Consider the following 434,376-nt stretch of genomic DNA (forward strand, 5'->3'; position numbering starts at 1 on the left):
CATGCACTGCTAGTTTGCCAGCAAGTCCCAAAAGTGTCATATTTGTAATTAAGTAATAAAAGGCCTTGGCCTAACTCATCTGTTGTATTCAGTGGAATGGCCTAGAGATAAATTTGGCTCCTTATGTAGTCTAGGAAATCTTATCACCCAGAGGTTGGATTGGTGAATATTCAGATCTCCTGAACTTTGATGTAATCTCTTTTTGTTTAAAAGAGACAGCTTCCATTTTATTATGATTGTGCTTTCACTAGCAGTACAAAGTTTGTATTAATGTGCAGCATGGGGAAATCCTATCCCTGCTGCCTGGAGGTTAACATCTGATCTGCAGCACTGTGTGAATGTGTGCAAACATCTCTGAGTACAGCCTTGCAGACTTACAAAGCTGCTCTATATTCTGCACAGGAGGTTCCTGTAGCTTTAGAAGAATGACTTCTGACAGCTCTGGGAGCTGCAAGCCCTCCTGGCTTTGTGGGCTTGAAGTATATAAGAATTAATCCACTTTGAAATACTTGCTCAAGGAGGAGCTAAGTTCTTTCTTGGTAGGAGGAACACAAGTTGGGGAAAGTTAGTTGTTTTGCAAAATCTTTAAGTTCCAGAAAAAATAAAATGAAGGCACCTAGTTGAGTTCCAAAGAAGGGGTGCTGTACTCTGAGAAGATTTCCAGGTATTTTGAAGAAAAAATTATGTAGAACTTTTGCTTCAAATTGGCTAAATTAAAAGCCCTTTTTGACTGGTGGGTAATTTGCTTTTGGAACAATGCAAATGCAAAATTCCAGCCTGACTCAAGAGAAAAATCAGGAGTCTCTGCTCATAGTTGTAATCTATCACCCTACTGTCACAGGATAGCTGGTCCCTGTAAGCAGAGCAGCACCAGTGCCCTTGTATCAGAGCAGGTGGGCCCAGTTAAGCCAATTAAAGGAGGCAGGGTTACACTTGGGGCTGTAATAGCCTGTCAGAGGAACAATGACTGGGACTGGCTGTACCTAGCACCACAGGAGAGTGGAGTTAACTCCTGTGGTGGAGCTATGGAGTTGGCTGAATGAGGACTGGCTGAGCAGGGAAGCTGCAGGAAGTAGAATTACCAGAGATTTCTGGGAGGAGAGGTTGGATAAAGGTGAGCAGAAGGACTGTTTTCTGTTTGTTAGGCTTATTGTCCAAACATAAGCCAGTCTAAAGGAGAGGGGGTCTGAGGGTGTGTGTTTGGTAATCTGGGGAGAAGCCCTGCTGTGCTTTGCTTACAAACTGACTTGGGTAGGGACTGCTCAATTAATGCCAAGTTAATGGCTTAATTCCCTGTTCTGGGGTTAAGAACTGCAGTAAAATACCAAATGACAGGTAAAATGGCTCCTGAGCTCAATCCTGTTGCCATGTAATCTCAGGCAGCTACACCTCTACCCCGATATAACGTGACCCAGTATAACACGAATTCGGATATAACACAGTAAAGCAGCGCTCGGGGGCTGCGCACTCCGGCGGGACAAAGCAAGTTGGATGTAACTTTCACAGTAAGATTTTTTTGGCTCCCAAGGACAGTGTTATATCGGGGTAGAGGTGTATGTTAATTGCAATAGGTGACAGTGAAAGGTTTGCAATTCCTTAGGAAACTGTTAAGGAAATGTAATACTGAGAAGAGAGAGCTGTTGATTCCGAAAGACAGGCAATTGGCCAGGTTTTTATAAGCAGGGTAGAAAACTACCTAACCTACAACTTCAGCTTCAGACACTATGGTTTCTGGGCCATGGTTGGGTTAAATAGCCTCCTGGATTTTTTTATTTTTCTTTTTTTTTTCATAAAGACAACTAAAATTGCCTTGACTTTATTCCAGTTAAATATTTTAGTTCACCTTACAACAGGTGAAGGCCAGGGTTTTAGAGAGCATTTAAGGAAGAAGGAGCTTTTTAAAAAAAATGAATAGGAATGCTCAGCCATTCCTGTCTGCCAAATAAACACTTGCAAATCTTCCCTGTGTTTTAGTCATTGTCCAAAAGATGGTAACTTTTGTAGCTGCAGAACTACAATCAGCCCTTAACTTTTAAGCAAAACTTCCCTTGACTTCAACAGGAATTGAGTGCATGTAACCAAGGCTATTATGGGGCTCCCAGTCCTCAGTCAGAGAATGTATCTGTTTACATAGTTTGCCTAGGCAGAGGCTTCTTAGGCAGCTCACACTTACAGTATCTTCAAATTTTGTTCTGCTCTATGACAAGAATATGCTTCCTTGAGGGGGAAGAAAAATGCTTGGTACCCACTGGCATTTAATCTTTGTCACAGCTTGTTGACTGACTTGAGTTCCGAAATAGTGATTGGACAGTGAGGCTCCTGAGATGATCATTTACAATATCTAGCATCCTGAGACTGGCATGCTGGTCCTTCCATAACTGCTGACATGGGATTGGCTAAAGAAATCCCATCCACCCTCTCCTCCTTTTCATTCCCTAAATGTTTCGAGGGATGGGTTGTCAGTGCAAATATAGTTCGGGAGGAAAAATAAAAATGGTTATAAATTGCTTGAAGCTAGATTCCATTTTCTAATACATTATCCTAAAGGATACCTGACCTGATCCAGATCCATGCTGAAGCCTACCAAGACTCATATTCATACCTAGTTCTTGTCAGGAGTCCTCTGGAACAAAACTAGTTTGTTGTGTTTTTGAACATTTTTTTTTTTTTTTTTAAGACTATTAGGGTTGGAAGGGACCTCAGGAGGTCATCTAGTCCAACCCCCTGCTCCAAGCAGGACCAATCCCCAGATTTTTACCCCAGTTCCCTTAATGGCCCTCTCAGGGATTGAACTCACAACCCTGGGTTTAGTAGGCCAATGCTCAAACCCCTGAGCTATCCCTCCCCCCATAATTAATCTATAATTAGAAGAAATTGTTTTGGAGTGGAGAGGGAGGGGAAAAATACCTCTTAAAATATATTTAAAAATTCCAGCAGAAGCTGCAAAGCTGTGCTCTGGTCACTAAAAATTCCCATGCCTGGAGGGTGGACACTATCACATGACATACCTGTTCTTTATGCAGTCCCTGTGTGTCTCAACTGAACAGAAAGCTACTATGGTAAGCTTGATGAAAATGTACAGGACAAATGTCAAATTGAGCAGCATGATTTTGGATTGAAAATAGAGGGGGTACTCTGACAGGGCAAAGCTGATGGAAGCCTGATGTTATTTCACTTTCAAATCTATTGAGCGAAGATAACCTCCTGAAGACACAATTCCGATTGCAGTAGCAGTCCCCATATGAGCTTTGCTCATAATAGAATGAGGATTTTTTTAATACCAAGAATTGGTAAGAGAACTTCTGTTTATAGCATAGATTAAATAACAACATAAACCCATTTCTGATTTTTAAGTATGTGAAATGGTTCTCCTGGCAAGAAGTAGGATTGTAGAAGAGATTAAGAACAAATGGTACTAAGTAAACTTTGAATGCTCTCTGGAACTAATGCACAGAAGACGATTTTTCACTCTTTTCACAGTGGAGCTAGTTAAATCATTTTCATCTAAACATTTTGTGTATATTTGTTTGGTCAACATTTAAGCCAAACTCTTTTTTGCACTGTGTGGAATAAAAAGAAAAGTCAAAACTTCACAAGTTGTTGTAAAACAACTGTCATTCTCCAGCCAGCTCCACTGTTTAGCATAGGGCTCTGCAAAGCTTCTGTGATGGTGAAGGCAGCACTCTCCCTTTATGTGCCCATTTTCAGGCACTTGAAACTTGCTGGGGGGGGAAATGCTGGGGGATATAATGGTTTCCCCTTGTTCTTGGCCCAAAGGGTATTTTTTGTTTTGTGAAGCACTGGGGCAGCTGTTGAGGTTTTCAGAGTATTTGTGCAGGTGATTAAGTCTGATTTTTTTTTTCCCCTTGGATAACTCATCTGGATTAATTTTAAAACTTTAGTCTCCCACTGGATTAAGTCGTCCCTTCAGACAAGTGCCACTGAAGTGTTTGAAGTGATTTAGATCAGAAATTAAGTTGTTTAAAAATCATAGCATATTTGCAGTCTGGTCCCAGCTCTCCCTGCAACCACAGCACAAATGGACTTAATGCAGAGGTCTCCCCGTGACCAGAGTGCCAGCTGAGACACTTGGATTGCTGCTGCAGCCCATGGACTGAAATAGCCTCTATGATATAGACCCCTCCAGCCCAGTGTGGCAGAGTTAGCTAGTGCAGCTGCATAATTGAGGATCCACTGATTATGGCCCTGGCCTCTCTTTAAAACATCCTTTTGATGCTACCACTGATGTATGCAACAGGTCTGTGGTGGGAGAGGGGAGAGATTCTCATCCTGGGCCATCTGAGCCCAGTCCCCTTGCATAGTGGATGGCTGAGCTTTGCTGCTTTTGGAGTCCTGCATGTCTCTGAGCACCTGTGATTTTTCTGCCAAATATGTTGAATGTAGCAGTGCTGCATTCCAACTCTGTGCGTGTCTAATACACACTGAAATAAACAAGTGCTTTTAGTGCTGTGATTAGGTCTCGTTACATAGACACAAAGACATGTAATTAGCACATCCAATACCGCATGGCATTTATTTCCATAAAAAATATAGTGCAGTAAGCTGCAGCTATCCTGTGCATGTACCTGGAGCGCCACCCATCTGAAAGGCACAATCAGACGAACACTTGAGATTTGTGTTCTTTAAACCTACCTGATACTAATGTTGGATCCTGTGTTGGATTTTCTATTGTTTTTGTTAAATCCTCAGTCTCAAGCTGGTTTTTGTTGTAAAGTGTGGTTTATCTGCTGAAGCTGAAACAAGGTGTAAATTATCTTCCCAGGCACCTGGAGGCAGAAGCAATGTCACTGCCTGCCCTGAGTAGCTTTAAATTCTGATTGGTGCTGAGTAGGGAGTGGGCTGTGGGAGGCTACTGAGAGGATGAGCCGAATCAGTGCATTCGCCAGCTGCCATGTCCCCACACACCTTGCCCAGCCTTGTCCGTTATTGGGACTGTGCTGGGCCTCCTCTTTTGCTATGTGGTTAAAACTGCTCTCTGCTACTGTAGTGTCCACTGTGCAGAGGACTTTCCACTGTCAGGGCCCTGCAGCAAGGTCAATGTCGATGCCGCTGGAAGCTAGTGTGCCTCCTGGCCTGAATTTAGCCTACTTTTTCCTAGGATTTCCAGGGCTGGAGAGTTACTAATATTTAATCTCATTTGAAGTATTGCCAGATTGTTTGTTTGTTTGAAATAGGATAAGCTAAAACTCCGGAAAGGCGACTTATTCTCAAAATGAAAGCCATGCTTTCATCCACCTTAGGAGTGAGTATAGATTTCTTACTTTACTCTCAAACAACCTGGATCCAAGTTTCTTTAGGAAAAGGGCACCTGCTCTGAACATGAGCATTTTTGCTGAAAGATGCACTATTAAAATTTTTGTCTATTCAGGCTGCTTTGGAAGCTGCCAAGATCAGTGGTTGATCTAATCAAATATAGTGTCCTATCCCTTACTACGGCCAGTGTCTGATAGTGATCATACATCTACTTTTGACATACTAAATTCTTGAGAAAAGGTCTTTCTAACTTCACTCTGCCATACTGGAATTTGCTCTGAAGCATAAGAAATAAAAAGCCGTTGCATGTTAATGTAGTAAATGTAATTGCACCTCCTAAGCATTTGCTGCTAAGATATTGCTTCAATACCTTGCAATAGGGAGTTCCACAGGGTGTCTGCTGCCCAGAAAGATATTTCCTTTTATCAGCTTGATCTTTATTGCCTTCCTGGTCATTTCACCTTTGCACTATAGGAAGTGATAAATTGAACTACGATTAACCTCTTTTATACCATTCAGAATGCTGTATTCCTCTTCCTCTTCTCTTTCCAAATTATTAAGAAACATTCGGAGATTAAAAGCACTAAGATTAAATAGTCCCACTCCTATTAATTCCCCCTCTATCTAGACTCCTGCAGCAGGGACTAATTTTTGTGTTCTCTTCAGGATGTTTTCTGGTTTTGGTAGTTTTTAAGCTGATGACCAATCCTGAGCCCCTGAATGCTACAGTATAGCTTTTAAAGAGCTGCCTTCTTTTCCAGTTGTCTACACTGAATTTCAACTGTCATGTTGCCCGATTACTAGAGCTGGTGAAAATTTTTTGAATGTTTCTATTTGATGGGAAAAAGGGGGGGGGGTGATTTTACATAGCTTGACAATTGGTCACATTTTGAGTTGAAATTTTTCAACAGACTTGTTTAATGACAATTATTCCCATTTTTTAAACCGCTCTACCACTTACTCAGTTTCATTAGGTTCTTTTGGGGTTGCTCACAATCCTGTCTAATTTTCATGCTTCCCAATCCTGAAAGAGACCTGTAGGTCCCATGAGATAGGAAGCAATATTCTTCTTCAGAGTGTAAGGGGAGCTCTGGCCATAGGTCAGGATTTGTCACTGGTGACCACCACCTCTCTCATGGTTACATTTAGTATGATAACACATTAACATTGTGCATTTCCCACCATGATTCTGGCAGGTATTCTAGCAGATGCAGTGTCACAGCAGAAATGAGTATTATTTCAGCCTCTTTTTGACTTATGTCTCTGGAGATCCCAGTGATGGTTCTTGTAAGTACCCACCCATACACTAATATATATATTTACAAAAAGCAACAACAATTTATCGTAATGTCCTTCAATCTGCCTCCAGAAGGGAGCATCACCATTTTGGTCTCTTAGTGAGAAAGGCATTATTCTTCCAGAGATTAGTAGGTTCTCTTCAACAGCAAGAATAATCATGGGACTCCATATAAGGTTGGGTTGCCAAGGTTTCAATCTTGGGCTCAGGTGATTTAGCCAAAGAATTTAGAAACAAGTAGATCCTACCTTGCTTACCAATTCATTGAGGTTGCTGAACTGGAAAAGGTTGGAGTTCAGGGCTATCTTTTGGAAAGTGCTCAAGCTAAGCTCTCTGAGACTGAGGCTAACAAGCTTTAGTAACAGGTCTGCTAAGGTAATTCAAGTAATCAGAGCTGGAAAGGCCTGGTTTTCTTTCCCCCCACCCTCAGTCTCAGATGATTGTGTAGTTTAGAACAATGCTTATATTCCTAACTTGTTCTCACGTTGGGATGACAACTACTGTTTTTAGTATCAGAGGAGTAGCCCTGTTAGTTTGTTTCTACAAAAACAAGGAGGAGTCAGTGGCATCTTAAAGACTAACATTTATTTGGGCATAAGCATTTGTGAGTAAGAAGTCCATGAAAGCTTATGTCCAAATAATTCTGTTAGTCTTTAAGGTGCCACAGGACTCCTCGTTTTGGTAACTACTGTTTAGTGCAGTGCTTTCACCAGACGGAGGGCTGTGTCTTATGATGGATATCTTATCTACTTGTAACAGTAGGGAAGTCCCTCAGCTGCAAAGTGAAGGGGAGCATCAACAGGCATATAGAAAGAACAGGAGTACTTGTGGCACCTTAGAGACTAACAAATTTATTTCAGCATGAGTTTTCGTGAGCTACAGCTCACTTCTTCAGATCTGAAATAAATTTGTTAGTCTCTAAAGTGCCACAAGTACTCTTGTTCTTTTTGCGGATACAGACTAACATGGCTGCTACTCTGAAACAGGCATACAGGATGCCAAGTTCATTTAGTGGACATGACTCAATTTTGAACCATTTGAAAACCACAAACTATCAGTCATTTCAAGTCTAGGGTCAGATGACTCTGCCCTCTGTACCTAATAATTATTTCACCTGTCCTAGGGAAAAGAGCATGATCTAAGCCAGTACATAAGAATGGCCATACTGGGTCAGATCGATAGTCCGTTTGGCCAGTATCCTGTCTTCCGACAGTGGTCAATGCCAGAAGCTTCACAGGGAATGAACAGAACAGGGCAATCATCCATCCCGTTACCCAGTCCTAGCATTTCACAGTCAGAGGCCTGGGAACACGGGACAGCATTCCTGATCATCTTGGCTAAGAGTTGCTTGTTGATGGCTCTATCCTCCCTGAACTTACCTAATTCTTTTTTAATCCAGTTATAGTTTTGGCTTTTCCAGCATCCCCTGCCAATGAGTTCTGCAGATTGACTGCATTGTGTGAAGTAGCTCTTGTTTATTTTAAACCTGCTGCATATTAATTTCATTGGGTGATCCCTGGTTCTTTTGTTATGTGAAGGAGTAAATAACATTTCCTTCCTTATTCACTTTCTATAAAATCATGAATGGTGTGGAGATCTCTATCATATCCCCCTTTGGTTGTCTCTTTTCCAAGCTGAACAGTTCCAGTCTTTTTAACCACTCCTCATATGGAAGCTGTTCCATACCATTAATCATGTCTGTTGCCCTTCTCTGTACATTTTCCAATTCTAATGTATCTTTTTTGAGATGGGGTGACCAGAATTGCACACAGTATTGAAGGTGTGGGCAGACCATGGATTTATATAGTGGCACTATGATATTTTCTGTCTCTTTCCTAACGGTTCCTAACAGTGTTAGCTTTTTCGATTGTTGCTGCACATTGAGTGGATGTTTTCAGAAAACTATCCATGATGACGCTAAGATCTTTCTTTAGTAACAGCTAATTTAGGAGGCATCATTTTGTATGTATAGTTGAGACTGTTTTCCAGGGTGCCTTACTTTGCATTTATCAACTTTGAAGTTCATCTGCCATTTTGTTGCCCAGTCACCCAGTTTTGTGAGATCCCTTTAACTCTTTGCAGTCAGCTTTGGACTTAACTGTCTTGAGTAATTTTGTATCATCTGCAAACTTTGTAACCTTTTTCCAAGTAATTTATGAATATGTTGAACAGCACAGACCCCTGGAGGACTCCACTATTTACCTCTCCATTCTGAAAAATAACCATTTATTTCTACCCTTTGTTTCCTGTCTTTTAACCAGTTATTGATTCATAAGAGGACTTTCTCTCTTATCCCATCACGGCTTACATTGCTTAAGAGTCTTTAGTGAGGGACCATGTCAAAGGCTTTCTGAAAGGTCAATTATACTGTTAGCTGCTGGATCAGCCAGGTCCACATGTTTGTGAACCCCCTCAAAGAATTCTAAAGATGGGCGAGGCATGATTTTCTTTTACAAAAGCAGTGTTGTCTTCCCCAACAAATCGTGTTTTTTCTAGATGTCTGATCTTTGTTTTTGACTATAGTTTCAACCAATTTGCCTGGTACTGACATTAGGCTTTCTGGCCTGTAATTGCCAGGATTGCCTCGGGGGTCTTTTTTAAAAATTGGCATCATATTAGCTATCCTTCTGTCATCTGGTACAGAATCTGATTTAAGTGATTGATAGGTAACATACCTCAGTTCTGAAATTTTCATGAGTTCTTTCAGAACTCTTGGGTGAATACCATCTGGTCCTGGTGACTTATTACAGTTTATCAATTTGTTTCAAACCTTCTGACACCTCTATCTGGATCAGTTTCTCAGATTTTTCACCTAAAAAGAATGGCTCAGGTGTGTGAATCTATCTCACATCCTCTGCAGTGAACACCAGTGCAAAGAATTAATTTAGCTTTCCCACTGTGTCCTCCTCTTCCTTGAGTGCTCCTTTAGCATGTTGATCATCCAGTGGCCCTATTATATCAATATCCTCATTTAATACCAGGCACCCATGTTCACTTATCTTAGTATTTAGATTTGTAGCATTTGTATACTTGCACTTATGAAATGTCACTTTACTTGTCTGCCTTCATGTGATGTAACTGAGTAGGATTCTTTTTAATTTGACTGTTTCTCTTAGGTTCCTACTTTATCAGCTTCTGTTCTCTCCTCTTTATTAGGATCCCCATTAATAGATCCTCTCTTGCACCAGTCAGCTTTTCTTCAGCCCTTAGTTTAAAAACTCCTCTACAATCTTTTTAATTTTACATGCTAGCAATCTGATTCCATTTTTGTTTAGGTGGAATCCAACCTTCTGTAAAAGCTCCTCCTTTCCCAAATGGTTCCTCAGTTCCTACTAAACCTAAATCCCTCCTCCAAATGCTATAGTTTCATTCATGCAGTAAGGCCCTGCAGTTCTGCCTGTGTAACTGGGCCTGCACATGGAACTGGATGCATTTCAAAGAATGCTACCATGGAGGTCCTAGACTTTAATCTCTTATCTGGCAGCCTGAATTTGGCCTCCAGGACATTTCTTCTCCTGCCTTTCCCTAGGTCATTGCACCATGAACACTGGCTCCTCCCCACCACTGCACATAAATCTGCCTAGGTGTCTCAAGAGGTCTGCCACCTTTGCACATGGCAGGCAATTCACCATGCAGTTCTCCAGGATATCATAAACTCAGCTATCTATATTTCTAATGATTGAATCCTACATTGCTATTACTGGTCTTTTCCTATAACCAGGATTCCCTTCCCTGGAGAGGTATCCTCAGTATGAAAGGATACCTTGCCTGATATCAGGAAGGAGGGTCTTAACTATGGGATCATTTCTCTCCTCTTGAGACTTTCATCCTCCTCAACAGCACTGAGGCTGTCAGATGGGGAGTGGGATTGTTCTACTATATTCCAGAAAGTCTCATCTGTGTGTCTTTGTCTCTCTTAGCTCCTCCAGTTCAGCCACTCTAGTCTCAAAAGCCTGTACTCAATCTGTGAGGGCTATGAGCACCTGATAGGCCACTTGTCTACAAGGCAGTTAATCAGACATGCTGCATTCAGTGCAATAAACTGGTAGCCTCTATTCTACTGCTAGACTTCTGCCTGCATTCTTTTTTCTCCTGCAGATATTTCTGGGGGTGGGTGGGAAGAGGCTAAGTTTAGATAATGGTAGGGAATACGCTCTGGGCTACTACCTTATATAGTCAGAAGGAGTACATTTCAAGAGCAATGGAGACATACAGCCCTTCCCTTACATGCATGGTGGATAAGTAGGACTTCTTCCAGCATGAGTGGGATTGGCCGTGGGCCACAGTGTGGTCCTCAGGCTCACAGCACTTAAGAGCTGCTTCTGCCATGGCTGTAAAAAGAGAGGAAATAATGGAAATAGGACCTAGACCTCAGAGTAGAACAGAGACTTTTTTTCCTGGAAGCACTGACCTAGCATTTCTAGTTTCAGCTGGAAGTTAGAAAGCCTATTTTTGTCACTTGCTAAACAAATGGGCCTAAGTTTAGGGAGCAGAGACAAGCTGAGAGTTCCCTTCCCCTCTAAGATGGGTCTGGTGCAGCACTAGGGGAACACTATTCTAAGCAGATAGGTGTGGAGTTGTGCATAGCATCATTCCACTACATAGAAGCTATCTCGCAGAGTGGAGAACCTCTGAGAAATAAATGTGCTTAATGGAGGAGGCAGGCACTCTCCTTGATGTTCAATTAGAGCCTTTTTTATACAGAGTTAAGAGGGCACAGAATTCATAAATGTTTTTAAAAGCACTGTCCATACTCTCACAGGAAGTATGAAGGAGTGATGTTGCTCTTGATAGACAAAAGGCTTTATTGAAGCAGACATGCTAATCAGCATCTTGGATCAAGAATGGAGAGGCAGTGTTGTCTCTACACAAACAGCAAAGTATCTTTCTCCCTGCCACAACAAGGGAGGGGACAGAGTGGAGTAACTGATAGAGGAAAAATAATTTAAAAGCAGATTGGTGATACTACTGGCAAATCCTTGAGAGAAAAGCACCTATGATAATATGCAGAGCCTTTGTGTAGGTAGTCCTACTTTGAAAAGTTGGGATGACATGGTCTCTGAAAGTAGGGTAGCAAAGGCGGTTCGGCACCTTAAAGCTGACCTGGGCTAAATCCTCCAGGGATTAATCAGAAATACTTAAGGTGACATTTGCGGGGAAAACAAGAGCTTAAGAGATTGTTTTTCTTGTGACACAAGCTGGCTGATTGATTTATTTATTTAAAAAGGGTGGGATAGGGCAGGCAGTAGGGGATAGGCCAAGTTAGGTGCACATCACTACAAAAGCTCTTTTATTGCCTCACATGAGCTTGGCACAAATGGAACGTGTTTCTCTTTGCTTTTTCTAGTTGCTATAGGTGATAAAATTGCCAAGCATGAGGTGAGATTTTTGTAAGTAATTTCATCTACTCTATTAGTCATTTTTTCATCTTGTAGATTATAATAGGCTTTAACATTCTTCAGAAGTCTTGGTGCTAATCCTGGAAACCTCTACCCAAAACACTAAATAAGGACTCACTTCTATATGCTTTGCACATATTAAGTAACCGTGTTTTAATACCATATACTTCTATGTATGGGCTGTGGCAACAAAGACACCAGCACCTGGCTTTTACAGTATGATGGGGATAGCAATCTTCTAGGACTGGAGTTGGGTACCTCTTGGTTCTTTGTCTTGGGAGGAACAGGAAAGAATGTTACACTGATTTATTTGAATGTAATGAAGTGGTTCCTAATGATTTTGTACATCGGAGTGAAGAGCTTCATACTAAAGAAGGATGAGAGATGAGGGGGCTGGGCTGGTGATAAAAGCTTGTGTAACCTTTATTTATAAAGAAATCTCACCTTTTAATGAACTCTTTAAACAAAGACGTAGTACTAAATATGTATTCTACAAAGTCAGGTTCAGTGACCAAATAAAGTTTAATACAGACTTATGATTTTATTCGTATACATAACCTACTACCCTAGTCTTATTTATTTATTAAAAAAGAGCAAGTAAAAAAACAGGATGAAGGTTTACTTTGAACAGATGCATGCACTTCCGTGGGCAGTTCTAATATCCTAATATTAACAAACCTTCAGAGATTAACTACCTAATGAAAGTTAGCCAGCGCAATACAGGAAGTTCTGAGTGAGAAATGGAACTTGTGTTTATCCCTCAGAAACAGTTACATACTGTTAGTTGAAAAATTCAATAGCATTACAGCTAATATACATCTAGGTTAGTGTTTCAGCAAAACATGTTTCTTGCTAAGTCAGGGCAGCTGTATTAAATATTAAACAAATTCAATAATGTGCTTGTAGTTATATATAAGAGAGTGACATTGCAAGACTTAATTTTCCAGTGATTTTATACATTTTCAAAATCCACAGTTTATTCCACATATTTCTCCTCACGTTATCAGTTAGACTGACGCATGCTAATACTCTGAAAACTTACATAAGTCATTCCCAAATCCACTACTATAACCCATTTTGAAATTTTAGGCAGGTATGCGGGTTGCAGCTTCCTCCTCTGCATCAGCTCTGTTTGCATTAATTTCTGCTAGTGTTCGACCAAAACGTGTCCATTCATCATTGCGGGGAACAGCAATTTGCTATAGAGAAATAGAATATTATTTACACCCATTGATAAGTACACAGAGAATGTAATTTAGCTCAGTTTTAAACACCTTGTCTAAACACCACATTTATGAATTATGTTGATAAAACAGCTTATCTTATTCAAAAAGTTTTCAAATAGTCTGACCAGCAAATACAGCTGGTATGCATTGCACAACAAATGGTGGAAACTAGGGCTATGTCTACACTACACAGATTTTAGCAGCATGGCTGTGTTGCTGCAGCTGTGCCGCTAAAAGTCGCACAGGGTACTTGCTGTTTGTCAGCAGGAGACAGCTCTCCTGCCAACAACCCCTCCCCCCCGCAGCGGAGAGGGGAGGAGTTTTTTTTTTTTAAACACCCCTAAATGACAAAAGATTTTTCAACGAAGTGCCAGTGTATACAAAGCCTGAATAAATTCAGTGCTCGATAAGGGTGCTGTCAGACCTCTAGCACTGAAGTCCTGTGTTTAAGCACAAAACAAATAGGGCAATGGTAGTGATAAGCTTGGCCCATGTACCTCAGTCTGGAGAGACCACCTCCACAGGTGAGAGAGCAGTTCTCTATCCTTGAAGTATATATACACCAATGGTAATTGTTTGAGAGAGATTGACACCTGCCCACTAGGAATTGAAATGAGACTACTTCTCACTTTACAGTTCAAATGGCCACTGGATGGTACATTTTTGTTCACAACCAACCTGGCATGCATGCAAAGTAGTGATAGAGCTGGTGAAATCTTGTCCACACCCACTACTAATCTCCTCTTCCTGCAGTTTCTACTGCAGTATAAATTACATAGAACTTGTAAAATTGTCAGTATCAAGCTGTTGAAATAGGGATCTAAATTTACTTTTAGTTGCACAATTACAGCAAAATGTCAAACTTTCTTTAAAATGCTAAAGTATTGTATGAAGTTGAACTGAGACTGAAACATTTAAAAACTATTATTAATCCTGAAAGCAAGAGAGGACTAGAACCCTTATCTTGAATTACCATTTATTCCTGGCAAAAATGTTTTGAAGGAAAGTTGAGAGTCAAAAAGGTAAGTGACAGAGTAAATTCAGAAAGGTGCTTTAAATCCATGTAACACAAAATAGCAAACACAAAAGTTACCTACCTCTCCCACGTCATATATAACTATTTGTCCTTCTGAATCACCTACAGCAATCTCTCGCCCAGAATGTGTCCATCTCACACGATTAAGAGCAGGATTACCCTCCACAGTAATGCTTGCAGTTGGCACCTGTATCCATTTAAAACACAGTTAAAAAACTAGCAGCATTTCTATAGATGTAATTATTCTCTCTGCCCATGCCCCTCCGTTATTTAAAAAAAAAATCATAAAGAAGTGTATTCTAGCCAACTGTTCCCCCTAGGGAGAAAGGAGATTTTAAAAGGTGAAACTAATCTTCAGCACTGATCTGACAAGTATTTTCCCCAATCATTCAGTACATTGGGAAGCGGAATTGGGAGAGATGGGAGTTTACAAATCTTACCCCAATTACTTTTCCTCTACTCCTCTTTCCTCCCAAAAGAAACCTCAGTTCTTAAAATAAACCCTGAGTTTGTAGCATTCATGAGAGAGCCTATTTTAAGCAGTCATTTAAAGAAAAAATTGCTTCATAATATTAATACAAACAGTTCCTATATCACTAGGAACATCTCGGGTGTAAATATACTATATGCTACAGGACAATGGGTATGGAGTCGAAATTTACAAAAAAAATCCTAGAACAATTCCCCCCCACCTCCCAAATTCGTCTCAAAACATAACACAGCAAACAGATATATATTTAGCGGCAATCAATTTCATTGCTACTTGGAAGACCTGCATTTAGGAATGACCTTAATAGCCTCCGCTAGTACAGTGAGGTTCAGGTGTGTTTTGAGGTACAAAGCCCTTTGGTATTAAAGGCTCAATGTAAATGTAATATAAGCAAGTATACTTGGGCTTTGGGATAGGTACTGACTACAATCCTTTACAGAACCTCACTGTTTGCAAAGCTGTGCTGTTAATAAGGAAGTGTTATTTACTCTTAAACACAACAACTAGAGGTCACCAAATGAAATTAATAGGCAGCAGGTTTAAAACAAACAGAAGTATTTCTTCACACAACAATCAACCTGTGGAACTCTCAGCCATTGATGGACCTATCCTCCATGAATTTATCTAGTTCTTTTTTTAACCTTGTTATGGTCTTGTCCTCCACAACATCCTCTGGCAATTAGCTAGGATAGGCTACCTTCTGGTTGCCAGGAGCTGGGAATGGACAACAGAATGGATCATGATTACCTGTTCGGTTCATTCCCTCTGAAGCACCTGGCATTGACCATTGGTCCGACCTAGTACGGCCGTTCTTATGTCTGAAAATAAGTGTCTCATCCTATCAGGTGTTTAATGATTGTGGTATAATTTTCTAGTGTGGAAAAAACAAACACAACCAGCCAAATTTGAATTTGAGCCAATGAATCTACTATGGCAACTAACACCGTAATAGTGATCTTATGTGACTCATTCATAGTATGAGGGTGTTTAGCCCTTGTATGCTGTAGCCACTAAAAGGTATCTGGATCATGTACTTGGGCAAGTCCAAGGAAAAAGCCACACAAGTATAATATGTTATATAGATAGGAATTTTGTATTGCTTTTATACTGGGAGGACAACATTTTAGTTACCATCGTCAGGCACTAAAAACAAGGTAATTTGAATTATTCCCCTCTAATCACACATCTACTGCCCAATGCCAGTACAGCAGCAGAAATACATAGCACAACCATGATAAAGCATTTCTGGCCATACACATTTTTGAAGCCTAAGATTTTTAGTTCTTGTCAGATCTGAAGTTACTGTGCCTCACCTCAGTATCGTTGTTGAGATTCCACAGATCAAGCCTACCCATTCCATCCACACAAGCAAACAGCGCAGGGTGAGTGGGAGACCACATCACATCATAAACATAGTCTGAGTTGTCTTCAAATGAGTAGAGAGGCTTGTTGTTCTAAAACAAAGCACCATATAGTACTTTACACCACACAATCTTTACATTTGGGATTCTGAAAGCAAAATCTTTTTCCAATGAAGGAGAAATAGAGTTTTTGTACAGTTCATATTGCAGCAATTGTAAAATTAAGTAGCGATCTGTGCTTAAAGAATTCCTTCAATTGTTTCTTACACAGAAAGAGGCCAAAAAAATAACCGCAGGATGGGGGATGGGGGGAAACCCCAACGCCCTCGTTTGGATGAATTATATATCACATTTACTGCCTGATATTATAACATAGCTTCAAGAGGAGGCTGGTATAACAACCTATATATGAGTGAATTCTGCTATAGTCTCCTGAGCTGACCGGATGGCCTAGGGGGCAGGCTTGTGCACCATTATGGGAGAGACCCTGGTGTGACTTTAACCCTAGCCCAGCTTCGTGCTCCCTGGGACAGCAATGCTGCAGAGGCAGCTTGCTAAGAAAAGCAATGGAAAGAACATTAGTCATGGCTCATGACTGCAACTCGGTTCAGGCTCATTAGAAACAGTGTTGATTGGTTTTGATGGGAGCCCTCCTAATTCACTATAAGACTGTGGTAATGCCTTGTGTGCTGTAGTGAGGCAGTGAGGACCTGAAATGGACCTGAATTACCATAATTATAATATACTTAATACATCATATACCTGAATTACAAGATAACTGACTTCAATCATTGCATTGGTCTTCCCAACCCAGTTACAAAAGTTGAAAGGATAAGCAAAATGGACCAGAAATAGACAAATTTGGCCACATTTACATACTCGTTACATTTAGGTGATAACAAGTTACAGTAATCTTGGTGATGCTACTTGCAGGTTATTAAAAGAGAATTAAGCCACATAAATTAACTCATCTGATATTACCCTTCACCCAGTCGCCTTAATAAGCTTCCCTAAACCCTTTGACAACACCACTTTGGTTAACTAAAGCTTACATTATAGCACCACCTTGTGTCAAAGTCTAAACTGTTAGACACCTCTGTTTTAGATACCTTAGTTGTCCAAAGCTTTACTGTCCAGTCAAATGATGAGGTGACAAAAAGATGAGAGAAGTCTACAGGTCCAACTGCTGCATGGCAATGGATACCTGTGATTGGTCCTTGGTGTCCTTCAAACATCTCACTGATTCCCGCTTTGCTGTTTTAAAATACATTATGTAGGTTAATTTCCTCTGAAACTATTTCACACAGAGGCAATAAGGAATACATGTTTTAAATAAACTGGGAGTGGGTTTCAATGGAATCCAAATAGATATGGCCTGCAGAGGGGAAAGTGAAATGTGGGTTTGAATATGATTCTGTGTATTAGCCTCTTTTTTTCCAAACCCCTATTCTATTATATGTAAGTGCAGACATAATACCACAGACAAACAGTAACATGTGGCAAGGCTATCCCATCCAGATTTGACTAGGTACCTCTTCAAGCAACAGCTAAATATTTGGATCAAGTAACAAAATTCAGTCCTCAAATATGGATACGAATCTCCCATTGCCTTAAACAGGAGTTACACGTAAGTAGCTGAGGCAAAGTTTAGTCCTAGCGACAATACATCTCCAATAATCTGATAAAGTGGAGATGAGGGGAAAAAGGATGTTACAAACAAAAGATACAATTTTGGCTACTTTTAAACCTAAGAGCTATGCCGTCAGAGTGATGTGTATTTGAAATGAAAACTAGACACCTCAATTTTATTTAAGAAAGCAATTGATAAGATACAGCCAGTCCATTTCAAAACGGATTGAACAGCAGGAGAAATGCTAGCCAATTTAAGATTTGTGCGTGATTTTACTGTACAATTATCGTAGAACTGAAAGTTTGGGATGTTCTGCTACAATTCAAATGAACAGAACCGAAGTCTACCAGTTCACCTTCCTTTTCATAATTAAAAGTATTCCTAGCCAAAGTAAAGATCCACCAGTAGCAATGGTGGATCCTTTCCTTGACCTTTAAAAGTCTGATCTAATATTTCATATTTTTAAGATATTACCTTTTTATATAAGCACAAAGCTCTGCTACGAACATTAAGATTAAGATAGAAAATTTTTGTTGTGCAAAGTGAAAAATCCTGATAAGCATTGCTATTTTAAACAAAAAAAATAATTTGAGTGTCTATTCACCTGCCATGGCGGCATGCTGTGTACACAGAGCCTTCCTCACTTCCAACAACGAAGTTATTGACATCTCCAACAGGAAAGGACATGCAAGTGACAGCTACAGCCTTGGACTGCTTATGAATCAACTCCATACTATCCTGTAGAAAAAAGTAGCAGGAACTTCTTTTTCAAACTTGCCATCTTAACTTTTACCAGAAATTGTGTAGGTTTTCTAGTACTAGTTAGTTCACAAGCTATTTTTATTCCAAACCTTTTCTACATTTGGAAGATCTGTCTCTTATTCACGAATCCAAACTTTAGCATCAGTACTGAAGATTCCAAAAATTATTATGACACTTGATTTACTACAGTAAAAAAGGAATTTATCTTACAGAATTACTATACAACTACTTAAGCATTTTGACAATATGCAGACATTCCCAGCTTAACACTACTTTACAAAGTCTTATGAAATACTTAAGGCAAACAGGTGAAATTAATATTAGAATGCTAAGTATTTAGTAAGATACAGACTACCTGAGCTCAAAAGAGAGTAAGTATTAAGTAATAGCCTCATCTATAGCTCTCTTACATTCTTTTCCAAAGTTTACCCTACCTGCGGTTGGGAAAGCATGTCCAGACTCCATGAGCATATCTTTCCATCAGTTGAGATGCTAATCAAATTATGAGCATTTTGGGTCCCAACCACATTTACACAGTACACAGGGTGCTGAAGAGACATTACAAAATCCTTTTCAGAAACAATTTCCATAGTAACAAACTCAATGACACTCACTTAACACAAGAGTGAAATACAAATTTTAATATTTCATAAAGCAATTCAAGTTGACTAAATACTATTTGAAATATATGAAAACCCATTTAGCCTTTTAGCACCTAACACATGGTGTTGAGATAGGCTCCTATAAAACGGACAGCTCTACGACAAAGACAATTTTTCAGTGCTACTATTGGTAAAGCAGACCTAAGTATTAAAACATCATTACTGTTCATCCAGGGGAAACCCTCTCCCACCCCAAGGGGTTAATGGCTCAATAGTGAGTAGTTCTCATTTCACCCCCTACCGTGTGAGCAGCAGCTGAAAGTGGAGTTCTCTGCACTGGGGTTCTTTTATTGCTGCGATTATCCCATAGCACAATTTGGCCTGAGTATGTGCCACCAACTACCAGATTTGGATGAAATTTTGCAAATGTAGCTGACATCACTGCTGACTGCAAAGGAGACACACATACATATACAAAGGGAAGAGTTTTATGTTTAAGACTAAAATCAAGAATTTAAGGATAGAAAATCTGACCTATTACTGGTAGCAAGCTGATTCCTCAGTTATATTTGATATTGCTTTTACTATCTTCTGCTCCTTTGTCCGAACACACGAAGGTTCACAACTACATGAGTTGAATGGTTACTTAAAAACCTTGACATTCTTCTGGTCTCAACTCTTACTAATGACAATTAAAAATCCCACTCTTTCCATATGCATACATTTGATTTGTATCTTTCCTAGAAGTTAGTAGTAACAGAAATAGAATCCAGCAATAAGACACATTCTGTGGTCATTTTTCAAGGAGAGTGGAAAACTGTTTTGTCACTATAGTATCAAATCATAATATAATTACCTTTGCAATCTATGCCTTGACAGTAATCTGTAATCAGATTACAAACTAGATTTAATTCAACTAAGTGATTTTTCAGAATGATGACATTTTGAAAATAAATGGTTATTGCAGGTTTGGTCAAACAGAACAGGTTTGCACATTTTTACCTTTCAGTAATCCATTTTAAAACCTGCATCTGTTTTCTGCTTGAAGCATGTGTTTTTACTTATCTATTTTTTTCCCCAATTCCTCAGGCTATGTACATTTTATTCAGCGGGCTACAGTCTAGTTGTACATTCTGCATCATAGTTCCTGAAAACCTCCTCGGACTTAAGGCATAATGTCAGTTTTTCTTTTAATAAATTAGATTAAGAAACAGAGATTTTCAGACATGTTAAAATATTCTGAATGTCAGAAATTTTGCAACAGAGGAATCTTTTCAAACTGATGATGTCTTCAGCCATCAACATCTGTTTGCAAATACATGTGGTTAAAGTACATGCCAACCCAATGAAATCATTATGTTGACAAGTATAAATAAGGCACTTGTCCAAATTAATCAACATAAAATCTTGAGCCTGGTGAGACAGGAACTCACATCATACCTGGCAGTGAAAGACATACTCTGGGGTAGTTTTCTTGTATTTCATATTCCATACAAGAGCCACACCATCAGGCTCATGAGGGGCATCTTCATTGTTGTTGTAGGAGGCTACAAGCAATTCTGGATACTAGTGGGGAAAAAATGTTCAAAATAAACAACTGCCTTATGGTCCAGTCAGTCCTAGAATCGTGATTTACAGTGGCAAAATTAAATGTAACCCATGGATAAGTCAGCCCCATAAACAGAAAATATTAGATTAACTAATTACCCTAGTAAGTATAATTACAAAGTTTACTCAAAAATAGAGTTAAAATACAAGATAATATTGTGTTCAGTATTTATGTATTATAATTAAAACATTTAGGTAAGGCTAGTTTCCTGGAGCTAATGCTACACCTTTATGCCTTGGGCATTTTCTGTTCTATTTATAGATTGCATTTGAAAGAACATTGTTAACTTCTGTTACCTCTTTCAAAATATATAAACACAATCACATTCAATTACAGTATGTAAACAGCAGAATGTGTCAGAGCTTTTCTGAGGACTATATATAAAGTACTGTGCATGTACGGTTCAAATAAAGTTGAGTGCACAAAACTTGAAGTATCTGCAATGGTGACTCAAAGAAAATGTTGTTTTTACCTGAGATGACCAGTCCAAACAACTAACAACACGATGCTTTGACCAGCGTTCATCAAAAAACTGTCTGTTTAAGGACAGTTTAGCGCCTGCTTGAATCTCTCTGTAAAGCGAGACAAATAGAGGGTACTAATCTAAGATCACGTTTTCAGTTACAAATATAGTAAACACAGTAAAGCACCCAATACTTCCACATTACCCTTCTTTGTCTTCCAAATCTCTTCCACTGTAGTCAAAGAAAATGTTAATCTGCTCAGAAAGAGCTCTTTCCACGATCCTTGTAGAATGGTCAAAGAAACTTAAAAACTCTTCAGAGTGCAAAATTTGCTGTTTTTCCTCTTCTGTAAGCTCATGAGGGGCAGCTGGGGGAAGGGTGAAAAAAAGGTTGGATTTTCCTAAAGTTCATTCTTATCTGTCAAAACATTTATGAAGAAAAACCAAATACTTTTCAAATTAATTTTTTTTATATCCATATATTTTAATTTTTACATAGGATTTTAAGTTATTTATATTTTTGTTTACAGAAAGCTGCTAAAAAGTGAAAAAATGTCACTTCAATTAAAAAAAAACTATTACATTAAAATTACTAAACATCCTTTTATTTACAATGCCTAATACTGTGTCCTAAAGTGAGTTGTACCTTCCTCCTCTTCATCATTTTTCAATGTTTTTTCTTCTTCGGGTTCAACTGATGGCTTTGGTACCACCACATCATCATCATCTTCATCATCTGAAAAGATATGATGCAGCAAAATAGTTAATAACAGTCCTAGACAAGCACAGTAAAGTTCCATCCAGTTTCAAACAATACAAAAGTAAATACATTTGTGCATATGGAATAATTTTACATAAATTGATTTTCTAAAACTTAATCCTTAAAAAGGATAACATTTGGTTAAAGTGAGGGAATATTAATGAGAATATTATCTACACCGCTATTTAGCATACAACAGTCATACCAAATTGCGTAGCTGTGTAAACTGAAACAGAATACATAAGCAATTGTAGAGAATTCACAGTGGAAATCTCTAAATTTACAAGCATTTATCATTCCAGACAGAATATGGAAGTACCACATAGTTTTATATAACATGCTGACACATTAATGCTGCAGAATAAAGAAAATAAAATGTCTAAAATAGCCTACAGAGCTGCTGCTTCCTTGTGATCTGAAACCATCAATGTCTAATGGGTCTTCGTATGGCATAAAGATGACTTACATTAGCTTTCAGGTTGCTATTCTGAGAGGCAAATTCTGCTAAAGATAATAGCTGAGAGATTACATTTTCTTTTCTGTCATTCTAAATGCAAGTCTCATTATCTGTATCATGTTTGGCAATGAGAATTTTAAAGCAAAATGTGTTTTCCCTAATTGCAATGAACAACATAAAATGTTAATGTTCTGGAATACTGACAAGGTTTACAGCACTTTTTACATTACTACGTTTTATCCTTTGAATACTGGAAACCAGAAAATAACTTTAATTTACTTAGCGTTGTGGAATACGCTTTTCCTGTCTTTTCTTCCTCTCCTTTCTAAGGTAAGTTTCTGAAAAGACTATTTTTATTGGTTAAACAGCTATGTCATCTGTCTGTAAGGGAATGGCAGCAGGAGTCTACAGCATGCTTCATCACAAGTAACAAGACAGTATTCAACAGGGCCTCTTCTTGTTTGTCACAGACATTTCTCTGACCCATGTTCAAAGTTCTCTAACAAAAAACACACATGCACCCACACACAAAAGAGTGGTCAAGGGATGGGAACCAGCTGCCAAGCCATGGTCCCAGCAGCCAGGCCAGCTGACTAGATAGCAACAACCAGATGGTACTGCTGGGATTGTGTCTCTCTGCTATGAGGTGGCAATGGGATGGCACAACATTTTTCTGCCTCACTGCTTCCAATCATGTCTTTCCCCAATGGCAAGCCTGTGCAATTACCAGCACTCCAGGAGGTCCACAGACAAGCCTTTACCCTCTAAACAAAATACAGCTTGTAGGCCATACCAGCTGCCAAATCACACACATAGTGATAGGTTTAGAGAGGTCTGAATATCTTTCTAACTCCATAGTACAGGCAATAAAAATATAACTGTACCTGCAGAAAAGAAAGCTTTAAGTGACACTGTATAATGCTCACAATAATACAAACTCCAACTTAATCAAAATGATAATGACGTATGCCAATCGTACATTACTTGAAATTGAGCGATTTTTACGTTCTGACAAGTTTACAGAACTAGGATAAATGGCATGAATGATTTCAATATATGCTCATACTTTTGAACCAAATGGTGAAGGTTAAAATCTTTCCTTTCAAGGGCCTCAATCAGCCACAAAGGAAAACAGTAATCACTGTCTTTTCAGCCAGCCCAACCGCATTTGTCAGCCCTTTCTCTGTCAATGCAGCCAGAGCAATCAACCTGCCAAACATTCAGAATGGAAAAACAATCTGAAAATACAGGGTATAATGCACCTGCCAGTGAAAATGGCCATTTCAAGAAAAGCTAGTGATCTCAGTGACCCTGCTGAGGAGGCGGTGGTGCAAAGGGGAAAGAACACGTAAAAGAATTCTTAGTGATCTCCACTCTCCTGCACACTGACACTTCCTTACAAAGCATGCCAATTACAGCTTTTGTGCTACTTAAAAAAAATGAAAGCTTTTTTGGGCAAAATAATCACATGGAGAAACAGAAAGACACTGCTCCTTTTTAGATGGATTCGCATGTACAACTGACTATTAATCTGAAAACTGTATAACTTGTAGCAGATCCTAAACTGTACTGTTCAAACCAAACTGAAATTCTAACGTCCACTCACTGTGGGTCTGAACATTGATAAATTTATATTTACTAGATATGATTGATTAGCAAATTGCAAGACAATTGATGTACAATGAAAATTTAATTATGTACAAAAATATTTGTTTCCCTAAGCAATCTTGCTGCAGTTAACAAAATACCCTAAATTTAGAGACCTGGATCCTGGTCGCTCTGGACAGCTACTCTAGCTTTAAATGTAATGAATTAGAAAATGCATCACAACTTTGCTGCATCACACTGATTTTAAGTACCATTTTCAATGACAGGAGTCAAATTCCTAACAAATGCAGATGGTCAGCTATTTAGTGCTAAGTGACCTCATAATCTACATATTTTACAGAAAAGATCTTGTAGCAGATTGCTCCTCTCTTTTAATGTTTCAACATAGATGGTGTATATTATACAGAGATCCAAATTCCTTCATATTACTCTTAGTATATGTTGTCAGCTTATGAGTTATTGCTGCAGCTGAGTGCCAGACATAGTAGAGCAGGAATCATTTCAATACTTTAAGGTATCAGGGCTGTTGATGACTCAATCCTATTTTTAGGTTTACATATGTACAAACATCCCCTGGTTCATAAGCCTTGTAGCCTTAATTCTATTGCGGTTATTTTACATTAAGCAACACTATTATCCATTTATTTTTATATATTTATATAAATGGATTAGTAAAGAATCTTTGAGTGTTCTATCAATTTGCAAGAAACAAAAGAATGGTCCCTTCCAGAGAAACTTACAATCTAAAGACACAACCAGAATCCACTGGAGAACAGGAAGGATCAGAGTTAAGTTTTTAAAATTTCTTTCCTCTCCTCTTCTCCCCTCCCTTCCCCCCAATCACCTCCTCTTACTTTAACAATAATGGTCCAAGTGTTAAGTGTTTGCAAGAGTTGTGATACAATATGATGAATAGCAACACACAGTAAAAAGTATTAAAAGTTCTAATGTTGAAAAACAGTTTACCATTTCTAATGCATTAAGTACTCATTTAAAATCTAAATGCATCACACCACCACACAAATCTATGATCTTAGCCTGAACTTTTGCAGAGGTGACCTTCTCTACTTCAGTCTCCCCTCTGTTCATTACTGACTACTTTATCCCCACATTCTACAGGCTATTACCCTCTGATCCCACAGAGGGTTACTAAAAGAAACTACACCATCTGCTCAAAAAGCTTCCTGAAAAAGCACAGGAACGATCTGTACAGACACACCCCTAGAACTCCAACCAGGGGTATTCTATCTGCTACCCAAGATCCATAAACGTGGAAATCCTGGACACTCCATTATCTCAGGCATTGACACCCTCACAGCAGGATTGTCCGGCTATGTAGACTCTCTCCTCAGGCCCTATGCTACCAGCACTCTCAGCTATCTACGAGACACCACTGACTTCCTGAGGAAACTACAGTTCTTTGGTGATCTTCCAGAAAACACCATCCTGGCCACTATGGATGTAGAAGCCCTCTATACCAACATTCCACACAAAGATGGACTACAAGCCATCAGGAACAGTATCCCCAATAATGTCACAGCAAACCTGGTGGCTGAACTTTGTGACTTTGTCCTCACCCACAACTATTTCACATTTGGGGACAATATATACCTTCCAGTCAGTAGCACTACCATGGATACCTGCATGACCCCACAGTATGCCAACATTTTTATGGCTGACTTAGAACTATGCTTCCTCAGCTCTCATCCCCTAATGCCCCTACTCTACTTGTGCTACATTGATGACATCTTCATCATCTGGACCCATGGAAAAGAAACCCTTGAGGAATTCCAACATGATTTCAACAATTTCCATCCCACCATCAACCTCAGCCTGGACCAGTCCACACAAGAGAGATCCACTTTCTGGACAATACAGTGCTAATAAGTGATGGTCACATAAATACCACCCTATACCAGAAACCTACTGACCGCTATACATGCCGCCAGCTTTCATCCAGACCACATCACACGATCCACTGTCTACAGCCAAGCTGTAAGATATAACTGCATTTGCCCCAATCCCTCAGACAGAGATAAACACCTACATGATCTCTTATCAAGCATTTTTACAACTACAATACCCACCTGCTGAAGGGAAGAAACAGATAGACACAGCCAGAAGAATACCCAGAAATCACCTACTCCAGGACATGCTCAACAAAGAAAGTAACAGAACGCCACTAGCCGTCACTTTCAGCCCCCAACTAAAACCTCTCCAGCGCATCATCAAGGATCTTCAACCTATCCTGAAGGATGATCCCTCACTCTCACAGATCTTGGGAGACAGGCCAGCCCTTGCTTACAGACAGCCCCCCAATCTGAAGCAAATACTCACCAGCAACCACACACCACACAACAAAAACCCTAATCCAGGAACCTATCCTTGCAACAAAGCCCGTTGCCAACTCTGTCCACGTATCTATTCAAGCGACACCATCATAGGACCTAATCACATCAGCCACCCCATCAGAGGCTCGTTCACCTGCACATCTACCAATGTGATATATGCCATGTGCCAGCAATGTACAATGGCCAAACCAGACAGTCTCTACACAAAAGAATAAATGGACACGAATCAGACCTCAAGAATTATACCATTCAAAAACAGTTGAACACTTCAACTTCCCCGGTCATTCAATTACAAACCTAAAAGTCGTAATTCTTCAAAAAAAAAAAGTTCAGAAACAGACTCCGATGAGAAACTGCAGAACTGGAATTAATTTGCAAACTGGACACCATTAAATTAGGCTTGAATAAAGACTGGGAGTGGATGGGTCATTATACAAAGTAAAATGTATTTCCCCAAGCTAATTTTTCCCCTACTTTCAAAGTAGTTAGTTATATGTTATATATTAGTCTATATTAGCAAAAATAATGAGGAGTACTTGTGGCACCTTAGAGATGTTACTTTTTGTTCTTTTTCCCCTACTGTTACTCACACCTTCTTGTCAACTGTTTGTTTGAAATGGGCCATCCTGATTATCACTACACAAAAATTTTCCTGCTGATAATAGCCCACCTTAATTGATTAGTCTCGTTAGCGTTGATATGGCAACACCCATTTTTTCATGTTCTCTGTATATTATATCTATCTTTCTACTGTATTTTCCACTGCATGCATCCGCTGAAGTGGGTTTAGCCCAAGAAAGATTATGCCCAAATAAATTTTAGTCTCTAACGCCTGGTCTACCCTACGGGGTTATGTCAAATTTAGCCACGCTAGGTCAATTAAAAAATGAATGCGTCCACACGACCAACCCCGTTCCGCCGACCTAAAGGCTCTTAAAATCAACTTCTGTACTCCTCTCCGGCGAGGGGAGTAGCACCCAAATTGACGGTATTGGCCTCCAGAAGCTATCCCAGAGTCCTCCATTGTGACCGTGCTGGACAGCGCTTTGAATTCCGATGCAGTAGCCAGGTACACAGGAAAAGCTCTGGGAACTTTTGAATTTCATTTCCTGTTTGGTCAGCATGGCAAACTTGTCAGCACAGGTAACATGCAGTCTCCCCAGAATCGTAGAGTGTAGAATGTTTCTACGCTCCCCCATCATCTCTGTCCCTGAGGTTATCGCAGATTAGAAGGCAAAAAAAAAACGCATTTGTGATGACAGGTTTTCCTGAGCTCATGCAGTCCTCCCACATTGATAGGGCGCAGCTTAAATGCATGGAGGCATTCAGTGGCAGAGGGCAGGAAAGAATTAAGTGAGCGCGAAGAGCAGAGGCAGGACGTGCTGCTGAGGCTAATGGGGGAACAAATGGACATGATGAAGCGTCTGTTGGGGGAGCAAATGGACATGATGATGAAGCATCTGTTGGAGCTGCAGGAAAGTCAACAAGAGCACAGACCCCCGCTGCATCCACTGTATAACCGCCTCATCCCCATATTCCATAGCCTCCTCACCCAGATGCCCAAGAACATGGGGGAGACGCAGGTTCTGGGCACCCAGCCACTCCACTGAAAAGCATGGCCAAAGCAACAGAAGGCTGCCATTCAAACAATTAGATTTTTAGTGTGGCTACAATAACCAACGTGGCCTTGTCCTTCCCTCCTCCCTCGCCCCACCTGGGCTACCTTGTCCATTATCTCTTTTTTTTTAAATAAAGAATGAATGGTTTCAAAATAATAGTTACTTTATTTCGAAGAGGGGAGGGTGGTTGGCTTACTAGGAATTCAAATCAACAAAGGGGGTGGCTTTGCATCAAGGAGAAGCCCATACAATGGTCACACTGAAGCCTGGCCAGTCATGAAACTGGTTTTCAAAGCCTCTCTGATGCACAGCACGCCTTGCTGTGCTCTTCTAATCGCCCTGGTGTCTGGTGCACAACGATTGTCTGCTGTTGCTTTCACGGAGGGAGAGGCGACTGACGAAATATACCCCAAGCCACCTGTGACACTATATTTTGTCCTATCAGACATTGGGAGCTTAACCCAGAATTCCAATGGGCGGCAGAGACTCCGGGAACTCTGAGATAGCTACCCACAGTGCACCATTCCGTAAGTCGATGCTAGGCATAGTAATGAGGATGCACTCTGCCGACTTAATGCGCTTAGTGTGGACATATGCAATTGACTGTAAAATTGATTTCTAAAAATCGACTTCTATAAAAATCAACCTAATTTCGTAGTGTAGCCACACCCTAAGGTGCCACAAATACTCCTCATTCTTTATACCACTTAAGTTAGCAATACATCTGATACAATTTCTAGTTTTTTAAAAAAAATGCTAACCTTTTTTTCCCCAATAAGATGAAGATAAAGCAGATAAAACTTTAAAAACTGCACAGGAGCATGAAGACTGGAAATGGGACTGTATGTCACATCAATTTACTGATGAATATTCATTACAATATTCTAAGTGGTTAACTCCATGTTTTTTTCCTGACAGGGGATCTAACGTTATAAACTAAGCAGTAAAGAATGCATATAAGTAGCAGTTACTTTTAAAGTGACAAATCTCTAGTCGATGAATGCTAAAACCAGATTTAATGAACCACTGAATTTTTACTTTGAGTTAACATCAAAATTGTGATGTATTTTGGTGAGATGGAAAGAAAAGCATTGCTGTAAATTAGTCTGCACCTAGAAATAATACTATAGAGTGAAGTTCCAGTTGTCTGAGTAATCTGTTGCTGCAGAGTAGGTTAATCAAAGTTAAATCATCTGTGAAATGGGTGGCTTTTGTTAAGGTGAAGTTGTCTTCCTATTAAGTTTTCCATCTGTATTTCACTGTATATTTACACCATGTACTGGGAAATACAGGCATATATAAAACTGAACTATTTCTTAAAGAGTACTGTTGGAATATATAAATACTGGGAGTGTTATCTGTACTGCTGTAGCACTCAGAGGCCTTACATGCTGAATTGTTAAATATACACCTCTACCCTGATATAACGTGACCAGATATAACACAAATTTGGGTATAACGCGGTAAAGCAGTGCTAGTGGGCGGCGCACTGCTCGCTCCGGTGGATCAAAGCAAGTTCGATATAATGCAGTTTCATCTATAACGCGGTAAGATTTTTTGGCTCCTGAGGACAGCGTTATATCGAGGTAGAGGTGTAGTTAAAACCTGAGTTAAAATAATCAGTCTTAACGAAATAATATTTTCATCATACAAAGTTTTTATGCACTTTTTAAAAACCAGTAATAAATTACAAATCCTCAGTGTGTAGCTAATGCAGCAATATTGTCTTTAGTTAACTGAAATTAGATATGAGTTGCACAAATGCATTTTACTGTACAGAGACTGCAAATACAGTAGTCCTATAATCTACAAGAGTAAGGAATACAATAATTGTAAATTAAGAAGTTCTCAATTTTTAAGTATATTACACATCAAAAGTGTCCCATCTGTGCAATAAGGTACTGAAAGAAGCCAAGTCCATCTGGTTCTGAGGAAGTACATTACTAAATAGTGTCCCAAGCAGAAACTGAGTGTAATTCTATGCTATTTTTCACCTTTATACAGATCTTCTGTTGATTTTCATGTTTACAATACATACATGTTCACATATGCCTCTCCTTTTAAGTCTCTCCCCAGACTCCTGTATATTATACTTATTAGTACCACTGAAGATGACAGCTTCAGTCTTTCATGCAATATTCTATTCTGCTGCTTATCAGCAACTCACTCAAGGAAGTCACTCTGAATTCCCTAACAACAAACACGAACTGCTAAACTTTCAGGGAGTGTGTCAGCCTGGACACTTCCCCCATTTACTTCCGAATGTAGGGTGAGTTTTTACTTTATGTTAACATCAAACTTGTGATGTATTTTGGAGAGATGAAATGAAAGGCAGTGCTATAAGTTAGCCTATCCCTAGAAATAAATACTAGAATGTGAAGTTCCAGTTGTCTGAGTAATCTGAAAGACGTTATAAAAGATTTGGTTATAGAGAAAAAAAACTGTCATCTGACTTTTCTTACTAGACATCCTACGTTCAATTCTCTGCTGTACCAGAGTACAGTTGGCACAAACAGCTAAGGGGAGGCAAACATGGTTCTTTGCCATCTTTCTGTCTCCCCAAATCATGGGCCTGTCCAGAGGTTGAACTGGCACAACAACTAAGCCCAGTCTAAAGACTGAACTAACTTTCTCTGCTCCTACTAACAGCCCCTGCACTGGTTAAGGTCACCTGAGAAAACTGCTCCAGATATATACCCTCTGACGAGAGCGAGGAAAGCCAGAATGGGCTGGCTACATCAACTGTAGGTTAGCCAAGGATTCCCTCACAGCCAGGGCCGGTGCAACCATTTAGGCGGACTAGGCGGTTGCCTAGGGCGCCGAGATTTGGGGGCGCCAACAAGCGCCCCAAAATTTTTTTTTAAATGGTTGAGCAGCCGCTGCTGCTGGGACAGAGAGGGAGTCTGAGCTGCCGCCGGCAGCCCAGGGCTTCCTCTGGGTCAGGGCGCCGCCGCGGCAGCCGGCAGCCCAGGGCTTCCTCTGGGTCAGGGCGCCGCCGCGGCAGCCGGCAGCCCAGGGCTTCCTCTGGGTCAGGGCGCCGCCGCGGCAGCCGGCAGCCCAGGGCTTCCTCTGGGTCAGGGCGCCGCCGCGGCAGCCGGCAGCCCAGGGCTTCCTCTGGGTCAGGGCGCCGCCGCGGCAGCCGGCAGCCCAGGGCTTCCTCTGGGTCAGTGCAACAGCAGGGCCACCCAGAGAGGGGGGCAAGAGGGGCAATTTGCCCCAGGCCCCGCAGGGGCCCCCACGAGAGTTTTTCGAGGCCCCTGGAGCGGGGTCCTTCACTCGCTCCGGGAGCCCCGGAAAACTCTCGCGGGGCCCGGGCCCCTGGAGCTTCTTCTGCTCCCGGTCCTCGCTGGTGGGGGGTCCTTCCGCTCCGGGCGGAAGGACCCCCCGCCGGTGAATTACCGCCAAAGCGGGACCCGCTGCCGACATGCAGCCCGGTCTTCGGCGGTAATTCGGCGGCGGGGGGCCCTTCTGCTCTGGGACCAGTCGCCGAAGTGCTCCGGAGACCTGCGGCGGGGGCCCTCCGCCACAGAATTACCGCTGAAGACCCGGCTGCACTTCGGCAGCTGGTCCCGCTTCGGTGGCAATTCGGCGGTGGAGGGGCCCCGCGGCGGGTCTCCAGGGCACTTTGGCGACTGGTCCCAGAGCGGAAGGGCCTCCCGCCGCCGAAGACCCCAAGACCCCGGAATCCTCTGGGCTCCCCTGGCGCGCCGCTGGCAACCCAGGGAGGTCCCTTGGGTCAGCATGCCGCTGCGGGCAGCCACCAGCCCAGGGGTTCCACTGCGCAGTCCTGCTTGGAGAGGATGCGGAGCAGAGGTGAGCTGGGGTGGGGAGGTACCGCAGGGCTCCTCAGGTCAGGGGGTGGGGAGCTGCCACGGGGGTGGGCGGCACACTTCAGGGCCGGGGGGGACGACAGGGAGCTGCTGCAGGGCTGGGGGGGCACAAGGTGGAAGTTTCACCTAGGGAGCGAAGCTTCCTTGCACCGGCCCTGCTCACAGCAGGGGAATCCTCAGCTGCTCCTTTCAGCTTTACAGTCAGGCCTGCGCGTTTCAACCGAATTTATCAGCATTAAACCAATTTAACCCTGCACCCGTCCACACAACGAGGCCCTTTATATCGATATAAAGGGCTCTTTAAACCGGTTTCTGTACTCATCCCCGACAAGAGGAGTAGCGCTGAAATCGGTATTGCCATGTCAGATTAGGGTTAGTGTGGCCGCAAATCGACGGTATTGGCCTCTGGGTGGTATCCCACAGTGCACCACTGTGACCGCTCTGGAAAGCAATCTGAACTCGGATGCACTGGCCAGGTAGACAGGAAAAGCCCCAAGAACTTTTGAGTTTCATTTCCTGTTTGCCGAGTGTGGAGCTCTGAACAGCACAAGTGGCAATGCAGTCCCAAATCCAAAAACAGCTCCAGCATGGACCGTACGGGAGATACTGGATCTGATCGCTGTATGGGGAGACAAATCTGTTCTATCAGAGCTCCGTTACAGAAGACGAAATGCCAAAGCATTTGAAAAAAATCTCCAGGCTATGATACAGAGTCCACAGCACAGTGCTGTGTGACAAGCGTAACGGAAAGCCAAAGAATCAAATGGATGTCATGGAGGGAGGGAGGGGGTACCGAGGACTGCAGCTATCCCACAGTCCCCGCAGTCTCCGAAAAGCATTTGCATTCCTGGCTGAGCTCCCAGTGCCTGTAGGGTCAAACACATTGTCCGAGGTGGTTCAGGGTATATCTCGTCAATTTATCCCCCCCTCTCCCCCCGTGAAAGAAAAGGGAAAAAAAATTGTTTCTTGACTTTTTTCAATGTCACCGTATATCTGCTGCATACTGCTGGTGGACGCGGTGCTGCGGCACTGAACAGCAGCATCCTCTCCCCTCCCTTCCCCGGTGGCAGATGGTACAATGCAGAAGGACTGGTAGCTGTCCTTATCATCCCGTGAGTGCTCCTGGCTGGCCTCAGGTGAGGTCAGCCGAGGGCACCTGGGTAAAAATAGGAATGACTCCCGGTCATTCCCAGCAGATGGTACAGAATGGCTGGTAACCGTCTTCACAGCCCCTCCCTTTCATGTCTAAAGAAAAGATTCTGTACTGCCTGGAGTATCATAGCAGCTGAAGGCTGCCTCCCCCTCATTTTATCTCACTAAAAAGTCAGTGTTTCTTATTCCTGCATTCTCTATTACTTCATCACACAAGTGGGAGGACACTGCAACGGTAGCCTAAGAGGGTTGGGGGAGGAGGGAAGCAATGGGTGGGGTTGTTGCAGGGGCGCCCCCTAGAATGGCATGCAGCTCATCATTCCTGTGGGATCTGACACGAAGCAGCTGTGCTCTCTGGTACACTAGTTCTCTAGTACACTTGCCTCATATTCTAGGCAGAATTGACTCTATTTTTAGATACAACATAAAGGAGGGAATGACCCGGAGAGTCATTCTCATTTTTGTCTTTGCGCCCCCGGCCAAACTCAGCGAAGGCCAGCCAGGAGCACCCATGACAGCAGCAGACGGTACAGAATGACTGATAACCGTCATCTCATCGCCAATTTACAATGGCATGGCAGACGGTACAGAACAACTGATAACCGTCTCTGCTATCTTGCAAAGGCAAATGAATGCTGCTGTGTAGCACTTCAGTACCGCCTCTGTCAGCAGCATCCAGTACACATACGGTGACAGTGACAAAAGGCAAAACGGGCTCCATGGTTGCCATGCTATGGCGTCTGCCAGGGCAATCCAGGGAAAAAGGGCGCGAAATTATTGTCTGCCATTGCTTTCAAGGAGGAAGGAATGAGTGACAACGTTTACCCAGAATCACCTGCAACACTGTTTTTGCACCATCATGCATTGGGATCTCAACCCAGAATTCCAATGGGTGGGGGAGACTGTGGGAACTATGAGATAACTATGAGATAGCTACCCACAGTGCAATGCTCCAGAAAATCGACACTAGCCTCGGTACATGGATGCACACCGCCGAATTAATGTGCTTAGTGTGGCCGCGTGCACTTGACTTTATACAATCTGTTTTGCAAAACCAGTTTAAGTAAAATCGGAATAATCCTGTAGTGTAGACATACCCTCACTTAGTACTGCTCTGGTACAGCACAGTATAGTAGAACCTCAGAGTTACAAACAACTTGAGAATGGAGGTTGTTCATAACTCTGAACAAAACGTTATGGTTGTTCTCTCAAAAGTTTACAACTGAACATTGACTTAATACAGCTTTGAAACTTTACTATGCGAAGAAAAATGCTGCTTTTAACTATCTTAATTTAAATGAAACGAGCACTGAAACAGTTTCCTTACCTTGTCAAATTTTTTTTTAAACTTCCCCATTTATTTATTTTTTTAATAATTTACGTTTAACACAGTTCTGAACTGCATTTGCCTCTGCTGCTGACTGTTCCAAATGAGGTCTGTCGTTGACCGGTTAGTTCACTACCCTGAGGTTCTACTGTATCTAGTTTAAAGAATTTGTTTCATGCCAGTTACGTAGGATCTAGGCATGTATATATACACACAAAATTTAAATGTTTAACAATAAATGAGCCACATCCCATCTTTCGTCTAACAAAATCAGTGTTTCTCAAATCCTGGTCCATAAGTGCTTCCATGACAAAGGTGCAACGTGGCATTTAAAACAAGAGATAGTCCTACTATCCCAGAAAGCTTCCATTACTAATGAGCCAGTCTTTAAGCAGAATTCCCTTGGATGTCTATTCCTGTTTGGATTACACATCTATCATAGCAAGTCTTTGTCAGGTGTCCCTAGTATTAAAATTATTTTATGATCAAATTTGCTGACACCATAAAAACTGATGGGTAGCAAATCACAAGAGGACACCCCTAAACTGTAAAGTGACCCAGACAGATTAGAATTTAGATCAGTGTAGTGAAAATTATGGGCAACAGGAAAAGATTCCGTACAAATAAATGAATGAATGAATTCATTCATTCAACACTCTACATTGTGGAAAGGTAACAAAAACAAAATAAAGAAAGAATGTTACCAAGACAACATACTTGCTGCATTGGAACAAGTTTATTTTCATCTCATCTCTTTTATGTTGTTTTAATACTACTTTAGGTAATCAATCATCATAGCTACTGCATAGGTGTGGGATTAGCACTGGGAGGAAAGGCAGTCCATAAGAGAAGATCTGTCTGAAGAAATAGTCCACAAATATGAAAAAATGGTGAATTTCTGCAATAATAGTCTAATGTGCTTTTTTATTTCTTTTTAAAAATGGTTTTTAAACAGATTTATCTTGACCTACATTATAAAGCTGGATTTTTGACCAGCACAGGAAGACCATTCTGGCACCAAGGACCCAGACTGAGCAAATTCAAGAGCATTAAGGCCCTCTATTGAGAATGTCTGGCTGCCTATCCCCAATGGTAATCTATTATTTGTATTACCATAGCACCAAGGACACCTACCAGGGATCAGGACCCTGCTGTGTTAGGTGCTATGTTCACTTTCATCTGTAACCATGGATATCTGCTTTTTGCTCACTTCTTCTAGACTATACTCTTTACACAGAGACTAGGAGTACTTTGTGGACACATGAAACCTTCAAATGGTATGTGCAACCTGAAGTAAGTTTTAGTAAACTTCCTTTAGAAGTCTGTTTTGTACTCTGGAATTCTGCTTATGTTCCAGCATTTATTGAGTTTACTTCATTCTAGGATCAAGACTTAAGAAAAGAAGGTACTCTGCTGTATTGCTGGGAGCATTATGAAAATCTGTGGCAAACCATTCATTAATGAATCTCTTAAAAGACTATTCATTTCATCCTAGTCACAAAATTGAGAAAACACATGCTGAGAGGTATGCTTATAATATCCTATAGTATTAGATGAAAAGCAAGAGAGAAACATTTTCAATCTCTCCAAGGCACTGAGTTTCTCATAACTATTTTAAGGAACTCAGAGGTCATAATACATCTATACAACAATAGCTGAACAATTTTCATGCCTCCCATTGCCTGCAGCTACAACGCATCTGGCTTGGATGTGGTCACATTTCATAAACATAGGCCTGGTATAACAGAAGTGGGATAGATAAGGCCAGCTAGTGCTTGGAGGGAAGACTTTCAAGCAAAATAGAGCACAGTAAAAAGTCATGATTCAGTATGTGGAATTTTTGCATCTGAACTAGTACCTGACCAAGTGTGGGGGCATGACATAAGGAAGCACTGTAATGACTTGCAGATGAGATGTAAAAATCAAGATCCTCATTTAGCCCCAGTATCTTCAACAAATTCTAGTTGGGTAGTTATTATTCTACCTACCTAAATCCTCCTATAGGATAGGGTGTTCTTAATTTCCTGTCTTAATTTCCATACTGGGCAGTGTTCAGAGAAGTGCTGCCTTTTCAACCCACTTCAGTGAGGGATAAATGATCTGTACAATTTCAAGTTTGATGTTCAAATGAAAGACACTATAACTATTATTTAAACTCAGGTCAACCATTTTATCAACTGTCATACCCCACCAGGATGCTTAAAGAGGAGAAAATACGCTTCAGCCATTCTGAAAGGACCTGAGATTATAAATCATCCACAGAAAAGATATGTGACTTCAAATTATGTGAATGTAGCGAGGCGGTGTGGTTCCTCACTGCCCTGTAGAGGGACAGGCCCCTCCGGACTCCAAAGGGGTTTTCTGTATACAGTACATTGTGTTATTCTATGTAATATCAAGTTATCCTAAGGTAAACAGAATGAGCTTTAAGTATACTTCTTACAGTCTTGCTACTTAGTTTATACAATATGAACTAGAAATTCCATAACTAAATAATGCCGAGAGATTAAATGGAATAATTGAAAAGATATACATGAACTAAAGGCACTCCATTCTCACCAAATTCACACAAATCGTGAGTACATATTTGGTTGTATCCTCTTAGATATTTTAGAGTTTTTTCTATGACTATAGCATCCCACATTTCAAGACTCCCATTTTCTGTGGTAGTTTCGCTTTCTGACTGTTGTATTATTTGTAGTCCCCATATTAAAGAGGTGGGAGCACAATTCCCAGTTATTTATTAAAGATGTATTTGGAAAGAAGTCGTATGAAAAAGACTTTCAGGCTTCAAAGCAAATTCGTCAGTCCCATTTCTTAATTCAAGTGTCAAGTCATTTTTGAGACATGCACATACACAATACCAGTTGTACAATACAATTAAAGCAGTAGTTCTCAAGCGAACAGGAAGCAAGGAACTTTTAAGTTTGCTTGCACCCACCCACCCCAGCTTATCCAAGGGAGGGTTCTGGTAATCACCAGTGGAAGACAGACAGTTCATAGTCTCTTTCCTGAACAAAAACTCTAACTACAGCATATCTGTCGAGAGTAAAACTAACAAGGGTCATGCAATCCCAGGCAATTTCACTCACAGCAGGCATTGTAAGTAAAGCACTTCAGCGCACAACCCATGTGCTAACTCTCCACCTTCCAGTGAGAATCTGAAAAAGGGAAGAAAATGAAAGGGAATGGGGAAAAAAGAGGCAAAGCGAAAGAGAAGACTAACACTGAAGGAAGAAAGAGGGAAGACAATGAGAACTTTGGTATCTCACCTGCTTTTTGAAATAGCTAAATGGGTAATTGCAGTTTACAGGTAAGATTGCCTTGAGAGATTAAAAGTAACGTGGGGCAATTTTTTCCCCTGGAACTATGGTCTACTCCCTGGGACTGTGTTCCATGAGCCAGAAGCTATCTGGAAATAATGAGACAAGATGGGTGAAGTAGTATCTTGCACTGGCCCAACTTCTATTGGAGAGAGAGAGAGATGAGCTTTCAAGCTTACACAGATCTGAGGAAGTTCATTTCTCTCTCCAACAGAGGTTGAGCCAATGCAAGATGTTACCTTGCCCACCTTGTGTCTCTAATGTCCTAGGACCAACACAGCTACAACACTGCATATCACAGTAGAAATAATGGAACAGCAAAGAACCTCACATTTAATATTTCCAGTCTTTCCATTAGGAAATGCTGTTTTCCAATAGTATGGACTTTCCCAAAGTTGCATGGAAGGGAGCCTGATGTAGAAGATGTCAACATAGAAGTTATTTCTGTCACCAAAAACACATTTAAATGAATATTGTCAATTTAAATACACTTTTGTCCAATATTTTTACCTACTGCTGTTATATATAACAAAATTAGTATCACTGAAAGGTTACAGAAAAAAAAAGCTATTTTCTATTTGTTTACTTTGCATACAGTCAGGTTTCACAGTTTGTGTGGCTCTCATAGCAAGAGGGAAGAGAAAAACATTTGTAACAATTGGAAAGGAGTGACTCTAAAACCACCAAAACATGCAGAGGAATTAAGAGGCAGTTGTAGTACTTGAAACTATTTTAAATTCACTACATTTTAAGATAGCATTCTCCTTTAAAATGTTTTAAGTTTAATCTTTAAAAAACCTGAACTGCCTTTTTCTAGACTATATTAGAAGGTTGGTAGACATAACCAGTTGTATTTTCAATGTATGTTCCATCACACTGTCTCATTCAGTGGTCTAGATATGCAAAGGGATGAAGGAGCAGTATTGCATAGTATTCCACAGGGAGCTTCCTAGGCAAAGGAGTGGTTATTTTCAGGAGAGTCAGTGAGGGTACAGAATTTGAGAGTTAAGTCACCTTTAACCCTCAAAAAATACATTACAGGACTTAAGCTGGATTTTCAGGTTTAACTCTGAGTTTAATGTATCCTGTTCCCCTTTTATCATTTAAGTTACCAGATTTAACTCTCCCCCACCTCCAAATTTCTAAAAATAAAATTGTATACAAATCACTCTGAAATATTAAAATTTGTTTGAGCACAGATAAACAGAAAATCATGAATTCTAATCCAAGCTCCATGGTTTTGGAGGCAAGAGAGAATAGAGTAAGTTACTTAACCATGCATCTGACGAAGTGGGTATTCACCCACGAAAGCTCATGCTCCAATACTTCTGTTAGTCTATAAGGTGCCACAGGACTCTGTTGCTTTTTACTTACCCTCTGACTCAGTTCCCCCATCTATAAAATAGGAATATCTACTTACTAATCAAACATCTGATGAGGATTATTAGTCAAATACTTGGATGAAGAACTGAATCCAAGGGCTAAATTTTATCTGTTCATTAATTTGCCCTCAGCCTATGCAAGATTTGCAGCAACAACATGCTAAAGAGAACAAAGAGTCTTGTGGCACCTTATAGACTAACAGACGTTTCGGAGCATGAGCTTTCGTGGGCGAAAACCCACTGCATCTGACGAACTGGGTATTCACCCACGAAAGCTCATGCTCCGAAACGTCTGTTAGTCTATAAGGTGCCACAAGACTCTTTGCTGCTTTTACAGATCCAGACTAACACAGCTACCCCTCTGATACATGCTAAAGAGAGACGCAGTCAACCCTTAGCAGACGTAGTTTTAGTGCTCTCCTACGTACAATTTCTGCAACAAACTCCTGGTTTTTTTTTTTTCAGATAAGAAGATTCTTTAAGGAAAAGATGTTCTATCACTGAAAAATTCTGAGATGCCACCCAGGTATGATCACACCAAAACAGTGAATTACATGATGCTAGGAGAGGAGAGTTTGAAACACTGACAGCGGACACCATGCCCAACACAATACATGTAGAATGTGAATGCACAGCTATATGGTTCTTGCTACTGCAAGCTCTCGGAGGCAGAATTGAGAAGATCTCATAAATAAAGAACAGTTGAAGTGGAAATCAGCATTTTCATGAACTGGTGAGTTTCTGAAGAACAATGATTCCTTTGATATCTACTGATGTACCTTTGCACGGGTGCTTGACAAACAAGCATTTAGCTTCCATTTTTGCCAGTACTCCAAGCCACCATGTATAGATGGAAAAGAAAACTACAGAAAAGCCTTTGAACTGGTAAGTATTTTAAAAAACCCTCATCTATGAAGGGGTAGAAAGCTTGTTCACAAGAGAATTGTTTTGCCTATGATCTGTAGGCAATATACTGGATATTCAATAAACATGTTTCATTGAAATATTAGTATATATTCCAGTTTGCCAGGTAAATAAAATAAATACTAGGTCTATATATATTTTTGTGAGGAAATAAACTATTTAAATATAGAAAAAAAATCCTCTTCTATTCAAGTTCATCAAGTAATAAAGTTTAGGAACCTGCCCAGTTAGGTGTTTGGAAAGCATATTGGATTCCCTTACATGATACAAATAGGGGGGGAAGAAAGAAAAGCTCTTTTTCAACAGAGAGATAGTACTGTGATGTGCTTTTTCCTCATTTCTCTTCTATATAGGTTTGCTTCTAATATAAATGGCTTCAACATAAACCACTGTCAATGTTTAACAAGTGATAGTGTATTGATGCAAGCTAGAGTCCTATACATTCTGCTTCAAACCTTTTCAGACAATATGCTTGTGATTCTTAAATGAAAAGATTTAAGAATTAAATCCTGTAAAATATAAATTTAACAGAATAAATGAACACATTGACCATAGCTTTTATCTATATTTCCTTGAGAAGATGCCAGAAAATTAAACACTAAACAAGAAAGCTAGGAAGTATAAAACTGAAGTTGAAATTCTAGACCCTCAATTTATGTTCTCATAGTAAACTTGCTCATCAGAGATCAGCCAGGCAGTCAAAATGAACAATTCCATGTTTTTCTGATGTGGACTAGGCAAAGACCAAATATTGTCATTTGTGATCTAATTCCCAGGTCTCTAAAGGTTAACAGCAAGTGAATTAAACCCACTCAATCTTCTTTAAAAAACAAAACAAAAAACTTTCCTGCAAAGACAGCGAGTTACAACTGAAGCTTTAACTTAGAAACTTCCAACCGTTTTCAGTTTGTACCATAAGCTAAGACTCAAATGTGATTAGCATATGCAACTCCTATTCTCAATGGAAATCTGATCAATGACTGAGGGCAGTCTGTGTCCCTACACATAAAAATCAATTTATAAAAAAGTCTTTGAGAGTGGCATTTTTTCAATCAAATGCTAACAATGGCAGCAAGCCACAAATGGCTTAAAAACACATAAGCCTTCAAATAAACTGATTTTGTTACCTTAATGTGCATGGAACACATTCTACATTGCTTAAACAGCAGTAAATCTACAAATAAATGTTGTAAGTCTTCTAGAAAACTGTACATTTGGGAGAGGAAAATACAAGTGCTTAATAGGTTTCCTTTAATTAATTACAAGATGCAAAATGACATTCTTTAAAAAGACGTATATGGACTTAACAGACATTACCAGTCATCGCACAGATCAATTTACACTTAGCCATGTCCAGCTCTGAAAGACTAGTTATTTTGTAAAATATAAAACATCAAGAAGAAATGACTGATCTCCATCTGTCCTAGAATAGTCTTGATACATTTTAATAACCAGAAAAAATACATGCAATAGTAGTATAAGTTAACATTCACCTTCCTTTGGTTGAGTCATAACTGGTGTTTGAGTCTCCTTTGTGTATGTAACAATTTCTCGAGGAGGAAAGTCAACTTGTGTAATTTTAGCCATTCCAAGTTTAACAGGCCCACGTCTAAATTAAAACAAAGACATTAGAACGACTGATATTTTTAATACAATCATGACTAAGTTATAAAGAGTTTCAGACTGCCTGCAGTGATATGCAAGGCATCATCTCACACCACACCTCTAAAAATCAAGTTTAAATCCAAAGGATGCTATCATCTGAAAAATGCTATGTATGTTAATAATATGCTAGCTTTATTTTTTAAAAAGTGGCTGGCTTATACACACAGACTAGAAGAAAAAAAGGCAAAGACATCTGGATTTCTTGACTTTACACAAACTGTTTTTCAAGGCTTCCTAAATCTTAATGTATGACAAGGCTCTTTTTCACTGGCTAAAGGGTCTGTTTTACAAACCTAACTCATGTGAGCACTACCATTCTTTTCCTTGTTCACATGAAAGATATTTGCAGGACCAGAGTTCCATGATTGCATAGCTTGCAAAATTGTTTAATTATTCAGCAATTAATGACTGTTTCCTGGTATCATTTAAGTATGCTGCCTATTTCCTTAGCTTTCCCAAACCTATTATTTATGACTTAGAACTGTAAGTCTGTTCCGAAACAGTAGTATAATATCCCTGAACAGAATACTAAAGAACTTAAAGATAAAGATTTAACAAGAAAAATTGAGAACAAGATCTTATTTAAATACTGACATGGAGAAAATGGGTCTAACCGCAACACACTCTCACTCACTGTGTGTGTGTGTGGTGCATGTGTGTGCGTGCGTGCGTGGTGCGTGTGTGTGTGGTGCAAATTAGACCCATCTCAGGAGACTTTATTTAAAACTCCCATTAACTTCAATATATATATTCATCACTATTCCAATAATCCAGCAATAAAAAGCAGTATGTGAAAATTAATCTTTCCATCTTCTCCCACACTTAAAATATCCATTACATAATAAATAGGCTCAAGGAAAAATTCTAACATTCTTTTTAATTTTTGGAGGGCAAATACAATTCTATAACATGATGTGGGGCTTAATGAAAAAGCTTATAAGTTATAATAGACTTCATGATACATTAGCCACAAAACGAGTTCCCATCTTTTCTTATATATTAGGCACATTTTGTATATATTTAAATGTGTAGTTATTTTATCTCAATAGAATGACATTTTATAGTTTGTCTTTCCAAGATGTAGATAAAAAATGTTTAAAAAGAGTGAAACATATTGCTGGGAAAATGATAAACTTGCAATCACAGTAAGACTGAAGTTGCCTACTATTAACCAGTTGCACTAAACCCAGGGACAGCATGAACTTTGATTTCTTTCAGAACTTGTGTTCCCTTAATAGTAATTTAAAATTCATTTTTAAAAAAAGCTCATATTGGATATTATATAAAATTGTATATTTACAAATACACAGAAGAGGGAATATAAAATCTATGAAATACCCAAGATCGGAATCAGAGTGGAGCTGAAGAACTGATGGATCAGTATCCCAATGCAGCGTCCTGATACCGTAGGTTGAATAACCATGCAGCATTAGCAAAAGAGGCCAGAGATTAGTGAAGCAAATACACACTATGAATGTTAAAGCTATTGTAAGTTTACAGTTTTTTCATTGTTTAAAAGAAAAAAAATATAATGTCAGTTAGTGGAAATTCAGTGAACATTCAATGCTACAATACATGCAATAACTATAAAACAGTTAAACAGAAATATACAATTCAAAGCAATTAGAGACATTCAATTATTTCAGATAAGGGAAAATTAAAGCATTGCAGAATAACTGACAAATGTAGTCTATATGAAAGCCAAATGACTAAAAATCCATTTGAAACAGCTTAGGAAGTTTTTAGCTTTAAAGTGAAGTTTAAAGTTTTACTAATTTGGTTATGTCATATGAAGTCAGGTTTGTTAATGTACTGAAATCCTGCCCAAAGCATTAAATATGTGCAGGAAATTGTCATATTGGTAAAGGAAATGAGTCGACACAAACTTTTTGGTAGAGAAGCAAAATGCATTTCCACTGGGATATAGAACTGCTAGTGTTTCCAAGATGTGACATTGCTGTAATTATGGGTTAAGCACTGCCTTGGGCTTACAAATGTCATCCGATTTAAAGCCAATTTAAGTTATTCAGTATCCTAGAAAACAGTAGGCTTTATATTAAAACGTTTCAAAATAGTGAGTTTTCAGCACAGCATAAAAGAATAAGAAGTGGAATGGATCTGTTACATGTCACTTATATAAAATAGGACCTTTGTTATATTTTAGTCTTGCCTGGACCAGGGAGGGAAATCTACTTCATCTGGTGTTGGTGTCTACTTCTAACTCTACCAGGGCACAAAGCAGCAATTTCAAACAAACATACGTGAAATATTAGCAGCAGAATATCTGCTTTTAGTAAGCTTGCATATGCTACCATACTTTGTAGAGAATATTATTATTTTGTAACAGAAGCTGAAAAATAAAGAACATGTAGTATGTTTGTATGCCAGATCAATAAAAGTTTTTCCCGTATGATTATTTTAGGAAGACTGAAGTTATTTTTCAGTGTAACTGGAGAGTTCCTAGAAAGATGTAAAGTTGTTCCCAATAGTTTAACACAGAGTGGTGAAAATATTAAATTAAATTTTCAGTATCTTTAATTACGTACTAGGTAGTTCTAGTAGCAAGTTTTGGTTTAAAAGGCATCAACTTTCATTAATGGTTTAATTAGAAATGCAAAGCTTTGGTTCTACTGTCTGAAAGTAGGGACACAATAGTTTTCCAAGTCATTTGAAAATTGTCTATGTATTACTTACAAATGGGAGATATTGTCTGTGTGTCCAAAATAAATTGTTTTGAGTGTACTGTTAAGTTTTTTCTTAGTAACTTTCTCCTTCCCTCTCCTACATAAAACATGCCATCAGAGTTTTGCAAAGATGTATTGATTGCTGAAGCAAATTAATATGTTCAAACTCTTTCACTCTTTTCAACTCTAAAGTTGTCTTCAGAAAACTGAATCATATTGCTTTGGTATAAAACCTAGCTTCTTAGAGGCTGCTCATTCATTCAAACTCACTCCCTGATACACTTTACAGTTTTTTCACTGGTGTAAGGAATATTATGTCCTTTAAGATTTCTCATTTGTAATTTCTCAATCCCTACAATTTTTGTTGGATGATTATGATGATGATTATTTTTTAACCAGAGATGCTCTTCTGAAATGAAGACAGCATTCTGAGATTGGAGTTCAGCCCTTTATTTGGGGTGACTGTGACATCATATACTCAAGTATGTAACATGTCTTAAAGTATGAAGTATCCATCTGCTTTAATGGTTAAACTTTAGTCAGTTGCCTAATACTTCATAAATATTAACTGAAGCCTCACAAGATCCTTCTGGCATACGTGTACATTATTAATATATACCTCAATATACTCTAACATTCTCCATCAGAATAGTAAGTGATATTGGGTTTCAATATGTGATATTTCAACTGTTCTCTACAGCCCTGAATTTTTATTCTGAATGTTCCTGAGAAACATAGGGAGTGGGAAAGAGAGGCAGAAGAGCTGCAATAAACACAGCAACTTGAGGATGAGAAGAAGCAGATATGAAAAATGGTTTACCGATGAAAAGGACAGGAGAAGCAGTCAGGTAAACTGATAGCAGCAGTGGACGTAGGGCCTGAACAGTGGTTTACTGCTTATCAGGTAGTTAAGAACTGCAGCTGTGTGCCAGCTAACATAAGGGAGAGGTAAAATGCAGAGGAGATGCTAAGCTAACCAGGAAGACAATCTTTGTAAACAGAGTTGCTGCATGAGAGGCGTACTGTAATCATGTGATCTCAAAGCTGTTCAACATGCAACTGAAGGGGAATATTGGGATTAAAGGGTTAAAAACATGGAAGGGGGAAAAAAAAAAAGCATCAGTTTTACATTTTCGGATCAGTATCAAACTTTTAGAACTAGATTCCAAATGCTGATGTGTACTGATATGGGCACGTTGATGGGGCTCTGAAATTGGTTAACTCCTTAGAACTGTTTCTAGCAGCAATCATACTAAACTATTCCTGCAGACTGATTTTCCAAATTCAAGATTTTTTTGAATACCAGTGTCTCTCACCAAGAGTCCATATGTACAAATATACTATACATAGATGCAGACATTTTAGTACTTTAAAATTATCTTTAAGATTGTCTGGTGGTTGGATCTCCTGACTCCCAATGTAATGCTCTAAATTCTAGTCTTTTTCTACCACTGACTCACTATTTGATCTTCAGCAAATCAGTTTGTTTACCAGCGCCTCAGTTCCCTCATTTGCAAGATGGGAAAACTGCTGTACTGTACTTCCAAACCCCAAAAATTGCTGTTAATCCTAATGTGTAAGGCACATTGAGATAAATGGATGAAATTATGGAAATGCAAGGTATTATTTTCTCTCAACAGTTTAAGGACCTGTGCCTACTCTACATTTATTTGACATGCATTTATGTAACTGTATGTGCAGAATACACAATGGTGAGGACAATAATATTTTCATTAGCTGGAGATGAATTCACCATAAAATGTACATGTGAAATGTGTGTCATGTCAAACATGTTTCATACACACTTCACCATTGAATATTACACATGAATGGAATTTAATCTTCAAATATTTTAGATTAAAATAATGTTAGCAGAGAATAACCCTCCCACCCAATGGATTATGATAGAAATGGTTCACAGATCTCATGTCACATGTGAACTGTACTACTTAAAATAGAGCAATATTACTGGATATTTTATTACATCAGAAGTGGGCTTGATCCACACAGATTGAATGAAATATTAACACAAAGTTGCATTCAAGAGGTATAGTGTCTACGAGCAGTCAGGAAAGCAATGTGTCTCCATGTTAGTGACGTGTTGCATTCTCCTGTTTTTGCTTATTGCTCACTTTTAAGCAACCACCTACACTTTGTTAATGCCACTAACTGGTTATGAAAATAATCACGTTTTTTACAGTTAGGATGGTGGGAATAGCAACATTTAAACAATACATAAATGGGGTGCAAGCACTCATTCTTGAAAGCCTACGGTACGCCAAAAATGAGAATGACTTAGCCACAAGACAAATATGTGGAGAAGACATGAATATGTGCGCCCTAAAAAATATTATAGCAAACAACTTAAATCTTATTTAAACTTCTTCCAAAAGAAGCAATACTCATGTGCAAGCAGACAAAGAAATCTAGAGGATAACCGTTTTAACAAGTTATTCCATAATATAAACATAGTGATAAGTTAAACATATTTGATAGTGGCATACCACCTTAATCTCTATGACAATTAATAGATTTTTTTGAGCAAATTATTATGAGAATTTACCTACTATCTGAAGAGAGTGCACATGATATGGCAGTGAAAAGACTCCTTTGATATAACATCCTCTTTCTTCCCACCCACTTTAAACTATGGGTCCATTAGAAACAAACATATCTGATTCTCCTTGAAGTTAAAAAGGAATTCAAAGTTTCATTTTACATGCAGCTTCAGTATTTAAATAAAATACGTTCAAAAGAGAATTATCCAAATCAGAGGATAAAATGGTTTTACATAATCATTAGAGTAGAAAACATTAATTGCTTTAGAACAAGAGATGTTATGTGGTTTAATCTTAAAATGACTTAGACATATAAAATTTGACTTGGACATTTACAAATTTTAAGTTATCAACACTAACACTATTATTTTAAAGCACTTCTCAACCTACAAACATTTCTAACAACATTTTAAGAAAGTTACCATACCTAGATCCAACGGCACCATCACCAGAATCTTGGCTTCCAGCCTCACTTGGAGTACTCACAGATTTGGAAGACGGAGACGTAGGAGGAGGGACTAAATAGTGAAACAGACAGGTATCCGCTGTTACTACTCGTAGAGGTTGCACAGCTTAGGATGTTTCCAAATTAATTTAACATGAAGTATTTAAAAAAAAAAAAAAAGATGGCAAACAAAAAATACGTGGATGAAAATGAACAGTAGAAAGAGAGGGGAAAAGACAATGTTAACATTTCATGCTGGAGACTCATGCAACTCTTTGGCATTTAATGTAGCGGGGATTTATGTCTCTCTCTCTCATATATATATATATATATATATATATATATATATATATATATATATATATATATATATATATATATATATATATATATATATAAATAAAAGACACACCCAGGAGAAAATGACTGGTAAATCTTTTTCAAAAATATCTCAATTTCTACAAAATGCTGCCACTAACTTTCAAAGGAGACAATTATCCTTACAATTTGTCGTTTCCAAATAAAGTTCAAAACATTTGTTAGTATAGCATTAAGAACTGTTTTCATGGATTAAACAGACCATAAAAATGCATTATTTAAATTCTGCTAAATTTGCCTTCACTTCAGTTACAACTGCAACAGTTTATTTTACCATACAGCAAGCTTTAACCTGTACTGTTGTTTTATCAGATAATAGTAATTAACACTTCTTTTAAACACAAGAATAGCTGCTATCCTGGAGCTGTTTTTTAATTAAATATAATAATGTTATATTTAAAATATTTATCTCCTTTAAAAGTTTTAAGCGTTTTGGGTGAAGATTGCAAACAAAATTTAAAAAGCAACATGCTTTTGGGAACTGTTGAGTGACATCATGCAATTTAAATACCATGCAAAACTGTGTTTTGCCTACTCTAGAAATTATGATTTGTAAGAAAGGTCTAACCCAGCTTTATACCTATTTCCACAGCCTAATAATGCTTCAAGGTTCTTTGCACGTTCTATTTTTCAGTAATGCACACAGACACCCAAAGCTGTGGTTCTCCCCTAAACTCGGAGTTAAAGAAAAAAAACCCCAAAAAACCAACCAACAAAAAACAACCCTCCCCCCTTCCTTTCCTCCTGAAACAGGGAAAAATTACAGGTAGAGTTGGTAGCTAGCTCTTTTTACAGGTATACTTTTACTAGGTAGTCACTGCCATCTGCTGGATAATTTATAGAATGACTGCTGACAACCCTCTATTCCAGCTAGTACTGCATGATTTTATCACTAACTTGTTCAATTAAAAAAGGCAATTAACATAAAAAACAGACAAGCATGAATGAAAATTGTTCTGCTTTTACTAAATTATACAGTTAAGACCTGAAAACAGAGCTAAGGGATCACAATGCTCAGACTGTGTTAAATACACGGCTGTGATAAATGTGTCACGGACCATGAAATCAATTCTCCTCTGTGAAATCTAGCTATTGGAGGGGAGTAAAAGAGGGGCAGGGCTGAGGGTGCCCCACCCAAGGGCTCCTATCATGCACCACCGGTGGTGCCAGTTGCTAGTCCTGACAGGACTGGGGAGGGATGGTACTTCTTCTTCCCCTGCACAGCTGCTCTTGCGAGAGGGGGAAGATCAGATGGTAGCCCAGCTGAAGCGCAGAAGCAACAGTAGTAATCCTGTGACCACTTTGCAACCCCCCACGACCCTTTTTGAGTCAGGACCCCTACAACACCATGAAATTACTGGTCTAAAAACATCTGAAACCATGAAATTGACTAATTTTAAATTCCGAGGATTTTGAAATTGACCAAAATGGACCATGAATTCAATAGGGGCCATAATAATATGCAATCCAGTGACTGATACTTCATATCTATTAGTTAGAGCTCAAACACTGAACTGTGACATACTTATGTATACTGCAACTTAAAATTGTGTATATTTATGCTCCAGAGCAGAGCAGCTCTTCCCCACACTCCCTCCAAAAAAATCCAAAGGAAGAAAAGATGAGAACAAATGACTGACTTTCCAGGATTTCTTTTTCATATATCACGAAAGAATCAGATACAAAAAAGGTAAGAGTAGCAATAACAAAACAAAACAAAAAAACCCACACATAATATGACTGTTACTGAACAGGGGGCTGTAAATGGGGGAATCTGAGAGGGAGATGCCCTGCTGAAGGAGTGAACACTAATTCTTGGGGTGAGTGAGTTTTTGTTTCTGTTTCATTTTTCTTTTGGCTTGCTTAAAGTTTACAGCATGATCTGTGTGGGATTGTGTGGGAGTGGGGGCCAGAGGCCAGCTAACTGAGTGTGCGCTAGCAAGGCTCTAGCCTCCTGTCCCTTGATCCTGAATCATTCTTGATCACCCTTCCCCTGTGCATTAACGAGGGGGCATGGTTCAAAAAGGTCACATTGCCAATGCCAACACTGCTCCTGGGTCCAGACAGAGAACCCAATCACAGATTACTCTACACAGGTCTTGGTGTGGATTTGCAGAGACTGTGACCTGTAGTCTACATCGCAGAAAGCCAGGCTAGGAAGATCATCCAGTGTGAGAGTTTCCTACTGGTAGAATCCCTCAGGAAGCAGGTGGGAGAACTACAGGAGGAGGTGGCTAGGTTGCAAGTGACTGAAAATATACACATGGAGACCTCCAAGACTGAGGAAGCAATCCATCTGGAGCGGCCTGCAGTGGCACCATGGTAGCCCAGGGGAGGAGGAAACTGGATGCTGGCTACTTCTGCTCCCAACCCACCCTCCATAGAGATCAAAACCAAACAAAAAACCAAACAAAACCAAACCAAAACCAAAACAAAAACAAAACCTAGTTCTCTACCCTGGCAATGAGGGATGAGGAATTTCCACCAAAGACAGAGGAGGAAACGCCACATATCCCCAAGGCTGGAAGGAATGTGGCTAACAGTCCTCAGAGAAAACCACCTGGTGGTGAGATATAACCCTGAGCAGATCAGACATGACTACAGGCCTCTGGAAGTGAGGGTGAGGGAGCTGGGGGCACAGGTGGCGGTGTCATCAATCCTTCTCGTCAAGGGTAGGGACCCAAGCAGAGAGAGAGACAGACAGACACACACATATCCTGGGATGAATGCAGAGCTGTTCGGTCACAGTTGCCAGGAGCACTTTGGACTTCCCTGACCATAGGATGCTGTTCCAAGAAGGACTGCTGAGCAGAAAGATGGTCCTCCTATCAAGAAAGGGAAAGAGTATCTTTGGATATAGACTGGCTAACCTACTGAGGAGTGCTTTAAACTACGTTCAAAGGGAGCAGGAAACAAAAATCCACAGTAAGTCCAAAACATGGAGACCTAGATGAAGGGTCGGAATCTGGAGGGCACATAGGAAATCATAGCAGGGATGCAGGAGACGAGGAAATATAGAAGGGAAAATCTAATCAACATCTTAGATATCTGTACATTAATGGAAGTAGTATGGGGAATAAACTAGAAATACTATTGAATAACCACAATTACAACATACTATGTATCACAGAGACTTAGTGGGATACTTCATGTGACTGGAATATCGATATAAAAGGGTACATCTTGTTCAGGAAGCACAGGCAGGGAAACAGAGAGAAGGGGTTGCTTTGTACATGAAAGATGTATACACTTGCATTGAGATTGAGATAGAAGTGGGAGGCAGACCTGTTGAAAGTCTCTGAATAAAAATAAAAGGGGTAAAAAACAAGGATGATGTTATAGTACAAGTCCACTATAGACCACGTAACCAGGAAGAAGAGTTGGATGAGGCTTTTTTAAACTAACAAAATCATCCAAAGTACAGGACTTGATGGTGACATGGATCTTCAACCACCTAGACATCTGTTGGGAAAATAACACAGCAGGGCACAGATTATCTGACAAGTTCTTGGAATGCAATGGAGACAACTTTTTATTACAGAACATGGTCAAAGTGACTACAAGGAAGAAGCTATTTGAGATTTAATTCTGACAAACATGAAGGAGAATTTGAAGATGGAAGGCGGCTTGAGTGAACGTGATCATGAAATGATACAATTCATGATTCTAAGGAACAGTAAGAGAGAATATAGCAGGATAAAGATAATGGACCTGAATAAACTCAGAACAGGTAGGGAAGATCCTATGGAAAGCAAGTTTAAGGGAAAAAAGTTGAGGAAAGTTGGAAGATTTTTAAAAAAAAAGATATTGTTAAGGACACAAGAGCAAGCTATCTCAATGTGTAGGAAAGACAAGAAGTATGGTAAGAGAACATCCTGGCTTAATCAGGAGACCTTCAATTACCTGAAATTCAAAGAGAGTCACAAAGTGGAAACTGGGTCAAATTACAAAAGGATGAAAGTAAGAAAACAAACACATATGTAGGGACAAAATCAGAAAGGCCAAAGCCAAAAATGAGGTTAGACTCAAAGGGTAATAGGAAAACATTTTACAAATACATTAGAAGAGGAAGACCAAAGACAGAATAGGCCCATTACTCAATAGAGGGAAAGTAACAGAAAACGTAGCAATGGATGAAGCATTAAATGCCTTTTTTTATTTCAGTTTTTCACCAAAAAAGCTAACATTGGGAACATAAGTGTAAATGAGCTAGGATCTGTGGAGGATGGGAGAGATCTCAGAGGACTGGAAAAAGGCAAATATAGTAACTATTTATAAAAAGGGGAAAAAAAGACCACCTAGAGAATTCTAGACCAGTTAGCTTTACTTTGGTACCTGTAAAGTTAATGGAGCAAATGATCAAACAGTCTGTAAGCATTTAGAAAAAAATCTGATAACTAACAGTCAACATGGATTTATCAAGAACAAATCATGTCAAATCAACCCAATATCCTTCTTTGACATAAGTCTTGTGGATATAGAATGGAAGCAGTAGATGTGATATATCTCAACTTTACTTAAGTTTTTGGTACTGTCTTGCATGATGTTTTCATAAGCAAAATAAGGAAATATAGCCTAGATGAACCTGATATAAGGTGAGTGCACAACTGTTTGGAAAATGATAGAGTAGTTATCAATGGTTTAATCAAGCCAGAAGAACGCAGAAAGGGGGTTCCTTAGGGATCTGTCCTGGAAGCAGTTCTGTTCAGTATCTTCATAAATTATTTGGATAATGGAAGAGTACAATTATAAAGTTTACAGATGCTACTAAGCTGGGAGGAGTTGCAAGTGGTTTGAAGGACAGGATTAGAATTCAAAATGATCTTGACAAACTGGAGAAATGGTATGAAACAAATAGGATGAAATTCAGTAAGGACAAATGCAAAGTACAACATGTAAGAAGTAATTTTTCAAACAACTCCACAAATACAAAATGGGAAACGACTGCCTAGGAAGGAGTATTGCAGAAAAGGATGGAGGGGGGTGAGTTATAGTGGATCACAAGTTAAATGAGAGTCAACAATGCAAGATCGTTGCAAAAAAAGTTAACATAATTCTGGAATGTATTAGGACGAGTGCTGCAGGCATGACATGACAAGTAATTCTTCCATTCTACTCAGCACTGATAAGGCCTCAGCTGGAGTACCCTGTCCAGATCAGGCTACCACACTTCAAGAAAGATGTGAACAAATTGGAGAAAATCCAAAGGAGAGCAACAAAGATGATTAAAGGTCTAGAAAACGTGAGCCAGGTGGAAAGATTGCAAAAAACTGGGTTTGTTTAGTGGGAGAAGAGAAGATGAGAGAGGGCATGATAACAGTCCTCAAGTATGTAAAAGTTTGTTACAAATAGAGTGATAAACGGTTCTTCTCATCCATGGAGGACAGGACAAGTAGTAATTGGGCTTAAACCACAGCAAGGGATATTTAGGTTAGATGTTAGGAAAAACTTCCTAAGAGTAAGGGTAGTTAAGCACTATAACAAATTATCTAAGGAAGTTGTGGAATCTCCATCACTGGAGACTTTTAAGAACAGGTCAGACAAACACCTGTCTGGGATGACCTAGATAATATTTACGATAATAATCCTCTCAGTGCAGGGAGTCTGGACTAGATGATCTATTGAGGTCCCTTCCAGTCCCACGTTTCTGTGATTCTATGATCACTGCCATGAAAGTAATTAACCAATGAAAACAATCATTTGAAGACTCCCTGATTTTTTACACCAAATTCTGCCCCAATTTACATTGAAACTACATGGAGTGAGAGTCAGACAGATTTTGACCCTCTAACATACACTAAAGTTAGAATGCTTTTTTTTTTTTTTAAAAGCAATCTCTTGTTCAACAGAAGACCACACACGTATTTAATCAAAGTTCTATCTTTATTAAATCCTATTTGCACCAGAATTATTATTTTTTAAAACAGAGACAGCACTATATAGGTGGAAAGGAAAGACTAGTGTCAGCCTGAGTACCCACTCTGTGCCTCCCAGTTTATTTACATTTGTATGAAGTTTCCATTTTTTTAAAAAACTGCTATGTACAGCATAGCTGAGTGATTTTACTTTAGTACAACATGTATATGCTAAAGAAACAGATTCTCATCACCAAAGTAAATGGCAGATCTAATCCAGTGTTTTGGAAAATAATTCTTATTTCTGATGTTCTGCCTAGTAAAAAAACAAACAAACAAACAAACCTAAATTTGCTCCTCCCACAAAATGCTTTTCTTGAAGAGGAAATTACATTTAGAGCTCTCCAATAGACCTCTGGTAAAAGCAGATCTAAAATAATGTAATATGAGTAGAAGGCAGACTAAAATTAGGCAAAATGTAAAAGGAATTGACAAGAACTAGTCCTTTTATATGGATTTATCAAAAGGCAACTTATAATAGTCTATCATTTAGCATATATATCTAGCAAACAGATTTTCAGATAATACCATGATTTACCAGATCTCCTTCTACACTACTTTATTCATAATCAATACTACAAATATTAACATGCAGTGAAGAAGTTTGAGGTCTACTGTTACTAGACTAAAACTTGCACACTCTTCCTAGTTGTTAAGTGGGCTAATGGGAAGTGCAGATCAGACAACTGTTGAGAAAAAAATTTGTGCACAGAATCCTTATTATTTCTAAAGCACTCAAGTTTAGCCTGCAATACCCCTTGTGGAGCATGTCATTTCCAAGAAGGAAGTCGCCCCCTTGGTGGGGACAATGTCTATTTAATGCAAATGTAATTATCTTATGAGACACTCCAAATAAGTTTTAATGATTTCTTGAAGCAGTTTTGTGTTTCACTAAGTAGGTATTATTGTTAGATGTTCAGAGAGGGGTGTGTGTGTGTGTGTGTGCACGCGCGCTCTAGGTCTACACAGACAGCCGGCACATCAAACCTTGAGCGAACCAATGACCACAAGATCCGTTAAGGTACAAAGACACCAGGCCAGGTTTATTGTCGACAAAGCACCAGTAATAGAACGAGGATACTAAGACATGTATGCCTGTGACAATGGACGCAGCTCTGTGAATGGCAGAACTTTCCATTCCCGCCTCGGCTGGACCAAGACACTCTCCTCCTCTTTATACCCTGATACAAACAAATTATGTACTGTCCCCATGAGATAAATAGTTACTGCCCCAATGTGGCTAGTTATCACCCATCTCCTTGTGCATGTTGATTCGATTTAAACATCTCTATCACTCTGTTATCCTGACCTTGTCTTTTAGGAGGGGTCAGCATGTTCCTGTTAACCTTGGAAAATATTTTTGTACCATCCTTGATATCAGGATGTTTTGGTACCACTCTTCTGAAATGTGTTTTCTAAGAAGTGCTAGGCACAGAGTACTTATGCAATGTGTGTTTTTCCAATATCAGCCCTGTTCTTGCCAGATTCTGTGAACCTGACGTTTGCTCACAGCCTAACTTTTGCTAACTTTGCTTTATATTAGCAAAGCTCTACTCAGGCCTCATATCAGACCTCTAACACAAGGGCTTATATCTCAGGCTCTCTTCCTACTACAAGTATGTCTTCTTACATCAGGGATATGGTGGTATTTAAGAAAACCTGGATCAGAGGATGAGTTCTTAAAAGTGGAATCCCATATTATCATTAAGGCAATATGTGATATAGGAAAACAACCTTATTGGAAGTCCACAGAAAGGAAAAACTATCAATAAGTGTTTACTTCATACATTTTTCCAATACAACTCTTTCCTTTGAAGAAACTTAATGAAACCTGAGTTAGAGCTTGATCAAAGCTACTACTTGAAGTTAAATATAGCCACTGAAAGGGAGCATTCTCCACTGTCACATGCAAGCAAGGTCCAGGCTTTGGACATATGGTTCCCTGCCTGAAGAGTACCAATTTTGTTAGGGCATGGAATTTCAGACAATTTTCCATGAACAGTTACACATTATAAACCCACAGATTTGTTTTATAGAGATGTACCAGTTCATGGCTTTCAGACTTTTACAGACAGCTAGTAAGCATGTGCTTGTGGACTTCTGAAAGAGTCTTCCATATTAGTTCAGCAAAACTATCAAGCCTTTATTTCTCCTATATGGAAATGTTCAAAATTTTAGTCTACCAAAAATACCCGGAGAGGAATGGATCGTTTGTAACATATTTTACTGCTAAAGATGCCAAAACTCTGAATGGCAGACATAGGCACACTCAAACATCAGTGGAGTACAATTGCCAGAGTAATGATTTAAGAGAGAGGATTCTACCCTCACAAGCCATTGTAGATCATTGCTGAAACTTATGGAATAAGAATGTTTTTAATGGCATCCCCATGGTCGCTTTCAAAATACATAGGGATAGTTTCAAGACCAGATGCAACAGGTAGTCAGAAGGATCTTATCCATAATGGAAAAGCAACTACCACACTGCTTCTTACTTGCAAGACAAGATTCAGAGTGCTAGCCCAAATCAAAAGGATAACTTGAAATCCTGGGTGGTCAAAAACTAGTGATGATAGAAGTATCTGAGATTCAGGATGGAGTTTAAAAATACTTCTCCAGTCTGATCTTTTTTTTCAGAAAGAAAGACTGACTAAGGAAAGCCAAAGTCTGAGCAATCAGACATACCTGATATACAAACCTATCCAAGAATGGGGTAGGATCTGAGGCTAAAACGGGGAAAGAATAAATTAAGAACAAGTATATTTTCCTAGACAGTTAACACTTACATTTGACCTTGCTGTTACCCCCATTATTGGAAGTGAAAGCACCTTTAGGCCTGAGAGAAGACTGTTGTGGATTTTAACACACTGTTCTGATAACATTTAACAACATAAGCAGAACTGTGTACGTGTAAGAAATTGCAGACTAATCATGTTTAGTGTTACATATGTGTAAGAAATTGCAGCGTAATCAAGATAAAATAACTAAAGTTAGAAAAGACCGGTCTGATTTAACACTAAACTTGTACGGACAGGGAAGAGAGTTAACATGGAAATGAGAGACTAGTACATATGTATAAGAAAATAGAATCAAAAGTTATAAATAAGTTTGTGACAAAGGGAGGCTGCTGTATTGTTCGGTCCTGGAAGAGACTGATGAGATCGTCCTGATGAACTTCCCACTTGTAACTGATCACTACTCTGTTTTTCCTTAATAAATATTTGTTAGACCCATCTGCTGATTAAGTGAACCTCAATCCAACACCCATAAGATTGTGTTGGTGGAAGGGGGAAGTTAAGTAGTAGAAACAGAACAAATGCACAAACTGATGCATTACTGATAATGTATAGTAATTAAGGTCAGTGATTACGGAGAAGTGCACAATTTCTAGCTAAAACCCTGCCTGATGACAGAGGACAAAATACCAATGTGCTGTTCAGGGAAAATAGGAGGAAAACAAAAAAGTATGTTATTTAATGCAGACCAAAACAGATTCCCAGTCATTTACTTTTGTTTATGCTCTGAAGGAAACTTACTTTCAACATATTCCTCAATTTTATTTAATATGTGCCAAAGATACTTTAAATTCAGATCCTAGTTCTCAGAGATGGTCTTAAATATTGAGCAGATTAGCAGAGTTAAACGTTTTACTAGCAATATTTTGTAAAAGAAGAGAGATCGAGCATTTAATTGTGTGCACTGAGGCACATCATTTAGGATTGACACTTATGACAAATGGCACGATTTGTTCACCAAAGACAAGAGACACAAACAGTCTAGAACTACTGAGTCAGTCATTTAATTTTCATGCTTCTAATACAAATGCTATATTCTTAATGTAGGATATGAGAGATGAAACATTTAACTGGTATTATTCTTACCTATAGGAGAATCTGGTGTTAATCCCATGCTTTGAAGCAATGCTTCAGCTTCTCTTCTTTTCTTTTCAAGGTCAGACTCTTCTTGTACAGGAAGAGCTTCCTTCTTCTGATCAGTCTAAAAAAATTTTGGGAATAGACAACCTTTATGAAACAATATATAGTTGGTGTAAAACATTTTGTGGTTTCATATGTGAGAAAACATTTAGTTATTTTTCAGTATTCATTTTTCTGTGCTTAGCAAATAAATATCATGAGTAGAGCTTGGAAAAATCTGATCTAGCAATCCTCAAGCTCCTTTTTGCAGGGAAAGTCAAAGAGCTCTTTCTATGTTCCTTAACGAGATAATGTCTGGAAAACCTCTAGAATGGCAGTAACTTTTATAAAGAAAAATACAGACGTTTGGAGCATGAGCTTTCGTGGGAGAATACTCACTTCGTCGGATGCTCATGCTCCAAAACGTCTGTTCGGTATAAGGTGCCAAAGGACTCTTTGCTGCTTTTACAGATCTAGACTAACACGGCTACCCCTCTGATAACTTGAAGAAATATGATTCAAATTCAAGTTGCTCATACCACACAATAAATTTATCTCAATCATTGGCACTCTGTCACTATCATTCTTTTTTGTAAAGATGAACTGGTCATCCAACAGGAATCTTTTGAATAGGTGGAAAAACCTAGATAAGTCAATTTTCTCACTATGTAATGGTTAAAGATAAATGCCTATTCCTCTCTTGGATACATGTAATATTTTCAAATCGTTGTATGATTTCTCCTAAATCAAGGAGTTCCCAATTATAACAAGCCAAAATATTATCAACACATGATTCCTGGAAAGTGCAAATTAGCAATACACTTTTCTGTGATCACTGGGACATGGATTATATTGCGAGATATTTCTCTGTCTTTTCTTTACATATGAATCATGCTTCTGGCGTGTTCAGTAATGTGCTGTTTTAAGATTCTTAACAGCCCATAACTTAAGTGCAGAAAAGACATGAACACAGGCCCCAGTTCAGCAAAGCATTTAAACATATGCTTAATCAAAGTACATACTTAAGTGCTTTGTTGAATGTGTGCCAATGTGCAGAAGTTTGCAGCAGAAGGCTCTAGAGTATAACTGCCAACTGTGCACTTAAGCAATTTCTTGGCTATCTTCTAACATGCAAAGTAGGTGGATATGACCTGATTATTGTTTTGACTTGAAAATGCAGGTTGAAGATTAGAGTTGGCTAATGGCATAATATTCTACTAGGCCACTGACAGCACTGATAGTCATTACTGAGGGACATGTTGAGAACTACATTTAAGAAAGTACTTTTAAAAAAAAAAAACTTCACAGTTTATGCAGTTTGTTTACTTTCTACAAGGAGATCTCACTAATCACTTCAAATTTCTGTTTCTCATGCACTAGTATAATGCTATTATGTTTGGATTTCTAACAACGCACAGGGAAGAAAAACACTCTCATCGAAATATTTCTATTCAAAACTGGTGTTAGTCCCCCTTAAAAACAAAACTGCACATTTAAGTTTTAGTCCTACCCTACTTGACAGCATACCTCTAAGTAACATGAAGCAAACTGATAAATTACTAAGTGCAAGACAAGTTACAGGACATAAGCAAATATTTTATAATTTTCTTGTTGATAACATTTAGGGTCTTACTTCCTTTTTCTTTCTTTCTTCCTCCTTTCTTTTCTTCTCCTCTCTGATTTGCGCCAAGCGTTGCTTTTTGCGCTCTAACTCTGCCTTCAATTCACTTTTGTCAGACATGGCTGGAATCCTGATCAACATGAAGTGATTATTAAACAAGTCATATAATACAGACAGTGAAGTATTTTTAACAGAGTGGATTTCCATGATTTTTCAAAAAATTAGTCAGTTTGATAAAATATACTTATCTGGCCTACAAAATACAAAGCTGTGAAACAAAGCCTTAAGGAGCCACCTAAACATTTATTATATCATATCCAGATCTCTCCCACTCACCATATCCTGCTGGCTACCAAAGGTTAGAGCCTCTAATCCTACAATGCGTCAACTAAACTCAGGATCCCGGCATAGGACAGTAGGAAGGAGAATATCAACAAAAACGGAACTGCTTTTGTATTTTAGTTCATTTTAAATGTTGCAGTTTAACAGTGTATTCTGCAGTATGTAGCTGTATTAAATCTATATTCTGAATCTGCAGTATGTAGCTGTATTAAATCTATATTCTGAATCATAGCAGGAATGCCAACTTTATTATGAATTAAAAAGCAAGGTAAGTATAATTTATTAGAGAACACAATTTGAACTACATAAAATGTAGATTACTCAAGGTTTTTCTTTTTTTTTTTTTGTCTAGTGTTTACTGTCACGGATTCCAGTGTATTTTTCAAAAGAAAGATACAGACACAGGTGGATTCAGAAATGCATGGTCAATTATATGTTCTACTGGGCAGACAGCAAGATTTCCCAAATTAAACAGGTTGGTAGAAGTGGAGAGTTCATTCTCATTAAACAAAGATACCAAAAAATTATAATACCGATCAGAAGAGTTGTATGCATATGGGGTGGAAGAATAAGAGATCAAATTTGCTGATGCAACATAAATCCAAAGTTCTACAGTGAACAAGAGGAGCTGTGAATGCCCTTAAACCCCGATCCTGCTAACAGTGATGCACGTGCTTAACTTTAAGCCCAAGTAATGGAACTATTCAAGTGCGTGAAGTTATGCACTTGTGCACGTTTGCACAAGCAGTGCTTTCCAAAGATGAGGAAGCTAAAAGCCCTAAACAATTAATTGATAGCTGTTTCTTTTTTCACATACATGCATATGTGCATGAGAAAAGAAACATACCAGAAATTTCATTTATTTTGTCCAAATATAAATGTTGATGTTTATATATTTTAAACATAAAATTGTCAATAGATTTGTTTTTAAGATCACCAAAACAACTTCAGAGATAAATACTATCACTCCATATTTTTGTTTAGTTTTTAAATAAAGGAAATGGAAGTTTAATACTAAATTTACAAAGCACAAATTATATAACATGTGGTGGCTCCAATACAGAAAGCCAGCTTCACAGCACTGCTACAACTGGAAAAAGATGAAAAACTGATCTGATTAGGTGCGTCTTCCTGACCCGGTACGTTATCATCAGCTGCAAACAGCCTCAGAGTAAACCAGAGACGCCTGAAAGGAGCTGTGACAGCGGGGATAAGCGAACAACGGATGAGGGAGAGCTCGAGGGGATACTCGGACACGGTGGCTGTGTTGTTGCTGCTGCACAGAGTCGTGGTGTCACCCAAAGGTGACTGCATCGGTGCACCCCGGAGCCCTTAGGGCTGGACGGAGACGCCACCGGGATGCCTGGGCTCGCTCATTACAGCAACCGGGGGCGGGGTGCTTCAGCCCAGGGTCCCTTCCCCACAACACAAGGCAACCGAGGGACCTGGCATCTCCGCCTGAGCCGGGGCTTTCTCTCCCCACCACCCCAGTGCCCGGGCCCATCGCCTTCAACTGCCCAGAGTATGGGGCCGCCCCGCCCCTCACAGTCCCACGGAGGAACCTGCTCCCCCTCTCCCCACTGCCGGCGGTGCCGGGTGTGGGGGTAGCTTCTCCTCCCCTGGGCGGCACTGGGTGTGGGGGCAAGGGGCCCCCGACCCCTCTCTGCCGCTGGCGCAGGCTAGGGGCGCGGTGGTGGGCAGTGGCTGGTTCCGAGGCTACGGGGCGCTCCTCTCCCTCAGGACGCGTCGGGGACGGCGCTAACCTGACAGCGCGGCCTCTCTCCGCTTAGACTGCCGCTCGGAGACTCCGCGCCCAGCTCCGCTTTCGCCTCTTCACAAAGGCGGTGGCAACGTCGGGAGAGCCGGGAACCTACAGCAAGTGCGGAAGGACAAACCAGCTTCTCCCGACGAAACGCGCACGCGCTGCAAACCCTACGGCGCTCGCGGAGGGACACATTCACTTTTCGGCACAGAACACAAATACAATGGAAGTGTTGGCAAAATGCTGCCGACACCGCCCAGGAGGGCTCACCTCCAGCACCCGAAATGAGGGGCCTGAGAGCGGCACCTAAATGGCATAAAATAAACCCAATATTGCTCCAATAGCGTCACGTACGGAATTATGGCCGACGAGACCACAATTACCAACATGCACTGCGGCCACCTTGGGCTAACTCTTCCCAGCAGGTAACGCGGCGAGGCCGCAGCCCCAGGAATGGAGCAATGCATTCTGGGAGCTATCGGTTCGCCTCGAGCATTGCATGCTGGAAAGTGTAGTTTTAATAGGACATATTTGCATACTGAGAACGTACGTAGTCAGAGACCGCAGTGTAGGAATTGGGCGGTGGGAGAGGGCACTGTGCTGCCCTGGTCACTCACGCAGAAGGTTCCCAACGTGTGTTGACTGCTGATCCCCACCTAAACAGGTGTGAGGACATGGCACTGCTGGTCCCCAAGAGCTCCCAGCCTTATCACATTCATGCTGAGATGAGATAGGGACGGAGAGGCATTTCCCACCTTGTTCTGGCTAGGGACACAAGCAGGGACATCGCCTGCATAACCCTCCACTTCCTCACTTGCTTCTCCCTCCACTTACTAACTAGGCAGCTCCAGGCCCCAGCACGTCTAGCACGTGCGTGGGGCGGCAAGCCACGGGCGGTGCTTTGCCGGTTGCCGCAAGGGCGGCAGGCAGGCTGCCTTCAGCGGCTTGCCTGCGGAGGGTCCGCTGGTCTGCGGTCCGCCAAAGGCGTGGGACCAGCGGACCCTCCGCAGGCAAGCCGCCGAAGTCAGCCTGTCTGCCGTGTTTGTGGCGGCAAAATGCCTAGAGCCAGGGCCGGCGCTACCATTTAAGCGACCTAGGCAATGGCCTAGGGCGCCAGAATTTTGGGGGGGTGCAATTTGGCCGGGGGGTGAGCACGCGGGTCCGGTGGACCTACCACAGTCATGCCGGCGGACGGTCCGCTGCTGGAAAGGCTCCGGTGGAGCTGCCGCAGTCATTTCGGCGGACAGTGGGCTGGTCTCAAGGCTCCAGCGGACCTACCGCAGTCATGCCTGCGGCAGGTCCACCGGAGCCTTTCCAGCAGCGGACCGTCTGCCGGCATGACTGCAGTAGGTCCACTGGGCCGCGGCGGGCGGCGAAATGGCCGTCCTCCTAGGGCTTCAGAAACCCTGGCGCCGCTCCTGCCTAGAGCTGCCACTGCTTACTAACATGTCTACTAGTGAGGGGACAGTAATGGCCCTGGGTTCATAAAGAAGCGATTTTAACAAGGCTATTAGGAATTTCACTGTTTTGTGAGGGGTGATACCAAAGCCCCTTAAGTGCAAGTGCCAGGCCAGTATTCAAGCTTCACACAAAGTAACCACTTTGGCATGAGGGCCAAGCTGGGACACAAACAAGCTGTCTCAGTGCAAGTACCAAGCTGGGTGAAGATACACAGGACACTCCCATGTGAGCAGCAAGCTGTGGTGAAGTTCTACACAAGTCACTTCAATGTGAGTATCAAGCTGGGTGAAGTTACAAACTAGCTGGTTCTGCTAGATTCTGCAAGAGGATAAAAATGAAATTAGATACAAATTACTTCCGTATAAGTGCCAACTAGGGATGAAGTTGTGCACTAAAAACCTGCTTTAACATGAGTGCTAAACTAGAAGTGAAATTACACACAAATAAACCAATATGAGTGTCAAACTGGGTGAGATGAGATTACATGCATCCAAGTCACTTTGATGCAGGTGTTAAGCTAGAGGTGATGTTGTACACAAGCTGTTTCAGTGTGAGGGCTGGGCTGGGGTGAAGTTACACACAAACAATCAGCTTTGATTCAGACTCCAAGCTAATGCTGAAGTTACACATAAAGAAATCCCAGTTTAATAATACAGTTAATAGGTTAGTAAGGTTAAGACAAATATTCCAAAAGATAGCGGGTTGCCACTTGTCCACTGGGCAAACCCTCATGAAGATTTGCCTTTTTTCCTGCTGGTTAAGCCAAAGCCATAGGCAAACCTTGCCGCTCTCAGTACAGGGCTTGATCCTTCAAAATGCTGATCCCTGTGATTCCGAGTTAGCAAATCACTTATGCACACACTTTAAGCATTTTATTAATGTGGACTACTCAGCACATGCTTAAGTGCTTTGCTAGATCAGGACCAGAGTGCACAGCATCTTGTAAAACTGAATCTGTAGAACAGTGATACTCAGACTGAGGTTTGCAAGCCACAAGTGGCTCTGTGTCTCTCCTTTGCAGGATATGATATGAAAACACTCTGTGATTTAATTATTAACCAATCTAAGTTATTAACCAGTCAGGATGGTTGTACTGTGTTATTAGCCAATTGCAGTTGATAAAATAATAATATTTGGTCAGTCATTTTGTTGTGAGAAATAAATATATATGCATACACACAGAAAATATTTCCCCTGTCATACTGTTTAAATATGAATACATAGTACTATAGTATATGAAACAATGAATTCACACTACTGTGGTTCTTTTGGGTAATGTTGATCCCCTGTGGTCAGTATCACTGTAGTAGAGCAAAGACCTGCATTAGTTAGCTCAAGAGTCGGGGTCCAGATCCTCAGGTGATGTAAATTGGCATAGCTCTTTAGATGACAATGGGGTTGTGCTAATTTTCATCTGCTGAGGAAATACTCCAGTGTTTCCAGGTTGGCTTGCTTTTGTTCTCAGAATATGTAGTCTCAAGCCTGCATTCATGACACTTCAGGCTGTGATTTTGTTATAAACCAGCGGTCCCCAAGCAGTGGGGTGTGACCCTCCTTGGGGGTGGAGGAACATTTGGGGGGCACGGGGGCCCAGGTCAGCCCCCACATGGAGTGGAGGGAGTGCCATCCAGCCCCAGCTATGGGAGTGCCACTCTGCCCCCAGCTATGGCCCCAGCTCCCAATCCTGTGCCCAGCCCCTGACCATGGCCTAGCCGGGGCCCTGGCCCGGGCTCCAGCTGCTGCCCGAGCTTTGGCCCCCTTACCCTGTCCATGCCCCCCTGCCCCCACGAACCATGGCCCCAGCCCCAGCTTTGGGGAGCCATGGATGGGGTAAGGGGGGATGCAGCCTTGAAAAGTTTGGGGATCACTGTGATAAACTAAACATGTTAGTACATGACTGATATGTCTCCAAGGAAAACTCAGGTTGCTGCAAGAAGCAGTGCTGATTATTCAATAGCTTGTCTGTTCTGTGAGTCAGTACTGAACAATTGACCTAGAGTATGTTTAGGGAGAATTAGAAAAGGTGTCTTGTGTCCTGGCTGCTACTAATCATTAAAGAGGTATTATCATGGTATTAGAGTAAAGATGATATCATTCAAGGGAGGATAGAAATGCTTCTCGATGGAACTGGCAGAGGAGATTTCATGATGTGCGAGAAAAGGGACTGCACCTGCCTTTCAGTGATGAGAATACGAAGGCGACAATAATGAACTTCCACAAACATCTGTCTGTGTTTGAATTTCATTGCTAAGGGCAATATCTCTTCTGAAAATTGTGTGTGCCTGAAAACAGGAATGTACTAGATTTTAATTTTATTTCTTTAATGTTATATATTTTGATATTTTCTGCTCTTTTTATTTTGATATTAGTTAAGTCATTTTAAAATGCTTTTTAAGATTTTGAAATATTTGCAAATTTCTTTCAAAAGACAGGTTACAGGAATCAAATAATATTTCATATATAAGATTCTATGCAGAGAAAAACATATTAATTCTTAACAATGAGAGTCCAAAGAAGAGATTGTCATATAGACAGATTAAAAAAATCATGATGAATTTGGCTCATTGATTTTTATTAATTAATCCTTGAATTCTTTAACACTGGATCATATTTCTTAGTATAGAGGATAGTTATTGTACTTAATGAAGCCCAGTTTTTTAAATTAGTTTTACATTTAAAATAGTATGTATAATATTTAATATTTATTAGCATTAGAATCCCTATCTTTCTTCTTTCCCCACAACCACTTCTGCTGATTAGTTTTAAAATAATTTTATTTGGGGCAAATTGGCAATGGTGTACAAACATCTACAGAATGTTAATTCAGATACAGTGCAGGTCCAGCACCGGCATAAATCCATCATTTTCCTTACTTCATCCCAGTATTCTCAAAGTAAAGCTGCTTAACAGGGCATCTGAGAATTCCTTTTGAATAGGGCAAATGCTGGCTGACATGGAGCCAGCGTAGCTATCTCTAAGCTTCCCCTGTTGTTGTAGCATCTTGTACTACAGGGATTCCCAGCTGTGTAATAGCCTCTGTCTCCAAGCCTGTGTAAATTAGATTGAAGCTGCTCTAATTTATGGTGGGAATACAGTTGGCCCTGTCTACTCCTGGGACTGGGGAAATGTAAAGGTGCCTTTTAGCTTCCTTTGTCCAACCCACACCTCATCTCCTATGCCTAGCACAGCTGGGCCAGACCTGGGGATCTGGGCTGATGACTCTACAGCTGTATGGGAATATTCCGTATCTATAGTCACCTTGCAGGAATTTTTTTAGTCAAGCTTTTATTGTATTTTCAGGAATAATAAATCCTGTCGTCTCTTTTCTTTGAGTCATTGTAAACCTGGTTCAGATTTTGCTAATTAAAATGAGCATTTTATTTGTCTCGTTCTCCTCGCATTTCAGGAAAACTCCTCAAATGCAGGTTGGGAACTCTATGAAGTTCATGAACTGACAGGCAAGTCTTTTCTCATAATGTGATAGTATTACTTTTCTGTTATCTTTATTATTGTTCTAGCCTGTTTTTTCCCTTTGGAAGAATTCCTACACTATTAACACAGGTTTTTTCCACTGTTATTTCCCCTGCTTGATCCACATATTTTTCTCTTAGTGTCAAAATAAGGTGATGGTGAATTATGAGTCCCCTGAGAGATTAGTACACTTTTGCAGTCTGATAACCTTCGGCACAAAACACATATACTGGTGAATGGGCCAGCACTTAAGAGTGATTCACCACTGAGCATTATAGAAAATAGATATACCAGTTAAAAAATTCAAGGTAGTTTCTTTTCCTCCGTGCGGTCTATGTACTATACTCTCATTTGTTCCTATTATGTGGTTAAGAAGAGGGGAGATAATGAAGGTTTCTTAAAGGTCCCTATAATGCACACAAACCTGTGCTGGTTATAATAGTTTAAAAAGATAGAATCAAAACACAGCCAAAAGATCAGCACACAAAGAACCATTTTCAGATATACTACAGGCTGTGATATAGTCTGCTCTAAATTTGTGAATCTAACTCCCATTAACCCTTACAGGGATTATGTGCAGGAGCAGCACCAGGGTTTTTGGCACTCTAGGCGGGGGTCCTTCTGCATTCCTGGCAATTCTGCCGCAGGGGGGGTCCTTCCGCGCTCCCGGTCTTCGGGGCACTTCGGCGGTGGGTCCCAGAGTGAGTGAAGGACCCGCTGCAGAATTGCAGCCGCCGTCCCAGAGCGCGGAAGGACCCCCCCGCCGCCGAATTGCCACCCTCCCAAATCCTGGTGCCCTAGGCGACCGCCTAGGTCGCCTAAATGGAAGCGCCAGCCCTGATTATGTGTATGCACCAAGGGGAGAGTATGCCTGAATGTTTGTTAGAAGATGCTATAGGAATTCTTTATAAATTTATTATATACATTTTGTTAATGAAAATAATTAATAGGGTAAGTCTGGAGAGATGAAGCATCTCATTTTTCAGTCATGTATTTTTTTTTACATTTTTTTTAAGTTGTAGGATAAAATATGCTCTCTGCTGAGATTTTGTGAAGATTAATAATTGTTCAGTCCTTTGCAATTATAATTTCTTAGCATTATTAGCAGTATTATTTCCCATAATGTAGCAATTTCCAGTTACTAATATGCAAAATGTTTTATGACTTCAGAAAAAAACAAAGATTACATAAAAGAAAATAATCTTAAAGCTACAAACCAGGGAACTATATATAGGTTTCTAATCCTAGGTAGATTTAAAGTCTTTCTAGATATAGAAAAAGTTCAGTATGCTGATGACAAGTAATAAACATGACAGAGCAATAAAATATAAGGATATAATAATTATTATTATTTGCATTTATACATTGCCTTTCATCTGAGAATCTCAGAATCATAGAAGTGCAGGGCTGGAGGCACCTTGAGCAGTTATTGAGTCCAGTCCCCTGTGCTAAGACAGGACTGAGTAAACCTAGGCCATCACTGACAGGTGTTTGTTCAACCTGTTCATAAAAAACTCTAATGATGGGGATCCCACTACCTTCCTTGGAAGCATATTCCAGAGTTTAACAAACCTTATAGTTAGAAAGTGTTTCCTAATATCTAACCTAAATCTCCCTTGCTGTAAATTAAGCTCTTGTCTTACCTTCAGTGGACATGGAGGACAATTGGTCACAGTCCTCTTTATAACAGCTGTTAATGTATTTGAAGACTGTTACCAAGTTCCCTGTCAGTTCTCTTTTCTCAAAACATGCCCAGGTTTTTTAACCTTTCCCCATGGGTCAGTTTTTCTAAACCTTTTATCCTTTTTGTTGTTCTCCTCTGGAATCACTCCAGTTTGTCCAAGTCTTTCCTAAAGTCGTGCCCAGAATTAGACGTGGTACTCCAGCTGAGGCCTCACCAGTGCCAAGTAGAGTGGGACAGTTACCCCCTGTGTCTTTTAAAAAAATTAATGTTAATGCAACTCAGAATAATATTACCCCTTTTCGCAACTGCAACACATTGTTGACTTGAATTCAATTTGTGACCCACTATAATCCCCAGATCCTTTTCACCAGTACTACCATCTAGCCAGTTATTCCCCATCTTGTGGATTTGGTTTTTGACTTCCTAAGTGAAGTACTTCACACTTATCTTTATTGAATTCATCTTTTTGAATTCAGACCAATTCTCCAATTTGTCAAGGTTGTGTTGAATTCTAATCCTGTCCTCCAAAGTACTTACAACCCCTCCCAGTTTGGCAGCATCTGCAGATTTTATAAACATAATCTCCAATCTATTATTCAAGTCATTTATGAAAATATCAACTAGAACTGGAGCTAACAGTGTAAATGAAAATATGATCTGGCCCTTTATTGAGGATTCAGTAAGAGCCTTGCCAACGTGATGGACAAAGTCCTGAAATATGATGTGCAGTTAAACTACAGAGAAAATGTGTAAACAACAATATTGCATTAGATCATACATTTTTCTTCCTTGCCTTAAAACTGAAACAAATCTCTCAGTTAAAATAAGTAGCAAGGCTATAAGTAGTCAAAAAATGCAGTTCTGCCATTGTCAGAAGAACCTGCACTCCTGGCTCTTTCCTACAGACGATAGGGTGACCAGACAGCAAATGTGAAGAATCAGGACAGGGTATGGGGGGTAATAGGAGCCTGTATAAGAAAAAGACCCAAAAATCAAGACTGTTCCTATAAAATTGGGACATCTGGTCACCCTAACAGAAGGTCTGTCCAGAGTGGGAAGACAGAAGTAAAAGCTGGCTATTTACTGCAACAAAACAGGCCCTGAAGCTCACAGGAACGGGTCCAAAAGTGGGTGGAGATAGCTGCACAGGGCAGAGACATGACATCAGGGAGATGCACTAATTCACAGCATCTCCCAGGCAACCTCTGCTGTCAGAGTTCTTACGGCCCCTTAGCCAGAACTTCAGACTGCCCTTTTCTGGTTGAATGGTTGTGTGAGAATGGTATCAATATGGTGAATTCCTCAACAGCGCTGTTGGCACAGTTGCCTCCATGGGTACGAAGAGGGATGTAATCAAGCTCTTTATCTTTTTGGGATGTATAATGCACAGTCATGGCCAGCTTTAGGTCAGTTTGCCCGATTCCCCGGAATTGGACCCTGCACCAGCACCTTTTTAATTTTTACTCACCTGGCGGCACTCCGAATCTTCAGCGGCATTTTGGTGGTGGGTCCTTGAGTGCCGCCGAAGACCTGGAGCGAGTTAAGGACTCACTGCCGAAATGCCGCTGAAGACCTGGAGCGCCACCAGGTGAGTACAAATCAGGCCCCGCACTTGCTAAAGCCAGCCCTGCACACAGTTATAGAGGCCATTCATTAACTCAACTCATTGTGCAAAAATTGGGGTGACTGTCAATGAAGGATGTTGTAAGTGAACCATATTTTGATTTTTTTCTGAATCAGCTTTTTTTGGTAGCATTTCTCCTAATTTGACGTCAACCTTTAAAAGTTAATTGTAAAACCAATATGTCTTCATAGGATTTAGCCCTTTATCTGGAAATATTTTCTTAACTTCTTATAATATAAAGGGAAGAATAATACATGTTATAGACAGGAAATATGTATTTGAACAGGTAGTCAATCTCCCTTCTAGTCACTGCTGGTGCTAGCCCATGTGGGCCCTAAGCAGCAATAATTTTGCCCACCCCAACACATATTAATAATTACTTTGGGGCCCCCATGAGCTGCTCGGGGCCCTAAGCAATTGTTTAATCTGCTTGTGCCTAGCACTGGCTCTGCTATTTGTGCAGAAAAGTTGTTCGCTCTAGTTTTAGAAGTCCTGAACTATCACCACTTCCCCTGCGAGACTTTACACAGACTATGTCTGTGAACCACTCTGAATTACTCTATCTAATCAAATCTGTTTGATAAATGTTTTGGTATATCTTTTCTCATAAAGTACTCTGGTCTTTAAAAGTGGTTTGGTTTAGGAATAAAATTATTTTAGAGCAAAAGTCTCACATTTTTATGCCCCAACAATCTGGTTTGAGTCATAGAGTGTTTCATTTTATATTCTTGATTGTTTTAGAGGACCTATATTGGGATGCAAAAAAGCAATAAATAAAATATTAAAAAATTTAAAAAGGCCTTCTTTTATGCTTCTAATACAATGGAATACATGCTTAAATTGTGTGGAATTAAATGAGTTTATATCCATCCTTTAACATGGAATTTTAAGACTCAAGAAAATCATAAGACAATGAAAAGCACACATCACATAATGTTAGAAATTTAAACAAATGCTGCTTTTAGTTTTTAAAAAGCTGAGGGAAGTGTGCCATTTCCTGCAAGGAAGGTGTACTTTGCTGCTATGTATGTGTAGAAGTTGATACTCTACTGCTGGCAAATTTTTATCCAATAAATGCTTTTAACCATAAGGGTAATCGCCACAGGTCTCAGTGATTCTTAGTGTTCAATTTCCTGTGGAGTCAAATCTGTCCTTTCTGTCAGTCATAAGTTATGTCAGTTATAAGATGTGAAGCCTATTTGTCTTATGGAATCGCAGTTTGTGTTTGTGTTTTGTTGTTTGAGTTATTACTGGAGAAGAAGTACTAGTATAAAAAAGAATGTTAAAGAAATGCCATCAAAGATGTTCCTTTCTCATAGGGGACTGCCCACTAGCCTGTGGCTAGAGAGGAATGTACTATTACTTCAACATGTATGACGTAGTACATCTAGATTTAGCATAACAGATCATGTTAATCTGAAGGGATTGATGGTGATAGTGGACCTAAATCTCATTCTTGAAACTACAAAGCTAAAATTATACACACATAAAAATACTTCTATCAGGTAGTGGCCTGAATCTCATTCTTAAAACTACAACTTAAACATTTACACCCACTTCAAGGTCCCTTTACTCTACTGGAGAGATGTAGAGCAGTTGTAATGTAAATGAGAATCAGGCCTACTGTTTGCCACTAGTACCTGGACCCACAAGAGGGCTCTTCAAGGCTGAAAAGAGGTGGAGCATTGCTGCAGAGGTGGCTGAGCCCATTTCTACATTGAATGGTGGAGATCTGCACCATCTTTCATGTGTGAATCTGGGAGAGTACAATGTGGAGCAGTATTTTGAGGTTATGTTTTGTGATTCACATTAGCACAGAAAGAAAAAGAGAGAAGAAATCATAAAGGAATTACTCTGGTGTTTAAGGAGACTTCAGCATAGCTCATTATTAAATTATCTGTCCAGGGTATGAATCATTCCCAGAAAGTAAAGAATTTAGGATGCTTTGAGTTTTAGTGCAACCATCTGAATTGAGAATTTGACTATTTTCCCATTGCAGTCATATCACTTCTCAGTTTTCTCAGAAGAGAATGCTATCATTAGAGATGGACAAACTTAATAAACCTTGCTTTATTGAGCTATCACATAAAATCCCTACAATTAGCAAAATCAGAGTCCTGTTGAACAGCCCAGTGTTACTACCACTCAACTTGAATATGTACACTGATGCTAAGTATCAGAATACTGATGGATTGCTATGTAGGTCTTTAAGGAGAGCCCCCATAATAGTAGCCTGAGTACAAGGCTTTGGTTGCAAATTTATTTTGCCCATGGAAAACAAAGCACCAAATTCTGTCCTGGCATAAATGGAGTCAAATCCTGATGGCATCAGTGAAAATTACGCCTGCTCACACCTAGGTTGAATTTGCCTCAAGGTTTGAGAAAATGGAAGAAGTGCAAACAAATTCACCTCTCCCCTGATATAACACTGTCCTCGGGAGACAAAAAAATCTTACTGCGTTATATTGAACTTGCTTTGATCTGCCAGAGTGCGCAGCCCCCCGCCCCCGAGCACTGCTTTATTGTGTTATATCTGAATTCGTGTTATATCGGGTCACATTATATTGGGGTAGAGGTGTATTCTAAGTTGATCGGAAATGAAATACATTTGTTCTGTGATGATATACCTGACCTGTAATGATATGGTTCACCTTTCGTCCAAATAAACTGTTTTTCAGTAAATTATGGTAAAGTAGAGGTTAAAAGTGGCCTAAGTATAGGTGAAGAGCTGCCCTACATCCATTATGTTGTTTATATTGCTCTTTTCATTTCAGGGACGTCATCTGTTTAACCTTTAGTGTTTTTAATTGTATGTTTTATGAGTGCATTTGCAGAAAGGAGTAGGTGGTCTTTATACATTATTTTATTCACGATGAAGACTACATGTTTTAGGGCAGGGGGAGGCAACCTATGGCACGGGTGCTGAAGGCGGCACATGAGCTGATTTTCAGTGGCACTCACACTGCCTGGGTCCTGGCCACGGGTCCAGTGGGCTCTACATTTTAATTTAATTTTAAATGAAGCTTCTTAAACATTCTGAAACCTTATTTACTTTACATACAACAATAGTTTAGTTATATATTATAAACTTATAGAAAAAGACCTTCTAAAAATGTTAAAATGTATTATTGGCACGCAAAACCTTCAATTAAAGTGCATAAATGAAGACTCGGCACACCATTGCTGAAAGGTTGCTGATCCCTGTTTTAGGTATCTCTACACTACCAGCTTTACTGGGCACAGCTATGATGCTGCAGCTACACTTGCTACAGCAATGAAAGGGGCTTTTCCACCACAGTGGTAAATCTATCCCTCCAAGAGGTGGTAGCTGAGCCTGAGTCGATGGAAGAATTCTTCCGTTTAACTAGTAGTGTCTACTCCAGGGCTTATAAGGGCATTGCATCTTAACTGTGCCTCTCACACTCCCGAGCAATGTAGCTAGGTCATCCTAAGTTTAGCTATAGACTAGGCTTTAGTGAACTTTCAGCACAGCTTTTGTCCTTTGGGTGTAATCTAAGCATACAGCATGATAAAAATTGATAGGTTTCACATAACAGACATTATTTATACATTTTTTTAAGTATTTTTCATTGTGTTTTTGAGTGACTGGTGTAGTTAAGGAGCCCTCTTCTGGTAAAAAACAAATTAACAGTTGTCACTGTTTCAATTGTGTGAAATCTAACAAGTATGGGTGAGCGTTGTTTGAGTTTTAGCTTCTCGGCTCCTTGGAGCTAAGATCAAGTGTAGTATCTGGGACAACAGATATTAATGGATGAGGAAAATCCATGAATTCCAAGGAAGCAGAATTTCTTTAAAACATTCCCTAGAATCAAACAGTTTTTTTTTAAACGCTTGCTTGCCTATCTGTAGGGGTTTGTGTGAATTTTTAGTATGTAGAACCCATGTAGAGCAGAGGCCATGGATATTAAATCAAAACTGTTATAACCATGTAGTCAGAAGCTGAGAGAATTTTTCTTTTTGTTAGCTCTGCATGTTGGTATTAGCAAAATCTAGCACAGAGTCTGAGATGTATATGTAGGATCAAAATCTAGCTAAAGCTGTGGGTTTTTTAGGCTACTGAGGTGTGCAATATTTAAATGCCTCTCCCCTCTAGTTTTAGGAGAAATTTTCCTCCATTTCCCCTCCAAATGAAACAATTGCATACTGTAGTTGTTCTTCACCCTAATGATGAGCAAAGAATCACCACATATGTAAATCTACAGTCCATAGTTACAAGGGCAGATTTTGGTCAATTATTGTGATATATTTGTAATCATTAATGTTTTTAAAATCCAAGGTAAAAGTGTAACAAAAATGGAGTTATACAATTCAGTAATTATTATTATTATATTCTGTTCTTTGGAAAATTGAATGTTTTTTAGAACTCACTTTCATGGGAAGGAAATCAGTCTTGTGGTTAGTACACAGAACAGAAAATCAGAAGAACTGGATTATTTCCCCATATCTAGCACATATATCCTGTTTCCTTTTTGGGGGCAAGTGAGTTAGGACCCAATCCTCCTCACATTGATGTCAAAGGGAGTTTCTGTGGGAGCAGAATCAGGGTTCTTATTCTCTCTAGGTCTCAGTTTTCCTTAAAATGAGGATGATAATACTATTTTACAAGTGAGGCTAAATTCATTAATATAGTATAAGAGCTTTTCTTAACAGAGAAATCAGTAAATTAATCATACTTTATATTTACATAACTTTCTGTTCAAGGATCCCAGCCCACAGCGTTTTTAGTAAACTAATGGAGTAAGCTTTAAACACCCCTGAGAGGTAAATATGACAAGTATTAGCCCCAGTATTATAGATAGGACAGCTTAGGCACAGAGGTCTTAGACAATTTGACCAAGGTCAAAGAGCCACTCAAGAGATAGAGCCAAAAGTAGAATCCAAGACTCAGGTTCCATGGTCTAACCACAAGACCACATAATCTCTCATAATTAAAAATAATACTTAGAAGTAAACCTTTTAAATGACTTAAATTTGTCATGTCTTCTATGGCTAAAAGATTACCTCTTTCAAGATGGAAATGTTCAGTGGACCTTTAGTTTAAACTCATAAAATCTGCTAAAGCAAATTTCATACATTTCCATTAAGAAGGCAAATTACTTCTCTTAGGAAAGGATCAAATGCATCAGATAGAGTGGGTATGCTATGTTAATGATAGGAGGTGGGGCAGTGAGGGTAGAAGAATTGATGGAACACTTACAGTTCAAGGAATTCAGTGCTTTTCATTTATGCTAGAAAAAATGTAAATGATGTCACCTTCTCCTCCTGGTGCAAAGTTATCAGGCAGACATCACTAAATGCATCATATATCTGACATTAAAATGACTAGAAGGTTATTTCCTTCTATTTCTTTCCTCTTGGAAATCCTTCAAGATTTTATTGTAGATAAAAAAAAACACACAAAAAAAACCAAACCCTGCACAATGCTTCAGGAATCAAAGCTTTAGCTAGAGTCTTACTACTGGATTATTGCCATTCTATCTCAATGCTGATTGAAATCCAGGATATTTGTATCAAAGCCATAATGAGATACTGGCAAATATCTTTCTGCCCCACTGGAAATGAATTCTTTCTGTTGAACATTTTGTCTTGGTGAATTTCATCTGCAACAGGAATAGGCATTTTGCATTTGAATCAAGTAGGTTACTGCTTTGGATTAGATGATGTGGTATATACTCTACTCACCTTTAGATTAAATCGATCCTTTACAGTGTTGAGTATAACACAGTGAATTTTTGGAAGAAATTATCTTATTGTTTCATCGAAATGAATTTCGAGTAATAGTGCTTGTCATAAACAGATAGTCAAGGGTTAATAGAACAGAAGTACTTCATGTCTCTTTTGCCTGTAAAGGGTTAAGTTCAGTGAGCCTGGCTGTCACCTGACCAGAGGACAATCAGGAGACAGGATACTTTCAAATTTTGAGGGAGGGAAGTTTTTGTGTGTGCTGTTAGTGTTTTGGTTGTTGTTCTCTCTGGGTTCTGAGAGTGACCAGAGATGCAACCAGTTTTCTCTCCAATCTCCCTGATACAGGTTCTTATAGATTCACAATAGTGAGTACTAGGTGATAAGGTGAGTTAGGCTTATGTTTGTTTTCTTTATTTGCAAATGTGTATTTGGCTGGGAGGAGTTCAAATTTGTATTTTGCTGAAAGGATTTTAATTTGTATTTGTATACTTAGGCTGGGAGGGTATTCCCGGTGTCTATAGCTGAAAGACCCTGTAACATATTCCATTTTAAATTTCAAAGATAATTTTTACTGTTTTTTCTTTCTTTAATAAAAAGCTTTTCTTGTTTAAGAACCTGATTTTTTTTTTATTCTGGTGAGACCGCAGGGGACTGGGTCTGGATCCACCAGGGAATTGGTGGGGAGAAAGGAGGGAAGCGGGAGAGAAAGGTTAATTTCTCTCTGTGTTAGGGTTACTTTCTCTCTTAGGGAGAGTCTGGGAGTGGGAGAGAGAAGGAGGGGGGAAGGTAAATTTTCCTCTCTGTTTTAAGATTCAAGGAGTTTGAATCACAGTGATCTTCCAGGGTAACCCAGGGAGGGGAAGCCTGGGAGAGGCAACGGTGGGGGAAAGGTTTTACTTTCCTTGTGGTAAGATCGAGAGGGTCTGGGTCTTGGGGTTCCCTGGGCAAGGTCTTGGGGGGACCAGAGTGTACCAGGCACTGGAATTCCTTGTTGGTGGCAGCGCTACAGGTTCTAAGCTGGTAATTGAGCTTAGAGGAATTCATGCTGGTACCCCATCTTTTGGACGCTAAGGTTCAGAGTGGGGAATTATACCATGACAGTGTTACTACCCCTATTTGAATTGTGCATATAACTATAAAATGACTGTCAGTTTCAGTGCAAATATTCCCTCTATAATTAATTACTCCTTGATATTAGTACATTTTAAATACTCAATTGACTTCTTTAATAGAAAAAATATAATCAGATACTTTCCATATAATTGTATAGTTGATAAAATTTTCCTCAGTTCTGCACCAGTAAAGGTATGGTCCAATAAATAATAATTCAGAATATTGAACCATTTAAAAACTGTGTGTAGAATTCATGCACAGCATCCTGATCACCTTACTCTCAGAAATAGTCTCATTGACTTAAATAAGAGAAGCACCATGTAAGCCCACAATATAGAATGTTACCCCTTGTGATCTGAGTCGCTAGGCAAAAATGTGGGGCCTAGTAGGTTATTCCACTTGAGAGGAGAAATTGGTGACAGTTGGGTGTTTTGTTTATTTACAAAGAATATATAAAGTCTGTGTCTCTGAAAGCAGAAGGAATCAAATAACATGAAACAGCTTTTATTGCTTGTAGCACCAGGAACACTTTTCAGCCTGACCCTGACCCAAAAACCTCTCACAGGTTTCTTCCCGGTCAGCCACTGTGCTTGCAGCAGCTCCTTCAGGTGCACGCATGCCTTCTCTCTCTCTTTCACTCTTGGCCTTTCCTTGTTTTTTTTGTCTGTTCAGCCTTCACACATACATACCCCACGTCACATGCCCTTCCTGCAACCCAAAGCAAAACTCAGGAAAAGCTCCTTTTATCTTAGGTGAGTTCATGTACTCCTTTTGGCTACTATGGCTAGGGTTAGTCCTTTGCAATTTCTCAAGCAGAGGACACTGCCAGGGGGAGAGGTAGGGAGGGTTGGAGGGGGAGTGTACAGTTGGAGGGTGCTGGAGGGTGGGGTGTGTGTGTACTGGGAGGAAGTATGTGAGGTGCTTGAAGAGGTATGGGGGGGCTGGAGGGGGTACCTGTGGCCTCACACTTGAGGTTGAGGGGTCAGTGTTGTGCTCTCTGTTATGATAGCACAGGCTGGCAAAGGCCCAGGATGCAGCACCAGCCTGTCAGAGCCTCCCTGCGGGCCTCTCCCCCTCCCAAGGGTGGGGAGCTTAGGCCTGGCACTGGCCTTGGCCCTGTCATGTCTCCCAGTTCTGTCACCCCTCCTGGCTGGGCTCTGAGGCCCCATGGTGGCAGGCAGACCAGCCAAGAGGCTCTTGGCAGTTTTGCTTACCTGGTGGGCTGGGCCAGGGCGGGTGGGATCCAGCAGCTGCCGATGCAGTGGAAGGCCAGTCGGTGTATGGAGATGGAGCTGCAATGTCTGCTCCACCAGGAAAAATCCTGGACATTTCTTCTGATTTCAAAAATCTGCTCAGACGGAGATCGGCAGATCAAAAAGGAGGTCATGTCTGGGAAAACCTGGAGTATGGTAACTCTACATTTGGCTTACGCTTACAGTTATGTTAATTGAAGGGTGAGTTTACACCAATCAATCTCAATGGGATTTTAACTCAATCCATAAAAAGATTACACCCAGCTCATAACACTAAAATGCATCAACAAACTGTAAAATTGCCAGTAAACTTACTATAAGATAAATTCTACTGAATATATGTATATATAAAATCAACATTTTTCCTCTTTTGTTAAGATATGAAAATATGCGTTTAGCATTTTGGCTTCACAAAAAAAGATGTGTAGATTTTTGGTATAAATGCGAAGTGGTTGTGCATGTAGTCTGGGATTTTCAAAGAGGCCTAAGGCAGTTATGTGCCCAACTCCCCTTGAACTCAGTGGGATTTGGGTGTCTAACTCCCTTGGATTACTTTGATAAATATCAATGACGACATATGTGATTATCATTATTTTTGTGTACACATATTCTGTTCAATAACTCTCCTTTTGAAGTCAGTAGTTTTCCTCCCAAAATAGGCAAATCAGAGCAGGATTGGGTGCATTAATCACATTATTTTCAATTTTAATATATGGAATAGTAATCTTACAAATGCATTTGGTAATTTAGGGTCTAGTTTTGCTCACTCTGATATTATTAGCGTAACTGCCATTGTCTTCAATAGGAACAGGATCAAGCTAATAAAGGGGATATTAAGAAGGGAACAAATAGCAGTTAGGGGCCTAGATTTGATCCTGATTCATTGAAATCAATGGGAGTTTCACCATTAATTTAAATGAAAACAGGATCAAGCCCCTAACACCCATTGAAAGTCAATGGGAATTGTGTGCCTCACTATCATTTGTGCATTTGAAAATCTCCTACTAAATAAATATAGGGAAATTATTTTATTTATATTGGAGCTTATTTTATTAAAATAAATGCTAACAAATTCATGTAGAATATAGATTTCTTGTTATAGCAAAATAATGCCACATCTAGCATTGGAAAATCATTTTCTTTTGTTTGTTGAAACATCTCTGACCTTATGGAATTTTAATGTGATCTTTTTCCATTTGAATTGTTTCTGTACTATAAGGCACAGTGCTAGTGCTAGAAGGCTGAGAGATGTGAAAGTACTATGTTATGAATGTGGCTGCATTGGACTGAAATACATTTTAAAATAGATATTTCTCATAGGTGCTGTAGTGATTGAAAATTCTGGTGTAATGTCTGTTAAGAAAATGTTGGTACTGCTTTAAATTAGAGTTCCTTAATCCACACTGAATTTAGATTTGCTTGAAATTTGTCAGCATAATAATCAGGGATACTAAAAATATAATTTTGAATGGAAAGTAAACAACACTCATAGTAAAAGTTGGATGGAATTGTGAAGTTTGATCTGGATAGTCATTTTGAGTACCCCACCACCCAAAATTAAAGTACATAGTGGACCAGATCTTCAGCTGTGGCTGCGGAGTATATAGTCAGGTTAGGATGTGGGATGATGGAAGGGTGGCATAAAGCTCACTTTTGTGCTTCTCAAATCCTGGACTAACTCTATGCCAGTCCAGCCTTGGGCCCCATGGGGCCAAAATAGTATCTTGGGTCATCAGGGTACAGAAATACTTCCTTTGCTCCAGTGACACCTCAAGCACTGAGAGCAGGGAGTGAGTGGCCTAGTCTTCAGGGCTAGATTCTGCTGGCACACCTGAGAATCTAGATAATTAATTGCATTATTTGCTGAATATTATATCACATTGGCCATATGACCATTGTGACATACCACTGTACAATCTGGACGAATGAGCTGCTGTGTCACCCTTGCCCTGCAACCTTGGCTGCCTTATAATGTCTTGCTGAAGTAACTCCCACCTGGGCCACTCACAAATAGCCTTCCAGCATGCATGTCTGTGTGTAACTGGAGCCTGCTAGCCATACTTGGGTTATACTCCGGCTCTCACCAGTCTTGGTTATACTGAGCTGATGGTGTCAAATTTGCAAATGAACTGAAGCTCAGCAGTTACTCTCTGAAGTCTGGTCCTGAAGTTTTTTTGTTGTAGCATGGCTACCTTAAAAACTGCTATTATTGGCCAGGGAGATTGAAGTGTTCTCTTATAGGAATGGCAATATACAAAAACTGCTGACCTTCAGTTCATTTGCAAATTTGACACCATCAACTCAGGATTAAACAAAGACAGTGAATGGCTAGCCAACTACAAAAGCAGTTTCTCCTCCCTTGGTGTTCACACCTCAACTGCTAGAAGAGGGCCTCATCCTCCCTGATTGAACTAACCTCATTATCTCCAGACTGATTCTGGCCTGCATATTTATACCTGCTTCTGGAAATTTCCATTACATGCGTCTGACAAAGTGGGTATTCACCCACGAAAGCTCATGCTTCAATATGTCTGTTAGTGTATAAGGTGCCACAGGACTCTTCGTTGCTTTTTACAGATCCAGGCTAACATGGCTACCCCCTTGATATTTGCAAGTAACTGTACTGAATTTGTGACTAATTGTGTGAGTGATGACTTAGAGAATTTTGATTATAATGTAATAAAGGGATTAATAGCAACAGCTACTGTAGCCATATCTAGAATATTGAAGTCTCCCAAAACTAAAATCTCACTTCCATGGTAGAATAAGTGCAAAATGTCAGTTAAAGAAAGGAACAAAACACAAAAATGCAAAAATACAATGAATACTGAGGATCTAATGAAGTATAAAAGAACTAAGGCAATAGCAAAAGAATTATTTAAAAAGTCAAAGAAAGAAAGTTGGAGGAGGTACTGTGGGTGAATAAATAAAGATATCAAGAAATATGCAGGCAAATTAGAAGAATGAATGGAATGCAGCCACATCCCAGGTCTTATTGGTACTGACAACATAGTTAGAAGCTCTGATAATGAGAGAGCAGAAATGTTAGCAGAAACTTTCTGGGGGTGAGTAGCGATGAAAATCAAAGAGAAGTTTTCCATCAGATTAAAAGACAATATTGAAGAGAGTCATGATCTATTATGTAGTTGGCGTAAACATGAAGATACTATAGCGTATGAATGGCTTTGTATGCAGGAACTTGAGAAAGCTATTGATAGCAGCAAGAATACATTCCCAGTTAAAAACAATGTATGTAACGTAATGTTTAAATATCTCTGAGAGAGCAGTTTGAGGGTTCTCCTGGAATTATGTAACACTATGGGGGAAAAGGAGTAATACCAGTAAGGTAGAAACATTCAGTAATTCCAGTATGAAAACCAAGCAAACTATCCACCTGTATACCAATTGCCTGTATACCAATTGCACTTACGTCCTGTCTGGGTAAAATTATGGAAAGAATGGTGAATGAAAAATTGGTTGTCTGTTTGGAAAACAGTAACATTATAGATAAAGTAGTAGTAGAGTAGTTTTTGGAGAATAAGATGCAACAATCACATTGTTAAATTAGAAACTGAAATATAAATAATATACCAATATTCCAATAGGTATAGTTCCTTAAGTTTAACAAACAAACAAACCCAAAAAACAAAACCCAGGATTCAAGCTGAGGTGTAAGTCTCTAGTTTGAGTAGAGGTGAGCCAAGGAAGCTGTGGTTTTGGATCATGAATTTTGAGATTCATGTTCAAGGGCAAATCAGGGTTATTTGACAATACCAAAATCTTGCAAACTGTTCTTGCAAGATTTCAGCCCTAAATGGCATTCCTATCTTGAGCACTGGAAGTCTTTCAAGATAACTGCTCTAGTGAGATTTCTGCCAGCTTGGACTGAAAATCTCCTGACAATGGCTGCTTTTGCAGAACTTTGGCTGCATCTGAACTGAAGCTGAGAAATAAACTCCTTCCAAAACAATACAGTTGGATTCATATCTGGGAATTAACATCTAGTCTCCTGAACTCTGACATTTGAAGGGGGCTAGCTCTGATATTCCAATTTTTTTGGGCCAGTTCCGTGCTTAAGCAAGTTATATTGATGAAGTGCTAACATGGATTTGAAATGATCACTTGAAGTTGTTTTGTAATTTCTATGCTAAACATTTTAGCATGGAAATTTAACTACACATCATGTTGTACTGTTGTCAGTGAAACAGTCATTCTTTTGTGATAACTTCCAAAAAAAATACCTTAGCAATCAAAATGCTGGAAGTAGTTACACAGCCAATTATTAGACCTCTGCTTTGTATGTATGAATATTAATTATTGCCGTAAAAATGAATGAGTAATCACATGAGATTCAGAATCAGGAAGTCAACTTCAAGACTATTTCTCTAAAAGTGACACTGATTTTGGGTCCCTCAGTTTTTGGGTGACCATCATGAGATATTTTGGTTTTGATTTTCAGATATAATGACCACATTGACTTAACATGTAGTTGTGGGCGCTCAACACTTCTGAAAATCAAACTCAGCATGTCTCAGATTATGCAATTAAAAACTTAAACACCCAGAATCACCAGCCACTTTGAAAATTGTCATTCAAGGGCAATACTTCAATTGATTTCATTGGCCGTTTAAATTAGGTAAGGACTACAGGATCAGGTTTTCTAACCCTCTGGAACCCACAGGACCTACTTTTAATTATCTGAAACAGCAATTAATTTTGTTTGTACAGGGATGTGTAGGAAAATAATATATCTATCTTTGTTTTGCCTAATTATACCAAGTATGTAAAAACAGTAGAATGTAACTTGATTCACAGTATAAACAGTGTCAGCTGTGACCGTCTTTTGTAAATGGTATTGGATTTTTTTTACTTTGTATTAGGAGTTTCTCCTGCAAGATGGTTGCATATGGCAGACTTGGTCATAACATATCATATGTATCATAATAGCAGAAAAGCAATAATATAGTTTTATATATTGTGGGCACAGTGCTGCAGTTCCTTCTTAGGCAAAATGCCCACACACAAAGTAAGTTTTTATCTAACTCACTCTTTCCTAGTCTTGTCATTGTTTAGGCTAGAAAAGTGAACTAGTTTAACTAAATTGGTTTGAAAGTGGTTTAGTTGAGCTGGTGCAGACACTATGGATTCACTTCAGCTGATTTAATGAGACAAGATGGGTGAGGTAATACCTTTTGTTGGACCAACTGAACTTAAGTCAGTGAATTACTTTTGTGTGTGGACAAGACTATGTGGAGCAGGGGGGACTCCAGTTCCCAGCACACCAAGCTCTGGCAGGCTGCCTTCCGCGGCTTGCCTGCAGATGGTCTGCTGGTCCTGTTGCTTCGGTGGACCTCCCGCAGGTGTGCCTGTGGAGGGTCCGCTGGTCCCGCGGCTTCTGTGGGAGGTCCACCGAAGCCTCGGGACCAGCGGACTCTCCACAGGCAGCCTGCCTGCCGTGCTTGGGGCGGCAAAATCCCTAGAGCCACCCCTGATGTGGAGCATCTAGAGGAACCAGACCCTTTTGTGGACAATCCATTTGAAGCAGAAGCACAGAATTATGCAAAAGAGTTCAGAAAAGACAAGAATAAGTGCTTTTGGCAACCTTTACTGAAAAATACTGCCATAAAACTTGTAACAGGAGCTAAGAAATGTAAATATAAATTCAAGAGGAGGAAAACTAATTAGCTAAGCCTTTTGGAATCAAATCTTATGTGATTTGAATATATATCAAGAGAAGAAACTGCTTGTTTAGACTACATGTATTTCCAGTGAAATGGTCAAGAGTCACAGCACATCATTTCCAGTGCTTTCAGACCCAATGAAACATACATAGGGGTTTTCATGTTATTTTTGTTTTCTATAGCAAATGATTGGATGTGGGTAACATAATAGATGTTGAGTAATGATGTGTGAATGAGAGATCATCTCAGCAGAGATACAATAGACGTAGGACCGGCGCTAGAGTTTTTCGTGCCCTAGGCACGCGGCCATTTCGCCGCCCCGGGCGCCGCTCCGGTGGAGCTGCCGCAGCCATTTCTGTGGAGTGTCCGGAGCCGCGGACCAACGGACCCTCCGCAGGCACGACTGCGGCAGGTCCACAGGAGCCGCCTGCTGCCCCCCCTGGCAAAATGCCACCCCCCGAAAATCCTGGCACCATAGGCAATTGCCTAGTTCGCCTCAATAGAAGCGTTGGCCCTGAGTAAACCCCCGTTTATCTAATCTAATTGGGACTGGGGCCAGATCACTGAACCAAAAATTTGGATAAACCAGAAAATGAGAGAGTGCGAGGCTGCAGCACCATCTAGTGGTCACAGGAGAGATCGCCTGCTTCTGGGCCTGTGAGCCCTGGTGTTTGATTAATGTGGAGAGCCCGATAAATGGGATTCTACGGTATTTGTATTTCGGCCTGGGGAATCACATGCAGACATTTTTACTTTCATTGTAGTTACTTATGGAGCAATCCTGGAAGCCCTCTAGGCATAAAACTTCCATTCAACTCAATAGCGATTCCAAACATAGGGGCCTAATCCAATGTCAACTGAAGTCAGGGCACATAACAGCCTTTTCATCAGGCACTGCTATCTTCCTCACAGCTTTCCAGAAGCACATTCCATTGAGATTCTGCAGTTTCTCAGGCTAAGGTTAAATCTCTCCTTCCACGTGTACAAGCGTCCAGTGTAAGGCTTCGTAAGCCAAGAAAGCAGAAAGTAAGTTGCATCTCCCAGAATGAATGGAAGAGTCGTAATTCCATGAATGTCCACCGTGTTCTGAGGAGCAAAAGTTCCCTTGCTCACTCCAGCAAACAGGCATGATTCTCTAGCCATAGTTGCATCATGGACCTTTCCAGACCATAGCATATTACTACTGATTAGTCTTCCACAGTGATCAAGCATGCCTGCAGCTCTATGGAGAAATACCCCTTCCTTTTGATAAAGTCTCTGTGGCCTGGTTTGGGGGCACAGAATAGGTGCATATGTCCCATCAATAGTTCTTATTGGGTTTGGGAACCCCAGGTCATCAATAACCTCCTGTGCATTGCCAAGCTTTATGAAATGGCACAGTAGCACCCTCCTCATAGCATTGCAGATGTCCTGACAACAGCCCTGACAGTTGCTCTGCCAACACCAAACTGGTTAATTACTGACCAATAACAATCAGACATGGTGAACTTCCAGATGGTGATGGCAACATGTTTCTTTACACAGAAGGGTACTCTCATGTTAGTCTTCTGCTGTTGCAGATCTGGGATGAGCTCTGCATAGATTTTTAGGAAAGTTGCTTTTATCATCCTGAAGTTCTGCCATCACTGCTGGCCATCTCTGGTCTGCATCATTACCCTCTCCCATCAGTAACTGCTAGTTGGCCGAGCACAGAAGCAGCACTCAAGTGGGTACAGATGCTCCTGGTACATACTCTGTGACTCCTCAGTTTTATCCTCCTCCTTCTCCTCACCCTGTAGCCATATTGCCACAACATCATCATCCCTATGAAACCACAGAGCCAAACCCATTGCCTACATGACTTAAAATTCACATGCATCATCCTCTTCATATGAATGATTACTATGATCGCAGTCCTCAGCTCTGGGTCCTCCATGCTGTCTGATACCAGCTGGAAAATGGGACCAGCAAAATGAACAAATGGCAGGAGACTGTTAGTTTGATGCCAAGCCTTAGTATTCCTGGAGTTTACAGCATGCATCATATGTATCATGTGAAAAACGTAGAACAGAGAGCAGAGTAATGGAACAGTGCACTGTTCGATATCTGCCCAGAATGAAGAGCAGTAAATTTAATCTAAGGCAGAACTGTGTGGAGACTATGATTAACAATGAAAGTACACTGTAATAAGTGCTGTGGATGCACTTCTGTTCACTACAGTTAAATCACTCAATTTTAAAGCAAACAATTTACGTCACTGTAATATCCCCATGTAGACATGGCTTAACTTTATATTGTTATTTCTTCTGTCTTGGCTTATAGATTAAGTTACAGCAAACTAATACCACTTTATTCCTGAGTGCGAGCATGCTCACATGGGTTTAACCCACTGTTATTTATGTGCATTGACTTTACCCTGTTAGTTGATTTCCCTTAAGTTTCCGGAGTGTCCGCATGTAAACATGCCCTCAAAACCAAACCAACTAAGAGCATGTTAGCTGGATTCTATTCCTTCTTGCATAGCAACAGAAATTTTTACTGACTTCCAATTACAATTGGTTCTACCTGTGCAAACTTATTGATGGCAGTGTATTTATAAGAAGAGTCACTGATGGCTGACTTGAAGACATAGGGTTGCACAGGTGTCAATGATGGCCTAATTAATCCTGCCAACCTTTATTACAGGTATTAATGTATGAGAATGAAAGAACGTAATTTGACTTTGAGTTTGCAGGGCTGGCAGTCAGAATTTTTTTTTACTTGTACAACGAGTACATTGGATACATACGTTTTTGAGACAGAAAATAAATATGGAACCCCACACTGCCATTTTGTAGAGCCAGAACAAAATTGCACTTCAGTGTTTTTTTGTTTTGTTTTGTTTTTAAAAAGCCTTTATTGATTAGAACAGATACTGAAATCCAGATCCTATTATCTGTCTTATAAGTTTTGACACTGAACCTGAAAGTCCACAGGCAAAAAAAAAAAATTTAAAAAAATTACTCTGATGCCTGTTTCACAGTGACCTTAATATTTGTCCCCTTTCTTTGTGATACTACAAGAGAGAAAATAAATCTGTTCAGTCTTGTTCTCCTTAATTTTATGATAACTAGCACTTAATTATAGGTATAAAAATGTGATGTCTGTAGTGATTATAATTAATAGGGACAATGCATCATAAGAACATAAGAACGGCCGTACTGGGTCAGACCAAAGGTCCGTCTGGCCCAGTATCTGTCTACCTACAGTGGCCAATGCCAGGTGCCCCAGAGGAAGTGAACCTAACACGCAATGATCAAGTGATCCCTCAAGTGATCTCTCTCCTGCCATCCATCTCCATCCTCTGACGAACAGAGGCTAGGGACACCATTCTTTACTCATCGTGGCTAATAGCCATTTATGGACATAACCACCATGAATTTATCCAGTTCTCTTTTAAACACTGTTGTAGTCCTAGCCTTCACAACCTCCTCAGGTAAGGAGTTCCACAAGTTGACTGTGTGCTGCATGAAGAACTTCCTTTTATTTGTTTTAAATCTGCTGCCTATTAATTTCATTTGGTAACCCCTAGTTCTTGTATTATGGGAATAAGTAAATAACTTTTCCTTGTCCACTTTCTCCACATCACTCATGATTGTATATACCTCTATCATATTCCCCTTTAGTCTCCTCTTTTCCAGGCTGAAGAGTCCTAGCCTCTTTAATCTTTCCTCATATGGGACCCTCTCCAAACCCCTAATCATTTTAGTTGCCCTTTTCTGAACCTTTTCTAGTGCTAGAATATCTTTTTTGAGGTGAGGAGACCACATCTGTACACAGTATTTGAAATGTGGGCGTACCATGGATTTATATAAGGGCAATAATATATTCTCAGTCTTATTCCCTATCCCCTTTTTAATGATTCCTAACATCTTGTTTGCTTTTTTGACCGCCTCTGCACACTGCGTGGACATCTTCAGAGAACTATCCACGATGACTCCAAGATCTTTTTCCTGACTCGTTGTAGCTAAATTAGCCCCCATCATATTGTATGTAGAGTTGGGGTTATTTTTTCCAATGTGCATTACTTTACATTTATCCACATTAAATTTCATTTGCCATTTTCTTGCCCAATCACTTAGTTTTGTGAGATCTTTTTGAAGTTCTTCACAACCTGCTTTGGTCTTAACTATCTTGAGTAGTTTAGTATCATCTGCAAACTTTGCCACCTCACTGTAACTTGCGTGGGTAAAGTTCAAGGGTCAAATTCCTCCACTGCTTGCACCTAAAATTCCCATTGATGTCAGTAGGAGCTCTGGATGTGAAGGATTTGATTGGATTGCGTGCCTGGGCAATACTGGCCACATTTTGGGTGAAAGGAGAGAACATGAACTGGGCAGAGAATTGCTGTTGAATGACACAAGAGGTGTTGCTAGACCCGTTGCCATGGACAATATGTACTGATTAATGGAGTACTGAACACAGTTCCTCCTTCCATGTGTTTCATTTATTTGGGAATGTTAAGAGGCTAATAGCCAAAATCCTGGCTCCATTGTAGTTGGTGGCAAAATACCCATCGACTTCAGTGGAGAAAGGTTTTTATAATGTGTATATCACTCAGTAGTCCAGGGCCGTATGTTCTAGAAATACATCTGTATGGGATGACATTTCTGGACAATTTATATAATAGCTATCAAGCAGTTGGATCCTATAATAGAAATAAAGCTTCTCTGCTTCCTTCTAGGAAGAAAGTAGAACACTTTAAATATCAAAGGAGGGTTATTAGGTAGGCATTGTTACAATTGCTTATGTAATTGGAGGTGCTATTTGAAACACCCAATTTCATATTTAATAGATTAAGAAAAGATGTTATAACACATCCAGCTAAGATAAAAGGATCTTAAGTGTGTCCACCAATTTTGCACTCTCAACAAGCGATAGGCATAAATGCTAACATTTCAGTATCTTAGATTGTAGACTCTTTGGGGCAGTGACTGTATTTTTATTGTATGTGTATATAGTGCTTAGCACATTAGGGTCCAAGTCCCATGATCTCTAGATGCTACTAGAATAGAACTACTTAATGATATTATCTGACTGCCTGATTTCTGAGTACACTTCTGTTGCTATCCATCTAGATACTAGCATTTGCACCTGCATTTATATGAGTTCACAGAATCAGAAGCTGTTTTTCAAAAGCAGCCTGTAAAGTGTGTTACCTTCCTTTTCCAAAATAGCTAGCAGCAGCTACAGCTGAGAGCACAAACAGTCCTCTGACCACTCCCCAAATACAGATCTGTGGTTGAAGGAAATCTTACAGTTTTGGTTAGGCCTTACAAGAACAGGATTCTTTTTACTTGTTTTGTATTATTATTATTTTTGTTTGGGCAGGGGAGAATCTTTTGTTCTAAAAGATGTCTGAACTTTGCCCATATGGGCGTAGTCCCATTCTTTACTTGGTGCTGCTCTGATGGGCCTTTTATAGGCATAAAAAATTAAAATTCTGTAAGGTAGAGATCTAAAATTATTTTTTAATTATGTCTGTTTAAATATTACTATGCTTAGGCAGTAATCAAGTTAGCATTGCAAAATATTAATACAGCAAGAGAATAAAAGCTAAGTGAAAGCATTTATTACTTTTCAAATGTTTATACCCTTAAAAGAGGAAGAAAATGTGGAAAAATTCTTCTTGTGTCTAATGACTTTGCAGGCTCCAAAGTACACAAGGGAGCTGAATCCATTCCAGAGAAAAACCTCAGGAATGCAAACATTTCACTAAATACAAAACAGTCCTGTTTTGACTTTGAAAAATTGTGTTATTGCAACATCCCTAAATTACCAAAAAGCTGGAAGTCTTCTACGTCCAAAAGTTGTGATGTGGGCCAATGGAAATATTTTACTTAACGTGTAGAGAAAAGCTAGTTATACTGTTTCAGCAAAGCCTAAGAGCATAATGTGATGTGTAAGCGGAAAAAAGAGCGACACATTAAATTCTGTCCTCAGTTATACCAGTGTAAGTCTAGAGTAACTCTCTTGATTTCAGGCTCAGAATTTGACCCTTCATATTTTTATATTACATAATTAGAAAAGCTTTAAGTACAGAAGTATCCAAAAAGAAATAGCTATATTGAACTCCAAAGTGAAAGATTAATTTCAGAGTGTATTAGGCCAAGTTTGTACTGACTTATAGCCATGCAAGTAGTTTCTAGGTACCAGTGTCCTGCTAAATAGCAGGTTTATCAGTTCTCAGTAGTTGTTGGGTGAGTGTCATGCTTTTAAGGTATGTTCAGGTCACTGAACATCTGTTGTTCTGTTTCTGTCTTTTTTCTTTGGTTGAGCATGTTGCCACTCAGTATCCTGCTAGAGAGCTTTGTAGGTTGAGTTTCTGTGAAATGGTATTAGCTAAAGACTCTTTATCTCATCATGACCATCATCATGGCAAAATCCTGAAGGGATGTAACCTTCTTGAAGATTGAGTGCTACCCAGATCAGTCTCTAGTTAGGTCCTTAAGACGATCTGCCTGGATATCCAGTCAGTGTCCATCATAGAATCATAGAAGATTAGGGTTGGAAGAGGCCTCAGGAGGTCATCTAGTCCAATCCCCTGCTCAGAGCAGGACCAACACCAACTAAATCATCCCATCATCATGGGTGATCTTATCCTGCTACCAAAGCTTTTGACACCCATATAATTACCAACCATATAGCAGCATTTTTTGGTCTTCCATTCTAATATGTCAGTATCAAGAAAACTGCCAAAACCTCAGCAGTGCTGATGGTGATGGTTTGTAGGTTCGGCTGTGGATATTATTACTGATCTTGTCCTGCTACTTATAAGGAGCAGCTGATGAAAGTGTTGAGACTTGAGAATGTCAATCTGGTGGTCTTCAGTCTTTCTCAGCCTCCATGTTTCACAATAGAGTTGATGTAACTGTGGTTCTTTTCATCTACAGCTTCACAGTAAGCTTGATGTCCAACATATCCACAGAGACTGCTAGAGGCCCCGGAATATGGCAGTGGCTTCTGCTATACAAGCATCCATATCTTTAGACATCCTCCAGCACTTGTCTGTAACACTTCCCAAGCATAAGATGGGTGCATAATTAGTTGGAAGAGAGTAGTTATCAATGGTTAGCTGTCAGACTCTAAGGAAGTATCTAGTGGGGTCCTACTGTGGTATGCCCTGGGTCTAGTACTATTCAGTATTTTCATTAATTATTTGGATAATGGAGTGGAGAGTATGCTTATAAAATTTGCTGATGGCACCAAGCTGGGAGATGTAAGCACTTTAGAGGACAAGATTAGAATTCAAACCAACCTTGAAAAATTAGAAAATTGGTCTGAAATCAAGACAATGATATTCAATAAAGATAAGTGCAAAGTACTTCACTGAAGAAGGAAAAATCAATTGCACAACTATAGAACGGGGAATAACTGTTTAGGTGGTAGTACTACTGAAAAATTTCTGGGAGTTATGGATCACAAATTGAATATGAGTCAATGATCTGATGCAGTTGTGTGTGTCATATGTAAGAATTTGGAGGTAATTTTCCCGCCCTATTTGGCACAGGTGAGGTCTTAGCTAGAATGTTATATCCATTTCTGGCCACCGATGTGCCCAGAACGATGGACAAATTGGAGAGGAGAGCAACAAAAATGAGAAAAAGTTTCAGAAACCTAACCTATGAGTAAAGGTTAAAAAAAAAGCTGAGAATGTTTAGTCTTGAGAAAAGAAGACTGGGGGGGAACTTGATAACAGTCTTCAAATATGTTAATGGCTGTTACAAAGATGATTGTGATCACTTGTTCACCATGTTCCATAAAAGTAGGACAAGAAGTAATGGGCTTCATTTGCAGCAAGGGAGATTTAGGTTAGGTATTAGGAAAAACTTTCCAACTATAAACGGCTAAATTCAATGCCTTGCATGGTGACATGTTTCAGAATGATAGCTGTGTTAGTCTGTATTGGCTGTAACACGGCTACCTTTCTAACTATAAAGACAGTTTAAATACTGGAATAACCTACCAAAGGATGTTGTGGAATACCCATTGTCTAAACTGTTCTTAGAAATCTCCAACAAACACCCACCCACCAGGGATGGCCTAGGTTTACTTGTTCTTGCTTCAGCACAGGAGGTTGGACCTGATGGCCTCTTGAAGCCCTACATCAGGACCAGCTCTAGGCACCAGCAAACCAAGTACATGCTTGAGGTGGCACAATTCCAGGGGCAGCAGACCGGCAATTTTTTTTTTTTTGCTTGGGGAGACAAACCTAGAGCTGGCCCTGCCCTACATTTCTAAGATTCTATTTGACAGTTGACACCTGCTTGATATCCTGTCCAGACAGGTTAATGCTGTGCTGGTTCTAATGTAAAACTGGAGGCTGCTTGATGGTAATGGCTAGGGACAGTTTATCTGCTTTCATTTAAACGTTGGTTGAAAAAGTTTTCTAATGCTTGCCTAATAGCAGTGCACAGGGGGAGTGTCTGCCATTCTTCCCTGTATGCTGCCTTTACTATCCTGAACCAAAGCTAGCCTACTGCTGCCCAGTTTATTGTGGGGTTATTAAATTATTGGGGTATTCCAAAATGATACTTATCCCAGAGAACAACAGTCACTGCAGACGTGGCCTGTGCAGTCACCTTTCACCACTTCATTGTCCAGAAGCTATCTACCTGAACAAGTAGTGCAGCACACTACAGAGAGTGCAATTGCAAGTCATTTTCATAGCAAAGCTTTTCAGCCAGAACCCATTGAAATGCCCCAGTGTTCAGATGACTGGTCCTTTGAGGATATCTGTATCTTTGCCTTTAAACTGAGGAACATATCAACGCTTTGCTGACAACTACCAAAACAACACCAACATGTATTAATGTCTGACTTAGCAGCTGTTTGCACACTGTTGCAAGGGGGGAAGGATGTGAAACATGCAAAAAAACAAACAAACAAACAAACAAACAAACAAAACAACCCAGGGTCACAATAGCATGTCTGCATTGCCTGTTACTATGTATCCGTTCTACCAGGACATGGACAGAATCATCAGTAAAGAGCCAGACATCCAACCTGGCAGTAGATAATGCCAGAGCTCACAGGAGAGCCTTGTCTGGGTGAAGAAGAGAGCTAGAAGGAGGAAGATGAGAATAAGAGAGATCCTACCAGCCAGGAACTGTTTGCCGAGATGGCAACAGAAGCCCCAGAAGATGATCCGACTTTGCCAGAAGACGACCATACTCAGCAGTTAAACAATCAATGTATATAGCACCAACTGATTTATTGAATGTAGACAAGAGCTACAGGGTTGGTGAGCTGGAAGACAAGGCTCAGAAGGGAGGAAGGAGGCAGCATGTACCATAATGGACTCAGATTTGCCTTACACTTCTCTCACCAACACCATGGCTGAAACAACATGCTATCATGCCATAGAGGGTACCCTAGCAGTATATATCAGTTTATATTTGTTGTCAGGTTGCTAGCTACAGGCAGTTCATTTTGCAAATGGAGTCTGACAGGGAATTGCACAGCTGGATTAATGGGGTGGCAGACACACCCACACCCACAGTTATATATGTCAACTATTCCCTTTTCACTTGGACTGTGCGTGCTTTTTTTTTTTTTAAACAGCGCTGGTGTTTGTTTCGCTGGCCAAAATGCTGGATAGATCTGTTTGTGTGTGTGTTCTAATGTGTCTCATCATTATATGTTGCTGTGTGGGGTGGAGGTAGGAAGCTGATGACTTAATGCTGTCTCTTTTCTTCGTGACATAGCTGCTCTGATCCATTACATAGTGGATCTAAAAACTGACTGAGAGGGAGAAGGGAAGAGCTGTCAGCAACTGGCCTCCTGCCTCTCTGCAGGTATCCTGGTGTTGCAGTCATGTGTATGTATGATAGTGACACAAGGAGGAAGTGGAAGAAATAGAGTGCCCATCTACCCCTGAAAAGCAAAAGCAGCACTGTCCCTGTTACAAAAATCAGTTTTGTGCCAGTTTTTGTAAATGTGTAACGGCTACAAAAAGGAGCCATTAGTCAGATGAGACAGAGAAATTATTGACCCTAACTGAGTCAATTGATCATGTGGTATCAGGTGAGTTCTGTAGTGCAGGAGAGAGAAGCTGGCACCTTTTTTCCCCCCTCACCCTTCCAGGCACACCTTTTTGAGGCCCCTCAGCTCTTTGTAATCTATTTACATTACAGAGATGATTAAAAGGGAACTTAATCGTGGTCTGTAAGTACCTACATGGGGAGAAGAACCGATAGAAGAGATCCAGTGGCTGCAAGCTGAAGCTGGACAAATTCAGAATAGAAATAAAGTAAAATTTGACAGCAAGGGTACTTGACCGTAGTAAGCATGTAGGTAGGAATATTATACTTTGAGTTTTAAAATCAAGAATGGTGTCTTTCTAAAATATACACTGTAGCTCCAACAGAAGTTATGGGCTTGATGCAGGAATTACTAGGTGAAATTCTATGTTCTGTATTATGCGGGATCAGACTAGTGGTCATAATGGTCTTTTCCAGCCTTAAAATCTGTGAACATCTCCTCCCAAAACAAGTGTCCTGGTTTTTCCACTTTGGAAGTCTTAGCACTCCACAGGGAAGGAGGAGGAGGAAAGAGATGTGAGGATTGCCCATTTTCCCCCAGGCTCTGATCCCCCATCTCATGATGTCATGAAGGGAAGAGGGAAGACAGGACAAAGGGAAAGTGAGAAATAAAGGAGAGTTTGAGAGAGAGGGGAGAAGCCCCAAGTATTCCCAGTTCCAAAAGGGAGAATTCCCAAACTCCCACTCTGAGAAAACAAGAGGTACCTTCTAAAGATACTACTGTAGGGAACAAGCCTGCCCCAAGTGTCTAAACAAGCTGGTAGATGTCATTAGGCTTCCCCTAAATAGAAAACCATAGGCATAAGCGAGTCTGTTAGGGGAGGGAGGATTATCAAGTCTTGTGAGAAGGGGCCTCCATGTGGTCAGATAAGCATACAAACACTAGCTTAAGGCTCCCCACTAGTTTTTTCCTGACTGTTCTCCTACTCTAATAACCACTTATTTCCAGGTCTGCTCTCCCTAAATAAAGTCTCTCTTCTGACTCAGTGCAGGCTAGCCTTCTCACTACTAGCAGGCCTGGTTCTTAGTCACATATTCTCCTGCCATGTGACCTTGTGCTCATTGCCTCCAAGCTCGGGAGATGGTCTAAACCTGTCACAGAAAATGTTGAGTTCCAGCCCCCTTAAAGGGTAGCTCACCCTGTGACAGATCCTAACGGCATATCACAAAAAATAAACATACAGCAGGACAGATGGACGTTTTATATATGATTTTAATTTTAAAAAATGTGTTTCTTATTAAAGATATCATGTGCAATCCATCAGATATGGAAAATAAATCACAGAAGAACAAGGAATAAAACAGTACAATATGTAAGAATTTAGATGACACCACAAACCAATGCAGCTCTTGTAGATTTACCATAATGTTGTTGATATATGTATATAAATAGCTCACTTATACTTGTATCAGATTCTCTCTTTCCATACTTAAGAATGTTAGAAAACTACCTAAAACTGAATTACTAGAAAAATTGTGTGAAGTTATAATACTGTCTTAAAGAACAGGGCTTTTGATTATCTGGTTTAATCTATTGAATTTTGGATTCAAAATATTTTTCTGGCTATAGATTCCATCTTGGTGTATAAGATATAGAATATGTACCTCAAACCTCATGCTAACAATTTTTAATCATTTAGATCAGTAATTTGAGGTCGAACCCATTTTGATTGACTATATAACCTATATGCAAAATACAGTGAAAGAGACTTCAATTTGTTCCCTTTACAGATTTGTTGCTTTGAAATAGAAGGATGGCAAGTTTTCTGAACCATTAACTGTTATTCTTTCATAGAATCATAGAACTGGAAGGGAGCTCGAGAGGTCATCTAGTCCAGTCATCTGCACTGGTGGCAGAACTAATTATCTAGACCATTCCTGACAGATGTTTGTCTAAACTGCTCTTAAAAATCTCCAATGATGGAAATTCCACAACCTCCCTAGTCAATTTATTCCAGTGCTTAACTACCCTGACAGGAAGTTTTTTTTCTAATGTCCAACCTAAACCTCCCTTGCTGCAATTTAAGCCCATTGCTTCTTGTCTTATCCTCAGAGGTTCAGAGAAACAATTTTTCTTCCTCCTCCTTGTAACAACCTTTTACATACTTTAAAACTGTTATCATGTCCCCTCTGTCTTCTCTTTTCCAGACAAAATAACCCCATATTTTTTCAATCTTCCCTCATAGCTCATGTTTTCTAGACCTTTAATCATTTTTGTTGCTGCTCTTCTCTGGACTCTCTCTAATTTGTCCACATCCTTCCTGAAATGTGGCACCCAGAACTGGACACAATATTCCAATTGAGGCCTAACAGAGCAAAGTAGAGCAGAAGAATTACTTTGCATGTCTTGCTGACAACACTCCTGCTAATACATCCCAGAATGATATTCACTTTTTTTGCAACAGCATTATACTGTTGACTCATATTTAGTTTGTGGTCCACTATTACCCCCAGATCCCTTTCCGCAGTACTCCTTCCTAGGCAGTCATTTCCCATTTTGTATGTGTGCAACTGATTGTTCCTTCCTAAGTGGAGTACTTTGCATTTGTCCTTATTGATTTTCTTTCTATTTACCTCAGACCATTTCTCCAGTTTGTCTAGATCATTTTGAATTTTAATCCTATCCTCCAGAGCACTTGCAACCCTCCCAGCTTGGTATCATCCGCAAACTTTATAAGTGTACCCTGTATGCCATTATCTAAATAATTGATGAAGATATTGAAGAGAACTGGACCCAGAACTGATCCCTGAGGGACCCCACTTGTTATGCCCTTCCAGAATGACTGTGAACCACTGATAACTACTCTCTGGGATTGGTTTTCCAACCGTTTTGCACCCGCCTTATAGTAGCTCCATCTAGATCACATTTCCCTAGTTTATTTATCAGAAGATCTTGTGGGACAGTATCAAAAGCTTTACTAAAATCAAGATATACCATGTCTACCACTTCCCCCCCCATCCACAAGGCTCTTACCCTGTCAAAGAAAGCTATCAGGTTGGTTTGACACGATTTGTTTTTGACAAATCCATGCTGTTACTTATCACCTGATTACCTTCTAGATGTTTGCAAATTGATTGCTTAATTATTTGCTCCATTATCTTTCCGGGTACAGAATTTAAGCTGACTGATCTGATCTGTAATTCTCTGCATTGTCCTTATTTCCCTTTGTATAGATGGGCACTATATTTGCCCTTTTCCAGTCTTCTGGAATCTCTCCCGTCTTCCATGACTTCTCAAAGATAATCGTTAATGGTTCAGATATCTCCTCAGTCAGCTCCTTGAGTATTTTAGGATGCATTTCATCAGGCCCTGGTGACTTGAAGCCATCTAATTTGTCCAAGTAATTTTTAACTTGTTCTTTCCCTATTTTAGCCTCTTCTGATCCTACCTCATTTTCACTGTCATTCACTACGTCCAATCACCACCAACCTTCTTGGTGAAAACCGAAACAAAGAAGTCATTAAGCACCTCTGCCATTTCCACATTTTCTGTTGTTATTTCCTCCCCTGCCCCTATTGAGTAACAGGCTTACCCTGTCCTTTATCTTCATCTTGCTTCTAGTGTATTTTAGAATGTTTTCTTGTTACCCTTTGAATGCACGTTACCTTTGGTTTTTTTTAAATCACTACAATATTTGAAAGTTTTTAGTGACTAGAAATCTTAGGAGAAAAGTGGAACACTTTGAGAGGATATTTTTGGGGTGTTCCCCCCCCCCCCCCCCGCATGGCTGCCTGTTGCTTTCATGTGAAAGATTCCTGTTGATTTGACTTTTCATTCTTCTGTGTGATGGATGCCAAGATTTACATGATTGCTGTGGGAGGCAACTGGATTTAGTAGGAGGATGAATAAGTGCTTTCCCCCTAGGGAGAGACAAAAAGGAAATGAGAGAGCGAGGCACATAGGCAATATTATCTGGAGCTATATTTCTGTTCAATTATTTTATTCAGCCTCTATTTTGGATTCTGCTGCAACTAATAAAAGTCAGGACAGCTGCTGGCCTGGAACCAAGGTCTGAGATTAGCAAAGAAACTGTGTATTTTAGCATAACTCCATCTGTACCAGTTGCCAGTCCATAATAGAAGTGACATAGTGTTTTTATTTAAAGCCAACCATGTTGCATTGTGTAATGTATGTATAAATAAGAGAGACTGCCGTTAGAATTTGCCAGATGGAGCTTTCGCTTGCATGCAGGGTTCTTCATCGAAAAGAAAAGAGTCATTGTAGAACTGTACATCATTACAGTCATTTTAGCAATTTGTTGTTGTGCATATGGTCTTTTTTTGTGTTTTTTAGATTTTTGGATTACAGGCTCTGAATGATAAAATAGAGGAAAAAACATTTTTGCTTATAATGCAGACCTGTGTGATGTTTAATCATCTACAGTTAGCCTTCAGGCTATTGTTTGTGGCTTACCTTACAGTACCTATGGAAAATATAAAGAATATTGAGATGCGGAAATATGTTTATGGTGCAGTGTTCCTCAGTGAGAGGATCTTCTTGGGTGAGTTGAGGCTACACACTGAGGAAAACAGATGGAGTGGGGAGTTTGAACTATGTGTGAATTTAGCATTGAGGGGGCAGGGCGCCCAGGGGGGGCAAGTGGGGCGGGACCCCCTGCCGAAGTGCAGCCAGGTCTTCGGCGGTAATTCGGCGGCGGGGGGCCCCCACCGCGGGTCTTTGGGGCACTTCGGTGGTGGGTCCTGGAGCGGAAGGACCCCCTGCTGCCAAATTACCACCGAAGTGGGGCCCCCCACCGCCGAAGATCCCAGGCCCCCTGAGTCCTCTGGGTGGCCCTGTGAGGGGGGGAGTTGGCTTCTAAATGTAAATAGATGATTAAAGTAAATAATTAGAGGTTTTTCCCTAAGTGATTAAATAGAGCACATAAAAACTTTACTCTAACTATACTCAGAGTTTAAACCTAGTCTCAGTAAGGCAGTAGAACACCTATTGCACACTGACCAGGGTGGGCCAGTTTACACTCAAAGTTTAAGACCAGAAGAGTCTTAAACTAATCATCTACTATGACTTCCTGTATATCACAAGCAAACAACCAGAATTAAAGTATTACAGCTACAGTTGCCAACTTTCATGTGGTAAATAAGCACCTCGACTTTCACAATAAGCCAAAAATCACTCTAATCCCATTTCAAAACAAGGTCAAAACAAGCCAATCCCTAAGAACCCCAACAGTCTATGTGACTAGATCCCCATGGCATGCAGTCTGGGACTGTGGTGGGCCCGCTGTGCACCCGACTCTCTTCCCTCTTTGCCCCTGCTTGCGCCCCTTGCCCCTCTTGCCCCTGCTTGCCAGTAGCCGATCAAAAAAAAGAAGCAACAAGCTACAAGCCAAAAACTAGCCAACCAGCAACTCACAAGCCAATTAAGCCAAAAACAAGCCCAATTTTTTTTGCGGGTTTGGCACGTTTGATTACAGCCCTCAGGAGATGAAACTATTATGAGCCAAAGGCAGAGAACGGGAAGAACTGAGGTGCACCTATGCCCAAGGCACCTGCAATAGGAGGGAATTGATTTAGTGAGATTTACCTAGATGATTCTAGCAAGTGACCCACCCTCAGTGTTGCAGAATAAGGGAGGAAGAAGAGAAAAAAGAAAAACAAAAACCCAATATCCGGGCCAATCTGACCTGGGTGTAAATTCCTTGCCAGTCTCGAATATTGCAGTCAGTTACATCCTTGAGCACATGAGCAACACCTATCAATCAGCCAAGCACCTGAGAGAGAATTCTCAGTGCCACCTCAGTGCATCACCTCACTCCGTCCAGTGTCATCTCCAGCCATGGCCATCTCTGATGCTTCAAAGAAAGGAGGAACCTTCCCCCTCCGCCCCCGCACCAATAAAATCAGCCCCAAAAACAGAGTACATCAAGGGGGAACAAATTTCTGTCCTTACCCTTACAGATGACTGGCTGCATATGACTATTTGTTTTTTTTTATGCCCAAGTGGTGTATGTACGTGTCTGATGCAAACAGCTCATGGCAAAAGGCTAACAGCAGAGTGCCTCAAGGCTCTTTATTAGTTCTGGTGTTGCACAATATATGTATTAATTATCTGGAAATTGAGATAAAGCAATGAAATAACAGAATTTGAAGGTGACACAAAGTTAATTAGTTAGTCGGGACCAGAGAGGAGTGTGATAAAGTTCAGAGGAACATAATCAACTTAGCTGAATGGGCAACACAAGGCAGATTAAGTTCAATGTTGATAAATGCAAAGTAATGTACATTGGGGGGAAAGATTTGAACTACAGGTGTGCTCACTTACCTACAGGGTTGTAAAGTAACTGTATCAATACAGGAAAGGGATTGGGCATTACTGCAAACAGCTCAGTTTAGATCTCTGCTCAGTGTGTGTAGCTGCAGTCTGATGCAGTACCACAATTTCTATGTCCTGTGTTCCTTTTTGGGGTTTGGAACCTGAGCAAGGATTAGAAACTCTCAGAGGTTAAAACAGAGGAGATCACAGGGCTCTGTGGGGGTTAGGGAGGACTCCTGATGTGGGTGGTGGGGAGAACTGAATTCTTCTGTCAGTTACACACTTGCAACCTCACTGAGAGGCAAATTCTGCCTCACATTTTGCAGAAATAGAAGACACTGTCTGCAGTGAAACTGGAGTGGTTCCATTACATAGGGTAGAGGACTCTCTGTAAGGGCTCCCTCTTTGCTATGCAGTGGGACTTGGGGTAGGGATATGATCAGTGAATTTGCCATTATGTGCAACCACCAGCTGTACTCTCAATACCGAGGGGTAACAGCCACAGAGACTAGAGCAGCTGAGGGTATCGCTGAGTACTACATCAGTTGATGTCATTGCGGTGACCACTGCAGCGAGTTTTGTGGGGACCCTCCAACCTCAACCACAGAATACATAGACTGTACATTGAGGGACAGGACTTGGTTTTGACAGGATATTGGTAGGCTTTACAAAGGGAGTACTACCACATTGCTAGCTGCTGTACAGATTAGATATGAAGAAAAACAGATCAGAGATGTGGTTGAATTGCAAATACCAAAAGTGATATCTTACGTTTTACATTTTTACTCGACTTAGTTTTCATTAAACACACTTGCCATTGTTTTAAAACTATATTGAAAGATGTCAATTAAAAATACACTTTAAAAAAGTTTATTTTTTGAAATTTAGTGTTTTTCTTAAAAACTTAGGAAAAAAAATTGACAGAAGTGTGATTATGGATAGAGAAACCTTTATTTCTGCATGACTTAGATATTAAGTCTGGACAGATTAACTCAGTTCATGAGGGAACAATTTAACCAGACATTATTGTAATTATATATTTTACTGCCCATTGGGAATCCTACATTTGGGAGATAATAAGTTTTAAGTCCTGTCAACACTAGGAAATTGATCTGTTCCACCAAGTCTCAATAACTGTGTCTACTTTGAACTTTTTGTTAAAATCTCTTCCGCCGGCACTAGCACCAGTGCAGTTCCACCAGTAACAGCAATCAATGGTGGGAGCACTAGTGTAAACTGATGATCCAGCATTTTTAAATACAGTGTTGCCTCGGTCTGCTCAGAACCAGTAGCCAGTCAATGCTGCCATCTGTGGAGCTGCTTGTGAACTAGTGCAACAGTGGAAAATTTTAACAAAAAGATCAGTGTTAAAGCTGAGCATACCTGATACTCCAGGGCTGTATCTACACTTGATTTCTCCCACCATTATGTTATTGCCAGTTGAGATTCAGCAGTCACAGCATTAGTGGGAGAGCTAGTATATACTGGGGTCAGGTGTCCACTTTGTCATCTGGACCTGCTCTAAACAGGTGCAAAACAATAAATGTTCTGTCTATGTGAGTGCTTCCAATTTTGCTATCACCAGTGGATCTGTATTAGTTGTGATATAATGGTGGGAGATTAAAAAAGTCCTTCCAGTTTAGATACGGCCTTAGAGAACCAAGTATACCCAGTTTCAACACCCAGGACAAAGAGCTGCATCTATACCACCTTCAGGGTGATTTCTTGTGGTTAGAACTATTGTAAGTAAGTAAACCAATTTATTCATGTCTGAATATCAGTGACATCGTAGCAGAATTTTTGGAAGCCTTTGTGATCCATCGCTAACTTCAAGCACATAGCAGCTGACCTTCCACATAATATCTATCTGTTTCCTCATTGGTTGTCGCATGCTTAAGGAACTGCATGGGAAAAAGAACAAACATGCTTGTTGCAAATGAGCAATGAAGGGTGGCATCACTGGTGGAGCAGAAGTGGAAGTCAACATCTTGATAGTGTCTAAGAGATGATAGGGAGGTGGTAGACCATGAAGGGCCTTAAAAGTCAAGGTGAGTAGTTTGTGTTTGCGGCATTGTAGGATGGCAGCCAGTGGAGAAATATAAACAGGGATGACGTGGAAAAAGCAACAAGCCAGGAACATTTTCTTTGCAGCAGTATTTTGAATGGGTATATGAGGGACAACACTGCATTTCTGAAGACCTGTGAGGAAGGGATTGCATTAGTTGAGATGTGATAATGATGGCATGGATAATATATTTAGTTGTCTGGATGTTAGGGAAAGGCTGGATCTGAGGCCTGGTCTACGCTACATGGCTAGGTCGACACAAGGCAGCTTACCTTGCTGTGTATGTATCTTCATGTAAATTTGGATCCTACCGATGTAAGTGCCCCACTATGCCGCCTTAATAACATCATCTCCCCAAGTGGTGTAGAGTCAGGGTTGACACAGTGGCAGTGAAGACACTACGTAACTTACATTGACAGTTACTGGCTTCCAGGGGCTGCCCCACAATGACTCATGCTGACCGCTCTGGTCACTGTTGTAAACTCTTTTGGAGTTAGGTAGACAGGAAACCACCCTCTCCCATTTTAAAGCCCCATGCATTTTTTAAATTCTTTTTTCTGGTTGCTCAGCTTGGCAAGCACACCCAGCAGCTCTCCATTGTTGAGTGTAACTGCCCAGCTGACCATGCCAGCTACACAGTGCAGACATGCTCGTAGCCTGGATTACACAGGAGGTGATGGATCTACTAGGTCTGTGGGGAGAAGACGCTGTGAAGGCACAGATCCGATTCAGCTATAGAAATATGGATATCTATGATCAGATTGCTAGGGGGATACAAGAGAAGGGCTACAACAGGGACCAGCAGCAGTGTCACATGAAAGCCAAGGACCTGTGGCAGGCATACCAGAATGCCGAAGAGACCAACAGTTGATCTGGTGGAGAGCTGCAGAGCGGCCACTTTTACAAAGAGCTGCAAGCCATCCTCGGTAGGATCATCCCACCCCCCAAGAGTACCATTGATTAGGGTGACCAGATGTCCCCTTTTTAAAGGGACAGTCCCGTTTTTGGGGACTTTTTCTTATATAGGCTATTACCCCTCACCCCCTGTCCTGTTTTTTCACAGTTGCTGTCTGGTCACCCTACCGTTGATATTTCTGAGGAGCCTGAGTCACAGGCCCCTGCTATGAACAGCGAGGAGAAGGAAGAGTATGAGGCACAGGTGACCAGGGGATCCAGCTCTGCAGTGAGCCAGGACGTGTTTGACTCCACTGTAATCAGCCAATCCTGACAGTCGAGCATGAGAGATATTATGCAGGAAGAAGCAGTGAGATTTAGACGTGGCCTGGATGTGAGGAACTAAAGAAAGGGCTGAATCGAAGATAACACTCTACATAAGAGAGTGTGTATTAATGGTCTGTGTGAATTGAGTGTTAAAATTGGTTTCAAAATTGCTTATGTAAACTTCGCTAGTGATTTCCATGCTCTTTGGTGTTCGTGGACTTTTTGCAGATATGCTTAATGGTATGTTACCTTTTGAATTGCATTTAGCAGCCTTAACAAAGATGAAGTGACATTATTGTTGTTATTTAATATAACTTATGGTTTTCTTCAACTCCCATAGAGGTCAGGGACAAAACTGCCTTTGAATTCAATGGGAGCTAGACATGTCCCTTGAGGCTCACCTCTAATTGCTGACCATGTGAGTACCACTGTAGATAAGGGTTGCAGGTCCTAGTACTTATATTGTATAAACTCTTTGGCACAAAGTCATTGTCTTTTTATATTATCTGCAAAGAGAGACACACGTGGTGTTATTAAAGCAGGAATCATTTGTGCAATTTTACTTGTTTGTAAATGTGCTACATCAAGTTAGTGGCTATCATCCAATTTATTTGAATAAAAATATTGTGTCAATAAATGGTCCCTAACATTTGAAGTTTCATAATAGTAAGCACTAAACAAGGCAATACCTGCAAAAACTTGTGCATATGTTTACATTTACATACGTGAGTAGTTTCATCAACTGAGGAACTACCCACAAAAGTATAATAACTGTAAAACCATCACTGAAGCCAGATCTTACTATTATTAACTTCAGTAGTACTACTCATTTTCATTAAGTTAAGCCTCTGTGTAAGTCGTTGCAGTATCACGGCTTAATATTGTACTTTAAAATAACAGTGAACCATAAAAGCCAGGAAGTTCTTAGATAAGGGTGAAATATATCATAGATACTCCCAGGCTAACTAGATTTTTTTTAAGTGTGTCCTCTTGTGATTTGTTGCTGGAAGCAGTGAACAAAAATATTTTAGTCTTAAAAGCTCCTCTCCAGTATAACTTGTACTGCCTCAAAATTTCAGTATGTTACATCTGTAGCCATTGAATATTACAAAAAGGGCAAATCCTGACTTACCTGTGAATTTTCATTTAGGGTTCTCCATGTCAGACAGCCTCATAGTGTGGCATTCCCTGTCTTCATGGCAACTGAAGACAGACCAAATCTGTGCTCTCACACTGCCTTTAGGACTACCATTCAGAAAGAACTCTCCAGAAGCTAAAAAATATTAGTTTTATAAAAGTGCTATTCAACTCAAACCATTTGCAGCAGAGCTGGGATTTCCTGTAGGAACACTCTCTTCCCTTTTCAAACTACTTAACAAGTGAGCAATAATCAGATAAAACTCTGGATATAATGCAGTCTTCTGAGGGAGAGTCATACTGTCTGACATGGAGGGTCTGAAAAAGGAAAAATTCTGACTTGTGAATTTTCATTCTCAGTTCCCTCCATGTAAGACAATCTTCATGATGGAACATAGAAACAGTATGTTATCCCTAGGGCGAGAGAACTGAAAAGGAACTTGTGGATTACTGGGGTCTCTTGTTCTGTAACACCCTTCAACCAAATGCCATATCAGCAGGAGTGAGGATGTCCATGCTAAAGTATCTGAGAAAGGGTGTGTATGGAATACATGGTAGGCAGAAGTGTCCCTAGCCATTTTGCTAGCCAGGACAGAAAATGTTTTCAGTGCCCACACCCCATGAGTAGCCAAGCAGTCCCTCTGCTGGCCCACTCCTAGACCCAGCCCTGACTATAGGAGCTGTGCAGACCACCTCAGAAGGTGAGAGATCACACCACTCACAAAATTGCTGCTCTTTTCACTGATACAGAGTAATGAGGGATTTGTACCTAAGGCTTTGACTCCCTCTGCTATATTCACCGGTATGCTCTGTCCACATCTAGCTTCTGCATTTCCACAATCTTAGGATATTTGGATTCAGTCACTAGGGCAACAGTACCACTGCTACCATAGGAGGAAGATCATGGAGACTTTGGGGATGGAGGCCTGATTAGTTCACAGAACTACTGTGTTTGAAATTTTCCTGCTTGCTCTGCAAACTGTGAGAATAAGGGCCCCATGCCTATAGGAGAGGGAGGGTATCTTTGGAGGGAAAAAACCTTCCTCGTTTCCATTATTCTCACTGGCACATAGGGTGACCAGACAGCAAGTGTGAAAAATCAGGACAAGAGGTGGAGGTTAATAGGAGCCTATATAAGAAAAAGACCCACAGATCAGGACTGTCCCTATAAAATTGGGCCATCTGGTCACCCTACTGGCACATGGACAAGGTCCACACTGAGGCAGTTGAGCATGTGAATGAGGTCCATGTTAAGACAGTTTAGCAGGCTACAGGGAAAACTGGCTCCCTGCCAGGGTGTGGGAAAATCGATACTGAGACAGGTGAGCAGGGTGCATGGAAATGCTAAATGAAAGGTCATAACTCTCTCTGGAGGAATTTCTGCAGAGGAAACTCTTTTCTGCTATGCATCTCCCAGGCAGGAAGATACCAAAAGATATTTTTTCACACCAATCTACAGGATAATTTTGTTCTACTTTGTAAGTTTGTCTGACAGTAGTTTCGTATTATTCATGTACATGTGATTATGGGATAAAAATTTGTTAAAAGCACTTACATGACTTATGAGCCTAATTCCCATACACTTTCAGTGAGATTAAGGCTCTTAAGTATTTACGCAACTTTACAAAATGGAATTTAGGCAGGTTGTAAAAGATTACCCATAGTCATTTGTCCTAAAATCTCTCAGTAAAACTGCAAATAGACTTCTTTAGTTTAGGCCAAACTGAACAGGGTATCTTGTGGCCATTATTCTTGGGGTCAAGGTAACTCTGCCTAAATGCCAGGTGAGAAGGTGGCAGTGCTACAGAACAGCTGGCAAAGATCATTATGAGGGGGGTAATAGTCTTATAGAATATAACAGCTTTATGGCCATATTCTTTTCTCCAGTATGTCTGTACAACTTCCACTGAAATCATTAGTTGGAGAATATGCAAAATTTCTCCCTTATTATACCATGATTATCTTTTAATGTTGTACCATGTATAATATTCAGCATGAAACTTACAGAGAATATTTACATCTTCAGTTACTGAATTTTTTTTGCACTCTTCACTGTAACAATATATTTTATACACTGTAATTAAAACCCAAATTTGAATTCGTACCAAATTCAAACGCTTGAGATTTAGTATGAGAATATACCTCTACACTAGTAGTATTGTAGTAGTAGTAGTATTGCAAGCTTCAAAAATAGTTTTTATTGACATACAAAAAAGAGTAAGGAAATATACATTGTGATAAAACAGTTTTCTTTTCCTCTACAAATAAGCACTGCAAATGATAAAACATTCCGTTGCTTCAGTTCCTAATAAATAGGCTGAAATAGAGTAAAGAAATCTTATGAAATAGAAAATATTTTGGTAATATTCTTTTACCATCTCACTAAAATCCCAGGTTATAATTTTCATGTACATTGTTAATCCTTATTTACAATATCATATGCAATCGTCTTCATTATCTTTGGCAGAGAAATTTACATGTAATTATTGTACATTCAGCTATTTGGTTTTATTCAACTCCATTTTAGCTTAAAAATCATTACCACCACTTTAAATATTCAAAATAGAATTTATTTTTAAATCTAATTTTCAATAATGTGTGCTGTCTATTGCTGGTTCACTCAGGAGAGTGAATTTAGTTCTCAGTTCCCCTTTTGTTCAGTTGCATTCATGAGGAACAAAATGTTGTCATGTCTCAATGCCCAGTACTGCAGAAAAGTATTTAAATACATTAAAAGTTACCTTGTTTTCATTAAATTTAAAAGAAAATACTTGTTTATTTTAGGTTCTGTAGCCTTCCCTGCTCCCTATTTATATATATTTTTACACAAATCCAAAGTTGGCATCGAAGCTCTGTGACAGTCTCCCTTTAAAAGCCTAATAGTTTAGAGGGACATTTTCAAACGCAGTTAGGCATCCAGGTGAAAGTTAGTGGGAGCTGTGGTCTTAACTCCCATTTGTGCCTTTGAAAATGACCCTCGGCTTCCATATTGCTTCAAGACTTGAACTTGTTTTTGCACATCACATTTTACTAGAGGTAAGACAAGTTACGTATTTACAACATTTCAAACAGAGCAAGAATATGTGCAGTTTATTTATCTGATGTACAATTTAACATGTCTGTGATGCATATTTCTTGACAAACTGCTCTGAGAAATACCCTATTATATCCTAGGATGAGAGGTAAGTAACCTCCTCCACATACAATGTAATAATTTAAATTAGGATGTGAGAGTTCCACTGCCTTTTAGGAATTAATTAATTTAAACGGTGAATATTTTTTTCTTCAGTCCTTAAAGCAGCTTTATTTTAAAGATATTTTTCCAGGAAGGAACTAAAAGAAGCTTTTTTGAATTGGGATAGAAATGTTATTTTATTATCAGTTTAGAATGAGAGATTGTGTAATGTATTTCATAGGAAGGGGAAAAAGTGATACTACTCTTTTAAACAGTATAATTACAACTAATTTCAAGTTAATCTTAGGGTACATCTATACGGCGGAATTATTCCGATTTTACATAAACCGGTTTTGTAAAACAGATTGTATAAAGTCGAGTGCACGTGGCCACACTAAGCACATTAATTCGGCGGTGTGCGTCCATGTACCGAGGCTAGCGTCGATTTCCTGAGTGTTGCACTGTGGGTAGCTATTCCATAGCTATCCCATAGTTCCCACAGTCTCCCCCGCCCATTGGAATGCTGAGTTGAGATCACAGTGCCTGATGGGGCAAAAAACATTGCCACTGGTGCTTCTGGGTACAACCTCACTCCTCCTTCCATGAAAGCAGCAGCAGCCAACCGTTTTGCACCTTTTTTCGTGGGTGAACTGTGCAGATGCCATTCCATGGCAAGCATGGACCCTGCTGAGCTCAAGACAGCAATCATGGACGTTTTAAACATCTCGCGCATTCTCGTGCAGTCAATGCTGAACCGGGACCTGCAAAGCCAGGTGAGGAGGCGGCGGCTACAGCAGAGCGGCGACAAGAGTGATGAGGACATGGACACAGAATTCTCTCAAACTGCGGACCCCTGCGCTTTGGAGATCCTGCTGGTAATGGGGCAGGTTCTAATAATTGAATGCCGATTTTGGGCCCGGGAAACAAGCATAGACTGGTGGGACCGCACAGTGTTGCAGCTGTGGGACGATTCCCAGTGGCTGCGAAACTTTCACATACGTAAGGGCACTTTAATGGAATTTTGTGACTTGCTTTCCCCTGCCCTGAAGCGCCAGAATACCAAGATGAGAGCAGCTCTCACAGTTGGGAAGCGAGTGGCAATAGCCCTCTGGAAGTTTGCAACGCCAGACAGCTACCGGTTAGTTGGGAATCAATTTGGAGTGGGCAAATCTGTGGAGGCTGCTGTGATGCAAGTAGCCAAAGCAATCACTAAGCTGCTGCTATGAAAGATTGTGACTCTGGGAAATGTGCAGGTCATAGTGGATGGCTTTGCTGCAATGGGATTCCCTAACTGTGGTAGGGCAATAGATGGAACCCATATCCCAATCTTGGCACCAGAGTACCAGAGCACCCACTACATAAACCGCAAGGGGTACTTTTCCATGGTGCTGCAAGCACTGCTGGATCACAAGGGACGTTTCACTAACATCCACGTGGGATGGCCGGGAACGGTTCATGACGCTCACGTCTTCAGGAACACTATTCTGTTTAAATGGCTGCAGCAAGGGAATTACTTCCCAGACCAGAAAATAACAGTTGAGGATGTTAAAATGCCTGTAGTTATCCTGGGGGACCCAGACTACCCCTTGATGCCATGGCTCATGAAGCCATATACAGGCAGCCTGGACAGTAGTCAGACGCTGTTGAACTACAGGCTGAGCAAGTGCAGAATGGTGATAGAATATGCCTTTGGCCATTTAAAGGCACACTGGCGCACATTACTGACTCGCTCAGACCTCAGCCAAACCAATGTCCCCATTGTTATTGCTGTTTGCTGTGTGCTCCACAATCTCTGTGAGAGTGAGGGGGAGACCTTTATGATGGAGTGGGAGGCTGAGGCAAATCACCTGGCTGCTGATTACGCATAGCCAGACACCAGGGCGATTAGAAGAGCACACCAGGAAGCGGTGCGCATTAGAGAAGCTTTGAAAACCAGTTTCATCACTGGCCAGGATACAGTGTGATTGTTGTGTTTGTTTCTCCTTGATGAACCCCTCACCTCCCTTGATTGACTCATTCCCTGTAAGCCACCCACCCACCGCCCCTTCGATCACAGCTTGCTTTCTAAGGAAATAAAGTCACTCTCGTTTAAAAATCATGTATTCTTTATTAATTCATTATAAAAAGAGGGATGGTAAGGTAACCCCGATGGGGTTTGGGAGGAGAATAGTAGGGAAGGAAAAGGCCACTAAAAAAATTTCATCATAATGAGAGCCTTTTGGTTGGGCTGTCCACTGGGGTGGAGTGGGCGGGTGCACAGAGCCTGCCCCCACGAGTTCTTACTTGTCTGGCGGGTGAGGAGGCTAAGGAACATGGTGAGGGGGGACGTGGTTATACAGGGGCTGCAGCGGCACTCTGTGATCCTGCTGCCATTCCGAAGCTCCATCATATGCCAGAGCATGTCAGTTTGATTACGCAGCAGCCCCAGAGTTGCATCCCACCACCACTGATCTTCCTGCCACCACCTCTCATCTCGAGCATCTCTCCTGTCCTCACGTTCGTCCCTCCTGTCCTCACGTTGGTCCTTCCTGTCCTCACAGTCACTGGCATCTTTCCTGTACTTTGCTACCATGTCCTTCCACTCATTCAGATGAGCTCTTTCATTGCGGGTCACTTCCATGATTTGCGAAAACATTTCTTCTCGCGTCTTTTTTTCCCGCCGCCTTATCTGAGATAGCCTTCAAGATGAAGTAGGGAGGCTTGAAAAATTTGCAGCTGCATGACGGAGGGAAAAAAGGGAGAGAAGTATTTAAAAAGATACATTCTAGAGAACAACGGTCATACTCTTTCATGGTGAACAACACTATTCACCTTACATAGCACATGTGTTTTCACTACAAGTCGCATTTTGCATCTTAATATTGAGTGCCTGCGGCTTTGGTGTTACAGATCACAGACACAGGTCCAGGCAGCAGAATTCGGCTTGCATGCTGTCATAAACAGATAGCTAAGGGTTAATGTCTCTTTCACCTGAAGCACCTGACCAGAGGACCAATCAGGAAACCGGATTTTTTCAACTTTGGGTGGAGGGAGTTGGTGTCTGAGTCTTTGTTTTCTGCCTGCCTGCTTTCTCTGAGCTTTGGAGAAGTAGTTCTACTTTCTAGTCTTCTGTTTCTAAGTGTAAGGACAAAGAGATCAGATAGTAAGTTCTATGGTTTCTTTTCTTTGGTATTTGCGTGAATATAAGTGCTGGAGTGCTTTGATTTGTATTCTTTTTGAATAAGGCTGTTTATTCAATATTCTTTTAAGCAATCGACCCTGTATTGTATCATTTAATACAGAGAGAACATTTATTTGTATTTTTCTTTCTTTTTATATAAAGCTTTCTTTTAAGACCTGTTGAAGTTTTTCTTTACTTCAGGGAAATTGAGTCTGTACTCACCAGGGAATTGGTGGGAGGAAGAAATCAAGGGGAGATTTGTGTGTTGGATCGCTAGCCTGATTTTGCATTCCCTCTGGGGGAATAGGAAAGTACTTTTTGTTTTCAGGATTGGGAACAGAGAGGGGGAGTCTCTCTGTGTAGTTTCACAGAGCTTGTGTCTGTGTATCTCTCCAGGAGCACCTGGAGGGGGGAAGGGAAAAAGGATTATTTCCCTTTGTTGTGAGACTCAAGGGATTTGGGTCTTGGGGTCCCCAGGGAAGGTTTTTCAGGGGGACCAGAGTGCCCCAAAACACTCTAATTTTTTGGGTGGTGGCAGCAGGTACCAGGTCCAAGCTGGTAACTAAGCTTGGAGGTTTTCATGCTAACCCCCATATTTTGGACGCTAAGGTCCAAATCTGGGACTAAGGTTATTACACATGCGGCCACGGTAAGCCATTGTCTTTTGTCTTCTGCAGCCTTCATCTATCCAGCACCCTCCTTTCCCAAAATAGCAAGCAAAGCCCATTGAGCGCTGTTGCTTTCCTGTTAACGTGCAGCAGCAGAAACCACCCCGTGGCTGATATCATGGAAGATCACTGCTAAACATCCCCTTTTGCCCCCCCCAACCACGTGGCTGGTAGCAGGTCCCTGCTAGCCAAATGTGGAAAAGCTCAGCGCCAATCGCCCCCCTCCCCCTTTCCCCCACTTGGCTACCTGCAGGGAAGGATTTCTTTTAAGCCACAGGCAAACAGCTCAGTAGGAATGGCCATCTCTGTCCCCTTACTTAAATTCCTGAATTTCAACCAGGTTACCATGAATGATATCACTCTCCTGAGGATAACACAGCAAGATAAAGAATGGATGTTGCTTGAATGCCAGCAATCACCGGGACCATATGCAGCTAGGCTTTGTCATGCAATGATACCAGATTATTTGCTACATGCATGATGTGGTCAAGTGTCCTACCATGGAGGATGGAATAAAGCAGAGCTGCCCAGAAACCTTCTGCAAAGGCTTTTGGAGTACCTCCAGGAGAGCTTCATGGAGATGTCCCTGGAGGATTTCCGCTCCATCCCCAGACATGTTAACAGACTTTTCCAGTTACTGTACTGGCCGCGAATGCATCCCAAGTCCTCAGGGCAAATTAATCATTAAAAAACGCTTGCTTTTAGACCATGTCTTATATTTACAAGGTACACTCACCAGAGGTCTGTTCCATGGCTTCATTGTCTGGGATAGTTGCTTGGGAGCGCTGGGAGGGTAATTCCGTCAGGGTGAGAAAAAGCTCCTGGCTGTTGGGGAGAACGGAGTGCTGTGTGCTTTCTACAAGCTCGTCCTCATCTTCCCCGTCCACAGAATCCTCAGCCATGGCTGTGATTACCACCCCTACCTTGGAATCCACGGACAGGGGTGAGGTAGTGGTGGCGGACCCCCCTAGAATTGCATGCAGCTCAGCATAGAAGTGGCATGTTTTCGGCGCTGCCCAGGAATTTCCGTTTGCTTCTTTGGTTTTCTGATAGGCTTGTCTGAGCTCCTTAACTTTCACGTGGCACTGTACTGAGTCCCTGGTGTGGCCTCTCTGCATCATGGCCTTGGAAATTTTTTCAAATGTTTTTTCATTTCGTCTTTTGGAATGGAGTTCTGTTAGCACGGAATCCTCTCCCCATACAGCGATCAGATCCAGTCCATGCTAGAGCTCTTTTTCGATTCTCAGGAGACTGCATTGTTACCTGATGAGCTCTGCGTGGTCACCTGTGCTGATGATCTCTCCACGCTGGGCGAACAGGAAATGAAATTCAAATGTTCGCGGGGCTTTTCCTGTCTACCTGGCCAGTGCATCCGACTCCAGATTGCTGTACAGAGCGGTCAAAATGGTGCACTGTGGGATAGCTCCCGGAGGCCAATACCATCGAATTGCGGCCACACTAACCCTAATCCGACATGGCAATACCGATTTGCATGCTACTCCCCTCGTTGGGGAGGAGTAAAGAAATTGGTTTAAAGAGCCCTTTATATCCATATAAAGGGCTTCGTTGTGTGGACGGGTGCAGGGTTCAAATCGGTTTAATGCTGCTAAATTCGGTTTAAACGTGTAGTATAGACCAGGCCTTAGATAGTAAAGGTAGCAAATAGAAAATAAAAGGCATAGTGACTAGTATAACAAGTTATGCTGTTCACAGAATGCAGATGTAGGGGACCCCAGAAGACATTATTACGGTTTAGCTAGGGCCTGCGCTTTCTCAAGGAGAGGTTATTAGCGGACAGAAGTTGCCAGCAGCTGCTTCTTCTAACTGGTTAGAACTGCCCTGTGTGGGAAGCCCCGGTGTTTTGGGGAACTGCAGAAAGTCCCTGGCCCGAGGCCAGGGGAGGCGGCCATTGCTGTTGGAAAGTCCCCCATTGCATATGTAGAGGCTGCTTTGCATGCTATTAGCATGATGCTATAATTGCTATGGGCTGGAGCTTGCGCGTTGGACTTTGCACCTGACCAAGCTATTCGGACGTTGGACTCCCCAAGTCAGTGGCAGCAACGCGTGGAGTCCCCGTTGCGGGTGTGTCACTTAACTTTCATTAAAGCCAATTAATTCACCTGTGTGTGTGGGCCTCGTCCTTGCAGAGCATCCAGGCACGCAACAGCAGAACTTTTCACCTATAAGTTTCTGGTTCCACCATAGCCCAAGTTAAAAGTGATTAAATAGTTACTGTACTATGTCCCATATGAAATTAGTCTATTCCAGGCCAATTCCTGGACAGGTGTCCATATTGCTAATAAATGTGGGTGTTTTGTGTGCAGTCTCAACAGCGCATGAAGGATTACATGGATATTAAAAATGTATTACATATCTCCACAGATGGTTGAGACACAATAGTTGGCAAGTTTGTAGACATTTAAAACTACTGCTTCCTGGGCTGTACCTGTTCTATAGATAAACAGAGGAATCCAGCCTCCAGAGTTGTTAAGATGGCACCTTTCATAAGCACTAAAGCATTTTTGTTGTTTTGTTTTTGTTAAGGGCCTTATTCAGGTATCAGGTGCTCACTAAGTCAACCTTTCAAAACACCGTAGATTTTTCCTGTGGTTTTTTCATAATCTGATCAAACACGGTGCAATTTATCACATTGTATAAATTACGGCGACCCTTCCTTTCTAATGCGTAGCTTGTATAGCCATACTAGGATGCAGTAACTTCAAGGACATATAAATTGGTCACAGTGAACTTTAACAAGCGCTCTAAATTTCCTCACTTTTCCTCTCATCTTAACAAACATTACCATGAATGCAGAGTGCCTTCTTGATTTTAGACTCAGACTACAGAGGGATTCTTAGTGAATCCAGATTGTCTTGGGAAATATAGACACACCTAGGGTACACTTTAAAAAGACGGAAGCAACAGTCCTCTCTTTTACAAAGAGTGGTACTGGAGGTCTGATCAGGCAATGGGAAGAAAGTATTTTCCATTCTCATATCTCAATTCTACATTAAAATGTGTAGAAGTTTTTGATCTCCTAAAGACACATGTTTTCTAAGAGGAAACGGCAGATGTCAATAATATGGGGTGTTTTTTTTAAACAATGTGTGTAGAAATCTTTTTCTAAGCAATTAAGATCAAGCACACAGCTCTGTCAGACATATATGTAAGTTATACAGAAACCTAGGATATAATCTTGTTTACCAAAACAGAACTGTAGAGAAATTTTCCTAAGAATTAATATACTAGCTTTTCTTGTATTGTACTCAAATGATTCAATGTTATTACAAACCCAAGCTTGTGACCCAAGGTGCTTTATTATCTCAAAGGAGCCCTAAAATAACAATAAGTAATCAAAACTATGTACATCAATACATCACTTTGAGCTAGAAAGATTAAAATATTTGTGGGATCCTAATGTGTTTAAATATATGTGAGAAGCTGATATATAAATCAAAATGAAAATAGTCTTCAGAAGGAATGGAAAGTGGTATAGTGCCCAAAGCTCTAGTCCAGAGCTCTTTGCAACATGAATAGTGGTAAACATGAAATAGTTACGCCACTTGTCAAAATGATTTTAGGTCTAGACACTGGTATTACAAAAGTAAATTTGGCAACCCTTACAAGCAGATTGCAAGAGAAAGGCTAATCACTTTGGACACTTGAAATCACATAAAGCCATCCACTATAATTATTTTTCTATTAGAGTAGTTTTCCATTCTTCTAGAATTATGTAAGTAAGTAAAAGCAATGTCTATTTATTATATCTGAGAGAGATTTTTAGATAAAAGTAATGCATTAATACTGATTTGTCAAAGGAAGCTATAGAAGTGCAAAGCACTTTTACAAATGTTAAATTAATTGCCTAAGTTAAGCATTACGTAAATCTTCAATTTACAAATGAAGAAAGTAAGACAGAGGTTATAAGATTGGAGTGAGCCAGTGGCAGAGGTGGGAACAGAATCCATGTGTATGTCTACACTGTAATTAAAAACCTGCCGCTAGCCCATGCCAGCTGTCTACACCGCAGTTAAACAGCCCCTTACCCCAAGCCCCATAAGCCCAAATCAGCTGGCACAGACTAACCACTGGTTTCTAATTGAAGTGTAGACATAGACCATATGTCCTGACTTCTACTTGTGCCTAAACCATTAGACACTGCTTTCCTCATCTTACTGTTCCAGATTAAAATGGAGAAATAAAAGGCTTCAAAATATTAGCTTGTAAGATACAACCATAAAGAACAATACTGTACTGGTTCCAGAGGCCAAGGGAAAGGATTTGATGACCCAATACATAGTTTTTGTAATTGTGTTAATAAAGTGAATGTAAAAGCTGCATATATTTCAAGATAGGTCAAATGCTGCTGTTAGATGTTTACTTGTAGCTTACATGGATTTCAGTAGCAATCACATGTATATAAGGGTGAATGCTGGCTATAAATCTATACATGTCCTAGAGCTGGTTTAAAACCTATTCAAGATGTTGATGAACTCTTATTAAAAAAAATGGAAAAAGCTGGTCAAAAACATGACATTTTAGTGAAAATTTCAACAAAAATTCTGTTTAATTTCTTTCCTAATTAAACCGTTTTGGCCAAAAATTTTGAATAGTGTGATTCTGAAAATTCCGGAGTGACCTCAGTTCTCATGGACTTCAGTGGGAATTGAGAATGCTCATAAGCTTGAGAACCAGGCCCTTACAAAAGTGGAACTATATTATAAAACAGCATAGGCGTGTGCTAATGGATAAATTCTGCACTCTGCTGTGCATATACAACTCTCCTTCATGCCCATTCACAGCATAACTCAGGGTAGCATTTTGTCCCAGTCATAACAACTTGCTAAAGAAACTAGTGAACTGCATAGAAACAACCAATACATTAAGACGTGATGTAGAAATTATTTTCCCATTAGATGCTTTTTAAAACTCTGTCCTTATTCCAGACATACTACCTTTTTTTTAAAAGGCACAAATCTCAACATGTTTTTTCATCCCAGTCCTCAATTCTTTTAAACAGAGGTACGATAAGGACTGTCATGACAAATATGGATCTTAGTGAATTTTAAAGACCTTTTCAGCTCATACTAGTTGTGCAGAAAAACTGAACTGCATTAAGCAAGCCTGATAGAAATTCCCTGTTTACATACCAAATGTAATCAATAGCTGGAAAGGAATAGCATTTTTTTATAATGTAATACTGCATCAATTTTGTGTACTCCCTTTACATGGTAGACCGTTGCCCTACCTCATCAAGTTTGAGGTTTCGTTTTCTGGCTGCTGCTTCACTATTGAACTCCACATCAGATTTATCTGTATTGCTGCAATCTGTCATAGTGGATTCCTCTTCTGTACCTTCAGGTGTCCCTCCATTTGGTTGCTGAATTTTAGAATTCTGTTCTGGTGGGCGTTTCCAGTGGGGTCTTGTTGCCATCCACAAAACAAGAGCCCCAAAGATAACAATCAAAAGACCAAGAGTGTTGACAAAAATCGCCTCTGGTGGAAATGTGCTATATGCAGGTGCAGGAGGTTTCCTTTGAGGGAAAAAATAAATAGAACTGTTTTAAGGACAATCATCTTAAAGTTGCCTAAAAAAAAGACTACTATTCATGTTGTTAAAAATAAACAATGGATCAATACTAGAATACATTGTTGATAGTTTTCAATGGTTGAATTTAATGAGCAAACAAGTGGAAGAGTGAAATTATGAAATATAGTACTTACAGAGAAAAAATAAGTTTCTCTGTGAATCCCATGAGAGCTGTTGCAATCACTGTTGCAAAGATGAGGAGGCCAGAATAAATATGTATTGGCATGAGAGATGCTCGAAGAGAAACTGGAGCGAAGGGCAGCAGAAAGACAGCAAAACCTAAGACAAGCTAAACACAGAATACAGATTCAGCATTAAAACCGTGAAAGAAATCTGTACTTTTAAATAAAAATTGAAACCATGATAAAAGGTTCATTTTTAAAGTGTCTAAGGTCTGAACCTAATTGGACTAGGAATATATTTTTAAGTATGTTGCCCTATAGAAGTGTTTCCCAAACTTGGGATGTGACTGGTACAGGGAAAGCCCCTGGCGGGCCGGGCCGGTTTGTTTACCTGCCGTGTCCACAGGTCTGGCCGATCACGGCTCCCGGTGGCCGCGGTTCGCTACTCCAGGCCAATAGGAGCTGCTGGAAGCAGTGTGGACCAGGGGACCAACTAGTCTGACCTGTATAGGACAGGCCATAGAATTTCACCTGGATACCCCTGTATTGAGCCAAGTAATTTAAGTCTGACTAAAGTGTATCTTCCAGAAAGGTATCAAGTCTTGATTTGAAGACATCAAGAGATGGCAAATCCACCATTTCACTCTGTAGTTTGTTCCAGTGGTTAATCCCACTCACTGTTGAAAACGTGCATCTTATTTCTAATTTAACTTTGTCCTGCTTTATCTACCAGCCGTTGGCTCTTGTTGTGCCTTTCTCTGCTAGCCCTGGTCTACACTGTGGGGGTGGGAATTGATCTAAGTTACGCAACTTCAGCTATGTGAATAATGTAGCTGAAGTCGACATACTTAGATCTACTTACTGCGATGAGTTGACTGCTCCCGCTCCCCTGTTGACTCTGCCTGCGCCTCTCACGTCAGTAGAGTACAGGAGTCGACGGGAGAGCGCTCTGGGGTCGATTTATTGCATCTAGACTAGACGCGATAAATCAACCTCTGCTGGATTGATCGCTGCCCACCGATCCGGCGGGTAGTATAGACATACCTCTACATCAGTGGTTCCCAAAATTGTTCTGCCGCTTGTGCAGGGAAAGCCTCTGGCCGGCCGGGCCAGTTTGTTTACCTGCCACATCTGCAGGTTCGGCCAATTGTGGCTCCCAGTGGCTGTGGTTTGCTGCTTCAGGCCAATGGGAGCTGCTGGAAGCGGCGGCCAGCATTAGGAGGTCATGTTGAGTTACTTATCCTTTAAGATCCCTAAGTCCTTTCCTTTTCAGAGTCCTTGTTTTCCAGGATAGTGCCCCCATTCTATAGGGATGGCCTGCATTCTTTTCTGTTCCTAGATAGATTACCTTTTACTTCACTGTATTCAAATACATTTTGTCCAAATAGGGCAGGTTAGAGTACCATATCCATAGGAACAGGGTATCTTCTAGCTACAGTATTGTATATGAGCATAGCCTCAGGAATTCTACTGAAATATAATTATTCAGACTATTAATTTGTAAAAACTTATTTTATCACATTAAACCTTTTTTCTTTAGGCACTACTGCTTCACTAGAGAAATGTCGAACGGTGGGAATGGTGGAATGTCTATTAATGAGAGTATTACTTTTTATATTTCAATAGGCCCCTGTAGGGAGCCCAGGGTGGCTTCCCTCTGAACCTAAGGGTAAAGAGCCACTCTCTCAGCCTGAGGGGGCGGGGCCAAACCAAGCTTATTCCACCCCCTGGAAGGGGAGGAATGGAACAGAAAGTACAAAGGGTGGGGCCCTTAGCCCAGTCAGGGCAGCACCAGGGAAGGAAGCAGTTGCGGATCGCTGGCTGCTCCCTTCAGGCCCTGGACCAGGAGAAACCTGACCTGGAGAAGGACAGGGGCTACCAGGGCTGCCCACCACTGAGTACCCGGACGAAATGGAGGAGCCAGAGGTGGAGCTGGAGCTGCCCCCCGCCAAGAACCTGAAGGAGCCTGAGGCGGAGGGGGAGCTGGAGTTGCCAGCAGCGGAATACCCGGATGAGCTGGAAAGGCTGGAGGGACTCGCTCAAGGGACTGGGTAGGAAGAAGCCCAGGGACAGAACTGCACAGTGCGGTGAGTCTATTTGGTCAGTGTGTTGCGGAGGGACCCTGCTGACCCGGTGGCGGGACCCTCACCCTGCCATTGTCAGGGCCCTGGGCTGGAATGCAGTGGACTTGGGTGGGCCTGCGTTCCCCTTCCCTGGCCTACCTGCCTCGGGTAGCAAAATCCCGATAGCGCTATAGATTCTTGCCGGTGCTCCCTTGCCTGAGGGGCACGCTATAGAGTCTTGCTGGCGTCCCTCATCTGCTAATTCCGTAGTGACAGATGGCCTGACGCAGGCTGGCCAGTGGGACAGTAGCTACCCACCACCCCCTAGCAGCTCGGTGGGCCAACCGACGCAGGACACAGCCCCTCATAAGCCAGTTGCTCCTTTAGTCAGGAATAGACAGTATGCTGAACAGGAATGCAAAATGCTCCCCCTTTGTAGTATCAGAACACACTGACTCCACGGAATTCCCTGCTCTTGCCAGCCTGGGGAGTGAGGGACAAAGCTCAGGAGTGGGTATTTTCTGTGTTTCCTCTTGACCACTAGGTAACCAAGGCCTCTTTTTATTGTACGGGCTTCAGCTCAAAATGCAGAATCACTAAACTGAACGTAAAGAAAATGACACATATTAAACTTGTAGGGTACGTCTACACAACAAGCAAGGGATGTGATTCCCAGGTCGTGTACACATACTCGTGCTAGCTCTTATCTGAGCTAATACACTAAAAATAGTAGTGCTGCCATGATAGCACAGGCTAGCTTCCCTGAGCACAAACCCACCTGAATCCTTTGAGTACATACTCAGGACGACTAGTCCGCGCCACTTCCACCGTTGCCCATGCTATTGTGGTGATACTACTATTTTTACATCAAAGTAAGATGAACAAGTTACAGGATCCTTAATATTTTTTAATTGTTTGTGTGTTTTATTTGCACATTTGCAAAATTCAGTAAATCAAAATAGGTCTCCCAGTAGTTAATGTAAATTAGTGAGGCTCTACTGTACTTTAATTAATTATAGAACACATTCTTCCATTTTATATCTTATTTATAAATACAGTCGTTAAATTCTGACCTGCAGAGTATAAAATATAACAGCAGTCAGTCCAATCCAGCTGTGCAGACTGTACATGTTGGGAATGTTCTTGACATTGTGGAAATCAAAAACAGCTACCAGAGAAACAATTGCAAGAATCATTGCTATGGTATTTAACCCAGCATGGATGAATTTAATCAGGAGTTTGCTGCATTTCCAGGTCCAGGGCAATCTGTACACAATAATGGCTGAGGAGGGAATAAAAGAAAGATTTAATAGTAAATCTCTTTTCTATAAAGATTTTGATAATCATGCATAATTCAAATCATTCAAATGTAAACTACAGAACAGGAAAAACTTTAGAGGAGTCAGATTTTTTCCCTCCCACTTCATAGTGTTCATTAGTTCCCAACATACAAAGTATGTTCAGGCCAAAGTATAACCTCTAGGGAGAAACTTTCTTATAACTTTTTCGTAGAAGTTTTGCCAAGCAGGTTAAAAACTAACAGCAAACAAGTGTTAGGCCCTACTCCTGAAGCCTGATCTGTATGGGATCCTATGGGGCACATTGGTCCTCTTTTGCTGATAAAATTGCAGGACTGGGGCCTAATTCATTTATTCATGGGATCATATACTGGAAAAATTTATTTAGATGCCTTTACTCACTTTAAATAGTGCCTTACTCCACAAGTAGCTCCGTTGCCCCAATGAGACTATGTATAGAGTAAGATGCTACTCAGTGAGAGTTAGGGAATCAAAATCTGGCCCTTAAAACCTGAGGGGTTCAGCAAAACTTAATCTTGTATCAATATAGTTTTTAGTATATGCATATTGCAAAAGAATGCTAGCAAATTGTACATTTTATCTAAGTCTGAAAGCATTGCTCTCCTATCAGGTACTGATTTTTTAGTTACCACACGCCCCTTCCTGAGAAAATTTGTGGAATGAATCGCTGTGCAATTGTTATTACTAATTCAGAATTCACAAGTCATGTACACAAGTCATTTCTTTTTTGGCACTGACCCCTTTTACACAGCTGTTGGTCCTTAAACTATATTATTTACAGAAAGGAGAGGCTGTAATCTGACTCTGGAATGCAGATGAAATAGCATTATCTTAACTGCTCACCAATAAGAAAAAGCCAGATTATAAGCACGGGTCCCTCCCTTCCAAGGAAATATCAATGAAGGGAAGAAACGCAATTGAATGAAGAGAGGCAGAAATTTATCACTTTAATGTAAAAAATCCAAAAATCATTTAATGGTTGGAGGGGACAATCCCTTCACAATTAACAAAGCAACAGTTTCTTAACAATGAGCTAACTGATATAATCCTAAATTAATTTTTCTGGCTGCAGCCTGGCATTCAGATGTGTTAGGCTCAAGCTAAGAATATGGAGTTAGCTATGCTGAAAACAAAAGAATGAGAATATTCCTAGCTATATGAAATGTTCCCATTCTGAGGGAGCATGAATGCATTATTATGTACACCACAGGGAGTGGGGGTGAGTATATTTCTTTACTTTTCCCCAGTAATATAAGGATAAAATCACTACTTAGCAAAAGAAACAGCACTCATGCTTTCAGTTCACTACTGCGCTATATCTTAGCATTATTAATGAAATTATATATGATAGGAATCCTGAAAGGAAATATGTATTGTGTGTGTTTGGATGAATAATAATGAATGGCAAATTGCTTTTAAGCATTTGGATTTTTATTTGGGTACAATGCATGCCAGAAATGACAGAATTTCACTACAGAATTCACAAAGAGAACTGTTCACAAATGGAATGGCCTTGAATATGACCAGGTCTCAGATCAATGTAAATTTCTACATCCTATGGGAAACATAACAGGAATGAAAAAATCCTGTTAATATAACTGTGCATATAGCATTTAGATATTTTATGGGGTTTTGTGCAAGAATGTGATACAAGTAAAGCATACAATATTCAAACTCAAAAAAGATTGCAGCCTCATTTTAAAGACAGCATGGCAGGAGTCAAACCACATGACATAGCAAAGATTGCTACAGTTCAGCATGTCAGTCTCATGATTACTGTCTAACAAGAAGGAAAATGCCTTGCCTTGTCCTATTATGAATGAAGCTAAGTAGCATAATTGTAAACAACTTCTTGAAGATTTTCATGCAATTATTCCCAAAGTTTTCTGAAAATAATGTGGGCATAATTTTGCCCTCTGATACACAAATGCAACTTCTATTATTAATGGGTATCTGAGGGCAGAATGTGGTCCTTTATATTTTACAAACTAACAAATAATATTTAAAACATTGAGAAATATAGATTTCCCATTACATTTGAAAATTTTTTATCTCAAATTAAAAATGACTTAGAGTTACGAAGTCTTAAGCCAGTTCCAGAATATTATTCCTTAACTCTGAAGAGTTATTGGCTAATTTAAGGTTAGCTGGATTTTATTTAGGATAGGTGACTATTAGAGGTGTTACCTATCAACACAATATTTATTCACACACTCAGAGGACAGGAGCTTTGAGGCGTCCCCGTGCACTAAATGATAAACAGCCTAAAGAGTTTACATTTCTTATGATCTTTAACTCGCATGTGGAACTGAAGGAATAATTGATTTTTTTGGCTTGGGAGACAAACCAGAAAAAAAATTGGTTAGTTTCAAACCAAAATGAATTAATTTTTGGTTTCTTGACAAAATGAAAACTCAAACCAAAACCAAAAAAAATTGTTTCAGATACAAAACACCCAAAACAATGAAAAAAAAATCAAAACAAAACAACTTTGTTGGGGGAGGGGAGACTTCATTTAGTTTTTGGGGTGTTTTTCGATCCACAATGGTTTTATTGTTTGGTTCCTGATGTTTTTCACTTTTTAACCCCAATAACTATAATTACATTTTGAAATGAAAAGTCCAAACATTTTATTTCAAAATGATGAAAACCAACTGTTTGACTTTTTTCAGAAAAAAATCCATTTTATATTGGCTGAAACTAGTCACCAAATTTTACCTGAATTCACAAATAGTTTTAGTGCCCTGAAAAATGCATTTTTGGGTGATATTTTCTATTCTGTTAACTGGAACTAGGCGATCATAGGTCGTAACTTAAAGCGTGTAGCTTCTCTCTGGCAGCAACAGTGGGTGTAGGTTGGCATAAAAACATAAGAACGGCCGTACCGGGTCAGACCAAAGATCCATCTAGCCCAGTATCTGTCTACTGACAGTGGCCAATGCCAGGTGCCCCAGAGGAAGTGAACCTAACACGCAATGATCAAGTGATCTCTCTCCTGCCATCCATCTCGATCCTCTGACAAACAAAGGCTAGGGACACCATACCCATCCTGGCTAATAGCCATTTATGGACATAACCACCATGAATTTATCCAGTTCTCTTTTAAACACTGTTATAGTCCTAGCCTTCACAACCTCCTCAGGTAAGGAGTTCCACAAGTTGACTGTGCGCTGCGTGAAGAAGAACTTCCTTTTATTTGTTTTAAACCTGCTGCCTATTAATTTCATTTGGTGACCCCTAGTTCTTGTATTATGGGAATAAGTAAATAACTTTTCCTTATCCACTTTCTCAACATCACTCATGACTTTATATACCTCTATCATATCCCCCCTTAATCTCCTCTTTTCCAAGCTGAAGAGTCCTAACGTCTTTAATCTTTCCTCATATGGGACCCTCTCCAAACCCCTAATCATTTTAGTTGCCCTTTTCTGAACCTTTTCTAGTGCTAGAATATCTTTTTTGAGGTGAGGAGACCACACAGTATTCGAGATGTGGGCGTACCATGGATTTATATAAGGGCAATAATATATTCTCAGTCTTATTCTCTATCCCCTTTTTAATGATTCCTAACATCCTGTTTGCTTTTTTGACCACCTCTGCACACTGCGTGGACATCTTCAGAGAACTGTCCACGATGACTTCAAGATCTTTTTCCTGACTTGTTGTAGCTAAATTAGCCCCCATCATATTGTGTGTAGAGTTGGGATTATTTTTTCCAATGTGCATTACTTTACATTTATCCACATTAAATTTCATTTGCCATTTTCTTGCCCAATCACTTAGTTTTGTGAGATCTTTTTGAAGTTCTTCACAGTCTGCTTTGGTCTGAACTATCTTGAGCAGTTTAGTATCATCTGCAAACTTTGCCACCTCACTCTTTACCCCTTTCTCCAGATCATTTATGAATAAATTGAATAGGAGTGATCCTAGGACTGACCCTTGGGGAACACCACTAATTACCCCTCTCCATTCTGAGAATTTACTATTAATTCCTACCCTTTGTTCCCTGTCTTTTAACCAGTTCTCAGTCCATGAAAGGATCTTCCCTTTTATCCTATGACAGCTTAATTTACGTAAGAGCCTTTGGTGAGGGACCTTGTCAAAGGCTTTCTGGAAATCTAAGTATACTACGTCCACCTGATCCCCCTTGTCCACATGTTTGTTGACCCCTTCAAAGAACTCTAATAGATTAGTAAGACATGATTTCCCTTTACAGAAACCATGTTGACTATTGCTCAACAGTTTATGTTTTTCTATGTGTCTGACAATTTTATTCTTAACTATTGTTGCAACTAATTTGCCCGGTACTGACGACGATGACCCAGGTGTTTCAAGGGAAGCAAGGAGTATGTGGCAGCAGGTATTGCTCTGGCCTCAAGAGACATTACTTTCTTTCCACATAGTCTTAAATTTTATAGGGTAGATTTCCCTTTATTCTGTATCAAAGACCACCTTCGTAACTTCAGGACCAATTAAGTGTATCCAGGTATTCTGGATAAAGTAACTGTAATTCTTGTGGGCAGTTTTTAAGCCATACTTCATCATATGGAAAATCCTATCTGAATGTTCCTGGCTGTACAAGATCAAATTGGTGCAACCTCTTCTTTTAGTTCTAGCATGAGGTACACACTCAGCAAGAATTATCTCTTGATAAAAATAACTAATAGCTTTATCAACAATCCTATATCCATCACATTCCCTCATTTTCAGCCCCTCTTAAAATATTTTGGAATGTACCTCAGTTCCTCAATTCTCTGTTGGTAAATTAGTTCATAACTTTCCTACTAAATGCTAACCTAAGCATAAGATGCTTTTTCAATTAATAAAAATAATTTCATTTACCATTAAACTTTTAAAGTTTATAGAGGCCCAACTTAAGATAGGACTTGTAATATGTCACAGAGCTGACACTCTAAATAAACTGAGAAGATTTATTCCATCGTCCCCATTGATGAACACTGGCTTGCATACCTTTCTACATCTTCCTGAGATTCCTTCATAAATAAGAAAGTTACATTTAAAATTGTTTAGAAACTTGGTTGGCACAAATAGATTGAGGAAGATGTAATGCATTTTCTATCATCTTTTTATGAAACTTTCAGAATTGAATTATAAGGGCAAAAATTCCACTGGGTTTTGGATAAATTGTGGGAATGGATATTTATGTGTCCAAGAACTTAGCAACTATTCAGACATGCTAAAGTTCCTTGGTCACCCATTTTGGCATCATCCTAATTTACCGTAGTATTTCTTCTTGTAAAGGCAACTTCAGGAAAAAGTTTGGGTTCCACAATAGTTGTTTATTTGTCTCTCTTCGTGGGAGTGCAATAGGAGTTCAGACCATGTTTGAGGCCCAGTTGTTATGGCTTCCATAACTGTAATTGAACTTGAATTATTTGCTTCTATTATCCATTTTACAGTAACAAATGGGAATTTTGCAGGTGCAACACAGATGTATTCAAAGTTTTGTGAAACTAAGGAATTCCAGTGAAAATGTTGCCCTTAAAACTCAGATGATTAAGGGCTCACCATCCTTTCCACTTCCATGAGTGGAGGAACCTAAATTATTTCCTGTTTATGTTCATATACTGGCACCATGCCCATCACTGTGATAAGTAGGGGGCAGTTCAAGGTGGACATAAAAAAATACCACTTTGAGGCATTCTCCAATCCTGCACAATCCTCCATCAAAAAGATACTGAAACAGTGACAAGTATTTCTAAAAACTGCTATGAAATTACTTTATTCATTAAGAAAATTAATATTTAATTTAGCTACATTAAATATGCATGCTGATTTCTGAAACTGCCCATCTTTGTACACGTTGTTATGTCAAAACTCATCTTGGTGGTAGAGCTGGTGTCGTGCAATAAATATTTTTTACCTCTGTGTAGGGGCCCATGCACCTTTTTCTTTCACCAGCTCATTTACTATGTCTGTTCTCCATTTATGCTTATTCTTTTGTCGCTTACAAACAACAGCAAAACAACCAGCTTTCTCCCTTTTTCCCCCGCACTGAATTTACCTTTTCTCAGTCATTTTACAAGTCTACTTCTCAACCACTGTCCATGCTTCTTTTTCATACCTCAGACTTCTGCTTTTCCAGAACTTTCCACCCCCTCTGCTTCCTTCCATCCCACCCTTAAATAACCACATGTGCTCATTTTATTCTCAGTTTGTGATGATCTGGTTATCCATTCATATCCCACAGTTAAGTTTAATTTGAGATTCCATTCTAATACAATATTAATTACTTTGAAATTTTACCTCTTTTCACAGTATGTGAACAAAAGGGTGCCCTATTTTAAGGCCTGATCCAATTCCAAATCCCTTTGAAGTCAATGGCAGTCTTTCAATTGACTTCAGTGAATTTCAGATCAGGTCCATAATCTTGTTGTTTATGTTCTTAATCTTGTATTAATCCCAACTTCTTGCATAAACTTCTTTTCATTTTCCACATTTGCTTTTCCTGTTATTTGACAATATTAACTGTACTCAGAGTTTAATATTACAGATAATTCTTTTTACCAATGACTTCTTTTTACATTTATTTCTTTTGAGCTGTGATGACCTTTTATTTACTTTTTTAAAAAATCCCCTGTGCAAATATTGCTTTAAACAAAACCTTTGATCACAGCAGAAGGGCATACCAAATCTCAGGGTGGTGGGGAAAAGGTCTATAGAGAGAAACTTGTCTACTTTCTGCAAAAATAAATTCCCCTGCTTGTAAATAAAAATTGTTAGTTTGATGCAGACTGATTAAGGGCCTAGTAACAGAGTCCTTGGTGGTTCCTCCTTCAGGGGATGAGAGTCTAGCACCCTGTCATAGGTCTGATCCATCTTCTACTGAAGTCAATATGAGTTTTACCATTAGAAGTGTAATCAGATCCTAAAACTGCACTTCACGTGATCTACTGAACCTATTAGAAATGAACAAAAAAGAAATAGTTTTACTTTAAGCTACCAAACTGGGACTATTTCCCCACTGAAGGAATGAGTTTTGGATTTTATTTTTAAAATTACAACTCCCTGTCCCAACCAAAACTTAAAGGCCACGCCCACCCTTATGTTTTGATTTTAAATCTGAGGCTCTGTCTACATTGAAAAGTTACATCAGCATATCTGCGTTGGTCAGGGCTAATAACCCCCACTGCAGAGTGCTTCCATCAATGTAGATAAACTGGTTTGGGTAGGTGATATTGACACTCTGAAAGAAAAACATCTTCCATCTGCATAGGTTGTGTCTACACTAGGGGGCATACCTGACATAGATACCCCCTAGTGTAGATGCAGCCTGACTTTACTGCTGCAGGAATGTGCTTGCAGCAATTTCCTATGAAATATCGAGATGTTTTGGACTAGTGAGCTTACTGGATGAATCTGGAGCATCATTCAGCAGTGAACCAAACAAAAATTTTGGTATTTAAAGTGGTCAAAAATCACCTTCTAAATTAACCACTACTGCAAAAAGTGAAGAAAAAAACCCAAACCCTGAATTACATTTATATTGATTTTTCTTCAAAACAAAAGGACTAGAAATGATTCCCTGCCCTCCCCCCAAAAATTTTAAAAGCTGAACAAAAAGAAAAAAGTGGTAAAATAATCTGGTATTTTACTTTTTTTTTTTCCTGCACTGCACCTGGACACTGTTAATGTAGGACTTGATTCTGCTCCTATTGAAGCCAACAAGAATTATGCCAGATTGCAGTAGGAGCAGATTATTGGAACCTTTTTATTATTCTTCTGTGTCTATTTCCTCTATCATTCTATCCCTTTTATTTCCACTCAACACTTAACATTTTCTGATACAGTCTAATGCCTTTATTTTTGCACTTTTTAGTCTCAATTTGGACCAAATCATAGACATAATAGAGTAATGTCACTGTTATTCCACTCATCCAGAGCTTTCCTACCATTTTCTCTATTGTTTAAAGCCTAATAAAAGAATCGAAAGTTTTCCTCTTCTCCCCCTTATTACATAAAGATACAATTGTGCACCATATTCTGTCTTCATTCGGTGTTTCTGGGGAGCTAGCAAACATTCGAAGTAATAAAATTTAAGTCACAGTCCAAAATGGAAAGTAACTATTAGCCCATTTTGAACAACCTCTGCATTTAGAACAAAAAGATGCCAGGGACTAATTTCGGTGCAGTTGTTTAACAGGAAGCGCATGAAAGTCAGTGAAAGTTTGAAGACTACGCAACCAAAAACAGAGTTATTGAAAATAGCTCCCTCCCCGCCCTGGTCATTTCACAATAGTTACGTTGCCGCGTTAAAATTAAAACAAGAAGTGGAAGCGTGATGGGGCGATTTACACTAAAGCCAGGCTGACTGATTACTTTCTAAACGGCGTTTAGGATGCTGCCGTTTGCTCTGGCTAAGGCAGACCTTCCCTAGCATGGTTTCAGTGGTGCAGAACCTCCCTTCTCTTTTCTGATTTGCCTGTGCAGGGGCTGCAGAGACCCAAACACAGCATGAGGAAGAGGCGCAGATAACGCGTCAGCCCTGACATTTCGTTCCACCACTTGCATAAATGCTGCACTCTGCCTGCCTGCTGCGGACACACCGCAGCGTTACTCGCGGCGCAAACAAATGCCAGGCCAGGGTAAATAAGCGGCCCCAGAGCAAAACACACCCAGCAGCTCCAGCGAATGACGAAAGCCCCGTTGTCCCTTCTCCTGGCGGGGGAGGGGGCTGGGCGCTCACTCGAGAGAGCGAGACTCTAGCTGGATACTGTCAACAATAACAACGTCAACACGAGTCTATTCGCTGGCTTGTCCCAGCAGGTCCGTACAGTCCCACCAGCCCCATGCTCCGCTCCGCTCCGCTCCCCACAGCCCCAGGCACTCCCTGTCCCTCCTCCCAGCCCCCTGCGCTTCCTCGCCCGGGCCCCCCGGCGCTCCCCGCTGGGCAGGCGCCCCTCACGCACCGATCCCCTGGATGAAGATGAAGCCGGTGATGATGAGGACCGGGTGCCAGTTGAACTCCGCCGAGCCCCCGTCCCAGCTGAGCCCCTCCCGGTAATGAAAGACCCAGACGAGGGCGAAGAGCACGGAGAGGAAGCCGAGCAGCAGCGCCGAGACCAGCAGCACGAGGAAGAGCCCGTAGCCCTCCATGTCCCGAGTCCCGCACGCACTCCGCAGCCAGAGGGGCAGGCGCTGGCGCTAAACCCCTTCCGCTGGGCAGCGCAGCCGGGCCGGAGCGCCAGGGGGAGAGGAAGTGGGACGGGGGCAGAGAGAGGCACACCCCGCTTCCCTCCCCCGCTGGATGTGTGGCTCTCAGCAGTTCAGCAAGCCATGAGCGTGGCAAGGCAAACACAGCTCGTCCAAGACGGACTCCTCTGGTGACTGACGGGCTGAGTTACCGTTTGCCCCACCTAGGGGTTTAGCATTGTGTTTGGGGAATGGGTTATTATCCCTCTTTCCTTTGGGTCCCTTTCTGGGCTGGTAGGGTGCCACCACTGGCTCTCTCCTTCCCCCAGCTTTTCTGCCTCTCTTTTTGATGAAAAGTCTCATGTTTAAGATTTTGAGGAATCATTTTTCTCTCAATCCCTCACATTTTGAATATTGGCGAACAAAATGTTTTTCTGTCTTAATCTCTCCTTTTTCAGATAGATTGCACTGTACTCCTCTGGATTTTGGTGCTTTCTCTCTCCCTGTTTCCACTTCTGATTCATAGCCCCTGATTTTATATTTGGTACGAATCAGCCTTAGTTTTATACCGTTCGCTGTAGTGAGGTAGTCTGCTGAAGTGGCAAAAGCATATACTGAGGCAGACTACAAGGATTCAGAGACAGACTACAAAGACAAACGTAGGCAGCCGAAATCACAAAATAGATTCAGAACACTACAGAGAAAAACGGACAGACATATACAAAGACACAGTAGAGAAATATACTTGGAGACAGAGATTTAGAGTATGTCTACACTGCACTCTAAACCAGGGTCTATGGGACCCTTGCTTGTGTACTTGATGTTTCCAAGCCCAGTTGCTGGACCGGGGTCTCACGGCTGTGCTAATGTGTCACTACTGCACTATGCAGACCTTCTGACTTGGGTCTGTGGCTCGACCTGCCTCCACACTGCAAAATGACTGGGTCTCTGACTCACCCTCCTAGCAGGATCCTAGGACCTGGATCCTCAGTGCCTGCTGATCTGAGTGAGACTGGTTTGTGTGTGGATGGAAGGGGGGCTTGGGCTCAAACCTGAGTCAGAGCCCAGGCTTAGTGTGCAGTATAGACATACTTAAGGATATGCCTACAACACTGCAATCACGGGGTGTGAGTGCTGCGTGTGTAGACATACTCAAGCTAGCTTTAATTTGTCTAGTTTGGGTACCGGTATCAATTAAGCTGTGGCAGCACAGGTTTCAGTGTGGCCTAGCTGCCCAAATAATTACTAAGCATTCCAGGCAGGGTTGTACAGTCACCTCTGAAGCTGCTGCAGTTTCATTGCTATCAATATCTGAGCTAGCTAGATTAAAGCAGCCAGAATATGCGCCAACTGGGGGTGGGTGCAGGAGAGCTAGGGAAATAAGGGATGCCTTGTGTTCAGGCCTCCTGGACTTGGAAGGACACATGGAGGAAAGGGGAAATGATTGAGTCTGACCAGATTATTACAACTGTGTAATTGAAGCTTGATAGGGAATATCTGCTTAATTTTCATGTAGGGTGTTGTTAATGACCTCGCCTGTCCAATGAACATTACTGCTACTGTATTGTAAAGGAATGTCCCTTTCCTTGGGCATGATCCTTTCTTCTCCACCTAGCCCCTACCCTGCCAGAAGTGCCCCTAGAGACTGGCAGGGGGTGAGTCTTTACTGCTTTCCAAAATAGGAGACCCTTATGTCACTGAGTAATTGGTGTGGTGGTGATACCTAGATAAAGCTATGTGGGGGGGGGTAAGTACCCCTCTTTAACAGATCAGATAAAACAAGAGATTGAACAAATCAATAATTTATTTCACATTTGTGCTGATGCTTTTAATGTTTTACAGTCTAACAGTGGATACAAAGGATATACTTCCTTACATACTCTGGCTGAAACCCCACCCTGAGAACATGGGCTGCAGATCATGGTATATAGGAGGAGTGGCTGAAGGATGAGGATGCATCTCTTCCAGGGCAGGTGTCAGCCCATGTTGCTCTGGGTCCTGTTAACTATAATGGCCAGCAACCGCTTGAACATGGCCACCTGCTGCTGGCTCTCCTCATGCTGCCATGCATGGTTATACTCATGCATGGCCAGGCTGTGTGCAATGTAGCTGGCCATCATGTGCTTCTTCTGCTCCAACATCTCAGTAGCAGCGTGTGATCGCTTAGCCTGCTCCAGTAGCTCCAGCCAGAGGTCCAAGATGGCTTTTTTAGTTACTATGAGCAGGACTTGAAAACTCCACTTACTCATTCACTGGCAGTCAGCAGGCAGTTCTCCTGTTTTAAGTGCCATTAATTTCTGAAAAAATCTAAGCTTTAATTTAAAACAAAAACTTAAACTTCTAGCTTCTGGGGCTGTGAAAATACCCTTCCAAACATGAACAGAATGTAAATCTATATAAAGTTATCCTCCTAATTCTGCAGTCTTCTTCTCTGTTTCTGTGTCTCCTCGCTTTCCCGAGCTGCGTCAAATGAAAACTGACCAGTGCCTTTCCAGTTTTTATTGGGTGTACTATGGAAACAGTGAGTATGACAAGAATTAAATCATTTTTATTCTATTGGTGCTGCTTGGGAAAGCTCTGAGCAACAGGAGTGGTATGCACTAGAGCTTTTCATTACAGAGGAGGATTCAGAAATGAGGGGAGGGGTAGAGCATCAGAGAAGCATCAAGGAAACCCTCGGATGGGACACAATGTTCTTTCTTCCTTCCAGATATCAGAGGGGGCCTGAAACAATAGTTTTGAGGTATGAATTGCCCCATCATTTCAGTGGATGCTAACTCAGATGACAATGATACTTTAAATGCCAGTGTTAATTATTTCACTGCTTAAAGCATATAGAAAAGGATGAAGATCTACACAACCTGTGCTCATTTTTGTGCCACCAGTGGGTGCACTTGGGAGATATGTTCACTTACTTTTTTTCCCCAGTGGAGAAAGAGACAGGCCCAAAAGCCCAGTGGGATATGTGAGTCCTACTAAAGGGAGGCCAAACCTGAAGGCCCCAGTGGAGCTTATGGATGTGAGATATTTTCTTGGAGGAAATTAAAGTTGCCACTTAACAGTAGCAACTATATGCCACTTAAATAATACTATTACAAAGTTGAGAAATAATATTTTGTTTAAATTATAAATAATGAAATAACATCTATTCAAACATTTCTTACCATCCAATATTAAATATACATCATTCTTTGAATAAACATTTAAGAAAATATTTTAAATTACAATTTAATTTTATTGAAATTCTAAAATATGGGTAGGCCTTTGACAACATATGGTAGGGTTGAAGGAGGATGCAATTTTATTTTTCTGAAGGAGCACTAAACTTTCAAAAGTTTGAGGAACAGTTGTAATTAAAGTGAGCAATGCTGTGGTAAGGTTTAGTGTGGCATAAGGTTTTTATTAGCATATGTTTGGGATGAATTTACTCATGAATAAACTTGCACGAATTGCACATGATCATAAATTCTTGCTCATTGGAGATGCAGGTCATCCCAAATTTATGCCTATAATTTTTTTACACAGTATATATTCTACACTGTATAATCAGGAGACACACATGCAAAAGAAAATTAATTCACTTAAGTGCCTAGCACAGTGTGCCTGTGAGGAGAGCTTTTAGGTGCTATGGCAACACAAAGAATTATAATACAGTAATATTATGTATTGCAAACCCCAATCCATAATAAAATCATAAGTCAGACCTCCCTCAAAAATCATGAGTGGCTTAAAATCATGAGATTTAAAAAAAAAATAATGTTGGGGTCATGAAAACAAATAAGTCACATTTTCAAGCTCTTTGTGCAACCCATCTGTAATTAGTATTTTGAGGGGGATCTCTGGTAAAGAGTTATTTTCCCAAAGTATTGTTTTTACAGTATATTTATTTCTGACATTTTCGGATGTCTGATGAAATTTTAAATTGTTGTAAAAATGTTACATAGCTTATAGTGCTTGTTAGTTTCAAATAGTGAAACGCAAATGAACCAGTGTGAAAAATGATTAAATAGGCAGCAAACAATAACATACAACTACTCTGGGCCAGATTCTGCTCAATGAGTCCAATCCTGCAAAGTGCTGAATGCCCTCAGTTCGCATTGATTTAAGCGAGAATTGACATCTTGCCCTCAAGAAGCCCCTAAACATTCACCTTCAGGTCTGCCAAATGTCTCTCTTCTCTGAGATACTCACAGACAGGCGCATTCCCGCGGGCCAAGCAGTATGTCCCGCACAGCTGAGCTGCAGGAATCCCCTGCGATTCAGGTCACGCCCACCAGAGGGCGCCGTGGTATCTGCTGGATCTGTGCGAGGCAACAAGCCGGAGTAGCAGGCAAGTGGCGCCAGCTGCAGCTGCTGTGAAGGCAGCAGGGGAAGTTAGGGGAGGCGAGGAGCCAGTACGGGGCCTGTGTTCCCCACAGGTGTCACAAGCCCAGCTTCTCCAGTAATCCAACAACCCGTATAACACAGCTACTGCCCAGTTTTTCCAAGGACTCCCCCAGCCAGCTCCACACACCCCACCTGTGCCCAGCCTCCTGCCACTCAGCATCTCCCTATCTTTCCCTGTAGCTACTCCCCAGTCACCCCCTCCTCCACCCAGACACCTCCACAACCTCAGCTGCCTTTAGCCACTGCCCACCCAGCTTTCCTGCAGCCCTAGCTACTTGACAGCCGGCATGCAGCACCCGCCTGCTCCCCACACACACCTCAGCATCCATCCACCTGCCAGCCACTCATGCCAAGGTGTGTGCAGTTCCATATTCGACCCCTTTCCATTGCCTAGGGCAGGGCATATTGACATTCAGCTGAAGTTTATGGTCCTATATACATTTATCCTGCACAAAAGTTGGCAGCTATGCAGTTTTCCCTGCCTCCCCAGTCCCCAAGTCTCCCACTCCACTCAGCAGCCAACTCTACCCCCAGGCACCCTCCACCACCCATCTCATGTACCCTAACACTCCAGACACTTTCCAGCCCCCACCTATTCAAACCATAGCAGATGAGTTTAGTGCAGCTCCTTGCCTGACCTCCACCATTGCCTGGAGCAAGGTTTGTTGACTGACTATAAGCTGAAGTTTATTTGCAGACATGCAAATTAGACAAAAAAAATTGCATACATTTCACACGTGGAGCTGCACAAAGCTTGGCAACTATGTGGTTCTGAGTAGGGATTAAGGTATGTGTATGTGCATGTGAACACACAGTGGAGGTAGGTAGACAGGCCGGTAGCTGGAGTTCTGTTACCTCTACTGACTGCCTCTGGTTTTAGCCACTTCCCATCTGTCCCCTCCACCCTGTTCCTGATGAGGATGAGAGGCAGCCCACACTGAGGACTGCCTGGTGAGCCTGCAATCAGACAGATGAAGAGAAAAGGTAAGTTGGGGGACCGATGATGAGCAATATTTTTCTCAAGAGAAAACTCCACAAGTAAGCCAGGGGCCTGGGACTGGTGGAAGGATAATTCTGGTGAATTGTAGGGTCCTCCTACCAGTTGCTTTTTTCATCTCTCCTTAATAAAAAGAAAATGGCCTAAAATTCACCAGAGTATGCACAGGATCCCCAGTTGATTTGGTACACTCAGCCTATGAGGTGAGTTGTTGCTGACAAACATTTTCACATGTTGGTAACTATGATGTCTACGCAAAAGCTGTACCAAGAAAGAAGCTCAGTTCTTTTGACTGTTTCACTACTCCCATTTGTTGTGCTGGAAGAATGTATAATGGTTGGAGGTTTTGGACGGAGGGAGGAGTTGCAGCCAAGTGCTTGTTTCCTTATTGTGCAATGCAAGAAATGTTCCAAAAGATTGCTTCTGTTTAAATAATGCGTATCAAAAGGTTGGTAGCCATATTCTGGTGGGCCCTCCTGATAGCTACATGGGACATTACTTTGTGACAAAATAGAAATATTTGCTAAAATCATGATTGGGTGTATGCTAAAACCAGGAGCTGGGGAGTTTCAAGTGGCCATGTCTGGATGAATTTGAAGTTGAAATATAATTACAAAAGTTTCCCTTTTTAAATACCTGCACATCTGCATAAGTAAATATTAAGGCATAATTCTTTATAAGACTATCTTTTAAAAGTATTTGGAATACAAATTAATGTGGATAAGAGACAATTTCAAAGCCTTAGTGTTGACTTCCTTGTGCTAGATTTAGGCTACTAAGTCACTTAGATGCTTTTGAAAATTGTTCCCCAGGACTCTTTTGGCATACTTTCTTCAACCACTGCAGATAATAGCAACATGCAAACTGTAGAGAAAAAAGGATATGGCTTGTTGTACCAAAGACAGTGACACAGTTTGCATGTAAAAAGAGGTCCATGGAATTTAGGATGATATATGGTGATTTTCTCAAAAGGAAAACAAGTACATAGATTTGATAATAAGATAGTTAATATATTGAATCAAAAATGTAATTTCTCAGGGTCTCTTAATTTAATGGATATAGGAAAAAAAGGATTCAGCATATGCAGGAAAGGTAACTGAAGATATTGCAGTCATGAATATGGCATTATTTTGTTTGTAATGGGAGTGTATTACAGATCAATTAAAGTCACATAAGCAGCATTTTACTTATGAGCAGGAAGAGGGATCAAGGAGAATGGGGATCAATAAAGAAAGAGGCTGTTAATAGAAAGGACAAAGAGCAAGAATGGACTAACAAAATGCTATACAATATTTGTGATTCATAGCACTGCAAGGTTGAGAGGCATGGGGTGAGTGAGTAATACGCTGTGAGTTTTTTTTCTTGTGATATATGTTTTAATGATCTTGAGTATTATATTAAAGTTGACTTTAAAAACAAATGTAATTGAATGTAGAACTTGTGGAAAGTCACATATTGATCCATATAGCACAAAGAGTTGGCAGTGCAGACATCTCTGTCAATGTGACTGCGCATCAATCCTTGTTCTAATTCTTGAAGGTCTGAATTTTATTTGAAAATCTCATAGAATGATAGAAGTAAGGGCCTGGTCCTGTGAGATGCTGAACACCCACAGCTCACGCTGAAATCAGTAGGAATTAAGGATGCTTAGCATTTCACTCTTTGTAAGTCCAGGCAAATCTTGTTGTTGGGCTAAACCCACAGCTTTCCAGATCTTAAACCATTGAACTGCTGCCTGGAAAGAAAATGCAGATTTTAGTTTCAAATGAGCAACCCTGAAAAAATAATAAAATATTCCGCTTTATTTCAAATGCATTGGAAAGCTACACGCAATTTTCAGAGGTATTTCCTTCCTTCTTCCTTGTGCCAGTGCCATGCTTTCATGTTGAAAGAGACAATTATGCTGAGTTGAGCATGTGGATATCAAAAAAAAATTTTCTTGCAATTGGAACCATATGGAAATCCGCGGAATTTTTCCACTTTACTAATATTTCTTACTGTTTAGCATATTGAATAATTCAGTTAATATAAGTGATTTCCAAGTATCTATTTTACACTGGTTATAACAGAGAAAGGTAACTGCTCCACAGTCACATGCTGGTATATAGTTATCAAGCTCCTGGTCCACAGGCCAGATGTGGCCTGATTTTATATATCTATTCAGACTTCACTTTAGTTTGAGATTGCACAGCAGTTTGGCCTCACCAACAGCAGCAACCAAAGAAGTGCTTTAGTGCTTTTTATATTGAGTCTGCTGGAAATCAAAATAGACTAGGACTGAATGCAGGCCAAAACTGGCCTCGATGACAGTGGCACAATACATGTCACCTTTTTCTGGTGGCTGTATATTGTGTTTCAGAATCTAACCTGAAATGAATTGGGGCTGTCCATACACAGGACTTTACCCGTTTACATTTGATTCACATATAAGGTTATTTTTGCAGCCAATAAAGGCTATTTTTTTAATCTTTAAAATGAAAGTTTGTTTGGATTTAACTGGGATTCTGCACAGGTACAGAAGCCCATACAATCAGATTCCATTGGTGGATTGGGGATTATAAATATTTCAAGTCTCTAATCCTCCAGTGTATCTCACCCAGACTGCAGCTAGGATTGTAGGTTACCAGTTATGGGATTGGTCACCTTAACCAGTTGTGTTGTAAATTACACAGTTGGTCTGTGAAAATAGCATGTTTTCTTCTATCACAACTGTACTTTTATGTCCACACCCACCTCTCCACCTCTTTTTAGCAGTTAATGCTAGGACTTTCTGGGCATCTCTTTCATAATGCCCTATCAGCTGCTGTCAGTACCATGGCCTATGTGTAATTCAGCAACACTCCTTCTTTCTACCTAAGATTATACAATTTCTTACATAAAGTCCATAATCTTCTTCCAAGGCAGTCACAGTTGCCACTTGGTATCAGAGACCTTTTTGTCACTGCTGATAGTTGCATCTTCCAACTTCTGAATTTTGACGCATGACATACTGGAGGAAGAGCAGAGCAGAAATGGTAACAATATCCAGAGCATTCTGAGGTGGTACCTGAAAAGAATACCAGGGGATATGTACAGATTTGGGTTCACCTACATGCTGAACTGAATTGCGAGGAGCGCAGACTCTGAGCCAGATCAGGCTCTATCCACTGGTGGGAAAATGTTATGACTCCTAGACTGACAGTGACTAGCTGAGACAGCTGTGGTTGAGATTCCTTACAAAGGCTTAGCTTACACCATAAAACAACACATTTGACAGCTGTTGTCCCTGGTGACGAGAGGTGTCATAGGCATCTGGGAACTAGCCCTCAACACATACTAATGCTCCTTGGCATGTAGAAGATCACATTGGACTACAGGAGTGGAGTGCAATGAAGTAGATGCTGTAGACTTGTGTGATCAAGGTTACGAGTGATCCTGAAATAATGGATGGTTTTGAACAATGCTGAAGCTTCTCAAACTGTACTGGAATCATTCAGGGAACTCATTTTCCAATTCTTTGTTACCCTAATCAGATTCCGAATTCTACAACTGAGTCTTACTTCTCATTGATCAGGCAGGCTGTGGTTGACTACAGATGGTATTTCATGGATGCAAACACAAGATGGCTTGGCAAGGTTCATGGTGCTAGAATATTATATTGAATCATTCAAGCTTGTACAGGAAGGGATATGCAAGAATACCTTTTCATTACACACCAGAGATACCAGTGCTGCTGCTGTGTCAGCTGTGATTTAACAAGGACCTTGCACTCCCTTTGTTACTCTGAGGAAAATTATGAGGATATTAACAACTGGTAATTTGACTACTGCCTCTGTCATGTCAAATTGGTGGTCCAGTGTGCTTTTGGGATACTGAAGGGGCAGCAGAAATGCCTATTGAAGCAAAATGATAAAGACCCAAAGTACATCACTGCAACCATGGCTACTTTCTGTGTATATCCCTAACGTGTGACTAGGAGACAGCATTACATGAACACACAGGGGTATTGTAGCCTGACATTGCCCATTTTCTCAGGCCACATGTGAGCTGGGAGCTTCATGACTACTACTGCTAGTTATGTGGTGCAGGTGAACATAAAGGCTGCTCAGTGCCGGTCTTTTGCTAAGCTGAACACTGAGAGAGGGGGAGAGGAAGAGAAGAGTACTCTCCATGTCTGTGTGCTTCTGTCATATACTCTGAACGAGTCTGCCTGGTTTTAGTCTGATTTGATATCATTCTACCATTGTATGTATTAAAGTGAAGTTATATGAAAGCAAATTTTATGACAGAACATGTTTTAATAAAACAGTACTGGATGAATGTGATATTCTAGGGTGCAATCCATACCAGTGGGGGGTTTTCGCTACTTGCCCTGTAACCTGAGTGCCTTAAAATACTTTGCTGTTGTAGTTCCCTCGTCTGGATGCTCCCAACCAGCGTATAAGTATGCAGTGAGTGTCTGTGTCTTATGCAGCTCTCACTCAATATTTGTTTGTCCCTTTAAAGATACAACACCCAGCAGCTTGCCACATTAACTGTCACTTCAAATCATACACAGAACTGGGTTGGTTTATTAAAACAAGTTTATTAACAAAAAAAGATTTTAAGTGAGCTCAAATATAAAGGATAGAGTTGGAAATGGATACAAGGAAATAAAAGCGAAAAACATTTTTTAGAGACTGACTTAACAAAACTACAGTCTTGGTTCAAGGGAAGAGTCTCATCTTTCTACCTTCCAGCAAGATGGCTGACTAACCCCTCTGGTCAGTATCTCCTACAAAGTCCTAAGTGCTCAGTTCCTTTGTCATCTTAGATGAAATAAAACTTGGAGTTCTTTGTCCCTTTCCTGTATAGTCCAGTGAACCTTTGAAATAGATTCTTCTGAAGATTACCGCCCCGCCCCAACGTAAAGTTCATTCAAGGTGTCAAGAAGGTGACATAGAGTCTGCTGGTGAAAGTACCTTGCTGGTTTCTTACCCACCCACTGGTGTTTGCTAAATTGCAAATTGATGTTTCCTGCAGCCTTCACCCTTGCTGTCTTGATGGTCCTGTTTTATCATCTATGTAAATTGCAGGCCAATATTCTCTTAATGTACTTTGGAAATATCTTCAAGGTGGCAAAACCACCTTACTTTGTCTGTTGGCAGACAGACTTTAATAACATAACTTGCAATATGTTTGAAATTTTGAATTTGTCCTCTGTACACCACACAATAATATTAATGATCAGTATGTTATTAGCGCTCTATTTATATCGTATATGCCACCTTTTACTTACAAGTTATCACATCTGTGAATTGGGGTGCCTTCAACTGATCAGGGCAGCTGAAACTAACTACTAGATACCAGTGATCCCCTTGCCTTTTGGAATTCAGATACTGTTAGATCACAAGAACATTTTTGGAACTATAAATTGATCTAAACTGATAAATAGAAGTGCAAATGTTCTGCTTACTTGTTGTTAATGGACAATAGTTCCTGTCTCTGTACACACAGTCTTTGGAAAGTGTCACAAACCCATGCAAACATCAACAGATTTTCAGATCAACAGCTGACTCCATTGTATAATGTATAAATAGGCTAATGAAGACTTTACAATTGGAAATAGAAATTTTTCATTCAGAGAAGTGCTTTGACCACATGTAATGATCATAAAACACCAGTTTGGAAAACAAAAAGTGAAAAAAAGTGTCAAGAAAAGGTTGAGTGGGTTTTTTTTAGATAACAAAGATTTGCCATAAGATTGCCAGGGAGACAGATTCAGTATCAGTTCTGCCCAGTTGGAACTTCTGAGGAAGTTCCTGTGCGTGTCTGCCTTTATTGCTTCCTGCCAAAGCTAGTTGTTCAGGGTGGCATGGGGCCTCTGTGTCACAGAAGAGTAATGCAATATGTAGTGTGCCCTTCTGATGATCAAACAGTCTATTGTTAATCAACTCTAAAACCAGTAAGGGGAAAGAGACTTACATTTGGGGTTTTTTAAACCCTCTTTGTGTAACTCTTAACTGCCCTGGCAGAGATGTAAGTTTTTTGGGTACTTGGAGATTGGTCTACTGCCTACGAAATATCTTTTTAGTTTTTCTTTTCTTCAGTCCATGTGACATTTTTCCAGGTCTCACTAATGACTCTTACTTATTACTTCCCACTGGCTTCCATTAAGATAATTTAGCATCTGGCAGGATTGCTATGTCTATATTGATACCGCTACTATTTCAGAATAGAGCCCAGTTATTATTGATTAAAATTCTATTCTATGTAGGTTCCTATACTGCATTCATCACTGTATTATCTTAGCACCTTCAAGTAGTGCATTAAATGATGTAATAAACATCTGTCACATGCGGTTCATCCTCTTATTCTCTCCTCAGGACAGAATTGTGTGTGTGGTGTAGTGTTTTTGTTTGGTAGATTTTGTTTAAAATATCTACAAGATGCTGTGTGTTTATATAAGAGAAGACAAGTTGAAACATGCCTTGCACATGGAGTGAAAGGTGGTGAGGTTTATGGTGGTCCTTACTTCCTGTGGGAATTCGTTCCACAGCACGGGACCAGACCTTGAGGAAAGCCCTGTCTCCTGCAGGGGAGCTTTGCCCTTGTGTTTGGCGGTTCCACTGTGCCTGAGTAGTGGATTTGTCAACCACAGCCCTCTTCCTGGATCTGTAGGCGGTCTCAACTACTTTCACATTCAAAAGACCCTGAACTACTTCTACATGTAACATAAGCACTGTCTTTCTGGACCTGTTTTATATTGGATAATAAAATACAAAATATCCACCAAAACAGCCTAGGTACTGCAAGATGCAGTTGTATTCTGAATGTTTAAATATTTGTTGGGTTCAGGATCATATTGTTTAAATCTTCTATTTTAATATACACCATTAATGTCCCTAAGAAATAACTCTTTAAAATTGAATTAAAAAAGTGACAAAAGGATTCCAATATTAGATAGTATCAATACAAGTATGTTTTGCCAGTGGTAGCAGGGGCCCTGGAACTGTCAACCACATTATTCTATATATAATTTTATTCTAAAAAACTTTAATATAGACTAATTAAAAGAAAGTTACAGTATAAGATCCAAGCATAAGTAAAAGAGAATATGGAACAGTATGGATGTGAGTAAGTCCAAGGCCTTGTGCCTGATATCTAGTATTTCAATCAAACTGGTTGGTGGACAAGGGCAACAAATCTGATCATTATTTGTGTTACAATATCATAATCAGTAGCAAAAGTAAAAGGTAAATAAATGAAGTTAAATTGTGGTCTATGAAAATACATACAACTATCTTTATATGCAAAAGAGAAATTAAAAAACCCTGACAGTAATACTAATACTTAAGCTCAAAATATACACTCTAACACACAGTGGTTGAAATATAATATTTGACTAGTCCAAAGAGACAGAATCCATGGATATTGTGTAGAGTGATGTCTATGCAGAAGTCTTTCTCTCTCAAAAACATTCAAAAATTCTCTCCCCTTTTTTACAAAAAACTCTCTCCACTTTTTCAAGGCTTGAATGTTCATCTTCCTCTGCACTATCACAGACCATTTGGTAAAGATAACAGATGAAGATCCTGTTAGGCTTTTGTTCTATATGTAACACAATGTCTCTGTCAAAGTAAACTTCGTGATTGTAAGTCTGCAATGAGAAAATAATTTTGAATGACAGCTTCATTTTCCAGAGGCTGGTGTAAGTACCATGTAAATATAACTTCCCTAGAACTGATTAAAAAATTACAGCAGAAAACTGTTCATTTTCCTAGTACACATGACAACAAGCATATATGGATAATTGGTCTTTCAGATAAAGCAAGGGCAGTGTTTAGAAACCATGGTCCAGAATTTCAAAAGTATTTAGGAACCTTATTCCCATTAAAATCAATGGGAATTAAGTGTCTAAATACATAAATTCCCATAGAGTTAGGCCCATACTTAATTTTGTGCACATGAGAAGTTCCAATGCCATCAGTCGGACTGTTCAAAGGTTGTAAAGTTAAGCACTCACATAAGTGTTTGCGGGATCAAGGCTTAGGTTGATTAAGCATTTTATAATTGTCAAAAGATACATTTTTCTGTGCAATTGGTACACACTGAGAGAAATCCTGAATTAAGATTATGGAGATTTTCAGATAAATGAACTACTGTATCACAGAATACTTGGAAAATCAACTGAGTAATTTCTGCAACAGATACTGTACATGGGAATTGCCAGTGGGATCTGTATTATATATCTGACTCGAAAAATTGAACAAAACAGTTACTTGGACGCAAAGCGGTGTGTTAAGTGGATACAGGGGAATGTTACTGTAAACTGAATTCAGTGGATTATACTCACCACATCCCAAGATTCCACTAATGGAATACTCTTAAGTAGAATCCCATGTTCATTACAGTGCAGGTCAAGGTGAGCTTTCCCATCAGCTCCTATCTGAGTAACTGCCACAACGGATAACAAATCCAGCTCATCTTCATAGTCCACAATTTTGAAAGTCTTATGAAAAAACAAAATCTCAAGTTGACCAGTTAATAAATAGACTTTTACAGTTATTTTTAAAAGAACTTTACATATTTTTTTGGGAAGGGGAAAGGAAAGAAATGGAAAGCGTCCCGGTTCACAGATCTGCCATCATTCATCAGGAAAATCTTTGCCATCCAGATAGTAAGCTATAGGCATCTTTTCAACCACAGACTATTCAGTGCATTTCAGCAGAGCCCCCATATAAGAGGAAGAAGAGAAAATAGGGTCCTGTGTGTGAGTATAAGGGTTTCACACACACCACATAGGAAATGTAAGACAGAATATTGTAAACAACAAGAGGGAGAGGAAGAAAGGCACCACTTCAGTGCCATTTGCTTATACACATTAGCAGCAATATGATTTAAACCTGTTGTCAACATCTAGGCTGTGAGATTTGAGAAATGTACTAGGGTAATACATCTCTACCCCGATATAATGCAACCCGATATAACATGAATTCGTCTATAATGCGGTAAAGCAGAGCTCCGGGGGGTGGGGCCGCGCACTCTGGCAGATCAAAGCAAATTCGATATAACATGGTTTTACCTATAATGCGGTAAGATTTTTTTGGCTCCCGAGGACAGTGTTATATCGGGGTAGAGGTATATGTCACAAAAACTCCTGCAGCCTCTCTTTAAAGTTACATACCTCTACATATATACAGTCAGCAGCTCCAGTTTAGGATGGGGGAAAGGCTGTTTTGGAAAAGCTATTATCAACACATGTAAGTAAGCACGGTCTACACCGCCATTTTTAGAGCGCTAGCACAAGTCTGTGGACCAGGCTGGGAGGCTCACTTCCGGATGCACCGGAGACATACCCTAAATGACTTTTTTGCTCTTCTCCTGTCTAAATCCAAGGAAATATATTTCCTACATAGTTCAGAGCGTAAAGCTCAATAGCAGGAACAAAATCTTTGGAGTTCTGACTACTGAAGTGTCTTCATGGAATTTTTATTCTGTTGATTATAAATGAATGTAAATTAACTCCAAGCTTTAAGGGCTATGTAAAAACTTACCCTGTTTTCACTGAGCTGGTATCCATTCCCATGGAAACAAGAGTGGAAATGGTTGTCAGAAGCTGAGGAATTAGAATTCTCATTTCAGTGTGAATTTCAGCTGAGTCCTAGCTGAGAGCTAAAATATGTTTTTCAAACACTGTGTGAAGACCTCAGCAATGTAGTGTTTTTAATTTGAAAATATTCCATTAAAAAAAAAAAACTTAAATAATTTCCCTGCAATTTACCAAGATGGCTGACTAACCCCTCTAGTTAGGATCCATTGGCATCAAAATTTGAGGCAGGCTAACCTGACCAAAGAGTGGCGAACTGTGCAGTTACATGGGTATCCAAACACTCAGAACTTTCATTGGCCAATTAGATGCTTCAGACCTCTTTTCATAACAGTGTAGCCTAAACTATCCAAACGTTATTTATCTGACAACCCATGTTCTAATTAAGGGCATATCAGGGTCCTGTCTTTAGGTGTGGATATAACAGTCCTATTTCAGAAAGGTGCTGTTCAGATAACTGGAGAAAGTCTTCTGGCTCATTCCTTAGTTACCTTTGTGGGGTTGGGAAGAGAAGACTAGGGAGAAGAGAGGTTTAGCTGAAGCACTTTAGCTAGAATGATCTAGCAAAAAGTTTTACATTGAATCCTGGGGGATTCAACCACCAGTCTCTCACTCTCTCACACCCTGTTCTGCTCCCCTCCCCCCCTTTTCGATGTCTGCATTACTTAGGAGTGGCAACGCCACAGCAGGCTTGACACATTCTTCATAGTCTTCAAGACTATAATGTATTTATATCCAGGGTAAAATAAAGTGAATATAAGCTAACAAAATGAAAAAGAAGGCTACTTGAAGATTTTCGCCCCTTTTTCTGTACTTCAAGACTATGAGCAGGGGCAAGCTCCAGCCTCGTGAACTAGTAATTCCCATACTTGTTTCTTGTCCAAGTTGAAACAAAATGCAAAGATTGAATGAATGAATGAAATAAAGAAGAAATAAAACTGGGAAGAGATCAGCAAGCAGGAAGGATACATCATAATTAATCTGAGGATCTGAATCAGACCTGCTCAGTAGTGTTCTCGCATGTTTAAGTACTGGAATAAATTGCCTAGCAAGGTTGTAGAATCTCCATCATTGGAGATTTTTAATAGCAGGTTAGACAAACACCAGTCAGGGATGGTCTAGATCATACTTAGTTCTGTCATGAGTGCAGAGGACTGGACTGGATGACCTTTTGAGGTCCCTTCCAGTCCTATGATTTTATATAGCCACATTGTAGCTTAAACCCGAATAGTGATGTCACAGGAGTTCCCACCATCACCCACTTTTTTCTAAACTGTTCAGTTATATTGAAAACAAGGAAAAATTTCATGAGTGACTAGTGACAGAGTATTTTTGTTCACAGTCAATAATGTATGTGTGTGTGCTCAGTTCTGTTCATAGCAGAGGAACAGATGGTCCCTGGGTTGAGTTTACCTGCTACAGCGGAGTGGAGAGAAAATGTAGTTCAGACACCACAGACCAGATTCTGGGAATTGGACGATCCAGTCTCAACACAAAAATATCATTTAAAATTTTGTTTCTTTGTATTTACTACTGAAAAGTTTGTCAGTAGAAATGTTTTAAGGAGAGATCTGAATGGAGAGAATGGTTGTAGTTTCTCACATTAAGGGTTTGGTCTCATACCACTTTGCCATTGATTTCAATGGGACTAGGCTCAGTCCTTAAATGAGGAAGACTCTTTCAGGCACCAGTAGCAACAAAGAAGAAGAAAGAGATAAAGATGGGAGAAGAAAGCAAAGGGAGGGGAATGAAGGCAGCAGAAGGAGAGCAATAAAGAATGAATGTAGTACTTAATGTGGCTAAAAGTTCTTGATGGCTCAACTCCTTGGCCAGTCTTTTGGTCCTTTTTAGCTCACTGTATCACAATTACCTCTTGTTCTGGGTCATCATCCAGCAAGTTAAAACGCTTTTTCACTACTCGGCCAGAAGCAGTTACAGTTACTGAGTTGTTCACCTTAGACACAGAATTTAAAAAAAAGAAAAAGAGAGAGGGTGTAAGTTTGTGTGGCGGGTAATAATATAGGATGTGTATACTTTTTTTAAGCAGTACATTCATTTTATTTGAAATTTGGTAAAGCTTTTAAAAAGACTAAAAGGCAACACTATCTTTAGTTAAACAGAAAGTATAGACAGTCTGTACAGGAGCAAATAAATCATTTTACTAAGCATCATTCATTGTTTTAGCTGAGATGTTTTACAGCCCTCCTAAAAATCTGATTTCCTGTCTGAGCTGAGAGGACACTGAAGACTCCATAAGAACCCTTGTGTCCTTTTGCCAAACTTTCCTCAAAGCTTGTCCCAATACTGTGCTATGCCCAGGCTGGCTGCCACCATCTATTCCAGGGTTGGACTTTAATATGCTCTATGTGGTTATTATTATTTGTAGTACTAGAGCATCTAGAAGCCCTAGTCATGGCTACATGCTGTACAAATGCAAAAAGATGATCCCTACCCCATGTGGTTGGTGAAGCATTTTAGGACTGTTTGAGGTTAAAACTATATAACAGGGGTCAGCAACCTTTCAGAAGTGATGTGCCGAGTCTTCATTTATACACTCTAATTTAAGGTTTTGTGTGCTGGTAATACATTTTAATGTTTTTAGAAGGTCTCTTTCTACAAGTCTATAAAATATAACTAAACTATTGTTGTATGTAAAGTAAATAAGGTTTTTAAAATTTTTAAGAAGCTTCATTTAAAATTCAGTTAAAATGCAGAGCCACGGACAGGTGGCCAGGACCCGGGCAGTGTGAGTGTCACGGAAAATCATGCCATAGGTTGCCTACCCCTGCTATATAAAGATATAATATAATACAAGGTAGAAAAGACAGCACTAAACCGCTTTTCCTCCTTTAAAACTATTTCGTTCCCCACTTCCTGCAGAGGAAACAGGAACATTTTTCATATCTTTAAAGATTTCCCCCGCTATCCTGTTCTTCCTCTATTTTATCCCTTGATATGCCAGTGAACCTAATTTCACTGTAGAAATTCTAGCACATAGATTGTGTAATGTTGTTGATTCAATTATTTTTGTTGATTGGAGTATTTTTCAGTGAGAGGTAATTACAGTTTCTACAGAAAAATTAGGTTAGTTAGAAATATCGAAGTCAAGCCAGCAATTTAGGTTCCAATCCTGCACCTGGCTCTGCACAACCACTTTGAAATCAACAGGGTTGTGCCTATTTGGCCTACATCAATAATCTAATATTTAGGAAATTATGGTACAAATAATCAGGCAGCAATCCATTTTATAAGGATCTCTTAAATGGAAGACCCTTAATTTAGCAAATAGGTACACTGGTGAGTAAAAGAAGACTGCCAATAAAAAAAATCAAGGGATGCAGCACCATGTTCTGGGTGTTCCTTAGCTTCTGATTGACAGAAGCTGGGACTAGATGACATGGATCACTTGATAATTGTCTGTTTTGTTCATTTCCTCTGAAGTATCTGGCACTGGCTGCTGTCGGAAGACAGGATACTGGGCTAGATGGACAATTGGTCTGACCCAGTATGGCTGTTCTTGTGTTCTTATTAAACCACCATCTTCACCATATTATTTCTACTTTCTCAAAGTGATTTACGAACATTAATGAATATATCCTTGCAACACTCCTGTGAAGTGGGTGCTATTATCCCCATTGCATAGTTGAGAAAATGGGAGCATAGAAGCATTAAGAGCCTGATCCTGAATGTGATGAGTGTCCTCAATTCCCAATGGACATGAATAGGATTTGAGAATCCTCAGCACCTGTCAGAATTGGGCCCTTCATGTCTTGGCTAAGGAAGGTCACAAGAGAAGGTTGTGGCAGAATTTGAATGCACATCTCTTGACTCCTATTCCCAAACCAAGATCATCCTCCCTAAAAAATATCCTAGGAAAAGAAAAGGAGTGTCGTGCACTTGGGACTACCCCTGCCCCATCTGATTTAATGGGAGTTTTACTATTGACATTATGTAGTTTTTTAAATACACATTTTTATTTATGAGGGAACTTCAAAAGCAGTGTCACTGACTGCAAGGGGCTCAGCATTCATAAACTATGAAAAACCCTACAAGTCTCTGCTGAAGCAAACTGCAGTTCTAAGCTGCAGCAGTGTCATCAAAGGGTTTTCACTAACAGTAACCAGAGACAGGTTTGGACTTTTTAGCATTCCCATTTGTTTTTTGTGGTTTGCTGTCACAAATGTTTATTTCGCCAGGCTTGATATTTTTCAGCCATTTGAACTTCATCGCTATCAAATTTGCATATAATTATGACTTAAGTCAGTGACACCTCCTTGCCAAAGAAAACCATCTCTCTGTATGCTGCTTAAGGTTTACACCCAAGGCAACTATTTGCACTGTTCACCACAATAGATGCCAAGAACCTAAAAAGTGATAAAAGGTTTCACTGAAATACCCTGAAAATGTAATTGTCTTTGAAATTCCTCTCACACACAGGCCTGATGCAAAGACTGTTGAAGTCAAAGTGTCTTTAAATAGGCTTTGGATCAGGCCCACACAATACACGGATATACATATGCATATAAAACACCTACGTATGCTATATAATCATGCAAAAGTAAAATGTATTGTTTGTATTAAGAATTTCCTACTATAGCCTCACATTGTTCTGCCTGTTGGCCACAATCACAAAATCTTCTGCAATTTCTTGTTGGTATTTATTATTTTCAATTTCCTTCAGCTTCAGTATTCTTAAAAAAAAGAAGATATAAAATGAGTCTTGTTAAAATCTAACATGCTGTGATTTCTAAAATCAGATGTACTAAAATAGCACAGATAAGTTACATTCATAACTTCTTTCAAATATATTACAGGGTAAATATATACCACATTTGAAAGATATTACTGTAACACATTTATCTGTGCTATTTTATTACATCTGATTAGCACATCAGTTCTAGAATATACAATATGTTTCCTTATTAAATTCTACCGTTGCTCACATCCACTATGTGGAAGTCTGCAGATGTTTCTTCTAGAATTCCTGATGCTGGTTCATTTACAAATCCTCTGGATGCTATAGGCTGGTGGTAACTCTTTGGTCTAGTACTTCTCAGCTTAAGTTGGAGTCATGTAGGGGAGGACTGGTCAGAATTATGTCACTAAACTTTAACATTCCATAATGCATACTACTGAGACCACTCAATATGCAAGTTTTCCTTTGAGAGAACCTCAGGAATAGCTATGGGACCGAGCTGCACAATTGAAATTTGGATCTGACTTCTTCCAAAGTTCAGAAGAGGGCTTGGATATGGGCTTTTAGTTTGGGTACATTGCTAGTTATCAGTGTTTTACACTTCTTCCTACATGTTTACAAAGCTGTTGAACCAGCTCAGGATCCACTGATGGAAGCAACATATGATAACTAAGACTGTAATTCTTTGGGGGTGGAATATGTGTGTATTCTTTGCCTAGTACAATGATCTTCTAATAGGGCTTCTAGGCACTACCACAAAACAAATAGTGGCCACTCTGTAATAGAAAATAAGCCATACTAGCCTTTAGGGAACAGTAATTCTCTATAGAAATATGCCCAATTTTATTAATAAAATGATTTTTTTTTATTTGATAAAATGAGCCACAGTAACATAACATTAAAGGAAAAGGGGACAATACAGAAGTAGAATTTAGTCTCTATCCTTACAGGATATAATAGAGTGAAATCTGCCTTTATTGTTTAGATATTTCCTGAACTAGGCTTCAAAACTACAGCCTTGACTATACTTTCCCTCTGACAAAATTTAGTTCTGATCCTGTTTTCAAAATATTTTTAAAGTTAAAATCTAGATCAGTGTAAATAAAGATGTCTTCTGTGATATGAACAACTGTATATTTGTGGGAGGTGACCAAAACATTTTGTTCTTCAGTGCATGTATCTAACTTTTAAAATACATTCAAGCAACAGAAATTAAACTCTCATAAGTATATTTGCATTAATAATTTTAAGTTTGAAAATTTATTCCTTTGAGGGGAGGGAGAAAGCTCTGATACATCATTTTATAGAGAGCTGAGATTTTAAACTCTAAAAAGTAAAGAAATGATCAACTAAAGTTTCAGAACCAGCACTTAAGCAGTCTCCTTAAAATATATTTTCTATTTGGGGGAAATAGGGTGTAACAGGGTAGCTGGCCCTTTAAGTGAAAATGGGCTCAGCTCTCCCGTTCCGCTCCAGGTGGGTTAATTAACAGGGTGGGGCACTGCTTGGGGAACTCTAAGAGGCCTGGTGAGATCCATTGGGTTGTTGGGAAAAGACTCGGAGATGAGAATTGCCAGAGAGAAGGTGGTTTCTTGGAGGGAGCAACAAGAATGGTTTGCTGGCCAATGTCCCCAAGCTGGGCAGGAGAGAGCTGAAAACAGGAGGAACAGCAGAAGAAAGTGCCTGCTGCCTCTGAGCCAGAGAGATGAAGCCAAAAGCCAGAGAGGGTTGCAGAAAGAGGAGCAGCAGAGAGACTTACCTGCTGATGTCTCTTTGCCAGAGAGCTGGGTCCCAGAGGAACCAGTGGAGAGACTGTGAGAATTCCCCCTAGGAAGAGTGGGTTGTGCCCCAGAAGAAAGTGCTGGGGTGGAGGGTTAGAGGAGGACTCCAAGAGTCCACATCTGGTAAAAGAAACCAGGATGGTAAGAATGAAGCCCAGGCTCAAAGATTACTTGCACAGGGTTGATGTGGACTATGCTGTGGGACATTTGGTTTGGGACTTTTGCACTGTGTTTTGGCTGATAAACTGTAGGAGGACTAGAGAAAAAGCTCATGTGGACCTACTGGGAACTCAAGAGAGAAGCTGAGGCAAGGGAACACTGGCAGGGCTGCCTCAAGGAAGGCCACTTGTTTACAGTACGTTCAGTTTAATGACCACAATTTTCATTGTTAAAAGAATGACATTTTTCTGTCCTCTTTCCCGTCCACCCTATCCCAAATCCTTTCTCTTGCAGTCTGGACTTGGGCCTCAGATCTTTTAGCTGAACAGAATGAGGGTCTGTATCAGACTGTCAGTAGAACATGGTAGGAGTATCAGAAAGCAATTGCATGCTCACCATGGTGGGGGAACAGTCTGGGACTATTTGGGCTAGGAAGTAAGTTATCATGGGCTTGTCACTGCAGGAGTATTTGAATGCGTGCTCAGAAGATGAGACATTCAAATCAAATTGTGCATATTCTAGAGCTGACATCCCAGAGTGTACAAAATTTAAAACTGATGGGTCAGGAAGGAGAAGTAATGTGACTGGGAGATAAGCTGGGCTCATTTGTAGATCATCTTAAAAGTAGTTGGGGGGGTAACATTTGGTGCAGTTCCACTCTTTTTTCAGATGGCATTGGAAGAGCAAATCTGGCCTGATTCCTTACTTGGCTCCCTCAGGTGTTAATTTTCTGCTTACACGTAAAGTGCCCTTTCAGTGCAAAGCCAAAAAACTTGCAATCTTTGGAATGAAATTCCCATAAATGAACTTTGGGGTGAGGTACAGAGTGGAAATCAATGAGAAGCAATGGCAAGCAAAGACTGCAGGACAGTAGAGAAAGGTCAATGGTCTGAATGATAAAGTCAGATTTGTTTTATTTTAAGAGGTTAAATCTGCTAGTAGGAAATAGAAAATGCACAGCATTAGTTGATCAAAGCTTATGCACCCAAAAAGTGATTTAGGTCTCAAAGGTTTATGCTTAAGGCATGTGAATGAACTTGTGATAGTGGAAGCTGGAATTCTTAAAAAGCATCTGGATTTTTACATAGATTAGCAAAATACAAATTTAAAGAAAAGTTTTCCTATGTAAACAAAATCACAGCTATTTTTACTATTATTTCAGAGCTATTTTCATACACAAGAATTACAGCTTATTCTCTCTAAAGAGCACTATTAAGTATAACTGTGGGCCCACTCTTTGTATAGGAGCCTTTCCCAGCATGCTCCTTTTCTGGCAGATGGCCTTTTAATAGTGCTCTAGACTCAACCTGGTGTCTGAAAATTAAACCCTGGTCTTTCTGGCTTCGTGTAATCATCGCTAGTAGTAGTGTCTTCCAAAAGAATGTTGCGTTCTGGAGGATATGTGAGGCAGAACATAATCCAGTTTATTTTTCCTAATTGCACTGCCTCTCTTGCTTACAGTACCAAAAACATGTTAAGAAAACAAGCACACATATTTAAGATGGAGTCATTTTTATAGTTACAATTGGGATCTTAACACCCTAAGGCTGCAAGAGTTATATTCTCATCCCTGTTAATCAAGCCAATGGTATTCTATGGTCTATTATCATAAATTTGCACAGGTAACATTTTGTGTTATATATAAATGCACTCTCTCATGGAAGAGTAAGCTGGGTTCTTCCTACCTCATGTATCACGAAGGATCCAGTTTGCCCTTCCGTAACTGTATATAATGTTAATTATTTAATGTGCCATTTTATTTGGAGGTCAGAAGAAAAGAGAATTTGTAAAAAAACGCATGATATCATTTTTACAGATGTGCTTTTCTGACTCTACACACATTAACAATGGCATTGCTCCTGGAACCCCATAATTACCCTGTCTAACTCTTAGCCATCTCCTAAAATCAGGATGAGAATTAGATGTTACCCAGTAGCCTCTTTAATGAAAACAACAAGCTCTGAAAAAAAATTATTGCTCATACTTTATCAAATTTGGTCCCACGTGGATTATTCTGCCTGAAGTATCTGGATGGAAATATATCCAGTCAGGTTCTAATGAACAGCACTTCATATCCTGTATTCCATTTTTTGCCTGAAGGTGGAAGAGAAGGTTTAGAATGATTATATTTAGATGAGATTAAACTGGAAAAGCTCAGCTCCAACCCATCTACATCTGGGCGTTTTCAGTACTAGGTATAACCATATAGACACTACAAAAAGTTGAAGCAGCAGTGGAGCTGAATCCGTAAGGGGAATAACAAACCCTATGGAACACCACGACTTAAAGAAATTCCATCACACTGGGTTGTAACATTGTTTAGTATCCAATGAACAAGGCCTTTAACATGATTAGACCTGTTCCTACTTCTCCTGAAACTACACATTGAAAATTAAAGACCTAACCTGCAAACATTTCAGCAATTCAAAACAAAGTAACCTTTGACTTGGGACGAGACCTATGAAAAGCTTTTATACTAGCACTGAGTTTTAAAATAAACTCAAAACCTGGGCAGGTATGTGGAAAAGCTTACTGAGGTCTGTGAACTTGGGACGGTTTATGATTTCAGCCTCAAACTAGGCAAAATTCAGGCATTTTGGCAGAGTTTTGTTTTGACTTAATTTTGAACAAACTTTTGTGAGTGTGAACTCACACAAAATAAAGCCAGGGGCAAGAGGTTTGCCTGAGATCTGCGAAGCAAAAGCACCACATTTTGTACAGCTGTACTTCACCATGAGGCTGAAGACCTGTATATTCTGATGTTAAAAGAGACAGGAAGGAAGGGACGTTGGTCTCAACAGACTAAGAGATGGGGACATACATAGACGATAAACTTCCCAGTTGAAGAATCCTGAGCTGATATGTTTTTAGTCTGAACAAGGGAGCCAAAATAAAGTCTGAAAAAGTGACCTCAAGCAAATGACAAAATGGTGGATAATACAACTTTTTTAAAAAGGACACAATTATAAACACAGTGTTCAAAAACATTTTGAAAGAGAAACCACAAAAGGAAGATACTCCTGGGAGGAATTCTGTGCACAATATTTTAAAATTCTGCAAAATTGTGTATATTTTATTTGTCAAAATTATACAATATACTCAGTTTCAATTATTTTGGTAATTTATTTCAAAATACCCGTCAGCAAGTATGTCTGTAACAATACAGACAACAAAAAAGATTCAGAAAATGTTTTTTGACAAATAGATTCCTTAGTAGGCATATTCATGCAGAACTCCGAGTAATAATTTATTTAAACTACAATATAGAACTGTATTTCTCACTCCTCCCTCAGAAGCAGTGCAACAATTTGGGAGAGTCAGGGGTAACAGAGGAGCTGAGGGAGAGGGAAGTAATTGCTGGGAAGAAGTCTGGATGTGAACTTAGAAGGATGTTGGGTGTGAGTGGGAGAAGTACAGAACAGGTTTTCTGGGGGGTCGGGGAGGGACTGTTAGGGAGCCTTCCTCTTGCAGACCCTGGCTGACCCCTAGCCTCTCCCATTCAGTCAGGCACATCTGCCCATCTGCATGTGTCCCTGCACCCCCACTCAGCCAGCTCCCAATCCCCCATCCCTATGTCGCCCTGCACCCCTCTCCCATCTGGCCCTGCACCCCCCCCCTCAGACAGCCCCCTCACCCTCATCCCTATGTGGCCCTGCACCTCCTCTCTGTTCCCATGTGTCCCTGCACTCCCATTCAGCCATCTCCCTACCCTGTCCCCATGTGTCCCTGAACCCCCACTCCCATCCAGCCTCTGCACCATTAGCCCTTATGAACCCTAGTCTGTGATCCCCTTTCCCAGCAGCCTCATGTGCCCAATGCTGACCATCCCCTAGCCTCCTGACCTGGCCCCAGGGGCAGGGCACTGTGAGGAAAGTAGCCTCTTCTCTTCCCTACCCGCAGCTAGGGCTGGTCTGGGAGCTCTGCTCTGCTCTGGCACCACAGCAGCCCCTGGTGGGTGATAGGCATAATTGCAGCAACTTTCCAACAGAATGTATTTTTTGCAGGAGAAAAAAAATTCTGTTTGGCACATAAATTCTGTATGTGCACAGTGGCGCAGAATTCACCCAGGAGTAAAAGGATCAATTGCCAAATAATAAAGCAGCTTATTTGTAAAATGGCTGTAGACAGTGGGAAACGGCACCACGCAGGGTATAGGTACAAGACTCAGCTCAACCCATCACTGTTGAGTTGGGAACACAGAGGAGGTAATGCTGTGGGTGCAGGGGAAGGTAGGAAGCACCAGAAGCAACACTGGTGGGAAGAAAATATTTCCATTGCTTTGTGTTGATTCTTCTGGCAATTTCAGAAGCAGCATTGCTGGGCTATAGATGCAGCCCATTAAGTATGGCACTCCCTGGCCAAGGGGGCAATCAGCACATTAAGAGGGCACTGTAGGAGAGAATGGGAAAATCTTTATTGCTCCAAGTGTTACTCAGATGATAGGGTGAGTGAGGCTGCTATGTGAATATATTACCAAAGCATTGTCTTTCAGAGCACAAATATGGAAGACTCCTTTATGCTTTCTCTTGTTAGGTGTGATGATGTAATGCCAAGGGTATCCTCCAATTTGAAATGAGTTCTCCAGGGAAGACACTTCAAATAGCAAAGGTGGGGTATCTGTAACATTGTGTAATGTTAAGATCATTATTAACATCCTCATAATTCCATTGGTCTGTAGAATTCTAATTAAATTATTCATTCTTAAAAACATCTAAAAACTCATTACAGTGTTTAATGTCATTGTGCACATAGAAATACAGTACAGATGGGCAACTTAACTTCTACCTAGCGAACTGGCATTACGTGCAAGAAAGTGTCTGAACTTGAATATTTCCCCCACTCATCTCTCTTAAAAAAACAATGGAGGAATCACAATCAGTGTAATCTGCAGCTGAGTTTATAAATTATACAAATAGAAAATTTTAGGACTCAGTGCAGTAAATGGCAAAAGGAATCTAGTTTTCCCTTCCGCTCAGGTGGAGCAAGTTACATTCAGCATTAATAAGCTACTCATATAAATCCTCCGTGCAACAATGGGAGAAGGTATTTACATAGCAACTTTAATCTAAATGGATACCAGAAAACTTTACAAACCTTTACTAACAAGTATCCTACAAATAATTTCTACAGCCACTAACATGGACCCAACTTTTGGGCTGAAAAACAGCCCTGTTTAACAGAATATTGCAATACTACAAGACAATGTGACAGAAAGTGAAGACTGTTTGAAATTAAAAGGGGAATTGAAATAGGTGGAATGTAATTACCCGAGCTGGAGTTTGGCCAGAGCAACAATAATAATAATAATAAATAATAATAATAAGGCCCACATCTCTGCTTTTGTAAAATATACTGTGGTACGTTTAATGACAAGAACTGATTATGACTTCAGTTTGATGTCTCTTTTGAAAGACTGAATTTACAGCCGTACAGTGCCCTCCTGTGCTGTGCAGAGGCATTGGTTATGTGCTGCTTTAGCGAAACAAAATGCCACCAACTGAATCAGCCACAGTACTTCTTGCAGCACCTTGAGTTTTCCCTAGATGTCTCAGCCAAATTCTGACCTGGTTTTATGCTGCTTAATTTGTGAGACTGAACAAAATTACAGCTTGAAGTAGTCTGACTGCATCCAATACCTGAATTTACATTTAGCTAGTGCTCCCCCCTTCCCCCCAACGCATCTCAAGATCCCAAAGTGCTCAGCCAGCTATTCTGAGAGGAGTTGCTTTATCTATCATGGGAATGAAACCACATCTGACTTGGAAAGTGGCAGCTGTTTAGCTGCAGCCAGTAGGTTAGGACAGGAAGTGAAGACGACTGCCTCTGATCTAACATTTAGTAAAAAGGGAGATTCTAAGCAAGATTTAATAACATAGGATTAATAATAAATGATGTCTCTGGGGGGAAAAGTGCAATATGTGGTAGATCAGAAGTACTGGAAGAGGGTTGATAGCAAATAGAATTGGTTAAAAAATTAGAGGAAAACCTCATGAAACCTCATTCCCTGACAAGCTCATCATTTTCTTTATAAAAACATTTACTACTAAGAATCCTGAAAAAGTTCAGGGAGATTGACTAAATTACTAACTCTGAGCCCATTTTATGCCACAACAGCCTTAAAAAATATAGACCTCACAAGTCTCTCTCTCTTTACGCTTATGTTGTCTTTTGCTAACAATTTTAAAGATCAGACCCCAAAACCACAGCAATTGCTATCACTATCTCCCACCTCTCCTTTCTTTATTATGTGTTGCTTGCTCCCATTACCCAGCAGTCCACTGTTTATTAGAATACTGTCATTGTTCTTAAAAGCTCCTCCTAGAAATGTCAATTTTCAATCATTATTTGAGCCTCTTTAGTTCATTTCCACAAAATACTCCAGTATCATCTAAATGCAAAGCCTGATTTGCTCCTGGTAGTACTAGTATATTTGTTCTAAATTTGGAAAAACAATGAGCAAGATATTTTCCTCTCCATTTTTATGAAACTGTTAACTTCTCTCATAACAAATGTTGGGGGTGTGTGTGTGTGTGTGTGTGTGTGTGTGTGTGTGTGTGTGTGTGTGTGTGTGTGTGTGTGTGTGTGTGTGTGTGTGTGTGTGTGTGTGTGTGTGTGTTAAACGGGAGATAGTAGATTTATGATGGTTTGAAGGCGTTTTTTGCTTCTTTCAAATTTGGCCAGGGTCAGTAGTACATGAAAATCATTACCAGCCAACAGCTGTTTGGTGACCTATGTGCACTAACTTATTGATCTCTGTACAGTTCCTCTTGGATAGGTGTCCACATCACCTATGTTGTTGTCAGTCTTGGCAGAGAGGCCAAGAACTGAATACAAATGGAGACTGCTCTACCCTGTCAGCTGTAGAGGTGGTTTCTCCAGGTCAGGGTTACCCTTGCAGAGCAATGCTGGGAAACGTATGTTGCTTCTTCCCAGGATGTATTTTTTCTGTGGAAAAATTCAAGATTTCAAGTCCCCACAGCTTTCAAGCCTTCCACATAGCATCTCAAACAGTTAAGTTTCAACAAGCACAAGTTTAGACTCTGCAGTCTTCAAAAAGATCAGCTGCTTCTTCATGGAAGCACTAAATGTCACTGCACAGGCTAAATCAGCCATCTCACTCATAAAAGAAAACAACTCAAAAAACACAGGAATGTAACTATCTCCAAACAGCAGCTATAGTCAATGTTCATCAGAAGCTGAAAATGTCCTAACCACAAACTGTTCTTGAATAAAGTTCAAGATCAAAAAGGTTTCTTTTGCTTTTACTCTGTCTTTAAAACTCATGATCCAAAACTCTAACGATCCACAAACCTTGGAAATGTATCTAATATAAGCTGCCTTTCAAAACTCACACAGGTGTATTCTCAACAGGGCATCCAACACTAAATCATGGTTTAGTATACTACGTCAGAGAGGAACTGAAGAGAGATTTCCTAAACTCCCTCTCCTTTGCAGAACTTGATCCAATTTGGATCATCGTACAGTCTCATTTCTTGTTTTCATAAGATGTTACAAAATTAAAGCTTTAGATTATTATCTAGCTCTATACTATATCTTTGTGAATTACTTGCATTAGGCTGAAGTATCTGGCTTGTTTTGTCTGCTATTACTATGTGAAATTCTTCAATAAAAATTAATGTAAATATAAAATGCACTTTTTATATGGAATCATGTTCCAATATTTGTTAAAATATTGACTACAAAAGGCACATGATTTTATTTTATTTTTTTTAAAGGGAGCCTAAAACTGGTATTCTAAGTGCATATTTGACAGCAGTGGGAGCTGGCAACAGCTTAGCACTTTTGTGCCCAAATATTAATGTAGGAGGCTCCTACTTTTGCAAGGGCAGGGAGGAAAAAGTCTAGATTTTCTTTAATTAGAGAAAAACAATTAATGTGCTGAGATGAGGAAGTCCTGGACTTGGGACCCACCTTATGATTCTGATCTCTGATGCACTGGTATAAAGATGCCTTTTGTATCTGAGAACTTTACACACAAAAAGTAATAGTACAGAATGCCATATCTGTAAGCTGGACATAAGAGTTGTTTTCTAAAATAGGTTAGTTTTTCACTAAGAATTAAGCTCAGTGTGTCTGACACAGTATGGACAGCTAGAATGGTCAAACTGCAATTTGGATAAATTACATTCTGTCCCCTTGAGTTCTCCCCGCAGTTTAGATTACATACAGTAATCTGTTTCTCACTTCCTATGTTATACCACTGTTAGAGTCCTACCAAATTCATGCCATGAAAAACGCGTCATGGACAGTGAAATCTGGTCTCCGCCTGTGAAATCTGGTCTTTTGTGTGCTTTTACCCTATATTACACAGATTTTACGAGGGAGACCAGCATAAGGTTATTTTAGGGGGATTGCAGTATTGCCACCCTTATTTCTACGCTGCCTTCAGATCTGGACGGCTGGACAGTGCAGCTGTTGACCGGGTGCCCAGCTTTGAAGGCAGTGCCCTGCCAGCAGCAGTGCAGAAATAAGGGGGGCAATACCGTACCATGCCATTTTTACTTCCGCGCTGCTGCTGGCGGTGGCTCTGCCTTCAGAGCTGGGATCCCGGCCAGCAGCCACTGCTCTCTAGCTGTCCAGCTCTGAAGGCAGTGCTGTTCCCAGCAGCAGTGCAGAAGTAAGGGTAACAGAATTGCAATCCCCCCTACAATAACCTTGCAACCCCCCCGACAACTCCTTTTTGGGTCAAGACCCGTACATTTACAACACCGTGAAATTTCAGATTTAAATAGCTCAAATCATGAAATTATTTAAAAAATCCTATGACTGTGAAATTGACCAAAATGGACCATGAATTTGGTAGGGCCCTAACTATTGTGTAGCATTTCTGTGTGCAATTTAACAGCTATCACGTTCCACCTCAGAAGTGGCTGTATTACACTGGTAGGTGAAGGGATTCCTGTTTATGCACAGTTTTTAGTTTCTGAAGCGGTTTTGTTCCTGTTCTAACTTTCTGTAGAAGTCCTATTTAGTAAATTCTTGGATTTGGAAGTAAAACAGAAAACATTCTGAATTATAACATGAATACCCAATTAAAAGTAGAGGTACACAACAACACAACATGACACAGCAGTTTTAAATATTCTTGCTAACACTGAAAGATCAACAGATAAAACATAACAGCCATCAGTATCAATTATGAAAAGATAAAATACCTGTTATTTTAATGTTACAAGGAAGTCCAAATGGATACTTTCCTACAATTCCAACTTTACCATTCCAGTTGCATTTGCATCCCAAATCAAATTTCTGCTCTGTGAACTAAGATCATACAAAACAAATTGGTTTTAGTGATGTACACGTTTGCTGTTCAATTTTACTGCATTACTCAAATGGTTCATTTAAACCTAAAATCTTGTTTTCTAAGTACTAGTAGATTTTTTTTGGCTAAAGGAATTTAAATTATTATGCCTAGACTCTCTCTGATTCCATTTCATATCAAAGAGTCTTCCTTGCCCATTGGTTTCCAACCTCAATACTTCTTCCTGTTACGACAGACATGACATGTAGCAGGCTGTAGATACTTGTTTTGGTAAGCTGTCTCTATGGGGAGTCTGAGTGAGATCTCTATTTATGTACCCACCCTACGTACGTTTTAAAATTTGAGAATAATGCTATTGGAATTGTTTGGTAAGGTAGTCTGCCCATTCATACCTTAGACTGTAATTTTCTTAGAGCATGGATTCTAACCTTTGTTTGGTGCATTTCTCCTATAGTAAAGTGTCATATTCATATACAGTGCTAATTTAATAATAATCAGTTTCCTCAAAGTATAGTAGGTTGTGTGTCAAATTCCATACTCCATTACCTGCTCAGAGATAGACTGGAAGCTGTAGAGCCTGACCAGACCCACGCTAGACATCACAATCAGCATTCCATGAGAAAAAGCAACATCTGTTACATTGTTCCCAAATATCTGGCTCAAGGAAAAGAAAATATTCCATCAGGAAAGAGATCATTAAAAAGAAAATGTAAAACACTAAGGCTGCTTGACATAGAAATTGATTCGCTTTGTTTTACAGTTTCATTTCCTGCTACGCTCTTCTCCAAAATTGCTGACAGATGTTTTATTTTAGATGGTTTTGCAAATCAGCTATTCTTTTGTACTTCAGTAATAATACTTTGCACTTCTGTACCCTCTGAAGTCAGAGAATCTTTACCGACATTCATTCTCAACATGCGTCTAAAACAGGTAACTTGTTACCCTGTTTTTTACAAATTCACACAGTGATGAAGTTGGTTAAGAGCACATGATAAATCAGTAGCAGAGCTGGAAATACAATCTTTTAATCCTGATTCCTGGTTTGCTGCTATAACTGGAGGCAAGTGTTCATTCTGCTCAGGAATCCAAGACACACATAGCTGAAAAGTTAATTATGTTACTAATGCATCACTCAGGATGCAATATTGGAGGTTTAAGCTCTGAACCTGAACCCATGTTAGATAGGTCTGTGGAGAGGTGCTTATGATCTTAATGATACTGCAGCATTCATTTTGTCCAGAGTGCCTCATGCATTTCCACGAAGGAAAACAACAAAAAATGCAAACAAACTTTTGCTGGATGTAAACAGATGAACTTTATTCCTAATATTTAATGGGCCAAACAGGCGCTTCCAAGCTCAATTTCTTCCTACATTTATAAAGCATTTATGAAGAGTAAAGTTTTCACTCTGCTAATCAGATATATTTTATGGAAATGTGGTTAAAATGGGGGAGAGGAAAAGCCAAAAACAAGCATCAAATCAGATGTTCTTTGACCCATATGTAGGACAAAAAACCCAAACCATTTGGATCCACAGCACATCTCAGGAACCACATCCCAAATACATGCTATCAGATTCTGGCTGTCTTAGAAATACATGTATTGCCTGCTTCACAGGCCAGAAGGGGCCAAATCAGTGGGGATTAGATCTGAATCTACATGCCCTGTTTAATGCTCTCTCCACAGAACTAGTCACTATTTGTACAGCTGGTTGGAAAATTTCTAATGAAATGTTTTTTCACTGAAATTTGCCAATTTGTCAAAATCAAAATGTTCCGCAGAGACAGCTTGATTTCTGTGAAGTTCTGACAGAACTTAGACAGGATTCTGATGAAATCCTGCCTGGTTTCCTGCCAGCTTGCTTGTGCGCATGCTGGGGAGCCGAAGCTTCCAAGTCCTTGGCAGCTCACATTCCCAGGGCTTCCAGGATCTGTGGCTCCGGGGCAGCCTGCCAGGCAGACTGCTCCAGAACAAGGGTTCATTCCCTTTCACAGAGAATTTCAGCATTTTTGCTTCTCAATCTGAATTGGAACAAAACCAAAATGTCAAAATCCTCCACAAAACAGAATTACCTTTCTCTGCCCAGCTCTAATTATTTGTATTTCTGTAGGGCCTAAGAACTCCAGTCAAGAATTGGGGTCTTGCTGCGCTAAGCTTGGGCAGATGAGTAACAAAAAAGAAAACCTCTGCGGCTCAGAGCTACATCAACAGTACATGTTGGAATAAGGCCATCTCTGTCCTCCACACTGGCCAGTCTGCTAGTGGAGAAAAAAGGGGCATGAAGACTGGCACTAGGGCCTGTTGGGAGAGCAGCAATCAGAACAGCAGAAAAAAGGTCATGTTTTGCCGAGCTTAGGAGGGCTTGCTCTGATTCCAAGCCCTCTGCCTCAGAGGTCTCAGCTCCTTTCAGCACCAACTAGATGGCTGAGATGGGGAAAGGATACTCATCTGCACCAATGGATCAGCACTTCACCAGTTTCTGATGCACCTCTTCCTCAATATAACGCTGTCCTTGGGAGCCAAAAAATCTTACCACGTTATAGATGAAACCGCGTTAAATCGAATTTGCTTTGATCCACCGGAGCACTGCTTTACTGTGCTATATCCAAATCCGTGTTATATCGGGTCACGTTATATCGAGGTAGAGGTGTACTAACTTGTCAGGTGGCATTAACCCTTGATTCTACACCCAGTGCAATCAATGGCAAAACTCCCACTGATTTCAGTGGTGCAGAATTGGGCCCTTAGGCAGGGTCTGCCAGTGGTTCCTTTATCAGTGTTTTTGGCATATATATTTAATCTCAAATTTGACCCTCACAGTTGAAATCTCTTCATTACATTCCCTACACAGGTTTGTTTTCAATTATATCAAATTCTGTGCTTTGTGGTAAACTTTAAATAAAAACATACCAGCATATAAGATGTTAGATTTCTAGTTTGTGGCAGATATTAATTTACATAGGCTCTTGAGTAATTTATGTTTTGCTATAAAATAACCCCACTTATGATTTTCATAGATTCTAGGACTGAAAGGGACCTCGAGAGGTCATAGAGTCCAGTAACCTGCCCTCATGGCAGGACCAAATACTGTCTAGACCATCCCTGATAGACATTTATCTAACCTACTATTAAATATTTACACATACAGTAAATAATTATTTGTAAATTAAATAATTTAAATAAAATAAATATTGTGTAAATTAAATAATTTACACACAGTGCATTCAGTGAGATTAACTGTGTTGCCTTTTTTTTTTTTTGCCCACTTGTTCACCACCCAATTTGTAAACTTTATTTTGCAACTCAAACTATTTATGGACAGAGGGGCTTATTGATAGCAAAATTTCACTGCTGCTTTTCTCATCAATAGCCTCCTCATGCACATGCTATTACAGACAAGTTTCAGATAGGACATATTTCTTCTTGACTGGCACAAGACGACTCACATTTTTATTATTTTTCTAATATCTTTCCAGATTAATATAAACACAAGTTAAAAATCACTCACTATATGTAGTATTTACAGATTACACCCCTAATGGTGGACGGGGATATTCTCACAGCTAGCTTCCTTAAAAACTCCAATTCCCAACTCCCTTCTTCCTTACAGGGTATGGCTACATTTGGAATTTCAAAGCGCTGCCGCGGCAGTGCTGCAGGAGTGCTGCCGCGGCAGCGCTTTGAAGTGTGAGTGTAGTCAGAGCGGCAGCGCTGGGAGAGAGCTCTCCCAGCGCTGCATGTAAACCACATCCCTTACGGGTGTAGCATGCAGCGCTGGGAGCCGCGCTCCCAGTGCTGCTGCCCTGATTACACTGACGCTTTACAGCGCTGTATCTTGCAGTGCTCAGGGGGGTGTTTTTTCACACCCCAGTTGCAGCGCTGTAAAGTGTGAGTGTAGCCAAGCCCTAAGAAGGAATTTGTTTCAAACAACCTTTCCTAGCGCCTACAGAACAGATCTGGTGCACTTGGTATTTTCCCTGCTGGTCACTTGTGTGAAGAATCACTCTGTGGTTGTTTCTGTCCAAGAAAGTGGGATATTGTTACATTCACCAGGGAAATAAGCCACTACATTATACAAATTAGTCCTGCATTATTGGGACGTTCAATGAGGCAACACAATGCTTTTTAAATTACTACACCTTGAAGCATAGTTAATATAGAAAGTAACTCACTTTTTTGTTTATCTCCAGCATTCCAATAAATTTCAGAGGTAGAACTCTGAATACAGCAAGAAAGAATAGCACAGACTGCTGGATGCCTGCCTGGGGAAGAACAGTAACACTGACCTTAGTTATTGTATTTCAGGCAATATTACATGCTTGGACATGAAGCTAACTGTGACGAACTGGGAATGTTCTTAATGTTTTCTCTGAATACTGTGTTGGTGCTTCAGTGTCCCCATGGCAGTTCTTAAGTATCTGGCAGAGCAAGGGCTGGTGCACCTAAATGCCTGACACTCTGTCTCCTAGCAACTGATGGCCTGGGCCCCTCCCCTGCAAAGGTGCCAGCTGAAGGTGTTGGAGACAAAGAGATCAGGTGACCTCCTGGCCAGGGAAAGGAGCTGAGCAGAGAGGAGGGGCTGGAAGGAGTTGTTAGGCTGGAGCTGGCTGAGGGCAGAAGTGGGGGTCTGGATCACTGCCCCCAGAATGGACCCAGCCGAGGGGTCCGGTTCGCTGTATCTACAAGCTCTGTTTTAGACCCTGTTCCTGTCATCGAATAAACCTCTGTTTTACTGGCTGGCTGAGAGTCACGTCTGACTGCAAAGTGGGGGTGCAAGACCCTGTGGCTTCCCCAGGACCCCGCTGGGGCAGGCTCGCTGTGGGAAGCGCACAGAGGGGCAGAGGATGCTGAATGCTCCAAGGAGAGACCCAGGAGGTGAAGATGTGTGAGCTTCTTGCCCTGAACAAGTCTGCTCCAAGGGAGAGGAGGCTCCCCAAAGTCCTGACTGGCTTGGTGGGGAACAGTTCCAGAGCATCGCCCAGGGACTCCGTGACACTAACAGTATGAAACCATGATCAATATTGTTCAGAACTTTACAACATCCTGTGAATTAGGGGAGGATTATCACCTTTTTTTCACAAGGGGAGACTGAGGCTCAGAGAACTTGTAGTCATACCCAAAGCCATATGAGGAAGCGTTCTGTCCTCTAATCACAAAGCCAGTCATGTTTTCTCTTCTAGTAACATAAAAGAAGAGTGTTAACATACCTGCATTAGGTAATGCCACAGGGTCAGCTCACCAAGAGTTCTCTCTCAACCTCTGGACTTATCCTGTAAATATTTGGCTATATATACCTCACCTCACAGAATGCTTGAGTAAACCTACCTGCTGTGCTGTTGCTGTAAATTTATGCTGAGCTGACTTGACAACCATAATCTCCTGAGGAGTGTCCCAACTCAGATACCTATTGGTGATAAAAATGCATTTTTAAATGTAGTCGTTTTTTTAGACTTTCTTAAGGCAAATGCACCATTTCACACTGACAGCTTTTTGCAATACAGGTTATAACACAAGTCAGATCATGTGGATGCTGGAGCAGGTCCCAGTATCTGGCCAAGCTCTGCTTGTTAAACCATCTGGGGTAAAGAGTGTTTGGGCACCTGGAGTAGCACAACAGTGATGGAGTTGGGGGCCAAGATCTGGTTCACTTTATTGAGACAATGAGACAAGCACTATTGCAAGCTCTTAATATATTAAGACCGGCTAATGCACTTTTTCCCTTTCCCTTCATAAACCAGTTTTCTGATTCTGCAATATAAAAAGGGTCATTTCCTCTGGGAATTAAAAGAAAAACTTGCAGTTCTCCAGTAGCAGTAATTGCCCTCCTCTTAAATGGAAAAATGGATATTTTATGCAAAAGAACATTCATAAGTTAGAATTGTCTATTTCTGAATTGATAATATTTTCCTTGTTTTATGAAGTTTGCTTTTCACATCTTAAAAGGTACATTCTGGCATGCTGTTGTTGCAATATTAAAAGTTGTAAAATTGGCAGAGAAAAGCCCATGTTAGCCTGATTTTGTGGTTTTCTTGCTTTTCCAGATGAGTTAACTGGAAATGTCGGTGTAAACTCAAGTCCCTAACATTTACAGTGCTGAAGTTTAAAACTTTTCTAAAAGAAAATTCGGTGTGGTAACTGTGCTCACAAAAGATGCCAGACTGAGAGCCTTGAAGTCATCCATAGAGTAGGTACAGCATGGGACCAGCACTGCAGGCTGCCATTGACTGCATCAACAACATGCCTTCATTCTGATCTGGAGGATAGTTAACCTCCATGCTATTCAACCACTTGCACCTCCACAGAGTCTGAAAGAAAAGTGTTATTTGCTGATGAGTTTTGGGCTTCATCCTTTTCCTGCTGTGAATCTGAGAGAAATTTCATCCAGAAAAATGTATTTTCCAGACCTCTGGCTAAACAATATAGGTTCTGCCCCTCCAAAGTAACAGTGTTAAACAAAGCTTTGTGAATGCATAGGAACAAAATAGCTTTAATATATTACAAATTAAGTGATTTTCTCCTCTAGTACTGCTATAATCCTAAATAATTAAACCATTACTTGTAGAAAGCCCAGCCAATAATTAATACCTGAATTTACAGTAGGGTGGAAGGTATATTTTTTCCAGTATTTCTCCAGTATTAGCAGAGAGACGAAGGAGCCAGTTATGAGCAGTCAAAACTGCCAGAGAAGATTTACAGTCTGGTGGACTAGGAAGCGTTTCCTCCTATATAAAAAGAAGTTATCAGTAAAAAGTTTGAATGTGAACATGAGGAAAGCCATACTGCCTACTTCCTATAGTTTTTAAAGCAAACTATCTGGCCTAGATGGAGATTAGGGGGCAGATTATTGAACACCATCCTCCCTTTTCACATTCACAGTATGCAGGTACAAATAACTGTGGGCACAATTGTTTGTAGGTGTAATTGATATCGCTTAGGCTGAATCTACATGGAGAAATTGACAGGCAAAGTTATTGTGGAATAAGCTATACCAGAATAGCTTCCTATATGGACTCACTTTTTTGGGTACATCCACACTACCCGCCGGATTGGCGCGTAGCGATAGATCTATCGGGGATCGATTTATCGTGTCTCGTCTAGACGCGGTAAATCTGGAATAGAGCATCCACACAAGGAATTATTCTGATATAATTTATTTATTCTGTAATATCTAATTATTCCAGACAGCTATACTGGTCAATCTCCCCCCCAACAAGGCTGTAGAAGTCTAACTGCTTGATATTAAGCAGTTGAATGTCATGCCAATTGTGCTTACAAAACTGCAGGTTCAAAAAAGATGTACATAGAGGCCAAACACAAAATCAGTGCCTTAGTGATGGATGGCGTTTACGAACCCAGATTAAAACACAGATACAATTAAAATGTCCTGCAATAAAAATGAAACATACAAACACAAGACTGCAACAGTTTTAAAGTTGGTAGTAGGACTTCTGAGAGCCACAAGGGGAACGGTGGATGCATAGTTTTATAACTACCTTTTGCCACCTCTAAAATCCATAACCAGCAGCAACTGATTCGCTTTCCCACCGCCACGCCCCATCTAATATTCATCAGATATTCTATAACTCTTTTAATTTAATAGCATTACAGATGTTGTTCCATCTCCAGACTTTCTACAAAATCCTAAAAAGCAGAAGGTGTCAGACAGCCCTTTTGCAGCAAGATGGCCGACGAGGGAGAGGCTGCTCCTCTGAGACTATATGAAATTATGGACTAGCTAAAACAAATCTCAAGTGATCTATCTTGAGAAAAATATCTGAAGATTTAACTGAAATCAAAACTATTACAAATTGACTTGATGTGTACTAATAAGACTCAGCATCAAAACTAGAGAAAGCTGAAAACAGAATCTCCTCACTAGAAGACACAGTGAGTACTATGAATATAACCTCAGAGCAACAGAAAAGGACCGCTAAAACACTGCAGGAGAAGGTTAATGATCTCGAGGGAAGATCAAGGAGAAAAATATCTGAGAATTGTGGGTCTCCAAGAGGAGTTGGAAAAAGGGAAGCTTGTGGAATTTTTATCTACCATGTTGCCAGTTCTTTTTGTCTCTCCCCCACCAATCAAAGTTAAATATTGAGATATTCCATTGCTCATTTGTGCAAAAATCCATTCCAGATGCAAAGCACCAGGCTTAACTAAGATTTTTAAAATACAGTTTTAAGGAACTCATTCTTAAAAAAGAACTTAAAAACCTAACATGGAAGGGACATAGGCTGATGACTACACAAGGATGTGGTGAAGAGAGCTAAATTTAACAGATCAAGAGCTGTAGCCAAAGGATTGGGTTTGGACTACTTCATTTTCTTCCCTTCTACTTTCGAAGTTAAAAGGGATGGCAAGATGGTTTTATGATAGAAGAAGAAGTTGAAAGGTGTCTGATCTCACTACAGAGAAAAAAAGAAAAAAGGAGGAAAAAAAAAACCCTGTAAAAGATACAGATGGGATGCATTAAAACAACTTTACCAGATAAGTCACTGCAGTGGTGGAATTTAGTTCTCAGTCTAACAGAACAATTGTAAAGGACAAATCCACCATTTTGTCCCCTTGCTTTTCATTTCTTTGAACTTCCATGGTTCATCAGCAGAGGGGGCTGGCTGGGAAGAAGAATCTCATCTCTGATTTGAATTTTGAGCCTCCATCCAAACTCAAGAAGCCACTATGTGCTCCACCTAATGCTGTAAGCAGCTTGGAGGGTTACAATATGGACATACTTGCTTTGCCTGCATCCACCCTTGCCCATGCCCCTCATTAATCCAGTGTACCAGGAGCATATTCACATTCAAGACCCTCACTCCAACCAAACTGCTTAACTGGACCTGTGGACTCCTTACACCCATGGATCGGTAAGGTGCCACAGAGAAGTGTGGTTTTGTTTTTGATCTGAGGCACTCTTGCCCCTGATATCTTTTCCAACCCTTTCTCACCTTTTTTTATTTTTAAAATGTTCCTCTCCTTTCCCCTTCCTCGATAATTTTGTTTCATACCCATCTAATTTCCTAGATTTTGGGTTTATAGTAAATTTGGAAATATTCAATCCATTTGCCCTAAATGTACACTTATAAGAGATATCAGATCTAAATAGTGTAATGAAGATTTCAGTTGAACGATGAACTGCTTCAATTCCCCAACTGTAAAGAAATCTGATCTCCTAAATCCTATCCAAGAATAATTATTATTGCTGTTTATGATTCACCAAATTACTGAGAGTGTGTTATTATGACACTGTTGTATGCAGTGTAGTTGTAGCCGTCTGTTTTTTTTCAGTAATATTCAAGTTTTTTCTTTAGTTTTTATTTTTGTTAGAGTTGAAATAAATGTTATGCTGATTTACACGGGTGACTATGGAGTTTACACTATAATCCAGCGTGGACAAGGCTCCAATGGCAAAGTTTAGGAAAAAGAGTTCTGCTAATCAGTCCTTATCTGCAAATGATCCAGTTATGTTGGAATAAGATTGTTTAAACAATTTGTATAACTTTTTCTTATATATCTACTATAGACTTGTTCTTAAGTTGAGACAGTAGTCTTCTTCACACTTTTTTTGTTGTTGGGAATAGTGCAGAAACCATGCCCTCTCCTGATATGAGACTATTTCTCCTTTATCAAATTAAAAGGACTCCAGCTATGCCCCAGTTGGGTGTTTTGAGTTGTGGGGGGAAGGAGTGATGAGGCCACTCTTCATATGCCCAGGATGGTGAGGAGGAATCCAGATATGCAGCTCAAGCAATGAGAAGTATTCAGCCACCTGATAAAGAGATATTTGACTTAAACACGCCTTATGGCTAATATTTTAAACTATGTTTCCTGGAACATCAGAAGAGTCAATCATCTTATAAAAAGAAAAATTATTGTCACTCATCTTAGAACACTGAAAGCAGATATCTTCCTACAAGAAACCCACGTAATGACTTGGAGGCAGAGACATTTAGGATAGGTGGAGGGGTGCTTAACAAGTTCTCCTCTGCAGCCAAACATGTAGCAATATTGTTTCATAAAAGACTCACTTTACAAATTCTAGATGTAAATGAAGATCAGGAAGGTACTTTTTATTGGTGAAGGCTATGACCTCTGATCCTATATACACCCACTGATGTGGACCCAATAAACTATAACAGGGTACAAAAAAGAACTAGATAAATTCATGGAGTATAGGTCCATCAATGTCTATTAGCCAGGATGGGCAAGAATGGTGTCCCTAGCCTGTTTGCCAGAAGCTGGGAATGGGTGATGGGATGGATCACTTGATGATTACCTGTTCTGTTCATTCCCCCTGAGGCACCTGGCATTGGCCACTGTTGGAAGACAGGATACTGGGCTAGATGGACCTTTGCTCTAAACCAGCATGACCATTCTCATGTTCTTATGTTCTTAATAAAGATGCTCCACTTTTTAAAAACACTTGCCCCCCCAAATTAATATGCCATTAGAATCAACCATCGTAACAGGAGATCTTAATGAAGTATTGGACCCTTTTTTAGACAAATCAGGCCAGCCCCAATATACACAATCACAAACTAGAAATATTATAAAAGATTATAAGGAAGAATTGGGGTTAAAAGATGTATGGTGGTTGCGAAACCCTTGGATGAAGGATTTTACTTTTTTTTTCCTCCTCGCAGTCCACATATTCACAAATAGATTTCTTCCTGATTTCTATGAATCTGGTAGACTCTGTGCTCAATAATGAAATCAAGTCTATTATGATCACTCATCATGCACCAGGATGCTACCCCTCCCAAGACAAATTGGACTTGTAAAGAAAGATACTGAACTCCGCTCTTGAGAAAGATAAACATTTTCAGAACTATGTCACAGAAGAAATTCAGTTTTTTTCCTAAACAAATGACCCACCAGAGATATCCCAATCCACCCTATGTGATACACTAAAAGTTTTTATTAGGGGCAGGATTATTTCCTATTCAGCAGATACGCAGATGGCTAGCCAGGCTCAGGTCCTAGAATTAACCAAACAACTTAACGCTATGGACATAAAATGTGCAAACTAGTCCTACCAAGAAAACCTTAAAAAATTAATCAATCTTTGGTAAAAAGTAAATAGACTGACTTCAGCACAAGCCCCCAATTTTCTCTTTTTAGACTCACACAAGAGATACTGGGAGTCAGGGGTAAGAGTAGGGAAAATTCTCACATATAGATTAAAAGTAAGCAGTCAAAGGTCCCAAATACTATTACTCAAATCATAATAAGGGCAGGTTATTATTAATCAAAAAGAGATCAATGATCAATTTTTGAAATTCTACCAGGCTCTTTACAATAATGATTCACCACTTGACCCAGAAGAAAAGACGGTTACTCACCTTTGTAACTGTTGTTCTTTGAGATGTGTTGCTCACATCCATTCCAGTTAGGTGTGCGCGCCGTGCGTGCACGTTCGTCGGAAACTTTTTACCCTAGCAACTCCAGTGGGCCGGCAGGTCGCCCCCTAGAGTGGCGCCGCCCATGGCAGCCGATATATACCCCTGCCGGCCCACCCGCTCCTCAGTTCCTTCTTGCCGGCTACTCCGACAGTGGGGAAGGAGGGCGGGTGTGGAATGGATGTGAGCAACACATCTCGAAGAACAACAGTTACAAAGGTGAGTAACCGTCTTTTCTTCTTCGAGTGATTGCTCACATCCATTCCAGTTAGGTGAATCCCAAGCCATACCTAGGCGGTGGGGTCGGAGTGAGAAGTCGCGGCATGGAGCACTGCAGATCCGAAGGCCGCGTCCTCTCTTGACTGCTGGACCAGGGCGTAGTGGGAAGCAAAGGTGTGGACCGATGACCAGGTCGCTGCCCGACAGATTTCCTGGATGGGCACACGGGCGAGGAAAGCCAGCGACGACGCCTGCGCCCTGGTAGAATGCGCAGTCACACGGCCCGTAGGAACGTGGGCCAGCTCATAGCAGGTCCTGATACAGGATGTTACCCATGAGGATAACCTCTGCGAGGAAATGGGAAGCCCCTTCATGCGGTCCGCTACTGCCACGAAAAGCTGGGCGGATTTGCGGAACAATTTGGTCCTCTCCACATAGAACGCGAGAGCCCTACGGACATCAAGCGAGTGGAGTTGTTGCTCCCTGCCTGAAAAATGAGGTTTCGGGAAAAAAGCCGGGAGGAATATCTCTTGGTTGACGTGGAAGGCTGAGACCACCTTGGGGAGAAAGGCAGGGTGTGGCCTCAGCTGCACCTTATCTTTGTGGAAGACTGTATACGGGGGGTCTACCGTGAGAGCCCGGAGTTCCGACACCCGTCTAGCTGAGGTAATAGCTACTAGAAAGGCAGTCTTCCAAGAAAGATAGAGTAGGGAGCAAGTAGCTAACGGCTCGAAGGGGGGCCCCATGAGCCGAGACAACACCAGGTTAAGATCCCAGGTCGGGGCAGGGAGTCGGACGTTAGGGTATAGACGTTCCAGCCCCTTCAGGAATCTAGTCACCGTCGGGTGAGAGAAAACGGAGCGGCCATCCTCACCCGGGTGAAAGGTGGAGATAGCCGCCAGGTGGACCCGCAGGGACGATATCGCCAGGCCCTGTTGTTTGAGGGACCAAATATAGTCCAAAATATTGGCCACCGAAGCTTCCATCGGGAGGAGACCTTTCTCCACGCACCAACAGGAGAAACGCTTCCACTTGGCTGAGTATGTCGCTCTAGTGGAAGGCTTCCTGCTGCCCAAGAGTACCTCACGTACCGGGGTGGAGCAGCGCAACTCAGAACTGGTCAGCCATGCAGGAGCCACGCTGCTAGGTGCAGCGACTGGAGGTCCGGGTGACAGAGAGTTCCGTGTTCCTGGGTGATCAGGTCCGGGTGAAGGGGCAGGGGAACTGGGTCGGCTATGGCCAGGTCCAGCAACATGGGGTACCAATGCTGTCTGGGCCACGCCGGGGCTACCATGATCACGCAGGCCCTGTCCCTGTGCACCTTCAGAAGGACCCTGTGGACCAGCGGGAACGGGGGGAACGCGTAGTACAAGTGGGTCGTCCACGGAATAAGGAAGGCGTCCGCTATAGACCCGGGTTCCCGGCCCTGAAAGGAGCAGAACGCCTGGCACTTCCTGTTCCCTCCGGACGCGAAGAGGTCCACACGGGGACAACCCCACCTCTGGAAGATCGAGAGGGCGACGTCCGGGCGAAGGGACCACTCGTGTGAGAGGAAGGATCTGCTCAGGCGGTCCGCCAGCATGTTCTGTACTCCGGGGAGGAAGGAAGCCGTAAGGTGAATGGAGTGGGCTATACAAAAGTCCCAGAGTCGCATCGCCTCGTGACATAGGGGAGAGGATCTGGTGCCGCCCTGCTTGTTGATATAGTACATGGTCGTCGTGTTGTCGGTAAATACCGCGACACAACGACCCTGAAGCTGGTGACAGAACGTTTGACAAGCAAGGCGGACCGCTCTCAACTCCCGCATGTTGATGTGCAGCTTCACCTCCTGTGGGGACCACAGGCCCTGCGTTCTCAGGGTTCCCAGGTGGGCCCCCCAGCCGAGATCTGAGGCATCCGTCGTTAGGGACACCGAGGGCTGGGGCGGGTGGAATGGGAGCCCCGCACACACTACGGACTGGTCTAGCCACCAGCTGAGAGAATCCAACACCCCCTGGGGGATTGTGATCAGCATGTCTAGTGGTTGCCTTGCCGGCCGGTAATGTGCAATGAACCACGACTGGAGGGGCCTCATGCGGAGCCGAGCGTATCCGGTCACAAATGTGCATGCTGCCATATGGCCTAACAGGGTTAGACATGTCCGTATTGATGTCAAGGGGGCTGCCCGCAAGCGCTGAACGATCGCCGACAACGCCTGGAACCTTGGCAACGGCAGAAGGGCCCTGGCCACGGTGGAGTCCAGGACGGCCCCAATGAACTCCACTCTCTGCGAGGGGAGCAGGGTGGACTTGTCCACGTTGATCATGAGGCCCAAGGTAGCAAACAGGCCGGTGATCCTGCGGACGTGGCTGCAAACCTGTAGCTCCGACGTGCCCCGAATTAGCCAATCGTCTAGGTAAGGGAACACGTGGATATGACTGCGCCGAAGATGTGCCACAACGACGGCCATGCATTTTGTGAATACCCTCGGGGCCGCAGAAAGGCCAAATGGGAGGACTGTAAATTGGTAGTGAAGGCGACCCACCACGAATCGAAGGAATCGTCTGTGGTGTGGCCATATGGCAATATGAAAATAAGCGTCCTGCATGTCGAGGGCGGCATACCAGTTTCCCGGATCCAGGGATGGAATAATGGTCCCCAGGGATACCATGCGGAACTTCAACTTCGCTAGGTACTTGTTGAGCTCTCGCAGGTCGAGGATAGGCCTGAGGCCTCCCTTGGCCTTGGGGATCAGAAAGTAGCGGGAATAAAACCCCTTGCCTTTCTCGTTTTCCGGAACCGCCTCTATAGCTCCTTTGTCGAGGAGCATCTGTACCTCCTGCCGAAGGAATTGCTCGTGAGAGGGGTCCCTGAAGAGGGACGAGGAAGGGGGGGCGGGAGGGAGGAAATGATACAAACTGCAGGCGGTATCCCGTCTGCACCGTGCGTAAGACCCAGCGATCGGATGTTATTTGGGTCCACGCCTGAAGGAAAAACGAAAGGCGGTTGGAAAACGGGGGGGAAGGATCCGTGGGGGAAACTGGTACTGCGCCCTCGGGTGCACCTTCAAAACGAAGGTTTGGGCCCAGGCGGGGACTTGGAGGAGCTTTGATTCTGCCCCCCTTGGTTCCCCGACTGTCTGCGCCTTCCATTCCTGCCGCGGCGCCTATTAAGGTCCTGCCGCTGGCGGAACTGGGGGTATGGCCGACGCTGCTGCTGTTGTTGCGGCTGGAAGGGTCTGCGCTGCGTCCCAGGTGTGTGCATCCCAAGGGAGCGCATAATGACCCGATTGTCCTTAAGACTTTTCAGTCTGTAGTCTGTCTTTTCTGAGAACAGGCCCTGGCCTTCGAACGGGAGGTCCTGGATGGTGTATTGGAGCTCCGGTGGAAGGCCAGAAACCTGAAGCCAGGAGATGCGGCGCATCGTTACCCCCGAGGCGAGGGTACGGGCAGCCGAGTCTGCAGCGTCCAGAGAGGCCTGCAACGAGGTTCATGCAACCTTCTTGCCCTCGTCAAGAATCGCCGCGAATTCCTGACGAGCCTCTTGTGGCAGCAGCTCTTTAAACTTGTCCGCTGCCACCCATGAGTTAAAAGCGTAGCGGCTAAGAAGGGCTTGCTGATTGGAGACCCTGAGCTGAAGGGCCCCAGCCGAATAGACCTTGCGGCCGAGGAGGTCCATACGCCTGGCCTCCTTGGATTTGGGGGCTGGGGCTTCCTGTCCGTGACGCTCCCTCTCGTTCACCGACTGCACCACCAGGGAACATGGTGTCGGGTGAATGTGGAGGTACTCATAGCCCTTGGAGGGGGCCATGTACTTCCTTTCGATGCCCCTCGCCGTAGGGGGGATGGAGGCCGGTGATTGCCAGATTGTATTGGTGTTGGCCTGGATCGTCCTAATGAAGGGAAGGGCGACCCTGGTGGGAGCATCGGAGGAGAGGATGCTGACGACGGGGTCCTTGATCTCAGAGACCTCCTCGGCTTGCAGGCTCAGATTCTGTGCTACGCGCCTGAGGAGGTCCTGATGTGCCCTGAGATCTAGCGGAGGAGGGCTATTGGAGGAAGTGCCAGCCACCGCTTCGTCAGGAGAGGAGGATGAGGAGACCCCTGGCAAGAAAGTGTCCAGCGGGGGGTCCGCCTCAGCCCTCGCCTCTGGCTCAGGAGGAAGACCAGGGTCTTGCTGCTTCGATCCTTTCTCCCCATCCGGGGAGGGAGGTGGGTGGGACAACGACGCCTCCGGCACCCTGTGCTCTGCCGTTGCAGGCCTAGGAGGAAGCTGTTGGGGGCCCTGGGCTTGATGGTACGCCCAGGGTGTCCAGAACCCCCACTGCTGCGGACCCTGGTCCTGTTGCGGAGGGTCCTGGAAGAGAGCCGCTTGTCTGTCGGTGCCCAGCGCATATACGCTGTCCGCCTGTGATGACACCGACGGCTGTCTAGAAGGCCATGGTGGGGCCGACCGCGGCTGGTAAGAGTCTCCGCGGTCCGGCACCGAAGATGTCCTCGGTGCCGGGGACCGGTACCGGGAGTCATACCGGCGCCGGGATCGGGACCGGGTTCTGTCTTGGTGCCGGGATCTGGACCGGTACCGGCCGCTGCTTCGGTGCCGGGATCGGGACCTGCCACCGACGCGGTGCCGGGAGGTCGACCGGGACCGGGACCTGCCACCAGCTCGGTGCCGGGAGGTCGACCGGTGCGCTGAACGACTGCGAGACTGGCTCCTAGAGTCCCGGTGTCGGTATCGGCGGCTGGAACCAGACCGTGACCGTCTGGAGGCCAATCGGTGCCGCGAGTACGACCGGTACCGCCGAGGGGAGCGGTGCCGGGACTGCGAGCGGCGTCGGGATCTCGAGCGACCGTGGCGTCGGGATCTCAATCGCGAGCGTGAGTCCTGAGACGGCGCCGTCATCATGGGTTTGCCCCTGGACGCTACCCGCACCGGAGGTACCAGGGGTGGCGGCTGAGTTGACTCAGTCAGGGCAATGAGGTCCCGTGCCGAAGCGAAGGTCTCTGGAGTGGAAAGGACCAATAGCTCAACCCCAGATCTTATGGGGGAGCTCAGCGGGACCGGACTCGACGGACCCACCGGGCCCGGAGTCGACGGTGCCGGTAGCGCCGCAGCAGATGTCGGTGCCGGGCGCTCCACTCGAGTCTGCCTGGCTGGAGTTGCAGACTTCGATGGTCTTGTTTCTGCACCCAGTGCCGGGGAGTCTTTCCGGTGCCGGTGCGATCCGGTGCCGGTGTAGAGATCACGGTCTGCGAAGCTGCTGGGTCAAGTGCCGCTTCTATTAGGAGAGTCCTAAGTCTCTGGTCTCTCTCCTTCTTTGTTCTGGGCTTAAAAGCCTTGCAAATGCGGCACTTGTCCGACCTGTGCGATTCCCCCAGGCACTTTAGACATGCGTCGTGAGGGTCGCTGGTCGGCATAGGCTTCTTACAGGCCGCACATTGCTTAAAGCCCGGCGAACCAAGCATGAGCTCGGTGCCGGGTGCCGGGAAGGGCTACGGCCCAAACCGGCTAACAACTATGTACAATATTATTTACACTATAAACTAAATAACTAACTATACTTAACCACTAACAACGGTAGTAACAACGGTAGTAACAAGGAGAGCTAGGGACGTGGAGGACAGCAATGCCGCGCTCCACAGTTCCAACGACCGACACGGCGGTAAGAAGGAACTGAGGAGCGGGTGGGCCGGCAGGGGTATATATCGGCTGCCATGGCGGCGCCACTCTAGGGGGCGACCTGCCGGCCCACTGGAGTTGCTAGGGTAAAAAGTTTCCGGCGAACGTGCACGCGCGGCGCGCACACCTAACTGGAATGGATGTGAGCAATCACTCGAAGAAGAACTAAATAATTTTATTAAAGCTCTTAACTGCCCACAATCTCATAAGAACAGCAGACCAGGCTGGCCTTTCCCTTGCAATTAGAGAAATTAATCAAGGCCATGGAGGAAATTAATCTGGCCAAGACCCCTGCCCTTGATGGCCTACCGATAGAATTCTATCAAAGTTTCAAGAACATTCTGGCCCCTAAGCTGTTATACTTTTCTAAGATGCCTTAAAGAAAGGTATGCTACCTCCTACTATGAGAGGAGCTCTAATTACTGTATTACTTAAATCAGCTAAGGATGCTCAAAACTGTAACAGCTATAGATCCATCTCATTAATCAATACAGATGTAAAAATACTTTCACAAATATTGGCTAAGAGACTGGAAAAAGTAATGAATTAAATGGTTAACCCTGAACAGGTGAAATTTATTTTAAAAAGGCATAGTTCACACTCTAGAAATTCCCATGGAATTGTTTCACTCAGTGCAGAGGAAGCCTTTGACAGAGTGAACTGGCAATATCTGTTTGTGACCCTGGATAAATTTGGCTTGGGAAAGTCCTTCATTTCATGGATAAAGCTGTTAGGATCCAAGAATTGGGATTGGAATATAACAAATACACCTCTACGTCGATATAATGCTGTCCTTGGGAGGCAAAGAATCTTACCGCGTTATAGGTGAAACCGCGTTATATCAAACTTGCTTTGATCCATCGGAGTGCACAGTTCCACCCTCTCTCCCCCGCACTGCTTTACCACATTATATCCGAATTCGTGTTATATCAGGGTAGAGGTGTAGCACAATATCTCCCTGCCCCTTTGACCTGTTTCAGGGAGCAAGACAGGAATGCCTTCTCTTTCTCCCCTCCTATTCAATCTAGCATTAGAACACTTGCAGTAGAAATTAGGGAACATCAAAATATTCAATGGATCAAATCAGAGACTTAGGAGACAACAAATCAGAGATTCAGGAGACAAATTTTTCTGTATGCAGATGACATCCTCCTATATATTAAAAATCCAAATCAATCTATTCTAAACAGTCTACAAACTACAGATAACTGGTAAATTCTCTGGCTACAAGATAAATTTGAAACAATAAAGATCTTATTGGATTTAGATGGAAGTGGCTCTACCTGTATAGGAATATTTAGATGGCAAAAGACAAATCTCAGATATTTTGGCATGTTCTTCCTTAAGGAAATTAAAAGCACAGTTAAGGTTACCCTCACCCCATTAATCATGCAGTTAGCCAACTATTTATATAGATGGCAGGCATTATCTCTCTCCCTTTGGGAAAAAATAAACAATCAAAATGAATGCCATTCTGAGGATGCTTTTTACTCTGAATTCCTTTCCTACCCATATTTCTCCTTTTTATTTTACCAAAATTGACAACATGTTCCCGTCTGTTTTGTAGGGTGCTGGTAACAAACCCAGAATCTCCTTACAAAGATTACAGTTCCCTCTCAAAACAGGTTTTAGATGTCCCGACCATCAAGCAATAATCCTTAGCCACCAGCACAGTGGTTCATTCCCTTGTGCTTTAGAAACTCAGATTAGTTCCAGCTGGAAGCAGAACTGTTTGCTCCTTTATCCCTTTCCAGTGCACTGCACTTGGATTACTACTGATTCCCTAAAGAACAACTACCAGCTATTGTCGCAGACAGAAATATTTGGCAAACTATGTCTACTAAATTTAAAAATCACCCTCTTCTACATACCAAAGACTCTTTATATGGGGTAACTTGAAACTCTGTATAGCAGACAACCCCATCACTTGGCAAGATTTAATTAGGAAAGGAATTCTGACCATCATTCAGTTGACTGAAAATGATACCTTCCTCCCTTTTATAATATTCAAAGAAGGTTCAATCTATAGCAGGGGTAGGCAACCTATGGAACGTGTGCCAAAGTGGCACATGAACTGATATTCAGTGGCACTCACACTGCTTGGGTCCTGGCCACCAGTCCGGGGGGCTTTGCATTTTAATTTAATTTTAAATGAAGGTTCTTTGACATTTTAAAGACCTTATTTACTCTACATACAACAATAGTTTAGTTATATATTATAGACTTATAGAAAGAGACCTTCTAAAAACATTAAAATGTATTACTGGCACGCAAAACCTTAAATTAGAGTGAATAAATGAAGACTCGGCACATCACTTCTGAAAGGTTGGTGACCTCTGATCTATAGACTAAGAAGGAGTGGAAATACGTCCAACTTAAACATGCCATCTCCCATCTGTTGGGCCCCAATGCCTACGCTACCCTGACCTACCTGAACTGCATTCATTTCTCAGATATTACCAGATTGCCAAGACCTACAGCAACTCTATATGCACATTTGGCCAGCAAATCTGAATTAAACATGGATTCCCTAAAAAAGAAACAGAAGGAGAAACTAGGCCAGGGCTCGGCAACATATGGCACAAAGACGGCACAGGAGCTGATTTTTAATGGCACGCTGCGGCATGCTGGGGTCCCAGCCTGCTGCCAAATCCTGCCTGGCAGCGGGCTGGGTGGGGCCAGTGGCCGGGACCCCAGCAGGCAGCAGCATGCCATTAAAAATCCTGCCAAGCCCAGCCTGCTCTTCTCCACCCCCGCCCACCACTCTGTCTTGCAGGGGCAGGGGGCAGAAATTTGGTCCTGCCGGCTGCTGCTGCTGCAGGGCAGCCTCCACCGGCAACCAAGCTCCCTCCTTCCTGCCTCTTCCCCCAGCGTACTGGGTTCCTGCCCTTTCTCCTCTCCCTCCCTGCGGCTGAACAGTTGATGGCCCTGGAGAGGGAGGGGGAGAAGCAGAGCCCGAACTGCAGCCACAGCCTGCTCGCTGCTCTGGAGAAGAGGCAGGGACGGGGCCTTGGGGAAGGAGGGTGGAATTAGGGCATATCCCCTTAAGCCCCCTGCCGTGAGCTGCTCAGGGCAGGGGGCTGGGAGCATCCCCACGACTCCAGCCTACATCCCCAGTCCCCTGCCTTGACTCCTGAACACGCCCCCACACCTCTGCCCTGAGCGCTGCACGCCCCTCTGACACTACGGAGTTATCCAATTGTTTTTGCATGACTCCATGGGATTTAAACTGCATTTCTCTGTCTTGGCCTGATCCTGCAAGATGCTGACTATCCTCAACTCCTGTGGGAGTTAAAGACACTCAGCTCCTTACAGGAGGCAGAAATCTAGGAGCAGGACGGTGGAGAAATGTGGCACTATAAAGTCACACGGATATTATTGTACCATAGGCAGTAACATAACTAAAAAAAACTATAAAAGTGTTGTAGTTTGCATTCATTAATGCACATTTTAAAATAGTTACTAATTTTTCTCAAAAATTACCAGACTATTTCCCAGTAGAATTTGCCATGTGCAAAATGTCATATTTTAGAGTTCCCCTATTTGAGTTAGCCAGACGCAAATAAATCTTAATATGAGAAAACCACTCAATCTTTCCCTAAAAGTCACCTTTGGTCTGAGAGAAAGTATGACAATTTCAGTCAAAAAATCAAGTTTAGAGAAAGCTGTGCGCAAATGAAAATAGTGAGTTAAGATGCCAGTAGAGTTATGACCAGCTGTAGTCAATAAGGATATGTGTACATGGCAAGCAGAAACCCATGGCAGCAAGTCTCAGAGCCCCTGTCTACAGACTTGTGCTATGCCACTAAAAATAGTGTGTAGATGTTTGGCTCGGACTGAAGCTCAGGTTCTGCAAACTTTAAATGAACCCTGTATTTTCATGGAATTTTTTCAAAGATGATTACTTAACTCAGAGAAGAGAGCGTTCTCTAGCGTCTAAGACCATTTCAATGCAAAAATTCTCACTTACCTACTGTGTGAAGATCATCATTCCTGACAAGCAATGTGATAGTTGTTAACAAGAATGTTGTTACAAACAGTGCAACTGACCCATTAAATAACTGCTCCAAGCAAAGAAAAGCATAATATATTAATGTATACTGCTTTGAAGTTATTTAGGTTAACTGAGAATGTTAGAGAAGAGCAGGTTGATAATATGGTCTCTGAATACTTGGCTTCTTCCACGAAGTAACAGCAAAACTCCCTCCAACTTCAATGGGAGTCATATGCAGCCATCTGAAGACATAAACTGACCATACTTTGCAATAAACATCATTCCCATTTTTTGAAATGCTTGGTTTCAATTTTGTCTACATTATCAGTGAATTGTTCTTCTACAGCTAAAACAGTTGCTATATTTTGTTCTCAAAATTCCTTCAGTAAAAAGTAACCTTACCAATGGGCATTCCAATAATAATGCATCCTCAATTTTTTCTGATTTAGAACATGCTGGCAGTTGATAAAGTATTCTTGGCTCTCGTGCAATGCTGAGAAAAAAAGATTATAAATGATCAGTCTACTTTATAAACTACCTCTGTCAATAGGTCAGTTTATGCACTATTATAAACATTACCTCCTCCTCATGAAGTCAGCATTCTGAACTTCCCAGCATGCCAGGCTATTCTTATTTTGGTAACTGTCTCTCTGTGCTACTTTCAGAATTTGGGTAACCCCACCCCCCACTATAAGATGCCATTAAAAAGATCACTTTTCGTCTAGGTAAACATTTTAGACAAGAGATGTACCAATAATGTTCTTATTTTAGTAACATACTTAAAAAAAGAACTAAACAGAATATATGAAAATTAACTCAGGAGCAGACCACCATCAAAAACCTCACCACCTGCAGCTCCAAGTGCATGACATACTGCTTCCACCTTGCTTTCTCTAATGCAAAATCATAGCAGCGCACTCGCACTCACACTCACTCACTCTAAAACGCTACCAAAACAAAATACTTCACAGCATGAACAATTCTCCCCCTGGAGAGAGGAGGAGAAAAAGAATGAAGCACAAATGACAGATATTACTCACCTTGCTGATGGCACTACTAGAAGGTGCTCAGATTCTAGAGTCATGAGAATGATATAAGAACCTATATAGATTAGAACTTGAGGTGGGGGGAACTATCAGTTTGTAACAAGTTATTGTGCCAAATTCTTCTGAGTTACACCTGTTTAAATCTAGAGTAACTTCATTGACTTGCACTGTGTAGCTGACAGCAGAATTTGACCCATTAAGTAACATCAGGAGGAATCTCTTCCACTGTATCAGAGTGTTGTGCCTTTCATGGCATGGGTGCCAGAAGCTGAGAATTCTTGTATGGTTTAAGAATTTAGCAACACGTTTCCTGACATGAACTCTGTCTCTAGTTCTGTCTTCTTCTTTTGGACTTATTAAATGACATCATTCACAAGGCATTTTACCTGCTGGATATCACAGGCTAAAATGGGACCTGATCCTACAAGGTGATAAGTATCTTCAGCTCCCATTAAAGTGCATCTGACACCTAAATATCTTGTGACACTGGTTACAACAGTGCCTGTTCTCACTTTCAGGTGACATTGTAAACAAGAAGTGGACAGCATTATGTCCTGCAAATGTAACCAACCTTGTCTGTCTGAGTGATTGGCTGAAGTGGACTTGTAGGCTCTAATGTCAATTTTTATTTTTGAATGCAGTTATTTTTCTGTACATAATTCAACATTTGTAAGTTCAACTTTCATGATAAAGAGACTGCACTACAGTACTTATTAGGTGAATTGAAAATACTATTTCTTTTGTTTTTTACAGCGAAAATATTTGTAATAAAAATAAATATAAAGTGAGCACTGTACGCTTTCTATTCTGTGTTGTAATTGAAATCAATATATTTGAAAATGTAGAAAACATACAAAAATATTTAAATGGTGTTCTATTATTGTTTAATGGTACAATTACTCATGCGATTAATCACAATTAATTTTTTTAGTTGCATTACAGCCCTAATCTTAAACATGTGTGGTATTCTTGGGTAACACCAACCAACCAGATAGAATTTACATTAGAGCCAGATCAGCTATGTGTTGATGACCTGGTCATAGAGGAAACCCATTCCACCTAGATAGCTCTTCCTGTGGATGCCTCAGCACGAATATAGGCAATGGCTACCCCTGTGAATCATCAAGCCATGTAAGGACATGTGATATGCTTACGTGATCTTGAACTCCACCTTGGGCCAGTAACTTTCCACAAACTGGGCTGTGAGCTTTGTTTTGAGACAGTAAATTTCCAGACCCATGGCACAGAATACAAAAGCTCCTGAAATATCTCCACTTTGCCTCTTTCCTGCCCTGATTCACCTGAGAGACTTTACAAGATAGCAGTTTAATCCATTGCTATAAACCTGATATAAGAACTTTGCAATTATTTGATCTATTAACCATTGAGGAGAGGGATGGCTCAGTGGTTTGCACATTGGCCTGCTAAACCTAGGGTTGTGAGCTCAATCCTTGAGGGCACCATTTAGGGATGTGGGGCAAAAATATGGCTGGGGATTGATCCTGCTTTGAGCAGGGAGTTGGACTAAATGACCTGAGGTCGCTTCCAACCCTGATATTCTAGGAACAACTCTTTTATTTTTTTTATTATTAAACTTTTAGTTTATAGTTACTAAAGGATTGGCATCAGCATGATTATTGGGTAAGATCTCAGTTATACAATGATCTGCCTATGTGCCTGATCTCTTGGGGGTAAAAGAACCCTATGTTTGATTAAATTGTTTTTTAGTAACCACTCATCACAGAGTCCAGTGTCTGCATGATGAGACAAGGGCTGTAATGCCTAAAGAGACTGCACCTTTGACTTCTTGTTAATCAATGTGCTGAGACAGAAGTTTACTTTTGTTACTGGCTTGGTATAATCTAATGATAGAATAACCACCAATTTAGGGTGAGAATGCCCTATTTCCCAGCAGTTTGCCCTGAATTTGGCATCCTCCGCTGTGACCCACTGAGGCCAGGTGACAACTACAAGAAATAAAACTAGCGTTCAGTCTGTTTAATTTGAATTCTGTGCGGTGCTGAACATCTTAAACTCCCATTAAAGTCCAGTGATAGTTGAACATAAGCAGCACCTCACAGGATCAGGCCTTACCTTGCCAAAAGCAATGCAATACAGCTATTGTCTAACACTTAAAGATACTAAAATAAGGGTCCAATCCTGCGAACAATTAGGCATAGGCGTATCTGCGCTTATACAAGTAATCCCATTCAACTCAGTGGGACTACTCGTGGGAGTTTCTAAGATCAGAGCCTGAGTATTAAAATGAAAAATAATGGCAATTTTTGGCAATCAAATAATTACCTGCTCACACAGCAGCGGTAATTGTCAAAATAAATTCTTCCACGTTCATAAGCAATAGGAGATGTGGAATGAGTTGTCCAAACATTCTTGAATTTAGTACTTTCCTGAAATAGACAACGAGTGGAAGAAGGCTTTTATGACAAGCTGTGGTTCTGGAAAATATTTCACCTGCCGCTACCGCTTAATAACTTATGTTAGTTTAACATAGTCTGTGGAACACATAAAAGACTTTTAAAATAAATAAATAACTCTCCTGGAGTTATCTAGCCATTTTAAATTTTTCTTTCCTTCTTTCTATGATTGTACACTGGATGCTTCCAGTTGTGAATACAGTAGGCACTGAAATAAGGCAAGCAGGGCTTTGACTCAAAAGTATTTGAAAAGTAAATCTAGAAAAGCTGGAGTGGGGTATGCGCTGGAGGAAAATGTAATAAAACTTATGAATGGCCTTTATAAGAAAACTAGGGACAAAAAAATGAAAAGAGAAGCTTTACCAATTCATGGGCACCATGGAAAATAAATGTTTATCATTAACCGACACAGGTTAAAAATAAAATTGGTAATAAAATTTGTATGCAACCTTTTCAACTTAAGAATGATAGGCTCTGATATTGCAAATATGCACAAGTACCCATATATATGTTAGTAGTCCTGTTGAATTCATGGAGTTTTGGGATCCAGCCTATTCTTGGTGTTTGGAGGAAGACACGGGAGGGAGTTTACGTGCTTGTATAATGAATGCAAGATGTTAATGAGTTCACTTGAATTACTCACATGCATAAAGTTACTCATGTGCATTAAAGATATCAGGATATGGGATTGTAAATAATTGTATCTGTATTAATTAAAGCCCCAATCCTTTATGAGATGCATGTAGGTGGGCTATAGTCAGACAAAGCCCCATTAGCTTCAATGGGGCCCTATGTGAGTGCAGGGATCCCCCTTCACATATCTGATTGCATGAATGGGGCCTAATACCTTAGATTGTTAAAACCAAAGTAATTTTTAAATACTAATTTAATTGTCCCTATGTGTGCTATTTTTACATTTCTCTCAGCTTGGGCAATAACAAAATTTAAATCAGTTTCACTCTGGTTTATAATCATCTGCAATTTCAGTTTCCCAGTGCTGCAATGTTTGGTTTCCACTTCAGAGGCATGTTTATTTGTTTACAGAAAACTATTGATTTTTTTAATTGTGGAAACAATTCTGTTGCACTTAAGCCAGATCTACACTACTAATTTACACTGGTATAACTCATTCAGAGGTATGAAAAATTCCTGAGTTATAGCAACTTAACTGCCTGTGTAGACAGCACTATGTTGATGGGAGTGCTTCTCCTGCCGACATAGCTATCATCTCTTGCGGAGGTGGATTAACTATACCGATGGGAGAAGCTCTCCTATTGGTGTAGTGGAATCTTCACTAAAGTGCTAGTTACTCCTGGGGGAATTCTGTGCACATGCAGAATTCATGTCCCTCTGCAGGGAAATACTCTGCCAGAAGCTTTGCAGTTCTGCCTTTTGCCCACCAGGGGCCACTGTGCACCAGAACTGTCAGCAGCTGGCTGTTCCTCACCGTGCTCTGCCTGCGCAGCCCCATTAAGTTATGGGATTTGGGGGGTTAACAGACCAGGGCTGCCCGGGGGGGGGTAAGAAGGGCAATTTGCTCCCAGGCTCTGCAAGGGCCCCGAGTTTTTCAAGAGCCACGGAGCGGGGTCCTTCACTTGCTCTGGGGGCCCCAGAAAACTCTCGTGGGGCCCAGGCCCCCAGAGCTTCTTCCGCTCCAGGTCGTCAGCAATTCGGCGGCGGGGGGTCATTCTGCTCCGGGACCCGCCGCCGAAGTGCCCCCAAGACCTGTGGCAGGGGGTCCTTCCGGCACTTCAGCAGCGGGTTCCAGGGCGGGTCTTCAGCGGCAATTCGGCAGCGGGGGGCAGCCCTGTAACAGACTGATGTTCAGAAGGGCTAACGGGGCGACAGCACCGAGCAGGGCCTGAATGGGAGGGCAGAAGCACTCTAAAAGTGTGTGTGGAGGGCCACAGGCGCCCAAACTGTGCCCCCCGCAAGCCCACACTGCCCCTTCTTCCTGAGTCCCACCCTCATGCTGCCCCCTTTCCCAAGACCCTGCCCTTGTACAGCCTCTTCCCCCAAGACCCTGCCACCTGCTTGCTCCTCTCCTCCCTGTCACTTGCCCTTATGGTTGGTAAAAAGTGGAAGGGGAAGGGCAAGCATGGCCCTGCATGTTCCAGCATCCCTGCTGCAGGGCCACATGGGGATGGGGGCTAGGGGGCTGCAGGGCAACATGAGGGAGAGGGGGTAGGGGCTGTAGGGACACATGGGGTCAGCCAGGGGCTGCATGGGGGAGGCTTCCTTACTCCATGACAAAAAACCCTGTTCCATACTTCTCCCACTCACACCCAACAACCCTTCAGGTTCTCTCCCAGGCTCCTTCCCTCTCCCTCAGCACCTCCATTACCCCTGCCCACCCCAAGCCTTTGCACGGCTTCTAAGGGGTGGAGGAAATATAGATCTGTATTGTAGTTTAAATAAATTACTCAAAATTGTGTATTAATATGCCCAGTGAGGAATCTATTTGTCAAAAAAAATTCCTGATTTTTTTTTTGTATTGTTACAGACATACTTGCTGACAGGTATTTTGAAATAAATTACCAAAATAATTGAAACTGGTGTGAATATATAGTGTTATTTTGAGAAATTTGGCACAGATTTCCCCCAGGGGTCTATAGCGGGGCAGCCTGCACCACTGCACATGTAGACAAACCCTTAGAGTTTTGAGGTCAAATTTAAAGTTGATGATGTCCCTTACACTGTTAGCATAATTTTAATATTAAGTATTATATAACTGTGTACAACAATAGTCCCCAGGATTAAAAAATCTGAGTGAAAGAGTTTAAAAAGAGAGTCACACAGTAATACTGTTATAAAGTAAAAGTTTGATTTATAAATGGTAATGCCATTTTTTCCACCATACAATATTCTTCATTTTTGAATGAGAAAGATGCTGCATCTTTTCCAGATTTTTTCAGAGGTAAGTTTAATAGTATTGCTAACTCTCTCATCCTTAATCAAGAACTCACGCTGTTCACTCTCTCCCAAACTTCTCCCGTTCAGTTTGGTCTAGAGGTTACCCAAATTCCTGCACTAGACTGGAGTTCACAACATCTGGAATGAAGAAATCAGGTTCCAAACAAGGACTGAGTCACTGCTGGAAAATGTTAGAAGCGGTTACCTGACACACTAGCTTTCTTAGGATTCCCATGTTTTTTCTGTGGGCGACACCTGCATCTTTTGTATAAAATCCGTGAGATCTCCTGGTTAGAAGGCGGCAGACATTGTGAATTTTAAAAGCATTGGAGGAGAGTCTCGCGGCTGAGGAGGAGGAAGAAGCGGCTGAATCTGGGGACATTTTTATTTCTTGGGAAAAGCTCGAATTCCTTCTAATTCCTGGCTCCGGCAGCAAGCGCGGGGCTGTTCAATACAAGGAGACAACAATGCATGTGCCTGATCATCTGTCAAGGCAACAAGTATTATGGACCCCCCCCCCCCGGCTGATGCTTCCTTCTCCCTCCCCCAAATCCTGGAGCCCTCCGCGGGCACAGGGCACAACAAGCGGGAAAGAGCTGCCTGCACAGCCCTCGCTACACTCCAGCCTGGATGCAGACAGGGAAACCCCTGCCCTGCCTGCCCGCCTCCCCGGGCCCCAGGCGCGGGCCCGTCCCACCGCGGTCCGAGAGAGGCTCCGTGAGCCCCACTGCTCTCCCTGTTGGCAGCGGCAGCTCACCCGGCCGCTGCTATGTGTGTGTATCAATCTGTTCGCGGCAGGCCCGTGGGCTGAGAGCAGCGCCTGGAGCCTGGCCGGGCTCTGCGGAACACACCACCAGCCATTGGCGGGGGGAGGAGAGTGACACAACTTCCAGCGGCCATTACTTACTGCCCCCGTCAGTCCCCAGCGTGTCTGTGCTGCCACGAGCAGCACCGGCCAGGCCAGGCCTCTGCCCGGCCCCGCCCGCTCCCTTCTCCCACCACTCGGCGCCCGGGAGGGTAGTTTTCAGACGCTTCCCAATGACGCGCCAAAACTACAATTCCCCGAATCCATTGCGCTGCCCTCTCCGTGCGCCTCCTCCCGCGTGTGGCGCCTGCCGGCCTGTCCTTCCGGGTTCCTGTTCCCAGCCGCATGGAGAGTGTTACGGCAGCAGCCGGGCTGGGGCGCTGAGCAGAGCTCCCGCAGGTCCTCTTAAGTGCCAGATGGGACGGGGTTGTCACCCAATCCTGGGGGCTAGACGTTGCTATGTGTAGAAAGGTTGCGGGGCTCCTGAGTGGGAAATAACTGATGTTGTGAACTCTATGCAGTGTGCTACTGTCCTTACTTGTTAAACAGTCCCTTTAGCTATACACAGGCAGTCCTGGGGGGGAAATTAGTAAAAAGGCCCTGCGATTATTTTAAAGGATTTTCTCTATAAACTAGAAGAACAGTTTGAAGGTACGTTTGAGGTTTTTTAAATTAAAATGTTATTGGCACTTTTCAGTAAATCAGCCACAGTAAGCACAAGCAAAATGCCTTAATTTATAAAGATCATGAAAATATACAGTGCTGGTGTAAATAAGAATAACTTAAGTACACACATATAGTCCCTGATGGTGGAAAGATTTACGCACATGTTTAACTTTATAGGAGAGTAATCTCGGTGAAATCAGTGATATTACTTGTGTGCACAAAAGTTAAGCATATAGGTAAATCTTTGCAAGATGAGGGCCTTAATAGTTTATTATAATGCTTTCTTTGCTTTCTTATAATGAGGTTCCATATGTCTGGCAAAACACAACATAACTAGTACACATATGTTGTCAAATTTAAAAAAAAAAACCTAAGCAAAGGCATTTTATCATGCATTTATTGAAAAAAAAAAGGCATTTATTTATGATTAGGAAAGACAAGATAATTGAAGTGAGAATTTCTTTCCAATTTTTTTTTCCCTCATTGAAAATAAAATACCTTTAAACTGAGCAGGGGAAAAGAAGAAAAGTCTAATTATGCTCTGCATTGTTACTTTTCAATAATATTCAACAATATTAGCAGGGCAATTATACTGTGCAACTCACTGAAACTGTAATTGCTATTCTGTGCAGTCATGCTCTTCAGTGAGATACCAGTGATGATACTGGTCATTAGTTTTTTAAATATAAATTGGGGGTTGTGAAAGTTGCTGGACAGAAAACTATGGAGACTGAATTCTTTTTTGTATAACTGATACAGAAGGTTAGAAGGGTAATTTGAATCTTCATGGAGACTTGGTTTGTTGGTGATTTGTCTGATATAGACACATGGATATGGAACTAATGGAGTTCACAAACTCATTGTATTTGTACCATTGAACAGCTATCACCAGGTAATGAATTCTGGTCACTACTGAACTGGGCTGGATTTGTATTGACTCAGTTCCCAATCCTGGAAATACTTAGTGATGACATACGTGAAGTTTGCAGGATAAGTGGCTTAGAAATGTAAAGCACTTCATCTCGGTAGTAGTTCCCTGAGATGTACAGCATGTTTGGACCCATGGTAATCATCCTCTTGCCTGAAGAGGTCTGCAGATCAGGAGTGAGGCACACTGGTGGGCTTGTATGGAAGCTTGTGCTACCACTGTCTGTGAGGCTAAATAGTGGACTTCAGTCTTTAGGGATGTCAAATACACTGGGACTTTAAACAAGTATTATATTATCTTAAAAATGTAAAAATATTTTGAGAGCCAAGGGAAGATGGATTTGCTGCCACACATGTCTATGGGGCAGTCTCCTTCAGGCCAAGCCCTAGCAATGTCTGTGAACGAATGAATGAATGAGTGAAGAAACTCAAGTGGTAGTGCAGAGAGTGTACTTGCAACAAACAGGGGAGAGAGAAACTATTCATGTTGTGCAGGCTAGTGAGAGGAAAGTATGTTTCAGGTGCAAACCTGAGGGATTAATGCTCATAACACTGAGGCTATGTCTACACTACAGATAATACAATGGCACAGCTATTGCGCTGCAGGTGTGCCACCGTAGCATCTGTGGTATAGACACTTGCCACAGTGATGAAAGGGTTTTTTCCATCGCTGTAGTTAATCCAGCCCTCTGAGAGGTGGTAGCTAGGTTGACATAAATCTTCTATTGACCTACAAGTGTCTACACTGGGCATTAAGATGCTTTAACTATAAATTTTTCACACCTCTGAGTGCCATAGATAAGTTGACCTAAGTTTTAGATGTAATAAGTTTTAAGCCTGACTGTCCTTAGCTGGTGCTATAAAAAGAGATGTATCCCTAAACCATGAAATTCTGACTACTAAGAAAAATGCAAGCTTAATTACTCATTGTAATGAAGAGAACTAAATGCATGATCTCTGTGGTAGTTGCAGTTGCTAAAACTAAGGTGAGAGGTTCCTGATGTTTTTTTCCATGAGTGGTGCTCAGCTCTGGAACTCATACCTGGTCTGGCAGGTCTAGGGTTTGTTGGCCTTCAGGGTATGCTGTGCATGGACAAAGCCCATGTAGACTCTCAGGGCTCTCTTGGAGATGTGGGTGGATGGATTTGTAGAGGCCAACAGTGGAGTTCTTAAGTATAAATTGTAGGTAATTTGTGATTTTCATGGTTGTGATGAATTAATCTGTTAAGCTTTGTTAAAGTTTTAGGTATAGTACAAAAGTTTATTTTGTGTTAAGGCTATTTGTCTTTTTTAGTTGTATGCTTGTTTAGCTTCCTATAGATGCTTAGAACATGCATAGACATTTTTAACAAATCAAAATAAATACATAAAGTGGTCCTATAATAATAAATATAAAGGATATTTAAAAGAAATAGCTGAAGAGAATATGTCATGTGAAAGGGATGCTTTTAAGTAGTTTTGCTCACAACTGTAAATTTTGACTGCTTTAGTTAATTTGAAAAAAAAAATCGATATTTTAAAAGCAGTAAGAGAAAAGCACAATTTCCCTTCCTCTCCCTCCATGGGTTAGCTAATGTGTCCTAGCCTGTGCATTTAGTTAGGACACCTGCATGTTTAGAACCTTTGCCGGACAAACTATTCCTTTCATAATGCCTGTTTTATAAAACAAAGTAACTTTTAAACAACTAAAACATTTAATCCAGATATTTAATCATATTTTGTTAAATCAAAGTCTAAGAGCATTTAAGTTATAAGTCAAGAGCTGGACTCCTAGTTAAAATTAGCATAATTCTAGTTTAACGTATTGACCAGTTTTGTGACTGTGTAGTTTTTGGCTTTCTAGTAATTTAAGTGAACATTGTGAAGAGTTCAAATCTTTATTTGCAAAACAGAAATATTCTAAACAGATTCTGTCACTTTAAAAGTCCTCACATTAGGTTTTACTATTGTTATAGCTTGGATGAAGTATTTAATTTCTTAATACTCATTTACTCAAGATCTATCACCAATTTAAGGTCACTGTTCATGCATAACATTAACTTTGCTTTGTTTTGCTGTTGCAGCACCAGCAAGCAGGGGATACACAAATTATTTAGCAAACCCTGTGCCCAGCCAGAGCTATGATGTTCATTGATGGCTTTCTCTTTCCATGCTGATGAGGACAAAGAAGTCAGTGAGTCAGATGCCTGATAGACTCAGCCTTATAAGTAACAAAAAGGGAAGTGAGTTGTCACATGTAAAAAGGGAAAAACTATGTCTACACACCATTTTGGAGCAAGCCTCTCAGACCAAAATGACAGACTCGGGGTAGTGGGGCTTGTGTTAGTGCTCTAAAAATAGCTGAAGTTGTGACTCAGGCTAGAGATCAGGCTCTGAAGCCCCAGCTCTAGCTCCGGTTGCCACTGCAAACCTTTGTTTCTACAGCTATTTTTAGAGTCATAAATGGAGGACTAATGCAAGCCCCACTAGCTGGAGTTTCTCTACCCAGGCTGGGAGGCGTGCTCCAAAATGCTGTGTAGGCATACCCTAATAGGGAAAGAAGTGGGATGGATACTTTTCAACCTTTTGGAGGGCAGTATATATGTGTGTCTAAATCCTAGATGCTGCAAACACTTACCACTTGGACTACTCGTATGTAGAGTTAAGTCTTTGCAGGATCTGGACCTAAACATTAAAAAAATATATATGTGAGCCGATCCCTTTAAATTAGCAAGCATTAGTAACAAAGAACTCTGAAGTGAGGGTCACCAATATCTCCCTCATGTCCATTATTTAAAATCTCTACATCACAGTAAATTACAGGCACCAGTTTTGCTGTGTGTGTGCTTTTCAGTGCACATTAAGTGTAAAAATCTTCAATTGGCGTGATTAACACAAACACTATTACATATAGAACTTGCTGAAGAATGGAATTTCCATCCTGCAAGACATTCTGAAATTTTGAAATATGGTTTTTCATCTGAAATCTCAATGAAAAGTTGAAATCTCTGAACTTTTCGTAATAGAAAATATTCCAAGATATTTCATTTTGATATGGTCAAGAATGTTTTGTTTTGATTTTATTGTTTTGACTTTTATAATTATAAACAAAATATAATATAAAAGTAGAAACAATTAAGTTACAACAAAATATTTGAACCTTATCAAAATTAACCATTTGACCTTATTGTAAGTAAATGTTTTGATAATTTCCCACAAAATTTTCAAGAAAATCAGTACAGTCCTACAAAACATTTTGGTTTAATCAAATCAGCATTTCTCATTGGATACTATTCCATTGGAGAATTCCTGACCAGCTCTAATTACAAGTAAAAAGATAAAATAGGGGCACAGATTGTTTTGGATGGAATGAGTCCAGGAAGCCTTTTATCTAGTCTGTCCTTCCTTTTGGTTGGCAACCATATCCAGCAATTTCCCTTGCATAATTCATTTTCAAAGCTGCTGCTTTTAGTTGTTTCTCTCTCACTGCATTTGTATTAGTTAAAGATTCTCTAAATAAACGATATCTTTATGTCTAAGATACTTACTCCTTCCTTACCTGTCAGTTCATTCATGTCTTTGTTCTTGCATTTGACATTAGCTCAACTTGACTTGCATTTACATTTTTCTTTGAACTGTAATGTTAATATGTTTTTATAAACACACACAGTAGGTTCCCTCAGTGCTACAAAGGATAATTTGGAGCTGTTCTCTTAAAAAAAAAAATTCAGCACACCATTCACACTCCAATTCATATACATTATTAAGTAAAATAGATCTCCCTTTTGGTGGAGGTATGATTATTATTTCTTAGCAAACGAATATTGATAACTTATTGTTTTTCCCTATAGCTTTGCACTTCATCACAGACTTGAGTTATCTAGCAGAATACTTTTAACAGGAGTCTCCAGAGGGAGAACAGTGACTGAGGAACAAATCTCCAAAATGCCAAAAGAGGATAAAATTAAAACAAAAAGAACAAACAAAAACAAAACACCCTCCAAATTCAGTATGGCTGTTTCATAATCTTAAACATTTTTAATTCACCACTCCTTCCACATTAGTGTGTGCTGGGTGTTGTCTTGGTTTTTCAGGAGCCAACAGTAGCTGCAGAATTTTTACCCCAAGAATGTATTCCTTATAGTTCAGTTGATGGCTTTAGCAAATCTGTTTCCAGAAAGGCTGTTTTATGAGACTTATTTCCTTCCTACAGCGCTTTGTTAGGGAGATATGGTCAGGAGAATATAAGCTCTCTTCCCCATTGTACAAAACATTTCCTCTTTCCCTAGCTACTCCCCAGTTCTACTCTGAGAGGTGATTGTAAAAATGGTGCCACCTTAAACTCAACTGATCTGCTCCTTGTGTGTATTCAGTAATATTTGCTGACCTTAGTGGCAAAAGTAACTTATTACTTCAGTTAGTTGTATTGACCCTGCAGTGCTGAGAAAGAGACTTGGATTCTATTCCTTCTTATATATAAAGAAAATTGTTGAGTAAGTTTTCTCATAATTAAATCTGTGCAAACCTTTGGAAGGCAGTGGGGTTTTACAGGAGTCACTGTGGGCCTGAGTTGACCTGCATCACTGCCTGTGATGGTGTATGAGAAGGAAAGTACTACATTTGAAGCTCTGATTCCAGGTTGTTCACGGGATTGGCAGCTAGAAAAATATCATTTTACTTACAAATTGAGCACATCATCATACCCTTGAGAGAGAATGAAGATGAAACTCCACACTGCCATATTTAGAGTGACTTTTCAGAGTAGAATCACAGAGTAGAATTAGTCTGTCCTTTTCAGTTTGTCTGACGGTACTACAATAATGGTGCCTGATGAGTAATTTTTTAAAAGCACTTAATATGTATCAGATCTTTTACCTCATTGTACACTTGTGACATAACTTTCCCCTTGAAGCCTATTGAGTCTACTCCCTTCTCACCTTTAAGGATTCCTGGAACTCATCTGTTTTCTCTTGTGTGGTATTCCAGCATTTCCATTTTTCTCTCCCAAATTCCTGTACTTTAATATACCAGCTGCAAAGCCCTTGCTTTCCTTCCAAATAATCTGTTTTATTTTTGAGCTTCTGTATGTAATTTTCTTCAGTTTCCCAGCTTTCTAACCCATCAATTTCTGTGAATTCTTTTGCAGATTTATTTTCACAAGAGGTTAATGACTTTGTCATATTGTCCCTGTTATGGCAAAGAAGACCCAGAGAGGCTGTAATATCAGTCTCCTCAAACTGCTCAAGGCAAGATTAATATATATTTTTGCTGCAATGCCTGAGCTATGGAGACGGACTGGTTTTAAAAAGTCCATTTTGTCTATTTTTGTTGGTTTGGTTTAGGCTATTCTCGGGTTAGGTCTGGACCTTAGAAACATCAGTGTTCAAATGTTAGGTAATTTGTCTATCACCAACTCAGGGTATTCTGTTCTGCAAGGTATTTTCCAGGACTGATTCTTCTATCTTATGTCCGCTGGCATCTCTGTCTTATCTTTTCTAGATGTTTTGCATAGCTAAGGTCTTTTAAGCCTCAGTAGCATTTTGATAATAAAATACAGTAGTACAGTACCTGCTTCACAGGAGAGTTGTGAATGTTTGTACAACTAAGTTTGTAAGTGCCGAGTAATAATATGAAGTTCAACTTTTTCAGCGTATCTTATTTCATAAGAAGGTAAACAGAGTAACCCAAATTATTACAAGTATAACCCCACTAGTCCCCTTATAAATATAACTGTGACAACAACACCAGGCCCAATGATTGCAGATATAATGAATCAGTAGCTTTGTAGTCCAGAGAGCTACCAAACAACTAATTGTTTTTGCCATAGTTTATTGGAAACAAATTTTCAGGTAGAAGAATCCTTTGCTTGATTTTTATCTGACCCCTGTTTCAGAGCTGATACTCCTCTGGGTTTTATTCCTCCATGATTAGGTTTACAGTATGGCCTGGTGTTGATTTCTTGTTCCAGTCAGAAGAAAACTTGACTCTTTGCTATTTAAAAAGCAGGATGAAAACAGCTCTTCCCTTCCCCATCCTGTCTGTTTTACAAATCTCAAGTTCCAGCAGGGTGGAGAGCACTATTGGGAAGCTCAAATGCCAACTTCAGTTTAAAAAAATAATACTTTCCAGTCCAACTGGCAGTTTACACATAACAGCTTCTCTGCGTGTGCGCCGTGAGAAAGCTGCACTGAGTGTGTAGCTTTTTTTTCTTTTCTTTTTAAGTGTCCTCCATTAGCTCAGCTGAGGCAGAGAGGCAGAGTCTGTGGTTGTCGAGATGATCATTAGAAATAGAACATCTCACCACTAACCTCTAAAAGCTTAAACACATCACTCCACAGGAAGGACAACTTCCACTCCTTTTCTAGTGTGTTATTCCTCTAGTGTTCCTCCTGGATAAATGGTTCTGCTTACAGTGGTTGGTAATTTTTTATGTAAATCCCGTGAGTGGTAATTTCTGAGAAGTTGAGGGGTTTTCAAATGGAGGCCAGATTATTATTGCAATAATAATTAAGTGTATAGTCATTTTGCTTATTCCTGGCTATGCCTCTATACCAAATAACCAACACTTTCAAACAACATTCCCTGGTGTCAACTCCACAGTGTGCAGCTATCTGGCAGAGAAGTGGTTACCTCTTTCAATAGATCATTAAAAAAATCAGATAAAGAAGCAATTAAGCGATGAGGCACTTCTGAAAATGGGATTTAGGATCCTAAGTCACTTAGGTGCTTTTTGAAATGTTACGCTTAGTAGCCACACTGGCCATTAATCACATGATCAGTAATTCCGTCAGCTCATCAGTGCTAAGCTTGGTTCCAGGGCTTTCCTCTGCATTCTTATCACTTCCAGCTCCCATATTTCACTTGCCTTTCCTCTATATCCTTGCAATGTTTTGAATATTGCAGGTTTCAACAATTAGTCAGCTACAAATTCTCATACAAAGGTCAAATTCTCATACAAATCCCAATGTTCCACCTGTTACTCATGCCAAATCATTTTAGCCACCTGTCTATGTATCCCATCTGTGCGTCTTTTCATGTTCTTAATAAGATAGAGAGCCAACCAAAATCATGCCTAATGTCTGAATCATTTTTATTTTATGTTGAACATCAATTTTATAGCAAAGGATATTTAGAGCATGAATTCAGGCCTTGGCAGGTAAATGAATGAAGGAGGAGCTGATTTTGAAACAGTATATAATGTAATAACATAATGTGCCTCTAAGCATCTGTATAATCTGTTAATGATTTGAGATCACAATTTGATTTAGGGGGGTTGGTTTGTTGTTTTTTGTATCTTTTAAAATAGTATTAATTTGATGTAATATAAATCCTACATTATGGAGCAGTGGGTATGTTAATTTTTAATACTAGCAACTGTACAGAAGCATTTCTAATAACTTTGTGTGTGCAGTCTGTATGCATGCTGTTGCAGAGCTGTACTGTAGCTTTAGCTGATCGATAAGATGTGAATCTGTTGTTTTATTGTAAATAAAATAAATTAGCTAAAGCCCTGATCCTGCAGATTTATGTTCATACTTAACTTTATGCACGAGTAATCCCAGTGAAGGGAATATTACAATTTGCATGCATAAGTCTTTGCAGAATCAGAGCCTAAATGATTTTACTGTGGTGATTTTATTGTAAATTGGAATTATCATTTTAGATACCCAAATATCTTGCCAAGAGACATGGTGAATTGATCAAAATTAGAAATGGTTTTGATTGAAAAAATAGTTTTGTTATATGATTAAGTGCAACATCTTCACCATCAGAGAGAGAGCCGTGTTAGTCTGGATCTGTAAAAAGAGATACAGAGTCCTGTGGCACCTTATAGACTAACAGAAGTATTGGAGCATATGCTTTCATGGGTGAATACCCGCTTTGTCAGACACATGTGAAATCACGTGTTGCAATAAGGGGGCACCTGTGTACTGGCAAACAAACTATTACATAGCAGGTACAGCAGCCCTAATGTACCAGTTGTTGTTACATTTGACACTGGAAATCTAGAAATATGTTTTTAAGCCTTCAGACAAATACAAGGAAGTGTTAATCTTCTCTCTCTCTTAAAGGCTTAAAATTAATAAACAATAGCATTTCTAAAGTATTAATAATTCAGAAGCGCATCTTAACTGAGGAATTGTTCACGTTATTTAACTGATTCCTTTACAAAGATTTAGATCATACATCTAGTGAATCTTTTTTGTTCACAATGCAAGACTTGTGGTCAATCATATAGTGCATTACTGTTTTTTTCCTTAAGATAAAATCTTAATTTTTTAGCCAGTTTGCAGAATAATGTTTGCATTTAAATAGAACCTGCTTCTTTGTAACTACATTTTGTGTTCTCAATGCTATATGCATTAGATTCATATGCATGTTTTATGCAGAGAGAGCACTCTGAAAATAATGACTTAGTAGCATTTTTTTTGTAACATGCAGAGCACTTGAAGGAGGAAAGAACAAAGGCACATCAGGGTAAAAGTAGGAGGAGGAGCATTTCATTTTTACTTCTCTACTAAAAACAAGAGCTTGCATCAACAGGGACATGGGGGGGCGCGGAAGCCTCAACCAGATAGAATGCTGGTACTAACTACAGCATACTTCTCATCTTTGCTCATTAGACTTGTTTGAACAAATTCAGAGTTAACATTTTTGAGTAACTATAATGTAAAAAATACAGAGGTGCCAGGTTAGAATTACATGTTTAACAGAAAAATCTCAAACACTTTATAATTCACATGGATGTAGAATTAACATCTGAAAACATTCATTTCAGATGAGGCACTGAATACAAATTACTACAATACGCAGTAGAAATTTTTTGAAAGGTGTCGTGCATACTGTATATAATGCATTTCTGAATCTTTCACTTTCTATTTTAAAGAGTGAAACTACAGTAACAGCTTTAGAATGAAATCCTTTGAAGACCATAACCTAGTGAGTGGGGTGAAAAATGTCAAGCAGAATACCAGTATGTTTCCACTAGAACAAATGGTTTGCTTTCTGATCGCTTCTTGATTATTTTTTTTAAAGGGACAGTGTCAAGGTAAAAACAGACTAATCCAAAAATAATTTCCTTACCTTGATTACTAATAACATTTTACATTTTTCAAATGGAAAACCAAAACACATCAATGCATTGATTCACCATTGTGTGTGTGGCTTTTTGTCACCGCCTAATAGGACTTTGAAAGTAGATTGGCAAGTTTTACTTTCTGCTTTCTATATAGCAGTAGCGTATTTTGGGTTATTTGGGTTTCCAGCACTCTTGGAAGATGTTAACATTTTAAAAAAGCATTTTATTTGATTAAAAAAAAACAACCTCCATCAGTAAAGCCCATATTGCAACTTGACTACTTGACCAAGGTCTCTTCTAAGTGACATATATGATTAAGTTCTAGCAAAGCTATAATTTCAATGGATTGTGTTTTTACAGATCTCTGATCAAAATGAATGTCATTAAAAGGCTTTCTGCTTCATATGTGAGGAAAAGCAAGATGCAGCAGAGGTGCCAAAGTAACAGACGACCAATTGCTCCACTTGGGTCACGGATTTTAACTGATCCTACTAAAGTTTTTGAACATAACATGTGGTGAGTTGCCTCTTCAAACTTGATGTTTGATACTGATTCATAACACTTCTTTGAGCTGTGTTGCAATATCCATTCCCCAGGAGTTGTGTGTGTACCTTGTGCACAATTGACAGAGAGGTACTGTAAACTGGTACCGTCACAGGTACCTGTTATGGTGGTCATGGCATTACCCCTCTATTGCCACTCACCACTGCATGCTGGTATAAGAGGGCAGAGCTGCCCTTGACTTCTCCCTCCCCCCCTTCCTTCTTACTGCCTGTGATGGTTGTTAGAGCGATTCCAGACTTGTGACAAGTGCTTCCCTCACACCTTTGTTAGTTGTAGTTGTAGAAGTTACTTAGTTGTAGCTAGATTTTAGGGCTAGGTTTTCATTTTAGGTCTTTTTTGACTCTCTTTATCTTGCATTACCAGGATCTTTAGTAGGATTAGTACTGGAACAATGTCTCACCCGCTGGGGTTTAAGTCCCGCTGGGCTTTCACTAAACCTATGCGAGTCAGTAACCCTCCCCTGGCCTGCTTCAAGTGTTTGAGGGAATCCCACATTAGTTACAAATGTCACACTTGTAAAGGATTGAAGTCCTGCTCGCAGAAAGACAGAGTGGCGAGGCTTGAGTGCTTACTTATGGAGGCAGTGTTTTGCCCTCCTTCGGTGTCATTACATGGGGAACGCAGCCCAGGTACATCAGCTTCAGTGTGGAGTGCCCCAGTGGAGATATCTGTAGCTTCTGCACCCCGTTTGCTGATACTGAAGAAAAGACTTAGGCCTTCCTCAAGTTTCGTACCTCGATCGAGTGTGTTGGTAGTTCAGCCAAGGAAAGGCAGTGACTCTGCGTAACATTGAAGGAAGAAGCTCACTTTGAATCTCTTATCACCTGGAAACAGGAGACTGCCACCTCCAAAACATGTGCCAGGTCTATCAAGGCTGTACCTGGAAAATTCCTTGCAGAGTTCTTTGCAGAGTGCCGCTCCCAGCCACCTTAGAGGCATACGCAGCCGCAGGGGACCTGCTTAGCATCTCAGTACCTGTATTGCCTGCAGTTCATGAAGTTTTTATAGCTGGTACTGATGCTGCAGCTCCTGCCTCACTGCGTCAAGAGCCTGCGGTACCGTTACCTCCCAAGCTTCTGCAAATGCCAGTGCAGTTGAGAGGCAAGCTTCTAATGATATCCCTAGTAATGCCATTCCTGGGCTCAGGCTATCTCTCTCCCATCCCAGCTGGTTCTGCCCCTCCATTGTCAGAGGTTTCGGACTCTCAGAGGTGAGGTTATCTCTATCCTGTCAAGAATGGGGACCATAGGTCATGCAGTAACCTGAGAACTGACCTTCTAAGGGACAACGGTCTGGACAAGGATGGGTCCCAGGCCCATACTGCTCGCCATTTTGGACACTGTGGGGTGTCCCCCCTCTGGCTAGGACCTCCCCTCAACCATCTCATTCACTATTTTCAAGAACTTTCTGGAGGCATTGGCACCAAATTCTCCAGTTCCTGGCACTGAGGTCAGTACTGACCAGCCAGAAGTCACTCAGGCGAGACATAGACCAGCCACCACCTTAAAAGCCTCTTCCTCATCGCCAGATGAGGCTATCGAGCTGCCAGGTGATTCACCACCACCAGAGGACTGCAGAGCTCATCAAGATCTTTCAAATAGAGTGGCCTCTGTGCTTGATAGCTCATGTATATCTTAGTTATGCCATATTCATATCATAACCACATTTCTGTGAAGAATAGGGGGTGTAACATCGCATCCCTTTTGTTCCCCTCGTTACCAATTCTCACTTTAGTCACAAACGCATCATCCCTGCATTGGAGAGCTCATATGGAGTCGCTGCAGACCCCGGGTCTCTGGTTGTCTTACGTTCTAACGACTCATACATGTCAGGGAGTTAAGAGTAGTCCCTCTAGCCTCCTTGGCCTTCCTCCTCAACGTTATAGGGAAGAATTTATTAATTCTAACAGAAAATTCTGCAGCTGTGTTTTGCATAAACAGGCAGGGAGGGGCACGATCAACCCAACTGTGCCAAGAGACGATTTGCCTCTGGGACTTTTGCATAAACAACTCAATTCATCTCAGAGCTGCTTATCTTTCAGGGAAACAGAACACATTAACGCATCAGCTGGGCAAGTCCTTTTCCAACCACCACAACTAGCTGTTGTGCCCAGACATGGCCAAATCCATCTTCCAGCTCTGGGGAACTCCCTAAGTAGACTTGTTTGCAACAAAAACCAACAGAAAATGCCATCAGCTTTGTGCCCTGGGAAGTCTCAGCCCAGGCTCACTGACAGATGCTTTTCTTCTATCCTGGAAGAATTCCTTCCTGTATGCCTTCCCTCCAATTCCTTTGACTTTGAATAAGAACCTGGGTAGCAAATAAGATCATGCATGTCTCTTCCTTATAGCACTAGCATGGCCTCATCAGTACTGGTTTTCAACCCTACTAGCCAGGTCAGTCGAGCCTCCGCTGTCTCTCCTGTTGGATCCAGACATCATTTCCCAGGACCACAGTCACCTTCTCTGTCCTAGCTTCTGAGACTTTCGTCTGATAGCATGGGTACTTCGTGGTTAACGCCATTTGAGAGATCCTGCTCAAAGAATATTGAGAAAGTGTTTTGGAATAGCAGAAATCCCTCAGCTCAGAGCACTTACCTGGCTAAGTGGAAGCATTTCTGTGTTTTGATCCCATCAGAAAACCACATCTCGAAGGTGGGCTCCCCTGAGCCTCATGCTGGACTGTATTCTGTATCTAAAACAGAGTTTGGCTATTAGCCTACCAGAGGCAGTCTTATAGTGCCATTTTGGCCTTCCATGTCTCGGTGGATAGTAGATCCCTTTTCTCCAAACCATCATCAACAGACTCCTAAAGGGTTTGGTTAGATCGTACCCACGCATGCAACATCCCATCCCCCCTTGGGATCTGAACTTGGTCCTAGCAAAATTGATGGGCCCAACCGTTGAACCCTTTGCAGCCTGCTCTCCTCTGCACTTGTTTATGAAGGTAGCATTTCTAGTGGCCATTATATTGGCCAGAAAAGAGGAAGAGTTGAAAGCCTTAGTACAGGCTCTCCTTACATAGTTTTCCATAGGGATAAGATTTAGCTTCTCCCTCACCCAAAATTTCTCACTTAGGTAACTCTAATTGTCATGTTAACCAGGCAGTCTATTTACAGACTTTCTTTCTGAAACATCGCGCTCCTAGAGATTCAGAGAGGCTGCATTTGCTGGGTGTGAGAAGGGCTCTAGCTTTCTATCTGGAGCATACTAAGACCTTTAATCCTCAGTTGGTCATTGCAGTTGTAGACAGAGCTAAGGGCATCCTTGGTCTCTTTGTGCATTTGTTTATGCTACCAATTGGCTAATATAACACCACCAGCTAGGGTATTGACACATTCTGCTAGAGTGCAGGCAACTTGTGCATCTTTCTTGGCACAAGTACCTGTCATAGTCATTTGTGAAGTGGCAGCTTGATTATCGGTCCACACTTCTGTATTATGCCATTTCCTGTCATTCCAGGGACAATGCCAGATGGGTTTTGTCTTAAAGTCACAGGTCAGGTAGACTTGGAGGCCACCTCTACGTTTGTCTGCTTGTGAATCACTTACAGTGGCATGGACATGTGCAAATACTCAAAGAAAAAACGGTTACTTACTTTTCTGTAATGATATTCTTAAGGATGAGTTGCACGTGTCTATGTCACGACCCACCCACTCTCCTTTCTCTTGGAGTCTATCCAGTACAAAGGAACTAAGGGGCCCTGGGAATGTCTCTGCCCTCTTATATTAGCATTCAGTGGTGTGTGGCAACAGAGAGTGCATGGACCACCCTGATGGGTAGTGATGAGGAAAAAATTCTCCAACAACTGCATGAGGTGCTCACTCACCTACAATGAAATGGACACGTGCAACTCATCTTGAAGAATAAGAGTTACAGAAAGGTACGTAACCATTTTTTCTGGGATGGGTGCTGGTGTGTGTGAAGGGATAACGGTTATAGAATAGAGGCCAGGAACAAGCAAACTTGAAATTTGGTATAATTTAATCTTCATGTGGATGTTGAAGTGCTCTGTGTCTATTAGGCTACTAAAGAGTAGTCATGGGGTGAGATATTGTCATGGATCAAAAACTGGCCTGGTGACAGAAAGCAAAGAGTAAGGTTAAATGCCCAATTTTCATCATGGCAAAAGGTTATCAGAGAGGTGCCTCTAGGTTCCATGTTAGGTTCCGCATTGTTTAATTTATGTATTAATGATCTGGAAATTGGGTGAGTAATGAGGTGGCAACATTTGCAGTTGACATAAAGTTATTTAGGTAGTCAGGACCAGAGAGTACTGTGAGGAACTGCATCTAACTTGTTTAGGGCTCTCTGAATAGATGACAGTGGCCAATGAAATTCACTGTCAATTTAATGCAAAGTATCTCTATGAAGAGAGATTGAAGAGGTTGGTGTTTTTTACCTTAAGACACAGATAAATAAGAAGTGATATCGTAAAAGTATATAAAATAATGACTGATCTAGAGAAGGGAGATCTGGACCTTTTACTCCCCCATTACATAACACAAGAACATGGGGACATTCACTGAAATAAAAAGGGTGGAAATTGTTGGAAAAACTATGTGTAAGTAAACTGGAAATTAGTGTGTCAGGAAGTTGTTGAGCTTTAATAAGAAACAAAAACAGATTGGACAGGGAACATGGATGGGGTATTACACCTCATGCTTTAGAATTTAAGCCAGTCTCTTAAGTATTAGGGTAGGTCTACACATCCCTCAGAAGTGAGCCTCCCAGACCAGGTCTACAGACTGGGGTTAGTGGGGCTCCTACTTGCACTCTGAAAATAGCTGTGTAGACATGCTTTGGAGTTGCAGCTTGGGCTTGAGATGGCTGTCTGAAGCCCAGTCCCCTTCCTAAGCCTCAGAGCCTGAGCTCCAGCCCGAGCTGCAACTTCAGACTGCTATTTTTAGAGTGCTGCATGAGCCTCACAAGCCAAATCTGTCAGACCAGGCTTGGAGGCGTGCTTCCACGGGCTGTGTAGGCATTGTCTTAGAGTTCAGGATGAGATCTAATGTGGACAGATTGTCCTGCCTCTACCTACTGCAGGGTTCTCACACCTTCCTCTGAATCACCTGATACCAGCCACTGTCACAAACAGGATACTGTGTGGATGGAACTCAGGTCTGATCCACCATGATAATTCCCATGGTCCTGAATAAGGTTTGCAAGTTACTGGATCTTTTAATAGTCCCTTTTTTATTTGTCCATCAGGTAGGTATGATCAAAATCTTTTCAAACCATCTTTTAGTAGAATTTTGACAATAAAAAAGCAGATGAAATAGATCAACAACATAAAAGAGAGCAGGGTCACACTGTTGTAACTCAGGATAGAAATATCACCACAATCATGATTCTGTAATGTAGAGGGAAAGGTTTCAACTGGGCCTTTCTTTGTATATTACTATCTTGAGCATTTTTCAAGCCTATAACTGTTGCAGTGGATGGGGGCAAATGTTTTAAAGCAAGACTGAGAGAGCTAAACACAAAAAGGGCCAGTCCAAGCTTTGTTTTTAGTTACATGCATATTCATAAGAGAGCTGTGCAACTTCTTCCCAGATGTTTACTAAGAAGCTCATTAAATAATGTGCTGGTTTGCAGAATTTTCTCTCTCCTGGTTAATGTGGTGGTGATGTACTATTAATTATGTAGTACTATTATTTAATAGGTAACCCTGATTTCCAGTTAAACACATGTAGGATTTATTGGCAGTGCTGGCAGATATTTATGTGGGGCTTTGCTTAAAGTGGTCCTGTATTGCCTTCTATATATTGGCATATTTCTCTAGATACTTGTTGCATGATCTCTCATTATTTAAAGAGGTGACTAATTATGCAAAACAATGCAGAAAACGTCTGCTTCCATTTATAACCTCCTGTTCAAGCCAGTAATCTTCTGGGTTTTCATGTGTGGAGACGTGGAGGCAGTGTTTTTCCCCATTAATTGGAAAGTTAGTAGAAAGTGGGTAATAAACTGAAGTTAGAATTGCCTGAACTTACATCAGACTTTCTCAAGTGAATACTATCCTGGAGGAGCTGAGATGGAGAGCTCTTAGCGTCCCTTTAGAGAGCACTATTGAAAGAAGTGTTTAAAGTATTTATGTAAGCTTTATCATAGTTCTAGTTGGCCTGTATGAAAGAACAAGCAGTCTCCTTTAAAACATCCAAGCTCTAGTCTGCTACTGTGTGTGAGACATGTCGCCCATCTTATACAGACTTTTAGGGAAAAGCCAAGAGTCTTTCATTCAGCTTAATGAAAATATAATTGGAGCAAAAGCAACAAGCCATTAATTAAGAATGAAAACTTCAGGCCACCATGATACCTGAAGCACATTAGCATAGCATGAGACACATCCCTGTGTAACTGATTTCCCATGGGATAGGCAGAGAATGCTGTTTTTTATGTTAACTATTAGAGAACGAACAAAGTTCCCTGGTTGTCAAGACTTTCTCATCTTTTAAGAGCCACCAGAGTTCTGGAGGTTCCTTTCCCATCTGTGATACACGTCTGACTGGCTGGCTTTCTTCAGGACTCCAGATCTGATTTTTCAGTTATTACTTATATCATGTGCATCTCTTATCTTCCTCTGCATCTTGTGAACAGCAGACTGGGCAAACCTAGGTGAATTAAATTTCTTTAAAAAAACCAACAACCTCAAAACACAGAACGAGATGCCCGTGTATGGTTGCGAATTGAGCAGCCAGTTGCATGTTTGAGCACTGATTTCAGTTAATGTCAGCAGAGGGATTCTTGTCTTCCATTTTATTAGGGGACTGCAAACATTATTAGTTGCTTGTAAGACAAAGTTTCTATTTACACTTAATACTACATTTTGTTCTCAGTTACATATGTATAACTCCCGCTGCAGTCACTATAAGTTACACCCATGTCACTGAGAGCAGAATTTAGTCCTTAGTGCATTGGCAATATCTGGCTTTATGAGAGCATGGGAGAATTACCTCAGAACAGTAAAATTGTACTGATGTTCCAGGATATCACCTAGTCCATTGTTCTGATATTTGCTTTTCCTGTCCTCCATAGTTCACACTGTTGCCACAGAGTAAGGGTCACACTCTGTATCTTTACCTACCATCAGTCCTAAATCTCAGTGTCAAAACTGTGGCATAAGGACATCACATTTTGCAAATGGGTCTGGAACATGCTCTATTACATCATTGACTCTAAGAGAAACACAGCAAAATCAGACATGGGTGGGATTTTCCTTGCTTTGCCCATGACAAATATTTGTTAAAGCAAGCATGCAGCTGAGAGAGAGAAAAAAATGTATAACTGTTAATGACAGCTGGCTTGTCCACATCTTAGCCTCTGATCATCTTTGTGTGGAGACTTCCCTATGTAATGCTGCCTGCATATGTCTGTTTGCCATATCTCATGTGAACATGCTGTTTAACTATCAGAAGGCTTTTTATATTTTTTAGTTTCTATGTTTCACATTCAGTAACTTGCCTGATATATTCCTTTCCCGCTGCTCCTCATTTCAGCTCACATGTCCCCTTCTTCATAACGTAGGAATTTTCTTTTCTATTGTGAAAAACACATCTGAAACTGCTGATTTCTGGAATAACTTACCTGGGGGGAGGCTTGAATGATACTTGGCCTTGTTTGAAAATAAATGTAGCCTGGTTAGTAATGTGCTCAAAGATCATGTACAGTGCATTTTAAAGCAGAAGAACTTGGCCCTGTTCAAGTTTAATGTGCAAGCTAAAATAAAATTAACCTTTTATTGCTAGTGTGTACAGTAACTCCTCACTTAACGTTGTCCGGCCACGTTGTTTCATTGTTACGTTGCTGATCTGTTAGGGAACAAGCTCATTTCAAGTTGTGCAACGCTCCGCTCCGGTATAAGTCGTTTGGCAGCTGCCTGCTTTGTCCACTGCTTGCAGGATTCTCTGGAAGAGCAGCCCCTCCTTGTGTGGATTAGAACTAGGGGGGTCCAGCAGCCCCGCCCCCATCATCTTCCCTGAATTCCCTGCAAGGTATGTGGTTTAGCAGCTGCCCAGCAACAATTCAGGTGGCCCTCCCCCTTCCCCCCACTGCCATGCTGCTCCTGACCAGCCCTCTGCCTTGGAGCTGCTCCCCGGAGCTTCTTGCTTGCTGGGGAATGGGGGGAGAGGGATGCTGATATCAGGATGTCCCCCTGCTCCATACTCCCTCTCCACAAAGCAGAAGAGGGGGACGGGGCTCAGGAACAGAACGGAGGGAGCTTGCTGGAAGCTGTTGCTTCCTGTCTGAACTGGCTGATCTGCTTGAAAGGGCAACATCCTTTAAGTGGAGTCAGCGTACTTAAAGGGGCGGCAGTGCACATTTCTCTCTCTCTCTCTCTCTCTCTCTCTCTCTCTCTCTCTCTCTCTCTCTCTCTCATGCATGCATCCCTCAGCACTTTGGAAAGTCAGCACCTATGCAGCTGTGCATGTGCATGTGCTATCAGGAGGAGGGAGTGGTGCACTGCAGCTGGGTAGCCTGGGCTCATCATCATGTTCAGTTTTTTTCAGGGAAGTGTTTGCAGCTTCTGCCATTCGTCTGTTGTGTTCCCTCCCTCTGCCTCAGTCCATGCTGCCTTGTAGAGTGTGAGGCTACATTAACAACAGTGTATTAACCCTTGAGGGCTCAGCCTAGTGCTAGTTGATCATTTAGCAGCAAAGCATTTCCTGGGAAATATTCCACCCTCTTACTCCACCAGCTTCACAATCATTCATTGCTGTGTACAATATTAAACTGTTTGTTTAAAATTGTTTAAAACTTTTACTGTGGATTCGCTTAATATAGTTTTGCATAAAGTTGCATTTTTCAGGAACATAACTACAACGTTAAGTGAGGACTTACTGTATTTGAGATGATTATTTATATTGTGGCAGTACCCAAAATGTACTGGGAGCTTTCCAAACAGAGAGGAAGCTGAAGGTTTTCCCCCCTTAAGCTTACAGTTTGAAAACAGTCTTAGAAAGGAGTTAAAGAAAACAAGTTAGATCCCAATCCCGCTTATGTCAAAGTAAATGGGAGTTTAGCAGGTCCTTAGGGCCTGATCTGAGAGCTACATTAGAGTGAATAGGAATTGCTGGAGTTCAGCACTTGTCAGGATCAGGTCCTTATTTTATTCCATTTAAGGTATGACATGAATCTGTTAAATGATCAGGGTGAACCATTTTACACAAGCATAATAACGCGTTCTGGAACCGCAAAGTATTGCAGCATAGCTCGCCTGTTTTCAGAAACTGATTGCTCTTCCTTCTTCCATATAGGCTGTAAGAATTTCTGGATAGAAGTGTGTTCCCTGTCTCAGCAGCGGCTAGTTTCCTACCTAGATGACCTTTGGTCCTCCATATGATAAACATTAGTAACAAGTGGATTCTTTGGATCAGAATCTGCGCTAATAGGTCTGCCTAGACTCAGTCAAGTATGCATCTAATATGACATTCGAAATAAACAGAATTAACTTGCAAGGTGCATGTTAAACCCAGGAATGAAAACAAAATGCTGATTATTTTGCCTCATTTGCAGTTCGAAGTCTGTGTTTAATCATTCTGCTGGTTGAGATTTATGTCACTAGTGATTCATCGTTATCTGTAACACACACAAGCTTAGATTTTTTTTTTTTTTAACGCCTACAAACTCCCAGGTTTGAACCTGCATCATTCCTGGGAATCTGCTCACATTGCAAAAAATCAAAGTGTGTTTTGGAGACATAGGCATAGTGCGATGGTAGGGCATTGGCTCCAGTATTCATTAACTCTAGTCTGGTTGACATTTGCAAGTTATTAATTGGCCAGGAGATCTGAATCTTTATTCCTGTCTGGTTATTCATGCTTGGCTATTAGTTGCTTTATAGCACCATCCTTTTGGATGCTGTATCTATGTTTTTGTAATCCATAAATACACACGGAAATTGTAAACGTCTTTCACAAGCCCAGTGAATATATTCCCATATTAAATTGTTGTTTCTAAAAAGTACAGTTCTGAAGGACTTCAGCTCACCAGGATACAAAACTGTAGGACTATAAACTGAGGGAGGAAAAGTTAAGGTGACATATCGTTTTTGTTGGAATGTAATATACAATATATCGCTCCAACATAATGAATCATCTTTATACAAGAACGAGACAACATAGATACATGCAAGCTAGCAAGAGTGCCTTTTTTTAAATTACAAAAATATAAAGAAAGCAGCACTACAATTTCTACCATTGCCAATGTGAGAATAAATCATCGAGCAAAGGGATAGCTATAGAAAGTCTCACAGAGAGAGCAACAAAAAAACAACATGCTACATAGTCAATCAAATAATCAGCTAGTAGGGTGTACAGTTAGGAGAGGATATTATATTAGCTGTCAGCACAGAGGCTGCTGGAACACAGAACAAAGCAAAAGAACTAAACATAAGAACTGTAGGAGCTCCAGATTGCATCAGGACCAGCTGGAAGAATTATCTTGCACCAGAATGTATTTATATGACACTGGAACATATAATGTAGTTAATTTGCGAACAGTCCCCCGAAAAGGCTATGGCAAAATCATATTAAAAACATGTTCTGCAACTGTCTTTTTGCAGGGACTACATGCAATGGTCACAAGAGGAAGAAGAAAGAGCTAGAGAAAAAGCAACAGAGAACTCTCTTGTGCGGGTTCAACCAGAAGATCAAGGTAATGAGCCCATAATTCCTAAGTATCAGAGGGTAGCCATGTTAGTCTGGATCTGTAAAAGAAGCAAAGAGTCTTGTGGCACCTTATAGACTAACAGACGTTTTGGAGCATGAGCTTTCGTGGGTGAATCCCCACTTCGTCGGATGCATGTGACAAAGTGAGTATTCACCCACGAAAGCTCATGCTCCAAAACGTCTGTTAGTCTATAAGGTGCCACAAGACTCTTCGCTGCTTTTACATAATTCCTAAGAAGTTGTAATGCTCCAAGAATGCTTTTTTTTAATTAATATTTTTTCCTTAATTAAATCCACTTTTTGCTCATTTATCTTTCTTATTAACCACTACAAACTTGTCCAAAAGCATTCACTTTTACCTAGCTATTCAATTATCCTTTTAAAGTATTTCCCCTTTCTCCAGGGCAATAGGTCTCAGCCTAATATGATGAAATCTGCAAATTGCGATTTTCAGAGTTGTGAATCCTGACATTTACAATGCTTCAAATTAAAGCCCCCATTGTTGCTTATGCTGTCACCATAGGGAAAGGGAGTGAATTTGCAATCATTGGGCATGATGAAATCTAAAGTTCTCATGTAAAATTTTCACATTTGCTTTTTAATTTGGTTGCAGATCAGCTTAGTGGGCTAGTGGATGTGCATAGTGCTATCTCTCAGGAGATCTGAGATGGATTTCTGGTCCCAACTTTATGCCCTAGGCAGCTTGAGCTAGAAATGGGTTAGAGACATTGTGCTGGGCAGAGGTGTTTTCTCATATCATTCAGAGGTGACTCCTGTGAACTAAGCGGTTTCCTTGGCTGGCTATGTATTCCCTCTTTCAGAAGGATGGTGAATTAGGGGAGTAAAGGACTTAAAATTTTCAGGGCTTTGCCCTGTCTGTAGGGAAGAGTGTGACACATACACGCTGGTGGCATCATCAAAGTGGAATTTCTACTCACAGTTGGATCTCACTGAATTCATATTCCGAATGATTCTGTTACCCATAATTGAAAACCAGCACTCCTCTGCACACATGCACATACCGCAGAGTTTCTGAACCTTTGGCATGCAGGAGGAGAGTAAGGCAGATTACACTGCATATTTTGATGAAAAAAATCAGCAATATAGTGAAATGGATAGTGTTGATTGGGGCAATTAGAGGGAGGTCTCCATGTACAAGAAATCCAGACTCCTGAGTTTGTTCTGTTAGGTTTTTGTACATTCCCAGAACTAGGGCATTAAATCTATTGCTGCATTAATCTTGGAGGCCAATAATCTTTCTATTATTAGAAGGATATTCAGAAAACAGTTATTTTTGTGTGCATTAAGGTAACAATGGGGTTTGCAGGTCTTGAACTTCGTCAAACTAGACCGTGTCATTATACTTGCAGTGTAAAACAGCTTTGCACCGTTACTGAGCAGGACTGGGTCTTGCTCTTTAATAAAGAATTATGCAGATCTCTACTACACAGTATTCTGTCACCCCATTGGCACATCTGACTATGTCTCCTTCATCCCTTTTAATACCTTGTGATTGAAGCTTTTTTTCTGACACTTATTTCTTTGTCGCATAATACCTTGAGAATAGGGCATGCTTTCCCATCATGGTTAATGAGAGTGATTCTCTGCACACCAGACTGAAAAAAGTCTCTATTCTAGGGCCTTACTGTCATCCTGCTCTTTTACATTATCTTCATTCTCTCATTCTTTATCTAAATCCACAAAAATAATGTTTATCTTTTAAACTTCACATTTAATATTTTCATCTATTTATTGAAAACCGTTGAAAATGAGCCCCTGGTTGAAAACTTAACTGTGTACACATGTGGTTGATGTGACATTCTTACTCATCATCTAAAGTCAATTATAATTTAGTTTGCACTTGCTAGAAATAAAATGAGCATGCATTTGCTTATTGCCAAGAAATGTAAGAATCCAAGGACATTTTCTATGAATGTCGCTCTGTTTAAAACTTGAATTAGACAAGCATTGACAGTAATATTTTACCCAAAACTCCAGCTTGGTTCTGCAAGTGGCATCACATTTTGGCCTATTTATACAGTATTAACAATGAACTAGACTGAAGGTAATGAACAGGTATTTTGGTGCCTTGGACACTGCAGTAAGGAAAAAAAAGTTTCCCACAATACTGTAATATCACTAAAATAAAATAGCTGTGACAAGCCTCAGTACAACCAGGAAATGCAAAACTGAATGGACTGATGATACCACTTTGGAGTATTTGGTTTGCTTATTAGCATGTTCAGCTTCTTCTCAGGAAGGGCTACAGGCTGTGGCAGAGCAACTGCACAAAAGAGTCCATTAAAAAATGAGGCAAAGTAACCAATTTCTGCAGGATCCTAGTTTCAGAAGCTCAGTGCACCATTGAGCTGTGTGCCTTGCCAGGTTTTGGAAAGTGCTACAATTGGGCAGCTTAATAAAATAAACAGAAGCCAATAAAAACCATGACCCAAGAGCTAGGCTGACTGACATTTCTGACTTATGAAATTTTGAGAGATTAAGAAAGGAAAGTTAATAATTTAGGTGCATTGGAAACTGCATTACCTATCTCTGTGCCTGAACCACAAAGAGAGAGAGTCGCGCAGGAGCATTGTAGGCAGAATTTGATGAGTAATACATTCTTTTCCGATCAATTTATAAAGAAATTGTTAAATGAGTTAATTTAATAATGATGGGTTCTGTCATATTGATAAGAAAACTAATTGGCAATAACACAATGCAGTGAAGGATGGATGTTTAAAAAAAATAAATACATAAAAGACTGCCCAACAAACTAGTGTTACTACTGAACCTGACTTTTAAAGGCTTTAATTTTAAGCATTGTGCTCCTGTATTAAACAAGCTATCAAATCTAGAAATCTTACAGGGAAGTTAAATGCAAGGTTTTTTAATTGTGTTTTGATCAGACATTTAGGAAAAATTGTGAATCTAACAAAGAGATGAAAGTAATTTAAGACTCTTTTCAGAAGGAGGCTTGGTTTTGCATTTTTATCACCAAGTATCTATACAAGTGTGACATAGACTTTTGAAATCCAGTATGTATTACCTCAATTAACTCTGTACTTGCAGTGTAAAACAACTTTGCACCGTTACTGAGCAGGACTGGGTCTTGCTCTTTAATAAAGAATTATGCAGATCTCTACTACACAGTATTCTGTCACCCCATTGGCACGTCTGACTATGTCTCCTAATCCACACATCTCTAATGGCTGTTCTCAGCTTTATTTAACTTTGAAAAATTGGAGTGATTGTAGGCAATTTTGTTTTAAGATACAAAGGAAAATGACAGGAGGAAATGTGGTATAGAACTAGTGACCTTGTATGTATATATTGTATGGAATAGTTGTTAAATCACTAGATTTTAAATAAATTGACTGAGAAATCAGATTTCTTGAACACAAAGGGCCAGTTTTTAGCAGATCTCTTTAAAGGGTTTGCAGAGTAAGCAAACATTCCTGTTGCTCCTGCTCGTGTTATAATTTTCTATAGCACATCAGTAGTATGGTTAAAAGAGTATGGGCTGTTATTGGCCACATGCAATAATACCCGTCAGTGAATAATGGCTCTGAAGGAGTGGATTTCTAATAGCATATATTTAAAGAGAGAATTGCAGTTAGCAAAGCATTTGCAGTTGTTCATATAAATTCGTAAGTCATGACCGAGTATTAATTTCAAAGAGCAGAGAAAGCTTAACTAAAGTGATGCATTGCTTTTGTTAGGCCTGAATAAAGATATAGCAGACAAAACCAGGTATGCCAACCTGACCAAAGTCAGGCTAACAGAGGTTTGTGGGTAATCCCTGAGTGGAAAACACTGAGAAGCAGCAGCATGTCTCACAAGCGCTGGGAAAAAGTGAGATAAGAGAGAAGCTGCATTCCTGGCATAGTACCAGATGTGCTGTGTTCGGGCAGCTCCTTCGAAGAACTGATAAGAGTCCTAGTTTCCCAGCCTCCTTGTTTTCGCTCCCTGGTTTTGTTCTTTGTTTGTTTTGAACTCCCCTACATTTCTAACTTTAGGCATGCATGTATACTAAAGGTGTCTAGTTTCTAGTTGTTAGAAGAAGGGGGTGGGTTGCTCCAGTGAATAATTTATGACGCGACGGAACTGTCTATATAGGCTTATACTAAGATGTAAAGAGCAGGCTGGTTCTCTCTGGAGACGAGCTGCTCTCTATTGATGCGTGCACTTGTCAATAAAGAGCTTTTGATCGGACCTTGCTGGTGTTGCCTGTCTCTCTCGCGGTCAGACAACGAACTTTGCCGTCTGGGGTAGAGTCCCTGACATCTTTGGCGACTCCGCCGGGACCCGTCTGACTCTCCGGCGGGGGATCGGACCCTGAGGCAACGCAGCGCGCATCCTCCAGTTTAGAGGAGCCTTGCCTGGTGATCTGATCTCTGCGTTGGCGATAAGGCGTGTTCTGTGAACCAGCTGAAACTCGTAGAAATCCAGCAACGTCCACCTACCCGTTGAGTAGGGTCCAGGTTGTCGGGGTTAGAGTCCCTGACTACTTAGGTCTGGGTTAGAGTCCCAGTCCAGGTCTGGGTTAGAGTCCCAGTCCAGGTTTGCGCAGGATCCAAGTTGTCTGGGTTTGAGTCCCAGTCCAGGTATTCAAGTCCCTGGAGAGGTAAGTGAGAGCTCGACGTGGGGAGGTGGGGGTTAGAGTCCCTTTACCTCGACGCAGGGAAGAGGGGTTAGAGTCCCTTCATTAAAATGGGACAAGTTGGCAATAAGTGCCCGGGGGACGCCCCGTTGTCTCTGATACTTAGAGATTGGAAAGAGATTTCTGAGACAGCTGGTCTAGTTAAATTTAAGATGAGAAATCTGTGTTGGATCCAATGGCCATCATTTACCTTTCATTTGTCCCTGACTAGAGACTGGCCGGAGGGTGAAACCTTTTCCACAGATAGGATGAACTCCTTAAGGGATGTTTTGGTTGATCTTAGGCCGGAACAAATGGATTACTTGTTTGTATGGTATAATTATAAACCCATGGAGGGATGGGTAGCTTTTGAAGCTGTTTGTATGGAGAGCTCTTGTAAAAAAATCACCCACCATATGCACCAGAGCCGCACCGGGAGGAGGACAATTTTGTTCCTGTTCTTCCCCGTCTGGTGGAGTGCAAGGATTCAAAAGCAGGTTAGGGACAGTTCAGGGACAGAGGAGAATCAAGGGGGAGCTCAGAGTGATGTTCCCTCATCTTCAGAGGAATCAGGCAGCCTCACCCCCTTTGTGCAGCCTCCAGCCAGCCTTTTGCAAACTTGGTCAGGGACTGCTTTTCAAACACCCCCAATATTACAGCAGCCCTTGTCCTTGCCCTTGTGGACCCCCACTAGGTTACTTAACTCCATGAGGGAGAATGTTTCTGAGACACCTCTGATATTACAATCCTCATTGAGAATTTATCTGGTTCTACTGGTTGCTGGGGAACATGAGATGGTTTTACCCATACCCTGTTTGCAACTTCAAATTTGTTTAACTGGCAGTGCACTATGCCTCACTTATGAGACAATCCTGAGGCAGTGGAAAGAATGTTCTGCACAATCTTTTTCACTCATGTGCCCACTTGGGCAAATGTAAATCAGTTATTAGATACTCTCATGACAGAAGATGAAAGACAAAAAGTAAAAGAAAAATCTGCAGCTCATTTGAATGCACCTTGGCTAATTACTGACCCTAACTGGAATCCCAATAATCCAGCTCAAAAGACAAAGTTGGATGGATTTTTAAAAGCTGTTTTGAATGGTATTAGAGATGCAGGGGAGGCTACTCCAAATTGGAGCAAGGTGACTGCTTGTGTTCAGCATCCAGATAAGCACCTCTCTGACTTTTGTGCTCGACTGATTTGTGAAGTTAAAAAGCATGGGAATTTAAATCCTGAAACTGATCATGGAAAGGAGATGGTTAAAATGGTTTTCATGTCACAATGTGCAAAGGATATTGCAAAGAGATTTAGAGAGCATCCAGATGGTACGCAAGGGAAAAGTTTGTCTAAAGTAGTTAGCATTGCTACTAGAATGTTTAATGGGAAAGAGAAAAAGAAAGAAAAAGACATAAGGAACGGGTTAATTTAAAAATCATCTTGGCCTCGGGATGGAAGGAGGGGGTTGCTCTGCGTTCAGGGTCAGGAATCGGCGTGGACTGTGCTTGGTGCAGGGAGGGGCTGCTTTCAGCCCCAGCTGGCTGTGAAGGAAAAAATATAGACAGAGGCGAAGCAAAGGAAATACAAGTTACAGAACTGAAATTACATTTGCAAAGCTTAACTGTCCAGTAAGATCCAACAGAGTGCCTTTGTGACCCTGGAGTCGGTGTGGCTTGGTGACACCAAAGAAGCCACAGGCAGCCGACCTGGACTGGAACCTCTGAAAGAGACGCCGCAGGAGATTCCAGGGTGTAAAAGAACAGCCCTCCCAAGAGCAGAAGCATGTTGGAAATTCTGGACAAGCTGTATACAGGATAATCTCCCTTCCACCTCTCCCCCTCCTCTGAACATTATACACAGAAGTGGCCAATCTGGACGTACGTGTGTAAGTATGAAAGGAGCTTCGGGCTTGGGGCATTAATATTTTCCTGAATGATGTGAGAGCGTTCCCAACACTCTCCGTTGTTGTTTTATTATTTTATAAATGAAGCTTTAAAATTCAGTTATATGGTGTGTTTTCTTTATCTTCCCCCAACGATCCTGTAGTGTCAGCCTGATCATCTGACATGAGGGATAGATTGGTAACAGAAATTTGTCACAGTTTGGTGAGCAATTAAGAAGGGGGGAGCCCTGCAGAATTTACACCATCTATTTGTTTTACCCTTGTTATTTTGTGTTTGCTTTGCTTGGTACTGTTGGTGTTATACGCTGAGAACTGCATGAGTAAAAGTAAGTCCAAATAGGATAAGGAAACTCTATTTGGTTCTGGTTCTGTTCTATTTAACCAGTTACTGTTGTTGTTTTTTTTTCTCTGTTCATTTGGGTGTTAGGAGTGTGGGCGGAACTGAACCTCTCGTTCGTAATTCCTCGGAGTGGAAGCCATGTGTGCGAGAGAGTTCTGAGGTGGAATTAAGATCCTTCTGTCCCGTCTCCTGTAGCAGTCAGTGTATAGAAGTAGGAAAGTCTGGCTTAAATTGTAATTCCCTCTGTGCTCTGTGTAATTCTCTTTTCTGTTTAAGTGTCAAACAGATGAATGAGTCTCTGGGTAAACCCTCTAAGAATAGTCCTTCAAATTATATGTTAAGTAAATGGCCTTTGCCCAATGGGCCATGTGTCTTCATCCAGGTGGCAAGCCTCATGAAGGAGGACTCGGGTAGTCTTGTAAGTAAGAATGTCTAAGGCAAGAGACCAGGAGGGGTGGGGGCTAGTTGAGAAGCCCACCCTCCTAGCTAAACTGGTAGTGGAACAAGTTGGTGCCTATGGAAGGGACGGTTCAGTGAGAAAAGCAGGATCGGGCCCAGGTGGGCAGGCAACAGACAGAGAGATTGGAAAACAGGTTGGAAAACTTTAAGGGTGTAGTGGAAGGAAGGAGTAAGTAAGTGTAAGCATGGGGATTTCAAATACCCAGGACTTACTTGGAATGGTGATTTGAGTTGATAAAAGTGGCTGTTGGGAGACAAGCAAGTGATTTAAGGGAAAGTGAGAAGTTAACTCTGTAGTTGCTGGAGGAAACAGCAGTTGAACTTTGTAAAAATGCTAAAGAGGAAAGTTCTTGGTGTCTTTGAAATGTTTGTAAATAAATTGAGGCAAAGAAATTGTTAATTGCAATCATTTAGAATTTAGTTAAATTAGCTGAAGAATGTATATAGTGCTATGTAATTGAAATTTTATTAGGCTGTAAGGGCACTATAAGTAGTGATGTTTTCTTTCAGTGTTTGAAAGCAAGAGTTAAAAGTAAAAAGCAAGCCAGAAAGCATCTGTATTCATGCAAATTATCTAACTGATAAGGTAGGAGCCACTGAAACCTGGGCTGCCTATGAAACACATAAAATATGGGATAATTCCTCTGTTTTTCCTGAAATCAACAAGGGTATTTGTCTATTTTAAGCAATGATTGTCTGCCCAGAAGGGGTAGACCTCTGTTTTTTTTTGTCTTTCAGATAATCAGAGAAAACTGATGCCAGCTAAACAGCATTCAACGTACCATGCATTTACTGGCACAATAGAAATTATGTTTTGTGTTCTATGTTCTGTCTTGTGGTGTTAGTCTTGTGGCCGGAATTTTTGTGTTTAATATTTTTATAAAATAATCTAGTTTAAAATCAAACAAAAAGGTTAAATTAAAATGCAGATACTTGTTTTGTTCAACTTGGAATACAAAGTGTTTAGATAACTCAGGAGAATGTGATATACTAAAGTCTAATGCATTTCCTTAAGTAAGGAAAAGAAACTTTATTGGTCAAATTGTTAATTGCAAAAATTGTTGTTAAAATTTGCATACCAACAGTCTTTGAAAGCAAAGACATGAAAAGTTAACCCACTCCCCATATTGTACATGGGATCTTTCTGGCTACCTCAGATTTCTAGCCAGAGGGCTGGGGATGGTGGAAGGCTATTGGACTAGAGGTTGTATTGAGTGAACTCCTCAAAGTGGGTGTGCTTGTCCTGGCTTGTTGCTCGAAAGCTCTGTAATAAGGTTATTTTAGTAAAAGGTTATGTGTGGCATATATTGAATAATAAGACTAATGTACTGTATAATGACAATGTGTAGGTGTTCATTGTTGGGAAAAAGGTGTATAAGTAAAAAGTGAAAGTTTCCTTTGCAGGTTAAAAGAAGCCAAGAAGGAAAGAAGGACAAAGAACAGAATGAATTAACTGAAAAAAATAAAATAAAATAAAATAAAATAGCAAGCTCAGGCTATAGATAAGACACTGACTCCATTCAAGGACACTGCTCACAGTTAAGACTTGGTTAACAACCAGGAAAAGGAGAGCTTGAATTTGCCCATGCAGCTATGAGATCTGAAAAACACTGCCAGGCACTAATGAAATGTGTTAAGTTTCTTTTCTCACAGGTAAGGAATCGCTACCCAAAGACCCTAGCAGCCCTGCCACTCCTTACAACCAGGAGACGGGATTGATGTAAAGGTCCACCAACGAAAGACTGCCTTGGCTCCATGCTGGAAAGGCTCTTAAGTCCTGATGACTACCAACACCGCTGTGAAGTGCCAAAGACTGACTGCTTGGACCCAAGATTCTCAGTGCAAAAAGACCCCTCCACATTGGGAGAATTCTCCTACTGATGATTAGCCTATTTCACCTTCTAGCTCCACTGTGCCTTCTGGACAGCAGGGAAAAAGTACAAGGTGAAGTGCTAGCAACCTCTCCCTTATCCACTGACAGATCTACTGTGCCTTTGAATTTTTCTAGAAAAAGCAAAACCATTACAGGGTGATGTGCTAGTAACCTCTCCCCTATATGATGCTGCACCAAGACTGTTTTGGGAAAGAAGAAGGAACACTCACTCCACTGAAATTGCTAAAGTCCAGGAATTCCTGACTAGAAAGGGCATTAAGAACTGACCCCGGTGAAGAAACAAAGAATTGTACACTGGCAGAAAAAATTTGTGGGACCCATGCTTGGGAATGTGGTATTGATTGGATTTTGGGGTTTATTCTACAGGCTGTGCCCTGTGTTCTGGATAAATTCTTCAGCATGTATTGCTCTCTCTAATTGGATTTTAAATAACAAGTACCCGAAGAGTTTGTTCTGCCACTGGAAATTTTACCTGTATTGAAACCATTCCAGTGACTAATAATGTAACCCCCTCCTATGCTATTAATGTCAATGCCTTTTAAAAGTACCTGAAAATAGTTAAATAACAAATGTAATATAGTACTACACCAAGGAAAGATGGTATTAAATATCACTGAGGCTGGGAAGGCATTGCAGTGGGATCTAGTATGTTTGGAGATTCAGAATTTCCTGAATGACCAGCTGATGGCCATTTGGAGTGATCTTGAGTACCAGACTTGGCCCACTGCCCTTACAGACACATCAGGAGTACCATCTGATCTGTGGTCATGGAGATATACTAAAGACTTTCTGGGTGGAAGTGTAAACATTTACAGTGCTCCTTCCAAGCATTTGGACCGGGGGGTGTGGGCTTCCACATACCGAATCCTGACGGGTCCATGGGGAGGATGCACATGGGACTGGATTATTCACCGAAACATCTGGGAAATTAGACCACTTGGTATACCTAACTGATTTATAGTCAGTGCCCCAATCCCTTAGTTGTCAGACAAACAGGATTCCACTCTTTTGTCCGTGCACTCATTCCTGGATTGTGGGTGGCTAAGCTCAAGAGAACAGTTGTAAATATTTCCGCAGAGCTTGAAAAAAAACAGCTAATGCATTAATAGACGCTTTCCAAAAGTTGCAACGAAAGACTGATGAAGTAGCAGAAGTAACTTTGCAAAATAGACGTGTGCTAAATGCCATGAATGCTGAATTAGGGAGGGGCTTGTTATCGCATTGGGGAAAAATGTTGCTTTGCTGTTAATCACTCTGGCTTAATTGACAAAGATTTACAAGCTATTAAGAATGTTGCTGTTGTTTTCCATGCTATATCTCTTGATCACACTTTAAGTTTTAAGGACCTCCACTCAGACCTTGGGTCATGGTTTACTAGCCTCCCCCGTACAATTGTTAAATGGATATGTGTCCCAAGAGTCCCATTATGGTCCTCTAGGGACAAAGGGGGGATTGTTAGGCCTGAATAAAGATATAGCAGACAAAACCAGGTATGCCAACCTGACCAAAGTCAGGCTAACAGAGGTTTGTGAGTAATCCCTGAGTGGAAAACACTGAGAAGCAGCAGCATGTCTCACAAGCGCTGGGAAAAAGTGAGATAAGAGAGAAGCTGCATTCCTGGCATAGTACCAGATGTGCTGTGTTCGGGCAGCTCCTTCGAAGAACTGATAAGAGTCCTAGTTTCCCAGCCTCCTTGTTTTCGCTCCCTGGTTTTGTTCTTTGTTTGTTTTGAACTCCCCTACATTTCTAACTTTAGGCATGCATGTATACTAAAGGTGTCTAGTTTCTAGTTGTTAGAAGAAGGGGGTGGGTTGCTCCAGTGAATAATTTATGACGCGACGGAACTGTCTATATAGGCTTATACTAAGATGTAAAGAGCAGGCTGGTTCTCTCTGGAGACGAGCTGCTCTCTATTGATGCGTGCACTTGTCAATAAAGAGCTTTTGATCGGACCTTGCTGGTGTTGCCTGTCTCTCTCGCGGTCAGACAACGAACTTTGCCGTCTGGGGTAGAGTCCCTGACACTTTTATAATTTGGCTTATGGCTTCATTATTTCCTGAACAATTTACAGGTGTGTGTGCTTGTATGTGTGTATAGGTATACGGGAGCTGTTACAGTAGATGAAAGCAGGTTTGCAAATTTGTGTATTACAAATCAGTAGTATTTAGATTCTTTTATAATATTGCTTATGGATTTTTGGATGGGGCAATGTTAGAGCCATGGGATCAAATTTTGTGCAGTTGCATCAGCTTACACTAGGGATGTTTATTTTTGGCCTCCTAACTAATATTTTATCCTAATGTTCTAATATTTACTTGGTAATTTTGCATGCAATAACTTTGTCTGTAATATAGCTGTGCACATGGATTTTGCAAACCCATTTCTAGGGGCTCATATATCTTTCCCTATAGTTAGTTAATATCAATTAAATATCTCTCTTATTTATAAAAATGGAAGTATTAAGAGTTGGTTTATATGAAATAAAACTTGGGTAAGCAGGTTATTGTGCATTTTGGTGACATTCTCCTTGTGCATGACTGAACAAAAATAAAATGAAAGATGCAGAAAGTCTGTTCTTACACTCTTTATGCAGGTAAAATCCTTTTTAACTCCAATAGTAGTTTTCCTTGTACACAAGTGAAAGGACTGGGCCATAATACTTTATATGTGATTTAAACCACACCGTGTGGAGACCATCAAATTTCTTAACCTTTATCTCTACTATTATCTAGTTTCATTTTTAAATTTCATATTGTTTTATTATGACAATTATGTGCCCTTTTTTTTTTTTTTTTTTTCTTTTTTTTTTGTTCCAGACAAATATGAAAGAGAAGCTAGTAAATACTGGAATGAATTTTACAAGACTTATAAGAATAACTTTTTCAAGGATCGTAATTGGCTATTTCTGGAGTTTCCAGAAATTCTTCCAAAAGGAAGGAAAGATCAGATGAATAAAGAGGAAAAATCTTCTTATCCTGTAAAACTGAATGCTACAAACAGTTGCACAAATGTGGGCTTTCCTGGAATGTTTGAAGAAGGCAAAGATTATTGCCAGAACAATTTGATGGATGACTTAACTTCTGTGCAAGGACACTCATACAACAAAAACCAAGCAGAACCTGTTACTGAGAACAAACATGTTAAGAACTGTGAACAAGAAACTGTGAAGCAAGAATCCTTCCCTGGCAGTAGTGCTACTTACAGAATACTAGAGGTATTTTACTGCAGACATTCAACACATAATTTACAACTCCAAATGATGGCTTCAAATATAATGGTTGCTTAATATTTATCAAGGTAACAACTATTCAGAGTTCACAACACTACTTTTGCCTTGTGCCTGAAATTTTCAGAGAGACCTAAGAAAATTTAGATGCCCAGTTCCCATTGAAAGTCATTGGGATTTATCCTTCTAATTCCCTTAGGCCTATCTGAAAATCCCTGTTTAAAATATTTTGTTCTGTCTAAACCAATGCTGTGTGACAAAATAGCAAAATTGTACAAGAAAAGTACAATTTCCTGTGCAGTTGCCCTTGAGAGAAGAATCTTTTCTGGGCATGGGAGAGAATGTAGGGCCTGATCCTGGTCCATAAGTATAGCGGAAGAGTCAGTGCTTCTGAGAGTTACGGTGTAAGGAGCAGCAAAGCCATTTACCTCTTTTTTACTTCTTTAACCACTGTAATTGTTTCCGTTAATTTGGGATACAGGCTTTATTTGATGGTTTAGTTAAATTTTTGTTTCTGCTTTAATTCCAGGTTGGTTGTGGTGCTGGAAATAGTGCTTTTCCTATTTTGAAAGTTATATGGTAAGCAATGTCAGTCCCCCCAAATACAAGCCCAGCATAAATGAAAAAAAAAGTTTTAAGCTAGTCTTATGCTATGAGAAATGCTGGATTGACAGTGCTAGATGCCAGAGTCTTCTGGTTACCCACAGAACAGGGACAATGTGGCAGTAGCCATGCAAGTTGTTCCCCATGATGCTGAGCGAGTTATTTGGCTTTGATTTAGAAGGGGAAACATTGGGTGTTGAGGTGGTAGGTCAGTCTTCAGGCTCATTCATGACAACTACTAACAAAAGTGTCTGTCGCTTGTGTTAGTTTGGGTATTTACACCAGTCCAGTGGCACTGGACTGAGACCATCAACACTTGTCATACAGGTTTCAGAGTAGCAGCCGTGTTAGTCTGTATCCGCAAAAAGAACAGGAGTACTTGTGGCACCTTAGAGACTAACAAATTTATTTCAGCATGAGCTTTTGTGAGCTACAGCTCACTTCTTCAGATGCACAGAATGGAACACACAGACAGGAGATATTTATACATACAGAGAACATGAAAAGATGGAAGTATGCATACCAACAGGAAGAGTCTAATCAATTTGAGATGAGTTATCGTCAGCAGGGGAAAAAAAACTTTTGAAGTGATAATTAAGATGACCCATAGAAGGTGTGAGGGGAACTTAACATAGGGAAATAGATTCAATTAGTGTAATGACCCAGCCATTCCCAGTCTCTGTAAAGGCCTGAGTTAATTGTGTCTAATTTGCATATTAATTTGAGTTCAGCACTGAACAGCCATCAGATAGCATCAACTTCTGGTTCCAAATTCAGAGGTGACAGAAATGATGGTGTATATTACCACATTGGCAAGAAGTTGTGAGTGTTATCTTTGACCCCTTTTGTCACTTCTGAATTTGGTCCATATTCTCGATTAAAGCAGCTCAAGTTTTAGTGACACAGAGATCCAAAGTTCCATGTTGCATTACGTAATCCCTTGAACCCTCCATCCCATCCACATAGCTTTTGTCTTCAGAAGGAAGTGTTGTGAGAGAATGTTCTCCTTTCTGTGCATGTTATTAGCTTTCACTGGAAACGATGTCCACACATCAGGGGAAGAGACAGACTCTTTTCTGCTCTCATCTTTGAAACTTGTGTGCAACACACTAATTGTTGTTCTGCAGCCCAATGCTAATAAATTACACTTTTGTAGTGACTTCAGTCCACTTCACAGACATTTGTTAGCCACAGCATTCCTGCGGTATAAGCACTATTGTGTCCATTTCACAGATGAGGAAATTCAGATACAGAGAGATTCAGGGCAGCTGGGAGCATGCTTCCTAGCCCAAGGAGACATACACACACACTAGCTCTGCTCTAGATAGCATGGTAAAAATAGCAGTGTGGCTATGGTGGGACAGGTAGTGGCTTAGGCTAGCTTCCCGAATACAAACCGGCAGACCCCTGGGAACATACCAGGATAGCCCGAGCTGTCACCATACTGCTTGTGGCTTGAGCAGAGCTGATGTGTGTCTGTCTGCCCGTCCACATTGGGAAGCACCTTCCCAGCTGCTATGTAGACACACCCAAGTGATGTGCCAAAGTCACACAGGAAGTGTGTTGCAGTTAGCAAAAGAATCCAGTCTCCAAACTACCAGACCTTAACCCCAAAACAATTCTTCTGCCCTGAACGTCAGATTATATTGTGAAAGGAGAAACCTGTATTATCAATGAAAACAACAGAAAGTGGTGTTTTGTGGGAGAAAAGACATTATTAGGTACGTATATGGGGAAAAACTCAAACTGGTGTGCATTATACAGGAAGCATAATTTGTACTGCAAAACTTCCTTTAATTAAGAGTCTTCCTATTAATCAGTATTTTACTCAGTGATCTCAATTGGTATGCAAATCCTGCATGTGACCAGATAGGTGCGTTAACTACATAGTATTTAGCATTTAAAACACAGAGGTGTAACTAAAGTCTGAATGCAGTTAAGAATATGCATTGATTTCATATTTGAATTGATGGAAACATCTCTTATCTGCTGGAAGGCACATCTTGTATCCAAGTACAATTCACACTATATTTGGCAATGTAAAATTGCCTTTTGTTTGCACAAAAGAATAGTAATACAATGTAGATTCACACTGTGCTTGAAAGAAAACCTTCCCCTTTCTGTGGAATATTTTTTTTTTTTTTATGATCCAAAATTAAAAATAAAAAGGGATGGTGCTTGACACAGTTAGTGCTTAGAGTTGCCAGGCATCCGGTTTTTGACCAGAACGCCTGGTCGAAAACGGACCCTGGTGGCTCCGGTCAGCACCACTGACCGGGCCGTTAAAAGCCCAGGCAGTGGTGCAGTGGGGCTAAGGCAGTCTCCCTGCCTGCCCAGGCTCTGCATAGCTCCCAGAAGTGTCTGGCCTTTCCCTCCGGCCCTTAGATGCAGAGGCAATCAAAGAAGCTCCGCTTACTGCCCCTGCCCCCAGCACTGGCTCCTCAGCACCCATTGGCCGCAGTTCACGGCCAGTGGGAGCTGCGGTGGCAGTGCCTGTGGGTAGTGCACACCGTGCAGAGCTACCTGGCCATGCCTCAGACTAGGGTCCAGACATGCTGGCCATGAAATAACTGTCCAGACCAGAACTATCCCTGTTGTTTAACAGAGGCTTTTCGTGCAGTTCACTTCCCACTTTATGAGAAGAGAACAGCTGTTTATACACCTTGGTGAGTCAATTGGATAAGTAGGACTAGGTCAGTCAAAACCCCTGCTGCTTACCCTCAATCATGCTAGGGGTTTCAGGTTCCACAAGATCTCACATCCAGTCTGGGACCTGTAATTCCACTGGTTGCCTGAATACAGCTCTTAAGCATTCACAGGGCCTATGAGGGTTTTGCTCAGTAGTGAGATCAAGATCGGCTGTTCTTGGTCCAAGAGGGTTCTCCTGCTCAGCCCCCTTAGAGATATGGTCTGCTGAGCTGGGTATACAGCAGAATCTGCTGGGCACAGGGACACATTTTCTCTTTGGTGAGACTTCCTTTAAAAATCTCCAGCACTTTAGGAGAAATGGTTTTTCTGAGGGCTAATCCTGTTCCTTAATTAGTGGGTCTGCTGCTTGACTTGCCCTCATTTACACTGATTGTTCAAGAGTTGAAAAAATTCCTGCCCTGGGTTCTTGACATCTGATGTTTTGATGTGCGGAAAATTTGCAACTGGCTTTGCAGTGAATGTGAGGGGAAGGGAAGCTAGCACTACAGGAAACCGACATGTATTTTGATGAAAAAAGGCCCAGGTTAATGGAAGGAAACAATCAAAACCACATAATCTGATCACAGCCAGCACAAATGACACCTGGGAACCCAAACGACTTCAGAGCAGTTAATAACTGTTAAATAATTTCCTCCGTTGAAGCTGAAATAAATATGTTTCATGTTGCTAATTAAATTACATGCATAGACCAGTGCCAGAAAATCTCTGAGTGGAGTTGCAGAAACCCACAAAATGATTGCAGAGTGAAAGTGTGACCCATTATTGCATATTGATGCAATGCAGCCCCTGGGTATCATCACAAGTATTTGATGGCTGTGACTCCGTCCAGTCGTCTTCCTTCTCTTGCTTTCCACTTACACTTTCTTCCTAGCTTGGTGTTTGCCTTCCCAATTCCCACCCCACGAACTGTTGGCAGATATTCCTACAGCTCTGACCTGTTTGCTTTGTGCTGGACAATATAAAGCATGTTGCTGAGACCAGTGAAAGGGATTTTGATCAAACCTATGGAGCACCCCAAAGAGCTGCATGTGGTTAGTACAATAGAATTTCTTTAATTGATGTTTGTTTTTTGTTCATAGCAATACCCCTGGAGCCTTTCTGTACTGCTGTGATTTTGCATCGGGAGCAGTGGAGCTAGTAAAGGTATTTCAAGTGTTCACTTTAGAAAGTGTGATGTACCCCATGAGCCTGTCATTCAGAAAGCTGGAAGGAGGCCATTCTTGTGAAAGGGAGCACAATGGTTTTGACAACTTTAAACTGGAGTTTTTAATACTCCAAAGCACAAAGTCCTTCTCTGCAGAGAGAGAAGTGAATGCCGCCAGTGGGCCTGTCTCGTCCTGAGCAAGATCCCAGAACAGAATCAGCTTTATGAGAAATATTTTACAAAACTGAATAATTGAAAAAACATTTCTTGAGTCATGGTAAATTGACTAACTACTACTATTCTCTCTATGTTTCTCTTAAACTTAATCATTACAGTCACACTTGTCCTACAATTCAGCCTGGTGTTCTGCCTTTGTTCATGATGTGTGTGATGATTCCTTACCCTACCCTTTTCCAGATGAGATCCAGGATGTCATTCTGCTTGTCTTTGTGCTCTCTGCCATTCATCCTGACAGGTAAATGAAGACTAAAGGGCAAAGCAAATGTGTTTAAAGCTCTTTTATCACTAGTGGTTTTCAAGAATATCAAAGTGAGATGATGAATCTTGAATTTATTATTTAGTAAGCTACATTATATATAATGCAGGACATTTTAAATGCCACATTCGCCTTTTCGGAATCTAAGAGAGAAGCTGGTCAAACTACTTCATTAGTGAGCCTCCTGTCACCATCAGAATGAAATGAACTTCTTCTTGAAAGACATATACCTATTAAAAGTGACAGTGCTTCAAGCAAGTCATAAATTCAGAAACAGGCTACTAGTCTCCCAGAGGGAAATTATTCTTGGTGATCAAAAACAAATATCCGTGATTTAGCATCTTACAACATGTTGATAAAGATCCAGGCTGCAATTCATTAGTTGCACACAACTGCATACATATTGGCCTCTTATGAAGAAGATCACTTAAGAGGACCTGGCTTGTTCGGATTAGGCAAATTAATCTAATTTGCACTATATTGGGTTGGGAGCTATTAGCTTTATTACTGAAGCAACTCTCAATATCTGAAGAACCAGCTAACACTGACAAATTTTGAAAGAATATTCTTTCTCATGGGGAAAAATACGAAAGGGTATATATTATTCACACTTACTATTGAACTGCTCCTTTAACCAGACTGTACAAAAGGAAATGCATATTGCACATGTAATGGTAAATGTGTTGTTTTAAGAACTGCATTAAATATGGCCATCCATGCTCAGCAGACATTAGAACAGTACTCACCTGAGTCAGTTTTACATTTGAGGACTGTTTTCTTGCCTGAATGGCTGAGTTATTAATCATTAGCTTTTGCAGAAAGACGATCTTTCCCAGAAAGCATATCTCTCCTTCCTGTTTGTGCAAAGATGAGCATGTGAGTCATGTGCAGAAGAGTGTTTTGCTAAGCCTGGGTGCAGATTCCAAACACAATTCAGACAGTAGATTGAAATTTGTGTAAGTGCAGCAATGCAGTGGGCAGGAAACCAGGCAAAATCTATTTTATCACACCTTTTGTCCACAGGAGAAATGATAAAATGCTCACAGACAAAATTTCTGAGAGTGTTTTTCCCAGTGACCGTTAAGAATACAATTCCCCTCCCCCACCACCAAGATTAGCCAAATGAATGCTGATGTGGGCATTTATATGTATAAATGCATATAGATTTCTGTGTGTAGATTCCTATGCAGTGTAATCCAGTCTCCAAAAGTTTAAGTACTCAAATATACTTTCTTCATTACAATACCCCTAGACATAAAGTGGTTGCATAAAAAAATTGTAATCTAGACCCTTGTTGATTTTTATAACAATTGTCTAACAGCTTGAAATATAAGAAATGACAAGGAAAACCAAGAGATTGATAATACAGAGCCTTAAATAAATAACACTTGGGTGCCTGGGAAATGTAAGGTTCTGGGATTATACATTCTCATTCAGCACCTTTGTTGTTAACCATTGTGTTCTCGTTTTGACAGTTGCTGTTCTTTTACTTTATAAAGCAACACTCTTCTTTTTGGCTAGCAGCCCCCCTTTTGAAATTACATTGTTCTCAAAAACAAGATAATTGGGAAGCCATTAACCTTCCTCTATGCCATGTGGTATTCATACTGTGCCAAATTTTCAAAGGGTTCATGCTTCATGTGTGTGTAGAATTTGTCAGTATCCCCATCTGAGTGCACAGAACACACATTTTCACGTGCGGCATTTCTAATTCTGTGCCCGCCTGTTTGCTCTGAGAACTCTTGTGTGTGTTTGTACATGCAGCTACCCCTTTTATGCTTGGGCAAAAACATGCAAATTTTGTGTATGAACAAAACAGAGGCCCTTTAAATGTTTGTCTTCCTCTATTTCTGAATTTAAGCACAGGATTTCCTTTAAAAGTGCATGTTTTCCTTTTTGAATGGTTTCTCTTAGCACATAATTCTCCTTTTCTGCTTAGTTAAGGCCTGATCCTGCACCTTCAAAGTCAATGGGAGCAAAACTGGGCTTCTGCTCTCTTGCTAGATTGTGCTTCTAGCGATAGCCTTAAGCATGAGCCAGTGTGTGAGCTGGGGGAGGAGCCCAGGAGACACTGTACCTCAGAGACATCTCTTGGAAGTGCAGTGCCTGTGTGCTCATATCTTGTATTAAAGGAGGATGTATCTCACAACAGCTCTTTTCAGGGTGCAGCATACTCGCTCCTCCCCCACTTAGCACCCAGCCAGGTCAAGGTAAACTGGCCAAAGAAATGGGAAATAGAACAAAGAGCCTTTTCATGAGCGTGACATTTACTCCTACGGTGAATGCAAATGGTTCGGTGATCTTAGGTAAGGGTAGATTAGTGCTAGAAAAGGCCCAGATTCACCAAAATTTCAGGGCTTTAGAGGATGCTAGACTTTTCTTGTCTCTGCTTCCTGCCAGTATCTTCAGACAAGTTTCTCCTGCCAAATTCCCCTCTATTGACAGATATCAAACTCTTCCTTTTATTCCACTAGGATAGAGACTCGTAGTCCACTGTTGTGTGTATGGTATAAATACATAGATAGATAGCTGGATTAGAGAGAGAGCTTCTTGTCTGCCTCCTGCTCCAGAGTCTTTTGGCAGGAAGATCAAAGAGACAGCCCGATCCACCCTATCCTGGCAGGTAGCCCAATCCATCCTACCTTGGTAGCTGGCTGTTCATTCAGCTTTATGCCACACAACTGCCTGCTGCTTTACTTGTAACTCACTGAAGATCCAGGCTTCCTTTGATCTTGAGGGATTGGATCTCAAGAATCTTACTTTAATCCATTCTGATATTTTGCTAAAGAGGAGGAAAGGACTCTCTCCCACCATTTTATATTATTCAGTAAAAGTTTCTTTTGCATTTTTGTGCCTTTGCATCTTTGTAAAAAAAAAATTGTTCTTCCTACTGAAGCTGTTTGTTAGTGTCTGACATTTTTACGTGATTGAAGACAGTCCCTTCTCACTGAGCCTTCAAAAACAACATGTTGAACCCAGTGGCAAGAGAAAAGCTACGTTTGGAGTTACACCAGTGTCACATTTTATTTTCTAAGGATGCAAGGAGTTGTAAGTAGACTGGCCAAATTATTGAAACCTGGAGGGATGTTGTTATTTCGAGACTACGGAAGATACGATACATCTCAGCTTCGTTTTAAAAAAGGTATTTCCTAAGAGATGTTTTAGTATTTATTTTTCACTTTGCATATCTGTTAAAGGGATAGCACAGTCATTCTATTCACAATTTTTATCTTTTAGGCCGCTGTTTGTCAGAGAATTTTTATGTACGAGGAGACGGTACCAGAGTTTATTTCTTTACAGAAGGTAAAACAAATTTCAGTTTTATAGAAAAGTTCTGAGTGTCTCTTTAGATGACATGGGGTACAAAGCCACTTAAAAAGCTATGTAAGTAATTTTTATACCCCTTTAACTCTCCATTTTTCAAAAACATTAAGGTCATTTTTGTGAAAGATTTTTTTCTTTTCCAGCATCAGACTTTGATTCCCTTCCTCAGCTGTGTCATTGAAGCTTAAGTTATCATACTTCAACTATTTTAATTTAACAGTCGTTTGAGTGCCTCTTTTTACCCTTGATAAATAAGTTTCCTCTGCACTAGCATCATTGCTTTATTTCTGTCGCGATATCAGATTATATAGAGGATTATACAGGAGCACACAATTGTTTTTATGGTACTAGTAAAAAGTATATAGTCCATTTTTTCCATTTTCTTCTTTTTAAATTCGTAGGACTGGGTTCATCAATTTTAGCAAGAAGTAGGTCTATACTGGGAGGAGTTTCCTACTGGAGATTAGCAGTTTTAATTAATTAGGTACCTTTATGATGATTCTTGGGGTATCCAGGACTATGAGTCACCTCGTTACCTACCTGCCTCCAGTGAGAAGGAGAACTGCTTGTGCTTAACTCTCAGTTCCCTGACACCTCCAGTCTGTTAACCACCCAAACAATCTCCTCCGGGCTTTGCCATCCCTTACTTTGCTTTGCAGGTTAACCATAGGTGCACACGAGTCCTTGATCCCCTTTGAAGCATTCCCCTGTAGTGTTCAACGCCTTATCCACTGAACACCCATAGTAACACCAGGCCTGCCATCCCCAAGGAACAGTGTGCACACCAGCTTGAATGATTCAACTCAGGATCATCTCCTTGTACAATACCACAGCACTGAGATTTATTTATTGTGAAAACAATAATAAGTTTTTTATCAGCAATCGAGATTTAAGAGGTAGTGAGTAAGTATAATGGAAACAGATGGGTTATATAAAACAAAATCATAATACAATCCACAGAGACTAAATTTAATCTCAAATCTAAATAAGTTTGTCTCATCCAGATGTCCTTTGCAGTGCTTCAACCAAGCCTGGTTGTGATCCATTTTCATGAATGCAATAGCACTGCTCGATGACTTCCTAGGTGTAGGATAAAGGGTGTCTTCCTTGTCTTCTTTTTATATTCCCTAAAGTTCATTGCTCGTACCTCCCGGAGTCCAGCCAATCCCCACCGTAGGTTATTCTCAGGTGCACTGTCTTCCTGCTGATTTCATATCTCCCCTCTGACTTTGTAAATGACTTCCCTTTGTGTTAACTTATTGTGCTTAATTTGCACGCAAACCAACAGAGACAGATAAATAAACATCCTTGCTCTGACAGAAACCTATTTGTCAGTCTGCCTTAATACAGATTTGAGGAATATATTTTAGTATGCATACAAAACTCCTTACATAGTATTTGTACAGATCTTACACAACAATATTAATGACCAGCGTAACCCTGGCTTTGATTTAAGACCTCACAAGATATTCTTTGGTGAACGAGAATGTACATACCATAATCAGGATATTCCTGTAACTCCCTTGCCAGTTAGCACTGAGGGGTTTATGGGTCACAACCTTCGACCTACTTTTGATAGCATCCGCAATTTTACACAGGATTTAGCTCTGACTTGCATGATGTTAGCCCTCAATTAACAAGGGCATGAGATCCAAAGTCAGATCTCTTAAAGAAATACCATTAAGCAGCTAAACGGTGGTTCTTAGGAGCTGATTGTGTTCCCATGACCCATACATAGAGCAGTCTCAGTTTGTGGGTCTTCCCCCTCCCACGGGTCTGGGGACATTCAAGTTTTACTGGAATTTTACTACATTTGGAATTTTACTCTGAAGAGTCTCACCTCTAATGCTTTCTTAAAGATCCTTCCTACTGTGAAAGAAATATCTTTTATACTTGAAGTAAACATGCTGGGCCAAATAATGGACTGGAGAGCATGTGCTGGTGCTTTACTTCTGGCAGATCCTGACCGTCTCTGGCAGGTATCTCTGGCTTGAGTAGAATCACCCATGGCTCTGTGAATGACTGTTGGCCTCTTAGGGCTGTTAGCAGTGAACAAAACCTGGCACAGCAGCCAAGGATTTGGCGAACACAAAGGGGAGTTTTATGTGCCTATACCTCCCTGGCCTGCACTGTGTGCAGTACAGCTGGAGCCAAGGGTCTGGCCTGACATCTTTGTAATAAGAGTGGGGAAGTGAGTAGGAGGGATTCAGATATTAACTATGGGGGTGGGGGAACCCTAACATGCCATGGGATCTCTTGATTCTTAGCAGAAAATGGGGAGTGCCTACTGTGGTAAATTCTGGCTCCATTTATACAGCTTAAGAAATCTGGTTGCTATGGTGAATTTGTGTTGTTAAAAACTGCTGGGTCATGAGTGCCTATATTATGTGGATCCACCATTGCTGACAGGTCCTGTAGCAAGTACACACATGAGAGTAACACCGGGGAATATTTAATGTTAATGATGGCACTTTGACTACACAGAGGCTATTCTAAAAAGCAGCTGCATCCTGAGAAAACTGGTTTTAGCTTCACCTCTTGGAGGTAGGAGCAGTAAAAAGTTACATAAAGGACAGAACAAAAGAAGTGGGAGGGGCGGGGGATTTAAATAGCAAGCCACACAGGAACAGAGAGGTCTAGATAGTAAAAGAAAGCATGAGATAGGAGGGAGCAAAGTCATCCAGCATGTAGCAGCCTCATAGGGGCAGTGGAGCTCTGCCCACTTATCTGAGCCCAGATGGCCCCAAGGACTCTGGACAACCCAAGGGACTCTAACCCAGGGGTCCTCAAACTGAGGGTCGAGACCCCTCAGGGGATTGCGAGGTTATTACATGTGGGGTCACGAGCTGTCAGCCTCCACTCCAAACCCTGCTTTGCCTCCAGTATTTATAATGGTATTCAATATATAAAAACGTTTTTTTAATTTATAAGGGAGAGTCATATTCAGAGGCTTGCTGCGTGAAAGGGGTCATCAGTACAAAACTTTGAGAACCACTGCTCTAACCCCAGCGCAAAGAATGCCCTGTAGTGGGAAGGAAATTGCGGCAGGGTTTATGGTGTTCTTTGTTTTGTATGAGCTGTACTCTCTTGGTTTCTATGTGATTAAGTATAAAAGAGTATTAATGTGTTAGACTTTGTGCAAAGTGTGTGTTTGTGTTAACTGCTTCACAACTGCTGTATGCCCTTGAGGGAGTTAAACTTTAATCAGAAGCTTCAGACCTTTAAGGTGGAGTTTACAGGATTGGGTGCTAGGCAGCAGGTCTGTGCTCTGAGGCTTCATCTACACTACACAGCACTGCCTGTGGCATGTAGGAACTTGCCTCAGCAAAAAGCAAGCTGCGTCCACACTGCAGTGTGTAGCTTCAAGTCTCAATGAAAGGCTGTGGCAGAGAGAAGGCAGCAGGAAAACTCCTTGCTGTCAGAGCCCTTCACTGCAGCAAGGAAAGGCTCTGGCAGGAGGGAGGCAGTGGGAAACGGTTCTGTCAGAGCTTTTCCTCCCTTCTGAAGTCTTTCTCTACTGTGGGGAAAGCTCCAGCAGCAGGGAACTGGCAAAGCCTTTCCTTGCTGCTGGAGCCTTTCATGGCAGTGGGGCCTTTCGCCGCTGCCTCCCCCCTGCCAGGACCTTTCCTCGCCTCATGGAAGAGACTCTGGCAGAAGGCAAAGATTCCAGCAGCGGGGAGCTGGTGGAGCCTTTCCCCTGCCTCTTTCCCCTGCTAGAGTCTTTCTCCACTGATGGAGTCTCTTCCTGCAGAGTGGAAAGGCGCCAACAGTGGGACATCACATGGCTCAAAATGGCAGTGTAGCTGGAGAGGCAGGGCTTGGGTGAGTAGAGAGCATACATACCCACACCTTCAGGAGTGTCTTTTCTCTACTTGCCTGTACTGGGCCTCACTGGCTACGCTGCTGTTGTTACTTGTGCTGAGGGGACTATGCAAGTATGTATGATGAAAGGGGTGTGCAGTGTAGACACACCCAGAGAGCCTGCCTTGGGGCAGTGGCTGGACTCCATTCAGGCTCCCTGGGCTTAAAACATTCTGGGATCATGGACACAAAGGCTTACATTCCCTACCCAGCAGTCCAGGCGGTGACTGAAAGGGTTGCCCAGACAGATTAGTAGCACCTGCTTATCAATAGAAGACATCACTTAGCTGAGGTTGTGCAGTGATAGAGAATGACATTGGCATTAGCAGTTGGGACTCACCACAGAAGATGTTAAAGGTAGTTTTATAGAGTAGTTTTTATACTCTAATGTGGAAACCAAGGGGTACATCTACACTGCAATAAAACCTGCAGCACGGCTGTGGCTGGCCCTTTATCTGACTCAGGCTTGAGGGGATTGTCAGAGCCCACGCTCCAACCTGAGCCCAAATGTCTACAGTGCAATTTTTAACCCTGCTACCCAAGGTCCTGAGCCCTAGTTAATTGACCCAGGCTCTGAGACTTGGTGCTGCAAGTTTTTTGTTGCAGTGCAGACATATCCAGAATGATCAAAATGTTGTATATTTGCCTTCCTCAAATCCAGTGTAACTTGGAACCCTGAAAAAAGGTTGTTATATACTATGAGCAATGTGTTCTGGACCCCAGGTGTGAGATTTTATACTGTATTACAACTCAATGATGCCACAAAGATTCTCTTTTACAGAAGGATTTCTCATGGACTGTTCTAGCTCTGGGTTATCAGATTACAAAGCAGAGCTGATTCCAGCTCTGAAGAACTACAGTATATGTGTTAAATTGGTAAATTTCTTTAACTGGCTGTATCAGTTTGGTTTTTTTTAATTATAGTAATTCTACTTCTCATTTGGGGAACAGATGAGGTCCACAACATGTTTACCCTGGCTGGGTTAGTTGAAGTGCAGAATCTAGTTGATCGACGATTACAAGTCAACAGAAAGAAAAAAGTGAAAATGCAGCGAGTTTGGATACAAGGCAAGTTCCAAAAACCATTCCAGTCACCTCAGAATAGCCGCCAATAGGCACCCTCATAGCTTAATATATAGTATTCCCCAGAGACCAAAACAAGTGAGTGCATATGTATTTCCTGTGGATCCTATGTTAACTGCTGAAAAGGCAGAAAAAATGTTGAACTGAAAGCATTTTCTTTAAAAAGTGTACTTTTTTGTTAAGAAGTGCTGTGGAAAAATGTCTCTTGTCTCTGCTTGTGTACATAATAAAATGGCCGTGCACTAACCTATTCATATCTCAATGACCTCTTATTATTTGGTTTGAATAGTTGAACAATAATATTAAAATATAACAAGTCAACTTGCTGCTGCAATTCTCATAATTTGTGAAGAGAATTTTAGACTGAAATGGAATTGTCTTGCATGGTTTAAGCACAGGAATGCCGGTTCTCATAGTTCAAGCTGCTCCTACCCTCTCTCCTCATATGGTCCCAGAGCCTGGGCCCCAACCCAAGCTCAGACCCAAACATCTAAACTGCAATTTTATAGTCTAGCAGCCCAAGCCCCAGGAGCCCAATTCAGCTGACTTGGACCAATCGCAAGTGTTTTATTGCCGTGTAGACATACTTTGAGAAATCCCCTACACCAGGGGCTCTCAACCTTTCCAGACTACTGAACCCCTTTCAGGAGTCTCATTTGTCTTGCGTACCCTAATGGTTAACCTCACTTAAAAACTGCCTGCTTACAAAATCAGACATAAAAATACAAAAGTGTGACAGTACAGTATTACTGAAAAATTGCTTACGTTCTCATTTTTACCATATAATTATAAATCAATTGAAATACATATATTGTACTTACGTCAGTGTATAGTATATAAAGCAGTATAAACAAGACAGAATATGAAATTTTAGTTTGTACTGACTTTACTTTTATGTAAAAAGGATTGTATTTAATTAGATTAGGGAACTTAAGCCTTTCCCAATGGCTAAGTAGCAGTCTGGGATATAGGGTGTATTGAGAAGACTGGGATGAGGTAGCGGAAAGAGGCAGAAGTTGAGGCAGTCATGTTTGTTTGGGACTGTGATTGGCAGAAACACCTAACACTGGGAAGCAGAGGGCTAATTAGAACCTTTGGACCCAATTGGCCTTGCCCCGCTGTACCTGCAGGAGATGTCAGGCCTGGAGGAGGGGAGTTAAAAGGAGGAAACGTTATGCCGATTCAAGGCTGACCAGGAAGGAGATCAGAACTCGGCTTCTCATGCTGTGAGAGAAGCCTGGTTGCAGACAGAAACTGAGGATGAGGTAACCTCGCCTCGTCTCCTGGCGGAAGGGATGACCAGACACTGAGAGACTGGTTGAAATCCTGATTGAAGACAAGCACTTCAGGTTCATCATACCATGGTTTTGAGGAATTTTTTTTCTGATTTCTTATGAACCATAATACCCTGGAAGAGGTAGGACTGAAGTGTGACTTGGCTAGAGGGCTAAAGCACTGCTACGTTGGACCTTGCAAGAGACAGCAAACCTATCAGCAGAGACACCTGGCTGTATGAGTCATGCCCTGACAGGCCACAAAGAGTTGTTGCAGAGATAAATCCAGGGATTCCAGGGGCGGTAGACAGAGCATAGGGATTTATGCTTAAGAAATAGGCAAGTGTCCTGTTAACTCAATAGGGTGAGTCCTGTTAACTCAATAATAACTGTCCTGTGTTAACGGTCCTTGGCTTTTGGCCTCAGAGTTATTGTTCTATAAGGACATGATCTGTCAGGTTCATTTAGCTCATGATACAATGATAAACAGGGAGCATTCTCAGGTTAATCTAAATAGTGTGCACGCATTGAAGAATTAATGTCAGCAATATATTCTAGGCTAGTAGCTGAAAGCCCATGCTGTCATGCAGGCGTAATTTGTAAAGTCATGTGGAAAATGACTGAGAACTTAAAAATTGGACGGTAACAGACCACGAATCTTAGTGCTGTTTGAACCTGGTGATATACTAAACAAAAATGGCTCTCAGCCATGCCTGTAGTTGTTTCCATCTCTTCACACTGACTCCACAGACATTCTAGGCATGAGAGTGATGTATGGCGTGGTTATGTGGGTGGCTATGGTGATTTGAGTGTGGGTTGTATTGGCTGGGTGAGTTGCGTTGACTTGTAAGGGTAGTAGAAGAGGAGGGATTGTTCTACAACGAAGGACTAGTTGTATTTGGAGTTATTGTGTGTGCTGGCTGTGTTGATTTGTGTGGTTGTGTTGATTTGTGTCGGGGAGCATTGTGCTGGGAGATTGGTGTTAATTTATGTAGGTGATGAATAGGTGTATGCTTCAGTGAAGGGCAATGTCTGTTTGGGGTTCTTATGTATGCTGGTTGTGAGTGGTTGTGTTGATTTGTGTTGATTTTTGCAGGTGGCAGTTGGGCACACAGGTGTGGTATTTGAGCCAAGAAATCCACCATCTGTGTGGTCTCCCTCCCAACCAGTTAAGTTTGATGCATGCAAATTAGCTGTAGAGTAAGAATGGTGACTGGTTGAATTACCTCTGATATCACACTGGTTTAGGATTCTTGGCATGGTATAGACACATGCCTTAGTATGGATGTGCAGGTGTAATTTTTAAATCAGGATGGCTGTGTTCTTAAAAACTGGATGGTAACAGACCACATAACCCAGTGATGATTCAACCTGCTGATATTCTGACCAAAAAGAGCTTGTAGCTGCCTCCATTGCATCACAGTACTCAGCATCCATTTTAGGCTTCAGAATGACATTCCTGGAATCTTTTTAGATAGATAACTGTAGACCATCAGTGCCAAATCAGTTTATTTTACCAGTTCACAGACATACTACATCTGATAAATATCATCTCTCTCCTTAATCAGAAGTATTGGTTTAAAGAGAACCTTATTAAAAGATGAAGTAAGTATTAGCAGAAGCACCCTTTGTTTGAAAGGGTAGTGGTGGTTGTATCAAAATATTACACAACTACCACATTGCACCCTATAGGCGGTTAAGTCTCAGTGAAGGGTAAAGTATTTGGGGCCAGACATTACGGGCTTTACATATGCACACTTCCCATCTAGCTTTTAGCTTTCTTTTTTTTGTTTGAGTCTGGCCTAACTAAGCCATTGTATTTTTATTTATATTTATTTATGCAAGCAACAGCCACCTGGTTTGCTGGTAGCACGCAGCTGATTTCTGGATACTGAAAAATAAAGCAAGATAAAATTTATAGAAAAGGTACTGGGAGTACTGTGACCACACTTTAAGAAAGATGTGGGCAAATTGGAGAAACTCCAGAGAAGAACAACAAAAATAAGATGTTGTAAAAACATAATTTATGAGGGAGGGTTGAGGAATTTGCATATTTAGTCTAGAGAAGAGAAGGCTAAGGAGGAGTTATGATAACAAATGTGTAAAGGACTGTTATAAAGAGGATGGTGACCAATTATTCTCCTTGTCCACCAAAGGTAGGACAGGAAGTAATTAGTTTAGTTTGCAGCAAGTGAGATATAGGTTAGATAGTAGGAAAGCATTTCTAACTATAAGGATAGTTAAGCATTGGAACAGGCAATTTGAAGGGGCTATGGAATCCCTGTCCTTGGAAGCTTTTAAGAACAGGTTAGACACATGCCTGCCAGGGATGGTCTAGGTGTACTTAATCCTGCCTCAGTGCAGGGTGATGGACTACATGAGCCTCTTGAAGTCCTTTCCAGCCCTATATTTCTATGATTCCTTCCATTATGGTAGATGTGAAATGTCCCTAATTTGTCAAAATATTTTTGTTACACTTTTAATGTATTCTGTACAGGTAAGTTATTTTAAATATGTGGCAAAGGTCTGAGCTTCCCCCTCCTCTCAGAGCATATAGCATGGTAGAAGGTAGGAAATAATGCACATTGCATTTTAATGTCTTCCATTCTTCAGTGCCAAAACTGAAGTCTTCGTAGCTTTTTAATCTACCGTGATCATTTTAGACCAATAGCATTTTAAATCGCAGGAGTTTTAGATGGAAAAAACCTTACTAGATCATCCCAACCATTTTCCTTCCCATTCAGCTAAAATGTGCTTTTGTTAAATTTCTAGACCCTTATTAGGCCCTAGGGTAAATTACAAAAACATAAGTCCTTGTTTTCTACATTTCACACAGAAGAATTTTATGGACCTGATCCTGTATTCCTGATAAACATGTAGCTCCTGTGGAAGTCAGTGGGAGTTTTGTGTGCACAATGCTTGCAGTGTTAGGCACTAAATCATTTATCCACCATTCAGACTTAGCCACATGTAGGGTGAAATATTGTAGCTCTGTAACTGCAGAGATATGCTACACCACTGTTTAGGACAAGAAGTGAAGAATATCACTTTTATTATGAACTATAATGGGGATTTTCAGGAGACAGAATGTAATTACCCCCAATTGAAATTTAACCAGGACACAGGGAGAGTTAGCATCCCTACCACTGCAAAAAGTGTTGAGCTCTTTCCTGACCACAGCTGATTAGCACCTCAGGATACCTGATAACTAAGACAAATTAGTTAAAAAATGCAACAAATCAACACAATGTAATATTGGCATTATTCATCTAACTGTATAATATGTTATTTTGGCTGGACAAGTTTATTCATCTGATTCGTGGAGGGATGAGCAGTCTACTATATTAGTATATGATATTTATTGGTTTTTAAAAAAATATTAATGTAATTTTCAATTGTTGCAAGGGCCTTCAGAGCATGGGAAAGTGCCTTTTGGTTGAACGATTAACAGGGAAATAAACAAAATTTTATTATAAATCTAAATTTTAAAGATTAGGTAACGTACTTTAAAACAATGGTTTTCCACTTTAAAGGATGACTGATCATGTGCTCTACATTTAAACTATAAACAGTGATTTAGTATCTAATTCTTATGTGTTCATCTTGCAAACCCAGCAAGACTGTCATGGTGACAAAACACTGTGTCCGGTTTCAGAGATTTTCCAGCTTGCCTCCCTCTGATATTTTGGGTTCAGTCTGGTAAAGACAGATACTCAACGGACTCCTTGTAAGTGTTCCATTAACATCCTTGAACGAGAGATGGATTGACTCTGCATCACACATCCTGCTAAAGTAATGTCAGTTTACTAGACTGTAGTGCAGAAAAGTCTTTTCCATATGTCTTCAGACGAATCCAGCTCTAATGTAATCCTTACCAATATATCATATTAATTCAGAAGATGTCATCAACTCCAAAATATCTACTATTTATAAGTCAACAAATTATATCTTTGATGTATTGACACATTTTATTTAGTTTCAAAACAAGAAATATTAAACTCTTTTATTGATGGCTTTTAAAATACAGAATAACACCAAAAAGCTTAAACATACATTCAGGTCATAATCAACAGGATCATAAGTCACAGAAAGATAGAATAATAACTGTAACGTATATAATATATTTAAAGCTCCTTAGGTGGTAACCTGAAAATCACACAAGAAAGGAATGTCAAAAACAAGCAGTCCTCCATTTATGTAGGTGGAGGGGAGCATATTGCAGCCAAAATTGCTTATTCCTTCTGGTCTGAATCAGAAACAGCTCAGAAATAGCTGAAGGATGCAAATTAGAAAAACCCATTGTGTGACCTATTATCACAATAGCGTAATATAAACAACAGTTAAGTCAGTATAATAGATGCATCCAGGATATCATGTCATTATTCACAGAAGAGAGATGGGTTTTTGAGCCCTCACCCAGTGTCTTAGAATCCAGACACGAAACAATATGATCTGCACTGTAGAGAGATGCAAATAAGATCCACACAGCACACACACATTTCATGTGGTCTGAAAAAGAAAAAAGACCCTGAGAGGCAGGTGTTGCTTTTCAAAGCCAGACCATGAGATACGACCATTTGAACTAGTATTTAAAGCAATAGACACAAATCCTTCCAGTCTTAGTCACTTAACATTCAGCGACACAGAGCAAGAAGCAGGTGAATGAATAAGCAATAGTGATATTTTAAAAGGGTTTTGAACACATGTAACTTTAAATGCCATCCAGCCATTGGAGTCCCCAAGGTCTCTTCTTTCTCCCTTTTGATTTTTGTCTGACCGGTAAGTATGGTGCAATCTTAGCATCATAGTTTTTCTGTCAGATATTAACTACAAAACTAAGGAAAATGATTGTCTTCCAAAATGGCAAAATCACTATTCATCTGCTTGGCGGGAGAGGTGAAGTTTTGAAGTGTAAGAATCTTTATGACTTTTGGACAGTGTTAAGGACCAGCTTATTTTTAAGAAAATCAGATAAGCCTCACAGATCAAAAGCAGTAAGTGATCCCATGTTAGGTCCTGATCCTGCATACCTTGTACATTCAAAGCTCCCACTGATGTCAGATGTTATGTTCTAAAGTAAAGCAGCTATTTGTTTTTCATTCAAGTCAGCGATATCTAATATAAGGCATAAGTCAGACCTGTAACTAAACTGCACTATAAATCAAGTCAGAGATTAAAGCTTCACTGTGTTCCTCCAGTCCCTAAATTTGGTTATGGGTTTTAGGCTATTGTACAATCTACATACTTCAGGAAAGAGTAAACATAAATACACATCTGCTAATACATTATATTAACTTTCTACACTATGTTGCTAGTTCCATAGGTGCCAACTTCCCCTCTGTCAGGTGAGTGCTCGACACCCCCCCACTGAGCCCTGCCTCCACCCCTTCCATGAGACCATGCCTCTTCCCACCCCTTCCCTGCCCCCATTCCAATTCCTTCTCCAACCCCTCGGCCCTGCCTCCTCCCCTGAGCGCACCACATTCCCGCTCCTTCCCCATCTCCCAGAGTGTGCTAATGCTGCCAAACAGTTGTTTGGCGGCAGCTTGGCAGGAAATGCTGGGAGGTAGATTGGAGGAGCGGGGATGTGGCATGCTCAAGGGAGGAGGAGGGGGTGGGGTGGGGGGTAAGGGGAGCTTGGCTACTGGTGGGTGTAGAGCACCCACTAATTTTTCCCCATGGGTGCTCCAGCCCCGGAGCATCCATGAAGTCAGTGCCTGTGGTTGGTTCTGTGCATGGCTGAAACAAAAAGCATTTTCGTTGTGGAAGTTCCTAAGTGATGATGGTGATGATCATTGTTAAACTCCAGGAGATGTTACAGTCGTCTGTATGTGGGTAACATGGATTTTCCATAGGCTTAGACTAACAAAAACCCATTTACTCTGACTTAGAATGATATGCCGATAATGGATATAGGATCTGTGTGTGTATGTCTATATGTTTCTAGTTTTAACAAGTACATGGTACCAGATGAAACAAAAACTCCTTTTAAGAATGATTGACCGGTTGAATTCTCTTAAGGCCTGGAACAATAACGGCTTCACTTATTGGCTGTTTCCTCTCCATGCATTGCAGTTAGAGTGCTGAATGGTGGCCATTTCAGAAGCCATAGGATAGGCTAGTAAGTTATAGGACTGTGGTTACTCCAGTGGAAAAACAAATGATCAGAGTAGTCTGAAATGTTAGAAAAATTGATAAGGGGAAGAATGAAAGAAGTAGGGCTGTTAATTAATTCCAGTTAACTCACACAGTTAACTAAAAAAAATTATTTGCAATTAATTGCACTTATAACAGTAGAATACTAATTGAAATTTATTAAATATTTTTGAATGTTTTTCTACATTTTCAATATTGATTTTAAGTACAGCACAGAATACAAAGTGCACAGTGCTCACTTTATATTATTTTTATTACAAATACTTGCACTGTAAAAATGATAAACAAAAGAAAATGTTTTTAATTCATCTCAGACAAGTACTGAAGTGCAATCTCTTTATCATGAAAGTTTAACTTACAAATGCAGATTTTTTTGATTACCTAACTGCACTCAAAAACAAAACAGTGTAGGCTCTAAAGTTTTACAAGTCCACTCAGTCCTACTTCTTATTCTGCCAATCGCTAAGACAAACAAGTTTGTTTACATTGACGGGAGATACTGCTGCCTGCTTCTTATTTACAATGTCACCTGAAAGTGAGAACAGGCATTTGCATGGCACTTCTGTAGCCGGCATTGCAAGATATTTACATGCCAGATATGCTAAACATTCCCTTAATGCTTCGGCCACCATTGCAGAGGACATGCTTCTATGCTGAGTATGCTCATTTAAAAAAAAGTCAATTAAATTTGTGATTGTACTCCTTGGGGGGAGAATTAGATGTCTTCTGCTTTGTTTCACCCACATTCTGCTTATATTTCATGTTATAGCAGTGTCGGATGATGACCCAGCACATGTTCATTTTAAGTTCATTTTAACTTTCACAACAGATTTGACAAAATGCAAAGAATGTACTGATGTGAGATTTCTAAAAATAGCTACAGTGCTCAACCCAAGGTTTAAGAATCTAAAGTGCTGTCCAAAATCTGAGAGGGATGAGGTATGGAGCATGCTTATAGACATCTTAAAAGAGCAGCACTGATGCGGAAACTACAGAACCCAAACCACCAAAAAAGAAAATTAACCTTCTCCTGGTGGCATCTGACTCAGATGATGAAAACGAAAGCATCAGTCTGCACTGCTTTGCATCGTTATCAACCAGAAACCATCATCAGCGTGGAAGCGTGTCTTCTGGAATGGTGATTGAAGCATCAAGGAACATAAGAATCTTTAGCTCATCTGGCATGTAAATATCTTGCAACGCCAGCTACAACAGTGCCATGCGAACGCCTGTTCTCACTTTCACTTTTGCTTTCATTGTACCCAAGAAGCAGGCAGCATTATCTCCTGCAAATTGTAACCAACTTGTTTGTCTGAGTGATTGGGTGACCAAGAAGTAGGACTGAGTGGACTTGTAAAACTTCAGAGCCTACATTTTTATTTTTGAATGCAGGTTTTTTTGTACGTAATTCTACGTTTGTAAGTTCAACTTTCATGATAAAGAGATTGCACTACAGTACTTGTATGAAAAATATTGAAAATTGAAATAGTTTTTTACAGTGCAAATATTTGTAATTAAAAATAAAGTGAGCATTGTACACTTGGTGTTCTGTGTTGTAATTGAAATAAATATATTTGAAAATGTAGTAAGCATCCAAAAATATTTAAAATAAATGGTATTTTATTGTTTATCAGCACAATTAATCACTTGACAGCCCAAGGAAGAAGGCAGATGTTCTGTCCAGATACAAACTGGAAACTCTTGAACCTGTATAACACTCTGTGTCTTGGTTTATGAATTTAACTTTTTTAAAGTAGTAATCAAGGATGTAGTCTCAAAGTATTTGCAAATGCTCTAGTGCTGGTATGGAGAACAGATGCCACCAGTATTGCCAAAGGGGGGGCAGGGGTGTCCAATGTACAGGGGCGGCTCCAGGCCCCAGCACGCCAAGTGCGTGCTTGGGGCGGCAAGCCGTGGGGGGCGCTCTGCCGGTTGCCGCGAGTGGGCAGGCATGCTGCCTTCTGCTGGTCCCTCGGCTTTGGCGGACCTCCCGCAGGCACGCCGCCAAAGGCAACCTGCCTGCCGTGCTTGGGGTGGCAAAATGCCTAGAGCCTCCCCAGCCAATGTAGTGGTTGCAACAGGAGGCAGAAAGAAACCATGGAGAGAATTATAGGGGAAAGTGCAACCAACCCTAAGAATGGTTTATAATTAATTTACAGGGAGAAGGAAAATTTGGGTGTAATGTACAGAATGTTCCTACTATAGAAAAAGGATGCTAATTGGAACAATAGTATTGATCACTTGAGATCTGAGCTCGTTCTTTCATAAGGTACATGCCTATTGTCCTTTTTTAATAGGCAAAAGCCTTTGGGTTTCAGCACGTTTTTGGTCCTTGACCTCATAAAGTTGCCAATGGGAACAGATAAGGGGTTTTGTTGGAAGATAAAGCAGTTTTGCCGAAGCAAAAACATTGTAGTAAAAATACCAAATGTGTTGTGTTCACAAACAGGCTGGAATCAGGCTTTGGTTTTTCACTTGGTTTTGTCAGTGGGATGTACTTTTCGCCCAGCTTCCACATACACCACATGGAAAGGAGGGGGGAAAGGATCTAAACACTCAATATCACTCAGGACTAACACCATCAACGTTACCGAGAAAACAAGTACAAAAGGCAGGTAAAGGTAGAGAAAATAACCAACATCTTCTAATAATTAACTTTAATTCTTAAGTGCCCTGTTTCTTAAAAGATGTAGCTAAAATATCAGTTCCACTGAACAGCAGCAACATGCCTCTTTTATAAAAACAAAGCCCACCTCATCTCAGGAGGGCAAACAAAACCCATCATGCCCAGTGAGGTGACAGGGAGTCCAATAACACGAGGAAACCATTTCCTACTGTGTGTGAAAACTGTCCTGTGAAAAAAGTAGTATGTGAGCGTGTAATTTAAGAGTGTACCATAATGCATAGGCACAAGGGAGCCAAATTAAGGTTGTGTGGACAACCCTAATCCTACCATTTCCTAACTTTTGAGTGCTTGACTCTATAACCTTAATAATTTTTTAACATAGGTTTTTTGTACTTACGTGGGGGAGCGGGGGAAGAGAGAATGAATTTTAATACTAACTAAAGCAGAGAGCTATTTAAAACTAATAAATTTTCACCCACCTCCAAAGCATATTCCCCCTTGGGCACTACTATTTTTTGACTTTTATGATGAAATATTATATGCCTTGCCTTTAGTCCATATGTATCACAACATATTTTAATATATGGAATATTTTATTTGTTGTATTTTATATGTGCCATATTATGTGATCTTAAAACTGCAGGAAGATTTATGATGTACCTGCTTATTCTTTTTCTTTCGGAAAAAAATGTTTTTCCATTTTTCAAGTAGAACTGTAAAGTTGCAGTAGCTAAAATCCTAACCTCTTGTGACACTAATGCAAAAAAAACCCAGAAGTCTATACACACTGATTATGTTTATTGAATTAAGGCAGAACAACTAAATTTATTCCATGTGTTCTATTTAAATCAATGCTGTATGTCCAGATTAGCACCTTGAAGTTCCTCCCAGACCTGGCTTCAGTTAAATGTGTATCTGTTCCACAGAACTTCAGTGAATATATATAAACTAAAGAAATTGTTTAAAAAGAAATCACAGCTGGACAGTCCTTGAGCCTTATGTGGGATTCTAACACAGTTCTCTTTGGCAGGAACATATCTTCAACCTTCTTATTTTTAGAAAACAACAGCCAACCCAAACAGAAACATTGTTAATGAGAGACACATCCGAAGGGCCTTACTTCTCAAGATCCCTCAGGAGTGTTAAATCTAATGCCTGTGTAACAAAGCCTTGCATCCTTCACATCATTTAGCTCACTGTGAGCCAAAGGCATCCCTGATGCAACACCATTGAAAAGATGGGGGGAGCAGTGAAGTGGCAAAATTTGCAGATTATGCACAATTATGTAGGTTAGCGATGTCTGTGAGGGATTGAGAAAGAGATATAAAAGCTAGGTGAAATGGGCAGTTCAGGGGTAAATGAAATTCACTGTTGAAAAATGTAAGATAACGAATATTGCAAAGAAATAATCTGAGCTATTCATACACATTGCTGTATTCTAAATTAACCATAACCACACAGGGAAAAGACCTGGATATTTTTATGCATGGCTCAGTGAAATCCACTGCTCAGTGTGTATTGGCAGTTATAAAAGCAAACAAAATGTTAAGATGTATAAAGAATGGGATAAAAATAGTACTGAAAATATTGTGATGCCATAACGTAAATTCAGTGTATGGCTCATTTGGAATACTGTGTTCTGTTCAGGTCTCTCGATCTCAAAAAAGATATAGCAGTAATAGATGGTGAAAGTTATTAGAGGCATGAAAAGATATTATATGACGACAGAGCGAAAAGATTAGAACTTTTTAATTTAGAAAGGAGATGAATAAGCAGGAACACAATAGAGGTGTGTAAAGTTTTGCTTAATATAGAGAAGGCCATTTGGGTGTTTCTAGTTACTTTTTCATATAATACAGGAACAAGGGGTTATTCAATCAAATTGAAAGGCAACAAATATAAACTAATAAAAGGATTTTTTTTTAAGTAGTACACAATTAACCTGAGAAACTCACTGTCACAAGATATCATTGGGGCTAGGACCTTAGATGGATTTCAAAAATGAAGACTCTACAGGTACGTGGAGAATGGAAAAATTAGAATTTACATTATTTAGGCTAAAAATAATTAGGGACATAAACCCTCATTCTTTAGCGCATAAACCAATCACTAAATGTTGGGTTTAGGAAGAAACTTCTCCTATGGTCAGAATTATTCCATCATTTTCTAATACTGGATAAGATTTCTTGCACTTTTCTCTGAAGTATCTAGTATCAGCCAGCGTTGGAGCTGGGATATACCATTGGCCTGATGCTGTAGGGTAATTCTTACGCAAATGTAATTGAATCAAGGTAGAGGGGAAAGCACCATTTAAAAAAATGGAAGTGAATTCATCTATATTCCAACAGGTAGTCTATATAGGACAGAGGTGGGCAAACTACGGCCCATGGGCCACATCCGGCCCGCGGGACCCTCCTGCCCAGCCCCCAAGCTCCTGGCCCCTCCCCTGCTGTTCCTCCTCCCCCGCAGCCTCAGCTCACTGTGCCGCCGGCGCAATGCTCTGGGCGCCAGGGCTCTGAGCTCTGGGGCAGCACAGCTGCAGAGCCCGGCCTGACTCTGTGCTGTGTGGTGGCAGTGGCGGTGTAGCCTGGCTCCAGCGCTGCCAGCCACTGGGTGCTCCAGGCAGTGCGGTAAGGGGGCAGGGAATGGGGGTGTTGGATAGAGGGCAGGGGAGTTTGGGGTGGTGGTCAGAGGGCGGGGGTGTGGATAGGGGTTGGGGTGGTCAGTTGGGGAACGGGGTTGAATGGGGTCAGGGGTCCTGGGGGAGCAGTCAGGAAGGAGGGGGGGTTGGATGGGGTGGTGGGGGACAGTCAGGGGAAGGGGTTCTGGGAACAGTCAGGGGACAGGGAGAAGGGGTGGTTGGATGGGGCAGGGGTCCTGGGGGGGCCGTCACGAATGAGAGGAGGGGTTGGATGGGACAGCGAGAGTCCAGGGGTGGTCAGGGGACAGGGAGTGGGAGGGAGTATGTGGATGGGGCAGAGGTCCCAGGAGGCCGTCAGGGAACGGGGTGGTTGGATGGAGCAGGAGTCCGGGGGGGGGCAGAAAGGAGGTGGGGACCAGGCCACAACCCCCTCCCCTAACTGGCCCTCCATACAATTTATGAAACCTGATGTGGCCCTCAGGCCAAAAAGTTTGCCTGCTCCTGATATAGCAGCTAGTAGTCTGTGTAAGTTGACAAATTCAGTACAATGCAGAAAAGAGGTACATAACGGTCGGCTTCATTCTCGTATGACTTCACAGTGTCACCATAAATAGATATTTAGACAACTCCAAAGTGAAGGGAATAAAAAGGAAAGTTGATTTGATAAATGTATGTGAAATTGATTAATTATGCCTAGTTGAAGCTGGCTGTGTTGGATGATTCTGATGTGCAGGCAAACATTCATTTTCTTTTTCTCTACTGTCAGACTTTCTCTGGTTTCTGTTTCCTTCCAAACAGCATGTGCTGTTTAAATAGGTGAGCTGCATCTTTGGACTCTTGAGTGCTGTTTCGTTGTGTGAAATCTAGCAAATGTACTTTGGTTCCTGGTCACATGCTCAGGTTTAACTGATCATCATAGAAACTAGAAGGGACCTTGAGAGGTCATCTGCAGTGCCCTGCACTCCTGGTAAGGACTGAGTATTTTCTAGACCATCCTGACAGGTGCTTGGATATTTTTTGAGAGCAGATCAGACAGCCTCTCTTTGCAATTTATTCCAGGGCTTAACCACCCTGACAGGAAGTTTCTCCTAATGTCCAACCTAAACCGCCCTTGCTGTAATTTAAGTCCATTGTTTCTTGTCTTATCATAGGAGGTTAAGTAGAACATTTTTTCCTCTCCTCCTTGTGACAAACTTTTATGTACTTGAAAACTGCTATTATGTCCCCTCTCAGTCTTCTCTTCTCCAGACTAAACAACCCCAATTTTTTCAATCTTCTCTCATAGGTCACGTTTTCTAGACCTTTAATCATTTTTGTTGCTCTTCTCTGGACTTTCTCCAATTTGTCCACTTCTTTCCTGAAATGCGGAGCCCAGAACTGGACACAATACTCCAGTTGAGGCCTAATCAGCATGGAGTAGAGCAGAAGAATTACTTCTTGTGTCCTGGTTGCAGCATTCCTGCTAATACATCCCAGAATGATGTCTACTTTTTTTACAACAGTGATGTACCGTTCACTCATATTTAATTTGTGATGCCCTATGACCCTCCCACCAGATCCTTTTCTGCAGTATTCCTCCTTTGGCAGTCATTTCCCATTTTGTATGTATGCAGCTGATTATTCCTTCCTAAGTGGAGTACTTTGCATTTGTCCTAGTTGAATTTCATCCTATTTACTTCTGACCATTTCTCCAGTTTGTCCAGATGATTTTGAATTTTAATCCTATTCTCCAAAGCACTTGCTACCCTCCCAGTTTGGTGTTCTCTGCAAACTTTATAAGTGTACTCTTCATGCCTTTAACTAAATCTTTGATGAAGATAGTGAATAGAACTGATCCCTGCAGGATCCAACTCGATATGCCCTTCCAGCTTGACTGTGAACCACTGATAACTACTCTCTGGGAATGATTTTGCAACCACTTATGCACCCACCTTATAGTAACTCCATCTAGGTTATATTTCCCTAGTTTGTTTATGAGAAAGTCATGTGAGACAGTGTCAAGATATGCCACATCTACAGCTTCCCCACTTTCCACAAGGTTTGTTACCCTGTCAAAGAGAGCTATTAGGTTGGTTTGACGTTTGTTTTTGACAAATCCATGCTGACTGTTACTTATCACTTTATTATCATCTAGGTATTTCAAATTGATTGCTTAATTATTTGCTCCATTATCTTTCCCAGTACTGGAGTTAAGCTGAATGGTCTGTAAATTCCCTGGGCAGTCCTTATTTCCCTTTTTATAGATGTGCACTATATTTGCCCTTTTTCAGGCCTCTGGAATTTCTCCCGTCTTCCATGACTTTTTGAAGATAATCGCTAATGGCTCAGGTATCTCCTCAGTCAGCTCCTTGAGTATTCTACGATGTATTTTGGAGACTTGAAGATATCTAACTTGTCTAAGTAATTTTTAACTTGTTCTTTCCCTGTTCTAGCCTCTGATCCTACCTCGTTGGCATTCACTGTGTTAAATGGCCAGTCGCTACGAACTTTTTAATGAAAACCAAAACAAAAAAATAATTGAGGACTTTTGCCATTTCCACATTTTCTGTTATTGTTCGCCCCCCCCTCCCCGAGTAACAGGCCTACCCTGTCCTTGGTCTTTCTCTTGTTTCTAATGTAGTTGTAGTATGTTTTTTGTTACCCTTTATGTCTCTAGCTAGTTTAGTCTTGTTTTGTGCCTTTGCCTTTCTAATTTTGTTATTTGTTATTTGTGTTGTTAGTTTATTTTCATCCTTCATAATTTGACCTAGTTTCCACTTTTTGTAGGACTCTATTTTTCAGTTTCAGATTATTGAAGATTTTCTGGTTAAGCCAGGGTGGTCTCTTGGCATGTTTCCTATCTTTCCTATGGAGTGAGATAGTTTGCTCTTGTGCCCTTAATAATGTTTCTTTGGAAAAACACCAACTCTCTTGAATTGTTTTTCCCCTTAGACTTGCTTCCCATGGGATCTTACCTACCAACTTCCTGAGTTTGCTAAAATCTGCATTCTTGAAATGCATTATCTTTATTTATCGTATGTGGGGTTGGGTAGCAATTTTCCCTCCGGTCAAATTGGCAGTGACCTTAGGGTGGTTTTTGCTGCCTTCTGCAGCATGAGTCCAAGTCACTTGCCAGGATTATCTGGGTGTATATCACTTAATAATTTCCATGCCATTGCATGATTCTTGGGCACCAGTGTGGCTCAGACCCTCCTGTTCTCTGCCAGTGGCACATAATAGTCTAGTCTTCTGTGGGCTGTAATACTTGGGTCTAATTTCAGTTGGGTTTAGTGTGTGGGTCCTGGGGGGCGTTGGTGGCCTGTGATATACATGAGGTCAAACAAGATATAGTGGTCCCTTCTGGCCTTAAACTCTATGATGCTCATCTGAACCCATCATTCCACTAGTCTTATTTTTGGTCTTTAGCTCTTCACATGGAAAAGTTTTTAGGATGTTAATGTCTCTGTTTGCTTTACTGTCTGCCATATTGAGCATAATATTTAGAAGTCATTCTGGAGAATCAGCGAATTCCATTTCCTCTTATATTCATTGTGCTTGACACAAATAAGAAAGTAATGTGGGAGGGAAGATGGAAAGAAAGTGCTAGGTATTCCCAAAAGGAAGGATCACCCTTATCCTGGCACTTGATTGACAGGTTATTTTTATTCTAAACTAGAGGCGAGCCAGTTCTCTTAAAATTGAGTCTGGTTTTCGACTCCTACCTTCGCAAATTTTGGAGGTGTTTGGATTCTGGTTCATCCTATTATAGAGAAAAGGCCTAATTGCAAAAATCTGATCTGTGTTTGGGTCCAGATTTCAAAGCGCCCTGGGTTTGACAGAATCCAGAATTGGGGTTCTGGACAGGGCCTAATTGTTTGACCTTCAGATATTTATTCATAGATTCTAGGACTGGAATGGACCTCGAGAGGTCATCGAGTCCAGTCTCCTGCCCCCATGGCAGGACCAAATACTATCTAGACCATCCCTGATAGACATTTATCTGAGGGTATGTCTACACTACAGGATTATTCTGATTTTACATAAACTGGTTTTGTAAAACAGATTGTATAAAGTCGAGTGCGTGTGGCCACACTAAGCACATTAATTCGGTGATGTGCGTCCATGTACCAAGGCTATTGTCAATTTCTGGAGCGTTGCACTGTGGGTAGCTATCCCGTAGCTATCCCATAGTTCCCGCAGTCTCCCCCGCCCATTGGAATTCTGGGTTGAGATCCCAGTGCATGGTGGTGCAAAAACAGTGTTGCGGGTGATTCTGGGTAAATGTCATCACTCAATCCTTCCTCCATGAAAGCAACGGCAGACAATCATTTCGCACCCCTTTTCCCCTGGATTGCCCTGGCGAACGCCGTAGCATGGCAACCGTGGAGCCTGTTTTGCCTTTTGTCACTGTCATCGTATGTGTACTGGATGCTGCTGACAGAGGCGGTACTGCAGTTCTACACAACAGCATTCATTTGCCTTTGCAAGGTAGCAGAGATGGTTACCATCCCTATTGCACCGTCTGCCATTGTAAATTGGCGATGAGATGATGGTCATCAGTCATTTTGCACCGTTTGCAATTGGAAATTGGCGATGATGGTTATCAATAATTTTGTACCGTTTGCAATTGGAAATTAGCAATGACGGTTATCAATCATTTTGTACCATCTCCTGCCATCATGGGTGCTCCTGGCTGGCCTCACTGAGGTCGGCCAGGGGCACATGGACAAAAATGGGGATGACTTCCCGGGTCATTCCCTTCTGTATGTTCTGTCTAAAAATAGAGTCAGTCCTGCCTAGAATATGGGGCAAGCCTACTGGAGAGCCAGAGAGCACAGCCACTCCAGGTCAGAGCCCCAGCGATCCCGCAGAAATGATGAGCTGCATGCCATTCTAGAGGGTGTCCCTGCAACAACCCCACCCGTTGCTTCCCTCCTCCTCCAACCCTCCTGGGCTACAGTTGCAATGTCCCCCCATTTGTGTGATGAAGTAATAAAGAATGCAGAAATAAGAAACACTGACTTTTTAGCGAGATAAAATGAGGGAGAGGCAGCCTCCCGCTGCTATGATAGTCCAGGCAGGACATTAAAGGGTGTGAGGGAGAGGAACGCAGCCTTCCACTGCTATGATAGTCCAGGGAGTACAGAATCTTTTCCTTAGACACAAAAGGGGGCGGGGGAGCTGATGGAGCTCAGACTCCAGCTGCTATGATGAGGATGGTTACCATGCATTTTGTACCTCTGTCAGGAATGACAGGGTGTCATTCCCATTTTTACCCAGGCGCCCTCAGCCAACCTCACCAAGGCCAGCCAGGAGCACTCACGGGATGATGACGGTTTTCCACCATTTTGTATCGTCTGCCATCAGGAAAGAAAGGGGAGGGGATGCTGCTGTTCAGCGCCGCAGCACCGCGTCTACCAGCAGCATGTAGTAGACATATGGTGACATTGAAAAATGGCAAGAAACAATTTTTTTCCCTTTTCTTTCATAGGGGAGAGGAAGGGTAAATTGACGACATATACCCTGAACCACCCGGACAATGTTTTTGACCCTACAGGCATTGGGAGCTCAGCCAAGAATGCAAATGCTTTTCGGAGACTGCGGGGACTGTGGGATAGCTGGAGTCCTCAGTCCCCCCTCCCTCCTTCCATGAGCGTCCATTTGATTCTTTGGCTTTCCATTACGCTTGTCACGCAGCATTGTGCTGAGTCCCTGCTGTGGCCTCTGTCTATCATAGCCTGGAGATTTTTTCAAATGCTTTGTCATTTCGTCTTCTGTAATGGAGCTCTGATAGAACAGATTTGTGTCCTCATACAGCGATCAGATCCAGTATCTCCTGTACAGTCCATGCTGGAGCTCTTTTTGGATTTGGGACTGCATGGCCATCCATGCTGATCAGAGCTCCGCGCTGGGCAAACAGGAAATGAAATTCAAAAGTTCGCGGGGCTTTTCCTGTCTACCTTGCCAGTGCATCTGAGTTCAAATTGCTTTCCAGAGCGATCACAATGGTGCACTATGGGATACCGCCCGGAGGCCAATACCGTTGATTTGCGGCCACACTAACCCTAATCCGACATGGCAATAGTGATTTCAGCACTACTCCTCTCGTCAGGGAGGAGTACAGAAACCGGTTTAAAGAGCCCTTTATATTGATATAAAGGGCCTCATTGTGTGGACGGGTTTAGGGTTAAATCGGTTTAACGCTGCTAAATTCGGTTTAAACGCGTAGTGTAGACCAGGCCTGACCTACTCTTAAATATCTCCAGAGATGGAGATTCCACAACCTCCCTAGGCAATTTATTCCAGTGTTTTACCACCCTGACAGTTAGGAATACCCATTTTAGAGTCTAGGGGTGTTTGGATCAAGATTCTTGTTCAGGCTCATCTATGTTTTTAATAATAACAGAAACTTGATGTAGTTTTTATAGATAATGTTATTAAATTAGCTAAGAAAAAAGTAACATGGAATCTATGGACTCTGCTTATCATGTATAATGTTGGCACTGGAGAAAATATAGGTGGGGCATAGAACGTGCAAATGGCACGTTCTGCTATTATTGTTGTTATGCAATATTGACCCTTAATTTCATATTATCAACATGTGAGCTCACTGACAAGGTGAACAGTTCTCTCCACAGCTTTGCAGATTTACACAGGCTTATATCCCATTGAAGTGAAATGTAGGGAAGGAATGGAAATACTTCCACTGTTAAAGTTAAGAATGCAGTATTACCCATTATGGGCTTTCAAAAATCATGAGTCATGCTTCTCAAAATCATGAGACTGGCTACAAAATTATGAAGTAAAAAAAATGTGTGGTTCTTTTTGTTTGTTTGGTTTCTGAGCCTGTAGCTTCTCTGAGGTCATGTTTTCAGACTTTTCTCTGTAATCATTATGGCAAGAAACGTACTTTTACAAAAATAAAAACTGAGATTCTCCAGTAGTCACTTGCCTCCAAGACCTGGGGCTTTAAGAAACTATGTCAAATATTGTGAGAGAGTCGTGAGTAGACGTGTGCATGTGTTTGCAAGGTCAGGGCCTATCTGAGATTAGGAACAAGTGTGAATCACCTGAACAACCAGGAACTTGTTAGTGAGGTGGTTCTGTTCGCTGTTCATAGGGAAATCTGATGTGCACATCTTGGATCCCTTTTAAAAATTACTGTGTTGAGGGTGGAGGGCCCTCAGTTACAACCTAGTGGTCCTCTGGCCTAGCACATGGTCCAATTTTTGCAGTGTATATAGCACTGGACCTGATTTAATAATTTTCCCAAGCCATTCTATAGTACTGGGGTTTTAGCAGGGCACAAACTTGATTCAAACCCACCTACGCTCCAGCCTCAAACCTTCTTCAATTGCCTTACCCGGTCCCCCAATTTCAGCCAATATTACAGTGAGAGAGGAACCTTAGTGATTCATGATGAGGACTGAGAGTAAGAGCCTTAGATCTGAAAATAGCCTAGAAGGCAATAGGGTTGTCAGAAAAACGGTGATCTTGGATTATCTGGGTATTTCCTCATGTATTTTCATTGTTATTAAAACAAAATTCCAAGTTAATTTGGGGGAAATCGTCGTTTTAGTTTTAGAAAGTAGCTGCAGTGAATTTTCTCAGGGATTTTAAAAATCCATTTGTGGAACTTGCAGTGCCTGTGTATACTCATGAGGGTGTGTTGGAGTGGTTCGTACAAAGTTAGGATGATCATCCTTGCACTGAAACACTGAACTGACAAAGCCATTTCATGAAAACATTTCGATTAATAGTTGGTTTTGTAAGATGGCTTTTGTTTTCAAAACGATCATTTTGAGTGATAAATACTTGAGTCCCTTTTACATTTTTTTCTTTAAAAAGCAAAACAACCAGAGTTTAGTTTAAAATAAATAATAAAATAGAACAAAACTAAGTGAAAGGTGCATCCCTGGAATGAAACGCCTCTGAATACTCAAAGGATGGATCTCATTAATCCTGGATATAAGTGGGTGTAACTCCAATTGAAGCCAATGAGGGCTAAGCCTACCTACACCAGGGCTGAACTAGGCCCAAAGATGGTGTGCAGAATTGACAAAGTCCATCACTTTCATTCTCTCTGCATTTCTGTGGCCTAGCAACCAAGGTGTGTGTCAATAAAGCGTGAGATACTGAGACTATGATTGGCCATTGAGCGTGATTTGATTTGAAATGAAAACTGTGACAAACACAATAATAATAATTTTATTCCAGATAAATCAAATCTCTCTTATCATTGTTCAAGAGCAAATATTAGTAGGCTAAATGAATACCACATGTCAGTTACCAAACTGTGAAATAAGAACTATTTTTAAATTTGAAAATTCTCATGTGCTCACAAAGAAAAAAAATACAAAATCACATTGGCAATAAAGTCTATACTTTATTTTACTGAAGTTTTATGAGAAATCAATAGACATTTTCAGCAGAAACCTTGTTTGTAACCTTATTTGTTTCTACATGCGCTTATTTTCAAAACAAATGAGAGCAGTTAAAAGGAAACTAAATGACAGACATCATGCAATGCATTAAAAGATGCACCTTTCAATATATTGCACCTTTCAATATATTTCACCAAATACTAAATCAAACTGTTTCCTTCTTGCATCAATTGGCTGGAGACAAAGTAAAGAAGTAGTAAATATTTGTTTTGCTCTGAAACAATAAATGCCTAGTAACTTTAAGGGAAGCTCAGTGGTTCATTTCAAAGGTAAAACCCCTCAAGGCTTTGGACCAGATTCTGACAGTTGCAACAGTGTAAATCCAAAGGATTCTCAGTAAAGTCAGTGGAGATACCCCAGGCTTACATCAGCATAATCATGATCAGAATTGTGACCAACATGTGCCCAAAGTATTTTAGTAACAAAAGTTGAAGAAATAATGGGGACAGATTTATTTCACCTGTGAGATTTTGCAAAAATTAATCTTGTTAATAATCTCTCACATTTAAAGGTTTCTTGCAAAGGGGAAAAATAGGTCTGTGTCCTGTTTTGCTTGTTTATGTTGTAAAAGGACAGAAAGTCTTGTGTAATAAAAAGTTTGGCTATTTTTCCCCCTTGCCGTGTTTTTTATTTTAGGAATTTAGGCCTTGTCTATGCTGCAAAACTATTTAAGTAACTGGAGAACTGATAGTAAGTACTATGAACATATGAACATAGGCACGGCCATAGTGGTCAGACCAAAGGTCCATCCAGCCCCGTATCCTGTCTACAGTGGCCAATGCCAGGTGCCCCAGAGGGAGTGAACCTAATGGGTAATGATCAAGTGATCTCTCTCTTGCCATCTGTCTCCACCCTCTGACAAACAGAGGCTAGAGATACCATTCCTTATCCATCCTGGCTAATAGCCATTAATGGACTTAACCTCCATGAATTTATCTAGTTCTCTTTTAAATCCTGTGATAGTCCTGACATCACAGCCAAGGAATTGAACCCTGATAAAATGAGATGAGAAGTGATTTTTTATTAAATCTGTTTAAAATTCTTTCTTTCTGGTTTTTCATAAATACCTCTTTAACTCAAATGCCTGAGAACTTCTGGGGAGGAAATATGTTTATTTTAAAATATTCAACACCCCTTTAATTAGGGCTGAGAGAACTTCTAAACTGCTTCTTTGAAACCTTCAGCAGGTGCTGCAGCAAAATTAGGGAAGATCAAATTAAAAAATTATCAGAAAAAATCCAAACACTTGTCAAAATCCTTTCAGGTTTGGTTTATATCATAAAGAAGAAAAAATGCACTAACAATGTATTTTTCCGCTTTTCAGATTAACTCCATACTACTGTTACTAGGGAGAGCACAACAAAATGCAAAGAAGTAATCTCCAAGAAAATACCTGATAAAGTAATGGCGTTACTATTTACATTAAGCTATGGCCTCCCATTGTTTCATGTTTGTTCTCTTTCTCCTTGATTGGCCTTGCTATCAATTAGCAAAAAAGTCCGTTTGTGTAAGCCAAAATCTTACTAGATGGTAATATTGCTAAATATTAACTGAGTGTTATTTTCAATAAGTTTTCCTTGTGTCTATGAGCATGAAATGGAATGGATTATCTGCAGTATTGTTTTTGTAGGATCATGTTGCACATGCTGTTCTTGGTGATTTCTGACACATCATGCCCCTTTTAGCATTCTTGTTTCAAGTTGCTGCAACTTTTTGATTCATGTTAGTCAGCACTTTGAGATCCTCAGATGAAAGGTGCTATAAAAATGAAAAGTATTCTTTGTATTCCTAGAGAAAGTGAATAAATATGAAGTTAAACAAAAATGTCCACGTGTCAATACATGAACGGTAACAACTTTGGGCTTCTTGCATTTTAACCCAAGCCTAACGGGTGCGATCAGCAGTGAGTTTTCAGACCTTTCCAGGAGAGCTCAAGTGATGTTAACATCTGAAGAATTAACCATCGTATTAGACAGAAAATTTTAGTACTGAAGCAGCTCATGGTAGCCAATCTGTTAGCCATAAAAAGAAAAAAAATATTATTCTTATTGTATGGTGTGTTCTTTAGCTTGTTTGGATTTCCAGGAAGTTGGGGTCATTGGGGCTCTGTCTTCACTGGGTGGGGTTTAGTTAATGCCTCTCCTAAGCATGCAAAATATGCCCCTCCTACACTACATGTACTCCTCTCTTTTCAATGCCTGCTATTAACTGTGGACATTCTGGCTGGCATGGGGATCCTCAGTATACTTTGCCTGTTTGACGATGATTTTGCTTTGCCCTAATTTTCCAGGAATATTAACAATATGTAAAGTTTGTGGTTTTAAAAGTCAGTCACTCATATGTGACTTACAGAAAAAGAGTTAGAAAAATGTTAAAATTTGAAACTAGTACATTTTTATTTGCTTCTATTTCAAAAACAGTTTGATCAGTTATCTTCAAACTCCCCTTTCCGAAGGCCAATTTTCAAGGTAAAAGGGGATTTCTTGCTAGTAATTTAGGTGGATAAAAATCAGAATATGGAGCAAGATGAAACCTTATCTAGATGCCCATGATTCTAGCCCATCATAATAATGTAGATTAGAGGGTGGCAAATATCATGTAGATAAGCTTAGATGATACTAATCTTAAATGACAAAGCTCGCATGGTCCTGGTGCTATTGTTTAGAGGGCATGGAAACGCTCTGCTCGTTTTTGAACTTTGAGTGCACAGTTTGCATATATAGCAAGAATATGGACAATAACCTCAAAATGGAAGGGTGGTTCATGGAGCAAATGGTGAGTGGAAGGGATTTGGCGTTAATAATAAAATGATATTCTCAAGTCTTCCTGGCAGACACCAACATAAGGTAAAAAGGGAAGTTGGCAAAATGGCTATAGGGATTGAGGCTGAAATCTTGTAAAAGTGTGACTGGCTTGTGTCAGAATGCTTTTACTAATTGGAATCAGTTCCTACTACAGTAAGTCCTCACTTAAATCAGTCCCGGTTAACGTTGTTTCATTGTTACGTTGCTGATCAATTAGAGAACATGCTCATTTAAAGTTGTGCAATGCTCCCTTATAATGTTTGGCAGCTGCCTGCTTTGTCCACTGCTTGCAGAAAGAGCAGCCCGTTGGAGCTAGCTGGTGGGGGCTTGGAACCAGGGTGGACCGGCAGCCCTTCCTCAGGTCCCCGCTCCCCTAAGTTCCCTGTGCAGCAGCTGCCCGGTAGGCTATCAATTGCCGGCAGTTCAGCTGTCCCTTCCCACACTACCATGTGCTGCTCCTGCCCTCTGCCTTGGAGCTGCTTCTGGGATCTTCCTGCCAGGGCTGGCTCCGGGCACCAGCGAAGGAAGCATGTGCCTGGGGTGACCAATAGAAAGGGGTGGCACTCCACTCATTATTGGGGTGGAACGTCTGGACCTGCAGCGGCAATTCAGCGGTGGGTCCTTCACTTACTCACTCCCTCTTCGGCGGCACTTCAGCAGCAGCCCAATCATGGGGGTTTTTTTCATCTTTTTTTGCTGCTTGGGATGGCAAAAAACCTGGAGCTGGCCCTGCCTCCTGCTTGCTATGCGAGGGGGAGGAGGCTAATATCAGGGTGTCCCTCTCCCCCCTGCTCCTGTCCCCTGCTTACCCCATCTCCATAGAGCAGGGTGGGTGGACACCACAGGACTCAGGATGGCGGGAGCTTGCTAGCAGCAGCTGCTGTTTCAACTTGCTGATCTACTTGAAAGGGCAATGTACTTGGAGTGGGGTTAGCATATTTAAAGGAGCAATGCACATCTCTCTCTCACACACACACAGGATGTATGTCTCTGCTGCCATGCTGTCTCCCTTCCCTCCATTTGTGCTGCCTTGTACAGTGTGAGGCTACCTTAACAACGTTTTAACCCTTGATGGCTCAGCCGAGTGCTTGTTCATAATTTAGCAGTAAGGCATTCCCTGGGAAATATCCCACCCCCTGACTTCACCACCTCAGCCAAGCTTCACAATCATCATTGCTGTGTACAGTATTAAATTGTTTGTTTAAAACTTATATTCGTGTGTGTGTGTGTGTGTGTGTGTGTGTGTGTGTGTGTGTGTGTGTATAGTCTTTTGTCTGGTGAAAAAACTGGAATTTAACGTCCCCATTTACATTAATTCTTATGGGGAAATTGGATTTGCTTAACATTGTTTTGCTTAAAGTCGCATTTTTCAGGAACATAACTACAATGTTAAGCGAAGAGTTACTGTACCTCATCATTGCATCCAACCCACATTAGCTCCTTTTAGGAGCCAACTTTTGGTCTTGTGCTGCTAACTAAATCTTGAAGAATTTGCATCTGTGCTCTCTGTAGCAAGGGCAGAAAAGGGAGCTGCTCAGCTTTCAGAGGAACATGATCCTGATCCATCTCCATAACATTTCTGGTTAAACTGGGCAGATCACTTCATTGATTCCACTTCCACCATTACCACAATGCACTGCAATAAATTTGTGCCCAGCCTCGACATCATGTCTGTTGTTTTGCTTCACATGATGGCCATTCAGAACTTCACAGCAGCATGAAGATAGAATTCAGATTCTCAGGCTCCAAAAGATCAGGTCCCAAAACATGGCCTAAAAGAACACTTCTGCTGGCTGCTATTACGGTGACCAGACAGCAAATGTGAAAAATCGGGACAGGGGTTGGCGGGTAATAGGGGCCTATATAAGAAAAAGACCCAAAAATCGGGACTGTTCCTATAAAATTGAGACATCTGGTCACCCTAGCTGCTATAGATGTATAGGGACTATCACACACAGCTCAGTAGTTCTGATTTCTTCCACTTGAGGAAAGTGCTACATGCATTAGCCAATAATTTAGGGCAGGGCGGTCAAACTCATTTTCTGAAGAAGACTGAATGCTGTTTTTGATTATGGAATATGTTCTGGTGGGATTTAGCACTCCATACTATACTCAGTCCCCAGCAGAATTCCCACTGATGTCACTGATTGGTTTGCATAAGATCTAAGGTAGAATATGGTCTTCGTGTAGTAGCTAAACTTTTTGTTATAGTTTATTATGTGTTCAATACGTTGTTATCCCATTCAGCATCACTCAGTAGAAAAATTGCTTATTTCGTCTTCCCTTTGTTCCTCTCCCTCTTCCCTGTCTCTGCTCCATTTCCCCTCTCTATTTCCTTCTCCGCAGCAACTCTTCATTTTCGACTCTCATGGGCTTTGTTCCTATCCCCATCTGCTAAAATGGGCTGCAGTTAAATAATTAAAGTCATCACCAAACATTAAAGTTAACACTCCAGTGAGATTAGGGAGTCCTGGTTCTGGACAAGAGCTCAGAGGTGTTATGTAATATAAATAATAACAACAATAATGGTTAGTGGGAAATAGGGGATAATCACACCTCCTAAATGCATTGATTGAAGCTGTCTGCATACTCAAGAAGATACTGTATCAGTAATGATCAAGTCACATTTGGAGAGTTTCCTTTGCAATTTCTTGAGGGCTAGAAATATACGTTGTTAAAAATGGAAACATAGACTTGGCAAACTCACAATATGCCATGGTGTCCAGGTGTTTGGCATTCCTGCATTAGAATGTGTTTATCATAGAATTTATCCATTTAGCTTTCCTGCTTTGCTTAATACTTTAAGACTTTAAAATAATTCCCATAATTACAAAGCGGTTAATATAACATAAATGCTTCACTAGCAAGAATGTTTTAGACCATGGGGAATAAAAAGGTCTAAGCTTAGGCCACCAATGTTCATATTCCTGGGAAATGAGGGAAAGTGACTACGTGGGAATTGCTCACCTGATCACAGGGGCGGCTCCAGGCACCAGCACGCCAAGTGCGTGCTTGGGGCGGCAAGCCGCAGGGGGCGCTCTGCTGGTTGCTGTGAGGGCGGCAGGCAGGTTGCTTTCGGCGGCATGCCTGCCGAGGGTCCGCTGGTCCTGTGGCTTCGGCAGACTTCCCACAGGCGTGCCGCCGAATCCGCAGGACCGGGGACCTCTCGCAGGCAAGCCGCTGAGGGCAGCCTTCCTGCAGTGCTTGGGGCGGCAAAATACCTAGAGCTGCCCCTGCCTGATCATCACCTGATGATTCCTGTATATTTTTCTAGTGGAGGATAAAATCCTCCTGTGATCTCCACCAATCAGGTAGTTAGGTGCACACTATTCTCATTTTGAATTCTTGTTTCCATTTTTTACTGTTTTACCACCTTCTCTCTTGAGTTAGGTCTTACATCCCAAGAGTTGACTATCAGTATTAGTTCTGAAGATGCCCTTTTGAGTGTTATGTGGTGAGACTAGACTTAGCTGGTAAGTCTATGCTGACTGTAATAAATGTTCTTGAAGTTTACTCCAATCCACAAGCCACTGCTAAATAAGGCCCACAATAGCATCCTCGAATCAAACTACTAGACAGCACTTAGGATGACAGAGTACACTGGTGCATAACTTACCTTGCGTCAGTCATGCACATTACAGAGCAGCTGAACAGAATGTTTTTTAATGTAATGCCTTTCCTAATCATGTGATCCCAAAGCACTGTGGAAAAAAGAAATAATTTTATATTAAAGGTGAAATTTTGGCTCTATTGAAGCCAAGGAAGTTTTGCAATTGACTTGAGTGGTGCCAGGATTTCACCCTTGGAGAGTAGTGACCGAGTAATCAAACCTGTAGCCATTATGTGCTACTGCTCATGCTGAGCCTTAGACATTTGCACCTGTTTTATTGAGATAATGAATACTGGGCTACTCTTTCTGTACCTTTTTAGATATTTTTGATTTAACTGTTACAGGGATGAAAACACAGGATCCTTCAGGTAAATGAAAGGGGAGGTGAAATTAAAACGTGGACCGTTCGAATATCAGTCAAGGTTCTTTTTACTTTTGTCATCACTTCTTAAAACTAGCTATAAACTTCTTACAAGAGTCTTAGTGCAAGGGTAATTTTGGTTTTCAGACTATATAGTGCAGAAGCAGCTCAGAACTGGTAGCTGCACCTTATACAGAAGATCAGTAATAGAAGCAGCAGGATGAGTTAAAAATACAAAGAATTCTTAAAGAAGAAACTAAACTGTTCTGTGTTCTCATTTATTAGACAGAGAAAAGGTGTCTCTTTGCTTCCTTTAAGAAACTCATTTAGTACCTGAATTATTTGCATTTAGAGAATCTGTGCCTTTCCTGTTCAGCTGGTTTGTTGAATCCATGTTAGATTTCCGTACTACTACACAGATGTTGCTTTGCGTAAATGAAAGACTAACCTTTGGAAACTGGTTCGACTGTGTTACAGTTATGTTTAGTCTAATAGGGTTTGTGAAGGACTTTGAACTGAATGGTATAAAATCCCTTGGCCATTGGGGAGCAGCTTTACCAACAACTCGGCTTGGCTGGGATTCTGGCACGTTAGGAGTTCCTTTGTTTAATACAGCTCCTATGGCTATTATCATGCTCCCATTCAAAATATTTTGTGAGCTCAAATTTTAGTTGTTATGATGGCATGGCATGGCATGACATTTACTTAATAATAATAATATTCACTCCTGCAGTACTTTTCATCCAGGTCAGGAATTAAGTAAAAGGCTGGTCTCTTGAATAGTTGTCTGAGGTCCCTGTCATTTCATCGCCACTGTCTTGTGATAACCGGACTCTTGTATTACTGAACAAAGATTTTGAAAATGAGTATGTTTAGAAGCCAGAGAAGATGGTCAAAATGAAGACTGGGCTTATTATTTGTATACAGTGGGCAATGTGCATTGGCAGAAAATTCTTCTTGTAGCTAGTGGTCATGAAAAGTATTGCCCTTGTAGTTAAGACAGAAATGTATAAATCTGGCAGGAATATGAGAGAAATCTAGCTATCTGAATATACAAGCTATGTTAAATATGCCTGTTTCAGTCCTTTTTTAATTTCAGCACTTCTGTGTGGTCCTGTTGTAAACATTTTAGAAATTCTATATGGATCTAGGACAGAACTTCAGTAGGTGATGGAAACCTTTAATGGTTTGGGAATCTTTTCATAGTTACCTTGGGAAACATTCAGGGCACTTAATATATAATATAAAAATAATTTTGGAATCCAAGGTGGCTCAAGTATGTGACTAAAACTTTATCAGTGATTTGTGGGAAACATTACCTTTAAACACTTAAAATTACAATGTAGTTTACAGGCCTCTATACCCACCTACATTGATCATAAAACAAAAATGAGACAGTGAATTCCCTTACTTAGAATGGTGAGTAGTGAGTTAATTGAGACTACTCATATGAGTAACTGATCACCAGTGCAAATAAGAAGATCAGAGTTTAGCTCTTCTGTGAGGAAAAAACGTAGAATGTTGATGAGCTGATAACAGTAGGCTCAGATTTTTACATAGCAACTCAACGCTGTATTAACTCTGTTGTCTTTATGATGTTTTACAATATAACTACAATTGCTCTCATGATCCAAGGAGTCTAGGATCTGGTGAATATGACCAGTGTACACTAGCCTTAGCCACTGACATGGTGGTCTCCTAATGGCTCCTTCTTCCTCATCACCCACACAGATCTCCTTAGTTTTTTTGACACCCTGCATCGGATGAAGACAGAGGGATAGAAATTTGAGCACTGATGGCAAAAAACATGGGTTAATGCAGAAGGGAAAACATAAAAAAAGGGTTAGAAAAAAGAAAAAGAAATCCTACCAAAACTGGAAACATATGGACTGATCGCTAATGAGTACAAAAAATAGCACAGATATGTAGGGACAAAATCAGAAGGCACAAAATGAGTTATACATAGCAAGGGTATAAAAGACAATAAGAAAAGATTCTTTAAATACATTAGGAGCAAGAGAAAGATTAAAGAAAGTGTAGGTCCTCTACTTAGCGGGGAAGGAGAGCTAATAACTGATGACATCAAGAAGGCTGAGGTGTTAATGCTTATTTTTCTTTAGTCTTCACTTAAAAGGTTAATGGAGACCAGATAACTTAATCTAATTAATATTAACAGCAAGGGGGAAGAAATCAAGCCAATAAAGGAAAAGAGCAGGTCAAGTGGGCAGGGCCTAGGGAAATTCATCCTAGGGATACTTAAGGAATTAGTTGAAGCGATCTCTGAACTGTTAGCAATTATTTTTGAGAACTCATGGAGGATGGGTGAGGACCCAAACAACTGGAAAAGGGGAAATGTAGTACCTATCTTTAATAAGGGCAACAAAGAGGACCTGGGGAATTATGAACCAGCAGCCTAATAGTGATACTTGGAAAGATACTGAAACAAATATTGAACAATCAGTTTGTAGGCACCTAGACTGCAGGGGTCAGCAACCTTTCAGAAGTGGTGTGCTGAGTCTTAATTTATTCATTCTAATTTAAGGTTTCATGTGCCGGTAATACATTTTAACGTTTTTAGAAGGTCTCTCTCTATGTCTATAATATATAACTAAACTATTGTTTTATGTAAAGTAAATAAGGTTTTTAAAATGTTTAAGAAGCTTCATTTAAAATTAAATTAAAATGCAGAGCCCTCCGGACTAGTGGCCAGGACCCAGGCAATCTGAGTGCTACTGAAAATCAGCTTGCATGCTGCCTTTGGCACGTGTGCAATAGGTTGCCTACCTCTGACCTAGAGTATAGTAGGGTTATAAGGAATAGCCAGCATGGATTCATCAAGATCATCCCAACCTATTTTGCTTCTCCAACAGGGTTACTGGCCTAATGGATAAGCAGAAGCTGTAGATGTGATATAAGTAGATTTTATTAAGGCTTTTTGCACAGTCCCTCATGACATGTTCATAAGCAAATTTGGGAAATGCGGTCTAGATTAAATTACTATAAAGTGAGTGCACAACTGGTTGAAATACTGTACTCAGAGTAGCTATCAATGGTTTGCTGTCTACTGGGAGGACATTTCTAATGGGGTCCTGCGGGGGTCATCTTGTGTCCTCTATTATTAAATATTTACATTATGACTTGGAAAATTAATCTGGGAGGGATTCAAGCACTTTAGAGGATAGGATTAGAATTTAAAATTACCTTGACAAATTGGAAATTTGGTTTGAACTTAAAGAGATGAAATTCAATACAGATAAATGCAAAGTACTTAACTTAGGAAGGAAAAATCAAATTCACAGCTACAAGATGGAGAATAACTAGCTAAGTGGTAGTACTGCTGAAAAACATCTGAGGGTTATAGTGGGTCACGAATATGAATCAACAGTGTGATGCAGTTGCAAAAAAGGCTAATATTCTGGGATGTATTGACAGGAGTGTTGTATGTAAGACACAGCAGGTAATTGTCCCATTCTACTTAGTACTGGTGAGGCCTCCGCTGGAGTATGGTGTCCAGGTCTGGCCTGAATCCAGATTGTGTTGAGTCTAGGATAATAGCTTCAAATAGATGAGCTTGTAGATGCTGGCTAGCTTCTCTGTGAGCTGCTCGGGAACAGAAAGTTTGACACTGATCAGTAGTTGGCTGGAACTGATGTCTCCAGTATGGGTTTCTTTAATGTTGGTCAGATTACTGCATGTTTGAATGAACGAGATATTGGCTATTTCAGTCAGGAGCGGCACCAGTTGCTCATGACTCTTTCACAAGCCAGGGCGGGCACTGGTTGGATTTACAAGTCCTGGGTTGTGACTCTCTTAGAGTGTCCAGAACTTCCTCATGAGTTAATGTACTGAACTCCAGAAATGCAGGTGGCCTATTGGTTGGTGGGTAGGCACAGACAGAGCAGATCCAGATTGTTTGGGAAGCTTTCCTGATTGTGCATGATTTAGAGGCACTGATTAACGATCTGCAATCAATGAATAAAGACCAGAAATGGTACTGGATTTAAGGGACTAACTATGTGGGGGTTTCTTTGTACTCTGTAAAAGGAGTTAATAAATGGGATCCAAAAAGGGACCTCTTGTTCTCAGTTCCTGGCTCTGAGTAAACTATTGCAAGACCACAAGAGGGGGTGAAAGAGGACAGCCAGCCAGCAAGCTCATGCTGTGCCACAAGAGGGCATGCTTGGGGGCACCACCCCATCACAATATAGCGTTTAAAAAATCCAAAACACTCCACTGCACACACTTCTCTGTTTGCGTAATACACTACTGGAAGGTGCGTGGATTCTAAAAGCACAGGATGAGATCTTATATGGAATGGAATAGAACCTGATTTATATAAAATTTAAATTTTTTTAATCTACAAAGCATGGATAAATAAATGAATATAGATACTTTAGCATATGCCATCCCTATTCACAAATGACCTGAGAGCTTCATTTTAGGCTAAATTATACATAAACATTCACAATTTGCTTTTCTTATATAAATTGGAATATTGATTTCTGGGTGCACTGAACAAGAAAATGAAAACAGTTAATAGAACAAAAGAAAAGGGCTAGAGCTGGCACAAATCAGTAAGGAACACAAATGAATCATAGAGACATTTATTATCTAGAGTACACATCATTATGGGAACGCTGGTCAGCATCACATCCATTGTGATGCATGACATTTTTTGATGATGGATCACATTATCACAAGAGTTGACTGGCACTTAGCTTCTGTGATGGAGTGTATCAGGCATTTGCTGCCTCCTGCCAGAAATCCCACTGCTCTGATGCATCCCACTCCAGGAAGCAGCCCATCAAGAAGATAAGTGCAGAGCCTTTTAGACCTTCTGCATTGCCTAGAAAGGTCTCCCAGGGTCACCTACTGGTGGAACAAACGAGAGTTGGTCCTCCAGTGGCTAGAAGGGCTGGGAGCAGGCAGTAGCCTGATAGAGTCCAGTAGGCAAATGAAAAGGGCTGGCTGCTTCTACCAAAATGCAGTTCCCGCAGGAAGTCAAGGGATGGAGATTGGGTCCTCTACCATAATCCAAGAAGCCAAGATGAGTCAGAGTCCATTGCTGACTGCACTTTGCATTTAGGTGAACGAAAGACTTTTTGGTTTTCTCTGAATGTAAGGCCCAGGCAGGCCAACCTGATTTAAACATTGGTCAGGCTATTGAAAACTAGGGGAGCTCACTTTTTGGGATACCTCTGGCTCAGGTGAGCAAGTGATAGTCTTCTTTTGAAATTAGAAGTTAAGTTACATGATGGTTAAACAACAGGCACAGATGATGTGGTTATTAAAAGGCCATCAGCCATCAACACCCTGTCTACACAAGGGCTCCAGCCATTGCTACCATGGGTGGAACTGCACTGGTAATAGAGAGTGGGAATTTTTAATAAAAACTGTCAAGTGAGAACCAGGCTGTGTACATGTGCCTGACAATCAAGTTTAATGACCAGTTTTAGCAATTTAAGCTCAGTTGTGGCTGTAACAAAGTCCCCACTAACCAGTCAATGATTAGACCGTGTTACTACAGTGCTACAGGTACCCACAGTACATTTTATAAGATCATATAGAGCCTTTGTTCCCTTAGATCATGAAACCTTACCCAGATTACACCACCAGAGACAGACATAGCTTTGTTGCTTCAGCAAGAGCTGAACGGGGTGGGGGTGGGGGTGGGGGTGTGAGCATTCCTCTGGAAGGCTGAAGATGAAGTGAGGATTACTTCTGAATTGCAATGAAAAGGTATAAAGTACTGTACCTGCAGTGTTACAGTGTGTTGAGTTTTGCAAAACATTTGTATAAAGCAAGGGAGTAAATTTTCCCCAGGGAAAGGAATGAGGATATAGAAAGGGCTACTACAACTCCTCATGCAGAAACGCTTAGAGTGAAACCCTGGCCCTACTGACGTCAAAGGAAACTTTGCAATGAACGAAAATAGGGCCAGGATTTTGCCCCTAGAGTGCAGCCCTGCTGCTAGTATCACCTAACTTAATGTGTACAGAATAACCTTTGCTAATATATTGCCAGTGTAGTAACAAAGAGAGAAGATAACAATTAACTGTTTGCCAGAAGCTGGGAATGGGCAACAGGAGATGGATCTCTTGACGATTACTTGCTCTGTTCATTCCCTCTGGGGCACCTGGCATTGGCCACTGTTGGAAGACAGGATACTGGGCTATATGGACCTTTGGTTTGACCCAGTATGGCCGTTCTTATGTGAATGACCTCTGTGGTCAATAATAGCTGTGGAAGGAGCAAAATAAAGCAGTGTATTAATTTTAGTCACCACTTCCTGGTTATGTATGATCGATTATTTCCTCATATTTGGATGGGGTAGACATGGGAGGAATGAGGATGCTTTTATGGTCATCAGTTATTTTGAGGTACTCTTTGAAGCTCATCACAGTATTTCAGATATGATGCAGTTTCTTCTTGTTTATCAGTAATAATCTCACGTTTTATAATAGACCTTCTAAAGCCTTTCATGTTCATGTATCATCTTATTTCTTAGATTTCCTTGTCATCTTCTGTTTAGTCATTTTTCTCTGATTCTCCAACCCTAGGTTGCTTTCTATCCCCAGGTCTTGCCTTTTGAAAACCAAATATTATTATGCACATATTTCTATTTCGCACCCTTCACCCACCGGACTCAAGGAAAAGCCCCTCTCTAAATATTACTGCAGGTAAGATTAATGCTTTCACTTTTTAGTATGGCTGATGGAAAAGTGTCATACATGACCTCAGCTAGGAATATAGCTCCTTAGCATGTTTGCATGAGAAGGAACTTTATAAATGAGATTCTATTGCATAGGGGTATCCTACCCCCTCTCTATGTAACTGTCACCAGTAGTCAATTTCCAAAATTCAGTTCAGCCACCCTTTGCAAAAATGGACTTCTACTTTGTGCCTCTCATTGCTCCTCTCAGCTGAATTAATGATCTGAGAAGCACTTCTTCTTCCTCTTTGAATGCTGTTTAGGTGCTTGCTGCAGCAGCAGTGTACTTTACCTCCTGCTGAACTCTGAAACACTGCCACAATAACAGCTATAACGGGTGCTTTAATGTACTGTGTTATGTTTTCTTCCAAATTATAGAGAATCCTATACATCAGTGTTAGCGTTTCTTAGCTTGTGTTTGATTATATAGCTGAATCAGTTGATTCTAAGACTGACTGTTGCCCTGTGGTATCAAACTTGGCTGTGATTATTATCTACATTAGGGAACTGTTATGTCACTGTAAATGATGAAATAAGGCTCATAATAAAGCTAGCCTCTGAATTGCTTTGTAGTGACACACTTCAAGAACCTTAAGCTTTCCTGAGTGCAAATGGAAATTCTCCTTTCCAGCTCATGAAAGGATGAATGCTCCACCTTTGGGTTGTGGTGGGGAAAGCTGAAAAAAGAGGAATACTGGATAATTTTCCAGTCAAAACTGGATAAATTTTAGAAGCCCAAAGAGATGAGGTAATGAAGAAAGATGTCATTGGCTTCTAACCTTGCAGGAAAAAGTTGAGGTTCTCCTCAAGAATGGACCAAATTAATCCATAATGTAACTGCATTTAATGGAGGTTATCATTCAGAAACGTTCATTTTGGTGTTCTATTGCACACCTGAATATTCAATATCCTCCAATTTTGGCTTTTATATATTGTGCTGAATAGTCTAAATTTTCCTATACAAATGGGCAATATCTTGAGCAATTGTCCCAGAAATGGTTCATGGATTCAAGCGGACTGTTAATCAGTTTTCTGTACATACATAATTTAGGTGTTTTCCTCTAATGTCTGGAACACAGCACTAAATTTATCCCTCGCACAAATGTTGTCCCAGACCACACTTAGAATGATTGATTCTGGACATCTCATTATCAGAATGGTGTCAACAAATGGGAGGGAATTCAGAGAAGTTCCAAAAAGGAATTGACATACAAGGCAAGATGAAAAGAATGACAAATGAGGACTTTGGGTCAAAGCAGTAGGGCCTCTAGCAGCTAATGGGCAACATAACTTTCTTATATAATACGTGAACGGCGCAAACCCCAAGAAGAGGCAAGAATTTTAAAGATGAGCTATTAGGAGCAAAGGGATAAAATAAAGAGCATTAACAATGATAGAATGTCAGGAAAAATGTCCTAATGATGAACCATAGAAGATTAGGGTTGGAAGAGACTTCAGGAGGTCAGCTAGTCCAATCCCCTGCTCAAAGTAGGACCAACACCAACTAAATCATGAAGTATGTTCATCTGCAGAATAGCCTTCCAAGTGAATTAATAGAAGTCCCATTAATTGAAACCTCGCAAAGCTGTAGAAAATATTATTTGAAAAATCCTACACTGGTCAGGGGATGGACTGGATGGTCTTTTCCATCTCTAATTGTATTACTGTTATGTGCTACTTCTTGCCTGACTTTGTTTGTTTTGAGGCTGCTATGAAACACTGCTGCCATCAAGCAGATTAAAAATGAAAGATGAATGAGTCCCTTTTGACCTTTGAGCCTTTTTGATTAGGGGCCGGTAAAAAGTCAGTGGCACCTGCATAATGTACATGTGTTTAATATCTGCTCTTGCTCTCTGGGAAGGTTTGCAAATTTGAGTCCATGACTTATGACCTTATTTACAGTTTTTCTACCACAATATGAGCTATCCTCCAACTATAGTCCACAAGGCTGCATTTACAGAATCCCTATTTGCAGCCATGCTAATAACAAGCAATACTCTAACCTAAAGCTGCAGTAATAAAGGTAGTGGTTCATGGACTCAACAGCATCTTGAATGAACCACAGTTACTTTGAAGCTATCTTGGAGTGATAGGAGAGGCAAAAATGTCTTCCATCCAGTAGATTTCTTATCCCAAATGGCCAGTTTTTATTTATACAATGTTTGGATTTTGCACCACCTCTTTACTGCTTTTCTCAGGCTGGCTTGACATTAAATTGAAAGGTGAGCAAGGGAGAGCCATATATGATGCCCATTTAATCTCTTTCTTCCCATCTGTTCTAGTTAAATAGAGGCAAATGGCTGCCAGTCTCAGGAACAAACCAGGGAAGAAGTCACGTGTCCCAAAAAAGGAAGAATCCTCTTATCCTCCTTGAGGCTTTTGCTCTCCCTAAGTCTAACCCAGTCTAGTGTTGAGAAGTAAACCGGACCAGAGAGAGAGAGAGAGAGAGAGAAGATATACAATAAACTCTTCAAAGGAGCAGAGGGGTAGCCTTGAGACATTTACTCCTGTTAGCTTGGGTTTTAAGTTAGAAGCAGGATTCTGGGAATGTTGCGTTTTCCTGTACTGGTCAGTCTTACACACAAGGAGTGCATCTTTGTCTCTGCCACTGCTGATCAGAAACAGCAGAAGCAAATGGATGTAATTCTGATGAATGGCAGGAATAGCTATGGGGACACACTGAGAATGAGTTGGTGAAAAGATAAGAGACCAACTATTTCACTGTGATGCCACTCCAGGCTATATACAATATAACTCGTCCCTAGAGGAGGTGTGGGAAGGAGGGGGACCCAAAATGCAATTACAATTTGAGCTGGTTTAAAAGGAAGCAATTCTAAAAGTATGTACACTCACAAGAATCTGTATTTATATACACTAATTGTCATTTTGTGTGCACAAACTGGGTAACTATTTACTTGTTCATTTGTGCATGCAAAAATCATAGTATAGGTGAAAGCAGCAAAGAATCCTGTGGCACCTATAGACTAACAGATGTTTTGGAGCATGAGTATTCACCCACGAAAGCTCATGCTCCAAAACATCTGTTAGTCTATAAGGTGCCACAGGATTCTTTGCTGCTTTTACAGATCCAGACTAACACGGCTACCCCCTGATAGTATAGGTGAAGCTATTGTGGTTTCCTTTGACATTTTCCCCGAACAGTTGTTACAATAATATTGTTATGTTATTAGAATGTCTTGTTGTTTTATGTTGGAGTATGCTTTTCCATATCTTTTAAACAAGCTTGAAGAAAATCCTATATTCTAGCACACGGATAAACTAAAATCCAGTCCAGGCAAGTGAAAAAGTAATTACCTGGAGTCTGCCAGAGAAACTGCTGAAAAACCTTCTCACATTACTGAACTTATAAATCCTGGGTGCAATAGTGTATTTGGAAATTAAAGCTGGCCTCCTACTTGGTAGCCTTCAAATGTGACCCACTGGCAGAAGAAATGGATGTTGAGTGCTTGCTCATGTTCATTCCATTGAGGAGTGCGCACAGTTGCCGGAGATTTTTCTCTCAGTGGTATCCATAGGACTAGCTCTAGTGCTCTCTGGAGCCATGCATATATGTGCCAGTATATGGGGCCCTGCCAACTCTGTACGCTCTGTTTCTTCTTACTGCCCATGACAGTTGCCTGGAACTATCCTTGCTTCCAGTGATTTGGACTTTCCTGTCAAATATTGTATAGTTCTTGTAGTTAGTGTATATAGTTCTTAGTGTTAGTGTATATAGTAGTGATAATACTTGTCCTTATCGTTGAGGGACTTTTGCCTCAGGGGCTGGGCATGCGCCAGGCTCCGTGCTTCAAGACTGTACCCCCTATGGCAAACTGATGCCAGCAAATGGCCCACTCTAGCTGTCTAAAGTGCCTCAGGGAAACACATTAAAGAGGAGTGCCAGATTTGCAGGGGATTCAGACCGCACACTCAAAAGGACAGGGACATTGATTTAGGTCTGACTCATGGAGACAGCTCTCAGACCAGTCTTGAAGCCGAGCTGCTTTGAATTGGTGCTGAGCACTTAGGCATCCGTGCTCCTGGACTGTTCTCCATCTCTGGTGCCAAGGAAGAAGCATAAGAAACAGTGGCCCAAGAGAAGTGCTCTCTGGTGCTCAAGAGGGACAAAGGGGGAGTGACCAGTGTACTGAGACCTGCGGCAGGCCACTCATCTTCCCCAGAGCCACTGCTGGCACCCGCAACTCTGCCTAGACCACTGAGTCTGGTCTGGGACCTGCCTCCAACTTCTGGGAGTGGTCGTGGGACAATGTGCCTGTGGACCCCTTGAATCCCATAGGCTTTCCAGGTGGCAAAGGACCTGATGTCCCTCCTGATCCTGCCAATGCCTCAAGGCCCCCTGCCAACCAAGGCAACTGGGGGTGGAAGGGAACAAGGGGCAGTGAGGTCCACTATGGCACTGTCCAGGGGCAAACCCTCCATAGTCCCAATACAGAAATCTCCAGCCCACCACGGGTCCCCAGGTCCTCAGCACTGCCGGAGATGGACATGGGTACTGCGCCGCCATGGTCTTCAGAAGAATCCTCTTCTGAGTCTGAAGGGGAATCCTTTGCTCCATCTAAGTCCTACCGGTACCTGACCTACTCACTGGACTTTGGTACCAGCCCCCTGGCCAGTGCATGGCCACCGGGCCACTGGCCAATGCAGTGGCAGTACTGGAACTCATGGGGGTTTCCCTGGTACCAGGCCCCCCTTCCCACCACTCACACTCAGTGGTGTCCGAGAGGTGAGCCACCGTTTTGTCAGAAGAAGCCAGAGATCCAAAATCTAAAAGTGAAACACAGTCATTGGCCTCTGAAATATCCAGTCATCTGTCATAATCTAATATGACATTCTTGTTAAAATCTCAAGTGTAAGCAAAATAATGCAGAGTCCAGCGATGCAGCTTGATTCAACACTTACCTTACTAAACAACACACAAGACTTTTTAGTGAAATACAGAGAAAATGGATTCAAAGAAGCACAGGTTAGAGCAAGAGAGTCTGCAGAGGCATGCAGTATAGAACCAAAACTTCCATGTCCAAATGTGACAAGAGTTTTGAGAAAAAAACAGCAAGTGGAATATAAAAGAGCAGATAAGCCCATAGAAGATCCAGAAAAGAAATTTGAGGTTGAATTTTTTAATGTTGTGATGGATAAAGAAATATCTGCCGTTGATGAAAGGTTTAATACCTTACGAGTACACCATGAACAGTTTGGATTTTTGTATGACATAACTGAATTCAACGAAACAGGAAAACAAGAGCAGCTAATGACAAAGTGCAAGAATCTAGAGAGCCTCCTGAAACACAGTGATCATTTTGATTTAAATGGACTTGAACTGTACAAAGAATTGAGAACATTATCAATGTTGCCACATGCAAAGTCGGTGATGGACACTGTGCAGTTTATTCATACCAGCAAACTTGACAAATTCTAATGTGTATTCTGCTAACAATTCCTGTAACAGTAGCATCAGGAGAATGGAGTTTCTTAAAACTAAAGCTCATTAAAAACTATCTCCACTCTACAATGAGTCAGGAATGTTGACTGCTCTTGCTAATCTTGCAATTGAACAAGACATCACTTTGTCTTTGTCATACGATGACAATATTACTGATTTTGCAGCCAAAAAAGCCAGAAAGATTGCGTTTAATTAAAAGCAAATCCTTGTTTCAATACCTCTTCATAGAAATTTCCAATAAAATGTTGACAAATTAAAAAAAATATTATTTGTATCATTCTGTCAATAAATCAGAATTTTTTTTATAGCGCCACTTCTTTAGTGCAAATAGAGTCCATCAGCATTATAGTGTGCTTAATTTGTTTAAACTGGTTTTAATAAAGTGCATGTGGCAAGTTTTCCAATACCGTAAGCTTATGTTTGTGTTGCTAAGAGCAAGTTGGGCATAGGGGCACCAGTTTAATAATACTGCGTAGAGCACCATAAATCTTAAAGATGACCCTGTGTGCATGGTAGAGTGTGACATTAAATGTTTTTGTCCCAATATCTCATGAGGTCCACAAGTCTCTCACCCTATCCCATGAGCCCAAGACTCATCAGCAAAATCCTAGGTCTTTTACCTCTGGAAACTGTTCATTTTAACCTTTTAATTGCACTGGAAACCAGTCACAAGTTGCGATGAATTAACAACTCAACCAGCTACTGTAGCTAGTACTGCATGTACTCTGGATGCCAACAACCAGATTCCCACATCAAGTGGAAACCAAGTGATGTGAGTAAATGCCCAAAAGAAACCCTAAGAAGAACCCGGAGCAGGGAGGGCAGAACCATAGAGCAGATGGAAGAGACTAATTTCTGGACTGTGTGCCAGTATGGGTGAGGGAAGGATGCAATAGATATAATGCAAGTGGGGATAAATTGCCAAACTAGGTAATAACTGTTTATCGTATACGTTTGACATTATCACCTCCAGTCATGTTTATTAACACATCCCTGCCAGGGCTAATTACATTCCAAAACTCTGAGCAGCCTTCCAATAGTCATTTTAAAAAAACAAAAACAAAAAGCAAACTCATTTTGTCATTTTGCCACAGAAAAGTTTCTTCCCCATCCCCAATCTCATATGAACGTAGAATTTTCTCCCTGTTCTAAGGTATAGGTTTAATAGCCACACTCAGCCCAGAGTCAGTGATATTTTAAGGTCCTCATTTTTTTCTGTTATTTTAATAATTATAATTAATTAGTACTAAAGGTGTCCCAGTCAAGATCTGAAAAATCCCCTTTTCTATTACATAAACTTTCCTCAACATCTCTGCTGCCTCCATATGAAGTCTCTCTCTTGACCCTTGGTAACTACAGAATTAAGAGCAATGATGGTGAAAGGTGTTGGAGTAGGGAGAGAACTCTCTCAGCAGATGGCCCATGGACATGAAATATACTTCCTCAAGAGGAGTGGAGGATAAATGTGGAGTTTACCATACCTTAATGTTTAAATAAAGTCAGTTTATGTTAAGAATGTTTGTTAAAGTTCTGTAATTGTGTGCTTTTATACATACACTGTTAGCCCCACTGCTGTAATGTGCGTGGTGAGACCAAGCTTTAACTCCTTTCCTCTCTCCCTTGTTCCCTATGCCATGGGCAGGTTGTTAACCTCTTCATTGCTTGAGTGAGTATTAGGTACAAAACATCCCCCCAACCATTCCCCTCATCCAGTGCTGGCTACCTCCTCTTACACATTTTTGGCTTAAAATAGAACCAGATTTGTGAACTCCTTACAGTGATGGGCAGTTAGTCACACAACTAGTCCCACTGTCCACCCACAATTTATCATGAGCCTTGTGTGTGTTAATATTTTTCTGAAAGCCACAGCTGCTGAAATATGATGTTGCATGAGAAACTCAGCTTTCAATGAGAAAAAAAAAAAGGTGAGATTCTAGCCCTCAGGGTTGTGAAAATATATGAGTACAGTCTGCGAGGTAGGAGGGTACCAGAACTTGGGCTGCAGCCTAAGCTTGCACATCTACACCACAACTAAACAACCACTTAGCCCAAGCCCCATGAGCCTGAGTCGACTGGCATGGACCAGCTGCGAGTTTTTAATTGCAGTGTAGACATACCCTAAGAGTCTAGTACCCCTGGTCCAGTGAGTCATTAATTATTTATCTACAGTGAAACAGCTTCAGCGGGAAGGACTGGATGAGACCCACATCAGAATATCTCATAGCCCAGTGTTTACGGTGCTCTCCTGAAGGGTGGGAGATCCCTGTTCAAATATTTTGTCCCATCAAGATGAGAGGGGAATTGAGTCTGGATTATCTCCTGCATCCCAGGTGAGTTTTCTAACCTCTGGGCTAAAAGTTATAAGGTAGGAGGTGGCAGCATCACATCACCTCCTTCTCCTCTGGCTGTTATGTGTGGAGTTAATTTCAGTGGGTGACACCTCGTTCTTGTTACATGAAGGGGAAAGTGACATTTCCCTATTCACTCTCTCCATACCATTCATAATTGTATAGACCTCTTTCATATCCCTTTTTAATAATCACTTTTCTAAGATGAACAGTCCCAGTCTTTAAACTTGCTTCATAGAGAAGATGGTTGTCTGTTTCTGGCATGGTAGACCTGAGAATCATGGCATTATTAATAATCAATGCTCTCCTCAGCACTAAGTTGCATTTACAAATTAGAAACTACTAACACTGAATTCCCTATATACCCAAAACTCTCACTGAAGTCCATGGGAGTTTTGGGTGTGCAGGGAATGAGGAATTAGGTCTTATGTTTGTAGCTGTGCCTTAATGCTACTCAATATATTTAAATATATAATACTATATTAGCCATAGATTTAAAAAAATAAAAATCATATCTACAAATGATATACAGTACTGCCATACTATACCGGACCATTATTGTTGCTAAATATTTATATTATTGTAGCGCCCAGAGGTCCCCAACAGGATTGAGATTCCCTTGTTCTAGGTGCTACACAAACACATCAGACATGGTTCTTGCCCTGCAGCATTTAGAATCTAAGAATACATGTGATAAATAAAAGGTCTGAGGAAAGGGAAACAAATACAGGCAAGTTGCAACATTCATGCATTTAACTTATGCGAATTCAACCATACACACTCGGCAAAAAAAAGAAAAACAACAAGATACCTGTAAATAGTGCGGGTGATTCCACCCAATGAGTGTACGCCCCAGATTGAGTGTGAGATGGGAGACGTGAATCTGCTGTTCCCTCAGTCGGTTTCAATTCCTGCATGCCTCTCATAGTGTGAGCATGTTGTCGTGCTGAGTGTGATTCTAGTGTTTAAAATACGTATTTTTCGTACAACATGGCCCCTAAACGCAAGCCAACTACTTCATCTGGTGCTCAACTGAAGAAACAGCGATTTGTTCCAGCGCTGGAAGAAAAATTGGCTGTGTTGGACTTATTGAGAGATGGTATGTCGGTCTCCAATGTGGCGCGTAAATATGGCCGCAACAAATCTAGCATCTGTGCCATCAAGATTCGAGAGAGAGAAATTCATCAAGCTGCGACATCAAGTGCTCCAATAATTGCTAAGGTGATGAGGCAGATGCGTGATAAGACTTTAATGAAGACTGAAAAGGCATTAAACTTATGGCTGGAAGACATGAATCGTAAACATGTGCCTATCAATGGCAACATGTTGTGAGAAAAGGCTCTTACCCTCTACGCGCTGTTCAAACCTCCTGTGGAAGAGGGACAGCCTTCTGATGAGAAGGAATTCAATGCCAGCCAAGGCTGGCTTAACAGTTTTAGGAACCGCTTCAACCTCAAAAATGTGCAGCCTACTGGTGAAGCTGCATCTGCCAATGAAGAGGCAGCAAAAGCCTATCCCGAACAATTAAAGAAAATCATAGAAGAAAAGTGCTACCTTCCGGAACAAGTTTTTAATGCTGATGAGACTGGGCTCTTCTGGAAAAAAATGCCCAACTGCACTTACATTTCAAAATCAGAAAGACAAGCCCCTGGCTTCAAAGCAGCTAAAGACAGTCTGACTGTGTTGTTTTGTGGCAAGGCGGCTGGACATTTAATAAAGCTGGGATGTAACTCCCTGTGCCCTAAAAGGCAAGAACAAAAATCTCCTGCCTGTGTTCTGGCAATCAAATAAAAAGGCTTGGGTGATGGCAGCATTATTTCTGGATTTGTTCCACAAGTGTTTCATTCCAGAGGTCAAGCAGTACCTCAAAGAGAAAGGACTTGACTTTAAAGTGTTGCTGATTGTAGACAATGCTCCTGGCCACCCTGTGGCACTCCGGTTTGCAGTTGAAGTAATCTTTCTCCCCCCTAATACCACCTCCATCATCCAACCTCTCGACCAAGGCGTGATTCGCTGTTTCAAGGCCATATACATGAGGCTTACATTCTCATGGATACATAGCACTATGGATGCTGATCCTAATCTTAATGTGATGGAGTGTTTAGAAGTCCTTCATCATTGCCGATTGCATCACTTATATTAAACAGGCAATGGATGCAATCAAGCCTAAAACGGTCAATGCATGTTGGCAAAACCTATGGAAAGAATGTGTGCATGATTTTAAGGGTTTCCTGACCATAGACAAAGAAGTGAAATGCATTGTGCAGGTGGCCAGGCAAGTAGGTGTTGATGGCTTCGTCGACATCCATGGGGAAGAAATTGAAGAATTAACTGAGAGCCATAGAGAAACATTGACTAACGAAGAGTTAGAGGAACTGATAAAATCGTCTACAGAAGATGAAGATGAAGATGACGATGACGATGACGAACAGGAAGAGCCAGCAAGTTGGAATCTTCATAAATTTGCTGAAGTGTTCCAAGCAGCGAAACACTTGAAGGACTTAATTTCTGAATACGATCTCTCTATGGAATGAAGCCTCAAAATCACACGTAGTATTACGGACGATTAGAGACCGTATCAAGAATTGTTTGAGCAGCTCAAAAGACAACGGCGACAGTTGCCGATCACCATGTTTTTCAAGGAAAAATGGCCAGCAGCAGATGAGCCCACGCAATCAACTTCTTGAGCTGAACCCCAGGGCCAACCACTTCATCTACGACTTGCTATCCATCACCCAAGCTCTCCATCACCTCCGTTTCCTGGATCGACATCAAGCCCTGATTACCCCCTGTAATTAAAAATACGGTACTGTAAAATTATATTTTGCATATGTACTCTTATACTGTACATTACTGTATACATTATACATTCATACGTATTACTGTACAGGATTGTATACACAAAACCATGTACAGTATACTGTACTTTATGTGCAATTTAAGGGATTTTCAAGGGTAATTTTGACTATACGTGATTTTGGCCTTACGCGCTGACTTTAGAACCTAACCCCCACGTAGGATGCGACTCCACTGTATATGCAATTTGTGACTACATTTGGATTATCTTTATTATTATAATTAGATAAAGTATCAACTATCTGTATCTGCCCCTCAAGCCGTCATTAACTGTCTGATTTCTCATAGGCATGACGCAGAGATGGGTTTTGAGAAGAGATGAGGAGGAAAATGTAGTGGAATTCCATCCCACAATGCCATGCACAGATGTGGATAGGTTATGGTGGTGAGGTCTGTGTACGAGAGAGTCAGTGCAGCAGGTAAGGCTGTGTTAGGGGTATATGACAAGGTAGTGATGAGGTGTGTGTGTATGTGAGGATGTCAATTCAGCAGGCACAACTGCACTGTGCAGGATCAGTGCAGCAGACACAGCTGTTAGGTAGAGGGGTGATAAGGTCCAGGCAGCAGACACAGCTGTATTATGTGGCTTTATGGGGCAAAGATGGTAGAGTGTGTATGGAAGGGGCGGGGGGTCAGTGCAGAAAACAGGGGTATGTAAGTTGAGGGCAGCTGCTGCAGGCAGGGCTATTAGGTGCATGGGGGTGGTCAGTGTAGCAGGCATGCCTGTGTGAGGTGTGTGTGGCTGTGTGTATGTAGTTAGGGGTAAATGTAGCAGTCGGAGCAGTTTAAAGTGGGGTGTGTGTGGGTGACTGGGTCAGTGCAATGGGCAGCGCAGGGTGAGCTGTGTGAGGGTTAGTACAGCAGGCAGGGTTGTGTAAGGTGTGGTGGGCTGTACAGCAGCAGTAAGGGCGGTATGAGGGGTTAGACTATGTGTGGGTCAGTGCAGCAGGCAGGGCTATGTGAAGAGTTGTAGTGTGCGTGTATGGGACATCTGCAGCAGGCAGGGCTGTGTGAGGGATGGGGCGCTGTAATGTGTGTGGGGGGTCAGTGCTGCAGGCAGGGTGGTAGAAAGGGCTGTGGTGTGGGAGTCAGTGCAACAGGCAGGGTGGTGTGAGGGGCTGTAGTATAGGTGTGTGGGGTCAGTTCACCAAGCAGAGTGGTGTGAGGGGCTGTAGTGTGCGGGAGGGTCAGCTCAGCAGGCAGATGGTATGAGGGGCTGTAGTGTGCATGGGGGGGGGGTCAGTGCAGCAGGCAGGGCGGTGTGAGGGGCTGTAGTGTATTGTGTGTGGGGTCAGTACAGCAGGCAGGGCGAGGTGAGGGGCTGTAGTGTATTGTGTGTGGGGTCAGTACAGCAGGCAGGGCGAGGTGAGGGGCTGTAGTGTATTGTGTGTGGGGTCAGTACAGCAGGCAGGGCGAGGTGAGGGGCTGTAGTGTATTGTGTGTGGGGTCAGTACAGCAGGCAGGGCGAGGTGAGGAGTTGTAGTGTATTGTGTGTGGGGTCAGTACAGCAGGCAGGGCGAGGTGAGGGGCTGTAGTGTATTGTGCGTGGGTTCAGTACAGCAGGCAGGGCGAGGTGAGGAGTTGTAGTGTATTGTGTGTGGGGTCAGTACAGCAGGCAGGGCGAGGTGAGGAGTTGTAGTGTATTGTGTGTGGGGTCAGTACAGCAGGCAGGGCGAGGTGAGGGGCTGTAGTGTATTGTGTGTGGGGTCAGTACAGCAGGCAGGGCGAGGTGAGGGGCTGTAGTGTATTGTGTGTGGGGTCAGTACAGCAGGCAGGGCGAGGTGAGGGGCTGTAGTGTATTGTGTGTGGGGTCAGTACAGCAGGCAGGGCGAGGTGAGGGGCTGTAGTGTATTGTGTGTGGGGTCAGTACCGCAGGTGTTATGGTGTGAGAGGCTGTAATGTATTGGGTAGGTGGGTGGAGGGTAGGGAGGGGTTGTAGTGTGTATTGGGGAGTGTCAGGGCGTGTGCGGGGGGTCAGGGCAGCAGGCAGGGTGGTGAGAGGCTGTTGTGAGTGCGGGTGCCAGGACGCTGTGCGGGGCTGGTGCGTGTCAGTGCTCCTACCGGCGGGGTGCGATCGGGCCGAGCCGGCCGGCCGGCGGGGGCAGGTGTACGTGCGGGTCCCCCTGCCCTGCCCTGCCCGGCGCTCTGGAGGTGCGCGGCGCTCGCTGCTGGTGGTGGTGTTTGCGCATGACCCCTCCCCGTCTGCCCGCCCGCTCCCTCCCCCCCGGCGGCGGAGGTTAGCCTGAGCCTCAGACACAGGCGGCTGCTCGGCGGCGACGCAGTGCAGAGGTGCGGGCAGGTTGCGCCGGCCCTGAGCCCTGTCTCCTTCGCGCCCCGCCTCCCTCCGGAGCCCTCTCCCCGCGGCGGTCTCCTCTCCCCGGTGTCGGGCCGGGCCCCCGGCCATGAGCGCGGCGCTGGGTGTCCCCCCGCCGCGCCGCCTCCCCTGCCGCCCCCGGCGGCTGCCGGGCTCCAGGAAAGTAGCTTGATGAGTGTCCAAAGTAGCAGTGGAAGTTTGGAGGGGCCGCCATCTTGGTCCCGGCTCTCCACGTCCCCACCGAGCCTGCAGGGCTGCTCCGCGGCGGCGGCCTCCCTGCTGCACAGCGCGCCGCCCGGCAAGCCGCCCAAGGAAGGTAAATAGCGCGCTCCGTGCCCACGGCGCTGCGAGGGGGGCCCGGCCGCCGCCGGAGGCCAGTCCCAGGCTCGTAGGGCCGGGTGCGCAGTGAATGGGGGTGAGGGCAGGCGGGAGACTTGTCCTCATTGCAGGAGTATTTTCCCCTCCGCACAGGGGGGACCCCCAGATCCTGCCGTGAGAGACCCTCCCTTCTCCTGAGGGGCAATCGGGAGACAACCCCTGGTCCCTGAATCCATCAATTCCCTCCCTCCCCATCCCTGTTTGTTAGCAGCAAAAGCGTTTTGATATTGTCCTTCCCCCACCTTTTCCAGGGCTACGGAGGGGGATTGATTAATGTTTATTCATTTCCTTGACAGTTCTTATAGAAGGGGCTAAGTGTACGTGTTAATTTTTCATCCCTTCTCTGTGATTTTTATGGGAGATACTTGCATCCTCTGTTCTTTTCCTTTCCACATTTTATTCTTTACCTCATATTACAAAGTAAAAGTGATTTGTTGGATGTATTGGGTGAATGTGGCTGCTGTTGCTTAATGGAAAGGGTCGGGTCCTTTTGGCATCATGGAGGTGGAGTAGAAAAAGAGACCGAAATCAAGGAATTTGTTCCCATCGGGGAGACACTTTTCTGAGCAGCTAATTTGGAAGACAAAAGTGACACGACACCTTAAAACGACCACAGAATGACTGCAACTTTCTCCTTTCCTCCATCACATCTTAGATGATGATATTTTTCTCCTCCCTCCCCTGCTCCTCCCCTCTTGTATTATACCGACAGTGAGAGCAGGGTGTTGTGGGTGTTTGCAGGGAATATCTGTATGAAGGTTATGTGCAAACAAGTCTCTTTTTTTATTCTGTTTCAGTTATTGTCCATTTTTCTCTTCCTTGCACTTGAAATACATTGCCACAAGATGTAGCAATTATACAGCTAGTGAAATGCTTGGTGCTTTTAACTAAAATGACTGCTTGCTGTATACCAGTTACTGCTAGAGAACTTTTATACCCAAATGCATATATTTGTAAAGTAAAAAATGTGCATATTAAGCAGTTGTATAATTTGACTTGAATGTTTTATTCAGTATTGATGGCCTCAGAATATTGAGTGCTTCTGTTGTCTTGTGTAGAGAACACTGGTAGCCATGCTGAAAACTTTCAAACTTAAAATAGGCTAATAAGGTCTTGGAGAGAAATTGGATCTTTTTATTTAGAGGACACTTGTGCAGTACTACAAGTTGAAGTGCTCCAATTTTTGTCAGTGAACAGTTTCAAGATTTGACAAAGTGTTGAGCCTCTTGAACATGTATAAGAACGAGTGTGTTCTCAATCTCCATGCCAGTAGTTGTTAGACTTGCACCATTCCTTGTGACTTTTGCACATGCTCCTAGATATGAGATTGGCATGAATACGCTCCAGAAAATATATGGAAAGGTTGGATGTATGGCATATGTTAAAGATGCCAAGTAAAGTAGCAAGCATTTTATACTCTTGCCCCCTCAAGCTGAATCTTTAATCAGAGAAAACAGTGGTTTGTGTTTATATATATATATATAAAAAAAACAAATAAAAGTTTGGACTAGATTTACCAGGCTTAGAATAGTACGTATTTTACTTTGTGAAGTTTTTTAGGCACTATATTTTTGGATGCATTTATTCACCAGTAATAATTCAGATACTTGGTATATAAATCTTAAATTACTAATATTACTATTTTTTCTGACTACAATACTTTAGGTTGTGCAGTTCAAAGGTTAGAGAGTAACCACAAGACATGCTTTGTGCTCCAGGATAGCATAGTGTATTTACATACTATATTAATATCATTATTCCCTGTGTGAAAACAGCAGATTCTGCTTTTGCCTCTTCCCTACTGTAGAGTTACTGAATTATTTTTGTTTGAAAAGAATGTGAGATATAGTCTTTTTTATTTATTTAAATAAATCTCTACCTGTTGGGAATTAACACTACACCTTACATTAATGCAAAGGAAACTTGCATGTCAAAAGAACCTCACATCAAGGTAATATGTCCCATAAAATAAAAATCAGTTATTTAACAATGGACTTGCACTATTTTCCATTTATGCACATCAATAAGCTCTGTAAATGAGTAATGGTTTGAAAGATCTGTTAAGTAATAGATTCATAGCTGTTTGTTCTCCCATTGGTTAGTGCTTCGAAATTTGGAAATGTCGTTTATTTTTTAATGCTGTAGCAATGACTAGCATTCTTTTAAAGTATCTTTTTTTTCTTTTGGTTGGAACACCCTATTCTGTGCCCTTTACTATGTAGGAATAGGCAAGTTATTGTGCAAGTTATAGCCTACAAGTTATGCAGAGGCTGAGGGTGATGGAATGTATTTGAATACCTTATGTTTTGCTGGTGTTTTGTGTATCACACAACATCTGTTACTTAAATACTTACCAAATATTGCTGTTGGTAGTGAAAACTTCAGTAAAAATCACAAGGCCAGATTCCACTCTAAATTACAGTGGTATAAATGTGTTGTATATCTGAAAATCACCAGTATAACAGAGTAGAATTGGCCCAAAATTTAATGCACATGATTACTAGTTGGGTAGAAATGTAAGTTTTATATGTATTAAATTGATATAACTTTGCAAATACTTAGACATTTGAGGAGTTCCTGTAAAAATAGTGACAGACTTTGGCAATTTTTTCCCTAGAAGTTTCTCAGCAAATATTAATACTTATTATTATTTGTATTCCTGTAGCACCCATACTATGCTAGGTCTAGCTGTACAAATATGAAAACTCAGTCCCTGCTCTGAAGAGTACCCAATCTGGTCAGTGTTCCCAAATGCAGGTTTGCCTTGTGCATGCTTCACATGTGTGGTGGTCATAGGTATGAACATGAAGGAAGCCTGTTCAGAGTGGTTCCTTGTCTAAATTGAATTTTAAATACATGAATACTTGGGCAACTTTCAGGGATTTGTTTTACCTGTTACCATTACTTGTGTGAAGTGTAGAACTCAACAATTGCAAATAAGTTACTGGTAAATCGTTAGCAAGTCCACTGTCTCTTGTTGTTTCTTGACATGTAGTGGGAGATGTTTTGAGTTTTGAATCATTTTATGGAAGAAGTCAGGTGAGATAAGGCAATGCGAGAAATCTGGGAGATAATTCAGATTTCATGGTGATACTTGGTGTTTATTTTGTTTTAAAATGTGAATGAATGTAGCACTTATGGAAGAAAAGGTTTAGTGTTAGTACTGGCTTACGCTTCCCTATATATCTTTATCAGTGTGCTGAGCTTCTTCTTGTAGGTTTCCTATTAACAAGCTGACAGTCATGCCATATTATGTGGATTTGTGATATGCACAAAATGAGTAATGGGAAAGGTCACTAAAATCACTTGTATCTTTGCCCTTTATAGGGGTGGAGTACAGGGCGCATTACAGAAACTCTTAGCTGACCATAGCTCCCTGCTTCTGCTGGCTTCCAGCTTCTAGCCAGCTACACTTCCCCCTTTTCTGTGCACTTTTGGAGGAAAGCATTGACACTTCAAACTCTAGGAAGTCAAAACGAGAGGAGCTACATTCTTGTGTTCTTTCTGTAGGAAATGAGCCAGTATCTTGAGTACTTACCTAAGTTTGCATGTAGGTTTTTGCCAAATAGATCCCCCTCCACAGGATATAGATGAAGACTTTTGAAAGTATTCAATATTATGTAGCCAACAGACCTAGGAGACGTCTTCCCCTTTCCTCCACGGTTTCTTTCTGGACTGTTGGATTGGGCCTCCACTTTTGTGGATCTTCTAGGATTTCCAGGATTAGGGCTATTATTCGGTGTCCCTTAATATAATTTGTACAAAAATTAAAAAACAACCAACCAACCAACCAGTAACCCATGGGAAATTTCATTGAGATGAAGATAAGGCTGCAGGTAGTACACATCATTGGTTTGAGTAAATGTTATCTTTCAAGAATGTTAGTTTTACTAGTACACACCAACTTCAGAAAAACCCAGGAAATTGAGAATTAAGATTAAATTTACAAAACCCCAAACCTTTGGAAGTATGGAAATTCATAGTGAAGGTAGCCAAGTTATGTTAACTCTGCCTCATGTTGATTCTAGGCTACTATTTTTCTTTCTTTGCATGTAGAGCATAAAAACTTGGCAGTACAGAACACTGTACTCTAAAATTTGATACTGGTTTTCTTATATAGTAATTTAAATATTATGTGCTAAATTTTAGTAGTAGTTGAATTGACTATCTTGGCCTATATCTATAGAATATAAGGCATTATGTTATCAGATAATTTTATTAGTACAGCACTTTGTGCATCATTAAAAATCATGTGCATTTATCTGACCTAAACTTTCACCACTTTAGTATTAAGTGCTCAGTACTGTAAATAAACAAGTTAAGAGGAACATCCTAGATGACTTTGGAAAATAGTGTTAATATTCTGTGCTTAAAATGCAGGCATTAAGTGGATTCACTTAAGAGTGGTAATATACACTTGAAATAAATTTGCTTCTAAGTTGTCTTTGCTGCTCAGTATCACTAATTGAAAGCTTAGGCCTTTTCTATATACAGTTTTTATACTGGTTTAACTGTTTCAGGTAGGGGGGTTGATTTTTTGTTGTTGTTACCAAAATGATTAATTTGATATAACATTACAGCTGCGTCCACATTAGAGGTTATAAACACTCTTTTATATTAACATAATTGCACCCACGCTAAGGGGTTGTAATGCTTTATACCTGTCCAGTTAAATTGGAACAATCTTTGTGTGTAGACATGGCTCTGCTCAGTTGTCCTTCAGTTGCTAGCTACTGCAAAACTTGTTGCTTCCTGAAACACGTCAGGATAAGAATGTCATAACAGAACTTTGTGATGTCAGTACCTTAAACTCCATTGCATTTGGTTTTTTTTGGTTTTTTTTTTCCAACGAAAGGGAACATTTTTCTTTCTTCTACTGACTTAATTCGAGATGGCCACTTATTTTAAAGGTAACATAATCTGCAAATATCTTTCAGAATGAAAAATCTTGAGAACTATACTATGCATTCTGTATGCCACTAGACACAGAGTTAAAAGTTAAATTTAAAGTTAAATTTCACATTCTTTTTTAAAGGTCAACAAAGCCCAATCATACTGTGTACTAGCGGGCCTTGCTTGGTATTAGAGTCCAGCATGCACTTTACTGGCATTTTCAAGTAAACAATCAATCATTGATGGCTGCTTGACACAATAATCTGCCCAAAGTAATACTGTAACTAACCCCATTGAAGAAGTCACTGTGAGTATTGTGTTATCCCAAATCCTTGTAGATATTTGGTAATTTTCTGAGCCTTCTTTACACTAGAAAGGGCTTGCTAGTGTAACTTGTATCAATCCCCTAAACACATTCTTTTTTAGGTATCTCTTTATTTTTGTTGTTTAGAAGTGTCTACATTAAGGCTTATATCAGCAAAAACTGTGAGTGAAAAATCCCCCCCCCCCACCAACATAGCTTTGCTGTTTTAAAGTTTTAAGTATAAATCAGGCCTCAGAGGCATATGATATAGACACTCCAAGCACTTTGGTCAACAAATTCAGCTTTTGCTGACTTTCCAGTAAACATTCACATGCGTCTAGTAGGTACAGGAGAATTGTTCACTATGACTGGCTGGAGAGAGGATGCAAATACTCTAGGTGTAAATCTTAAAGGTTAATTACAAAAGGAAAGGAAAGAACTTCCAGACTACATATGTAAATGCAACCCAAAAGAAGGATAGCAAAGGTTCTTTGCCTTAAATGCCCAAGCTGCTGCCTGTAGCCCACATGATTCCGAGAGAAAGAAACAGTAGTAGACCCTTGGTTTCAGCTTTAGTGGTGGTGTGCTTCTAGTGCTCCGATGATTGCATCAGGGGCTCCTCTATTGTCACTCTGCAATCCACTCAACTGTTGGTCTGTGTCCACTGCCGAATGGCTTCTGCTTCTGGGCAGGACAGACTACGCGACGCACCCTGTTCCCTACACTCCTTTGGCTGAGGCTGGCTTAACTTCTTGCCTCCTACTTGATTCCCCCCATCCCCTCTCCTCTGCACTAGATTTTCTATTTCTCAGCAGTTCCAGTGAGTCTGTTCCAACCCCCTATCTATTAAGCTACATGGCCTCCTTGCTGGGTTTCATTTTCCTGGGCCTTGTTTGAGCTTCCCAGAGAGGCCAGCTTTCAGTTTCAGAAACAGTTATAAATACGTATGCCTTTCTTTTTTAGGCATAGAAAGACACCGCAAATGATATTTAAAAAGAAACAACTTGTTTAGCCTTAAGTTTACCTTTCCATACAAATTTGTTTGTTTTCAGTTTATTTCTCAAGAAAAATTCAAAAACAAAATGTAATAACCAAGACAACATTTAGAGGAATACAAGTTACTATAATGATTTCATTACAAAAGAATGCAAACATACAAGTCCATTGCTTTTAGTCCCATACTCCCCCCCTCCAAAAATTAACGCTGGAGAGAGCCAGTACATGGCTATATGAGTAGGCTATAGTAGTTACAAACATAATTTAATAAAAAGATGTCACGTGAGCCACGTTATAACACAAATGCATTAATACATCTGTTTGATTACAAATCTTTGTGTATTTTCGGCATTTCGTTTCCAACAGAGTGTGTCAAATACGGCTTTGAAAGAGAAATTTTTTTCAACTATTTAAAATAAACTAGAGTGAGGCTGATTTTTTTGCTTCAGTTCTCAATAGCCACATATAGGATGCACTGACTGCCAGAGGACCCAAATGCACTTTAGCTGGAGCACATGAAACACCTGCATGGATGCTCTCGCTCAGGAGTCAAAGTGGCCATAGTTTGCTGTATCTTGAAGGAGAACGAAGCTACAGCGAACTATGGCCACTTTACTTCTGAATGAAAGAGTTCACAAGTTTTAGGGGGCACAGGAGAGGTTGGAAGTTTTAAAGCACATTAATTTATGTGCATTCACTTCACACCTTTTGATTCACCTTAACTTTCCTGAGTGTCCTCCGTGAAGACAAGCCCTAATAAGAGTTTAGCATCTTTTAGGAATACTGTATGGGGGTTGGTCTGAAACACACAAAAAAAAAGTCTCTATAAAAAAGAGCTTAAGATATGGGCCTCAAATTTACTATTTTAATTTTTATCAAAAATTACATTAGCTTTTGGGGGGGAGCTTTTAATATACACTTTTATTGATGTCTTTATATACCATGTCTTGATTCATATTTATAACCCAGAAGATGATGTATGTTTTGAAAATTATAACTGTTTTTGTACCGTAGCATAAATTCTAGTTCAAAAGAAAAATGCGAAACTTAGCTCTTATATTAACTTTTATTTTGACCATTCTTAACAGGGCCAAACTTTGAAGACAACTGTGAATCTTGGGGGGAGGTTATTTTCATATAAAAAAGTGACTGTAACAATGTAATTTTGGCTTAATAAAGAATTATTAAAACATCGAATGTAACAGCAGCAAAAATCTTTCACCAAAAAACATTTGGAAGAATTTGCTGCCAGTTTAGCATAAAGTTTTTCCTGCCAATTTAGAGTTACTTTGACTTAAAATGTGTTAATTATCCATCAGATCTAATGCATTTTGCAAAAAGGTAAAGAATCTCCAGTACAATGGCTTTAAAATATATTTTTGCATACAAAGTATGAAGAAATATTTCAAAGTATGTTAAAAAGCACAACTACTTCAAAAGAGTTATTATACTCTCATAGACTTTAAGTATAGAAGAGACCATCAAGTCCAACCTCCTGCACGTTACAGGCAAAAGAGCCTCCCCTACTCACTCCTGTAATTGACCCATAACTTCTGGATGAATTACTGAAGTCCTCAAATCATGATTTAAAGACTTCAACCCTTAAACAATGCAGACCAGACATGAGATTTGTTGTGTTGTTTAAGAGAATGGCTCTCCTTAAAGTTTTGTATAAGCACATTGGGTAATTACAACAATGAAACGTACAAGAAATTTTGTCATTTTAAAAGCAGCAAAGAATCCTATGGCACCTTATAGACTAACAGACGTTTTGGAGCATGAGCTTTCGTGGGTGAATACCCACTTCTTCAGATGCATGTGGTGGAAATTTTCAGGGGCAGGTATATATATGCTAGCAAGCAAGCTAGAGATAACGAGGTCAGTTCAATCAAAGACTGTGAATGGCTTGCCAACTACAGAACCAGTTTCTCCTCTCTTGGTTTTCACACCTCAACTGCTAGAACAGGGCCTCATCCTCCCTGATTGAACTGACCTCGTTATCTCTAGCTTGCTTGCTAGCATATATATACCTGCCCCTGGAAATTTCCACCACATGCATCTGAAGAAGTGGGTATTCACCCACGAAAGCTCATGCTCCAAAACGTCTGTTAGTCTATAAGGTGCCACAGGATTTTTTGCTGCTTTTACAGATCCAGACTAACACGGCTACCCCTCTGATACTTGACACCATGCAAGGTACTGTCATTTTAAGTCACCAATGCCAACTAAGCCATCTTACAATATAATATTCACTTGCCTGCCTAAAAGAGTAAACCTCTTTTTCACTATAATTTTCAATTGTTCAGTTTTTTAATTAATCTTAAAATAAAGTTAAAAAGAGAACTCTGAGATACTTTATTTTGTTTTCACTGTGTTACCTGGTTTGTAATGAATCCGCTGATTCATTATTGGATGCATCCTCTCCCATTACCTGTATGATTTGGAGAGAGAGGATTTGGCTACTGGTCATCCAGGGCAGGGACCCAAATCATTAACAAACCAGTAGAGTATACTTGGGGTCTTGAGTGGCCAGATGGAGGAAACAAGGCACAAAAGAACCAGGAATTGCCTGAAGGCCAGTTGCTGTAAGCAGCAGACTTGAGACAGCGGCAGTAAGACAATGCCTGATAGATAATCACAGACCGAGCCTAGAATAGCTAGGACTAGGAGGATCAGAGGATCTCTGAGTGTGGAAATGAGCATGGCCTAGTGCAAGGCTGAGAAAGGGACAGCAACCCAGCAACGCCACACGTGCACGTTCGTCGGAAGATTTTTACCCTAGCAACTCCAGTGGGCCAGCAGGTCGCCCCCTAGAGTGGCGCCGGCATGGCGCCTGATATATACCACTTCCGGCCCGCCCGCTCCTCAGTTCCTTCTTGCCGGCTACTCCGACAGTGGGGAAGGAGGGAGGGTATGGAATGGATATGATCAACACATCTCGAAGAAGAACAGTTACAAAGGTGAGTAACCGTCTTTTCTTCTTCGAGTGATTGCTCATATCCATTCCAATTAGGTGAATCCCAAGCCTTACCTAGGCGGTGGGGTCGTGAGAAGTCGCGGCGTGGAGCACTGTGGAGCCGAAGGCCGCGTCATCTCTGGACTGCTGGACCAGGGCATAATGGGAAGCGAAAGTATGAACAGAGGACCAGGTCGCTGCCCTACAGATCTCCTGGATGGGGACGTTGGCTAGGAAAGCCATCGATGATGCTTGAGCCCTGGTAGAGTGCGCAGTCACATGACCTGGAGGGGTGTGAGCCAAGTCGTAACAGGCTCGGATACAGGACGTTTCCCACGAGGAGATTCTTTGAGAGGAAACGGGTAACACTTTGACGCATTCCGCTACCGCCACAAAGAGTTGGGGGGATTTGCAGAACGGTTTGGTTCTCTCTCTATAAAAGGCAAGCGCCCGGCGGACGTCCAGTGAGTGAAGCTGTTGCTCCCTGCGGGACGAGTGTGGTTTCGGGAAAAAGACAGGGAGAAAGATCTCCTGGTTGACATGAAAGGCCGAGACCACCTTGGGGAGAAAGGCTGGGTGCGGTTTCAGCTGCACCTTGTCCCTGTGGAACACAGTATATGGGGGATCTACCGTGAGTGCCTGGAGCTCTGACACCCATCTGGCTGAGGTGATGGCCACCAGGAAGGCAGTCTTCCAGGAGAGAGAGAGCAGTGAGCAAGTCGCTAATGGCTCAAATGGAGGGGACGTGAGCCGGGTCAGAACTAGGTTCAGGTCCCAGGTAGGGGTAGGGCGTCGAACCTGGGGGTAGAGAAGCTCCAAGCCTTTAAGGAATCTAGTCACCATAGGCTGAGAGAACACCGAGCGGCCATCCCCCCCGGGTGAAAAGTGGAGATGGCCATCAGGTGAACCCGGAGAGATGATATCGCCAGGCCCTGTTGCTTAAGAGACCAGGTGTAGTCTAGGATACAGGCAACGGAGATCTTGGTGGGAAGGATACCCCACCAGCAGGTGAAGCGCTTCCACTTGGCCTAATACGTTACTCTAGTGGAAGGCTTCCTACTGCCCAGGAGCACCTGCCGCACTGGGGTAGAGCAGCGGAGTTCAGATCTGGTCAGCCACTCAGGAGCCACACCGTGAGGTGCAGTGATTGCAGGTCTGGGTGACGTAGCCTGCCGTGGTCCTGGGTGATCAGGTCCAGGTGAAGAGGCAGGGGAACAGGGTCGGCCCGAGACAGGTCCAGCAACATGGAATACCAATGTTGCCTGGGCCATACTGGAGCTATCAAGATCAAGCGGGCCCTGTCCCTGGGCACCTTCAGAAGGACCTTGTGGACGAGCGGGAACGGAAGGAATGCGTAGGACAGATGCGTCGTCCACGGAATAAGGAAGGCGTCTGCCACCGAACCGGGTTTCCGGCCTTGAAAGGAGCAGAACATCTGGCACTTCCTGTTCCCTCGGGATGCGAAGAGGTCCATCCGGGGACATCCCCACTTCTGGAAGAGCGAAAGGGCGATGTCCGGGCGAAGGGACCACTCGTGGGAAAGGAAGGAAGATTAGAATCTTCTCTGCTAAGGACTTGTCATAAACCAAAGCATCTATTGTAAATAGAATAGTCAATAGACTAGTCTGCTTTAGCTGAATTCTAGGTTGAAATGATGTACCAGGATGGAGAAATTAATAGGGTACTTGTTACTGCATGGCATATGCTACCAAAATGCACCATCTCCTTTTCTCCCTCAGGATCACACCTATAATTTTTTTCTAAACAGGGATCCCTTCACAGCCACCTCCTTTGTTTTGTATGTTTAAGGTACATCAAGAGGTTTACTGTTTTTTTTCTGTACTTTAGTTGAGGGCAGGATTTAAAAGAGAAATAGAAGGGACTGTTCTAGGCAGTTGGTTTATCTTTTGATATCTATACCTAACTCTATTGTTACTATATTAATTAGCATCTATTTAGTCACAGAAATACCCTGTACATTTTATTACTGCTGCTCTCCTTTTAAAAAAAGAAAAAGGCAACCATTAATTGAACTAAGAGTTACAAATGGTTGCCATGTTATAGATTTAGGTGCCATTTGGTTATGTTAATATTGCATCAACATTCACAAATATTTAGCATGCAGAATATACTTTGAAGCAGATTAAAAAGCTATCTTGCAGATGTGCTATGTAATCTAGTACTGAATATCAGGATATGCTTTCAGAAATAACTGTTGTAACTAAGTGTATGGAGGAATGTAAAATTAGTATGAGAAATATTATTCATATTTGAGTTAAAATAATAAGTTAAATGCAGTTTAATGTTTAAAATATATTTATCTTTATCTTTATAATTTATGTAAAAATTCTGAACTAAGTGTTTTTCTGAGCACATTAAATCCTCATTAATCTAATTTGAGTATTTGTATCAAGCCCAGCCTTGTTTTAATTCTTCCTATCAACTACCTGCACTGAGTCCTTCAGTGAAGCAACTGCTTTATAATTAAATTGTGTTATTAAATCATGGTGAGATAATACTAATCCCCATGAGTGCTGAAACCCAAAGCCAAACTATGAAGGGCAAATTTCATTGTCTTTGGGTGCACCAACCAGGGTGGATAAATCAATGATTTTAAAAAAAAATCTGATTTTTTTGTTTTAAATCAGATTTTTTTTGATAAAATGCTTTTTGAGGGAATAACCTATGTAAAGTTAGTTTTAATTAAGATACATTATAGCTCAAAGATATCTCATCATGGAATAGGGATTATAAATTCTAATTCTATAGTATGAGACAATATATTCATGCAATGTTTAAGACAAGTTTTGTAAATGAGTTCCAATAGTTCATGGATTAGGGACCCAATTTTATGGGGTTCCCCGGGCTTCTGTATAGATTATTTAGGTTAATCTTTCTATCTACCCAATGAGACTCAGTGCTCAGTCTAAAAGATACCATCAGAGATGCTTAGTTTTGCAGTTCGCAAACTTCAGATTTGTATCTCCAGAGGTAAAATGCTTAACAGCAAAAATGTTTTTAGATAAATAAATAATATATAGAGGTGAGAAATAACAGACTTCAACCCTATTTTCCTTCTGCAAATTTGTGTACACAGTGTCAATCCCTTACCTCTATAAAAGTGCAGAGTTTCAAAAAGTTCAGTGAATAGAAGATTGTTGGGGGTGGAACAGATCTGGACAAGGAGTAGAAGTCTGGAGATAAATGTGAGAAGCGAGGGACATTTGCTTGTTTTGTTAAAATATTATATGTTTGCTCTAGAAGAAAAAAAATATTTAACATCATTGTTTTAGTTAAATAAAACAATTTAAATGTCTGTCTGGTGATATTCTCCTCCTAATGGCAAGAAAATCCTCCAAATATTAGTGATTAACCTGTTGAATTGGAGCTAGTTCACCTCCCAGTGACTTCATAAATTTCTGCATCAATTACCTTTGGTAAATGAAATAACCAAACAATTATTCATTTTCTGATATAGCTGAAAATTAATCTGAAAAGTTTTCAAAATAAATCACTGTTTAAAAATGTATAGTGTGTACCTTCTAAAAATGAAACCTACATCTATCTATGAGTTGTGAAGAATATGTATGAAGGTTATAACAACCAACAAGAATGCACTTTTAGGTAGAAAACCATGATTTAAATGGAGTCTTCCTGACTAGTGGTTTAAATGAAATCCACCCTGACACCAACACTGCAATTAAACACCTATGGCTGGCCCATGTCAGCTGACTTGCACTTGCAGGCTCATGCAAATTGTGGTGTAGATATTTGGGCTGGGACTCGAGCTCTGCCCCAGAGCCCGGCTGCAGCCCGAGCCCAAACATGTACACTGCAGTTATACAGCCCCGAAGACAGAGCCCTGTGAGCCCAAGTCAGCTGACAAGGATCAGCTGCAGGTGTTTAATTACAGTGTAGAAATAACCTTTGATAGCATACTCCATGCCCACGGGATCTTATCAGTGCCTTCTTATTTGATATATGCTGTATATTATAAAGCATCCAAACGGTTAATGCTAAGGTAAAGTCAGTTTAAATTAAATATACAGTATATATATTTCCTTAAAGTTGTAACTCTAGCAAACTCCAACTTTAGGTTTGTTACTAGATTTCTTTTTAATGTTCCAGTATACACCTCTACCCCGATAGAATGTGACCCGAGATAACATGAATTCAGATATAATACGGTAAAGCAGTGGGGAGCCCCAGGCCCTTTAAAGCGCCACCCGAGCCCTGCTGCTTTACCGCGTTATATCCGATTTCGTGTGGAGCCCTGGGCCCTGCAGCCAGAGCTCCGGCAGTGATTTAAAGGGACCAGGGCTCCCCACAGCAGCTGGAGCACCAGGCCCTTTAAATCCCTGCTGGGGCTCTGGTAGCCGGGCTCAGGCAGTGATTTAAAGGGCCAGAGGCTCCAGCCGCTGCTGGGAGCCCTGGACCCTTTAAATCCCCGCCCGAGCCCCGCTGCCGGAGTTCCGGTGGAGATTTAAAGGGCCCGGGACTCTGCAGCGGCCGGAGTACTGAGCCCTTTAAATCACCGCCAGGGAAACTGGTCCAGACCGGTACACTGTACTGAACCAAACCCAATATAACGCGGTCTCACCTATAAGGCTTTGAGATTTTTTGGCTCCCGAGGACTGCGTTATATCGGGGTAGAGGTGTATTTGTTCTAAGCTTACTCTAGAACTTTACATTCAACTCACAGACAAAATATTTCAGAAATACCGCTAAAATCAATCTCTTAGCACCTCATTTGAAAAATTGGTTCTTGCTTTCACTTTTTCCTGAGTCAGCCCCTGAAATGAGAAACAACTGTTTGATAATGGGTTCTTCAATTTAGCAGAGAAAGATATAATATGATGCAGTGGCTGGAAGTTGAAGCTAGACAAATTTTGCCAGTAGTTGAAGGTTGTCTTGCAAACAGGTATTAGTTTTAATTTTATAGGTATTTTGAATATTTTGTTTAATTAGAACCGTGGTATTTTAAAACTATAGAAGTTTTTGAACTGGGAACAGATCTGAAAGATAATGGTGCTGTGCCTCTTCTAAGACAGACTGTCTGAAGTATCGCCAGTTACCTACCAAGGAGGAAAAGGGAAATTCATTGTTAAAATTGTGGAATAGAAAGGTCCAAGAAAGGACATTCTCAGGAAAGAACAAATTTTCCCTTCTTGAGTGTTCTCTAGTGCTCTAAAATACAGTGAAATCTTACAAGTAATAGAAATCATCATTTTTAAAATTTCAGTTTAAGACCAGAGCACTTAAAGTTGCTCTTCATTACATTATATTTGATATTTTGAATCTATTGGCTTTGTTGTAGGTGTTATCTGAAGATAGAGCATGGAAGGCATTTTTTCAGTCAAGTAAAATGTATTATTATTTATTATAGGGGAATTCTGTAGTCTGATAAATAAACAATTTAGCCTGCAATCCATTTAGAAAAATGTCTTTACTACACGGAAACAGTAAATTACAAAATGGTGAATTAGTAACTCCAGCAAATACTGAATCACTAGGGGTCGGCAACCTTTCAAAGAAGAAGAGCTATTTTTTTTTGTTTTTGTCTTTGACCAAATATTTCGAGAGCCGCATCACGCGCAAAGCTATTTGTAGAGTTAGAATTTATCAACTAATAATAATTAAACTGTCATGGTATAATTCCCCACTCTGAACCTTAGCGTCCAAAAGATGGGGTACCAGCATGAATTCCTCTAAGCTCAATTACCAGCTTAGTACTTGTAGTGCTGCCATCAACCAGGAATTCCAGTGCCTGGTACACTCTGGTCCCCCCAAAACCTTGCCCAGGGAACCCCAAGACCCAGACCCTCTGTATCTTAACACAAGGAAAGTAAACCGTTTCCCTCACCGTTGCCTCTCCCAGGCTTACCCTCCCTGGGTTACCCTGGAAGATCACTGTGATTCCAACTCCTTGAATCTTAAAACAGAGAGGAAAATGCACCTTCCCCTCTCCTTCTCGCTCCCCTTCCCAGACTCTCCCTGAGAGAGAAAGTAACCCTAACACAGAGAGAAATTAACCTTTCTCTCCCGCTTCCCTCCTTTCTCCCCACCAATTCCCTGGTGGATCCAGACCCAGTCCCCTGGGGTCTCACCAGAATAAAAAAACAATCAGGTTCTTAAACAAGAAAAGCTTTTAATTAAAGAAAGAAAAACAGTAAAAATTATCTTTGTAAATTTAAGATGGAATATGTTACATGGTCTTTCAGCTATAGACACTGGGAATACCCTCCCAGCCTAAGTATTCAAATACAAATTAAAATCCTTTCAGCAAAATACACATTTGAACTCCTTCCAGCCAAATACACGTTTGAACTCCTCCCAGCCAAACACACTTTTGCAAATAAAGAAAACAAACATAAGCCTAACTCGCCTTATCACCTAGTACTTACTATTTTGAATCTATAAGAATCTGTATCAGGGAGATTAGAGAGAAACCTGGTTGCACGTCTGGTCACTCTCAGAACCCAGAGAGAACAACAACCGAACACTAACAGCACACACAAAAACTTCCCTCCCTCAAGATTTGAAAGTATTCTGTCCCCTGATTGGTCCTCTGGTCAGGTGACAGCCAGTCTCACTGATCTTGTTAATCCTTTACAGGCAAAAGAGATATGAAGTACTTCTGTTCTATTAACTCTTACTTATCTGTTTATGACATGAACATACTGAAGTTACTACTACTAACCAATACTTTTCATACAACTTCTGTTGTTTGAATTTGAATATAAACAGGAGGGGGCTGGGAATTGGGGTGCAGGAGGGGCTGCGAGGTCTGGGAGGGAGTTTGGGTGCCGGAGGAGGTTTTGACCTGGGGCAGAGGGTTGAGGTGTGGGAGGGGGTGCGAGGTGCAGGCTCTGCCTGGGAGGCGCTTACCACAGGCAGCTCCTGGCTGGCGGCGCAGCTGGGTTCTGGCTCCACACTGCTCCTGGAAGTGTCTGGCTGCTGGCATGTCTCTGCACGCCACTGGGGGTTGTGGTGGGGGGTTCCGTGCACTTCCCTCTGCCCCCAGCACTATCCTCAGGGCTGGCCAATGGGAATTGTGGGGGCAGTGCTTGCGGGTGCAGGCAGCGCATCGAGACCCGTTGCCCCCGTCCCACCAAGGGGCACACAGACACATACCATTAGCCAGCCACTTCCGGGAGTGCTGTGGGGCAAGCCCTGCTGTGCTGCCAGCTGGGAGCCATCTGTGATAAGTGCCTCCTGGCCAGAGCCTGCACCTTGCACCCCCTCAAAAAAATGGCTATCCGCAAGGAGGCAGCCAAAGATGCATGAGGCTGATCCCTGCACTAGACTTGATATGTAGTGCGATAGCTATTAACGATTTAAATTGGTTTCATTAGAGACTAGACTGATTTCTATTTGAACAGTACTAGCAAAAGAAATTGTATGCTGTGGTTGTTTTTGTTAGCACGTGCCACAAATTTGGAAATTTTTCAGTAAGTGGGCTTTGCCTTATATGCATATTAATTTTGATAAAGTGTTGTCATCAATAAAAATTATGCCTTTTCCTGAAGCGGCATCTAATCTTTGTTTTACTCTTGCTTTGTTGGAATGTTCTTGGAATTGATGTAACAATAATATAGCAAGAATTGTATGATTTACAAAAGGGAAAACTCCAATATGCTTTCATTTAATTTTACTCTATCAAAATTTGATTTTGTATTCTGAGGCTGAAAATGACACTTCATGAGGGAAGAGATAAGTAAATGTCCCTGTCTCCCTAATCTTCATTCCTTTTTGTTGTCACTTGTTTAGCAATTCCCACTTGCCCACTCTGTGGTACTCTTTTATCAGGGCCTGGAAAATTTGCCAGATGCCTACTAGCCAAAAGTAGATATGAAAGATGAGTAGGGTGTCCCCAGTTGTCCTCAGCCTCTTTTTCAGTTGGCAAATGTTGGTTGTGAAACTATCCCTCTTTGCTTGACAGTTTTTATGTAATTATCCTTAATTAGTTTTCAGGTTTTTAGTAATTTTAATAATTTTTTTGTCCATCAACACCCACTTAAAATGGTAAATCCAGAGAGCAAGTCGTCTTATTTAAGATAAGCGTATAACAAAATGTAGTATAAATCTTTGTATCATGTGTCCCTAAGTTGTCCTTCAGCCTTGCATGCTAGGACAAGGACCAGTCTTCTCTCAGCTGTTCAGTCTGTGCCTGATTCATGCCAAGGTGAATGTGGGCCACCTCCTCCTTGGGTGTCATTGGGAGGAAGGGGGAGAAAGGCAGAAGATCTCAGACTTGTCCAGATCTTTTGGTTTGGAAAATTTTCACTGTAGTTGAATGACACTTTTAAAAATGAGTCTTCCTCTAAAAGCAGACACATAGAATCAGTTGTGTTGAAATACGTATAGGGCTATGATTCTGTATGTGCGTAGGTGCCTAGAGGTTATGAGGGTGAACAAAGATTAAATTAAGAGAGCCTGACTAATCAGCCAATCTATAATTTGTGCTATCACCTATCTAGTAACTATTACAGCCTAGTTGCTGCTGGAGCTGTAGAGGAGAGGACTAGCTATGGCTCACTTTGGGTATATTTACACAGCAACCAGACACCCACAGCTGTCCTGTGCCATCTGACTCGGGCTCACGGGGCTCGGGCTGTGGGGCTGTTTCACTGCTATGTAGATTTCTGGGATCAGGCCCAATCCTGAGAAGGTCCTACAGCCCATGCTCCAGCCTGAGCCTGGAAGTCTACCCAGCAGTGAAACAGTCCTGCAGCTCGAGCCCTGGGAGCCTGAGTCGGCTGGCACAGGCCTGCCAGGGATGTCTAGTTGCTATGTGTGTGGATAGGCCCTCTAACAACCTTTAAGACAGCACATGGCATGAGTTGCCCATCCCTGCCCCGGGGACAACATATGATACAGGAACACCTTCCACCTCCACCTGACAGCTGTGTCAGTCTTCCCTCAACTAGTGCATGGGCTCAGCAGTCCATCTACCCCTACCCAGAATAACGGCCTTCTCCTGCTACTAACTAATTTAGTTTGTTCTGTAGCTTGAGTGGTAGAAGTCTGTGCTATAGAGCTGAAGGTCCAGGATTCAAACAGTGCTGATGTTGTGTGATGTAGGGGTTGCTACAGTTGTACGTAACATTTTTACCTTTCTTCTTTTAAAACAAACAAAAATGACGACATTAAAAGAAAACTATTTAGGTTGCAACATCAAACATTTGAAAACTAGGAAATGCCAGATTCTGGTGCCCATACAACCTTAACACTGCTCCTTTTGTATATGCATTATGACACTCTAATTAACCCAAACCGGTCACATACTGTTTTTCTTCACAGTGCTTCATTCAGTGCAGAGGATGGACTGTTCTCAGAAAATGAATTGGTGCCATGTTGTGAATGAAGCTATTGTTTCTAGGATTCCACTCTAGAAATTGGAATGTGTGAATTTGAGAATTAGATGAGGCCAGCAGGAAGAGAAAGGATGGTCTTATGGTTAAGACAGGTGAATGCCACACAGCTTGGTTCTGTCCTTCTTTCTGCCACTGACTTTCAGTAGTGAAGCTGAGCAAGTCACTTAAAGTAAAATGTTGGCAAGTAGTCGCTAATTGTGGTGGTCCTTTTTTTTTCTGGGTACCCTGAGCTCTGAATTTTCAGAAATGCTGAGTGCCTGTAACAGAAGTCATTGGGAGCTATGGATACTCAGAAGCTGTGGTAATTCTGCATTGTCGACTGGAGGAATGAGTGGAGGATTGAGAATCAGTAGGTTTAGAGTAGTAAACTAGGCTTTCACTGTGTGGCCTTAGGCATATCTCTCTGTTTTCCCATCTGCAAAATGGGAGTAATACTTTTATCTCAAAGGGGAGAGCTGCATATAAATGTATTAATGTTTGAAGCGTGTGGATGCTGCAGTGATAAGTGCCTTAAAAAAGACTCTGAGGAAATGAATAATTCTACATTCAGTGCAGAATTAGGAGGGGGCACAAGTAAGGCAGGGGCTTCTCACTGAATGATGAGGCTTAGAAGTATTGAACTGATGCCTTACTTCCTGTACACTAAGTGAGGAAAGATTCCTGTTGGGGGGGGAGGGGAATAGTATGGAGTATTGTAGAATGATTTATACATATGCACAAGGGGACAGAATTAAGGTTGTGTGGGCAACACAACTTTCAAGTGGTTGACTTTGCAACCTAACTAATGTTCTTTTAACGTAGGTGTTTTTAGTATGTTATATACTCTACATATATTGTACAAATGTTTATAAATGAAAATAATTGAAAGTTGGCGGAGCCACATGAACTTCAGCTTAAAATGGTGGTGGTTTTGAAAGCAAAGCAATCCATTAGCCTTACAGTCGCAATTAGACGTGGTGTAATCAGACTTTTTTTCTGCAGTATGCATCTGAGAGTTCTAATGTGTACATCTGAGTTTGAAAGTTAGTCAAATATTGAAAATGATGGTGTATTTTTGCTTCTACTCTAAAATAATAATTGGTCTAGTATCTCCCCTGAACTATAAATAATTTTCATATTTACTGTTACAATAAAATGTACCAATAATAATTTTCATATACTTTTTAAATTAGAGTCTTTTCTGCTGTGGCTCAGCCTTTCCTCCACAGTGGGGGAAACCTAGATATATCAAAGTTTTATGACATTAACCCCTTCCTTCTGCTTGCCAGATGACCTCATTTCCCCCATCTGCCCTTTCTGAGTGAAGAAACCACTGTTGTATTTGTTAGACAGGAGATGAACATGGGGCCTGTGCCATTTTAAACTGTGACAGAGCAGCCATTTCATGGTAAATACTGACTTGAATATTCAAAGCTTCCTGCTTGTCTCCTGATAATGAGTACAGAAAATGTGTTCGGCTGGTAATGGTTTCCAGTGATCCTTTGGTCAGATGTTCATTCTGCTGTCAGCATTGCTCTGGACTTTAAAGATCTTTCAGCATCCAAACAGAAATTAGGAAGGATGATGAGTTCTGTGCTAACAGATAGTGACATATGTTACAACCCAAAAAAAGCCTAAATTTAGTCTGGATAGGTCTGAGTCTTGACCTCTCAGTTGAGATGGTTTTGTGGCTAATGCATTGGATTGGGACTCAGGAGGTCTGGGTTCTTTTCCTAGTTAGAGCCACAGACTTCCTTTATAACCGTGGGAAAGTCCCTTAGTCTCTCCTCTTGTGTATCACTTTCCCATCTGTAAAATGGGGATGTGTTCCTTCCCTAGAGGGTAAACTCATTGCTTGATGGATCCTCAGATACTCTGTTGGTGAGCATCATAAAAATAACTGATAAAATAGTTCTTCCTGATTGTGGTGAGTGGAATTACTGCTTCAGTATATTAAGAAATGCTATAAAACAAAACTAAGGATATTTTCTGCACTTTTTAGTATCCTGAGAGGCAGTCATGTCCCATAGACTCAAAAATGTGTGCTCTCATTTTCATTTTCTGCTGTGGTGGCCTTTTCTAATCTGTCTCCTGTCTCAGTAAAGTACAGTCATAGTAGCAGTACTTCTGAAGTAAGTTACCTTTACCCAAGTGTTCCTGCAGACTCCAAATAAAGTGAAGATGTTCTCAATTCAGGAATAAGTTGTAGCAACCCTTGGAGATTCAGCATGCAGTTCCTGTTCGAGGACTTTCATTGCAGGGAGCGTAGACTGTTCTTACTTTTACGAGGGGCCTAAGGGGAAGAGTTTTATCATTATACAGAACACAGAAAATGAAATGGTCATGGACATACCCAATGCCCCAGCCCCATGGTTCTTGGTACTTCCCAAGTTACTTCCAAAACTGACAACTATCCTGAAGAAAGACTCCCCTAGAAGTGCTTGGTCAGAGTAGACAGTTGGCACCTCTCCTTCCTCCATCATCACAGCAGCACCCCCGCTCATAAGCTATTATTAAAGTAGTGGCAATGTTTTTGAAGGTGCAGAATGTTTATCAAAATCTCTCAATTTCCTTTGAACTCCCTAAATGTTTAGAGATAAGTCCTGCAGAGAATGAGAGTTAATTGGAGCCAGCTGGTAAGTTTTCTGTCATCACTGTCTTTGGCTACTCTAGGAGCTAAGTATATTTTAAAAGTGTTAACTTGTCAGCTAACACGTTTTAATGTATTTTCCTCCTGTAGGCATGGCCAGTCTCTGCCATTCCACTGTATGCCTTGATGATGCTGAAAATACACCTTAAGTCCTTGTACTAAATTGAGAAAGTTTCTCCCTTTGGTTACCTAGTTGTGTTGTAGGCAGCGTATAATAATCCAAAAAACTGCTGCAGTTAAGCAAACTGGATGAAAGAGTGGGTGGGGAAAAAAATGGCATTAGCTGGTAAACTACGACACAAATTCCAAGAACAACATAGACACCACTACTTGTGTAAAACATGTTCTGGGTGTGTTGCATCTAGTTTATACAAGTTCATAGTGTTCCCTTCTGTTGGTACTTTGTAAGACTCATTCAAAAATACCATTTGGCCAAAAATCTACTAAAATTGAGGAATTTTGCAAATTCACAATTTGCAAATGTTTCATTATTTGTAATTTTCACAGCTGTCTCAGTTCAGTATAGTTCTTCACAAGTAGGAACACTTCCAAGAGGGATGTTCCTCCTTGATGTTTCTCTCTTGCAGAGTGTTGTATTGTTATTGTCTTAAATGCAGAAAGGTTCTGTTGGTGGGATAGCAAGTTCAGAATGTAGATGGGACCCTGAAGATGAAGGAAAGAGAGGGGAATATATGCTTTCATACCATCATCCCTAGCTCAATCAGTCTCAGTATTGTTCTCAGGAGCATAGAAAGGATTACTGAATCTGGGATGATGTCTTAAATATCAGGATTCCTACACCCAATATGATCATTCTTTCCTTTTGGCCACTATGATTTGTTAGTCTCTTCTCTAGTCCAGTTATAGAAGAAGAGGAAGATAAAAGTACAAATAATTTTGATCTTTTTAATGCAACCTTATGTTTTCTGTGTTATCAAGGTGTAACAATTCTGTGGAAATAGCATGTTACTGATGTTATGTGAGTCTGTCTTTATAGTCTTCTAATCAACTATTTCCTGCACCCAAGATAAATGTTATTCAACAGACTCAGGAAGGACCTTGTCGTGGTTCTGTTGCTCATAGCATTATTTGCTATGCTAACGCTTCCTGTGCATGCTGCAAAAAGAGGCATCTTGAAGTTTGGGAATGGGGCAGACAGACACATAAAGTTGAATCTTCCGCATTGTCTCTGCATTCACTTTTTTATGCTTACTGATTTCTTTGGGGCTTCTGTTATCAGGATGGCCAAACTATTGCAAAGAAGTATGGAACATGATTTAGTAATTTGAGGGGTGGGATAGGAAAGCATGCTCAGTAAAAAAGCCAGCTTAAAGAAGTGTCTGGCTAAAAACTGACTTAAGTTAGTGAACCATTTGTTAAAAAAACCAAACCAAAACAAAAGTAGACTTTTTTTTTTTACATAGAGGAAGAATAGCACTTAAATGAGGCACAATATCTCAGAATTTCAATGAATTATAAATCTTTCCAAAAGGCACTTTATATTTTTCAGAAACATCAACCACAGTCAGATTCAGTCTTAAAATCATCTCTACTCTGTGCTGTTCATGAAAGTACATCATCAGGTACTGGGTCAGAATTTTTATTTCAAAGATGCTGGAGCTAGCCTTATTCTTCCTACTTTCATGATGGTCCTGCCACCTGGTTCAGTGCTTATTTTTCCATATGTTGTGGCAGAAGTGTAGAAGTGTGTAGAATCTGAAATAAGGTGGTATTGGCTCCTGAGATCAAAGTATGCAGAAGATTATGATCCCATGTAATGCAAGCTAGAAAAAAAGCAGCAGACTTGGTGGAAACTGAAGTAACAGTTATTTTGCACTCTGAGGGATCAGAGTGCACAATGTGGTAGCTATAGGGTATTTATTCTGTGCATTTGGGTTTTTTTTATAGTTTTGTACCATGTCTTTCCTCTACTCCCCTCTTCTTGACATAAGAGCAGAGGCTGGAGAAAAAGATTTGTATTATCTTGTGACTGTTGAACTAAAAATTAGTTTTGGGGGTAGAAAATGGGACAGGATTCTGTTATGAAAGCTGGCAATTGAGTTTACTTTTTCAGAGTGTCTGGAGAATGAAAAGTCACATCAGGGGATGCCAGTGAAGTTATGAAAGGAAAAAATACTAAAGTTACATTATTCTTGAAAATCTTTGAATGTTGTAGAACAATGATCATCTAATACCCTAACAAAAGGTAAGAACATGACTAGAAAACCGACACTAAATATGCATGTCTCATAGGCAAATATAGGAAATAAGTCTATTCTTTATTCTTAATTGTGTGTGGAAGTCACCTGACTTAGTTAGCTGATCTTACTATAATGATGCAAAAAGTTTGTGGCCACGAAGAGATCTGAGAGTTCTTTTACTCTGTATTTGGGAGAAGTACTGTCAAATTCAGAAATAAGACATAAGGATGAGGAAGACAGTTCTTTTGGTCTCTACTGGACAGACAGATGCTGACTGTGTAAACACTTGATGAAGTAACTTCTGCTGACTGTTGCCCTCTGGCAACTTTTACAGTAGTCAAAATGGAGAAGACAGTGTAAGGCGGGTGACTGTCCAGGAGGCAAAGGGAGGAGAACTCAGTTAAAGAGACTGCTTTTTATTTTTTTTCTCAATGTTGGTCTGCTGGCATTGTGCATGTGGTGTGCATCCATAATAATGCCCTGAAGACAGAACTGTTAGAGCAGGGGCAGACAAACGTTTTTTGGCCTGAGGGCCACATCTGGTTTCTGAAATTGTATGGAGGGCTGGTTAGGGGAGACTGTGCCTTCCCAAACAGCCATTCATGGCACAGTCCCTGCCCCCGTCTGACCCTCCCCCCTCCGGACTCCTGCTCCATCCGCCCCCCCCGTTCCCTGTCCCCTGACGGCCCCCCAGGACTCCTGCCCCAACCCCCCCCGTTCCCTGACTGCCCCCCCCCGGACCCCTGCCCCATCCGACCATCCCTTCTCCCTGACCGTCCCCAGAGCCCCTACTCCTGACTGCTCCCTGCCGCCCCCATCCAACCACCCACTCTTTTCTGACTGCCTCCCCGGGATCCCATCCCCCATTCAACCCCCCTATTCCCCACCCTCTGACTGCCCCGACCCCATCCACCCCCCCACCTCCTGACCGCCACCCTGAACTCCCCTGCCATCTATCTAACCGCCCCTGCTCCCTACCCCCTTACTGCGCTGCCTGGAGCACCGGTGGCTGGCGGTGCTACAGCTGTGTCGCCCAGAGCACCAGGACAGGCAGCCTTGCCGCCCTGTTGGAGCCAGCCACTCCTCCACGCAGCACAGAGCACCGGGTCAGGCCGTGGTTCTGCAGCTACGCTGCCCAGCAAGAGCTTGCAGCCCTGCCACCCAGAGCATTGTGCCGGTGGCGCAGTGAGCTACGGGGGAGGGGGGAACAGCAGGGTAGGGGCCAGGGGCTAGTATCCCAGGGCAGGAGCTCAGGGGCCGGATGTGGCCTGCGGGCCGTAGTTTGGCCACCTCTGCGTTAGAGGCTTATTCCTTCCCTCATTCCCCACTGACCTGCTCCTTTCTAATTAACCTTTCATTGCATATTTTTGGTCAGGAAATCAGGTTAGAGATCAGTTGAGAGTTTCCAGCATCAAGGAATTGGTTTGGGTGGTAGCTTGCTCTGCAAAAATGATGGCCTTTTCTAATCTTGGAAGCTTTCTCCAGTTTCTGTTGCCTCCTCCAGCTCTAGCAAACTGCTGAAAAAGAGAACCACCAATTTCTAAATGGCCAGAATTATTAAATGTAGCTACTAAAATCTTCAAATGTAATGTATCTTTAAAAAAAAATGCCTCCAGAGAATCTTATTCCATGCTTTCAGTGCAAGAAAGATGAATATAGAACTATATTGCCTGATTTCCAGAAGTGTTAAATGCTCAGATATCCAGTTAACTTAATCAGGAGTTACATGGGCTCAGTATCTCTGAAAATCAAACAGGTTTCTCTTTGCATACAATTATACATTACAACTGTTTTAAGTCACTGATTGGATGCAAACTGGTTAAATTGCAGGTCAGTTCAATTCTGTTTGTTCAAGATGGATGTGGATTTAATAATGACATCTCAGATGTTCTTCCATTTTGTGTCAGTGAGTGCCCCTGTGCTCTTATCCTTGTTATTTGTGATTATTTTTTTCCCCAAATATGGATACTGTTTCAAACAAAAAAGGGCCCTTCTTATTTTAACCCTTCTCCAGAAGCTTCACGTAGTCTGCGCGACTGATCAGATATTTCCACCTGTCCTAAACGTCTGTTTAGCCACACAAAAAAAAAGGGATGATGATAATTAGGGTCTTTTTCATAGTTGAAATTATTTCCGAGAACAGCATATTTGGAAAGCTATATACATTTAGAAAGTAAAGATCATTCAAGAAGGAAGTGCAGACTTTTTGGGAATGTCAGTTACAATAAACAGTTTTTCTCATACAGAAACCACAAGCTAGAACAGGGATCTGCAACCTTTGGCACGGGGCCCGTCAGGAAAAGCCCCTGTCAGGCCAGACCGGTTTGTTTACCTGCAGTGTTCGCAGGTTCAGCTGATCGCGGCTTCCACAGGCCATAGTTCACTGCTCCAGGCCAATGGGGGCTGTGGGAAGCGGCAGCCAGCACATCCCTCGGCACTTGTCTGGGATGAGCCTGTTAAGAGGGCATCAGTGTTTGGGCTGCCTCACTACTGCTGCACAATTGCTTGCTATGTTTTTGGTTTGATTATAATGTATGTGCAGATGTGAGGCAGTGGTCTTTTCCACAGTCCAGTTTCTTCATGGCAGGACAGCCATGATGAGGTGGCTACAGATTAACTTTGTGAAATGAAGACATTCATTGGAAATGGTTTTTGAGAACTGTTGGGTAGGGGTATTGAAATGAAAATAGGCTGATTTGAGGCTAGCTTCTCAAAAGGCCAAAAAGAAGCTTTCGTGTATATAGTGAATATTAGTGGTTGGTTGGGTGGCTTTCTTGTTTAGATGGCCTTGGTGGGCTGCTCTGGAAATTTTATTTGGGCATTCAGCTGTGGCAACTATCACATTAGTGTTTACCTCAGGGTGGCTTAGATCACTGAACAATGCTATCACTTGATTATAGTGGACTGTAAAGAGATTGAATTGTAGGTCATGGACCCTTGGATCAAAATGCTAGTTGTAGGAAGAGACAGCAAGAGTTGTAGGGACACAGCAGGAAAGACTATGTATTAAGTATAAACCAGGGTCAAATGTATGGTTTTGGTTGCACTGGCTTTCACCTTGTTGCTTTTTGGGTTTCTACGTACATGAACCCAGCTCTGTGTATCCGACTTCTTAATGCAGGGTTGATGCTTAATAAAGTTACCACCAATCATGATATAATTAAGGATGAAGCCTCCAAATTTGCATGTACAGCTGAGACTTGATTGCTTGCCATTGCATGGCCTGCGTTGGCAGAATTGTATCAGGCCTAGTATATGGTTCAGCATAGAGAGGATTGCTTGTAAAGCTGTGTGCTGTTTGCATCTGTTAAATATAGGTCACTCCAAAATCAGGTCTGAATCAGATGTCTGTCTTGTTTATAAGTCTTTCGGATTGAGATAAAATGGGCCTAGTATTAGTCTCCAGGATGTTTCACTGCACATCAGAATACCATTTTGAGCTCTGTAATGGTGCAGGTGATGAACTATTTTAGGTTACTATTGAGTCCATACAAATAACAGCTCTTCTGGGTTAGCTCAATCTTATGGACACCATGGCAACCACTGGACTATCTCATTTGACTTCTGACTTGAATTTGTGTCACTTGAATATAAACTGAACCTTGTGTTTAGATTTGGTTTGGAGACTTCTGCGCAGCAGGTTACATCCTCACCATGGACTGACAGTTGCATCCTTCAGTTTAGTGTTGGAGAGTATCGTCCTCATTAAGGTACTTTTTTTTGATGATCCATCTTCAGAGTTTAATAAAATCAATTGTGCTTCCTGGGGGATCTGAGAGAATATTCTTCAGTTGACAGTCCTCAATGACCTTGGAGGACTTTAGTGACTGACACAAATAGGAAAGAGAGAGTATTTATAAATATTCTAAATTCATTCCATTTGTGACCTGCTCTGCAAGAGATGAAATGAGAGAGAAGATGGCTGGCTTGCTGGTTACAGAAGTCTCATGCCAATTCTGGTTAATTAAAACATAAAGGTGTGAGTGATGGGAGAGGGTGTTGTTTTTTTTCTTTTTTTTTTTTTTTTGAAGTGTTATGCAGTGGATCTACGAGAAGCAGAATTATTTTTTCTTTACCACCAAAACACCTGGAAAGTCCTGCATTAGTTTGGATTGTCTATGCTTGGTACATAGCCAAGTTTTCCTTGTTGTTTTTCATGTTGTTTTGCTTAGATCCAGATTGAGAGTTTGCCTCTCTCTAGGCACAGCAAGTTGAACCAATGGGTTTCCTTTAAACACAGTCTACTTATTTTCCTTCTGATTTGGGGCATCTTATTGGTCCTTTATCATACGGAATCATTTTCCACATTAAAATGACATAATCAACTTTAAATTGACTCAGTTTCAGGCACCACACCTGCCCAAGTCCTATTTCCAGTTTTTGTGGATTTTATTTGTTTTTAAAATGTTTTTCTGATTCTTCTTGCTTTGTGAAAAACCTGTTTGTAAAAGGGAAACAGCAAAACTGTTTATACACCAATTGCTGTGAATGCATAAAGTAAATAAACAAGTAACAAGGTATGTAAATATTTTTGAGATAAAAATGTGACTTTCAAATTGTTGGTTTTAAGCAAGGAATGCTGTTATGATCAATATGATTTATTAAATTAGCTGAGAACACTGTAAATAGAATTTTACACCCTCAGTCACTTAACAAGTAAATTTCTTCACATCCTTGACTTTTTTCTTTCAACCAAAGTTGTTGCTTCATTGATCTGCCAGCAAGTGTTTGTGTTTGCTCTGAACTTAAATCTAGGAAAGCAGCTGCTGTTTGCTTGTTTCTTTTTCCTGTGCATAAACTTTGGATGACATTTGATGTTAATTATTTTTTTGTTGATATAAGACTTATTATGGAAAATAATATTGCAATTGGATATTGCACTTTTCCTGCAGCAAAGGTGATTATGTATTATCCTCCTTTTAAAGGTGGAGAAATGGAGACACAAAGAAATTAAAACCTGGTCTACACTTAAAACTTATACTGGAATAGTTCTGATGGTCAGAGATGTTAAAAAACCACATATCTGGCCACATAGTATGCCAACAGCCTCCCCTTGTTCCCTCCTGGTAGGTGTAGATATGCTGATAGAAGAGGGCTTCTGTGGACAGAGCTAAGGTCATTGGGAGAAGGTGTATTCCTATACCAGCAGAACTCCTACTCCTGTCAGCATTCTCTGCATCTACGCTAGGGGACTATGCTGGCATAGCTGTGCCAGCATGGCTACATTACAGAGCCCAAGTGACTTCCTAAGATTATACAGGAAGCTAGTAAATTGGGGGTACAACATTCATCACTGGATTCGCAGTCCCATGCTCTAGCCTTTTGGTGAGTAGAATGTTCTATGTACATCATACATATTATAAAACTATTTAATGAAGAACTTTTTGGATTGAGGTTGAGTTTCCAAACCAAAGCATTTGTTCAAATTTGTCCTGTATATTATGGAAGTATAATTAATGTTTCTGATTTGTTTCACCACCTTAATGCCTTAAGGCGACCCCTCGTGTATCTTTTTGTTGAACGATAGATAAATGAGTGCTATAGTGTCACTGATTGGAGCCATGACCTTCAGATTGCAGAATGGATTAAAAGGTTCTTAATGTTTAGTGTGCAAAATTAACTATCTTAAAAATTAAAGGCACAGTATCAAATAGCATAAGCCCAAAGTTATCTTCTGTTTCTTTTCCACTGGGATTAGAGGGGCAGAAGTTACTCTTCTAGTGCAGACATACCCCTACCTTGTGCTGGAAGTGCCACAGCTGCACCCATGTAACTGCATCACTGCAGTGTAGGTTTTTCTGTTGGGGATGCACCCCACCATGTACCTATTCGCTACACTGACTTGGGACTGTAAATACAGGGATACCTTGCTATAATGCGCCCCTCAATAATGCGAATTCAGCTATAACGTGATTGTAAGGTGGCTCCGCCGCTCCAGGCCAAAAAAAAAAAAAAGGCATCTGGAGCACCGCGGAAGTGCAAAACAGAAAAAAGGAAAAACCGCCAGAGCGCCGCCGAAGTGCAAAAAAAATAAAGCAGCCGGAGCACTGCGGAAGTGCAAAAGAGAAAAACTGCCAGAGCGCCGCTGAAGCGCAAAAAAAAAATATGGCCAGAGCAGCGCCGAAGCGCAAACAAGAAAAAAAGAGGCTGGAGCGCCCTTGGAAGAAAAAAAAAACAAAAACAAAAAATGGAATGTGCCTTCCCCACTGCCTCTTCCCGCCTACTCCCGCTTACCCTTTTGGTGAGAAGAGCCATTCTCCTCACCAGCTGCTCCTTGCTCTTCCTCTGCCCCTTGCACGTCTCCCCTACTTTCCCCAAGGGTTTCCCTCTCCCGCTGCATGGCTGAGAGCCCCCGCTGCTGGAGCTGCACCCTTTCAGTTACTGCTGTGGGCAGTTCGCAAATGAAAGTAGTTTTCTGCCCAAGAGAAATCTACTGGCTTGAAACTGACCAGCTTGAAATGGTAAACCTCGCTATACCACGATCCCGCATTTAGCGCGATCCAATTTTTGGACCCCGATCATCATGTTATAGTGGGGTTTCACTGTACATTCTATGGGTGGCATACCCAAGATCACTTATTCACTAATGCTTTAAAAAACTCCCACGCCCCAATCTGGGTCTGTGCTGATTATGTGCTATGTATATATCTTGTGAACCTTGTAATCGATACTTGTAATCTCTCATAACTCAAGCCTGACCTCAAATGTGCAGTACCTTCCTTCTTAACTTGTGTAAACTTGATATTAAACATTAGCTTTAATAAAAGTTTTTAAAACTACTCCCTTGAGAGGCGGTAGCTAGGTCAATGGAAGAATTTTTCTGGTCGACCTAGCTGTGTCTTCACTGGGATTTAGGTTGACTTAACTACATTGTGCAGGTCATGACATTTTTCCGCAGCACTGAGCAATATATGTAGATCGACCTAATTTTTAGATGTAAACCAGGCCTAAGGAGCAGGTGAAATAGGGACCTTGAGAGTTGACTAAATTTGTAGTCCCATGCTGTGATTATTGTAGCTACTTTCATAAAAGTGAAATTGACTCATTTTCACTTTCAGGCTGAAGTGCAGAAAGTAAATAGAATAAAAGTAAATGTTGAAATTACTAACTTTATTCTCAGTTATATTTACATTCTCTTTAAGAAACAATGGCTGGAAACTAGATGTTTTGACGACTTTAAAAATTTTCCTACTGTAGATAGGCTGGTAATGCTGTTTTGAACTGGCAAACTCATTTTGACAATCTTCTTTGCTTTTGAGATTTTACGTGGATTGAAGTTAACTAAAAATTTTGTGGCCACTACACAACTTTTTACTTAGACAACAGTCTTCCTTGAGGTCAGAACAAGTACTCAGGTTGCCCCCAGTGTAACTGGAGTGGAGAGTGGAGTATAAGTGCAGAATAAATGATTACTGGGTTTTTTGGGTGGAGGATGACTGAAAGGTATATTTTAATTATAGGTTGAGTACACAGTTAAATTTTTCCCCTTGTTAGCATCATTTCAGCTTTGTACTTAGTAAATAAGGAACCATCAATTCACCACTGAGTTAATAATAGCCAGTATTCAATACTGGATTCTTGTTTTCCTAAATTCTCCCAAAAAAAAAAAAAAAAAAGAGAGAACAGAGAATAGCTGTTCCTCTCTAAATTTCCCTTGTCTCCCTTACCTCCCACAAAAAGAAGTTCAAGCCTCCTTAGGGAAGGCAGCCTCTGAGTTTGAGCTACACTGGAATATTAAAATGTTTACAACAGATAATCATCAGTTCTTCTCTGACACTCAAACATGAGCAAAGGTATTTTAAGAGTTTTGTATATCATGTGAACCTGTCTACTCATGCATAAGAGATATAACCTGAAGTGAGAGATTGTCAAGTTTACTTGTCCAGAATGTTTTCAGAAACAATTGCCTAATGGAAGTGACTGAAACTTTGGCAGAATTTGAATTGACTGTCATTGCCATTGTTTACCATGAGTGCTTGTTTGGTGGTGGTTAGAAATGAGTGCCTTTTAAATCTTCCTTAAAAGCAGTTGATAATTTATCTGCTTTTTGTAATAATGCTGTTTGTACTCCTGTGAACACCACCAATAAAGTGCAGTGAAACTTGGGAGTTTTCATTTATTAGTCTAGTCATTGATTTGGGTAAATTTTTGTTTGTCAGCAAAGAATAGTTTAAGTTTTCTAAAAGAGGTCAAAACTAGTAAATACCTTTTAAATTGTTGCTATAGGCAGCGATGGGGATGGGGATGTGGTAATGGCAAATTCATTTTGATTAAAAAAAAATTGAGTTTCACCATCTAATTACACACAAAACACACATTAAAAAAACAGGATTAAGGTTACAAAGTCAAGCAGTTAGGAAATGCAAGAATTAAGGTTACATGTGAAACCTTAATTTGGCCCATTTGTTGGTATGCTATGATACAGTCTATAATTACAAGATCACATGCTATTTTTTTCCCACAGTGCCCTTGCCTCATTCAGGATGGATTCTGCAGAATTTATGAGCAGCTATCTGATACTTTATTGCAGGGGTTCTCAAACTGGGGATCGGGACCTCTTAGGGGGTTGCGAGGTTTTTACATGGAGGGTCGGGAGCTGTCAGCTTCCACCCTAAACCCTGCTTTGCCTCCAGCATTTATAATGGTGTTAAATATATAAAAATGTTTTTAATTTATAAGGGTGTGGGTGGTCACACTGAGAGGCTTGCTATGTGAAAGGAGTCACCAGCACAAAAGTTTGAGAACCAGTGCTTTATTGCCTAGTTACTCAGTGTATGATCTTCTGGCCTTATTTGCCGCATACTATTCAAACCCTTCCTAAAAGACAGAATTATTAATTTCCTTCCAGATTTTTCTATTGCATTCATATAGTATCTGCTTCACAAACATTTATTTATTTATCTTCATAAAATCTGTGAAGCAAGAGGGTATTATTCTCCCCATTTTACAGGTTGGAAGCTGAGGCACAGAGAGATTAACACTGAAAGTATTCACTGATTTTGGGTGCCCATTTTGAGGCACCATGGGTCCTGATTTTTCAGTGTTCTTTCAGCACTCTGATTGACTTCAGATAGAGTTGTGAGTGCTCAGCATTTCTGCAAATCAGACCTCATGGTCTCAAGCTAGGCACTTGGCAAATGAGGAAAACACAGTTAGTGACCACCTGTGAAAAGCTTGTTTTTGACTTGCTTAGCATTACACAGGAACTCTGTGGCACAGGCAGCAATAGAATCCGACGAAGTGGGTATTCACCCACGAAAGCTCATGCTTCAATACGTCTGCTAGTCTATAAGGTGCCACAGGACTCTTTGCTGCTTCACTAGAATCCAGTTCTCCAGGGGAGCATTCAGCTGCCTTCACCATGAGAACATCCTTTCTCTTTCTTCAATCCCCTGCCTCATACATTGCATATCTTTCAACTTCTGCAGAAAATGAGGCTGGGGTCCTGCAGCTGACGACCTTCTTTACTACTTCATTTTCATCTTTTACTATTTCATCCCCAGAACAAATCGAGCCTGTGCACTGAATGAGGCAGGGTTATTATGAGCAAAACCACATATTTTCCCATAGCTTCATTCTTGAAAACATCTGAATCAATTTGACTGAAATTTTCCAAAAGTTCAGCCTGAGGCAAATGTCCAGCAGGGAAAAGTCTGCCCAAATGGTTAAAGTTTGGCAAAGTTATAAGCAACTGAAAACAGGGTCTTGTAATGGCAAATGTCAGGCAACCATAATAGATGCTGCTACCAGGCCTGCCTATATAAAACCACCAAGCATGGAGAAGTTGTTAATCTTTGAATTTTGTCCAGCTCTTGTATAAGATTGCCTCCACAAATTCATTATACTGTTTAGATTGCATATAGAATCCCTAAATAATATTTGGTATCACATATTTGGTGAATATTGCTTCATGACTCTGTAAGCTCAGTTTGTTTTTTGTTTTTTTGCCTTGCATGTGTGCGTATATATATGTATAAAACCGTCATTTTCACATACTCATCTGACACAGGTCAATATTAGCACTAGTGAATAGTTCAGCTCAATCAGCTGCAGAAGTTTTTGGATTTGAGAAGTACCAGTTCCTGTTGCCTGTCAGTTAAATATTTGGAGGACACACGCATCAGTTTCAGATTTGTGGAGTCTGAATTTGCAGAAACTATGATAGGTCTTCTGACTGTACAGGAAATTTATGAAATCAGTAGCTTCTCCCTGTTATCTCCTTTTTGTCAGCAATAATCTGCCTTTTCATCAACATAGTGTATCCCAGCAGAGACTGAAACATATCAAAATGTTTTAGAATTTATCAAATCAAAGTCAACAGGTCATTCTGTTACAAATCAACCAATTTCCAATAACCGTCAGTCTGACCACCACCAGTTTTAATCCATCTAATTTTAGGGATGCGTATTAGATTGCAGAGCCAAGAGTTGGTGTCCCCTTTTCTGCAGAGTACGCAGTCAAAATAATACGTAGGATAGTGGTGATGACTTTCTCCTGGGTTTTTTTTTAATGCTGCATTCTGCTGCCTCTGGAACTAAACAAAGGATGAAGATTCCAGCCAAGCATCTGAATAAGATATAGTTTTATGACATTTCTGGAACTCAGAAATTTGGTGACTAAGATGGAATGCTAATCATTCTGTTTTAAACTTCATTTCCACAATTCTCTTTTTAGAGCATGCATGAGAAGTTAAAATATTAATGAAAAGCATTTTTTCTTGTAATACAAAACTTTCGGATTTAAAATATGAAGCTTAATGTTTACACAAGCTTATGAATATTTTAGGGCTGTCAAGCGATTAAAAAAATTAATCGCAATTAATTGCACTGTTAAACAATACCATTTTAAATATTTTTGGATGTTTTCTACATTTTCAATTACATTGATTTCAGTTGCAACACAGAATACAAAGTTTACTTGTATGAGGTGAATTGAATAATACTATTTCTTTTGTCATTTTTACAGTGCAAATATTTGTAATAAAAATAATATAAAGTGAGCACTGTACACTTTGCATTCTGTGTTGCAATTGAAATCACTATATTTCAAAATGTAGAAAAACATCCAAAAATATTTAATAAATGTCAAGTGGTATACTCTTGTTTGACAGTGCGATTAATTGCAATTAACTTTTTAAATTACAGTTAATTTTTTTGAGTTAATCACGTTAGTTAACTGCGATTAATCGACAGCCCTAAAATATTTGTTTTACATTAAAAAAATTAATTTCTCCCTCTCTATGTTTGTGTTTTGGTATGAGGATTTTTTGTTTTGTTTTTCACACTACCATGGAGTATATCCTCTTAGGAAGCAAGTGCCAATAGCAGATGTCAACATTTATCCCCAGTAATCACAGTGATAACTGTGATACCACAATTTCCCTCATAACTTAGATGAGAAAATAACCTTTTCAGATCTATGAATGTACAATAAATGTAGCTTAGATGTTAACTCCTTAAACGGAAACCAGTGTAATGCTCAAATGTCTGCAGCACCATACTTCAACTGTGTATTGTTAATCCCCAGAATTGTCTTGGAAATCAGTGATGGCATTGCTGGTGAGTATAACACTGACACGAAAGCTCATGCTCCAATACGTCTGTTAGTCTATAAGGTGCTACAGAACTCTTTGCTGCACTGACAAAGTACTAATTAATACCTTTCAAACCGTTGGCGTTAATTCTTCCTTTGTACTCTTCCTTGTATGTCTTCTTCCTTCTCTTGTTCCTTTCTTTTTTATGTCCTAGTTTGAGACATTTACAGCAGTGTTGGCTCTGTGAAGATTTTGTTCCCTTTCAGCATGGATGTTGAGAGGGAAGGACAAAGGTGTCCTATGGGGAGAAAAAATTGGAATGGAAAAATGGATCCTGACTCTTTACCTCATCCAAATTTACCCTGCCTGTTTTTGCAGTTGTCCTGTGCTTCATGTGTTGATTTTTAGGGAGTAGGCAACTGAGAACTATCATTGTCCTGAAGCAGATCGTCATATAGACTAAGGCTATGTCCAGACTACCTGCCGTATCGGCGGGTTAAAATTGATTGCTCGGGGATCGATATATCGCGTCTCATCTAGACGCGATATATCGATCCCCGAGTGCGCTTATATCGATTCCGGAACTCCATCAACCCCAACGGAGTTCCGGAATCGACAGGGAGAGCCGCGAACATCGATCCCGCGCGGTGTGGACGGGTGAGTAATCCGATCTTAGATATTCGACTTCAGCTATGTTATTCATGTAGCTGAAGTTGCGTATCTAAGATCGATTTCCCCCCCATAGTGTGGACCAGCCCTAAAAGTGACACCATGTAGAGGAGTTAGACATAGGAGGAAGTAACGTGTATTGGGTAGGAGTTGGGCCATTTTGACTGAAGAGTGATCACAGGTGTGGAAGGGCTCTCTTTTGAGACAAGAACTGAAGTAAGAAATTGGAGTGGCAAGGAAGAATTGGCTGTAGGCATAGAATGGGAAACAGATTTAGACAAGAACTTCATCAAAGTTAAAATACAGGTACAGTGAGAAAAATAAGTAACGATCTGATGGTCCTCCATATTTATTTTGAGTCACTTCTTGATTTTCTTAACTTATACACTTTCTTAATTTTCAATTCAAATAATGGTGTTCTAGCTGCCAGTATTGCACACTCGGACTTTAACTTGAAAATCAAGCTATGTTCTCTGCCTCTTACATGTTACCAGTAATAAAGATTTGAGAATTAGATCTTAACTGATAATGTCATGGATTATGCGTAAGGCTGTGCAGAATCCAGTTAACTCTTCCAGAGCTGTATTTGCTTTGCAGTGCTATCAGTTGTAGGAAGCTTATCTGTCAGTAAACAGGTGTGACGTGAAAGACATGGTAGAAGTTATGCAGAGGTGCTGTTTTTATACTCACTTTTCTGACCATAAGCCCTCAAGGCAAAAGTAAAGAGTTGAGTGAATGAAGCGCACTCTTATTTCACTGTGTATTTAAAATGACACTTCGTTCATAATAGTAAATTCTAATGCTTCCTGCACCATTCCTAACGATAGGGGTCTGCATCCATCTAACCATTAGAAACTGAGATATTGAAATTAATGTTACTAAGGAATCATATTCACTTGAATTCTGGATGTAGGGACTTCATTGGCTCCCTGCCAGTAGTTATTTCTATTTTAGTGGAAAAACTTGTGCTCCTTGGTACTAGTAAAATGTGTGCTGTAGATTTTGGTTATCTAACTATTATAGTGGTGCTAGGTATATATATTTTTGGAACTTGTAGAGACTTCATGTTGCTGTCTGCCTCCTTCACTGCTGATTTGGTCAAGTGAGATGACTTCACTCTTGTGTTCCCAATACTGGATAATTATGGTCTTGGGATTGTGATTCACTTCTAAGTGTGCTGATAAATGAAGGGCTGCATTTTATTGTTGCTATCTTGGTTTTGAACTTTTCCTTCTTGTATTACTTCTGCTTGGCTTCACACCATTCTGCTGCCATCGCCATCACGTTTTCATGCGACATCAGTAATTCTCATATAAGCATGCTTTTCTTTTAAGAAAAGAAAGTTTTTCAAGATTCTTTTTGACAACTCAGCTTTGTTTTCTCTCATCTTCACTGCCCCACCCCCACAACCCAAGTGTAGTATTTGGAATGGTCCTGCTTCTTAGTAAAACCTGTTTACTAAGTTTTATTTGACAAAGTTTACATTTTTGCCTATTGTCCAGTTGTGCCAGGCTGCTGTCCTCCTGTTAATTGCAAAGTTCCAAGCTATTATAAGGTAGAATGAAACGGTTATAAACATTTTCCCCTTTATTTAAGTAATGTAATGGGAAGAATGCTTGAAAAAGTATGCTTCTAAAGCTGCTGTAGAAGGAGTCCCTGCATTATAAGATCTGTAGCTTGTTCAGTTGGAGATCAGGTGCTGAAGATTGACAACAGGTGCTGATGCAGTGCTTAATTTAAACCGGTGATGGAGAAAGCTTATGATAATAGTATAATCAGTGTTAGAGCACCATAAAAATAATTGTTTCTCTTCTACTGCCAGCAAATCATCCACGAGTGCCACTGAAGTGGTTTCAGTTTCATGACCTGGTCTGAATCTAGATTGTGTGGGTTTAGGATATTCACTTCAATTAAATGCACTTGAAGCTTTAACTAGCTTCTTTGTGGGCTTGCTCAAGAATAGAAAATTTGACACTAGGCTAGAACTGACGTATCCAAGGAGGTTTTTTGTGTTGGTCATACTGTTGCATGTTTGAAGGAGGAGGGGAAGGCTCTTTCCCTGAACGAGGTGCTCACTATTAGTCAAGAGTGCCACGAGTTGTTCTTGACTCTTTCCCAAGCCAGGAAGGGCATGGGTCAAATTCACAGACCTTGGGTTAAGACTCCTTTAGGGTGTCCAGATTTTCTTGATACGTTAACGTACTGTATGCAAGTGAGCTATTAGTCGGTGCAGGCAGGGCAGCTCCAGGCTCTTAGGAAAGCTTGTGGGAAGATCCATCATGTACTTGTATGCAACAGACAATCAAGAATTGCCCAATAGAAGGTAGAAGCAGAATGCATCACTCAAAGGATGCAAGGTTCCAACAATTGGATTGTTATATTGCAACTTTCATCTGGAAGATTTTTTCAAGTCATTAATCTTACTGAGCTCTGAAGACAAATATTTGGCAAAGAACTTGCATCTTGTATACTCCACAAGTGAGGGGTTTTTGCGGCAGAGGGTCAGTTGTGCCTGAACACTGCTCTTGAGGAAAGATTTGAAACATTTTAGTGAATTCCTTGGACTGCTACTGCTTCTTCAGTAGGGTAGCAGTATCCTGACTATATTGAATGCTGTCAAGAGGCCTAAGAGTAGGACTTTTGGATTTTAACATATTTGGCTTCATCAAGCAAATTCTCAATGGAAGTTTGGAATTTCCATATTGAATTTCTTCAAGTGAACTTTGTTGATTCTGGCTAATAGATTTGTCTCTTTAGGAGCCTGTTGCATAACTGGCTATTTTGTTTTGTTGGGTTTTTGATTAAGTGTAAAAAAGAAAAAGGAGTGTTCCAGGTTCTGAAAGCTGGATAGCTAGAGAAGCACTGATTTTGTGGGACAATAGCATTAGTTATAATTAAGGCTAAGATTTTGTCACGGATATTTTTAGTGAAAGTTAGGTCACGGGCAATAATAAAAAAATTCACAGAAGCCCCTGACCTGTCCCTGACTTTTACTAAAAATATCCATGAGAAAATGGGGGAGCCTGGGCATCTGTTGTGGGCTGGGACCTCCAGGGATCCCTACCACCTGTGGGGGCTTGGAGCTACTGGGTCTCCCTCCTATAGTGGCTCCCAGCTGCGGGGGGCCCCCCCCCACAGCTGCGGGGAGTGGGCAATGGTCCCTCCTGCTGCCCGCAGCAGCTGGGAAGTGCTGGGGTATCCCCTGCCACCCACCGGAGCTGGGAGAAGCAGGGGTCCCCTGTATTGCGTGTGGTGGCCAGGAGTGGTAGGGGTCCCCTGTGGTGGCCAGGAATTCTGGGGGTCTCCTGTGCTGCCAGTGGCAGCTGGGAATTCTGGGGGTCCCTAGGGCCGCTGCCAGATCCCCTGCTACTTGCGGCGGTGGGGAGCTGTGGAGGTCTACCTGCCACCTGCAGTGGCTTGGGGAGGTAGGGGTACCCTGCAGCTCCCTGCCTCCACAGGCGGCAGGGGATCCTGCAGCTTCCAACTGTCACTGGCTGAAGTCATGGAGATCTTTGGAAGTCATGGATTCCGTGACCAGAGTGCCTAAATTGCAGCCTTAGTTATAATGCCATGCCTCTTCACCTCTGCCCATATCGGTCACCATGCTATGCTTCTGACCTGTAACTAATTTAGAAAGAGTAAGAATCTAGGTAGAAAGCTGGTGGTAAAAATTTCATTTTGTAACCTAATAGTTAGAAGTTTGAAAATCTGTCTTCGCTATAAGAGGTAAAGAAAAAGGAGGTCCTTCAGGGCTCTGTGTAAGGCGCATCTGCCCTTCCAATCTTCGCTGGTTGAAAATCTGGAGTTGTTAGCAATGAGTCTTTTGTTGGGATTGAGCCATTTTGTAGATGTCTGGTTTAATTACTCGTGCACAATGTTATGCATATGCTTAGAGAGTTGGTATGCCTATCTGAAAGAACTATTTAAAATACAGATTCAGCATGAAGTCTGAAAAAAATTTAGTAGTAAACTATGTCACAGTCACAGGGGTACTAAATAACAGAAAATGTGATGGAGAGCAGATGAAAAGGCAACCAACATCAAATCCAAATTATACAACCATTGTGTACCCAGCAATTTCTTTCCTACTTCAACAGCACTCTACTGAATTGTCCACGTTATCCGCAAACAAACTTAAGATAATTGGGAGCAGTTGCAGTTCTTGTAGTTAGGTAGTAATTAGATATGTTCTCAGATAATAGTTTACAAGCATTTACATTGAAGATTGAGATCACCAGAGACCTCAAAAGGCTTTTTGCAGCTTTGAGGAAACAAGTAGGCAATTTATTTGTGCAACTGCTGACTAAAGGATCATGGGGCAAGCCTAACTATTCTTGGAAAACTAAGTAAAATCTGGAAATGAATAATTTTTTTTTTACATTGGAAGGTGTTGAAGTAGAAAGTATTTCACTAGCAAGGATTGGCGCTGGTAGACAGCAGCAGTATTTTTTTGTTCTTCTGTTATCAGGAAGGTTTGGATTAGAATTTTTTTGTTTTGACCTAATTCTCTCTAGGTGAAAATGGAGTATTCTGGTTGAACTGATTGTGTTTTATGTTCTGAGTCCTCCAGAAAGGAACAACTGAAATAAAGTCTGAAAGAGTCCTATTCAGCCCCTGATGTGCATGGGATCTTAACTCGGGGGTTGGGTGGGGGGGGGGGACGGAATAAAGGGGAGGGAGAGGAGGATTGGGTGTGATCTTCTGTGGTGTGGAAGACTCACCCTTTACCAAGTAATAATTCTCATTGCCAGGATAACACATCTAAATGCATGTGGTTAACAGATATTTTAAGACCTTATAATCATTATTACAATATACCTTATATAAAAAGCCTCAAATGCATCATTATAATAAAATAAGGCTATTATGATGTCTGATATACATAATATAGTCATTGCTCATTAATGTATTATAATTATTAGATTATGTTGGTATTCATAATCACTTTGAACTTTGGTAGTGATTCTCAAATAATCCAGTAGATCAAAACATTGATGGTCGTGCTCCACATAGTATAAAGTACGTCATTTTCTAAACTAAAGTTATTCATTTTAAAATGTTGTAGTGTCCTTATGCTTATAAAATGTACAGTCTCCATGCATTTTGATAGTAACGAAGCAAAAGAGCAATCGTGTAACTGTATCTGCCTAACAGACTTATGCTGCTTCTGTTTCTTGCCCATTTAAACTCTCTGCTTTTCATAACTGTGCTTTATGGTATGTTTCAGAGAAATAAGTTATCATGGTGGGGGTAGGTCATTAGAATACATGTAAGGGTATGTAGGTACATCTGAAAGCATGTGCTGCTTTTAGAAACCAGCTTATCACATAGCTTTTACCATTATTTTCTTTGACATGATTGCAAACAGTACAGTACACAGGATAAGAATGCTTGAAGGGCAAACAATTTAAAGAGGATTCCTGTTTGATTAGTTTTATTACAATAATGCCTAGACACCCCAGCAGGTATTAGTTTGTGCTTAAATGTGGTAAAACACAATCCTTGCCTTGAAGAATTTATGGTGCAGATAGTCATGACAGACGAAAGGTGGGAGAAAACATGCTAGTTAAACTTGCTTATAGTTAATCAGTTAAGATCAGGGTGAATATTAAATCAAATTGATTTAAATCACTAGTCAGGAAGACTCAATTTAATCATGGATTTCTGCATAAAAGTGCATTCTTGTTGGTTGTTATAACCTTAATACATATTCTTCAGAACTCAGAGATAGATGTAGGTTTCATTTTTAGAAGGTACACAGTATACATTTTTAAAGTGATTTATTTAGAAAACTTTCAGATTAATTTTACAGCTATATCAGAAAATGATTGGTTATTTCATGTACCAAAAGTAATTGAAGCAAATATTTATGAAGTCATTGAGAGGTGAACTAGCTCCAATTCAACAGGTTAATCATTAATATTCGGAGGATTTTCTTGCCATGCTGTATTAGTAGGAGAACATCACCAGTCAGACATTTTAAATTGTTTTATTTAACTAAAACAACAACTTTATGTATTCTGTATGTTTTTCTTCAACAGCAAACATATAGTATTTTAACAAAACAAGCATATGAATTTTTGAATTTAGTTAAACATTCAAGTTTTTTAAAATAAGATTTGTTTTTGTTTGTTTTTAACTAAAATAGTTAAATGAAATATTTAAAACAACAAAAACAAAAATTATATCGACTGTGTCAGCCAGGTCAACATGAGAAACTTAAAACACTGGCTTCTGCAGCTAATCAGTCATCTTCACCGTCATTTTCCTGTTTGTTCATAACCTGGAAAAGAAGAACAAGCGTTCCTGCTTTTTCAGGTCCCAAATAATTTCTCAATTTGGAATCAATTAGTCCAAAGGAAGAAAATATTCTTTCTACACCAGCAGAAGATGCTACTGCTGTTAAAAGTGAGATTATCACTTAAGTCTCTGAATCCAAGTGCTTAAGTGATTTCTGACAGTTCACTGGTGTGGTTTTCTTTAAAACATCATCCGTAAACATATATTTCTTGAATGGTTCACCCTTAGTGCTGAAGTTTATTATAGTTGGCATTATGGAGGGATGATTGCTGGATGTCCATGTCATAGCCAACTCGTCCTCTTAAGCAGTTAAGGTTTGACCCTGGTACTGAGTATTGAGAATATTTGCAAGAAAATGAGCCGGAGATCATGCTTGTCCCATTTGTTTTGTTTTTTTGAATGCTCGTAATTTAACTCCGTCATTGCGTATTTCTCTTTTGAAGATCTTACTTAGTTCCTTCCAAATTTCAACAGCATCAGCAATAAAACAGCTATTTCCCTGAATTTCGTTTAAGGGTACAGAAATAGGCTTCAGGGTACTCAGCATGTGTTCAACATTTCTCTTAAGTCCAATGTTGAGAACTTTGGCTGTGACAATGCCATCTATTTTTTCGTGATTTTGTTCACAAACTGTCATCAGATTAGGCCAGTTTTTGATATAGTGCTCAAAACAGTCCACTACTGAGTTCCATCGCACGTCTTGTGGGAGAGTTAGCTTGGATCCTCCCACTTTTTTGAGAGCAGCTGCTGCAAAGTGGTTGTTACGGAAGTATTTTGCAATTTCAACAGCATTAGCATTAGCCTTTATTTCTGGAACACTGAAGTCTTTGGCTGGGAGGTGCATCAAATGGGCACTGCAACCATATGTTATTAGCTTGGGACTCTCTTTTAAATAATTTTTTCTCATCTTGGATACATTTGCAGCATTCTCTGTGACCAAGCATTGTCTGTGACCAAGCTGCATACTAGACATTTGAATTTTTGTTCAGTTTGTTATAGTTTTTACTGTTACTTCTTTTAAGTATTCTGCTGTGTGCGCATTTCCTGATGTATCAATTGTTTCTGTAAGGAAGATATTCCCTTCTTCTGTTGTTACACAAGCACATACAACAGGATCATTGTGCACATTGCTCCACCCATCAAGACTTAGGTTAACAATTTTACTCTCCAGAACTGCTCAGTTTCTCTTTCATACAGTTTATCCAGCAATTTGACTGTGACATCTGCTCTGTTGGGTGGACTGTATCCTGGTCTTAATGACTGAACCATGTTAATGAAGTGTGAGTTCTCTATCATATGGAAAGGAAAGTTTGTTTCATAAACAAACTGGGCAATTTTTTCATCAATTACCTCTTTTTGTAATCTGCTGGTTCTTATTACAAACTTATCTATGGTTGTTTCTGGATGATGGAGATTTTTGTTTGTTTTTGCTACAGATGATTTACTGTGGCTATGTGACATGCATGATGTGACTGAAACACTATCATTGGCAGATAACTGTGAAACTGTAGAAAATGGTGGTGATCTTGAAGGTGGATAGTCTTCAGATTCCTGTAGGTTGAAGATGGATTCTCCTTAACAAAATAAGTCAAGGCAGTTATTTCATTATTATTACCACACTGCTCATTTAGTATTACTTATTGCATTCACTGACAGTCAGTACTACTTTAAAGGTGAAATTGTTAAAGGAAGATCTGCTTATTTCAGCTATTTTTTATCACAACTGCATCTAAAATGATAGTACCGTAGAGTAACAACTATATTTTTTTCTTCATACATGAGAATTTAAGAACAGTCCTGTAGGAAGACAGGCAGTCCTTAAGAAAGAAGTATGAAATAAAAAAGTTTACCAACCTGAGGATCCTGAATGTTCAAACATGTTCCTTTCATCATCTTCAACACAGCTTCCTCCTGAGAAGGAACACTTCTTATGATGTTGTTTCATTAAGGCAACCAGGCCTTTGCATTTCTTGGTTGCACTGTTTTCATTTTGCACGCATGCCTGTCTTACTCACAGGTAGGGGAACTTGATTAAAATATTCCCAAGCTGGGTCTCTTTCATGACTTGCTTTTCCCTTCTAATGAGAGAATGGTATGTTAGCTCTCAAATCAATGAAGGCTACACTCAGAAAGACCTCAAGACTTCTGAAATATGCGGCTCAAATAGTTTCACTTTTGTTTCTACTGCCTGTCCCTCCCTTCTCACATTTATCTCCAGGCCTTTCCTTGTCCAGATCTATTCCACCACCAACAATTTTCTATTCATTGAACTTTTTTGAAACTTTGCACTTTTAGAGAGAGGTAAGGGGTTGACTCTGTGTACACAAATTTGCAGAAGGAAAGTAGGGTTGAAGTCTGTTATTTCTCACCTGTATATATTTATTTAAAAACATTTTTGCTGTTAACAAACATGTTATCTCTGGAGAAACAAATCTACAGTTTCTGAACTGCAAAACTAAGCATCTCCAATGGTATCTTCTAGACTGAGCATTGAATCCCGTTGAGTAGATAGAAAGGTTAACCTAAATCTATACAAAAACCTGTGGAACCTCATAAAATTGAGTCCCTAATCCATGAACTATTGGAACTCATTTACAAAACTTTTCTTAAACATTACATGAATATATTGTCTCATACTATAGAATTAGAATTTATAATCCCTATTCCATGATGAGATATCTTTGAGCTATAATGTATCTTAATTAAAACTATCTTTATATAGGTTTTTTCCCTCAAAAAGCATTTTATCAAAAAAACGGATTTAATTTTAAAAAATCTTTGTTTATTTTTTTATCTTTAAATCATTGCTTTTTATCCACCCTAGTTAAGATTAATATTTAAGTATTTCCTAGAGAAACCATATAGATACATCGGCACCTACTTTATTTTTACAGAGGGTAAAGTTTTACTGGAAGAAGTTTCCGAAGAGTTTTTGGTGTTTGCAAATAAATTAAAAACGGAATAAGTTTTGAGATGGGATGTAATATATTGGTGGAAAAGCCTTGATAAAAGGTATTAGTGTAAAGCTATAGTTGACTTTTCTTACATATTTCACTTTTCATATTAGTGTGTCAGAAAAGTGAACGGTTAAACTTGGGAAAAATCTTCTAAGTGAAATTTGAATGTATTAAAGATAAACTTGCCTTTTTAGTGAGGGGTAGGAGGGAGGGAAGTCAACTTGTTTGACCAAAGGGTCTTCCTCAGATATAGCTTCCATTCCCAATAGCGTGTATTAAGTCAATGTTGTTCTTCCAAGGAGGCAAATTGGTTAAGCTGTCTTTACTGTTCAGATTGCTATAAGGTGTACCAGATTGCTATAATGTGTAGAACTTCAAAATAAATGGTCTTCCATATCCTGCATTGTAAATATGTTCCTGAATCTGTTTAAATTACCATATTTTTAAAATAGGTGCCTTTTTGTTTTGCTTTGTAAACTGAATAAATTATAGCCTAGTTTTTAAAGATACTGAGCACTTACAGATACCAGTTGAAATCAACTTAAGTTTTAGGTGCTCAACACCTTTGAAAAATCAAGCCAGAAATAAAATAAATATTTTAAGAAAAGAATTTTTAACAGCCTTTTTCAGTAAATTAAAGTGAGAATTGAAAGTGTTACATTTTAAAAGGGTGATTAAACAGTGTAGGGATATTTTTGGAGAATAGAGAGAGAAGATTTTATAGGCCGAGTATGATGTTAAATATGAGTAAAATAAAGGGCCTTTCACAATCTAAATTCCTGAGGCAGCACTATGACTGCTAGAAAACCAATTATGGTATTCTCCTTCGCCACTGCCAAAAAAAATGGGCTCTATGTGTACATGTTTGGTGAAAAAACACTTGTGATTTACTTCACATATCTACTGCACTTTGGAAGACCGTGCCAACATGCCTGCCAACAACAGACTTCCTGAATGTGTCTGCTTCCTGGCTGTTTAATTTCTGCCCGTATGCAAAGTTAAGCATGTGTACTATGAAGGAATATTTGTTTTATTTGTGTCCTTGTGTGGTTTCTCATTCCATAAGAGTAGTTCTTGGTAGTAGAATCCTCAGTAAAAGAGAGAGACAATGACATCACATTCTTTGACGGTCTTTCAACATATTTTCTTACACTCCTATGTTGGGACAGTGAAGGAAAAACACCAAGGAACAGATTAAGGCAACTTGTATTGGCAAAATAAATGTCAGAACGTTCCCTTACAACAAAAATCAGTTGTGGTTTTGCACTGACACGCATTCCACCACGGCCAAATAGTCAACCCTCAGTGGGCATAGATTAATCAAAATGAGAAGCCTGGGCAAAAAAGGGTGCAGGACAGGAAAGTCTGTTTAATTGCTCTACAGTAAAGGATTGTGTTGTATATACAGGGATTACTAATATTAAATAAATAGTTCAATTAAATACATATGCAAATATTACAAACTTATTGAGCCTTATACTCAGGTGAACCTGGGAAGCTTTGTTTGTTAATCTCATCTTTAACAATAACAACCCCATCTTCCCCTCCCACCCCACGCACACGTTTCCAAAGCTGGTCTTCTGGTGTAGCCTGTAGTATTTGTAGCTGCAAATATTTATATTGACCTCTGATAGCAAAATTATATACTGCTAATTGCTACACTCTGTTGCATATTTGCTTTTTTCTTGTAAAATTAACACTCAACAGGAAGGAGTGGAGTTGGGCAGGAATGGAATTTTCTGTTTTGTGGGAAATGTAATGAATAAATTTTGTTTTCTGTTGTGGAGTAGAACAAAAACAAAAGTTTCAGAATTTCCAATGAAACAAAATTGTGTGGTGTGGGAAGAAACTTATTTTGGGTCAATTGAAATGTTTTTTCCTCAATATAGATATTTTAATTTTTTAAAATAATAATAGAAAAGCAATTAAATTATGAAATTCATTTTGAAATGAAAAATCAAAACATTCCATTATGAAAATATTATTCAACATTATGGAAATGCTTTTTGTCATTTTCTGTAAATGAAAATTAGTCAAAATTGACGTGCTTCCACAAAATGTATTACTGTCAACAAATCGACATGTTGTTCTTCCAAGGAGGTAAATTGGTTAATTTGTCTTTACTGTTCAGATTGCTATAAGGTGAACCAGATTGCTATAATGTGTAGAACTTCAAAACATCTAGGTGCTGCTAAATCTGCAAGGCCCCTCTGCCCGTATAAATGGAAGTCTTCTCAATACTAAATAAAACCCAAAAATCTGCCTGCATATAAAGGAGGTAGAGGTTCCTGGCTCCCCACTCACCAAGTCCTTTCAGTGTAGTCCCTAATTTATTCAATTTATAGTAGGTGCTGCTATGTTACAAATAATAATTAGAGAGTGAAAAATGGCTAGAACTGTGAAGGCCATATTGGGTATGTTTACACAGCAACTAGATATGTGATTGGTCTGTGCCAGCTGACACGGGCTGCGGGGCTGTTCTCTTGCTGTGTAGACTTCTGGGCTCAGGCTGGACACTAGGCTCTAAGACAGGGGTCTCAAACTCAAATGACCACAAGGGCCACATGAGGTCTAGTGCATTGGCCCAAGGGCCGCATCACTGACACCCCCACTGTCGCTGCCCCGGCTCTGCCCCCATTCCACCCCTTCCATGAGGCCCCACCCCTGCCCTGCCTCTTCCCACCCCCTTCCCAAAGTCCCCACCCCAACACTACCCCTTCCTTGTCACCAGGGGTGCAGAGTGCGACAGGAGGCTCAGGGCAGGGAGTTGAGGTGCAGGAGGTGTGCAGAGTGCGACAGGAGGCTCAGGGCAGGGAGTTGGTGTGTGGGATGCAGGAGGGGTGAGGGGTGTGGCAGGGGGTCGGGGTGCAGGGTACAGCAGGTTGCTCAGGGCAGGGACTTGGGTGCAGGAAGGGTGCGGGGTGCAAGCTCCGGCCCGGTGCCACTTACCTAGAGTGGCTCCAGGGTGGCAGCGGCACGTATCGGGGCCGGGCCAGGCCAGACTCCTGGCCCCACCCCGAGCCACTCCGCTCCAGGAAGCAGCTGGAACCATGGCCCCTGGGGAAGCGGATGTGGGCACAGGGCTCCACTGCTGCTCCTCCAAGTATGTCCCACGAAGCTCCCATTGGCCGCAGTTCCCTGTTCCTGGCCAATGGGAGCTGCGGGGAGCGGTACCTTGAAGTGAGGCAATGCAGGAGCCCTCTGACTCCTCCCCTCCAGCCTGAAGGGACACGTTGCCAGCCGCTTAAGGGAGCGATACCGGTCTCATGGCGCCATGGGGAGGCAATTCTGCAGGCTGACCACGGGCTGTAGTTTGCCCACCCCTGGCCTGGAGGTAGGCGGAGGGGGTGGGGTGGGGGGCTTGGCGGGCCGTTCAGAAGGGCCCCGCGGACCATGTGTTTGAGACCACTTCTCTAAGACCCTGCAAGGTGAGAGTGTCCCAGACCTTGGGCTCCAGCCCAAGCCTGGAAGTCTACATAGCAATAAAACGGCCGCCAGCCCGAGCCCCAGAAGCCATGTATGCTGTGTACACATCTTCTGAGGGTTTTATTTCTCTATTGATAAAACACCAGGTAACCATGCTTAATCAGTTTATTAATCAAAGATAGATCAGCGTAATACAGAAAGGTTAATATATTGCCAATCTGGAGAACAGGCTTGCAGCAGTTACATCTTCGCAGTGTTTCAAGTTGGGAGTTTATTTTGGCTCTTATTTATGTTTCCCTTGTTCATGACTGATAGAAAATTCCACTGATTCCACAGACCTTACACTCCTTCTCTTATTTAGTTTTGTACATTTCAAATGTTAGTAAACTAGCTTACAAGTAGCATTAAATGATAGAGACATTTATACTCAGTTCTCAGCACACAGTAACATTCCAAGTGTCAGTAGACAGTAGAGATATCTACACTAACTGTAGCACACGGTTTATATTTGGCACACCTCAACAAAACATATATCTTGCTTCTGACAGATTCTTTACATACAAACACCAACGGGTTACAATAATTTTACCACAGTAAAGCTTGGTATGAGTACAAGACATTCTGGGAGTACAGTTCATAGTTGTAAAACTTTGCCTAAATACAAAGCATTCTGACAGCATGTGATACTGGCTAACAGCAAGCCTTACCTGATTCTTGGTATGGCACCTCTAATGTGGTAAGGGCAAACCTTACACTATCAGGGTGAGTAGTGCGGATGCACTCAAACTTGGTGTTTTAATTATGCAACACAACCTGCTGCTCTGACATAGACAAGGCATAAGTATTTCCTTAAAATGGTTGCGCTATTTATTTACGTTTTAAATCTTATGACTAAAATTCTACATTTGCTTTTTGTACTGTACTAATGGGGATGGAAACTACAAGGTTGCCGTGATTACCAGACCTATCCAAGGACAATGTTTAATTTGATAAGGACAAGTTATAGGAATACTGATCATTTGTAAGCTATACCCTCTGTGGAAAAAGGAGATCTTCTGATAAATTCATCACTGGCTAAGTACCTGGAACCATAGTCTGGGAAAATGCTAACTCAGCTTTTGACAGTGGTATCCTCCTCTGCAGATGCAGAGAGAATATTTTATTCATTTCAGGTTATTCAACTCATTTGGTTCAGTAACTCATTAATTTAGAGTTAAGAAACCAGTTTATTCACATCATAAAATGTAGATTCTGGTTGACAGAAATTATTTGCAGATTTGAGTTGAAACCAGCAAATAGTTTCAGATGAAGAAAAAGATTTTGGAAATCTCAAAACATTTTTTTCAATTGTTTGTTTCAGCAAGAAATTTCATTTAGGAATTTACCTACTTTTAATTAAAAGAGAATACAAAATTCTCCCCCGCCACCAAAAACAAAATAAAATGAAAAACTGGAAAAAAAATGTTTTGGGTCACTCTAAAGTGTTTCAGTTGATCCAAAAGTATTTTTTTTTCATTTTGTTGGGAAAAAAATGTATTTTTGTTTTGCGTTAATCTGAAACAGATGTTTTTGCAATATTTTTGTTCAGGTTGACAACAAAACTGAAAAATTGGTTATTCCTGCAGGCCTATTAAAAACTAGGTGTGCAAAGATGAGATCTAATAATTCTAAAATTCTAATAATTCTAAAATCTTGGAATGACAGGTGACCAAAAACAATCACTAACAGTTCACTAACTACAGATAATACTTGCTTTATTTAATAAATCATTAGTTTTGTTAAACAATTTCTTATTTAATCATCACATTTTAAGTTTAATCTAACTAATATTTTTAAATTTGCTTTTTAAAGCATTTTTAATTGACTTCTAATTTTCATCCAGATAGAGCATGATGGAAATCATGAGTAAAAATATCAATCTAATACATCAGAAATGCATCATTCACCATTTTCTAACATAATAAAAAGGTCAAAATTAAGACTCTAGGTAAATGTATGTTAAACTAATATAATTGCTGAAATAAACGTGTAGGTACAGCATATCCTCTTGGTTAGCAAAAGTGCCTAATTTAGTGTAAAGGCAATGTTTAGGTAAAAATCAACATGTTTTAATGGTTACTAACCAATAAGAAACAACCTTTCTTCAGGAAAATAACAAAAAAGTACAAATGCTAAACAAGATTAATGTCAATTATTTAAATCAAGGTTTTCTGCTTGCTGATTAAAATGATTAAAATCAGCAATTTAAATAGCTTTGATTTAAATCAGTCTACCCTGATGCCCTATATTGTACTGAATATATGCTCCTTGCTTTTTAAAATCTTTTAGGATTAAGTGGGATATAGTTTGTACAAAAAATGCTATGTAAAATGTGTGGTTTTAAGTATGAAGTAACTTAACTTTGTTTTAGCAAACTGTACTAAAACTTTTTAGTGTTTTCAATGTCACTTGAAAATATAACAATCCAGTAGTTAAAACTGGAACAAGCAAAGAGCGGTTGCACAATATAAATAATTCTCTGTGCAAATTCAGAGTATTAGGAATGTCCACTTCCTCGATCAGATTGGTTTAGATCCGTAAGTGGTTCATAATGTAACCTAGAGGGTTGCATGCTTTGCTGCTTCTGTAGGCCGAGCTCACTGAACACACATCCCTCCATTCTTCCCCCAGGAGCTCCTTGTATGCCACCTTCCCCTCTCTCTGTATGTCAGGGACTCTTTGCAACCCATCTAATGCCGTCCCTCATGCCAGCAGCTCTGTGTGCCCCACCACTCCCCTTCACTGTATACGAGGGAAATCTGTGCCCCTTTCCCTCCTATCATTGCTTCCAGCTGTCCTCAACTTGCCAATGGCTCTGTGCCACCCATGCAGGGCTCTCCATTCTCCCCCCACAAGGGCTTCTATGCGTCTCCCATCCCCTGTGCTCACTCATACCTCCATTCACCCCTTTGACATAATGGCAGGGACTCTGTCCTGCATGTCCTCCTCCCCTATTGGCCTCTAGTCTCTCCTCGTGCCAGGAGCTCTGTGGGCCCCTGTTTTTCCCCATACCCTGATTCCCTCTTCCTCCCCACCATTCTTATTTCTTTTCAATCTGGGAGACAAACTATTCAAGGCATAGGCGCCAACTCTGTGGGTGCTCCGGGGCTGCCAAGCTCCCCTCCCACCCCCCTCCTCGCTTCCACCTCCTCCCCTGAGCGCTCTGTGTCCCCGCTTCTTCGCCTATCTCTCAGCTCTTGCTGCTGCAGAACAGCTGTTTTGCAGCCTAACAAGCTCTGGGAGGGATGGGGGATAAGCAGGAATGCAACGTGCTTGGGGAAGAGGCAGTGCCGGGGCAGGGATTTGGGGAAGAGATTGGAATAGGGGCAGGGAGGGGGCGGAGTTGGGGTGGGGACTTTGGGAAAGGGGCTGAAATGAGGGCAGGGCATGCGGCAGAGGTGCATTGCAGAAGTCGGTGCCTATGATTCAAGGTGACAGTATATTTAAGTTGTATTGGACCGTGGGCAGAGCTGGTGAGGGGGTTATGCTTGGAAGATGTTAATGGCTGCCATCAATTGGTTCTTTGATTTAGACCAAGGATTGGCAACCTGCAGCATGGGTGCCAAATGCGGCATGTGAGCTGATTTTTAGTGGCACTCTTCTACCAGCCAGGGTCCCAGCCGCCAGCCTGCTCAGCCCGCTGCCTGCTTGGATAAACGGAATCCCAGGCTAGCAGCAGGCTGAGTGGGGCCGGTGGCCAGGATCCCACACCGGCAGTGGGCTGAGCGGGACCGGCAGCCGAGACCCCGGCTGCCAGGAGCCGACGGAGAGAACCCCACACCGACAGCGGACTGAGCGACTCAGCCTGCTGCCGGTCTGGGGTTCCATCTGCTGGCCTCTGTAAATGTAAAGTTGATTACTGGCACACCAAACCTTAAATTAAGACTTGGTACACCACTTCTCAAAGGTTGCCGACCCTTGGTATAGACAATGACTGAGGTGATTGAAGTTACTAGATCTGTTAACATGATAAAGGAGCTCCTTGTGTCTCCTGTTTTCTGGATTTCTGATTTTCACCAAAATTAATAGGGTTCAGTATAGAACATTCCCCGAAATTTTGGAATTGATTAGATGTTCCTGAGTTGCTGTATAACAGACAGATATGCCATAGAGCTGAGTGTGAGACCTTGCTTCATGCAGCTTGTTATGGTCAGTACTTTAGTGAAGATTTTGTATACGTTATATGGAAACATTCTTGTGCAAGCAAGTTTGTTATAGGATATAAGTAATTAAACATTTTTTCTTAGGTGCAATGGATGAGCTTCATAGCCTGGATCCAAGAAGGCAAGAATTGTTGGAGGCTAGATTTACAGGAGTAGTGAGTGGCAGCACTGGGAGTACTGGAAGTTGCAGTGTTGGAGCTAAAGTAAGTAGAATTGGGTGGCTATTTAAACCTCTCTGTGAAAGTTAATTTAATTTTAATTTAAGAAAATATACTATGTATAAAACACACACCATATATGACAATCGGTCTCATCAGAAAATGCTGTAGTCTATCTGGGGTAGGTTGGCATGATTTATTTTCTAGTTTAGTCTCTTATTCCAGTAAAAACATTGGCTTATGGATTCCATATTATACTTACTATAAAAGTTTCTTTTGGTCTGATGTTCAAGGGTCACTGCGAAAATGGGCTATATGACTCCACTAGGACAGCTTTCATTTTGGGAGAGAGAATGAAGAGATATTCCTTTACATATGTCCTTCCCCCACGTCCTCATTTTTCTGCTGTCTGAAATCAGGAAGACACACAGGAATTTGCACCTAAGTACATCTGTGTTTCCTGTTCAAGCAATTAGTTGAGATTCTGTAACTTTCCTCTTCTCTTGATGAGCAGGTTTGTGAAAGTTCCCCTTATTTCCTGGGAAGAACAGTTATGAAAAGGCTATCTCTGTCTAACCTTCTGCAAAACAGTTTTTAGAACTTTGCAGAACATAAGGTGAAAACCATAATATATAGATTCTTAAAATGAGTGCTCCTGTCCAAATACACAAATGTCAGAGGAACACTGGATATGACATGGGAAAGCATTACCTGAAGATGTTCCTAGATAACAAGGAAGATCCCTGAGAAAAACCTACCAATTTTATCTATTCTGGTTATGTTTCAATAGGAACTTTAATTCACAAGTCATCGTCTAGTCTGAGGTCAGTCTCATTCTTTAAACTGGCTGAATAATGGAATTCAATGATCCAGTATCTCCCAGATGAGCACTTGCTATGGCAAGTTATAATTTTGCATCATGATGTTTCTGCACAGCCTTGCTTTTGGGTATTGGATATGTGGAAGAAAAGAGAACAATCCAGTGATCAAGGAGGTAGAAAATGGACACCCTATCAGATACCAAATGTGTTGGCAATAGGGGAAGCTTTTCCACTAAAGGACTTTGTTGCCGTTCTTTGCCAAACAGATCTCTGAATAGATATAAACCAGGCCATAGAAAAGTCCTGTTTTACATTACTTCTCAGGCTGCATGACTTCATACATTTTTATAATCCAAGGATATTTATGGTTTAACTTCTTATTTTTTCTTGGCAGTCTAACCCTTTTATATAGGGAAAACTGGTTGTGTTTAAAGAGTAGGAAAATACTGGCAATAAATTGTAGTTTTCAGATAAGAGGAGGGTTCTGCCGTTAGGTTTTGTTTCAAACCTTTCTGCAACAGAAACACCTCAGTCAAACCAAAACTTGAGGTTCTTAGATGATGGGCCTGAAAACTCAGCTATGACAGATGTCAGTGAAAGCCAAAAGGAAGCTGAGATCTTGAGAATCCTGACGATAAAATTTGTAACAAGAATAAATATGTGGAATGTGTGTACTTTGCATAGTACAGGAAAGCTGGCACAGGTTACATGAGAAATGGAAAAAAAAATGATCTGAACATACTTGATGTCTGTGAGAGGAGATGAGCAAGGAGGGGCAAGATTGTATGTGTGCTACAATCTTATACTCAGGAGGAGGAATGTATTAAGTGTAGGAATTATGCTGGATAACATCACAGCAAAGACCCTGTTGGCTTGGGAGCCGGTGAAAGAAACACTAATAGCCAGGCTGTGAACAAGACACGTCTGTAATAATAAGGCACCATAGACTGTGGTTAGTGGAGATGTTACACAACCTTGACTTTGTCAGCAAAATTGCTTTACTAAGTATGATGTGGAATCAAATGGTTGTTCTTCCATCAGAGGTAGAATAGGAAGCAGCAAAAATTGGATTGGAATTAAAGAAAACCAAGATCATGAAGTAGGAAGCCAGACAACAGGTGCAAAAGTGCAAGTGGAGGGAAAAGGTATTGAACAGGTAGAAAAGTTCTGCTATCTGGGCAATGTGAGGACTTTTGACGGTGGCTACGATAAGGATATTCATATGCGATTTAGGAAAAGCAGACATCGCTTTTGGAAAGATGAAAACATCTGGTCAAACAGGTTTCCACACCAAACTAACGGTTAGATTATGTCATGCAGTTGTATTGAGAACACTACAGTGTGGAGCAGAGAGTTGGCCAATGACGGTGGCTAACAAAAAGAGATTGGAGGCTGCCCATCACAGATGACTGGGAAAGATTATATAAATTTCATGGAAAGACATAACAACAACTGTGAGGATTTGGGAACTGACAGAGCAGGACATTCTAGAAAATGCCAAAGAAAGAAGCCTCAGGTGGTTGTGACATGCGCATTGTATTTAAGATGGGAAACATGCTAAGCAAGTGTTGAATAGGTTAAAGAAGGGAGAAAAAAGAAAATGAAGAAAGTCAGGGAAGAACTAGTGGAAGACAGTGACAGAGGATATTGAATGCACTGGCAGTCACCTGGGAAGAAGTACCAGACCTAGTGAGAGATCATAGTCAGTAGAAGAACTGGGCTGTCTGATGTCAGTGGCACTGGAGGAACTAAGGTCTAAGGTAAGATAAAGTTCCTGGTGTTATGTGGCTACTGGCTAGCTTTTGGGTTTGTTTGTTTGTTTTTATCCTCTCAGAATCCTAATCTCAGACAAGAAGACTACATTCATTACAAAAAGAGAGAATTGCTAACTCTCTCTTCAAATCTGCTAGCGTTAGTGGATATATAAATGCATCCTCTGGAGTCAGAGCTTTCAAGAAGTATCTATCAGATACTTTGCTGGTCTAAAATAAGGCTGGAGGAATGTGGCTCATTCTAGAGGTTTAACTTTTTTTTAAGGAAAGCCCTTCAAAATGATGATTTGATTATGTATCTGACATACTTCTTGGGCCATGTCTACATTACCACTTGTGTTGGCAAAACTTATGTCACTCAGGGGTGTGAAAAGAACACACCTCGAGCGACATAAGTTTTGCCAGCATAAGGGGTAATGGGCACAGAGCTATGTTGGTGGACAAGGTTCTCCCACAGACATAGTTTCCACTGCTTGTTGGGGGTGGTTTAATTGTGTTGATAGGAGAACTCTCTCCTGTTGGCCTAGAGCTGCTACACGAGAGATCTTTTAGCCGTTCAGCTTCATTGGTACAGCTGTGCTGCTGTAAGCTCTCTATGTAGACACTTCTTTCTCCTTAACTTAATCATTTAAATGGTTTCCTTACGGTGTCATATTGGTGTGACTGTTTCATGAATTAGTGGTCTATCCTGTAAATTGTGTTTGTGCATTCTTTTCAGAGAGGATATGTATGTACAGTTGTTTCCTTTCCAATTTTGATAGAAAACTACATTGTTCAGAATAGCTTTAGAAGCAATTAAGAACATAGAATTTACTGTGCTGGAGCACACCATTTGTCCATCAAATCTGGTATTCTGCTTGCAGGTCATATGGTCTCTGCAGTTGAGCACTTTGTCTTGAACCATGAAATTTGATTCCCCTTACTTTGTATAACTGCAAATACTGTAATTTATTAGTTGTTTTATAAATTTGAACATAATATGTGATATATTATTTTTCTCAATAGGCCTCAACAAATAATGAAAGTTCTAATCACAGTTTTGGAAGCTTGGGATCTCTAAGTGATAAAGAATCGGAGGTATGTATGTTTACAATATTTTAATGCAAACAAAATACTTACAATATGTTCTAATGCAGTTATATTTTCTTTAAGACGCTTACATATAAAAATATCATTTCTATACATACAATAAGATTAAAAAGTGCATGTAGTGGTAAAAACTAAAATTCGTTACATCTTTGGACCAAACTAATTTTTTTTAGATGGAGATATGTATGGTAAGACTTCATAAATGTGCTGTCGTGGAACGTCCTGCTTGGAGTGCCCATATGCAGTTGGCCCCAGCATGACAGACACGCCTGCATTAGTTTATCCTTTTGTAGTTCCAGAAATAGTCCAAACAGTCTTCCAAAGTATAAATACAGTTCCATGCACATAACCCATAAGAAAACAAGTTCCAACACCAAATTCTACAGTTACAGACCTGTCTCCACACAGTTCATCAAGTAGAGCCCCAGCATCTCTGATCAGTGCCCTGGCTATCCAGTGCAACCTCAGTGTCCCTCGCTGTGTCCTGGGACTCCAGCGCAGCCCCGGTATTCTTAGCCATGCCTAAGGGGGTCAGCCTTCAGCCTTCCCTCGCTTCAGCTCTCCGGTTTGAGAGCCAGCGGGAACCTTCCTCTGCTGCATTCAGCCTTCCGCCCTCTCCAGCCTTTTGTGACCATGGCTCTCTTGCCTAGGAAGTATAGCTGGCTAGCTTTTCCGTGGGTTTCCGAGCCCTCAGCCCTTTTCTGCTTCCTGGCACCGGCTTTGATAGTCGGCAGGCTAATCCCTTTGTTGGCTTCCTTGATAATTCCTCCCTTTTTCCAGGGAGTCTCCTGACAGGCACCTTAACTCACTAGGTCTCCCTCTTGTTGGTCTCTTCCTCCCTCAGATCTCCTAGTTTCTTTATAGTACCAGGTACTGCCTGGCTCTCTAACTGGCCAAACTGGCGGCACCTGTTCTGGCACAGGGGAGCTGGACCCTGCTTCATCTAGCGGGGCCAGCCATCCTGTGAAAAGCTCTTTTGGTCCTGTGTTTAGAGAATTTTCACTTTTTAGCTTATGTTGGTTCTGCATTGTAGCATGAAAGGTTAACTACATTTCATATATAAATAATTGTATTTTATCTCATGCCTGTTATTTAAAAAAAAAAAAAAGGCAGAGATTCTGTGCTGTGCCTCCAAGAGCAGCGGGGGGAAGATTAAGATCACCTTTAAACCGCCTTTGTGCCTTCCTGATCCTGGGATACTTTGGCCAGGTGAGGCCCCTGGCATAACTCAAACGGCTCTGGGGGATCTGTCTGAGTTACAACAATTTCCTTGGGTTTCCCATGGAGTTGGAGATCTGTTCAGAAACTGCATTACTCTGAGTGCTGTGACCCTGTCACTGACATGCCCTTATATTAGGACTCACAAGTGGGGGTGTGTGGAGGGGGGGTTCAAAGTGGTGGTCTTCACAATGCCTGCACCAGGGAAATCCCCCCTTTAGAGCACTTGCATACTACTTCAGCCTTTTTACCACCAGGGGGACAATGTGAGGGTTAGACTCTCGCTCCAAGACTTGATATATAGCTATGCTGCATGATGATTAAGGTTAAGATTCTGTCAAAGGAATTTTTAGTAAAAGTTGGAGATAGGTCACAGGCAATAAACAAATATTAATGGAAGTCTGCAATCTGTCCCTGACTTTTACTAAAAATATGTTGGGGGGGATAGGGACAAACAGAGCACTGACTGCTGCTGCTCCAGCACCAGAGGAGCTGACCCAATCCCAGCTACTGCTCCAGCAGGTAGGGGGTCAGTCAGCTGTTCTGATGGCCCTAGGACTGGCCATCGGTCAACTGTTCTGGCTCTGCCCCAAAAGTCATGAAAGTTCCGGAAAGTCATGGAATCCGTAACCTACATGATTGTTGTATCATTAATGATGATAAATTCATATTTTGGAACTAAGAATGGTGTGTATAGCTTGCTAAATTTTTACCTTAAGGCAGAAAAACTTTGACTAGCACAGGGAAACCTCCTTAGCCACTGTTTAATTGTAGCTGTATAAATACTCTTCAAACTTAATTAGTTTGCCAGTATTTATTGTTTTGAGAAATATAGAAATGTGTTCAATGATCAGACATTAGATCATTTTCCACTTCTAAACCCCTTTTTCCTCATAGTTTATAATATCTATAGCATCTGAAATGACAATTTTTACCACCTTTTATTTTTTTTCTTTTCGTGTGGTGTGGAAACTAGTTTTCGTATTGTAAGGATGAGTTTCTGGCATCATTTTTTCCCCAAAAAGTGTTTTATAGGAAAAAAGTGGAGGAATACCTATATAAAAATTACATGGACTTTGTAAATGAGAGATAAAAGGGTGGAGAAGAGCAGGAGTAAATTTGAACCTGTCATGCTTTGAATGTTTCTTAATATCGCTCAAATTAGAAACAGCTTATACTTTTTCACATATAAAGTGAGGTACTGAACAATTTCAGCCCTTTTAGTCTGACATAAGCTCTTTCTGCTGCTGGCTCATTAGCAGTATAAAAATGACAAATCAATTTTCAGAATTATTCCAGCACTGCTAGTTCAGCTGTCTCCCTCATCTGACTCAGTCCAGTCTTTGCCTTGAATCACTGTGAAAATATACTGCATATCACTAAAGGTTAGTGGGTTTCTGACATTCTGACCAAGTGTGGGGTCAGTCAGTTGCCATTAATGGAGAGAGACAGAGCGCACTGGAAAGGACATTGTTGCACCATGTGCTGTTTGGATATCTAGCTCTCTGTTGCCCATCTTATATTAGTGTAATTGTATGGAGCCTCAGATTCGAAGAGTGTGGCAGAGGGCTCTGACTCACCGGGGATTCCCTTTTCCAGAAAAAATCTCAGTCAGCATGAAGGACAGTGCAAGTGATGGAACCTTCTCTTATAGTAAATTTGCACTTGGTAAGCATTAGTGGGTCCCTTGTGCACCATGTGCTCCAATGAGCAGTTAATCTGTACTTTTTTAATTGAGCCTTGTGATGGGGGTGTACTAGGCCATTTGAGGCTCCCTACTGGATTTACCACACAACAGTTGCCAATAGTTTTATTATTTCTTAAATAACCTATTGATTAGTAGTTTTAATAGTTTAGAATAGAATCAGATTACAGCCCACCCCCCTTTCCTCGTTCCAATGTTCAGGTACCGGACTATGCTCAGAATTCCGTGCTTCAGACTATGCATCTCCTGCCCGCAATCCTTCTTGTTCAGCGACGACCATCAGTGCTCTCTCTACTGCCTGGAGGAAGCTCACATTGCGGCTCAGTACAGTGTTTGCCATTCTTTCCCCAGTTGTACCCGAGAGAGTGGGCACTTGCCTCTGCAAGTATCTCCTGGAGATGGCCATGAGACCCCAATCAGACCCAGACCAGGGAACTCCTCCATATATCATCCTGAATCAGCAAGGGGTGTGCCTCCTGCTGCAAAGTCCGCCTCCGGTGCTTGAGAATCCACCCCACAGATCCTGTGACGGGGCCTAGTTGGGAAGTTAGGAAGCACTGTCATAAGCATGAGACTAAATCTTTCTTTAAGTTCACTTCAGAAAAATCAGACATCCCATCCACCAGCTTTGCCTATGAGGACTCAGTACATTTTAAGTCCCAGAAAATTTGGGCTCCACTGGCTCCAATCCATATTCCATCGGTACCACCATCTCCAGCTCCTCACAAGACCTGGGACCCCCTGTCACTGGCGAAGACAAAGTTTCCTTACACCCACACATCAAATTTATCCCTAAAGTAGTCACAGTTTCACTTTAATTAATCCATTCACTTAACTTGTATTATTTTTGAAACCGCACACTTCTGTAGAAGAACGTAGACTCCACTCCCTCAATGTACAATGAGCTTTGGCCTTTTATCTGAAGAGAACAAGACCTATCAGGATGTCCCTGATGCTGTTTATTGCCATAAAAGAGAGAGTTGGGGGCATGCCATCTCCACCCAGAGAATTTCTGAATTGGTATCCAGATGCATTCTACTCTACCAGCTGTTGAAACTTCCTCCCCCTACAGGGGTATGAGTTCAGTCCACAGAGCGCAACAACCACGGCATCTCTTCAGGATGTACCCTCCTAGACATCTGTAAAGTTGCTATGTGGAGTTCCATCCACACATTTTTAAAACATTACGCCCTAGTGCAGGACTCGGCTGCTGATGTCTCCTTTGGAATGGCGGTCCTCTGCTCGACCCTACTGTCCTGATCCTCGTACCCTCCTCCTACTTAGGTATTGCTTGTCAATCACTGACAGTGGAATGCAATAGGGACCATTACTCAAAGAAGAGGTCACTTACCTATAATTGGAGGTTTGTTGAAATGTGTGGTTCATATCTGTGTTCCACTATCTGCCCTCCTTCCCTTCTGCTTTGGATCTTTCTGATTCATGGTGGAGCAGGAACTGAAGAGGTGATTGATCTGCCCTGCCCTTTATTGCCTTGATCAGAAGCATGAGGTGAGCCTGGGTGCATGCACAGACCAACAGATGCTGTTTTCAAAGTTCTCCGATTCTGGGCGCATGATGTGCATGTCTAACTGACAGTGGAATACAGGTAGGCGCCACACATCTCAAAGAACCTCCAATTACAAGTATAACCTCCTCTTTCAGGGTACACAAAGGTTCAGACATGTATAAGGTTGCAGGATGCTGCATAAGTTCCACCTTGTCTCGACTGGAAATTTATCCTGCTTATAGCCATAATTGGCCTGCCATTAATTTAACTGCACTGGTATAACCCTTAAACTGGACAAGAAAAGCCATTATTTGCATCACTGGAGCTTGCCTGCCACAAATAGCAAGCTTTGAACATCTATACCAGATATTGCACTGGGTAGCTATACAGATGGCTATACAGTAACACCTCACTTAAAGTCATCCCGGTTAACGTTGTTTCATTGTTAGGTTGCTGATCGGTTAGAGAACATACTCGTTTGAAGTTGTGTATAACGTTGTTTGGCAGCTGCCTGCTTTATCTACTGCTTGTAGAAAGAGCAGCCCATTGGAGCTAACTGGTGGGGGCTTGAAACCAGGGTTGACCAGAAACCCCCCATCAGCTCCCCACTCCCCTAAGTTCTGTGCGGCAGCCGCCCAGCAGGCTATCAATTGCTGGCAGTTCAGCTGTCCCTCCCCCCATTGCTGCTCCTGCCCTCTGCCTTGGAGCTGCTCCAGGGAGCCTCCTGCTTGCTGTGCAAGCGGGTAGAGGGGGGCTAATGTCAGAGTGTCCTCCTCCCCCTTTCTCCTGCTTCCCCTACCACACCCCCCCCCCCCGCTTACCCCATCTCCATAGAGCGAGGGGGGACATGAGAGGGATCAGGACAGAGGTAGTTTGCTCTCAGCAGCTGCTGTCTCAACTTGCTGATATACCTAAAAAGGCAATGTACTTAAAGTGGGGTTAGCATACTTAAAGGGGCAGTGCGCATCCATCTCTCTCTCTCTGCCATGCTGTCTCCCCTCTCTCCATTTGTGCTGCCTTGTAGAGTGAGGGGCTACATTAACAACAATGTGTTAACCGTTGAGGGCTCAGCCAAGTGCTAGTTCATCATTTAGCAGTAAGGCATTCCCTGGGAAATATCCCACCCCCTGACTTCACCGCCTCAACTAAGCTTCACAATCATCATTGCTGTGTACAGTGTTAAACTGTTTGTTTAAACTTGTGTGTGTGTAGTGTACATAGTCTTTTCTCTGGTGAAAAAAATTTCCTTGGAACCTAACCTCCCCTATTTACATTAATTCTTATGGGAAATTGGATTTGCTTAACGTCATTTTACTTAAAGTCACATTTTTCAGGAGCATAACTACAATGTTAATCAAGGAGTTAGTGTAATCCAGGCAAATCTCCAGTCTAGACAAGTCCTTTATCTAATCTGCACCAGACCTAAATATGGGTATCTTGAACTCTTTGGCTGGAATGATAGTTCTTCTTCGAGTGATTGCTCATATCCATTCCAGTTAGGTGTTCGCTCTGTGCGTGCACGTTTGCCAGAAACTTTTTACCCTAGCAACTCCAGTGGGCCGGCAGGTCGCCCCCTAGAGTGGAGCCACTATGGCACTCGATATATACCTCTGCCGACCCGCCCGCTCCTCAGTTCCTTCTTACCGCCGTGTCGGTTGCTGGAACTGTGGAGTGCGGCTTGCTGTCCTCCACGTCCCTAGCTCTCCTTTGTATACTGTTAGTAGTTGTAGTTGTAAATAGTTTCAAAAACAGTTTAAAGTAGTATAGTAGTTAGTTGTCTATTGTATATAGTTATAGAACTTATTCGTGGGTTGGGCCGTTGCCCTTCCTGGCGCCTGGCACCAGGCTCATGCCTGGTTCGCCGGGCTTCAAGCAGTGCTCGGCATGGAAGAAGCCGATGCCAACTAGCGATCCCCACGACGCGTGCCTGAAGTGCCTGGGGGAATGGCACATCACCGAGAAGTGTCGTTTCTGCAAGGCCTTTAAGCCTCGCACAAAGAAGGAGAGAGATCAAAGACTCCGCGCTCTCCTAATGGAAGCGGCACTGACTCCGGTACCGGCAACGCAACCGGCCACCTCTACTCCGGCACCGGACCGCGCCGGCACTGGCAAGACTCCCTGGCACCGTCCATCCCCGGCACCAGGACCCGATCCAAGACCCTCGACATCTGCAACACCATCTCAGCAGGCTCGAGTGGAGCGCCCGGCACCTAACTTGGCCGTGGCACCGCCTGCAGGGCTGCTTTCGACTCCGGGCCCGGAAGGTCCGTTGAGTCCAGCCACTCCTAGCTCCCCCTTGAGATCCGGGGTCGAGCTGTTAGTCTCATCTACGCCGGAGACCTTCACCTCAGCACGGGACTTGATAGCGCTCACTGAGCCATCCCAGCCTCAACCCCCGGTACCCCCGGTGTGGGTGACCTCCAGAGGCAAGCCAATGCTGAGAGTGCCGTCTCCGGAGTCCAGGCACCGATCGCCCCGGAGACGTGAACGCTCGCGCTCTTGGCGCCGCTCGCAGTCCCGGCACCGTTCTCCTCGGCGGTACCGGTCGCACTCGCGGCGCCGGTCAACATCTGCACAGTCCCGGTCTGGCTTCTCTTACCACCGGTACCGAGACTCTAGGAGCCGTTCGCCTCGGCGCTCAGCTCCCCGGTCGGCCTCCCGGCACTGAGCCGGTGGTAGGTCCCGGTCTCCCGGCAGCACCGCGTCGGTGGCAAGTCCCGGTCCCCAGTGCCATCCTGGCACCGCGCTGGACACAGATCGCGGTCCCGCTCTCGGCATCGACCTCGAGGCAGATCCCGATCCGGATCCCGGCACCTACTACCACACCGATCCCGGTCCCGATCCTGGCACCGGTGCGACTCACGGTACCGATCCTCGGCACCGAGAAGATCGTCGGCGCATAGAGAGGTCTATCAGCCTAGCTCGGCGCCTCCATGGCCTTCGAGGGAACCATCCGTGTCCTCTCAGGCGGAGAGCGCCTATACGCTGGGGCAGGACAGACACACGGCCCTGTTTTAGGACCCTCCACCTCAAGACCGAGGGCCTCAGCAGCGGGGGGTTTTGGACCCCCTGGGTGTACCGCCAAGCCCAGGGTCCACAACATATTACTCCCCGCCCTGCGGCGGAACGCAGGCCACCAGAGGCAACGGTGTCTCGCCCCCCTCCCTCCCCGGAAGCCGAGGACAGGTCCAGCCACCAGGACCCAGAGCTCCCTCCAGAGCCAGAAGTGCAGCCCCAGACAGAACCCCCCGTGGACGCTCTGCTGCCAGGGATCTCCTCGTCATCTTCCCCTGATGAGGCGGTGGCAGGTACCTCATCCTCCAGCCCTCCCCCTCTAGATCTTAGGGCACATCAGGACCTCTTCAGGCGCGTGGCGCAAAACCTGGGCATACAAGCAGAGGAGGTCTCTGAGGTCGAGGACCCGGTGGTGAGCATCCTCTCCGCCGATGCTCCCACCAGAGTGGCCCTACCCTTCATCAGGACTATTCAGGCCAACGCCACCACTATCTGGCACTCACCGGCCTCCATCCCTCCAACCGCTCGAGGTGTGGAAAGAAAGTACATGGCCCCCTCCAAGGGCTATGAGTACTTGCACGTTCACCTGACACCCTGCTCCCTTGTGGTCCAGTCGGTGAACGATAGGGAGCGCCATGGTCAAGAGGCCCCGGCGCCCAAGTCTAAGGAGGCGAGGCGGATGAACCTCCTAGGCCGTAAGGTCTATTCAGCGGGGGCGCTACAGCTCAGGGTCTCAAACCAGCAGGCCCTCCTTAGCCGCTACTCTTTTAACTCCTGGGTAGCGGCGGGCAAATTTAAAGAGCTGTTACCGCAGGACGCACATCAGGAATTTACCACCATTCTTGACGAGGGCAAAAAGGTCGCAAGGACCTCGCTGCAAGCCTCCTTAGATGCTGCGGACTCGGCCGCTCGGACCCTTGCCTCAGGGGTTACAATGCGCCGCATTTCCTGGCTCCAGGTCTCTGGCCTTCCGCCAGAGCTCCAGCATACCATCCAGGACCTCCCCCTTCGAAGGCCAGGGCCTGTTTTCCGATAACAGACCCCAGACTAAAGAACCTTAAAGACAATTGAGTCATCATACGGTCTTTGGGGATGCATACGCCTGCGACGCAGTGCAGGCCCTTCCGGCAGCAGAACCAGCAGCAGCAACGTCGGCCGTATCCTCAGTTCCGCCCGCGGCAGGACCTTAATAGGCGCCGTGGCAGGAACAGTAGGCGCAGACAGTCGGGTGGCCAAGCGGGGCAAAACCAGGGCTCCTCCAAGGCCCCACCCGGACCCAAGCCTTAATTTTGAAGGTGCGCCCGAGGGTGCAGTACCAGTTTCCCCTTCAGATCCTTCCCTGCAGTTTTCCAACCGTCTTTCGTTTTTTCTCCAGGTGTGGACCCAGATAACATCGGACCGTTGGATCTTGCGCACTGTACAGGCCGGTTACCGCCTGCAGTTTTCATCGCCCCCCCCTACAATTCCCCACCCTCGTCCCTCTTCAGGGACCCCTCTCACGAGCAATTCCTCCGTCAGGAGGTACAGACGCTGCTCGACAAGGGAACCATAGAGGAGGTTCCAGAGAGCGAGAAGGGCAAGAGGTTTTATTCCCGCTGCTTTCTGATCCCCAAGTCCAAGGGGGGCCTCAGGGCTATCCTTGACCTGCGAGAACTCAACAAGTATATGGTGAAGTTGAAGTTCCGCATGGTATCCCTTGGGACCATCATCCCATCACTGGATTCTGGAGACTGGTACGCCACCCTCGACATGCAGGACGCTTACTTCCATATCACCATATTTCCACAGCACAGGCGTTTCCTTCGCTTTGTGGTCGACCACCAACATTATCAATTTGCGGTCCTCCCGTTTGGCCTCTCTACGGCACCAAGGGTGTTCACGAAACACATGGCAGTCGTCGTCGCGTATCTTCGGTGCGGCCGCATTCTTGTGTTCCCCTACGTCGATGACTGGCTGGTCCGGGGCACATCGGAGCTGCAGGTCCGCGACCACGTCTGCAGGATCACCAGCCTCTTTGTTGCCCTAGGCCTCGTGGTCAACGTGGACAAGTCTACTCTGCTCCCCACGCAGAGGATAGAGTTCATCGGGGCCGTTCTGGACTGTACCCTGGCCAGGGCCTTGCTACCCTTGCCCAGGTTCCACTCGCTATTGGCCATCATTCTGCGCTTGCAGGCGGCCCCACTGACTTCTGTAGGAACATGTCTGGCCCTCCTGGGCCATATGGCGGCCTGTACATTCGTGACAGCGTATGCTCGACTCCGCATGAGGCCTCTTCAATCTTGGCTCATCGCGCAGTACCGGCCGGCCAGACATTCGTTGGACACAGTTGTCACCATCCCCCAAGGGGTACTGGACTCCCTCCGGTGGTGGCTGGACCAGTCCGTAGTGTGTGCAGGGCTCCCACTCCATCCGCCCCAACCCTCGGCATCCCTGACGACGGACGCCTCATATCTGGGCTGGGGGGCGCACAGCGGCGCTCGGAGGACTCAGGGCCTGTGGTCCCCTCAGGAGCTGGACCTCCACATCAACATTCGGGAGTTGAGAGCAGTCCGTCTTGCTTGTCAAGCGTTCGTCCATCACCTTCAAGGTCGTTGTGTCGCGGTGTTCACCGACAACACGACGACCATGTTCTATATCAACAAGCAGGGCGGCACCAGGTCCTCTCCCCTATGTCGCGAGGCGATGCGGCTCTGGGAATTTTGTATAGCTCATGCCATTCACCTTTCGGCCTCCTATCTCCCGGGAGTATGAAACACTCTAGCGGATCGACTGAGCAGGTCCTTCTGCTCACACGAGTGGTCCCTCCGCCCGGACGTCGCCCTCTCACTCTTCCAGAGGTGGGGTCATCCCCGGATGGACCTCTTCGCGTCCAAGGGGAACAGGAAATGCCAGACATTCTACTCCTTTCAGGGTCGGGAGCCCGGGTCAATAGCGGATGCCTTCCTTATCCCAGGGGCGACCCATATGTTTTACGCGTTCCCTCCCTTTCCGCTGGTACGCAAGGTCCTCAAGGTGCGCAGGGACAGAGCTCGCGTGATTCTGATAGCTCCAGCGTGGGCCAGGCAACATTGGTACCCCATGTTGCTGGACCTCTCAATAGCCAACCCAGTTGCCCTGCCCCTTCATTTGGACCTGATCACCCAGGACCACGGCAGGCTCTGTCACCCGGACCTTCGGTCTCTGCACCTTACGGCATGGCTCCTGTGTGGTTGACCGGCTCCGAGTTACGCTGCTCTACCCCGGTTCGGGAGGTTCTCCTGGGCAGTAGGAAGCCTTCCACCAGGGCTACTTACTCAGCTAAGTGGAAGCGTTTCTCCTGTTGGTGTTCGGAGAAGGGTTTTCTCCCTACGGAGGTTCCCATCGCAACTATTCTGGACTACATCTGGTCCCTCAAGGCCCAGGGTCTGGCAATATCATCCCTTCGCGTTCATCTAGCGGCTATCTCCACGTTTCATCCCAGAGGGGACGGCCGTTCTGTCTTCTCCCACCCTATGGTGGCGAGATTCCTGAAGGGGCTGGAACCTCTCTATCCACAGATCCACCCTCCTGCCCCTTCATGGGATCTCAACCTGGTTCTAACTCGGCTCATGGGCCCTCCATTTGAGCCGTTAGCAACTTGCTCCCTGCTCTACCTCTCCTGGAAGACCGCCTTCCTAGTGGTCCTCACCTCAGCTAGACGGGTGTCAGAACTCCGGGCCCTCACGGTTGATCTGCCGTATACGGTCTTCCATAAAGACAAGGTGCAGCTGAGGCCACACCCTGCCTTTCTACCCAAGGTGGTCTCAGCTTTTCACATTAACCAGGAGATCTTCCTCCCCGTCTTTTTCCCAAAACCCCATTCGTCCCGCAGGGAGCAACAACTCCACTCGCTAGATGTCTGTCGGGCGCTAGCGTTTTATGTGGACAGGACCAAACTGTTCCGCAAGTCCCCCCAGCTCTTCGTGGCGGTAGCGGACCGGATCAAGGGACTACCGATTTCCTCGCAGAGGATATCTTCCTGGGTAACTTCCTGTATCAGGACCTGTTATGACTTGGCCCACATTCCTGCGTGCCGTGTGACTGCACACTCTACCAGGGCACAGGCGTCATCGCTGGCTTTCCTTGCCCGCGTGCCGATCCAAGACATTTGTAGGGGGGCGACCTGGTCATCGGTCCACACATTCGCATCCCATTACGCCCTGGTCCAGCAGTCCAGAGATGACGCGGCCTTTGGCTCTGCAGTGCTCCATGCCGCGACTTCTCACTCCGACCCCACCGCCTAGGTAAGGCTTGGGATTCACCTAACTGGAATGGATATGAGCAATCACTCAAAGAAGAAAAGACTGTTACTCACCTTTGTAACTGTTGTTCTTCGAGATGTGTTGCTCATATCCATTCCACACCCGCTCTCCTTCCCCACTGTCGGAGTAGCCGGCAAGAAGGAACTGAGGAGCGGGCGGGCCGGGAGGGGTATATATCGAGTGCCATGGTGGCGCCACTCTAGGGGGCAACCTTCCGGCCCACTGGAGTTGCTAGGGTAAAAAGTTTCCGGCAAACGTGCACGCGCGGCGCGCACACCTAACTGGAATGGATATGAGCAACACATCTCGAAGAACAACAGTTACAAAGGTGAGTAACTGTCTTTTTGCTTAATCTGAATTGTTGTCACATGCTGTGTTAATTAGTATTGCTAATTAGAAGTATTGCTGGTTCAGGAGGAGTGCTTTCATTTTAGCAGGAGTTTCATCATGTCCAGGTAACTTAACTCTTAAGGAACTATATTTTTATAATTAACAAGGTAGAGAGCTAAGATTCTGCCTAAGCTGCTGAAGTTTATTTCTGTTGTCTAGTAAGTGCATGTCAATTGCAAAACAGGTTCCCGGAGATGGCTGTCTGATACTAAGTTTAACAGTCACAAAGAGGATGTGGATCCTAAGTCTGACATTGTTTGTTCACCTCCTTTGAATAATTGTGCTACCCAGATAAATTTTGTATCTTGTCCTTCCTGGGTGCATTTTCTTGGCCAGAAGGGGGTGACTGCCTGTACTTTGACAGTTTGTTCTTGTGAAAAAACGTTTTCTGCTGTGGCAGTCCACTTGAGAGAAAAGTCTTAATTCTCTGGCCTTTTTTGTCCATCTGTTTGGCAGAGAAAGATATGGCATTACAATACTGCATTCAGATTGTATCTGGTTAGATAGAATTAGAGGCTGACATAGATCTAGCTCTGATCTTTATTTTGTTTGAATCCGCTGACAGAGATTGTGTAACTTCCAGAGTACTGATAAGCAAAAATCGCTCAACTTTCAGTTAGAGAGCCATTTTTCTAACTGACAGCTGTGCAAACTCAACATCATGTCTGAAAGTTCAGCTGTGTTCATTCTGGCTTGTGCATCATAACTAGTCAGAGAATCTCTGGCACATTGTCTGTAATTGGGCTATACAGGTTTAATTAAGGCCCAGTTTGTCCCTCCAGTTGATACTTAATTAACAGTTCTATAGGTAGACTAGAGTTTATCCTCCCAAAGCAGTATTGGTTCTTAAATGCTAAAAAGAGTAAAAAGTAGTAACAATGTAAGTTTTAAAAAAAAAAACAAAACAACAAAAAAAAAACAGCAGAAAAACCTTTGAATGTATGCCAGGAGCAAGTTTGATAGGTAAGAAGTTGCTATTTTAAAATTTCTTTTGTAACTATAACTGCATGTTGAATATCTTGCATTGTCTCAGACATGGAGCGTGATCTACTTGGGTAGTATCTCAGTTTTTCAAATGGAAATTTTTATTAAAATTTCAATAATCTATTTACCTTTTTCTGGTTAATCTTGAAGGAAATTTGTAGAAAAATTCTGGAAAGTAATTTAGTGTTACTGCTAGATGTAGAAATGCCTAATAAACTTTTTAATAGCACTACTTAGAGAACTAGTAACAATATACAAAGATATTAATGGTGCTGCCTGGGAACTCTCTTTGAACAGTACTGCAGTGGTGTAGGTTGGAAGTTAAGGGAGATGACAGTGGAAGTGTTCCGTACATGCTGGAAATTATGCTGTGTTGATGCAATTCTGTGAGAGAAAAACATGGTCCTATATCAGGGTAGTACCTATTATCTGGGACAGAACTTCCCAGACTTTTCTTGTTGCATGCCCCTTCCAAATGTACCAGCTGCCCACATACTTCTACCCTTCTCATCACTGATTCTTTGTGTCTTTTTCTTAACACTACTGGTCTTTAGCCATCTGTCCATAGTTCACTGTTACATACAGATATAGTTATGATGTGACATATACAACCAAAAAAACCCCCTGACTAAGTTCTGAGCTCAGTTACACTGGACAGTTGCTGAGCAACTACACCTGCGCTGTACGGTGATTGGAGGTGAGGGCTCTGTACATCAGAGTCTCTGCATATCTGTGTTCTTATTGGTACGTCTTGAAGTAAATTAACTACCATATTTTATATAACAAATTCCCACAGAGTTTTAAAGCTTTGTCTCAGTAGCCTATTATGAAAAAGCAGTAAGTAAAATAGAGTCCACCATTACACAATTTCTCCTGTGTACCTCACAGAGATGTCTCACGTACCACAGTTTGGGAACCTCTGATCTAGGATCTTGTATGACATCCATTGTCGTAGATCAGTAGTTCTTAGACTGTGGGTTGGGACCCCAAAGTGGATCGTGACCATGTTTTAATGGGATTGCCAGGGCTGGCATTAGACTTGGTGGGGCCCGCGGCTGAAGCCGACTCGTGAGGGCTTCAGCCCTGAGCAGCAGGGCTCAAGTTACACGCCTCCCTCCGAGGGCAGAAGCCGTGGGGCTTTGGTCCCCCTACTGCCCTGGGCGGGTGGGGCTCAGACTTTGGCCCCCACGACCCTCCTGGGTTTGTGTAGTAATTTTTGTTGTCAGAAGGGGGTTGCGGTGCAATGAAGTTTTGAGATTATTTGAATGCCTCACAAATACTGATGAATTTATCCTCAGAACACTCTTGTGAAGTAGGAAGGTCCATTATCCTCAATTTATATATAGGGAACTGAGATACAAAGAATAAGTGATTTATCCAAGGTCACGAAGGAAGTCTGTGCCAGAATTGGGAATTCAACCCAGATCTTCTGACACAAAGTACAGTACCTTTTGTATATTGGATTCTTAAAAACAAGTAACAAAAGAGCCCCCAAAATTCAGCAACCACACTTTAAAAAAAAAAAAAAATTTAAAGGGCCTTGAGCAGAGCTATTCACTGTGTTATGTCTCCTGCTGCAGGTTCCTTCCATGTTCGCTGAGAGATGATTTCTGGAATTCTGCCATGCCATGGCTTTATTTTTTGCAGCTGTGATGATTTTATTAAAAAATTTAAGTGGAGGATGTCTTTACATTTTCAATAAGCAATCAGAAAAATTGTGGCACTAAATAAAAGAATGTGCTTTCTTGACCCATTTTTCAAAAGGTGTTATATTCTCTTCAAAGAGTTTGTAGTTATGCCAGATATGATAATGAGAAACTGTAGCACTGTACTCCTTTAAATAACATCTGGTTTGTTTTCACACTAAATGTAATCTTTTAACAGAATACATTTAAACTTTTAATGTTGCATACAAGAGTTTTTGAAATGGTGTCATAATAAAGAGTCTGTTATGATAGACAATTTGTCATATGAAAGGTACAGTAGGAACCAGTAGATATATTCATAAGATGAGCGGTGCTTCCCTTTGTGGTGTTGAGACCTTAACTGTATTGCAACAGATTTTGAAAAATCATGTAGAAGTTTAAATCTTGATTAGAAATACAACACTAACATTAGTTTCTGTAGTGAGAATGTTAATTTATCAAACTGTGATGCAGTGCTGATGTAATCATGCTATGCTTTGTTAGTGATAATGTGGTATATAAAAATAAATGTTTGATATTTTTTATTTTCTCGATACATGAGATACTTTTCCTTTATTTTTCCAGTGTATATTTATCTCTTGTTTTGTGTGCCAGACAAGGATGCAGAAAACATAGTAGAATTTAGAAATAATCATTTTTCTAGGTCACGAATACTAGTATTAAAACCTGGGATTTTGGAATGGCAGAATTTTAATAGAAATGCCTTGCAAATATAGGTTCTGATCTGCGTGGGTGGACCTCAGTTAACTTTGTTTGGATTCCACCCATGCGGATCAGATTGCAGATTTGGTGCGACTATGTAAAGACTCCTTAGAAAATGCTGTATTTCTTGTACTTATTTGATAGAAAATATTCAGTAAAATTATATATGACTGTTTGTTCTTGAAAACTATACCTGTATTTCAGTGTCCTTTTACATGTGCATGACATGAGTTTACTAGATTCTGTTCACATTTAAGGTGTGTAGATTTTGATTGGAGTTCAAAATGGTTATGTGCAATTCATGGTTAATCTTAAACTGAGTGAGTTCTGTGGATTTTGAGTGCTTCTGATAGTGTATGAATACCTAGGTCTTTCCCACCATTATAAGTTTCAATTTCAAATTCATCCTTGTAACTGTAGTTCGTATTTTCTATTCTCTGCAGATAGAGAATTCTTTAAAACTCTTTTTATAGTTTGTGGCTGTAAATTTGAGTGTTGGAGGGGGTAAGATTTAGGGGAAAAATGAAATTTTAAAAAATACAAGTGCATTAATTATACATAGGAGAAATGTAAAGATTATTAAAAACTGAAAATCTCAGCACCATCAAGTTTGCTATAGAGAGGGAAGGACATTACATATTTAAGAGAGACATAGTACAAATTGGTGGTTTTTCCACTTTTTTTCTTTGAAAAAATTCTATGTGCTATGTTCTGCAAGTAAATATAAAATATTTATATAGACCTGTATTTCTATCTTAACCCACGATTTTGGGAAGAGAGAGTAATTCTTTTAGAAGCAGACTATCATAAATGAATGTTTTATAAAAGGAAATATAAAGGCCAAAATTAAAAACTATCAAGCCAAGATAGAAACAAGTGGTAAAACACAAAATATACAGGTAAACCAGGACCTGAACAACATAAAACAAGGGCACGCAAACTTTTTGGCCTGAGGGCCGCATTGGGTTTCAGAAATTGTATGGAGGGCCAGTTAGGGGAGGCTCTGCCTCTCAAAACAGCCAGGCATGGCCTGGCCCCCACCTCCAAACCGACCCCCCCTGCTTCTTGTCCCCCGACAGGCTTCCCCGGACTCCTGCCCCATCCAACCCTCCCTGACCGCCTTTGGAACGTCCATCGCTGACTGCGCCCCGCCGCCCCATTCAACCCCTCCTCTCATTTCTGACTGCCCCCCAGGACCCCTGCCCCATCCAACCACCCCTTCTCCCTGTCCCCTGACTGCCCCCGCCACTCGATCCAATCCCCCCTCTCCTCCCTAACTGCCCCCTGGGGACTCCTGCTCCCATTCAACATCCCCTGTTCCCTGCCTTTGAACCGTCCTGCCCACTATCCACACCCCTGCCCCCTGACTACCCCCTCCCTAACTCCCCTGCCCTCTATCCAAACATCTCCCCCACCCGCTCACTGCCCTTTGCTACAGCCACACTGCCCGGAGCACCGGAACAGGCAGCTACTCTGCAGCTGCGCTGCCCCAGGAACTCGCAGCCCCACCGCCCAAAGCATTGCACCGGTGGCGCAGTGAGCTGAGGTTGCAGGGGAGGGGCTGGGGGCTAGCCTCCCGGGCAGGAGCTCAGGGGCCAGGCAGGAGGGTCCTGCGGGCTGAATGTGACCCACAGGTCGTAGTTTGCCCACCTCTGACATAAAATATAGGGGTCTTGGCAACATGTCAGCTTTGTGTTTTTCTTCATAGTTTTGGAATCTGACACTGGGGGACTTACACACATTTTTTTCTTTGTCAGTTTTGCTGAAGTTTGTAAGTGAAGACAGCTTTATTATTTGGGGAGTGTTCACTAGATATTCCCCAGCTTCATAGCTCTTGAATTTGTTGTAATTCATGTGGTTCCATTAGAAGAAGAAATGTGCTGATTGGTTTCTGGAAAACATTGTGTGGTGATTGAACTGATATGCCCGACTTTTGCATATGCATTGTGCATTATCATATGAATACTGTATTTAGCAAAAGTGAAAATTACCTCCAGAATAATTTTAGACGTCTTATTAGAGTGCTAATACTGTTTGCAGTTTAAGGTTAAACTAAACAAAAGGAATGAAAAGGATTAAACGAAAATGGGAAATATTTTTTCTACAAATTATTGGAGTTTTGATTTTTTTCAAAATGAAATTTAAATCCATATAGAGGTTTATAGATGAGAAAGCTGATAGTTATTCTGCAATTGTAAAAGTAACTTTTTGGGAGATTTAAAATGATTGTGTAGACATATTTAATAGTTGTAAAGACTGTACAGTTTTAAAATTATACTTATTTACATTGGCTACTTAAGATGCTATATTAAAATGCTAATAATCGAATAACAAATTTGATAATAAAATCACTTAACTCCTTTCCAGCAAGACTGAAAGCAGAAAAGGATGGATGAAAGGAGAAGATTACTTTTTAATGTCATCAATACTTGGTTAAATCTTGTTAATTTATCACTTAACATTTACTTGCTTTGTTCACAGAATGTTCATTAAATGTTTAGACTGAACATAACTTTAGATAACAGTGTATCACTCAGCAAGCATCATGTAGATAAACATTTGTAAGCATTGTGTTCCTCTAGAAAGATACATTTTGAAAATAGCTTTGACAAACTTTTATTCTTATATCAAAACGGTGCAGTATATAGAAGTCAGTAGTGCCGAGCTGTTGGCTCGGATTTGGGCCCCTTTCAGCTGAGCAGTGTACAAATATAGTAAAAAAGCAGACTTTGACTGTAAGACCTTATTATCTAATTTAAAACTACAGTAGAACCTCAGTTACAAACATCAGAGTTATGAACTGATCAATTAACCACGCACCTCATTTGAAACTGGAAGCATGCAATCAGGTATCAGCAGAGATGGGGAAAAAAAGCAAATACAGTATGGTGTTAAACCTAAGCAACAACAAAAATATAAAGGGAACATTTAAAAAAGAGATTTGACATGATAAGAAAACTATTTATGTGCTTGTTTCATTTAAATTAAGATAGCTAAAATATGCATTTTTTTCCCTTCTGCATAATCAAGTTTCAAAGCTGTGTTAAGTCAAGGTTCATTTGTGAACTGTTGAAAGAACAATCGTAACGTTTTGTTCAGAGTAACGAATAATCTCCATGCCCAAGGTGTTCTTAACTCTGAGGTTCTACTGTAAACACAACAAACAGGTGTAATAAACCTTCTGAAGGGAGAGTACAAGAGTAAGTACTCATATTGTTATCTTTTTCCTTCAGTTAAAATCTGAAATTATATTCATGCTGAACTGAGACCATGTTTTAAGAATGAGATTTTTTATTTACTGCATGGAACAATAATATAAATAATTAGAGCTGTTGCTGGGTCAGATTCTTTTGCATTTAAAGACATTAATTTGCTTTTTGTAGACTCCAGAGAAGAAACAATCGGAACCTTCCAGGGGAAGAAAGAGGAAAGCAGAGAACCAGAGTGAAAGTAGCCAAGGTACACCAAACTTATTTTGAATTATAGTATGTCAGTTAAGTATTACATGCTCTTAGTCAAATTATATTTGCTTGAACACTTGAAATTTAGGGATTGTCTGCACAGCCCTGCAGTCAAACTATGAGGTTATGAACTGCAGTGCACAGTGAAGTTTTGCACTGTACCTGTCCTGTGTAGACCCTGCTCGTGCAAACTAGAAAGTACCTAGTTTGTTTTTCAAACTGGACTACATTAACACAAACTAGATATCTTTTAGTTCATACTAGCAGGGTCTACACAGGACAGTTACGGTGCAACACTTTAGTGCTCACTACAGTTTACACCCAGTAGTCTGCATTCTGGGGCTGTGTAGACAAGCCCTTAGACAGTCTTACAGAGTTCTACACTCATTGCCTGAGACAAGTGATTTTTTTAACTGGTGAATAAAATATCTCTTTCCTCATTATTAATCTTGGGTAGGGTCAGGCAGGCAGATTCTGTATCTGAGCTGTTAAATGTATAAAAGAATTTTGCATGGCTGCAATTAGCTCTTGCCATTGTGACATTCTACCTATTTATTCAGAACCACAACAATTCTTTGCACTAGTGTGCCTCCGCAGTTACTTTTCTTATTCCAGCTGATGAGCAGGAATTCATGGTTTTAAAGTTTTCAGTTGCTTTATCTTCAGATGAATTCCATTACTGTCCTGAATGACCTTTTTTCATCCAACAAATGTTCATAGGGGAGGATTAGAATAATTGGGGGGGATCAATAGAGTGAAATAGATTACTTCCATCTGCTGTGGCTTGGCTTTGACTTGAATCCAGCCATAATTGTTACTATCCAGTGACTGTTGAGCCTTTGTGAAATGTGTGGTGCTCTCAATCCATTTCCTAGGGGGACTAGCATGTGCTTGTTTCTCAAAACACCATCATGATACTTACTAATTGGTACTCTTTCAGACACGTATGGGGTTCATTGAAATATCCTGTCTCATTTTAAGGTGATCTTTTTAGGGCAGGAATGGTAGAGACTCAAGTCTCTGGGTAACTATCTAGCATATAAAGAAAAAGTAGTTGTGAGAACAGGGCCTATTTTATTATTTTTGTGTTCCATTTGAACTAATAAATATCTCTTTAAATGCAAATATATAAGCCAGGAGCATTGTTCATTTGCCTCTTGGTCATTTACTGTGGTATTTTGTTTTGCCTTTGTGGGTGGTTCTTGTTCTTCCTCTGAGTTGATACTTGAATACTTTACCTGTTCTAATCACGGGTAGGCCTGTTGAACTGGCAGTTCAAACTATGTAGATTAATTCTAATTATCAAGGTTGCTATTTTAAAATATTGTGGCTTAACTGCCACTAGCACCTGATTTTCCAACCAAGGGTATATTTACCAGTCTGAGCTGGATGATGTAGATTTTAGGCTCCTTGGTGATGTACACATGGGCAATCAGCAAACTTGGACTCTGACAACTGAAGGAACAGAATGTCAGATGATTAAAAGGAAATTAGAGCCAACTCTGAGGTCTTATGGGGTTTATTTGTAAAGACAATGTAGTGGGATGTTCTCCTTCCCTTTACCAGAGTGACTGATGAGGCATGACCTGCCCAAATTACTTGAGAAGAAGAGGGAGTTTAGGGCCTGTAAATACAGAGCCTTCTTGGGAGCAAAGATAGAGAACTCCTTCAAATGGATGTTTGGTATTTTTGGATTGGTGAAATGTGTTAATTTGTGATTGCATAGTTTAATGTTAACTTGGTTTTATGTCACTTGATAAATCACAGTCACTTGTTTGAGTATGAAAACTTATGTCTCTGGAACTGATTTCTGTTAAATATCTCTGGTCTGCTACAGTGGCAATATTTCACACATACAGATAAATAAGTTGGGAATTTTTCTTGTAATGTCTTGCCAAGACCTGAATTCAGGGCTTTATATGTTCCCTGCAACAGCTGATGACATCACTGACATATAAAACAATGGAGGCAGCTGCATTCCTTATAATGCTTTAGATGTTAATGTTGTTAACTGTTACAGAAGAGACTCTGAAAACTAGAATAAATAAATAACTGGCTTGCATTATAAAACAATCTTTTTGTCCATTTCTTTTAATATTGAAGTTATTCTAGGACACTTTTAGTATGTGTCCTCGAGATGCATTTCTCCTCTAGCTACTTATGCATGATGTAAAGAATAATGCAGACAGTCTAACTTTGCCTTGCAATACATTTTTTTTTACATTTTTCAGGGAAGTGTAGGTTATCCCTTCCCATGTTAAGCCAAAAAAGCAAAGTGGAAGATATGTTGCCTTAAAATACTTCTGTTTAGGTGATCATTTTGATTTGAGTGTTTATTGCTATTTAAATGTATCATATATTTTGTCTGAAACTTTTTTTTTTAATTAGAACAATCTAACAGTCTCTCCTCGCACTTACTGGACTCTTGGTTTCTTAACTGTTGTGGTACAGTCACCTCACAGAGGCTTTGCCTATTCTAAACTTTTTGGGAAATTTCCCACAGCTGCTCTTCTAGTGCTCCCATCATTGCTGCCTTGATGAAGTGGAAGAAGTGGTAGTAAAAGCAGGAAATTTTAAGCAATTCTTAGAGCAGACAACCTGGTAATAAAAACTGTTATGCCCTGTTTACAATGTTGTTACTGCCAATAGAACATTATAACTACGAAGTATCCTAATGTAGACAAGGCAGGAGTGTCCTCCATGCTAGATTGGACATGAATTTCAAATGTGAAAAACAAGCAGAAAAAATCTGTTTGTAGCATAGGATGAGCTTTCTGGCCTTTCTTATAAAGAAGTAAAGGTACAAACCCCAGTTTTTTCCCTTACAGATCACTTTTAATGTTTCTCAGCTGACAAACTCCTTTCTTGCCTATTATCTAAAAGCTGACCCGGAGGGGTAAGACTGGTGTGGAGGTGGAGGAAGTGGTAAAATGGTGCATTTGTTCAAAAACCTTAATAAACCATCTCTTTCTTTACTGAAATCATGAAGAGTAGGGGGTAAGTAAGTGTAGGGAAATGGCTTTTATGAAAGAGACACTTGCAGTATGTGGTGGAATGCACTAAACCATGTGATTAAATGCCATCCTGCTTAAGTAGGGTGATTCTATGGGAACAGGTTTGTTTAATGTATTTGAAAAACTGTAAGAATTGGTTAATGGCAGAATAAGTCAATATAAGTTGCATTGTACACTGTAATAACTTAATGTGTTGTAGAGTTAGTTATCACTGAGTTGTCCCTCAGCATGATAATTACAGTACATTTGGGACCATGCTGTTGTGTTCTGTACAGGTGTGTACACATTTGTTAGCATAAGTTTCCCTCTGGTTCTTTCCTTTGTTCACATCTTTCTGTTTTCCTGATCTCTTATGGCTTCTCAATAAACCATCTTGCCCGTAATATGTCTAAATGTATAATGATTTGTATGCTTTGTAAAGGCAATTAATGGAAGTAAAGGATATCTCCTAGCGTAATGTATTTCTGGGTACGTCTGATAATAGGTTTGAGTGCTTAATTTGAAAAAGTTGTATATTTACCATGATGTGACAATTAATGGGGTCTACAGTAAGTGTAAGAGACAGCTGTACCTTCATGGTAATGCTTACCTTAAACCAATGAAAAAAAATCTCTAGAAGCTTAATGATTGACATATCAAATGCACTTTTTGGAAAACAAATCCATATGTATTTCTTTTTTAAAATAAATTTTCTGTGGCTTGATTCCACAGTGTGGTTCCGCAGTTCTTCTCTTCTGGTGTCAGGCAGTGGAGGAGCAAAAGATAGGCAGTCTCCCTACCCTTTCAGGCACTGTTCCCAGTCTCTTCATTCCTCTCAGTGAGAAAAAAAAAAGTGCTTCACATTGATGTGTTGTCTTTAGACCTCAAGCACAGGCACTATGAAAGATAGCACAGAGGAAACAGACAGACACGCTGGAAGTGGAAAGTGTAGCCTGACAGTGGGTGCTTCCTGCAAACCATCACTGCTGGTGTGTCTGGATTATCTAGTCAGCAATTCAGTGAGAGCAAACCTGTATTGAGTGGCCTCCCCTCACTGTAGAGCACTCACACTAGATTCATTTTAGAGAAAATGCCTAGAACAGCAGGTGAAAAAGAGCTATGGTGCTTCCCCCAGGTCCCTTACCTATTCCCAAGGTGCTTCCTTGGTTCTGAGGGAGAGGCAGAGGTACTTAATCTTGAGACCATTGCATGAACCAAAAAGAATACCAAGCCCACCTGCTCTCTGCACTGAAGGACTCTACTCTAATTTACCCCAAGCAGTTCACTACATTTACTCCTCTGTGGAGCTTTTTCTCTTTTGCCCCCTCTTCAGTAACTTACCATCTCTCTTTGGACTTCACTAGAGATACACAGTGAGGACCCATCCCATTGGGACAAGTTCCTTAGGGTTGTGTCCTATCTTAGGCCTCCTGTGAAGTCCCTGGGTCCTCAATAGGGTTCTCAGTGCTTTGCTCAAACCTTGTGGAATTCTTAGCTTTGGTGCTTCTTACTGTGCTTTCCTTGAAAGTGGAATTCTTTAGTCAAGGTCACCTTCAGCTGACAGTTTATGGCATTTAGTATCAGAGGGGTGGCTGTGTTAGTCTGGATCTGTAAAACGCGACAGAGTCCTGTGGCACTTATAGACTGACAGACGTATTGGAGCATGAGCTTTCGTGGATGAATACCCACTTCATCAGTTTCTTCTTTTCACCTGAACCAGGAGATTTTTTTACCCCTCCTCCAACTTCTGTGCTATCACCAAAGCCCAGAGGAAATCCCCTGACACTGTTTGGATATATGTGGGACAGTGGAGGTATGCCCTGTGTCAAACACAGGAGTTCAAAAAGTCTCATTCCCTCTTCATGATCCAAGAGTCCCTGCAATGGTTAAAAGCCTTTGATTAACTTCCCCTACTGGAATTATGGCTGACTTGCAAGGGGAAAAGAGCTGCTATCATCTCCACAAGGTGATACTCATTCTTTCTACTCTGTTCAGCCCCTTACATTGCCTCAGCTGTCACAGCCTACTGAGTTAGCTGGTCAGTAATTTATTGTTGCCTCCATAAATTGGTACTGTACTTCAGTAGATTTTGCCCTCACTGTTTTTGCCCACTCAGGTTGAGGAGCTGAGCAAGGGACTACTATAGAAAGTGGGTTGTAGACTAACCAGATTTGACATTTTTGGCAAGTCATTGACTGGTGTGCCTAGAGACACAGTGCTTAAAAGGTGCAGGAGCTTGGCACCTAATCTCTTGCCTGCTGACATTAATGATGAACATCTCATCATATTAGATGGGGATAGTCTTGTGGCTAAGGCACTGGAGTGGGAAATCAGAGGTATGATTTAATTCCTGGCTTCTCTGCTACAGATGACTTGTGTGAGTTGAACAGGTAAGTCTCGCTGTGCCTCAGTTTTCTGTTTGTGTTTAAAAAAAAAAAAAAAGGGCGCATACTTATACTGCATTGCCATATGTGGATGATGTGAGAATAAATTAGTTAAAGTGCATGGAGTTCTCAAGATGTTGTGCTGATGGGATGTCATATGAATATCTAGATAGAAAGATCACACATTGGCTCACCAAGCTGCAGAAAACTGCTTAGCAGATTCTAAGACTTTGTTTGACATATTGTGTACTTTTCACCTCTATAGTAAGTATAGTGGTTTATTTTTGTCACTTCTAATGTCTTTAATTTTTTTTTCTTTAACTTCAGGGAAAAGTATTGGGGGACGTGGTCACAAAATTAGTGACTATTTTGAAGTAAGTTTTTATTTATTTATTTTGAAAATTACTGTTTTGATTTTCTTTAATGTTGCAAGTAACTGTGTAAGATACTAAATTTAGTTGAATTCACAAGCATAAATGTAAAGAGTATTGCACTACTCAGGCAACAGATTTGTGTGGATTGTCACCCCCTTAATTTAGAAACATAAAATGCATGGCTTTCTATACAAAAGTCACACATATAAGTCATGTCAACACTGTGAGCTGACAGTGTCTTTTAAATGTTCTCTTGGTCTTGCTGGAGCTGAAAAAGGATGAGGAAATGAATGGTTTAAATTAATTAGTTTTTAAAATGTCTTTGGAAGTGTTTGTAAAATTTCTATTTAAAAAATTAAAGCTACATATTGAATAGTTTTTGTTTTGTTTTTTTCTCCCCAACTCTCCTGCCTTTAGACATATAGGTTGTGCAGTAATATAATTGGTGGTGGTGGTGTTTGTTTGTTTTTTCCTTACATCCATTTTCAATACGAATGTTAACTAATTCTTTGGCAATGTTTTCTCTTCAGTGCCAAGGTGGAAACGGCTCCAGTCCTGTAAGAGGCATATCTCCTGCAATCCGTTCTCCTCAAAATTCACATTCACATTCCGCCCCTTCTTCTGTAAGTTTGAACTATTAATCTGTTCAATTTCAGTACAAAAGTTTTCAGTCACTGAAAGTAACCTTAACTGGGAATCGCTGTTTATAAATAATCACTGTAAATAGTGCAACTTTCTTAACTTATTTTCAGGAAGAAATCTATTTCTTCAAACCAAACAAGTAGTATTATAAAGTTGAAATTTTTAAAAATGCTTTCAGTAAATTTTTAGGTTTATAAACTAGGATTACTGTCTCATTGAAACACTGTTGTAAAATCTGAAGTGAAGCTCCAAGTTTATGATTACACTGCATAACTTCAGGTAAATGGTCACCTGGTATGGATGGTTGTTGAATTCCAAACTATTTATTTAAAATAAATTCATAACTTTTTCATTAAGTAATTTCAAAAACTGGACATAATAACATCTGTTCACATCTACCCTACACACATTAAAAAAAAAATTCTGTCCTTTTTGCTAGGAAGGAATAGTGAGCAATCCAGGTTGTTCTGTTATAAGCGAAGATGCTGATAAACCAACAGATTCTAGTTAAATTTAAATACATGACTACTGTATCCTTTATAACTCTCCTTAATAGTAATGTTTTGAAATTTGAAAGTTGGGATTTAATTTGAAAATAAATAGTTTCCCCTCAGACACAGGCTTGCAGTGTCAACGTTGGATTTGCCTTTGTTTAGCTCCAGGTGGCAGGGCCATTTCTGTCTTGTTTCCCCCATCTGGACAAATCCACTTTATTCTACTTGTTGGATGCTTCAGAATTTGATCTCCAAACTTCCTTACGCTCTGTTGCTTAGAAAATGTTTTAGTTTTGCTGTATATTAGGGCTGTTGATTAATCGCATTGTTAAACAATAGAATACCAATGAAAAGTTATTAAATATTTTGGCTGGTTTTCTACATTTTCAAATATATTGATTTCTATTACAACACAGAGTATAAAGTGTAGAGTGCTCACTTTATATTTTTTATTACAAATATTTGCACTGTAAAAATGATAAACCCAAAAGAAATAGTATTTTTCAGTTCACCTCATACAAGTACTGTAGTGCAATCTCTTTATTGCGAAAGTATAACTTACAAATGTAGATTTTTTTTTTGTTACATAACTACACTCGAAAACAAAACAATGTAAAACTTTAGAGCCTACAAATCCACTCAGTCCTACTTCTTGTTCAGCCAATGGCTAAGACAAACAAGTTTGTTTACATTTATGGGCATTACCTGACAGTGAAAACAGGCATTCGTATTGCAGTTTTGTAGCCGGTGTTGCAAGGTATTTACGTGCCAGATATGCTAAACATTTGTATGCACCTTCATGCTTCAGCCACCATTCCAAAAGACTTGCTTCCATGCTGATGATGATCATTAAAGAATTAGTGTGTTAATTAAAATTGTGACTGAACTCCTTGGGGGAGAATTGAGTGTTTCTTGCTCTGTTTTACCAACAATCTACCATATATTTCATGTTATAGCAGTCTCAGATGATGACCAAGCACATGTTTGATTTGCGAGCACTGTCGCTGCAGATTTGGCAAAACGCAAAGAAGGTACCAATGTGAGATTTCTAAAAATAGCTACAGCACTTGACCCAAGGTTTAAGAATCTGAAGGGCCATCCAAAATCTGAGAGGGATGAGGTGTGGAGCATGCTTTTAGAAGTCTTAAAAGAGCAACACTCCAATGCGGAAACTACAGAACCTGAACCCCCTACACGCACACACAAAAATCAACCTTCTGCTGCTGGCATCTGACTCATGATGAAAATGAACATGCATCCGTCCTCTTTGCTTTGGATTGTTATTGAGCAGAACCCATCACCAACATAGATGCATATCCTCTGGAATGGTGATTAACGCATCTGGCATATAAATATCTTGTAATGCCGGTTACAACAGTGCCATGTGAATGCCTGTTCTCACTTTCAGGTGACATTGTAACAGGTTTGGTCACAGAGACCCCCTTGGGACTGTGACCTGATGTGCTGAAATTACCTCTGAGCCAGTTTTCCCTGATGGCTTGGGACTCCGGAACCCTGCCTTGTAGAGCCAGACACTCCAGTCTGCTGCAACACAGACCCATGTCTGAACTACACCCCCAAATTTGCAGGCTTTAACTGAAAACAACTCAGCAAGTTACCTGTCTCCAGCTCCCAATGGGATCCAGACCCCAAATAAATCCATTTTACTCTGTATAAAGCTTATATAAGGTAAGCTCATAATTTGTCTGTCTGCCCTCTATAACGCTGATAGAGAGATGTTTGCTCCCCCAGGTATTAATCACTTACTCTGGGTTTAATAATAAACAAAAGTGATTTTATTAAGTATAAAAAGTAGGATTTAAGTGGTTTCAAGTAATAACAGAACAAAGTAAGTTACCAAGCAAGATAAAACAAAACATGCAAGTCTAAGTCTAACCCCGATATAACACGGTCCTCAGGAGCCAAAAAAATCTCACCGTGTTATAGGTGAGGCCGTGTTATATCAAGGTAGGGAGAGGAACCAACTGCTCCCGGCCCCAACTCACTTCCACCTCCTCCCTGAGCGCACCGTCGCTGCTCCACTTCTCCCTCTCTCCCTCCCCTCCCTTCCAGGCTTGCTGTGCCAATCAGCTGTTTGGCCCATCAAGCCTGGAGGGGGTGGGGAGCAGAGCGGCGGCGGTATGCTCAGGGGAAGAGATGGAGATGAGTTGGAGCGGGGAGCGGTTCCTCTGCTCCCCCCCATTGCTTGCTGCGGCCCTCCCCGGGACCCTCTGCCCCAGCTCACTCTGTTCTGTCTCCTCCCATGAGCACGCTGCAGCTCCGCTTTTCCACCCTCCCTCCCAGGCTTGCTGCGCCAATCAGCTGTGGAGGAAGGAGGAGAAGTGGAGCTGGGTGGCGTGCTCATGTGGAGGAGGAGGAGGAGGCAGCAGAGGAGAGGTGAGCAGGGGCAGGGAGCAGTTCCTCTGCGCCTCCCGCCCCCCTTACTTGCTGTGGCCACCCTGCCCCAGCTCACCTCCTCTCCGCCTCCATCTCCTCCCCCAAGCGCGCTAATGGGCGCAGCAAGCCTGGGAGGGAGGAGAAGCGGACTGCGGCGTGTTCATGGGAGGAGGTGGAGTGAAAGTGAGCTGGGGTAGGGGGGCCCCTGAGGAGGGCTGCAGCAAGTAACGGGCAGGCACAGAGGAACCGCTTGCAGTAACACGAATTTTACTATAACGAGGTAAAGCAGCCCCGTTCCCTGGAGCGCTGCTCTACCGCATTATATCTGAGTTTGCATTATATCGGACTGCATTGTATCAGGTAGAGGTGTACATTAAGAATCTGAATATAGGTAAATCTTGCCCTCAGAGATGTTCCAAGAAGCTTCTTTGACAGATTAGACTCCTTCTTAGTCTGGGCCCAGTCCTTTCCCCAGGTACAGTCTTTGTTCCAGCTCAGGTGGAAGTTAGGGGATTTCTCGTGACTGGTAACCCTCTTTGTTCTGTTTCATCCCCTTTTATAGCTTTGGCACAAGACGGGAATCCTTTATCTATCTCTGGGTTCTCACCCTTCCTTCTAAATGGAAAAGCACCAGGTTTCAAATGGATTCCAGTACCAGGTGACATGATCACATGTCACTGTAAGACTTCATTGTTCATTCTTTCAGAGTTGGCCTGCAGGTACCCAAGAGGGTTTGTGAGTAAACAGAGCCATTTACAACCAGTTGTTCTAGTTAATGGGAGCCATGAAGATCCTAAGCTACCATTAATGGCCCACACTTTGCATAATTACAATAGGACCTCAGAGTTAACTTCGTATAGTTTTAGATACAAGAATGATGCGTACATACAAATAGGATAATATACACTCAATGTATTATAAGCTTTGATACCTTACAAGAGACCTTTTGCATAAAACATATTCCAGTTACATTATATTCACATTCCAGGCATTTTTCATATAGCATATGGAATGTCACAATTGTAAGCAAGAAGTGGGCAGCATTATCTCCTGCAAATGTAACCAGACTTGCTTGTCTGAGCAGTTGGCTGAAGTAGGACTGAATGGATTTGTAGGCTCTACAGTTTTACATTTGTTTTATTTTGAATACAGGTGTTTTTTGTACATAATTCTACATTTGTAAATTCAACTTTCATGATAGAGATTGCACTTCAGTATTTGTATTGGGTGAATTGAAATATACTATTTCCTTTGTTCTTTACAGTGCAAATATTTGTGTTAAAAAATAAATAGGAAGTGACCAGTGTACACTTCGTATTCTGTGTTGTAACTGAAATCAATATATTTGAAAATGTAGAAAACACCCATAAATATTTAAACAAACAGTATTCCATTATTGTTTAACAGTGCAATTAGTCACGATTAATTTTTTAATTGTGCAACTAATTGCGATTAATTTTTTAATTGCTTGACAGCCCTCTTCTCTCTCTCTCTCTATACACACACACACACACACACACACACACACACACACACACACACACACACACACACACACACACACACACACACACACACACACACACACAATTTATATTTTCTGTCTCTTTCCCCCCAAAAATGATTTCTCTTAGAGTTTTCAGACTGATGTCTTTGTGATGTCTGTCTGATTCCATAATATACAACAGGTTTCTCCTGTTCTGGGCTCCCAATGACAGAGAAGCCTTCCAAAACTAAAGGAAACCTAGTTCAGTTATTTTTGAGTTGTCAGACTTAGTCTAAGGCTTTATCTACACTGGAAACTGAAGGACAAAAGTTTTGTCATTCAGTGGTGTGAAAAACGCATGCACACACACATCCCCAAATGACAAAAGTTTGGCTGACGAAAAGTGCCAGTGTGAACAGCACTTTGTTGACAGGAGCGCTCGCCTGCCGACAAAGCTACTGCTGCTCAAACAGCAGCTACAATATGCGCCTTTTAGTGACACGGCTGTAGTGGCACAGCCGTGTCGCTAAAAGTTGCGTAGTATAGACACAGCCTCACAAAAATCTAGCCAAGGGACATTGGAAAAGGATGCAAGCTTATGATGCTAGTTGTTACCAGACAAAAGGTTGTTAGACTTGGTATACAAGAGTCCTTATTAGATCAGCTTTGTTCATACTATCTAACTGCTGTGCTTGATGCCAAAATTTTGTTTTAGTTGAGCATTAGTGTGAATTCATATGTATTGTGCCTGTTTCTACAAACTTTATTCTGTTCCTCTTAAGGTAAGTAGCAGTCTTTAGAAACTTTCTAAGAGCTCCTGTTCCATACAGAATAAGACCAAATCTCTCAGCCTTTTTCCTTGAAATGGATCCAATCATAGTTTTTTTAGACTATGTTGCATCCTCTCCAAAATACACATGTGATTAACTGCATGGGGAACAGCTAGATACAATACTCCAAAGATAGATCTGTCATATAGTTAGATTATGGTCTTTCCATGTTTCGTATTTTACCTTGTTAATTACAACCAACTGTCAAGTAGTTATTTTTACAGGATTTTGAGATACACATTCAAAATACTTTCACTTTGCAATCTGTGTATTTCAAGTTGAAGCTGATATCCTTTTGTTTATGTATTTTAGGTTCAACAGAATAGTCCTTCTCCTACTGCATTAGCTTTTGGGGACCACCCTGTTACACAGCCAAAACAGTTATCATTTAAAATTACTCAGGTAAACACTTCTGTGTTGACTTTTCCCATGTCATTTTTAGAATACATGAAAACATTGATCAATGACCATTTATTTCCATGCCTGATAACTGGTTCAAGACCAGTATTTAGAAAATTTACAGGTTCTGTAAGCATTTGTAGTGGTCTGCAAAAACATTTCTGTCCTTGATAAATTATGAGCTGCTAGTCATTCTGATTACCATTTTGTGCTCACATTACTTTCAGCATAGCACTTCATGAACCATTAGAGTTAAAAGAATGCTTTTTACCTTTTGCTCAAGATTCAGGCTGTCATTTGATCTTATAGTGTTGGTTTCTAGCTCTATCAGTATTTTAAGATAGCAACCACTGTGACAATGATATATGGTCAGATAAAACATGGCCTTTCAGAACTAAAAGTCGAAGTTCTTTGTCAATGAAAATGGCAATACTTTTTACGCTTTGCAGCATGCTTATTGCTGAACTGCTGTTTCATTTGGCATGTCCAGCCCAGTCCTCTGACCCTCTGTCTTTGGCAGTTGGTTAGTTTAAAACTTTCTTACTTAGAGGGATACCACTTCAGACCAAACAGAGACAATTTAACACAGTATTATTAGTAGACTTTTTCATTCAAGCCATATTGTGTTCATCCCTTACTGGGAAAAGAAAATTAATTGCACTTTAATAGATTGGCTTTCAATTAATGAAGAACTTTATCAGTTAAAGTGGCTCATCCAAACTCTTTACTCAACCCAGCCTGTTAATGGACAAAGACGATTATAATAATTTAAAATAATTAACAACATTGATACAAAAATGAGGAAGATCATGCGTTACAGCTGCCAAAGAATGGAATTAAATATTTGAAAATATTTTTGTTTAGACTGATCTCACAATGCTGAAATTAGCTGCACTGGAAAGTAATAAAAATCAAGACTTGGAAAAGAAAGAAGGTCGTATAGATGATTTGCTCAGGGTAAGTGTAAAAGACTGAGTAAAAGATGTCTGTTTAAAATATCAGTTAGTGATGGTGTATAGAAAATATCTGTACTACCATATGAAGTTATAAAGCTGAAAGTATTTTAAACTTTCAATATAAATATATGACAGAAAACACCAGATTTGTGAAGATTAAAATATTCTATTAAATCTGCATAAATACTTTTTTCTGAAAAGCAGCATATACTGTATGCAATAACTAAGTGCATGAATCTCATCTTTCTCTGGTTCAGCATTTAAAAGAAATGTCTTTGGCACATCTAACTATTAAATATGGTTGTAGACTTCTTCAGCCTCCAGACAAGGATGATATTGTATATGGCAGTGTGTGTGTTTAATTTCTTTGGCTTTTTACAAATCTTGATATATTTTCACAGATTTCTTGCTTTAATTGTAAAGTAAAGCATTCTTCAGTAGAACAATTTATTATTACCTTCGTTTTCAAGATTACCATGACAGAAGTACCATGGGCACAAAATAACTGGCTATAATGAGAAAAAAAATGAAGTACTTTGAAAAGTTCCTGTACTAGAGTAAGGGAGTTGGGGTGGTTATACTCCAGAAGTAGTCGGGATGCGGAGGTAACTATATCAACAACTAGACAAACAGGATGTGACAAAAAGCAGACAACAGTGCACAGATAGAACAAATAGAAGCCTTTAAAGGAGATGGGTAAAAGGAATTGTAATAACTTCACAAATTGTATATATTTCATCTAAAATATGTTCATAAAATCTTGCATTTTTCTGTCTTTACCTGCTAAACTGTATAGAATTAATAATATATATATGTAAGTATTCTGCTTTAGTGCATGTCACCGAAGCTATACATTTGTATTGATAATAGTTATATGTTTTTGATTTGTAGTATTTTCCATAAAATAACATTGATGTGAAATATAACAGACTTTTTTTTCATATTTGTTCTTAGGCTAACTGTGATCTTAGAAGACAAATAGATGAACAACAAAAGCTACTTGAAAAATATAAAGAAAGGTTAAACAAATGCATTTCAATGAGCAAGAAACTTCTGATTGAAAAGGTAAGATGGAACACTACTTTTTTCAGTGTATGTGGTGGAAAGCACTATAGATAGTTACCTATGGAGTACTGTTATTAAACCCTCCACTCCATTTTCATTTGCTTGAAACTTTCTGTTTGGGCTGAAACTTTCTCAGTTTTTGGTCTCAGTCCAGAACTAATTAATTTTAAATTTGAGAAAAATCTCTTTAGCCATTTTTGAAATATGGAAGAGTGGGGAAAAAATGCATTCTTGAACTTAAACATTTTTTTGCTCACTAATAGCATAAAAGATATGACCTTAGCATGTGGCTTTTCTTCTGGGTGGTGTTCAGCCTTTTTTCTGAACTTTGGGCCAAACTGTTTTAAAATAAATTTACAGGTGATTGAAAAACTACTTCTGAACACGCTCACTGGGAACATTATTTTTGTGAAAAGCACATAAGAGAACTAGGAGAATTTCCACTGTAAATCAGTCCACTGCTGCCTTCTGTCTTTAGCTTAATATTAAGAGTATCAAAAGCAGGTACTTACCCCTCTGCCATCCCATTCACGTAAAGAAGATATGAACTTCAAATTTAATGCTAACATTCTTAAACACTAGCAATACTGATTTTCTTAAGAACAACCCCAAAAGTCAAGGAAAATGAATACAAAAATTAGTTTAATGCAATGATTATAAGACAGATCAGGACATTAAGAAAAGAAACTAAATTTTTGCATAAATTGTGCTGCGAGAGACTGCGGAAGAATTCCCACAGTGGAGGGTCACTTTGAATATCTATGCTGTCACCATTGCTAGCCTCAGCACCAGGGTGTGCTGGGAACAGGATGTATCAGCCTGTTGTTCATCAGACTAGAGGGAGTGTGGCCTGCTCTGGAATATAGAGCAATTGTTCTCAAAGCCAGTCCGCCGCTTGTTCATGGAAAGCCCCTGGTGGGCTGGGCCAGTTTGTTTACCTGCTGCATCCGCAGGTTCGGCTGATCGCGGCTCCCAGTGACCGCAGTTTGCCGCTCCAGACCAGTGGGGACTGCGGGAAGGGCGGCCAGCACATCCTTCGTCCCGGGCCGCTTCCCACAGCCCCCATTGACCTGGAGTGATGAACTGCTGCCAGTGGGAGCTGCTATCGGCCGAACCTGTGGATGCGGCAGGTAAACAAACCGGCCCGGCCCGCCAGGGGCTTTCCCTGAACAAGCGGCGGACCAGCTTTGAGAACCACTGGAGTAGAGCATCCCATAGACAGCTCTTGTGCTGGGGACACACCAGCCTGTTGAGGAGCCTTGAATTGTGATAGAACAAAGGTAGCTCAAATTCCCCCGCCTTCTTCCCTCATTCTTTAAATTCCATGTCACATTTGCAAGTAAAGTCAAGCTTGGGTTTTCTGGTTCATGTATCATTATGAATAATAGCTAAATTCTTACTGCAGAATTTTTAACCATTCTGATAATGTATAAGCCAGAAAAAATAACACGTATGGGTTCTGCAGAGTTAATTGGAATATGAGTAGCTGAAACTTATTTCCATCCATCATTCTTTTATCTACTACTCAAAAAAAGACATAAGAGGAAGGAGCTGTGTTTTTGCGAACTTTTAAACACTTTAAAAAAACTGGTAATATTTTGATTTCTTAGAGCACACAAGAAAAGCTGGCAAGCAGAGAGAAGAGTATGCAAGACAGACTACGCCTTGGGCATTTTACAACAGTTCGACATGGTGCTTCATTTACTGAACAGTGGACAGATGGCTTTGCATTTCAAAATCTTGTGAAGTTAGTCAATGTTATGTTTTTAAAATTCTCAGTAATTGTCAGTTCCCTCCAGTGGATTTTTTTATTACTAAGAGCTTCTAGGATTGGAGCTGCTTTTCATATGTAGTGTTTTACTTTGCTTTTTGAAGTTTCAGAATGCAATACAGAACTCCCTTAATCAACTGACAGAATGTAGAATGCTAAATCCTGTTGTTTTTTAAAGAAGATCATTGGGCCTCACTTGATTTTTAACAAGCCTTAGAACAAGTGTGAATTTACTAACTGCGCAGCATTTCATTAATCATCACAATTGATAGAAAAAGTTGTAAACCTAGATCAGTGATTCTCAAACTGTGGTCCACCAACTACTGGTGGTCAGTGGAACAGTTTATGGTCTGTGGAGGGCTTGCTGGTCACATGGTTCTGGCTCCACATCCTTAATTATAGCAGCTTCAGCAGACATCCAGGCTCTTCATTGCAATGAAGGAGGAGCGAGGAGGAGGAGCAAACCTAGCAGCCACCACTAGGGGCTGCTGCTAGCATAAGCGGATGAGGGAAAGGAGCCTGTAGCCGCCAGCAGGAAAAGAGCTGCCTCAACAAGGTACTTCAGCTGAGAATGGAGCAGAGAAGGAGCTTGGGGAGATGGGGCAGGGGGTGAAATGGGAGAAAGAAACTAATTCATAATTTCAGAGACATGCTTTGGAAAGTAAACTGATTTGTTAAGTATTAATGTATTCACTGGAAACCTCTAGTTTTGCCAAGAAAGATGTGGGAATGCAAATAGGATTGTGGTTGCGTAGGGATTTGGTATATGAAGGCACTCGTCAGAAATGGGTCCACACTAAATGTTTGAGAACCCCTGACCTAGTTAATATCTAATGATTTAGCTTTTGCAGTCTTCCTTAGGTGTTTTGTGCACACATACAATATTTGCTGTGTAACCCAACTGATTATTTATTTAGAAAGTTCAGCTTAGATAAAGTATCTGAATTGTAAAACAGCCATATTATTGACATCTCTGACTTTTTTTTTTCTTTTGGTGTTGGTTGTAAGCGATAATAACCACTTTGTCAGAACACCATTTGTTTCCAATGTGGAGAACACAGTATGTATGTTACACTTTTTTGGAAACCTATTCCAAAAGACAATTATACCAACATGTTTCCAAAACTTTGTGAGACTACTCCTACCTAATAGGGAACATTCTGTTTCTTTTTAACATACTTTGAAATACTCTTATTCTTCATTTGTGCAAAAATGATTACCAGCAGAAAAAGTACAACTTTTTCAATTACCATCCTCTTGCCAAATTGCAGATCTGTAGCATATTATCCAACAAAGAATACACCAAGAAACAAACATACAAAAATAAAATAAAATCATGCAAATTCTTCTTCTGCCCCCCAAAATAACTATTGACATTTACAGTGCCTGTTAGTTAAGTACAGCACATGAGCATTTCATTTTTACCAAGAACGGAGATTATGGTAATTCAGTGGATTAGAATCCATCATTGCCATTATTATAAGCCTGCTTTTTAAAATGTTATTAGCTGTAAAAATATTAATAGTTAATGCAATATTTTTGGTTTTACAGGCAACAAGAATGGGTGAATCAACAAAGGGAAGATATCGAAAGGCAAAGAAAGCTCCTAGCCAAACGAAAACCTCCATCTACAAATAATTCTCAAACACCATCTGCCAATTCAGAACCAAAACAGAGGAAAAATAAAGCTGTCAATGGGGCAGAAAATGATCCCTTTCTTAGACCCAGTTTACCACAGCTGTAAGTTTACCAATTCAGTCAGTCATTTTCATGGTTTCCTAGATGTTGTCCATTTCGTTTGCAGCGCAAGTATTGGCATAACCTCAGCAGTTACACCATATGCCAGCAAGTTAGGGACGTACTCTGTTCTCACTGATGGCTTGTCTAAATTGGCAAAACTTGCACCAAAGTCTATGTAGCTGCAATGTATCATTCCAATTTATCTTGGGTAAATTGCATCAGTCTGTTTTGCCCTGATGCAATGTGTCTATGGTTCTCTAATTAGACATGCCTAATTCTAGTATTCTACACTTGTAAATCCACTGAAATCAGTGGAGTTAGCCTTATTCTTCTTTCAGTTAAACTGATATAGAGAAGGCTTTTGGTGACCAAGTCCGCTTCCGCTGAAGAAGATAATAGTCTTTCAATTGGCTTTGAAAGGAGTTGGGTACAGCCCGTAGTATCTGACAGCCTGCATCTAAATTAATAATGTGCTTTAAAAAAAATAAATGATGTTACATCTTTTAATTTAAATGTTTTAGTGCTGGTTTAATGGACACCCTCAATTTAAAAATTACCCTTCTGTATGAAAATATTTTACCTACTATTGTTACAAGTAACTGTAAAGTTAAGTATAATGGAAAGAGATTGAAAAAAAGAAAAGTTTTTTTCCTTCAATTTGTTTACTTTGCATTTGATTGCACTTCATTGTATATTCATTATCACTATTTCCCTGTGTAATCAATTTTTCTCCTCCTTTGTTTGAGTTTTCCATACAACAACAGGAGGGAAGCACATTTTTACAAATATGATAATGTGGTTATTAAACTACAAAAAGTTGGCCAATGCACCAGAAGCAGTACTTCAAAGTTCTTTTAAACTCCTGTTTTGAAATTGGCTAGATCCCAGGTTGATTGTGACCTTTAATCATCAGAAAAATCATTATTTTAAATATTTACAATTACAACAAAATGTTCAGCCTTTTCTGATTATCAAATCCAATATCCCTTTTACCTGTGCATTCATTGTATGTTTCTGGCACATTTTGCACTTGGTGGCAAAAGAATTAAGAATAAAAGGGGTCTGCAACAGGATTTAGAACTGACATTAGATCTTTTAAGTTAATACTGATTATGGTTTGTTTTTAAAAGTGACACTTCTCAGAAAGCTTATGGTAGGAAGGCTGTTCAGAGGTGCTAATTTAAAACATAAAACCCCTTAAATTTTCATATATAACTTACCATTTAAGAAGTGCTTCTTTCTCATATAAGCTAGGCATGCCTCACTTTTTAAATAATACTGGAACTAATATGGGCTCTTTTCTAGAATATCTGTTTCCAGGGGAACTAGCTCATTCTTCTTGCACAGTTTGTCAATCTCTAACTCTTTGTTCCACTTAAGAAAAATGAATACATATATTGGGATTCTGTAAATTGTGTGTTGTGTTTGTAGACACTTTAGCATTCTTGTTTTTTAAATCTGCAGGACAGCTCTGTAGTTGCTTTTACTTTCTACCGTACAAACAACGCTTGTGACAATATAAATGTTCTATATATTAAAAGCCAAGCAATTGTTACTGTTACTCTTAGCTATTAATATACCTGATCAATATGTTTGGCTAAGTCTTTTTAGTCTATATTCATGTTAAATTTCGTGAGATTTTTTGCTGCTTTAGTAGATGATAAATTTTGCTTCAATTGCATGTTTCACAAGAGGCATTGCATATTTAATTGTACCACGAATATCTCTTGTCCGATTTGTTCCAGATTCACAAATAGCTACTTCTGTCCTTTTGTCAAAATATTTTCAAATTAATTATTTTTAACATTTTCAAATTCACATTTAATTTGTTTGATTAAGCTGTTACATGTAAATTGAATACAAATTGAGCATTGAAGATTTCTTTTGACAACGGTATAGCCAGTAAGTTAATTGCAATTTTTTTCTATTTTAGTAATTGAATGGTAGTTTACACGTATTAATCATTATTGAATCAAGACTAGCTGTGTATTTGTATATGTTAATTTGGTCCTGATTATATCTGCTGTTTTATGTATAACACTGCCTGCCTATTTGTGTGTTATTTGCTGGGGTTCTTTATGCAAAATAGGATCACCAGAACACAAGGACCTCTCGTGTTCCTTTGCCGGGAACTCTAGGGGGTTTTAGAACTTCTAATTAGGATTTGTTGTAGTCTTACTTGTTGGTGTGATACCTCTTCTTCTCTGAAAGATACCTACAGTAAAACTGCGGCTCACCATTACAGAGTTAGACAGATAGCACGTGTCCATGTGGCTGATTAAAACAATTAATAATTGTTCTTTTCCAGTCTAGTATTCAGTATTCATTTACTCTTCCTAATCTACCATTACTGCATTCGTATTGTGCTCATCACTCTGCCCACATCACTCTGAGAATAATGGTTCTAATTAGCCCATAGCCAAAAGGAAGGGGCTTTATTTATACTTAGCTGGAGGGAAGTACAGAATGGTGAGATTAATGAACTAAAACAGAGGTACATTAGTACAACATACATGTATGTGATTAGGCAGACCTTTACGCTGCTATGCTGAAAAAAATTATCTGGTAACAAAGCTTGTCAGCAGTGAGTCCCTCAGGCACCACCTTATTTAGTTGTTACAATAGCTTAGCTTTTTGTGTAGACAAAAACAAATATTTTTTTAGTTTGGTTATAGAAAAGTGTGGTTGAAACCAGGGTTGAAAACAGCTTTTTGTATATGAACAGTTTGAAAACAGTTGTCAAAACCAGAAGAAGGTGATGGCTGAGGCATTGCCAGTGACAGGTCATTTTCCTGATGTAGTTGGATGATTAACAATTTACCGTGTTTATCTAGGGATAGCTCAGTGGTTTGAGCATTGGCCTGCTAGACCCGGGGTTGTGAGTTCAATCCTTGAAGGGGCGATTTGGGGATTGGTTCTTTGAGCAGGGGGTTAGACTAGATGATCTCTTAAGGTCCCTTCCAACCGTAATAATCTATAATCTAATGAAAGTACTCATCAAGATGGCAACTAACCACATGAAAAGCAACAACGAGTCCTGTAGCACATTATAGACTAACAGATGTATTGGAGCATAAGCTTTCATGGGTGAATACCCACTTTGTCAGATGTATGTGAAATCACACTTTGCTCTCAATACGGAAAATGGGAGAGATTCCAGAAGACTGGAAAAGGGCAAATATAGTGCCAGTCTGTAAAAAGGGAAATAAGGACAACCCAGGGAGTTATAGACCAGTCAGCTTAACTTCTGTACCCAGAATGATAATGGAGCAAATAATTAAGCAATCAGTTTGCAAACATCTAGAAGATAATAAGGTGATAAGTAACAGTCATCCTGGATATGTCAAGAACAAATCATGCCAAACCAACCTGGTAGCTCTCTTTGACAGGGTAACAAGCCTTGTGAATAGGTGGGGAAGCAGTAGATGTGGTATATCTTGACTTTAGTAAAGCTTTTGATACTGTCTCACATGACCTTCTCATAAACAAACTAGGGAAATACAACTTAAATGGAGCTACTATAAGGTGGGTGCATAACTGGTTGGAAAATCGTTCCCAGAGAGTAATCATCAGTGGTTCACAGTCATGCTGGAAATGTATAACGAGTGGTGTCCTGCAGAGATCGGTTCTGGGTCCAGTTCTGTTCAAAGCTTCATCAATGATTTAGATAATGGCAAAGAGAGTACACTTATAAAGTTTGTGGATGATACCAAGCTGGGCGGTGTTGCAAGTGGTTTGGAGGATAGGATTAAAATTCAAAATGATCTGGACAAACTGTTGAAATGGTCTGAAGTAACTAGGATGAAATTCAATAAGGACAAATGCAAAGTACTCCACTTAGGAAGGAAAAATCAGTTGCACAGATACAAAATGGGAGATGACTGCCTAGGAAGGAGTACTGCGGAAAGGGATCTGGGAGTCATAGGGGACCACAAGCTAAATGAGTCAGCAGTGTAACGCTGTTGCAAAAAAAAGCGAACATCATTCTGGGATATATTAGCAGGATTGTTGTAAGCAAGGTATGAGAAGTAATTCTTCCACTCTACTCCTCTCTGATTAGGCCTCAACTGGAGTATTGTGTCTAGTTCTGGGCACCACATTTCAGGAAAGAAGTGGACAAATTGGAGAAAGTCCAGAGAAGAGCAAACAATAATGATTAAAGGTCTAGAAAATGCGACCTTTGAGGGAAGATTGAAAAAAATTGGGTTGTTTAGTCTGGGAAAAAGAAGACTGAGGGGGACATGTTAACAGTTTTCAAGTATGTAAAAGGTTTTTAGGAGGAGGAAGAAAAATTGTTTTTCTTAACATCTGAGAATAGGACAAGAAGGAAAGGGCTGAAATTGCAGCAAGGGAGGTTTAGGTTGGACATTAGGAAAAACTTCCTAACTGTTAGAGTGGTTAAACACTGGAATAAATTGCCTAGGAGGTTGTGGAATCTCCATCACTGGAGATTTTTAAGAACAGTTTAGACAAACACCTGTCAGAAATGGTCTAGATAATTAGTCCTGTCATGAGTGAAAGGGACTGGACTAGATGACCTCTCAAGGTCCCTTCCAGTTCTATGATTCTATGTTCTTCATGTGGCTAATATGTTATTGCTTTTAGAAAGAAGAATTTTGATTTCTATAGTGACTTCCTCCTCCCTTCACTTTTCAGCTTTAGCCGTTTTGGTCATGGTGACTCCCTAATCATCATTTCCTCTGTCACTACATTTATTCAGTGGCAGTGTCTCATGCAAATACTTCAGTTCTGATCTCTGTGTCTAATTTAAAATGTTTGTGGGAGGCGATACTAAGATGTCAGTTATGCTAATCTAATTGAACAAACTCATTTAGAGGGAACATTGTGTTGGGCATGGAGGAAGTAGATGTTTTCAGCAATTTTTCAGAATTACATGTTTAAGCACCAGCAATGTGCCTGGGTCTTTACAGGACAAATAAAGACAGCCCTTGCCCCAAGCAGCTTAGTCTATAAAACAAACATAGATAAGACCCAGAAAAGATGTTGAATTAGAACATTATGGGAGAGATTTTTGCAAGTGCATAACATTGGCCTAACTCTGTAAAAAACCTCGAATAGAGTTAGACTTGCTCTGGAGCACTTCTAAAAAGTCCATCCTGAAACATTTTTCTATTTTTGTAAGGAAGGTATGAGCAGAAGAATTTGAGCATTTTGTTGTATTCATATCCTTACTCCCCCCCACCCCCGCCCTTGGGAGATGTCTAGAGGAGAGATCATTATAATAGTAGCACCGTGTTGGTTGTGATCCAGTATAGATTATGTTTAAGGCTGCGAGTCTGTCATGGAGGTCACATAATCCGTGATTTCTGCAGTGGCTGGTGCAGGGGCTGCCTGAGCCAGGCAGCCCCTGGGCCAGCAGCAGCAGTTTGTGTGTGCGCGAAGGGTCTAAGGGCAGGGGGCTAGGGGGCACTTACCTTGGAGTGGGGGGCTCTCACTGGCATGGCCCTGCAGCACCTAGGCAGCTGGGGGCGAGGGGACTCCGTGCTGCGGTTTTCTGCCAATGGGAGCTGCAGCAGCCAGCTCTTGTGCCCCTCCACCTCCTAGGAGCTGCAGAGATGCGGAGCCAGGTAGGGAGCCCCAGCCAGCCCTGCCAACCCTCCCCTCCAGCAGCAGATCCTGGGCCACCTCCCTCAGCACCCGCAGCACCCTCAGATCACCTGCGCCTCTTTCCCCTCCCTCCCGCCCCCCACTCCAAGTTTTAGTCACAGTATTGTTAGTAAAAGTCATGGACAAGTCACGGGCCGTGAATTTTTGTTTACTGCCCATGACCTGTCCATGACTTTTACTAAAACTACTCGTGACTAAAAAATAGCCTTAATTATGTTGCATCAAAATTTCTGTTTTAACTCCTTGTCTTCAGTCATTCACTTCTGAAATTTTCAATTTTCTGCTGAAATTTTCCATGGTAGGTCTGTGCCTGATGATTTTTTTTTTATAAGAAAAAAATCAGTGAGCTGGTCTTGCATGAGAGGAGAGTGAAGAGAAATATATTGATCAAATAGGGGTACTCTTCAGTATTTTTGTCAAAAGCCTTGAAATCTATGTATGAAAGAGACTATCTAAATTATGAGGTCCATTTTACAAGTAAAAAAACTAAACCTGAAAATTTGTGTGCCTTGCCTGGGCAGTACAATGATGTAGTGGCCTATAAACCAAAAAAATTAACACAAGGTACATTGTTCAACTTAACATATGATAAATAGGAGTAATATTTCTGTTAGTTTCTATAAACTATTATGTAAGGTGTAGCACACTTTAATGTTCAAATAAGGAATAATAAACCTACTTCTAGCATGTAACTGTTTTTGAGTACAGGTGGGAATGAGGTTTTCTTCTTCACCAGGAATCTAACATAAGTTAAAGTAATTGTGCCTACAGTAACATTTAACATTTCATAAGCTTCTCTGAAAAATCAGTGTCAACAGTTTTAAATTGCTTATGCATCATGCAGTGCCTCTAACCACATTAGATTTGTAAATAAAATATACTGTAAGAAAAACAATTGTTTACTGGGCATAGTGTGGAAGGATGGAGCGAGATTGACTTGAAATGTAATATCTTTTCAAGGTGACCTCTGTATATTCATACTTGTGGGTTGTGCCTCTCAAGGGTTACTGTGCTTCAGGAACATCCTGTAAAGCAGTGCCTATTGGAGCTACACAAACTTCCTATCCTGGTCCTGCATGTAGGTAGCCAAGGTTATGAAAGGACCAAGTCTCCTAAACTGCCTTAGTTCGTTCCTTTCTTCAGCTAGCTGTGGCTGGAGGACTTTCACTCAGTGCCCAGAGTGATTTCTGGAGGATTTGATATAAAACTTATGTTTCCAGTGATAGTTTATGTTTGTACCTTTACTGGATCAGGGGGTCCTCCAATTTTTTGATTGTGGCCTCCAAGTACTCTCATAAGAACAGCAAATTTAGGTTGTGAGCATTGAGTCTCTCCATGTTTCTAGAAAGTAGACACACAAACCAGTAGTTTGTTCTTGCCATGATGTGTGTAGGGTCATCATATCTTGACTTCACTCCTTTGGGCAGCCAAGGCTCTTTGCCTTTCTAATCAAGGAAACCTAACAAATCCAGTCCCTGTATCAGACACTGGACATGGACCTTGAGCAGAAATTTCAATCAGGGCCATTCTTCTGTGAGTGGCTGGCTCAGACTTAGTGCTGTCTTATGCAGTTGGAAGGTTCATTGTGACAGTTCTTGGAACTGGAATGGTTGGTTTGTCCAGGGCTCATGTTCTCACTTGTGCTCACTTCTCTGGTCTATTGGGACAAGCCATTTGAGGCTCCATTCATTTGCTTTCCATTTAGCATATGGACTATATGGTCTTAATGACAGGATCTCCTCTCCCTTGTGAGTCTGAAGAAGGTCAGCCATAAAACCTGTTACTACTCACCTATCTGCTGCTCCCAGACAGCTAAGGTTTTTTCTTCACTGCCACTTCCTCTGCTGGCCACACCAGTATCTGTTAAATTGTCCCCTCAGTTGTTGTGCATGACCACCTTTCACCCGACAAGGAAGAAGGTGTAGGGCACTTTGCAACAGGGCTTTGGAGTGGAGCCTGGAGCTGGAGCACGGAGCAGCTCTAGAATAGTGGAACTGCAGGTTTTTGCGTGGAGCTGGAGTGGAGCCGGAGCACGGCTCCAAAGCCCTGCTTTGCAACAACATTGTCCTGAAAGGAAAGATTGGTTCTTCCTCAAATTTTCCTGGGGACGTAGTCACATCCTTGTTTGTTTTTGCCCCCTGATTTCAGCCCATTTCAGGAGATGTTAGAACTGAAGCTCTGAAATTCAGTTGTCCATAGATAGCCTTTTTAACTGATTGAATGAAACCAGCAGTACTGAGAGAATCTCACTACATTAATAATGAGCTACTGGACCCTGCTAAAGACATCTCATTGATTCCAGTGTCAATCTCAGCCATATCTAAAAAAGGCAGTGATAATAAGGAATTCCAGTATTTCTGTACCTGTATTGGCTCATTGGTGGTGTCAGTAGTCATTGAAACGTTGAGAAAAATCCAAGGTAGTTCTTACCTTTCCACTGGGTAAGGACACCAGACAGCTTGACTTTTGGTGAGGAATGTTTAGTATCTGTGTGGCTAGGTGCCAATTGCATCTTTGGGAAGAGATGTATCTTCTCATTGACCACTTTTCTGACGAGCAGAAAATGTCCTAGTATTTCTTACAGGCATGACATGTCAGATGCTTTGATTCTTACAATGGTATTAGTTGTTTTTCCTCAGTACTCCTACATTATTCTAAGGCTCAGATCTGTGGAGACCTACTCCTAATTGATGTGGAGTGCCCTTTCAATTTCAAGATGAGCAAGGTGCTTCAAAGAATAAGACTTTGAAGTCTACCAGCAGTAAGTCTTGGGGAGTCCTTGCATCAGTCCTGAAGAAGAACTGTCTTTTTTATTTTTTTGGTATTGGAAACCTTTCATGACATTTGGAAGTTTTGGCCTCAGTACTGAAAGGTGCAGGCTTTGCAATATCAGAAGAGGCAGGATAGTGGAAAATGTATCAGGCAGTGAGCTGATGAATCTTTTTCCACTCATTTTGTCATCTTTGGGATCAAGCCTTCAGGTTTGATACATTGAATGAGAACTGAGAGGTGGTTTTCACTTTGGCTTTTCTCCATTTCCCCTTCTTTTGAGGATCTGTTTAGTCTGTTTCCTTGCAGTTTTGGGGAGAATTACTGCAGCTCATTGGGTAGTTGAGGTTGTTCAACTTGGATGCACGATACAGTTCCGCTCCATACTGTTTCCTAACTACTTTCCATAATTTCTATGATTGGAGACAATGACCTGGAATTCCTGAGTTTTAAACTAGGTTCTTCCAAACCGTCTATGGATTCCTTCATGGTAGTGCACTGCGTGACATATTTTGAGAACCAAACACTGAGGCAATTGCTAAGATTTAGGGGTGGCAAAGGAGAAGATCTCATACTAAGGGCTGGTCTACATTAGGGTAGGGGATCGATCTAAAGATACTTCGACTTCAGCTATGTTAGTCACTTAGCTGAAGTTGCGTATCTTAGATCGAGTTACCTACTGTCCTCACGGCGCGGGATCAACGTTCACGGCTCCCCCTGTCGACTCCGCTACTGCCGTTCGCGTTGGTGGAGTTCTGGAATCGACAGGAGCACGTTTGGGGATCCATATATCGATCCCCGAGAAATCGATTGCTACTCACCGATATGGCCAGTAGTGAAGACTTACCCTAAGTAGTGGTCTGCTGAATGGGAAGTGGTCCTAGCATAGACAATTAATGTTTCAGAATACCAGATAGGTTTCTATAAATAATGGATTTTGGCCCTGGAATGACATATTATTAAAAAAAAAAAAAAAAGTTAAAAAATCCAGATACAATTTAAAAGGTGATCTTGTGTTGATAGTTATAAATGGTAAATAAAGAATGTTATTCACTGTTGCTATTCACATTTTAATGTGTGTGTCAATTTCTGTATTTTTTATAAGATAGTAAAATCTAAAACTGCTTCTTATTATTTTTGCAGGTTGACTCTAGCAGAATATCATGAACAGGAAGAAATTTTCAAACTTAGATTAGGACATCTTAAAAAGGTATGCGTAGTTATTTGCTCTGTGATTTTTGCTGCCTTGCATCGAAGTGTAAAAACTAATACTGTCACAGTGTGTAAAAAGCTTGTTAAAGCTGTATTACAAAATTGATTTCCAGTAAGCAATGAAGAGTTATGTATTGAATAATGACTTGATTCCTTCCTGTTCCCTAACGTGGCATATTTTGGGAGTACTGGAGAGAGAGCATGCTTAGCTTCATGAAGTACTGAGTCCATTGTATCAGTCTGCACTAAACTCTTGAATCAATGCAAATAATTAAGCAAGCAATTTGCAAATACCTAGAAGATTAATAAGGTGATAAATAACAGTCAACATGGATTTGTCAAAAACAAATCATGTCAAACCAAACCTGATAGCTTTCTTTGACAGTGTAACAAGCCTTGTGGATGGCAGGGGAGTGGTAGATGTGGTATATCTTGACTTTAGTAAGGCTTTTGATACTGTCTCGCATGACTTTCTCATAAACAAACTAGGAAGTACAACCTAGATGGAGTTACTATCAGGTGAGTGCGTAACTGGTTGGAAAATCATTCCCAGAGAGTAATCATCAGTGGTTCGCAGTCAAGCTGGAAAAGCATAACGAGTGGGGACCCACAGGGATTGGTTCTGCTTCCAGTTCTGTTCAATATCTTCATCAGTGATTTAGATAATAGCATAGAGAGTACACTTATAAAGTTTGCGGGTGATACGAAGCTGGGAGGGGTTGCCAGTGCGTTGGAGGATAGGATTAAAATTCAAAATGATCTGGACAAACTGGTGAAATGGTCTGAAGTAACTAGGATGAAATTCAATAAGGACAAATGCAAAGTACTCCACTTAGAAAGGAACAATCAGTTGCACGCATACAAAATGGGAAATGATTGCCTAGGAAGGAGTACTGTGGAAAGGGATCTGGGCGGTCATAGGGGACCACAAGCTTAATATGAGTCAACAGTGTAACGCTGTTGCAAAAAAAGCAAGCGTCATTCTGGGATGTATTAGGAGGAGTATTACAAGCAGGACACAAGAAGTAATTCTTCCACTCTACTCCTCTCTGATTAGGCCTCAACTGGAGTATTGTGTCCAGTTCTGGGAGCCACATTTCAGGAAGGGATATAGACAAATTGGAGAAAGTCCAGAGAAGAGCAACAAAAATGATTAAAGGTCTAGAGGGAAGATTTAAAAAATTGGATTTGTTTAGTCTGTAGAAGAGAAGACTGAGAGGGGACATAACAGTTTTCAAGTACATAAAAGGTTGTTACAATGAAGAGGGAGAAAAATTGTTGTTCTTAACCTCTATAGATAGGACAGGAAGCAATGGGTTTAGGTTGGACATCAGGAAAAATTTCCTAACTGTCAGAGTGGTTAAGCACTGGAATAAATTGCCTAGGGAAGTTGTGGAATCTCCGTCATTGGGGATTTTTAAGAGCACGTTGGACAAATACCTGTCAGGGATGGTCTAGATAATACTTAGTCCTGCCTTAAGTGCAGGGGACTGTACTAGATGATGAGGTTGACACAATGGGTATAATTTATCAAATGAGATTGGTACAGACAGGGTGACTTTTAATTTTTGTTTTGGCATTAATGGTATTTTCTGCATATAGATTTTATCAGCTATGTAATAATACATTAAATATGAAATATCAATATAAGCAACACTACTGTTCCCTTTCTGTAGGCCCCACAGATGAGGTCATTGAGAGTTGAGGGGACTCCGCTTCCTGCAGTGAGGTGCTCCATACTTCATTGTCATTTCCACTAAATTACACTTCTGATCTCTGCTTATGAAAAGGGCATATTACTGCAGTTCTTAGCTTCAGTGCAAGGTGCAATGGATAAAGCTATGATTCCCTCATGGGTATTTTTAGTAAAAGTCGGGATAGGTCACAGGCTTTCATGAAATTGTGTTTATTGGCTGTCACCTGTCCCAACTTTTACTAAAAATACCTGGAGGGGTAGGGAGGAAGGGCGACAAACAGAGCACTGATGGGGCTTGTAGCTGCTTCAGCCCCCTGCTGCAGCTCCAGCCCGAGGGGGGCTGACCCAACCCCAGCCACTGCTCCAGCGGCCCTCCAGACTGCTACAGATAGGTGTTTCAGATTCCCTTCACCTGGGGTAGGGCTGGCTGCTGGTCAGCTGCAGGGCCAGCTCTAGCAATTTTGCGGCCCCAAGCACAGCGGCACGCCGCGGGGGGCACTCTGCCGCTTGCCGGTCCCGCGGCTCCGGTGGACCTCCCACAGGCGTTTCTGCGGAGGGTCCGATGGTCCTGTGGCTTCGATGGAGCTGCCGCAGGCGTGTCTGCAGGAGGTCCACCAGAGCCGCTGGACCAGCGGACCATCCGCAGAAACGCCTGCAGCAGGTCAACCGGAGCCGCCTGCTGCCCTCCCAGCAACCGGCAGAGCGCCCCCCCCGGTGTGCCGCCCCAAGTACGTGCTTGGCGCGCTGTGGCCTGGAACCGGCCCTGGTCAGCTGTTCCCGGTGTTTCCCATGTCCCCCCTGCCTGGGGCTGGCCACCTCGGGGCTGATAGCTGCTCCAGCCATGCCTCATGGAGGTCCTGGAAAGTCATGGAATCTCTGACCTCTGTGACAGAATCATAGCCCTAGCAAGGAATGTTATACACATACCACAATTAGAATTGTTAATGTGAAAAAATTTAGAATGGAAATAGCAAGACCGTTGGTAACCAAGCAATGTTCTATTTATGCAAATAAAACTTCTTGTTTCTCCCCTCTGGCTGTCTTCATTTCCAGAACTGCCACATTTCAGCCTCAAGGGAGATTAAGAAATTCTCTTTTTTTTAAAAATGTTTAGGTCCAGATTATGCTAACTGAATTGGTGTAATGTTGCTTTGTGTGCTCTAGTGTCACACCTCTGAATGTTAGAATCTGTCAAGTTTGTATGTGTACAGAAGAAACAATGCTGTGGAAGTAAATATGGTGTCCTGGCAATACCCTGTCCATAAGTCCAGGCGCGCTGATATGCTTTATTCTTGTTATGAATTTCCTCTGTTAGAATAATTCGTGAATTCAGCCTTTCCTTTAACAATGTGTTTTAAAGCAAAAATGAAAATTGATTTAAGGTCAAATACCTTTGCTGAATATCCTGACTAACCAAGCTGACAGGGGCATTCAACACAGAAATAAGTTTTACAAACCCTTTATTTTCAATTGTATTTATCATTTCAAGATGGAAATTATATGTCATATTGTGACTGCAGTTGAATCTCTCTGTGCATTCTTATCATACTTTTTGACTCAATAAAGATCTGAGAATGCATCATTCTATAACATCATAAATACCATGGATAGACTAGGTTGCAGTGACAGTTTTGGTATTTGTCACATTCTGGAATAGCTTCAGTCAGCCAGTAAATGCCAGAAGGGTGTCACAAAGGAAGGAAAGGGGGATTTTAAAATGTTAAAATATATATCACCTCATAGTTTGATTAGTAGAGGCATTAAACATAAAAACTCAGGCTTAGTTATTATTCATTCTTGCTTGGCAGAGTACCGTTAATGGCCTTAGTTATCTGGGCGTCTGATCTACATTTTCCAATATCACTGTTTTTTCGACATTCATTTCTGTCTTGGCATGGTTACTTTTTATTTGTTTCTTAAACATTTTTCTTGAAAAATAGAAGAAAATATATTTAGTTTTAATTAATCAAGATAAATGTATTTGACTCTTCTTGTGCTTAAGAAGAAAATTGGAAACACTATTCTTGGGGAAACACTTTTTGTCAGTCAGTGACTCAGCAACAGTTGAGTTGTTGTAGGTAGATTGTTAAAAAGCATTTAAGGCCCCACTGCTACAAAGATTTACACACATGCCTAACTTTACTCATGTGAGCAGTTCCTTTGTTATAGAGAGGGACCATTCAAATGGGAAAAGCTAAGCATATGCTTAAAAATTATAAACTATTTTACTTGTAAATAATTCTGTGTTTCATTTTAGAATTGAGTAATATACCTGGTCTGGTTATTTGGCTGAAGCTAATGCAGCAACACAAGAGAACTAAAATGAAAGCTTAAATCCAATGTTTATGTGTCTACTGATAGCTTCCTTGCAGGTAGACATTTTTAAGTTTCACTAAAGTGTCTCAATTTACTTCATATTAAAATTAGTTGTAAGTCAAGGAAGTTGTCAAAATCACCAAAGTAGGACTTCTAGTTTAAAACCAAAAAAAATGTAGATTTTATTTTTCACACCGAAACTCAAGGTTTCTAGACTTGTCTTTGCATTGATTTTATATATACATTATTATATTAATATTTTGTACATTTGAATTCTGTATATAAGCAAGTATATGTCCATGTTCACTAATGGCTTGACTTAAAAAATAAAGCTAAATTAATCAGTGGCAGAATAAGTCTGTGTGTGTCTGTAAAAAGTAGTAATAGAAAAATATTTATTTGTAACTCTATAATGTGATAGATGTCCTTTTTTTAGAAAAAAATAATCAGTCTCCTTTTTGCTTTTCATTTTTTATTTTCATCTCCTAGTGTTCTCTTGGTATGTGTTTCTCTGCTGCCATAACTCTCTTCCTTCTTTCCATCTGCATACCTTCTCTCCATCTGGTTCTTTGCTGCCAGGTCCTTCTTCCCTTCACTTTCTAAATGCTTTCATGTTGCTCCTTTCTTTGCTCCCCTGGGCATGGTGCTTACAAATATTCCTCTTGTTCTCCAGTTCCTCAAGAAATTTCTCTCCTGCTAGATCCTCATGGTTCTTGTTCTTACCTTTTTACATAGCAGTGACCTGCAGGAGACAGAGCTTAGCTGGTTCTTTTCTGTTTACAGGTATTCAAAACCTTAGTGTCTAAAGTAACATCTGGAAACTGTGACACCAGCCAGTTCTCTTTGGACTATAACACTGGTCTAATGAACCACATTTTGAGAACCACTGAATTGCATAGTATATGAACAGAAATTCAAAAGAGGCAATAATAGGATCCCCCATCCCTGTAGTCTCTGAGAATAACAGGGACAAGAAGAGACAAACAGGTGTTTTTTTAAGAAGATGTGTGTGTCAAATTCTTTATAGAAGACTAGTGGCTTATGAGAAACTGCATATCATTTCAGGGTATTCACCTGAGAGCTGCCAGGGTGCAGCTAAATATGCAAAAATTAGCTTGTTAACAACATACAAACAGGAAAATGCAAATAGTATTATATACTAGGAAAAGCAAATACTCAACTTAGTTTTGCCAGCAGAAGAGGCATCTTGCACTAGCCAGCTGCTGAAAATTGGGGATTTGGTCCTTCTTGTCAGAATAAAAATTTACCTTTCAGATAGTTTTTTGCCCTGTCTGTCATGGGGAGAGATTCTTGATTCCATTGGCAGTCTTCTGATTGATCTGTGTCTTAAGACTTGGAGATATACTCATTTAATTTATATTCCAGATAGCAACAGCATAGTTTTGAGTCAATTATGCAGTATAGGTAACACTTCTTCCCTGGGAGACATTTTTCTTAGTGTCATCTTAGAGTAATTCCATAATTACTTGCTTTTGTGTGTGGATTGATTTCCAATCCACTTCATAATTATAAAGGTTAACCGAAGAGGCAGTTATTCTAGAGTAAGGTATTATCATTCTTTCTAAATCATGTTCCAATTAATTTGAACTTTCTAAGCAGAATTATCTAGAGTGGAAACATGTAACAAATAGTACAGGGAAAATATGAAAACATGCCCTCTGACATTTTCTGTTGAACAAGCGTAGATCAATTTACCAATAAATTTATTCTAATGTTTCACATTATAAACTTGTAGTTGCAAAGAAAGGTATTCTATTCCTTTAGTGGGTCATTCCACTGAGCCTAGGCTGTCAACTCCCCTCCACTTCATGCAAGTCTAGTTCTGTGGAAACAATGGCGCTCAGTAATCTGGCAGAATCACACATTGTATTGTCACAATTATGAAGTGATAGTCAGCCAAGAGTTTTGAAGGAACTCAAATGTGAAATTGCAGAACTACTAACTGTAGTATGTAACCTATCATTTAAATCAGCTTCTGTACCAAATGACTGGAGGATAGCTAATATGACGTCAATTTTTAAAAGGGTTCCTGAGGTGATCCCGGAAATTACAGACCAGTAAGCCTGACTTCAATACTAGGCAAACTGGTTGAAACTATAAAAAAGAAAATTATCAGACACATAGATGAACATAATTTGTTGGGAAAGAGTCAATATGGTTTTTATAAAGGGAAATCATGCCTCACCAATCTGCTGGAATTCTTTTAGGGAGTCAACAAGCATGTGGACAACAGGGATCCAGTGGATATAGTGTACTTAGATTTTCAGAAAGCTTTTGACAAGGTCTCTCACCAAAGGCTCTTAAGCAAAGTAAGCTATCATGGGATAAGAGGGAAGGTACTCTCATGGATTGGTAACTGGTTAAAAGATAGGAAACAAAGGGTAGGAATAAATGGTCAGTTTTCAGACTGGTAAATAGTGGTGACCTCCCAGGGGTCTGTACCGGGACCAGTCCTATTCAACATATTCGTAAATGATCTGGAAAAAGGAGTAAACAGTGAGGTGGCAAAATTTGCAAATAATACAAAACTACTCAAGATAGTTAAGGCCCAGGCAGACTGCGAAGAGCTACAAAAGGATCTCTCAAAACCGGGTGACTGGGCAACAAAATGGCAGATGAAATGCAATGTTGATAAATGCGAAGTAATGCACATTGAAAAACATCTCAAGTATACATATAAAACGATGGGGTCTAAATTAGCTGTTACCACTCAAGAAAGAGATTTTGAGATCATTGTGGATAGTTCTCTGAAAACATCCTCTCAATGTGCCGCGGCAGTCAAAAAAGCGAACAAAATGTTGGGAGTCATTAAGAAAGGGATGGATAATAAGACAAATATCATATTGCCGCTATATAAATTCCTGGTACACCCACATCTTGAATACTGCATACAGATGTGGTCGCCCCATCTCAAAAAAGATATATTGGAATTGGCAAAGGTTCAGAAAAGAGTAACGAAAAGGATTAGGGGTATGGAATGGCTTTCATATGAGGAGAGATTAATAAGACTGGGACTTTTCAGCTTGGAAAAGAGACAGCTAATGGGGTATATGATTGAGGTCTATAAAATCATGACTGGTGTGGAGAAAGTAAATAAGGAGGTGTTATTTACTCCTCATAACTCCAGAAATTGGGGTCACCAAATGAAATTAATAGGCAGCAGGTTTAAAACAAACAAAAAGGAAGTATTTCTTCACACAACGCACAATAAACCTGTGGAACTCTTTGCCAAAGGATGTTGTGAAGGCCAAGACTGTTATAGGATTAAAAAAAAAACTAGAAAATTCATGGAGGATAGGTCCATCAATGATTATTAGCCAGGATGGGCAGGGATGGTGTCCCCAGCCTCTGTTTGCCAGAAGCTGAGAATGAGCAACAGTGAATGGATCACCTGATGTTTAACTTTTCATTCCCTCTGGGGCACCTGGCATTAGCCACTGTTGGAAGATAGGATACTGGGCTAGATGGACCGTTGGTCTGACCCAGAATGGCCGTTCTTATGAACACAGTATGTCAATGGATAAAATATAATGTAGACACTATGCTAAATAAACTTTCATTAACATTTCACAATCCTTTTGTTTATAAAGAAAAAAATGGTATGTTGATACTTTTAATGTTCCATGTTCATCTATTTTTTTAAAATGAATAGTTCATTATCTGCCAGCATTGATTTTCAGGTTTTATGATATTCATTCTCTATTAACATAAACAGGATTTCAGATATAATTTCTCTGTTCTTTTGAGGATCCACATTTTAAAAGCACTTCTCACTGAAGCTCAGAAATTCTCAAAATCCTTGATTCCCAGTTTGGCTAGGTTAAATCTAACAGCCTTGTTCATACTCAGCTCTCATGTTGGACATTACATGTGTGAAAGGTGGAGTAGAGGGCATACCAGTGTGATGTTGTTGTCATTTTAGGACAAAAATGTAAAAATACTGAAGTATTTTTTTATCTACCTTTCTTTGAAAATAGTAATAAAGTTCTAAACTTTCCTTTCACAGTGTTTATTCTGAAATAGTTTAGAAATGCCTTAATCTGAGATATGTGCAAAATACTACTTGATTGGAACACTACGAAAGCTAATAAAGGGTGTATTCCATTGACAGTACAGTAGTCATAGTAATAAGATGATGATGATGGTGCAATGATTTTATATTTAAATTAAATATTCAACTTGTTAAACTCATTTTCTACTTGTAGGAAGCATGTTTACTGATGGTAGAATGTCAGTTATAGATATCTGTCTTCCTGCAAGTTAAACACCATTAAATAGTGTACTTGTACTATAGGATATAAATTAGTGATACTCAAGAGAACCACATCAGTGTGAATTCATTGTCTTATATATATATATATATATATATATATATATATATATATATATAATCTCTTTAACAATGAATAATATAAAAAAAACTCAAAGCAAGTAAATTAATAACTTAGTGCAAATTGATAACTTAATTGGTTAATAACATAGTAAAATCATCTTGATTTAATTATTAACCAATCTAAGTTACTAACCAGTCACACAGTGTTTTAATATCGTGTGCTGCTAAGAGCTGCATTGAAGAGCCACTTGTGGCTTGCAAGCCTCTGTCTGAGTGTCACTGATATAAATGAATTGTAACTAAAGGATGTTTGAATAGACAAGTATGTAGAGTAAAGATGAGATTTTCAAAGGTGCCTAAATTAGAGGTTTTGCTCCTGATTCCCCTAGGTGCTTTTGAAAATCCCACTGTAAATCTTTGACAACGTACATTCTGCATTTGTGATCTTGATAACACACAAATGGGAGAACTCTGAAACTAAATAAGTATTCTTTGATCAGCGTTAGAGATCAAATGCTTAACTAAATAATATTTAGATTATTATGAATTGTGACAGACCCAGGCCAGTGGGGTACAGGAGTCTGGTAGAGGGCAAATATACTGGTCACTGGGTGAGTATTTTTCTGTTCCCTGAGTGACCAGAGCAGGGGCTGCACTAGAGTAATCAGGAACCTGCTAGAACCACTTAAGGCAGACAGGCTGATTAGAACACCTGCAGCCAATCAAGGCAGGCTAATCAGGGCACCTGGGTTTAAAAAGGAGCTCACTCCAGTCAGGGAGGGGGGAGCCAGAGGAGGGGAAGCGGTGTGAGGAGCTGGGAGCAAGAGACGCAAGGAGCTGAGAGTGAGAGGGTGTGCTGCTGGAGGACTAAGGAGTACAAGCGTTATCAGACACCAGGAGGAAGGTCCTATGGTGAGGATAAAGAAGGTGTTTGGAGGAGGCCATGGGCCCAGGGAGTTGTAGCTGTTATGCAGCTGTTACAGGAGGCACTATAGACAGCTGCAAACCACAGGGCCCTGGGCTGGAACCCGGAGTAGAGGGCGGGCCCGGGTTCCCCCCAAACCTCCCAACTCCTGATCAGACACAGGAGAAGTTGACCCAGACTGTGGGGAAGATCACTTAGGTGAGCAAATCTGCCAAATAAGCGCAGGACCCACCAAGGTAGAGGAGGAACTTTGTCACAGAATATTCTTGCATAGTCTTGCCTTGTTTCACACGTGAGCTTTAAAATATTTTAAAGCATCTTTTCTAAAATTGCACATATCTCAATTTTTTTTCATACTGTACATCAATTTCAGACCCAGGTAATCTCTCTTGCTGGCTGAGGTACAAAACCAGCTGGCACTCAGTTTGAATAGTGTCCCCACAGTGCAGGACAAAACCGAACATCCCATTACTTATAAGTTTCATGGAGAGAAGGATTCCTTGAAATAGGCTTATGCCTTATCTCTGTATTTTTCAGGCCTTAAAAGAAAAGCAGTTCTGTTTTCTGGTTCAGCAGGATTTTCTAATGTAATGTTCCTCCATCACTACCAGTATTGATGCATGGGTAAAAATATTCTTTTCAAACATTGAGTAAATTGAGCTTTTATTGTTCATTCATTTCATCTGCAGGAAGAAGCCGAAATACAAGCAGAACTTGAACGTTTGGAAAGAGTTAGAAATCTTCACATACGAGAACTCAAAAGAATAAACAATGAAGATAATTCACAGTAAGCCACTAGATTTTAATTTCTCATTTTATTCTTAAAAACATAACATAGTTTAAAAACTACATTCCCCAAAATTGAACAGCATGTATTATAACTTTTTATTAGGTGTTCTCCCTGGTTTTATATTTATCTTGTCTTAAATGGACTAATTTTACTTACAAATAATGGTTAATAATTTTACAGGGCATATGAGGGATTGAGCTTGTAGAGTTGAAAATGCAGAACATCTTAAACTTGCTACATCACAGTTCTGACATAAAAAATAGTTATGGGGGAGTCTAAAGCAACCCACTCATCTGAAAGTAATACCTACAGACATGGTGAAATCTTGATGCACTTGTGGAAATTTTATGTTTGTGTAACACTAGATTCAGCTCTACTGCAGTATTGTTCACATATTTATCAAAGCTCCAGAAAGCGCAGAAAAGCAGATGACTAAGTCCATGCATATGTTACTGATATCTGTTGCAACATTTGAATTTGTGTGGTAATCTATTGTAAGATAAAACTTGCATCTAGAATTAACAGTGACTCATATATATTACAGAACTGAGTAAAGTGAACTCCTCTATAATGGTAGAGGATACAGAAAGTTCAATTTTATGTTTACTCTTGGCTATAATGAAACTATACATATATGGTTTCAGCATTTCCAAAAGTGTTGAAGCCCACAGTAATGCAATTGGATATCAATAATATTTTTAATGGTTGCCATATGCTGGGAAAATTCTAGACATTAGGTAGCTGTCCAATGTATATAACTCAGCTGAACTGAACATTTGCTTAATTTTAAGAAAGCATACTTAAAATAAAAAAAAAAACAGGATCAACAAGAAGGAAATTACTGTTTCTTGGAGAATGGCAGGTTTTGGCTATCCTATGCAATAGTATCTGGTATGGTTGCCAGTTCTGATTGGATGAATTCCTGGAGGCTTCATCACCTGACATAATCTTTCATTAAAGATTAATCTTGAATTCCTGGAGGGTTGACAACCCTAGTACCTGGGTAGAAAAGCTCCAACTATGCTTCCTGTTCTGAAATTGAGAACAATACCTGTTACACAGGCTCTCTAGGAGTCCATGTACTTCAGTGCTAATTTTCTGCAGTAGATGATTATAAATGCTGTGTTGGAAAATGAAAAACTTCCTACCTTGTGTGTGTGTTGTGCGGATGGAAGTAAGTGTGTACCATCACTTAAAAAATAGATTGGATACTCTACTTCTGGTACTCCTGGAGGACACTGTGTCGCTAGAGCCATGAAATCAACCCCACTGTTATATCTGATACCCTGAATTTAGTTGGTGATACATATAACTATCTGCTTTTAAAGTGTTTTGTTTTTCTTAGACAAAAGTTTTTGTGAACATACAAATACATTTCGATAATGAGAAATAAAACTTTTGATGTTTCATAGATGGCCACAGTAGACAGTAATGTACTTGTTATTTCTAGTAACTACATGTTACTGTGGCTATGCCAAAATACTTCCAACCCACACTTTCAGATAAACATAAAAACCCAGCTATTGGCAAACCCTAATATGCAAGGCCTTACATAAATTCTACAGAAAACTGTAAGGAAGCAGTCCCAGACCAGAGAGAGAAAATTACATAGCAGTGTTTCACCACTATGCTTGAACCAACGTTGTGAAAGGATTCTTAATACACACATGGTGAGTGCACAATTGTAAGAAGATTTGGTTAAAGGTCCCAGTACTGCAGATGAGAAATACATAGCTCCAGCTACAAAAATACAAGAATCATACCTATTAGGATTATTCTTAACATGGATCTCTGTCATAACTCTGTACTCATCTGATCAACAGTTAAAAACAAAATTGCATAGTTTATGAAGGAGAAATACACAAACCCTGTCCCGTCTTAAAAAGCCTGATGGATTCATGGAGTTTGTTACAGTATGAACATGAACAAATTGACTTTCTCCTAGGCACAAATACTAGGACTACTTTACCCTTGTTAGTTCTGAGTGGGTGGGAAGAGGTCCGTGGTAGAAGATAGCTAAGCCCAGCAACCTGAAAACGTTAGTGGGAAATGAACAGATTCAAAAAGGCTGATGAGTTGCACATATGACTGTTTAGAACATGATGCTATAAAAATGTAAAGAATTGCTACAATTCATTGTTGAAGAAACATATTACAATAATATAAAGTGCTACAGATGTAAATTTAGGAAATCCCACATTTTGGTAAAAAGATAATCAATTCATTCCCAAAACTAGTGCCAACTATTTGCAGCTGTATGAGCCTGTGTGCTGAGCTGGCCAGAGCTCAGATATTCTTGGGCTGACCCAAGGGCTCATCTCTCTGAGACTGTCCCATGTCCCACTCCGTCATGAGTTCTGAAGACACTTCCATATAGAGATGATCCCAGTCCCAGCAGACATCCTCCTCTCATACTTCCTGTTTTGGGGCCAGAACCTTAGTGAGAAGCTTCAGGTCAGCAGCAGGGACGTGCTTTGGCTGGGCCAACAGGAGACAGAAAACCCTTGGCCCCTTTACGAACTTGTACATGAGCCCTCTCCTCCGTATGGACACTTTGCCTCCTTATGGGCTTGTGGAGGAGCTCTGTGGCTCATTGGTTGGACAGAAGAGTGCAGCATAAGCCTCTGTCTCGCTTGCGTCCAAAGGGAGGAATTATAAACCCTGCCCTGGGATGCCATTCTGTGCTGAGAAGGAAAGCTTCCTCTCCCTCCTCCTGCGATTAGAGTAAGAATGGATTTTGGGGCCTTTCTGTGGGTATCACTAGTTTTGGGGCTGGGAAGGAATGACATTTTCCCTCAGTGAAGTGTGGCATGGGTAAAATATAATTTTCAACTTCCTCTCAGCATCCCAGGGACCTGAAAGGGGGAGTAGGTTGTAAAATTAATTTTATTGCAACTTGATAGGTGTACAGTGCACGTAATTGTTCCAAAATGGTCTGCTTCCCTGATGCACTGGAATTGGAAGTGGATTAGGAGAAGGCATCTCGTAAAGAAAGTGGAGAATGAGGTTGGCGCTCCGAATGTTTGGCGTAGTAAGGACATAACCCCCTCTTCTCCACTCCCTTTACCCTTGTATGAGGGAAGGGTGGTAGAGTTCCAACATCTTTATGGGGTGGGGATCTGTTGGTATGGGTCGAACAGATTATCGAGAAAGGATGACCTTGCTGGACAATTTATAGCCAAATAGGTCCCAGGTGGTTTATTTAAAGTTGCAGCCTAATTAAACCACCTTCCTGGTGTCTTATCTTCCTTGGAGTACATGGGACAAAGGCTAAGTTGAGGGATGTGGGAGGGGAAAAGGAATGTTAAGAAATATTTTGGGTTTGTTTTTCTTTTGAAAACAAACAAGAAACTGGAACTAGATGTAAAAAGCAAATAGAAAATATAATTTGTCTTGTTACTGATCCAATAAAATTTGAAAATTTGAAAAACAAGAACACTTGTTTCCCAGACAGTACATACCCAAAAGAACAGCTGAAAATGTGTTTGTCATTGGACTCAACTCACGTATAATAAGAATATAAACAGTTAAAAGCTTAATGGTAAAACTTAAGACGTTTTTCATAATCTCTCAAAAACGAAAAAAAAGACTTGAACAGAACTAAGTGGCTGAATGGCAGTGTTTGGTAGCAGTTGTTGATTTGATATTATGGAATGAAAACACTAATTTACTGTTTTAAAAACTGCATAGCTGTATTACACAGTGCTGCCATAAAATTGTATTTAGTAGAATATTGCTGAACAGGGTTTTTTTCCTTATAAAACAATACTCAGATAAATTAGATGAAAATAATATGAAAAGACCTAGAGTAGAGCTTGAAATTGCTCTCAAACAATTATTTGAAGTCTTCCTACTTTCTTTTTAAGGTTCAAAGATCATCCCACATTAAATGAACGATATTTGTTACTTCATTTACTTGGTCGAGGTGGCTTCAGTGAAGTGTATAAGGTAATCTGTATTTTGGTCTGCTAATGTAATATTTCATAGCCACATACGTTTGTTTGTTTATTTATATATATATATATAATCAAATAGTTAAATAATTAAATTAAATTATAATTTATATATATAATAATTTTCTTACTTTTGATCTCCCGGACTAAGAGAGTTCTAACTAGACATGCCAAACTCGTGAAAAAAATGCAGAAATTGGGCTTGGTTTTGGCTTAATTGGCTTGTGAGTTGCCTGTTGGCTAGTTTTTGGATTGTAGGTTGTTTAACTTGTAGCTTGTTGCTTCTTTTTTTGATCATCTCCTGGCAAGGAAGGGCAAGGCGGGGAGAGAGTCAGGGCTGCACAGCAGGCCCACCACAGTCCCAGACTGCACGCCTGGGGGATCTAGTTACATAGAATGTTGGGGTTCTTAGGAATTGGCTTGTTTTGAAATGGGATTAGCTCGATTTTTGGCTTATTGTGAAAGTCGGTGTGCTTATTTACTGCGTGAAAGTTGGCAACTGTGGTTCTAATACAGTAGCACTTCTTAAACAAAGGCTGGAAAAACCCCTTAGCTTATATATGGAGGGAGAGAGCACCACTGAGCTGAGCATCACTGATCCTACTTATATAATCAATAGATGAAGGCTCCATTGGTAGTAGGGAAGAAGCCACGATTGTGACTGTAGACTTGCTGATATGTACACTAAGGAAAATGCATTACAGCAAATTGGAAAATTAGGGACTTGTGGTACAAATTTTAAAAATGTTTTAGTCCTTCTGGACCTGGATAATTAACCCCAGCTATAGAAGGGAGCGCTTGCCACTGAAATGAGCCTTTATGAACTCAAACATAGTTGTAACCTCTTGGTTAGTCATAGCTTCTCTGGATACATTTATTTTTCTGAATATAAAATTGAAAGAAGTCTTCCTGGATAAGAAAATATCTGAGGAAAGTGAAACAAAATTATAAATGTTATGATAAGCCATTTAATGCAACACCATGGCTCTACAAACTGCATGTAGTATTGCTTGTATAATAAAGTTTTTGTATACTTCAGATTAACTGGGTCTTCATGATTATGAAGTGTTTTTCTATAACACATCCATATAGTTTCATTTTGCTTAATTTGTCTGTAGATCTGTTGATTATATGCTGAATTTGGATCTTTTCGAGTATTGTTTTTTTGTCATCTTTGGTTGTAATTGTTCCATATCTGGTTTTCTAGGCTTTTGATCTTTATGAACAAAGATACGCTGCTGTGAAAATACACCAACTTAACAAAAGCTGGAGAGACGAGAAGAAGGAAAACTATCACAAGTAAATACTAATGATTTAGGATTCTTGTGGTAAATTGACCTGTGTTCTGTTGATCATGGAAAGTTAACAAACCTCTTAAACATTTTCCTTTAGACATGCCTGCAGAGAGTATAGAATACACAAAGAACTGGATCATCCCAGGATAGTTAAACTCTATGACTACTTCTCCCTGGATACAGATACGTAAGTGAAATTACACTGATTTTAGAACATTCCAAATATTTTTAATACCTTCCTTATATTAAAATGAAGACTGTATTTGAACACTAAGGGTGAGATCCTCACCTCAGCTCTGGCCTCGTTATCTAAAATGACTGGAGCAATAATATAAAGGGGCTCTAAAAGCCCCAGTTCTGTCTGGGGAAAAATTCCCCATGGTGCAGACATTGTGGAGTACAGTTGTAAGGCTGCTTTCCGGGGACACCCTCGCATAAGGGGTAACTTGGGATGAACTGCAGCACACAGTACTGCAAGTGAGTCCAGGTAGCACTGTAGTCCATAGAACAGCCGAGGGAAGCTACTGCAACTTAGACTGACCTCCAGGGCTGTCTTTATTATACCAGGGGCTTCTCCAGTTCCTTGTGGAAGCCAGGTTTAGGAGTTTCCTTAACCACTACCATGTTTCCCTTGGGCTGCGCCTTTAAGAGACCCAGCACAGAATTTCACTGTAAGAGATTACACTATATTTGTTATCAAGAAACTTGTCTAAGTCTGCAAAAAGGAAAGTTCTTCTTCGAGTTGTGACAGACCCAAGCCAGTGGGGTACAGGAGTCTGGTAGAGGGCAAATATACTGGTCACTGGATGAGTAGTTTTCTGTTCCCTGAGTGACCAGAGCAGAGACTGCACTAGAGTAATCAGGAACCTGCTAGAACCAATTAAGGCAGACAGGCTGATTAGAACACCTGCAGCCAATCAAGGCAGGCTAATCAGGGCATCTGGGTTTAAAAAGGAGCTCACTCCAGTCAGGGAGGGGGGAGCCAGAGGAGAGGAAGTGGTGTGAGAAGCTGGGAGCAAGAGGCGCAAGGAGCTGCGAGTGAGAGGGTGTGCTGCTGGAGGACTAAGGAGTACAAGAGTTATCAGACACCAGGAGAAAAGTCCTATGGTGAGGATAAAGAAAGTGTTTGGAGGAGGCCATGAGGAAGTAGCCCAGGGAGTTGTAGCTGTCATGCAGCTGTTACAGGAGGCACTATAGACAGCTGCAAACCACAGGGCCCGGGCTGGAACCCGGAGTAGAGGGCGGGCCCAGGTTCCCCCCAAACCTCCCAACTCCTGATCAGACACAGGAGAAGTTGACCCAGACTGTGGGGAAGATCACTTAGGTGAGCAAATCTGCCAAATAAGCGCAGGACCCACCAAGGTAGAGGAGGAACTTTGTCACAGAGTGTATTCCACAGTAGGTGTGCATGCTCGCACATACACCAGTGCCGGAAGTTCTTCCCCTAGCAGTACCTGTAGGGGAGCGCCCCAGCGACCCTTGGAGTGGAGCCTCCATGGTGCTGTATAAGGAGCACTGCGCGCTCCCCCCACCCTCAGTTTCTTCTTGCTGCCAGTGAAGGTGCTTTGGAACTGCTCTGTGCAAGCTTTGCTGTAGCTCATCTCCAAAACTGCTTGTTCATTCAATGTATGGTGCCTGTAGTTAGTTAGTTAGTTAGTTAGTTAGTTCCCGACGTGGTTTGCCACCCAGCCTCTGTTCAGGGCAAAGTCCACATGAATTGCCCTTGACGCCCACCAGGCTGTCTGGTTGGATTCCGTCTGACTGAGACTGTTGGTACTGCACCGCCTTGAGGAGCAAACTTTGACAGGACCAAGGAAGTCCTCATCTTGGAGGGGCTAGTGCAGCCGGTCATGGCATGAATGTCAACATCTGTCCCATTTGGCATCCCGCCACGGCACTGCCTCTGCGGCCATCGATCGCCGTTGTCTCACCGTTGCGGGTTCGCCCCCCGGAGCCGATCGCGGAGCAGCTGTTACTGACAGTAACGGTCTTCCACATCGGGATCGTAGCCCCATGGTCAGCATCGTTGCCAATGCTCCTCCCTGGCCAGGGACAGCAGCAAGTCGTATGTCTGCCCGGCCACCCTTCGCAGTCATCCATTGATGGGCCAGGCCCGCCTGTCTGAAAACCCGGCTCCGCTGGTGCCATAGCTGATGCAGTGGCACCGGGCCCCGTGGCTGGTCCAACGGTACCAGTGGGCACTGTGGCTCCCAATGTAGCTCCCAGTGGGGCTTGCTCAGTGGCTGAAGCCTCTAAAGGACCATTGGCCTCCCTCTCCAGACCTCTGAGGAAAGAGTCGGTGAGATGTGCATCCTTGGCACCGTGCCTGGAGACCGACCAGGTGGTGGACCCTCCGGTGCCAGTGGATACAAAATACCATGCTGGCCTCCTCACCCTCCCCGGATGAGGCAGTTATGGCCCCTCCTTCCTCCATCCCGCAGAAAGACGTTAGGGCCCACCAGGAACTCTTAAAAAGGGTGGCATCAAGCTGAAGGAGCCCTCGGACTGTCCTCCTTGGCACCGAGCAAGGTGGCCTTGCCTCTCCATGAAGGGATGGTGAAAATTTTAAATGCCCTGTGACAAACCCTGGCCTCATTGGACCCCATCTCTTAAAGAGCGGAACGCAAGTACTTTGTCCCCACTAAGGGGCATGAATACTTATACACCCACCCTGCTCCTAACTCCCTGGTGGTCGAGTCGGTCAACCACAGGGAACGGCAGGGCCAACCAGCCCCTTCCTCGAAAAATAAAGATTCAAGGAGGCTGGATGCTTTGAAAGAAAAATTTATTCGTTCTCGAGCTTCCAGTTACAGGTGGTAAACTATCAGGCTCTCCTGGGCCGGTATGAGTTCAGTCTGTGGGGCTACCTGCCCAAGTTCGAGGACTCCCTCCAGGAGTGCAAAAGGAAGGAGTTCAAAGCACTGGTGGAGGAGGGCACAGCGGCTGCTAGGGCAACCCTGCAGGCAGTTCGGATGCTGTGGACATGGCCCTGCAGTCCATGGCCTCCACGGTGTCCATGAGAAGGGCATCATGGCTCCTGTTCTCTGGGATGTCAAGCAAGGTGCAGACCTCCCTTCAGGCCACCCATTGATGGTAAAGCTCTGTCTGTGGAACGAACAGATAAAAAGCTACATGGCCTGAAAGACTTATGCACAACTCTCTAGATTCTGGGTCTCTATGTTCTGGCTCTGGCTAAACCTAAGTTCAAGCTGCAGCAGACTCCCACTCAGGCCACCCATTCAAAATACAAGACCCCTTGTAAGAAGTCATGGAACTATAAGAGGCACCCACAGAGGCAGTCTCGGCCTGCCCCCCAGCCTGGGTCCTCCAAGGGCAAGCAAGCGGGGGAAAGGCAGTTTTGATGGGGCACTCTGCCAGTTCTCATCAGGAATCCACCCTCAGTAAACCTTCCCTTCTCCAATCGGTTGTGTGCTTTCCTCCCGGAATGGTCGCGGCTGACCTTGGACTGTTGGGTCCTCAACACCATCTCCCGGGGCTACAACCTCCAGTTTACTTCTTCCCCACCCAACCACTCCCCGCCCCTGTCCCTCCTGGGGGACCCCTCACACGAGGCTCTGCTCGAGCAGGAGGTGGGGCGGCTCCTGGGCCTAGGAGCAGTGGAAGCAGTACCGGGGAAGTTCTGAGGCAAGGGGTACTACTCTCACTATTCCATTATCCTGAAGGCCAAAGTGGGGCTCAGGCACATCTTGGACCTGCGAGGCCTGAACCAGTACATGGTGAAACTCAAGTTCCGCATGGTCTTCCTGGCCTCCATCATCCCCTCCCTGGGTCCCAGGGACTGGTATGTCGCCCTCGATCTACAGGACATGTACTTCCACTTTCATATATTCGAGGAGCACAGGCGCTTCCTCCGTTTCATGGTGGGGCAGGAGCACTACCAATTTACGGTCCTCCGTTTTGGCCTGTCCACTGCCCCCAGGGTATTCACAAAATATATGTAGGTGGTGGCGGCCTACCTCAGGCACCGAGAGGTCCAGATCTTCCCCTGTCTGGACGACTGGTTGGTCAAGGGCAGCTCCTGGTCACAGATGTGGGATCACGTGGCACTCCTGTCCACGTGCACCACTTTGGGCCTGTTGGTAAGTGACACCAAGTCCACGTTAGTCCCGGTACAACGCATAAGAGTTTATTGGGGCAGTCCTGGACACCTTGTCGGCCAAAGAACTGGACAGGTTCGAGACCCTGAAGGGGCTCATCGACATGGTCACAGGGTTTCTGGTGACAACAGCCAGAGTGTGCCTCCAGTTCTTGGGTCACATGTCAGCATGCACGTATGTGGTCTGTCACGCCAGACTCAGGATGAGGCCTCTCTGGCTCTGGTTGGCCTCGGAGTTCTTCCAGTCCAGGGAAGACAAAACCTGAGCCAGTGATCATCTCCCTATGGTAGTGGTCCTCCCCGAGAAACATGCTCCAATGAGCCCTGTTCAGGGGCTGGGCCCCAGTTAAGGGGCAGGGCCCCTTTGCTGGAACTAGCATCGGACTTGGGACAGGGGGCCCATATGGGGGACATTCAGACCCCAGGTCTGTGGTCAGCGCAGGATCTGACCCTCCACATAAATGTCAAGGAGCTCAGGGAAGTATGGCTGGCATGCATGGCCTTCCACTCGCACCTGGAGGGCTGGGTGGTCAGGGTTCTCATGGACAACACGGCCTCGATGTTCTGTATTGACAGGCAAGGCAGGGCCCAATCCTCTGCCCTCTGCTGCGAAGCCCTCAGGCTGTGGGACTCTGGGTGCCCAGAATGTACGGGCAGATCACTTGAGCAGGGACATCTCTCTGCACAAGTGGTCTCTCCACCCAGAGATGTGCACAGACTTTTCCAAGTGTGGGGAATTCCTCAGGTGGAGCTGTTCATGACTTGGCAGAACTGTCGCTGTCCCCGGTTCTGCTCTGAGGGGGCTAGGATGGGGGGCTATCTCCGATACCTTCCTCCTGTCCTGGTCAAGCCAGTTCCTCTATGCTTTTCCCCTGTTCCCACTGATCGGCAAGGTCCTGGAAAAGATACAGTTGGACAAGGCTCAGGTACTTCTGATTGCCCTGGCATGGCCCAGGCAGCATTGTTACGGGACCCTCACAGGCCTGGCAATTGCCCCACCGTTGCCGTTCTGCCTGGACCTGCTCTCCCAGGACCAGGGCCGCCTCCTCCACCCCAACCTACCGGCGTGCCACCTCATGGCATGGCTGCTCAATGGTTAGGTAGGGAGAAAAGGACGTGCTTGGAAGGGGTTCAGCTTGTCCTCCTAGAAAGCAGGCAACCCTCCACATGCCGAGTCCACCCAGAGTGGTCTTGGTTCTCCAGATGGGCAGACGAGCAGGATGTTTCCCTGGTGGCTGCCCCGATCCAGCTTATTCTGGTCTACCTCTTTCACCTTAGAGCCCAGGACCTGTTGCCCTTGTCAGTCAAGGTGCACCTGGCAGCCATATTGGCAAGGCCACGCGATATTCTTTCATGCTATGACTGGCTGATTCCTTAAGGGGTTAGATCGTCTCTTCCTGAGTGTTAGGCCCTCTGTCCCACAGAAGGACTAAACCTGGTGTTGGCCTGTCTCATCGGGCTCCCGTTTGAGCTGCTAGCTACCTGCTCCTGGTCACACCTCTCGTGGAAGGTGGCCTTCCTGGTTGCAATCATGTCAACTAGACGGGTTTCGGAACTCGGGGCCCTGGCTGCCGAGCCCCCCATACACGAGGTCCAGTTCCACCCACACCCTTCATTCCTCCCGAAGGTGGTCTCTGCCTATCACACAGGTCAGGACATTTTTCTGCCGGTCCTCTGATCCAGGTCCCATGTGTCCAGTGAGAAGTGCTGCCTCCACACACTGGATGTGAGACAGGCTCTGGCTTTCTACTTGGAGTGGACTAAGCCATTCAGAAAGTCTTCGCAACTGTTCATCGCCTCGGCCGAATGCATGAAAGGTCGGCCAATTTGCACTCAGTGGCTCTCCAACTGGATCACCTCATGCATCCATACCTGTTACAGCTTGGCAGGAATCCCTCCGCCACCAATTGTAAAGGCGCACTCGACTTGGGTGCAGGCCTCGTCGGCTGCCTTTTTGGTCCATGTCCCCATCCAGGACATTTGTAGGGCTGCTACGTGGTCTTCAGTTCACACTTTCACCTCACATTATGTGATTGTCTCCCAAACCAGGGAGGACGCCGGGTTCGGCAGGGCTGTGCTCTGTCATGAGAATTTGTGAACTCCTACCCGCCTCCAAGAGATATAGCTTGGAATCATCTACTATGGAATACATATGAGCAATCACTCAAAGAAGAAAAGACAGTTACCTTTTCCATAACTGGTGTTCTCTGAGATGTATTGCTCATGTGTATTCCGCATCCTGCCCTCCTTCCCCTCTGTCGGAGTTGTCTGGTAAGAAGGAACTGAGGGTGGGGGAAGTGCTCAGCACCCCTTATACCGTGCCATGGAGGCGTCACTCCAGGGGTCACTGGGGCACTCGCCTATGGGTACTGCTAGGGGAAAAACTTCTGGCACCAGTGCACGAGCACGCACACCTACTGTGGAATAGATATGAGCAACACATCTCGAAGAACACCAGTTACAGAAAAGGTAACTGTCTTTTTTTACATGGTCTCACTAATATTTGTGTAGTCTCTTTTCCATTGAATGCAAATGCTTCGATGTTGGGTTTTTAATTAACTAGTTATGCCAGATTCCCTTAATTTAAAAAGATTTTATTCTTATATGTGAAATTGTTAACTTGTCATTATCAATCTTTAGTTTTTTTCATATATTTGTGCCGTTAGATGGCAATTTGTACTCTACCTTATCTGACACTGTATTTCTGAATTTTTACTCTAGGTTTTGTACAGTGTTGGAGTACTGTGAAGGCAATGATTTGGATTTCTATCTCAAGCAACATAAACTGATGTCAGAGAAAGAAGCTAGGTCCATTGTAATGCAAATAGTAAATGCACTACGGTATCTCAATGAGATCAAGCCCCCTATTATACACTATGATCTTAAGCCAGGTAAATGAAAAAAATTACAGCTGAAAGTGCAATAATTCTTCTTCGAGTGCTTGCTCATGTGTATTCCACAGTAGGTGTGTGTGCTCCCCACATGCACTAGTGCTGGAAATCTTTTCCTTTGCAGTACCCATTGGGGGAGCACTGCTGTGACCCCTGGAGTGGCACCACCACAGCGTGCTATAAGGGGAGCCGCACACTCCGCCCACCCTCAGTTCCATCTTGCCGCCAGTGATGGTGCATCGGAACTACATGCTCCAGCTTTGCTGCAGCTTGTCCCAAATCTCGTCGTCTTCAGTAGTACCTGTTTCAGTTAGTCCGTTAAAAGTTCTAGTTTAGCTAGTTAGAGTTTGGCCCAGGGAATACCCTTGGCCCCAGTGTTTAAATCATGCGATCCTTGTAGGCATTTGTTGCCCAGAAGTGACCTGCACACCGACTGTGTCCACTGCCTGGGCGAACCCCAAATCAGCGATAGCTGTAAAATCTGCAGGTCTTTCAAATTCAGGACGGAAAAAGAGAGACACATTAGACTTCGGGCCCTTCTCGTGGAGTCGGTGCTGGCTCCAGTCACCGCTCCACGCCAAGTGCAGGGTATCAGCGGGACAGGCATTGATGCTACAGACGCTCTCACTCTAGGAGGAGCTATAGGAACTGCTCCCGACATGGCCGCCATCGCCGGTCATGCTCCGATTCTCGCGCGTTGAGGCACCGAGCTCGCAACTCCTGGCGGGGATCACCAGCTCCACATCGTCATGGATCCAGGCATCGAATCATCTCGACTAGTAGCACCTCGGCATCGAGGAACGGTGCCGCCTTGGAGTCCAGATACCGTGGCAGATGTCGTGCTCGGCATCACCACACCTAGCGTTCGCACGGCTCCGACAGGTCATTGACAACCCGACTTCGTCCTGCACGCAGCGCCCTATGACCCAGCTGGGCCACCCCAACCAGCTGGTGCTGCCAGCGCCGCACCAGGGCCAATGGCAAGGGGCCCCTGTGGCAGGGCCAGTGATGCCAGTGGACCCTTTGGCCCCCTGTGCATGTCCAGCAAGGCCCTCGGTCAATAGCGGGAGCATCGATGTCTCCGTCAACTGCACTATCCAGACCTTGGAGGGATAGATTGGCTGGTCACGGCTCCTCAGCACCGCAAGAGGAGTCCGACCAAGGGGCGGATCCCGCAGCACCGGCCGGCATGCAAAGCCGAGTACTGGCCCCCTACCCGGCACTGGAGGACAAGATTGCAGCCCCACCCCCCTCCGTACCACACAAGGACTTCAGGGCCCATCAGGAGCTGTTAAAGCGAGTAGCATCCAGTCTCCACCTCCAAGCTGAGCAGATGGAGGGACCCTCGGACTCGCTGTTCAATGTACTCTCATCCTCGGCACCGGGCAGAGTGGCCCTCCCGCTCCATGAAGGGGTGGCCAACATCTCTAATGTCCTCTGGCAAACACCGGCCTCTCTTGCTCTGATATGAAAATGGGCAGAATGCAAATACTTCATGCCCATGAAGGGGCAGGAATATCTCTATACCCACCTGGCCCCCAGCTCCCTAGTGGTAGAGTCCATGAACCACAGGGAGAGACAGGTCCAGCCAGGTCCCACACCCAAAAATAAAGACTCCAAAAGGCTGGACTCATTTGGCAGGAAGCTTTATTCATCCACCAGCTTCCAGCTGAGGGTGGCCAACCACCAGGCCCTCCTCGGTCATTATGAGTTTAACTTGTGGGGATCACTGCTGAAATTCAAACCCTCCCTTCCAGAGTGTGAAAGGAAGGATTTTAAGGCACTGGTGGAGGAGAGCTCCGCTGCTGCAAAAGCTGCCCTGCAGGCGGCGGCGGATGCAGCTGTGACACAACTGCTTGGTCCATGGCCTCAACTGTGTCCAAGTGCAGGGCATTGTGGCTACTGATATACATCGGTCTCCAACGCCTTCCTCCTGTCATGGTCGGGCCAACTTCTTTACGCTTTTCCCCCGTTTTCCCCCATTGCCAAGGTCCTGGAAAAAGTAAAAACGGACAAAGCACGTGTCCTCCTATTCGCCCCAGCTTGGTCCCGGCAGCATTGGTACGGTCCTTCCCTTATGGGATCTAAACTTGGTGCCATCCTGCCTCATGGGGCCCCCATTCGAACCCCTGGCTACATGCTTGTGGCCTTACCTTTTCTGGCAGGTAGCCTTTTATCTGAAGTGGACTAAGCCGTTCCGCAGGTCTTTGCAACTCTTTGTTGTCTTGGCAGAGCACATGAAGGGTCAACCGATCTCCACCCAGAGACTGTCTCGGTGGATCACATCGTGCATCCGGACATGCTACGACTTAGCAGGGGTTCCCGCACCACCTGTCTTGAGGGCTAACTCGACAAGGGCTCAGGCCTCGTCGGCTGCCTTTGTAGCCCACGTCCCTATCCAGGACATCTGTAGAGCCGCTACCTGGTCCTCGGTGCACATATTCACCTTGCACTTTGCAATTGTCTCCCACGCGAGGGATGACGCTGGTTTGGGTAGAGCTGTGCTTCAGCCAGGGAATCTGTGAACTCCTACCCACTTCCATCAGACATAGCTTGTAATCACCTACTGTGGAATAGACATGAGCAATCACTCGAAGAAGAAAGGACAGTTACCTGTTCCGTAACTGGTGTTCCTTGAGATGTGTTGCTCATGTCTATTCCACATCCCGCCCTCCTTCCCCACTCTTGGAGTTGCTCCAGCAAGAAGGAACTGAGGGTCGGGGGAGCGTGCAGCTCCCCTTACAGCGTGCCTTGGTGGCGCCACTCTAGGGGTCGCAGCAGCATCGCTCCCCCTGTGGGTACTGCTGAGAGAAAAACTTCCAGCACCGGTGCACGTGGCGAGCACACACACCTACTGTAGAATAGACATGAGCAACACAGTTCGAAGAATGCCAGTTACTGAACAGGTACCTGTCCTTTTTGTGTTCTCGTGTTTTATTTGTAATCCATGTTGGAAAATCTCAGATTAACTTCTGGTTGTCATTTCTTCTTAAACATCTCCAAAATCCATATTTCTCTTATCTTTATTACTGAAATCTTTGTCTATTCTTTGGCTATCACTTGCCTCAACTTATTAGTCATTTTGCATTATTTTGTGATTTTAATTTATGGGGTAAATCCCTGGGACAAAGTGCAGCCCTCATCACTAGACTGGTGTCCCCTCCTGGTCATGCTGAGGATTAGCTCGAGGCAAACACCCACAGCTGCGGTCTGCACACTGGCACTTAGTCTCTGCTCCCACCTGGCTCCTCTCTCAGCTCTCAGAACTCCAGCATCTTCTTCTCAACTCAGCCCTCTGGCTAGATCATCATTTGTTTCCTGCTTCCAGGAGGGGATCTCTGTCCAACAGTTGAGCCACTTCCCCAGTGACGAGTTGCGGGGGAGGACCCAGGCCCACCCACTACTGCAGCCCCTAGTCCAGGGACTCAGTAAATAGCAGCCTTCTGCTGCTCCTCTCTAACCTCCATCAGTGCTGCTATATTTCCCTGGGCCACTTCCCCATGGCCCTAGCACCTGCTTCACCCTTACCTCAGCTGGGCTCCCTGAAGCAACTGACCCTACTCTGCCTTGCAGCTCCCTTTTATCTGAGCCTTTGGGGCCTGGATTGCTCCCTGCATCTCCTCCCTAATTGGCTGTACTTCAAACAGCCTCTCTGGGCTGCTGGGAGGACTTACTTCCATTGCTTCTTCCATGATTAACCCCTTTTATGCCTGTGTTGGGCAGACACCCCATCACAGATCCAGAGAATATGACGGACACCTTCAGAAATACAAAGAAAATAATTTGTTGTTTCATTCCCCTCTGATCTTTCCAAAATGTTGCTTTGAAAATCATTTCCATTTATTGTGCATTTTCCTTATCTACTCAAATTCTTTCACTGGCTATCATCACCTACCTCTAGTTGAGGCTTTTGTTTTCGCACTGAAGTCTCTGTGTAATTGCACTCATGCATACAAGTGTTGTCCTCCTTTTCCATAATCAGGCCTCTTTCCTAGCTGCTCCCTTTGTATCCTCCTTCCACTATCATCTTCATGTCCTCTTCCATGCTGTCCCTTTATGCCGGGAACAGTCCAATTTTTCTTGCATGTCTAATGACCATCATCTTTATTCTAATCTCTCCTTAAATCTTACTGCATCCATTAAGTCTTCCAGTAATGACTCAACATAGAGTAAATAAAGTGGGTGTGACCATTTTAAACAGACTGAAGATTTACGCCATCTTCTACCTTGGGACTTCATTTGACCATCTAGTTTGTTAGTACTCTCTTTGTGAATCTTAAATTGTTAACCCCTTAAGGCAAAGATAATGTTTTTGTAGCGTGCTGTACAACATCAAGCTGTCACTTAATAAGTAAGAAACTGTTAACATTGTTTTCTTTTAGAGAGGATAGAGTTGTACAATATGCATGCTCTTTTGCACAGTTCCAGGGGTGATTGTTCTCATCTAGAACAATTCTGAATATATTTTTATTAAGACATTTATGTTCTCTTTCAAAAATATTAAATCAAGATTGGTTAAAAAAAAAGTTGTTTAAATGATGAATAAAATATATTGCTGAAGGAAAAGAAAAATACTATGAGAAATTCATTATGCAGTTTAAAAACGGGGAGAGATCGTTGGCCCATCTGCAGCCCCTTTGCACTGTTCTTGGGGGGCATATAGAGGCTGGCCCTAAAGCCAGTTTAACCAGCTTCCTCTGACTTCTGTGGTGCTGGTAGAACATGTTTTCAGGACAATAAGTGGGAAAAAGCACCATGGCCAGGGTTGCTGTGATCTCGTGTTTCCCAGCTACCCAGTCAATCACTTGTGGGGGGCATTGCAGTTGGGAGCCACTTAGAGCCATGCAGGGGTCAAAATGGTTTGAGGAGGAGGGTAGAAAGGTGGTGGTCAGCTGCTTCAGCTGTATCAGGTACTTCTGCAGATTGAACCTAGTAAGAAGCATTTATTTAGTATTCTTGTGATAAGATTACATATTCATAATTTTTTGTTGTTGTTAGGTAACATCCTTCTAGTAGATGGAACAGCATGTGGAGAAATAAAAATCACTGATTTTGGTCTCTCTAAAATAATGGATGATGACAGCTATGGTGTGGATGGAATGGACTTAACTTCACAAGGGGCAGGAACTTATTGGTAATTTTAAGTTTGGACAGATGTTATTTAAACTATTGAAATTTGAACAATAAATGTAAAATCAGTTTTACACAGATATCTAGATTAAAAGCATTAAACGCAAAATGGGGGAAGGAAAAGGATTTATGTGCAACATTTAGCCTGTGGATCTTAGTGTTGAAGTAACATAATATTAGGATGCATAACATAATGTAGGATGCATAACATAATCAGATGTTTATAGGAGCACGAATAACTTCTGTAGTTATATTAGATAATCAGTTTTCAGATCTGGGGATCAGCTGAAGTAAGAGAGAATCACCCTTGCCCAGAGCATAGTGTTGCACAGTTAGGTGCAGTATGAGGGTTTTATTATTGGATTTTTTTCCCCCAGAGCGTTGGGTATTGGAAAAATGAAATTGGACTAGGAAGACCTTTGATTACTTCTAGTGTGGCAGTTCCTGTGTTTCTATTTTTACTTCTGTGGAAGTCAGTTTATACTTCACTCGTAATTTTCCAGGAAAGCAGCAGCCAGGATTTATATTTGGACATTCTGAAAGAATCACCATTTTAGTTCAGAATGTTATAAACATGTTTTCCAAGAAGAAAATATATATTAAACCCTTTGGCTTTTGGAAGATCATGACAGCCCTCCCAGGGGTGATGGGTTTGCATAGATGCTTGGCACTGGGAAATTCTCCTGGGAGAAATGTTATCAATTCCAAGAACTTTAATCCCCGAATCATCATCTTCTTCAGACCATGTATACACACACATTAAAATAATTCCTTTAGTCTTAAAGGTTCAGTTGACTGGAAAACTGACCATCCATACTATATGTGTAGGGGAAAAAAAATATAAATATATATATATATATGTCAATTTTTATTACATATGTACATACAGGATAAATATATACTGTGTCAGTATAAAACTGCTATGGAGTGTTTTCCAGTGTTGTGTATGTTAATTAAAATTTGTGCACTAGGTTAGACCCTTAGGAGGACCTTCGAGAATTAGGCATTTCTCACATGCGTACCTGAAACTTTGTGTAGTGACAGTGCAGCACATGTCCTAAACAAAGCATTTTAAAAAATGCATGCCTAAATACATTTCCCAAATGAGCGCAAGTGTAAAAATCTTATGGAAAAGTGAGACTGAACACCCTCTGACCTCTCACTTTGTGCAGAAGTCCAAATACTGTGAAGGGCATGGCCAGTTTGTCTTCATATGACTATTTATTTGAAAAATATATCTGGGAAGTGGAGGGTGTGCTTGCTTCTCCTGCTACTTAGAAAGTTTAAGGCCAGAAGGGACCATCAGATCATCTAGCCTGACCTTCTGCATATTACAGGCCACCAACACCATCCAGCACCTGCACGTTAAACCCAACAACCAAAATTAGACCGAAGTATTACAACCCACAGGAGACTCGCCTATTCAGTGTCACAGACAGCAAATAGGAGGGCTAAAGGCCCCTGTGGTGGCAGGGAAATGATTAAATGAAATACAACTAAGTAATCATAGCAAGTGACCCGCACCCAGACTCTGTAGAGGAAGGCAAAAAAAACTAGGACTGTCAAGCAATTAAAAAAATTAATGGTGATTAATCGCGCTGTTAATAATAGAATTCCATTCCAATATCTCGTCTCCAGCTGTGGGTCCTCCTTGACGCTTTAAAGAAAGGAGATAAAAACAGCCACCCAGAACATATGAGGGGAGGAGAATAATTCCTTCCTGACTTCTTCTGGTTGCCAGGTGAAACCCTGAAGCATAAGCTTCAGATGCATCAGACATAAACCAAAAGTGAACTGCAGAGAAATTGAGCCCTTCCCCTAACACCACAAGCAACCTCATCATACAGTAGCTCTCATAAATTTGTTCTGCTCTCTTTAAAATAATTAAGTTGCTTGCCCCCCACAACTTTTGGGAGGCTGTTACAGAACCTCATCCCTCTGGCAGTTAGAAACGTTCTTCTGATTTCCAGCCTGAATTTGTTCATGGGCAGTTTATATATGCTTGTTCTTGTGCCAACATTGTCTTTCAGCTTAAATAGCTCTTCGCCTCCCTGAGCGCAATCATATCCCCTAATGTATTTATAGAGAGCAATCATATCTCCCCTCAGCCTTCATTTTACTAGCCTAAACAAGCCATGTTTTCCCAGTCTCCTCTCATAAGATGCGTCCTCCATTCCCCTTATCTTCCTACTGGCTCTTCTCTGCACCTGCTTTAGTTTAAATTAATCTTTCTTGAACGAGTGACCAGAATCGTACCAGTATTCCAAATTAACTCTTACCAGTGCCTTACACAATGTCATTAATACTACTTTATCTCTACTGAAAATGCCTCACCTGATACTTCCTAGTATCACATTTGCCTTTTTCACAACTACATCACACTGGTGGCTCATAATCATCCTGTGGTAGACCCACACATCCAGGTCTCTCTTCTCCTCTGTCACTTCCAACTGATGAGCCCCAACTGAAGCAGAAATTCTTATTATTGGACCCTGAGTGAATGACTTTGCATTTTGTACCATTGAATTTTATCCCATTTCTGTCACTTCAGTCTTCAGGATCATCCTGATATTCCTGTACAATAATCAAGTCTTCCTCTGTAATTGTATCATCAGTAGATGTTATCAGCACACTTACACTTTTTGTGCCAAGGTCATTCATAAAAATGTTGATTGGCCCCAAGACTAATCTTTGAGGAACTCCACTAGTAATCTCCCTCTAGTCCAGTAATTCACCTTTTAGCATAACCCACTGCCTTTTCCCCTTCAGCTAATTACTTATCCACCTTACAACACTTGTACTGATCCCTATCTTCCCTAATTTAAGAAATAATTTCCCATTTGGTACTGTTGTCACATGTTTTACTGAAGCCCAAGTTTATTAGGTTTACTGCACATCCCTTATCTAAAAAATCAGTTATTTTCTCAAAGAAGGAAATCAGATCAGTCTTTCATGTTCTACCTCTGTTAACCCTTATTGCATTACATCCCATTTATCATTTACCTCTATGAATGTAGTTACTCTTTCCTTCACAACTTGATCTAAAACCTTGCATATTACTGAAGTCAGGCTAACAGGTCTGTAAATGCCCAGATCACTTGTTTTCGCTTTCTTAAATATAGATACGTTAGCTATTTTCCAGTTATATGGTATTACCCCTGAATAGGTAGATTTATTAAATATACTTGCTACCGGGCTAGCAGTGTCATGTGTCAGTTGTTTCAGTGTTCTGGAATGGAAATTATCTGGTTCTCCTGATCTGAGCATAATAAGATCTTTAAGTTTTCTTCTACCTGAGATGTAGTAATTTCCATTTCTTGACACTCATTTCCATCACATGTACATATTCTGTATTGTCATCCTTACTGAAAACTGAAGCAAATTATTTATTTCGTTTTTGAGCTGTATCTAGATGATCTTTAATCTTCTTCCCATCCACACTGCATAATGGCCCAACTTCATCCTTCCATAGTTTCTCTCTATTCATATAACTAAAAAACTTACTTATTTAAATGTCCACAACAAGAGCTAATTCAGCTTGACTTTTGGTAATTCTTGCTTTGCTCCTACTTTTTCTAACCTCCACAATATAGATTGATTGATTGATTTATTTATTTTTGGCTAATCAACCCCTTTTCTTATTCCCTATAGGTTCTTGGCTTACTCCTAACAAACTTTTTAGGTGGTTATTCATCCAGCTGGATCTGTAGCCTTTTCCTACAAGTTCTTTTCCCTTTTCTTATAATGCAAATTTCAGATAGTTTTGTATAGTTGATTTGAAGAAATTCCAGCCCACCTTCACATTTGTTTTTTCTGCTTTTCAGTACAGTTGATGTCTTTATGTAATTCTTTTAATTGACCAAAATCTGCCCTTTTACAATAAAAAATCATAGTTGACAACCAGGTTTTGATTCTTTTCATTTAATTTAAATTGAATCAGCCCACGAACACTCGATCCAAGGTTATTTTTTATGACTAGCTCTTCCTTGATGTCTTCACTGCTTACCAAAAGCAAGTCTAAAATTACATCAACTCTTGGTGGTTCAGTGATGATTTGAGGAAGAAAACTGTCATCTATCACAACCAGGATTATGTGGGTCTTACCAGTCTTAGTAGCATTTATTCTCCAATCTTTACCATTCCTAGAAGTATTTGTCTCTAATAATATTGGAAATCTTTGTGCACATATGCGAGTCTGACCATGGGGGTCTATAGCAGACCTCTGGTACTACTGTAAAAAGAGGGTCTTTTTGCGGTCCTTCCATAAAGTAAGTTTGACCCAAACAGATTCTGTTTTGTCCATACAATCACTTTGTATTTCTTTAGTGTACTACTTCGTTGACATACAATCCTTACCTTTATTCCTCTCTCTCTCTCTCTCTCTCTCTCTCTCTCTCTCTCTCTCTCTCAAACAGCATGTACCCTTCAATACCTGTATTCTAGTCATGAATGTTTCTGTAATCCCTGTAATATCTGGTTTCACTTCTGCACCAGTAGCACCAATTGCTCCATTTTATTGTCCAGACTCCTGGCATTTGTGTACAAGCATTTCAATTGTTTCCCACAGACCTCACCCGGTTTCCTTGCTTTGATGTTCCACTACCATTTACTATATCTTCATTTAGCTGATTTTCCTTTTCCTTTGTATTGAAGTGAGATGTAGAGATTTCACGAGTCTCTCCCAGTCTTGTCCTCTTATCTCCTAGTTTAAAGCCCTTCTTGTCAATTGTGCCACCTTTAATCCTAGAAATTGAATACCCCTTAATTAATGCTACTTGGTTTCAGGAATAAGCCCCACACCTATTGATGAAAAGAGGGAGCACTTTAGGGAATTGTCTTTGCTATGAAATCTAATCGTGTTAGAATATAACCTTAAAGAGTTAGTTAACAGTATACTGGCCACAGTTTTGTAGTCATTGTAGACAAGGATAAGTTAAATTCAGCATTGTCACTGTGACGTGGTTGAACAGAATCCAGATGAGCTGACACAATGTGAAATACAACTTTCCCTTGTATGCACTGACTGCAAAGTCATGGTCTGAAATGTGTTGGAACATGCTTTAACTAACTAATATAAAATGTTATAACCAAGACAAGCCCTAGGATTTGCTCATGGCAGCCATGGGGGGAGGTAGTAGGAAATGCCCTTGCTCTTGAAGACTGAGGATTTTAGCAGCTGTAGGGCAGGCAACAGCCAGCCTGAGATACCCCAAAGAACAAATTTACACTCTCTCCCTCCCTCCTGCATCCTAACTTCAATAGGTCAGTAGGAGACCCAGAGACATCCCACCAGTGTGTCTGTTGGGTGGAAATGAAGGCGGGGTATAAACCACCTCTTCTCTCTCGTGCAGTTGGGCACTTTTACTGTAATGATAAAACTGCCTACAGAACAGGAAAAGCAGTGAGTATTTTCATTGCCTATAGAAACTTCCTGGCTGGGATTTTTTCTCCCCAGTCCCTCCCTGTTCTGATAGGGCTTTTGGCTTTTCTGCTCTTTGCCATAGAAGCCCTTCAATCCTGCTAGTGGATTTGAAGAGTAAGTAGGAGAGTAGTGTTGGCTAGCTCATTATCTGCCAAATCTTCTGAGCACTTCGCCTCTTTTCATTAGTTTACCTGCAATAAGGCAAGAAGTCAGGTACAGTGTTGACTTTTCTGTTTTAAAATTAAGTTTGAGCCCCTATCAGTTCGGTAGCTTTTTCCGTTTACTAAGTTTTACATAATAGAATTTGTTTTTACCTTCTTCTTTAGCTAACAAAACACAGAACTCCCCCCTAGGAAATTATACACAAAACCCCTCACATTAAAAACCCGTAATTTAGGTTGCAAAGTCAAGCACTCAGTAGTTAGGAAACACTATATCTATTTGGCAGGGGGAGGAAGGTGGGAGAGAGAGACACACATTAATATTTGGAAATATTTATGCCAAATGAAAATATTAAATAATATGGATGTGTTTAGAATTAGTTTCACGCGTGAATCTCTCTACAACTTGCTTTTGACTTTTTTCACTTTCTAGTCACTGTGTCAGGCTAAAGATGTTCTCTAGTTCACAACGCTCTATATCTTGTGTAAATATTTCTATGTATACATTGTTTTGTTTCATTAATGTTTTGGTTTGGCCCTATGTTTTGGTATAATTTATCATTTGGTGTGATTCATCTTTTAAAATTACTGATATATTAATGTTCTGTTACTAGCATAATAATGCCTGTAGTCATTTATACTATAAATACACACAAAATCAGCTGACAAAATTTTCAATCTTGGGAGCCTAAAGTTGGTTGCTTAATTCCATATTTAGGAGCTTAAATAAGTGGCTTTATTTTTAGAGACATTAGGCACCTTGAACTATTTCTGATGTTGTATCTACTTAACCCTCTCAGTATTACTTTAGGGGGATCTATATTATAAAATGTTGGTCCTTGGCCTCTAACTAGTCTGAAATGCCATGTGCAATAATTACATTATAAATTAATACAAGATCAAAAAATAGTAGGATCCATGACCTTTATGCCACTACTAAGTTTCAGCACGTCACATTGCTAAAATGATGGGACTTTCTTTAGAAGCTAGCTGTTTTCTATCTCTGAGTATGTCTCGAAAAGGTTGATTCATAGAAGGAAATGCTATAAGATAATTTAAAGTAGGAGTTATTTTATAAGGAATTTATGTAAATTGTCATGTACGGAAGCTGAATGTCTATGTTCATTGTATCTCTTGTAAACTTTTCACTACCTACTGTATATACTATACGGTGTATTTTCATTTCATTGATATACAATACATTGCAGGAGGTTATCAAGTGTGAAGAAGGGACAGTAATGAAAGGGTTACATAAGCTTTAATGTTGATAGATGTAAAGTACTGTATAGTCATTTTTAAAGTTTTCTGCTTCTATAATAAATAGAAAACAATCTTGTGATTTACATAGATGTTTCAATAAATACATATTTAATTTATTTACCTCTTGTGAGAACAGGCAACAAAAAGAGGAGTATATATCCAGTCTAGGGCCCCAATCTCTAAATCTCAGGCAATAGTTATTTTGCCCACTCCTAGGAATATGCAATAAAGAATAGGGTCTATTTTATTTAACATTAACTTCACTTTCTAAAAATTGAAATCTCACTATATAGTTGATTAGCTCTATTATCTGCGTCTGACACTATGGAATATTGAAAATTACAGTGTCACTCTTGATTTAAAAAAACAAAACAGGCTTGAAATAACTGTACCAGTGTTAAGGAATCAGGTGCAGTCAGATGTATAATTTTGTGTTTGAACATGATATAAAGATTGTAGGTTTACTTGTAGTGACAGAAGGTTTTGGTTTTGCAGGTACTTGCCTCCAGAGTGTTTTGTAGTTGGCAAAGAGCCACCAAAGATTTCAAACAAGGTTGATGTATGGTCAGTTGGAGTAATCTTTTTCCAATGTCTTTATGGAAGAAAGGTGAGACAAAAATGTGTGTAAAAACCATGTACAGCTTTAAGACAAGGTTCTCTACTTATATCTCCACTACACACTGAAATTGTGGTCACAAAGACCTTATGTTACTTCAGTTTCTGAACATTGATATTATGTTCATTGATACCTCTTTCAAACAAGAGGTAGAGGAACAAATAGTCTAGCCTGACATAAAAATGTCGTTTTACTTAAGTGTTACTAGATATTTTTGTGAGCACACAGACAATTTAAAATAACATAAATTAGAATGAAGATATGTTGTCACTGAAATTGATATTTGGATGCTTCATGAGGAAATTTATCTGAATTTATTTTTCAGCCATTTGGTCATAATCAATCGCAGCAAGATATCTTACAAGAAAACACAATATTAAAAGCCACAGAAGTCCAGTTCCCAGTTAAACCTGTTGTAAGCAATGAAGCCAAGGTAAATTTTCTTAGAACCTAATTAAGTAGCATGAAGCAAACACTAAATTTATTGATTGGTTTTAGAGTATTTACTTTAGAAGCAAGCTATAAAATTACCACTAATTTAAGAATATCATCTAAGTGGGAAAGACACAATGGACAGGTATACCTGATTACAGCCTCTCTTTACAGTTTGAAATTATTTCAGTTTTTTGTACAATATATCTCTTTTGGGACTTATCCAAGATCAGATGTCCAAAAGTAATCTGGGAAAGACTTACTTCATCATTTTACATTTGCCTATGCCTTTCCTCCAGAAGGACTCCAAGATGCTTCAAACCAGGCCTTCTCAAAAACTGTCATCACTGATGCTGTCTGGTTTTGGTGTTTATTCCCTAGTAGACTCTGGTTGCTTCACTGTATTAGCTAATTAAGTCATTTTATAAAAATTTTGTTTTGTAACAGGCTGCTTCTGAAAATAGTGAATGTTTGTTACCTAGTTTTCTCAATCTGAAGAACCAGCTTCACTGCTGGAATGCACCGGGAAAATGCCTTCTATCATTGCTCCCTTTGAAATTCATAATGTACCAGTCACATTACTCTAGGCTGGTTAAGTAGTACATGTTCTCAAGATCAGATCAACTTCATGAGGGACAAGAATATCAGAATAGTTGGGCTGCCATAGGGCATGCAGAGCAGAGATCTGTACATTTAAAAACACCATACTGTTTTCGGACTGGAAGAAATGTCTAACCCAGGGGTTCTCAAACTGGAGGTCGGGACCCCTCGGGGTCACGGGGTTATTACAGGGGGCATCATGAGCTGTCAGCCTCCACCCTAAACCCCGCTTTGTCTCCAGCATTTATAATAGTGATAAATATATAAAAAAGTGTTTTTAATTTATAAGGGGAGGTCGCACTCCTTGCTATGTAAAAGGGGTTGGGTTAGTACAAAAGTTTGAGAAATACTGGTCTAATCCCTTCTGCCTGGACATATTAATCAAGATTCTACAGAGAAGTGAGGCTAAAAGGAGATTCCAGTGACTTTGGTGATTATAGCTGTGAACAGCTGTACCATAAACTAGGTTCTAGAAATTGGGGGAGAAAATAAGTTGGAGGTACTTGATTTAAAATTGTTCTTATGCTTACTCTGGATATTAGTGACCTGTCTCAAGCAAAGACTTGATGCTGGTTCAAAATAATGCTATAGGAAAACAATTGGGTGCTACTTCCAGTGTTCCAAAACAATTAATGCAGGGGTTGGCAACCTTTCAGAAGTGGTGTGCCGAATCTTCATTTATTCACTCTAATTTAAGGTTTCACGTGCCAGTAATACATGTTAACATTTTTTGAAGGTCTCTTTCTATAAGTCTATAATATATAACTAAACTGTTGTATGTAAAGTAAATAAGGATTTTAAAATGTTTATGAAGCTTCATTTTAAATTAAAATGCAGAATCCCCCGGATCGATGGCCAGGACTCAGGCAGTGTGAGTGCCACTGAAAATCAGCTTGCGTGCCGCCTTCAGCGGCGTGCCATAGGTTGCCTACCCTTGAATTAATGTAGCAATGTAAGGAATTGGGATCCAAATAGGAGAAGTAGGAGCAATGTGGAATCTTGTTCAAATAAGTAAGATTCCACCTCTGAAGGTTAAGAGGGCAAAGTAGACCATAATTTAATAACTGTAGAGACTTCTTTTCAAGAAGATGTGAATCTTTTTGGAATGAGCCTTTTTTGTTATGGTTTGCCAGCATACATTTCTGTTGGTGATATTCTTAAAAGGAATTTCATATTAAGCAAGTTACAGTTAGGGGGTCAAGGAAAGTTTATGTAGACATTTCAAGAAGAATTGTTTGTCCTGTAATTTTTGTTCTCAGTTTGGAAAAATTGGGTCTCTTGTATTCAGTTAATGGACACAGGCACATACAATAGGAGAACAGCATGCGACTGATAAGCTTACATTTTTTAATAGTTTATGCCCCATACCTTTTAGTTTGACCCTGATGGTTTTTTGTGATTGAACTTATTGAAGGAAAACATGAGGCAACAGCTATTTAAATGTGGTTATAGTCAGAAAATGGCAATTTATTACCCTCTTTGTACTCTGAGTAGTATTTGCTGCCATTAGTGACAACAATTAATTTTTACTTATCTTTTACTGTTATTAGCATCGATTAATCACTATACCTATATAAGAGAGATGAATTCTTTTCTGATGCGCACACCATCATCAAGTGTAAACTAACATGCATTTGCAGACTTTCTATTGATGGCAATGTGGAAGCAAGAAAGAAGCCAGATTGACAGACCTGGCAGTTGGAAAAAACACGTTGTAAACTGAAAATTTGATCTAAAAATTACTGAGATTAAATAAACATACATATTCTTGATGATATTTTACAGTCAGTGTTCAGTATGTGACTGCACTTCAAGGTCCTCATGTCATTTTCTTCCTATTTATGTTTAGCTGTCTTTTACATTATGTTGTTGTTCCTACGGTGCTATAGGTGCACAAAGATTTAAAAACTAAACCCTGCCCCAAGGACCTTGCAAACTATTTTCAATAATTCATTAATTTTTTAAAATATTAAAATGCTAAAAGCCAAAAATGCCTAAGAACTGCTGAATATTAATATACATACACATACATTTGCATGATTTTTTCCTTTATTTTCCAGTAGGAAGGTAACATATGCTCTTATATAAAGACTTGCACTTATTGGATATGCAGTAGTTACAGTAAATTATGATGATACTGCTATGTACAAGTCCAGTTTCTATGAAATTTGCATCACTAACATGCATGTTTTTCTTTGATCTTCAGTCTCTATTTTAGGACAAAGGGTAAAAAACGGAATTGCTTTATCAGGGAAAGGAGGATTTTTCCCTAATCCTCCCACAATCTAATTACTTAACTAAATACTAATTATTTTTTTCATAGTATGTTAATTAAATCCATAGCACTGTGTGACAGGGTTAACGGCCTGTCTAAGAGGGAGCAGGATCCAGTACACATGCTATCAGGTTTGGTTTAGGGGAAGGCACTGGGGCCTTATAAAACGGGAGATAGCAGCAGGGGAAGGATGGCTCTCCAGGACCTCTCTCAATCAAGGGAGGTAAGGGTGCTGCTAGAGGAAGCTGCCGGAGAGGCTGCAAAGAGAATGAGACTCCTGAAGGAGAGAATAACTAGGGGAAGATCAGGACAGCAGCAGTGGAGGGTTGGCTGCTGACTCTCTCTGAGCCAGAGAGAGAGAGTTGAAGAAGGCTGAGCTCTAGTTAGGAAGGGCAGGTAGTGGTTGCTTAGTGCAGAGCAGATTTAGAAAAAAGAATAGCTCCAAGATTGGCCGAAGACACCAGAGCTGAGTATGAACATTTGTGTTGTGGTGATGGACTTTATTTTGGGACTTAGAGGATCATTTGTGTTAATGTTGTTAAGCTTAATAACTTTTTGAATCTCAATGTCCACTGTTGTTAAATTATTTTCTGATCCTCCCTCATGGTTTCCCCCAACTGTGAAACTTTAAATCAATTAAAAATTGTGGAGGAGGGGTTTAAAAATAAATATTATCCACGGAAATTATTTTTTTTTAATCACATTTTGTCAGGCCTGGTTATATAAGGTGGGGTAAGTAGGTTGGGGGCTGGGAGTTAGCTGTAAGGGGATTTTCCAGACAACTTTTTGTAGATACAGGATGCTTAGAGGTACAGCGCCTTTCCAGCCTGGCATCCAGCACCATCAAGAGTAGCTTTTTGCTAGATTCCCTCATATCTAGGCAAACCAGTGTGATAAAACCTTAACTTACAGAGGACAACTAGAATGGAATAGTTTAATCAACTTCTCATCTGATTCACAGTAGAATTTCCTACAGTTTCCACAAAGGAAAGTTACAGAAATCTTCTAAATTCTGAAGATGCTAATTTCTTTCATGCCATATGAACTTGTGAAAATATATTTGATTGCACAGTCAATAATCCTAGCACAGTTTGACAGCTACTTAATTTCACTACCACAGAGCCTCCCAAATTCAATCTTTCTGAAATGGACCAAGATGATTCCTTCCCACCCACCCACCGATGCCAGTATCCTATTTCTGGAACAGAAATTATTTCAAACCACTAATGTGTTAAAAGATGCTTGTTTTCATGTAAAATGTGGATTCCATAGTTTGTCTGTTCATGAAGTTTTTCAAATAAGATTGTTTTGTTTTTTTTTAAAGTGATACTAGATTTGTTGTTATATGCTGGCAGATTAACAAGTATGTTAACAAGTGCCATTGAGGAATGGTTGATGTAAAGTCAAGAGTAAGGGAAGAGCAGAGCACAGAATCCGAACTTTAAATCAATATAGGTGGTGGGAAAGGTAGTGAAACATTGCCGTTACAAGCTAATATTGTCATAGAAATGCCAGAGGCTTCACTGGAAGTTGCCATAGAATTCTGTCTGCTCTGCATTTGCTGTAACCTTCCTACCATTTTGACATAAGTGTTGCAGAATTCTGGGGACCCACTAGTTAGTTACAAATTACATTGTTCTTCTGAATTGAGCTGCTTGAAAACAACAACTCTTCTAGAACTTCAGACTGTTTAGAACTTGTTAAATCAACTGGAGGAAGAATTGGCTTATAAGCAGCATTCATTTTATTTGGAAGAGTAGTAATTTTTCCCCCCCTGCTTTTCTAGGCCTTTATCAGACGCTGTTTAGCATACCGCAAAGAAGATCGATTTGATGTCCACCAGCTGGCTAATGATCCTTATCTTCTCCCTCACATGCGAAGATCAAATTCTTCAGGAAACTTACATATGACTGGGCTGGCAGCATCCCCTACGCCACCTACTTCAAGCATTATTTCTTACTGAAATTTCTCCAAGTGAAGACTGGCATGATATATTTATAGTTTCCAGATGGAGACTAGTTTGTGAGCATTTGAGTGTTTTTACACAAGACAACTTTGATTACTGTGTTTTCAGACTGAAGTCCTCCTGCTTAATGTCCATTTGTATGATGGGAATGGATCATGGACTGTGAATAAATATACCCTTCTGACTGTAACCTTTAAACATTGAAGAATGACACTGCTTGTTGCACACAAATCGATGTGCTGTGTTTAAGAGTAAAGAAAAGGTTTGGGGTTTTTTTTTTGGGAACACTGTAAATAATCTTTTTAATACTTATAAAGTATATTTGGTTGATACTGGAGAGTGCTAACATGAAGGGTAGTTTTTCATTATTTAAATAAGAAAAGTAATGGACAATTTGAACACACAGGAAAGGTTCAGTGTCTGGACAAAAAAAACAACCACCCTACTTCCCAAGTGGTTGAAACCAAAGTAAGAAGTGAGTGTCACAGCTGTATTCTGTATTAAGCTTTTCTGAAAAAGTTATAATCTTTTGTTTAGCTATTTGGTCTTATTAAAGGCTGTACCTCAAAACCCATGTGTTCTCGTTTCACTGAGATTTGAAGGGTGGTGCATAGTTTCTGATATATTATCCCTCAAATAGCTAATTTTGAACCCATCTACATTCTTTACATTTATAATACTTGTCACAAGTTTTGACAATGCTGCCACTTTACAGGCCTTTGAGAAAACTAAATGATAGCATATATCCAAATGCAGACAGGTTATGTATGATGTTCTATGCAGGATAATGATGAATTCCCTTCTAATGCTATTGTAAATTGTTGTACAGAGGTCATATTTTCAGTTATTAAATTTCAGCAACTTATTCCTGTACAAATGTTGAAAGTATGGCTTTTTCTAATTGGATATTGTATTTTTTTTAAGTCTCCTTGAAGGCGCTTTTAATTGCTGCTAAATTATGTTGCTTTTACTTTTGCAAAGAATCAAATGACCTCCTTGAAGTGCAAGTCAGCTGTACGTTATAGAGAGACTAAAAGTAGATGATTCATTAACAATCGAGGCATGTAAAAGAAATCTGTGTTGGGCATATACAGTACAGTTCTTTAAGTCCGTTTCTTGTGCTCTCAACCTGTGGAGCACATTGATACTAAATGTAGAAGTTGTTCATGGTTATTTTCTATTTCTGGAAGTTCCTATCAACAAGGAAATGTTTCTTGTGGCTTGTACAGAGATTTTAAAATGTGAAACATTTTCTAACTGCTTTGTATGGTAGAAACTTATTTTTCAGAACTCTCTCTTACGTACATGATTCCTTTTACTGTCCCATTCATGATGCTGAAAACCTAAATGTAATTTTGTCCATGCTGCAGAAAAAGGAGGCTGTATTACCACAGGTCTTCATTTAATATTGTACAGTTAAACTGTGGCTCTTGTTTTTGATGTTGCAAGCCATTTTGTTTTCATTGTACATAAAGATACATTAACTGTCTCTTTAAGATGCTGCTGAAAATGTAGAGAATGTAGCCAAAACAGTAATAAACAATGACAGTTGAAATTTCAAGTATGTATAAAGTTATTGCATCTGGGGAATCAGCTTGGCCACACCTCTTAGACACTGCTAAAAGCAATTATTTTGCTCACAAAAAGGCCAGTAGAACTTAAATCTTTAAATACTTGAAGGGTCCCAAAATATTTCAGACAACAGTGGTATTGAAGTAAATTGCTGCTGTTCTTTCTTACAGAGGCATTTCTGTGGTGAGTGGGGCTCGTAGAAGTCATCTTAAGTGAAGATTTCAAACTACTCTTTCTTTCCAGCAGAAGAAAACATAACATTTTAGGTCGAAATAGTGACTTTTCCTCCTCAGGTGTACAAGGAGACCTCCTCTCCCCATTGTACCATCCACACTGCAAAGAAACAGCCATTTCTCTTGCTGTCTGAGCTCAAGTGGTAGGGGGCATAGCTAGAAATGTTCTAGGTACTGTGAACCATTGTGTTACCTTCCTGCACCATGTCTGTACTGATGTCTGCAATTAACACAAGGATTATTTTTGCTTTAGCGGAAAAAAAAAATACAGGATTGAGTAAATTGTATTGTTGTTATTCAGATTGTGTTAATTATGTATTACACCTATTATATTCTAGTGCCTGGAAGGCCCTTTAATAAGGTACAGCCTGTTCTTGCCCGAAAGAGCTTACAATTTCATGAATGTTGTTACTTAACAATTAAGTTTTCACACATACTGAGCCTTGAGGCTCTGGAACATCATCTGCCCCCAGGAAGAAGGAATTTGTTTGTTAATTACAAAAGTACCAGAATTTAGATTTATTCTATATGGACAAGGTGAGTTTTTCCTGATGTCAGTTCAGAATGTGAGATGCTGTGGTGGAACATATCACAATTGTTTGTTCTTCTATATTTTGGAAGTTTTTATACCAAACATTTATGCAGCTCAGAGCCCTGGCTCTGTAATATATTCTGTTCTTTTCACAGAGCTTTCTCTTCTGGCTATATCATCACTAGATCCAGAGTTAGTGTATTTTAACTATTATCCAGGTGGCTTTTCTACATAGGCTCTTCCTAGCCACGTACCATAGAAAAGGTGCTGCAGCCCCAAACAGCACACAATCAAACACCAACTTTGTTTAAGCAAAGTTTGAAGCTGGGCATCAGTGGCTCCTGGTGATTTATTTTAATACAGTGATTTTTCTTTCATCACTTTTACACCTGTGTAACTCATTAGCTTAACTGATGTTACTTCTGATTCACAGTGTCACATTTCGGATCAGAATCAGGCCTTACAGCTCCCCCGGGCAGTTCAATGGGACATTTTGATCCCAGAAATGGCTAAATAAAAATAAAGGTGATTGAAAACTGGCTAAGGGTAACAGGAGAGTTTGAGCTCTGTGTGACCTTTTTATGTACCTTTCCTCGCTCTGAAGGCCAGTCTATATGGGAAGCCACAAGAAGGAGCTCTGCTTCCACGTCCTGTCTCATGTTGCAGGAGATGGGGGAAGAAAAGACTATTTGATATGGGAAAATGCAGAAACTTTTAAAAATAAAGATGTTTATCAGGAACAGCACTGTACTATAGCTTTGATGTACCTAATGGAAGGTTGAGAATGAAGATTTGCTTTCCTATTACTGTACTGCTTAATGACCTAGAAGTCAGTGTGTCCTGTCAATGACCGATGCCCATTCAGTTTCTTTTCAACTCATTAGAAGGCAAATCTGTTTGACTTTTTACACCTCTTTCCCCCTCTGCCCCCCAAAGTTTATAATAGTAAAAATGATCCCTGGACTGGAGAAAGCTTTGGGATTCTTCAAGACTTAAGGTGTTATATAAATCTGGGAGAATACTGAACTGGCATAATATATCGTTTTTACATATTCTTTCACTGTGTACATGGAGTCATTTTATATTTGCAATAAGACAAACCAGTTTTATCTCAAGTTAGTACCCTCTAGTGCAGTGGTTCTCAAACTTTTGTGCTGGTGACCCCTTTCACATAGCAAGCCTCTGAGTGCGACCCCCCCTTAATAAATTAAAAACACTTTAATATATTTAACACCATTATAAATGCTGGAGGTAAAGCAGGACTTGGGGTGGAGGCTGACAGCTCACAGCCCTGCATGTAATAACCTCACGATCCCCTGAGGGGTCCTGACCCCTAGTTCGAGAACCCCTGCTCTAGTGCCTAATGTTCAGTAGAGTATGTTTGGGGGGAAATTGTTTGTACTGACACTTGTAGCTTCAAGTGTAGCTTGTGATAGAGAATGTCACATGCATCTGATACTCTGCATGTGTATGTTCCTAATTAGTCAATATACATTTTAAATTTTTTACCTCTGTATTGATCTGTCACTAAAATTTTTAGATCATCCTCTGACTTACTAGCAGAAAAAGAGAAATTAAATAAATGTAGGCAACATACTTTCATAATGAACCTAAGAAAAACAAGTCTAATAAATCTCAAAAGTAGTCAGATACAGAATTTTTGCATTCACCTAGAAGTGTCAATCAGAAAAGCTGCACATTGTTAGCTGTGGTTAGTGTTCTGTTACAGGTCACATTAACCACAGTTAACAATGGTTGGCTTGTCTCACAAAACACCCTTTTCAAGCTTCTCAGAGATGCCAGAATAGTCTGTTTGGATACTAATATCAGATTTGTTCAAACCGCAGTGCAGAACATTATGTACCATATCTTATTGTACAGTCAGTTGTTAGACACAGTGTTCAGGAAAACTAGTTAATGTTTTAGTTTGCCCCAAGAACCTCAGCAATACCAGCAAGAAGACAGGAATTGTGTTGCATTGCTGGCCTCCTGCCCAGATCCTATTGACTGCACACACTATGGCTATTAGTGAACTGCTGCATAATTAGTGGATCTTTCAAGAATTACAAAGCTCTGAATGCTTTCGGTATGCAAGTCATGCATGATGCTAGGTGCAGAATCACTGATGTAACAGCAAGATTCCCTGGAGGATGCTATATTTTAGTTAAATGAAACATAAAAATTAGCAACCCCTAAAGACTTAAGAGGTGGTTGGCAAGGTGTGTTTAAAATTACATATTCTTGATACATGCTATAAAGCTGTTAAGTAGCCATGATGTGCATTGATCAGACTTTACTATCTATCTAGAAAAACAAAAACGGGGGGCAGGGGGTTGGAGGAGAATGGATAAACTTAAGGGCCAAGAACAATAACATAGGTGTGTCTCTACAAAGCTCACCTCAGCAGTATTGAACTGTCCTGTTTGTGGCCAGGTGGCAGTAAATACGAGCCAGACTCTGCCCTGTTTTTCCATGGTAAATCCATGCAACCTCCGTAGAGTTACTCTAGATTTACACAGATATAACCATGGTTAGAATGTGGCTCATTTGTGTGCAAGAAAGCAGCTACACCAAGCTGTCGTCTGAGACAGCATAGGATTCTTATCATCGTCAGATGTTAAAAAGATGGTAACAGAGTTTAGGTGACGGATGTTTACCATAGTGTCAATGCGTAGAGTTATATGGGTTCTCATGGAGTCCTGCCATTTATGATCCTTATGTGGCCTATTTACTAATGTTGGCTGAGCTTGTTCCAGAATTTAAGGATTTTTCTTAAATATTCATTTTATTTTATTTTATTTTATTTATACTAAGTAACAAAGAAAGGCAGGGGAAATTTCATCCAGAGAAACATTCACTGGTGGTGTCAATAATCCATTGAGATGTTTCTCTTTATTGTGCAATGAAGATGGACAGTAAGGGAGCTCCAGAGGTTGGTTAATAAGTTTATTGCATGTACCAGTAAACAAGTATCTTTTTCCTTTATTCTGATGGTGTCAACTCTTACAAGATGTCACCTCTGGTGCAGTTTTAGGACCCAGTGTTATGTGTGTGTACTGGATAAATAGAAATGATGGTCTAATGGCCTATGGATCTTACGAGGGAGCTGATGGATTTTCCTGCATGGCTCATGCTGGAGTCACAGGATCCAGGAGTGAGAGTTCTGCAGGAAGGTATATTGGGAGAAGTGAACTTACAGGAAAATAATTATTTTTTAAAATTATACCTTAAATTCAGAGTGAATATTTTAAGGGGTGGCTTAATTAATGGATTTGCATGGTGTTAGAAAGGTCATTATTAGTACCACTTTGGTGCATGCATGCTGTATATCCCACGTATGCAGGGATTGAAATGCCATGGAAGAAGGAATCATGCTGTGTTTACCAGATTTGCCCATTACTTGGGGTATGCTTATTTATTAGGGTTACTCTTCCAGGGGCGAGGTGTTGTGTAATTCTATCAGTGTACTGCTTGTGTCACTTGTGTTCTCATACAGAGCTCTACTTTTCCCTTCTGCAAGTTCCCTCCCAGTGAAGCTATCCTGCAGGACCTAGGTTCCCCAGGGCTGGGTTCTTCCAGCCCTAGAATCTGATGAACACACAGGCATTAACAAAGCGTGTCTGAGAGGACCGGGTTAATCAGCACTCGCAAGCTGACCTCTTACATGTCCCTGGAAAGTAGGTGAAAGTAGGCCGGTACGGCATATAGGTAAGAAGCTGGGACCAGCCAGTACACAGCTGACTGCCCCTTCTCCCCATCCCCACATTTAGGGACCCTACCGGCAGGGCCACTGGCGGGGGGGGCGGGAGCAAAAGGGATGATGATAAAGCGCTGTGACGGTGCTTTAATGTAATGTCCCCCTTTTGTCCCCAGTCCCGGCCACTGATGGGGACAGGGGAGGGATGGGATTGAGGCAGCTGTCCTGGGGCTGGAGATTTTAAAGGGCCTGGGGCTCCCAGCTGCCGCCACTACTGCAGCAGTGGTCAGAGCCCCGGACCCTTTTAAATCGCCGCCGGAGCCCTGGGTGCTGCAGGCTGGGCAGTGTGGAAGGGGCCTCTGCACGCTGCCGTTATAGAAAAAGGAAGCTCAAGTCTGAGTTTGGCAATGTGGGCTTCATTCCCAGCTCTGCCACAGACTTCTTGTGTAAATCTGGGTAAGTTACTTCACACTCCCCGAGCTTCAGTTTTCTCCCTTTGTCAGGTGAGAACAAATAACACTTCCTTACCGCACCGGCTACATTCTTGGGCATTGGTAGAGTGCTCTGAATGCACAAGTACAAAATATCATGTGGTGTCTGTTAAGTGTTAAGTATCATGAATACTTACAAAACTGAATCTACACAAACCAGACATCCTGTGCCCACTGAACATCATACGTGTCACTGTAATCTGTTCAAGTGGCTGTTGTTTATGTTCCATGACTTTTGTAGTGAAGGAGTGTGTCACTGGGAGCAGATAGGCCCAAGGGGTTGGTTGGTGGGTGAGTGCAAGTCTAATGGGTAATTGTTTTTCATTCTCTTTGAGCTCCAGGCTAAGTTCCTTTGAGCTAATATGTTGACACTGGGGAAACCGTACTGGTAATAGTGCTTCTGGAACTAAAAGGAGGCCACAGTGTTTGGTATCAGCTGGGAGCCTCAGTTTTGAGTCAGGTGGATGAGGCTAATTGGCCGTAACCTACTGGACGAGGGTTGTTGGCACTATAAAGCCTGCTCCAGTCTTGATAGATTCGGTTAGCTTAGGCAGAGGCCTGTGCCAGCTTTGGAGGATGTAAGTGTCCTGGGACTGATGTTAGTCTGGCCTGGACTTTCAAGAATTTTGTTTGGCCTGGATAAAGGTTTGTTCCAAGCCAGGGAGGAGGGAGGGTTACTTTATTTGGGCGCTATATTGTACGAAATTTCTATGGTAATTCTGTCATTTATGTTTCAATTGCTATGGGACCTATAGTTTTTTTAAAGTATTTCTCCCTCCCCCCCAATCTTTGGTGCTTCTAGGTCTTTTTCCAGCTCTTTTTCCCATCATGGGATCTGTCTCTGTGATCCAGAATTCACACTTGTTAAACTGCTGTGTGACAACATACATTGACCTATCCAGAGCCAGCAGTGCAAGTGAACCTTTATAAGGCTTGAGTGTTCAGAAGTGTCAATGATAGCTCTATGCTTGTAAAGCAAACACATTGCAATTAATCTGGCTTCACTTTTAATTAAAATTTGCCTTGAAATAATCAGAAACAAAACATGCTTTAACTTCAGAAAATCAGCTGAATGCCCCTTGTAAATGACTGCAAGAGAGGCTGAAACACCCTTTTCTTTAACAGAAACAAGTGTACGTGTAGATGGAGTTCACTAACAGAGTCGGAGCAACACGATTTAGCAGCTCCCAAGGAAATGCCATGCTCAGTGAGCAAGCAGCTGTGCT

At 41.2% G+C, this 434,376-nt stretch overlaps 5 protein-coding genes, 1 long non-coding RNA gene and 1 other non-coding gene across 24 annotated transcripts; 4 read left to right on the plus strand and 3 right to left on the minus strand.

Moving 5' to 3' along the window:
* Positions 1-12,473: 12,473 nt before the first annotated feature.
* Positions 12,474-61,515, minus strand: DYNC1I2 (dynein cytoplasmic 1 intermediate chain 2). 4 transcript variants are annotated; one of them, XM_050916720.1, is made up of 17 exons: positions 61,168-61,515; positions 59,075-59,192; positions 57,409-57,523; positions 47,217-47,361; positions 42,886-42,945; positions 41,376-41,491; positions 21,796-21,885; positions 21,355-21,517; positions 21,159-21,258; positions 20,518-20,643; positions 19,379-19,525; positions 18,910-19,023; positions 18,318-18,451; positions 17,193-17,337; positions 16,036-16,176; positions 14,294-14,419; positions 12,474-13,169 (listed from the first exon to the last, which is right to left on the minus strand). In XM_050916720.1, the coding sequence occupies exons 2-17, from the start codon at positions 59,180-59,182 to the stop codon at positions 13,056-13,058; spliced, it is 1,944 nt and encodes a 647-aa protein (XP_050772677.1). In that variant the 5' UTR covers positions 59,183-59,192; positions 61,168-61,515; the 3' UTR covers positions 12,474-13,055. The 4 variants fall into 4 exon arrangements, with proteins under 4 accessions (XP_050772677.1, XP_050772678.1, XP_050772679.1 ...); XM_050916721.1 differs by having other exon boundaries at positions 47,217-47,307; positions 61,168-61,514; XM_050916722.1 differs by lacking the exon at positions 42,886-42,945 and having other exon boundaries at positions 61,168-61,513.
* Positions 61,516-73,115: 11,600 nt separating this feature from the next.
* LOC127030548 (U2 spliceosomal RNA) lies at positions 73,116-73,315 on the plus strand. Its single transcript, XR_007768413.1, has one exon. It is a non-coding gene; the product is annotated as a U2 spliceosomal RNA (small nuclear RNA).
* A 3,483-nt stretch (positions 73,316-76,798) lies between these two features.
* Positions 76,799-129,305, minus strand: LOC127030364 (plasma membrane ascorbate-dependent reductase CYBRD1). Of its 5 annotated transcripts, none has more exons than XM_050916713.1 (6): positions 128,945-129,305; positions 119,769-119,977; positions 116,645-116,799; positions 116,169-116,454; positions 77,440-77,573; positions 76,799-76,933 (listed from the first exon to the last, which is right to left on the minus strand). In XM_050916713.1, exons 1-6 carry the CDS (start codon positions 129,129-129,131, stop codon positions 76,921-76,923), a joined length of 984 nt encoding a protein of 327 aa, XP_050772670.1. In that variant the 5' UTR covers positions 129,132-129,305; the 3' UTR covers positions 76,799-76,920. The 5 variants fall into 5 exon arrangements, 3 of the variants coding, with proteins under 3 accessions (XP_050772670.1, XP_050772672.1, XP_050772671.1); XR_007768375.1 differs by lacking the exons at positions 76,799-76,933; positions 77,440-77,573 and adding exons at positions 97,973-101,693; positions 103,182-103,286 and having other exon boundaries at positions 128,945-129,298; XM_050916715.1 differs by lacking the exons at positions 76,799-76,933; positions 77,440-77,573 and adding an exon at positions 94,416-97,081 and having other exon boundaries at positions 128,945-129,299.
* A 6,635-nt stretch (positions 129,306-135,940) lies between these two features.
* DCAF17 (DDB1 and CUL4 associated factor 17) lies at positions 135,941-188,713 on the minus strand. Of its 3 annotated transcripts, XR_007768372.1 has the most exons (16): positions 188,609-188,713; positions 187,907-188,145; positions 184,658-184,761; positions 181,710-181,800; positions 166,623-166,759; positions 165,363-165,441; positions 164,210-164,299; positions 160,584-160,691; positions 159,931-160,036; positions 155,229-155,371; positions 152,739-152,848; positions 148,722-148,809; positions 145,989-146,072; positions 142,865-143,020; positions 137,426-137,596; positions 135,941-136,285 (listed from the first exon to the last, which is right to left on the minus strand). XR_007768372.1 is itself a non-coding variant. In XM_050916706.1 (15 exons), exons 2-15 carry the CDS (start codon positions 188,081-188,083, stop codon positions 137,489-137,491), a joined length of 1,581 nt encoding a protein of 526 aa, XP_050772663.1. In that variant the 5' UTR covers positions 188,084-188,145; positions 188,609-188,713; the 3' UTR covers positions 137,333-137,488. The 3 variants fall into 3 exon arrangements, 2 of the variants coding, with proteins under 2 accessions (XP_050772663.1, XP_050772662.1); XM_050916706.1 differs by lacking the exon at positions 135,941-136,285 and having other exon boundaries at positions 137,333-137,596; XM_050916705.1 differs by lacking the exons at positions 135,941-136,285; positions 137,426-137,596 and adding an exon at positions 139,081-142,168 and having other exon boundaries at positions 188,609-188,710.
* A 114-nt stretch (positions 188,714-188,827) lies between these two features.
* METTL8 (methyltransferase 8, methylcytidine) lies at positions 188,828-259,178 on the plus strand. 6 transcript variants are annotated; one of them, XM_050916710.1, is made up of 11 exons: positions 188,830-189,157; positions 192,163-192,272; positions 199,518-199,673; positions 210,285-210,376; positions 222,442-222,839; positions 223,381-223,430; positions 227,243-227,306; positions 227,643-227,782; positions 230,839-230,945; positions 231,041-231,106; positions 235,913-236,321. In XM_050916710.1, the coding sequence occupies exons 3-11, from the start codon at positions 199,531-199,533 to the stop codon at positions 236,101-236,103; spliced, it is 1,251 nt and encodes a 416-aa protein (XP_050772667.1). In that variant the 5' UTR covers positions 188,830-189,157; positions 192,163-192,272; positions 199,518-199,530; the 3' UTR covers positions 236,104-236,321. The 6 variants fall into 6 exon arrangements, with proteins under 6 accessions (XP_050772669.1, XP_050772667.1, XP_050772664.1 ...); XM_050916707.1 differs by having other exon boundaries at positions 192,163-192,268; XM_050916708.1 differs by having other exon boundaries at positions 188,832-189,157; positions 192,163-192,268; positions 235,940-236,321.
* On the plus strand, positions 214,103-219,386 carry LOC127030367 (uncharacterized). Its single transcript, XR_007768376.1, has 2 exons — positions 214,103-215,014; positions 218,470-219,386. It is a non-coding gene; the product is annotated as an uncharacterized LOC127030367 (long non-coding RNA).
* A 22,484-nt stretch (positions 259,179-281,662) lies between the features above and the next one.
* Positions 281,663-428,186, plus strand: TLK1 (tousled like kinase 1). Of its 4 annotated transcripts, none has more exons than XM_050916702.1 (21): positions 281,663-281,762; positions 336,563-336,681; positions 340,235-340,306; positions 359,209-359,284; positions 364,991-365,037; positions 365,568-365,660; positions 371,199-371,288; positions 372,150-372,242; positions 373,196-373,306; positions 374,917-375,053; positions 376,629-376,817; positions 386,358-386,424; positions 396,407-396,504; positions 400,374-400,455; positions 401,668-401,759; positions 401,853-401,942; positions 408,594-408,763; positions 413,762-413,897; positions 421,232-421,343; positions 421,678-421,785; positions 426,446-428,186. In XM_050916702.1, exons 1-21 carry the CDS (start codon positions 281,723-281,725, stop codon positions 426,620-426,622), a joined length of 2,199 nt encoding a protein of 732 aa, XP_050772659.1. In that variant the 5' UTR covers positions 281,663-281,722; the 3' UTR covers positions 426,623-428,186. The 4 variants fall into 4 exon arrangements, with proteins under 4 accessions (XP_050772659.1, XP_050772660.1, XP_050772658.1 ...); XM_050916703.1 differs by lacking the exon at positions 281,663-281,762 and adding an exon at positions 283,554-283,632; XM_050916701.1 differs by lacking the exon at positions 281,663-281,762 and adding an exon at positions 283,782-283,973.
* Positions 428,187-434,376: the final 6,190 nt, after the last annotated feature.

The sequence above is a fragment of the Gopherus flavomarginatus genome, chromosome 10 (assembly GCF_025201925.1).
Source record: "Gopherus flavomarginatus isolate rGopFla2 chromosome 10, rGopFla2.mat.asm, whole genome shotgun sequence".
Lineage (NCBI taxonomy): Eukaryota > Metazoa > Chordata > Testudines > Testudinidae > Gopherus > Gopherus flavomarginatus.

Excerpts from the sequence above, each read along its gene's own strand:
- DYNC1I2 (XM_050916720.1), bottom strand. The coding sequence starts at position 59,182 with ATGTCTGACAAAAGTGAATTGAAGGCAGAGTTAGAGCGCAAAAAGCAA. Across the intron at positions 21,518-21,795 it reads AAATGATGAAGAGGAGGAAG|CTGCCCCTCATGAGCTTACA; the intron begins GTACAACTCACT and ends CCCTTCCCCCAG. Across the intron at positions 16,177-17,192 it reads TAAAGCTTTGGACAACTAAG|AACAACAAGCCTCTCTACTC; the intron begins GTATCTAAAACA and ends GCTTTGTTTTAG.
- LOC127030364 (XM_050916713.1), bottom strand. The coding sequence starts at position 129,131 with ATGGAGGGCTACGGGCTCTTCCTCGTGCTGCTGGTCTCGGCGCTGCTG. Across the intron at positions 119,978-128,944 it reads CATCTTCATCCAGGGGATCG|CCATTATTGTGTACAGATTG; the intron begins GTGCGTGAGGGG and ends TTCCCTCCTCAG. Across the intron at positions 116,800-119,768 it reads TTATATTTTATACTCTGCAG|CTTGTCTTAGGTTTTGCTGT; the intron begins GTCAGAATTTAA and ends TTCTGTGTTTAG.
- DCAF17 (XM_050916705.1), bottom strand. The coding sequence starts at position 188,083 with ATGTCCCCAGATTCAGCCGCTTCTTCCTCCTCCTCAGCCGCGAGACTC. Across the intron at positions 166,760-181,709 it reads TATTATTGGAATGCCCATTG|GAGGAAACGCTTCCTAGTCC; the intron begins GTAAGGTTACTT and ends CTTTTTATATAG. Across the intron at positions 152,849-155,228 it reads CTCTGAAAGACAATGCTTTG|GCAAAAAATGGAATACAGGA; the intron begins GTAATATATTCA and ends TTCCACCTTCAG.
- METTL8 (XM_050916707.1), top strand. The coding sequence starts at position 192,249 with ATGCTGATGAGGACAAAGAA. Across the intron at positions 227,307-227,642 it reads GAGCAGTGGAGCTAGTAAAG|TCACACTTGTCCTACAATTC; the intron begins GTATTTCAAGTG and ends TAATCATTACAG. Across the intron at positions 231,107-235,912 it reads AGTTTATTTCTTTACAGAAG|TAATTCTACTTCTCATTTGG; the intron begins GTAAAACAAATT and ends TTTTAATTATAG.
- TLK1 (XM_050916701.1), top strand. The coding sequence starts at position 283,829 with ATGAGTGTCCAAAGTAGCAGTGGAAGTTTGGAGGGGCCGCCATCTTGG. Across the intron at positions 359,285-364,990 it reads CCAGAGTGAAAGTAGCCAAG|GGAAAAGTATTGGGGGACGT; the intron begins GTACACCAAACT and ends CTTTAACTTCAG. Across the intron at positions 413,898-421,231 it reads CAAGGGGCAGGAACTTATTG|GTACTTGCCTCCAGAGTGTT; the intron begins GTAATTTTAAGT and ends TTGGTTTTGCAG.